The 576,716-nt window shown below is 44.6% G+C and overlaps 2 protein-coding genes and 1 long non-coding RNA gene across 9 annotated transcripts in view; 2 read left to right on the top strand and 1 right to left on the bottom strand.

Moving 5' to 3' along the window:
* CNOT4 (CCR4-NOT transcription complex subunit 4) overlaps positions 1 to 51,979 on the top strand; it is a 974,933-nt gene extending 922,954 nt beyond the window's left edge. For 3 of the 5 annotated variants that reach the window (XM_033957877.1, XM_033957875.1, XM_033957876.1), the window contains 2 exons: positions 27,363 to 27,572; positions 50,631 to 51,979. In XM_033957877.1, coding sequence (XP_033813768.1) covers positions 27,363 to 27,572; positions 50,631 to 50,935 — 515 coding nt within the window. In that variant the 3' untranslated portion in view covers positions 50,936 to 51,979. The remainder of the gene's footprint in view (positions 1 to 27,362; positions 27,573 to 50,630) is intronic. The other 2 variants (XM_033957878.1, XM_033957879.1) reach the window with 1 other exon arrangement.
* Positions 51,980 to 110,292: 58,313 nt separating this feature from the next.
* LOC117366763 lies at positions 110,293 to 124,791 on the bottom strand. Of its 2 annotated transcripts, none has more exons than XR_004540645.1 (3): positions 124,685 to 124,791; positions 111,627 to 111,935; positions 110,293 to 111,508 (listed from the first exon to the last, which is right to left on the bottom strand). It is a non-coding gene; the product is annotated as an uncharacterized LOC117366763 (long non-coding RNA). The 2 variants fall into 2 exon arrangements; XR_004540644.1 differs by having other exon boundaries at positions 110,293 to 111,505.
* On the top strand, positions 124,771 to 572,034 carry CAND1 (cullin associated and neddylation dissociated 1). 2 transcript variants are annotated; one of them, XM_033958594.1, is made up of 15 exons: positions 124,771 to 124,994; positions 206,723 to 206,866; positions 232,313 to 232,467; positions 265,965 to 266,088; positions 279,310 to 279,566; positions 279,645 to 279,750; positions 321,563 to 321,708; positions 368,957 to 369,249; positions 403,100 to 403,241; positions 463,324 to 464,817; positions 468,358 to 468,453; positions 520,642 to 520,811; positions 520,910 to 521,074; positions 566,905 to 567,012; positions 571,206 to 572,034. In XM_033958594.1, exons 1-15 carry the CDS (start codon positions 124,927 to 124,929, stop codon positions 571,428 to 571,430), a joined length of 3,693 nt encoding a protein of 1,230 aa, XP_033814485.1. In that variant the 5' UTR covers positions 124,771 to 124,926; the 3' UTR covers positions 571,431 to 572,034. The 2 variants fall into 2 exon arrangements, with proteins under 2 accessions (XP_033814485.1, XP_033814486.1); XM_033958595.1 differs by lacking the exon at positions 124,771 to 124,994 and adding an exon at positions 125,046 to 125,162.
* Positions 572,035 to 576,716: the final 4,682 nt, after the last annotated feature.

Below are 576,716 nucleotides of genomic sequence, written 5' to 3'. Positions count from 1 at the left end.
TCAAGGCACAAGTTTTCCATAAAGAATCATTCTTTATAATACTGAGGGCCTCAAAATAGTTGGTCCAAAATCTTGTCTCTTGCAGTTGATACTTTGATAGTTTTTCACTTTCTGCATGTTGCATTGCTTTCAGCTGTGTATAGCTGAAATAGCAATTAAGGAAAGGTTTATAGTTTATAAATCTTTCCGTAATTGCTTCTGATAATTTCAGATAATCCACATTTTGGATTTGTAGGTACTTACCTCATGCAAAGTTGTCATTTCTTTAATAAAACATTAATTATTTTTTCTGCTGCCCTCCAAGTACCTACAAATCCAAAATGTGGCCTTGCAAAGGGTTTGAATTTGAGACCACTGCTCTAGACACATTCTCCTTGGCATGATCTAAGACTTTTACCCAGTCAGTACTAAGGTACTTGAAATTGCGTGTTGTTGTTGTACTCAAACCTATTCCTTCAAAAATAATGTCATTGACTAATCACCCTTAACCAAACTGGTAGATCTCCTTCTACTATAATTATCTTCTTTGACACTAAGTATGTTGATAGTTATTAATATTCAAGTGACCTCAAGTGCTTGCGGCTGTATGATTTTAGATCAAATCTTGTCATAACAGCCTAATGCAAGCTATCATTAGTCCCTTATGTTTCCCCTTTTGTTTTTAGTTTTTATATTTTTTTATTTTTGTTTATATTTACTTAATAAAATATTTTCTCAAACTAAACAAAATGTCTTTGATTTATTATTTCTTCTATGTTGATATTCCAGGGGCTGCAAAGCTTTCCTCTGTAGCTTATTCAGTGTTATACTTAGCTTAGAATCCCTTGTGAATTGGGAATGTACTCTTCTCTCAGATTTTCATACAGCTGATAAATTTGTTTCCTCCTATATTCTATAGTGTTTCCTCCTGTATTCTATAGCGATGTGTGAGATTGATTAATTTTCTGGTTTCCAGGCTACAATCACCTAAGGAACTATTTCAACTGTTTCTAACCTCCGTCTTAAAGTATCTAGAGGCAACTATACCCCCATTACAGAAACTGTACTATCTAAATCTATTGTAAACCAAATAGAACGTAACGGTATTGCGGTATATAAACTGTTATTATTATTAAATATTCCTAAAGAAAAGCAGGATTTGGAACGTCAATCAGCAGAAATCCTAGAGTCTTCACAGTCTGAAATTTCTGTAAGTGCTATACTTCGTGTGATCTTTGTCTTTTTACAAGACAAAGAAGCAATTCTTCGTCTATTCTTCAGAGCCAAGAATGTTGAATTTTTTGGTAGTAAAATAGCTGTTTTTCCTGACATTTCTAAGTGGATGCAGCAATCCCAGCGGAAAAAATTTCTAATGTTACATTAATCTGTATTGAGTTTAGGAGCTACCTTTCATCTGTGCTTTCCTGGTAAATGTTGTATTAACTATCAAGCTAATAGATATGTTTTTTATGAACCTGATCAATTACAGTTTTTCTTGAAGGACAAAGCCGCTTCCGTGGCCCCAGAGATGCCTACTGATATCACTGTCCAGACCGTTTAGTATGATATACAACTAATTTTGCTCTGTGTTTACGAGTATATTGATATACTTTCTTTTTTTTTTTTTCTTGAAATTCAACTACCCTTGATAGTGCTTGATTCTCTCTCCCTCAGTTGTGGACTATCTTCATAGAAAATTTATGATAATACTATATGTATTATTTCCTTATTGGATATTGTTATTTTTCCTTTTCAAAGGTGTTCTTCTTTGATGTTAAATAAAGATAAATAATTTAAAAAAAAAAAAAAATTGGCCTACCGATTCGGTGACCAACCCTCCTCCTGCCTTCAGGTCTCCTAAAGCAGGATCGGCAGCGCAGGCTGCCTCTTGCTTGACTTCCATTGCTGCTCCTGCTTTAGGAGACCTGAAGGCAGGAGGAGGGTTGGTCACTGAATCAGGAAGCTGAGGGGGGAGGGCCTGGAGCTGATTGTGAATCTCCGGTTTTATCCTCGCCTCTGATCCGAATTGAAGTCACACACAGGCGGAGTGCTGCATTGCGGGCACGGATTCACCTTAGGGCTCCTTTTACTATGGTGCGCTAGCGTTTTTAGCACACGCAGGATATTACTGCGTGGTACACCGTGCGCTACACGACTAGAACTAACACCAGCTCAATGCTAGCGTTAAGGTCTAGCGTACGCAGCAATTCAGCACGTTAATGCCCTAGCGCAGCTTAGTAAAAGGAGCCCTTAGTGTAACAGGACAGAGGGGAGCCAGAAACTAGCTCTAGAGAATCTGAACCTGGGATCCCCTCAGGAGACGAGTAACGGATTCCCCTTGAACTGGGCAGCACAGAAACTCCTTTCCCTGGCCTTGCTGGTGTGCTACTCCTTCCATCTCGCAGCCTGACACCCTTCCTACGCTACTGCATTTGCTCGGTCACTTCTTCACTTTGCACCCGGAGCTACCTACAGCAACCTCAGGATTCTATTATTAAAGAGACTTGGCGAACCCGCCCTTCCACCGCAGCTGGCCAATAGGGAGGGAGAGGGAGGCGGGGCAAAGTGACAGGAAGAATCCTCTGAGGGGTGACTCGGTCTGTTGCTTACGATTGAACCGAGAATAATTGGTGGAGGGAGAACTCAGCTGGCTCGGGATAGGCAGAGCAGTAGCAGCAGGGATTAAGGATGATCTTTGTGGGGGGGGGGGGAGGAGGGGTTGTCTGGGTTTCTTTTTGGTTTTCTGGTCTAGCAATGTTTTTCCATGTTTTGGTTTGTTTGGGGGGGGGTCAGTAATCTATTGATTTTTGGACCTGTGTTTCTAGCTGTTTCAATAGGAAATAATTTCTTAGTCTGCCCCTTTTTTTATATTATTATTTAAAGTGGCTTAAGCCAGACTTTTATTTTTGCGGGGCCATGAGCCTAAAGTAGGTGAACACAAAACTGGCTTCTTTCCTGATCTCTATGCCCTCCTCCCCCCCCCCCCCCGGTGACCTTAACAGCTGAAGAGGTTCTCCTAGGACCAACAGCCAGAGGCTTCCCAAAGTTGGCAGTTGGCATCACTTTCCATGGGCTGTCACCATAACTCTTTCCCCCTACCACACACACCTTGTATGGTCAGTTTTTGTGCATGCGTGAAAGTCGAGCATGCTTGGGAGAGGTTGGTGCATGTTGATCCTTGAAAAATACATACCAGTGCCACCAACCACGAGTATTAAGAAGGCACCAAAGTAGCACTTCTGCTAGCAGGGCAGCGCTATAGCACCAGTGCCACAAGTTGGGGGGAGGGAGGCAACAGCACTGTTTTCCATACTACATAAGAATCTAGGCAGCACACATATCAGGTTCACTATTCCCTCTCACCATATCATTCTAAACATTTTAGTGAGCAGTACAACATCAATATACCTATTGCAGTGGTGTTAAACTCAGGCCCGCAGGGTAATTAGATTTAGCCCACGAGAAAATACCCTGTTCCCTCCCTCTATCTCAATTATCCACCATCTCTCTCCTGGCTTCCCGGTCTCACCTTCAAAGCAGCCTGCAGAGGATCGCTGGTTGGCTGTAGCAATCCTAGCAGGCTGCTGTAGCCTCCGCAGCATGTTCCCTCTGCCGCGGTCCCATACGTCAGAGAAGTTGGATACAAGCGATGGTATGGAGGGGGGAATAGAGATACTGGATAGGAAGGTTGTTGGGAAGAGAAAGGGAGAGATGGTGGACCCTGGGGTTGTGGGGAAGGAGGGAGAGATGCTGGATGAAAGAAAAGGATGGTTGAGAAAAGGAGAGAGTGGATCTGGGAATGGTGGGGGTCCATCACTTCAGCTGCAAGGATGGAGACGAAAAAAGGAAAGATGCCAGACCTCCGGGGAAGGGGAGGACAGAGATGGAAGATAGATGGTTAGCACAGAGAAAGAAGGAAACAACAAATGGGCAGGAGACCCTGGCAAGCGAGTCATCAGAAGACAATCAGAGCCTGGGACCAACATGATTTGAATAATGACCAGACAACAAAAGGTAGAAAAAATAATTTTATTTTCTGTATTGTGATTACAATATGTCACATTTGAAATGAGTATCCTGCCAGAGCTGGTGGTAGACTGCAAATGTGAACTAGGATTTAACAAAGAGAAGAAAAGTATTTTTTGTTTGTTTATTTTGTTTACACCACAGCACCATTGTGGGTAGGAGAGGGCAAAGGAGGTGAAGAGGTTATAAAATAAACCCACTTTGAAAAAAAACACCCAGTTGGGCAGGAAAATCGAATCGAAAAATCGATTCAATAGGCTGAATCAAATCAAAATTTTTTTTCCTGAATCAGGCAGCACTACTCTATAGTGTCTATCAGTTTGGTTAAGAGTGATTAGTTGTTGTACTCAAACCACTGTTAACCTGTCTAATCTCTCTGTTTCACCACCCTTGTGAATAATATGGAAACCAAAATTGTGCATACTTTTCAAGGTGCAGTTGCAACATGGTGATTTAAAGGCATTATGATACTTGTTTCATTCTTTCTTTCTTAATAATTAGTATTCTGTTGGCTTTTGTGGTTGCCACAGTGACACTTAGATCCTTTTCCTGAGTGATTATTCCTAACATGGACCCAAATATTTTGTACCTATAATTTCAGCTATTCTCTACTTTCTACATTAAATTTCATCGTCTTTATACCCAGTTCTCACAATTTGCATGTGATTTTAACAAGTTTAAATAATTTTTTGTGTCATCTGCACATTTATTCACTTTGCTCATTAAGCTCACTGCTTAACCATAAACCTTCTTCACCACTCCTATCTTATGACATTAAAAATATGTCTACTGGAAGCTAAACTTTATTATTTTCAATACAAAATAAGTGATTTTACTATTTTTGAGGTGATATCATGTATCTTAAGCAGATATATGGTTTTGTGCATATTCCTGGTAATCTGAACTCTGATCACAACTCCCTCAAGGGAGTCTATTTTCATCACTTTTTTAATGTACCGTATTTTTCGCTCCAGGGAGGGAGGGCTAGTCTTGAGTGGGCAGACTTGTTGGGCCACCGGCCCTTATCTGCCGTCATACTCTATGTTTCTGTAAGACACACTTTTTTCCACCCAAAAGGGGGTGGAAATCTCGGTGCGTCTTATGTAGCGAAGGTACAAAAAATTAACCCCATACCATTTAAAAACACCCCTCCCGCCGCCTCACCTTTTTAAAACACCCCGCCCGCTGCACTGCCGCACACTTGCTACACCCTTGTAAAACACCCCACCCCCTGCACGCCCACCGCCGCCGCACCTTTTTAAAACTCCAACCCACCCACTGCCGCCTGCCCGCTTGTTACAAATAACCTGGTGGTCCAGCGTGATCCCTCCCTTGCTAGCTGTCTCCTCTTAATTCTCAGCCAATGGCATGGAGGTCAGAAGAGCGCAGCAGTCAGGAGCAAAGCTTTCTTTGCTCCTGCTTGGGCCCACGCTACTTTCTGAATGGCTGCGATCAGTTCTCATGAGTCCGTGAGAACTGATCACTGCCATTCATAAAGCAGTGCGGGCCCAAGTGAGAGCGCTGAAAGCTTTGCTCCTGACCTCTGTGCTCTTCTGACCTCTGCGCCACTGGCTGGGAAACAGGAGGAGGCTGCGATAGAGGAAGGGATTTTAAAAGGTACCGGGGGGATGTTTAAAACACCAAGACACCAGATAATGAAGACAAAACTATATTAAATGGATTTTTCCGCTAGACCTCAAACACACAAGGTACTACTTTGCATTTCTATTTGGTTGATTTGTAAAATACCAAGACAGCCATCTAGAGAGAGATGGAGGGATTTTTAAAAGTATGGGGGGGTATGAATAAAAAGTACTGGGGGTACGTAGGGGGGATGGGGGATGATTTAGGGTATGTGGGGGGGATGGGGCCTGCCTGTCACTAGGCCTGCCTGCCCTGTCCCTGCCTGTCATGTGCCCTATCCCGGCATACCACTAGACCACCAGAGGGGGACAGGGTACAGAGCCTGGCAGGGAGGGGGGACAGGGTGCAGAGCCTGAGAAGGAGTATGGGGTTGGGTACAGAGCCTGGCAGGAAGAATTTGTTTCAGAATGTTTTTTTTTCTTGTTTTCCTCCTCTAAATCTAGAGTGTGTCTTTTGGTCAGGTGTGCCTTAAGGAGCGAAAAATACGGTATATCTCGGTCCTCTCATCTTAGTCATTGAGCAGGACTAGCACAGCTTAAATTCACCAAGCATTATGCCTTTTATTTCACTGTACCTTTTTTCTGAAACTCTCTCACACTTTCAGTCCGCTCTGAATTGTCTTTTAGAAATGTCAAACAGGCTTTTTCTCTAAGCTAGAACAGTTGAGGTCAAGTCCATATGCCACTGGCTATTCCTTTTCTTCACTTTGGTCCTCTCTTCTATCCCCTCCCCCCACTTCGCTTGTCTTCTCCCCATCCCCCTTTAATTTCCTCTTTTATTTTTTGCTGTTCCTTTACTGGTTTTGTGTGCCACGATTGAATTCTGTTTCTTTCCCATCAAAATTTTGTAGTTCCTTTTCCTTTTAAATTTTGTAAATTTGTAAACAGTTTGAATCCTATAAGTTGGGTGAAGCATTTTAAACTCTCTTCCCTATTGTTATCCCTTTGTGCTCTTCTTTCCTGTATAAATTTGTTCTACCCCTACTTTCCCTGAGACTCAAGTAAGTTATAGTCGATGTCTATCTTTATATGTTCCTTCCCCCAATTTTTATAATGTAATCGCATAGAAATTTTAATGAGTTGTATCAATTTTTTTTTTTTAATTTATTTATAAGTTTACAATTTATAACATCAAATTAAACTTGTACAGAAAGAAGATTCATGATAAGGAAAGTTAATTATAACACCAAAACTAAATAAGCAATAATATACTAACATAAATCTTCTCAAGTCCTCAAATTGATCCAAAATGTGATTCAAATGCGAGTTAACCAAAGAAAAATATTCTTTATGAAATCATAAGCTATCAGAGAGTAAGGACATTAATTCTATTGAGCACTTTCCTTCTCCAATCGGGACAGGGACAGGAAGGTCATCAGCTGGAGAGGCTCAAAGAAAACATACTTCTGAGTTTTATAATGAATTACACATTTGCAAGGATGTCTAAGAAAAAAAGTTGCCCCTAAAGCCAAAACACCAGGTTTTAACAAATAATTTTTTTTCTACGCTTTTGGGTCTCCCTTGCTAGATCTGGAAACATTTGTATCTTATAGCCTAGAAATTCTTTTTGCCTATGTTTATAAAACATTTTCATGCGCCAACTGCTCAAGTGCAAGCATTAATAATAAAGTAGCTGAGACAGACGTTTCTCTATCTGATGATTCTAATATAGCTGAAATGTTTATAGGTTCTTGGTTTATTGCTTGTTGAATATCTCGAGTCTTAGTAGGAAGGTAATAAACTTGCGTAAAAAGTGGTAATGAAGACTCGGGAATTTCCAATATTTCTTGAAGATATCGTTTCAGCATTTCTCTAGGTGTTATCATAGGAACTTTTGGAAAATTGATCAATCTCAAGTTATTATTCCTAGAAAAGTTGTCCAATGATTCAATTTTCCTTCTTAAATTTATCAGTGTCTCTTGAAGTTTCTTTGATACTCCCATATCTTCTTGTAAATTATTTATTAAAGATTTAGAAACTTCTAGGTCTTTTTTCAAATTCCCAATTTCACTATCATGATTTTTAATTTTCCCTTCTATTTGCTGGAAATGAGAGTTAAAGGTTTTTCCCAAATTAGAAATCAAGTCCCAAAGGGATTCTAGTGTGACTTCTTGAGGTTTTTGAGGCAAGAAAGGTTGTAAATTTAATTCAAACTGCTCACCAGCTGCTGATTCTTCCTATTTTTGTTCCGTCTGGGATGATCTTACTCCAGTTGGTATTAAATCTTCACTTTCCAAGTTCAGGCTCTCTTGAAGAGATTGAGAGCCTAAGCTTCTACTCTCCGGATCGATTTCTCTGGACTCTGGGGTAAGTGTCCTCCGTCTCTCAGCAACACACCGTCCCACGGAGAGTAGTAGTGTGAGGTTGTTGGGGTGGTTTTCTAGCGTCGGGGCTGAGTGTTGTTTCTAGCCCCAAGGAGACCGCCTGCATCTCGTCTCGTTGCCGCGCCTCCAGCAGGGAAACTACAGACGACGCCATCATGTCCTGCATCCATCGCAGGATTTCATCAATATTGCTGATTACAGCCAGCCTGGAGCACCGCGAGGCACCAGTTGCGCTCCTGCCTCTTCAGCATGCCCATAAGAAATTATTCTTGTCGGAAAAAAAGGTAAATCGTCGATGAATTCCCAGGCGTCCTCTCATCAGCTCTTGGAAACGCCATCTTGGCTGTATCAATTTTTTAATAAAACTTGGAAGCAATATAGTAAATCTTAATAAACTATAAACTGAAGACATTCAGCTGTGTAACCTGTTTCAAACAGGTATCCTGTTTCAAACAGTAGCCAACCCAGGTCACAAATACCTGGCAAGATCCCAAGGAGTAAAACAGATTTTAAGCTGCTTATCCTAGGTATAAGCAGTGGATTTCTCCAAGCCATCTCAATAATGTCTTACGGACTTTTGTTTTAGGAAATTATCCAAACCTTTTTTAAACCCCACTAAGCTAACTGCTCCAGCATTGGTGGTAGTAGAAGGAGGAAAAGGACAGATTTTTTTTTTTTTGGGGGGGGGAAGATATATGGGCATTTGCAGGGGAGGTGAAGATGGAGGGGCACAGAGCTGGTTGCTTGCATTAGGGTGATAAGAGGCAGAGGATGCTAGAGAAGGAATAATGGGAGAAGAGGTAGGTACAGTGGCTGCTGTGGAAAAGGAAGGCTACAAAGAGAGGGATAAAAGAAGTTGACAGATGAGAGAGGGTAGAAATAAGGGAGATATAAGAGGGTAAGACATGAAAGAGACTGAAGGTAGCGAGGAGACTAATAAGGATGATAGAGGTAGAGGTTGAGACTGGGAGGTGATGAATACAGAAGCTAAAAATAGGGGACTGGAAAGTGAGTGAAATTCAGGGGATAGAAGCTGGGGAAGGAATGAGAAGGCGATGAGGATGGAAGGAGAAGGGAGGAAAGTGTAGAAAGTGGCAAGCTGTAAGTAAGTGAAAGAAGATTGAGGTTTGTGGGAAGAAGGGGATTATAGGTTTGTTAAAAGGCAGATAAGAGAAATGGAGACAACAATGAAACAGAAGGATCAGTATCCCAAGACATTGTTATCTTGCTTTGGTATTTTGAAACTGGCAACATGCATCACCTGAGATTGCTTTACATTACTGCTGCTTTTGATCCATTAGATCATGTCATCTTAATCCTTCTTTGCATCCATCCCAGGTCAGTCCAGACCAGTGGGACTGTTGTGTATGCCCAACTTAAGATGGATGCATGAAAAGAAGGTAGATTTATGTGATTTATCCTTTAAGGGCACTACACAACCCCAGATTGCTCAGTATTTTTATTGAATTAGATTTTATTTAAGTTGATATACCGCCATGGACAAAAGTATCAAGCAGTGTACAATACTAACATTCTCAACCAACACAAGATAATCTAATCTAATTTGTGGATCACTCTATACCTAAAGAGGATCAAGGCTGGTTAAAAACAAAAAAAAGTTTGGACAGGTTCCTGGAGGAAATGTTCATAGTCTGCTGTTGAGACAGACATGGAGGAAGCCACTGCTTGTCTTGGATCGGTGGCATGGAATGCTGCTAGAAATTTAGTTTTTTGCCAAGTCCTTGTGACTTGGATTGGTCTCCATGAAGATGGGATACTAGGCTAGATGGACCATTAGTCTGACCCAGTAAGACTATTTTTATGTTCTTAAGGCAATTTACAATATTAAGAACCCATGAAGATAATGGGTATAGTACAGAGAACATCAGTAACAGAAGAACAAAAGCAACTCTATGCTAAGAACTTAGTTGAATTCTACAAGTGCTGATAATTGCATACTGTGTTGTAAAAACTGTTGTACAATATACATTATAGTTGGTAACACCAAGGGCTCCTTTTATTAAGGTGCACTAGCGTTTTTAGTGCGCGCTAACCCCACGTTACACAAAAAATACTAACGCCAGCTTTATGGAGGCGTTAGCGTGTAGCGCGCGCTAAAACCACTAGCTTACCTTAGTAAAAGGAGCCCCAAGGCTTAGAGTGTAGTTATTGTTCCTGGTGGACAAATGTACTATTTTAAGGCTGTTGTTAGGAGATCCGACCTAATAGATTATTGTATAGAAATGTTTTCAGTTTTCTTCTGAATATTAAGTAGTATGATTCTTTTCTAGTGTTTATAGGTAGGTTGTTCCATTTTTTGATAGCAACATAGGTAAACAAAGAGTTGAAAATACATTTATACTTGGTTCCTTTAGGTGACGGGACGATCATCATCAGCAGTACAATTAAAAATAAACAACAATCTTCACAATAATAGTAGAAAGAATTCTAAATATTTGCATAATATTTTTGAAACAAAGTAATTTTTATCAGTTTATGAAAAGCATAGTAAGACAAATTAAACTGAAAACTGTCCATCTAAGAATTCCAGAGCACTGGATCTGCATACAAAAAGGCTCTTTTCTTAGTAGATAATAGTGCTGTTCAATTATCTGATTCACTTCGGTGAATTGATTTATTCGAGAAAATCGGATTCACCAATTCAGCGACCCCTACCCTGGTGAGACCTGACATACCTCCGAGGCCTCCTAAAGCAGCAGCAGCGCTCTGAACGGGCTGCTTTGTGGCCTTCCCCGCCAGGGCCTTCCCTATGCTGCATCACTGATAATATCATCAGTGACGTGAAAGAGGGTAGCCCTAGTGGGGCAGGCTGAGAAGCAGCCCATTCAGAGCGCTGCTACTGCTCTAGGAGGCCTTGAAGTTATGTCAGGTCTCCCAGTTGGAGGGTTGATGATATGTTGCTGCACAGGGGGATGGGAGGGAGGAATGGAAAACCACTGCAGAGGGAGATGGATGGAAGGGGAGGGAAGATGCTGCACATGGGGGGGGGGGGGAGAAAGGAGAGAGGAAGAATTGTTTGATTGGTGGAGAGGAAGGGAGAGATGAAACAAAGAGGTAGAAAGGGGTGAGAGGGAGAAGTCCTTCATATGGTGGAAGGGAGGGAGACATGCATGGAGAAGATAGAGAGAAATGTTGGACATAGGGTGGAGGGCAGGAAGAGATAAAAATATTGCATATGATAATGGAGGGGAAGAAAGGAGAGATACTGCATTGAAGGGAATAGAGAGGATTGACCCAGGGCACAAGGCATGGAGATAAAGAGAGAGATGGTAGACTGTGGGAAAGAAAGAAATGTTGGATATGGTAGTCAGTGGTGTACCAAGGGGGAGGCGGGGGGGCTGTCCACCCCGGGTGCACAGCCGGCCACCCTCCCTGTTCTGCCGCTGCTGCTTTCCTTATCCAACAGCAGCGGCAGTAAACTATAAAGAGGGGTGTCCGCAGCCTATCTTGTGCTCCCTCCGGCGGTTCTTCCGCATCTGGCCGGCTCCCCTGCTCAAAGCTGCGGCTCCTTGTACGATCCGCGGCTGCATCAGAAGCGTTCCCTCTGATGTCATGACGTCAGAGAGAAGGCTTCCGATGCAGCCGCGGATCATATGAAGAGTAGATGCCCGCGGCTTTGAGCAGGGGATCCGGACAGACATGCTGGGCAGGGAAGAGAAATGTTGCTGCTGCACAGGGAAAGGGGGAGGGTAGAAATGCTGCACAGGGAAGGGGAGGAGGGTAGAAATACTGCACAGGCAAGGAGGGGAGAAATGCTGCAAAGGCAAGGGGGGAGGCATGCTGCTGCTGCACAGGGAAGCGGGGGAGAAATGCTGCTGCTGCACAGGCAAGGGGGAAGAAATGCTGCACGGGAAGGGGGAAGAAATGATGCTGCTGCTGCACAGGGAAGGGAGAGAGAGAAATGCTGCTGCTGCATCACCCAATTGGGGAGAGAGAGGGAAGGGAGGGAGGGAGAAGGAAGACAAGGGAGAGGAACCAGAGATTCCAAGTCCATGAGAGGGTGGGAAAGGAGATACCAGACCATGGAGGGAGAGGAATAGATGCCATGGCATGAGGGGAGGAAAGGGAAGGAGATAGAGATACTACACCATGGTGTGGAGTAGGAAGGAAAGGAGAAGAGAAAGACAGAGATGCCAAAGCATAGGGGAGGGGGTGGAGACAGAAAAGTGGAGAGGGGGTGAAGCTGAAATGAATCATGTGCAAAGGAGAGAAGGGACCCCGGATATACAGTTTATTGAAGGGACATAGAAAGAGGGAAGATGCCATATGGAAGAGAGAGAGGGTGGACAGTAGATGGAAGGGATAGAGAGAGGGGGCAGAAGCTGGGTGGAAGGGGCAAAGAGAGGGAAGATCTTGCATGGAAGGGGGAGGGAGGACAAACGCTGTATAGAAAGAAGAGAGCAAAGAGAAGATGATTAAAGCAGAAATGACAAAAGGTAGAAAGATTTTTTTGTTGCTTTACTTAGAATCAAGTAGTATTGTAACTGTATTGATAAAAGTTTATAAATAGGAAATGGAAATAAGGCAATTTTTTGGACTAAACCCCTTTCCTCAGGACAGGATACCATAACAGCAGTATACTGTACTGTTCTGAAGAAAGATTTGGCCTCTGAAAGCTAATTGAAAAATGGATTAGTCCAATAAAATGGTATTTTCTTATTTCTCATTATTTGTTTTATTTTTATTTGTTAATTTGTAAAGTGGCGATTGTTATGTATCAGATTTTTCAAATTTACATCTACTGTCTTTATATTTTGCACAATATTAGGGGACATGTGTCACTGCTTTTGTGGTGTTGTGGTGTTGCATTGTATGCAGAGTCTGGTTTCTTGGCGGTTCAGTTTAACTTTTGTCTACATATTTCTATTTTTAGTTTGTGATTATTCCATATTGGGCGAGGGTGTATCTCTGTTCTGTGTGTATGAAAAGGACATAGTTTTCATTTGGCATTGACTGCAGGATCAATTGACTGTGCAGGATCTGGCTTGTTTAGTTTTACAATGTATGTGTTGATGTTCTAGTGCTCACTGCAGTGTTTAAGATGCTGCCTTTTCCTAGGTACACTCTTGTTGTGTGATTTGTGGATTGTTACTAAAAATTATATTTTTTATATAGATGGGAAGGGTTGTCAAAAAATGATGGGCCCCGGATGTCACTTGCTAGGTATGCCACTGATGGTAGTGGAAGGTCGAAAAATATTATTTTATTTTCTATTTTGTGATTACAATCTGTCAGATTTAAAATGTATATCCTGCCAGAGCTTGGGTTAGACAGTGAGTGTGAGCTAGGACCTAACAGAAGAAAAGTCTTTTTTTGTTTATTTTTGTTTACACCACTGCGCCGGCATGGGGTTGGAGAGGGCAAAGGGGGGTGGGGTGAGTGTTAAGACTATAAAATAAACTTGCCAGGACGTTTTTGGGAAAAAAAAAGTCCATTTGGGTGGGAAAATCAAATTGAAAAATTTATTCAATAGGCTGAATCAAATTGAAAAATGTTTCCCTGAATCGGGCAGCACTAGTAGATAGTAATCTAACATATTGTATTTCAGTCTATTGAAGCAAATTTATTTGATATGATCACACAAGGAGCATGCTTTATATATATTTTTTTTTTTTTTTTTTTTTTTTTTTCAAGATATTCAGGTTGATTCAAATTTAAAGCTTTAAAAATCAAGCACAAGAGCTTAAAATCAATGCGATTGGAAATTGGTAGCCAATGTAACTGGCACAGATCTAGAGTAATATAAGCTATTTTTTTAATTCCACTAATCCAAGCAGCCATGTTCTACACCAGCTGCAAACACTGTAAACCAACTTTGCTGGATCCAGTTAAAAGTGAATTACATTAATCAAGTCTGCTAGTGAAGGGGTCATGTGATGGCTGGTTCCTGAGTGGACGCCTTGTTGCTTCAGCTTGGCTCTGACTCCCTCTGACACCCTTTTTCTGGTCTCAAGGTAATAAATTTTTAGTATCAGAATGTTTGGAGTGAAGTTCTGCACCAATTAGACATGCTTTGAGGCACTTTACTGTTCAGCTGCCAGAGTTATTCCAGTCAAAGCAACACACCTAGGGAAAGAAAGAACGACAAGCCCACCAAAGAAAATGACAGCCTCATAAAAAGAGGAACCTTTGGAAGCAAAAGCATCAGAGGACACTATGCAAGTGTGTCTGCACCATTTTTCCTCAGCTATTGGATTAAAGACAGTCTGGCAGGGTATGCAGCTTGCTTATAGGAGATGGAATTTCACATCTCAACCTAAGCAGATCATTTAACAATTACGGAAGACAAGCTGGAGTCTTTGGAGGCCCAAGTTGAGGTTTTAACCAACCGTGTGGAAGATCCTGAAGACTGCAGACACTGTAAAAAAAACAAAACAAAAAACCCTCCATTAGGCTGCCTGAACAAGTGAAGGAGGCTGAATTCTTGGAGTTTGTAGAACCGCTGGCTCCTTCAAGTGCTTGGCCAGTGAAACCCTAAATAGAAGTGAATATCAGATGAGCAGCTGTATTCTGGATCAGTTGTTGTCTGTTATGTAATGAGATTGTAAACCCAGCATACAATGAATTACAATAATCCAGATGAGACAAAATTATATATTGTACTAAGCAAAATGTGACTGATAACCACATTCATCTCAGCTGTTAAAATTTTTTAAAAATTCTTATTTAACTATTGAGATCAATATGTTAACAGCAAGTCCAGAAAAAAAATTCAAACATTAGAAGAGGATTCAATGGGGATCTGATCAAAATCATTTAATAGTATTTTATTAGGGGAATCTTGATTGGTTAACAAATCCTAACAATTTCATTTTGGAAGGGTAAAGCTTGGACCTACAATTAATGGCCCACTGTTGAACTCTCTCTAAATAATACTTTAGTTTTGCCAAAGAAACTTGAACATTATCATCAACCATGTTTAGGTACACTCCCAAATATTTCAAAGTTCCCCAGAATTACATTGGAAGGGAGGGTCTGCCTTGAGCAATATGAGTAGTGGATATTGCTAATGCCTCAGATTTTTCAAAATTAATTTTTGACCCAGAGAAAGAGACAAAGAGTTGGATAAGAGATATTAGTTGAGAGATCCCTGGCTGGCTTGACCTAGAAAGATAAGCATGTCATCTGCAAAGAGATTTATTTCAAATTCCCTTGATCTAACCTTTATAACCTGAATTAGGGGCAACAGCCTTATCTTGGCCACCAGGGATTCCAGCGAGAGGACAAACAACATAGGTGATAAGGGGCACCCGTCTGGTACCCCTTGCCAACTCAAAAGTTGAAGTAAGCTCCCCATTGAATAAAATTTGTATAGTGGAGCCCCAGTAGAGCACTTGAACACCCATTAAAAATTCCCCCCTTAATGCTAAATTGAGGTACGATCCAAAACAGATAACCCCAAAGAATTTTATCAAATGCTTTTTCACCGTCTATGCTTGTAATAATTGTATCATCTCCCACCCGATCTTTGTGATGTAAAACTGCTAAGGCATACAAGATTTTTGTAGAAGCATATCTGCATGAGACAAAGCCAGTTTGGTCTGGGAGGATAAAAAAGAAATAAACTTTTCCTAACCATTTGGCCAAAATGGAAACTAACAGCTTTATATCTTGGTTAAGGAGTGATATTGAACAGTACGGGCCTAATTATGAATAGTCTTACTAGGTCAGACCAATGGTCCATCTAGAGTAATAGTCTATCTTCACAGTGGCCAATCCAGATCACTAGTACCTGGTAAAAACCCAAATATATTGATCCACGGCAAGAAGTGGCTATCCCCATGTTTGTCTCAATAACAGACTATGGACTTTTCCTCCAGGAAACTGTCCAAACATCCCTGCTTTAGGCAAGACCACTATCATGGCATGGGTCAGCCTGCCCTGCTCCCCCACAGACCAACATAAATCTTGAAAAGGGCCCACCAATTTGTTTCCCAAAATCTTGTAATATTCAGGACCCGGGGCTTTTGCTAGTTTAATATGTTTCACTGCTTGCTAAACCTCTCAGAACCTTTAACTGGTGGTCTGTGACTGAGACAGAGAAGAGAGCCCAAGTGTGTCGAAAAATTCATCCCGCACCTGACTACCATAGCTGCCTTTGTCATACAGAGATTGGTAAAATTTTACAAAAGCTGCTTGGATGTCCGTATCCTTAGAGATTAAAGACCCCTCCAAGGTTTTTATGTGACTGATTATTTGTTTGACCTCTCTGTGTTTAATGAGTGAAGCCAGCAGCTTATCCGTTTTGTTTCCCGATCTGTGCAAGTTATATTTGTAAAGTTGAATATCTTTAAATGTTCTAATCTGTGCCAGGATATCATAAAACTGTTGACGGACACACTCATTGGGTTTGCGGAACAAAATCTCCCTAAGGGAGTGCAATTGTTGAGTTAAAGTTAGTAGAACTCTATCCTGTTCCTTCTTTACCCTAAGACTGTTTTACTGGCCTCCCAGAACAAGACCAGGACAACATCTTGAGGATCATTATCCTATAAATTGTAATCTCATTCTTGCTGCCAAAAAAACCTTAAAATCCAGGTCTAAATAAAGAGTGGGATTCATTCTCCGAGAAACTGCACTCCCATTCTTCACAAAACTAGTTCAGTCCAGACTAAATGATGGTCAGACACTACACCATCTTCATTGCATGCACCTTTGGGCACCACTAGGAAAGAAGGAACCAGCAGGATGTAATCCAAATCAGCATATACCTTATGGACATGAGAATAATAGTTATAGTCATATTCATCTGGGTGAAGAGTATGCCAGACATCAAAAAGTCCCAGATCTCGCATGAGAAAATTCACCCCCTTCCCCAAATGACCTTTCAGCCTAGGCTTAGAAAGCTTACAATCAATGAGGGGGTCCGCTGGATTGTTAAAATTCCCTCCTACTATCAATTGATAACCCTGTAGGAAAGCCAGGACAGCCATAAGGTTGGAAATAAATTTGTAAGAATATACATTTGGCTCATATATTGAACACAAAGCTATCTTATTCCCCAGAATCTCCCCTACTCTTGAGTACATACAGTATCTCCCCTCAGAATCTTGAACAAATTTGTGCAGAGAACAAGTCAACCACCTGTGTATGAGAATTGGCATTCCCCCACCCTCCCCTGCCTTCTGTTAAAGGAAGCAAACGCCAGCTTTCCTACCCAGTCCCTTGGTAATTTTACATGCTCAGAATTGGGAAGGTGAGTTTCTTGCATGAGAAGTATTTTAAATTGTTTACAATAGCTGAGGATCTTTATACACTTCACAGGGGAATGAATGCCATCTACATTTAAAGTGGCTACTCGCAAACAACCCAGAATCATCCAAAATAGTATATTCAATATAAAATTTGAAATACACAAGACACTGCTAACGGTCTCCCAGCTAAACCGCTGCAAGGGTCTGCAAAATCACAACAAATCTGCATTACCTCTAGAAGCAATAGGCATCATGGTTACAGGGGGTTCATACCACCTCTCCATATCCCCCCTTTACTCCAAATATGTCACTCCCTCAGTCCCTTAGTAAAAATGTGAACCAATGATGATAGTGCAAAAATCAAAACTCAACAACAAAATTAATGCACTTTAAATGTGTCAGAGACTTCATTAGCCTGAAAAACGGCTTAGTAGATCTCATTGGAAGACATTAGCTTGATCTCTTTCTTTAAGAGGCCTTGTGCTGATCATAAGTCTCATTAAAAAAAACTCTCCCACATAATAATTTTCAATTGGTGTAAAAATGAATCATCATAATGTGATGAATGTATTAACAAAGAATTTTACATAGCCATGATACTCCAGAAAGAGAACATTTAGCTTATTCTCCCAATGGGAACTGCCTCCATGTCACAATCAAAATTAGCTTCATCAGGGGTAAGTGTCTCAAATGGTCCTTTTTTGAAGAAATTAATTGCTCTGTCCTATGAAACAACAACAACAAAAAAGTATGCACCAACTGACTGCAACGATGTTCAGTTCAAACGTTAAAGCATTACGATACTATCAGAACTCCATTCATGCTGTTTGCAAAAGATGGCTGCGGCTACGTCAGATGTCATGATTTAAATCTACCAGCTGACATCATAAAATGCAAATGGATTGCAGCCTACACTCGCTTATTAAAAGGAAAGCTCAACAAAGACCATGTAATATATTGGGAATTGTGCATTGTTCATATGGTACTTGGTTTCATTTACCCAAAAAAATATACATATATTTTTTTTAAAATAAAAAAAAAATCCAGTCTGCTAGTAATGAAAGCATATATCTTTATAAGATCTTTATAAGATATATCTTTATAAGATTCATTCTAGTTAAAATTTACCTTAACAACATTCGAAGTGGATGGTATGTGCAGTTCCCATGTAGTGTTTATCAGCCAGCTCCTGAGTCAATGGACTGCCTGTGTGTCAGCTGAACAGAGTCTGGCTAGTTGTTGATTTTCCACATGAAATTGTACCATTTTTCACTAGTACTTTTTAAAATTGACATCTCCAAAACTGATACACCTCAACAAAGCACTGTAGTACTTAAATTTGGAGGTCCATTGTGCTTGCTTGTTTGTTTTCTTAAGAGCTGAAATTTTACCACGTAGGAACATATTTTGTTGTATATTTTTATGACCTTATTTCCCTCTTGCATACCTTTTCTTTATCTGCTGACTTGACTTTTTCATTATAAAGATATTTGTACCTATAAGTTCTCCTATATAGTCAACTATTTTTTCCTCATTTAGTAATTTGAATTTATATAGTTCCTGTAATCTAAACAGGATCTTATCATATTTTATCATTCTTAATATTGCCAGATTATAGACATAACCACTGTGTAGTAGCTTCAGAATAGGGAGGAGCTACAATTTATATTCGTATTGCTTTTAGTTAAATTGAGGTCCAAGAAAATGACTCATGGAAAAGCATACTGATATTCAGTAGCTTGGGAAGCACAAACTAAGGCATCATAGAAGGAATTCTGACTAGTGCATTCTTTTAACCACTAAACCAGGCTTGTCTAAGTTCAGTCCTTGAGAGTTGCAATTGGGTCAGGTTTTCAGGATAGCCTTACTGGATTTGCATAAGAAAGATATACATGCCCACTATATCCATTATATTTTTAGATTTCTCTAATGCATATTCATTAAGGATATTCTAGAAACTTGGCCTGCTTGTATCCTTCAGGGACTGAACTTGAACAAGTCTACAATAAACCATACTTCTCTGAGATTTATAGTGATAATATAGATTAGGGCAGGCCTGTTCAACCCAGTCCTCGGGACACACAAAATCCCATTGGGTTCTGGATATCCACAACGAATATGCATGAGATAAATTGGCATGCACTTCCTCCTTGGTATGCCAATATATCTCATGAATATTCATTGTGGATATCCTGAAAACCTAATGGGACTGGGTTGAGAAGCCCTAAATTAGGGATCTCAGTCCATCTTTTTGTAATAAATTGTCTAACTATAAGCATTGAATTGACATTACTAGATCAGTCAAGCAGGATGGTAAAGGTAGCTTCACGAAGAGAAAGCTTGTTATCCATATATCTTCAAGATATCATATTTTCTATACATAGGAAAGTTTAGTATAGATATTTTACAGATTCCACTGTAATCTGAAATAGATACAACAAACACGAAAAGAGTAATTTTTCATTAGTTTGCTTTTAATTGCAGATTTGTTTTATTTATTCCATTTCTCCTCTACCCCTAAAAAACTGGGTTGATTACAACTAAAACATGCATAATGTAAAACCAAATCAGCAGCATACATAACATAAAACAAAAAAATAAAAAGCACTAACAACAAAGTTTCTCCTGCAATATGTTTAGACATGGACTTTTACAATATCCTACCCTGTGTGGGGAGTAGAAATATACAGTATACAGTTAGCCACAGCAAGCAGAAGAATTTCATCAAGTCAGGAATGAAGAAGGGTTTTCACCCGAGTACATACCGTATATACTCGAATATAAGTCGGTCTGAATATAAGTTGAGACCCCCCATTTTCCCCCCCAAAAGGAGGAAAAATGGTTGACTCGCATATAAGTCAGGCGGCTTAATATTCAAGTGCCCTGTCAGGCTTTGAACCCAGCACCCTCCCTGCCAGGCACTGCACCCAGCCCCCTTCCCTCCCTTCCCTGTCAGGCACTTCACCCAGCCCTCTTCCCTCCTTTCCCTGTCAGGCTCTGCACCCAGTCCCCTTCCCTCCCTTCCCTGTCAGGCTCTGCATCCAGTCCCCTTCCCTGTCAGGCTCTGTACCCAGCCCCCTTCCCTGTCAGGCACTGCACCCAGCCCCCTTCACTTCCTGTCAGGCTCTGCACCCAGCCCCCTTCCCTCCCAACCCTTGTCAGGCTCTTCACCCAGCCCCCTTCCTTCCTTCCCCTAGCAGACTCTGCACCCTCTCCCCCCTCTCTCCAAGATTCTGCACCCTCTCTCCCTCTCTTCCCTGTCCTCATACCTCCTCTGCCGATCCCTGATGGTCCAGAGGTGCAGCAGGCAGGAGCGAGCTTTCTGCGCTCTTGCCCCGCTGCTAACCCGGTTGGTGGTGGCTGCCACAAGATCCAGTTTCTTCTGCCACTGAGTAGCAACGAGCTCACTTTGGTGCTCCTGCTTGGTGTTGAGCGGCTTCTTGACTGGCTCCCAAGAATTTGCGGGAGCCAGTCAAGAAGCCGCTCAGTGCCGAACAGGAGTGCTAAAGCATGCTCCTGCTCATTGCCAGTCAGCAGCAGAAGAAACTGGATCTCGCAGCAGCCACCACCGACCAGGTTAGCAGCGGGGCAGGAGCACGGAAAGCTCCCTCCTGCCCCGCTGCACCTCTGGACCACCAGGGATAGGCAGAGGAGGTACGAGAACAGGGCAGGGAGGGAAGACAGGGTACAGAGCCTGGTGGCGGCATGCAATAATTCTGGGAGGGGAGCACTGGCCCAAATATAAACCAGGACCCCCATTTTGGGCCAATTTTTTGGCCCCAAAATCCTGGTTTATATTCAAGTATATACGGTACTTAGATAATTCAAACACACGTGTAATTAACAGAAAAACTATGCACACCAAATAAATGTAAATATATGCACTTGGTTTTCCTGAGACAATTTTCAAAGCAACAGTACACACACATTTTTACTATGGTCATCTGGATAAGTTCACAAAAAAGTATGAACCTAGTTTTCACTTATGTGGGTAGTTATAAAATGAGCCCATAAAGGAGCAGTCCAAAATCTATCTGAATGATGCATAAAATATTTTGGTTTTTAAGATGTTTAAAAAACCACTGTCAAATAGGGTCCTGATCCAAAGGTGATTCTTATGAGCTATGTTTCACACTGTTTAAATCTATAGCATTCAGCTATAATTAAGCTTTCCAAGAACAAAGTAAAATCATTAACTTGTCTCATTTTCTAAAAAGAATTATCTTTTTCCACAAAGCATCATTCTCCTCTATAAAGGAGCAAACTGTTAATGAGATGTTTTGAATACATGAAAACCAACCTCTACCATCACCTCTTCATTTTTTTATTTCCAGATCAGTTGGCAAGGGGCAGGGAATTTTGGATTTATCTCATGCCTTTTATATAGCTCAAGGTGAATTACATTCAGTTACTGTACAAATTTTTTTCTGTTTCTAGAGGATTTACAGTCTGTTTATAACTGAGGCAATAGACGATTAAATCATTTGCCCAAGGTCACAAGGAGTTGTAATGGGATTTGAATCAGGCTGCCTGGCTCTCAGCCTGCTGTTCTAACCATTAGCCTACTCTACTACAGTTGAAACTATATAGGTTACATTGCCAGGAGCCTTTATTTACAAATTTCCAGGGTTTTATCCCTATTTTAGCTACTTTGCCACCTCTTGCCTAGCTGATTCACTGTAGTAAAAACCTTTAGCTATCACCCATACATTGAGCTAATGCAGGTCTCCTGGATGGGGGTACTTGTCACTGCCAGTGGCAAACTAAGCTTGTGAGAATTCTTTTTTGTCTTCTGTTCTGTATTAATTTCTGAAAGTTTCAAGTAGTTTATTGAATCAAGGGCATACTTTCCAAATCTGTCTCCCAAAATCATTAGTTTTAACTGGTGAACTTATTTATTTATTGGGATATTTTTAGAACATAAGAATTGCCATACTGGGACAGACTGAAGGTCCATCAAGTCCATTATCCTATGTCTAGCAGTGGCCAACCCAGGTTACAGATACCTGGCAAGATCTCAAGGAATAAAACAGATTTTATGCTGCTTTTCCTAGGAATAAGCAGTGGATGTCCCCAAGCCATCTCAATAATGGCCTATGGACTTCTCTTTTAGGAAATTATCCAAACCTTTTTTAAACCCAGTTAAGCTAACTGATTTCACCACATTATCTGGCAATGAATTCCAGAGTTTAATTACATGTTGAGTAAAGAAATATTTTATCCAGTTTGTTTTAAATCTACTACTTAGTGACTTCATCACATGCCCCATAGTCCTTGTATTTTTTGAAACTGTAAACAACTGATTCATATCTCCCCTTTCCACTCCACTTAGTATTTTATAGACCCTTGAACCATCTCTTCTCCAAGCTGAAGAGCCCTAGCCACTTTAGCCTTTCTTCATAGGGAAATCGTCCCATCCCTTTTATCATTTTAATGCCCTTCGCTGTGCCTTTTCTAATTCTGCTATGCAGGCACTCCCCGTTTTATGAACATCCGACTTACATCAGACTTGTATTTATGGATGGAGGTCCTGTTCCATCTTCAATGTCCCAACGCATCCCTCTCTCTCCATCTCTCCATTCTGTGCCTCAAGTACATGCTTACCTCCAGCAGGTGTTTACCTTCTGGCCGACTCCCTCCTCCTTCCTGCCGCAGTCGTTTCTCTGCACAAAGCTTCGGGCAGCAGCTGAGCCGGAAGCCTTCCCTCTGACATCAGAGTGAAGGCTTCTGGCTCAGCCACGGGATGCACGTAGGAGCCGGCACCTGCAGCTTTGTGCAGAGAAATGACTGAAGCAGGAAGGAAGAGGGAGCCGGCCGGAAGGTAAACACCCGTCGGAGGAAGGCACGTACTTGAAGCATAGAATGTTGGGAGGGAGGGAGAGGAGCACTTTGGAACTCGGAAGGGAGGGAGCACAAACTTCGAACAAATGATGGAAGGAAGGAGGGAGGGGGCATGAACTTGGGAAACAGAATAGAGGGAAGGGAGCATGAACCATAGGATTGAAGAATGGGAGGGAGTGAGGGAAAGAAATGCTGAGGTGAGGGTAGGACTAGAAAGGGAGAATTGGGTGTCAGAGAGGGGAAGAGAAATGGTACACATGGGAAGATGAAAGAGGAGAATTTGGGCATAGGAAGGGAGAGAGAATTATTGGACATGGTGGTGGGAGAGGAGTGAGGTACAGATGTATGGAGAAGAGAGAGATGAGAGGGAGTAATGTTGGATGTGGTGGTGGAGAGGGAACAGTGAGATGAATGGAAGAGGGGCCTCAAGGAGGTGGAGAAGGTGGGAAGAATACTAGGATGGGAAGAATACTAGGATCCGAGTTACATACAAATTCAACTTAAGAACGGTTTAAACAAATGTTCTTAACATGGGAACTGCCTGTATCTTTTTAAAGTTACAGTGACCAGAATTTCACACATTATTTGAGGTGCAGGCATACATAGAGCAATACAAAAGCATTATAACATTTTCATTTTTATTTTCCATTCCTTTCCTGATATCCTAACATTCTATTTGCTTTTAACCAACTTTATACAGAGGTTTACCCAAGGCGATGTACAGCTTGGCATAAAACTTATAATTTTGTTAACTTTATACAAAAATATCTAGAAATAACTCTATTATATTATTTTGGTTTAGGGCAAATTTATGCACTAGTTCATAGCTTAACCTTGTTCAACAGATACTGTATATTGTCACCACCTTGCTGTAGATTAGTGGCATATCTAGCATATGTTAGGTAGGATAAACACTTTCAAAAAGGAGTATGGTAAAGTTCAATAAAGTAAATCAAACAGACACAGCATAGACCAGATCACTTCAATATGAAGGAAAAAGCCTCAGAAAAGGCCCTCCCACCTCACCAAAACGGCTTAAAAGAGGCGGTCGAGCGGTCACCTCACTGGCAAAAAACCTTCAATTTATGTTCATGTCTTATGCTGTGCTGTATAATGCCAATGAACATTAAAGATAGAGGAATAAAATCCACTTATCCTGCTGATCGGTACACCAACGGTGGCCCGCGTTTCACATTCTCATGCTGCCTCAGGGTGTATCCCGACCGATCAGACTCTATTCAAAATAGTTTTCCCCCTGTAACTGTCATTTCATATTGAGACGTGAAGACGTCCGTTTTGAATAGAGTCTGATCGGTGGGGATACACCCTGAGGCAGCATGAGAATGTGAAATGCTGGCCACCGTTGGTGTACCGATCAGCAGGATAAGTGGATTTTATTCCTCTATCTTTAACGTTCATTGGCATTATACAGCACAGCATAAGACATGAACATAAATTGAAGGTTTTTTGCCAGTGAGGTGACCGCTCGACCGCCTCTTTTAAGCTGTTTTGGTGAGGTGGGAGGGCCTTTTCTGAGCCTTTTTCCTTCATATTGAAGTGATCTGGTCTATGCTGTGTCTGTTTGATTTACTTTATTGAACTTTACCATACTCCTTTTTGAAAGTGTTTATCCTACCATACATTGAGGTTTCATGATATCTGGGTTTTTCCAGCTATAATATCTAGCATATGTAACACCCAGGGCTGATCATTTTTTAACAACCCCTCCTCTATATGAAAAACATGATTTTTAGTAATAATCCACAAGTCACACAAGAGTGTACCTAGGAAAAGACAGCATCTTACATACTGCAGTGAGCAATAGAACATCAGTATATTCATTGTAAAATTAAACAAGCCATCTTGGTATAGATCAAACCTGCTCAGTCACTGCTAACAGAAAACCATATCTTTTTCATACACACAGATACACTCTCACCCAGTATGGAATAAGTAATCACAAATTAAAACTAGAAATATATAGACAAAGGTTAAACTGAACTACCAAGAAGCCAGAATCTGCATACAATGCAACACCACAGAAATCAAAACAGTGATGCATGTCCAATATTGTGCAAAATATAAGGACAGCAGATATAAATTTTGATAAACTGAGAAATAATAATCATCACTTACAAATTAACAAATAACAAAAAATGGAAAATAAGAATAATGGTTTATTGGATTAATACATTTTTCAATTAGCTTTCAGAGGCCAAAATTTCTTTCCTCAGGTCAGTAAAGTATACTGCTGTTATGGTATCCTGTCCCTGACCTGAGGAAAGGGGTTTTACTCTCTGAAAGTTAGTCAAAAATGTATTCAAATTAGTCCAATAAAAGGATCACCTTATTTTCATTTTCTGTTTATAAATATTTATCAACACAGCTACAATACTACTTTATCCTAAAGCAAGAAAATAGAAATTTTGTTTCTACCTTTGTCATTGGTTTCTGCTTTCCTCATCTTTTCGTCTCTCCCTTCCATCCACTGTCTGCCCTCTCTCTGCCCCTTCCATATGGCATCTGCCCTCTTTCTATACCCCTTCCATCTCTCCCTTCCCCCATTTGTCTGACATCCATCTTCTTCTCTTCCCTTTCTGCCTCATCACCCCCACCCCAGTGGTCTGGCATCTTTGTCTCCTTTCCTTCCCTCTCTCTCTCCCCATGGTTTTTAGCATTTCTCTCTTCTTTCATACCCCAGATCTTTCATTCCCCCATGCTCTGGTATCTCTTTCCTCCCTTTCCCTGATCTTGCATATGTCTCTCTCTCTCTCTCTTTTATTCTCTCCCCTTTTCTTCCCTAATCTTTCTTCTCAATTTATTTTCTGCCTCTGTCTAGATTAAATTCTTTCTTACTATCCTGTTCTCAGTTTCCCTCTCTTCACTGTCTCCCTACATCTTGCCACATCTTTCCCTGACCCCCTTCAATATCTTACTAACTCTATCCTCTTCCCCCATCTAGCATGTGCCCTTTTTTCTTTATCCCCTTCTTCCATCCAGTATGTGCCCTCTTTCTCTACCCCCTTCCATCCAGCATCATCTTCTCTCATATCCAATTCCATTCAGCATCTGCTCCCCTCTTTCTCCCCCACTTCCATTCAACATCTGCTCCCCACTTCCATTCAGCATCTGCTTCCTTTTCTCTCTCCGCACATCCAGCCAGTGTCTGCTCTTCCCTCCCCATTTCTGTCAAGCTCACTTCTCTATCTCCCCTCCCCACTTCTTTCCAGCATCTACTCTTCCTCTCTGCCCTCTTCTCTCTCCATACACCCCACTTACATCAGCATCTTCCCCTCTCCCTTCACCCTATTTCCATCAGCATCTGCCCTCTCTCCCTTCACCCCACTTCCATCAGCATCTGCCCCTCTCTCTCCCTCCATCCCAGATCTATCCAGTATCCTGCCCCCTTCTCTCTCTCTCTCCCTCCACCCCAATTCCATCCAGTATCCTGCCCCCTCACCTGTCCACCGCTGCTGCTTCTTTCCTGTACCAGCAGCAGTGGCTATAAACTTAAATGCAGCCATCGTGGGACCTTCCTACATCTCCTTACGGCTGCAGACTCTGCTCCGGAACAAGGAAATGATATTGAAGGGGTGAACTGGAAGCTGCGGGGAGATGCACATAGGTCCTGTGATGGCTGAATTTAAAGTTTATTGCTGGTTCAGAAAAACAGCAGCGGCAGAGTAAGAAGGGAGGTCCTGGTGTGCTAGTTGCGCACCCTTTTAGCTCCTGTACCAGAGGCAGACTGTCCTTCCCCCTTGGGTACGCCACTGCTTTTGCTTCCCCCTATATTCTGTTATATTAGATGGTAGTGGGAGGAATGAAAGAAGGTTGGCCTTTATCTGCCATCATGCTTCTCTGTATTATATTCTATAGGAAGATTATAAGTTGTTAGATGTCTGGACAACCCTGCTGGGTTTTTTTAAATTTATTAAGAGTATAATGTATTGTCATATAAAGATAGAAAGAAGGAAAATGTGTAACCTACCCAAAGCATGGGAGTTACATGAACTATCTTAAATTTATTTAGTACTTGCTAGGTATTTTCATGTAAAAGGTATCCCTCGTCCTTTCATTGTAAATACATTTTAGTCATCCAGGGTTTGACAAGGATAACAACATCAGATTCTTAAATGTCTAGGACGGTGTTCCATTTGTCACCTTCCCCTAACTTTTTCCTAGATAATGATACAGGGGGTATTTCCAAGTGGACTGTACACTGCAGTTAACAAGAGTTATATTGTAGTGCAAAATAAACCCCCCAACAAAACAGACCATCTCTTTCTAACTTAAACTTTTTTTGTTTTTATGTTTTGCTTTGGTAAACCTCCCAGACAACGGCAGTTCTATAGAGGGTTTAAATATGAAGGAATGGCAGGACGGGCTCAGGGCACTTCTACCGAACATTAACATCAACTTTGGTGGGCTGCCCAATACAGCCTCCCCCTCCACCAACCACAGTGTACCAACATCCAACACTACTACCACCAACAGCCTGAATTGGGACAGCCCCAGCAGCTGGATGGACCCTGCCATTATCACAGGTAATGATTTCTGACTCCTACCCCCTCCAGCTTTCCTCAACTAAGTCTCACTAGAGTCAACATCTGAGGAGACAACCAAGATCAGCAGACTTTTTTCCTTACATACATTAGCAGGCATCTTAAAAAAAACAAATAACAAAAATAAAACTCCTACTTCCTTTAGTTTTGCCATGGAAATTTGTAGTCATTAAGAAGGTAATTTTATAATATCATTTTCACACTTATCTGGCCACATACACATGTAAATGGCCTCTTTTAAAATAATAAACAATGTAAAAGTATTCAGCATGATATGACAGTTTGTACTTTGCCTGTAGGCATACACAGGGTAGAGTTTGGGTTAATCAGTTTGGGTTAAACAGTCTAAGTGCAGACACTTAACACTTGCTGAACAGCATATGTTAATGTGTGCATGCAAGGTAGACACAATTTCTGCTGTTTAATATTTTATTAAAGCACATAAGTGCCTATGTGTCTTTATAAAATAAGAGTTCAAGTAGATGCCTGCTTCCTCTCTTAAACTTTTATAAAGGCAAACTCTACAGCTCTTTTTATAACACTCAGTTATTTTACTTGCTGGGAAGAATGTTCATCAGAATCTTTATCTAAGAAAATACTCCAGTTACATAGAGCATTTCGGTACTGTTCTAATATACATAATGGATAGACCTTGGCGTCTATAGTCTAATCACAATAGATTTGACATAAAAGAAAACAAATCATGAGCACTGAGCTAAGACAGGACATAACTGAGAAGATTAAACTTAGGTGGAATAAAACTGAGGAATGAAAAATTCTAAGTGAGTATCATCAAACGTAATTCAGGAATGTGAAAATGTTTCAGGGAGATTACTGCTTGTATAGATTTGCTGATGGGAGTTCTTATATAGCATAATAGGTTTAGAATATCAATTCCACGTCTTTGTATTCTTCAGGCCAAATCACAGTTTGAGTAGTCTGTTGCATGAGCAGAAAAAGTTTTTGAACTTGGTAGGAAAAGAAGTTTGGTGTACATGTTTGGGAATGCTACTGCAAGTATTCAGTTCAGCAAAGTAAAAGACACAAGTCAAGTACAGTGGTGCCTCATACAACGAACTTAATTGGTTCCAGGAGCAAGTTTGTTATGCGAAAAGTTCGTTATGTGAAACGCGTTTTCCCATAACAATACATGTTAAAAAAAATAATTCGTTCTGTAGCTTAAAATATGCTAAGATGACATAAAAAAAGATAAATTTTTTGTTATTATTTTTATTTAGATACATCTAAAAACATACATTTCCCTGTCCTTTTACTTCCACTATCTTCCTATCCCATCTCTATTCCCTTTTGTCCCTCTCCCCATGATCAATCATCTCACCACCTCTCTCTTCCCTCACCCTCAGGGTTCAAGATTGCTTCCACTCTTTTTCCTGTTGTTCTCTCTGCCTGTCACCCTATGATTTAGCATCCCTTCTGCCCTTGTCCAATATTTCCCCTTCTCTCCCTCCCTCTCATCCCCTGCTCCAACATACCGTATTTCGACTGCCCTTCCATCCCCAGGCCTGCCAACTTCCACTCATTTACTGCTTTCTCCCACCTCTGCCAAAGCCCCCCCCCCCCCCGCTGACTATGATACAGGCAGGAGGGATCCCACCCGCCCGCCGACCTGTGACTCCCTGCTGACCCCCCCCCCCCCCCCGTACCTATAAGGTCTTGGCTGGCAGTGGGAGGTGAAGATATGGGAAAGCTTCAAAAATGGTGCGCAGCTCAAAGGAAACGTCGCTAAGAGTTGAGAGATATTTTCCAAGATAAGGTGGGGGGGAGGGTCTTGAGTCATACGTGGTCACGCAGAGTGGGTGGAGTTTCTCCTGACGTTTCTGTTGCTCGGCGCGCAGTTGGTAGTGCGGAGTGTGTTGCTGGCGCGTGCTCTTAGAGTCGATTTTTCTGCCGGCTGTAAAGCAACCATGCTCGTTCTATTTTCTAAAGCGCTCGGGTTCCTCTGGCGGCGGCAAGAGAATGACGAGGCAGAGGCAAGACCTATGCAAGGTACTTCTGGGTAGATTGTTATTTCTGGGCAGAGTCTGAGAAGTAGACGGATGGATATATCAATGTTCTATCAAAAACTTATTGTACAAATAGGTACGCCAATTTCTGTTCATGTAGCAAATGTGCGTTGTCTTTGGGCCTTGATTAGTCGAAGCAACGGCCCGCTGACTTTAGTCCATGGATGCAGCTTGGGCGACTTCGTTGTGTGAAACGAAGTTCGTTGTACGGATCAAGACATAAAGTTCGTTGTGCGCAGCGTTCGCTGTGCGAGGCGTCCGTTATGCGAGGCACCACTGTATTGGCAATGAGGAAAAAGGGACACAGAGGAAATCAGCTTGGTTGAGGAACTAAGTTTGGCAAAAGGTACATATAGGTAAATAAGAAATGTAATGATAAACTCCAGAATGAGTGCACTTATAGGCAAGTATAGGAAGTTTATTTTGTGCAGAAGTTGGTAGAAGTTAAGCAGTAGTTTGAGAAAGTTTTCACAATCATAACAGTATTGGAGGAAGTTAAGCTGCATAACTAAAATTTTAACATATAGTAATGAAAAGAGATAAGAACATAAGAAGTTGCCCCCGCTGAGTCAGACCAGAGGTCCATCTTGCTCAGCGGTCCGCTCCCGCGGCGGCCCATCAGGCCTAGTGCCTGAACAGTGGTCCTTGATTAATTTTGTAACTTACCTCTAATCCCATCCCTATAATCTACCTTTACTCTTATCTGTACCCCTCAATCCCTTTGTCTTCCAAGTACCTATCCAAAGCTTCTTTGAACCCCTGTAGCGTGCTCCTGTTTATCACATCCTCTAGTAGCACGTTCCATGTATCCACCACCCTCTGTGTGAAAAAGAACTTCCTGGCGTTTGTTCTAAACCTCTCCCCTTTCAATTTCAAGATCATTTTGCAGTAGACTTCTGATGATATCAGTACACAAAAGGCCCCAGTGAGAAGGCTGCAAAGCAGCCTGTGAGTGCTGCTGGCCCGACACTCCTCTGCAGCAAGGTATTTATGGTCGCGGTTGGCAGGGATCAGTTGGGAGGGAAGGATGGGGGGGTCAGCGGGGATTCAGCTGCTCGGGGGCGGTGATGGGTGCTCAAGGGTTCTGCTGCACGAGGGATGGGAGGGAGGGAAGGATGGAAGCTGCTGGGTTAAAGGGTTCTGCATAAGGGATGGGAGGGAGGGAAGGATGGAAGTTGCAGGGCAAAGGGTTCTGCATGAGGGATGGAAGAGAAGGGACGCTGGGCAAGGGTTCTGCTGCACAGGGGGATGAGACGGATGGAGGGATAGAAAGATGCTGCAGAGGGAAGGCACGGGGGATGGGTGAGAGGGGAGGAAAGATGCACATGTGGAGGAAAGCAAAGAGGAAGAATTGGGGTGAAGGAGAGGAAGGGAGAGATGATCATGTACATTAAAAAAATAAGCCCTACTCAAAAATAAGACCTAGTGCCTTTTTTGGGCCCCAAATGAATATAAGACACTGTCTTATTTTCGGGGAAATGCAGTAATAACCACTCACAGGTTCTCCAAATGTTCTACCTCCTAAGAGGTCATATTTCACCCACTCCTGGGAGATGATATAGTGCTTAACTTTAGGAAAGGGAAGCAAGTCTGGGGTTCTAAATTGCATTGCTTGTGTAGTTCTTCAAATGTGAACAATTCCCCCACATCTAACAACTATCAAAAGTGAACAAAACCTGATTCCTCTCATCTGACAAAAGCCCCACAATCCTGACCTAACTCAATAGTGGGCTCGTATCTAATGGGTGCTAATAAATTGTCACTTTTCTCTCCTTTTTTAGTCATACTGATCCCCAAATTCCCAATAGATATTTCATGAATGGTTAACTACCATAAGGTGAGGTCCTTTAAGGGGCAGAAATAGGCAACAATAAATGTTTCAATAGAAAATACAGAAAACTGCTATTCCAGCAAGACTGCACATTTCCCAGATTAAGGGCCTTTTCTATCAAACTGCCGCACTGAATGGCCCACGCTGCTCCCGACGCTCATAGGAACTCTATGAGCGTCGGGAGCAGCGTAGGCCATTCAGTGCGGCCCTCCACTAAAAACTGCTAGTGAAGTTTGATAGAAGAGGCCCTAAATGTTGCTTCAGTTGGGAAGCCTAATTATACCACAAAATATTAGAAACCAGTATTCCCCTTAACTCTACACATTGCCACATTAAGTTATATTGACAATCTAGAGACTTTGCCCTTCTATATAAAATGATAGAAATGTCTTTGGGAACTGAGCAGCATCTGCTTAGAAACCTTAATTGATAAAAACTAAAAAAAAAAGGAACAACTAGGGAAGAATATTCCTTTTAAGCACCAAGATCCTCTACCACCATAAAATCCAACCCCCCTTCCAATGAGCCAGATCTGTTTGGATTTACTTCAACAATTGATCATAATTTAAACTGCAGTATATAATAGTCCTACTACTACTATTTATCATTTCTATATCGCTGACAAGCATATGCAGCACTGTACATTCAACAGAAAGACTCTGCTCAAAAGAGCTTTCAGTCTAATTTGGACAGACATTCAAGACATATAGGGGATTGGGGAATTTCTTGCAGAGAATGATTAGATGGTCATAGGTAATGTTATGGTGAGTAGGAATTAGGAAAATGGCTCTGTATAACCACCATTAACCTAAATATGAGTGGTGGGATTTTCATATACATAAGAACTGCCATCTCCGGATCAGACCTTCGGTCCATCAAGTCCGGCGATCCGCACACGCAGAGGCCCAGCCAGGTGTACACCTTGTGTAATTTTAGTCACCCATATCCCTCTATGCCTCTCGTAAGAAGATGTGCATCTAGTTTGCTTTTAAATCCTAGAACAGTGGATTCCGCAATAACCTCCTCTGGGAGAGCATTCCAGTTGTCCACCACTCGTTGCGTGAAGCAGAACTTCCTCAATCCATGTACAAAATTTCCCCTAGGCCAACTGTCTGCATCACTATCCCCCCAAAAAGTCATAAGTAATGCAATCAAAAGAGCTAAGTGATCTTGGGTTTGCTGGTCATGCTAAATAAATTGCAAAGGCTAACATTATCTGCTGTCTATCTCTTGGGGAGAAAACCAGATTGATTAGGGTGGATAAGCTTCAGCAACTCCCCAGCCAGGCAATCTGCCAAAATCTTAACAATTATCTTTCCAACAATCAACAAGAACCCATATCTGCTGGATCTTCCTCTATAATATTACCAAAATCCGACCCTTCTTGTCTGAGCACATACCAAAACACTTAGACTACTGCAACTCACTACTCTCAGGCCTTCCACTTAGCCATCTTACTCCCCTCCAATCCGTCCAGAATTCGGCTGCACGACTTATATTCTGGGAGAGCCTCTATATTCACATTACCCCTCTCCTAATGTCACTTCATTGGCTTCCTATCCATTTTCGAATACAATTCAAACTCCTCTTACTGACCTACAAATGCACTCACTCATCTGCCCCTCCCCATCTCTCTTCACTTATCTCCCACTGTGATCCGTACCCTCCCACCCCGTGAGCTCCACTCAGCTGGTAAGTCCCTCCTATCTGTGCCCTTATCTTCAACTGCCAATTCAAGACTCCGTCCCTTCTGCCTTGCTGCACCATATGCTTTGAACAAGCTGTCTGTCTCAGGCAGTGTTCAAGGCCCAGGTAAAAGTCCCACCTCTTTGAGAGTGCTTTTGACTCCTAACTCCTCTCACCTTCAGTTCTGCATCCTCAACCATATATCTCATGTCTGTCTGTCCAAGTTAGATTGTAAGCTCTTCCGAGCAGGGATTGTCTATAAATGTCAAAATGTGCCTTTTAGCGCTATGTAAGTGATAAATAGTAGTAGTAGATCTTTACTTGGCTTTAAAATTATTGAGATGCTTGCATGCCCTCATAGAAGGTGGAAGAAATTTCCCTTGTAATACACTGTACCTCACTCTTCTCAACAGACTCCATACCTCGCTAGAAAATTTCTTATAAAATCCAGCAGAAAACCCATCAAGGCTTGGAGCCTTTCCACTCTTAAAAAAAAATTTTTTATCCTGCCCATTCTCCTGCAAAGTTATGGAACATCCATTTTGCTTTCCATCTGTGTCTGAAAGTTTTGGAAATATGACAAACTTCAGATATTTCTGGAGGACATTAAAGGTAACACTACCTTCTGTCTTATACAATTGCTTATAAAAAAGCAAGAATTGATTTCCTATTGCTTCATCAGTACAGTATATAAAAAAGCATCTCTCTGATCTTACTTTTTTTTGCACAATATTACATGTTCTGTTTTCATGGACACATCTTGCTAATATTCTTCCCAAGCAGTTTCCAAATTGAAAATAAAATTGCTTTGATTACCTACACATAAAATGTCCTCTGTTTGCAATCACTGTAATTAACTACGGACCTGTTGTAACTCCCCAAGAAGAAGGGCTCTAAAAGCTTTAAATGCTCTTGTAACAAAAATGAGCGCTAGTGTCCCCATCTGTTTTTACATGCCTACTATTTAATGAGGTTGCCTCATGCCACCACTTTTAAAGCATCCCCTATCAGGCACTTAAAGCATTAATAATTGTGAGATCCTTTCTCTGTAGCTTCCCTTGGAATGCTAGATACCAACTCAGAGGCGCAAATCCCCATCAAAACAAAACCTTCAACTTTGTCATCATACCTGATGTTATTACATTCAACAACTATGTGCTACTAAAAAGGCCCACTTTTCAAAGCTTATTAATTATACCTCTAATTCCATTAAACAACTTCTTTTCATTTTTTGTAAGTTTCCTCTCACCACACTCATGAACAAAAACTATGGGCCTCTTCTATCAAATTGCATTAGCAGTTCATAGCGTGGTGAGCCATGCTGACTGGCCTGCGTAGCTCCCAACGCTCATAGAGTTCCTATGAACATCGGGAGCAGCGCAGGCCAGTCAGCATGGCTCTGTGCTAAAAACTGCTAGTGCAGTTTAATAGAAGAGGCTGTATGTCTTCTGATAATCATGCCAAATTCTTTCATACAAAGATGAATTCTCTTCAGACTAACTTTGCTCTTGTTTTAAGTTTTAATGTAACCAGTCATTCATTATAGGTTAATTCTGCTACCTGGTCCACTTTAACATTCCTTCTATGGATTCTCTTCCTACAATAATTTCACACTTAAATCTGACCACCTTCATCATGGGTTGCAACATGGATCGATACAGAGGCATTATAATATTCTTGGCCTTATTTATCATCCCTTTTCTGATAATTCTTAATATTCTGCTTGCTTTTTTGGCTGCCAGCACGCAGTAGGCAGAAGATTTCAGCAAGGTTAGGTAAAGTTGGCAGATTTCTACAATGACATCTAGATCTTTTTCTTAGGTTCTGACTCCTAAGATAGACCCTAGCACAGTCATGGGCAACTCCGGTCCTCGAGGGCCGGAATCCAATCGGGTTTTCAGGATTTCTCCAATAAATATGCATGAGATCTATTTGCATGCACTGCTTTCAATACATATTCATTGGGGAAATCCTGAAAACCCGATTGGATTCCGGCCCTCGAGGACTGAAGTTGCCCACCCCTGCCCTAGCATCAGGTAAGTATGATTTGGATTATTCTTCCCAATGTGCATCACTTTGCATTTGTCCACGTTAAATTTCACCTGCCATTTGGATGCCCAGTCTTCCAATTTCTTAAGGTCTTTCTGCAACACTTATATTTTAACAACTTTGAATAGTTTTGTGTGTCATCTGCAAATTTAAATCACCCTACTTGTCATTCAGATTTCCAGATCATTTGTAAATATCTTAAGTAGCACTGGTTCGAGTACAGATCCCTATGGCATTCAACTATTCACCTTTCTCCATTGTGAAAAATGGCCATTTTACCCTACCTTTGTTTTCTGTCCAATAACCGATTCCTAATCCACAAAAGTGTATTGCCTCCTTTCCCAGGGCTTTTTAATTTTCTCAGGAGTCTCTCATGAGGAACTATGTCAAAAGCTTTCTGAAAATCTAGATACACTACATCAACCAGTTCACACATTCAATGAAATGAAGCAGATTGGCTGAACCCATGCTGACTCTGTCCTATTAAACCATGTTTGTCTTTGTGTTCCATAATTTTATTCTTTATAGTAGTTTCCACTATTTTGCTCAGCATTAATTATTGGCCTGTAATTTTCCAGATTATCCTTTTTAAAAATCTGTGTTAATTGATCACCTTCCAATTTTCAGATATTGCAGATGATTTTAATGACAAGTTACAGATCACTAATAGCAGATCAGCAAATTCTTGTTTGCAAAACAAAGAAACCATGTAACTCCCCTTCTAAAACAATTATACTGTCTCCCAATAGAATATACGATTCATTTCAAAGTATTAGTCACAAGGTTACTTATGAAGGTGTTCATCTAAACTGAACACCCATGTTATTCCATACACCACAACACAGACTTTGCAATCCATTAGTGATATTAGACTAAGGGCTCCTTTTACTAAGGTGCGCTAGCATTTTTAGCGCATGTAGGAAATTACCACACGCTACACCTTGCGCTACGCTTCTAGAACTAATGCCAGCTCAATGCTGGCGTTAAGGTCTAGCGCGTGCGGCAATGTAGCGCGCGCTATTCCACGCGTTAAAGCCCTAACACAGCTTAGTAAAAGGAGCCCTAATTCTACCTACTTCATTTCATTAAAAAGTGGGAATCCAGAAGAAAGTGTTTTTACTTAAAGGGCTCCAGCACTGTAGAATTATTTACGTCATGATATCCTACTTGAAAGAACATGTATGACTTGACTTTTTTCCCTTCTGAAATCCTATCTCTTTCAATTGACCTTCAGTTGTCTATGATTGTTAACAGGGCTTGTTTAGGGTGGCAGGCAGACTGGCTATAGTTGAGAGCATGGGGATTGATGTGCCTTTACTATTTTCTTGTGTGAATGAGAGTCTTTCTTATCGTAAAATGGAGTTCTTTCCATAGTTAATCTTGTTTTCTGTTTTAACTGCTATTTAGTTGTTTTTAATGTATAATGTTTTTAATTCTGTATACCACTTTGGCTTGTATGGCAAACTAAGCGGTATATCAAGCTTAATAAATGATAAACAATCTTTCCACCAAAAAGGTGAAGTCCTTAAGAAAAAGTATAGTCACTCCTCTTGCTTTAACCCTATCCCTCTCCCTACCCTCCAAAGATTACTATGGGATATGATCCTATCAAAACTGTAGTAGGTAAACCAATGTTCATCTCATTTTCTTATTTATTGAACTTGATATACTAGCTGCATTGCAGCACAATTCAAGGCATTAATACCATAAAATGCCATTAATACCATAAAATAGGACAGTAACACACAAGTTCTGGGTTTCCTACAGTACAACTATATCTCAATGCATTTTACGCAACTCATTAAAAATAATATTTTCCCCCCTGTTCAAGACCATTTACATTCAAGGAAGGAACCCATCGCTGGGATGGCTGTTATAGTCCCATGTAACCTATATGAATTCTCATTATATATCTCTGCCTCCCAGCTCACATTAACCAGAACCCCCTAATATTAAAAAGAAAAGCAAAACACGCCCCTGTCTCTCAAAAATAAATATACTGTTAAACCCAGATTAAAGCACAGTGATAGAAGATGAGCATCTTGTTGTTGAAACTTCAGGTGTCTCCCTTTATGAAGTCTAGCACATACAAATCAGTTTGGACCAGGTCTTCCAGCACCTTCCATACATCCCTCACCACCCATACACCCTGGGATGTTCCTGACACTATCCATATGGATATATAACCACTTGAAATACAAATTAGATTGTTGCAAATATCTAATAACATCCCAAAGTGCTCTGCACATTTGCAGTTGGTACACACTAAATCTTGAAAAACTGATTTTGTAGTTCTATAAAATGTTCTGCTAATGAGCTTTCCACAACACCAGCCCTTGGTTGTGTACTCACTGAAACAAGGATGTGGCACTGTATCTTGCCAGGGCCCCAAGCTTCAGTGTGCTGTCTAGCCTAGCGTAACATTTGCTGCAGCTGCCCCCCTACTCATTGGCTCTGATTGATCTGACAGAAGAATGGCAGTACAGATTTCTTGCACCACTTGCACGCAGTTGAACTGATCTGATTTGAATATATCTTTGAATAGCAAATTGCAGCACAGAGATCTCTTCTAGATCCTCAGTTGTATCTCTAACTTCCTAATGTTCAGGACTATCCAGTTTGTGTGTCACTTGAAGCATTTTAAGCTCACTGTCCAGGTTATCCACAAGCTCCTCTGCTTGGTCCATGCAGTTGCCAATCTCCCAAATCTGTCCAGAGCTCAGAAGCAGCATATTTTTCATTACATTTTCTTAAATGTTGTCTGATTTAACAGAAAAAGTACAAGAAAGGAATAGCTGAAATATTAAAAGTAACAAAAGCATTTCCTTGTAACCATCTAGCCTGCATTAAGGGAATAAAGAATTACATAGTTTTAAAGAAAACAATTAGGCTATAATACCTAATATATTATGGCTTTGATATTCATCCTTTACTCTATAAATCTAAGGTATTATTGGTATTATTTCTCATTAACCTTAAGAAATTGGTCTAAATGTAACAAATCCCTAAAAATATATTCATTACCCTAAAAAGTAAGCCAACAAACAAGGATACGTCAGAAAAAAGGTGAACTCTAAAGCTAGGCTTAAAAGCTAGAAAAAAAGCTTTATGTCTGAGTTGAATGGTCCTAGATTCATCAGGAAAAATATAAATTCTTGCCCCACAATAAACTACATCTTTTTTCTGAAAATATTTCAAAATTAGAGATTTAGGGCTCCTTTTACTAAGCTGCGATAGCAGTTTTAGTGCGTGCAGAATTGCCCCATGCACTAGATGTTAATGCCAGCATTGAGCTGGCATTAGTTCTAGCCACATAGCGCGGGTTTAGTGTGCGCTAAAAATGCTATCGCAGCTTAGTAAAAGGAACCCTTATTCTTTTCATTGCCAAAAGTCACCAAAAGGTAGACCACCTATTTATAACATCATGAATATCCTCAAGGAAGGCAGGTAGATCTATGTTTGAGGAAATTATTTGGTCCAACTTAAACTTACTTTTGTCTGATAAATAATAACAGTTGGTAACTAATACTGTATAATGTCAGCTTGGCTAAACCTAAAATTTCCTTAAAATATTTCCTCAAAATTTCAGGAGGTAACAAATGTATGCAACGAATATTTAAGAAATATAGATTCCTTACTCTATTAGCATTTTCCATTGTTTTCAATTTTAAATGAATATTATGAAAATCCTTAATAGCTGAGAAAGAACTATAGAGAAGTAGACTGTCTTTCCACAGCTGACAAACATTTATCCAGTATGCCAAGATTAGAATCCACAGTAGTTCTTATTATACGTATTGTTATATTTGTATACTTTTAGGATTGCTGTTATTGTTTTTTGGATTTGTATGTTTATTTGTTTTAAATTTCAATAAATTTATGGGAAAGAAAAGAATCCACATTAGTTAATTTTTCAACCACTTCCTGAGAAAAGGTCATATTTTGAGCAGTGACAGCCTTAAGCATTCCCTCAGCTCGTTAGTTTGAATCCCACAAATCTTTCAAAGTAATTTCCTGCTTGTCCCCCATAAGTTGAGGTGATTGACAGGGAGATGTGGCTTGTAAAATTGAAGGTAATTTAGAAAACAAACTTACTTGAGAGAACACATTAACCTAACTTACCCCAGCTCACCTTCTTGGAAGATTCACAACTTGCTGTAAAAAGAAGGGAGTGGAAAAGTCCAGTCAGGAGATCTTAAAGAAGCTTCCAGCTGTGAGAGTACCTGAGATGTAGGAGGTCCCAAAGAGCTTGTCGGGATCACAGATTTATCAGGTCTGAAGGGGTTAAGGTTTTCAATTTGGCTTTCCTCTTCTCCATCTAAGCAAAATGCTAAAGTGTCCAATTTTAGCACTGCTATGCCCTCTTTGGGCATACCCCTGAAGCAGTGCACCACATCTGTGACAGTCTTTGTAAGAAATAGGCAGGCCCCTTTGATGTCAGCAAGTGTCCTTTTTAGTGCCTGTTGGAGTTGGCACTGACCCTTTTGGATGGGAACTCTGTGCAGAAACTGCTGAGTGATATACACTTGAAAACAGAATTTCTACACCAAGATGCCTGGGTAAAGCCTCTTCCCAGCCAAAGCATTTTTAATATCTGTTCTTACTGCTGTCATCTCTGACTTTCATTCTTTAAATCACACAGCTATATTGTGTCTGTTAACTTTGCCATTGCTAACTGACTCTCCACATTAACCTCCTCTTCTGATTCTGACTGCAAGAGTACCAGGTTTTTCCCTTGTTCAAGTGCCATAGCATACCAGAAACTCTGTCAAGCACTTCTGTGAGCTGTGTATTTAAACTTTTCTAGGTGCGTTTGAGTAGACATGTGCCCACTTCAACCAAATTCACAAATCCAGTGAACCAAAGAGGATAGAGAGAAATTGCTGTTATTAATCAGCCCCAACAGAGCTCAGCATTTAAACCTCTATACTGAGTACATCGCCTCCTCCCCCTGTGAAGCAAGTTATTTGCATTTAAGTCAGCTTCTGTTAGGCAATTATAATTTTCTGTATCCAAATTTCTACCTTTAGCGTCACAGTTTTCTGTGGCCTAAGTTGGTATAATTTTAACAATAACTGATTGCTGTAAGGCTGCAATCCCCACCACCAGCAAGCATATACTGAACTAATCTTCAGCAATGAGAGAAAAAAAGACTTTCAAAATACAGAAAATATAAAACTGAATTTTGTGGAGAGGAGGAGCAACCTAATGGTTAGAGCAGTGGTCTGAGAACCAGGAGAGAGGGATTCAATTTACACTGTAGCTCCTTGTGACTGGGCAAGTCATTTAACTCTTCATTGCCCCAGGTACAAATAAGGACCTGTATAAAACATATAAACCATTTTGATTGTAACCACTCCTATTTCAGTGGTTCCCAAGCTAATTCTGAAAACACATCCATCAGGTTTTCAGAATACTCTTGAGATACATTAGTTCTCAATGGCTCTCCACAGAACTATACTATAGTATATACTATTATTTATATCCTGCTAAATACCATGCGGCTTATTGTGGATCATAACTTAAGACAGCTAGTTAAATACAGTGGTACCTCGGTTTACGAGTGCACCGGTTTGCGAGTGTTTTGCAAGACGAGCAAAACATTCGCAAATTTGGTGCCTCGTAAACCGAGCTTGCCTCACTGTACGAGCGCCCCTCCCCCCCCCTGCGAACCGGCACCTTCCCCCCCCCTGCGATCCGGCCCCCCCCCCCCCCCCACTGCAACCTGAGATCCCCCAACCCACCCGAACCCTCTTCTTACTTTCAGTGTAGCCTCTGCACCGGCACCAGCATGTCCTGTGTGTTGGTGCCGGTGCCCGAAAATCTGCTTCCTGTGCCGGGCGCATGCTCAAGGCCTGGCACAGGAAGCAGATTTTCGGGCACCGGCACCAACGCACAGGACATGCTGGTGCCGGTGCCGATGTGGAGGCTACACTGAAAGTAAGAAGAGGGTTCGGGTGGGTTGGGGGATCTCAGGTCGTGGCGGGAAGGTGCCAGTGGCGGCGGGGGGGTGCCCGATGGCGGCGGGGGGGGGGGCGGATCGTGGGGGGGGCCTTCGGGGGGGGCAATGCCGGTTCTCGGGGGGGAGGAGCAGCGCTGCTGGCCTCGGGGGGGGGGAAGGTGGGGGGTGGGAACATATCAAAGCAAGTTTCCCTTACTTCCTATGGGGAAACTTGCTTTGATATACGAGCATGCTCCTGAAACGGATTATGCTCGTAATCCAAGGTACCACTGTACTAGGAATTTTAGTATACTCGGTATATTCATTATGGATCTCCTGAAAATGAAATCTCTTAAGCTGGATTTAGAGCAAAGTTGGGAAATACTGTTTGTTAGAAATGTTTTTTTTTTCTGATTTGTCAGTAACTCTTTAAGCCATTAGGGACTAAGGGAACTGTCATCAAAATGGTAACTACTGTAGTTCAGACGCTGAAATCTCAAACCTGTTTGATTTCAGAAAGACTATCACATATGGTTTATGTATTTACTAGTTTTTTTAGCCCATTACATTAGCGGGTGCTAGAATAGATGTGTCCCTGCTCCCCCTGTCCAGGAGTAGCCCTTCTCCCTTCCTTTTACCTCCCCCCTGTCCAGCAGTAGCCCTTCTTCCTTATTTTACCTTCCCCCTGTCCAGCAGCACCCCTTCCCTGCTCCCCCTGTCCAGCAGTAGCCCTTCTCCCTTCCTTTTACCTCCCCCTGTCCAGCAGCACCCCTTCCCGGCTCCCCATGTCCAGCAGTAGCCCTTCTTCCTTACTTTTACCTTCCCCCTGTCTAGCAGCACCCCTTCCCTGCTCCCCCTGTCCAGCAGTAGCCCTTCACCCTTCCTTTTACCTCCCCCCTGTCAAGTAGCACCCCTTCCCGGCTCCCCATATCCAGCAGTAGCCCTTCTTCCTTACTTTTACCTTCCCCCTGTCCAGCAACACCCCTTCCTTGCTCCACATGTCCAGCAGTAGCCCTTCTCCCTTAGTTTTACCTCCCCCTATCCAGTAGTACCCCTTCTCACTTCCCTGCTCCCTGTCCAGCATCTGCTAGGCTGGACAGCCTCGGGGCTTTTGCTAGGCCGGTCTGCCTCGCATTATCAAAGTGGGCTGGCCTAGCAAATGCCCCGCAGCTGCTTGATGAAATCGTGGCTGCTGCCGCTGCTGATCCGGGGGTGAGAAGAAAAGGTGTCTCGGCAGCGGCAGCATAGATAGCAGGCAGAAGTCAGCTGGCTTCGGAGATCAGGGCAGAAATTCAGCTGAGGCAGGCACTGCGCATGCGCGTCATGGAGTCACGGAGGCATGGAGATTGAAGTGCGCATGCACGCTAAGGATTTTATTATAGCGGATTGATTTTTATTCACCCGGACCAAGGGAGAATACAGCAATTATATGCATAATCATATCAACATACATTAAAATCAGTCAATAAGAAACAAAGTGTACTATATCAACATAGCATTGCAGTCAATCATCCTCAAATCAAAAATCTTACACTTTGTTTGTTCCTTTGTTTGTCAGTCTGTGCCTCATAATCTTATAAAACTTCACAAATAAAAGTGTTTTCAGTAACTTTTTTAATTTATCTGTATCCAGAGTCAGTCTTATCTATTTTAAAAAAATGTTCACTCTAAACTTACATCTCAAAGAACATTCACGCCATACTTATATCTCAAAAAAGTTTATTATTAGCTTATATTTCAAAAAATGTTCTCTCTAATGGAAGTTGATTCCACAGGCTGGACAGCTATTGAAAAAATGCTTTTCCTGGTGTGTTCAAAATATATTCTCCTCAAAACCAAAATAGTAAGAAGTCATGCTTCTTCTGATTGTAATAATTTGGTCTATAAATCTGTAAAACTGATTGCAAATTGAAAGCTATATTCTTTATTAATCTATTCCAGTATATTTCTGAGTTGTGCTATGCCTAAATAGGTTCAAGATGACTTACAATATAAGGAATAACTGAATATATATGCTACATTATAGCAGTTTGAGAAGGACAGAGTTATGAAGAGAGGAATGAGGTTCCATGACTGTACTAATATAACTCTTGAGTATGGAATTTAGTGACACTAAGTATTTCAAGTTAGTTGTCTATAGTGTGTATGCTTTCAAAGAAAGTTTTAAATTTTTTTCAGAATCTGTTATAGAATGTTTCCATCTTGATGTCAGTTGGGAGGTTGTTCCAGGTCTTGGTTCCAAGATAAGTGAAGAGTGAGTCAAATGTATGTTTGTAGTTAACTCCTTTGGGAGATGGAAGGAGTAATTGAAGTGATTCCAATTTTCTGATTGATGCTGACCAGGAATTGATGAATAGGTTTATGAGTGGTTCAGCAGTTTTTGCATATAGAATTTGGAATATTATACATGATAATTTGAAGGTGATATGAGTTTTGACGGGTCGCCAATATAAGTTCTTATAGAAAGATGAGACGGAGTCAAAATTCTTTAGTTTGAATATTAGTCTGATCACCAGGAGTGTAGCCCCACATGGAGTGGCAGTAATCCTGCTGGGACAGTATAACCATTTGTGTTGGTACAGCAAAGTGGTGCCCTTGAAAAACGGGCACCGTAAATCTTAGTCTTCTCAGATAGTAGGTGTTTTTCTTCCTTAAGTTGGATACTTGAGATTCGTATGATAGGATGGAGTTGAGTATGACTCCAAGGACTTTGTATGTCTTCTTGATATCCAGTGTGGATCCTAAGGATAGAGTTGCAGTGGAAGGAACTGTGTGTACATTGTTATGAAACCATAGAATGTTTAGTTTGAGTTTGCTGGATGTGGCCCATATCTGCATTTTGTCTATGCTGTAGAAAAGATGTTCTTAATGCTGGTATTTTATTCAATCCAACACATGAAAAGTACACAATAATCTACATATAGCCCCATAGACAGTTAAATAATGTGAACACAACACGGGCTGTTTTGGCAAAAAAACGCCTTCCTCAGGGGTCCTATAAAATATATTAATATATACATGTCATGAAGTGCATATGGGCCTTAAAAAATAATAAGTGAAAGGTGAGTGAAGATGAAAAATGGAGTAAAAAGAGATGAGGACGTGAATAAATGAGTAGAATGTATATGTAATGGGAAAGTGTGAATAAGTGATTGAAACAATGAAAGGTGAATGTGTGTATAATAATTATCTAAGTAATAAACCATCATGAAAATATAAAAAACTATATCTACATCATGAGAAATAGGGTGAAGGTGCTCCTATGAATGAAAATGTCTAAGGCATGCAGAGCTGGTGAAAGGCACTTAACAGAACAATAGTTACTTAAGTTTAACAACCCTCTGGAATGTAATCATAAGAGAATGCTTTCCACAGATTTTCAAATGTTGTTTTTTCAAAGTTACACAAACTTTAGTTTTCTTTATAAACATTTTAAAATTGTTTCTTGAAATAAGATAAAATAGTTTTTAATGTTTGGCATCTAATATCTAACAAGGCATTTCTTGTTCACTTTAGATTAAATCAAAATCAAATGACTGTATAATCACTCCTGTGAAATTATTTGGAAGTATTAATGCAGAGGGATATTTGCCAGAATATCAGAAATTTATAGATAAATATAGGAACCTCAACTCATAGATTTAACTATTCTTCATTTTGCAGTTTCTGAGCCCAAAGTCCTTTGATATAACTGATGCAGATCACTGGAGCTTTTTTTTTTTTTTTGCTGTAAAATAAAAGTAGCTCAGAACAAAAGCAGAGAGAAACAGTGCTTGCTTGAAAAGTGCAGGGAAGCAAAAGGTTGCCTTTATCCAAACACAACAGATAAAAACTAACTGAAGGAAAGAAAGTGAAACTCAGGACTGATATCGCAACATTGACTGAGCAGAAGTATGTAAAACATTGACCAGTATAAAAGCAAATATTAGTATTTAACCTGAATTGTAGGAGTCTGATGTGAGCCTCTGCCTTACAATTCTGTATTAATGGCCATGTACCAATATAGCCAATAATAAGGGAATATCTAAGTACCTATTTTCTTATAATTTTAATGTACCCTATTGTCTATTTTTTCTGTAAACCGCTTAGAATCCTAATGGAGTTTAGCGGTATATAAGAAATAAATTAAATTACATTACATTACATTACATATGGGCTTTAAAAAAAATTAGCACATGTATACTTAACCACTATCCATTTTGCAAGAGGTAAAGGTTTACATGATATTCCTACACTAATCAGTTAGGTGCATGGTAGTGCTGCCCGATTCGCGATTTGAATCGATTTGTTTTTGTAAAAAATCGGCCTTGCCGATTCAGTGGGGTCAGTCAGGAAGTGCATGAGGTTATGCCAGTCATCTTCAATGCAAGACCCGCACACCTGTCCAGAGCTCTATTCCACCCCCTCCCCTGTGGGATCCAGTACTTATTTACCCTGCTAGCTCCCCAACAACACTGCATGCGTTCACTGTCGGGGCCACGGGCAGCATTACAAACACGCTGCCTTCGTGAGCCCTGGAAGCTTTTCCTCTGTTACAGCGTCTGACCATAGAGAAGGCTGCCTTTTGAGTGTTAGGGTGGGGTTTGGTTTCCTGGCTGTGGAAGTCGGAATTTGTGTGCTGTGCAGAGCGAGGAACAGATTCGGGTAGGGCGGAACAGCAGCTAATGGAGAGATCAGTGTTCCACCAACAACTGTCATGGGGTCAGAATGGATGAAAGACTTCCCATGTTGTGCGTCTTTGGGAGAATTCTCGCCTATGCAGGGACAGGAAACTGTAGATGAGTGATAGGCTTCCGGGGCCGCTGAAGGCATCGTGTTTGCTTCACTCACGCTGCCCGTGTGACCCCAAGAGTAAAAGTGCAGCGAACGAGTAAATGATCCTGCGGGGATGGGAGAATAGAGTTCTAGACGTGTGAGTGGGCCCAGATGAGTGGAACAGGCTGGAGGAAGAGATTGACTTATGAGGACTGGAGCTAGTCAGAAAATCTGCTGGGCCCATATGAGTGGAACAGGCTGGAGGGAGAGAGATTGACCTGTGGGGAGCTAGTCAGAGAAATTGCTGGAGTTTGGTTGGGGGAAGAGAAAATGTTAAAAAGAGACAGCAAGAGAAACTAGTGAGAACAGGTTGGGAACAAAGAGCAGAGCAATAGGTAAAAATCTGGATTTCGTGCTTCCTTGAAAATGATGAAGGATCCGACTGGGAGAGAGATGGTGGAGAATGGGATTTAGAGAGGGAAGGAACAGAAAGGGAGAGAAGTTGGACACAAGTGATGGTGTGGAGAGGGGGTGGGGGATAGAGAAACTTGATAGGAGGGTAATTGGGAAGAGAAAGGGAGAGCTGGTGGACCTTGGGGTGGTGAGGAAGGAGGGAGAGATCCTGGATGAAAGGGTAGTTGAGAAACGGAGAGATGGTGGATCTGGGGATAGGGGGGGGCCATCGCTGCAACTACAGGGATGGAGATGAAAAAAGGAAAGATGCCAGACCTCCAGGGAAGGGAAGGGGAGGACAGAGATGGAAGATGGATGATTATCACGGAGAAAGAAGGAAACGACAAAAGGGCAGGAGACCCTCGCAAACGAGTTATCAGAAGACAACCAGAGCCTGGGATCAACATGATTTCAATAATGACCAGACAACAAAAGGTAGAAAAAATAATTTTATTTTCTGTTTTGTGATTAGCAGTGCTGCCCGATTCAGAGAAAAATATTTTGATTCGATTCACCCTGTTGAATCGATTCCCCCCCCCCACCCCCACCCCGATTCGATTCACTGTTAAAGACACAGCTTTTTAAGTTTAAACAAAGTACAACAATAAATTTCACAACAACAATAAATTTCACAAAGTACTTCAAAACAATCACATTTTTCCATTAAAGCAGTTTTGGAGACATTTGATTGAACAGTCTTTTTTCCCATTCCATAAGCAAGCAATATGAAAAAGATTTCCTTAATTATCTACTCAAACATTTTTGCTATTTACTTTCATTGTACCTAGATTATTATTCAGTAGAAAAAATTTAGTTTGTTCAATCAATCAGAACATTCACTCAAAGAAGTCCAATGTCCAGACAGGATTTGATTGAACAAACTAAATTTTTTCTATTGAATAATAGTTTAGGTATAATGAATAGCAAAAATGTTAAAGCCACACAGAAAAGCAGTAAAAGTCAATAGGTTCTCCGAGTGGGAACAACCTGATGTCTTAGCACTTGAGGAAAAGACCACGTAATAATGTTTATAAGATAAATCATATAAATGAATATACTGAAGCAGGGTGTGTCCTCAGCGTGAGAGGTAAGCGAGGGGAGAGAATCTCCAGCACTTTACACAATAAGGCACAGGTTAATCACCCTCTGCCTGCACACCACCATAGGACACCTCACATGTGCTCATATTAATCAATGTGATAAATTAAACAGTGATATACAATTGGTCAATCACACGAGTGCAAGATCAAACAGGTTGTTCCCACTCAGAGAACCTATTGACTTTTACTGCTTTTCTGTTTGAGTAGATAATTAAGCAAATTTCTGATAGCCTACAGAAATGATTCTCAGCTTCCATCCCCAGGACCCCGGCCGATTCTGAGCTTCCATCCCCAGCCCCCAAGACTCACCAGCCTCCTTGCTGATTCCCAGCTTCCATCCCCAGCCCCCAAGACTCACCAGCCCCCCTGCCGATTCCCAGCTTCCATCCCCAGCCCCCAAGACTCACCAGCCCCCGTGCTGATTCTCAGCTTCCATCCCCAGCCCCCCTGCTGATTCCCAGCTTCCATCCCCAGCCCCCAAGACTCACCAGCCCCCTGCCGATTCCCAGCTTCCATCCCCAGCCCCCAAAACTCATCAGCCCCCCTGCTGATTTCAGCTTCCATCCCCAGACCCCAAGACTCACCAGCCCCCCTGCTGATTCTCAGCTTCCATACCCAGCCCCCAAGACTCACCAGCCCCCCTGCCGATTTCAGCTTACATACCCAGCCCCCCTGCCAATTTCAGCTTCCATCCCCAGCCCCCAAGACTCACCAGCCCCCCTGCTGATTTCAGCTTTCATCCCCAGCCCCCAAGACTCACCTGCCCCCCTGCTGATTTCAGCTTCCATCCCTAGCCCCCAAGACTCACCAGCCCCCCTGCCGATTTCAGCTTTCATCCCCAACCTCCAAGACTCGCCAGCCCCCCTGCCAATTTCAGCCTCCAAGACTCACCAGCCCCCTGCTGATTCGGAGCTTCAATCACCAGCCCCCAAAACTCACCAGCCCCCCTGCCAATGTATTTACTTACTGCCTGAACTGGATATTAAATCACGGGGAAAGAGCTAGCCAAAAATAGTATTTGCTGCTGCACGAGGTCCGCTTGCCCGCCACTTGACTCTCCCACTCCTTTCGTTTCTTCCTATGTAACTTCCGGTTTTGCAAAACCGGAAGTTACATTAGATGGGAAGAGTCCGGCGTCATGAAATAGCCCGAACTCGTCTTGCGGCTGAATCGGCAAGTCCGGTTTTTAATAAAAACGAACCGATTCGAATCGATTCACCTGATTTGAATCGGTGAACCGATTCGAATCGTGAATCGGGCAGCACTAGTGATTACAATATGTCAGATTTGAACCGCAAATGTGAGCTAGGATTTAACTGAGAGAAGAAAGGTCTTTTTTGTTTACACCACAGTGCCAGCGTGGGTAGGAGAGAGCAAAGGGAGTGAAGAGGCTATAAAATAAACACACCAGGATGTCAGAAAAAAAATACCCAATTGGGCAGGAAAATCGAATTGAAAAATCGATTCAATAGGCTGAATCAAATCGAATTGAATCGAAATATTTTTTCCTGAATCGGCAGCACTAGTTTCAAGTTTATTAAAATTTTGATATAAACACAATATCAACTATTTTCAATGTGTATAACAATAAAAGTTGTTTTTTTTTGGGGGGGGGAAAAATAAAACAATTTATACAGGTAAACATACAATCGATGTACACAATTAATTAGTGATACATAGGGAAAGAGGAGTGAACTAGTGCATGGCAATGCCCACATTGCATCCACAGACATGCCCCTTCAAAATTTATAAAAAATGTTTTAGCACACACTAACCGATCCGTGTCCGATCCGGGCAGGGCCGATCGATTCTGAAAGGAAGAATATAAAATCGGGGGCAATCGGTGGCATGCCCACATCTCTCGACATGGATCACTAGGTAGTGATCCCAACGCATGCGCAGACCATTTACTTTGTCTGTAGATGGTCTACGCATGTGTTTGCTGTCCGTTTTTGTTTGTTTTTTTTTTTTACTGGCCCCAACTCACCTGCTCTCTGCCGCCCTTCCCTGCAGTGTAAGCCTGTGGTTAAAACCATGGGCTCGTACTGCAGGAAGGGGAGGCGGAGAGCCAAGGAGCCAGAGAGAGAGAGTCGGGGAGGCAGAGAGCAGGAGAGCTTGGGAACCAGAGAGAGCTGGGGAAGCAGAGAGCAGGTTTATTGCAGGGCTGGCAGGACAGTCGGAAAAGACGTGAATGACTGGTCCCCAGTAGTCGCTTCTTGTTGATCGGCCAGCCCAGTCGGTGTTCAAGATTTTTGTTTAGTGAATTGTGTCCCTGCCTACTTTGCATTTCGTTTCCCCTCATTTGCATGCACGGATCGGAATCAGATCGGCACAGCGGTTAGTGAATTGGGTTGGAGAAAAATCGGGTTGCAAAGGGGTCGCAGACCTATCGGTACATGATCGGTTTGCATAGTGAATCTAGCCCACAGGGCCTGATTCTAAAAATGGTTCCTTAAGTTAGGCGGCGGTAGGCACCCTATCGCCACCTAACTTAATTGCTTTAATTTGTTTTAATTGGTTCAGTCAATTACCATGCCATTAAAAACTGATTAAAAACTCATTTAAAAAAGTAGGTGCCAGAATCATGTCTAAACATGGTGTCAAAGGTCAAAGTAGGCATGGTTGGGGTAGAGATTACCTTAGGCGCTGTTAGCTACCATTCTCAGTCAAACTTAAGTGCCAGTAATGTAGGCCTTTAAAACCCTTGCCTATATTACCTGCACCAAAATATTTCTGTAGCTGCAATTCTGTAAATGGCACCTACACGTGATTGGCATTTGGATGGTGCCGTTTTTGTAGATGCTGTTCACAGAATCTGACTTTAACTGCATGCACATTAGCACCAACCTAGCGTAGCTTTGGAAAAGGGCCCCTTAATTACACTGGTCCCTCAGTATCTGTGGGGAAAACTAAATGAATTAGAACCTTTAATTTCTAATAAAAATAAACTCTGCTATATTGGTTATCTTCATTTTAGATTTGAATAATGGTGAGTAGCCACTATTATTTTTCAGGAGTTGAAAATAATCTTGTTTTTAAAAGGCTTATAATTGGAAGAATGCATAAATTAAATATGTCTTATGATGTGCAGAATTTGATCCCTCTGCTTGCTCTTTTCTTTTTCTTATAAAATAAAGGTGTTTTTTTATTCCATTACTAGTGCCTCTGATCTCTTTTCTTTTTTTGTGTCTTTCCTCTCAGGTATTCCAGCATCTTCAGCAAATAGCTTAGAGACTCTCCAGGATGACAATCCACCACACTGGTTAAAATCTCTGCAGGCACTCACAGAGATGGACGGCCCCAGCAACACAATGCCTATACAGAGTCACCACAGCAACCCTTTTAACACACAGATCCCCCTACACAGAGCCAGCTGGAACCCTTACCCATCCCCTTCAAATCCTAGCAGTTTCCATTCCCCTCCTCCAGGTTTTCAGACAGCCTTCAGACCACCTGGCAAAGCTCCCACAGACCTGCTACAGAGCTCCACACTGGATCGTCATTAAGTGAGAATGAACATTCAACAAGCAGGAGTTGCTATCTATAATCCTTTCTCTTGCCCCTAACATTCTCCTCATCAAATCTTTCGGAAGAACTTAGTTCCTGATCAAAACATATTCACCTCAAATCCAATGCAGTTGCAGAGTCATGGCTGCCTTCTGTTGCAGAGTTTTGCTGAAAGGCCAAATGATTTAAAAACATCATTTTATTTTCTTAAACTGTTTTAAGTGAATAAAGAGAAAAAGTAAATTGATGCACAATGTCAGCACACATAAAATTGAAAATCTTCCTGTTGTGAAAATTTGTTTTGCCTTTGTTTTCATTCTTACTGTTTATGTCACACAATGATGAAATAGATAAATTTACAACTCTACCAAAATGTCAAGATATTTAGCAATCAGTCACAGAAATGTTGATCTATTCATTTCAATGCAAGATAACTTAATAAATAATTACTATCTGCAAAAGAAAATCTGTGGCCTATTGGACCAGTTTGCATCCTAAGTCACAGAGCATTGGACGGAGTTGTTCTGATGTACATGTCAGCTGAGATTTTGGCATGCAGTGGGTAAAATAAATATTTTGTTTATAACAGGCACAGTTGCTGAACAAATGAGTCTAGTACAGACAAATTGAGTTTTAAACACAAATGAAAAAAAAACCTAATTTGGCTTTAGATTAAAAATAAATGTAATGTTTTCTTTTTTTAAGTACTTACATGTCTAATACCTAGTGCATAGATAAAAGTGCTGATATGGTTGGTTTTTTCCCCTTTTTTTAACAGCATACAATTTCTTATGATAGGGCTCTCTGGAATAGCACTGCATTGGGGTGGTTCACATGATCACCATCAGAAGTTTAAATTTTGACTTCCTCTGCCTGCAGCTTTTATTTAACCCTGTAGTTTCTGGACATTTGTGCCGTATTGAAAAGACAGGAAAGGATTTTTTTTTAAATCCAGATAAATAAAGATGGTTATTAACCTGATGCTAAAAAACTAAAAAAAAGAAAATGTACCTCTTCCGAATTAAAACTAAAATCTGAAAATTTGAAGTTGTTGGGAGATTTTTATTTTATCAAGGTTTCTTTAGAGCCTGACTACTTTAATGAATAATGGAATAAATGTATATCTGATATAATTGTTTTTAACACATCAGTGGTCAATATTTATATAGAATTATTGAACACAATTGTATGGTAGCGTACAATTTATATGGTTTTATCAGTGACTCTGCCTTGAAGAAATTGTTGTCTGAGTTCCAAAGGATAAACTGATTTGATCAAGGGTCACAAAAAGAATAGGACCAGATAAATGGTCTTCCAAAACAAGGGGAAGAGGCCTGAAGAGGTCCAAACACCAATTTTATTGAGTAACAGACTACAAGTAAAGAGCTCTCAATGTCCACCACAAAGCTACAACTACAGAACTGTGTTTCGGCACTTAAAAGCCTGCAGCTGGAGTCATAATCTATACATACAAAACAAGATAAAAATAACATATAAGTGACATATAGAACAATATAAAAGCATGGCAAATTATGAAATTATACAAACTAAATGATAAAAGTTTATAAATGTATATAGATATAAATATACTAATAAATATATAATTCTATAAATCAATTGAATTAAAATCATTTTAAAAATGAACCAATTGTGATATATGAGGGTGAATCAAAAAGTAAAGGCAATTGTTACATTATACAATAACCGGAACAGAACTAGCAAAATGCTACATATGTACTTATGCATTGCCTGTTGGATAGTTGGTCCATGCACAGTGCAGCACTCAGCCTTTAGTCATGTGGCAGCCACAAGATCAGAAACATGGATGCTGCACTGCAAGATTGCTCCATCAAAGAAAACGTGCAGTAGTGCACTTTGGGCAGAGGGAATGAAACCTTTGGAAATTCACCATCTGATATTGACTCAATATGGACATAACACCATGAATCAAGGAAATGTTTATGAGTGGGTAAAAAAGGTTTAAAGTGGGAAGAACAGGTGTAACCAACAAAGGTCATTCTAGTCGTCCATCAACATCATGCACACAAGAGCACATTGACAGGGCAGATGCCTTGATTAAAGAAGACCGATGGATGACAGTGTCTCAATTGACTGCAAATTTGGATATCAGCTATGGATCTGCATTTGCCCTAATGCATGCAGACCACACTTGGAATACTGCGTCCAACATTGGTCTCCCTACCTAAAGAAGGATATAAAACTGCTGGAGAGGGTGCAGAGACGAGCAACAAAACTGGTGAAGGGTATGGAGAAACTGGAATACGAGGATAGACTTATAACACTAGGATTGTTCTCCCTAGAGAAAAGGAGACTGCGTGGGGATATGATCGAGACCTTCAAAATACTGAAAGGAATCGACAAAATAGAGCAGAGAAGATTATTTACATTGTCCAATTTGACACGGACTAGAGGACATGAAATGAAGCTAAGGGGGGACAGGTTCAGGACTAATGTCAGGAAGTTCTGCTTCACTCAGAGAGTGGTTGACGCCTGGAATGCCCTCCCAGAGGAGATTATTGCGGAATCGACCGTCCTAGGCTTCAAGAGCAAACTAGATGCATATCTCCTTAAGAGAGGCATATAAAGATATGATGGACTATAAATTACGCCAGGGTACACCTGGCAGGGCCTCCGCGTGCGCGGATCGCCGGACTTGATGGACCAAAGGTCTGATCCGGAGATGGCAGTTCTTATGTTCTTATGACGACTTGGATTCAGGAAAGTCTGTACACAATGGGTTCCCAAACAGTTTACTGTGACCTAATTCCTGAGATGGTATGAAGATGATCTGAGTATTCTAGAGAGAATTGTAACTGACGATGAGACATGGGTGTATCACTGAGACCCGGAGAGCAAAAGGCAAAGCATGATGAAGTAAAGGAAGTAGTGCTTACCTGGCTTTGGGAGCAGTCAAAAAAACTACTTCTCTGCAGGAATGCAGAGCTAGTTGAACGATATAACAAATGTGTTGTCTTGCATGGGAACTATGTATAAAAGTGATATGTTCAATTGCTCACAGTTACTTTTATTAAGGCCATTAAATGTATTTTGCTTTTACTTTTTGATTTTCCCTTGTATAACAATAAGAGCATGCTATGTCAAATAATGCACTCATAAGCCGCACAATACATAAATATATATAAATTGATCAAACATTATAATTTAAATGACATAAATAAGCATACTACTAACCTACTCTGGACAAAAAGCAACCATATCTTATCAAATAAATACATGCATATGTATCAATCTATATAGAAAACATTTAAGTGAAAAATAAGTTACATTTACATGTGAACATGAATAAGTCTCAGAGCAAGACGGTTGCAATTATCCAAAGAAAACCAAAGCACATAAATTAATGTGAATTTAATAAACTTTACAAAACTTAATAAAAGAAAGAAAAAATTTCTGTTCTTATGGTAAATGTACACACATTGAGAGCACAAAGCCTCGGAAATGCAAACAAGCACATACTTTTGTGATTGCAATATCTGCAAAATGATAAAATACAAATATTCAATACTCTAATTGAAAGGTTTCAATCTCTAGTCAGTATAATTAATGATACCAATTTATATCTAAATGTGATCATATGTCTGTACATAAAGATGACACATAGGTGTAAACAAAACATATGAGGTCTGGCAAGTTCATGAACTTGTCTTCGTGTGCTTATATTGACAGTACTGTACAAACAACTCAGTTTCATAACCTGAGTATATCAGTGTCTCAAAGTTGTGTTCGTGTCAATGTATGGTGGTGTCTTGCTGAGTGGTATTCATTATTGTTGCGTGTTTTGTGTGCCGTCACAAGAATGTCAGAGCTTGAATTAGAGCAAAGAACAAACATTAAATTTCTTGTTAAACTTGGCAAGACTGGAAGTGAAATCAGGGACATGTTAGTCCAAGTTTATGGGGATAATGCCCTGAAGAAAAACGGTAGTGTATGAGTAGATTAAACGTTTTTCTGAGGGGAGAGAAAGTGTCACTGATGAAGAAAGGTCAGGGTGTCCCCACTAGACATCAACAAACATAACTACCCCATACAGCCCACCATTAAAATACTGGGTGTAATTTTGGACCAATGCCTCACCATGAAAGATCAGGTGGACTCCCTAATCAAAAAGAGTTTTTTCACCCTCTGGAAACTTAAATCCATTAAAGCACACTTTGATAACTCTGCCTTCAGAATCTTGGTACAATCCCTCGTATTAAGTCAACTCGACTACTGTAACATCGCCTACTTAGCAATCCCCCAAAAGAATATGCGACGATTACAACTAATGCAAAACACTGCGGTCAGACTAATCTTCGGTCTAAAGAAGTTCAATCACGTGACGCCATACTTCAAACAGCTACATTGGCTGCCGATGGAAGCTCGTGTAAAGTTTAAGTTCGCCTGACTCTGTTTTAAAGTTTTCTATGGTCTAACCCCTAAATACATCACTGACCTATTCTCCTTCTCAGCCAACAAACACAAGAGAAGCTCCCACTCGCACTTCGTTTCTCCCCCGGTTAGAGGATGCAAACTAAAAAAACACCATGAGCATCTTCTCTCACATCAGGCTGCTCTATGGGGTAAAGACCTAGAACAACTCCTATTGCCCACCACTTATGAGGTATTCAGGAAACACCTCAAAACTCACCTATTCCTGAAATACCTAGACAGCTGACCCATTTCCCTCCTTCCCCTCTCTTGCCCTTTCTCCCCATTGTTCCCACATCCCTTAAGTTAACTCAACTTGTACGTCAACTCAACTTGTTCTCCACTAATCTTCTGTAAACCGCATAGAACTTAACGGTATTGCGGTATATAAACTGTTATTATTATTATTAACAAGCAGAACTGATGAAAACATTGCAAATATTAATTGAATTGTGCGTCAAAATTGTCGGTTGACTGTGAGAAGCATAGCAGACCAAGTAAACATCGATAGAGAAACAGGAAAATCTTAACTGAAAATCTTAGCAAGAGAAAGGTGTGTGCAAAAATGGTCCCAAAAGAGCTTACTTATGAACAAAAAGCAAAGGAGAGTTGAAGTTTGCCAAGACCTTTTGGAGAGGCAAGACGATGTTTTGGGCCTTGTTATTACTGGTGATGAAACATGGGTATACCAATATGATCCTAAAACAAAGCATCAAAATGCACAATGGAAGTCAGCCAATTCTCCACGATCAAAAGAGTCAAAACGATGTTGCTAACCTTTTTTGATATCAGGATTGTTTATGAATTTGTACCAACTGGACAAACAACCAAGTTTACTATTTAGAAGTGCTGAAAAAGCTGTGTAAAATAAGTTAAACAAAAACAATCTGAGCTTTATGCCAACAATTCATGGCTCTTGCATCATGACAATGCACCAGCTCACAAGGCTCTGTCTATGAGGGAGTTTTTAGTCAGAAAACAAATAACTGTATTGGAACACCGTCCCTATGCACCTGATCTGGCCCCCAATGACTTTTTTTATTATCCAAAGTTAAAGAAAATAAGACATTTTGATGACATTCAGGATATCAAGGGTAATACAATGACAGCTGTGATGGGCATTCCAGAAAAAGAGTTCCAAAATTGCTTTGAAGTGTGAACTAGGCACTGGCATTGGTGCATAGCTTCTCAAGGGGAGTACTTCAAAGGTGACCATAGTGATAACGCTAGCATGGCTTTGTAAAGGAGGGGGTAAATTAAGTAGCAATAAGGGGATGGAAAAAGGCCGGACCCAACACAGTCCATGTTTCAAAGAAACACTCCTTCCTCAGGGGTCCTAGAATGTGTCAATACAAGAAAACCTGATGGATAACAACTGGATAAAAACTGGAATCAGCAGGTTTCCATGCACACCTTTCTAGGTATAAAAACTTGTAATGACCTTACTGAACTAACCAGGATGGAATCTAACCACACCAAATTCCGGAAGAAACTGAAAACTCATCTATTTGACACCTAATCACTTGTATCCTCTTCTCCTCCTGTATCTTCCTGCCCTCCATTGTCCTCCCTACCCTCTTCTAACCCCTTCCTCTGTAATGTCACTAAGAGCTTGTATAGGTATGTGTGACGCACAAATGGAAGAAATAAATAAATGCAAGGAAAGCATCTTCCAGAGAGAAGGATCATTAACACTGAAAAGTTTACATTGTATAGTCTCAAGGTCGATTTTTTGATGAGCTAGTACAATGAGTCAGTTATGTTGTGATGAGCAGAGAGATCTGACGAGCATATGATATTAAATGACAAAAAAGATAAATGGGTTGGCTAGAGTGATAACCTTTATATGTCAATAGTTATTTATATGTGATATGATGTGAAAGGGGAAGCCAATGTCAGTGGCGTACTTAGGGTATATGACACCCATGACCTTTCATTTTTTTAGCACCCCCCCCCAAAGGAGCTGCACCCAGAATGTACCACTTCCCGCCCCCCTTAGTATGCTACTGCCTGAGGAAGGGGATTTTGGTCTCGAAACATTAGTAAAAAATGTATTAAAATTAGTCCAATAAAAAGATTACCTTATTTCCATTTTCTATTTATACATGTTTTATCAATACACAAATGTTTTATCAATACAGCTACAATGCAACTTTATTTTAAAGCAACAAAAAAAAATAATACTATAATACTTTTTTCTTCCTTTTGTCATCTCTAGTTTCTGCTTTCCTCATCTCTTCACTCTCCATTCCATCTGCATCCACCCTATTTTTCTGTCCCTTTCTGTCTGCACTCCCTTCCCTATGCTCTGGCATCTGTCTTTTCCTTTCCTTCCCACCCCAACTCACCCCATAGTCTGGCATCTGCTTCCCTTTGACTATGCCCTGGGATCTCTCTTCATCTTCCATCTCTCCCTCCCCCTCCATGCTCTGGCATCTCCCTTTCACTCCCTACTTCCCTTCCCTTATCATCTGTACCTAGGGTGGACCCCCCCCCTTTTGTACACCACAGTATTAGACTAATCCACTTTTCAATTAGCCTTCAGAGGTCAAAAACCTCTTTCAGGTCAGTATAGTATACTGCTGTTATAGTATCCTGTTCTGACCTGAGAAAGAGGGTTTTGGTCTCCAAAAGTTAGTAAAAAGAATTAGTCCAATAAAAAGATTACCTTATTTCCATTTTCTATTTATAAATATTTATCACCAACCTAGTAAATATGTATAAAACTATGATTCATTAACTGTAGAGAACTTTTTTCAGAACTGTGAGTCTTTTCCTGACAACTTCTCTCAAACTGTGGTCTAGTAGACCAAACTGAAACCTGGGATAGGATCCTTCGCTCTGATCTTGATCTCTCCGTACCTCTTAAACTACTTAACTCTATGCGGTGTCAGTTGCAACCTTGGTTCTTGTACAATCTCTCTGGAAGCTGAATGGATGGGATCTTGTATCTTTTAGCTTCAGCTGCAGGGCAACTAAAAGATGATCTCTCCCCGGGAGCTTCCTGTCTTGCTCAGTTTGTTCCTGCAGCTTCACTGCATGGTATCATATCAGTTAATTCTGCTCGTGACTTGTTTCCACTTCCTAGTCTCTTTTTCTGCAGGTTTGCCCATGTGCGAGTGATCCTTTTGGTGGGAGATCGCAAACATTTTAAATTTTGTCTGCTTCCAGAGGGTGCTCTGTAAGCCTAAAACTGCAGTAAGCCCTCTGGACAGCCTGCATATTGGATTGGGTCTCCAGGTTCGGGAGCCATCTCTCCCCTGGTTCGTCCGCAAAGGGGTAGAGCACAGGCTGCTGTGGTTCCGAGGAAGTACACCAGGATCGGAACCGCACCACGTGACTTCCCAGATTCCCTGAGGGATCCTGGTGGTCGTGATCTGAGGTGGCAGGGAAATTGAGGCGGTCAGAAGACCTGAAAAATCCAATTCAGCTCCTGAGGTACTGATCTCCTTGCTTGTACTGTGTTTTACAGGCTGCCATAGACTTTCATTGCAGCACATGTCTCTGTGGTGTCTGTGAGTCACAGAGTTTGCTGATTTGGGGGGGTCTTCAAATTGGGGGTTTGGGGGGTTTCCCTGCATGCCCTGGTCCCCCCACCTGTAAAATCCTAATTTCACCTTTTTTCATGTTTTCCTGCGTTTTTAACAGCTGTTTTTTTGTCAAACTCAGCACCCTCGAAGGCCATCTTGGATTTTCTTTAAAGTTTTTTAAACTATATTTTTTGGACTTAGAAAGTTTGTTTTTGCTCCAAACTTCACAAATGGCCACCTCAGGACAGGATGGCATGGATTCATGCCTTAAATGAGGTGGATGGCTTGCGGATTCGCAGTCATGTGTTATGTGTGCCGCAGCCCATGAGGGGCATGAACCGTGCATGGATGCCGCTCTATCCTCTGGGGAGGTTCTAATTACTTCCGATTCCAACGGGGATGCAATTCCAGCGTCCGTTATGCCAAATTTTGGTGAGGAGGGCGCTTCCGTGAAATGCAAGCGCAGTTCCGGGGATAAGTCTCATAAGTCTTCAAAAGACTCCAAATCGGAGTCCCGCAGATCAGCCTTGGCCGCCGGGGACTATTTTCTGCCGGAATTTGTGGATACGATGTATCAGGCGTTCAAGAGAAAGCGGGTTATGCCTTTGTCTCCCCCTCAGACTCCGGTGCGACAGTCTGTGCAGCCTTTGCATTCTAGCATGTCAGTCTGCTCCCTTGCTGGTCCGCTGGAAAGGCAGCGGCAACTTCCTGCTAATGCCTCAGTGCTTATGTCAATTTCTATGCCGTTGCTGTCGCATGGCTCTTTGGCAGGCTGCGCTGATGTGGCTAGCCTAGCAGATCTTGGGAATTCCCAGAGCACTGGGGCCCACGATCTAGGTGAGGATCAGGCGCCTTCCTGATCTAATTTCTGAATCCCTATGGACATTGAAACTTGATTCTGACTCAGTGGTTCAGACGGAGTGTTCCATGAGTTCTAAGCCCCTGCTTTCCGCTTCCTTTCCGGATCACACAGATAACTTGATTCTGACTCAGCGGTTCAGATGGAGTGTTCCATGAGTTCTAAGCCCCCGCTTTCCGCTTCCTTTCCGGATCACACAGATTTGGCGGAAATGCTCTTGGAGGTTTGGGAGGCCCCGTAGGGTCCCCTGAAGTGCGCTAGGGCCATGGCTAAATTGTAAACCATGGCTTCGGAATTTTCCAAGCGCCTAATCCCGCTGAGGATGGATTTGGCAGTGGCTCAGGTCATTAAACGTACCTCCTTCCCTCGGATGGAGGGGTAGTCCTGAAGGATGTTCAGTAGAGAATGACACAGGGAAAAAATCTGTCCCCGTCACTGGACCACAGTCCCCTTCACCACCCCGTCCCCACCGTCCCCTTCACCGCCCCGTCCCCACTGTCCTCTTCACTGCCCCATCCCCGCAGCATCCACCCTTCCCTCGCCACTTCACCGCCCTTCAGTGACCTTCACAGTGTAAAGAAACTTAAGGGAGGGAAGGCACGCGACCCCTTCCCTCCCTCTGGCCAAATCTATCTCCCTCTCTCCCTCCCCCTTACCTTCGTGGCACTTTAGAAAAGAAACTGATGCTGGCAAAGCCTGTCTGTGCCACTCTGCAGTCGCGTGTATGTGGGCAGAAGCTTCTCCTCTGACAATTGTCATTTTATAAACACAAATAAAACAAAGCAAGGTTCAACAAAACCCATCTCCTCTCCCTTTCACAAATATCCCCTTCACTATTGTGAAAACTGAACAAACCAAATTACTACAGAATGCTACATAGAAAAATCAAGCTAACAGAATACTTTAGTCACACATGGCAAGAATAATGTTAGGGGAGTACAACTAGGGCAACTGCCCCCTGGTCAGAGAGAGAGCCCTAAGTCAGCTGGTAGCTAAAGAAGCACGGCCTGGGCTTTGCGGTCTCCAGTTCTGTCTAATACTAGCTCTAGCAGGATACATATTTCAAATTTGAAATATTCTAATCACAAAATATAAAATAAATTTATTTTTTGCTTTTGTTGTCTGGTAATTTTATTCTTCAAATCGCATTGGTCTCAGGCTTTGGTTTTAGATTCCTTCTGTCTTCATCATGGCATGGCTGGCTCCTGAAGGTAAACTAGGCACAAGAGGAGCTGGGGAGAAGATACCGAGTCTGACACGGGCGCAATTTTTTTTACCACAGGAGTAAGACTTTTCACCACTCCCATGTGGCAGTAAAAGGTCTTGTCCCCATTCCCGCAGGGCAGTGAAAGGTCTTATCCCCATTCCTGCGGTAAACCAGTTGCAAATGTCTCCATTTCTGCAGATTTACTGCGGTGACCAGCGGTAAACTCCCCATGTCATTCTCTAATATCCAGGACCGTAGACTGGATTTTGTCATGAAGCTTCTTTTTGATTCTGCTGCGACGGGGGTGCGAGCAGCAGCGGCCACTTCCTTTGTGGCCCGGGCATATCATACTAAACTTCGTCAGGATCCTGAGGAGGTTGTCCTTTGGGATCTCGATTTCCTGGTCTCTGGAGTGAATTATTTGGCAGACGCCCTCTATGATATTTTGAAGGTTTTTGCTAAGCTGGGAGCTTATTCAATTTCTGCTAGGAGAATGTTATGGATTCGCCAGTGGTCGGGTGATTCTTCATCCAAGGCTACTCTGAGCAAGCTGCCATTCAAAGGTTCGCTCTTATTTGGCCAGGGTTTGGATGACCTTATGGCAGGGGTGTCCAATGTCGGTCCTCGAGGGCCGCAATCCAGTCGGGTTTTCAGGATTTCCCCAATGAATATGCATTGAAAGCAGTGCATGCAAATAGATCTCATGCATATTCATTGGGGAAATCCTGAAAACCCGACTGGATTGCGGCCCTCGAGGACCGACATTGGACACCCCTGCCTTATGGCAAGTGTGCAGGACCGTAAGCCTAAGGTACTTCCTAGCCCTAAATCTCGTCCACCCAGGGGATCGGGACGGCCAAATTTTTGTCCCTTCTGGAGGACATCGCAGTACGCCAGACCCCCTGCGGTGGGACAGCGTTTCGGAGAATCCTACAGACCTCGCTTTGGAGGTACAGCATGCCCGCAGCCTTCCAACTCTCAATCTTTGGTCCCTTCTAAAAGAAAATTATGACACCAGGGCTCTAGCGAGGCCTCCCCAAATCAGCCTTCCTTCCAGAATGGCTGAAGATAACCTTGGACCAGTGGGTTATAGAGGTGCTCAGGGAAGGTCTTCGACTGCATTTCTTCCAGCCGGCGGTGGACTTCTTCATGTCCTCTCCCGAGGGCAATCCGGACAGGGCCGGCAAGGTGTGCGCTACGGTACACCAGTTGCTAGATCTGGCGGCCATAGAGCCAGTCCCACAGGATGACTTGGGCTCCGGGAGATACTCGTTTTACTTCATCATGCCATAGAAGGACTCCGTCGATTGCAGACCAATTCTGAACCTCAAAGCAGTGAATGCATTCTTGCAAGTTCCGCGTTTTTGGATGGAAATGGTGCGTTCTGTGATAGCAGCAGTGGCACCAGGGGAGTTTTTGGCTTCCTTGGGTCTCACGGAAGCGTATCTCCACATCTCGATTTTCCCAGAACATCGGCGGTTCCTGAGGTTTCATGTTCTCAGGAGGCATTTCGGTTTGGCATCAGCGCCCAAAGCCTTTACCAAGATCATAGTGTTGGTGACTGCCCATCTGTGATCTCTGGATGTGTTGGTGGATCTGTACCTCGACAACTAGCTGATCAGAGCCCCCTCGTGGGATCAGGGCCGCTTGGCGGTTCGCCAAGTAGTGTCTTTACTGGAACGTCTCAGATGGGTAATCAATCTGAAGAAGAGTTGCCTCATGCCGACCCAGGAGTTGGAGTACCTGGGTATCTGGTTCAACACGGGTCTAAACCGGGTGTTTCTTCCAGAATCCAGAAAAATGAAACTCAGGAGTGTGATTTGGGACTTGTTTGCGGTCCCTGCTCTGACAGCCTGGGAGTACCTGCAAGTGTTGGGTTTCATGGTGGCAACCATAGATGTAATTCCATGGGCAAGAGTTCGCCTGCGTTCTCTTCAGTTTTCACTTCTGTCGAGGTGGAATCCCCAGAGCGCTGGGGATGAAGCTGCCTTGGTTGGCAGCGGCGCGCAGCAGTATGCTGTGGTGGTTAAACCCAGTCACTCTGTCCACAGGGCTTCCTCTGCGGGTCTTGGATTGGGTGACCCTGACTACGGATGGTTGGGGAGCAGTTTGCATGTCCATCCCGGTCCAGGGCCGCTGGACGCAGAGAAAGAGCTGATGGTCGATCAATCGGCTGGAGCTACGAGCGATCCGGTTAGCTCTGCTATGGTTCCAGGTGAATCTTCACAGGATGGCTGTCCGTGTGTTCTCGGACAATGTGACAGCTGTTGCATATGTCAACCGTCAAGGGGGCATGAGGAGTCCCCGGCTAGGATTGGAGGCTCGGAGGCTCTTTGCATGGGTGGAGCGTCATCTCTTGGCTTTATCTGCGGCTCATGTGGCCGGAGTCGACAACGTTCAGGCAGACTTCCTCAGTCGGCAGACTCTGAACCAGGAAGAATGGTCCCTGTCCGGGCTGGCTTTCGAGGCCATAGTTGCCATTGGGGGCATCCCATCTTTGATCTGATGGTGTCCTCAGTGAACAGGAAGATGGAGAGGTCGGCAGCGTCTGACTCGACGCTCTGGTTCAACCTTGGCCCACAGGGGAACTTCTGTACGTCTTTCCCCCATGGCCCATGATAGGGCGTGTTTTGCGCCGGCTGTACTTGCACAGGGGTCCGGTGATCCTTGTGGCTCTGGACTGGCCCAGACGACCTTGGTACGCAGACCTTGTGAGGTTGAGCTCCGGGAGCAGTCTGCGTCTTCCTTGCCATCGGTGGTTACTCATGCAGGGTCAGTTTGCACTTCAAGATCCAGACCACTTTGGTCTTACAGCCTGGCGCTTGAGTGGGCAGCCTTGATGGTCAGGGGGTATTCCTCTGCGGTTATCACCACGCTCCTACAGAGCAAGCAAAAATCAACAGTCTCAGCCTACGTGAGGTGTTTTCAGGCTTGGTATGTGGGGCTCCAGTTTGACCCTTTGGTTCCGTCGGTGGCTCAGGTTCTGGACTTCCTGCAGGATGGCCTCAGGAAGGGTCTGGCAGTCTCTTCTCTACGTGTTCAGATAGCGGGACTTTCCTGTTTGGGTCCCTCTTTGTTCAGGGGTTCTCTGGTTTCTCACCCAGATGTTGTCCGGTTCTTGCAGGGGGCAGGGAGGCTGAGGCTTCCCTTGTGGTTGCCTTGCCCTTCGTGGAGCCTGAATTTAGTCCTGCGCTCCCTGACTCGTCCGCCCTATGAACCCCTGGATGAGATCTCTCTGAAAGATCTTACCATTAAGACCGTTTTCCTGGTGGCGGTCACTTCTGCACGGCAAGTGTCAGAGCTTCAGGCTTTGTCGTGCAAAGATCCTTTTCTCTGCATCACGGAGTCAGCAGTGATTTTGAGGACTGTGCCTTCTTTTCTTCCGAAAGTGGTTTCTTCTTTCCATATCAACCAGGAAGTTCGGTTCCCAGCCTTTGTTCCTTCGGGTTCCAAGTCTTAGAACCGAGTTCTGCGGTCTCTGGATGTCTGACATCTTCTTTTGAGATACCTAGAGGCCACTAATGACTTCCTTCTGTTGGACCATCTATTTGTCCTGGTGGGCCCCGCGTGTCGGGGTCGGCCTGCTTCCCTATTTTGCGTTGGATACGGGCGGCTATTTCCGCGGCCTATGTGGGGCGGGGAAGAAGCCTCCTCTTGGGGTGAAGGCTCACTCTACCAGAGGAATGGCTTCCTAGTGGGCTGAATCTCATGCGGTCTCGCCTGAAGAGATTTGTCGTGTGGCCATGTGGGCTTCCCTTCATACCTTTTCCAGGTTTTATAGGCGTGATGTGGCGGCTAAGGGTGATACTGCCTTTGGCGCTTCTGTTCTTGCGGCGGGATCCCCCTGAGTTTTGGGACTGCTTTGATGCGTCCCATCCGTTCAGCTTCCAGAGAGATTGTACAAGAATGAAAGATTAGGTTTCTTACCTCTGCTAATCTTCCTTGTATATCTTCTCTGGAAGCTGAACGCCTGCCCGTCTGGTTTTTTTTGTCCAATTCGCAGGTCGCCTCTTTAGTAACTGGTAAGCTGGATTTATGTCTTTGACCAGCCTCACTAAGAATTTCATGCGTATTCCCCTTTGTTGGGTTTAAGGGTTGGTGGGGGTTCCCCAGGGATGTGCCCCTTCTGATATCACTTCAGGCTGTGTCCATGTTCCAGGATTTTCCTGGGTTTTGCAGTTTATGTTTGCATTATCTGTTTGATTCCAGATGGCCAGTTTTGGCCGTAGTTTTTAGCATAATACGATATTGAGCAGAATTGACTGGTAGCGGGAGTTCCCGTGCCCTCTCTTTCTTTTCTTGTTTCCTGTTGTCATAGGTCTACATAGCTTTTCTACTAAATGAGCAAGACAGGAAGCTCCCGGGCAGGTAGCCCAAAGAGGAGGGATCATCTTTTGCCCTGCAGCTGAAGCTAATAGAGATACAAGATCCCATCCGTTCAGCTTCCAGAGAAGATATACAAGAAGAAATATTAGCAGAGGTAAGAAACCTAATCTTTCATTCCATTTCAGTCTCATACTCCTGTAACTACGGAGAGTGGAGTGTCTCTGGAGAAAGACACCTACTGATTCTCTAAAAAAAATTTCAATCACTCTCTAGGCATTACTCAGTTTCCTTGAGGAAGGCAAAGAGGAACTATATACATAGTTCAAGTTTATTAATTTTAATATACCGACCATCGAAGGATACCTGGCCGGATGACATAGAATTTTGCAGCGAGATATGAATAACTCTCAGTTATATTGTCTCTTCTATTCTCTCTCTGGTTTTTCAGCTACTAATAGCACTCAATCTCATCACTCACACTCCCTAAATGTTGAGGAATTAGCTAATGGCTTTTCAGAAAAGGTTATTAAACTCAGAAATCAGCTTGACTTTGATTTCCACCAACCCGAGTCTCCCTTTCAGTCCGTATTAGTTTTTGAATTTTCTTTGACCTCTGGGTCTTCTACTCAGATTGCACCAGTCTCTGAACTTTCCGAGTTTAACCTCCCTTCTGTTCAATCCTTAAGGAAAACAGTTACTTCATTTCATTCTCGCTCTTCTCCTAATGACCCAATTCCATCATTTCTCATTAAAAGATTTATTGACTGCCTAATAGGCCCTATGATGACTATTGTATCAACTAGTCTCCAGTCTGCAACTTTTCCCTCATCTTGGAAACACACCATAGTAGTTCCAGTTCTTAATTCCCCAAAACCTGACCCTTTAGAAGTTAATAACTATCACCCAATCTCAAATTTACCTTTTCTTTCAAAAATCACAGAGAAGATAATTTAGACCAAATTAATGCTCTTCATTCATGTCAAACGGGCTTTCGGCTCAATCACTTGACAGAACATTCTCTATTAGGTTTAGTTAATTATATATGTTCATCTCTTGACAGTAACCGAGATAATCTCTTTTCTTTAGACATCTCTGCTGCATTTGACTTGGTTGACCACGATATTCTATTACATCGTCTGGAAGATCTATGTATCTTATGATCTAGTACTTAATCTTAATTAGACCTATGTGTAGGTCGCAAACTTCTCTTCCTTCTCTTCTATGCTTATCCTTGCTCTTATATTTATTCTTTGTTACCCTCCAGATGTGTTTTCTCTAAATGTTTCTTTATTTTCTTTAAAGATTGTAGTTCATCCCCCTCTCCTTTTGTATCGGTTATTTATTTGTACGTACATACAGATGAAGAATGTAAATCCAAGAGATTGGAGTAGTAAAGCCAGGGGGGGGGGGGCAGAAAGATGTTAAAAAGTATAGGCCCTAGTATAGACCCCTGAGGGACACCTGACTGAAGTGAACATGAAGTAGAAAGAGAACCTAAAGAAGAAACAGAATAGGTCCTATCTGTCAGATATGATCTGAACCATTGAAGAGCCTTATCAGAGATCAAGTTCAAGTTTCAAGTTTATTAAAAGTTTGTTGTACACACAAATGTCAAGTACTTCAATGCGTATAACAGTTTAAAAATAGGAGACAAAAATAAAACAATTCTATACAAATAAACACATAATGCTGATGATATCCAATTATTGCATCCCCTTAACATTAAGAACATAAGCATTGCCGCTGCTGGGTCAGACCAGTGGTCCATCATACCCAGCAGGCCACTCACACGGCAGCCCTTAGGTCAAAGACCAGTGCCCTAACTGAGACTAGCCTTACCTGCGTACGTTCCGGTTCAGTAGGAATTTGTCTAACTTTGTCTTGAATCCCTATAACAGCCTCTGGAAGAGTGTTCCAGTTTTCTACCACTCTGGGTGAAGAACTTCTTTACGTTTGTACAGAATCTATCCCCTTTTAACTTTAGAGAGTGCCTTCTCGTTCTATCTACCTTGGAGAGGGTGAACAACCTGTCTTTATCTACTAAGTCTATTCCCTTCATTATGTGGAACATTTTGATCATGTCCTCTCTCAGTCTCCTCTTTTCAAGGGAGAAGAAGCCATTTCTCTAACCTCTCACTGTATGGCAACTCCTCCAGCCCCTTAACCATTTTGGTCGCTCTTCTCTGGATCCTTTCGAGTAACACTGTGTCCTTCTTCATGTACGGCCAGTGCTGGACGCAGTACTCCAGATGAGGGCGTACCATGGCCCGGTACAGCGGCATGATAACCCTCTCCAATCTGTTCGTGATCCCCTTCTTAATCATTGCCAGCATTCCGTTCGCCCTTTTCACCGTCGCCGCACACTGCACAGACGGCATCATTGACTTGTTGACCAGTACTAACCAAGTCTCTTTCCTGGGGGGCTCTCCAAGTATCACCCGGACATCCTATATTTGTGTATAAGATTTTATTACAGACATGCATCACTTTACACTTACACCTTACACTTAGCTGTTCTCAAGATTACTCTCTGATTTCTGGTTGCAGACAGGCTAATTATGAATAGATTAAAAATTAATTCACAAAAATATCTACAATATTGTTTTCATCTAAAAAAGTAGTTCAGATATCCCTTGTTTTAGCTTGAAGGGTACTACTCTTCTGTATTCAACATCAATTAAAATTATTGGTGTAATTATAGATAATACTTTATCTTTTCATCAGCATATTTCCAGTGTTGTTTCTTCCTCTTTTTTCAAATTGAGGCAAATTCACTCTTTAAGATCTCTACTAAATCAGGATTCTATTAGAATTTTCTCATATTCTATGATTATATCCCGATTGGACTATTATAATTCTCTGTTAATTGGACTTTCTCAGTATCAACTCCAAAGGCTTCAGCTTGTCCAGAATACAGCTCTTCGCTTACTTTATCGCTGCTCCATATTTGATCATATAACTCTGCTATTTAAAATTGAACATATGCTTCCAATAACATATAGGATTCCTTTCAAATATAATGTTCTTACATTTTAAATTCGATCATCTGTACAGTCATCTGATTCTTTACATGCCAACAAGGAACTTTGTTCCTCTTCTCAGCATTTGTTAATTGTACCATCATTTCAACAAATGTTCCTGGATGCTAACCGCAAGTCAAGTTCCTCAGTAATAGCCCCGAGCCTTTGGAACTCATTTATAAATTATCTGGAAATTGGAACGACAAGTGAGGTGATTAAATTTGAAGATGACAGTAAACTGTTCAAAGTTCTCAAAACACATGCAGATTGTGAAAAATTACAGGCAGACCTTAGGAAAGTGGAAGACTGGGCATCCAAATGGCAGATGAAATTTAATGTGGACAAATGCAAAGTGATGCACGCTCAAGAAAAGGAACTGGGTGCTATAGTAGACAATATGATGAAACTTTCTACCCAATGTGTAGCAGCAGCCAAAAAAGCAAACAGGATGCTAGGAATTATTTAAAAAGGGATAGTTAACAAGACTAAGAATGAAATAATGCCCCTGTATCGCTGCATGATACGAGGTCACCTGGAGAATTGCGTTCAATATTGGTCTCCTTATCTCAAGAAAGATATAGCGGCACTAGTAAAGGTTCAAAGAAGAGCGACCAAGATGATAAAGGGGATGAACTCCTCTCTTATGAGGAAAGACTAAAAAGGTTAGGGCTCTGCAGTTTCGAAAAGAGACAGCTGAGGGGAGATATGATTGATGTATACAGAATCCTAAATGGAGTAGAATGGGTACAAATGGATCGATTTTTCACTCCGTCAAAAATTACAAGGACTAGGGGACACAAGATTGAAGTTATAGGGAAATACTTTTAAAACCAATAGGAGGAAATATTTTTTCACTCAGAAAATAGTTAAGCTCTGAAACACATTGCTAGAGGTTGTGGTAAGAGCAAATTGTAGCTGGTTTTAAGAAAGGTTTGGACAATTTCCTGGAGGAAAAGTTCAAAATCTGTTATTGAGAAAGACATGGGGGAAGCCACTGCTTGCCCTGGATCGGTAACATGGAAAGTTGCTACTCCTTGGGTTTGGCCAAGTACTAGGGATCTGGATTGGCCACCGTGAGAACAGGCTACTGGGCTTGATGGACCATTGGTCTGATCCAATAAGGCTATTCTTATGTTCTTAATCCTGCAGGGTGTCCCAAACTATATGATCAGGCAGAAACAGATAAGCACAAAATGCAGCAGCAAGATTTTTGCTATGTAAATCGAAGCAGACAAGTGTAACCCTGCTACTTAAAGGATTACACTGGCTCTCGATTGAAAGCAGGGTGAAATTCAAAATCATGTTGCTGATGCACAAAATCATTCATCTTGCAGAACCAAATACTTAGCAACTAGACTACACAATCATATACCAACATGTGCCCTGCAATCGAGCCAGGAATACCTACTGGAAATACCCTCCTTCAGAGGCATCAAATACAAACGCATCAGGACAAAAATGTTCTCAGTCATGGCTCCAATGTAATAGAACTCTTTCCAAAGCAATTAAAACTACAAAAGGATACCAAAAAAGTTCAAGAAATGAATAAGGACTATGCTCTTCACAGCCCACTTAAAAAAAATATTCAGGGGGGTAATAGCAACGAGGAGAAAATAACTGCCTCACCCCCATTCGGAATAAGATAGGATAAACACAGGACAATTCAAGAAGAAAATACCTTAAATACTTGAATATAAACCGATCTGAAAATAAACCGAGGTAATTTTTTCCCCCCAAAAGGAGAAAAAAAGGTTGACTCGAATATAAACTAGATAAGATCACAAAAACATCCTAACTCATATATCATATACTCATAAAGCTCAGTGTTTTCCCTAGGGCCTTTTAGCCGGGCGCTCTGCCCGGCTAATTTAGATGACCGCCCGGCTGCCATCTATCGCGAATCCTGCCGCTACCGCAGCTGCTCAACATTAAAAAAAAAACAAAAAACACCTCTCACCGGCTTGGACATTTCCCACCTTAGCCCGTTGCAAACTCAAGCTTCGGGGCTCTAACGTGTGCATGCCAGCTTCCCTTCTCTTCCCTCTGAAACCGGAAGTTACATCCCGGTGGGGGGGGGGAGAAGAGAAGGGAAGCTGGCACACACACGTTAGAGCCCTGAAGCATGAGTTTGCTACGGGCTAAGGCAGGAGACAGGTCAACGATGGAGGGAAGCTTACAACTTGCTGCTTTTACTTGCTTCAGGCCTTCCTCACTGCCAGGTCCTGCCTACTTTCTGTTTCCACAAATGTAGGACCCGGCAACGAGGAAGGCCCGAAGCAGGGAAGAGCAGCAAGTTGTAAGCTTCCTTCCATCGTTGACCTATGGAAGATAGGTCAGCGATGGAGAGAAGCTTGCGACTCTGCCGATGGGATGGATGGGAAGAGAAATGCTGCTGCTGCACCAAAGGGGGGGAGAGGGAAGAGAAATGCTGCTGCTGCACCCAATTTTTTTGGGGGGAGGGGGAAGAGAAATGCTGCTGCAGCACCCAATTGGGGAGAGGGAAGACCAATTGGGGAGAAGGAAGACCAGGGAAGGGAGAGGAGAGAAAAGAGATGCCAAGACCTTGGAGTGAAGGAAAGGAGCTACCAGACTAAGGAGGGGGAGGAGGCAGATGCCAGACCAGGTGAAAGGAAAGAAGGAAGGAAAAAAGATGCCAGATAATGGAGTGGGATGGAGAGATGGAAGGAGAGGAGAGAGATGCCAGGGCAAGGGGGGAAGGAAGGGAAACTACAGGACACAAAATGCCAGACCAGAGGGAAAGAAAGGAGAGGAGGTGCCAGTGAAGGAGGGAGAGGGAGAGATAGGAGGGAGATGCCAGACCATGGGGTGGAGTGGGAAGGAAGGAAGGAAATGAGAAGAGAAAGATGCCAGAGCATAGGGGAGGGGGTGAAGCTGAAATGAATCATGTACTAAGGAGAGAAAGGGCACAGGATATACAGTTTATTGAAGGGACATAGAAAGAGGGAAGATGCCATATAGAACAGAGAGAAGGCGGACACTGGATGGAAAGGGCAGATAGAGTGGACAGTGGATGCAAGGGGCAGAGAGAGGGTGGACAGTAGATGGAAGGGATAGAGAGAGAAAGGGCAGAGGCTTGTGGAAAGGGCAAAGAGAGAGGATAGATGTTGCATGGAAGGGAGTGAGGACAAATGCTGAATAGAAAGAAGAGAGCGAAGAGAAGATGTTTAAAGCAGAAACAACAAAAGGTAGAAAATTTTTTTGTTGTTGCTTTACATAGAATCAAGTAGTATTGTAACCGTATTGATTAAAGTTTATAAATAGGAAATGGAAATAAGGCAATTTTGGGGGAGACTAAACCCCTTTCCTCAGGTCAGGACAGGATACCATAACAGCACTATACTGTACTGCAGGGGTGCCCAAATGGTCGATTGCGATGGACCAGTAGATCGCAAAGGCAATGTGAGTTGATTGCATTGCCTTTGCGATCTTTTTATTCCTGCCTCCCCAAGGCAGGCCAGGCGCGTATAAGCATCGGACTCACAAAATGTCACCTCTGACATCGGAGAGGAAATTCTGGGCCAGCTGCCTGGCTGGCCTGGAACTTCCTCTCTGACGTTAGAATTGACGTCGGAGGTGAAGTTTTGTGAGTCCGGCGCTTGTACTTACCTGGCCTGGCTCGAGGAAGCAGCAGGGAGAAATTGGGGGGGAGGGCAGGGGGAGAGAGAGAGAAAGAAAGGCAGAAATAAAGAGGGGGTTGGGGGAAAAGAGAAAGAAAGGCAGGCAGGGTGGAGAGAGAAAGAAAGAAAAGGGGAAGTGCAGAAAGAAAGAAATACTGGATTTACAGTCAGAAGAAGGAAATGCAATCAGAGACTCATGAAATCACCAGACGAAAAGGTAGGAAAAATGATTTTATTTTCAATTTAGTGATCAAAATGTGTCTGTTTTGAGAATTTATATCTGCTGTCTATATTTTGCACTATGGCTCCCTTTTACTAAATCGCAATAGTGGTTTTTAGCGCAGGGAGCCTATGAGCGTCGAGAGCAGCGCGGGGCATTCAGCGCAGTTCCCTGGCTAAAAACTGCTATCGCGGTTTAGTAAAAGGAGAGAGGGTCTAGTTGTCTATTTTTGTATAGTTGTTACTGAGGTGACATTGCATATTTTAAATTAAGATAAACACTTTCAATGCAGGAGACTGCAAGGGGACATGATCGAAACACTCAAAATACCACACTTTACATTGAAAGTGTTTAACTTAGTACACATTGAGTTTTCATAATATCTGGGTCTTTATTACATATTTTAAAGTCATCTGCCTTGACCTCTGAAAAAAAACCCGAATACAAATGATAATTAACATTTTCACGGTGTAAAGTGTGCTTTGTGTTTTTTAAAATTTTATTGTTAGTAGATCATTTTGACTTGGTCATTTTAAAAAGTAGCTCGCAAACCAAAAAAGTGTGGGCACCCCTGCTGTACTGTCTTGAAGAAAGATTTGGCCTCTGAAAGCTAACTGAAAAATGGATTAATCCAAAAAAATGGTATTTTCTTATTTCTCATTATTTGTTTTATTTCTATTTGTTAATTTGTAAAGTGGTGATTGTTATGTAGCAGGTTTTTTTTTCAAATTTACATCTACTGTCTTTATATTTTGCACAGTATTAGAGGACATGTATCACTGTTTTTGTGGTGTTGCATTGTATGCAGAGTCTGGTTTCTTGGTACAGTTTAACTTTTGTCTACATAATTCTATTTTTAGTTTGTGATTATTCCATATTGGGCGAGGGGTATATCTGTCTGTGTGTATGAAAAGGACATGGCGTTCTGTTAGCATTGACTGTACAATAGAGAATGACACGGTGAAAAAATTGGTCCCCGTCACCGCCCCGTCCCCGTCTCACCATCCTCTGCACCACCCCGTCACCGCCATTCCCTTCACCGCCCCGTCACCGCCACTGCCACCCCATTCACCGCCCCGTCACCGCCACTGCAACCCCATTCACCGCCCCGTCACCGTCACCGCTGCATACATAAAAGCCTCAAACGGGTACGATTTTATATACTTTTCTTTATTTACGTATAAAGGAAACATTCTTTAAAACTTTAAAACTTAGTTAAATATTAGTTAATAACTATACAAAAACAAACACGACATGTACTTTTAATGCTTACAATGTTAGCCTACATGGTAAGTAGACGCGGCCGCTGTACCTAATCGTGGCAAAGATCTCCCTGCCGTGATTAGCATAGTGACCGCGGCTACGGCTGCAAGTCTCCCCTCCCCCCAGCGATCACGACAGGAGGGCACCCAACCCCTCCTGTATGCTTCTCCTCTGATCCTCCTTCCCTCAACCAAGCATCTCTCTCTCTCCCTCCATGAGTCCAACTTTTCACTCTCTGCGCTCTCCCCCTTCCCCAGTGTAACATTTCTCCTTCCCTCCTTTCTGTCCTCCCCATCCATCTTGCCCTCTCCATGAGTCCAACACTTTCTGCCTCCTGCACACTTTCTCTCTCTGTCCTTGCCTCTTCCCTCAGTGGTATCCCTCCTTCGCACCCCACAACCCAACATGCTCTCTCCCCATGCACCATCTCACCTTCCCCTCCAGTGTGTAGCACCTTTCCTTTCCCTCCTTTTCTGCCAGGTTCAGCAGTACCTCTTCTCCCTTCCTTTTACTTCCCCCTTGTCCAGCAGTACCCCTTCTCCCTTCCCTGTTCCCATTGTCCAGCAGTACCCCTTCCCTCCTGTCCAACAGTATCCTTTCTCCCTTCCTTCTTCCCCTCCTCCCCTTGTCCAGCAGTACCTGGTGTACACTGGGCAGGAAGAGAAGCTCCGGCATCAGTGTCAGCTGACTAGCAACTTCCTGCAGCTGCATCTTTTGCTGGGACTCTTGTCTTCGTGTATCCGGCTGATATGCGAAGGCAGGTGTCCCATACGATGGGGGGTTGCTAGTCAGCTGACGCCGGAGATTCTCTTCTTTCCCAGTGTGCAAGATTGCGCCAGCGTCAGCTGATTTGCAACTGCCTGCTGCCGTCGCGTATGCCGGGACTTCTGCCTTCGCGTATCCGGCAGATACACGAAGGCAGGAGTCCCAGCATACGCGACGGCAGCAGGCAGTTGCTCAGATTTCGGGATCAGGTTGCCCAGTTGCAGTTGCCCAGATTGCGAGTTCGGGTACTAGACTGTGTATTCCTGTAGACCCCCCCCAAAGGCCCTCCCGACAATCGCAGCAGAAGGGTACCCAACCCCTCCTGCCGGTCCTCCCAATGGCCTCCCTTAAGATCGCCGGCAGGAGGGTACCCAACCCCTCCTGCTGGACCCCCCCCCCAACGAACCCTCCCACCCCGGAACCCCCTTAGTCTTACTTTCCAAGTTGGACCGGACGGCTCCTCACACGTATGGCCAGCAGGCTTGCCTCCGTCCAAATGAGGCGGGCCCGCCCCTACCCTGCCCAACCCACAGGATCCTAGGGCCTGATTGGTCTAGGCACCTAAAGCCACTCCCGCTATAGGAGGGGCCTTAGGTGCTTGGGCCAATCAGGCCCTAGGATCCTGTGGGTTAGGCAGGGGAGGGGAGGGGAGGGGCGGGCCCGCCTCATTTGGACGGAGGCAGGCCTGCTGGCCAGACGAGCGAGGAGCTGTCCGGTCCAACTTGGAAAGTAAGACTAAGGGTGGTGTTTCGGGATGGCGGGGTTTGTTGGGGGAGGGTCCGGCAGGAGGGGTTGGGCACCCTCCTATTGGCGATATAGGGGGCCGTTGGGGGGGCCGGCAGGAGGGGTTGGGCACCCTCCTATCAGTGATCATAGGGGGGCTGTTGGGGAGCTGGCAGGAGGGGTTGGATATCCTCCTGCCGCGATCGTTGGGGAGGGCTGGTTCTGTCGGCATGAAGGGCTGAGCACCTTCCTGCCGGCGATCATCGGGGGGGGGGGCGGGTTCTATTGGCAGGAAGGGTTGATCTGACAAATGCAAGTTGGATCGAGAGTAAATGCGGCAACGTGCGAGTTGGAGGAGACAGACAACATGGCGGAGACATCTAACACCCGGTCACGAACACGGTGAAACACAGGTAAATAGCGGTTCCTAGAAGGGGGGACATTGGCCTGCGGGGACAAATCTATTCACCGTTTTTGCGGGCGGTGAAAGGATTTGTCCCCGCGTCTGCGGCGATTTGCTAATGAGGTCACCATAACCCGCAGCCAAACCGCAGCCACGCAGCGGTTCGCTGCGGAGATCGCTCCCCGTGTCATTCTCTACTGTACAAGATCAATTGACTGTGTAGGATCTGGCTTGTTTAGTTTTACATTGCGTGTGTTGGTGTTCTAGTGCTCACTGCAGTGTTTAAGATGCTGTCTTTTGGATGCACCCTTGTTGTGTGATTCATGGATTATTACTAAAAATATTGCATTACATTACATTAATGATTTCTATTCCGCCAATACCTTGTGGTTCAAGGCGGATTACAAAAGAAGTTATCTGGCCATTTCCAGAGGAAGAGAAGAGAGAATTGCTTCAGAGAATTGGGTAGAGTCTTGCAGTGTTAGTTTCTCTTCAAGGATTTCTTAAATAGCATAGTTTTTATTTCTTTTCTGAACGATTTGTAGTCTGGGGTCGTTATCAGTAAATTGGACAGTTGGTAATCCAGTTTTGTTGCTTGTGTGGCTAGAAGGCCATCGTACAGTTTTTTTCATTTGATATCTCTGATTGGGGGTTGTTGTTAAAAAATGATCAGCACTGGCTGCCATATATACTAGTTACGCCACTGGATTTAATGATCCTATTCTAACTTTACTGTTGATGTAGGTGTTGTCCCACCACCCACCCCCAACCCCCCACCCCACACACACACATTATAAAGAATTAAATTAAACTATAAAGAATTAATTTAAAGTTGTATTAACTTCAAGCAGTTTTCAAACGCTAAAGCAAGCTTGGTCCCTTTTTAAGGGCACAATCACCGAGAAACAAAATCTATATATACCACGTATCAACAAAGGATCCAAGAGAAAAAGAACAAAGAACTGGCATAGCTCACTGTAGAGGTTAAGGAAGCGATCAGAGACAAGAAAACTTTGTTTAAGGAATGGAAAAGGTCAAAAACAGATGAAAATTTGAATAAGCACAAACAACATCAACGCAGGTGCCATAAGGCGGTAAAAGGGGCCTAAAGAGACTAAGAGGAAAAATAGCCAAGGAGGCGAAAAACTTCAAGCCGTTCTTTCGATATATTAAGGGGAAACGACCCACGAGGGAAGCGGTGGGACCATTGGATGACCGTGGAATAAAGGGAGTGCTAAAGGAGGACAAAGAAATCGCCGACAAACTGAACACATTTTTTGTATCTGTATTTACCGAAGAGGATATACACAGCATACCAGAACCCATCAGGCTATATGCTGGGAAACTGACATGGTTGATGGTCAGTCTAGAAGAGGTATGCAAGCAGACTGATAGGCTTAAGAGCAACAAATCCCCAGGACCGGATGGCATCCATCCGAGGGTCATCAAGGAACTGAAAGGGACTATATCTGAACTGCTTCAACTAATAGCCAATCTGTCGATCAAATCGGGAAAGATTCCGGAAGACTGGAAGGTGGCGAATGTTATGCCGATCTTCAAAAAAGGTTCAAGGGGAGATCCAGAAAACTACAGACCGGTGAGTCTGACCTCGGTACCGGGAAAGATGGTAGAGGCGCTGATCATTGATCACGTTGACGGACACGATTTGATGAGGACCAGCCAGCACGGTTTCAGTAAAGGCAGATCTTGCCAGACGAACTTGCTGCACTTCTTCGAGGGAGTAAACAGGCAGATAGACAAGGGCGACCGGGTTGACATTGTATATTTGGATTTTCAGAAGGCGTTCGACAAACTTCCACATGAACGACTACTTCGGAAAATTGCATGCCATGGAATCGAGGGTGAAATACGTGGATTAAAAACTGACTGCAGCATAGGAAACAGAGAGTGGGGGTAAATGGACAATTCTCAAACTGGAAAAGCATCACCAGTGGGGTGTCGCAGGGCTCAGTGTTTGGACCTTTGCTCTTCAACATCTTTACAAATGATCTGGACATTGGTACGATGAGCAAGGTGATTAAATTTGCGGACAATACGAAGTTATACAGAGTAGTGAAGTCACAGGGGGATTGCGAAGATCTGCAACGTGACATAATCAAGCTCGAGAAATGGGCATCGACATGGCAAATGAGGTTCAATGTAGATAAGTGCAAAGTGAGACATGTCAGGAACAAAAATCTCATGCACGAATACAGGATGTCCGGGGCAGTACTTGGAGAGACCTCCCAGGAAAGGGACTTGGGAGTTCTGATCAACAAGTCCATGAAGCCATCTGCACAATGTGCTGCAGCAGCAAAAAAGGCGAACAGAATACTACGAATGATCAAGAAGGGGATCACGAACAGATCTGAGAAGGTTATTATGCCGCTTCCCGGGCCATGGTGTGCCCTCACCTGGAGTACTGCGTCCAGCACTGGTCGCTGTACATGAAGAAGGATATGGTACTATTCGAAAGGGTCCAGAGAAGGGCGACTAAAATGGTTAAGGGGCTGGAGGAGTTGCCGTACAGCGAGAGATTAGAGAAACTGGGCCTCTTCTCCCTTGAAAAAAGGAGACTCAAGGGGACATGATCCAAAATACTGAAGGGCATAGACTTAGTAGAGAAAGATAGACTGTTCACCCTCTCCAATGTAGGGAGAATGAGAGGACACTCTCTAAAGTTGAAAGGGGATAGATTCCATACAAACGTAAGGAAATTCTTCATCTCCCAGAGAGTGGTAGAAAACTGGAACACTCTTCCGGAGTCTGTTATAGGGGAAAACACCCTCCAGGATTTCAAGACAAAGTTGGACAAGTTCATGCTAAACGGTGAGACTGGACTCATTTGGAGCACTGGTCTTGACCTTGGGGCCACCGCATGAGTGGACTGCTGGGCAGGATGGACCATTGGTCTGACCCAGCAGCGGCAATTCTTATGTTCTAATGACATTATAAGCAAATAAAAATAAAATATTTTTAATGCATTGCTAATTATCTGCATCTTTACCTAAACTGTTTTGCCCTAGCTCTCACTTTGCACTACAGCAAAATAAAAAAGTAGCAGATCAATCACACAGGTCTCCTTCAAGGCTAACACCTCTCCATAAATTATGTGGGAAGAGGTCTGGAAGTGGGGAAAGCATCTATTTTATATCCTCAGTGAGACCTCAGGAAGGAAACTAGTGATCAAAACATTATTAGAGGTGCTGTAGAGCCATTTCTTTTTTTTTTTAATTTCTTTATCATTTTAATGCATCCTATACAAAGATGTTTAAAGAAATACAGAAATATAATATTCTCTTAGTCATATTACATACTAAGAATTGAAATTTAAACATCCATATAAATCATATAATAAAGTCCACAACTTGGGGAGAAGAGACAAGATGAAAGTAAAACCCCTCGGGAAAGGGGAAATATACAAAGGAAACTGAAAACTTTAAGAAATAGAGCAGTCAGGTCTTACCTATCCAAAATAAAATTAACTGCATTATTAACCTGTATCATTCGGACTGTGTGGAGATACCTTTACCTTCAAGGAAAAAACCTAATTGGGTAGGTTCAAAAAATATATATTTACTTCCCTGATAGGAAATAAAACATTTACAAGGAAATCGCAACTGAAAACTTGCCCCCAAAGCAATCACCTTTGATCTATATGACAGAAATTCTTTCCTTCTGGATTGCGTCTACCTCGAAACATCAGGAAATATATATACCCTTTCCCCCAAATAGGAAATCTGCTTTAAATTAAAATATAATTTCAGCAACATCTCTTTATCCCGGAGGAGTGTGTGGCACAGTGGTTGGATCTACAGCCTCAGCACCCTGGGGTTGTGGGTTCAAATCCAGCGCTGCTCCTTGTGACCCAGGGCAAGTCACTTAATCCTCCATAGCCCCAGGTACGTTAGATAGATTGTGAGCCCACCGGGACAGAGAGGGAAAATACTTGAGTACCTGATTGTAAAAAACCGCTTAGATAATCTTGATAGGCGGTATATAAAATCCTAATAAACTTGAAACTTGAAAACTTGAAACTTTATCCTGAAGAAATACCAACGAGACCAATAAAGTTGCTCTTCCCTGAATTTCAATATCAGAAGACTGCAGAATAGCGGAAACATCTTTTTTTTTTTTTTTAGTTCAATGGTTTTATTGAATATTATAGAAATTATAAACAGAAAGCAGTTCAAACATATAGATCATAATAAAAATCATGTATCAAATATTCGTATCTACAATCATTTGAATAAAACTAGATTAATGAGAAGGATCCAGAGTATCTGGAACTGCTTAGAAAAGGAATAGAAGAAGACAGAGAAGCAGGAGGGATAAGAGAAAGAGAGAGAAATATAAAGGAAGAGAAAGAGAATGAGAAATAGAGAGAGATATAGAGAGAGAAAGAGAGAGGCAGAAGTGTCTATAGAGCAGAACGAACATATGAATCTAGGAATGTCCAAGGTGATTTGTTTCGTGTCAAATTTGTGGAAGATCGAGAAAACAATTTCTTTTCATATGCATAAGATTCAAATTTATGGTACATACTTAAGGAGTTCCACCAAAAAGTGTAGTCTAGCAATGAGGATGATTTCCAGTTTTTCAGAATATGCATTAGAGCTGTCACGAACATGGTGTCAATGAGTTTAGGCGGGCAATTTGATTGTGCAAAACATGGGTGTTGAGAACGAAGAATTATAATATCCATGGAGATCACCTCTGAACATTTAGTGATAGATTTTATGGTATCCCAAATACGAAGCCAAAAGGAATGAACCATATTGCAGTGGAAAAGCATGTGATCGAGAGTTCCGGGTGCTTTCAGACAGTTCCAACAGGTAGAATCTTGTTGTAGATTCGCTTTCCACTTACGATATGGAGTCCATATTGCATTCCACATAACAAAGTACATTGATTGTGAAACTCTGGATGATAAAAGAGGACGATTTGTGGAAGACCAGAAGAGTTCCCAATCTATTTCAGAAAGCGTGGTTTTCAAAATAGAGTCCCAATGGTTCATAGATTGAGTTGAAAAAGTGAAGAAGTGATCTCTTAGTATACCATAAAAAAGAGATATTGCCTTACCCTTCAGTAAAGCCAGAGTAGACCAATGACGAACAGTATGAATAGAGGTCATAAAATCAGGGCGTGTATGTATATTATCTAATATTCCAGTAAGCATAAGCCATTGTGATCGTACAGAGGATGGGAGTGAGTATGTGGAACGGAAAATATCAAAGGGGACAAAAGAATTAGAGGAGATCAATTGATGAACAAACCACACACCCGCCCGCTGCCACCTTTTCCATGAGAGGGATCTTCCATTGATCTGAATTTTAGAGTTATTCCAAAGGGACATGAGTGGGCCTTCATCAGCGTGAATTTCAGCCGCTGCATCTAATAGGCGTAAAGCATGCTGCGTTGCACATAATAAAGAATACCTTCTCAAGTGTCTAGGTATTGACACTGTAAGAAAGCACGAGACGTGTAGTGGTGTACATAAAAAGCGTTCCATTTCGAACCATGCTGGTTGATCTTGAGGGTTCGAGTCAACTATCCATTGAGCTCCATATTTGGCTAATGATGCAATGTAATAGTAGTAAAAATCTGGTAGATTTAGGCCGCCATTAATCTTAGAGGCCTTCAGCTTGGCGAGAGCAATACGAGATTTTTTCTTGTTCCAAATAAATTCAGAAATTTTCATATTAAGCCAATGAAAGAATTTTTTCCGGCATAAAAGGGGAAGCATAGAAAGAATGTAATTAATTTGTGGAGCCAGAGTCATTTTAATGGAGGCTATTCTACCCCACCAGGACAGATAAAGCAGAGACCAACGCGTTGTAGTATTTAAAATTAAATTTTTGATTTTGGCTATGTTAAGATCCTGAGCATGATCTGGATCTTTATGAATTAGGATTCCCAAATATTTCACAGCTCCTTGTGACCATGGAAAAGAGAAGTGAGCTAGATCTGAGAAGGAAATATGGTCATTGAGAGGAAAGATCTCCGACTTCTCCCAGTTGACAGAGTATCCCGAGAGACGAGAATATTGGGAAACTATGTGAATGAGATGGGGTAGAGAGAAAAGGGGATCTCTGAGAAAGAGGAGAACGTCATCGGCATAAGCTGCCAATTTAATGTCTCGATTGGATGAGGGAATACCTTTTATTAGGGAACACTGTCGGATAGCAGATAATAAAGGTTCCAATGCTAGATCAAATAATAATGGTGAAAGGGGACAGCCTTGACGGGTACCTCTGTAAAGGGAAAATCTATTAGAGAGAGAGTTATTAATCAGGATACGGGCCGTGGGTTGACGATATAATGTTTCTATCCAATTTGTGAAAAAGGAACCAAAGTTGTACCATTTCAGTACTCGGAATAAGAAAGGCCACTCCACTCGGTCAAAGGCCTTTTCAGCATCGATGGCCAGGCCAATCACAGGCTCCGACATTGTTTTAGCGTGAGCATTTATATGATGAAATAAACGTATATTATCTCCTATATATCTTTGTTTGATGAATCCTGTTTGATCTTTATGTACGAGGGTTGGGATCACTGTGTTAAGTCTTAGTGATAGAATTTTCGCCATGATTTTGTAATCCAAATTGAGGAGAGAGATAGGACGAAAATTTTTAACCATAGTAGCATCCCTATCTGGCTTGGGAATAACTACAATGGTGGCCTCAGTGAAGTTAAATTGTTTGTCCGGAGTGGAGTGGAGGAAATCATAATATGTTAGAAGTTGAGGTGCCAAGAGAGCTCGGAAACTTTTAAAAAACTCACCAGTAAAACCATCTGGTCCAGGGGCTTTCCCAGCGGGTAAGGAAGATATAGCAGTCTCAATCTCATTTGTAGTTATAGGAGCATCTAGTTTTGTTTTAATAGATTCCGATATAGTCGGATGATTTAAAGAAGCAAGAAAAGAATCTATGTCCGAATCAGGGGCCGAAGACTCAGAATGATATAGGGCAGTATAAAATTTTTCAAATTGGGAGGAAATCAACGGTCTGGTTCTTACTAATTGTCCTGATGGGTCTTGAATAGCTGAAATGTGTAAACGTTTTGATTTGGTTTTGAGATATCTAGCTAAAGGGCGACCCATGAGATTATCTCCCATATAGTGACCAGAAGTTGAAATAAAGATATCTCTTCGGGCCGTGCAAGAGACCAAAGTATTATATTCATATTTAAGGTTGTGAATACGTTGGAATAAGGATGGATCATGTAAATGAGTAGACATATGTTGTAATTCTAGGTTTTTAATAGAAATTTCCAATTCTTTTTCTTTTTGCATGGATTGTTTCTTTTTCCAGGAAGCAAGCTTAATCAATTCACCTCTGAGAGAAGCTTTGTAGGCTTCCCAGATGATAGAAGGACAAATTTCTGGATCTTTTGTATTAAATTCGAAGAATTCTGTAGTAAAGGATTTGATTTTGTCCACTATTATCTCATCTAAGAGTAAGGTATTGTTAAGTCGCCAAGAAGGAGATTTTTTGTGCGGAGCAGAAATAGATAAATGCAAAGAAATAGCTGCATGGTCTGTAAGAGATATTGGGTGTATGATAGCGTTTGTCACATCTTGAATGAGAGGAGAGGAAAGAAGAAAGAAATCAATCCTCGAGTAGGTGTTATGTGGCGGTGAAAAGTGGGAATATTCCCTACCTTTTGGATTTAATAAGCGCCATGGATCTACAAGGGAGAAGGCTTCTTTTAAAGCATGTAGAGCTGCAAAAGATTTGGATTTGGAGGGTCTGCAAGAGGATGATCTGTCTATGTAAGTATCTTGAATTTGATTGAAATCCCCGCCCAGTATCAGAGAACAAGAATCGTGTTCAACTAACGCCAGCTGAAGGTCTTTAAAAAAATCTGGGTGGTCCAAGACAGGAGCGTAAATATTAAGGAACACAAAATCTACAGAGTGCAACGCAGCATGTACTAGACACCATCTACCGTCAGAATCCGTTTTAATAGAGTGAACAACAGGGGATAGCTTGTCACTGAGAAGTATTGATATCCCATTTTTTTTTCTCTGAGTTGCAGGAGAATATAAATGAGTGGAATATCCCTTCAATTTAAATTTCAAGGAGGCAGTGGGCGGGAGGTGGGTCTCTTGTAAGTATATCACATCAGGATGTTTATTAGACACATAGTTGGCTATCTTTTTTCTTTTAATAGGATGGTTCAAACCATTCACATTAAAAGAAAGGATATGTAAGTCAGCCATAATCTATTATATGTGGTGTTAGAGCATAGCAGATATCACCTTTATAAGAAAAAAGTAAATGACATAACCAAAATATCAGACAGACACTTCTGCCAGAAGGTAGAAATAAAGAAAGCATAAGATAAAGAGCAAATAGACTAGCAGTGGCAGCATAATACAAGGTCAGAAAAAAGAAAGACCAAAATATCATGTATGGAAGAAAACAGTTTAAGAGTGCTCTTATGAGCACGGAGAGATAACTCATATGGAACAGCTAACATTATTTCACACTCACTCAATTTGAGAAACATGAAAGTGGTGTGCTTTTTCACACTAAGCAATAAATTGTACAGTCTTGTATTAACAAGCTATAACAGCAGAAAATCTTAACAGCAGAGAACATTAACAGCAGGAAACAGATGCAAGCATAGACATCAGTAGCTCAACATGTTAGCGCATTTTCAGAGAGTCCAGGAATGCAGTCAGCTCATCAGGATCAGTGTAAGAAGTGGTATGGTTATTGTAAGTAACTTTCATCCTGGCAGGATACATAAGACCGTATTTGGCTCCAATGTCTTTGAGCTCTTGCCGGTGAGAGAGAAAAGCCTTTCTCTTCAAGGCTGTGGTTTTAGCCAGATCTGGAACAATGAAAAATTTTTTGCCTTGATGTAGTAGCTGAGGTTTAGATTTTGCTGTTGTGAGGATCTGTAATGTGTGTTGAAATCTGAGGAGTTTAGCCACTATAGGCCTGGGAGAAGATGCATGTTTAGAGAGGTGAGACGGCACGCGGTGAGCACGCTCTATTTCCAATGGAGGTGAGAAGACAAGACCTAGGGTAGCAGGCAGGAAAGCAGTCAGAAAGGCAACCATATCAGAGCCCTCCGATGATTCAGGTATCCCAATAATTCTTAGGTTGGATCTTCTGCTGCGATTAGAAAGATCTTCATAGTCTCTTTGTAAAGTAGTGATCAGTTTATCATGTTTAGATACCGTTTCTTGTAGTGAAGATATGACAGATGTTTTTTCCTCTAGGACGTCTAAACGATGTCGGGCATCTACAAATTGGGAATTAATTGCCTCAATCTCACTTCTTAAAAGTTTGATTTCATCAACCTGTTCTTGAATTATGCTCCGATTTGATCTTATTTCTTTCAATAGCAAGTCAAGTGAGGCCTCATCATTCTTCGGCGCCATTATCTCTGGTGTGTTTAGATCAGATTTCAGCTTCTTCCCTCCGATTGATGTAGATGGAGCAGTTTCGTTTTTTGTCGATTTTGTAGGCGACATAGGGACTTTTTCAAAAATAAGCACTTTTTAATCAGTTTTGAGTGTGGGTGAGGAGGGGTAATTATTTCATGTTTGTGGTCCTTACGGTGGTCAAGCCACGCCTCTTAATGATGTTGGTTTAGATTAAGGCGGTTAATTTGTTATTTGAAGTTTGTTATGAAGTCTTAAAGAAAGAAACAGTTATTGCGGTTGAATTATAAATTGGGTTTTTTGTGCTTCGCTCAGTCGCTTCGCAAAGGCGCGAGCTAAGGCGCACGGTTAAGCTGTTGAATTTAAAGTTTCATGGCACGGGCTGGGGGGCGGAGCAAGCTCGATCGCACGCCCGGCTCAGCAGTAAGAGCAGCGTCGGCTGTTTAAAGCAGGGCAGGCAGCCGCTGCGGGAGACGTCCTGTCGGGTTGGTCCGGGGGTGAGAGGGCTGTCTCTCAGCAGTAACAGCTGCTGCAAGATGGCTCTTCCGCTGCGCCGTTGAGCTGCCGAATTCAAAGCTTCCCGGCACGGGCTGGGGGGCGGAGCAAGCTCGATCGCACGCCCGGCCCAGCAGTAAGAGCAGCGTCGGCTGTTTAAAGCAGGGCAGGCAGCCGCTGCGGGAGACGTCCTGTCGGGTTGGTCCGGGGGTGAGAGGGCTGTCTCTCAGCAGTAACAGCTGCTGCAAGATGGCTCTTCCGCTGCGCCGTTGAGCTGCCGAATTCTATAGCGGAAACATCTAATTGAACATTTTCATCTGCTATAGCTTTTTCTTTCTGCACTTGTTTTATATAGTAAATTCTTTGTATCGGGGGAAGACTTGCTTCAGGTACATTTAAAACATTCAACATAAAGTTCTTAAAGAGTTCTTGAGGAGACATAAACTTGGCAACCGGAAAATTAAGAATCCTCAAATTTAAATTCTTCTGCTGATTTTCCAGGTTTTCAATCTTCCTCAAAATCATCATTTTTTCTGTTGTTTGTTTGGTAATTAAATTCTTAGTCTCTGTTGTTGCTTTATCTAAATTTTTTAATTCCACTTGGTGTTGCTGGGTAATAGTCTCTAAGGAGCTTATCCTGGAGGTAGAATTCTGAGTCATAGTAACAAAGTTAGAACATACCAGGTGAAGATTCTCAATTGCAGAACAAATGGAGTCCAGGGTAACAGCCTGTGGTTTCACCAACGGTCCGAGGAGGGAGATACCAGCCGACTTGGGTACGGCTCCTGCTCCAGCGATGGAAATCTGGGCCCCTGCAATCTCCCCACCGCTGGCCACCGACGGCTCCTCTCCCCCAGAACGCTGCCTCTCCAACGTCGAGGTCAGCATATCTGCTGCGTGTTTCACTTCCAGGTCAACTTTGGAGAGAGAGCAAGCCTCACCCCACACTCCGGGGGAGCCCTCTTGCCAGTTCCGCTGCAGCGAAGATTCTCCGGGAATGGGAGGGGTGTGCGGTCCTCGCGGGCTCAGCGAGAGTGACATCTCGCTGTCCAAGCTGTGGATTTCCCGTTCCACAGCAGCGGAGACGCCCGATGTGGAGGAAGAGACTGTGTATGCTGTTATCACAGTCTGCCTCGGCGTCGAGAAGCCCGGGGTAGGTAGAGGGATACCCCTCGGTTTCCCTCTTCTTTTAGGCATAAGAAATATCGTTCTTTAAAAGTAAAATGAAGGAATTTTTCCCCTAGAAGACGGAAGTGCTTCTCTCAGCGTCCTGCTCCTGACGCCATCTTGCCCCTCACCACCGAGCCATTTCTTGTATGACTGGATGAACTATATTTATCTTTTTTTTTTATTGTTTAAATTCATGCAGAAATAAATGGCTAGATTGAACCTAATGACTTCATTAACGCATTTCCCTTTTTTAAACCTATATACCATTTAAAATAATAATAACTTTATTCTTCTATACTGCCATAGTCGGATGACTTCTAGGCGGTTCACACTGAAGAGAGCTGGACAATCAGCGAATTACAAAATGCAAATAGTGAAAGTACAACATATTACACAAGAAATAGACAGATGGAATATACAAATTTGGTGTGGTTTCTGTTTAGGAAATAAATCTGTCAAACAGTACAGTTTTAATTTTTTTCCGAAAGCCACAGTCTGGCTCCATTGATGTAGTTACCTAACCAAGACTGCTGTTTGCTTGCTTGGAACATAAAAGACCTATCCAAAAAGGATTTATATTTACAGCTAGTGATCCTTGGGTATGCAAATAGGTTACAGTTTCTGGTTGTCCATGTGGGGCTGTATAGCACGAAGTGAGGTAGGAGATAGGAAGGAGCTAGTCCCCAGGCCTGCTTGAAAAAGATACAAGCAAACTTAAACATTATTCATGCCTCCATTGGCAACTAGTGCAACAGTCTGTAGTAGGGACTAATATCGTCGCTTTTCTTCAATCCGAATATCAAGCGAACTGCCGTATTCTGTACCATTCTTAATTTTCTCACTTTTTTCTTTGGAACACCCAGATAGACGATATTGCATTAGTATTGATAGAACCAAGGACTGCACCAGTAATCTAAAAGATAAAGGGTCAAAGTATCTAGAGGGCAAATATCTAATTATTCCCTTCTAGAATTGGATACTTCTTAAATTTAGTAAAAATATTCTGGCACAAGTGTCAAACCTTCAAAAAGGAAGTCAAATTGAGCATTGGAAAATAATAATAATTAACTAATAAAAATAGTACACATTTAGGGCTCCTTTTACTAAGCTGTGATAGCGGTTTTAGTGTGCGCTTAGCACAGGCAGAATTGCCCCGCACGCTAGACGCTATCGGCAGCATTGAGCTGGCATTAGTTTTCCCGCGTAGCGCAGGGGTTTGCACACGCTAAAAATGCTAGCGCATAAAAGAGGGGGTTAATTTTCCCCACCACCAAATTTCCCCATCCCACCCCACCTGGCTACTTTTTCATGCCACCCGGCTAAAAAAAATTTCTCATGTATTGTAAAATAAAGCTATGGATAACCATCACAGAAACATCCTAACTCTATACTAAAGCTCATATATTGTAGCTCAAGTCGTGTAACACCATTACTGAAGCTCGTATATTGAAACATAATCATAAAAACTCTTAAAATGTAGCTCATATATTGTAACACCATAACTGAAGCTCTGAAGCTCATGTACTGTAACATTATAGAAGCTCATAAATTATAACTCATGCATAACAACACCATTGCAGAAGCTCATGTAAACTGCTCTGAATTGACTATGCAGTTATTAGTAGCGGTACAGAAACTTTCAATAAACAATAAAACAATAATGAGACTATTATAAAGAATGAAATTTACGCAAGCATGGATTAATGAGAGAAAGTCAACATAGTTTTAGTCAAGGAAAATCTTGTCTCGCCAATCTACTGCATTTTTTTGAAGGACTGAATGAAAATGTGGATAAAGGTGCAGTAGCGTACCTGGCCCATCATTGTTTGGCACCCCCCATCTGTACGAAAAACATGATTTTTAGTAACAAGCCACACGCCACACATGAGTACCTAGGAAAAGGCAGCATCTTACATACTGCAGTAAGAAGTACAACAGCAATACACCCATTGTAAAACTAAACAAGCCAGACTAGTACAGATCAATCCTAACAGAAAACCATGTCTTTTGAACACACAGAAAACACCTTCGCCTAGTATGGAATGTCATCACAAACTTACCCCTCCCCCTTTTACAAAACTGTAGTGTGGATTTTAGCCACGGTGGTAACAGCTCTGACGCTCATAGAATTCTGAGCATTAGAGCTACTACCACCACGGCTGGCACTAAAAAACGCTCCACAGTTTTGTAAAAGGGGGATAAAATAGAAATACATAGAAAAAGGTTAAATTGAACCAGCAAGAAGCTGGACTCTGCATACAATGCAATACCACAGAAACAGTGACAATAAATAAAGCAATAAATAAATAGAAAATTTTTGTTCTACCTTTGTCTTCTCTGGTTTTTGCTTTCCTCATCTTCTTGTTACTCTCTTCCTTCCATCCATTGTCTTCCATCTCTCTGCCCCTATATGGTATCTTCTCTCCTATGCCCCTTCCAGAAACTGTATGCTTCCCCCTACCATCTCTCCTTTCACCCCCATTGGTCTGGTATCTGTCTCCTCTTCTTCCCCCCTACTCTGGCATATCTCTCTCCGCTCCTTTCCTCCTGTTCTTCCTTCTCAATTTATTTTCTGCCTGTCTAAATTATTTTTTACTATTCAGTCCTCAATTTCCCTCTTTCACTGTGTTTACCTATAGCTTGCCACTTCTTTCCTTCACCCCTTCCAGTAACTAACTCTATCCTCTTCCCTCAATCCTGCATGTGCCCTTTTTTTCTTTCTCCTCCCCACTTCCTTCCAGCATTTGCTCTCTTTCCCTCACACTTCCATTCAGCAGCTGTCCTTCCTCTCCCCCACACTTCCATTCAGTGTCTGTTTCCCTCTCTCTACCCCTTCCATCTACTGTTCACCCTCTATCTCGCACCTTCCATTCACTGCCCTCTGTGCTCTTTCTATCCAGTGTGCACCCTCTCTCTCTCTCTTCCATATGGCATCTTCCCTCTTCTATGCTCCTTCCACAAACTATCTATCCCGTGCCCCTTCTCTCCTTTGTACATTATTGATTTCAACTCTGTCACCTCTCCGTTTTTCTCTCTCTGTCACCACCCCCTCCCCTATGCTCTGGTATCTTTCTCTTCTTTCTTTCCTTCCCACCTAATTGTCCGGCATCATCCCTTCCCTGATTCCTGGCATCTCTCTCCTTCCATCTCTCCCTCCCCCTCCATGCTCTGACATCTCCTCCTTCCTTTCCCCCTTCCTTTTCCCTTGATCTGGCATACCTTCCTCCTTCCCTCCATGCCCTGGTGTCTCTTCTTCCCTCCAAGCCCTGGCATCTCCTTTCATTCCCTCCAGCAACACTCTCCCCAATTCTCTCCCCCTCTGCTCCCTTTCCTCCTTCTGTAACCCAAGGCCTGGTGTCCTGAACTTCATTGGGCAGCAGCAGCTTTTACAATTCGCTGCTGTTGCTGGCTTCAGGCCTTCCTCTCTGTCGGGTCCTGTTTTCATGAAAACAGGAAGTAGGCAGGAGTCAGCAGAGAGGACGACTGAAGCTGGCAATAGCAGCGAATTGTAAATGCTGCAGCCCGAAGAAGGTTATGGCGCCAGGCCTTGGAGCACCGAGGCAGACCGCTTCTCCCCCCTCCCAGCCGAACCTCCGCTGACCCTACTATCTCTCCCCCCCAAGTGAACCTTTCTAACCCTCCCAGCAAGAACAGCAAACCTCCCTCCAGTAGCGTCGGCTGCTTCGCGGCTTTCTCCTGCCGGTGAAGCATCACTGATGTCATCAGTGACGCGGCAGATGATGTTTAATGTGAGCAAGTGCAAAGTGATGCATGTGGGAAAGAGGAACCTGAACTACAGCTATGTGATGCTGGGCTCTGTTAGGAGTCACTGCCCAGGAAAAGGATTTAGGTGTCATTGCTGAAGATACTTTGAAACCCTGAAAACGGGACATTTTGGCATCCCGAAGCTGTGTGTGGGGACAACGGGACAGGGGATCCAAAAACGGGACTGTCCCGTTCAAAACTGGATGTATGGTCACCTTAGTAATAACTGAAACTAATTGGGGAGATTATGATACATAGTCTATTACAGGCATGGTCAACTTCGAACAGGTTGTGATCTACTTTTTCCAGACAAAAGTGCCGGTAATCTACTACCATGAAAATTAAGTTTGAAATTAGTTTCAAATTAAATTTTAACCCAATAAAGTTGGAGGATTCATTTACTTGGAAAGATCCAGTAGGAACTGCGAGGGGAAATGGAGAGTACATTTTTTCTTAAAGTTTTGAGTAATAACTTTCTTTAACTGTCTTAATAACTTTCTTTAACTTTTATTGAGTAATTTGTGTTAAATTTAGGTCGAGCATTGATCCAGGCTGATCTTGCACAAGCTTTAATATTTTGCTCTTGCTCATTAGGGAGACATCTGAGCCTGCATTTCATCCACCAGCTTTTTGAAGTTGGGTGAATATTGCATGAGGGCCAGTCTCAGGAAATCCTGGAGATGTTCATCTGTCATGTTGGAGCGTTGTGTATTCTTTGTCATTTTCAGATGGGAAAACGCAGATTCACACAAATAAGTTGAACTGAAACAGGAGTGTACAGCTTCACTGTATCTTTTCAAGTTGGGAAATTTGTCTCTGGGTACTAGCTTCCAAAATGATTCTTGCTCAGCATGGGCCTTGAGAAAAATGTCATTTTTAAGGGTTAATATTTTTTTTTTCAAGCGATGGCTTGTTCAATGAGTAAATTTTACTGATAGCTCTAGTTTCTTTAATGTTCACATCTACTTTGAATGGGTATGACAAGTACTTCATAACTGATCCAATTTTCAGGAAGTCACAGAATCTGTTTTCAAATTCCTGGATAACAGAACAGATTTGTGTCACATACTTCTTGTTCTGAAAAACAAAATTTGGGATATTGTCCCAGATGGTCCTGCGTATTAGGAAAATGGTCAAAAGTGTTGTTTGCAAGGTCAGTCATCATTAGCTCAAATTTGCTCTTGTAGGATAAAACTGTATTCATCTCGTCAATGCATTTGTTTTTATCTTGTAGTTCAAGGTTCATATCACTTAGGCCTAGATTCAGTAAGCCCACCAATCATGTCCTGACCAGTTTGTGACCCTGACCTGATTCACTAACCTTCCTCCCGATCCGATCCACACATGCAAATGAGGGGAAATGGCATGCAAAGTAGGAAGGCAGCGATTCACTAAACACACTGATTGGGCTGGCCAATCCAAACGTGAATGACTGCTGAGGACCAGTCGCTCACGTTCTTGCTGACTGTCCTGCTCTTTGCTGCCCTGAAAAACCACCCTGCTCTCTGCCTCCCCAACTCTCCCGGCTCGCACTGCAGGGAAGGACTCTCCTGCTCTCTGCCGCCCTTCCTTGCAGTGCGAGCCCATGGTTTTAACCTGCGGGTTCAAAGTGGGGCTACACTATAGCATGTTCTGTTCAGTTCCAGAACATGCTGCAGTACTGCCCCGCTTCAAACCCGCAGGTTAAAACCACAGGCATATGTCACTGATTTTTTTCTTCTACTAATGCCGGAAGATTTCTGTTTCCTGTTTGTGTCTCCATTACTGCTGGGGCTGCTTGAGCTAAATTGCCAAAATATACACTTGCTGTCATCTCCATGCCTCCAGTTTACACAGACAAAAAGCATGAAGGCAGCGTTATGCGTAGTACAAGCAGAACTGGGCTTTTTTTTTAAAGTGCAGGTCTCTTCCCCTAGTCGATTTTGAGCTCCTCGATAGAAGCATGCATCCATACTGTGCATATACTGATGACATCACAAGTAGTAAAGCAAAGGAACAGAAAATCCAGGAAAGAACTCCCCCCTTGCCTCTGCAGATAGATTTTCGATGGACAAGGTTGGAAGAGTCAAGTGCTTTGTTCACGGTGAGCAAGCACATCCCCAGACCATCTACAGACAAAAGATGGTCTGCGCATGCGTCTGGATTGCTATGCAGCGATCCGTGCAGTTGCTGTGGGGTGTGTCTCCGATCGAGTTAATTTGTAAGCAAAGGCTTATTGAATCAGTCATCCGGGAAGACTCGGCCATGGATCAGAAAGGTAAGGGGGTTTAGTGAATCTAGGCCAGGGCTGCCCGAGTCCGGTCCTCGAGATCTACTGGCAGGCCAGATTTTCATGATATCCACAATGAACATGCATGAGAGAGATTTGCATACCAAGAAGGCAGTGCAAGCAAATCTCTCATGCATATTCATTGTGGATATCCTGAAAACCTGGCCTGCCAGTAGATCTCGAGGATCAGACTTGGGCAGCCCTGATCTAGGCCTTAGTTCACCTGTAAAGTCAGCGAGAAATGCTAGATCACCTAACCACTCCTTATCTTCCAACTCTGCTTGGTCATCTCCCCTCTCCTTCAAAAAAAGTTTTTATTTAATTCAGCAAATCACAAAATCTTTGCAGAAATGTGTGCCTACTTAGCCACCTTATATCTGTGTGCAAAAAGATTTCTGCTGCCCCTTCGTCAAGAGTAAGAATGAAAAGCCATCTTTAAAGTGATCTTCCATGAACTGAATTTACAATTTGAAAATGATGTCCATGACAGTTTTTGTATTGAGTTTCTTGTTTGCCAAAACTTGCTGGTGAATGATGCAGTGGTAAGAAAGGAAATTTGGGAAGTCATCATGCTGTCTACCACCTTTCCTATCATTGCTCTTATTCCATCAGTAGTGATGGAAACAAGTCTATGCAATGGAAGATTACACTGTTACAAAAGAATGGAAAGAACTGAATATTTCCTGACCAATAGTTTTCCTTTTTAAAGAAATCATTCCAAGTAGTTCTTCTTTAACACTGAAGTCTTTAAAAACCATCCGGATAAAGACTAGTAACTGGGCTATGTCTCTTATGTCTGTAGATTCATCCAGTTGGAGTGAGAAAGCAAAACAATTGTTCAGTTGTGTCTCCACACATCTTTGCTATTCGCCACACAACAGTGTTTCTTGACAATTGTACATCTTGAATAGCAGCTATGATCTCTTTCTTATTTTTTAATCCTTCAAAAAGATTGTCAGCTGCTTCAAGAAAACAATCTTTTATATATTCCCCTTCAGTGAAAGGTTTGCATTTCTTTGCGATCAGGTTGCTGACCTTAAAGGATGCTACGGTTGCATTGACTGAATTTGACCTTGGCTTCGCCATCAACTGTTGCTGAGTAGCCAATTTTGATTTAAATTCTTTGAGCTTCAGTTTACAAATTTCACTTTTGGGTGGAAAATCAGCATTAAACTTATTGCTATTCAGAGCCTTATAATAACGTTCCAGATTACCCTTTTTGGGCCAGGATACTGGGGCATTACAAATTAGACAACACTTGTCTTTCACCATGATGAAGTAGTAGTCCATTTCCCATTCATCATGAAAGTGGTAGGTTTTGCTCTTCTTTGGAATACTCAAAGTATTAAAAGATCAACAGGAACTGAAGACCTCTGGATGATGTGCAATACAAGGACTGGAGATGCCAAAACCACACATGCAGTTCTAAAAGTAAAAATAAGAATTCATCATACTGGCACCAATAATCAAATACCTCCAAACAATCATCAAAAAACTCAAACACCTGTCCAAGTAGCGCTGGCGATCTACTTCTGACTCCTCTGCAATCGACAGGTAGATTTCAATCTACCTGTTGGACATGCCTGGTCTATTACACTAAAAATGTTTCTTCAGTTAACCATATTGTGGTTTGCAGTGACATTGTTGAATTGGACCACCGGTACAAAAGATATGGTCACATAGTTTAACATCCTCCTGCATAGAGCCTCCCAAAAGTCCCAGGGCTAGATGCACAAAACACGGTCATGAGATTTTTTGGCCGACTCTGGAACAGTGATTGATGTTCCAATAAGTTTCCATGCAAATGATTTGCATGGAGGTTCGCCCTAATCCTATTCAACCAGTCGCTCTGAGAGCAACTTCGACACGTGCAGAGCCAGTTTTGGGAAGCCTGAATAGCTGAGCAGCAGGGAGGGGTCTTACATTTATGTTTATTCAGAATTTGATATACCACGTCCGCATTTTCATGATCTAAGCAGTTTACAATGTACAGTTAAAAACAGAAAGGAACTCCATTGAACATATTCAGATAGGAAAGATAGAAAAAGATACCAGATATATACATATCCTAATAAGTAATCATTACAGGTGGAAACAAAAACAAAAATTACTTTAAAATAAAAATAAAGCACATTTAAGCAAATTAGAAATTTAAAAATAGAGAGAATTAAACTAAAGTGAAATAAAGGTCCAATTAAATAAAGCTCCCGTTATTTAAAGAACAGTAAGGCAAGCACTCACAGCAACAGATTCAGTACAAATACCGTAGCCAGAAATTGATTTTTACCAGCTGGAAGGTTAACAGAGGACCTAAGGGGTATCGGACAGCCCTCCAAACAACATAGTTTGGATGGGTAAATTCTTCATTTGCCCCAAGGTACCTCCTCCTCCTTAATTTTTTATGTATATATATTTTTTCTTATTTTTATATTATATTAATATTGTAACTTTAGTTTTTAGTTTTTAAACTTATGCATGTTGAATGTACTTAGCTTTAAACTAGCATTCAGCTGCAAACTGTTTCCCCGAACGCCAACGCGTTTCGAGTTCTTTGTCAAGGCGACATGGGGAACTGAAAGCAAAAAGAACGCAAACAAAGCACATAGTTAAAAAACTAAACATAAAACATGGGAAATTGTCTCAAACCTATCCCCAAACTTATTTATATTTAAGATCTTACCTTATAATTAACAAAGCACAGCATACCGTCTACCCGTATCATAAAGCAGTAGCTGACTGAATCTGAGGCATTAAATAGTCCCACCCCTATGACGGCATATCCGGAAAGAAATGCTGACACTACCTAAAACACTACCTTCCAGCTGGTAAAAATCAATTTCTGGCTACGGTATTTGTACTGAATCTGTTGCTGTGAGTGCTTGCCAATTAAATAAAGGCAGGTGGGTCCCAAAATTCAGTATAACAATTCAGTATAAATTAGCAAGATAATAAAATAACAAAAATCAAATATAATCCTAGTCAGTAAAAGGTAAAACTTTAGTTCAGTCCAAATAAGAGCACCATGACCATTACATAGTTTTTGTTCCAGATATTAAACACTAAGGCATAGATTCTGTAAAGTGCGTCTAACTTTAGGCGTGCTTTAGACGTCTGCTTTAAGTAGATAACGAGCCAGTTAACTATTTTAACAAGCGTTAATTAGGACTTAGGCGTCTGTTAGACGTCCATAGCTCGCAGGCGCGAGATAGATGCAGAGGTAGCACTTAGGCACATCCAACCTTGTAGACATGGGCGTAACATGGGCGTGGTTAATGATAGGCACAATTTAGACGCTAGTTAGGCGGTCGAGTGCGTCTAACTAGCGTCTAACATATAGGCGAACAAAAAGCTGGTCTAAGTATAGTATTTTCTTCATTTCAATGCAGTTTCAACTTTCGTCCCGTCGATTCCTTTAGACGCAAGTTAGGCGTGCTTTCTGCTTACGTAATGATATTTCCTATAGTAACTTTGAAAATGGGTTTTTTTCTTCTTTTTCTCCCTCCTAATAGATTTAATAAGCCACCATATCAATAGAGCACCTAAATATAAACATATTGCATGGGAAACATAGTACTTTTCTGCCCAAACAGTAATATAGTTTGCTCATTACACCACCTCTGGTTTTCCTGCTTAAAAAGAACCCCTTTTTTTCTCAACAAACAGTCCTGCAATGAGCTCTTTCTTGACAGCAAAGAAAGAACATGAGAAATATATCATTATTGCACACATTACTTTATTTCTCAGCGCTTAAAAATAGAAAAACCAGATACAGACCTTAACATGCATTTTCCTTCATTGCAAAATGGAGCTTTTCACCTTCACAAAGCTGACCTCATTGTAGTATGCCACAATTAAAAGATGTGCTGGGTGTTGAACTCACAACCTCCATATGATTAGGACAGAATTTTAATCCATAGAGCTACATCAGCTTCTACTGAGGTGGATCTCACTGCCCTTTCATATCATACTTGACTGACCTGCCTATGTTTCATATGCTTAGGAATGATATTACAATTACCATAAAGAAAGCATTTGTGGCTAGGACATTCTAAGCTGTCATGGGAGGAAACTTCTCCTTTGCCAGGAAGATGCCATTTGTGGCACACCAGGTTAATGTGCCTTGTCCGTCTTCTCAAGCACCCTGGTTCAAATCCCACCTTCACTAATTTTAACAGCTTCCTATTAGCTCTCAAAGGAGCATGCATATATATATATATATATGGTGGACTTTGCTGTTTTTCAACAGCATTCTGCAATTTGCGATCACTTTTGTTTACATCCTGCCATGGCTAACATACCCTCCTAAGCTGTCATGGGAGGAAACCTATCCCCCATCTGAAAGAAGTCATTAGTGGCTCACCAAGTTAATGCGCCTTGTCGATGTCTGTCTTCTCAAGCACCCGGTTCAAATCCCATCCTCATCTTGCCTCTTTTTCATAGCATCCTAACAGCTCTCATAAGTGGTGGAATTTACTGTTTTTCATCAGCATTAGATACTTTCATTTGCTCTCAACTACAAGCCCTTCTAGTAGGAATGTGTTTCTTTTGATGCAATATAGGCACAGGGCAACAGCTACAAGAGTTAAAGAAAACTTCAGAGGACTTGGACAGGTGTTGAAGGACGATACATGTGTTGAGATGGATCCTAGAGACATTAGTATTGGTAAATGCAGTTTGGCTTGAGAGTTTGGGGGGGTGGGGAGGGGGTTCAGGATGAGAGAGAACAGGTTGCACTAAAAATTAGACAATGGCTGCAGATAATAAAAGCTGAAGCAAAATATGTTTAAGCAAAGGCATGGCTAAAGAGTTTGCAGGTTTCCTGGCTGAAAAATTAATATAAACTATTTGCTAATCTCACTCAAGATTTGAACCCCCGATGTACGGAAGATAAAAAGCAGAGCCTTAAGGCATAGAGCTATAGAGGGAACTTTGTTTAGAACATAGAGCTTCGTGTCAAAGCTTAGAGATGTGAAGGAAATGATTAAAAAATCCCTACAGGTGTATTTGGCAAAACGACATCCAAAGCACATCCAATCAGATTTGAATGATTTCGGCGGGAAGTTCTAATGGTGCCTATGATGTCAGACGCTACTTAGGCGTGCTTAGTATATAGAAGGCCTTTTAAGACACCCCATGTGAGTTGGTGCTTGTGGTGTTCTGTTTCCTCTATGATGAAACTTTGTGCTATGACTTTGCTGTTGTCCTTTGTACTCCCTTCTACCTTTGCCACTCCTCCCCACCCCCATTATCTCGATTTGTTTTGTATATGGATTTTTCTGGGTGTTGGTGTGAGGAATTATTGAGAACTTTGCTTTTGTGTTCAGTGTGGAGGGGAATCAATTGTTAAGGAAAAGAAGGGGCCAGCCCAGGTTAGACACAGATGCCCCCGCCCACCACTCTCCATGCTTTCATCATGCCATGGTCTGCTCCCCAATGTCTCCACCTCTACTTTCCATGTCAGCGGAGTACACCAAAAAGAAAGAGCAGAGGGGGGCCTACAGCTTTCAATTAACTCCAAGTGGAATGGATGTGAAGTTGTGTTTAGACATGGGAAAAATGTTATGGACCAAGGCGGCTACTGCACCAAATGGGATAGATATTAATGATTTTCTTCAGTTGAATGCAGGAGAGGTGTCTAGAAATGGCCAGACTTGGGGGAGGGGGGAGTGATGGGGGCCAGAAACAGAGGTTAGGGGAGAGAGAGAGAGAAAGAGAGAGAGAGAGAGCTATGCTGGACAGTGATCTGGAATGAGAAAAGATAAAAGGGAGAGATGGTGGATGTCATGGAGGCAAGGAGAGATCTGGGATGGGAGGGCATTTGGGAACAGAAAGGGTGAAAAGCTGACACTGGGGATGGAAGGAGGTTAGGGAGAAATGCTAGGTTTTGAGGTGGAAAGGAAAGATGCCATGTAGGTTCCTACCCCCCCCCCCCCCCCCACCAATCTCATTGATGTGAATCAAGGAAAAGAACAGAAAAGAGAGGGACAGATGTTGATGCATGGGGGAGCTAGGTTGTGAAAGGTGGGATAAGAAGATTGTAAGGGATAGTCCTAATGAGTATGCATAAGAGACTAGCATCTAATGGAGGTGTCAGGCATCAAATCTACCCCCATGCATATCTATTAGGGCTATCCTCAAAACCTAACTGTCCTGGTGCTCGTTCATGACAAGGTTGGGACAGAGTTCTGTAAAGCATATGAAACGGCAATGTAGCACTTAATGAATAACATATATGCAGAAATACAAACACACTGCCAGCTATGTTTCATTTATTTGACTGATTTTATTAAAAAAAAAAAAAATCCATTGGCTTGCCTATGTACATAATAGATGGAAAAATGCATAATACATGGTGCAAATAGATGGCAGAGTTTCCACCTCTGTGAAGCGAGGCAAATGTCCAGGGTGCAGATAGATGGCAGAGTTTCCACCTCTGTGAAGCGAGGCAAATGTCCAGGGTGCAGATAGATGGCAGAGTTTCCACCTCTGTGAAGCGAGGCAAATGTCCAGGGTGCAGATAGATGGCAGAGTTTCCACCTCTGTGAAGCGAGGCAAATGTCCAGGGTGCAGATAGATGGCAGAGTTTCCATAGCTTGCAATTGGAGTGGTGGTTGAAGGTGGCAACATGGCTCCTGGAGAGCTACGGATCTTTGGAAGGTTATAATAGTTATTATCCAACTATGATGCCCTCGATGGGAGTTGAAGCTGATGAGGATTGGCACTCAGGCCAGGAGGCTATCTGGATGAAAGATCTGCAGTAACTGAACCGTGATATACAGGCTGTGGCGTGTACATGCGGAGGAGGTCCAGTGGAGCCAAAGGGTCCATGTGGCATGACTGGCCTGGGAGTGTTAAAAGGACATAGTGGGTCCTAATGGGGTCACTTTCCCTTTCCCCGGCCACAGCCCCAACCCTGGGCACGAGTGGCAGATGTGGCTGGGGGGGAACCCTACCTGGTGGGGGCCTGGCTGGAGGGCTGGGAGGTGGCTTGAGCTCCAGGATCCCAAAGGGAGTGAGTCTGGGTGATGAGCTGAGGGAGGTCTCTGAGAATGCCACACATGTCCTCCAGAGCATGGCGTGTGAAAGCCTGCTCTGCTACCAGGGAGGCCAAGTGCTGGTTTGTGATTTGGGCCTCCCTGGTGAGGACACGTGTGGATTCTTTAATCTCAGCCACCTCCCTAATGAGCAAGCCCTGTCTATGGTGGATGTTGTTCCCATCCTCCATCATTAGACGGGCATGCTCATCAGGGGGGGCCTCCAGCTCATCACCCTGATGGAAATTCTCCTCCCCGAGGGCTCCAACCTCATCCACCTTTTCATCCCCCTCCAACCCTTCCCCCTCCTCTGCTGCCCTGTTGTCATCGTGGGAATGAAGGGGGGGGGGTGCTGGTTCAATTTCTGTGTTTTAAGAAGGAGGGGCGGCGCATGATGGCCTAGCCTCTTCTTCCTCCTCTTTGTCCTCTTCCCCTTCATCCCTATCAGCAGCAGAAGGAAGATGGGGCGCCTCTGCAAAAAGACAAGAAAATATACATTAGTATCAGTTGAAAGGGGTAACATCTGAGAACATCATTTGAATTGCATCACAGGTCACAATACTGTACATCTTTGCATCTGGTCATTTACAAGGTATCATGCAGGCTAAGATATGGAACATAGGCAACTTATTCCACATGTTAGGCTTGCAAGAGTATCAAAACAGGCAATGGCTTTTATTGTATTACTATGATTTGCATTGGTTGTATAGCACTGTTGTAGTTTAGAAAATTAATAAAGAATGAGTTAAAACAAAAAAGGCAAGTGTTTTTACCTTGGCGCCCCAGGGAAGTATCAATACCTCCCACAACAGGTGCTATTCCAGGACCCACTATGTCCATCACCTCACTCTGCAGGACAGTCAGTTGGAGGTCGCTGCAAGGACCCTACACATCGATCAGGTCTTGCTTCCGCTGGATCTCTCTCCACAGGGAACCACCGTTTTTTCAGAGCCTCTTTATCATGGCCCTGATGGTGAACTGCATCCATGTCGCTGCAGATCCTCCTCCATATAGCCTGCTGGCCTTCTGTGCCAATCCTATTGGCTTTCTTCCCAAAGAGGGCATCATAGTTGGCTCCGACTTGGGCCACAAGGATCCGCAACTCTCCTGGCAGAAAATTAGATTTCCTCTTCGGAGCCATGTTGCAAAGTGCAGTCAGCCAGCTTTCCAAGCTACTTATAGAACACTTTCACACACACTCCCATAGGACACCCAATGAGGTATGCTGGGCGTGGTTAGAAGGTGGAACAAAATGCTCCGCCCCTAACAACACCCAATAGACTTCCTGCCAAAACCTGAACGTAGGTGACGTCAGACGCTACATAGGCGCGCATGGGTATATGAAGGTCCAGGTGAGTAGAGTTTTTCCTTTCTATTCTGTCCTATTGCTTATGCGGACTTTTGAGACCTTATTCTTTCTTATAGTCTTTTAACCTTTTCTTTCCTTTCCTACATCTGCCCCCCCCCCCCAACTCTCTCAATTCCACAGAGCCATTAGCAGCTATAGTAATTTGTAATAGATGTCTTTCTAAAATGTTTGTTTTATCTTTTCTAGAAGTGGCTTCACATCACCAGCTTGCTAGCAAGTCCAGGTGAGACTGGTGTATTTCAAGCTACTTAATGTCCTTATGACAAAAAAGCCAGAGAGAACTGACTTATTTTTATGGACTTTCATTGTGTGTTATTGCTTATAATGGTTCTCCTTGTACTTTTTGGTACTCCTGAGATCGCCCACTCTCCATTCCACAGGGCTGACAAAATGAGTGATAAGAAATTCAGTCCAGGTGTGTTTTTAGCAACAGCACCCATGCTGTTAGAAATTTTGATGCCAGCAAAATGGATATGTAAGTAAAATGAATGTGTTCACACACCTGAGAGGTTTTACTCATAGAGCTAAATCTAATTCTTTGTAGAATAAAATTACAAGCAGGTTAAAATCAGTTGAGGAATGGTTCTGTGTAATAACTCATTGATAACAATAGCTCAGGTGTGTTTGAGGGGGGGGGGGGACGGGACACTTCCATTCAGTGGACATCCAATCAGTATATATGGTTCAGGTGAAAAATGCCTAATGGGTTAGGCATCCTTATTATAAAAAGGGGTCAGCTGCAACTGCCTCTTCTAATAAGGACTCCAAAAGTATGTTTGTGCTTCTGTTAATTCTAGGTGTCATTGGGGGGGGGGGGGGAACACTTCCATTCAGTGGACATCCAATCGGTATATGTGGTTCAGGTGAAAAATGCCTAATGGGTTAGGCATCCTTATTATAAAAAGGGGTCAGCTGCAACTGCCTCTTCTTTTTTTTTTTTTTTCAATATCTTTATTAACAATTGCAAAGGAACAAACATCCACGGGCAAAACAGCCGAAACAGAGTCATCGACAACAGTCGGAAACAGCATAAAAGAGAATGCCAACAAGAGAAATACATAATACAAAAGACCCCATGGGTGAATGCCCATCACAATTGACATTTTGAGTTAATACCCCTCCCCAAACAAACACACACCTGCCAACCCCAGGCCCACACCACAAACCACACCAGCCACACCACTCGCATTCCACCCAGCAGCCCGACCACACCCTCCCTCGCACACACACCCACACCACCACAGATGCAGCTACTCCGGGGAACAAAGCGAAAAGACAGAAGGTAAAAGAAGGAGAAAGGAAAAGACAAGAGCAAAAACAGCAGCAGCAGCCCCCCCCCAAGAAAAGGGGGGGGAGAAGGAAAGAAAGAAGTCAAGGGGAGGAGGGCACGTCCTCTGCATCCAAGCTGGAACAGCCCTTCAACACCTGCTGCCACAAATCTCGGTAACAACGATGATTCAGGATCCCAGACTGAGGAACACGCTTAAGTTCATACCGCCCCACTTCAGCCAACCGAGCCCGCCATAGCAGGAAGGAGACCACAGAATCGCCCACCCAGTGTTTTAACAGGAGCTTTTTCACCACCAAGACAGCCATGTAAAGAACCCTGCGCTGAGGGAGTGTAAGCCCCCCCTCAATTAAGTCACGTTGATCACCCAAAAGCAAAAAGCCATAGGACCAGGGCACAGCTCGTTGTAGAACGCTCTCTAGAAAAGGGAGAGCGTGCAACCATACGACAGCGGAAGGGCACTCCAAGAAATGGTGAGTAAGGGAGCCTACAAAACGATGGCATTTGATACAGACTGCATCCTCCCACAGCCCCATACGAGCATCCTGGGCTCGAGAAATATACGCCCGGTGGAGGATTTTAAACTGCATTTCCCTATACTCCGTGGACCCCCCAAGGCATACACAGCGGCAAAGAGATCAAGGAAGGCCTTACGATCCAGAAGAGTGCCAAGTTCAGATTGCCACTGTGAAGCCAAGCGATCAATAGATCCCATGGCCGACGCATTCTTCAGAATCCGATACAAAGTAGCCAACTTGTTAAGAGGCAGGAGAGACCTGAAAAAATTGGACATCCAAGGGCCCACAGAGCCAAGCCTCCCCCCATCGCCAGTCTAAAGACAAGTAATAATGCCGGGCCTGGAGGTAAGCCCAAAAGTGAGTCTGAGGAAGGTGCCATTGAGTCTGGAGCTGGGCAAAAGAAGGGAAAGGACCCCCCCCCCCCACCGCTAGGATATCCTGGAGAGTTCTACCCCTTCTCTGCTCCCACTGCCGAAACCAAGCATGGCCCACCCCCGGAGGAAAGTCAACATTGCTGTACAATTGCAGCAAAAGGGAGGCCTCCGGAGATTTCCCCTGCCGCCGCCGCCACCATCGCCACGCACGCCTCAAGGGCAAAAGATACGCAAACTTGGCCCCACCACCCGGTAGAGCCGACATCGGAGCGTGCAGAAGCGATAGGACGGAGTGTGGGGCGCACCAGGACTCTACCCATTCCCGGGAAGAGAATCTATAACAGCCCAACCAACCTTCGTGAATAAAGCGAAACAGAGCTGCGACATTATAATATCGAAGATTGGGAAGATTCAAACCACCCCTATATTTATCCAAAGCTAGGGTAGCGTAACTGATTCGGGCTTGTTTATGTCGCCAAATGAACGTGGAAATAATCGACTGAAACAAACGCGCCTCTTTATCCATAACCCAAATGGGCATAGCCTGCAATGGATACAGAATCTTGGGGAGAAGTACCATCTTAGTAAAGGCCACCCGCCCCCAAACACCCAATGGAAAATCCCTCCATTTATCATACAATTGCCGAATTGCCTCCAGATGACGGGTCACATTGAAACGATACAAAAGTGTGAGGTCCGGACTTAAATAAACACCAAGGTAACGCATCGGCCCCCTCACCGGTGGTATCTCGAGACTCGCGTGCCAGGGTTCCGCAGTAGGAGACCGCAAGGGAAGAAGTTCAGATTTATCACAGTTAACGCGCAGGCCAGAAAGATCCCCAAAAGAACGGACCAGAGCAAGAGCCCGGCCCAAATCTCGTCGAGGTTGATCCAAGTAAAGGAGGATATCATCGGCAAAGAGATTAATGCGACTCTCCTTGTCTCCAATGCGAATGCCCTGGATAACCGAATCCCCGCGAATCTTAGCCGCCAAGGGTTCAATAGCCAGTACAAAAAGTAGTGGGGATAACGGGCAGCCCTGTCACGTCCCCCGTCCCAAAGCAAACGGGGCAGTAAACTGACCATTAACCAAAAGTCTCGCCTGCAGCAATATATATAAACTACTGATCCAATGATGAAAATAGCCTTCAATGCCAAACTGACATAAAACCCAGAAGAGATATTGCCAAGAAATACTATCAAAGGCCTTCTCCATGTCCAGGCCTACAATGGCCGAGTCGCTCACCAGGCCCCGCCTGGAGTGAAGAGCCATCAAAGCTCGAATCAGATTCATGGACGCATATCTGCCCGGCACAAAGCCAGCCTGATCCTCATGGATCAAGAGTGGTAGAAAAGCATTCAGTCTATGCGCCAAAATTGCAGCAAAAAGCTTGGCGTCCTGGTTAAGGAGGGAAATAGGCCGATAAGAGCCCACCTGGGCCGGGTCCTTACCCGGCTTAGGCAACAACACAACATGGGCCATGTTAGGAGTCCCCAAACCTCGAGACTCGGAGAGCGCATTAAACGCCCCAGCCAAAGCAGGAGAAATCTGATCCGACAGAATCTTGTAATACTCGGAGCCAAACCCATCCGAACCAGGCGCCTTAGTTAATTTAAGCTTCTTAATACCAATCAGTACTTCGTCGCAGCTAATAGGGGTATTCAGCTGCTCCAACTGAGCGTCCGTCAGTCGAGGGAGCTGGAGCCCCTGAAAGAAAGCGTCCCGAGCAGCATCTGAGAACGGGCGGTTAGCGTACAAAGATTCATAAAAATGAACAAATTGCTGTTGGATCTGCTGTTCCTGCGTGTAACAAGTACCCTTAGAGTCCCGGATGGACAAGATAACCTGGCGCGTACGCGGAGGCCTGATCAAATTGGCCAACAGTCTCCCCGTCTTCCCTCCCCAAGCGTACAGTTTATAACGTTGAAAATAGATATCGCGAGTAGCCCGCTGCGTCAAGATTGCATCTATCTGCCGCCGAACAGTCAGCAAGCGACCTTTATCCGCCGCTGAAAGTGAGTTACAATGGCGCGTCCGCAACTGCCGATGCTCCCTCGATAATGTCAGGAGCTCCGCGTCCATGGCCTTCCTCTTGCAAAAAAGATAAGCAATAATAAACCCCCGCAGAACCGCCTTGGAAGCCTCCCAATAGGTTACCGGATGAACATTAGCAATATTATTGTGAGAACTATACTCCAACCACTGTTCCCGAATGTATTTGTGAAATTCGAGATCTCTATATAGGTAGCAAGGAAATTTCCAATGCCGCTCCTCAGATTCCGACACAAACTGGAGCTCCAGGACCACAGGCGAATGATCCGACAGGGGAACTTCCTCAACATCTATTCGCGACACCCTAGGGAGCAGAGAGGGCAAAACCAACAGGTAATCCAATCTAGCATAGACATTATGGGGATGCGAGTAAAATGTGTAAGTGCGTTCCGTAGGGTGCAAAATCCTCCAGGTGTCCAATAACTGCAACTGACTAAGCAAAAAATTTACCCCCTTAGCTCCATGGTCCCTGGCCCCTGCCTTTGCTGGACTGCAATCCAGGGCAGGATCCGCAGTAATGTTAAAGTCTCCTCCCACCAGCGGTTGGTAATCAGGGTACATGGCTATCTTGGCGAGCAAAGCTGAAAAAAATGTATGATTATACACATTAGGAGCGTACAGATTACACAATAACCATTTGGACCCCCACAATTCCCCCAGGACGATAACATAGCGTCCGTCCGGATCTTGGAGAACCTTGTGAGTGTGAAAGGGCAACTGTTTATGCAGAAGAATGGCAACTCCCCGCTTCTGGGTACCGAAGGCAGACGAGCAAACCTCACCCACCCAGTCTCTCCTCAGCTTCAGATGTTCTGCCTGGGAAAGGTGAGTTTCTTGCACAAAGGCAATATCATTCCCCCTCTGGCGAAGCCAGGTCAATATCTTCTTTCTCTTAATAGGGGAATGGATCCCATCCACATTGAGGGTCGTTATAGTCAACCTAGTCATTCAAAAAGTGTACTCTCAGAGGTAAGGACAGAAGACAGTGAAATATCAGAGATGGGTAGCCCCCCCAGCTAGGCCTCCCATCCAAGAGTACTGAAGTCTGGACACAGAGCGCTGCACCACCACCCACACTGAACACATCCAAACCCATACACACCACAGCCACGCAAACCCACATGCAACCACTACAAGCCTCCCTCTCCCTACCCCCCCCCAGCACCCCCCGCACCCCACCCCCCACCCCCCACGAGACTCATCCCCCCGGCCCTCTCCCAGTCTCCCCAACACAGCAAGAAACGGAGAACAGCCCCCCCCCAGAGAAGTCCATCTCCAACGGCCCCCCCACAAACCCTATCCCACCCAATGAAAAAACTAAAAAGAAAAAATACAGAAAACTGCACTCCCAACGAGTGGAGCAACTAAAGTCCTTTGTATGAGCTCTCCTAATCCAGAGTCCCCCAGACCAGGTCCGCTGTCCAATAGCCCCCAGAAGGAGCCCCCCACCAGCATAGGGAAGAGACCCCCCATAGGCAGACTAAAATGAGAAGGCAGCCAGTGCAAGATAAGGAAAGAGGGATCTCCAGAAACCACTATAGGCAGTCCCGCCATCAGCCGCAGGTCCAACAGCAGGGACAGATCACGGCCCAATCCTCATGCCTCTCCAAGTCCGGAGCTCACCAGACGGCCCCTCACTGACCAGCAGACATCAGACAGCCCAACCCCGAAGGGCAGGGAGAGCAGGCCAGCGGGGGTCAACAGTACTCACAAAATAGGAAAGTTGCAAAGGCACCACGGTGACTGCAGACAGCTTCTCCAGAGCAGAGCACTGCAAACAGGGCCAACAGATTCAAGCAGGCACCGCAAGCTGGCAGATCAAACAGCCGCTGGAACTCCTCCATCGACCCCCACTGGCAAGGAGTCCAGATATCGCTGAGCAGCCGCCCGATCCAGGAAAGTATGGGGTTTCCCCTCTCGCCAGACACGCAGGGATGCCGGATAGACGAGCGCAAAGCGCACTCCCCGCCGATGGAAAGCAGTGCAGAGAGGCACCATATCTTTTCTGAGAGAAGCCACGTGGGGGGAGTAATCATTAAAGAGCAGCAGCTTCTTCCCCTCATACTCCAGCACACCTGCCCTCCGGTAAGCCTGGATTATTAACGCCTTCTCCCTCCAGTTGAGATATTGTGCGATTGCTGCTAGGGCTTGATTTTTGTCCTCCGTGCGCTGCCCCAGACGATGCGCTCTCTCACACAAAAAGCCCGCCGCCGGCGGATCCAGTCCCAGCCGCGTGGGAAGCCAAACTTGAACATAAGAAATGCCTTCTCCAGATCAGACCTAGGTCCATCTAGTCCGGCGATCCGCACACGCGGAGGCCCATTTAGGTACTCCTTTATGGAGACCCGGTTTTCCCATATCCCTCAATATGATTAGCAAGAAGGTATGCATCCAACTTGCGTTTGAAACCCAGAACAGTAGTCTCCATCACAACCTCTTCCGGGAGAGCATTCCAAGTGCCCACCACTCGTTGTACGAAACAGAACTTTCCGATGTTAGTCCTGAACCTGCTGCAGCTCAGTTTCAGGCTATGACCTCTTGTCCATGTCACATCTGAAAATGTTAGTAATGCTGGTTCCTGATCTATTTTATCGAATCCTTTTAATATTTTAAAAGTCTCTATCATATCTCCTCGCAGTCTTCTCTTCTCAAGGGTGAACAGTCCCAGTTTCTTGAGGCGTTCTCTGTAGCTCAAATTCTCCATACCTTTGACTAGTTTAGTGACTCGCCTCTGCACCCTCTCCAGCAGAGCTATATCCTTCTTAAGGTATGGAGACCAGTGTTGGACACAGTATTCTAAATGTGGTCTAACCATAGCTCTATAAAGTGGCATTATAACTTCTTCCGATCTACTCGTGATCCCCTTCTTAATCATACCCAACATCCTGTTTGCCTTTTTCGCCGCCACCGCACATTGAGCCGAAGGTTTAAGGGTTCTATCCATCACTACCCCCAGATCCTTTTCTTGTTCGCATTTGGTTAAAGTCACCCCCAACATTCTATATTCATGTTCTTTGTTTTTCTTTCCCAAATGCATCACCTTGCATTTGTCTAAGTTAAAATTCATCTGCCACTTTTTCGCCCACGTCTCCAGCTGGTTGAGATCCTTCTGCAGATTCTCGCAGTCTCTTAGAGTTCCAATCGCCCGACATAATTTTGTATCATCTGCAAACTTGATTATATTGCATGTTGTTTCCTCTTCCAGGTCATTTATAAAAATATTGAACAAGATAGGCTCAAGAACCGAGCCCTGAGGCACGCCGCTAGTCACTTTCTCCCAGTCCGAAAATTTCCCATTTATGCACACCCTCTGTATTCTGTTTTCTAACCATTTGCTGATCCATCTGTGCACTTCTCCTCCTATTCCATGACTTTGTAATTTAGTCATGAGCCTTGCATGCGGGACCTTGTCAAATGCCTTCTGGAAATCCAAGTAAATTATGTCCACTGGATCCCCCCTATCCATTGGTTTGCTCACCTTATCAAAGAATTGTAATAAATTTGTCAAACATGACTTCCCTCATGATCCGCTCGCAGCTCCGGCAGGCCCACCACTCGAATGTTATTCCGACGCTGGCGATTTTCCTGACCGTCCAGCCTGCCCGTCAAGGTAGCCACCTCAGCCTGTAAAGCCAAGACACTATTACGCTCCTGAAGGGCCGCGTCTTCCCAAGTGCCAGCGATCTCGCAGATCTCTGTGCAGCACTCACAGCCCTAAGAAAGGATCCGGGGCAAGCGAAATCCACCAAACCGCGTTATTTAGGGAGTTAAGCGGATTTTAGGGGGCTCAGAATCGGAGAGCTCAGGGAAGCACGTCCTACCCAGGCAAACACATCATGTGACCCTCCCGCAACTGCCTCTTCTAATAAGGACTCCAAAAGTATGTTTGTGCTTCTGTTAATTCTAGGTGTCATTTGGAGACTGTGATGTGACATTCTGCTACAACTTCAGTGTTTAATTTTTGATACATAGTTCTTTCTAACATGTTTCTCTCTACTCTTAATTTCAGGCTGACTATGCTCATCACCCCAATGTGTTTGCCAGAGGCCAGAAGAGCAGCTCAGCACACCAGCTTGCACCTGGGCAAAGAATTATAGGTGAGAATTATATGGTAACCTTTGTTTGCTTACTCTAGTATCCTTCACTTGACTGTTAGAACTATACCTGAAGTACACCTGAGTTGCTCTTCTGATGAATGAAATAAATGTTCACAATGCTAACATGTTTCACACTTTTATTTTTCTCTTCACACGGGTGTCCTTGAATTTCAGAGACAATAGTAAATTGGTGATAGTTTTGGGCTCATAGGACACCATGCCATGCATTCCTGCTCTTATGCACACAGTCATATTTATTTCCTTTAGTCTATTCCTTCAAATGAGCTCTAAACAGGTGCTGAAACATTTATGACAACTTTGTGTAGTAGACTTGGAGCAGTGGAGGATTACAAGTGATTTGGTGAGATTTGAACCCACACCATCAGCGCATTAAGGCTGTTGCTCTAACCCAGGGGTAGGGAACTCCGGTCCTCGAGAGCCGTATTCCAGTCGGGTTTTCAGGATTTCCCCAATGAATATGCATTGAAAGCAGTGCATGCAAATAGATTTCATACATATTCATTGGGGAAATCCTGAAAACCCAACTGAAATATGGCTCTCGAGGACCGGAGTTCCCTACCCCTGCTCTAACCAATACACCACGGTGAGATTTAACTAGTGTGCCACCCCATATTATTGATGTAAGCTAAGCAGCTCAACATAAAGGGGGGTTAAGGAGGATAGATTTTGACCTTGGGGTTGAGGCTCCTGTTTCTGAAGATAGATGTATATATAGATATAGATATATCTTCAGAAACAGGAGCCTGCACTGTTTTGGTAAACCAGGTGTGGAAACAGGAACATATTTCCCTATAAACCATGAAGATGCTCATGGCTGCACAGGTCTCAGCAAGAACTACAGTTGGCTGTCCAGGACACCTGAAAACGAAAAAGAGAAGTTGGTTTACACATTGGAGATGTTCTTAGGGTTTACTATATATATAGTGTGTATGTGTGTGTGTGTGTGTGTGTATGTGTATATATATATAGTAAACCCTAGGAACATCTCCAATGTGTAAACCGGCTTCTCCTCTTTTCCGTTTTCAGGTGTCCTGGACAGCCAACTGTCATTCTTGCTGAGACCTGTGCAGCCATGAGCATCTTCATGGTTTATAGGGAAGTATGTTCCTGTTTCCACACCAGGTTTACCAAAACAGTGCAGGCTGCTTTTTTTAGGATGTAGTTGCTATACATCTCCAGAACCAGGAGGATAGATTGAGAAATCTGGGCTTTACTTCCATCGCCTTCAGTGAAAGGAAGAAAAACCCACATGTCTCAATTGGGCATCCTCCTGTTGTAGAGCCTGACTGTCCCTAGCAGCAGCCCTTTCCTTCAACAACAATTCTACCACAGTGACTTATTTTATCTTCCTGATGTAGGCATCTGCTTTGGAACTGGGAGTGGCTTACTTTGCAGATCATAGCTGGGATCTCATATTATCTACCTACAGTTGCGTACTGTTGCACTCGCTTGCTTCTTTCCTGGATTCTGCAATGATTCTACATCTGAGTGGCTAGCAGGTAATAGAATGACAGACACCAATAAAGATTGTCAAACTTTCTATATGTCACCTTGTCGTTATTTTGAAAAGTAATGGCAGGGCCCATTCAGCAGTACCTCCTGAACCCTATCTACCTTGCACTCTGTCTACTAAACTGAAGATGGTACAAAGATAAAACCACACAGGAAAGTTATAAACAAATATAAACTTTTTTAAATTAACTTTTAAAAAAAAACTTTCTTAAAAACTGTTTTTAAACTACTTACAAACACATAACACAGGGAACAAGAGGATGGGTGGGTGCCCCCCAAGAGCAGCTTGAGCTACCTCAGGAGAGGGAGGAGGAAGATGTGCAGTCATGGAGAGGGTTCATGGCTGCTGGAACCATGCCCTCTTTCGGCTACCAGCCAAAAGAGGGCATGTTCCAGCCTCTCCAAGCACCTTCTCAACAACTGCACCTCCTCCAAGAGGGCAGAGAGGGAGTCTGTCTGCCTGGCCGCCCCTTCCTGAGGCTGGTCGGGTTGCTCCTGGGGGGGGACAGCAAGGAAAGAGGGTGGGTTGGGATCAGGAACAAAAGGCCAGGAAAGTGAGGGGCAGGGCTATGGCTGGGGGAAGGGGTAGGTCCAACAGGGGATGGTGGTGGTGGGGTCCTGGGGGCAGCGGTGGGGCAGGCGGGGGTGGTCCTGGGGGCCGCCAAGGGGAATCTCGGCCTGATTCTTCCTCTTCTTCTTCCCCCTCCTCCTCATCCGCAGAGGACCAGGGTGGGGCTCCCTCCATCACCTGTAGGGCCCAGGGTGGGGTTGCCAGTGCTACCTCCTGAGGGGGTGCCTGCGCTGCTGATTGACAAGAGGGAAACAGGATACAGTCAGGTATGTAAACAACACTTTTGAACATGACATTCTTTACTACTTTATTTTCTTAAAATGCTAATAACAGGACGCACAAAGCACGTACTCCACTGTAAACATCAAAATGTAGCGTAAGTAAGTGAGGCAAGTAGAAGACCATAAAGCCATTGTGACATAACCGAGGAGGATGGCTGTTCTGATATCACAATAGCGGCTTTTCCGCAGATTTTATGATTAAGAATGGTTTACAGCTACTCAAGCATTTTCATCTATTTATTCTGGTAGGCTGATCACAAAGAGCCACACTCTGGACTCATTACTCATCGGCTTCGGTGCGCATTTCCTCCCTCACCCCCTCAAGGAAGGCCCGCTCCTGGCGCCTCAGCAGTCGACTCTGTTTCCTGAGATCCTCAATCTGGATAATAGAGAGAGAGAAAGAAAGGAGAGGGAGGGATATGATGAGTGCCATATAGCACTGTGGCATAACACGTTTACTTAAGTATTGACCTCTATAATCACATAAAAATGGAGTGAAAGATATGCTGGCCTCCAAGAGCCCCTATTGTCTTTGACCCCCTCCTGCCACATGTTTTACATCAATGTATTCACGTACTCTCAGCATTTTCCCCTTTCTGTACTGGTGGCCTCACTATCTATCTACTGTACCTGGGAAAATGGAGGGGGGGGGGGGAATTAAGTGACTTGGCCAGCATCACAAGGAGCAGTGTGGGTTTGAACCCACAACCCCAGGGTTCTGAGGCTGTAGCCTTTCAGCACTGCCCCACATTAAAGTTTGCATGACTTTATTAATCTAGTCAAGCAATATTTCCTGTCCTGGTGAGCTTACAATCATGCAGCAGGGGCAATAAAATAGTTTGGTCAGAAGAAGCAGCGTGACTTTAAACCCCCGACGTCAGGGTACTGTCGCTGTCACTTTAAACGTTATGCCACTATCTCCCTAGACCTGCAGATTGATACATACATATGGGAAAAGAAAGTTGTAGGTACTTGAAATGACATAGGAGCACGTTAATATATTTTTTTCCTTTGGCAAAGTTGATTTCAAGATGTTTCCATTACAAATGCCATGATGGTGAGCCTAAAATTACTTGTGTGCATGTTATGAATGGGATAGATGTGCTATAGGAGCTGAATTTGTCATTTGAAATCCTACTACTGCTCCTAAGGGAAGTGCTTTAATTTTAGTATTCAATGTAAAAGATTTATTATGCACAATTGTAGTTTTAAAAAGGAATCACGATTTACCAACAAAAACATGAGCAATTTGATTGAGACAGGTTTACATGATCATTACTTTTTACATGATTCTTTGTGAGAGCCTGACTAAGAATACTTACTTCCCTGGGACAGGAAGCTCGGCGATTGTAGCGCCAAGTTAGGCGGGTCCAGGACTGGCGGAACTGGAGGTAGGACCTCTGGTGGCCAGGCACCACAAAATAGTGGTGCTCGTGTGCCAGAAACAGCCTGGCCAGGAGTCTATCAGCAGTGCTGAAATTGGGCTGTCTCCTGGCAGCCATTTTAGGAGAAGTAACTGCGTATGAAGAACGGGCGATTCTGACGTCACAACGCAAAAAACATGAAGATTTTGGAGCCACTTGGGCGTGCTTGCGGCATCCGCTCTGCGCTACATAAACTCCGTATAGTACAAACTATACCACGCCGAAACCGCAGTTATTAAAAACAAATATAGCACAACGCTTAGAATGAAGCTTATCATATAAACCTGATGGGAGTTCAACTCCCCCAATGTATTTAAGTTCACACAATCTACATTTGAACAAAAACAATGACAATAAATTAAGAGTGGGAAGTAATAGGCATAATCTCAGGAGATTCACACATATTTTACCTTAGCAAGTTAAGGCACTTTCGTGCGACAGCTCTCCAATTCAAGTCCCAGTCTCACCTGCATTTATTTTAACAACTACCCTAACCCTGAAATGCCTTCATGTAAAAGCTTTGACAACGCCCAAATATCGTCCAATCAGATTTGAATGTTTCAGCGGGAAGTTCTAACGGCGCCTATGATGTCAGACGCTACATAGGCGTGCATAGTATAGAGAGGGCTCTAAAATAGCATATTTTTGTCTCCTTTAGACTCCCGTGCGTTCGTGCTTCTGGTGTTTGATTTGTGATATTGTGACTTTGTGCTGTGATCTCACTGTTTCTCCTTTCCCCCATCTTCTCCCTTTTGTTGTGTACTTGTCAGTTGGTGTCTTTGGTTTGGTGTTGGTTTGAGAGATGCCTGACTACTTTGAGTTTGTCTTACGTGTGGAGGCCCGCCATAGATTGTTGCGCAGAGGAAGGGGTCCGGCCCCGGCCCTGGGGCGTGGCCAGGTTAGACGCAGAGGCACAGGCCGACGCTGATGCCAGGCCCCCAGGGTATATAGGCCCAGGGCGAACTTCCTTGATATGACAGATTTAATCGGGAGACCATAGTTCATCTGTGTAAGCAACTGCAGGTGGATTTGGAGCACACCACTCTTAGGGGACATTACCTTCCAGTTTATGTACAAGTAACTACAGCCCTGGGCTTTTTGGCTACAGGAACCTTCCAAAGGCCCCTGGGAGCTGGGGCTGGCATCAGTCAACTGTCTGTATCCAGGATCATCAATAAGTTTTTGGATGTCTTTTTAAGGCATATTGCTATGTATATATAGTTTCCGATGAGTGAGGCAGAGCGGCAAAGCACAATGAGGTGTTTTGATCAACTGGCACGTTTCCCCTCTGTCCTGGGAGCTATAGACTGCACACATGTAGCACTCAGACCACCTGCCGAGACTGAAAGGCAATTTAGGAAATGGAGGGCATATCATTCGATGAATATGCAAGTGGTCTGTAGTGCTACCATGGAGGTGACGGATGTGTGTGCCAGCTTCCCAGGGTCCTGCCACGACGCCTATATCCTGGCCCACTCTGACCTAGGTGGCAGGTTCCAGGGGGGAGAAATCCACGGTGGATGGCTGGTTGGTGAGTTAACATACTACTGCAAATAAAGCTTTGCTACATTAACCACCTTTCTCTCATTTTACCACAGGGTCATCGCAAACTTTGGAGGATGATACAGAACAATGTACAACAGATATGTGCCCCTTTTCTAATATTGTATCTTCTTGCAGGTGATCGTGCCTATCCCCTGAGGGCATGGTTGATGACTCCAGTTGTGCGTTCCCAACAGCCAGAGGAGGTATGGTATAACCAGGCTCAGAACACCACACGGGTCATCAATGAACGTGCGTTTGGTTTGCTGAAGTCCTGCTTTAGATATCTACACCGCTCAGGAGGGCAACTGCTCTATAGCCCCGACAAGGTGTCCAAGATGTTTGTTGCGTGCTGCATGCTACATAACCTAGCGGTGAGAAGAAGGATGCCAGTCCAAGACAGTGACGATGACGAGGACATCCAACCTAGACAGAGGCTGCTACCTGAGCAAGAGGAGCGTAGAAGAGGGCAGGTGGTCAGGGACAACCTCATAAGAGCCCATTTCTTGGGATAATGGTGAGTATATTTATGGGAATCCCAAAAAGCGTCTCTCTCTCTCTCTCTCTCTGTCTCATGTGACTGAATGTGATCATGCCTCTTTCTCTAGGCAGCAGTTAAAGCTCAGATGTCCCTGACCACCAAAGCAAGAAGTTATTGGTAGCAGCTCAAGTATTAAAGGTGGAATAATAGGTGAGAATCGAGTATAGCTATCTTTGTTTTTTGGCCGATTCACTATGTTGCTCCTGTATATCATTCCATTGTCTAAGGACAAGGCTTTATGATGAATTGACCACATTTCAAATACCTAACAGCTTTCATACTCTTGTTGCAGGATGGATGTCCAAGACTTTCATCATCCCCATACAAGGGCATCGTAATATGCTTCTTGATGGCCTGGTAAGAGCTAGCAATTTAGGACCTCTTTTTTTCTTTTTTTTTTACCAAAAACATGTCCTAAACCAACACATGCTGGTGTTAGTTTAGTATATGTGTTGATTTAACACCCCCTTTGTTTTAAGTACAAATCAAACCTATAGTTCTAAAAACCCTCTCTCAATGAACGTCTTTGGAAAGCTCAAAGAAAGCTGATTGGATGACCTAGACTACCTATACTGCTAAAATCTTAAACTACGGCTTTCAGAAGCCTATATGGTGCTCAGCTTTCCATTTCTTATAGGAGGTAATGATATCATTGTTCTACAAGTTTCTGTGTAGCATAAGACTAAAGCTTCCCCCCCCTAATTCTAGTTCAACTGAAGCTATAGGGTAACTGTAGGTGTTCTGACAGTTTGAGGTGGGGGACTTTTCCAATGTATTAACATGCTTCCCCCTCTTTGCAGGTGTTCGGGCCCAGCCGACCTCCTCCTGTGGCTAGCATCTCATTGTGAAGCTGTTCCTGTGATACAGGCGGATCCTGTGACCTATTCCTGATACTTGTGCATAGGTAGGTAGGTAGGTACAAGACATTTGTGCTCACTTCCACTAACCTTCAACATTACAAACAGTTGTGTGTAGGTTCCTAGCTCTCATATGTGCACTGTGGTTATCATATGGGCTTTGTAACAAGGAGGACAGCTTGAGATATGTGGGATTTCTTTCCCTTGCTTTCAATGGAAGAAACATCTGGGCTTTATTCTCTGACCTCCTTACTTCCCTTTCTTCCAGTGCAACGAATAGCATCCTACATCTCTGAATCCATCTTCCTTTTCCTACAACCTGCCTTATCCTACCAGGGGGTCCATGAGGAAACTTTAATAATTCAAGCGCACTGACATTTTACCCTTTCCTCCTGTAGGCTGGCAGTTGATTTGGACCTAGGAGTGGCTTACTCTGTATACCGGTGTAGCTGTGATCCATCTCATCAAACTGCAGTTGCATGATGTTACACTTGCACACCGCTTTCCTGGACTGTGCAAGGATTCTATATTTGAGTGTCAATGAAGTGACATGATATTGTACAATAAAAATCTTTAATCCATTTATGGAACCTGTGATTACTTACCAAAGGAAAGCCAGGCCCCATTCTGATACATTGAGTAGTGCATAGGCATTACTGTTTCCTTAAGTACCACTGTAAATTCATCAATGTTATCACATTGATCTTTGTCTTAACTATTGTTTAATGAGGGACCAGGCTGCAAAGGAGAGAAGTGGGGTAGCAAACAGTGTAGGTGTGCTATTGGGGAGGGAACTAGGGGTTGTCATGTCTCCCATTTGCTCACCAGTCCAATGACACTACCTCAGAGCCTGCAAATAGCATGAAGATGGCATTACTAGAGAGGATGGACAAGGTGGTATTGTTCCATCTTGTGGTTTGTAGGGAAATATTTTCCTTTTTACACACCTGGTTTACCAAACAGTCAGAAATCTGGGTTTCACTTCCCTTCCCTTCAGTGGAAGGAAGAAAAAGCCAAATGTCTCTTTTACTCGTCCTCTTGTTCTACAGCTTAACTTATCCTAGCAGCTTTCTTCTACAATTATCCTTTCTTCTACCGCAGTGACTTTTTTGTCTTCCTCACATAGCCTTCTGCTTACTTTGCATATCATCTCACCTCATCTAGCTACAGTTGCACAACATTACACTTGGCTGCTGCATTCTTAGATTATACATCTGAGAAAACCACACAGAAAACATATAAACCAGTATAAACTTTTTAAAAATAGATTAGAGGTTGTAAGTTCAAATCCCACTCTGCCACCTTTTTTTTTTTTTGGGGGGGAGGTATTTGTAAAAAGAACTATTTTGTACACTTTTATATACAGAACATAATTTAATGTTATTCTTAGTGATCACCTGAATATGAATAATGATGTTCCTTAGGGTGGAACAAACTGGCCAGGAGCTTGGAGTCCTCTTTGCTAAAATAAGGGTTTCTCCTGGCTGCCATTTTCTCCTAATAAAATGTGTTTTATATATATATATATATATAAAAAAGTGAATCTATGATGTCACCACGCTAAAACGGCATGATGGTAAACAGAACAGGTGTGAAAAAGGGTCTTTAGGACGCTGATAAAATGGAAGCCGCTAACGACGCCTATAATCCGCAAACGACACCTGCGCGGGAAGATCCGCTACGATGTCGATGTTACACTAGAGAGGGTTACGATATTTTACATACGACGTCTAAATGATAAGGTATACTCGAAGAATAGCTACATTTTTATTCCTCATTCAATAGCAGAGTGGTTAGAATGAAGGTTAGGGTGTGAGCACAGTCTGGTTTTGACTCTCCCAAGTCCTTCAGCTGGCACGGTACTTGTTTTAATAAAAATTACAAGATACAGACCAATCGCATCTAATTTTCATCTCAAACAGCACATTAGCAATACCAGACACAATACATTACAAAAGTTGAGCTTACATTTGATAAAAACAGCACTATTGGACTCCATGTCACATTTATCGAACAATACTTGAGAATATGGGTTTGGGGTCAGCGAAAGCAGTGCTTTAAACCATTGAGCTACCACTCTTTTGTCTCAGCTAACTGTGAGATGATAGCTAAGCACATTTTACTTTAGCAGATCAGTAAGGTATGATATGACAGGGGAGCCAGAGACACTGGAGTGGAAGGTGCTGTAGCTCAATGAGTACAAGCGCTGTACCGATCTTCTGGAGGTTGTGAGTTCAACTCCCAGCCTGTCTTTTGCTTGTGGCATTCTACCTTCCAGGTGCACCTTGATGATGTCACAATGAGGTCATCATTGTGCAAACTTCATACTTCCATTTGCTATGAACCAGAAGCCACATTCAGGTCTGTTCTGTGTTTATGCTTGGCCAATTGACGTCTCTGGGAAGATTGCCTATCCTGCCAAAGTCTTTCTGGAGCTTAAACTATGTCTATCAGAAGCCTATATGGTGCTCAAAGTCCTATGTTTTCCACTTCTTATAGGAGTTAATGATAATGTTACTGTACAACTTTCTGTGTAGCATAAAACTAAAGCTTCCCCCCTTCCATGCTGATAATTTGAGTTTAACTCCCACTCAGTACTTCTCAGTCAAAAACTCCATCTTATATTTCTCCTTTTAAACATGGCATATTTTTTTTGTTTGTTTTTATAATGTTAAAGTATACAATTCTGAAATCATGAAGGAAAAAAGATATAACGGAGTAGTGTTCTATCTCCTAGGAGAATTACCTCAGTAAAAACCACCTTTTTATATATAACATAGTATGGACGTCTATCCGGCATCTACAAACGGCCATGTAGAGACGTCTAGATGACATTTCAGAAAGTAGTGTCTAAGTCGCGCTCAGCGTGGTTCGGACGTCTACCGGAAGCCTATCCAATGCCTAAGTCTCGCTAATTAATACTTGCGCTACAAGGACGTCTAAACCATGCCTAAGTTTAGACGAACTTTACAGAATCTAGGCCTAACAGTACCCAACTTCTTCATGTCAAGAAATGCTCGCAAGTGTTTAGGCACAAAGAAAACATATTTGACTCCAAGGTACTTTACTAAACATTTACATGGGTAGGCTAAGAGAAAAGTAGCCCCAAGTGTCAGAGTTTCAGATCTCATCATCAGGAAAAGTTTTTGCCTCTCTTGTGTTTGCCTCATGACATCTGGGTAGACCCAGACTCTTTTCCCCAGAAATAGAGATTGAGAATTCTGAAAGTATATTCGTAGGAAAGAATTTGCAAACTATGTAACAGGAATCTCTGTTAAGCCTTTTCCTTTTATCATGATTTTTATTGATATTAGTTTCTCTTCACTATTTTTTCGGATCCTTCCTACTCATTTATAGTGGTCTAAGAAAGTTTATTTTATTACCTTTGGACTTTTGATACATTATAGGGTTGTTTTGTCTGTTTTTCTTGTGCAAGGATATCTTGTGAATTATGTAAAAATTCAATAAAGAATAAATAATAAAAAAAAACAAAGAGCACCATGATCATTTCCACTTAGTTGACAGAAAATCCTTCTCCAACATCAGACAGCATCATCCGATTCCCTGATAACCTATGACTGGAAGAGGTATTGTGTGCCAGATAATTCCTCTTTGGAGCAGTATCAAAGCCATGGGTGGAAGAGGGGCTCTTGCCGGCTATCAGCAGGGAGAAGCAGCGATCTTCCTGCCGTCGTCTCTTCCATAGCATTCCATAGGTCTCTCCCTGTGCATCCCAGGATGCACCGGGAAGGGGAAGGCCTGCCATTTTGCAGTGGCAGACCTGAGGAGCAGGAGGGACTGAGCATCCCTCCTGCTGTCATCTGTTTTTAAGGGTTTTTTTTGGGGGGAGGGGGGTATGGTTGGGGGGAGGCTGCGGGCATCCAGTGGCAGGAAGGAGTGAGCATCCCTCCTGCTGTTTTTTTTTTTGGGGGGAAGGGGAGAAGGAAGGGGGTTGGGTGGTGGGGGCATGGCGAAGGGGGGGTCAGTGTAGAAGGGAGTTGATTCGCATAAATGGGGGAGTGGGCATTCCTCCTGCAGGGTGCATCCCTCCTGGTGTCAATTTCCAGGTACGGAGGGGTGGTGGGGTTTGGGGGGCATCTGGTGGCAGGAGGGAGTAGGCATTCATTCTCCCAATTTTTTTTTTTAGGAAGGGGAGCTGGTGAAAGGCAGGGTCAGTTCAGGGGAGGTCATTGCGGGTGGGGGTTCACGTGGGCAGGAGGGAATGGGCATCCCTCCTGCTGAATTTGGCCAGTGTGGGGGGGGGTCCGTAGTGGCAGGAGGGAGTTGACATCCCTCCTGCCTCTATTCTGATGCCGAGGTGGGTCGTCAGGGAGGGCTGTCATCAGGGTGGAAGAGGAGGGGGGATACCAGCACAGCATTATTTTTTTTATGGGCCAAATATTGTGTGTGTTACTGTGCCCATTGAAAAAAATGAACGTGACTTTTAAAAGGAGGGTCTTTTTTTAAATAAATCTTTATTAATTTTCAAACTTAAAACAGTGCATATAGGAATATTTGAAAAACAGCACTTACATCTTTCAATCAAATGCATAAAAATTATTTTCATCCCCCTTCATATTTCAATGTAATTAAGAAAATCAAACAGATGACAATCCCAATATACTGTCTCACTCCCTCCCCCCGCCCCGGATGTGTAAATTATAACCAGAAGTATAGGGAAACACCATTCAATTTTAATCAATAAAATTAGTCAATGGACCCCATACCCGTTTAAACCATTTGTTACCCCCTTGCTCAAAAAACATTTTTTCATATCTGTAATATAAACACAATGAATGCCACCAAAAAGTAAAATTTAATCGGTCACAGTTTTTCCAATTTTTTTGTAATCATTTGGATGGGCTACCCCAGTCATAATACCCAATAATCTATTTTTATGTTTCTCTACTAGAGGCGTAGATGATAATAACACCCCACAGATTACCACATCATGCGATAGCGCAACCGCAGACTCCAGAATCAGAGTAATATGTTCCCATATAGATCTCCAGAAGCTAAATATCAAGGGACAAAAGAAGAGCCGATGATCCAGTGTCCCTATATCGATATGACAGTGCCAGCATCTATTTGACTTAGAACTATCTAATTTTTGTAATCTAACAGGGCTCCAAAAACTTCTATGCAACAAAAAAAAACCAAGTTTGTCTCATAGATGCTGTGCCGTACATCTCATCCTCCAAGTCCAAATTTGTGGCCATTGAGAAGCAGAAATCTGCTGCTTTATTTCAATGCTCCAAATGTCTGTAAGACTAGTTTTTTATTTCTTATTCATATAACCAGATATTAATTTATACCACTGGGCGGCCTGATGTCCCAGGAAATCTGTCTGGAAGCATAGGACCGGCAAGCAACACTGATTTTTTAGATTTCGCCAATCAGGGAACCCCTTCTGAATGGCTTGCTTCAACTGCAACCACTTATAAATTTGAGACTTTGAAATACCAAATGAATGTTGCAGTCATGAAAAATCAAGCATTTTCCCATTTGATAAAACATTATTTAATGCACTGTTCTTCAACCGTTGGTCCACAGGAAATTTCTGCCGGTCCGCGCAGGGCCGGCAAGATTAAGGTGACCATAGGTCCTGTTTTCAGATCCTGTCCCTACTTGTCGCGCAAAAAAAAAAGCACCCCACCTTCCTTTCCCCGGGTTGGCTGCTATCTTACCGCCCTGCTGCTGCTGCTAAAGCTGACAGGAAGTCTTCTTTCTGACGTCAATTCTGACGTCGGAGAGGACGTTCTGGGCCAGCCAATCGCTGCCTGGCTGGCCCAGAACGTCCTCTCCGACGTCAGAATTGACGTCGGAAAGAAGACTTCCTGTCGGCTTTAGGAGTAGCAGCAGCAGGGCGGTAAGATAGCAGCCGACCCAGATAAAGGAAGGAGGGAGGCTTTTTTTTTTTGCGCACGACAGGGAGAGAAGGAGGTAGGCAGGCAAGCAGGCTGGCTTTGGCCAGGGAGGTAGACAGGCAGGCAGGCTGGCTAGCTTCGGGGGTGGGACAAAGTGTGGAAGGCAGTGAGAGGGACATAGGAAGGAGGCACTGGGGGCACTAAAGACAGGAAGGGGCACTAAGGACATGAGAAGGAGGCACTGGGGGCACTAAAGACAGGAAGGGGCACTAAGGACATTGGAAGGAGGCACTGGGGGCACTAAAGACATAGGAAGGAAGCACTGGGGGCACTAAAGACAGGAAAGAGCACTAAGGACATGGGAAGGAGGCACTGGAGGCACTAAAGACATAGGAAGGAAGCACTGGGGGCACTAAAGACATGGGAAGGATGCACTGGGGGCACTAAAGACAGGAAGGGGCACTAAGGACATGGGAAGGAGGCACTGGGGGCACTAAATACATGGGAAGGATGCACTGGGGGCACTAAAGACATAGGAAGGAAAGAGGGAGGGAATAGAAAGGGACAATTCTTGGGCCTGAATGCAGAAAGAAAGAAATGAAAGAAAGGATACACAGACAGAAGGAAACGCAACCAGAGACTCATGAAATCACCAGACAGCAAAGGTAGGAAAAATGATTTTATTTTCAATTTAGTGATCAAAACCTGTCAGTTTTGAGAATTTATATCTGCTGTCTCTATTTTGTACTATATTTGTCTATTTTTCTATATTACTGAGGTGACCGAGATCACGGAGATGGGGGGGAAACAGGATTTTAAAATTTTAGTCCTAGTAGTTTGCCGGTCCACAAAATAATTATTTTATTTCTGGCAGTCCACGAGTGTAAAAAGGTTGAAAACACTGATCTAGTGTATGTATCCTGCATCCATTGCTTCCAGAAGATCTTAGACTCGCCAATTTGAATCTTGGAGTTTAGCCATAAGGATTGACATGTGGATTTTTCTACTGGAATATTTGTTAAGTTGTTAATAAATTTCAAGGTTTTCCAGGTGTCAAATAAAATACTTAACATAGCTGAGTAACTTGATATTCAACACATGAAACAACCTTAATAGGGACATAAGTTGCCACTCTAAGTAAAGCCAATCAGGGAAATGTTCCATGAGCTCAGGAAGGATCTAATACATACCCTGACGCAGTATATAGGCCTGATGGTACCTATAAAAGTTTGGGAAATTTACCCCACCCGCTGCAATTGGTTTTTTGTAAAGATACTAAAGCAATAAGAGCAGTTTTACCCAGCCAAATAAATTTGGTGAGAATACTATTCAATTTCTTATAAAAGGACCCCTGAAAATAAAATGGCAACATACCCATTTGGTAGCAAACCATAGGCAAAATCATCACTTTAACCATTTGGACTCTTCCCCCACCACGGCAGATGTAATGGGTTCCATTGCTCACACATTTACTCTCATTGTATGTTCCAGTGTTTTTTTGAATCCAAATACCTAAATATTTTATACTTTCTTCCTTCCAAAGGAAAGGGAATGAGTCAAATAGTCCTAAAGGTTATGTTTCAGGTACTATGGCAGAATCTTTAACTATTGTTTTACCGAAGCCAAATAACGATCCCATGTTGGTTTCAAATTAAAATTACAGGCCTATTTCTTTGATTAATGTAGATGGAAAACTTTTGGCTAAATTATTGGTTTTACGCTTGGCAAAGGCTCTCCCTTATATTATTGGTATGCACCAAACGGGTTTCGTTGCTCAAAGACATTCATCAAACAACACCAGATTGGCTTTATATATGTTGAATTTAACAAAAGCCATGGAAGATCAGGCCTCAATGACATTCATCAAACAACACCAGATTGGCGTTACATATGCTGAATTTAACAAAAGCCATGGAAGATCCAGCCTTCTCTGTATCCTTGGATGCAGAGAAGGCCTTTGATCGTGTAGAATGGATCTTCATGTATCAAGCAATGGATTGGTTTGGTATAGGACCTGGATTTATTCAGCTGATTCAAACCTTGTATAGTTCCCCTTCTGCCAGATTATATATTAATAATACTTTTTAGAACGTTTTCTTCTGGAGAGGGGAGTTAGACAAAGGGGTCAGTTATCCCCTTTGCTTTTTGACATTGTTCTGGAACCCTTGTTATTGGCTATTCAACTGGCAAAGGAGATACAAGGTATTCCTTATGCAGGTCAGGAATATAAGTTCTCTGCTTATACAGATGATATTTTGCTTCATTTGAGGAATCCTGAATCTACCATACCGCATTTACTAGATTTGATTGACCGATTTGGAAAATTTTCTGGATATAAAATAAATTGGAGTAAATCGGAGGTTCTTTTGCTAAATGTACTGTCCAAAAGGAGTGTCTTTTTAAAAGGAGTGTCAACAGCGTAGGTAGGATTTGGAACACTGGTTTCCTTCGTTCTCAGACTATCGGTTTAAGCACAGGCCTAATCTGTTTATAATGGTTCATATATGACTTGAAATTTAATAATTAGATAATTTAAAAAAATGTTAGAACTCCCGAAGCCCAGGTTCCACACTTTTTTTGGGAAGAAGGATCGCCAACCATCCCAAGTTTTAGAGCTTCACTGCTTTTGCCCTGTTCGTTTTTCATATTACTGCAAAAAAACAAACCATAAAGCCCATAGACGCAGGCGATTACTTCTATTTGGCAGCTAAACTTACCCCTTCGCCACCTGGCGGACTATCTTAATAATCACAACTGACCACGATGCACACAGCCGTGATCATAACTCATGCATTAGTTTAAACAATTAAAATTAAACATTAAATTATTACATAAGAAGAATATAATTGTTTAGACGTTTTTTAAAGTCTGACACTACAAATCCTGCACACACTTACTTTCCTTTTTCTACGCCTGCACCAACCTGTATTTCCCTCGCCTTCCCCCCCTCTCTCTTTTTTTTCCTCTATTCTTCCTTTGATGGCTCCGCGCGCCGGCGCATAATGACGTCGTAGAAAGGGAAAGGAGGAGGTAGTAACGCGAGATTTTTTGCACATCGAGAAGCAGCATTTCTGAAAGAGCCAGCCAGCTAAAGCGAGGCCCAGTGTGAGAGCGCGAGTCACCGCCGAGGCCCAGCAACATGGCGAGCGCCTCCTACCATATCTCCAATTTGTTGGAGAAAATGACATCTAGTGATAAGGATTTCAGGTAAAAGAAAAGTTTTGGCTTCGTGGATGAGAGCGTAATGGTCTGTTAGGATTGTACGAAAGGTGGCAGTAACTATAACCACATTACAAGGAGAGGGAAAAAATGAGTGGTGGGCTTATTGGCATATAGGTAGCAGCCGTATAAGAAGAGCCCGATGTTGCAGATCAGGTATGCTATATGTTTTACCTTGTGATTGTCATTGGATGCTGAGCATCTTGAGTTAAACTACATAGTATTTTGGAGATGTCGATGTAAGTTTTTATTTCTTTTCTGTTGAAGACGTGTGTTCTTGGAGTATATAGACTTACATTTGAAACATAGCTGAACAAAATACTACGCAATAATTTATTTTAATTCTAGGGGGTCTGGGTTTTAAGGCAATTTAAAAAAGAAAAGCTATGCCCATTAAAGCTGAGTTCGTTCATTGTCTCATCCCTTGAAGCATAAAAATCTCAAATGATACAATTAGAGTTTTAATTTTATTATAATATAATCAGACTATAATATTCACATCACACACTGGAAGTACTAAATGTAATGAAATAAGATCCATAACTTTTTTTTAATTAGAAATACAGATATGTTTTGTGTTGTAGTTTACTTGCTTATAATTTGGAGCCAGATGTAATAAGTGTTTTGGGTTTGTTTTTTTTCTTTTCTCTTACACGAAATGAATGTAGTAAATATTTTTATTTGTTTTGTGTCTGGGGGGGTGGAACATTGTTGCTCACTGTGTCAAGTGGTCTAATTTTAGAAAAGTGCCCCACCTCACCATCACAAATTTTTATGAAAGTTTATATGCTGAATCTTATATGACTAACGTGACCATTAATTTTTTTCCCTCAAAATGGGACATCTACTTCCTGTTTCTGGTTGCAACTTCCTGTTTTGTTTTTAGCTGACTGCCCTGCACTGCTCCCGACGCTCATAGGACAACGGCCGGCTCACAAGCCTTCCCCCTACGTTATTCTGACGTTGGAGAGGAAGTTCCGGGTCAGCCAATCACCGGACCTTCCTCTCCGACGTCGGGTGGAAGGCTTGTGGGTCACGCTGTGCAATCGCTGCACGCGCCCTTCCTTGCGGTGGCTTCAGCGGGAAGCAGGGAGAGAACCCGAGGCTCTGCGATCGATTCGCGTAACCTCTGCACTGAAGTGTTCAGTTTTCAGGCTTTAGACGGGAGCCTGTCGTCAATGCTGGTATGTAGACAACGGCTTGCAAATGATGGTTAGTCTTGGCTCCCTCCTTTTTGAGAATGTATCTCAAAAAGGGGTTTTTTTCTTTCCTTTCCTGACTTGGAAATGGTGTCCCTTTCTATCTTTAAAGATAGCCACCCTCCCCCCCCCCCCAGTCTAGTTGCTAGCAGGCAGGATGTCCCCTCTCCCCCAATTACCTTTTTAAAATTCTTGTGATCCAGCATTGTATTGGCAAGAGCTATCCGCCTCCTGCCCCTCCCTTGCTGGATGGCTGCCTCCTCATGTGACAGAGCGGCGCACAAGGCAGGTGTGAGCTTTTTGCGCTCCTGCCTGGTCCCGCGCCGCTCCCTGAATGGCTTCCGTCAGTTCCCATGATTGCGTTGGTCCATGGTGGCATTGCTACTACTAGTTCAAGAAATCTGAACCAGCAACCTCTTCGCCATGGAGGTCACGCACAACAGCTGTGCAATACTAACCACAGGTGGGTCTCTTAGTTCAGGTTTCCAAGCCTATAGTTTTGGTTACTTCACTGAGGTTCCAAAGCCTTCGGTGGGTGTCTGTCTTGTTCCCCAGCCAATGATTGGGTAGCTTAACCTAAGTTCCCAAGCCTAAGGTGGGTATATTCTTTGGTTCCCAAGCCAAAATTTTGACTTCTTTTATTATTCATTCATTGCATTTTATTGAATTTATGCACCTCATTTGTTAAAATAGTTTTTAAAACTGATATTGTCGACCAATGATGTAACTGATGAAGTAGAGAGTACAGAAATAAGGTAGTGTTTTGTCTTTGAGACCAGTAAAATGAACTAGCAGGACCGTATGGGTGCATAAACTTTATCAAGATGTCATTTTCTTCAACTGATACTTCAGCAACTGATACTTCATTTGTTATCATATATGCATACAACATAACCAGGGAGCAGTTGTAATTTCTCAAGCATGGCATTATAGTGTGAATACTCAAAATTTTGAGCACAAAGTTAGTATAATTTGAACCTTGATCACATGAATGGCATTTGAGTCAAGTGGCACAAATTGATGATATTCTCTGGTTCCAGCTATTGTGCTGCTTTCTTTCCATCTCTCTTCATGAAATTTCTTACTTTCATCAGTTTCTTATTTGTGAACAAATATGTATTTAATTCCATGTATATTTTTAACACAGAAATTGAAAAGCTCTTTTGATGTCGATATCTGATTATTTAATGGTCTTTGAAGGCTAGCTCTGGCTGGCAGTAGAGATAAAGTAAATTATACAAAACAAAAAACTGAACGAGTGCAAAATTTGATAAAGCACAAGATAATATCTGCTTCTTGGCTCAAGATGACGAACAGTCAAGCCAAATCACAGAATGCACCTTGTGTTAAGACTATAATGACTTGATTAAAGAAATGAAGAAAAAAATTGCAGTATCTGATACCATATTTCCATGAAAATAAGACAGTGCCTTATATTAATTTTGGGCCCAAAAATGCACAAGGTCTTATTTTCGGGGTAGGTCTTAATTTCTTCATGTACAGTAATAATAATAATAACTTTATTTTGTATACTGCCATACCCAGAGAGTTCCAGGCGGTTCACAGCAATTAATAAGATTACACACGAAAAATAGCCTTGGAATTTACAATTTTTTGGAGTGTACAAGTCGTTGAAGTTAAACAGGAGTTTAAAATGCCATCAGTGGGAATATACAAGGAATATACAAGGAGTATACAAAGGAATATGCGAGGAATATATAGGGAATATAGTACATGGAATATACAAGAGTGTACAAAATATATATATTTTTTTTAATAGGGAAAAAACATACCGGTCAGGGAGGTTGGTTGGTTTGGGGGAACCTTGGGGGGGAAGGTGGAGGTTTAAGTGTATTGAAGGGAGTAGAAGTCGCGAGTGGGGGTGTTAGAGATTCTGTCTGTGGAATAAGTGAGTTTTGAGTTTTTTTCTGAAGTCCAGGTAAGTGGGGGCGTCAAGTATAATTTGGGCAAGCCATGAGTTTAGTTTGGCCGCCTGGAAGGAGAAGGTTTTGTCAACGAATCGTTTGAGAGGACATAGTTTTAGGGAGGGGAAGGCAAACAGATGAATTCTGCAAGAGTTCTTACTGTTGTGGTTTAATTTAAAGTGGGGGATGAGGTAGCTTGGGGATCTCTCCCTTCCTCTCCCTTTCTTCCTCTTTCCTTTCTCTCCCCCACATGTGCATCATCTTTCCTCTCCCCCATCCACTTGTGCCTTCCCTCTACTGCATCTTTCTATCCCTCCCTTCTGTGCAGCTCCAGCAGAACCCTTGAGCAGCCCCCCCACCCCGCCGCACAGCCAAACTCCTGCAGACCATCCTATCCGAGCCACGAGACCTACATACCACCCTCCACAGAGCAGCGTTGGCAGTACTCGAAACAGGCTGCTTCGTGGCCTTCTCCTGCCGGGGCCTTCCGTATGCCGTATTGCTGATGACATCATCAGTGATGTGGCAGAGGGAATGCCCTAGCAGGAGAAGGCCGCAAAGCAGCCTGTTTAGAGTGCTGTCGACGCTGCTCTGTGAAGGGAGGTAGTAGGTCTCGCAGTCAGAGGGTCGGCAGGGTTTGGACAGGAGGGAGAGATGGAAAGATGGGAGTCAGTGGGGGGTGGAGGGAGGGGGAAGTGCTGTTGCCGGCGAATCCAGGGACTAGGGCTTATTTTTGAGGTAGGGCTTATATTAAGACCTACCTCAAAAATCAGTTTAGGGCTTATTTTCAGGGAAACACAGTAGATCAAAAAAAGTACTCTGTTCTGTTGGTTACATCATCTGGTCAACAATATCAGTTTCCAGAAACTATTTTGGCAGATGAATAAATAATAAAAGCAGTTAGAACTTCGGCTTGGGAACCAATAGAAGATACCCACCTTAGGCTTGGGAGCCTCGATTAAGCTTCCCAATCTTCGGCTTGGGAACCAATAGAAGATACCCACCTTAGGCTTGGGAACCTCAGTGAAGAAACCAAAACTACAGGCTTGGGAGCCTGTACTAAGAGACCCACCTGTGCCACCATGGGTCAACGCATCAAATATTCTCCTTATAAAAAATGCAACACAACAGTTTATAACTTGAAGAACTGACCATATTTCAATGTTAATGTATGCTGTTACTATGGAAACTTCCATGACTTTGACCCTTATTTTCAGGCACTGTTTGCGTTGAAAAACAGCTTTTTCAGGGGGTCTGAAACATGGCTCTTTTTAATAGTTAGTTTGAAAATGTTTCCAGAATATTCATTTTTGTAAAAGCTGGTTAAAAATACCCAATTTTGACATTTTTTTGAAAAATAGTTTATAAGTTGAAATTGTATATTTGAGAACAGTCATGTCATAAAATTACAGACACATTTTTACAGGGATAGCTTTGTTATTACAGGAGCCATAGAAGGCTAAACTTTGAAATTTTTTTAACACAGTCCATTTTTTCAGCCCACTTTGAGGCTTTTTATGTACATCACTTTCAAAAAATGAAAATCTGAATTAGTTCCATTGAATAGATCATAAAAAGTTGTATAATATATCTAAGTTTTATTTGTTTAGCTTCAATGGCCAAGAAAATATTTTAACTCCAAAGTTGCCAAAATTGTGCAGGGATACTGTACATGGTCGTGGTATGGTATCAAAGAGTTATATCTCCACAAGTATTCCACTGGTGGATTTTAAACTTTACCAGAGTTTGGGTCATGTAAGATTCAGAATACAAAGTTTCATCAACATCCATGATGGTGAAGTGGGGCACTTTTCTAAAATTAGATCACTTGGACATGGAATGACCCTTGTGGAAGTGGGAGAAATTGCGTTCTGTACATAGCAGAATCAGGCATATATTTGTTACAGGCAAGGAACAATATTTTTCCCTTTTAACAAGCAAAACTGAGTCAGGCACAGAAGGCGGAGTTCTCTAAGCTCAGGGCTGCTCAAATGATTTCTCTCATTCTTGTATTCTTTTGGTCTGTCTCTACCTGCAAATACTGTTACACACGAGAAGGGTCATACGTTAGATCTCATCAGTTTTACAGATCACATGCATCAACAATCTACATTAGATGATGTCCATTGGCAGAGGGTTCCCTGGTTAGATCATTTACTTGGGGAATTTTGTCTGCCAATTTTCATGTCATCTACTTGTGATTATGTGCAGCAGAAGCGAATTATAACAATTAGGAAAAAGATTACTGTATTTTTCGCTCTATTAGATGCACCTGACCATAAGGCGCATTCTAGATTTAGAGGAGGAAAACAAGAAAAAAAACATTCTGAACCAAATTCTCCCTGCCAGGCTCTGCACCCAACTCCACACTCCTTGCCAAGCTCTGCACCCTGTCCCCCCTTCCCTGCCAGGTTCTGTACTTCCTCTGGTGGTCTAGTAGACCTTATGGTGGTCTAGTGGTAGGCTAGGACAGGGCAAACAGGCAGGTAGGGACAGGACAGGGCGGGTAGGTAGTTAGGCAGGTCTCCCCCTGGGCAGGCAGCAGGAAAGCCCTGGCCTCTCCCTCCTTATTTTTAATTCGGCAGGGCAGGAAGGTCCCAGCCTCTCCCTCCTAACTCCCTACCACCCAGGCAGGCGACAGGCAAGCCCTGGTCCTCTTCCTCCTCCCTCCTTACCCCCCTCCCCCACAAGCCAGGTAGGAGGCAGGCCCCCGCCTCTTCCTCCTCACCCCCCCCCCCCAGGCAGGCTCCATCCTCTTCCTCCTCACCCCCCAGGCAGGCCCTGGCCCTCTTCCTCCTCTTCGACATTCCTTGCGTGTACCTTTTTTTTTTTTTAACTTCTGGACACGGCGCCTTGCTGAGAGCGGCACACCAGGCTGGCTGCCTGTTTCCCGCCACTTCCTCAGAGAACTGCCGGCTGCCTCCTCTTCCGTTCTCTCTCATAGCGCACCAGGATGTCTGCCTGGTCCCACGCCGCTTCACAAGAGAGCGGAAGAGGAGGCAGCCAGCAGTTCTTGGAGGAAGTGGCGTGGGATCAGGCAGCCATCCAGCCTTGTGCACCGCGTCCAGCAAGGGAGGGTGGCCGCATTAAAATAAGGTAATGGGGGGGTGGGGGCGCACTTTGGGTATTCGCTTCATAAAACGCACCCTAATTTCCACCCACTTTTGGGGGGGTGGGGGAAAGTGCGTCTAATGGAGCGAAAAGTACAGTACACTTCCCCCTCTGAATCTGCAATTTCAGTATCCACGGATTTGGTTATTCGCAATTTTTTTTTTTTTTTTGGGGGGGGGGAAGCTTTGTTTTGGACCTTCCCTGCCTCACCTGGTAGTCTAGCGGTGTTTCAGGGCAGGAGTGATCTTCCTACGCTCCTGCCCTGTGCAGATCGCCAATAAGAAATGGCTGCTGTGAGCTCCCGTCATAGTCTCGATTGCTCCTGCCCCGAAAGCCCGCTAGACCACCAGGAAAGGCCAGCACAGGCTGCCCAGCCCAGAGAGGAATGATCTTCGCTCTGCCCGGCCCGACACCGAAGCGGGGAAAGAGGAGACTGAAGCACCCGCACTGACCCCTGCAAACACGCACGGAAGGAGGCATTCGGAGGTGGAGACCAGGTAAGGTCTGGGAGCGGGTCAGAGCCGGCACAAAGTTATTTGTGATTTTTCACACTTCGTGGTCTGGCTCTGCCCCTAACCCCTGCAAATACCGAGGGAGAAGTGTAGTCCTGAGTTCTTTTGGGCTCAACTTCTGAATGTAATGCCATGTGTCCCCTCTGATAAACTGTCAGTATTTGGAAAGGTTGGAGGGATTTGTCAAAAAGTACTTATCAATCTCTATCCCCTCCAATACCTAAACCAGTGAGTTATGCTCGGAAGGCACCCTGGTACTCGCCTTATCATTGAGAGTTGAAACAGGTGTGTAGAAGACTGGAACAGAAATGGGGAAAAAACTAACTTAGATAATGACAAGATGGCCTGGAGAGCTAGTATCAGGAAATATAATCTAGAGCTCAGGACTGCCAGAAAAAATTATTATGGCATCAAGCTAGTTAGCTCTGACAATCAAAGTAATGCTCTCTTTACATTTTGGCGTTCTTTAATTTCTGTAAGCATAAAACCAAATCAAACCTGTTTTCCAACTGCAGAGGATTTTGCAAAATTCTTTAAAAATAAAATTGCGCTCAAGGATATGTTTCCCGCTGTAAACTTCAACAATTTGTTTACATTCAATGTCCTAATGATTTAGTGGCTATTCCAGTGGACCGTTTTTGGAACACTTGATTCTGTGTCTGAAATCCAAGTTTTAAAGGTATGTGAAAAACTGAAAATATGTAGTTGTAAATTGGATACTTTTCCTTAATATCTCTTTGGAGGTATTATCCCACAAGCTATTACTTGGCTGACCTCACTGTTAAATCACTTTCTTCTAAAAGCTAAGTTACTCAGAATTTCATATTCTGCTCTTTTCACTGTTTTTCAGCATTATATTTGCTTAATTTCTCTTCTCATCCCTGTTTCTTACTTTAAAAAAACAAAAAAAAAATAAACTCTTCTCTTTCCTCTGTTAAATCTTATTTCCTCTTCATAAGAATAAGGGTAAGACTTATAGTCCCACCCACCCCATGGATCACTGCTCATATATAGAGAACCAAATAATCAGGACTACTCAAATCAAGTCACTTCACAACCAATCAAGATGACCTTTATTCTATGCAATCATTGTGGTGCTTTAATTCCAAGACACACTATTTGGAGGCTTAAGGCTTACCCCATCTGTCTTCAACTTGCTAGTATTAAGGAGGAGCTCTTCAAACTTAAACAGGAATTGAATACAATTAAAGCAGCTCCATCACTCCACAAAATCATACCAACTTACCACCTTAATCTCAAAGAATAAAACAGCCCAGGAATAAATGGGTCACAATAGGCTCAGGAAGACTGCAACATGTAACACAGAAACATCCACCTTCACCTTCACCTCTACAAAATTCCTTCGCTCCACTAGTGCACTGCGATACTCAAGAAAACAGAAGGGAGGTGGGACTGGAACCAATGAAGGGTAACTCAAGAGAACAAGCGCACCCTAAGCACAAATAAAAAAAGCCCAAAACAGAAAACTATTACTGTTGGGGGATTCCATCATCAGAGGCATTAACCTTGGCGAGGAGACCAAAATAGTGAAATGTCTTCCAGGATCCTCAGCTACCAGGAGTTCCAGGCAAATACAGACTATAATTAAGGAAGAAACTAAGGATTTTAACACTGATGTTGTTATCCATCTGGGAACAAATAACCTGACCAACAACTCCACACTTGCAGCACAGAAAGCTTTTCAGGAGGTTGGTGAGGGCTTGAAACCTTTTGTAAAGACTTTAGCTTTTTCTGAAATACTGCCTGCATATGGAAATGGAGAGCAAAGAGTAAAAAACACAGAGGACTTTAATAGATGGCTCAAAGCCTGGTGTCATCAAGAAGGCTTCAGGTATATAGGAGGATGGGGAAATACATGGAAGGACAAGAAACTATATTGCACTGATGGGCTACATATTACTACAGAAGGAAAAACAAATCTTGCAGAGAAATTTAGGCTCAGGAAGTCTCTCAGCACCCGTGTTTCTATTAGTTTCTGTTTACTTCTTGTTTCTCGTTTGAAAATCACTTTGGCCACATCGCTGGACCCAGGAGCAGGCAGGGAGGCTTACCGGTGTGGAAGCGCACTCCGCCCCGCCCCCCTCCCGATGGGACTGCACAGGGCCGACATCACTGGACCCAGGAGCAGGCAGAAAGGCTTGCCGGCATGGGAGCGAACTCCGCCCCTCCCCCCACCCGACGAGACTACACTGAGCCAGTTGGAAGGCTCAGGAAGTCTCTCAGCACCCGTATTTCTGTTAGTTTCTGTTTACTTCTTGTTTCTCATTTGAAATTCACTTTGGCCACATCGCTGGACCCAGGAGCAGTCAGGGAGGCTTGCCGGTGTGGGAGCGCACTCCGCCCCTCCTGACGGGACTGTACAGGGCCGACATCGCTGGACCCAGGAGCAGGCAGGGAGGCTTGCCAGCGTGGGAGCGCACTCCGCCCCTCCCCCCACCCGACGAGACTACACTGAGCCAGTTGGAAGGCTCAGGAAGTCTCTCAGCCCCTCATACCCACCCGACAGGACTACGCTGAACCAATAAAAGATTCAGCGCCTAACAGCACGCTGTCTAAGATGCTCATAGCACCTTTGTGAAGCGACCAAGAAGCGATCCACCCCCACAACACTACCAAACGTAAAACCAACCGAAAAACAGCAGCCAAACCACCAAAGACCCTTCTACCACCTTTCACCAACCACCAAACAAAAAACAACAAAAACCCAAAATGAAGCTAATCTCACAAGCCCAGCACTTCTTACTGTTAATCCTTCTTTTAACCAGTGGGAAGACAGCAGCAAATAACCTCCTCTCTACACCCGCTACAGATATAAATAAATCTCTCTTCCAAAATAGGAGAACATCAAGTGACAGAAACTCAAACCTACAATCTAACACTGTACACTTCGTTACCACAGCATGGGGAAGAAGACCAACACACACTAAGACTAAACCATACCGGCACACCAAATCACTTATATATCCAAACACAACCCACAACTATCACACAGAGATATCCACATTCAAATGTGCCTACTTAAATATCAGAGCGCTAGGTCCAAAAACAGAGCTTATAAAAACCTGGATAACACAAGAAAACCTGGACTGTCTTTTCCTCACAGAAACCTGGCTAACCTCCGACTCAGACCCCAGAATAACTGAAGTCTGCCCACAAGGATACAAAATTACAGTGGTCTGCAGAGAAAAAAAAAGAGGCGGAGGCCTAGCAATCTTAATCAAACAAGATCTAACCCTTAATATAATTGAGAAAACATCTAACCCGTACATGGACCTTTTAGCTTGCTAACTCTCAAGCACCACACTAAAAGACACACTAAACTGCATGCTCTGCTACATAGCGCCGGGAAACTGGTCTTTAGCAAGAACCGGGTGCCAGAGTAAAGGAGAAGGAGGCAGCGTGCTCGGGTAGCCTGACTGAGCAAGGGAGAGCCGGAGACACAGAGTTCTGCACAGGGGAAGGAGGCAGGAAGAAGCACAGGACTCGGGGAAACATAGAAATAGACGGCAGATAAGGGCTACGGCTCATCTAGTCTGCCCACCCTAATGACCCTCCCCTACCTTTGCTTAGTGAATAGAACCCACGTGTCGATCCCATTTGGCCTTAAAATCAGGCACGCTGCTGGCCTCAATCACCTGCAGTGGAAGACTATTCCAACGATCAACCACCCTTTCAGTGAAAAAGAATTTCCTGGTGTCACCTCGTAGTTTCCCGCCTCTGATTTTCCATGGATGCCCTCTTGTTGCCGTGGGTCCCTTGAAAAAGAAGATATCTTCTTCCGCTTCGATGCGGCCCTTGAGATACTTGAACGTCTCGATCATGTCCCCCCTCTCTCTGCGCTCCTCGAGCGAGTATAGCTGCAGTTTGTCTAACCGTTCTTCGTACGGGAGATCTTTGAGTCCCAAGACCATCCGGGTGGCCATTCTCTGAACCGACTCCAATCTCAGCACATCTTTGCGATAATGTGGCCTCCAGAATTGCACACAGTATTCCAGGTGGGGCCTCACCATGGATCTATACAATGGCATAATGACTTCCGGCTTCCGGCTGACGAAACCCCTGCGTATGCAACCTAGGATCTGTCTTGCCTTGGATGAGGCCTGCTCTACCTGACTGGCAGCCTTCATGTCCTCACTGACGATCACCCCCAAGTCTCGTTCTGCTACCGTTCTTGTTAGGATCTCACCATTAAGGGTATAAGTCTTGTATGGATTATGGTTGCCTAGGTGCATGACTTTGCATTTTTTGGCATTGAAGCTAAGTTGCCAGGTCCTAGACCAGCGCTCCAGTAGGAGTAGGTCGTGCGTCATGTTGTCGGGCATTGAATCTTCGTCCGTTGTGCATTTGCCCACTACATTACTTAGTTTGGCGTCATCAGCGAATAATGCTATTTTACCTCGAAGCCCTTCTGCCAAGTCTCTTATAAAGATGTTGAATAGGGTCGGGCCTAAGACCGAGCCCTGTGGCACTCCACTGATCACCTCCATCATTTCTGAGGGGGTGCCGTTTACCACTACCCTTTGAAGCCTACCACCAAGCCAGTTCCTAACCCATTTTGTCAAAGTGTCACCTAATCCTATAGAACCCATCTTGCTCAGCAACCTGCGGTGTGGTACGCTATCGAATGCTTTGCTAAAGTCCAGGTACACGATGTCCAGGGACTCCCCAACATCCAGCTTCCCCGTCACCCAGTCAAAGAAGCTGATCAGGTTGGATTGGCATGATCTCCCCTTAGTAAATCCATGTTGACGGGGGTCCCGTAGATTTTCCTCATCCAGGATCTTATCCAATTGGTGTTTGATTAGAGTTTCCATTAGTTTGCTCACCATTGATGTTAGACTCACTGGTCTGTAGTTTGCTGTCTCCATCTTTGAGCCTTTCTTGTGGAGTGGAATGACGTTAGCCGTCCTCCAGTCCAGCGGGACGCAGCCTGTACTAAGGGAGAGGTTGAAGAGCGCTGACAGTGGCTCCGCCAAAACATCACTCAACTCCCTAAGCACCCTGGGGTGAAAGTTGTCAGGCCCCATTGCCTTGTTAATCTTGAGTTTTGACAACTCATCGTAGACACTGCTGGGCGTAAACTCGAAGTTACTAAATGGGTCAACTGAGTCAGCCCTTGTCTGTAGCTGAGGGCCAAGCCTCGGCGCTTCACGGGTGAAGACTGAGCTGAAGTATTCATTTAATAGTTGGGCTTTTTCGGAATCCTTTTCCACATAGTCTCCGTCTGGTTTCTTAAGACGTACAATCCCGCCTGAGTTTTTACTTCTGTCACTGATATACCTGAAGAAGGATTTATCTCTCTTCTAGATGTTCTTTGCCAGAGACTCCTCCATGTGGAATTTAGCCTCCCTGACTGCTGTTTTGACTGCTTTTGACTTGGTCAGGTAGTCTGCTCTAGAGTCCTGTTTCCCCGATTGTTTGTAAGAGATGAATGCTTTTTTCTTCTCCTTGATGAGGTCTGAGATCTCTGCAGTGAACCATTGCGGCTTGTTGTTTCTTCGCCGTTTACTTACTAATTTAACATAGCGGTTTGTCGCTTCTTGTATGGTGGCTTTCAAAGTCGACCACATTTCTTCCACGCTATCGGTTTTTGCTTGGCTTAGTAGCGCCTGGTGAACAAAGGAACCCATGTCTTGGAAGTTAGTGTCCTTGAATTTGAGGACCTTGGTCAGCGTGGTAGATTTTTTTTTTTTATAATAATATTTCTTTATTGAGCAAACCAGCATACACAAAACAGAACATTGCACAGGAACATCCAGCAATCCAGCGAAAATCGCCCTATCGGGCACATACAGAGCAAAAGGCAAAAACACAAGGAAGATCAGAATGCTCCAACACAAGAGGTGCTCAATACAGTTTTCCATGTAACACCCTCGAAGGCTCCCCCAGAACATAGCAGAACACCCCACTACCATAACACACAGTAAAATGCACCTAAAACACCGGATGCAAACCCCCCAATCCCCCCACCCACCCCTACTCCCGACCTGTGGTAGACATAGATGAAGTATACAAAATATACACCAAATATACAAAAATTGACTAAACAAGAACCAAAGAGAGACCGCAAATAGACACACAAGAATGAGGAGAACTAAGTCCAGAGGGAAGAAGAGGAGAAAAAGAAAGAGAAAGGAATCCCTGAATGGAATCCACGGAAAAAGGAGTCTGAAGAGGGAAATGACCTAAGAGGATAGAAGACCCCAATATAGGCTAACAGTTCAATAGGAGACTCCTCTCGCGATGGGGAAGGGTCAGCCAATAGGCCTCCCAGATATCCTGAAAGCGAGACCACCTGCGTTCATCTCGAGTGCCCGCAGCCCGTCTTTCCAAGAGGGCTAAGTCATACAGGGACCCCTGCCATCGAGAGAAAGAGGGAGCATGCGGCTCTCTCCAAAAAGTCAAAATGGCTTTCTTAGCCAACAAAAGGGCCTTAGAAAGCAACTGCTGCTGCCCAACAGTGCACCCAGGGAGCTCCGCCTCTTGGTAAAAAAGAGCTCCACAGGGAGTACATCTCGGGATCCCAGGAACCAATGAGGACAAGTAGGTCCAGACACGCTGCCAAAAGGCTCCCACAGAGGGGCACTCCCAAAACATATGCCCCAGGGAAGCAGGATTAATAGGACATTTGGGACACCCCGCATGATCTGCAATACCGGCCCGGTGTGCTCTGTGAGGGGAAATAAAAGCTCTGTGAAGGAATTTATATTCTTGTTCCCTTTGTAACATGTTACATGATATGGTGCGTACATAGACAAAGCAGCGAGAGAGCAATTCAGACAGGACTATGCAGCCCAAGTCAGCACTCCACGCCCCTGCCAACCAATCAGCTCGTTCGGTCTGTAAAGGGGGGCCCAGAGCAGCAACATAATATCAAAGACGTGGAGCTGCATCCTCCCCCAACGCCAAACACCTCCCAAGTTCCCGTGCCACCGATCCGCTCAATCGATCCCCAGAGAAGCTAAGAACATAATGTCGGAGCTGGAGGTAGCCGAAAGCGTCCACCTTATCCAGCCAATACAGCGACCCCAATTCGGCAGAGGAAAGAAGATCACCCCCATCGGAGAGAACATCCCCTAGTCTACGAATTCCATGTGCATGCCAAATCCGAAATACCTTGCTGTCATTGCCTGGTTTAAAATGCAAATTACCCACCAGCGGGAGTAGAGGAGTGATATTAGAGTGGATGCCCAGATACTTACACAGTAATTTCCAAATGTGTCTCATATAAGCCCAAACAATATGTCCCCTGTAGACAGAATCCAACTGGGCAGCAGAAGCATGCAGCAAAAACAACCCAGAGATAGGGTGTAAAAAATCCCTGTCCACAGAAAACATTAAAAAAGAGGAGCTCTCCATACACCAGTCCCGAATCAATCTAGTCCCACATGCCAGATTATAGGTGCGAATGTCTAGCAGTCCAAATCCCCCCTGCGACTCAGGCAACATCAAAATACGAAGAGATTGCCGAGGCCGGCGCACACGCCACAAGAAAGTCCTCAAAGCCCTATACAACTGAGCTAAGTCCCCGGTCCGCAACCACAGCGGAAGAGTTTGAAACAGATAAAGCCACCGAGGGACTATCATCATATTGTACAAAAATATACGCCCCGCAAGGGATACCGGCAAATCACCCCACAAGCGGAGGAGCTCCACTGTGCTCCGGAGCAGGGGCTTTACATTGATCTCATAGAGTCGTGTGAGGGAAGACGGTATCAGAACCCCCAGATATTTTACCTGCTGTGGCGCTTCCCGAAGCGGGAAATCAGCCCACGCATGTGAGATACTAATATGGAGAGGAAGTGCCTCCGATTTAGACACATTTAGTTTGAGGCCCGAGATTACCCCAAACTGGTGGAACATCTCCAATAATCTAGGGAGACCTGAAACTGGGTCAGTCAACATTACCATAATGTCATCGGCAAAAGCCATGCAGCGCAGAGAGGAATTCCCCAGCTCTACTCCAGCTATCTGAGGGTGGCATCGAAGGGAAATCAACAAAGGCTCCAAAAACAATATATAAAGCAGAGGGGACAAGGGGCAGCCCTGGCGAGTGCCACGCTGGAGCACAAAGTCTGGAGAAGCTACCCCATTAACCAATACGGCCGCCACTGGATGAGAGTAAAGGGCTCCAAGAGCTCTCATAAAGAACCCCTCCAACCCATAATATCGCAACAAGGGGAATAAAAAAGCCCACTCTACTCTATCAAAGGCCTTTTCGGAGTCAAAACTGATAGCCAGCGCTGGTTGCTGCCGAGAAACACAATGGGCCACAGCAAGGAGGAGCTTCCTAACATTGTGACCTGCCATTCGCCCCCGCACAAAACCTACCTGATCTGCACCCACCAAAGAGGGAACAAACTGGGCCAGACGATTCGCCAGAACCCTAGCTAAAATTTTTAGATCAACATTAATAAGTGAAATAGGTCTATAGGAGCCCACAAGCAAGGGGTCTTTTCCCGGTTTAGGCAATACAGTAATCAACGCTCGATTCGCTCCCAGAGGAAAATGCCCCACCTCAGCTGCGCTTTCAAAATAGCCCCGTAACGGATCAGCCACATACCCCTTAAGAAGACGATAGAATTCCCCCCCAAAGCCGTCTGGGCCTGGAGATTTACAAAGAGGTAGATGCTTGAGAACATCCAGCACCTCCTCGTGGGTTATGGGGGAAGCCAAGACATCCGAGTCCGCCGCTAACAGCTTAGGTAAGGGCAAAGAGTCCAAAAATGCCCGAATCTGAGCCTCTCGACCCACTACTTCCGCTGTGTATAAAGATCTATAAAAGGTAACAAAAAGCCGTTCCATCTGAGACTGATCCATGACCAACCTTCCCCCATCATCTTTAAGCGAGGTAATCAAGGTGGCACCCCACCTCGCCTTAGTCATCTGGGCCAGCATTCTACCCGGCCTATTACCAAAACGCTGTAATCGGTACTTATAAGAGAAAAAGGATTTATGGGCCCTCTCATGAAGAAGTTCGTGGAGTGCTGACTGGGCCGTCTGAAAAGCATGCTTATGAGACAGGGTAGGATTCCGAAGGACCAAAATTCTACTGTCCCGCACCTTGCGTTCAAGAACCAAGATTTTTTCCGCAAGCATTTTCTTACGGCGCGCACAGTAAGCTATCACTGCCCCTCTGAGCACCGCCTTGGCCGCCTCTCAGAACAGAGTTCCATTATCCACATGGTCCCCATTAAATTCCACATAGTCCCGCCACTACTGCTCCAAGTAAGATTTAAAATCCGGGTCCAAATAAAGCGCTATCGGAAATCGCCAGTGCTTCCCTCCCCCCATGGTGCCAGCCGAGTAGCTTGTGTCCATCCACACCATAGTGTGATCCGAAATAGCCAGTACCCCAATTTCAGCCGCATGAACCGCATAAAAAGAGGAGCGTGAGAGAAAAATATAATCTATTCGAGAGGAGGAACCATGCACTTTAGACGTGTGAGTGAAGTCCCGCTCCCCTGGGTGTAGGGTCCGCCAAACATCCACTAGATCCAAAGCCTCCAGCCAAGCAGCAAGCCCATTATCGGACCTACCGGAGGTGGGAGATGATCCTTTAGAGGAATCCAGAAGCGGATCTAGTATAGAATTAAAATCCCCCATAAAGATTTTCTGAGACTAATGGATTTGTGATACAGACAGCAGTACCCCCAATAGTGTCTTATAAAAGGACCGCTGTGCACTGTTGGGAGCATATACGGACACCAAAATTACTGGGCGTTGATGGAGAGAACCCTGGACGATAACATAGTGGCCCTCTGGGTCAGAGATGACCCTAGATGCAGTAAAAGACACTGATTTGCGGATCAACAATGCTACCCCAGCCCTGGTTTTAGAGGAGGAGGCCGAGTAACACTGCCCCAACCAGGATTGGCACAATTTACCATGTTCCCGTTCATTGAGCTTAGTCTCCTGCAGGCCAGCTATATCAGCCTGATGTCTGGCTAGGCACTGCAAGATCTTAGTTCTCTTGACAGGAGAATTGATACCAGAGACATTCCAGGACACACATCTCAAACCCTTCTTAACAGGCATGATAGAGAAAAGAAGAACCATAGATACCAAAAGAGAAAAAGAGCACAAAACAGCTGCCGAGGGTCCCAGCCCATCCCCCAGCAGCCCATTCTCCACCTCACTTCCCCACAGGAATCAGCAACAGACTCACAGGTCAGGAGCCTCCCCCTCCCTCCCTCCTGAACTCAACATTCCCTCCTCCCACCCAACCCCCCCAACATACCAAGACCCACATCCTCAACACCCCCCTCACAAACCCCCCCAATCCCTCCCCCAACCAAGCCCCCTCCCACCACCCCAACCCCCACCCCCCTCCCATACCCTCCAAGACACACCACTCCATCACTCCAGAGAGGGTATATCAAAGGGCCCAAAGTCCCACCCCCCCCAACCTCCAGAACAGCCATCAAGCCAGAGTCATTCAATGGAAACCCAAAGTAAGAGCCCAGGAGCCAAGCGGATAATATAAAACCATAAGAAAGAGCAAAATCGTACAAAACCCCGCCAGGCAAGAAATCCACAAGAAGCCATGGCAGAAAACTGGAAAACAGGAACCTCAGCTATACAGTCAGAGCCCCGGAAAGGGGTACCACAAACAGAGTATAGGCACAACCGGTGCAAAGTAACAGTGCCAATGGGGATACCACCCGCTCTCCGCGGGTTGCCCCACTCAAATCAAACTGAGTAAACACAAAGTATTTTCAGAATTCCTCAGGTGCCAGACCCCAGATCAGGATACCATTGAAGAATTTGCGCTCTGGCCGCCGCACTGGTGTCAAACGGATGAGGCTGGCCATTATAGATTACCCGGAGCTTAGCAGGGAACTGCAGCATGAAGCGAAGTTGTTTCTCAATGAGTTGCTTGCAGACAGACGAGAAACCCCTCCTCAGAGAAGCTACCTGTGCAGAATAATCCTGAAATATGAGGATACGCTGGTTCTGAAACTGTAAATCTTTGCGCTGGCGATAGTTTCGGAGGAGAAGATCCTTGATGGCAAAGTTCAATATGCGAAGAATCACCACTCGCGGTCTGGTCGCTTCCTCCTGCCGTCTGCCCAGCCGGTGTGCCCGTTCAATGCACAAAGGTCCCAGGCCCCGCGTGTTCAGCAACTCCGCCGCCAGCCAGGTCTCCAGTGTGGGAAGCAGATCTCCCTCCTGCACAGATTCAGGGACCCCCACCAGGTGCAGATTGTTCCGTCTGGAGCGATTCTCCAGATCCTCCATTTTTTCCTCACATTGTCCCACCTTGCAGCGCAACTGCTGAACTTCGGTCTGCAGCGTGACCAGAGAATCTTCCACGGAGCCAACCCGCTGCTCTACTTCAGTGACCCGAGAATTAAATTCAGCCACCGTTGTGGATAAGGCAGCCAGTGACTCCTGCATTTTGTCCAGGCGCGTTCCCAGCGCTGAAACAACTGCCTCAGTGAGGCACGCGATGAGATCCGCTCTTTCTGCAGCCGCAGCAGCGCCCGGATCCGCCATTTTGTCCTCGTGGCTGGGCCCCGATTTCGCTCGTTCCCGATCCTTTTTCCCTACCTTGGAGGCCATATCTGCCGTGCCTCTGTGCACAAATCTGTCCATAAGCTCCCGAGGAGCTAGGGAAGGCACTTGGTGGAGCTGATTTTCGCCGATTTTAATTCAGGGAGGCCCAGGCAGGGGGAGAAAAGCGGAGCTCAGGGAAAACGCGTCCTCCCTGCTCTCAGCACGGCCCCTCCCCCCAGCGTGGTAGATTTAGTGAAACCTTTCCTAAGATTGAAACGTACCATGTTGTGGTCACTGGAGGCCAATGTGTCGCCTACCGAGACCTCTGTGACACTTTCTCCATTGGTAAGTAATAGGTCCAGTATTGCCTGATCCCTTGTTGGGTCCAACACCAGTTGCTTCAGACCAGCTCCCTTCATAGAGTTTAATAGCCTCCTGTTTCTGCCGGAATCAGAGGTTAGTGTATCCCAATCCACATCAGGCATGTTGAAGTCACCTAACAATACTGTGCCCCCACGTAAGGTGATATTTTCTATATCCCCATTTATTTCCATATCCAGGTCATCCAGTTGTCTTGGGGGTCTGTAAATTACGCCAAGATACAAGCATTTGTCCTTCCCTCTGGCCAAATTAACCCAAAGGGATTCCCAGTGTATTGGACATCTGAGATTCTTGTGACCTTAATGTCATCTTTAGTATATAATGCTACACCTCCTCCCAATCTGCCTTCTCTGTCCCGGCAAAGCAAGTTGTAACCCGGTATGACCATGTCCCACCCGTGGGAGTCTGTGAGCCAGGTCTCAGATATTGCCACCACATCCAGGTCGGCATTCCTTATTTCTGTTTCCAACTCCAGGATCTTGTTTCCCAAACTGTGTGCGTTGACGTACATAGCCCTCCATGTTGTATTTTTGTTATGTATCAGTGGGGATATACCTGCTTGAGCTACTTGAACACCTTCAGCATAATTTGCGTTGTATATGTTCCCCCTGGACCCAGAACTACAATGTGTACTCCCCAAAGTCCCAGAATTACAATGTGGCCCATACTTATAATGTGAACCTACCCCCGACTCGAAGGTGTGTGTACTCGCCCCTGACCCAGACTTTCGGTGACTACTTACCACATCCTCAAAACAGTATTTGCAGTTTAGTTCGCCAGGTATGTTGTTTGTGTCTGTACCCTCCCCCGACTTACCTAGTTTAAAGCCCTGTGAAGTAGGCGGGTTAGACGGTGTCCAAGGACATTCTTCCCTCTTCTGGTCAGGTGTAAGCCGTCGTGTCCCTGTAATCCTTGCAAAGCTTCTCCATGGTGCAGGAACCCGAAGTTCATCTCCTTGCACCATTCTCGCAGCCAGTCGTTTGCCCTCTGTATTCGATCATCTCTGGCTCTGCCCTTGCCCCTCACAGGGAGAATCGAGGAGAAGACCACCTGTGCATTCATCCTCCTCAGCTTCTCCCCCAGAGCTCTGAAGTCCTCAGGTATGCTGTTTGTGGTGCTCCTGGCGGTATCGTTGGTTCCAACGTGGATTAGAATCATGGGGAAGTGATCACGGGGCTTGATGAGTCTGTCAAGGCAAGCGGTTACATCCCAGATCCTAGCCCCTGGCAAACAGCAGACCTCTCTTGATTGTAGGTCTGATCTGCAAATTGGTCCCTCGGTGCCCCTCAGCAGCGAATCCTTGATGACCACCACTCTGCGCTTCCTGGGGGTGGGCCGTTCTGTTGATTCCGGAGCTGGAACCGTCTGCTGAACAACTTCTTGCACCTCGTTCTCAGGACCTTCCTGTAGCAGCTGATACCTGTTCCTCAGGGCGATTTGTGGTGTCGATGTAGAGCTGCCCTGTATGTGAGAAAAAGAGACAAGAGTTAGGTCCTCTGCGTTTTCCTGTGGAGGAAGTCACTAGCTGCCAGGAGTCAGCATATCCAGCCACTTCCTGCATTCCGGTGGTTGGTCTCAAGTTTGCAGGTTTGGACGCTTTGGGTGTTCCCAGGGTGGTCTTGTCAGGTTCCTGTTCAGCGAACTGAGACAGCTCCTGGATGACTCCATCGATGAAGGTCTCGTCGTCACGGATGCTCCTTAAGCGCTGAACCTCCTCTCTCAGGCTCCTCAGCTCCTGCAAAAGGTTTTCGTTCGGCTGGTCCATTACTTCTGTTTGTGTTGAGACTGTAGACATCTTTGGGGGGATGGCCTCGGTCTGTACAGAGACTTCTGTCCTCCTTCCTGGTTCCCCTTCTATCTGTACTCAGACCATAGCCATCCCCTGGGTACTCTCGGTGACTGAACTACCCGTTTTGATTGAAGACTTGCTGCTTCTAGTCCTACCTGCCATTTACAAAAGTTTATTATTATTTATTTATTTATATTATTATTATTATTTTTTTTTTTATAAGATCTTTGCTAGGGTGGGGGCTGTTAGGTGCTGGTCAGTATGTGTTTAGGGAGGGATAGAGGTAGGTGGGTTTTTTTTTGTTTTTTTTTTTTGTTTGTTTCTTGGTCTGAGGGATAGAGTAGTTAGTTAACAGTTAGTTGATTGTCAGTTAGGGTTGCCTACTTGTTAGTGTGCTAGAGAGACTAATCTAAGGGTTAGAGAATAGTGTGGTCTACCTGTTAAGTGTGAAAGATGTGGTGTTTGTATGTTAGGTAGAAGTAGAGAGATGAAAGACTTGGAGAAAGAAAGAAGAAGAAGGCTGAAGTTAATTAATGAAGAAAGACTGAAGTTAATTAACTAGATGTAGAAGTTGAGGGATCGGATAGAGTTGATAGCCCTGCCTTGATGCCCTTCTTGAGGCCCTTCGCAAAGGCTCTCTCGCTAAGGCGAGCGCCTTTGCCGCTCGCCTTCGCCGCGGGCCGTTGGCTCGACCCCTTTTATGGGGGAGCTCGGGGGTGGGCGGAGTTACCACCGCGTCCCGTCCGCCTCCTCCTCAGTGCCTGGCTGCTTCAGTGCTCCTCTTACTGCTCTCCGCCCCTCTCTCTGCCCCTTCCTCCGCCTCTCTACTCGTTCTCCGCTCCTCTCTCCTGCTGCTGTGTGCCTCCTGCGTCTCTCACAGCTGTTTTAGCCTCTCAGCCCTCTCTCCCTGCAAGCACCCTTGCGCTGCTCCCACGCTCTGCCCACCCCCACCGCGTCAGAGGCAGCATCGGACTCCCCCTTGAAAGGGGCGGAGCCAATGCGGCGAGCGCTGAATCGGGTGCCAGAGTAAAGGAGAAGGAGGCAGCATGCTCGGGTAGCCTGACTGAGCAAGGGAGAGCCGGAGACACAGAGTTCTGCACAGGGGAAGGAGGCAGGAAGAAGCACAGGACTCGGGGAAGCGGCGAGAGTACGCTCCGCCCACCCCCACCGCGTCAGAGGCAGCGTCGGACTCCCCCTTGAAAGGGGGCGGAGCCAACGCGGCGAGCGCTGAATCGGGTGCCAGAGTAAAGGAGAAGGAGGCAGCGTGCTCGGGTAGCCTGATTGAGCAAGGGAGAGCCGGAGACACAGAGTTCTGCACAGGGGAAGGAAGCAGGAAGAAGCACAGGACTCGGGAAGCAGCGAGAGTACGCTCCGCCCACCCCCACCGCGTCAGAGGCAGCGTCGGACTCCCTCTTGAAAGGGGGTGGAGCCAACGGCGCGCAGCCGTTCAGTGAGCGGCAAAGGCGCTCGCCTTAGCGAGAGCGCCTTTGCGAAGGACCTTTGCGAAGGGACAAGACAACGGAGTAAGAGAAGGGTAAAGAAGCGACAAGTACAGAAGGAAAGCACAGAAGGTAAGAAAGAGACAGACACAAAGGGCCAAGCCGTTCACACAAGTATACCAAGCAGGCAGAGGGAGAGAGTGAGAGAGAGACACTAGTGGCTGGTAGAGAGAGAGAGGACCCCAGCAGCAGGTAGAGAGAGAGAGAGACACCAGCACAGAGCACCAGCACAGAGAGAGAGTCAGGGAGGACACCAGCAGCAGATAGGGAGAGAGAAAGGACACAAAGCGGACACAAGTCACAAGTAATCTCAACTGGTATCTTAAAGTAAGAACAACAATGGAAGCAGAAGGAAGCCAGAAGATGAGCTTTCCAGTGTTCTGCACAGACTGTCATATGTATGACTATCTCCCCTCGGGGAGACAGTCATATGTATGCAGTCGGTGTCAGGAACTGAAAAGCTTGAAGAAGGAGGTCAAGCGACTAGAGGACATGATACAGGAGCTAGAAGGATTTCACACCACGGAGAGACACATTGAGGAGGAAGTCAGGGAACTCGAGAGATTCATTGAAGAGGCATACAGGACGAAGGTGGAAGAGAACGAACTTCAAATGAAAGAAGAAGCTACACGGATACCAACATGCAAGAGAGAGCAAGAAGAAGATTACCTCAAAGATGACACCCACAGAGGACTACCGCAAGAGGGGGAGAATTTGGCTAGTCGAGGCCCAGAAGAAGAAAGAGTGAAGCACATTGAGGACATTGACCTGAGACCGAAGCAAAAATTGAAGAAGGGAAAGTCAGCGATCCTAGTGGACAGCCACATAGCAGGAGGGAGAGAGGACCGACTGGTGACCTGCCTTCCGGGAGCAAGAACCAAGGACATCTTGGACAAAATTGGAATGATCCTGGAAGGGGCGGAGACAGAAGAGACCGCTGTAGTGATCCACATCGGGACGAATGATGTCAGCAGGAGAGACTACAAAAGAAGCACGCTGTTAGAACAATTCAAGATTCTGGGAAGGAAGCTGAGGATGAGGGCCCAGAAGATAGTGTTCTCAGAGATCCTACCAGTACCGAGGGCAGATGTGAAAAGGCAGGAGGAACTACAATCAATAAATACGTGGATGAGGAGATGGTGTGAGGAAGAAGGATTCCACTTCGTGAGGAACTGGACAGTGTTTTGGGGCAAGAGCAAGCTCTACAGGAAAGATGGACTGCATCTGAGCACGGCAGGAACTAGGCTCCTAGCAAACAACGTCAAGAGAGGAATAGAACAGGCTTTAAACTAAGAAGGGGAAAGCCGACAGTTGACCAAGGGTCGACGATTCGGAAGACGGTATCCTGTGAAGATAGAAACATAGAAAAATGACGGCAGAAAAGGGCCAAAGCCCATCAAGTCTGCCCACTCTAGTGACCCTTCGCCTTGAATTTGTTCACCACCCCCTGCCTTTACATCATTAGAGATCCCACGTCAATATCCCATTTATTTTTAAAATCTGCCACGCTGTTGGCCTCAATCACCTGCAGTGGGAGTTCGTTCCAATGATCGACTACCCTCTCGGTGAAGAAATACTTTCTGAAGTCACCATGAAATTTTCCTCCCCTAATTTTCAGCGGATGCCCTCTGGTGGACAAAGGTCCTATAAGACGGAAGATATCCTCTTCCACCTCGATACGGCCCGTGATATATTTAAATGTCTCAATCATGTCCCCTCTCTCTCTTCGTTCCTCAAGTGAGTACAGCTGCATTTTATTCAGCCTTACTTCATACGGGAGATCCTTGAGCCCCGAGACCATCCTGGTGGCCATCCGCTGAACTGACTCTATTCTCAGCACATCTTTCTGGTAATGTGGTCTCCAGAATTGAACACAATATTCCAAATGAGGTCTCACCATGGATCTGTACAGTGGCATTATGACTTCTGGCATCCTGCTGATAAAACCTCTACGGATGCAACCCATCATTAGCCTTGCCTTGGAGGAAGCCTTTTCCACTTGATTGGCAGTTTTCATGTCATCACTAATGATTACTCTTAAATCCCGTTCTTCTGTGGTCCTAGCTAAGGTCTCACCATTTAACGTGTAAGTCCTGCATAGATTTCTTTTACCCACTTTACATTTTTTAGCATTGAAGTTGAGCTGCTAAGTCGATGACCATTGTTCCAATAGTATTAGGTCCTGTGTCATACTGTCAGGCATAGTGCTTTTACCTACTATGTCTAATTTAGCTGGAAGAAGTTATCAAACAGCCTTAGTTAACTTCATTTAGTAAACTTTTGTTATATGTTCACTGGTCCTCAGCGGGCCACCACACACTCAAATACATTCATAGTGAATGGCTTTACGCTCCCACTCGTCATTGGAACCAGCCCGACCTTATATTAAATTTGACTTGCATTAATGAAGGTGATATATAAATACTAAAAGTACTTAGCTTCTAGTAGAATGCTGTGCAGGGAGAATGTGTTCTAAATATCAACATGTTTCGCCCGTTAAACTCATTGGGCTTCATCAAGATATATACTCCCTAGAAATAGAAAACAAGAAACCTTAGTACCCATATTAACAAATAAATAATGCCACCTGAATATAGCTAAGTCATATCTATATGAAATAGAATCATAGTTCACACTCTCACCTTTAAATGAACTTGCAGCCACCATTGCACAAATGTGAAATGGCGGCCCGACCTAATGTCACATGTTTTATACGTTCCCGCCCCCGACGTCAACTCCCTTGCCATTACGGGAAGATGACTATGTGGCACAGTTTGGCGTCGTCGGCGAACAATGATATTTTTCCTCTGAGCCCTTGGGTCATATCACTTATGAATATGTTGAATAGGATTGGACCCAAGACCGAGCCCTGTGACACTCCACTGATCACATCTGATGTTTTGGATGGGGTACCATTTATCATCACCCTCTGAAGTCTACCGCTCAGCCAATCCTTAACCCATGCAGCTAGTGTTTCCCCTAATCCCAGCGATTTCAGCTTGTTCAATAACCTGCGGTGTGGGACTCTATCAAAAGCTTTGCTGAAGTCCAAATACACTACGTCCAGGGACTCCCCGGCATCTAGTTGTCTTGTTACCCAGTCGAAGAAACTAATCAGATTTGATTGGCAGGACCTGCCCTTGGTAAATCCATGTTGATGGGGATCACGTAGATCTTCTTTATCCAGGATTGTATCAAGTTTCTGTTTGATCAGTGTTTCCATGAGTTTGCATACTATGGATGTGAGACTCATCGGTCTGTAATTCGCCGTCTCTGTCCTGCAGTCCTTTTTGTGGAGTGGAATAACGTTAGCTGTTTTCCAGTCCAGGGGGACTCTTCCCATGCTTAGAGAGAGATCGAAGAGCACGGATAATGGTTCCGCCAGGACTTCACTCAACTCTCTGAGCACCCTGGGGTGTAGGTTGTGTGGTCCCATGGCTTTGTTTACTTTGAGCCTTGAAAGTTCACAGTAGACGCTACTGGGCGTAAACTTGAAGTCTTGAAGCGGGTCTTTCTGGCTTTCCCTTATCCGTAAATGTGGACCGGATCCCGGCGCCTCACAGGTGAAGACCGAGCAGAAGTATTCATTTAGTAGTTCGGCCTTAGTGGAATTCGATTCTGCATAATTCCTGTCCGATTTCCTGAGTCGTTCTATCCCATCTTTGTTTCTTTTCCTGTCACTAATATATCTAAAGAAGGATTTATCCCCTTTCTTAATGTTCCGCGCTAGATTCTCCTCTATTCGGAGCTTGGCCTCTCTGACTGCGTTCTTGACAGCTTTAGACCTGTCCAGATAGTCTTCTTTTGCCTCCTGCTTTCCTAAATGTTTGTAGGCAATAAATGCTTTTTTCTTCTCCTTAACGAGGTCCGAAATTTCAGTACTGAACCACTGGGGTCTTTTGTTTCTCCGACTTTTGCTGACCGTTTTTACATAGCGATTTGTTGCTTCATGCAGGGTGGATTTCAGAGTCGACCACATATTCTCCACGTTGTCAGGTTGTGCTTGGTTTTGCAGCTCCCGATGGACAAAATCTCCCATGCGTTCGAAGTCTGTGCCTTTAAAGTTGAGGACTCTCGTCACTGTATTCGATCTAGAGAAACCCCACCTGAGGTTAAGCCATACCATGTTATGGTCGCTGGAGGCCAGCGTATCTCCTACCGATACTTCTGTGACGCTGTCTCCATTGGTGAGTACCAGGTCCAGTTTTGCCTGATTTCTAGTAGGCTCCAGTACCATTTGTTTGAGTCGTGCACCCTTTATGGAGGTTAATATTCTTCTGCTGCCAGAGGTAGTCGCAGAGAGTGTGTTCCAATCTGCATCGGGCATGTTGAAGTCCCCTAGCAGAACTGTGTCCCCGCGCAAAGTGATGTTCTCTATATCCTCGATCAGTTCTATATCCTTGTCTTCCTGTTGTCTAGGAGGTCTATATACCACACCAAGGTATAAGCATTTTTCGTTCCCTCTGGCCAGGTTCACCCAGAGGGATTCCCCGGAGTATCTAACATCTATGATTCTGGTAGTCTTGATGTTTTCTTTAATGTATAGTGCTACCCCTCCTCCTAACTTTCCCTCTCTGTCTCGACGAAGCAGGTTATAGCCTGGTATAACCATATCCCACCCGTGCGAGTCCGTGAACCAAGTCTCAGATATTGCCACCACATCTAGGTCTGCGTTCATTATCTCAGTCTCCAATTCCAGAATTTTGTTGCCCAAACTGTGTGCATTAACATACATTGCCCTCCATACCTTATTGTTGTTAAGTCCCTGTGAAGAGATTCCCTTCTGATTTAGTGTGACTCCCATTTTATCGTGTATAGTATGGGTACTTACCTTGGACTCAGAAGTGTGGTTGTGGCTCGCCACCTCAGGATAGTTTCTTACTGCTCTGGAATGTGAGTGGATACCCTCCCCCAACTTACCTAGTTTAAAGCCCTACGAAGTAGGCGGGCTAGTCGATGTCCAAATACGTTTTTACCTCTCCTGGTCTGGTGGAGTCCGTCTGGTCCTTGTAGTCCCTGTAGCGCCTCTCCGTGGTATAGGAATCCAAAGTTCATCTCTATGCACCATCTGCGAAGCCACTCGTTAGTCCATTTGATACGCTCTTCTCTGGCTTTGCCTTTGTCTCTTACTGGGAGGATCGATGAGAAGACCACCTGTGCTCCTATCTGCTTAACTTCTTACCCAGGGCTCCGAAGTCTTCGGGTATGTTCTCCGAGGTGCTCCTGGCAGTGTCGTTCGTACCTACATGGATGAGAAGCATGGGGAAATGATCATGAGGTTTTAGAAGTTTATCTAGACAGGTGGTGACATCTTGGATCTTGGCTCCAGGGAGACAGCAGACCTCCCTTGAATGCATATCTGGTCTGCAGATTGGTCCCTCAGTGCCCCGCAGCATGGAGTCCCCAATGACCACCACTCTGCGCTTCCTCCGCGGGGGCCGAACCGTGAGCTCCTGAATTGAAGTTATGTGCTGGGTATCTTCCTGAGCCTCTTCTGGTACCTCCTCGACGGTTCCATCTTGTAAGATCTGGAATCTGTTCCTCAGGGTGAGTTATGGGGTTGATGTAGAACTACCCTGTTTGTGAGAAAAGAAAGAAGAGGAGGAGGTTACCAGCTGCCAGGATCCAGCATCTCCAATCATTTCCTGTACCCCAGTTGTTGAATCTAAAGCTGGAGGTTTGGGGAAAAAGGCTGGGAAGAAACAAGGGACAAATTGCAGGAGTCGACTAACCCAGAAGAAGAGGTTACAATGTCTGCAGCAAAAGAGAAGAAAATAAGGACCGAAGCACAGGGAAAGGAAAGGAGGACAGCAAAATACCAGGTTCTAAAGTGCATATATGCTAATGCAAGGAGCCTAAGAAACAAAATGGGGGAACTAGAAGCCTTGGTCAACGCAGAAGACATCGACATCATTGGAATCTCTGAAACATGGTGGAATGAGGAAAGCAAATGGGATACAGCACTACCGGGATACAAGCTCTATCGCCAGGACAGATCAGGACAAAAAGGAGGTGGAATAGCCCTATACATAAAAGAAGGCATACAATCCACAAGAATGGACACAGCAGAGACGGCCAACAAGCTGGAATCTCTATTGGTTAAAAAACCGGGAAGGAAAAGGTCTGAAATAAAGATGGGCCTATATTATCGCCCACCCGGGCAAACCGGAGATATCGATGAGGAAATGGAAGCTGAGATGAAGCAAGAATGCAAAAGTGGCAACACGGTTATTATGGGAGACTTCAACTACCCTGGGATAGACTGGAGTCTTGGAAGCTCGAAATGCGCTAGGGAGACAAAATTCCTGGAAGCTGCACAGGATGGCTTCATGGAGCAGCTTGTTAGAGAACCAACAAGAGGAAATGCCACTCTGGATCTAATCCTAAATGGGTTAAGGGGACCTGCAAAGGAAGTAGAAGTAGTGGGACCATTGGGAAACAGCGATCATAATATGATCAAGTTCAAGGTTGAGGTAGGAGTATCAAAAGGCAAGAGATCCATAGCGACAACCTTTAACTTCAGGAAAGGAAACTATGAAGCAATGAGGGAATTGGTAAGGAAGAAACTTAGGAACATTTCCAAAACATGGCTAACGGTAAATCATGCCTGGTCCTTCTTCAGGGACATGGTGAGCGAGGTGCAAAATCTGTATATCCCCAGATTCAGGAAGGGATGCAAAAAGAATAGAACAAAAGACCCGGCGTGGATAACCAAAATAGTGAAGGAAGCGATAGGCAATAAGAAAAATTCATTCAAGAAATGGAAAAAGGACAAAACTGAGTGGAACTGGAAAGAGCATAAGAAGCATCAAAAAGAATGTCACCGTGAGGTTCGGAAAGCCAAAAGAGAATATGAAGAGAGGTTAGCCAGGGAAGCAAGAAATTTCAAACCATTCTTCAGATATGTTAAAGGGAAGCAGCCGGCTAGAGAGGAAGTGGGACCGCTGGACGACGGAGACAGGAAGAGAGTGGTGAAGGGAGGAGAAGGTAATGGAAGAAAGGCTTAACATGTTCTTCTCGTCTGTATTTACTAATGAAAACACGTCCAACATACCGGAACCTGAGCAATTCTTCAACGGAAGTCAGGCAGAAAAATTAACATCCATAGAAGTGAGCCTTGAGGACGTTCGCAGGCAGATAGAAAAACTAAAAACTGACAAATCCCCGGGTCCGGATGGCATACATCCAAGGGTTCTAAAGGAATTAAAGGAGGAGATAGCGGAACTACTGCAGCAAATTTGCAACTTATCCCTGAAAACAGGCGAGATCCCGGAAGATTGGAAGATAGCCAACGTTACGCCCATCTTTAAAAAGGGATCAAGAGGTGACCCGGGAAACTACAGGCCGGTGAGCCTGACTTCGGTTCCGGGGAAAATGGCAGAAGCACTGATAAAAGAAAACATCGATCAACATTTTGAAAAACACGAACTTTTGATAACCAGCCAGCATGGTTTCTGCAAGGGAAGATCGTGCCTAACGAACTTATTGCACTTCTTCGAAGGGATCGACAAACGGATGGACAAAGGAGACCCCATAGACATCATATATCTAGATTTCCAAAAAGCCTTTGACAAGGTGCCCCATGAACGTCTACTCCGAAAACTGAAGAACCATGGGGTGGAAGGAGACGTACATAGATGGATCAGAAACTGGTTGGAGGGTAGAAAACAAAGGGTAGGAGTGAAGGGTCACTACTCCGACTGGAGGAGGGTCACGAGTGGTGTCCCGCAGGGCTCGGTGCTCGGGCCGCTGCTATTTAATATCTTCATAAATGATCTAGAAACAGGGACGAAGTGCGAGATAATAAAATTTGCGGATGACACCAAACTATTTAATAGAGCAGGGACTACAGAGGACTGCGAAGAATTGCAAAGGGACTTGAACAAACTAGAAGAATGGGCGGTGAGATGGCAGTTCAACATTGAAAAATGTAAAGTATTACATGTGGGGAGCAGAAACTCGAGGTACAACTTTACAATGGGAGGGATGTCATTGAATAAGAGTACCCAGGAAAGGGACTTGGGGGTAATGGTGGACATGACAATGAAGCCGTCGGCACAGTGTGCAGCGGCGGCTAAGAGAGCGAATAGAATGCTTGGTATAATCAAAAAGGGTATTACAGCCAGAACGAAAGAAGTTATCCTGCCGTTGTATCGGGCGATGGTGCGCCCGCATTTGGAGTACTGCGTCCAATATTGGTCGCCGTACCTTAAGAAGGATATGGCGTTAATCGAGAGGGTTCAGAGGAGAGCGACACGTCTGATAAAAGGTATGGAAAACCTGTCATATTCTGAGAGATTGGAGAAGCTGGGTCTCTTTTCCCTGGAGAAGAGGAGACTTAGAGGAGATATGATAGAGACTTATAGGATCATGAAGGGCATAGAGAGAGTAAAGAGGGACAGATTCTTCAAACTTTCTAATAATAAAAGAACAAGAGGGTACTCAGAAAAGTTGATAAGAGACAGATTCAAAACAAATACTAGGAAGTTCTTTTTTACCCAACGTGTGGTGGACACCTGGAATGCGCTTCCAGAGGACATAATAGAGCAGAGTATGGTACTGGGGTTCAAGAAAGGATTGAACAAATTCCTACTGGAAAAGGGGATAGAGGGGTATAGATAGAAGATTACTGCACAGGTCCTGGACCTGTTGGGCCACCGCGTGAGCGGACTGCTAGGCACGATGGACCTCGGGTCTGACCCAGCAGAGGCATTTCTTATGTTCTTATGTTCTAAAGTGGAAGACTTCATATACCAAAACTTACTAATAGCAACCTACAACCTACTCCTAGGAGACCTAAATCTACACCTAGATGATCAATCATCCAAACAAGTAGACAACTTTCTCTCATTTCTCAAAGCCTTATCCTTCCAAATGCTAAATCCACAAACAACTCATGAAAAAGGCCACCAACTTGATATTGCAGCCTTCATGACCCACCAACCATCCTTAACAGAAATTCATACATCTAACGGAACGTGGTCCAGATCCATCTGGTCAGACCACTACACCTACACTTTCAACATCAACTGGACCAAAAACAAAAAAACTATTACAAAACTCAATAAAGTAACATACACCTCACGCAAACACATCGAACCCTCCATATTCTGGTCTAAAATAGATGAAACTATTCTAGAAAACAACCCCGAGGACTTCGTCTTACATTGGGAAAGACTTTGCTCCAACACCTTTGATGATTTAGCCCCACTGCAAACCAAATCCAGACCCAGCAGGAGATCAGATAAATGGTTTGACTCCAAACTGCTACAACTCAAAAGAAAATGTAGACGACTAGAGAGAAAATGGAGAAAAATCAAACTCGGATCATACAAAATCCGCCTGGAAAAAAATCAACAAACAATACAAATCACAATTAAAGAACAAGAGAAAAGCACACTACACCAACCTAATAGGCACTGAAACCCAAGACACCAAAAAACTATTCCAAATTCTAAAAACCCTACCCGACACCAAACCCTACCTGACCACTAACAATACTACCCCCCCCCTCATCCACTCTATTAGCAGAACACTTCCAAAATAAAATTACCAATGCAAGAGCTACCCTCAATGACACCTCTACCCATCCTAACGAATTCACAATTCTCCCCATAGATAGAGATTCTACTGCAGCAGATAGAATATGGTCTCAATTCCCCAACATACAATGGCCCAAATTCAACAAATACTACAAAAAATACAGCCATGCATCCTGTGACTTCAACAACTGTCCACCATATCTCCTAAAAACATCCAGCACAAAATTCCGCGCTCTTCTTCTAAACTGGATACAAATCTCGCTAATAAACGGCCACTACCCTACCAACCTCAGCGAAATCATCATCACCCCAATCCTCAAAGACCCCAAAGGACCGATAGACCAAACAGCCAACTACAGACCCATTGCCTCTATTCCACTCTACGTCAAAATAATAGAAGGACTAGTTGCCAAATTCCTCTCCAATTACCTAGAAAACCATAACGTACTCCATCCCACACAATCCGGCTTCAGAAACAACTTCAGTACGGAAACATTACTAGGATCTCTCTTGGACACAGTCAGACAACATCTCAGCACAGGAAAAAAAATGATGCTCATACAACTAGACCTGACTGCTGCATTCGACTTGGTGGACCATAACATGCTACTACAAATCCTAGATACAATAGACATCACAGATAAAGTATACACATGGTTTGAAGGATTCCTTAAATCAAGAACCTATAGAGTAAAATCAGACAAAAATCTGAATCTTGGTCAAACCCCTGTGGAGTTCCACAAGGATCCCCTCTATCCCTGACTCTCTTCAATCTCTATACTGCCTTCCTCAGCTCTCACCTGGACAAACAAGGCATAACCTCCTACAGCTTTGCCGATGACATTACCTTCTCATACCCTATGATCAATCAGAACTCTCCATGACAAACACAATATACCAAACACTAAAATCAATAGCAACCTGGATGAAAGATCACAAACTGAAATTGAACCCAGATAAAACTAAATTCATCCTCCTAGAAAACGACAAAATACCAACCATAACCAACATTGAAATCAACGCAATCAGCTACCCCATACAAGCCACCCTAAAACTGCTAGGAATAACTATCGACAGATGCTGCACCATGCAACCGCAAATCAATAAAATAATACAAAAGTAATTCTTAGTCATGAGAAACTTAAGACAAGTTTGAAAATTCTTTGAGAAAACACAATTCCAGCTCATAGTTCAGTCCTAAATACTAGGCCTACTTGACTACTGTAACATCCTCTACCTCCCATGCCCTACAACCATAACAAAACAACTACAAACTATTCAAAACACAGCACTAAGGCTCATCTACTCATTAAAGAAACAATACCACATTACAGAAGCATATCTCCAATCGCATTGGCTTCCGTTCCCAGCAAGAATACAATTTAAATTCTACTGTCTACTATTTAAGATTTTATACGGAGACAGTCCAAACTACCTGAATAACCACCTCAACCAGACATAGGAAAACTCATGCCCCATTCTCATACCCCCCAATTAAGGAGGTCAAATGGAAAAAACTATATGATGGCCTCCTGGCCACTCAAGCAGCCAAACTAGACAACCAAATCGCCAATCTACTGACGGCATCTCTCGACTACAAGACTTTTAGAAAAGAAATAAAGACCATACTCTTCAAGAATACTCTGAAAAAAGAAACAATTACGCAAGTCTCAAACTCCACCTCTCACTAAAGCCAACTACCCCAAACAAATAACCTTACCCATTTCTCACTCTTTTTGAAAATGACCAATTTTTTTTTTTTCTTTGTAAGTTCTTGTAATACATCTTGGATAATTCTTTTGTAATCCGCCTTGAACTGCAAGGTAATGGCAGAATAGAAATCCCTAATGTAATGTAATGTAATATGTTTCTAGGCATTTAAACTAGAAGGTGGAGGTGGTGTATGTATGAAGGACAATTATAGAGACCACCCCCGTCAAAAGAAAAGATGTGATGGTAGTAAAGATTGCAACGTAAATAATACACTTCTCCCTCTCTATTCGCGGTTTCGATTATTCATGGTTTTTAGCTTGCTGGCTCCTCCCCCCAAATTACATCAGCTTGCATATAGAAATCGCTGATTCCAAGCGTTTATAGAGAAAATCGCTGATTCCCAGCACGTGTTTTGCCTCTCCTTCAGAAACAGGCCAGGTCTCCCACCATGTTATTCTCAGTTTCACCATATTCACGATGGTTTTTGATAGAAAATAGCAAATAACATATAAAAAAGTTATTCGCGTTTTTTCAGTATTTACGGTTCTTTTAATCCCCTATCACAGCGAATACGGAGGGAGAAATGTATTAACAACTCATTTCATAGCATTGCAACAGAAAGTGAAACAAAACAAAATCTATACGAAAAAGATTACCACTGAAAAATAGCTGGAAAGCGATGACCACAAATGCTCGCAGTCTAAGCAACAAAAGTTCATGATCTGCAAGCCCTGATGTTAGAGGCAGATCTAGATATTGTCGCTGTCACAGAGACATGGTTCAGTGAATCACATGGATGGGATGCAAACATACTGGGATATAATCTTTTTAGGAAGGACAGAGATGGTCAAAAAGGTGGAGGAGTAGCTCTCTATGGAAAGATCAATATCAAGCGACTGAAATGCAAGGGACCTAGAGAGAGGAAGAAGCGATATGGATCATTGAAAACAGAAGATGGAACTTCTATCTACGTGGGTGTAGTCTACAGACCTCCGATTCAATCACAGCAAATTGAGAAGGATCTGATTGTGGATATCCAAAAGTTTGGAAGGAAAGAGGTGGTGCTGCTGTGTTGTGAGATTTCAACCTGCCGGATGCAGATTGGAATGTTCCGTCTGCAGAATCAGAAGGAAGTAGGGAGTTTGTGGATGCCTTTCAAATGGTGACAGAACCCATGAGGGAAAAAGTGATATTGGATCTGGTCCTCACAAATGGAGAGAGCATCTCTAATGTTCGAGTGGGTGCTCACCTGGGGAAGTAGCGATCATCAAACAGTTTGGTTTGATATAACGGCTAAAGTGGAAAGTGGCCGCACGATACTTAAAGTCCTAGATTTCAAACATACAGACTTTAATGAAATGGGAGAGTACCTGAAGAAAGAGCTGTTAGGATGGGAGGACATAAGAGAAGTGGAAAGACAGTGGTCTAAGCTGAAAGGAACGATAAAAATGGCTACGGGCCTTTATGTGAAGAAAATAAATAAAACCAAGAGAAAAAGGAAGCCAATATGGTTCTCCAAACTAGTGGCAGAGAAAATAAAGGTGAAAGAGTTGGCGTTCCTGAAATATAAAAAAACTCAAGAAGAGGAATGGAGAAAGGACTACAGGGTGAAACTGAAAGAAGCCAAGAGAGAGATACGTCTGGCGAAAGCACAGGCAAGCCCTCTCTTACCCCCTCCAAGATGGCGGCGGAATCGGCCACTTTTACTATACCCGCCGGAGACTGGATCACTGACATCACGCGATCGGTCTCGGCGGCGCTGGCAGATAGACTCAATAAGATCCAGTCGGCTGTGGATGAGATGAATGAGAAATTTGATTCCCACAGCCGACGCTTGACGGATGTCGAGCAGCGTGTGTCTGATCAAGAGGACAAGTGCGCGGGCCTGACTACCCAGGTGGAAGAATTGCAGAGAACTTCCCGGGAGTTACTGTCCGCCATGGAGGAGCAGGAGAATAGAAGCCGCCGAAACAACCTGCGGCTGGTCGGGCTCCCGGAGACGGTAAGCGATCAAGATCTCTATACCGTCTTTAGCACGTGGCTGCCCGAACAATTGGATCTGGCCGGCGGCGCCGAGGGCTTTGCCTGCGAACGAGCACACCGCATCGGAGCCCGGCCTGCGGAGGGGGGGAGAGCGAGGACTGCAATAGCCCGCTATATCAACTGGCGGGAAAAGGAAATGCTTCTTCGGGCCTACCGCAGGGCGGGGGCCCTGGATTATAAGGGCCCTGGATTATAAGGGCTCTCGGGTTCTCCTGTTTAATGACTACTCCGTGCGGGTGGCGGCCCAACGCAAGATCATGGCGCCCTCCTGCACGGATCTTCACAACAGGGGAATTAAGTTCGCGCTGGTTTACCTGGCGAAGCTTCGGGTCTGGCATGATGGTAAGACCCTTACTTTCAACACCGAAGATGAAGCTAAGGCGTTCCTGGCAAAACTACCTGCCTGATGTACTCGACGTGAGCTTCTTTGTCATCTATTTCCTGCCTTTTACACCGAGTTGAGCTGGGGTCCCTATGAGCCCGGGTCGCAGAGCTGACACCTGCCTGTACATTTCAACATGCACCTTGTGGATGTGGGATTCCGGCTACTGTGGAGGGAACATTTCTTCCTGTTTAGAGCCAGCTTCAGAGCCTGCTTTAGAGGATTTGCTCGGGTGGACTGAGCAGGGCTTTTGTTTTTTTTGCGCCTGCAAGGATTCTTTTCTACCTCTCTGCCATATCCCATTTTGGGGGATCTTTGAGACAACTTCGGCGGAGGAAGTCTTGGCCAGCTCAGAAGCCCCTTAGTTACAGTGTGGACCCTATGCAGAATTTGTCCTGGACTTGTTGGTGACCTCTTATGACTTATGATTTACGATTTTTACTTTATCCTTGGGCTGTGTGATCCTTCAGGATGCAGAAGGGGAGTTTCTTGAGGGTGGGGGGAGGTCTCCGGACAGGCTGGGGGGTACATATGGGAATGTATGCTGGCAGGGAGGGCGCAGCATGGGGGGTTGGGGAGGGGGGCGGTGGATTGCTGGGGGGATGTGGGGTGGGGTGTGAGTGGGGGTCTGTGTCTGATTCGGGGGTGTGCGTGGGGGGGGTTTGTGTGGGGGTATTGTTTGCTGGGCCATGGGGCACCTGGATAGCGAGGGCGGCGAAGCTTAGCTGGGAGGCTTCGCATGCGCCTATCTGTTATAACTGTATACGTTCAGTTCCTGTATGGCTGGTGGAGAATGGATGAATCTTTACACTCTTGGAGGGACGCTTCCCTCTGGGTTTCTGCGAGGTATAATGTTTCCCTCTCTTTGCTATGGCTGATTTAAGGGTTGTCACCTTTAATGTTGATGGCATCAGGTCCCCAGTTAAAAGATCTCGCATACTCACTAGCTTGCATAATTTGAAAGCGGATGTGGCCTTTCTGCAGGAGACCCACCTAACTCAGATCGAATATTCCAAATTGCGGAGAAACTGGGTCGGGGATGTTTACTCCTCCACTTCTGGGGGCCGACAGCGGGGGGTGGCAATTCTGCTCCATAAGCGGTTGCCCTTTGTCCTGCATAAACAATTGACGGATCGGGAGGGGAGATATGTTATTGTACTAGGGGAGGTCTGGGGTCTAAAGCTGCTGTTTTGTAACTTATATGCCCCGAACTCCTACTGTCATAAATTTTTCTCCACAGTCCTCTCTATGGTATCGGCTCACCCAGATTACCAGGTGATCTTGGGGGGAGATATGAATATCACTGCAGACCCAGGGGTGGATTGCAAACCTCCTAGGGGCAGCTTGAGGGATCATGACAACAAGAGTGTGGGATTCCCGGCACAACACTTAGGCCTGGTGGACGTTTGGCGGGCACTACACCTGTATGATTCGGACTTTACCTTTTATTCCCATGTCCACAAAGTGTACGCCCAACTGGATTACATCTTACTCGACCAACGGCTGTTCTCCAGGGCTACTAGGTCAGACATTGTGGAATCCACGGTTTCTGATCATGCCACCGTGGATCTTACATTGACTCTTGCAGCTGGCAGCAAAGCTTCTTCCTGGAAAATGGCGCTGTACTTGTACCATGATCAGGAATTTCGGACCTTCCTGCGGGCGCACTGGGTAGATTATCAGGCCACTAACGCTACTCCTGAGATAGGGCCGGTATCCTTTTGGTACGCCTCCAAGGCAGTCCTGAGAGGGCACATGATAGCATATACGGCTGCCAAGCACCGGGCTCTGGGAGCAGAGCTTTTATCGCTTACACGCCAGCTACATCATTTACGCAGGGCCCATATCTCCTCTCTGTCGGATTCTGATAGACTGGATTATAAAAAAAATACGAGAACGCATTGAGACTTTACTTCATCAGCGGGCAGAACAGACCCTTTCGTTTCAACGGTATAATATGCATAGGTGGGGGGGCAAGACGGGGAAACTTCTGGCAAACCTAGTGCGACCGTATAAAAAGTGCCAACTTATCACTGCAATCCGCGACGCTACGGGAGCTCGGCATGAGGGGGAGAGTCAAATTGCAGAACAGTTTGTCAGGTACTATGAGACCCTGTATGGTAAACGCCTGTTGGATGAGACTGCCCTCGCGGAATTTTTCCGGGGCCTATCTCTACCGCACCTGGAGGAGGATCAGGCTGCATCACTGAGCCAACCTATCTCCGAGGCTGAACTCCGCGTCTCCATTCGGTCTCTCAAACTGGCGAAAGCGCCTGGCCCGGATGGGTTTGGACCTGAATATTACCGGATTCTCGAGGACCTGGTGGCGCAGCCCCTGAGTGCAATGTATAATGCGGTGGCGGAGGCGGGAGGCTCCTTCCCGGATAATATGGCCCACATAGTTCTGCTCCCAAAGCCAGGCAAGGACCCGGATCTGGTGGGGTCATTTCGTCCTATTTCCCTTCTAGATCAGGACATTAAACTTCTGGCCGTGACCCTGGCGCGGCGATTGAACCGCTTTCTTCCTGACCTTATTCACCCAGACCAGGTTGGGTTTGTACCGGGCCGCTACACCTCTATGAATTTGCTGAAGGTCTTGGGCGCGATTCACGACAGGGTGGGTTGGGGTAGCCAGGAGGCGGTGGCAGGACTGGATATGGAAAAGGCGTTCGACAGCATTTCCTGGGATTACCTTTTTTGGGTCCTGCGCAGGGGTGGTTTTCAGGGTGAGTTTCTGGCCTGGGTGACAGCTTTATATCATAACCCCAGGGCGCGATTACTGATTAATGGGGGTCTAACTGAAGATTTTGGTCTGCAGAGAGGTACGAGACAGGGCTGCCCTCTCTCCCCCCTTCTTTTTCTTTTGGCTATCGAACCTCTAGCAGCTAAAATTCGGCAGGATGAGACTATCCAGGGCATTGTGGTGAGGGGGCAGGAATGCAAAATCAGCCTCTTTGCTGACGACATCTTACTTTATATGGACCAGATTCCCCTGCACCTGCCCAGAGCCTTGGCAGTGATTCGAGCCTTTGGTGCCTTGTCTGGTTTACAAGTTAATTGTAGCAAGTCGGAACTCTTACTGCTATCCGGGGGTCCAGCGGAGCCTTGGCATGCGGTGTTGCCTATTGCTCCCACGAAAAAACCGATGCGCTATTTGGGAATATACCTTAGTACTGATCTGCCTACTCTTTACAATGCCAATGTTCGGCGCCCACTTGAGGCCATTGGAAAGCTGTGCCAGGCCTGGCAGGAGCTACCGTTGGGTGTCTTGGGACGGGTAGCTTTGGTGAAGATGGTTTTGGTTCCGAAACTTCTGTATCCCTTGCAGACTATGCTTATTTGGCTTAGCAGGCGGGATGAACTTGCTTTTAAATCTACTATTTCTCGTTTCATTTGGAGGTCCCGAGCCCCTCGGATAGCGATGTACAAGCTCACCTTGGACAAATGTCTGGGGGGCCTTAATGTCCCGGATATTCGGCTTTATAATGTAGCGTCTCTCATTCGCTGGATCCATGAGGGTTACACAGGGTGTTCTCGCTACTCTCCCCGGGGTTGGCTGGCGGCTGGAGTTCCCCTTTTCATTTTTTGAATACGCTACATTGTCAAGAAGACCCCGGGAGGCGGTACCTAGCTTGCTTTCGTTTTCTACGCCCGTTCCGACTGGCATGGCGCTGGTGGCGGCGCAGACAGCAGCTGTCGACGGAGGTGTCTCCTTTTGTACGGTCTGGAGGGCAACTCCAGGTTTCAGCCGGGTTGGGGTAAATCAGTATTCCAGCACTGGGCAGTTCGGGGTTGTGTGGCAATGGAGGACTTACTTGATTTATCCCCCGCCGGTTTCCCATCCTTCCAGCAAACACGTGACGCGTGGGGCCTTCCCTCTTGTTATCTATTTTCTTACTTTCAAGTACGTCACTATTGGGATGTTGAGCGTAGAGGTGATGATGGGGTTTGGGTTAAGGGCCATCCGGATACTCTCTTCTCAGCTACTCCGCCAATAGCTAACTCTCTTGCCCACTGGTACCGAGTCCTTAAATCGTCTTTCTCTATCGGTGCTTATCTCTGTGCACTCTTCCTGGGAAAGGGATTTGGGACAGGACATTTCTGAACCTCAATTTTTGGCCTGTTTTAGCACTTTATACTCATACACTAAATCCGCTGACTTCCAAGAACTTCAGTATAAGATCCTCCACCGTGCCTATTTCACTGCACAGTGAGGGGCGCGCTTGGGGCTTTGGGATAGTGATTTTTGTGTTAAATGCAAGAGCCGGGTAGGTACGTACCTCCACTCTTTTCTGGAATGCCCCCAACTGAGTATCTGGAAGGAGGCTCTCCCCCTACTGGAGCGCGCTGTGCAACGCACTGTTGAATGGGACTATGGGTTTCTTCTTCTGGGTCTGCAGACCTCCCTCCAAGATCAAGGTTTCACTACCCCCCAATGTAGATTCTTCTATAATGTTATACTCCTAGTGAAGAAATTGATTTTGACTTATTGGATGTCGGTGGAATCACCTCCGATACCCCAATGGAGGAGTAGACTCCGGGAAGTGGCACAGTTTGAAATTCGGTCTTATGCTAGGTCTCCGAGTGTGCTTAAGCAGCATTACGTTGGTCTATGGGAGAGACTGAAGGACTTGATGCCATCAAGAGAACAGGACGGGGGACTGGCGCCTGTTTAGTTTTATTCTGTGTTCCTACTGCAGCGCCCCTGATATGCTCCATTATTTCTTCTCTCTGTCATACTTTGGTGCCCTGGGGATGGGGGGAGGGTGGTGCTTGGGGGAATGTGTGCTTTGTTGAGCGGTGTGGATGGTGCAGTGTGTGAGTGGTGATGTGAGTCCTATGTGGTTCTCATGGGTTATTTGTATATTACAAAAAAGGTGAGAGATCACTGTCCCTGATGGGCAGCTTTATCTTTTTCTGTTGTCCTTCACCGCCTTTGTTTCCGATGCCCTCGTTGTCTCTTTTTACTTGTCACATTTTGTATCTGTGTGGGGGGATACTCTGGGAGGCTTCGCCTCTGCTTCTGTATTTTTTGCTTGTAATGGACAACCTTTGACTTATTGTTGTTTGTTGTTGTGCCCTGTTGGGTGGTGTATTTTTCACTGCTAATAAACATACGTTTAAAAAAAAAAAAAAGTAAAAAAGGGAGACAAAAATTTTTTCTGATATATTAGTGAAAGGAGGAAGATGAAAAATGGAATTGCTAAACTAAAAGATGCTGGGAACCGATATATGGAGAGTGATGAGGAAAAAAGCAAATATGCTAAACAAATACTTCTGTTCTGTGTTCACAGAAGAAAATCCTAGAGAAGGAGAGAGATTGTCTGGCAAAGTTACACGAGAAAATGGAGTAGATTCTGCGCCGTTCACGGAGGAGAGTGTTTATCAGCAAATTGAAAAACTGAAGGTGGACAAAGCGATGGGATCAAACGGGATCCATCCCAGGATACTGTGGGAGCTCAGAGAGGTTCTGGCGGGTCCTATTAAAAACTTGTTCCCGGGGATTGGAGGAGAGCGGATGTAGTCCCAATTCACAAAAGTGGTCATAGGGATGAAGCAGGAAACTACAGGCCTCATTTCGGTTGCTGGAAAAGTAATGGAAGTGTTGCTAAAAGAATAGTGTACTTCCTTGAATCTTATGGGTTATAGGATCCGAGGCAACATGGCTTTACAAAAGGTAAATCGTGCCAAACGAACCTGATTGAATTTTTTGATTGGGTGACCGGAGAACTGGATCGAGGACATATGCTAGATATAATTTACTTAGATTTCAGCAAAGCTTTTGATACGGTTCCTCATAGGAGGCTGTTGAACAAACTTGAAGGGCTGAAGTTAGGGTCCAAAGTGGTGAACTGGGTTAGAAACTGGTTGTCGGACAGATGCCAGAGGGTGGTGGTTAATGAAAGTCGCTCAGAGGAAGGAAAGGTGGTAGTGGAGTCTCTCAGGATTCGGTGCCGGGGCCGATCCTGTTCAATATGTTTGTGAGTGAAATTGCTGAAGGGTTAGAAGGAAAAGTGTGCCTTTTTGCAGATGATACCAAGATTTGTAACAGAGTAGACACCGAAGAGGGAGTAGAAAATATGAAAAAGGGTCTGCAAAAGTTAGAGGAATGGTCTAATGCCTGGCAACTAAAATTCAATGCAGAGTAATGCATTTCGGGATTAATAATCGGAAGGAACCGTATATGCTGGGAGGTGAGAAGCTGATATGCACGAATGGGGAGAGGGACCTTGGGGTGATAGTGTCTGAAGATCTAAAGGCGAAAAAAACAGCGCGACAAGGCGGTGGCTGCTGCCAGAAGGATGCTGATCTATATAAAGAGAGGCGTAGCCAGTAGAAGGAAGAAGGTGTTGATGCCCCTGTACAGGTCATTGGTGAGGCCCCACTTGGAGTATTGTGTTCAGTTTTGGAGACCGTATCTGGCGAAGGATGTAAGAAGACTTGAAGCGGTCCAGAGGAGAGCGACGAATATGATAGGAGGCTTGCACCAGAAAATGTATGAGGAGAGACTGGAAACCCTGAATATGTATACCCTGGAGCAGGGGTGCCCAATACGGCGATTGACCGATTGATCGCATAGGCAACCCCAGTCGATCGCAGAGCCGGGTTCCCTTCTCTTTTTTTCCCCTCTTGACTGGCCCGCCTCTTGAAGAATGCTGGCCAATCATAGTGCTGGCAGGGTGGGGTGAAGGTCGGTAGCGCACTACATGAGAAAGAAGCCTGTTGAGGTAAGAGCCAAGGACTTCTTAGTACTGCCCAATTCGAATCGATTCACATCGGGTGAATCAATATGATTTTTATCCCAGGACAAGCAGGCATGATATTCTCACATGTGGGTGACGTCATCTACGGAGCCCCAGCGCGGACAGCTTTTCAAGCAAACTTGATTGAAGTTTCAAGTTTGCACACTGCACCACGCATGTGCTAGCCTTCTTGCCCACTAGAGGGCGCATCCCCACCTCGTGGTCCTCAGTTCATTTTCATCCGCGGAGCCAGAAGCCCTGTGGAGAATTTGTGCTAAATTGTGCCTTCTGTCGCCGCGGCTGTGTAGGGATTTTCGCACGGTCGCTGCGTTTTTTTGTCTTCTTCTTTCTTTATTTTCTTTCTTTTCCAAAAAAAAAAAAAAAAAAAACTTTTCGTTTCGTAGCTACCGGGGGCTCCCGGTAGCCGTGGCCGAGGAACCTCGCTTGTTCCCGGCTCTCTTTTGGGCCCATGTCCCGGCCCGTAACGGGCTTTAAAAAGTGCGGGCGCTGTGAACGGCTTCTATCAATTACTGATCCGCACGGGTGCTGCTTGCGGTGTTTGGGGCCCCAACACCCGACAGCGTCCTGCGAGAAGTGTGCCACTTTCCAGAAGCGGGCACTTAAACGCCGCAAAGCCCGCATGGCAGAACTTTTCTCGGTCGAGTCCCCTCCGGGGAAGGCCTCGAGTTCGGCCGCGGCTTCGGCCCCGGCCTTGACCTCGGCCTCGACATCGTATGAACGTATGAACCGAAGACCAAGTGGCAGCTTTACAAATATCCTCCATAGGTGTAGATCGGAGGAAAGCCACAGAAGCTGCCATCGCTCGGACTTTATGACCCGTAACACGACCCGCAAGCGGGAGACCAGCCTGAGCGTAGCAAAAAGAAATACAAGCAGCTAACCAGTTTGACAAGCTGCGCGAGCTTTTGTCCACCTACTGCACGACCAGGTGGTACTCGTGCGGACGGACAACCAGGTAGCAATGTACTATGTCAACAAACAGGGGGGTACGGGCTCTTGGCCTCTGTGTCACGAGGCTCTCCGCCTTTGGGACTGGGCGATCTCGCAGAACATATTCCTGCGGGCAGTTTACATTCAGGGAGAGCAAAACCGGCTGGCGGACAAGCTCAGTCGTCTTCTCCAGCCGCACGAGTGGTCTCTGAATTCCCGGGTCCTTCGCATGGTCTTCGACCGCTGGGGAACTCCTCAGGTGGATCTGTTTGCCTCACCGGAGACCCACAAACTGCCCCTCTATTGTTCTCGGATTTACTCTCCGGATCGTCTCGAGGCGGATGCCTTCCTTCTCGATTGGGAGGGGAAGTTCCTTTATGCGTTTCCGCCGTTTCCGCTGATTTTGAGAACGTTGGTTCATCTCAGATCGACCGGAGCCTCCATGATCCTCATTGCGCCTCGTTGGGCCAGGCAGCCCTGGTTCTCCCTACTTCTTCAACTCAGTACCAGGGAACCTCTGCTTCTGCCGGTGTTTCCCTCTCTGCTGTCTCAGAGTCGGGGTTCGCTGTTGCATCCCAATCTTCAGTCTTTACATCTGACTGCTTGGTTTCTCTCCCCCTGACTTCGATTCCGGTGTCTCGGGCCGTGAGGGACATTTTAGAGGCCTCGCGTAAGGTCTCGACTCGGCTTTGCTATGCTCAGAAATGGACCAGGTTTACATCCTGGTGTTCTTTGAATCGTCTGGAACCGGATTCGGTGCCTGTGGCTTCGGTTCTGGAGTATCTTTTGCATTTGTCTGAGTCTGGCCTGAAAACGACTTCCATTCGGGTACATCTCAGTGCCATTGCAGCATTCCATCGGCATCTTGAGGGTCGTTCTCTCTCTCTTCATCCTCTGGTGACTCGTTTCATGAAGGGGCTAGTGAATATCCATCCTCCTCTGAAACCTCCTCCGGTGGTGTGGGATCTTAATGTGGTCTTGGCTCAGCTGATGAAGCCTCCCTTTGAGCCCATCGACAAGTCGCATCTTAAGTTTCTTACTTGGAAAGTAGTCTTTTTGATTGCACTCACGTCTGCTCGTCGGATCAGTGAACTACAGTCCTTGGTGGCGGATCCTCCTTTCACGGTGTTTCATCATGATAAGGTGGTTCTTCGCACCCATCCAAAATTTTTACCTAAAGTTGTGTCTGATTTCCACCTCAATCAGTCTATTGTCCTTCCGGTGTTTTTTCCGAAGCCCCATTCTCATCCTGGTGAGGCGGCGCTTCATACCCTTGACTGTAAGAGGGCGTTGGCCTTTTATCTCCAACGCTCCAAGTCTTATCGGAAGGTTCCTCAATTATTTTTGTCCTTTGATCCTAATCGTTTGGGACACCCGGTTTCAAAGCGCACCTTGTCAAACTGGTTAGCTGCTTGTATTTCTTTTTGCTACGCTCAGGCTGGTCTCCCGCTTGCGGGTCGTGTTACGGGTCATAAAGTCCGAGCAATGGCAGCTTCTGTGGCTTTCCTCCGATCTACACCTATGGAGGATATTTGTAAAGCTGCCACTTGGTCTTCGGTTCATACGTTCACCTCCCACTACTGTCTGGACACTTTGTCCAGAAGCGACGGCCGGTTTGGCCAGTCGGTGTTACGTAACCTGTTTTCATAATTTGCCATCCTCCCACCTGCCCTTTTTTGGTTGGCTTGGAGGTCACCCACATGTGAGAATATCATGCCTGCTTGTCCTGGGATAAAGCACAGTTACTTACCGTAACAGGTGTTATCCAGGGACAGCAGGCATATATTCTCACAACCCGCCCACCTCCCCGGGGATGGCTTCTTTGCTATGATATGGAACTGAGGACCACGAGGTGGGGATGCGCCCTCTAGTGGGCAAGAAGGCTAGCACATGCGTGGTGCAGTGTGCAAACTTGAAACTTCAATCAAGTTTGCTTGAAAAGCTGTCCGCGCTGGGGCTCCGTAGATGACGTCACCCACATGTGAGAATATATGCCTGCTGTCCCTGGATAACACCTGTTACGGTAAGTAACTGTGCTTTTTTTAATTATTATTTTAAACCCAAAATCGGCCTCCCAATTCTGTGATTGACCCTCACCCCCTAAAGCAGGATCGGCAGCACTGCCTCTTGCTGGCTGGTCGCTGTCGCTCCTGCTTTAGAGGGCGAGGGAGTAGGGTCAGTCGGGAGGTCAGCTGTGGTGTCCGGCTTTATCACTGGCCTCCCGGTACTTTAGCAAGTCTTGCAGGTTGCCATAGGCCTCAGGAGCTGTCTTCCCTCTGCTGCGGTCCCGCCCCTCCTCTGAGTCAAGGGCAGGATCGGGGCAAAGGGAAGACAGCTCCTGAGGCCTATGGCAACCTGCAAGGATCGCTAAAGTACCAGCGATCCTCTTTGCAGGCTGCTCCCTGCAGGAATTAGGTAAATGGATGTGGGAGGGCAGGGAGGAACACGCAGGCCTTCAGGGGGAATGTGCAGGCCTTCAGGGGGGACAGGCAGGCCTTCAGGGGTGGGGTGCAGGCCTTCGGGGGGGGGGGGAACAGGCCTTCGGGGGAAGAGGGGTTCAAAGAGATGTGCATATGCCGGACTTTGGGGGGAAGAAATAATGGGTCTAAAAACATAGGAGTGGGAGAGAGATGGTGGACAATGGGATTTAGGGAGGGAAGGAACAGAAAGGGAGACAAGTTGGATACAAGGGATGGTGTGGAGGGGGGATAGATACTGGATAGGAGGGTAGTTGGGAAAAGAAAGGGAGAAATGGTGGACCCTGGGGTGATGGGGATAGAGGGAGAGATGCTGGATGAAAAGGTAGTTGAGAAAAGGTGGATCTGTGAATGGAGACGAAATAAAGGAAAGATGCCAGACTTCCAGGGGAGGGAAGGGAAATGGAAGGGGAGGACAGAGATAGAAGATGGATGGTTAGCACAGAGAAAGAAGGAGACCCTGGCAAGCAAGTTATCAGAAGACAACCAGAGCCGGGGACCAACAAGATTTGAATAATGACCAGACAACAAAGGTAGGAAAAATGATTTTATTTTCCATTTAGTGATCAAAATGTGGCTGTGGTGAGAATTTATATCTGCTGTCTATATTTTGTACTATGGGCCCTTTTTACTAAACCGCAATAGTGGTTTTTAGGGCAGGGAGCCTATGAGCATTGAGAGCAGCGCATGGCATTCAGCGCAACTCCCTGCGCTAAAAACCGCTATCGCGTTTAGTAAAAAGGGAGAGGGTATATTTGTCTATTTTTGTATAGTTGTTACTGAAGTGACATTGCATAAAGTCATCTGCCTTGATCTCTTTGGAAAAACCCCCCAGAATATAAATAATTAAAATTTTCTGTGATTACAGTGTGCTTTGTGTTTTTAAAAATTTTATTGTTGGTATATCATTTTGACTTGGTCATTTTTAAAGTAGCTCGCAAGCCCCAAAAGTGTGGACACCCCTGCCCTAGAGGAAAGGAGGGACAGGGGAGAAATGATTCAGACGTTCAAATACTTGAAGGGTATTAACATAGGAGAAAATCTTTTCCAGAGAAAGGAAAATGGTAAAACCAGAGGACATAATTTGAGGTTGACGGGTGGTAGATTCAAGAGCAGTGTTAGGAAATTCTACTTTACGGAGAGGGTGGTGGATGCCTGGAATGCGCTCCCGAGAGAAGTGGTGGAGAGGAAAACGGTGACTGAGTTCAAAGAAGCATGGGATGAACACAGAATCTAGAATCAGAAAATAATATTAAATAGTGAACTAAGGCCAGTACTGGGCAGACTTGCACGGTCAGTATATGGCCGTTTGGGGGAGGATAGGCTGGAGAGGGCTTCAATGGCTGGGAGGGTGTAGATGGGCTGGAGTAGGTTTTGATGGAGATTTCAGCAGCTGGAACCCAAGCACAGTACCGGGTAGAGCTTTGGATTCTTGCACAGAAATAGCTAAGAAAAATAAATTTAAAAAAATTAAATTGAATCAGGTTGGGCAGACTGGATGGACCATTCGGGTCTTTATCTGCCATCATCTACTATGTTACTACGTTGTTAATGGACATTTCTCCTCAAGTATGGGACATATAATTTTGGTTCATAGTCTAAAGTGCGCGAGGACAAAGGCACGCTGACAACCGAGCGCGGACAACTGAGCGCAGGACTTCATCGCGCCGAAGAAAAAACGTATTTTAAAGGGCTTCAACGGGGGGGAGGGGGTGTTGGCGGGGAACCCCTCCACACACTTTACTTAATAGAGATCACGCTGGTGTAGTGGGGGGTTTGAGGGGTTGTAAACCCCCTCATTATACTGGAAACTTAACTTTTTCCCTGTTTTTTTGAGAAAAAGTTAAGTTTTCAGTATAATTGGGGGGGGGGGGGGGGGTTACACCTCCCACCCACTCCTAACATGGCAGCGTGAGGCAGCGCAATCCCTATTAAGTAGAGTGGGGGGGTTCCCCCCCCACACCCTCCGTCAGAGCCCTTTAAAATATGGGTTTTCTTCGGCGCGATTAAGCCCTGCGCTCAGTTGTCGGCGTGCCTTTGTCCTCGCACGCTTTTGACCCATCACCATAATTTTGACACCTTTATTGAAAAGCGTTGATTTAGACCCTTCTGTTCCCTCACATTATCGTCCTATCGCAAGTATACCATTACTGATGAAAATGATAGAATCTATTATATCTAATCAACTTTTCAACTACTTGGAGAAGTTCTCCATTCTTTTACCATTTCATTATCCCAGGACAAACAGGCAGCATATTCTCTACATGTGGGTGACGTCATCCACGGAGCCCCGTCGCGGACAGCTTTTCAAGCAAACTTGATTGAAGATCTTAAAGTTTGCTAGTGCTGCACCACGCATGCGTGTGCCTTCCCGCTCAACTAGAGGGTGCATCTCCTCAACGTGGTCCTCAGTTCTTAGTTTTCCGCGGAACCAGAATGCCCTGTCTTTCTTCTCTGCGACTCTAAGTGCCTTTCTTGCACCGCGGCTTCTTTTATTGTTTTTCTTTGGAAGTCGCTGTGCCCCTCGTCTTTTATTATTTTCTTACACAAATAAAAAAATAAAACATTTTGTTTTTACCTTCTTCGTTCGCGACCGGGGGACCCGTTTTTTTCCTTGGCCGCCCGGCCTCGCAGTGGCCGCGGCGTTCCTTCCTGCCTTATGCCCGGCCTCTTACCGGGTTCAAGAAGTGCACGTAATGTGGTCAGGTGATCTCTATCACAGACCCGCACCATTGGTGTATACTTTGCCTGGGTAATGACCACCCTACGGACTCTTGCCCTCGTTGTGCCACCCTTCAACCTCGGGCTCTTCGTCGATGGCGGACCAAGAATGTGGAACTCTTCAACATGGACCCACCAGCAGAGAAATCCTCGACCACGGTTTCGGTCTCGGCCTCGGTCCCGACTTCGGCCTCGAAGACCTCAGTCCTGAGCATGTCTCCCTCGATTTCGAAGGCTTCGACAGCTCCGGCTTCAAAGACCTCAGCCTCAGGTAAGTCTCCTCTTCCTCCTTCAGGTTCAGCTCTGCTACCGAAGAAGCCGTCCTCGGAGTCTCTAGCCAACCATAAGAACATAAGCAATGCCTCTTCTGGGTCAGACCTGGGGTCCATTGTGCTCAGCAGCCCGCTCACGCGGCGTCCAACAGGTCCAGGACCTGTGCAGTAATCCTCTATCTATACCCTTCTATCCCCTTTTCCAGCAGGAAATTGTCCAATCCTTTCTTAAACCCTAGTACCGTACTCTACCCTATTACATCCTTTGGAAGCCCATTCCAGGTGTCCACCACACGTTGGGTAAAGAAGAACTTCCTAGCATTCGTTTTGAATCTGTCCCCTTTCAACTTTTCTGAATGCCCTCTTGTTCTTTTATTTTTTGAAAGTTTGAAGAATCTGTCCCTCTCTACTCTCTCTATGCCCTTCATGATCTTGTAAGTCTCTATCATATCCCCTCTAAGTCTCCTCTTCTCCAGGGAAAAGAGACCCAGTTTCTCCAATCTCTCAGCGTATGAAAAGTTTTCCATCCCTTTAATCAGACGTGTCGCTCTCCTCTGAACTCTCTCGAGTAACGCCATATCCTTCTGTATTGGATGCAGTACTCAAGATGTGGACGCACCATCGCCCGATACAGCAGCAGGATAACTTCTTTCGTTCTGGTTGTAATACCCTTCTTGATTATACCTAGCATTCTATTCCCTCTCTTAGCGGCCACTGCGCACTGTGCCGTCGGCTTCATTGTCATGTCCACTATTACCCCCAAGTCCCTTTCTTGGGTACTCTCATTCAGTAACATCCCTCCCGTCGTGTAATTGTACTTCGGGTTTCTGCTTCCCACATGCAATACTTTACACTTCTCAACGTTGAACTTCATCTGCCATCTCGTCGCCCATTCCCCTAGTTTGTCCAAGTCCCTTTGCAATTCTTCACAGTCCTCCTTTGTCCGAGCTCCACTAAATATTTTGGTGTCGTCCGCAAATTTTATTATCTCACACCGTCCCTGTTTCTAGATCATTTATGAATATATTAAATAGCAGCGGCCCGAGCACCGAGCCCTGCGGAACACCATTCGTGACCTTGCTCCAGTCCGAGTAGTGGCCCTTCACCCCTACCCTCTTCACACTCTCTTTTGGCTTTTCGAACCACACGGTGACATTCCTTTTGATACTTCCTGTGCTCTTTCCAGTTTCCCTTAGTTTTATCCTTTTTTCATTTTCTAAATGAATTTTTCTTATTGCCTATCGCTTCCTTCACTGTTTTAGTTATCCACGCCAGGTCTTTTGTTCGACTCTTTTTGCACCCTTTTCTGAATCTGGGGATATACAGATTTTGTGCCTCGCTCACCGTGTCCTTGAAAAAAGACCAGGCATGTTCAACCGTTTGCCATTTTTTGGAAGTGTTCCTAAGTTTCTTCTTTACCATTCCCCTCATTGCTTCGTAGTTTCCTTTCCTGAAGTTAAAAGTTGTCGCTATGGTTCTCTTTCCTTTCGGTATTCCTACCTCAACCTTGAACCTTGATCATATTATGATCGCTGTTTCCCAATGGTCCCACTACTTCCACTTCCTTTGCAGGTCCCCTTAGTCCATTTAGGATTAGATCCAGAGTGGCATTTCCTCTCGTCGGTTCTCTAACAAGCTGCTCCATGAAGCAATCTTGTATAGCCTCCTGGAATTCTGTCTCCTTAGCGCATCTTGAGCTTCCAAGACTCCAGTCTATCCCGGGGTAGTTGAAGTCTCTCATAATAACCATGTTACCGCTTTTGCATTCTCGCTTCATCTCGGCTTCCATTTCTTCATCGATATCTCTGGTTTGTCCGGGTGGACGATAGTATAGGCCTATCTTTATTTCAGGCCCTTTCCTTCCTGGTATTTTAACCCATAGCGATTCTAGCTTGTTGGTCATCTCTACTGTGTCCATTCTTGTCGATTGTATGCTTTCTTTTATGTATAGTGCTATTCCACCGTCTTTCTGTCCTGACCTGTCCTGGCAGTACTGTATCCCATTTGCTTTCCTCATTCCACCATGTTTCAGGGATTCCAATGATGTCTTATGTCCTCTGCATTGGCCATGGCTTCTAATTCCCCTATTTTGTTTCTTAGGCTCCTTGCATTAGTATATATGCAATTTAGTTCCTGATATTTTGTTGCCTTCATTTTCTTTCCCTGTGCTTCAGTCTTTAGTTTCTTCTCTTTTGCTATAATCTCTCTAACCCCTTCTTCTGGGTTAGTTGACTCCTGCAATTTGTCCCTCATTTCTTCCCAGCCTTTTTTCCCCTTAGTATCTTCACGGGATACCGTCTTCCGAATCATCGACGCTTGGTCAACTGTCGGCTTTCCCCTTCCTCTTAGTTTAAAGCCTCTCTTGATGTTGTGTGCTAGAAGTCTAGTTCCCGCCATGCTCAGGTGCAGTCCATCTCTCCTGTAGAGCTTGCTCTTGCCCCAGAACGTTGTCCAGTTCCTCACGAAGTGGAATCCTTCTTCTTCACACCATCTCCTCATCCACGCATTTATTGATTGTAGTTCCTCCTGCCTTTTCACATCTGCTCTCGGTACCGGTAGGATCTTCTGGGTCCTCATCTTCAGCTTCCTTCCCAGAATCTTGAACTGTTCTATCAGCGTTCTTCTTTTGTAGTCTCTCCTGCTGACATCATTCGTCCCGATGTGGATCATTACTGCAGTCTCTTCCGTTTCTATTCCTTCCAGGATCTTTCCAATTTTGTCCACGATGTCCTTGGTTCTCGCTCCTGGCAGGCAGGTCACCAGTCGATCCTCTCTCCCTCCTGCTAAGTGGCTGTCCACATGCCTTAGGATCGAGTCTCCCACTAGTATCACTGACTTTCCCTTCTTCAATTTTTGCTTCGGTCTCAGGTCAATGTCCTCGGTGTGCTTTGCTGCTTCTTCTTCTGGGCATCGTCTAGCCAATTCCTCCCCCTCATGTGGTATTCCTCTGTGGGTGTCTTCTTTGAGGTCATCTGTTACTTGTTCGCCCTTCCATGCTGGTGTTGGTATAACTTCATCTTTCATCTGAAGTTCGTTCTCTTCCACCCTCCTCCTGTATGCTTCCTCAATGAATTTCTCGAGTTCCCTGATTTCCTCCTCGATGTGTCTCTCACTCATGAAGTCTTCAGCTGTCCTGATTGGGTCCTCCATGGTGTAAAGTCCTTCTAGCTCCTGTATCTTGTCCTCTAGTCGCTTGACCTCCTTCTTCAAGCTTTTCAGATCCTGACACCGACCGTATACATATGACTGTCTCCCCGAGGGGAGGTAGTCATACATATGACAGTCTGTGCAGAACACTGGAAAGCTCATCTTCTGGTTTCCCTCTGCTTCCATTGTCATTCCTACTTTAAGTAACAGTTAAGATTACATGTTCTTGTGTGCCTACTTCTTTCTGCGCCTGCTTCTTGCCTTGCTGCCGCCTTCTTGTGTGCACTGCCTTCGCTCTACCTTACCTTACCTCTGCTTGTGTGTTTGTTCCTTGTGTGCCTGCTTCCTTCTGCACCTGCTTCTTGCCTTGCTGCCTTCTTCTTGTGTATGCTGCCTTTGCTCTACCTTACCTTACTGTTGCTTGTGTGTGTGTTCGTTCCTTCTGCACCTGCTTCTTCCGTACCTTTCAATCTTTCCCTGGTGCTCCTGGGTGTAGTGACTTGGCCCTTCGCAAAGGCCCTTCACAAAGGCGCTCTCGCTAAGGTGAGCGCCTTTGCCGTACGCCGAATGGCTGGGCGCCGTTGACTCCTCCCCTTTTAAGGGGGAGTCCAGCACTGCCTCTGACGCGGTGGGGGTGGGCGGAGAGAACTCTTGCCGCTTCTCCGAGCCTTGATTCCTCCTGCCTTCCTTCTTCGGTGCCTTCCTTCACCAGTGCTGCCCTTCTCCTCCCGGAACAGGGAACCCTTAGGTACGCTGATCCTCTTCTCTCTTCGGCACCGCTTGTGGACACTGACATGCTGGTGCAGTACTCGAGGGAGGCTTCCCCCTTGTTCTCCGCTGCTCCGAAGTCCCGCTCGGCTTCGCCCCTTGAGGGGCATTCTGCGGGCAAGCCGTCCTCCTTCACCAGGTTTGTGATGGATATGGGCAAAGCACTGCAACTGGACCTCAAGTCGGAATCCAGGTATACCCGGGAATATTTGGAGGAGATGGAGCTTCCTTATCCACCGAAGGAATCCCTTCGCCTCCCCTTGAATCCAGTTTTGCAGCAGACTTTCTTCCGGAATTTGGAGACACCGTACGCTATTCCGGCCATTCCGTCCAAGATGGAGTCCAGGTACCTGACGGTCCTCTGTAAAGGGTTTGAAAAGGCTCAGCTCTCTCACCAATCCTTGGTGGTGGAATCTTCCTTGAAGAAGTCTACTCCTTCCAAGGTCTAAGCGGCTGTCCCGCCGGGCTGGGAAGGCCAGACTGTGGACAAGTTTAGCAGGCGCTTTTACCAAAATTCTATGATGGCGAACAGAGTTCTGAACTACAATTTTACTTTTACATCATATCTGAAGCAGTGCATCAAATCCATGCCCTCTTTTCAGGATAATTTGCCTGTCCATCACCGGATGGAATTTTGCCGGCTACGGGATACGCTGTCTTAGATTTGATTTTATATGTTTCAGATGAAATATGATGCCTTTGAACTTTCCTCGAGGGTCTCTGCCTTTGCGGTAGCCATGCGCTGCCTAGCTTGGCTCCACATCGTTGACATGGACCCGAACCTGCAGGACTGGCTGGCGAATCTCCCGTGTTTGGGCAATGAACTCTTTGACGACTCCATCGAGGCAGCTACCAAATGCCTCTCTGAGCATGAATGATCCTTTGCCTCCTTGGTCAGACCCAAGGCAAAGCCTGCTATTCCTAAGTCGTACAAGTTGCCTCCCCAGTGTTATCCCCAGAAGTCCACACCGGCTTTTTCCCGGCCGCCTCCTCGGCATCCGCAGCAGCAAAGGGCCCCTCAGAAGCCGCAAGCCCCCGCGTCGGCTAAGCCTGCTCTATCCTTTTGACTAGTCCTGTTGGAGAGGGCTTGCCCCCTCCGCCCTCAAGCCTTCTCCTCTGCCTATAGGGGGCTGTCTCGGTGCCTTTTATCACCGTTGGAAACTGATTACTACGGGCATCTGGGTCCTCTTCGTCATCAGAGAGGGGTATTCCCTACACTTCCAGACGCTTCCTCCGGACCTGCCCCCAAGAGAGTGTCCTTCCAACAGAGCGCAACTCCCCCTTCTTTTCCGGGAGGCTCATGCCCTCCTTCGCCTCCGGGCGGTGGAGGAGGTCCCTTTGGTGTCAGCGGAGCACTGGGTTCTACTCCCGGTACTTTCTAGTCCCCAAAAAGACCGGGGATCTGCGCCCTATCCTGGACTTCTGGGTGCTGAACAAGTTCCTGGTCAAGGAGAAGTTCTGTATGCTCTCTCTTTCCACGTTGTACCCCCTGAAAGACGAGTGGGACTGGTTATGTTCCCTGGATCTGAAAGAGGCCTACACTCACATTCCGATCCACCCGGCCTCTCGCAGGTTCCTTTGCTTTTCAGGTGGGAGACCTTCACCTGCAGTATCGAGTCCTCCCGTTCGGTCTCGCTTCGTCCCCATGAGTCTTCACGAAGTGCCTCGTGGTGGTGGTAGCGGCCCTGCGGTCGCAGGGTCTTCAAGTGTTCCCGTACCTCGACAACTGGCTCATCAAGGCACCGTCACAGCAGGAGGTTATTTCAGCGATCCAATGGACTATTATGTTCCTTCAGAATCTAGGCTTTGAGGTCTACTTCCCCAAGTCCCAGTTGTGCCCCTCTCAGTCTCTGCAGTTCAAAGGGATGGTGCTGAACACGGTTCGCCTCCACTCATTTCTGCCTCAGCCTTGGTAGGCCACCCTCATTCACCTGTGCTAACAGGTCTCCTTTCAGTCCACGGCCTCAGCCAAACAGATGATGATACTGTTGGGACACATGGCCTCCACCGTTCATCTGACTCCTTTTACCAGACTTCACCTCCGAGTGTCTTAGTGGACCCTGGCGTCCCAGTGGAGACAGGATCGGGATCCCGCATCTCAGCACATTGCGGTGACTCCCTCCTTGAAGCGTTCGCTCCAGAGGTTTTCTCTTTCTCGTGTCCTCGCCGCAGAAGGTCCTAACAACGGACTCCTCCGCGTATGCATGGGGGGCTCACCTCGAAGGCCTCCAGACTCAGGGTCTTTGGTCGAGCTCCGACCATCGCTGCCACATCAACCTACTGGAGCTTCGGGCCATTTACAATGCTTTGGTTGCCTTTCGGCATTTGCTTCAGGATCGCGTGGTCCTGGTGTGCATGGACAACCAGGTGGCAATATATTATGTGAACAAGCAGGGGGGTACGGGTTCCCTGTCCCTTTGCCGGGAGGCTCTTCGGCTCTGGGAATGGGCGATTTGCCACAACATCTTTCTTCGAGCGGTCTACATCCAAGGCGAGCAAAACTGCCTGGCGGACAGGTTGAGTTGCCTTCTCCAGCCGCACGAGTGGTCACTCCATTCCTCGACTCTGCGTCAGGTGTTTGCTCGATGGGGGACGCCACAGATAGATCTGTTCACCTCACCCCTCAACCACAAGTTGCCTTGCTTCTGCTCCAGGATTTACTCCCCGGATCGTCTCAAGGCGGATGCTCTCCTTCTAGATTGGACGGGATGGTTCCTCTACGTGTTCCCTCCATTTCCTCTGATTCTGAAGACTCTCGTTCAACTGAAGTCAGTTCACGCCACCATGATTTTGATAGCTGTGGTTCTCCCTTCTCCTTCGACTCAGTGCCAGGGAGCCTCTGCTTCTGCCTGTATTTCCTTCTCTGCTGTCTCAGAGTCGGGGTTCGCTGCTGCATCCCAATCTGCAGTCTCTACACTTAACAGCATGGTTCCTTTCCACCTAACTCCCTCCTTCGGTTTTTCTCAGTCGGTGCGGGATGTCCTCGAGGCCTCTCGAAAGAGTTCCACTGGACAATGCTACTCCCAAAAATGGACTAGGTTTGCTGCGTGGTGTGCTACGCATCGCGTGGAGCCGCTGCCTGCCTCCTTGTCCTCCATGCTGGACTATCTGCTGCACTTGTCTCGGTCTAGTCTCTAATCGACTTTTGTTTGAGTCCATCTCAGTGCGATTGATGCCTTTCATCAGCCGATTGATGGGAATTCGCTCTTGGTCCATCCGGTAGTTTCCCGATTTATGAAGGGCCTTTTCAATGTCCATCCTCCGCTCAAGCCCCCCCCCCCCCTGTGGTTTGGGAACTTAATATGGTTCTGGCTCAATTGATGAAACCTCCGTTTGAACCCATTGATAAGACTCATGTGAAGTATCTCACTTGGAAGGTGGTGTTTCTGATTGCCCTTACGTCTGGTCGCAGAGTCAATGAGCTGCAGGCTCTGGTTGTGGACCCGCCTTTTACTGTTTTTCATTATGACAAGGTGGTCCTTCGTACTCATCCTAAGTTTTTGCCTAAGGTGGTTTCGGATTTCCAGCTCAACTAGTCCATTGTTCTTCCGGTGTTTTTCCCTAAGCCCCATTCTCATCCTGGAGAGGTGGCGCTTCACACTCTTGACTGTAAGAGGGCGTTGGCTTTTTACCTCCAACGCACCCAATCTCATTGGATGGCTCCTCAACTCTTCATATCTTTTGATCCTAATCGGTTGGGGCGTCCTGTTTCTAAGTACACCTTTTCCAACTGGTTGGCTGCTTATATTTCCTTCTGCTACGCTCAAGCTGGTCTTCCGCTGCAGGGTCGGGTCACGGGGCATAAAGTCCAAGTGATGGCGGCGCCTGTCGCTTTCCTCAGGTCCACGCCTATTGAGGAGATCTGTAAGGCCGCCACTTGGTCCTTGGTTCATACTTTCACCTCTCACTACTGTCTGGATACTTTCTCCAGGCGCGACGGCCAGTTCGTCCAGTCGGTTTTACGTAATCTGTTCTCCTAAATTGCCAACTCTCCCACCGTCCCATCCTGGTTAGCTTGGAGGTCACCTACATGTAGAGAATATGCTGCCTGCTTGTCCTGGGATAAAGTAGAGTTACTTACCGTAACATGTGTTATCCAGGGACAGCAGGCAGATATTCTCGCAACCCTCCCACCTCCCGGGTTGGCTTCTTTGCTAGCTATCTGAACTGAGGACCATGTTGAGGAGATGCGCCCTCTAGCTGAGTGGGAAGGCACAATCAAGTTTGCTTGAAAAGCTGTCCGCGACAGGGCTCTGTGGATGACGTCACCCACATGTAGAGAATATCTGCCTGCTGTCCCTGGATAACACCTGTTACAGTAAGTAACTGTGCTATATGGATTCAGACCAAACTTTAGCACTGAAATCCTTCTAGTGTCATTAATTTCAAAGATTCAAAATATACGAGTGCAGAAAAAATATGTTGTATTGCTGCAATTTGACCTATCTGCTGCGTTTGATGTAGTTCATAATGATATTTTGATTCACATGCTATCTGATATAAGTCTAAATCAAGTAGTTTTGAATTGGTTTATTGAATTCCTGTCACTATGATCTTATGAGATACACTTGGACGATAAGACATCTTCTGAATTGAAGCCTGGAGGTGTAGTTCCTCAGGGCTCCCCTTTGTCACCGATACTTTTAACATCTATATGATCTCATTGAAAAGCTTCTGTCTCACATCAGTGGAGACCATGTTTACATATTCAGACGATATCTTTATTTTGCTGGAGGTTGACCCTGATCTTAATAATCTGGTTTCAAATATAGATTGCTGTGTTTCTAAGCTTCAATCGTGGGCAGTGTCCATTCAAATTAAATTGAACGCCGCTAAAACGAAACTATTATAGTTCGGTCCAAAGTTGGAAATTATTCCTGCTTCTTTCACATTGAAATCGGGTACCTCAATACAAATTGAGTTTTCTTCTAGAGTTCTGAGCATTATCCTGGACTTTTCACTTATATTCTGTGAACAGATAAACTTGTTAATGAAAAAGTGCTTTTTCAGTATGCGCATGTTGAAAAAAGTTAGATCACTACTCCATCAGAAACATTTTTCATTGTTGGTACAGTCCACTGTGGTTGCTCAGTTGGACTATTGCAATTTTGTGTATCAAGCAAGGAAACTTGCAATGTCTTCAGTTGTTACAAAACACGACGGCAAAACTTATCTTTGAGAAACAAAAGTTTGATCATGTCTCTCCTTTGCTTAGAAAGCTTCATTGGCTTCCTGTTCGCTTCAGGATCCAATTGAAATGCACAAGTATTATTTTCAAATTTCTTTATGGAATATTTGATCCTCTGATTCCCTTACATTGGAATGCCTATAGAACCTGCTATTTGAGGAACATACAGAAGTACAAATTATTTTTTCCCTCTTTCAAGGGAATTAAATCAGCTGGGAAACTTTGTCAGTCAAGTTGGTAGAGATTTGGAATGGACTTCCTGGTGTTATTAGAATGATAGACCAATTGCAGTTATTTCAGAAAATCTTAAAAACCCTGCTATTCTCACAATAATTAGCTTACCTGCAGAACCTACTAATTATTAACATTGCAAGATTTCTTTCTTAATAGACTAAACTAATTTTTATTATCTTTTTATTTCTCCTTATTTTATGTATATTCTACTCTCTTGACTTTTTGTAAACTTCTTGTAAACTCTTGACTTCAAGTAATCAACCTGATTCCTAACATCTCCTATTAATACCATCTAACTATCATTGTAAGGAAACCAGATAATCCTCTATGTAACATAACCAGAAATAATTTCCTTTGTAATGTAATTTCCTATAAATTGTAACTTCTTATTTAATGTAATTTCTTATGTTATGTAACCAGAAATAATTTCCTATGTAGCGTATCCAGATTTAATTTTCCTATGTATTGTATTCTGAACATCAATTCTGTAACCTTTATCAGCAATTGGTTGGTGGCTGGGCTTCATATTTCAGGACTCAAGGAGCATACCAGCTTTACTCCTAAGCATGTTGTCTTTTAAGAACTTCTAACATCAGATCCTATTGTCTGACTGGAATTGTTGGGATGTTCATATCTTGTCTCTATTTCTGTTTATCTTTTCTATCTTTACCATTTTTAATTATTGTTTTCTCAGGTACTTTAGTTAGATTGTGAGCCTTCGGGACAGTTAGAGAACTTCCAAGTACTTATCTTTATTTATTTTTATTTTATTGTATCTTTAATGCATCTTTATGTAAACCGCTTTGAACCTCACGGTATAGCGCAGGGGTCTCAAAGTCCCTCCTTGAGGGCCACAATCCAGTCGGGTTTTCAGGGTTTCCCCAATGAATATGCATGAGATCTATGTGCATGCACTGCTTTCAATGCATATTCATTGGGGAAATCCTGAAAACCCGACTGGATTGCGGCCCTCAAGGAGGGACTTTGAGATCCCTGGTATAGCGGTATATAAGAAATAAAATAAAATTAAATTAAACCGAGTCAAGCTCTGATGAGAGATGACCAGGTATATAAACTGAAGATTAGATTAGATTCATTTATTTTCCTTTATTGAAGAACATCCTACATATTAAAAGAAAGGTGCAAAAGTTGCAATGCTAATTGGCCTGTACAGTTCAACCAAATGAATATGTCCTATTATGGTTTGTTTATAATCTGCCTTTTTCAAGGTGAAGTACAACAGCACACACAATAGTACTTCACAGACATTTCAGACATCTTACAAAAAAAAAATATATCTATATAATAAAATGCTAAGCGCGCATGCGCACTCTTACCGCGTGCTTCCCTGATCTGTCGCGCTGTAGCCGGTAGGAGTGCACATGCGTGCCAGACAAGCCTTCCTGCTCTCTACCTTGCGCCGCTGCAGTGGGTCCTCTCACGAGACGCACCTGTGTCAGAGAAGGATTCCAACGAAGGCGGCGATCGTGAGGGGAGCCGCCGTGGCACCTTCAAAATTAAAAATAAACTTCGTCCAGAAACAGCCCCACACTCGCGGCTTGGCTTCAGGCATGCGCGCGGTGGTTGTTGGCATCTGCAGGCCGTGGCGGCGGGCAGACGCGAAAGGAGGTAATGAAAAGAGCAGGAGAGAGACAGATGAGGGGATCTGAAATGAAAAGATGGCAAAAGGGGTGCCACAGGGTCAGATAGAGGTGGTAGATGGTGTGAAAGGGGGAAAGGGAGCCGGCCAGACCGCAGGAAGGTAAGGGGGTGGAGGGGGAAATGCTGCTGCGGCAAACATTCCTCTCATACAATGAAGCAAGCAGCCGACTCCGAGCCACAGCCCAAAAAGCTCAAGCTGGAGGGAAAAAGACAACTACCGAGGTAATTCCCCTTCACTTCATGGACAGATCGGGTATGTTGGGGAGACAACCAACTTCAGGGGGCTGCCTCTCTCCCGTTGGCGTCAAGCACACAATTTTAATGAAAGGTGCTTGGTTTTGTTTTCAAACCAGGAAGCCTGAGAAGATACATTTAAACACAGCTTACACAGGTATTTCAACATGATAATGGACACTCCACTAACACAAATCATCGGTTCTCACAACAGAGCGTAGTAAACATACTTCTTTAATAAACAATATCGCTCTTCCAACCATTAACATCACATGTCCAAGACTTTTTTTTTCCCTCCCTCAAGGCGCGCTATCATATACCACTACTACTTTACAAACAAAACGTGTTCCTTACAATAAAGGGTGAAAAACAAAGCAAAAACACAGCTGCTGAAGGAGACCAGAGACTGAGGAATACTTGGCCACTTCTCATAACTGTACAATGCCAAATTTAAAAGTTGTAATAAAAAAAACAGTAAGGACTGTCTTTAACACCTCAAAAGCTTCAGCCTGAACATCCAACACCAATAATCATATCTTTTCTGATTTTGCATCAAGTTGAGACAGGATATTCAGAAAATGTGTTGTGTCTTTCATATATTAATCTGCCAAAGGTACCAAAGGACAGAGGAAACTATCTCCATATTTGCATACTCTCTCTAACAGGGAGTTTCTTGCGGATACTATAGGACAGTCAATGGGTTGTTGAGCAGCACACATTTCTTCTCTCTCCTGCACACATTAGGTATAATACTGGTGGGGATGCCAAAGTCCCAACAGTCAAAGAAAGGGAGCCAGCCAGACCGTGGGAGGGGGGAGGGGGGAAAATGTTGCTGCTGCTGCACAGGGACGTAGAGGGGTAGGGAAATACCGCTGCTGCTGCTGCTGCACAGAGAAGTGGAGGGGGAGGGAAATACTGCTGCTGAACAGGGAAGTGGCTTCGGCTTCTGCACAGGGAAGTGAGGGGGGGAATACTGCTGCTGATGCACAGGGAAGGGAAGTGGGGAGGGACATAGAAAGAAAGGAAGAAACAAACAGGCAGGGAGAGAGACAGATAGACAAAGGAGGCCAGGGAGAGAGACAGACACAAAGAAACAGCGGGAGGAAGAGAGACAGAAAGAAAAAGACGGGTATGGAGAGAGACAGAAAGAAAGACAGACAGACATATATTCTAGCACCCGTTAATGTAACGGGCTTAAAGACTAGTGTGTGTGCATATGTATGTATATATATATATATATACAGTGGTGCCTCACACAACGAACTTAATTTGTTCCAGGAGCAAGTTTGTTATGCGAAAAGTTCGTTATGTGAAACGCGTTAAGCGCAGTGACTAATGACTGCCTGCAGTGCCTGCGCGGAAGGATTCAATACATCGGCAGCGATCGTGGAAGCTCGGGCGACTTCATTGTGTGAAACGAAGTTCGTTGTATGAATCATGACATGAAGTTCGTTGTGTGCAGCGTTCGCTGTGCGAGGCGTTCTTTATGCGAGGCACCACTGTATATATATCATATTCAGCATAAAATCAAAATAAAATACCAGCCTTCCAATAATAGCAATACAATCACTTTTCCTATACCAATGATCAATCTCAAGCAACCGAATACAACTCAGATTTTCACTGACTGTGTATTTCATACAACAAAACAGATGTCTTTTTTCAACAGTTTATTAAAGGCATCCAAATGTTTTTGATGTTTAATGTAAGATGGGAGTCTATCCCACTCTTCTGGACCACAACATGAAGCAGGCTCATCTGTTTTCTTGATGGAATTGCCAGGTCATGTTGTGTTGCCGAGCACAGTCCTCTCGGAGAGCACAGCCCTCTCGGAGAGAGCGAGACCAGAAGGCTTTGAGTATGCGCAAATGCTCAAAGCCCAGTCCAGCCCGGCACAGGGATGAAGGATGATCTCCCTCGCACAGCCCAGCCCAGCCCAACGAGGAAGGATCTTCGGGCACTGGCACTGGCACGTCCTGTGCATTGGTGCTGGTGCCGGTGCCCAATCGGGTAAGAGATGTTTTGTGGTGCTGGGGGGGGGGGATATAGGATCGCGGGGGGGGGAATGTAGGATCGCGGGGGAGGGGGGGGTGACGCGAGCGGGGGGATGCCGGATCGGAATAAAAAAAAAAGTTGTAAAACGCGCTCACACGAATAACGCACACAGTTATGCACGGTTTGTAAAATCGTGTATAACACGCGCGTTATATGCGTGAAAATATGGTAAATGTATGAAGGAAGAACCAGATGGTTGCTTTCCAAATGATATAAACATTCCTATCATGATCAAATCAGTTCTGTCATCAAGAAATCTTTCTATAAACTAAAAATGATCCACTCTATATCTACACTCCTAGATCCCCCATAAAGCAAAAAAAATTGATTACATAACCCCTCTGATATGAGACAGGCAACCAGTGTACTTTCCGGATCACTTACAAACTGCTCCTGCTTACCGTTAAACAAGACTTTCAGACTCTCCTGCTTTCATTGATAAACTTATTATCCCTTACTCTTCTTCAAGAACTCAACGATCCAACTCTCAAAACATTCTTGTCATCCTCCCCATTCATGAAATCTTCTTTGAACTCCTGGATGAGTCCGCTGATTGTTCAAGCCTATTCTTATCTTACATTTAGGAAATTATTGAAAACTCAACTATTTGATAAAAAAGAATGTTATTTAAGAAAGTATTTTTTATTAGGTTCTGTATTTTAAATGTACTTTTTATCTGATGCTGTATTTAATGGATGTAGTAGTTATAATAGTTGTGTTTTTTTGAAATTGTATTTTTTAACTAAAATGTTTCAGTTCTTCTGTTGTGAACTGCCTAGAACTACTGGTGGGGTGGTATACAAGAAAATAAAATTATTATTATTTTATTCCAGGACAAACAGGCAGGTATTCTCACTAATGGGTGACGTGATCCAACGGAGCCCCGATGCGGACGCCTTACAAGCAGTCTTGCTTGAAGAAACTTGAAGTTTCGAGTCGCCCGCACCGCGCATGCGCGAGTGCCTTCCCACCCAGTGCAGGGCGCGTCTCCTCAGTTCTTACTTTTCCGCGAAGTTAAAGGAAAGATTTCTAAACTATAAAGAGTTTCACCTCATGCAAAATTATCATTTCTTTAATAAGAGAACTATTTTTTTATGCGGCCCTCCAAGTACCTACAAATCCAAAATGTGACCCTGCAAAGGGTTTGAATTTCAGACCAATGGTCTAGATACTTGGGATAGATGGTATAACAAGAAATTAATAAACTTGGAAACTGAAGCTAGGCCAGGATCACGTGATGCAGTGAGGAGTGAGGTCGCACGCCCTTCAGTTCCCGGGCCCCGCTCTGATTCCCTGCTCTACTTACCCCCGTGAATCAACTTCAGCGCACCGAATGGTGTTTTTTTAACGGCAGCGAATGGATCAGTTTGTTTCCAGATCCGGAGGAGGCACGACGAGCCGTACGGTCGCCAAGACGCGGGACAAGACGAGACAAGCTGAAGAAAAAATGGCGGATCCAGGTGCATTACAGCCTTCGGAGTTTACTGAGGGACAGATGCGCCAGCTTGCAGCCGTAGTTACTGCCGCATTAGCTTCCCCACTGGACAAATTATCTATTCAACTTTCCCATATGGAAACCTTGCTGGGGGAAACGGTGGCACGCACTACAGAATTGGAAACCAGGGTATCTGGGGTAGAAGATTCTACTCAGGCTCTTACTACAAAACTTGTCAAGTTAGAGAAACGCTTGGCAGAAAATGAGGAAAAAATAGATGACCTGGAGAACAGATCAAGGAGGGATAATCTCCGATTTGTTGGTGTTCCAGAATCTATCACAGACCAGCAGCTGGGATCTACCTTTAAAGATTGGTTGGCGGCTGAATTTCCCTTTCCACCCGGCCTAGGTTCACTTCGCTTTGAGCGAGTGCACCGTGGGGGCCGTCCTGAAGCAATATCGTCTTCGTCGTGACTCATTTAAATATGAAGACACACAGATTCAGATTTTTCAAGACTACTCTGTCACCCTGCAGGAGAGGAGGCGCAAATTCCAGCCCCTATGTGGGGCCTTGGCGGAGAAAAAGATCAGGTTCCTGTTTATATATCCTGCTATTCTTAAAATATATTTAAATGGAGTCTGGAAATCCTTTGACACTGTGGAAGCGGCTAAGGAATTTAATAATACTATGTTATAACTATGCGACCTTGAATGGTCACATAGGTCCATTTGCTAACTTCTGACTTAAAAGCTGTAATAGGCCTCACTGGACATGGTGTTGTCTTGGTGCATTCTGATTTGTATAAATCATTGCATTGTATCTTAGGGTCTCAGAGGGGGCCCCCGCATTTTGTGTTCATTTGGGATCCACTACGTTGTGGGCCCCGGTAGTGGGTTTGGCTTTGGGGGGATGGGAGAAGGGTTTGGGGAGGGGAGTTTGGGGGATGGAGTGGGGTTGGGATGGTTGGAGGTGGGGTTGGGTATTGAGGGTAGATCCGGAGTCCCTAAAAAATCTTTCTTTAAAGTTTATTTTTTGGCTTTTGAAATATTTTGTTAGTATAGGAACATGGAGAGATATACTTAGTAGATGTATAGCCCTGGGGGAGGCTGGGATCCTGGGGCATTTTCGTATTAGTTTCAATTGGAAAACTTCTCCTTGTCTAAGCCATGGGTTCACCTCTTAGGCTGGTCTCCTGGAATGTAGGGGGTATCACTACACCAATCAAGCGACAAAAAATTCTTACCTCCCTACAACGCACCAAAGCAGATATTGCTTGCCTCCAGGAGACCAGACTGACAGACGAGGAACACCTCAAGTTGAAAAGATCATGGGTAGGAGAGGTATTTTTCTCTTCCCCTACAGGTCGTCATGGTGGTGTAGCAGTCTTACTTCGCAGGTCCTCTTCCTTGGGTGTTCAGATTTTAGACAAAAATATAGAAGGTAGATATTTGCTGTTGCATCTCCAGGTGGGGGATACTTATTATCTTTTGTTAGTGGTATATGGACCAAATTCCTCACCATTTCCTTTTTTTCAACGCCTGATTGCGTTGTGTTCTCGCTATTCTGGCACTCCTCTACTTTTGGTGGGAGATATCAATTTAGCGATGGAACCTGAATTGGATAGGTCCTCCTGTCCTGTTACCTCTATTGGTCCACAGGGCTCAATCCTTAAAAACTTTTGCTCAAACCTTGATTTAATTGATCTGTGGCGGCTCCTCCATCCGGAAGTACGAGATTATACTCATCTATCTCGTGCTCACGGTTCTTGGTCTCGTCTCGATTATGTTTTGTTGTCTTCCTCTTTGTTTTCGCAGGTCAGAGAGGCGAGAATTGGCCATATTCATATTTCTGATCATGCTCCAGTTTGGATTGATATTCAATTAGAAGCCCCTCTTTTCCGTCCAGGGCATTGGAGGTTCCCTGTTTTATCCCAGGACAAGCAGGCAGCATATTCTCACATGTGGGTGATGTCATCTACGGAGCCCCGACACGGACAGCTTTTCAAGCAAACTTGATTGAAGATTCAAGTTTGCTGTGCTGCACCACGCATGCGTGCCTTCATGCTCCACTAGAGGGCGCATCCCCTCCTCGTGGTCTCCAGTTCTTTCGTTTCCGCAGAGCCAAGAAGTCCTCTTTCTTGCCTCTGCCTGAAAGTGCCTTCTAGCACCGTGACTTTTTGTTTTTTTATCGGAGAGTCGCTGTGCGCGTAGTTCACATTTTTTTGCTTAGCTTCTGCGAAATTCGCGGTCTTTTTTGCAGCCCGGGGGCTCCCGGGTTGTCGCGGCTGCGTGGCCTCGTTGGCCGCGGCCTGTTTTTTTCTGTATGTCCCGGCCCTTATCCGGGTTTAAAAAGTGCACCAGGTGCGATCGACTCCTGTCGATAACTGATCCGCATCGGTGGTGCATTCTTTGTCTGGGGGCTGATCATCCCACCGAGTCTTGCCCCTGGTGTGCCACGTTCCAGCATCGGGCTCTTCGTCGACGATGGACCTGCATGGCAGACCTTTTTGCAGTCGATCAACCTTTGACCTCGGCTTCGGCCCCGGCCTTGACCTCGGCCTCAGGTACCTCGGCCCCGCCTCGGGACTCTGCCCCGAAGACCTCGGTGTCATCGAAAGCCTCGGCTCCGGGTAAGTCCCCGCTTCCTCCAACAGGTTCCACGCCGGCGAAGAAGCCATCCTCGGGGACGCCGGCATGGCATGGTGGGAGTTCCTTACTGGTTGCCCCGGCGAAGCCCTCCAAGCCTTCGGGAAGTGCCTCCACCGCAAAGGAATACTCTGCATCGAGGTCGCCCTCAGTGGAGTGCACTACGGCCTCGGACATGCCATCGATGCTGTCAGTGTCAGTTTTTCAGGACATGCTCCGGGCGATGATCTCGTCGGAGCTGTCCGCTGCGCTGACCCATCTCCACCCGGCCCCGACCTCGCGTGCGCTGGATCAGCCTGAGCCTCGCATCGAGGCGCCTGGGGGCAAGGTGCGCCGTTCGCCGACTGCACGTGCTATGGGACCGCTGAGGGTTTCGGAGTTGTCTCTGGATAACCCTTGGTTGTTGCTGACTCCCCGTCATCGGTCGGTGCCTCGTACCCCATGGTCGTCTCCGAGGGGCTCCTCGAGACGGCGTAGGTCCTCGACCCCGGCGCACTCCTTGAGTGCCTCCTGGGGTTCTGAGCGCGGTGCAGAGAGGGAGCCTCGGTATTCCCGGGAAGCTTCCCCTTCATTTTCCATGCCATGGCGGTCCCGTTCGGCGACACCCCCCGAGACTAAGGGAGCGACCCGCTCGTCCTTCACGAGATCTGTGCAGGACATGAGTCGGGCGCTTAACCTTGACCTTCAGGCTGACTCACAATATACTAAGGAGTATCTGGAGGAATTGGATATGCCGTCTCCGCCTAGGGGGTCGCTTAGGCTTCCGCTGAACCCTGTGCTCCGGCAGGCTTTCATTAGAAACCTGGAGACTCCGTACGCGGTCACCGCAGTGCCCTCGAAGATGGAAACCAAGTACCGTACGGTCCCCTCTCCGGGGTTCGAGTGCGCCCAATTGTCTCATCAGTCGTTACTGGTTGAGTCTTCCCTCAAGAAATCTCACCCGTCCCGTGTTTTGGCGGCGGTTCCGCCGGGGCGAGAAAGTAGGACCCTGGACAAATTTGGCCGCAGGCTCTATCAAAATTCCATGATGGCCTCTAGGGTGTTGAACTATTCCTTCACCTTCACTTCCTATCTAAAACATCTGATTAGGTCGTTGCCCTCTTTCCAGGCGGACTTGCCTGCCTCTCGGGTGGCGTTTGGCCTGCTCATTGAGGATCTGTCCCAGTTGCGTCTCCACCTGTTCCATGCGGCGTACGACGCTTTCGAACTCTCGTCCAAGGTCTCCGCTTTTGCGGTGGCCATGCGCCGGCTAGCCTGGTTGCGCCTGGTCGACATGGATCCGAACCTTCAAGATAGGCTGGCCAACCTACCCTGTGTTGGGAACGAGTCGGGGTTCGCTGTTGCATCCCAATCTGCAGTCTCTACATCTGACGGCTTGGTACCTTTCCACCTGACTTCTTTTCAGTTATCTCAGTCGGTCAGGGAAGTTTTGGAAGCTTCTCGTAAAGCTTCGACTAGGCTCTGCTATTCTCAGAAGTGGACTAGATTCTCTTCCTGGTGTTCTTCACATCATCTGGAGCCTTTATCGGCCCCTGTGTCCTCGGTTCTGGAGTATTTGCTTCATTTGTCTCACTCCGGTCTTAAGACAAATTCTATTCGAGTGCATCTTAGCGCGATTGCTGCCTTTCATCAGCAGCTTGATGGCAAGTCCCTTTCTCTCCATCCTTTGGTTTCTCGTTTCATGAGGGGTCTCTTGAATGTCTATTCTCCTCTTAAGCCTCCCCCGGTGGTTTGGGATCTTAATGTAGTTCTGGCTCAACTAATAAAACCTCCGTTTGAGCCTATCGATAAATCTCATCTCAAGTTCCTCACTTGGAAGGTGATCTTCCTTCTTGCGCTCACTTCTGCCCGCAGGATTAGTGAGCTTCAGGCTCTGGTGGCGGATCCGCCTTTTACTGTATTCCATCATGATAAGGTGGTTCTTCGCACTCACCCCAAGTTTTTACCTAAGGTGGTGTCTGATTTCCATCTCAATCAGTCCATTGTTCTTCCAGTGTTTTTTCCCAAGCCCCACTCTCATCCTGGGGAGGTGGCGCTTCACACTCTTGACTGTAAGAGGGCGTTGGCTTTTTATCTTCAACGCACTCAGTCTCATCGGAAGGTTCCTCAGTTGTTTTTGTCCTTTGATCCTAATCGGTTGGGACGTCCTGTTTCCAAGCGCACCTTGTCCAACTGGTTGGCGGCTTGTATTTCCTTTTGCTACGCTCAGGCTGATCTCGCGCTGCATGGTCGGGTCACGGGACATAAGGTCCGAGCAATGGCGGCTTCTGTCGCTTTCCTCAGGTCAACGCCTATTGAGGAGATTTGCAAAGCTGCCACTTGGTCTTCGGTTCACTTTCACCTCACACTATTGCCTGGATACTCTGTCCAGGAGCGACGGCCGGTTTGGCCAGTCGGTTTTGCGTAATCTATTTTCTTGAATTGCCAACTTCCTTCCGTCCCTTTTTGGTTAGCTTAGAGGTCACCCACATGTGAGAATATGCTGCCTGCTTGTCCTGGGATAAAGCACAGTTACTTACCATAACAGGTGTTATTCAGGGACAGCAGGCAGATATTCTCGCAACCCTCCCGCCTCCCCGAGGTTGACTTCTTAGCTGGCTATATGAACTGGAGCCCACGAGGAGGGGATGCGCCCTCTAGTGGAGCAGGAAGGCACGCATGCGTGGTGCAGCACAGCAAACTTGAATCTTCAATCAAGTTTGTTTGAAAAGCTGTCCGCGTCGGGGCTCCGTAGATGACGTCACCCACATGTGAGAATATCTGCCTGCTGTCCCTGGATAACACCTGTTATGGTAAGTAACTGTGCTTTCTTGGCCCAAGATTCTGAGTTTAAAAAAATTTCTCTTGGCTCAATGGGAAGACTATGTTTCAAATAATGTCCAGCATCAAGATGACCCCCTTTTATTTTGGGACGCTGCTAAATCGGTCCTTCAGGGACATATCTTAGCTTATATTAGTACCAGGATGCGTAGAATAAATAAAGCTATTATTGAAATGGAACGGGCACTGCAAGTCGCTAAACGCATTTATGTGGCGAAGCCTTCAGAGGTTACTAAAGAAAAATATTTAACCACACAGGCTACTCTCAATGCCCTGCTCCATTCCAAGATGCAACGGTGGGCCTCCTATCGTAAATATCACTTTTCAAGATATGGTAACAAACCAGGTAAATTGTTGGCTAGATTGGTGGATATGCATAAAGGTAGGAAGCCTATTTTAGCTATACATTCTCCTGGAGGTACAATTGTTTCTCGCACCGCAGATATAATTAATGTTTTGAAAGATTATTTTGCATCTCAATATGTCGCAGGTTCTTCCTTGTCATTTGAACTGGTCAATGATTATTTAGACTCCTCAGGGATGCCGCGTCTCTCGGAGGAGGCAGTACTACAGCTTAATCGTCCACTACAAGCCTTAGAGTTACAGAAGGCTATTAGGGCTACTAAGCCCGGTACTGCTCCTGGCCCTGATGGCTTTTCAGGTGAATTTTATCGTATCTTAGAGTCATCGCTTTGCGGTCCCCTGTTGTCTTACTTTAATGAGGCTGTGCGAAGTGGCTCATTTCATCTATTCGCCAATGAGGCATCTATAATTCTTTTACTTAAATCTGGCAAGGCTGCAGACCTCCCAGGTTCTTATCGGCCTATCTCTCTACTTAACGTGGATCTTAAGCTTTTTTCTCGAATATTAGTAAATAGATTACTCCCCTATATTCCCTTGCTGATCCATAAAAACCAAGTTGGCTTCATCCCAGGACGCCAATCAGTGTTAAATGTGCGCAAGATTTTACTTGCTTTAGCTCATGCCCAGCAAGTAGCGCTCCCAACTTTATTTGTGAGCCTGGATGTGGCCAAAGCATTTCATAATGTCTCTTGGACCTATATGAATCAAACACTGGATTATATTGGAGTTTCTGGATTTTATCGCCTCGCTCTTTCTTCCTTGTATGCTAATTCTATGGCTTCCTTTCTGGTTAATGGAATTCCTTCTGAGAAATTTCCTATTCGCCGAGGAACCCGTCAGGGTTGTCCGCTTTCTCCATTATTATTTATCCTCACATTAGAACCACTTTTATGCATTTTGTGTAATTTCGCAGAGGTACAGGGGTTACAAATAGCTGACCAGGAACTTAAAATATTGGCGTTCGCAGACGATCTAATGCTTATATTAACGAACCCCACATTTTCTTTTCCGGTAGCTTTGGATCTAATAGCGGAATATAGGTTCTATTCGGGTCTGGTTATTAATCTTGACAAATCGATGGCTATGCCCTCCCACTCCTTTCTTCGTCAGCAGTGGGTAGGCGTTTTCCCAGTGCAATGGGCTGATACCTTAAGTATCTGGGAGTTTTGATTCCATCAGATCTTTCCACCCTATATGCCATCAACATAGACCCTCTGTTCCGATCTCTGTCTGCGAAGTTACGTATGTGGCACACCTTTCCTCTTTCTATTATGGGTAGAATCGCATTACTCAACATGATTGTGATTTCCTCTTGGATATATGTTTTTCAAACTCTTCCTTTATATTTTTTGACTCGAGACGAGACCAAGTACATCCGTTCTCTTCAATATTTTCTATGGAGGGGCCGCTGGGCACGATTATCTTACCACCAGATGGTGCGTCCACTTTCCAAAGGGAGCCTTGGATTACTTAATCTCCGTTACTTAACTATCAGTTGTGGTATGCGCCATATTAACGATTATTTTAGGGGAACGTCTGATTTTTTCCAATACCCCTATAGAACTCACTTGTTTCCTAGGAGATCATTTCAATGCATATCTACATTCCATTTCTTCGCCCTCTCCCTCTCATCCCGGACTAAAGTTGTTTGGTATGCCTTTGAGACGGGTTTGGGCATGGATATGTAAATTTCATGGATTTAGTTACCCGTGAGTCCCCCTTCTTGTCTATTTGCTTCAACAGACAATTTACACCTGGAATGGGGGTCTCGCGGTTTACCCACTGGGAAACTAAGGGGCTGATATATTTGTTCCACCTAGTTCATCGGGATGGTACCATTAAATCCTTTGCCCAGCTATGTAGAGAATATGATTTGACCGACAGAGATTGGTTTCCATACCTGCAAATCCATCATTATGTGAATTCCCTTAAGCGATCCAATCTGGACACTACCAGACGTGAATTATTGTCCACAGTTTATACGTTAAACGCCAAAATGCTGGTGCCTCTTAAATTTCATCATCGTTACTTGAAAGATGAGACCTCATTGCCTGATTATACTAAATATCAGATCGCTTGTGCACAGGATCTTAATGTTACACTGACCGATGATACTATTTTAACCGCTGTAACTCGATTGCCTTCTTTAAGGAAATATATATACTTTTTTGAAATGCAATATAAACTGCTATTTCGATTATTTATTTCACCTAAGTGGGCCTATCGAGCTAAGTTACGCCCTTCTCCTTGCTGTGTGACATGTGGATACCATGAAGCTACTCTTGGCCATATGTTCTGGTCTTGCCCGGCTGTACAGGTTTTTTGGTCCAATCTATTCGTCTTTATTGGACACATTTGGAAGATGACAGTACGTCCCTCACCAGAATGCTTTTCAGGGTCTTACCTTCTCACCATCCTAAATAACCTGGCGCTGGTGTCTTCCTGCGATGGTCAATTTTGTCTGTGCTCAAATGCATTTTGTTGCTTTGGTTAGAGCCCACAGTTCCCACGCTTTCTTTGTGGAGGTCTCAGATGATTACCTTGTTAGCCTGGGAACGTCGGAATATCCTGGACCTTTTCTCAGCAATTGGTCTCCATTATACGACTATTTGGGAACCTTTTTGGAACACTATGACACCTGTGGCCAGAAGTCGTATTTTGAATTATTGAATACCTGTTTAAACATGTTTATATATGTGTGTTAGTTTTCACGGGACTCCGGAGGTGGAGGTGGGGGAAGGGAGAGGGGGGTCGGGGGTTATAGTAAAAGGTTGAGCTCTTGTTTGCTATAAGGAATATTGGATTTGTTTGTTTAGTGCTCAATAAAAATTATTTAAACATAAACTTGGAAACTTGGATATGTCAGAAAAGCTACAGTATATCTCATTTGACGAGACTCCATTTTAAAGGTGAGAGGAGCACCAGCTTGTTCATAATAGATATACAACACCAGCCAGTTTATTAAAGTTCTTTTGGTGACTGATTCTGCTGGGATTGAAACAGAGAAACAGCTGAGTAGACAATTTGATCCCATTCTTTTGAGACGGTATCCTCCCTCATTCTAGAAATTTTACTTAGCGTTCAAAATTGCACCCACAGATTATATAGAATACCTACAATTACACACATAACTTTTGATAGTTGTTAATTGATACTAATAGCCAATGATAATTGGAACTGGTATTAAGGTACTAATTTGCAGCTATGTGCATAACTGTCCTTTGTCCGTATTCTATAACCTTACCCATACAAATTCAACAGCACGTAACTGCAAAGGGGTGTGGACATGCGAGGGGCATAGTTAGGTCAGAAGATTGTCTCATGCGGTTATAGTCTCATGCATAACTGTAGATTTTTTTAACATTTAGTTGTGGACACTTACACCAGCCATTGACATGGTTTAAGCGGCTGCCTAAATGCTAAGTTACACTAGTTTTTATAACTACTACTACTACTATTAATTATTTCTATAGCACTACCAGACGCACGCAGCGCTGGACAGAGTCACAAAGAAGAAGAAGAAAGTCCCTTTTTGAAAAAGCTTTCAATCTAAACAGACAAACAGAATGTCATGAATATACTTCTCCCTTCGTATTTGCTGTGATAGGGGATTAACAGAACCACAAATACAGAAAAACCGCGAATACCTTTTTCATATGTTATTCACTGTTTTCTATTAAAAATCATCGTGAATATAGTGAAACCGCGAATAACATTGTGGTCTGTTCCTGAAGGAGAGGCAAAACATGGTGAAGAAAGTGCAAGGAATCAGCAATTTGTCTCTGTAAACTCTTGGAATCAGCGATTTCTCTATGCAAGCTAATTTGGGGGGAAGAGCCAGCAAGCTAAAAACCGTGAATAATCGAAACCGCGAATGCTGAAACCGCAAATACGGAGGGAGAAGTGTACAGTTAAGGGTGAACGGTTAATCTGCTGGCTAGGTTGGTGGGCAGAGGGGAGTAGGGTTATGGACTGAAGGCCTGAAGAAGGGCCTTACGGTAGCTTCTCTCCAGGTGCAGATTGCCGGTCTTTCTTGTATGGGTCCTTCTTTTCTGAGGGGCCTGTTGGCAGCTCATCTGGATGTGGCCCGTTTTTTATCGGGCGCTTTGTGACTTACACCTTTCCTGTCCAACTTGGAATCTTAACCTGGTCCTCTGTTCTCTGCTCGTCCACCGTATAAGCCTCTGGAGCAGGCGTTCCTTATGGATTTTACAATCAAAATGATCTTCCTGGTGGCTATTACTTCATTCTGGAGGGTTTCGGAACTTCAGGCTCTCTATTGCCAGGATCCTTTTCTGCGTAGTACAGATTCTGGTATGATGCTGCGCACTGTTTCTTCTGAAAGTGGTTTCTGATTTCCATGTGAATCAGGAAGTCCGGCTTTCTCCTTTTGCTTCCTCCGGATCTAGGGAGCAGGACCGGATGTTGCAGTCCTTGGACGTACGCAAGCTCTTGTTATGGTACTTGCAGGTCATCAAAGAGTTTTGCCCCTCTATCTGTTCATTCTGGCAGTTCCTGCCCGCAAGGGTAGGCCAGCTTCTAAGGCTACCATTTCTAGATGGATCAGTATGGCCATTTCTGTGGCTTGCATGGCAGCCATTCCTTCACAGTGCAGGCTCATTCAACCAGGGGTGTTTTGTCCTCTTGGGCAAAGTGACCGGCTGTTTCTCTGGATGAGATTTGCAGGGCTGCTACCTGGTCCTTCTTGCATTCACCAAGTTTTACAGGATCGATGTGGCAGCCAAGCAGGAGGCTGCTTTTGGTGCCTCCGTTTTGGCAATGGGCTCACCCTTTCTAAATTTTTGGGACTGCTCTGTTATGTCCCACTGGTCCCGGAATAAAGTGGGATTGTACAAGAACAAAAAATTAGGCTGTTACCTTTGCTAATCTTCTTTATCCCAGGACAAGCAGGCAGCCTATTCTCACAAATGGGTTACATCATCCACGGAGCCCCGATGCGGACAGCCTCGCAAGTATACTTGCTTGTAGAAACTTCAGAAGTTTCAAGTCAGCTGCACCGCATATGCGCGAGTCTCCTCAGTTCTCAGTTTTCCGCGGAGCCGAGAAGTCTATACTTTGACATTCTGCACTGAACTTCATTCGCTTCGTGCCTTCTCTCACCGCGGTTTGTGTTCTCTTTAGTCACGAATCGCTGTGTTACTTATTTTCTTTTCATTTTATTTTTTTTCATTGACTGGCTGGGCATGCCGCTCGGCTGCAGCCTGCGGGCTTCGACTTCACAGCGACTATCTTCCCTCCTATGTCCTGGCCAGTAACGGGCTTCAAGAAGTGTAGCCAGTGCCGGTGTGCGATTTATCTCACAGACCCACACCGCTGGTGCCTCAAGTGCCTCGGACCTGATCATAGTCCAAAGTTGTGCCCTTAAATGTCGTCGGGTTTTAGTGGAAAAATTCTTCAGGATGGACTCTTCAGTGACACCCTCGACTTCGAATGCTGCCTTGGTCCCACCTTCCATTGAGGGTCCTCCTGCTTCCATGACTCCGACCTCGAGACTCATCAGACCGTCCTCGTTTGGATCATCTCTAGCCTCGAGTACACCTGCTTTATCTTCTCCTGAGCTCCCCTCAGGTCAGATACCTAAGCAGAAGGTTCCAGCGGTGGTACTCAAGCTCTCCAAGACCTCCAAGTCGAAGCACATCTCCACTGCCACCTTGGAGCCTTTAGCCTCAGCAAGTGGTCCGGTTTCAGACGCAGATCCACATTTGCAGGCTTCTCTCCAGACCATGTTAGAGCAGCAATTTGTTCAATTACTGAGCAAATATGGTTCTGCCTCGACAATGCCTCCTGTAATCCAACCTGTGCAATCAGCAGTCTCCCGTGAGGTCGAGTCCCTGCTTGTGCCTCGAGCTGAAGCTTCACACTCTATGCAAGGAGCAGAGTCTTTGCGAGTGTCTGGCATGGCATCTACACACTCGATGCAAGGAGCAGATTCTTTGCGAGTGTCTCGACAGGAATTCTCACACTCCATACAAGGAGGAGAGTTCATTAGCCTGGGTGTGTGTCGTGTAAACAGGCAATAAAGCTGAACCTGGATCAGAGTTTATGGTTTTCCCTAGACAAAACTAACAGAGACGTAACTTGTTTATGAAACTGCTTAGTGTACCATAAATCTTCCTACAAGAGTCTTTGCGAATGTCTGGTCTGGCATCTACACACTCAATGCAAGGAGTAGATTCTTTGCGAGTGCTCGACAGGAATCCTCACACTCCATACAAGGAGCAGAGTTTGCAAGTGTCTGGTCTGGCATCTACACACTTGATGCAAGGAGTAGATTCTTTGCGAGTGTCTCGACAGGAATCCTCACACTCCATACAAGGAGCAGAGTCTTTGCGATTGTCTGGTCTGGCATCTACACACTCGATGCAAGGAGTGGATTCTTTGTGAGTGTCTCGACAGGAATCCTTACACTCCATACAAGGAGCAGAGTCTTTGGGAGTGCTTTGAGATTCCTCGATCCAAACCACTGAGTTTTGATCTACAGCTTCTAGCCCTATTCATTCACCAGCAACATTGCCTGTTTCTATACATAGGGTGAAGTCTCCTCGATCCTATTTGAGACCTGCTTCCAGGCATCACTCTCATCGTCGATCGAGGCATTCATCGAGGCACAGGTCTCCTTCCAAAGAGCAGCCTTCCTCGTCATCAGTGAAGTGGCAGAGGGACTCACCAGCAGGAGAAAGCTGCGAAGCAGCCTGTTTAGCGTGCTGTGGCTGCCAACGCTGGAGGGAGGTTTGTGCCGGTATGTGCAGGAGAAGCGGTATGTCCCTCCCCCTCCAGTCCCTGTGCAGTACTTGGGTGCGGCGCCTCCTCCCACGATCCCCGTCTACGTGCAGCTTATTCAACAGGTGTGGCTGTGAGTTCGGGCGTGCACTGTGAGTCGGCTACAGCACTCGAGTGCTGGTGAGGCTCTTGAGAGGAACTGCCGCCGCTCTTAATAAATTCAACAGGTGCGGCTCCTGAGTTCGGGCGTGCAGTGTAAAAGAGTCGGCCACAGCGCTCGAGTGTGGGCCCGTTGTAAGCACGCATGCGCTCTCCTGCCTGCCACAGACCTACGGATCACTAGTAGATAGGAGTTCAGTGTTATTTCCAAGTTAATAAGAAGCTGGCCATCACCAGTAATTATCCTATATACTCTAATATAAACTGAGATTTTTGGGCCCAAAAATGGGGGGTGGTCTATTTATATTCAGGTCAGCGCAGCAGTGGGCGGGATAGGATGGATCCCTCCCGCCTCCTGTCCCAGCCTATTCTAATTATCTCCTCCCTCTTGCCTCCCCCGCGTACCTTTAGTTTCTCTGTGGTCCAGCGGTAAATTGCAGCAGGAGTGATCTTCCTTTGCTCCTGCCCATTTAGAGCCACTAGCTAATTGGCTGCTGCGAGTTCGTTAAGGGAGCCAGTTAGCTAGCAGCTCTGCACGAGCAAAGCGATTCTGTTCCACCCTAGACATTGCCACTCCTTTGGTACATCACCTGACATACGGACTCTGAGGAGATGTAACAGAATTGAAGATTAAGTTCTTGCCTTATGACAGAGAAGGACACAGTGCTCAGGACAGGATTTATACAAACATACATTTCACACTTTGTAGTACTAGGACTTCTAGATTACTGCAACATCCTCTATCTCCCCTGCCCCGCAGTCATGATAAAACAACTACAAACAGTACAAAACACAGCCCTGAGACTGATCTATTCGCTGAAGAAATATGACCACATTACCGCCGCATACCTCGACTCACACTGGATCCCAATACAAGCAAGAATACAATTCAAATTTTACTGTCTACTATTTAAAGCCATGAATGGAGACAGCCCAGCCTACTTGAACGACCGCCTTATCTGAACTACAGGCAAAGGAGAGCCCAGACACCATTCACGCACCCCCAATCAGAGGCGTCAAATGCAAAAAAATGTACGATGGCCACCAACTATCCAATCTACTGATCACAACACCAGACTACAAAACTTTCAGAAAAGAAATAAAAACCCTGCTATTCAAGAAATCCATCAAGACAAACTAACTCCGCAAGAAGCATTTCAATCCCCCAAAGTAACCCGCTCAGCTATGTAACTCTTCTGGAATTGTCCAGATAACCTCTAATGACAGAATAAAAGTCACTAATGTAATGTAGTGTTTAGAACAAAAATAATTCTTTATTAAACAGCAGGGAAGAGCCTGTTTCTTTACAAGTTTCCCCTTAATGGTTTCTTTTTTTTTTTTTTTTACTTTCTTTAGTTTTTAATGCCAACAAAATGTGCAATACAACTTACATACAAATAATAATAATCAAGCACTTATAATCAATCAGTATCTATACAAAAATAAAACTCCCTCCCCCCATCCAACATTATCATCAGGAATAATACCAAAACAAAAGATATACCCCACTCCCACCCCCTCTTAATGGTTTTTTTTTTCCTCAGAAACAGCTATGCTTTCCAACTTTCTCACTACTTTCCTTTTGACATTCTCAATAGGGCTTGCCACACCCCAAACCAGTCTTTATCACAGTTGCAAGAAACAGTTTTATGCAACATTCAATCACGGCTCTTGTCGGGCATTAGATAATAGGTGGAATTTTCCACATAGGACAGTGTCCCGCAAACTTTCTCGAGCCAAGGCACACTAAAGGTAGTGGCCATGGCTCAAGGCACCTGGAAGTGTGTGGATATTGCCGTGATGAAATCATGCGCATGCATGATATCTCGATGTCCGCATGTGTGTGAAGGCCCTCCAGGCGGGCACTGCAACGCCAGTGGGGAGTGCCAGAAGGGAAGAGGCCAGAGAGAAGGTTAGGTACTGGTGCCCACTGATTGCCACGAGGGGCACGTCCTGTAGGCAGTCAGCTGGCGCCGGCGCTTCTCTCCCCCAGTGTACCATGGCACGCCTGAAATCTCAGGAGGCACACTAGTGTGCTTGGTACATAGTTTGAGATACACTGACATAGGAGAATTTTACCTCCAGAAGATTCTGTCAGCAAAACAGGTCAGCTCTTATATACATCTTTCCTAGCTCCTATGTTCCCTCATCAGGGCCTCCATATGTGGCAAGGCTGGTCCACACTTACAGCCCAGATATCCTCAGCCCAGCTGTTAATAACTGTTTCACCTTATACAGTCTTTCTTTCTCAGCTCAAGTGGAAGTAACTTCCCCAGGGCTTCTGCCTCAGCCACGTTTAGGGGAAAGCTGAGAAATCCTTTTCTCTTCCAAGGACCTCCTCTCTTTACTGTATCCCCAGGGCACATCACAGCCCTTAGCTGGGGAGAGTTCCCTTTTACTGAGCACACTAAGCTCAGGGAAGCCACTTCATTTTGGGACTCTTCCTCCCTTGGGACCCTGCTGAATGAATTCCAGACTTGGGCATTTTAATCTCTCCCTTCCTGGGTTCCACCCCATGATTCAGCAGGGTAGCCTGTTCATGCAATTCAGTGCCACCTACTGGATGAAGATTGAGCTCTGAGCTACAGAGCTCAATGCATCCTTGTTTCTGTAGTTTACCATGTAATGGGACAGTTTCCTCCGCTGCCCATTGATGGAATAATAGTATCATTTGTGAGGGAGAATCCCTGACTCCCTCACACCTTTGTTAATTTTCTGAGGAGAACGTACAGCCCACCCTCTGTTTCCTCAATTACGTATGTTTTTCTGTGTCTGATATTTTTCACTTCCAGGCCTGAAGTTTTTTTCCTGCCAACTAGGATTGTCCTGTGCATTATTCAGCCTCTGTCTCCTTTGATGTCAATGCTTGTTGCATACAGCAAGTTGGTTATTTATTGTTGCTATGTTTTGCTGTTTATTACTAACTAGTCTTTAAGCCCGTTACATTAAAGGCTGCTAAATTTTTGTCTGTCTGTCATTCTTTCTGTCTCTCTACCTCCTGCTGTATTTCTCTCTCCCTGGCCCCCTTTCTCTGTTTGTATTTCTGTCCCTCTTCCTGCCCCTGTGTCTTTCTTCCTTTCTTTCTGTCTCCCTCCCTCCAACTGTCTGTCTTTCTTTCTCTGTCCCTGCCCCCTAAGTAGCATTCTCTCCGCTTCCATTTATCTGTGCAGCATTTCCCCCCACCCCACTTTCCTGTACAGCAGCAGCAATCCCTCCCCCTCCACCTTGCTCCTGAGCGGGGGTTACTATTTATTTTGCTGGAGGGAGAATGCATTTTTGAAGTGCAAAGGAGGGCTGTGCAAGAGAGAAAGGGGGAGGGGAAGAGATCTGTGTCTTTCTCACGATTTCCAGATGATGTTGCTGGATTTCCTCAGGGGGCAGGAGCGCCCCAGCACTTCGGAAATGCCACAGAGGGGCTTCTTTGCTGCGGCCCCTCCTTTCTTTTCTAATTTTGTTGCTGCAGATGAGACTGGTGTCTTTGCTGTCAGATTTTTGATTGTAAATAAAGACTGCGGACAGGCTGGGTGCAGAAAAGCAGATACACTGTGTGTGTGTATGTGTGCCCTGATGGATGTTTAGGAAGAGCAGCAGCAGTGCTGTGGGAGGGAGGGTTTGAAAAGGTGCAGCGGCGGCGGTGCTGGGGGGGGGGGTTTGAAAAGCCGCTTGCTCCTGACCTGAGCGAGAGCCGTCGGTGTTTTAAATTTGTCACGGCGTCTCTGCGCCTTTGTGCACGACTCCGATCTTTACTGGGCCCTTTGAAAGCAGCTACACACAGCGGCGTGAGGTGGAGAGCAGGGAGGCTGTTGTGACATAATAAGCGCGCATGCGCACTCTTGCCGGCACATCCCGACAGATCAGGGATCAGGGAACACGCGGCGCGAGTGCACATGCGCGCTTAGCGTTTTATTATAGATTGTTTGTTCTTATATAATGTCGGCAGGGAAGTTCCCTGTACCCCTTCTTCTTTGTGTTTTATTCCAGTGGCGATCGATTGCTTTGAGACAAAACTGAAGGGGGCAATATACTCCACTGGTAATGTGGGAGGTACTGAAAGCTGTGAATATCACACTTCTGCAAGACTCCTGAGAATATTAACAAAGATAAGAACCTAATCTTCCAATGTTAATTGGTAATGTTTGTTACAGAGCTGAACAGAATTGTACTGTCAGGGATTTTCCCTGTTTCCCTTCTTCCTGTTAATGTATTTCATTACAGTGCTACTTGATTGCTTTTGTACAAAGTGAAGGTTGCAGGAACGGCTCCCTGGGACAGAAGCAGAGTTCAAAAGATGATTGACAGCATTCTGCAAGCAACTTGCGGATTCAGATGCATAACCCTAACATTCACGACCACTGGACACATGTACAAGAAAGGTTCTTCTCTCGATAATCTTATAATCTTTCTTTCCAGATTTTGTGTTTGTGGGGTGGGTTTTTAAAAAAATTATTATTTATCTATCAATTTTTAATGTACAATTTCAAGAATCTTGTACAGAAAAGAAAATATTAGCTAAGAGCAAGTAATACATAATCTATTTCAAAAGAAAATACTTAAGCTAATCCATCTCAAGTCCACATGATGGTTGACATCCTTGATTACTAGAACGAAGAAAAGCAAGCATACAATGCGAGATAATCTTCTAATCTTTCTTTCCAGATTTTGTGTTTGTGGGGTGGGTTTCTTTTTAAATTATTATTTATTTATCAATTTTAAATGTACAATATCAAGAATTAATCCTGTACAGAAAAGGAAATATTAGCTAAGAGCAAGTAATAATCTATATCGAAAGAAAATACTTAAGCTAATCCATCTCAAGTCCACATGATGGTTGAAATCCTTGATTACTAAAACGAAGAAAAACAAGCGTACAATGATCTAGGAAAACTATGTTCTAACATCTGAATCAGAATCTAATTTCTAAGAGTTCAAAAAAATTCAAACCCCTTCAAGGTGCTTTTAGGACAGAAATGCTGTTAAGTGTGAAGGTTCAAAAAATATATATTTCAAGGATTTATATTTAACTACACATTTGCAAATGTATCTTAAATAAAAGGTACCTCCTATAAGCAAAATTCCAGATGTTAATATCAAGAATTATCTTTGCTTTTGAGTCTTGCGTGAAACATCTGGGAAAATCTGAGTTTTTAAACCGAAAAACTGTCTATTTTCGAAGAACAACTTCATTATCCAAAATTTATCAGGTAGAAGCGCAACCGAAGCTACTCAAGTAGATGGTTTAGCAACTTCTTTATCGAATGTCTCTAATATGGTTGAAATATCTAATAAATCTGCTTTTGGATTTTGATAATTAACTTGCTGATCCTGTAAAAAAATTTGTGGTAAATAGTAGACTAAGGAGAAAGGGGGAATTGATGTCTCTGGAATCAAAAGAATGTCTAGGAAATTGTTTGTGTTTTAATATGTGCTTTGAAATTAGATGTTTGGGACTGTGGTGCATTGTTCAATGTATCATTTAACTTGCAGGTTTATGGCTACAAATGATTTGATGACAGAACTTCAGAAGGATTCCATTAAGTTGGATGATGATAGTGAAAGGAAAGTAGTGAAAATGATTTTAAAGTTGTTGGAAGACAAAAATGGTGAGGTACAAAACCTGGCTGTTAAATGGTAAGTTCTATTAAGATAAGAACATAAGAATAGTCATTCTGGGTCAGACCAGTGGCCCATCTAGCCAAGTATCCTGTTTCCAACAGTGACTAATCCAGGTCCCAAGTACCTGGCAGAAACCCAAATAGAAGCAACATTCTATATTTTTATATGCTTTATTTTTATTTCTGACTCCTGAATACAGTTTGACAAAGTATATATTGCATACTCTTGAAATAGAACTACTGTATATACTCAAATATTAAATGAAATTTTGGGGCCCAAAAATGGGGGTCTCATCTTATATTCGGGTCAGCGCCCACCCGCCCCTCTCCTGGCATTGTTGCGGGCCTCCGCCAGCCTGCCTTATGACCTGGTAAGCTGGACAGGAGGGATCCCTCCCGTCTCCTGTCCTGGCCAACTCTTAACAATTTTTTACCCCCCACGTATCTTTTTTGGCTTTCTGAATCCCTGGTGGTCTAGCAGTGTATTGGGCAGGAACGAGTTTTCCACGCTCCTGCCCTGCACCCCTCCCTCCATGAATGGCTGCCTGAGTTCTCGCGGCTCAGTATACTGGGCAGGAGTGAGCTTTATGTGCTCCTGCCTGGCCCTGAGCTGGTCCCTGAATGGCTGCCACGAACATGAATATTCCTCCCCCCCCCCAATCTTGTATTCGCGTCAACCTTTTTTGGGGGGAAAAGGGTACTTCATCTTATACTCGGATCAACTTATATTTGAGTATATATAGTATAAAGTCTGAAAACGACTCTGATCTAACTTGGTATAAATTTTATATTTTGTATCAGAGCTGGTAATAATTTAAGGAAGTGAGCTCTATGTTTGTTGAATATACTATATTTTTACATGTTTAAATATTCTATATTAATAAAAATTGAGTAAGCATACATGTTAGAAAAACCTTTTGAGTTTTCATTTGTTAAAGAGTTCAGAAAAGAAGATAATAATTTAAACCAGAAATGTCCTCCTATATATATTTTGCAGAAATTTTGCTAGGTAGGAATTTCTTAAATATTTACTCTAATTCTTGGGTTTTACTCCTGCCACCTTTAGTGGTAGCTCAGGGTAGAGAATGACATGGTAACAAAGTTTGTCCCTTTCCCCGCAAGATCTGCCTGATCCCATCTGCACAAGCCTCAAACAGTTAAGATTTTATTATTTGAATCATTTTATTAAAGTAAAAAAAGCAACAATATTCATACAACTGTCCTTTTTGAAATCGCAAACAATGCATAAGGATCAATAACACCCCCATTTCCTCTCCCCCACCTCACAAATACCCCGTCCATGATCTGGAAAACTGAACAAGCCAAATTACTACAGAATGCTACATAGAAAATTGATACTAATATCTCCATTCCAATCCCCATTCCAGCCAATCAAGATGACTTTTATTCAGTGCAATCATTGTGGCACTTTAGTTCCAAGGTGCCTCATCTGTTTCAGCTTGCTAGTATTAAAGAGGATCTCTGTAACCCTAAGCGAGAATTGGTTGCAATTAAAGCAGTGACATCACCCCACAGGATCATACCAATTTACCTCCACTGCTTCAAAGAATAAATCAACTGATTCCAGTGCCTTGCCCCAGTCTGTTTATTTGCTGGTGGATCAATTGTATTTTTCATCCTTCCTCCGTCAAATGGCTGAGGACCTGGATCTTAAATTGGACGCTGGTTCTAAGTACTCTAAGGAGTATTTAGAAGAAATGAGTATGCCTCGGCCTCCTGCGGAGTCTTTCAAACTTCCTCTGAATAGACTTCTTTCTCAGACTTTCAAACGAAACCTGGAGACTCCTTATGCAATTCCTGCTGTTCCAGGCAAGCTGGAATTTTGGTATAGAACTGTACATTGCAAGGGCTTTGAGAACTCCCAACTATCTCATCAGTCCCTTCTTGTGGAATCTTCCTTAAAGAGGAGTCATCCTTCCAGGGTCTATGCTACCGTATCTCCTGGCAGAGAGGGTAGGACAATGGACAAGTTTGGTCGTCGTCTTTATCAAAATTCGATGATGGCCTCCAGGGTTTTAAATTATAATTTTATCTTTACTACTTAGTTCAAGTATTTTATTGATATGCTCCCTGGTTTTATTAAAGACCTTGGTCAACACAGGCTTTTAGAGTTCCAACAAGTCATTGCTACCTTAGCGCAACTCAGGTTGCACCTTCTTCAGTCAATGATGCCTTTGAACTATCTTCAAGGGTCACTGCTTTCTCAGTAGCGATGCACCGCCTTGCCTGGCTTCGCACCATTGATCCAACATTCAGGATCGTCTGGCCAATATTCCTTGTGAAGGCAATGACCTCTTTGATGAATCCATAAAGGCCACCACCAAGAAATTGTCTGAGCATGAGAATTTTTTTTCTTCCATCGTCAGACCAAAACCTAAGCCAGCTCCTCTTAAACCTTCTCAGCCTCTTCCATCCTATCAGAGGCGTTATCCTCCGAGGGCAGCTCCTTACACTCGAGCACCCCCCTAAGAAACAACAACAGCAGAAGCAACAGAATCCTCAGCCTTCTGCTATACCAAAGGCTTCTCAGCCTTTTTGACTGTCTCAAACAGAGCATAACCTCCATCGTTCTGCCTCTGTCCTCCCTTCTTCCCATAGGAGGTTGTCTCCATCATTTTTACCATCGATGGGAGACCATTAGATCCAACCTCTGGGTTCTGTCCATAGTCAGGGAAGGATACTCTTCATTTCACTCAGATTCCAATAGAGTGTCCTTCAAGAGAGTATCCTTCCAATCCATCCTAGGCCGCCCTTCTTCATGAAGCTCAAGCTCTGCTTCGTCTCCGTACTATCGAGGAAATTCCCTTGGAACAGCAGAGCAGGGGGTTTTACTCCCGTTACTTCCTAGTTCCGAAGAAGATGGGCAATCTATGGCCTATATTGGATCTCAAGGCCCTCAACAAATTTTTGGTGAAAGAAACGTTTCGCATGTTGACCCTGGCATCTTTATATCCCCTTCTAGATCAGAACGATTGGTTATGTTCTCTAGATCTCAAGGAGGCTTACACTCACATTCCCATTCATCCATTCTCCCGTCAGTACCTCAGATTTTGGGTGGGAAATCTGCATTTTCAGTATAGAGTGCTACCCTTCGGCCTGGCATCATCTCCGAGATTGTTCATCAAGTGCCTAGTGGTGATTGCAGCAACTCTGGCGAACCATGATCTCCAGGTGTTCCCCTACCTGGATGACTGGTTCATCAAAGATTCAACATCTCAGGGGGTTATTGTAGCAATCCAACGGACTACGTGATTCCTACAAAGCTTGGGATTCAAAATCAACTTTCCTAAATCTCACCTTCAATCCTTTCAGAATCTGCAATTCATCGGAGCTGTTCTGGACATTATCCAACTCGGAGCATTCCTTCCTCAACAACATCTGGATGCTCTTCTTCAGCTTTGCCACAAAGTGTCTTTCCTTTCTTCACTCTCAGCAAGAGACATGATGGTATTTCTCGGTCACATGGCCTCGACCGTTCACATGACTCCTTTTACCAGACTTCACCTCAGAATTCCTCAGTGGACCCTGGCATCTCAGTGGGTGCAGGCTTACGACCCACTCTTTCAACACATTATAGTCACTCCTTCGTTGAGACAGTCTCTCCATTGGTGGATGCTCTCTTCCAATCTATCCAGAGGTTTACTATTTCAAACACCCCCTCATCAGAAAGTCCTCATGACAGATTCCTCGACCTACCATCCTAGAGACACCCAAAGCATCCAAACCTGCAAACTTGAGACCAACCGTCGGAATACAGGAAGTGGCTGGTGACGCTGATTCCTGGCAACTGGTGACTTCCTCCACAGGAAAACGCAGAAGACCTTACTCTGTCTCTTTCTCTCACATACAGGGCGGCTCTACATCGACACCACAAATCACCCTGAGGAACAGATACCAGCTGCTACAGGAAGGTCCTGACAACGAGGAACAGGAAGTTGTTCAGCAGATGGTTCCAGTTCCGGAGTCAAAAGATCAGCCCACCCCTAAGAAGCGCAGAGTGGTGGTCTTTGGGGATTCGCTGCTGAAGGGCACCGAGGGTCCAATTTGTAGATCAGATCTGCAATCAAGAGAGATCTGCTGTTTGCCAGGGGCCAGGATCCGGGGTGTAACCGCTTGCCTGGACAGACTTATCAAGCCCTGTGACCACTTCCCCATGATTCTCATCCACGTCGGAACCAACGGCACCACCAGGAGCACCCCGGAGAGCATACCTGAAGACTTCAGAACCCTGGGTGAGAAGCTGAGGAGAATGAATGCGCAGGTGGTCTTCTCGATCCTCCCAGTATGCGGTAAGGGCAGTGCCAGGGAGGATTGCATCCAGATGGCAAACGACTGGCTGCAGGGATGGTGCAAGGAGATGAACTTTGGGTTCTTGCACCATGGAGAGGCATTGCAAGGACTACAGGGACCAGACGGGTTACACCTGACCAGAAGAGGGAAGAACATCCTTGGACACCGTCTAGCCCGCCTACTACACAGGGCTTTAAACTAGGTAAGTTGGGGGAGGGTACGGGCACAAACAACCTACCTGGCGAGCTAAGCTGCCAATACTTTTTTGAGACTAAGGTAAGTAAACACCGATCTGGATCAGGGGAGAGTATACACACTTTCAAGTCTGGGGTTGGCTCACATTATAATTCTGGGTCACATTGTAATTCTGAGTCTTAGGGGAGTACACATTGTAATTCAGGGTCTAAGGGGAGTACACATTGTAATTCTAGGTCCAGCGAGAGAACACACATTGCAAATTGTACTAAAGGAGTTCAAATAGCCCAAGCGGGAATACCCCCACAGGGTACACACATTTCCTAGTCTGGGATAGGAACACACTGTAGTTCTGGGTCTAGGGAGTCCGGGATAGGTGCACGTTGTAACTCTGGGTCTAGGGAAAGTTCAAAACATGCGAATAATGCTAAAGGTGTCCAAGTAGCTCAAGCGGGAACATCCCCACTGAGACGTAACAAACATACAACATGGAGGGCTATGTACGTAAACGCCCACAGTCTGGGAAACAAGATCCTGGAATTAGAAACAGAAATGAGGAATGCCGACCTGGATGTGGTGGCGATATCTGAGATCTGGCTCACGGACTCCCATGGGTGGGACATGGTCATACTGGGTTACAACTTGCTTTGCCGGGACAGGGAGGGCAAAATGGGAGGAGGTGTAGCATTATATACTAAAGATGACATTAAGGTCACCAGAATCACAGATGTCCACTACACTGGGGAATCCCTTTGGGTAAATTTGGCCAGAGGGAAGGACAAATGCTTGTATCTTGGCGTAATATACAGACCCCCAAGACAACAGGATGACCTAGATATGGAATTAATCGGAGATATAGAGAATATCACCTTGCGTGGGGACACAGTATTTTAGGTGACTTCAACATGCCTGATGTGGATTGGGACATGCTTTCCTCTGCTTCCGGCAGCAGCAGGAGGCTATTAAACTCTATGAAGGGAGCAAGACTCAGGCAACTGGTGTTGGAACCAACAAGGGATCAGGTGGACCTGATACTTACCAATGGAGAAAGTGTCACAGAGGTCTCGGTGGGCGACACATTGGCCTCCAGTGACCACAACATGGTGTGGTTCAATCTCGGGAAAGGTTTCACTAAATCTACCACACTGGCCAAGGTCCTCAAATTCAAGGACACAAACTTCAAAGAAATGGGAGACTTCGTTCACCAGACGCTACAAAGCCAAGCAGAAACCGATAACGTGGAAGAAATGTGGTCGACTTTGAAAGCCACCATACAAGAAGCAACAAACCGCTATGTTAAATCAATAAGTAAACGGCGAAGGAACAATAAGCCACAGTGGTTCTCTGCGGAGATTTCGGACCTCATCAAGGAGAAGAAAAAAGCATTCATCTCTTACAAATAATCAGGGAAACAGGACTCTAGGGAAGTCTATCTGGCCAAGTCAAAAGCCGTCAAAACAGCAGTTAGGGAGGCCAAATTCCGCATGGAGGAGTCTCTAGCGAAGAACATCCAGAAAGGAGATAAATCCTTCTTCAGGTATATCAGTGACAGAAATAAGAACTCAGGCAGGATAGTACGTCTTAGGAAACCAGACGGAGACTATGTATAAGCAGACTCGGAAAAAGCCCAACTATTAAATGAATACTTCTGCTCAGTCTTCACCTGCGAGACGCCAGGACTCGGCCCTCAGCTACAGACAAGGGTTGACGCAGATGACCCGTTTAGTAATTTCGAGTTTACACCCAGCGGTGTCTACTGCGAGCTGTAAAAGCTTAAGGTTAACAAGGCAATGGGGCCTGACAACTACACCCCAGGGTGCTAAGGGAGTTGTGTGATGTCTTGGTGGAACCGCTATCCGTGCTCTTCAATCTCTCCCTTAGTAAGGGTAACGTCCCGTTGGACTGGAAGACGGCTATCATCATTCCACTCCACAAGAAAGGCTCCAAGATGGAGACAGCAAACTACAGACCGGTGAGTCTCACATCAATAGTGTGCAAACTAATGGAAACTCTAATCAAACGCCAATTGGATACAATCCTGAACGAGGAGAATCTATGGGATCCCCGTCAACATGGATTTACTAAGGGGAGATCCTGCCAATCCAACCTGATCAGCATCTTTGACTGGGTGACGAGGAAGCTGGATGTTGGGGAGTCCCTGGACATCATATACCTGGACTTCAGTAAAGCATTCGATAGCGTACCACACCGCAGGTTGCTGAGCAAGATGAGTTCTATAGGATTGGGCGACACATTGATGAAATGGGTTGGGAACTGGCTTGGAGGTAGGCTTCAGAGGGTAGTGGTGAACGGCACCCCCTCCGAAATAACGGAGGTAATCAGTGGAGTGCCGCAGGGCTCGGTCCTGGGCCCGATCCTATTCAACATCTTTATAAGAGACTTGGCAGAAGGGCTGCGAGGTCAAATAATATTATTCGCCGATGACGCCAAACTAAGCAATGTAGTGGGCAAAAGCACAACAGACATAAATTCAATGTCCGACAACATGAGCGCTGGTCTAGGTCCTGGCAACTCAGCTTCAATGCCAAAAAATGCAAAGTCATGGGCAGCCAAAATCCATGTAAGACTTACACCTTTAATGGTGAGATCCTAACAAGAACTGAAGCAGAACGAGACTTAGGGGTGATCGTCAGTGAGAACATGAAGACTGCCAATCAAGTGAAGCAAGCTTCATCCAAGGCAAGGCAAATCATAGGTTGCATACGCAGGAGTTTCGTCAGCCGTAAGCCTGAAGTCATTATGCCATTGTATAGATCCATGGTGAGGCTCCACCTGGAATACTGTGTGCAATTCTGGAAGCCGCATTACCGTAAGGATGTGCTGAGACTGGAGTCGGTCCAGAGAATGGCCACCCGGATGGTCTCGGGACTCAAGGATCTCCCGTACGAGGAACGGCTGAATAAGTTGCAGCTGTACTCACTCGAGGAACGCAGAGAGAGGGGTGACATGATCGAGACATTCAAGTATCTCACGTGCCACATCGAGGTGGAAGAAGATATCTTCTTTTTCAAGGGTCCCGCGGCAACAAGGGGGCATCCGTGGAAAATCAGGGGCAGGAAACTGCACGGGGACACCAGGAAATTATTTTTCACTGAAAGGATGGTTGATCGCTGGAATAGTCTTCCACTTCAGGTTATTGAGGCCAGCAGCGTGCCTGATTTTAAGGCCAAATGGGATAGACACGTGGGATCTATTCACAGAGAAAGGTAGGGGAGGGTCATTGGGGTGGGCAGACTAGATGGGCCGTGGCCCTTATCTGCCGTCTATTTCTATGTTTCTATGTTACGCTTAGGGGCTCATTTCGTCGGTCTCCATACTCAAGGCCACTGGTCCAGCACTGATTGTCAGTGTCTTATCAATCTGTTGGAACTCAGAGCGATAATCAATGCTCTCAAAGCTTTTCAGCATCTTCTTTAAGACCAGGTAGTCCTTATTTGGACAGACAATCAGGTCACCTTATACTATGTCAGTGGTCTCAAACTCGCGGCCTCCCAGGTACTATTTTGAGGCCCTCGGTATGTTTATCGTAATCACAAAAGTAAAATAAAACAGTTTCTTGATCATATGTCTCTTTAGCTATAAATGACAATATTATTATTAAGATTTAGCCAAAAGGAAAGATTTATAAGCTATAAAGAGTTTTACCTCATGCAAAATTGTTATTTCTTTAATAAGACATTAACTATTTTTTGTGCGGCCCTCCATGTACCTACAAATTCAAAATGTGGCCCTGCAAAGGGTTTGAGTTTGAGACCACTGTACTATGTCAACAAGCAGGGAGGAACAGGATCTCTCCCTCTTTGTCAAGAAGCTCAAAAGGTGTGGTACTGGTCGATCCATCACAACATCTTCTTGAAAGCAGTCTACATTCAAGGAGAGAAAAACTGTCTGGCGGACAAATTGAGTTGTCTTCTGCAACCTCACGAATGGACACTCAATTCCTCGCCTCTTCATCACATTTTTTCTCAGTGGGGAACTCCTCAAATAGATCTCTTTGCGTCTCCCCTCAACCACTAACTGCCTCAGTTCTGCTCTAGGATATACTCTCCTTATCGCCTAGAGGCAGATGCTTTTCTTCTGGAATGGACAAATTTCTTCCTGTATGCGTTCCCTCCATTCCCTCTCATTCTCAAGACCCTTTGTCAAGCTCAAGAACGATCATGCCACGATGATTCTAATAGCTCTTCGGTGGCCCAGGCAACCCTGGTTTTCCCTTCTACTTTAGCTTAGCAGCTTAGCCTTCTACCAGTTTTTCCATCTCTGCTTACACAGAGTCAAGGATCTCTTCTTCATCTCAACCTGCAGTCTCTACACCTGACAGCTTGATACCTCTCAACATAGCTCCTCTTCAGTTTTCTCAACCTGTTCGGGATGTTTTAGAGCAGTGGTTCCCAACCCTGTCCTGGGGGACCACCAGGCCAATCGGGTTTTCAGGATAGCCCTAATGAATATGCATGAGAGAGAGCTGCATATAATGGAGGTTCCAGGTATGCAAATCTGCTCCATGCATATTCATTAGGGCTATCCTAAAAACCCAACTGGCCTGGTTGTCCTCCAGGACAGGGTTGGGAACCACTGTTTTAGAGCATGGCTGCCCAAGTCCAGTCTTCGAAATCTACTGGCAGGCCAGGTTTTTTGGATATCCACAATGAATATGTATGAGAGAGATTTGCCTGCACTGCCTTCCTGGTATGCAAATCTCTCATGCATGTTCATTGTGGATATCCAGAAAACCTGGCCTGCCAGTAGATCTTGAGGACCAAACTTGGGCAGCTCTGTTTTAGAGTTTTCCAGAAAACTTGCCACTAGACAATGCTACCACCAAAAATGGACTAGATTTTCTACGTGATGCATCTCTCATAACAAGGAGCCTTGAGATACCTCCTTGTCTTCCGTCTTGGATTATCTTCTGCACTTATCTACCTCTGGCCTCAAGTCTACATCCATTCGAGTCCATCTTAGTGCAATTGATGTGTTCCATCAGCCTATCGAAGGGAAACCCCTTTCTGCTTATCCTGTGGTTTCCAGATTCATGAAAAGACTTTTCAATGCCAAACCTCCTCTCAAACTGCCTCCAGTGGTTTGGGATCTCAATGCTGTTCTTGCTCAATTGATGAAGCCTCGTTTTGAACCAATGCATACGGCTCATCTGAAATATCTCACTTGGAAAGTGGCGTTTCTCTTTGCCCTCACTTCTGTTCGAAGAGTCAGTGAGTTGCAAGCTTTAGTTGCTGATCCACATTTCACAGTTTTCACAAGGTGGTCCTCCGTACTCTTCCTAAATCTTACCTAAAGTAGTTTCAGAATTTCATTTCAATCAATCCATTGTACTTCCAGTGTTTTTTCCAAGACCTATTCAGAATTTCATCTCAATCAATCCATTGTACTTCCAGTGTTTTTTCCAAGACCTCATACTCATCCTGGAGAATCAGCTCTTCATACCCTAGACTGTAAACGTGCTTTGGCCTTCTACTTGAAACGCACCAAACCACACAGATTTGCTCAACTTTTCTCTCATTCAATCCAAACAAGTTAGGACATCCGATTTCTAAATGAACCATCTCCAACTGGATGGCACTTGTATCTCTTTCTGCTATGCTCAGACTGGACTGCATCTATAGAGTCGTGTCACAGCCCACAAAGTCAGAGCCATGGCGGCTTCAGATCCACTCCTATTGAGGACATTTGCAAAGCTGCCACCTGCTCCTCGGTTCATACTTTCACCTCTCATTATTGTATGGATGTCTTCTCCAGATGGGATGGCCATTTTGGCCAGAGAGTATTACACTCTCACTATCCCATCCTGGTTAGCTTGGAGGTCACCCACATGTGAGAATAGATTGCCTGCTTGTCCTGGGATAAAGCACAGTTACTTACCCTAACAGCTGTTATCTAGGGACAGCAGGCAGCTATTCTCATAACCCTCCCACCTGCCCTGGTTGGCTTCTCTGCTAGCTATCTGAACTGAGGAGACGCGCCCTGTGCTTGGCGGGAAGGCATGCGCGATGCGGCAGACTCAAAACTTCTGAGTTTTCTACAAGCAAATCTATTTGCGAGGCTATCCTCATCCGAGCTCCATGGATGACGTCACCCACATGTGAGAATAGCTGCCTGCTGTCCCTGGATAACACCTGTTATGGTAAGTAACTGTGCTTTCCAGTAGATAGGTGTGTTATTCTGGACCCTGCCTGCCTACTGTCTCATTCTGTTTATTCCTCTACAAGTATGTATCTTGGATGCCAGTCAGTTCTTTGGGCCCTGAAGAATTCTGTATAGTCTGTTTATAGTGTCTACAGGTACTACCTGAACTCCTTTGATGCTTCTGTTGACTGTTCTTGTTCATTGAGTGTTCAAGTGTTAGTATGTTTGAGCAGAAGAGTTGATTTTTTGGGAAATTTCCTATTTTTGTTCTTACTTCACATAATGTCGATGGAGATCTTATTTTCTTGGGTACTAACTGAAGGTGGCAGTAGAGCTCACAGTGAATTAGGAAGATTACAGAAAAAAATTTGGAGTGGATTCCTTCTGCATAAGACTCGCAGCTATGGAGAGATAACCCACTTGTCTAGAATGACACACCTATCTACTGGAAAAGATATTATTAAGGTAAGGACATCAGCTCTTTTTCATGATGAATAGCTTTTGGACTATTAGAAAACTATTAGATGTTTTTTCCCTCAAGAAAGCATTTTTTAAAACCCTTTGATTTAAATGAAAAATATCTGATGTTCTTGATTTAAAAAAAAAAAATAGATTTTTATCTGCCCTGCCTCTCATTCCAGAGTTTTTCCTTTCAATTGAAAGGTATGCCTACTATGCATTTATAAATAAGCATACCATGCACAACTATTTTATATAATTTATATAATTTTAAGGTGATTATTCAATCAATATCCACTTTAAACTTGATAGTGTTCTTAACTACCAGTTTTATACCACCTTTTCACTATAGAGTTTTTCAGGAACCTCAGCGCCACCACTCAGAGCTCAAACTCGTTCATTGCTCTAAGCTTTATGTGTTAGCTCCTCATCGGATCCTTTTTTATTTTAAACTCTTTTTTGCTTTTGTAATGTGTATTATATTTTTACCATTTAATCGGTTTAGCCCTTAAGCTTAAAATATTAAGTTGTACTTAGCTTTATTTCTTGTGGTCTTTGGCTAGGGGAAACATCTTGAATGTTTCGCTTTACAGCTTTATCAAGGCTTTTACCCCTGAAATGTAACAAAAGCCAACATAATTATCTTAATAGTGACACAACCAGATACAAACTTTACTGAAGTGCCCTGTTTTCACGCTTACCTTACTAGTTTACCGCCAATACTTGGGACCACTCTATCCACAAATATGGCGGCGGCGTTCTTACTATGAATTTAAATAGAACGGGGCCCCCATTAGCATAAGCTGCGTCATCACGCAACGTAAGCATCACCGGGTGCCACGTCAGTGAAACTTAATTATTTAGAATATGAATGAATTATTATTAATAAGAGACCCTTCCCCTCCCGACTCACGCTAGATCAAAGAACCCCATTCTAGTTCCGCATTCAATCCGTGCGGAACCACTGTATTCAGCATATATATCCAACGCTGTTCTTTATAATTCAACCATTCTTCACTGTTTCCTCCCGCCCACCCCTCTTCCATATTTTCAATTATACGCCATTGTATCTGTTCTATTGTATGTTGGTGTTCCAAGAAATGTTCCACCATTGGTGCTAAAATATTTTTTGTTTTTAATCGCGATTTATGTTCATTTAGTCTTATGTGCATGGGCCGTGAAGTCCGACCCACGTAGACAAGACTACATGGACATACTACTATATAGACCACATGTGTTGACTGGCAATTTGTATTAGCTCTGGCTGTAATAATTTTTCCTTTCTGAGGATCTTTCCAAGTGGTGCCTGTGATAGTCGAAGAGCACCACTGGCAATGTCCACAACCCGTGTGATTACCTGGCATCCTGGTTTTAAAATTCCCCAATTTCTGTTGAATTAAAACTTGGCCTATGGTTTTTCCTCTTCTAAAGGCAAACATCGGGATCTCATTAAGTATGGAATGCAATTGTAACACATGCCAATATGTCTTCATGTATGTTATGAGTTCTTTCGCTGCTTCTGAATAAGGAAGTACACAAATTAGTTTATCATTTTTTTTTTTGTTGTTGTTCTACTAGCTTTTCAGAAATTAATAAGTCCCTATTAGCATATTTTGCCCTAGTATAGGCTCGTTTAATGGATTTCGCAGGATATCCCCTAGCTTGGAAACGTTGTTTTAGCTCTTCTGCTGCCTCCATAAAATCACTTAGGTTAGATGACACTCTACGGATTCTTAAAAATTGACTGACTGGAATATTAAACTTTAGGTGATAAGGGTGGTGGCTGGAGAAGTGAAGGAGTGTATTCCTAGCTACTGATTTTCTATATAGCTTAGTTTTAACCTGTAATTCTTCCTTTATTATTAGTAGATCTAAAAACTCAATTTTATCTTTACTGTAAGATGGGGTAAACTGGAGATGGGTTTTTTTTGTATTAATCCAATCTAAAAATTCACATAACTCAACTTCCGAACCTTCCCACAAGAAAAAAATGTCATCCAAAAACCTTCTCCATAAGATTATATGTTGGAAATATTTAGATGTGTAAATATATGTCTCTTCAAATTTTCCCACATAAAGGGTCGCAACAGATGGGGCTAAAGTAGCTCCCATCGCCACTCCTTGGGTTTGCTGTTCCAGAGATTTAATGATTTTACTAGTGGAGACCACATCTAATATAGAATCAGAATTAAGGTCTAAAACAGTGTCCATGGAATTACAGATGAAGGATCAGATTCAAAAAGATGAGTTTGAAAAGAAGAGGAATGATCTTGAAGATCTTATGGTCCAATATAGAGATACCACTAAAAGTCCATAGTCTGTTATTAAGACATGAGGGAAGCCTCTGCTTGCCCTGGATCGGTAGCATGAAATGTTGCTATTCTTTGGGTTTTGGCCAAGTACTAGTGACCTGGATTGGCCACCGTGAGAATGGGCTACTGGGGTTGATGGACCATTGGTATGACCCAGTAAGGCTATTCTTATGTTCTTAAATCTTAGTTGTCAATTTCTAGACCATTCCTCAAGCTTTGCTAGATTCTTCCTCATGTTATCCACACCGTCATGTGTGTCTATGCTATCACAGAGTTTGGTATAATCTGCAAAGAGACAAACTTTACCAGACAGTCCTTCTGCAATATCGTTCACAAAGATGTTAAAAAGAGCTGGCACTCCACTAACAACATCCTTTTCCTCCGAACAAAATAAGTTTACCACTATCCTTTGTCTCCTTCCACTTAACCAATTTTTAATCCAGTCCATCACTTTACATCCCATACCAAGGGCACTCAGTTTGTTTATCAGCCGGCTATGTAGCATCATGTCAAAGGCTTTCCTAAAATCCAAGTACACCATATCTAGTACTCCTCCCATACCCAACTGTCAAAGAAATCAATCAAATTTGTCTGACAAGACCCGCATTTCATAAAACTATGCTGCCTCGGGTTTTGTAGTCCATTCAATTCTGGGAATCTTACCATCCTCCGCTTAATAAGAAGCATTTCCATTAGTTTACTCACTATCGAGGTCAGGTGACACCCCCTCCCCCGCCCTCTTCCCCACACTCCCTGCTGTGCGCGTGCCCCCCTTCACTTTTCCCGTTATCTTTTTAACTTCTCCAGCGTGAGCAGCATGCCCACGGTGGTGTCGGCTCGCCCTTTGATGTCACTTCCTAGGTGCGGGTCCCAAAAGTGACATCAAAAAGAGCGCCGATGCTGACACAGGCAGCGGAGGTATGGGGGAAGTAAGGGGTGCATGGCAAGGAGAGGAGCGGGGGAGGGGGGCAGAGAGAAGGGGGGTGCCGCGTCCTTAGGAAGACGCACTTGGGGCAGACTACCCGTACTATGCCACTATCCATGCCTAGTCATGACAATGGTCATCACCATCAAGGCATAGCAAGAACCTTTCTAAGGAACATTGGTTGAAAAGCATTGTTTTATGGACTAAACTAGTCCTGGACTCACTATGGTCCCAGTGCCTATAAAATACACTAAAATAAGGAAGTGGAAAAGAGATGAAAAAGATTATCAGGTGGGAAGAATCTATACATGGAATAAAAGAATTTTATCAGGACCAATTAAAAAGAAAGTAGCCTTTAATGCCTCGTCTGAAGAATCAGACAATACGAGTGGAGAATCAACTGATGTTCCTTCAACTAAGAGTTCGGGGGACGATATGCGAACAAGAGGAGGACGTCCAAGAGGCAAGCCCAGAGGAGCCCCTCGAAGACGGGGCAAATCGATGAACAACGGGAAGACAAAATAGAATCCACAGTGGTTAACATCTCTACAGTGATATTGACGAAAGCTCAGTTAGAGGTGCTTGAACTGGGTTTAGGATATGTAATAACCCAACGTCCTGATTTCTTTCAATTGAGAATATCGTTCTATAAATTTTTAAGAAAGATACAACTGAAAATATTTTTTGCTGATAAAGAAGCTTTGGAGAGTGAAGATGAGGGCTCTATTTGTAAAAATGAATCAAAATGGAATCCACCAGGCCCTATGGATCCAGCGGTAGTAACATTCCAAAATTTGGTATTGACTGGGTTATCAACGTATGAAAATTCATCTGCTCATCAATGGCCTTCTTACAATTTAACATACTACCAATATCAGGCATTGATGCAACTAAGACAAAAGAGAGACTGTATGATATTAAGAGCAGATAAAGGTGGTGCTACAGTCATTTTAGATCGAGCATACTATTTAAAAGAGGCTGCCCGTCAGTTATCTGATACAGTTGCTTATAACCTGATTCCAGACGACCCAGTAGGTCCTTTGATGAAAAAGATTTTTGATTGGGTGACTGCTTTCTATGAAAAAGGAATGCTCACTAAAAAGGAATACCAGTTCCTACTTGAAAAATATCCGAGCACTCCTAATATATATTATCCCAGGACAAGCAGGCATGATATTCTCACATGTGGGTGACGTCATCTACGGAGCCCCGGCGCGGACAGCTTTTCAAGCAAACTTGATTGAAGTTTCAAGTTTGCACACTGCACCACGCATGTGCGTGCCTTCTCGCCCACTAGAGGGCGCATCCCACCTCGTGGTCCTCAGTTCAAATTTTTCCGCGGAGCAAGAAAGCCCTGTGGATCTGAGCTCCAGTGTTTTTGCCTTCTAGCTGCCGCGTTTAGTTTGTTTTTCCCTTCGAATTAGTTCGCGGTACTGTTTTCCTTTCGTTTCTTTTCAAAAAAAAAAAAAAAAAAAAAAAGTCTTTCGTTTTTCGTCGGGTTCCGGGGGCTCCCGGAAGCCGTGGCCGCGGGACGTCGGTACGTTCCCGGCCTTCTTCTTTTTCTTCGTGGATGTCCCGTCCTGTTACGGGATTCAAAAAGTGCAGCCGGTGTGAGAGGTTGCTTTCCATCACTGACCCTCACCGGTGGTGCATTGTCTGTCTTGGGCCCGAACATCCGACAGACTCGTGTGATCGCTGTGCTACCTTCCAAAACAGGGCCCTCCGTCGCCGTAAGGCAAGAATGGCCGAATTGTTCGCCGTCGACGCGCCGCCTAAGGCCTCGACGTCGGCCTCTGCTTCGGCCCCGGCCTTGACCTCGGCCTCGGCGTCCTCGGGGGCCTCGGCCTCGCCTCGGCCCTCTTCCTCGAGGGCGTCGTCAGTGAAGCAAGCTTCGGGTAAGTCCTCTGTTCCATCCCCTTCAGCAAAGAAGCCATCCTCGAGTCAGGCCAAGGCGGGTGGGTCGACCCCGGCCCCGCATCGGACCTCGACTCCGCACACCCCGAGGGAATACTCGAGACCGAGGTCGCCCTCCAGGGAGTGTGCCCCGGACTCGGAACTCCCCACCTTCGTGGGGATTCCGGCCTTCCAGGATCTCCTCCGAGCTCTGATCTCATCGGAGCTGTCGGGAGCCCTGGAAGTGTTGCAGCGTGCTGCGGTTCCGGCGGCCTCGACCTCGGCCTGGACGCCTTCGGTCTCGGAGGCCCCGGCCTCGGCTCCCTCGGGAGCCCCGGCCTCGGCGACCTCGGTCTCGGGTACTGGGACCCCGTTCACCTCGGTCTCGGCCCCGCCCCGGACCTCGACCTCGGGGGAACCCCCTGAGCGGAGTGTAAGGCCCAAAGAAAAGTTGCGCAGAGTGCGCCGTCTTTCCTCCTCTTCCTCCGGGTCTTCCAGACACGCCTCGCCCTCGACGCGACCTCGGACGGGGCGTCGATCGAGGAAGTCTAAGCGGCCCCGAGGCTCGCCTCGGCGCGACCGTTCCTCGTCGTTCGGGGACGAGGCGTTGCAGGTGTCGGAGTTGCGCCTCGACAACCCGAGGCTCCTCCGCTCACCCCATGGGAAGTCTTCCCGGGCCGCCTCGCCGAGGAAACGGGAGAGTGTCCCACGAACCCCGGGGTCCTCACCCAAGGGTTCTGCGAGGAGGATAACTTCCCCTTCCCCCTCGAGGGCCCTCGAGAGGGGATCCTGGGATTCGGGATCGGTTAGGGATCCTCATTATTCCCATGAGGCCTCCCCCCTCTCCTCGGTGGGGCGGTCGAGAACCCCCTCTCCCCAGGCTAGGCCGTCCTCATTTTCATCCTTCGTTCAGGACATGGCCCAAGCCCTGGGGATTGACCTGATGGTAGGCTCTCGGTATTCCAAAGAATTTTTGGAGGAACAGGACCTCCCCATTCTTCCTAGGGAGGTGCCTAGACTCCCTCTCAACAGTGTCCTTCTGCAAACCTGGCTGAAGAACTTGTCAAACCCTCTTACAGTCACGTCTGTGCCTTCAAAAATGGAATCGAAGTATAGGACGATTCCCCCTAAAGGGTTCGATAAGGCGCAGCTCTCACACCAGTCTCTTCTGGTGGAGTCTGCTCTTAAAAAATCACAGCCCTCACGGGTTTCTGCGGCGGTTCCACCAGGCAGGGAGGGGCGGACCCTGGACAAGTTTGGCCGTCGCCTCTATTCAAATTCCCTGATGGCCACCAGGGTTCTAAATTACGCCTTCACCTTCTCCTCCTTTTTGCGTGGGATGGTGAAGGACCTTCCTCAATATCGAAACTCGTTACCGGACTCCCAAAGAGCAGGATTCGACAAGTTTATGTCCAACCTGTCTCATTTGCGGTTGTACCTATTCCATGCAGTGTACGACGCCTTTGAGCTGGTTTCGAGGGTGTCGGCCCTCGCGGTGGCCATGCGCCGCTTGGCCTGGCTTCGCACCCTCGACATGGACCCAAACCTGCAGGAACGCCTGGCAGACTTGCCTTGTGTGGGGTCCGAGTTATTCGACGAGTCATTGGATGCGGCGACCAAGCGCTTGTCGGAACAGGAGCGCTCTCTAGCATCCCTGGTCCGCCCCAAACCTAGGCCCCTGCCGCAGAAACCCTTCCGGCCTCCGCCGCGCCGATACCCTCAGAAGTCGACCCCGGCTTTCTCGAGACCGCCTCCGAGACGTCCGTCTCAGCGAGGCAGAGGGGGACAACCCCAAGCCCCGGCGCAGGGCCCTTCTAAGCCAGCGCCTTCCTTTTGACGGGCTGAGCGGACGGGGCGGGTTCCCCTCCGCACTTTCTCAGGAACCCCTTCCTATCGGGGGCCGTCTTCGGTTCTTCCGGGAGGCATGGACCGGGATTACCTCAGACGCTTGGGTGCTCCGGATCGTCTCCGAGGGCTACTCGCTCAACTTTGTGTCCTCGCCGCCGGACAGTCCCCCAAGTTTAGTCCCCTGCAACCGTTCGCAGCTACCGACCCTTATAACCGAAGCCAAAGCCCTCTTGAAGCTTCGGGCGGTCGAGCCGGTCCCCAAGGACCAGTGGGGTACGGGGTTTTACTCCCGCTACTTTTTGGTCCCAAAAAAGACCGGGGACCTGCGCCCCATACTGGACCTCAGGAAGCTCAACAAATTCCTGGCCCGGGAGAAGTTTCGAATGCTATCTCTCCCGGTTTTGTACCCCCTCTTGGGGGAAGGGGACTGGATGTGCTCCCTCGACCTGAAGGAAGCATACACCCATGTTCCGGTGCACCCCGCCTGTCGAAGATTCTTACGATTCCAGGTGGGGGACCTCCACCTCCAGTACAGGGTACTGCCCTTCGGCCTGGCCGCGTCCCCACGAGTATTCACGAAGTGCATGGTGGTGGTTGCAGCAGCCCTCAGGTCACGTGGACTCCATGTGTTCCCTTACCTGGACGATTGGCTCATCAAAGCCCCGACCAGGGAGGGGGTTATCTCAGCGACCCGACAGTCTATTGCCTTCCTGCAAACTCTCGGGTTCGAGATAAACTTTCCAAAGTCTCAGTTGAGACCGTCGCAGTCTCTTCAATTCATAGGTGCGGTGCTGGACACGGTGCGCCTACGCTCCTACCTGCCGACCCAGCGGGTGGAAACCTTGGTACGGATGAGCCGCCAGGTCTCCCAACTATCGAGGGTGTCGGCCAAGCGCATGATGATGCTGCTGGGCCATATGGCCTCGACGGTACATGTCACGCCGTTTGCGAGGCTACACCTGAGGATCCCTCAGTGGACCCTCGCATCCCAGTGGCGCCAGGAGTGCGACCCGGGGTCTCGCCTCATTTCGGTAACTCCGCCCTTGCGGAAATTGCTGCGTTGGTGGACAGACTCTTCAAATCTGTCCATGGGGCTATTGTTTCGCACTCCGCCTTTTCGCAAGGTCCTGACCACGGACCCCTCGGAGTACGCGTGGGGAGCCCATCTCGACGGTCTTCGCACGCAGGGCCTGTGGTCGTCAGAAGACCGTCAGTGTCATATCAACGTGCTAGAGCTGCGAGCCATCTTCCTAGCACTTCGAGCCTTCGTTCACATATTGCAGGACCAGGTGGTCCTCGTCCGCACGGACAATCAGGTGGCAATGTATTATGTGAACAAGCAGGGAGGAACGGGGTCATGGCCCCTCTGCTCCGAAGCTCTTCGCCTCTGGGAGTGGGCGGCCTCCCGGAACATCTTCCTCCGGGCGGTCTACATCCAAGGAGAACGGAATTGCCTGGCGGACAAACTGAGTCGACTTCTGCAACCGCACGAGTGGACTCTACACTCAGCAGTTCTACGCGAGGTCTTCGCTCGCTGGGGAACGCCACAGGTGGATCTGTTTGCCTCTCCGGAGACACACAAACTACCACTATATTGTTCTCGGATGTACTCGCAGGACCGTCTGGAAGCGGATGCCTTCCTACTCGACTGGGAAGGGAGGTTCCTGTATGCATTCCCTCCGTTCCCTCTGATCATGCGAACGTTGGTACACCTAAAATCGTCCACGGCCACGATGATTCTCATAGCACCTCGGTGGCCGCGTCAGCACTGGTTCTCCCTGCTGCTCCAGCTCAGTGCCAGAGAGCCTCTTCCCCTGCCTGTCTCTCCTTCTCTGCTGTCTCAGAGTCAAGGATCCATGTTACATCCCAATCTGCAGTCATTGCACCTGACAGCCTGGTTTCTTGTTCCCTGACTCCTCCGGACCTGTCTCAATCGGTGAAGGAGGTGTTGGAAGCCTCCCGCAAGATCTCGACGAGGCTTTGCTATGCGCAGAAATGGACCAGGTTTTCCACCTGGTGCTCGTCTTTTCACCTGGATCCGGTATCAGTCCCGGTATCCTCGGTTTTAGAATATTTGTTTCATTTGTCGCGCTCCGGCTTGAAAACCACTTCGGTGCGGGTTCATCTCAGTGCGATTTCTGCTTTCCACCAACCTCTGGAGGGACGCCCTCTGTCACTCCATCCCTTGGTGACACGCTTCATGAAAGGGTTACTCAGGGTTTGTCCCCCTCTTAAGCCTCCGTCTGTCGTGTGGAATTTGAATGTAGTTCTGGCTCAACTGATGAAACCCCCGTTTGAGCCACTCAACAAGTCCCTCTTGAAATTTCTGACTTGGAAGGCGGTGTTTCTAATTGCCCTCACCTCCGCCAGGCGGATCGGCGAGTTGCAAGCCTTGGTTGCGGACCCCCCTTTCACGGTCTTTCATCACGACAAGGTGGTTCTCCGCACCCATCCTAAGTTTTTACCTAAAGTTGTTTCTGACTTCCACCTCAATCAGTCCATTGTCCTTCCTGTGTTCTTCCCGAAGCCCCACTCCCATCCTGGCGAGACGGCGCTTCACACGCTTGACTGTAAGAGGGCGTTGGCATTTTATCTTCAACGCACCAGGCCTCATCGGAAGGTTCCTCAATTGTTTTTGTCCTTCGATCCCAATCGATTAGGGCATCCAGTTTCCAAGCGCACTCTGTCTAACTGGTTGGCCGCTTGCATTTCCTTTTGCTACGCTCAGGCTGGCCTTCCTCCCCCGGGTCGAGTCACGGGGCACAAGGTCCGAGCGATGGCAGCTTCGATAGCTTTCCTCCGATCCACTCCGATGGAGGACATATGTAAGGCTGCCACTTGGTCTTCGGTTCATACATTCACCTCTCATTACTGTCTGGACACTTTATCCAGAAGTGACGGCCGGTTTGGCCAGTCAGTTTTGCAAAATCTGTTTTCCTAAATTGCCATCCTCCCACCTGCCCTTTTTTGGTTAGCTTGGAGGTCACCCACATGTGAGAATATCATGCCTGCTTGTCCTGGGATAAAGCACAGTTACTTACCGTAACAGGTGTTATCCAGGGACAGCAGGCATATATTCTCACAACCCGCCCGCCTCCCCGGGGATGGCTTCCTTGCTAGTTATGGAACTGAGGACCACGAGGTGGGATGCGCCCTCTAGTGGGCGAGAAGGCACGCACATGCGTGGTGCAGTGTGCAAACTTGAAACTTCAATCAAGTTTGCTTGAAAAGCTGTCCGCGCCGGGGCTCCGTAGATGACGTCACCCACATGTGAGAATATATGCCTGCTGTCCCTGGATAACACCTGTTACGGTAAGTAACTGTGCTTTTCGTACCGAAAATTCATAAAACTTTAAAACACCCTCCAGGCAGACCCATAGTAAATACTAGAGGATCTTTGCTGGAACCCTTGTCCAAATTTCTAGATGTATTCTTGGCAAAAGAAGCATTAAAAACGACTTCTTACTTGAAAGATTCGTCTCATCTTTTAAGAATTCTGTCCCAGGAGATTACTGTCAGCACCCATACCTTTTTAGTTTCGTTAGATGTGGTTTCCCTATACACTAATATTCCCCAGAATGGAGCTTTAGAGATCATACAAGAGGTCCTCTGTAAGCGAGAGGACCCCCAAAGGATCAGCACTGAATTTCTAGTGCAGTTAGCTCAGTGGGTGATAAAGAAAAACTATTTTGAATTTGAAGGGAAATTTTACCAGCAAACCCAAGGAGTGGCGATGGGAGCTACTTTAGCCCCATCTGTTGCGACCCTTTAAGTGGGAAAATTTGAAGAGACATATATTTACACATCTAAATATTTCCAACATATAATCTTATGGAGAAGGTTTTTGGATGACATTTTTTTCTTGTGGGAAGGTTCGGAAGTTGAGTTATGTGAATTTTTAGATTGGATTAATACAAAAAAACCCCATCTCCAGTTTACCCCATCTTACAGTAAAGATAAAATTGAGTTTTTAGATCTACTAATAATAAAGGAAGAATAACAGGTTAAAACTAAGCTATATAGAAAATCAGTAGCTAGGAATACACTCCTTCACTTCTCCAGCCACCACCCTTATCACCTAAAGTTTAATATTCCAGTCAGTCAATTTTTAAGAATCCGTAGAGTGTCATCTAACCTAAGTGATTTTATGGAGGCAGCAGAAGAGCTAAAACAACGTTTCCAAGCTAGGGGATATCCTGCGAAATCCATTAAACGAGCCTATACTAGGGCAAAATATGCTAATAGGGACTTATTAATTTCTGAAAAGCTAGTAGAACAACAACAAAAAAAAAATGATAAACTAATTTGTGTACTTCCTTATTCAGAAGCAGCGAAAGAACTCATAACATACATGAAGACATATTGGCATGTGTTACAATTGCATTCCATACTTAATGAGATCCCGATGTTTGCCTTTAGAAGAGGAAAAACCATAGGCCAAGTTTTAATTCAACAGAAATTGGGGAATTTTAAAACCAGGATGCCAGGTAATCACACGGGTTGTGGACATTGCCAGTGGTGCTCTTCGACTATCACAGGCACCACTTGGAAAGATCCTCAGAAAGGAAAAATTATTACAGCCAGAGCTAATACAAATTGCCAGTCAACACATGTGGTCTATATAGTAGTATGTCCATGTAGTCTTGTCTACGTGGGTCGGACTTCACGGCCCATGCACATAAGACTAAATGAACATAAATCGCGATTAAAAACAAAAAATATTTTAGCACCAATGGTGGAACATTTCTTGGAACACCAACATACAATAGAACAGATACAATGGCGTATAATTGAAAATATGGAAGAGGGGTGGGCGGGAGGAAACAGTGAAGAATGGTTGAATTATAAAGAACAGCGTTGGATATATATGCTGAATACAGTGGTTCCGCACGGATTGAATGCGGAACTAGAATGGGGTTCTTTGATCTAGCGTGAGTCGGGAGGGGAAGGGTCTCTTATTAATAATAATTCATTCATATTCTAAATAATTAAGTTTCACTGACGTGGCACCCGGTGATGCTTACGTTGCGTGATGACGCAGCTTATGCTAATGGGGGCCCCGTTCTATTTAAATTCATAGTAAGAACGCCGCCGCCATATTTGTGGATAGAGTGGTCCCAAGTATTGGCGGTAAACTAGTTAGGTAAGCGTGAAAACAGGGCACTTCAGTAAAGTTTGTATCTGGTTGTGTCACTATTAAGATAATTATGTTGGCTTTTGTTACATTTCAGGGGTAAAAGCCTTGATAAAGCTGAAACATGTCGGCAAGATGTTTCCCCTAGCCAAAGACCACAAGAAATAAAGCTAAGTACAACTTAATATTTTAAGCTTAAGGGTTAAACCGATTAAATGGTAAAAATATAATACACATTACAAAAGCAAAAAAGAGTTTAAAATAAAAAAGGATCCGATGAGGAGCTAACACATAAAGCTTAGAGCAATGAACGAGTTTGAGCTCTGAGTGGTGGCGCTGAGGTTCCTGAAAAACTCTATAGTGAAAAGGTGGTATAAAACTGGTAGTTAAGAACAATATCAAGTTTAAAGTGGATACTATGCATTTATGGCACAGATATTATTTAAATATCTGTATCATTTTCTCTCTCTCTCGCTTGTCTTCCATGATGGTGATGACTGTCTGTCCCTATGTGCATTATGATGAAGACCATTGACCATTTTAGTAGCTGCCCTTTGGTCTGACTATCTTATTTATATCTTTTTGAGGGTGTGATCTCTAGAATTGTACTCAGTACCCCAAATGGGGCTTCAGCAGAATCTTTTATAAAGCCGCATTCTTCACCTCCTTTTTCCTGCTGGCTGTTCCTTCCTATGTTCGCAAGCATCTTTTTACCTTTGGCTGTTACCTTTTCTATCTGTTTGACCACCTTATAATCATAACATTTGATCACCTCCAAATTCTATTCTTTCATGCATGGAAATACTGCTTCCTCAGGTTTTAGAGCCTAATCCGGTTTGGTGGTCTTGTATTGCTGCTTATGATAAGGCTGTTTTTTTTTCAATATTACTGGCCAATGTTTGTGTGTCACTGTTTCTTTGAAATGAATAAAGATGATTTGGTGTGCTTTGGTTTATTTATAATCCGCCTTATACAAGGCGAAGTACATCAACACATTCATAAATAGACATAAATAACATTTCAATTATTTTACAAAAATAAAAATTGACAACACCAAATTACATAATCTGTCTGACATGTCAACATTAACATCGTCAAACAACCCTGCCTTCACAAAATGATCAATTCAATAAACAAGCATGTAGTAGTTATAACAAAGCTGATGGAGTCATACTGTGTATTTCATACAACAGAACAAATGACACTAACAATTTCTTGAAAGCCTGCAAACTTTCTTGCTGCAGATTCTTCGAACTTTCGAAAACTACAAGAATGAGAAGGCATTTGGAAAAATTAAGAGGGGACAGATTCAGAACCAATGCTAGAAAGTTCTTCTTCACCCAAAGGGTGGTGGACACCTGGAATGCGCTTCCAGAGGGTATGATAAGACAGAGTACGGTATTGGGGTTCAAGATGGGATTGGATGATTTCCTGAAGGAAAAGAGGATAGAAGGGTATAGATAGAGGATTACTATACACGTCCTAGACCTGATCGGCCACCGCATGAGCGGACTGCTGGGCAAGATGGACCCCCTGGTCTGACCCAGCAGAGGCACTTCTTATGTTCTTATGCTTATTCCACTCATCTGGACCACTGCATGAAGAAGAAAAAAAAAAGTAAAACCTTTTGACTAATGGAAGTCATCTCCCTTCCCCACATGCTTGTTCCAATTCTGATTCCATTGATATTGTTAGAACACCTAGGGGGCGATAAAGCAGATGCACCTTTTTTCTCGGCACAGAGGTTTATAAGAACACACATCTATTTTAAATAAGTTTTCATCATTGAAAGATGGACACATGGGTATTTAAAAACTGTAAATCATTTTGTAATAAATATACCCTCTTTTCTAGAAAGCCGCACAGTAACGGCCCCAAAGCCCATAGAGATTTAAAGGTCTTCGGGGCTGTTGCCACGCGGCAGCCTCTAGTGCGGCTTTGTAGAAGAGGGGGACAGTATAGTACTAGTCTGAAATGTGATTCTACATCTTAGTGCATCGAGTATGCTGGTATCACCTGGTACGATGGATAAATGTGCTGGGGAGTTGCACAGGACTTGCATTTAGAAATTTGTGGCTTTTTTGCCTTGTTCTAGAAAGAAAAATGTTTGGTAGAGGCGCCTTAATTTTGTAGTCAGTGTTAAGCAGCTCCTTGTTAAAATTTTCCATATAAAATCAGTTTTGATTTTATTTTCTGAGCTTAGCTTTATTTTTATGCTTTTAGTCTTGGTCCTTTGGTGAGTAAAGTGAAGGAGTATCAAGTGGAGACAATTGTTGACACCCTGTGTACAAACATGCTGTCGGATAAAGAGCAACTACGAGATATTTCAAGCATTGGCCTTAAAACAGTAATTGGAGAACTACCTCCAGCTTCCAGTGGTAAGAAAATATTTTTTTAACATTTCAAGATTTAAGTGATACTGCACAATGTCCATCATACCCAACTTTTTTCTTTTAACAGGGGCCAATCTATTATAAAGATTTGGTAGATCTTAATGGGAAGTTGAATTCCATGTTGCTTGTACTGGAATTAAGAGTGTGTGTAGCTAATTAATGCATCTGTCCCTCAGCTGTCTTGTCTCCAAGCCAGAGGTCCGTAATCTCTTTAGTTATTTTCTCATAGGGAATTCTCTCTCTTATGTTGGTTGTCCTTATCTGTATCTTTTCTAATTCCTCTATATCTTTTATTTCCTTTTTCTTTTTGTGATGCAGCAATCAGAATTGTCCACAGTACTTGAGGTTGCACAATGGAACAGTACAGAGGCATTATGATATTCAATTTTATTCTGTTTCTTTTAATTTCTATCATATTTGCTTATCAATGTGTTGTCATGATGATACTTAGATGCTTTTCCTGGGTGGTGACTTATTATGTAGAACCTAGCATTGTGCATTTATAGTCTGGCTTATTCTTCCCTGGGTACATCACTGTTCATTTGTTCACATTAAATTTCATATGCAGGGGGGGAGGAGTTAAGATGGCGTCTCGCTGGCAGTCACGCTGAGAAAGGCTATCATTTGGAATTCATTTTTCCTCTGCTGTACAGCTTTGAAAAGTATACAAGATGGGTAAGAGAAAAGGGAAAGTAAGGACTTACCCCTCCGAGTCCTCTCCACTTCCCCTTTCCACCATTGAGAAGTTTGTGGTCCGATCAGTGCATATCCCCGGAGCAGGTGATGGCGAAGGGGCGGCCTTTCCTGAGCTCAATGTTACTCTGAGCCCGGAGGATAGACTTCTACCCTCTGACCCAGGCATGGTGACGCTGTCGGAACAATCGTTGAATTTGCAGGCTGTGTTTAACGCGGCGGTTTTCTCAACGGAGGAGGGCAGTATCCGGAGTGTAAGGAGAAACCAGAGAGCTGGGAGACAATATGGGAGCGGATTCTGAGCTCCACTTGACGCTCGATGGTGCTGTAGGAGGAGTAGAGGAGTTGCACGGAGAGAGTCCCAGGACTGAGAAATTAGACCATCGGCAAGATATTGCTGAGCAACCATTTACACCACTGATTAAACCTCCCCATGTTACTTTAGACTCTATCTGGGACGCTGTAGCCCGCTTGGAGAAGATTTTCATGGGAAATAAGGTTTTGGTGGACAATTCTTTGCAAGATTGTAAAACACATATTGTCACCCAGGAGGCAAAGAATTTTGAGCTCGAAAAAAGAGTAGAGGAAGTTCAACAAAGTCTTAAAGAAATAAATTCTGATACCCTGTTCTATGGGCAAGGTATGGCTGGACTGAGGAATAAAGTGGAGAAAATGGAGAATTACACCCGTAGGTTGAATCTGCATTTTATCAACTTTCTTCAAACCAAGACTGTAGCCCCCATTGAACTGCTTAAGAAATATCTGATGGAAGTTTTGGGGGTTCCAAAGGAAACTGTGCCTCCATTTTCTCGAGTCTATTCTATGCCAGGGAAGAAACGGCAAACTTCTCTCCAAGAAGAACTATCTATGGACAGTTTGAATGTAACACAAATATTAGAAACATCTTTGGAAGAAGAGTGTATAAGAGCAACACTCTTAGTTACATTTGTTTTTGAGTCCGATAAGGACTGGGTGATGAGTGTTTTTTCATAATTCTGATAAATTGTTTTTGGGAGGTAAAGTATGGGTTTTCCCTGATGTCTGTGTAGACACACAGGAGAAAAGGAAGCAATTTTTGGCTCTACGCCCTCAGGTGATAGCCCTGGGTGCTCATTTCTTTTTACGCTTTCCTTGTAAATGTTTAATATTGTATGAGTCAAATAGGTATCTTTTCTTTGATCCCAAACAATTGGAGGCTTTTCTTGAGAATAAGCGCAAAATACAGGTTCAAGTGTCTGGTCCGGGAGAAAGAATTTGATTATTAGGAAAATGGAAGACTAGTTTAGTTATTACCGGCGAGATGTTGTCATTATTGTTTTTATTAAGTTCTTTTTTCTTTTGAGATGTGCCTCTTTTTCCTTATCCTCTGCCTCTTTTGTAGTTGAGGACTTATAGAGAAAGTTGCTATGAATATATTTATTTGTTAGGTTCCATATGGAAAATACTTTGTTGATTTTTTCTGTTTATAGCATTATGTTTTCTGTTTCTTAATGCATTTTTATGCTGTATGTTCAATTAAAATTGAATAAATAAATAATTAAAAAAAAAAAAATTTCATTTGCAATTTGGATGCCCAGACATATGGATTTCCAGTTTAAAGTCCTCTTGCAATCTGCCTGTGAATTAACAACTTTGAAAAATTTTGTATTGCCTATGTATTTGGTTACTCCACTCATTCCCCTTTTCATATGTTCACGAATTGAGACATGAATGAAAGCAGGAAATTTGAGATGTATTGAAACAGCTGTTAGGATAGGGTTCATTATACACAGGCAACAATGCACAGAAAAATAACAGTTCTTCTATAGCAAAACCTGCTTTGTTTCTTATATTCTGCCCTCCCATCCCAGGTCTATAAAATTATATGGAATAAAAAATTTCCCCCCTCCTGATTTCCCCTATTACTGCATATTGCACACTGAGAAGCTGATGCAGAAAGCTACTGTGAAGCTAACCATGCAGTTAACACAAGTTTAAAGTGAAAGTTATCAGCTGAGACATGCAGAAAGGGTTTCAGCATGGATGTTAACTTTCTTGGAAATCACAACTGCATTAATAATTGTGGTCATGCAATAATACATTTTTTTTAGTGTCAGCTCCACCATTCCACGCAAATTGGTGTTTTCTCTACCTCCACTTGCTGGCAGGAAAGGATAATTAAATTCTGCCAGTGACATCGCTACCGGTATAAGCAGGGACTGCCTTATAATTAGGCCAGCTGAGGCAGAGGCCTCAGGTGGCAACTTTTAGGGATCGGAATTACACAGCAAATAAAAAGAACATACAATTTGAATTTCCTGCAGCTGAAGAACCTGAAGCACTACAAGTACTTCCTCTTAGAAGGCTTTAAGTGCCTGGGCCAATTGGAGCCTTGGGCCCCTCCCCGGCGCATTTCAGGATGCACTGGGAAGGGACAGGCCCGCCATTTCATAAGAAGTGCGGGCCTGTCAGCCAGAGCAGGTAAGTGACTATCTGTCAATCTTTTTCAAACCAATGGAGTAGTGCATCTTCGGTAATTTAAAAATGCTGAATGATACTTTGAGTTAGATTAATTTATAAAAAATCTAAATTGAAAATAAGTAAAAATAACTAAATATAAATAATAAATGTAGATTTCAGGTTTTTTGGCCGATGACTGGAGCATTAAAAAAACTACGCTGACCTTTCAGTCTATGATAAGACTGTGCGTAGGCTCCAATTCTGAGGCCTTTTCCTGAATAGAGAGAAGCTGTTATAAGTAATATAACATTGGAGATGTACCTCCTGGATTGAGTGGAGTATTGTTTATTATGTTATATCCCTTGTCTGGCTGTGTCAATAACACCTTAGTACAGGAAAAAAAATGCTTCTCATACAACTGGACCTGACCGCAGCATTTGACCTACAGTGTCCTCCCTAGCGTGTTTTAGGCGGGCGCTGCGCCCAGCTAATTTAGGTGAGCGCCCGGCTGTAATTTTGCAACCGCACCACCAGCATCAAAGCCGCGCTCCAATCCTCTTCCCTGTCCTCACTCCAGGGGTGTCCAACCCGCGGCCCGACAAGAAGTTTTGTGCGGCCCAGCTTCTCTCTCCCTCCGGCGGGTAGTTTTCTGGCCGGCTCCCTTCTGCAGTCGACTGTGGGTGGCGTCGGCTCCTCGCGCGCGATCTGTGGCTGTGTCAGAAGCGTTCCCTCTGACGTCACGACGTCAGAGAGAAGGCTACCGAATCAGCAATGAATCGCGCACGAGGAGCCGACTCCATCCGCAGCCGACTGCAGAAGGGAGCCGGCCAGAAAACTACCGCCGGAGGGAGAGAGAAGCTGGGCCGCACAAAACTCCTTGTCGGGCCGCGGGTTGGACACCCCTGGAGTAGAGACAGGGAAGAGGATTGGTGCGGGCTTGCAAAAAAAAAAAAAAAATGTGTCCCAAGAACCAAAGTGGCTTAGGAGTCCTGAGACTCTGACTGGAGTTTCTGAATTATTAATTGGTGAGTATTTTGGGGTATTTCATATATGTAGTCTTGAATAAACTCAGAACTTTGTATAAGGGATTGAAACCTTCATATACAGTACAAAATGGGAACAGACCAAAATAACTTGACCCATTTCTTTAAATTTATTTCTAATTTCTGCACTGGCAGCTATGACTGTTTGAATGACAATCACTCTATCCAAAAGGAAGAAGACTAAAAATTATTCCCAGAGAATAGTTCCTCATGTAGAGGGATAAAAGTTCACTGCACTCAGCTGGTTGAAATGCCCAAAACCAGGTGCTCTAGAGCAGTGTTCTTCAACCGCCAGTCCGTGGACCGGTGCCAGACTGCAGAAATTTTCTGCTGGTTCACAGGGCCGGCATGTCCATCGGGCCCTAGACAGCGTTCTTCAGCCGCCAGTCCACGGTGCGATCAACGTGGCATCTTCGGGCCAGCTTCCTGAGTGCTGCAGTGCACAAAGCCATGGGAAAAGGCTTCTCCACGCGGCCTGCACTTGAACCAGAAGCCTTCTCTCTGACATTGCAACGTCAGAGGGAAGGCTTCCAGATGAGGCGCGGGATGCATGCGAGGAGCTGCTGCCCATAGCTTTGTGCAATGCAGCACTCAGGGAGCCGGCCCGAAGATGCTGCATTGATCGCAAAGTAGACCGGCCCAAAGATAACACCGGGGGGCAGGCCAGAAGGCAAGGCACATGGAGGGAGAGAGACAACAACGGTAGGGGAAATGCTTTTATTTTTTTTAATTTAGTGATTGATTTGTCTGTTCAGGAAGAAATGCATTTGTTTCTTTTCCTCTGAGATTGTACTGCTTGCAGAGCCTTGCATCTTAGGGTTTGTAAATATTAGTACTTTTAATTTTTGGTCCTGCATTTGCATGGGGTTATCTGTTTTATGGTAGGAATGAATGTTAAAAAGCATACGGTGTGCTTTGTGTATTTTAATTTTGTGGTTAAGCATTATGTGCTGTTAATACAATTATATTGTGTGTTTATATGAAAAATGAATGGAAAAAATGGTGTTACAATTAGTACTATTATGGGGGCAGGGTTTAGGGCAGAGATTGAGTGGAGATGGGCATGACTTATCTAAGTGTTCTTCAACTGCCGGTCCGTGGACTGGTGCCGGTGCCCAAATAATTATTTTATTTCCGCCGGTCCATAGGTGTCAAAAGGTTGAGGAACACTGCTCTAGAGATCCAGATCAATTGTAGATACATTTGATAACTCTTCAAAAGCATTCTAGAAATGATCTAGTTCATCTTACCTGCATAATCCTGATACCCTGCACAGAATTTATAGCATTGGTGTGGAGGAAGAGGGAAAGAGATATTTGAAGGGAGAACTGTTGGGAACAGAAAGGAAGAAATGGTGGACCTGGGGAAGGGAGGCAGGCAGGCAGGGGGAGAGATGGGATGGGGTCAGTTGGGAAGAGAAAGGGAGAGAAGTTGGATCTTGGGATGGGAAGGAGGGAGAAATGTTAGGTATGTGGATGGGTTTTTCCCCCCTCCATTTCATTGTTCAGCATCAAAGAGGGAGGGAAGAAGAAAACAGAAAAGAGAGGGAGCAAAATGTTGGACCATGGAGATAGAGGAAGAGAGATGGACCCATGGGAGGGCAGGAGGGAAGAGAGCTGGGATAAGAAGATGCTAGGCAGGAGATGGAAAGAAAGGGACAGGGAGTTACAACCTGACCAGTGGAGAGAGGGAGGGGGATTCTGAAAGTGGTGAGCCATGTGAATGAGGTCAAAAGGGAGATGACAAGATGAGTGAGAGAGGAGTGAGTACAGTGGTAGAAATGTGGTAATGGGGAGTAGATAGAAGGAAATAGGAGGCTGGGAAAGGAGTGAGATGGGAAATGGGAGAGCTAGGGACTGAGAGAAGATGGAGAATTGAGAGGTAGTTGAACATTTATAAAGAAGAAGGGTGAGAAAGAAGGCAAGATTTGAGTGGACAGAGGCAAAAAAGAAAAGAAAAAGTTAAGAAAGCTGAAAGGGAAAAATCAATACATTGGAGACAGGCATAAGGAAAGAATGGAATAGTATTGAGAGGAGAAAAACTGGACAGCAAACATTGGAAAGAGAATTGGTAGAAGATCGACAAAAAGCAGAAAGAGAAACTGGGACCAAGATGATGGAAAAACAAAACATCCAGACAATAAGGTAGAAAAAATTGTTTTATTATGAATTTATTAACTGGAATATGTTAGCTTTGGGATATGTGCATCACAATTATGTTTGTATTCAGTGGCGTAGTCATATACAGTTGATTTGGAAGAGGGACTAGAGCCCAAAATTAGTGGAGGGGCACCAAAGTTTCTCCCTGCCTGAGTGCAATTTATAAATACTTGAGCTAATGGAGATTCCCAAGCCCTGCCAACTGAAGACATCTTCCTCCAGTCTGGCAACTCAAAATCTCCAAGCTTTGCAGCCAAAGGCAATATCCTCAAGCTGCCCCTGCTTTCATGCATACATGAAAACCAAGGGGGGGGGGGGCAGGTAGGAGGCCCCAAAAAGCAGTAATATTTACCCTGATTAAACGATCCTCCACGTGCGCTGCTGACAGCTGATTCAGCATCCCCACTCTGATGAGGCTCACCTCTGAAGAGGCTCACCATAGCTGTAATAGAAGTGAATGGGAGAACGAGGAATGCGCATCCCTGCTCATCAGAGTGGTGATGCGGAAGCCTGTGGCTGCTCCCACTGTCAGCGGTGTACGTGGAGGATCACTCAATCAGGGTAAGAATTATTGCTTTTTTGGGTTCTTCTCCACAGTGTCCCTTTAATGAAGGTTTATTATTAGATATGTACATCTTCTATATTAGTGATTGCAAATTTGGGACCTGCTCAGCCTTTTTTTTTGTTGGTGTTTGTGTGGCCCCAGAAAATTTTTTTGTCCAATGTGGCCCAGGGAAGCCAAAAGGTTGGACACCCCTACCCTACTCCTTCACCGTGAGCAGGGAGGGGTAACTTTCATAGCGTTCCAGGTCGTGGGCCAACCCTCTTCCCCACTCCTACTCCTTCACTGTAAGCAGGGAGGGTTAATTTGCATAGCATCAAATTTGCACCAACATATTTCCCCGTCCCGCCCCACCCAGCTATTTTTTTGTGCCACCCGGCTAGAAAAAATTTCTGGGGAGAACACTGACCTAGTAGACCATAACATCCTACTGCAAATTTTGGATGCAATAGGTATCTCAGATAAAGTATACTCTTGGTTTGAAGGCTTCAAAAAATCCAGAACATATAGAGTAAAAGCAGATAAAGAAAAATCTGAACCTTGGTCCAACCCCTGCGGCGTACCACAAAGATCCCCACTAAACCCCTACTCTCTTCAACCTATAACATTGCCTCTCTCGGAACATACCTGGATAATCTAGGCATAACCACCTATAGTTATGCATGCAGATGACATTACCATTCTCATATCTTTTGATCAGCCAAACACACTACACCAAACAATAGAAACAGTAGCGACCTGGATGAAAGATCACAAACTGAAACTCAACCCAGACAAAACTAAATTCATCCTCCTCGAAAATGACAAAGTCCCAACCATAACCAATATAGAAATCAACTATCCCATCCAAACCACCATAAAACTACTAGGAATGACTATAGACAGATGCTGCACCATGCAACCGCAAATAAATAAAACAATACAGAAATCCTTCGCAGTTATGAGAAACCTAAGACAAGTCCGGAAATTCTTCGAAAGAACACAATTCCAGTTTATAGTACAGTCCCTAATCCTAGGTCTACTAGATTACTGCAACATCTTCTACCTCCCCTGCCCTGCTACTATGACTAAACAACTACAAGCAATCCAAAATTCAGCTCTGAGACCCATCTACTCATTGAGGAAACACAACCATATTACAGAAGCATACATCAACTCACACTGGCTACCAATCCAAGAAAGAATACTATTTAAATTCTACTGTATGTTATTTAAAACCTTAAATCGAGATAGCCCAGCCTACCTGAACAACCGCCTCATCCAAACCACCTCAATCACACATAGAAAAACAACCCCCATTCACCCCCCTTCCCCCGATCAAAGAAGTAAAACGGAAAAAACTATATGATGGCCTCCTAGCCACTCAAGCAGCAAAAATAGATAACCAGTTCTCCAATCTACTGACAACTACCCCAGACTACAAGATGTTCAGAAAAGAAAAAAATATATACTCTTCAAGAAATTCCTGAAACAGTCCCAACATCACATATACCGTCCTTCCCCCCCTCCCTCTTACTGCCACACTGAAACTACCTGACTTACTCTTTACCTCTCTAGAAATGACAAATGATTTTCCATTATAACCTGCCGTTTATAATTCTTTTGTAATCCGCCTTGAACCGCAAGGTAATGGCGGAATAGAAATCTCTAATGTAATGTAATGATATCATTGAATTTAAGCAGTGGATTCACACTGATCGGGATACACTGAAAACTCGACAGTTATCCATAGAGGACTTCCGAATTAATTGGAAAAATTTCTAATTTGACCAGCCACCATTTTATTTCCAAGTACCAAAGTGTTTATCTGAAGGAACTGAAGGCAAATATAAAGGAGGGGCATGCTATTGTTTTGATGGACTTCGCTGAGCCCAGAGAGCAGGGCATGCAGGAGAAAGTCGGGAGGCAGAAGAAGAGTTAGAGAGGAGTAAGAGGGGAAAGAACAAGAGAAGGCGGGCGATAGTGAGGGGCAGTGGCGAGAGGTAGCTCCGCCTACCCCTCCGACATCAGCAAAGCACCGATCTAGAGCTCCCCCTTAAAAGGGGAGGGGCCAATGGCGATCTGAACAGATGAGCCCAGCGATCTGAACAGATGAGCCCAGAGAACAGGGAAGGCAGGAGAAAGATGCAGAATCGGGAGAAGAGTGAGAGAGGAGTAATAGGGGAAAGAACAAGAGAAGGCAGGCGAGAGTGAGGGGCAGCGGAGAGAGGTAGCTCCGCCCACCCCTCTGACGTCTGCAAAACACTGATCCAGATCTCCCGCTTAAAAGGGGAAGGGCCAACGGCGCTCAGCAATTTGGCACACGTCGAAGGAGAGTGTTAAAGGCTCTCACCTTAGCAAGAGCGCCTTTGCAAAGGGCCTTAAGAAGGTACGAGTCACTGCAAAGAAGAAACACTAGGGAAGGACACCTACATAGGCAAGTACCACAAGGGCAAAAGAACAGACAAGCAGTAGATAAACAACCACAGCAGGCACAGAGGACACACAAGCAACACAGCAGACAGAGAGGACACAAGCAACCAAGGGTAGCAGGTTTAAAATCAGGTGAGGGACCTTACAGTAACACCAAGTTCGCTACATAAGAACATAAGAATTGCCACTGCTGAGTCAGACCAGTGGTCCATCATGCCCAGCAGTCCGCTCACGCGGCGGCCCTCTGGTCTAAGACCAGCACCCTAACTGAGACTAGCCCTAACAGCGCACGTTCTTGTTCAACAGAAACTTGTCTAACTTTGTCTTGAATCCTTGGAGGGTGTTTTCCCCTATAACAGCCTCTGGAAGGGCGTTCCAGCTTTCTACCACTCTCTGGGTGAAGAAGAACTTCCTTACGTTTGTACGGAATCTATCCCCTTTCAACTTTAGAGAGTGCCCTCTTGTTCTCCCTACCTTGGAGAGGGTGAACAACCTGTCCTTATCTACTAAGTCTATCCCCTTCAGTACCTTGAATGTTTCGATCATGTCCCCTCTCAATCTCCTCTGTTCGAGAGAGAAGAGGCCCAGTTTATCTAATCTTTCACTGTACGGCAGCTCCTCCAGCCCCTTAACCATCTTAGTCTCTCTTCTCTGGACCCTTTCGAGTAGTACCGTGTCCTTCTTCAGGTACGGCGACCAGTGCTGAACGCAGTACTCCAGGTGAGGGCGTACCATGGCCCGGTACAGCGGCATGATAACCTTCTCTGATCTGTTCATGATCCCCTTCTTTATCATTCCTAGCATTCTGTTTGCCCTTTTTGTTGCCGCCGCACATTATGTGGACGGCTTCATCGACTTGTCGATCAGAACTCCCAAGTCCTTTTCCTGGGAGGTCTCTCCAAGTACCGCCCCAGACATCCTGTATTCGTGCATGAGATTTTTGTTACCGACATGCATCACTTTACACTTATCCACGTTGAACCTCATCTGCCATGTCGATGCCCATTCCTCAAGCTTGATTATGTCACGTTGCAGATCTTCGCAATCCCCCTGCGTCTTTACTACTCTGAATAACTTCGTATCATCCGCAAGTTTAATCACCTCGCTCGTTGTACCTATGTCCAGATCATTTATAAAGATGTTAAAGAGCACAGGTCCAAGCACCGAGCCCTGCGGACCCCACTGGTGACGCTCTTCCAGTCCGAGTATTGTCCATTTACCCCCACTCTCTGTTTCCTATGCTCCAGCCAGTTTTTAATCCACGTGAGTATTTCACCCTTAATTCCATGGCTTGCAATTTTCCGAAGTAGTCGTTCATGCAGAACCTTGTCGAACGCCTTCTGAAAATCCAGATATACAATGTCGACTGGATCACCCTTGTCTATCTGTCTGTTTACTCCCTCAAAGAAGTGCTTCAAGTTCGTCAAACACGATCTGCCTTTGCTAAAACCGTGCTGACTGGTCCTCATCAGCCTGTTTCCGGGAGAAGCCACTTCATGCAGCAGACCGGCAAGTGTACAGCAATGGAAGCAGCAGACAAGCAGGATGTTGAGCTACCCAGTTTTCTGCACCGTTTGCCATATGTATGACTACCTACCCTCTGCGAAGCGGTCTTATGTAGGCACTCGATGCGAGGAACTGGAGGACCTGAAGAAACAAGTTAGATTCCTGGAAGGCAGAATGCTGAAACTAGAAGCACTTCGAGCAGTGGAGGAGCAGGACAGAGAGGCTGAAAACTTCAAGACAGAGGAAACCATTGAGGAAGAAGTCTGGGAATTAGATAAATTCATCGAGGAGGCATACAGAGAGGCCATGGTAAATAACCAGCAACAGTGGAACTGCCAAGATACATCTACAGTGAGTGAGGACCACCTGGAGGACAGCCACAAGGAAGAAATGGGTGACAAAGCATCGAGACCTGGAAACAGCGGAAGGAACCCACAGGAAGATGGGTCCAGTGCAAGCCAACGCCAGGATGAGGGAAGATGGAAGTGCACAGAGTTCACGGACCTACGGCTGGAGAGATGGACATACACCGGGGACATGGACCTGTGGCTGGAGAGACAATAATAATAACTTTATTTTTCTATACCGCCACAATCTTGCGACTTCTAGGCGGTTTACAATCAAGATAGCTGGACATTCAGCGGAATACAATAAGCAGATATTCAGAGATTTTAAGAAAGCAAGAAAATAGAAATACAAGTTGCTGAGCAAGAGATTAAGATGTACATTTTGGTGGGTGATGTCCGAGAGGCCCTGTTAGGAATGGGCCGCATGTATTAGAAAATAACAATGAATAATTACGATAAGATAACAGTTTATAAGTATCACAGTGTCATGAAATTCAAGTGGATTGAGGAGGGGGGGAAGGTTTGGGAGAGTGGGTCAGTTGTTTAGGTATTTCAGGAATAGGTACGTTTTTAGGCGCTTCCTGAATTCCCCGTAGGTAGTGGGCGAAAGCAGTTGATCTAGGTCTTTACCCCATAGGGCTGCTTGGTGAGAGAGAAGGTGTTCATGGTGTTTTTTAAATTTGCAACCTTTAACTGGAGAGGAAATGAATTTTGAGTGTGTGTTTCTCTTGCGCTTGTTGTTAGTAAATGAGAAAAGGTCCGTTATGTATTTGGGGGCGAGTCCATAAAGTACTTTGAAGCAGATGCAGGCGAATTTAAACTTTACTCGTGCTTCCGTTGGCAGCCAGTGCAACTGCCGATAGTAAGGTGTCACGTGATCGAATTTCTTCAGCCCAAAGATAAGTTTGACCGCAGCATTCTGCATTATTTGAAGACGTCTCATATTCTTTTGGGAGATTGCTAGATAGGCGATGTTGCAGTAGTCAAGTTGACTCAGTACGAGAGATTGCACTAGGATTCTGAATGCTGACGTATCGAAGTATGATCTAATGGCTCTGAGTTTCCAGAGAGTAAGAAAACCCTTTCTGAATAGGGAGTCCACTTGATCCTTCATAGTTAGGCATTGGTCTAGAGTAATGCCTAATATCTTCATGGTGGGCTGGATGGGATAGTTGACTTTATTGATGCATAATGGGGTTTTATTGTCAAGCAGGTGAGGGGAGGCAACAAAGAATTTTGTTTTTTCTGGGTTAAGTTTGAGCTTGAAATCTGTCATCCATTGTTCCATCTCATTTATGGCATCGGATGCCTTGGGAATGGTATCCGAGATAGAGAAGATAGGACAGAAATCGTCAGGGAAACTCCATCATCAGACAAGTTGACAGTCACATAGCGGGAGGAAGACAGGATCGGCTGGTGACCTACCTACCAGGAGCTAAGATAGAAGATATAGTGAGCCGCATCGACAGGATCATCGATAGCGTGGAAGAGGAAGATATAGCGGTGGTGATCCATGTGGGGACAAACAATGTGAGTAACAGGAATTACAGCAGGAAAGTACTGAAGGACCAGTTCCGGATGCTAGGAAGTAAGCTGAAGACCAGAATACCGAGGGTAGCATTCTCAGAGATCCTGCCCAGGGTACCCAGGGCCGATGAGAAGAGGCAGATGGAGTTACAAGCAATCAACACGTGGGATGAGGTGCTGGTGTGAGGAAGAAGGATTTCACTTTGTGCACAACTGGATGACATTCTGGGGGAAGAGCAAGCTATACAGAAAGGGTGGACTCCACCTCAGCGGAGACGGAACGAGGCTACTTGCAAGCAACAGCAAGAGAGAAATTGAGAAGTTTTTAAACTAGGAAGAAGGGGAAAGCCGACAGTCGACCAAGATTCGATGGTTCAGGAAACGGTAAACCCAGAGGATACTGTGCAGGAAGATTGTGGGAAAGACTCACCGGATCATAGGCAAGGCAGAATTCTTGATGGATCGAAAGAGACACGAGGGGAAGAAAAGCAAGAAAGTAACAGGCCGCAAACTCAAGTGTATGTACACGAATGCAAGGAGGCTAAGGAATAAGATGGGAGAATTGGAAGCTATGGCAGAAAAAGATAACCTTGACATCGGCATCACGGAAACATGGTGGAGCGAGGAAAATGTCTGGGACACTATGCTACCGGGATACAAGCTATACCGCAGAGACAGAGTGGGTGAAAAAGGTGGGAGTATTGCCCTTTATGTCAAAGAGGTAATTGAGTCTACCGGAGAGAACATGCCAGAAATGAAAAATAAGGTCTCTATGGGCCAAAATTCCAGGAACAAATGGAACGGAAACGAAGATCGGCATCTACTACTGACTCCCCCAGGGTAGTCCAAAAAAACTGATGGATGAGATTAAACGCAACTGCAAAGGAGGCAACGCAGTTAACATGGGCGACTTCAATTATCCGGGGATAGACTGGAACCTAGGCACCTGGATGCTGTAGGCAATTGCTTCCTGGAACAACTTGTCAAGGAAAATATGAAGAGGAAATGCAATTCTGGACTTAATTCTAAATGGACTACGAGGACCGGCGCAAGGTGTAGAAGTAGAAGGGATGCTGGGAATCAGTGATCACAATATGATCCACTTCAACCTGGACAAGGGGGCAAAACATCGATCCAGAACAACGGCCACGGCACTGAACTTCCGAAAAAGGAATTACGAAGAGATGAGACTCATGGTGGTGAAGAAGATTAAGGAAAGGATAAGCACTGTAAAAACGCTAGAGCAAGCATGGACCCTTTTTAAGGACATGGTCACCGAGGCGCAAAATCTATATATACTGCATATCAACAAGGGATCCAAGAAGAAAAAGAACAAGGAACCAGCGTGGCTCACTGTAATGGTGAAGGAAGCGATCAGAGACAAGAAGACTTCGTTTAAGGAATGGAAAAGGTAAAAAACGGAAGAAAACTGGAAAAAGCACAAAAACATCAAAGCAAGTGCCATAAGGTGGTAAGAGAGGCCAAAAGAGACTATGAGGAAAAAATAGCCAAGAAGGCAAAAAATTCAAGCCGTTCTTTCGATATACTAAGGGGAAACGACCAGTGAAGGAAGTGGTGGGGCTGTTGGATGACAATGGAATAAAGGGAGTGCTAAAGGAGGACAAAGCCATCACCGACAAACTGAACACATTTTTTGCGTCTGTATTTACCGAAGAGGATATACATAATATACCGGAAGCCGACAGGCTATACGCAGGAAACTAAGACGGGAAACTGACTGGGTTGACAGTCAGTCTAGAAGAGGTATGCAGGCAGAATGATAGATTTTAAAACGATAAATCCCCCTGACCAGATGGCATCCATCATAGGGTAATCAAGGACCTGAAAGGGGTTATAGCTGAATACTTCAAATAATAACCAATCTGTTGATCAAATTGCGAAAATTCCAGAAGACTGGAAAGTGGCGAATGTTATGCCGATCTTCAAGAAAGGTTCGAGGGGAGATCCGGGAACTACAGAGTCTGACCTCGGTACCGGGAAGGATGGTAGAAGCGCTGATAAAGGACCGCATCATTGACCACCTTGATGGACACAATCTGATGAGGGCCAGCCAACATGGCTTCAGCAAAGGAAGATCTTGCTTGATGAACTTCCTGCACGTCTTCGAGGGAGTTAATAGGCAGATAGACAAAGATGATTCGGTCAACATTGTATATCTGAATTTTCAGAAGGCATTCGACAAGGTCCCGCTTGAACGACTACTTCGAAAAATTGCAAACCATGGAATCGAGGGTGAAATACTCATGTGGATTTAAAACTGGTTAGCGGATAGGAAACAGGGGGAGAGGGTAAATGGACAATACTCGGACTGGAAAAGTATCACGAGTGGAGTGCCGAAGGGTTCGGTGTTTGGACCCGTGCTCTTCAACATATTTATAAATGACCTGGAAATTGGTATGACGAGTGAGGTGATTAAATTTGCAGATGATACGAAGTTATTCAGAGTAGTGAAAACACAGAAGGATTGCAAAGACCTGCAGCGTGACATAAGCATGCTCGAGAAATGGGCTGCAACATGGCAAATGAGATTTAACGTGGATAAGTATAAGGTGATGCATGTTGGTAACAAAAATCTTATACACGAAAACAGGATGTCTGGTGCAATACTCGGAGGGACCCCCCCCCCCAGGAAAGAGACTTGGGAGTACTGGTCGACAAGTCAATAAAGCCGTCTGCGCAATGTGTGGTGGTGGCGGCGAAAAGGGCGAACAGAATGCTAGGAATGATTAAGAAGGGGATCACGAATAGATCGGAGAAGGTTATCATGCTGCTGTACCAGGCCATGATACACCCCCACCTGCACTGGTCACCGTACTTGAAGAAGGACACAGTACTACTCAAAAGGGTCCAGAGAAGAGCGACTAAAATGGTTAAGGAGCTGGAGGAGTTGTCGTACAGTGAGAGATTAGAGAAACTGGGCCTCTTCTCCCTTGAAAAGAGGAGACTGAGAGGGGACATGATAGAAACATTCAAGATAATGAAGGGAATAGACTTAGTAGATAAAGACAGTTTGTTCACCCTCTTCAAGTAGGGAGAACGAGGGGATAGATTCTGCACAAACGTAAGGAAGTTCTTCTTCACCCAGAGTGGTGGAAAACTGGAACGCTCTTCCGGAGGCTGTTATAAGAGAAAACACCCTCCAGAGATTCAAGACAAAGTTAGACAAGTTCCTGCTAAACCAGAACATCCGCAGGTAAGGCTCGACTCAGGGCACTGGTCTTTGACCTAAGGGCCGACGTGGTAGCAGACTACTGGGCACGATGGACCACTGGTCTGACCGAGCAGCGGCAATTCTTATGTTCCTTCATCGTTCAGCATTCAGTACAGGGGTTTCACTGGGAAAATAGTCAAGCAACATTACACCCCTTCGTTGTCTTCTTCTGCAATCCTGATATCCAAAGTAGAGAGTTGCGTGGGGATAGAAATCCCACCTGTCCCCACTAGAGAGTTGCGCGGGGACAGAAATCCCACCCGTCCCCGCCAAAATCCCACCCGTCCCTGCCAAAATCCCACCCGACCCGCCAAAATCCCACCCGTCCCTGCCAAAATCCCACCCGTCCCCGTGAGGAATCCCACCCGTCCCCGTGAGGAATCCCACCCGTCCCCACCCATCCCCGCGAGGAATCCCTCCGTCCCCACCCATCCCCGCGAGGAAACCCCTCCGTTCCCACCCGTCCCCGCGAGGAATCCCTTCCGTCCCCGCCCGTCCCTATAAACTTCAGAAATAGTTATTTTATTTAATTATGCTACTGAATTAAAGGCTCTGGTAGAGACCCATTTACAAATAAGCAAAGAGACTTTATTAATTTGGAAATATTAATTGGGAAGAATACATACTTTGCAAATGGATTTCTACCAGAACCTCTAATGTAAATATAAAATATAAATACTCGGCTGAGGAGAAACCCCCAAGCTGTCAGCTGAGGACTTCCTTTGCAGTTGGCCGGGGGTCCCTTTTGCCAAGCTTGGCAGGCAGCAGTAGCGTCCCTGAGTCACAGATGCTGGCACCTCAGTGGCTCATGGATGCTGCCAGTGACTGCTGCACTTGGTGGAGGGGGAGTTCTGGCCGTCTCTAGAGGAGGTCCTCTGCTGGTAGTGCTTGGGGATCCCCACCAGCCACAGCAAGGGTCAGCAAGTACTTCAACACTGTAGAAATAAAACCAGAAATGCATTTCCTTTTCTTTTGAACACAATACAAAGACATCTGCTATATACATTTCTCAAAGCTAACATATTTTAGTCAATAAATTCCATTTTTTACCTTCGTTGTCTGGAGACTTATTTTTCCATAAAGTTAGTCCCGGTTTCTTTTTTCTACTTTCCCATCTTCTGTAAATTCTTCTGTTGCTGTCCATTGGTTCCTCCTACCATGGTCCAGCATTTATCGCTCCGTCATCTCCCGGACCATGTGCAGCATGTTTTGCCCCTGCCCACCAACCCAATGCCCAACATTTCTCCAGCATCATGCCACATCTCTCCCTCCATTCCCTTCATCACTATGTCCAACATTCCTCCCTCTTGCATCCCTTTCAATTTGTCATACTGTCCCCTTTCCACCACAACATTTCTCCCTCTCATCTGTACCTCACTCCCTCCCTATGACCAAAAATTCTCCTCTTTCTTCCATTCCCCATGTACACCTTCTCTCTTTCCCTCTCATTGACACACTCACGCCCAATTCTCCCTTTTACATTGTATTTTGTTTACCTTCTATCTATTACTTCAGTTCAGACCCATCAGTTGACTCATTTCCATTCTGCACTTGTATATTCCTGCACTTTGATACACACACTAACAAAAAGAATTCTTAAATGCTGATTTCCCCTTAAAAAACTAGATAACAGTACACTATAATATGCATATGGTCAGAAGTCAATAAAACACACACAGAAAATACGGAACGGGCCATCTAAAGAAAGCCTACCCCCTCCCCCCCCCTCCCAATGCTGAAAAGCAAAAATCCAGAGAAAGTGCAGTAAACTTTGAAAGGACAAAGCCTTAAGGAAAGCCCCCCCAAAATGCATTTAAATGATCACTTACCAGATATGTGTTCTGAATACACAACACAAAACAGCCCTGTTTCTCCCAACTGACTGAGCTGCACTTCTTCGCAGGGCAGAGGGCCCTGCCTTTTCTGACCCCTCCTGTCTCCCGAGTGCTGCAGTTCTTCAGGGCACCGGGCCCTGCCTTTTCTCCCCCCCCCCCCTCTCCTGTCTCCTGAGTGCTGCACTTCTTCAGGGCAGTGGGCCCTGCCTTTTCTGCCTTCCTCCTGTTGTCTCCCGAGTGCTGCAGTTCTTCAGGGCAGCGGGCCCTGCCTTTTCTGACCCCTCCTGTCTCCCGTGTGCTGCACTTCTTCGCAGGGCAGCAGGCCCTGCCTTTTCTGTCCACCTCCGAGGCTCCTGCAAGACTTTACTGCTCCCAAGTGCTGCACTTCTTCGTAGGGCAGCAGGCCCTGCCTTTTCTGTCCACCTCCGAGGCTCCTGCAAGACTTTACTGCTCCTGAGTGCTGCACTTCTTCACAAGGCAGCGGGCCCTTTTCGCTCCACCTGGCTGACCCGAAGCCTTACCTCCGACGTCAGCTCAGACGTCGGGGGAAGACTTCCGGGTCGGATACATGTGGTGTGCTGGGAGCAGAAGGGCAGGAAAAGAAGACAAGCCATTTGGCTCGAGCTGCCTCCCAACCCCGTGGGATTCCGGAGACCATGAGGGGCGTCCCCACGGGATCCCCGTGACCCTAGGGGGCATCCCCACGGGATCCCCGTGACCTGAAGGGGGAACCCGTGGGATCAACGCGGGTCCTGCGGGATTCCCGTCGTTCCCGTGCAGCTCTCTAGTCCCCACCCATCCCCGCGAGGAATCCCTCCGTCCCCACCCGTCCCCGCAAGGAATCCCTCCGTCCCCACGAGGAATCCCCTCCATCCCCACCCGTCCCCCCGAGGAATCCCCTCCGTCCCCACCCGTCTCTGTAAACTTCAAAAATAGTTATTTCATTTAATTATGCTACTGAATTAAAGGCTCTGGAAGAGACCCATTTACAAATAAGCAAAGAGACTTTATTAATTTGGAAATATTAATTGGGAAGAATACATACTTTGTAAACGGGTTTCTACCAGAGCCTCTAATGTAAATATAAAATATAAATACTCGGCTGATGAGAACCCCCAAGCTGTCAGCTGAGGACTTCCTTTGCAGTTGGCCAGGGGTCCCTTTTGCCAAGCTTGGCAGGCAGCAGTAGCGTCCCTGAGTCACAGATGCTAGCACCTCAGTGGCTCATGGATGCTGCTAGTGACTGCTGCACTTGGTGGAGGGGAGTTCTGGCCGTCTCTGGAGGAGGTCCTCTGCTGGCGGTGCTTGGGGATCCCCACCAGTCACAGCAAGGGTCAGCAAGTACTTCAACACTGTAGAAATAAAACCAGAAATGCATTTCCTTTTCTTTTGAACACAATACAAAGACATCTGCTATATACATTTCCCAAAGCTAACATATTTTAGTCAATAAATTCCGTTTTTTACCTTTGTTGTCTGGAGACTTATTTTTCCATAAAGTTGGTCCTAGTTTCTTTTTTCCGCTTTCCCATCTTCTGTAAATTCTTCTGTTGCTGTCCATTGGTTCCTCCTACCATGGTCCAGCATTTATCCCTTTCTCATCTTTTGTGCCTGCCCATCAGCCCCATGCCCAACATTTCTCTTTCTATCACTCCTCTCCATTCCCTTCACCACTATGTCCAACATTCCTCCCTCTTGCATCCATTTCAATCTGTCCCACTGTTCTCTTTCCACCACAATATTTCTCCCTCTCATCTGTACCTCACTCCCTCCCTATGACCAAAAATTCTCCTTTCTTCCATTCCTGTGTACACAACCATCTCTTTCCCTCCCTTCCTCTCTCCCAAGTTGGGAGATGATGCCACAATTCAAGGCCTTGTACAGAAAAGATCAAGCTGCGATTAGTATCTGAGATAATTTGCCAAACAGTAGGAACAACCGGGTCATTTCGATTGGTGGATCTGAGAGATTGAGGTTAAATGTCTGCTGAGGTAAAGGGGCATATCGGTGGCATGGGTTTTGCAAACGAGTAGCAGGATATTATAGGTGAGACAGGAAGCCAGTGTGCGGATTTCAGTAATAATAACAATAACTTTATTTTTGTATACCGCAGTACCACAACAGTTCAGAGCGGTTTACAGAGGAAGAGACTGTACACAGACAGCGATGTTACATACAAGACATTCAGATTAGCTTAGCAAATCGAGAGTAGTCAGGTATATCCAGAGGCATATCAGAGATACAAGGTAGGGAGGGAGTCAGAGAAATTTATCAGAGATAGGTTTTAATTGATTTCCTGAAGGTGACATGGTCAAATTTCATGTGGCCGGTGATTTATTTTTGTGGCAGTATTTTGGATCCATTCATTCAAGCTTGGTGTATTAGGGAGTACTGCTGATGGTACACCCAGTCTGAATGAATGGCCAAAAAGGGCATTTTTGTTCATGTCACCATCTGGTACATAAAACTGAGAGTATCCCCTCACTTAATTATAATAATATTGATAATCACATATCTAATCTAATCTAAACTTCTATTTCTGCGTCGCTCATACCTAGGTAGGCTCAAGGCGACTTAAAGAGGGGGTTGAGGAAGGAGGAGGGGGGAGGAGAAGAGCAGGATAGGAGGGGGGAGGGTAGGGAGAGGGGAAGATATTATATTATAAGACTCGTATTAGAGGGCAGAGCAGGTTTTATTGGTGAGAAATTGATCTTCATCTGCCTTCGTTTAACTAATTAATTGTGTTATTCCCAGTCACCCGGGAGGGGGGGGTTGTTCCTTTTGTGAAACAGGGATTAGATAATTCTCACATCTACCTCCTTCAGAATTATCTAAGTCTGTAAGAAACATTTAAAAAGTGATCAGGCTAAATCCATCTCTTTTTATAGGGAGTCCATACTGCTCTCCACATGACAAATAATAATGACTGAGACATACTAGCAGATAGCAGTGGTCTATTGATTTTAGACCATAGATGACTCCAATCTTTTTCCGTTAGAGGGGTTTCAAAATCTGTAGACCATTTATCCATAATAATTAAAGAAGGAGCGTAACAAGAATCCCTTAATATCTAATATAATAAAACGGTAAGCTGCGCATGCGCACTTCCTATGCATGCATCCGTTTTCCGTGAGCTGTAGCACACATAGGAAGTGCGCATGCGCGGCTTACAGACCAGCCTCACGCGAGGCAAGACAAGTGCCATGCGCGCCCTTCCCTGCTCTCCACCGCTGCCGGCTTCTAGCACCCCCTGCCCTCTCCGTCGCCTCCCGGCTCCAGCGGCGTAGGCAGCACTATAAACACGCTGCTTCGCGCCCTTCTCTGCCGATTTCCTCTGCCGCTTCTCTGATGACATCATCGGAGACAGACGCGGCAGAGGAAATCGCCAGTAGAAGGCCGCGATGCAGCGTGTTTAAAGTGCTGCCTACGCGGCTGGAGTCCCGAGGTTTGTCGGCGGTGGGAGGGTCAGGAGCAGGCCGGATCGACAACGCCAGTAAAAGAAGAGGGAGGGGCCGAATGGAGCAGGGAAGATAAGGTAAGGAAAGGGGGAGTGGGGGAAAATGCTGCTACTGCTTCTACACAGGAAAGGGGGGGGGGATAGGAGGGAAATGCTATTGCTGCTGCATAGGGAAGTGGGATGGAAATGCTGCTGCACAGGGAACTGGGGAAAAATGACACACAGACAGCGGGAGGAAGGGAGACAGAAAGAAAGAAAGACACAGGGGCAGGGAGAGGGACAGAAAGACAGACAGAGAAAGGGGGCCAGAGAGAGAGTCAGCGGGAGAGGGAAAGGGGTCTGCTTTGGGGAGAGGGGTGTGCTTGGGGCAAACAGCTTTGCTCTGGGGGGGAAGACAGAAGGGGCCATGGAGAGACAGGGAGAGGGATATGGGGCTACTTTGGGGGGAGGGGTGTACTGGGGGGAGACAGAAGGGGCCATGGAGAGATAGGGAAAGGGGACAGACAGTTTTGCTCTTGGGGGGAAGACAGAAGAGGGCCATGGAGAGACATTTGGGGGGGAGGTGGGTGCTGGGCGCAGACAGCTTTGCTTGGGGGGGAGGGGGAGACAGAAGGATACAGACAGCGGCCAAGGAGAGAGAGATAAAGAAACACAGACAGACAGACATATCTATTCTAGCACCCGTTAATGTAACGGGCTTAAAGACTAGTCTTGTAATAAAATGACATTTCCTTCCCCATTTCTATAGATAAGATACTCCACTCTGAGATGGTTGAAGTATCAGAGAGATGGAGATTAGAGAGGAGAGAAGAAAGAATTGACCATTGGTGTTTTTTAGTCGATAATGTCGGGAAATTTGCACAGAAAGCGGAAAAGGATGACAATACCGATCCATTAAATAAGGATCTAGCAGTCCATGTACCAGCATCTTTCCATTTCTTCCAGTTTAAGCATCGTTTATTAATTTTCAGGGAATTATTATTCCAAAGCGACATACTTTTATGGGAGTAGATGGACCTAAGAGCCACTTTATCTAGAGCATGAAGTGCAGAGAGAGTTGCCGGAAAGAGAGGAAATTGTTTAAGATGTTTAGGGATACGCATAGTAGGGAGAGCATAAATATGTATTGGGTTACTAATTGAGATTTCTAGATTTAGCCAGGAAGGCATGGTAGAAGTATAATCAGACTTTCTACAGGTGATCCAATAGGACCCGTATTTAGCTAACGAGGCTAAGTGATATTTATAAAAATCAGGAAGATTAACACCCCCATGATTTTTAGTAGCTTTTAATTTACTAAGAGCTATTTTAGGACATTTATTATGCCAAATAAAAGAAGATAATTTTCGATCAATCCATTTATATATCTGTGCTTTACATAAGCTGGGAAGCATAATAAGTTTAAATAAAATTTGAGGTGCTAAAGTCATTTTAAGGGCCGAAATGCGACCCCACCATGTAATATAGAGTGGGGACCAATTTGAGATATTGTGAGTTATTAATTCTTTCAGTTTGGTGACATTAAGTCCATAATAATCTCAGGATCTTTATGTACAAATGTACCCAGATATTTTACTGGTGAAGTAGACCATGAGAATGGGAATTCTTGGATATCTGAGTATGAAGCGTAGTTATTGAGTGGAAAAATAACGGATTTAGTCCAATTAACATTATAACCCGAAAATGTCGAATATAATTCCGTTAATGAGATGAGGGCCGAAAGAGATTGTTTAGGGTTTTTAAGATAGAGCATAATATCATCAGCATATGCTGCAATCTTAAAATCTCGAGAGGTAGTGGGAATTCCTTGTATAGTGGGGGACTGTCTAATGGCAGATAAAAAGGGTTCCAAAGAAAGATTAAAGAGGAGAGGTGAAAGGGGGCATCCCTGTCATGTTCCCCTACGTAAGTAAATTGGATTTGAAATAATTATTTATTAAAATTCTTGAGCATGGTTTCCAATATAACGCACAAATCCAAGCTACAAAATTATCCCCGAAATGATACCATTTCAGAACCTGCAGTAGGAATCGCCATTCTACACGATCAAAGGCCTTTTCGGCATCTATTGCTAGTCCCACTACAGGTTCATCAATGGTTTTGGCAGAGCCAGAGATATTATGAAAAATTTGAAGATTATCTCCAATAAAACATTGTTTGACAAATCCCACTTGATCAGGAGATATCAGCAGCTGGATTACCTTATTAATTCTGTTCGCAAAAAAGTTGACGTTCCTGAAATATAAAAAAACCCAAGAAGAGGAGTGCAGAAAGGACTACAGGGCGAAACTGAAAGAAGCCAAGAGAGATATGTCTGGCGAAAGCACAGGTGGAAGAACAAATGGCTAAAAATGTAAAAAAAAAAAAAAAAGGGAGACAAAAATTTTTTCTGATATATTAGTGAAAGGAGGAAGATGAAAAATGGAATTGCTAAACTAAAAGATGCTGGGAACTGATATGTGGAGAGTAATGAGGAAAAAGCAAACATACTAAACAAATACTTCTGTTCTGTGTTCACGGAAGAAAATCCAGGCGAAGGACTGAGATTGTCTGGCAAAGTAATGCGAGAAAATGGAGTAGATTCTGCGCCGTTCACGGAGGAGAGTGTTTATGAGCAACTTGAAAAACTGAAGGTGGACAAAGTGATAGGACTGGATGGGATCCATCCCAGGATACTGAGGAAGCTCAGAGAGGTTCTGATGGGTCCTATTAAAGACTTGTTCAACAAATCTCTGAAAAAGGGAGTGGTTCCTGGGGATTGAAGGAGAGTGGATGTAGTCACTATTTACAAAAGTGGTCACAGAGATGAAGCGGGAAACTAAAGGCCGGTAAGTCTCACTTTGGTTGTTGGAAAAATAATGGAAGTGTTGCTGAAAGAAAGGATAGTGAACTTCCTAGCATCTAATGGGTTATAGGATGCGAGGCAACATGGCTTCACTAAAGGTAAATCGTGCCAAACGAACCTGATTGAATTTTTTGATTGGGTGACCGGAGAGCTGGATCGAGGACATATGCTAGTGTAATTTATTTAGTTTTCAGCAAAGCTTTTGTTATCCCAGAACAAGCAGGCAGCATATTCTCAACATATGGGTGACGTCATCCACGGAGCCCTGATGCAGACAGCTTCACAAGCAGACTTGCTTGAAGAACTTTAGAAAGTTCGCAAGTGCCTTTCCACCCGTCATAAGGCGCACGTCTCCTCAGTTCTAAGTTTTCTACGAAGCTGAGAAACCCTCGTGTCAAGGCTCTGCCTGAGAATTGGTTCTGCTCATGCCTTCTCTCACCGCAGCTCATGTATTTTCCTTTTATTTACAGGGTCGCTGTGTTGCACATGTTAAAAAAATGTCTTTGTTTAATTTTTTTGAGTCGTGTCAGGCGAGGCCTGTTCTGCGGCCTCAGCCTTCAGGCTTCGATTTAGCCGCGGCCGTGTTTCATTCCAGGTATCGGCCGGTCACAGGATTTCAGAAGTATAGCCGGTGTCAACTCCATCACTGACCCACATAAGTGGTGTGTGCAGTGTTTAGGACTGGATCATCATCCGGAGTTGTGCGCCCGCTGAGCTACACTTCAAAATCAAGCCCTTAAACGTCATTGAGTTCAGATTGAAAAAAAATCTGGGGGGAATGGATCTTTCTTCAACTAAAGCCTCAACCCCGATTGTGGCCTCGACCTCGACTCCGTTGAAATCTACTGTGGGGTCCAAAGCTTCAACCTCAACCTCGCTAGAACCTTCCTCGATGGGTAGGTCCTCATTCTCGGGGAAGTCAGCTACATTTTCTTTGGAGGGGCCGTTATCCTCAGTGTCTCCATCAGGCAAGCTACCAAGCTAACCTCTCAGTAGTCACAGACTATTTCAACAGCGACCTTGGTGGACCCGGTCGCTTCGAGACTTCCTGGGAAACGTGCCTCAAAGTTGAGACAACACTCTTCCTCGAGGTTGTCTTCTTTGGAGTCCATAGCCACACCAATTGTACCAGCTCCAGTGGTCTCAATGCCGGCTTTGCAGAATATGTTGGAAACTATTCTGCATCAGGAGTTTTGGTAATATGCTTGCAAAATTGACTCCTGTCTCGACCCTGCGGTCCAGCCTTAGCACTCAGCAGTACTACAAGGAGTCGAGTCCTTGAGAGTGCCTCGAGTTCAACCTGACCACTCTATTCAAGGAGTGCCTCGAGATCAATCTATACACTCTGGGCAAGGAGCTGAGTCCTTGAGAGTGCCTCAAGATACATCTGTACAAGGAGCTGAGTCTATCAGTGTCTCGACTTCTATCTCCAACCTCCAGCCCTACCTTTACACATAAGGCATTGCCTTCTTTGAGGCACAGGGCAAATCCATCCTTGATGTATCGAGGAACACATCGAGGCTGGATTCAACTCAATCACGGGCCCGTGATTCGAGACATAGTTGCTCTTCACATCATTTATCAAGGCATTCATTGAGGCCCCAATCTTCTTCTCGAGACAGATCTTGTTTATCGAGGCATCAAGACTCTTCAAGACCTCCAACTCCTTTATCCAGAAAACCTATTGTGGAGCCTCAGCATTCTCACCAGTCGAGTTCTCCTGCAAGGTTTTCTTCATCTCTGCCTACGGATTCAGACCTGTGGTACCAATACTCCAGAGAGGCTTCACCTTCTTTCAGAGAGGTTCTCGTTCACCTTCACCTCCTCTTCTGATCCAGTGTCCTTTACTAAATTATTATGTCAAATGAGTAAACATTTCACCATTGCTTTTGAGTCTGATTCAAAATACTCTTAAGGAGTATTTAGAAGAGCTGGTTATGTCTAATCCTCCTAGGGATTCTCTTGAATTACCCATGAATGGCATTCTTTCTCAATCTTTCAAACTGCTGTTCCTACAAAGCTGGAATCTCGATATAAGATGATCCATTGTAAGGGATTTGAGAAGTCTCAACTATTCCATCAATCTCTTCTCGTGGAGTCTTCTTTACAAAGAACCAATCCTGCCAAAGTTTATGCCACAGTCCCTCCTGGCCGAGAGGGCAGGACCATGGACAAGTTTTGCTGTCGGCTGTATCAAAATTCTATGATGACAAATAGGATTTTAAACTACAATTTTGTCTTTACATCATATATGCATTCAACTCTAGGTCAACTTCGCATGCATGTGGTTCAAGCTGCATATGATGCTTTTGAGATGTCCTCCAGGGTCACTGCGTTCTTGGTGGCGATGTGCTGTCTAGCCTGGCTCCACACTGTAGACATGGATCCAAATCTGCAGGATCAGCTGGCCAACATTCCATGTCAAGGGAATGAGCTGTTAAGATGACTATTGAGGCAGCTACAAAACACTTGTCTGAGCATGAGAAATCATTTGCCTCTATCGTTAGGCTGACGCAGAAGCCCTCCACTGCTAAGAGTATAGGCCTCCTCCATCTTATCAGAGGCGTTATCCTCAGAAGGCAGCCCTTATTCAAGGCCACCTCCTAAGAAACAGCAGCAACAACAAAGGCAGCATAAGCCTCAGACTCCTGCTGCGTCCAAGTCTACTCAGCCTTTTTAACCATCTAACACAGAGCATAACTTCAATCGTTCTGCCTCTGTCCTCTCCTCTTCCCATAGAAGATCCTCTCCATCATTTTTATCAACGATGGGAACTCATTACATCCGACCTCTGGGTCCTCGCAATAATCAGGGCAGGTTATCCTTGTCAACAATAGGACAAAATCTCCACAAGTCTAAATATTCAATAAATAATTATATAAAAAATGGAAAACACACACTAAAGTGCACAGTGCTATAGTTGATTAATCTAATATCATAAAGTGCTCAGTCACCAAGCAAACAGTGTCATAAAAAATGCCAGCATTGGTTGTGAAGAGGGACCATCATTGCACTTGAGAGTCCCTCTTACTGCCCTCCAAATGAAATACAAACAATAAAATTATTAAAGTGTCTTGTTATGTAAAATTTTTGTTATTGTTACTTATCTGGTTATAGCAGAATCAATTTTGGAGGCAGAAGTATGGCAATGGTGCTATATTATAATCAGTGCATTATTATTCAAGTGCTGGGAATGCTCTAAAACCCCGTGTTCTCTGAAGTTCCGGCCTCCCTTAGACTCGAGTTTCGCCTATTGCGTCGTCAGGAAGGGGACACTACAAAAAGCATATAAAAACGTGTATAATCAAAAAACTTTAACAATTTGGTTAAAAACTTATCAATTACAAGCTCCCATAGTATCACATTGGGTAGAAGCAAACCATCAGATTGATGATTTTCGATATACAGTTTTAAAACAAGTATACCTCCCTAGAGGAGGTGATATATCCCATAGGATATATCACCAATGGAAGAACTAAGATTTATTTACGAATGGCAGATGCTCAGCCCTGGTGGTTTAAACGAAGAGATTGAATGGTTCAAACTGTGATTGGTCAGCTTGCATTGAAGTGGGTGGGTTTAGGATCTTCCCTTTAGTATTGGTGGAGGATACACTACACGTCACTTGTGACGTATTTGTTCCAGCGCTTTTAAATTATCTCATTTAATGTTAGCGTTTTTCCGCTCTGCTTTTGTTCCCCCTGAACAAATTTCATCTGAACAAATCCTCTGGCTGTGCAAGTAAGTTGATATTTACTTTATTTTTGTGGTTTTGACTGATTTTTAGAATCTATATGATATTGAATTAATATAAGAAAGATTTGATAAGTTTTTAACCAAATAGTTAAGGTTTTTTGATTATATACGTTTTTATAGTGTTTTTGTAGTGCCCCCTTTCTGACAACGCAGTAGGTGAAACTTGAGTCGAAGGGAGGTCGGAATTTCAGAGAACACGGGGTTTTAGAGCATTCACAGCACTTGAATAATAATGCACTGATTATAACATAGCACCATTGCCATGCTTCTGCCTCCAAAATTGATTCTGCTATAACCAGATAAGTAACGATAATAAAAATTTTACATAACAAGACACTTTTTTTAAATTGTTTTTTTTTTTAATATCTTTTTTAGCAATTGCAAAGGGACATACAACCAGAACAAGACACTTTAATAATTTTATTGTTTGTATTTCATTTGGAGGGCAGTAAGAGGGGCTCTCAAGTGCAATGATGGTCCCTCTTCACAACCAATGCTGGCATTTTTTTATGACACTGGTTGGTGACAGAGCACTTTATGATATTAGATTAATCAACTAAGTGCACTTTAGTGTGTGTTTATTTCCATTTTTTATATAATTATTTATTGAATATTTAGACTTGTGGAGATTTTGTCCTATTATCTACTCTAACGCAAGCAATAATTATATGAGCGCCTGGAATTTGTCTAGTACTCTTGTCAACTTCTTCTTCAGGAAGCACAAGCTCTGCTTTGTCTCTGTGCAATCGAGGAAGTTCCTCTAGAACAGCAGAGCAAGGGGTTTTACTCCTATTCCTTCCTTATCCCGAAGAAGACTGGAGATCTACGACCTATATTGGATCTCAGAGCTCTCAACAAATTTCTTGCCAAAGAAAAATTTTGAATGCTGTCTCTAGCATTTTTGTATCCCCTTCTGGATCACAACGATTGGTTATGCTTTCTGGATCTCAAAGAGGCTTTTACTCACATTCCCATTCATCCAGCCTCTCGCAAGTTACTCAGATTTCGGGTGGGAAATCATCATTTTCAATACAGAGTGCTGCCTTTCGGCCTGGCATCATCTCCCAGAGTTTTCACCAAGTGCCTAGTAGTGGTGGCAGCAGCTCCGCACAGCCATGGTCTCCAGGTTTTCCCATACTTGGACGACTGGTTCATCAAAGATTCAACATCTCGGGGGGTTATTGTAGCAATCCAGTGGACTATTTGGTTCCTCCAACATTTGGGTTTCGAAATAAACTTTCCAAAATCCCAGCTACAACCCTCTCAAACTCTACAGTTTATTGGAGCTGTACTGTTCACTGTGCAACTCATAGCATTCCTTTTTCAACAGCGTCGGGATACTCTCATACAGCTTTGCCTCAAGGTGTCGTCCCTTCCTTCATTTTCAGTGAGACACATAATGGTTCTCCTAGGTCACGGCCTCTACAGTTCATGTGACTCCTTTTGCCAGACTTCACCTCAGAATTCCTCAGTGGACCTTGACCTCTCAGTGGGCGCAGGCTTTCGATCCACTCTCTCAGCACATTGCAGTGACGCCTTCGTTCAGACAGTCTCTCCAAAGGTGGATGCTCTCTTCCAATCTATCCAGAGGTTTACTGTTTCAAATGCCCCTTCACCCATCAGAAGGTCCTCATGACAGATTCCTCGATCTACGCTTGGTGGGGCTCATCTTGATGGCCTCCGTACTCAAGGGCATTGGTCCAGCACAGATCATCGGAGCCACATAAATCTGTTGGAACTCGGAGCATTTTTCAATGCTCTCAAAGCTTTTCATCGTCGTCTTCACGATCAAGTAGTCCTCATTCGTACAGACAATCAAGTAGAGATGTACTATGTCAACAAGCAGGGAGGAACAGGATTCCTCCCTCTTTGCAACGAAGCTCAGAAGGTTTGGATTTGGGCTATTCTTCACAACATCTTTCTGAAAGCGGGCTACATTTAAGGAGAGAAAAACTTTCTGGTGGACAAATTGAGTCGACTTCTACAACCTCACGAATGGACACTCAATTCGTCTACTCTCAATCACATTTTTTTCTCAGTGGGAAACCCCTAAAATAGATATCTTTGCGTATCCCCACAACAAAAAACTGCCTCAGTTTTGCTCTAGGATATACTCTCTTCACCGAATGGAGGCAGATACCTTTCTTCTGGAATGGACGAACAAGTTTCTCTATGCATTTCCTCCATTCCCTCTAATTCTCAAGACACTCGTCAAACTCAAACACGAACATGCCACCATGATTCTTATAGCTCCTCGGTGGCCCAGCCAACAGTGGCTCTCCCTTCTACTTCAACTCAGCAGCAGGGAGCCACTACTTCTACCAGTTTTTCCATTTCTGTTGACCCAGAGTCGGGGATCTCTGCTTCATCCAAATCTGCAGTTTCTGCATCTGACAGCTTGGTACCTTTCAACGTAACTGCCAATTTCCAATTCTCTCAATCTGTAGCAGACATTTTAGAGGCTTCCAGAAAGCCTACTACAAGGCAACGTTACCATCAGAAATGGACTAAGTTTTCTGCTTTGTTCGCCCTTCATCACAAGGAGCGTCAATCTACCTCCTTGTCTCCAGTGTTGGATTACTTGTTGCATTTATCTCACTCAGGCCTCAAATCCACGTTCATTAGTATCCATCTCAGCGCAATTGCTGCTTTTCATTAGCCACTAGAGGGGAAACCTTTATCTGCTCATCCTGTGGTTTTCAATGTCAAGCCACCTCTCAAACCGCTTCCCATGGTTTAGGATCTCAATGTTCTTGCTAAGTTGATGAAGCCTCCATTTGAACCAATGTCTATGGCTCATCTGAAATATCTCACTTGGAAAGTGGTCTTCCTTATTGCTCTCATGTCTGCTCGCAGAGTCAGTGAGCTACAAGCTTTAGTAGCAGACCCACCTTTCACAGTATTCCATCACAACAAGGTGGGCCTCCGTACTCATCCTAAATTCTTACCAAAAGTAGTTTCAGAATTTCATCTCAATCAATCTGTTGTTCTTCCAGTGTTTTTTCCAAAGCCTCATTCTCATCCTGGAGAAACAGCTCTTCATACTCTGGACTGCAAGGTTGCTTTGGCTTTCTACTTGCAAAGGACTAAGCCACAGAGATCTTCTCAACTTTTTGTCTCCTTTGATCCAAACAAGTTGGGACATTCAGTTTCCAAGAGAACCATCTCCAACTGGTTGGCTGCTTGCATCTCTTTCTGCTATGCTCAGGCTAGACTTTTCCTTCCCATTCTTTCCTAATGTATCATGTACGTTCATGCGTAAATGTTTCCCCCTTTTTTTTTTTTTTTTTTAGTTTTTATTCTTTTTTTTAACTTCTACTACATATTACTGTAAACTGTTTAGATACCTGTATGATAAACGGTATATCAAAAATAAAGAAAACTTAAAAACTTGAAACTTGCAACTAGAGCATCGAGTCACAGCCCATAAAGTTAGAGCCATGGCGGCATCTGTAGCTTTCCTTAGATCTACTCCTATTGAGGAAATCTGCAAAGCTGCCACTTGGTCCTCGGATAATACATTCACCTCTCATTATTGTCTGGATTCTTTTTCCAGACTGGATGGCCACTTTGGCCAGGCAGTTTTACAAAATTTATTCTCCTGAATTGCCAACACTCCCACCATCTCATTCTGGTTAGCTTGGAGGTCACCCATATGTTGAGAATATGCTGCCTGCTTGGCCTGGGATAAAGCACAGTTACTTACCGTAGCAGGTGTTATCCAGGGACAGCAGGCAGATATTCTCACAACCCACCCACCTCCCCTGGTTGGCTTCTTAGCTAGCTATCTGAACTGAGGAGACGCACGTCCTACGTCGGGCGGGAAGGCACTCGCACATGCGCGGTGCGGCAGTTGCAAACTTTCTAAAGTTCATCAAGCAAGTCTGCTTGTGAAGCTGTCCGCATTGGGCTCCGTGGATGACGTCACCCATATGTTGAGAATATCTGCCTGCTGTCCCTGGATAACACCTATTATGGTAAGTAACTGTGCTATATGGTTTCTCATAGGAGGCTCTTGAACAAACTTGAAGGGCTGAAGTTGGGACCCAAAGTGGTGAACTGGGTTAGAAACTGGCTGTTGGACAGATGCCAGAGGGTGGTGTTTAATGGAAGTAGCTCGGAGGAAGGAAAGGTGAGTAGTGGAGTCCCTCAGGGTTTGGTGCTGGGGCCGATCCTGTTCAATATTTTTGTGAGTGACACTGCTGAATGGTTAGAAGGAAAAGTTTGCCTTTTTGCAGATGATACCAAGATTTGTAACAGAATAGACACCAAAGAGGGAGTGGAAAATATGAAAAAGGATCTGTAAAAGTTAGAAGAATGGTCTAATGTCTGGCAACTAAAATTCAATGCAAGGAAATGTAGAGTAATGCATTTCGGGATTAATAATTGGAAGGAACCGTATATGCTGGGAAAGGAAAATGGTAAAACCAGAGGACATAATTTGAGGTTGAGGGGTGGTAGATTCAAGAGCAATGTTAGGAAATTCTACTTTATGGAGAGTATGGAGAGAGTGGTAGATGCCTGGAATGTGCTTCCGAGAGAGGAAAACGGTGATGGAGTTCAAAGAAGTGTGGGATGAACACAGAGGATCTAGAATCGGTAAATAATAGTAAATATTGAACTAAGGCCAGTACTGGGCAGACTTGCATGGTATGTGTCTGTATATGGCCTTTTGGTTGAGGATGGGCTGGGGAGGGCTTCAATGGCTGGGAGGGTGATGGGCTGGAGTGAGTTTTGACGGAGATTTCGGCAGTTGGAACCCAAGCACAGTACCGGGTAGAGCTTTGGATTCTTGCCCAGAAATAGCTAAGAAGAAAAAATTTAAAAAAATTTAAATTGAATCAGGTAGAGCAGACTGGATGGACCATTTGAGTCTTTATCTGCCGTCATCTACTGTGTTACTATGTTAATAAAGGATCTGCTGCGAGTTGCCTCTCTTCCCACCTCTCTGGGTCAGCAGCCTCCCCCTAGCAAGTCCAGCAACCCTCCCCTCCCTCCCTATCGTGGGTTGAAAAGTCCCCCACCCTCCCATCTAATGCGTTTGCCGCTGGGGGGAATTCCATTTATAAACAGGCCTCCTTCCTGCTCTCCAGCTGCATGCCCTCCTCTGCTGAAGCCAACCCTGAAAGCTTTCCTCCAGTGTCAGAGCTGACATCGGAGGTAAGCCTTCCGTGTCAGCCGGGGATCCCAGTTATCTCACTCAACAGTCCTCCTTCCAGCTGGGCTGCTGTTCCTGATTTCAGCCGTACTTGTTTGCAGGGATGCTCCACGGGCAGCGGCTCTTGCATGCTGCACATGGCTGACCTGGAAGCAATGGCTCCTCATGTATTTTTCATCATGTTTTATTTGGAACAGATAATAAAATACCTGATATACTGTATATCCAGCTCATGTACTCCATTGAATCCTGTACTTTCAGTATAGGACACTTGTTTTGCGGTTTTCCTTTTCAAGTGGAGCATAGGGGTTGGTTTGTTTTGTACTTAACTAATGTAACACGTAATTGAATCAATACTATATTCCTGTCATTTGTAGTATAAAGTACCAGTTATGCAAGTAACTTTTCAGAGGACCAAAAAATAATTGAAAATCACATCCTAGGTTATTGTTATGAATTGTAGCTGGCAAAAATGATCCTTAATGTTATCTCCCTTTTTTTTTTTTTTCAGGCTCTGCACTTGCTGCAAATGTTTGTAAAAAGATCACAGGACGTCTTACAAGTGCTATAGCCAAGCAGGAAGATGTGTCTGTGCAACTGGAAGCTTTGGACATTATGGCTGACATGCTGAGCAGGTGAACAGGATGATACATCTATTAGTCTTTCTTTTTTAAAAGTGCATACCAGATAAATTCATCACATTGGCACTTTAGAGTAGCTACTTTTTTAGGTTCTGAGGTATTTCAGTAGTCCAAGTATGCATTGCTGACTATGGGGAAGCCTTGTTTATTAGGGAATCCAGAACACTGGGTTACAAAGCAGTCCCCAGGCCTCCACAAAAAATTTAAATTAACATTAGTTACATTTTCCCATAAGGATTTGGAACTAATAAGAACAGAGAACTATATTCTAGGAACTTAAATGCTCTTTTAAACAAGTAGGAAAGTTTGTGGAAGCATTACTTCAAAAAGGCTTTTCACCATATAGTATGGGTGGAAAAGGTTTATGTTGGTATGTTTTAGAGAAATGTATGATATATAGATTGGTCTATGCTTATAAGGTAGGGGTGTGTGTATGTATCAATATGTATGTATGCTGGGGGTGGGGGTTACAAAGATGTGAATAGGCAGGGGATAGTTGTTTGGGGGGGTTTCAGGGTTGGTATGAGATCATATATGAAGTTATGGGTGTAGGTTGGTTTGGGGAACGTGTGTTTGTGGATGTTAGAAATCTGGGGCATGATGTTGTCAGCCTTACATTGCTAACTGTTAGCATTTTCTGTTGGCCTAACCAATGTCGGCAAAGGTCTATGGGAAATTATATTAAACAAATCTGATCTTGGGCATGTCAGTGCAGATAAATCTTAGGGCTCCTGGTCATGTAGTCTTAGGAAAGACATTGGAATGATGTCTAAATTTCCAATACTTAAGATTGACAAAGAGTCCTGACAGAAGGCTGGGAGGATCCACAGTTTCAACAGATGTGCTAAGGTCTGGTGCTTAAGGAAAAGAATAGCCCCAGCTGCTGTTCTTAAAAGACAAATAGTTATGGTCATTCAAGAGCCATTGTCACAGAGAGATACTGAAAGCTACCATTTATTTATTCATTCATTCAATTTTCTATACCATTTTCCCAGGGAGCTCAGAATGGTTTACATGAATTTATTCAGGTACTCAAGCATTTTCCCTGTCTGTCCCAGTGGGCTCATAATCTATCTAATGTACCTGGGGCAATGGGGGGATTAAGTGACTTGCCCAGGGGCACAAGGAGCAACATTGGTTTGAACCCACAACCTCGGTGCTGAGGCTGTAGCTTTAACAACTGAGCCACACACTCTCCAGAAACTCAAATTGACGAGGGACAGGACTCGCCCCTGTTTTCTTTCTCTTTCTCTTCTCCTGTAGCCTTTTCACACCTCATACCCCTTCACCCATGCAGGTACACACACAGCATGCAGATAAAATCTCTTACCTGCTTTTGGCCTGCCCCTTTCTATCTTCAACTTCTCACACACAAATCTTCCCTCTCTCTTTTATTTCCCTCTTCCCCCACACATTACCTCACCTATCCAGAGACGCACAAGCTTGTCTTTTCTCTCTTATTCACTAGAGCACAGAATCAGCTACATAATAGAATATCTTTCTGCATTTTTCTTCTAAGCATTGCATATCTATAATATCAAGCCTATTTTTGCACAATATATTCTTTATGCAACCACTGTTGGCTATCGTTGTCATTAATTTCACTTCCCATTGTCATTAATTTCACTTCATTTCGCTGAGGGTACTGAACCCAGGACCTCTGATGCACACCCACAATAGACTAGACAAAAACATACACACTTTTAAACACCAAAAGATTACATTATGGGGGCACATCCTTACAGATGTCTGTGTGGAGATTCAGAAATACAGTATGGAGGGTGGTATGTGGTAGGGTTGTGGCATGTGTGATAAGATTTGACTTGTGTAGTTTCTGGGTTTTGGGGGGGTTAATTGAGAAGTGTGGAGGATGGTAGACTGGTACCATCCTACCTCAGCTGCTTCAACTATTTTCCCTGTATGGGGAAGGGAGATTGGTTGGTATGGTAGGAGGTATGGAGGAGATGGTTTTAAAGTCAAATTGTGGTGCCATCCTTCATAAGTAGCTTGTGAAATAGAGAGTTGTATTGATGTGCGATGCAATTCTGCATGTGTCACTGCACTGCAGCAAAGAGAAGATGCCTATGATTGAGTTAGCCTTAATAAAAGATCAAAATGATTATCCCAGGACAAGCAGGCAGCATATTCTCACATGGGAATGACGTCATCCAGTACAGACAGTACAAAATTCTACTGTCACTTTAACTTCTTAGAAGTCTCAAGATAGCCTGGTACTGCACATGGCATGAGTACCTTCCTACATGTTGGCTTGCAGGGCCGTCAGTTCTTAGTTTTCCCTGGAGCTAAGATGACATGTTTTTTTGGAGCTTAATCCAAAGCATTTTTTATATTCTTTCATATTTCTTTTCCCTTTACATTACATTACATTAGAGATTTCTATTCCGCCATTACATTGCAATTCAAGGCGGATTACAAAAGAGTAATAGATGGAGGTTACAATAGAAGATCTCTGGTCATTTTTAGAGAGGGTAAAAGAGAGTCAGGTTGATTTGGGGGTCAGGAAGAATATGGGGGGAAGGAAGGTACTTGTGGTGTTAAGACTTTGTCAGGGATTTCTTGAAGAGTATAGTCTTTGTTTCTTTTCTGAATGTCTTGTAGTCTGGGGCTGTTATCAGTAGATTGGAGATTTGGTTGTCTAGTTTTGTTGCTTGGGTGGCTAGGAGGCCGTCATATAGTTTTTTCCGTTTAACTTCTTTGATTGGAGGATGTGTGAATGGGGTGTGAGTTTTCCTATGCCTGGTTGAGGTGGTCTGGATGATTTTGTCTTTCTTTTGGGGGTTAATTAAGTAGTTAAAACTTCACTGGCTCCCAGTAATCTCTAGGGTTTACTTTAAATGTGCCTGCCTAACATTTAAGATCTTGCATGGCACTCTTCCTCCTTTAATTCCCTTATTTTGGAATTCTGCAAGACTTGATATTACCAGATCTATCCAAAAGCTTAAATTATCTTTCCCCTCCATTAAATGGTGCTATTGATATTGGGAAATTAGGGAAATCTCTTTCCTTTAAAATCATTGAGCTTTGGAATAATTTTCCTGTCCGGCTGCATAACTTGGGCTCTTTCCAATTATTTCGAAAACATCTGAAAACGTAGCGATTTTCAAAAATGTATATAATCATTAATTCATATTAAATTTCCCTTTCTTTAAAACTCCTGTAAACCGTGCTGAGCTCTGTCTCTATAAAGAAGATGTGGTATATAAGCTTAAGGTTTAGTTTAGTTTAAAAATTTTTTAGAGTGTTCAGTTTTTCTTTCTTCCAGTTTTAGGCTCCTGTGGCCCCCCTCAAGCTGGGGTCCCTGCAGGATGTCTCAATCCTTTTTCAGACTCATTTTCATGTAACCCTTGGTAGGAATTGATTTCTTCAATTTAGCTTTGGCGGTGTTTCCATCCATGTCAAAGCCTTCTACTGGCTTCAAGAGGTGTACTTGGTGCAACAGGGCCATTTCAGTCACTGACCTATAGAGCTGTTGTCTCCAGTGCCTTCACCCGAGCACTGAGTTGACTCTTGCTCTGGCTGTTCAAAGCTGAAGAACGCTCCTTGAAGACTCAATGTTTACAGCAGGATAAGTTATTCGGGTCTCCTCAGATTTCCACGATGTCAATCTCATTGGACATCGATAAAGCTATATTGACACCAGCATCCAGCCCTCGCTTGACATCAGCCTCATCAGCACTGGCTCTGTCTTTTAAAACAGCTAAGAAGCATTATGATCCTTCTCAACATTCATATCACCATCCATACAGTGGTTGTCACCTTTGAGACATGCCTCTACATTGAGGTCACCAACACCACGACACCCTGTTCAACATGTGGTACCTTTGCAATCCTTAGAACCACAGTTGTCAATTCAAAATCAACTACGAGAACTGCTTCACAAAGAGTTGTCAGCCATACTTCAGAGCCAATTGGCACCATCTGATGCAGCGACCTCTGAGATACCGGCTCAGCCCGAGCAAGGCTCATTGAGGTCCCATGGTATGTGCTCGATGTCTCCTCCTTGGTGCAAGTCCAGGTCTCAGCGCCGCACTACCTCTTCATCATGGGACCTTTCATTGAGGAGGCATTGAAGCCCTTATCAACTCTCCCATCAGCATCGTAGCTGTCAACCATCTCAGCATCACATTTCTTCCAGGAGTGCACACTCTCCAGGTATAAATGACTGACTCTGATCTCTCTCTCTGCATAACAACTGTGATCCACAATATTCAACACCAGAATTTTATGGTCTGGAGTCAGGTCCATCTCCTCTACCGCTGCTCAGATTGCCTCCAGAGAGTCTTGAGTTAGTTCTACCAGTAAAAACAGTCTGAAGTTGAACCATGGGCTGAGCTTTTTGATCCCTTAGACTTTGACCAAGTTCCTGGAGATCTTCGGAAATTCCCATTTAATAACCTCATGAAATATACCATGTTTAAGAATTGGGAGTATCCCCTCCTCATAGCTGTAGTACCACATAAATTGGACTCTCACCCCTATTCCTACCCTTTTTTCTTTTATTTGTAATATTTCAATGTACAGCAATTTTATTTCCCTGTGCCCTCCTTCTACATGGCTCAATGTTTTGTAAACTCCCCTCTTCATTTTTTTAAAATCTAGAACTGTTTTTATTTTTTTTTTTATTGTAAACCATTTAGATATTTTGTGATAGATGGTATATCAAGTAATTAATAAACTTGGAAACTTAGGCCCTGATTCTGCAAAACGTGTCTAAATTTAAGTTAAGCATACTTTGTGGAATCCCGCTCAGCAGAGTTCAGCACTGTTTAGGCATCTAATTTTTTAGGCATCCTTTAGAGAATCAGGTTTTAGGTGAGATTTAGACATCCGACGAAGTCTTTAATGTTATATGTTATTATTATGTTATAAGAATGGTGATTTTATGCTGTTTTTCATTATAATTGTAATAATGGGAGTTGGATCTGTTTAATGCTTTTATTTATTTCTCATCCATCAGACAGAGTGACTGGGATTCAAACCAGCAACATTAGGGTAGAAGACTATAGGTTTAACCAGTGTGATACAGAGTGAGCTTACAAGCTTCATAGCAATTGTAAAACTAGGTCTTATAGGCATTGTAAAGAAGTTTACTTTTGAGCATAGTTTAGGCTTCAGATAGACCATAGTTCTATGCATGGAACTTAGGCACAGTTTGGATGTCCTTAATGCGATCTGCTAAATAGCTCTCTGGGTTTTTATTTTTGCTTTATTAAGGTCAAAATACATTTAATAAACCACCACATAAACAGGGCACATCAATACAAAGATATGCAGATCTCTAAGCTATCCTATCACAGGGCAGTCAGAGACACCTGCCTGGAAGCTGCTATAGCTTAATAAGTAAAAGCCCTGTGCTCCTCTTCAGAGGTCATAAGTTCAAATCTCAACCAGCTCCCCCAGCACATATTTTAATTGTAGCATTCTACCTTGCAGGTGCACCTTGATGATCTCACAATGAGGTCACCATTGTGCAGCTGCAAACCTCCATTTGCAATGAAGTAGAAGCCATTCTAAGGTCTGTATCTGGTTTTTTCTGTTTTTAACCTTTTGCAAATGAAGTTATGTATGCAATCTAAATTCGCTTATTAAAAAGTGTTTTTTCAGCCTCCGTGCTCTGAGAAGAGTGAGAGCACTTTTTCACCAACAACACTTCTCTGTATTGGTTCAATCAATCATTTTGTCAAGGCTGGATTACTGCAATTATGTGTATTTGGGTCTTTCAAAGGTCAGTCTGCAGAGACTTCAATTAATACAGAACACTGCAGCTAAACTTATCTTTGGTAAGAGTAAATTTGATCATGTAACCTCTCTGCTCAAGGAATTACATTGGCTTCCAGTGTATCTCAGAATTCAATTTAAGTGCATTTGTATTGCATTTACGATCCTATTTGGCATTTTTGCCACTTTGATTCCTTTAGACTGGAATGTTCATAGATCTCATCTTGCCAGAAGTTCTCAAAAATGAAAACTTACATTTCCCTCTCTCAGTGGGCTTACATTGAGAAGTTTAGGTTCTTTTGCTTTATTCCGGAAAGTTCTGAAAACTTTTTAGTTTGCTAAACATTTTGGAAATTAACTATTTCAGTCTACTTTTTCTTGTCAAATTTATGTACTATGTTTTACATTATTGTAAACTGAGTCGAGCTCCTCTTGGTTAATGACTCAGTCTATAAAACTAAGGGCTCCTTTTACTAAGCTGCGGTAGCGTTTTTAGCGCACGCTAACCCCCGTGCTACATGGAAAAACTAATGCCAGCTCAATGGAGGCGTTAGCATCTAGCGCAGTAAAACTGCTAGCACAGCTTAGTAAAAGGAGCCCTAAGTTTTAGTTTAGTTTAATTTTTGTCATGTGCTTTCTTTGCTTTCAAGAATGAGCTGATTGGAGCACTGTTTAGTCAGAAAAAAGGGTAGCTTTTTAGCAAGAAAACTAAAGCTATGTTTTTCATGTGCTGTGCTTCAGTTAATGGATCTTTTCCTCTAATTAGCAAATAGCATTGCTGTTTGTCCACAAAAATAGGTTTTGCATGCAATATATCTGTTTTGATGTGCCCCGTTTATGTGGTGCCTTATTAAATATATTTTGAGCTTAATAAAGCAAAAAAACAAACAAACCCAGAGAGCTGTCCATAGAACTTAGATCTATTTGAAGTCCAAACTAAGCTCAAAAGTAAACCTGGTTTTCATTCGCTTACAATATAGGCTTGATATGGACGCTCAGTGTTATGTAAATGAATCAAAGTACACCCAAATTGAGTCATTGCCCAAACCACACCCATTCCATGCCCACACCTATTGAGTTAGGCACTAGTTTTAAACATGGGCTTCCATGAAATTGTGGCTGCGTCTACAAAGTGGTGTCTATGTCCTTTGGATGCCTAAGTACCAATTATCACTTGTTAAGACCCTTAATTGGCTCATTAACTACTTAGATTAGATGCCTAAGTACCAATTATCACCTGTTAAGACCCTTAATTGGCTCATTAACTACTTAGATTGGATGCCTAAAGCACGCTTAACTTTAGGCATGACTTAGGCGCCCTTTATAGAATCAGGGCTGACGAGTACAATTCTGTTCTGGTTTTGACAAACCTCAACTACAGCATCAGTCTCTTTTGGTGGAGTCTGCTTTAGAAAAGTCATCTAGTAAAAGAACATATGCTAGTACTCCTCCTGGTAGAGAGGGATTTGGGACTTATATACCACCTTTTTGTTGTTATACAACCACACTCAATGCGGTTTACATCCAGGAACTTCAAGCATTTTCCCTATTTGTTCCGGTAGGCTCACAATTTATCTAACGTATGGGGGACAGTAGAGGTTTGAACCCAAAACCTCAGGATGTTGAGACTGTAGCTCTAACCACTACGCCACACACTCCACAGATTTGGTTGTCGGCCCTTCCAAAACTCCATGCTCACAAGCTGTAAGACTAGCCTTACTGGGTCAGACCAATGGTCCATCAAACCCAGTAGCCCGCTCTCACGGTAGCCAATCCAGATCACTAGTACCTGGCCAAAACCCAAGGAGTAGCAATATTCCATGCTACCGATACAGGGCAAGCAGTGGCTTCTCCCATGTCTTTCTCAATAACAGACTATAGATTTTTCCTCCAAGAACTTGTCCAAACCTTTCTTAAAACCAGCTGCGCTATCCACTCTTACCACATCCTCTGGCAATGCATTCCAGAAGTTAACTATTCTCTGAGTGAAAAATGTTTTTTCTCCTATTGGTTTTAAAAGTATTTCCCTGTAACTTCATTGCTTACAATTTCTATATTCCCTTTTATTTCAAACATCTTGTTTAACACCTCTCTAATTATGAACAGTTCATCCCTGGCCAGATCAGTCTTTCATTCCTTCGATGTAATCTCCCAAGCATCAGCTTTGAGTAACTGATCTAGATCCCAATGTACAAGACCACCTGGCAAATATCCTACGTTTAGGGGATGAATATTTTGGTGACAAAATTGAGGAAACCGTTCAGAAGATCACCAGTCATGAGCAAAGTATGACTACTCTTTCAGCTGCTAAGTCATCCAAACCTCAGCCTGCGAGATGCTACTACAATCCTAGGCTCTTGTTCTCACCTTATTAATGGCACTGCACTCTACCACCAATGTCCTCTATGGCTCCTGCTCATAAGCATGCTAGAAATCAATGCTCCCAGAAATCTCAGGCTCCTGCTCAGCAAAAATCAACTCAGTCCTTTTGACGCGCTACTATAGAGCCTCGCCACTGTTTAACCTATGCTACCCCCCTCTTCCCATTGGAGGTCATCTCACCCATTACCATCAACATTGGACTCTAATCATCATAGACACTTGGGTTCTGTGGGTGGTGAAAGAAGGGTACACTCTTCACCTCCGAGAACTCCCGCCCCACAGGCCACCAAGAGAGTCCTCTTTCACTTCCCTGTTCATTGTTTTTCTTTAACATCTTTATTTACTTTTAGTTGATAATTTCATCTTCATTATTTATGCATAGGATATCTTGACGTTGTACAATATTGAACCACAATGTCATCCTTTTTCATGAAAACTCCAAACACCCACTATTTGGCGCACCTAATCTTTAGAGATTTTATGCATACAGTGCTCCCCCAGTCATTCGCGGTCCCGGTCATTCGTGGTATTTTCCGACTGCGAATGACCAGGCAGGAGAGGGCAGCTGGAGCGCCGGCGAATGAAGAAAATCACTCGTGATATGCTCTGACCGCCTCTTCCTGTACTAAAGTCAGGCCTCACCAATCAGGAGCTTCGTGTCAAAGCTCTGGCTGCCCTCTCCTGTCTCCCCTGCTAAAAACCGTATTTGTGGTTTTTCAACATTCTCGGGGTTTCCTGGAACGGAACCCCCTGCGAATATCGGGGGATAACTGTATTCCCCATTGTTTTATTGATTTCATACATTTATGAGATTCTTATGCACCTCCCCTTGTTTTATTGATTTTATAAAGTATTTACAAATTTCCATTTTCAATCAGTACCTTCTCTTGCTTTATACAAACTGATTTTTTTTGTTTGTGTTTTTTTAATCTCTCCTTTTTACTTTCATTTAGACTTTTGTTTTGGTTTTAGGTTAAGTTTCCAATGTCTTTTTCGGCCTTTTTGACATTCTCAGGCATGGGAGTATGCTACCATCATCACCCCACACCTTTTTAAAACTCTTTTGGTGAGGAGTTTTTAACTTTTCAAAGATCTTCTCTTTTGGTGAGGAGTTTTTAACTTTTCAAAGATCTTCTATACGTTGTTTTCCACATTCTATAAACTATTTTAGTTCACACCATTTTAAAAAACTTTTTTTGTTGGCTTAGAATTGTTTAAACAGTGATTGTTTAAAGATGTCACGATTTTGCTCCTTTTTTTATTTTTAAGGGATCAGTGTTTTGTGCGCTTTTTTTTAGCGATCACGCTGCCCGCATGTGAACTGCTTTACAGTACTTTGGATTGGTGAGTACGGTACAACTTATTTTATTAATGGATTTAAGAACATAAGAACATAAGAATTGCCAATGCTGAGTCAGACCAGTGGTCCATCATGCCCAGCAGTCCGCTCACGCGGCGGCCCTCTGGTCTAAGACCAGCACCCTAACTGAGACTAGCCCTACCAGCACACGTTCTTGTTCAACAGAAACTTGTCTAACTTTGTCTTGAATCCTTGGAGGGAGTTTTCCCCTATAACAGCCTCTGGAAGGGCGTTCCAGCTTTCTACCACTCTCTGGGTGAAGAAGAACTTCCTTATGTTTGTACGGAATCTATCCCCTTTCAACTTTAGAGAGTGCCCTCTTGTTCTCCCTACCTTGGAGAGGGTGAACAACCTGTCCTTATCTACTAAGTCTAGCCCCTTCAGTAGCTTGAATGTTTCGATCATGTCCCCTCTCAATCTCCTCTGTTCGAGAGAGAAGAGGCCCAGTTTCTCTAATCTTTCGCTGTACGGCAGCTCCTCCAGCCCCTTAACCATCTTAGTCACTCTTCTCTGGACCCTTTCGAGTAGTACCGTGTCCTTCTTCAGGTATGGCGACCAGTGCTGGACGCAGTACTCCAGGTGAGGGCGTACCATGGCCCAGTACAGCTGCATGATAACCTTTTCTGATCTGTTCATGATCCCCTTCTTTATCATCCCTAGCATTCTGTTTGCCCTTTTTGCTGCCGCCGCACATTGTGTGGATGGCTTTATCGACTTGTCGATCAAAACTCCCAAATCTCTTTCCTGGGAGGTCTCTCCAAGTACCACCCCAGACATCCTGTGTTCGTGCATGAGATTTTTGTTACCGACATGCAATTACTGTCTTTGAAGCATTGCGTTTTTTTCTCTCGTCCGCAGAGTACTTTGTTTTTGACAACTCTTTTGCGTAAGCCAAGAGGTATTTATTGTTTTCCACTATTGTTTTACCTTTACAGTACTCCCCTGAAATTTACGGGGGTTCCGTTCTAGGAACCCCCGCGAATCTTAAAAAACCGTGAATACAGTTTTTCCCCGAAATTCACGGGGGTTCCGTTCTAGAACCCCCGCGAATCTTGAAAAACTGCGAATACAGTTTTTCATGGGGGAGACTGGAGAGGGAAGCGGGAGAGGCAGGAGAGAGTAGCTGGAGCACCAGTGAGTGAAGAAAATCACTCGCTGTATGCTCCAACTGCCTCTTCCTGCCCTAAAGTCAAGCCTTATCAATCAGGAGCTGCTTTGACACGCAGCTCCTGATTGGTAAGGCCCGACTTTAGTGCAGGAAGAGGCGGTCAGAGCATACAGCAAGTGATTTCCTTCACTCGCCAGTGCTCCAGCTCTCTCCTGCCTCTCCAGCTGTCCTCTTCTGGTCGGTGGTTGCGGTCGGAAAATACCGTGAATGACTGGGACCGCGAATGACCGGGGGAACACTGTATGTTGACTTACACTCTCTCCCTACTTTTAAGAAATGTCTTGAGGGGTTCCTTATATGAGTATCTTCTCATGGTGCAGTTTGGAGCCTTTTCAATTTTAATTTATATGGTCACTTTTTTCACATATTGTGCTCTCAATGGGTTTACACTATGTACCCGGTTGTTTTTCTGATTACATTGACACGTCCTTTGTTTTTATAGCATCCTTTTTTAGATCTCTAGTACACCAGCGTCATCTACTGGGTATGTTTGGTTTTGTCTCTCCCTTTGTATGTTCTCCATACGCTCTCTTAACTCTACATTTTTGACCACATTTGTCTGTATTTTGATGTTATTTATGATATTTAATTTATATTTACAATGTTTCATTTAATAATCATTGTTTATGATTTATATTTATGATGGGTTGTTTAATTTTAATTTTATTTGGTTCTGTTTTCATTTATTCATTTTGTATCTGTTTGAAATTTACATGGATGCATTCATATGTCCTTTGTTTTATAGATATCACACACATACCCCTGTGGAAGGCTTTTTTAGAAGCCAAAACACGGACTGTATTGGCGGTCTACCTAAAAAGGACTAGGGACTCTTTATTGGGCTTACATGATTTTTATGTATATGTTATAATGGTTGATGTACTTACAATTATTTATTTAAAAATTTGTATACTGAATACAACTATGCAGTTTCCATATCATAAGAACATAAGAAATGGCTTCGCCGGATCAGACCCTAGGTCCATCCAGTCCGGCGACCCGCACTCGCGGAGGCCAAGCCAGGTGTTCCCTGTTGAGAAACCTTGTTTACTCGTATCCCTTGATGTGATTTGCGAGAAGGTGTGCATCCAACTTGCCCTTGAATCCCGGAATAGTGGTCTCCATCACGACCTCCTCCGGGAGTGCGTTCCAAGCGTCCACCACTCGTTGTGTGAAGCAGAATTTCCTGATATTTGTCCTGGGCCTGGTGCCCCTCAGCTTCAGTCCATGACCTCTTGTCCGAGTCACAGTGGACAATGTGAATAACGATGTTTCTTGCTCTATTTTGTCGAATCCTTTTAGTATTTTAAAAGTCTCTATCATGTCCCCTCACAGTCTTCTCTTCCCTACAATTATCATATATAACAGACATGTCTAAACAACATCATTAATCGTCCCTGTTATAAACAGGAATAGAGCGCAAATTCAATCAATTCAGAAATACAAGCAAGCGTTAAATCATACGTTGCTGTCAAAAAAATTCTAAAAGGCGATTATCAACTGAAATATACCTTAGCTTAAGAAGGCATTGGCAAATAATTGAGTTTTCAGCATTTTCCTAAAATTCATCCTCACCATACAAAACCACAGGATACCAGGCAAGGCATTCCATAGTTTTATGCCAGCCACAGATATCATTGATGCTCCGATCCTAGTATGCATAGTTGACATTCTACCCTCCAAACTTAATTTAATCCCATTTACATCTCTAAGCTCTCTTCTCGGTTTATAGATCTCAAAGAATTCTAGAGGCTGATGTGCAAAGTCCCTTCCCCACTTTTTCTTGTGGTCTGTTCCATTATACATGGGGTTGTATTTTCCTTTTGTTTGTTGGGTATATTGGTTGTATTTTAAACATTGTAGAGCACAATCGGCTTGTTAGGGAGTTTCCCCATATTTTGCTTTTTTTTTATACCACCTCTTATAGTGATTGCCAACTGCTTTAGTACAAGCTGAGTAGCTAGAACACTGCCCAGTTATGTAGGAGGTGGAGCCAAGAGAGAAAAAAAATGTAGATGATGCTTTCTACACAACTTGCGACTAGAGGAGAAACCCATTGGTTCAAGACTCATATACCTTTCTACTAGAAAGAAGATTGAGGTAAGAACTTAATCTTTTCCTTCATGGTCTAGTCTAGAGTGAAACTAACAAAGTAGTTACCAGGTAAATAACTTAGAAAAATAAGTCTTTTCGGTATGTTCAACCTTATTCTGTTTATCTATATTTAAACAATTATTTGTGGGAAACATGAATGGAAAAACATGCATAGTTTTAAATTACAAGCAACAACACTAGAAATAGTTGAAAAGCTAAAACTAATCAGAATTCCTTTGTAAATAGGACAAATCTTAAGCTCAGTGTAAAAGTAAAAATTTAAAACATTTGAGTGTAATGGATTTGAAATGTACCTTTCTATAGTACAATCAAAGCAGTTTACATTTATTTTATGAAGGGTCTTGGGCAGTTTTTCTCATAGCAGAATAGTATACATTTTTCTTATAATGCAGCCGAATGTTTCTAAACCATGTAAATATTTTTTATATCATCTTGTTTTATTCATTTTTAGGCAAGGAGGGCTTCTTGTTAATTTCCACCCTTCAATTCTGAACTGCCTGCTTCCACAGTTGACAAGCCCAAGACTTGCTGTTAGAAAAAGAACAATCATTGCTCTTGGTCATCTGGTGATGAGCTGTGGTAATATAGTTTTTGTTGACCTCATCGAGCATCTGTTGACAGAACTTTCTAAAAATGATTCCATGTCAACAACCAGGACCTATATACAGTGCATAGCTGCCATCAGTAGGCAGGCAGGCCATAGAATAGGTAAGGAAACTAAAATATTTTCTGCAAGGATACAAACTCATTGTTACTTGATTATCAAAATGTTATTCTTTCTGTCAGGTGAATATCTGGAGAAGATTATTCCCCTTGTGGTTAAATTTTGTAATGTGGATGATGATGAATTGAGAGAATACTGCATTCAAGCTTTTGAATCTTTCGTCAGAAGGTAAATTACTTGAATTGATTCATTTATAACCTGCCAATGGTAACTTTTAGCTGGGGTACAACAAAAGACCAGAAATAATGAAATACAAAGCAAAGATAAAATAAAACAAGATCACTCAATTTTAAACACTTCCCTATATTTAAAATTAAAAAAAAAAGCCTTTCACTTTGGATTGCGAATTATCCAGTAATGAATGCCACATGGCTGGTGCAACAATCAGTAAATCATAAGAGCAAACATTCTTGTACAATCCCATGGTTCAGGAAGCCAAAACGCATTCGAAGACACAATCCACGCATTCATCTCCAGGATGCGAGCTTCTCTGCCCTGGCCTTTACCCTTGACAGGGAGGATGGACGAGACTAGCACCTGACTGCTTCACCTTCTCTCCCAGAGCCACAAAGTCACTTTTGACAATTTTGCAGGTGTACCTGGCAGTATCGTTAGTGCCAATATGGATGAGCAGCATCAGATAGTAGTCATCAGTCATTCAGACATTCAAATACTTGAAAGGTATTAGTGTAGAACAAAATCTATTCCAGAGAAAGGAAAATGGTAAAACCAGAGGGCATAATTTGAGGTTGAGGGGTGGTAGATTCAAGAGTAATGTTAGGAAATTCTTCTTTACAGAGAGGGTGGTTGATGCATGGAATGCGCTCCCAAGGGAGGTGGTGGAGAATAAAACACTATCAAACAAGCGTGGCATGAACACAGAAGATCTCTAATCAAAAAATAATGGGTATACGTTGAAGGAAGTAAGGCCAGTACTGGGCAGGCTTGCATGGCCTGTGTCCCGTATATGAACATTCAGTTGAGGACGGGCTGGGGAGGGTTTCGATGGCTGGGATGGTTAAGATGGGCTGGAGTGAGCTTTGATGGAACCTAAGCACACTGCTGGGCAGAGCTCTGAGTTTCTGGCTCAGAAATATCTAAGTAAAAGGACCATTTAAACTAAATAATTAATTTATGGAGCCTGTATGGTTGAGCAGACTGGATAGACCATTCGGGTCTTTATCTGCCATCATGTACTATATTACTATGTTAGAGAAAACAATATATGTGTTGTGACTTGGCAGCATCTATTACATGTAGGGCTCTGCGGATGTTATCTAATGCCTTTCTATCCTGGACAAATCCAAACTGATCTGGATGCACTACTGCTCTCAAACACCTTTGGAGGCGAGCTGCCAAAATTTTTGTGTAGATTTTATGGTCAATAAAGAGATGGGTCGATATAAACTACAGTGTTGGGGATTCTTATCAGGTTTAGGTTTCAGGGTGATGGCAGCTAATCTTCACGAATGGGGGAGAACAGTAGTCTCATCAAAAGCATTATAGACCTCAACAAGAGAGGGGCCAGATAAGTAGCAAAGCTTTTATAAAATCTGTTACTAAAACCATCCAATCCAGGTGCCTTGGAATTAGGTAAATACTTTATTGCCCATAGCACCTCTTCTAATGTGATAGGTTGGGACAGTATCTCGGGCTCTGCTAAAGATATCTGAGGTAGCTTTACCTTAGCCAAAAAATTATCAATCAGGGTATCTGAAGGTGCTGTCTCTGGAGTGTAAAGAGTTCTAAAATAGTGCTGGAATTGCTGGTGTATAACTTGAGTGTCAAAGGATAGTTCCCCCTGCAATATAATTTTGTTCTCTATGTTTACGAAGCTTATGTGCCAATAATTGACTAGACTTATTATTAAATTCAAATAATTTTATTTTAGTCTATTCAACTTGTCAGCTATATCCCTTAACTCTAATTCATGCAATTGTTGTTTCACCTCTTTAAGTTTAGTCCGGGGGATGGTTTTATCTCCAGCAGTTTGTAATTCATGTTCTGTCTGTACAATTTGTGTTCGAAGGTGGGATTCCTGTTCTTTTCTTGTTTTCGTCAGGTGAGCCTACAATGAGATAATAATCCTTCGCATAACTTCTTTTAAGGATTCCCATAGGATATCAGGCTCCATTCCTGGGGTATCATTAATGTTAAGAAAATCTCGCAACTGAGATTCCAGGATTGTGATATTATCTGGCTACGATTTCAGAGAGCTTTAGTAGTGCATTCAATATATATTTTGACACACAGACAGAAGATCAAATAGACAGATGCTGTACTAGAGTAGTCAGTAGTAGAGAATGACACGGTGGCTGTTACCCGCGGGTAACCTGCAGAAACGGGGGAAAGAAAAGAAGTGGTCGCTGTGGGTACGGGGGAGAAGGCCATTCACCACCCTGTGGAGCGGTGAATGGCCTTGTCTGTGCAGTGAAGGGAGGGAACGCGCACGGTCATGGATCGCACTCCCTCCCTCCATACTGATAGCTGCCGCTGCCCAAGCAACTCCCTCCCTCCTTATCGCTGCCACTCGATTGCTGCCGCCTGAGCATCTCCCTCCCTGCTCCTTACCTTCGCAGCAGGCAATTTCTCTAAAAGTGCTTCCTACCAGCAGCTGGAGCGTTGAAATCGCGTGTGGCTGCCATAAAGGTCATCTCTGACGCAACCATTAGTTGCATCAGAAACGACCTTTCCTGCAGCCACATGCGATTTCAGTGCTCTGGCTGCTGGTAGGAAGCACTTTTAGAGAAATTGCCTGCCGCAAAGGTAAGGAGTAGGGTGGGAGAAAAGGAGGAAAGGTGGGGTGAAAAGAACAGACTCTGAAGGGACCTGGGAAGGTGGGGTGGGGAGGAACAGATGCTGAAGGGAACTGGGAAAGGTGGGGTGCGGAGGAAAAGACGCTCAAGAGAAATGGGGAAGAGAGAGATTTCAGATTATGGGTGAGCGGAGGGAAGAAATTGGGGTGGGGGTGGGGGTGGGGTGGGGGGAGAGATGGAAGGGAGAGGCACAGTAATAGAGCATATGGAAGAGACAGAGAAGGCAGGAAGTGGATGGAAGGAAATGAATGAGGAGAAGATGAGGAAAGCAGAAACCAGACAAAGGTAGAAAAAAAATTTATATTTATTTATTTTTTTTGCTTTAGGATAAAGTAGTATATTAGTTGTGTTGATAAAAATTTATAAACAAAGCCCTGCTAGCTGAACATCTCTTTCTCTAGTTCAGCAGCCAGAACTTTGATTTATATGGAAGGAATAAGCTAAATATTGCAGTACCTAGGCTTGTATGGATGCTGCGGGGATAGGGCGGGGACAGTGATGACAGAGATGGGGTGGGGACAGTGATTGCAGGGACAGGGTCGGTGGTCGCGGGGACAGGGACAAATTTTTTCGTATCATTCTCTAGTCAGTAGTATCACGTAGTTCACAAGAAAGTAAACTACCCACTTTTGTTGTGAGTGAATGCATAAAAATGTGCATCGGCTACAAGGCTTATGGCCCAATGGGAGCTCGGAGATTTTGGCAGAGGCAAACTTAAACTGAGATTTTGTCAAACTTTCCTGGAGGTTGTGGTGTTGTGAAAAAGAAAAACGTGGTGGCTCCTTAAAAACCTTATGAGCACCCATCACATGCCAGTATTGTCTAATGATTTTTTTCACTGATTTAGTAGGATGTAACAGCCATTTTTGAGGTGCATAAATATGTATAGGCCTCTTAACAATTTTAGCTGGATATGCTTGTTGCAGGTTTCCGGGTCTTGCTGCATCTTGTCATGTAGAAACCAACGTTTCAGCCACCATGCTGTGGCTTTCTTCAGAGTATGCTATGAAGTCTGCAGTTTGACTTTGTAAATAGTGGATTCACTGACCTGATTGGGAACAGGGCAGTCCACCCATTTGAATTTAGGCGGGAAAGTCAGTTGGTCAGAAATTTGAATTTTGGCGGGAAAGTCCATAGAGTGGAAAAGTCTCTGGCAGGTTTAAAGATGCTCTCCCCATAGAGATAGGTTAGATGTTTTTTCAGGATTTTGCAGTTGGCATTGTGGATACCCTTGTACTAAAAAGCATTCCATCATATCTTTGGCACATTCAATAAACAGACTTCTTTGTGAGCACAGGTATCGTAAGCACAGAAACTGTCCAATGGGTAAATTGTCTCTGAGATGCTTAGGATGAAAACTGCAACAAGTTTGTGTCCTTGCGGTAGATAGTAGTAGAAAACTCTGATCCTTCCAAGGTAATGAGAATATCCTAAAAAAGGCACTTTCACAAAGCTGGTATAAGCTGTAAACTTAAGATAGATATTACAGCTGTTAAGCCACATCAAAATGTTTGAGAAAGCGAGGCTGGACCTTTCCAAACTAAAAGCATATCATCAATATAAAGTTTCCACAAAAAGACATACCAATAGCATTTAGATGTATATAGAAAATCCACCTCAAATTGGGACACATGCAACAGAGGGTGCCATAGTGGCACCCATTGCTGTGCTGCAAATTTGAAGAAAAAACTGTCAAACTCTAATTCTTGCTGAGGGCTATGCTAGCCAGAGTAGTTAAAAATTCCACCCTATGAGACTCATTGCCCTTTGCCAGGAGGTGGTGACGTATCACTGCCACAACTTCAACCTGTGGGATATTTGTGTAAAGAGCTAAAATGTCGAGTGTGGCTACCAGTGCTCCCTGGGAACATCTGTGCATGATTGTACACAATCCACAAATCCCTGTTGAATCCTCCAGGGCGCCCTATAGTTTCTGGCATTGGTTCTATTTTGGAATCATTGTCTGATTTTGTTGACTTATCTCAAGTCAGAGGTTCAGAAAAGTGAATCTTGTGTAAAAGATACAACATCTATGATTTTTAACTTGCAGTCAAGCTAATCTGTGGCTTTGGCTCTTCCCTCTGTATCCCGGGACACAGAGAAAGGGGCCTTAGGCTCCTCCCGGTGCAGCACATAATGCACTGGGGAGGGGAAGGCTCGCCATTTTGGACTGGCAGACTTTGGAGTAGGTGAGACAGCATCACTCCTGCTCCCAACTTGTGAAAAAGGTATTAGGTGGGTTCAAGGGGGATGGGGGAGGGGTTTGGGGGAGCATTTGGTGGCAGGAGGGCATGGGCATCCCTCCTGCCTTTTTTTGTGTGGAAGGGGGAGGAGGGGAGGGGATGGTTCGGGGGTGGGCTGCCTGGCGTGGGGGGACATCCTCCATTGGTAGGAGGGAGCAGGTATCCCTCATGCCTTTAAAAAAATTTTTTTTTGCACGGGGGGCATGATGGTAGGAGGGAGTGGGCATCCTTCCTGCTGTTTTTGCTGAGGAGTGTTGGTTCAAGGGGAGGGGCTTTTTTAAAAAAAAAAAAAAAATAAATAAAAAAATGAGACAGATATTGTATGTGTGTATAACACTCGCAGCATCTGTGCCCATTAAAAAAAAAAGGGTGGTGGAGCTAAACTATCGGTGACAGGTTTTTTAAAAAAATTTAAATTTTATATATTTATTCAATTTATAGATATACAATAACAATATCTATATAAAGGGAAAAAAAAGAGAGATTACATATAGTTAAACAGGAAAATAAAATAAAGTATATTCCCTAAGGATTAAACAATCTCTAAAAGTAAGTCTACAATTTGGGAGAAGCAGTACACATACCATCATGGGATCTGATAGTTCATCAAAGTAATATAAAAATTAACCATACAATAGTGTAGTGTACATCTTCTAAATTATTAAGGACTAAGCCCGCGTGGAGGTACTGGGAGGGATTATTCCTTTTCCCTCAAGGAAAAACCGTAACTGGGAAGGGTCAAAAAAAAGTATAAGAATGTTGATCTAAAAGGATCAAACATTTACAAGGATATCTAAGTTGAAATTTAGCACCCAAAGACAGTACGGATTGTCTCAATTGCAGGAACTCTTTCCTTCTAGTCTGAACTTCAAAAAAGGGAATTATGATGCCATGAGGAAAATGGTGGGAAAGAAACTCAACGACACCGCAAGGAAGATGGAGTCCGTAGAAAAAGCCTGGACCTTACTCAAGGGCACGGTTCACGAAGCACAAAACCTGTGCGTCCCCAAGTTCAGGAAAGGGTGCAAAAAAAATAGAACAAAAAACCCAGGGTGGATAACAAATGCAGTGAAAAGGGCGATAAGTGACAAGAAGGCATCATTCAAAAAATGGAAAAAGGACAAATCAGAGGACAACCAAAAGGAGCACAAAAAACACCAAAAGGAGTGTCACCGAGTGGTTAGGAAAGCAAAAAGAGAATATGAAGAGAGACTGGCGAGGGAAGCAACAAACTTCAAATCATTCTTCAGGTATGTCAAGGGGAAGCAACCAGCAAGGGAAGAAGTAGGACCCTTGGATGATGGAGACAGAAAGGGGAGTGGTAAAAGAGGAAAAGGAGATAGCTAACAGGCTAAATGAGTTTTTCACTTCAGTCTTTACGAGGGAGGACACAACCAACATTCCGGAACCCGAGGAGATCGTAAAAGGAGATCAGGATGAAAATCTGGTCCAACTAGAGGTAAGCAAAGTGGATGTCCTCAGGCAGATAGACAGGCTAAAGAGCGACAAATCGCCAGGTCCGGACGGCATTCACCCAAGGGTACTCATGGAACTAAGGAACGAAATAGCTGAGCCACTTAGACAAATATGCAACCTATTCTTAAAAACTGGAGAGATTCCGGAAGACTGAAATATAGCAAATGTCACGCCCATCTTCAAGAAAGGCTCAAGGGGGGCCCAGGAAACTACAGGCCGGTGAGCTTGACCTCGGTCCCGGGAAAGATGATGGAAGCACTGATTAAAGACTGCATCTGGGAACACATCGAAAACACTGGGCGGCTAAAGCCGAGCCAGCATGGCTTCTGCAAGGGCAGGTCATGCCTCACTAACTTATTATACTTCTTTGAGGGGGTAAACAGCCAGGTGGATAAAGGGGAATCTATAGACATCATTTACCTTGACTTCCAAAAAGCCTTCGACAAGGTACCACATGAAAGACTGCTAAGGAAGCTATGGAACCACGGGGTGCAAGGGGAGGTCCACCGATGGATCAAAAACTGGCTGGCGGACAGGAAACAGAGGGTTGGAATAAAGGGCCATTACTCAGACTGGCAATGGGTCACGAGCGGAGTTCCGCGGGGGTCGGTGCTGGGACCACTCCTGTTCAATATATTTATTAACGACCTGGAAGCAGGAACAAAATGTGAGGTTATTAAATTTGCGGATGACACCAAATTATACAGCAGGGTTGAAAGCAAGGAGGACTGCAAAAATCTCCAAAAAGATCTGACAGCGCTGGAAGAGTGGGCCAAAAAGTGGCAAATGAGCTTCAACATAGGGAAATGCAAGGTCATGCATGTAGGGAAAAAGAACCCGATGTTCACTTACAAAATGGGGGGGCTAGGGGTGAGTAACCTTGAAAGAGACCTGAGAGTGATGGTAGACACATCATTGAAGGCGTCGGAGCAGTGCGCCACAGCCTCAAGGAAGGCAAACAGAATGTTGGGCATCATTAAGAAGGGTATCACGACCAGGACGAACGAAGTCATCCTGCCACTGTATCGTGCAATGGTGCGCCCGCACCTGGAGTACTGTGTTCAGTACTGGTCGCCGTACCTCAAGAAGGACATGGCGGTACTTGAGAGAGTCCAGAAAAGAGCAACTAAGCTAATAAAGGGTATAGAAGACCTCTCATATACTGACAGACTGAAGAAGCTGGGGCTTTTCTCCCTGGAAAAGCAGAGACTTAGAGGAGACATGATAGAAACCTTCAAGATCATGAAGGGCATATAAAGAGTACGGGGAAACACAATTACAAGGGGGCACTCAGAGAAATTGAAAGGGGAAAGGTTTAGAACAAACGCCAGGAAGTTCTTTTTCACTCAGAGGGTGGTGGATACATGGAACGCGCTACCGGAGGATGTGATAAGCAGGAGCACGCTACAGGGCTTCAAAGAGGGTCTGGACAGGTACCTGGAGGACAAAGGGATTGAGGGGTACAGATAGGAGTAGAGGTAGGTAATAGGGATAGGATTAGAGGATTAGAGGCAGTTACAAAATTAGTCAGGGACACTGTTCAGGCAATTAGGCCTGATGGGCCGCTGCGAGAGTCCACTTTTACCCCCTGTGTCTTCATTCCTTCTTGTAGTTCTTCAATCCTTTTTCCATAATCCTTGACTAGGGGTAGAGTTCCTGTGTGGAGCTGGTACAAGGAATCTAAAGCCTTCCAGATAGACTCCAATGTGAACTCTGCTGGCCTTTCCAGTGGGGGAATAGGTGGAATCTGTCCTCCCTCTGGGATTGGCTTGTCTGCCCTCTCCTCAATATCTTCAGCTGCTAGGTGTACATCCAGGGACACCGGTAAGCCCTTCAGCTCAAGAAGGGAAGTAGTTTCCTGTCCCCTTCTGAGCCGCCATATTTCCCCCTTCTCGTGGCTGCTGGGGAGGGACAGGTCCTGCTGGGCTGAGCGATACCTCGCTCCCGAGTGCTGAGATCTCTCTCCGAATCGGCATAGCCGGTTCGCCCCGGGGCGAAGACGTTAGGAAGCCGTCTATCGTCCCCCGTTGTCACGAGGAGCGTTCAGGTTGCAGGGTTGTGGCAGCCGCTCTCCCCCTCCTTTTCAGCATCAGGGAAATCCTCGTTCAGAGGTAAGAATAATTTTCAGCAGGATGACAGAAAGTCGGCATCCTCACTGCACCGTGGCCATCTTACTTCATGTGTATGCTTTTTTTTTTTTTTAATCGCTAAAACCCCCGGGTTTTTTTTTTTTTTTTTTGTGCATAGCCAAACAATTTTAGTGCATCAACTGCTTGGCTGTTAGCATGGGGCTTTAGCTAATTTGCATGGACGGATCGGAAAATGGATGATCGAGGGGAAAAACACGCTTTGAGGCGTTTTGTGCATCGGGTCAGCAAATGCGATTGTTGCTAAAGCAGTCAAAACTGGTTTAGCGATGATCGCTGACTTTAGTGCATCTGGGCCCTAGTCTCTATAGTCATAGTCACCAATGAGTTATAGTCCAAATGGGGAAGGAAGAAAGCCTGCACTGTAGATCAAAAGTTCTTAAGCTCTGTAACAGTGCGAGCAGGGTTTGGGTTTTGGGCCTATGAACACAGTGAAACATGACCAGCATTAGTGCAGAAAAGTTCGTTTATGACACAAAACAAGCCTCCCTGAATCCTGTTAACTTCACAAGATATGGCATATAAGAAAACAGTCTTGGTTTCAAAAGTCTTTTTTTTTTTTTAACTCTTAATTTTTCATTCAAAAACAATGCATTAAAATATACATTTACATATACAGTAATTAATTTAAAAATTGCATTTACATCAGTCATAGAAATACTTCAAAAACTTTTCCCCCCTCCCTCTCCAATACAAGAACAAAAACAAAATGCATTATTTCAGACATATAGGGCTCCTTTTACGAAGGTGTGCTAGCGTTTTTAGCGCACGCATGGGATTAGCGCGCACTAGCTGATAAACTACCGCCTGCTCAAGAGAAGGTGGTAGTGGCTAGCGCGCATGCCTTTTTAGCGCGTGCTATTTCGCGCGTTAAGGTCCTAACGTGCCTTTGTAAATGGAGCCCATAGTGAAAATCATATTGAACTTATTGATCAGTGAAAACATCAAAATATAATACCCATCCACCCACCCACCCTCCCTGTATGTGTAAATCAAATAAGAAATCAGGGGAATAAACCAGCTAATCATCATTAACAAAATTTGTCAATGAACACCCTGCTAATTTAAATAACTTATTATTACACAACATTTCTGAATTAATTTTCTCATATTTGTAGCATAAACATAGAGTCCCACCAAAAGGAGAAATTAAGTCGATCCCAATTTTTGCAGTTTTTGTTAACCATTTGAATGGCTATCCCAGTCATGATGGAAAATAATCTACTTTTATACTTGTCTAAAGGAGGTTTAGGTGACAACAGTGTACCACAAATAACCACCTCATACGATAACAGAATCAAAGACTCCAAAAATCAATTAATTTGTCCCCATATTGATTTCCAAAAGATGAGTATCAGAGGACAATAGAACAACAAATGATCCAGTGTTTTCAAAAGTCTTGATATAAGCCTGGAGCTGGTATTGCCATGCCCCAAACAGAGACTGCAAAAAGTCTTCTCCAAAACAGACAGTGAGGTCTGGTCCCAGACCTTAGAACAAGGCTCACATGTAGTTAGCACAAGAAATTGGTTTACTTCAGCCAAGCAGAATGCAAGAAGTATGCTGGGTCCACTTATTCCTCTTACTGTCCTAGGCCATTTCTCTGGAAAGTCTCTTGCTGTGAGACCTCTCTCAATCACTCCAGGACATATGAACTCCTTACTGCCTGAATCTTGCCCCACCTTCCCTAAGGTGGCCTACTCTTCTACCCTGTAAGTTAGCACCTTCTGCTATATAGTGATATAATTGCAGCACCAGTGAGATAGCACCTAGAGAATGACACGATGATCCTGTCCCACAGGTAACAACAGTAAAACCACATGAATAGGTAAAGTCGATATCTGTTTACTGCCAGTATGGAACAAAGCTTTTCACCGCTCCATGGAGTGGTATAAATCTTTGTTACTGCGGGAAACCCTACCCACCACAGCTCAATATCCCACCATCGCGAATCCGGTGGATCCGGCAACTCTAGCCTTCCTCCTCCTTGCTCACGGGTACAGAGACTCCAGCCGGCTTTCCTCCGTCCCTGCCACTGGCACACACCTTGCACTGCGAGCTGATCTCTTTATGGGCCTGCTCGACAGTGCAACTTCCTTTTTTCGCAAAGACATGAAGTTGCATCATAAGAAGGAACCCGGCAGAGGGAAGGCCTTGAGCACCGTGGAGCAAGCCTCTGTAGAGATTGGCTCACTCTGCATGGTGTGTGTCAGTGGCAGGGAGGAAAGTCATCCCGCCAGACCTGTGAGCGAGTGGGGGAGCTGGAGCCATTGGCCCTGATGAGGGAGCAATGTAAGGCAAAGTAGGAGGCCAAAAGGACGTAGGAAGGGGGGCTAGAGCTGAAGATAAGGGAGTGAAAGGTGCTTGACCTATAGAGGGGAGGGCTGGAACTGAAGGGAAGGGAGAGAGCTACAGGATCTGCAGGAGGAGGAGCTGAAGGGGCAGAGATGATGGATGTATTGGGGAAGGGGCTGAAGGGAAAAAGATGCCATGTGTGGCAGGGTCAAGCCCCACCATGCATGCTTGGATCTAGTCCCCACAGAGTGCCAATGAGGTGTTCAGGTTTTCCAAAATAAACACGTTTTTTTTTTTCCTTTTTGCACTTTCAAAACCAAAAGATTTATTTTCCTTGGAATTCTTTTATACGGTGAAACTGGCAGCAAAATCCCCTTTGCTGCTTCCAACACAGTCCAAGCTTCAAAAATACAGCAACTTTTCAAATATCTCCAACAGTTCAGGATTTCAATATTCTTCATTCAAAAACAGCAAACTTATTTTACAGCTTTTGTCCCCCGGGCTGCTGCTTTAACACAGTCCAGGTAGCCTTTGCAAATAGGACCAAAGTTTGCTTCTTCTTGCCCACAGGCAACTCCAGGCAGTGCTTCCGCCTGCTGCTAATTCTCAGATTGCTACTAAAATCCACAGTCAAATCAAGGACACTCCTCTGTGCCTAGCTCCAAAGAGCTTTCTCACTGTACTGCCCTGACTCTCTAGCTGGGCCAGTAGGTGTGGGAACAAGCTCCACCCAATTACAGAAAATAGACCCTGTACACCTCCCGTGTTCCCAATTAATTAGTGTCTCAGGACATGGACAAACTTTGGGGCACTTGAAACAGCCTTGGTTTTAAACCTGGCTTCCTCTGCAGTAGTATTGGGCTGTCCTCCCCCACTACACCAAAACTCATACACACTGCTGTCCCCACACTCAGACAAATCTCCGTTTCAAATCCCTTAGTAAAAGGATCCTTGTTTCACCTTTAAACAGGAAGGTTTCTTATTTAAATCAGGTTTATTCACACATGTTTTCATCAAATATTCCTTCCTCTGGTTCACAACTGTAATCCATGTCATAGTCAAAAGCAGGGGTGCCCAACCTTTTGGCTTTCCTGGGCCACATGGCCAAAAAAAAATGTTTCTGGGGCCACACAAACACGCAAACGCTGCAGCAAGACAGAGGAGGGAGCCAGCAAGACGGTAAACACCCGGGGACAGCAGAGGAAAACACTGTATCGCCCTCGACCGGGGCTGTACAAAATACTTCACAGAGCAGTGGACACCCCTGGTCTAAAGTATTATCATCAAAACCTTGTTCATTCACCTCCATAGGAGCTACTTCTTTGCAATGTGGCTCCCCTCCCCCACTCTGTAAAAGCCCTCATTTCTCAAAGCCAGCCTGAACAAGCTTCTCTTCAGAATCCTCCCCCTCCCAAACTAACCTTGCTTTGGGAAATGGATTCCTGCCTTTCCTGGAAGTTGCTGACTGAAGTGTCCCATGGGGTAGTGGTACTGTAATGGAACTCAGTGTTTCCTGAGATGCCTGGCAGAGCTCTCAGCTTTGCAGCTCTGGGTTGCTGTTTCTCCTGCTCCTCTGGCTCTTCTTGTTCCTGCCACTCCTCCCCTCATCTCTCAGCTGTGGAAGCTTTATTCTTCCCGGGCTCTAGCCCTGCTTGATGCACAGTCAGCCCTGCTGACTCCTCCCCTTTCTTTAACCTTCTGTGTGTGAGCTTGTAAAGCTGCAGGTTTAAAAGGAGTTTTTTTTACTTCTGCAGTTTTGAATAAGGAATAATAGGGTAAATTGAAGGAAATCTGAGCTTCTGCTGTATTCTGTCCTATTCTCTGCCTTTCTGGTGTGTGAGCTGTCTGCTTGCCATACCTTACAGTTTGCTTTCTTGTTCTGGGAATAAGCACTGGCTTGCCAGGAGTAGGGTTAGCAGCAAAGTCTCTAAATAAGACAGGGTCTTGCCTGTCACACATAGTAAGTGAATGAAGGCATAGGGAACGAAATATTGAACACAGCAGAGAGAGGGAACAATACAGAGTTACCAGAAACAGAGGGGAAATAATGGGCATGGAGAGGAGACTAGGGACAGAGACACAAAGGGAGATGCTGCATGGGAATATGGTACATGGACAGAGAGGGGCAATGCCAGACATGGGAGGGGGTATATGGACACAGAGGGAAAGTGCTAAATGTGGGAGAGAATAAGAACACAGAAGGGAGATGAGTAATGCAGGACATAGTGATGATAAATACAGGGAGATGGGCACAGGGAAGATGCTGGACGGGGAGTTATAGGGAACTCAGAGAAGGGAAAGGTAGGTACACAAAGATGGAAGATGGATGGTGAGCACAGAGAAGAAATATTAAATGAGTAGGAGACCCTGGCGAGTGAATTAAGAGATGACAGGGGGAAACAGAAACCTGAGCTTGGGACCAACGTCTGAAAAATAAAATGCAATTTTCTTATGTTAAATATTCAATTCATGACCAAATAACTACTTTGCCAATATAAATAAATATAAATAAATAATCATAAAGTACTCAGTGCCACCACCAGGTCATTGCTAATACAGTTCAGACCACAATAGTTTTGGAACCATCATTGCACTTTATTGTTCCCTGCCTTCCATAAAACAATGGCTTGGATGTTACTCAAAATAATCACTGGTATTCCAATTACCTATATAGTTGTTTTAAAGTGCTGTCAGAAACATGTTAAGAACTATAGTTGTTTTAAAATGCTATCAAAAGCTTGTTTAGAACTGTACTTATCTTGTTGTTGTTGTTGTTGCTCTCCTGTCCAGCGTTTAACTATCATGTAACATGAGCTGATAAAATTAATCCATATAAAGTGCTTGTGTAATAAAGTGCTGCCCAGTGTTGTTTTAAAATAACATAGTCATGCTTGCAATCAAGTCTAATCTTTCACTGCCCTCCGACCCAAGCTGGGTTTCATGTTCATCTTCAGGGAGAGCAATTCCTAGGAGAAACTGAAAACACACTATGATGTGATATAACTCTTCTTAGTCAGTTCTTGTTGTGCAAGTCATGTAAAAGTTCTAAATGACTCTTCATAATAATAAACTCAAAACTTCATACTTATCATTTGGCTGAAACCGTCCCAGGAACTCCAATTCTCAGCATAAAGTTCCTGACTTTATCAGGCTCAAAGTTCTTGATTGGATGTGTGTTTGCTCACTCATACTGTGGGCCATTCTGTCTCATGATTCAAACCAGGGGGAGCAACAGTTCTCCAATTATAACTAAATTTCTGTCTTTGCATTACAGTGCCTGAAATAAATCTCCACCATGTTTTAAATGAATTTGCTGTAACACAGTGAATCGCAATTCTTGTAGAGTGTGATTGTGACTGCTCCAATTTTGGGTGAGTGAAGCTTCCACCTTCCCTGTCCGGATACTGTTGAGATGCTCTGCTATACGAATCTTCACCGGACACTATGTGACCAATGTAATATAAATTATAAGGGTAGATGATGCAGTATATAACCCCCAAGGAAGTACAATCTGTATGCTGTTTTAACTTGAATGTCTTCCTTTTATTGGGTATAGTTATTTCATTGGTGACTATTGCCAGCTCACAATATTTACATTTCCCACAAGTGAAATGCCCGGGGTTCAGGTCTGCCTTAGGGAAAGACATTTTCACCAATTCCCCATATTCTTGCTATGCTTATAAGCAAAGTGTGGAAAATCTCTCATTGATTGATGCAAATTGCAAACCCAAAACATGCCAATGTTTGCAAATAGCTTGCTGCACTATATGGATGTTAGAGTTGTATGGCAATACACATGTGAGCCTGTTGTCACTACAAGTGTGTGTGTCATTTCTTGTATTTTGGCTCCATTCTATGTGAGTGTATCTAGATCTTTTATAGGCTTTCTTTATGAGCTGTGGTGGGTACGCACGTTGTAAAAATCTCAAACATTTCTTTTGCTTTTAACTCATATGTTTTCTTGTCAGAACACAAACTCTTAACTCGGAGGAATTGTCCATAGGGGATACTATCCCTCAAATTTTTGGGATGATAACTTCTATAGTGGAGCATGGTGTTACGGTCTGTTTCCTTTCTAAACAAACTAGTTTGCCACAATCCGTCTTTCTTCCTGATTTCTATATCCAAGAACTGTTGCTCCCCTTGGTTTGAATCATGAGATAGAATGGCCCACAGTGTGAGTGAGCAAACACACATCCAATCAGGAACTTTGAGCCTGATACAGTCAGGAACTTTATGCTTAAAAGCATTGCTACTGGCTGAGAGATAATCACATGACAAGCTTAAAAAATATCACTGCATAGTTCCTGCTGACACGCTGAGAATTAGAGTTCCTGGGACGGTTTCAGCCAAATAATAAGTATGAAGTTTTGAGTTTATTATTATGAAGAGTCATTTAGAACTTTTACATGACTTGCACAATAAGAACCAACTAAGAAGAGTTATATCACATCATACTGTGTTTTCAGTTTTTCCTAGGCATTGTTCTCCCTGAAGACGAACATGAAACCCAGCTTGGGTCGGAGGGCAGTGAAAGATTAGACTTATTGCAAGCGTGACTATGTTATTTTAAAACACTGGACAGCACTTTATTACACAAGCACTTTATATGGATTAATTTTCTCAGTTAATGATACATGATAGCTAAATGCTGGGCAGGATAGCAACAAGATAAGTACAGTTCTAAACATGTTTTTGATAGCATTTTAAAACAATTATAGTTCTTAACATGTTTCTGACAGCACTTTAAAAAAAACTACCGTATTTTTCGGACCATAAGATGCACTTTTTCCACCCCCAAAAAGGGGGTGGAAAAGGGGCAGTGCGTCTTATGGTCCGAATACTACAATCACACACCCCCTCCCTCCGGTACCTGGTTTTAATCCGGCAAGCCTGTTCCCCCTCGGAGGTGGCTTTTGGCTGTGGCTTGTGGTGCGTTTGGTTTCGGGTGCCGGTCGGCGTGGGGGCGGCTGTCAAAAGTGTGACTTGCGGTACCTCCATGGGTAATTGCAGTACAGGCTGTCTTCAGGGGTGGATCGGACAGGTGTTACGTGCTGCATGTGGGCCTGACTGCTGCCGGTGTGTTGGGTGGGGCCATGACTGTCTGGATTGTGTTAGTGGCCGGTGGGGAACATAACAGGGTGGATTGGCAGCCAGTTAGGTGACAGCTCCTGGGTAAGCATTCGGAGCTGCGCGTCGAGCGATGGCGGGGAGCTGGGGGTTTGAGGGAGGAGTCCCTGGAGTCAGTGGTTGGGTGGAGAGTGTTGGACACAATGTGGCTCATGGGGTATGGTTCCTGCCGTTTCCTGACTGCTGGTGCTTTAGAGGTACGACACTTGGCTTTCGCAGGATCTTATTGTGGGTGTCCTCACACCTGCTGTCAGGGTTGGCGCCTCCTCCAGGGGGCCTAGCTTAATTGGAGGCAGGGCGGAGGTTCAGTAATGGGCTTGTGGTGGGAGTGCTGTGCGGGTTGCTGATGTGGGGGATATGATCATATGCAAAGTGCCTATGGTGGTCAAACAAAGCCTCTTTTCCATAAGAAGGCTAAGATCACCAAAAAGATTGTCTTGAGGCTCCTGTGTGTGGAACCAAACTGCAGGTCTAAAAGGATGCTGGCTATTTTGAGCTAAGAAGTGACAAGAAAAGAAAGGGCCAGATCATTTAGTTCTAAGCTTCTCCTTCCATTGCTTTGTTGCATATTGGAATGAAGATATTTGAAACTTTCCTCTAAAAAACCAAGTACGGGGGCCCCTGCCTGCCTGCCCTATGTCCTGTCCCGGCCTACCACTAGCCCAACAGATGGGGGGGACAGGGGACAGAGCCTGGCAGGGAGGGGGTCAGGGTGCAGAACTTGGCAAAGAGTGTGGGGTTGGGTGCAAACAGCCTGGCAGGGAAAATTTGATTCAGAATGGTTTTTTTCTTATTTTCCTCCTCTAAATCTAGGGTGCGTCTTATGGTCAGGTGCATCTTATGGCGCGAAAAATACGGTATATAGGTAATTGGAATACCAGTGATTTTTTGGAGTAACATCCAAGCCATTACACACTATGCTTTATGGAAGGCAGGGAACAATGAAGTGCAATGATGGTTCCAAAACTATCGTTGTCTGACCTGCATTAGCAATGACCCTGGTGGTGGCACTGAGCACTTTATTATTATTTATTTATATAAGAACATAAGAATTCTGCTGCTTCCATCGTGCCCAGCAGTCTGCTTCCGCAGCGGCTCTTAGGTCAAAGACCAGTGCCCTAACTGAGTCGAGCATTACCTGCGTACGATCTGGTTCAGCAGGAACTTATCTAACTTTGTCTTGAATTCCTGGAGGATGTTTTCCCCTAAAACAGCCTCTGGAAGAGCGTTCCAGTTTTCCACCACTCTGGGTGAAGAAGAACTTCCTTACATTTGTACGGAATCTATCCCCTTTTAACTTTTAGAGAGTGCCTTCTCATTCTCCCTACCTTGGAGAGAGTGAACAACCTGTCTTTATCTACTAAGTCTATTCCCTTTATTATCGTGAATGTTTCGATCATGTCCCCTCTGTCTCATCTTATCATCTTCATCGACTTGTCGACCAGTACTCCAAAGTCTCTTTCCTGGGGGGTCTCTCCGGGTACTGCACCAGACATCCTGTATTCGTGTCTAAGATTTTTGTTACCAACATGCATCACCTTACACTTATCCACGTTAAACCTCATTTGCCTTGTCGCAGCCCATTTCTCGAGCGTGTTTGTCACGTTGTAGGTCTTTGCAATCCTTCTGTGTCTTCACTACTCTGAATAACTTCGTATCGTCTGCAAATTTTATCACCTCGCTTGTCATATAAATTTTCAGGTCGTTTATAAATATGTTGGTCATGAATTGAATATTTAACATAAGAAAATTGTATTTTGAATGAAAGGGGCACTATTGTTAGTTGAATGCCTATAAGTACAAATAATAGTTCCCATAGGAGGTTTATTTAGAGTGAAAAATAAAATGACCAGACAAAAGGTAGAAAAATAATTTTATGTTCTAGTTTATGGTTAGAATATATGAGAACTGAAATGTTTATCCTGCTGGTGCTGATGTTAAACATGGGCCCAGGGCAGAAATTTGGGAGGAACCCCAAAGCTCACTACTAGCCTGTGCCATCTTCAGCTTCCAACAGGCTTAGGGCTTTCTCTAGTCAGGGGGCAGTTGCCCTAATTGCAAACCTTGGCCTAACACCATCCCTGGCATGCTTGATCTTTATATTTTGCACAGTACGTGAGAAAATGAATCTCTATTTCTTTGGTGTAGTACTATATGGAAGGTGTGGCTTCTTGGGATTTTGGTTTAATTTATGTTTATGATTTTTGGTCAGTTATTATGTTTATCCCAGGACAAGCAGGCAGCCTATTCTCACATATGGGTGATGTCATCCACGGAGCCCTGATGCGGACAGCCTCGCAAGCATACTTGCTTGTAGAAAACTTTAGAAGTTTCGAGTCAGCCGCACCGTGCATGCGTGAGTGCCTTCCCGCCCAGCACAGGTCGAGTTTCCTAAGTTTTCTGCGGAGCCGAGAAGTCTGTACTTTGACACTCTGCGTTGAACTTTGTTCGCTTCGTGCCTTCTCTCACCGCAGTTTCTGTTCTTTTTAGTTTCAAATCACTGGGTTAATTTCTTTATTTTCTATTTAAAAAAAAAAAAAAAGGAAGACTTTATTTTATTTTTCTTCGTCGACTGACTGGCGGGGCAGGCCGCTCGGCCACAGCCTGCAGGCTTCGACTTTGCAGCGGCTATCTTCCCTCTTATGGCCCGGCCAGTAACTGGCTTCAAGAAGTGTAGCCAGTGCCAGCGTGCAATTTCCCTCACGGACCCACACCGCTAGTGCCTCGGGCCTGACCATAGTCCTAAATCGTGGAGTACTATGCTACTCTTCAACCTCGAGCCCTTAAACGTCGACGGGTTGTAGTGGAAAAACTCTTCGGGATGGACTCTTCAGTGACACCCTCATCCTCAAGTACTGCCTTGGTTCCACCTTTCATCGAGGGTCCTCCTGCTTCCACGACTCCGACCTCTAGTCTCATCAGACCTTCCTCATTCGGATCATCTTTAGCCTCGAGTACACCTGCTTTGTCTTCTCCTGAGCTTCCCTTGGGTCAGATACCTAAGCAGAAGGTTCCGGCGCTGGTCCTCAAGCTCTCCAAGACCTCCAAGTCGAAGCACATCTCCACTGCCACCTTGGAGCCTTTAACCTCAGCAAGTGGTTCGGTTTCAGACGCGGATCCACATTTGCAGGCTTCTCTCCAGACCAGGTTGGAGCAGCAATTTGTTCAATTACTGAGCAAATATGGTTCTGCCTCAACTATGCCTCCTGTAATCCAGCCTGTGCAATCAGCAGTCTCCCTCAAGGTCGAGGCCCTGCCTGTGCCTCGATCTGAAGCTTCACACTCTATGCAAGGAGCTGAGTCTTTGCAAGTGTCTTGTTTGGCAACAACACACTCTATGCAAGGAGTAGATTCTTTGCGAGTGTCTCAACAGGAATTCTCACACTCCATACATGGAGCAGAGTCTTTGGGAGTGCTTCGAGATTCCTCGATCCAAACCACTGAGTTTTGATCTACAGCTTCTAGCCCTATTCATTCACCAGCAGCATTGCCTGTTTCCATACATAGGGCGAAGTCTCCTCGATCCTACTCGAGACCTGCTTCCAGACACCACTCTCATCGTCGATCGAGGCCTTCATCGAGACATCCATCGAGGCGCAGATCTTCTTCCAAAGAGAAGCCTTCCTTGTCTAGGCCTCATTCCAGACCTTCCAGCTCTTCGAGGCCTCCAACTCCTCGATTGAGGTCACTGCTTCCAGACTCCGAGGACTCAGCTGCTTCCATTGCTTCCTCCAAGTCTCCATATACTTTGGATTGCCACTTTTCCAGAGAGGCTTCGTCTTAGTTCTCCATTCGAGGCGCCTCGAGATCATCGAGTCCCTTTTGAGGCAGGGCCCTAGTGGATCAGCTCTCCTTATCTTCCTTCCTTCATCAGATGGCTGATGACCTGGAAATTCAATTAGATGCTGGTTCTAAATATTCTAAGGAGTATCTAGAGGTAATGCATCTGCCTCAACCTTCTGCAGAGTCACTTAAGCTTCCTCTTAACAAGCTTTTGTCTCAAACTTTCAAACTATATTCTGGAGACTCCTTATGCTATACCTGCTGTCCCAGGCAAGTTGGACTCGAGGTATAGAACTCTACATTGCAAAGGGTTTGAGAATTCACAGTTATCTCACCAATCCCTCCTTATGGAGTCCTCTTTGAAAGGAGCCCATCCTTCCAGGGTCTATGCTGCAATTCCTCCTGGAAGAAGAGAGTAAGATCATGGACAAGTTTGGACGTCGTCTTTATCAAAATGCTATGATGTCTTCCAAAGTCCTCAACTACAATTTTGTCTTCATTACTTATCTCAAGTTCCTCATTGATATTCTTCCAGACTTTCTGAAGAACCTGGACCAACATAGGCATTTTGAGTTCAAAGAAATCACTACTACTTTGTCACAACTCAGATTACATCTTCTCCAGTCATCTTATGATGCCTTTGAACTGTCTGCTAGGGCCACTGCTTTCTCTGTAGCGATGTACCGCTTGGCCTGGCTTCGCACCATTGACATGGACCCTAATCTTCAGGACCATTTGGCTAACAGTCCTTGTGAGGGCAATGACCTCTTTGATGAATCCATAGAGGCGGCCACTAAGAAATTGAACATGAAAAATCTTTTGCTTCCATTGTCAGGCCAAAGCCAGCTCCTGCAAAACTTTCACACCCTACTCCAGTTTTCCAGAGGCATTATACTCCGAGGGCGGCTCCTTACACTCGAGCACCTCCCAAGAAACCACAGCAGCAGAAGCAACAGAAACCTCAGCCTTCTGCTGCGCCTAAGGCTGCGCAGCCTTTTTGACTGTTTAACACAGAGCATAACCTCCATCGTTCTGCCTCTGTCCTCTCTCCCCCCCCATAGGAGGTCGTCTCCATCATTTTTACTATCGATGGGAGACCATTACATCCGACCTCTGGGTGTTGTCAATAATTAGGAAAGGGTACTCTCTTCATTTCACTCAGGTTCCACCAGAACTGCCTCCAAGAGAGTAGCTTTCCAATCTATCCCAGAATGCCCTTCTTCTTCAGGAAGCTCAAGCTCTGCTTCGTCTAAGTTCCTCTGGAACAGCAGAACAGTGGGTTTTACTCACGTTACTTCCTAGTTCCGAAGAAGACAGGCGATCTGTGACCCATTCTGGATTTCAGGGCTCTCAACAAATTTTTAGTCAAAGAAGAATTTTGCATGTTGTCCCTGGCAACCCTTTACCCCCTTCTAGATCAAAACGATTAGTTATGTTCTCTAGATCTCAAGGAGGCTTATACTCGCATTCCCATTCATCTGACCTCCCGGCAGTACCTCAGATTTCGGGTGGGGAATCTGCATTACCAATACAGAGTGCTACCCTTCAGCCTGACTTCATCTCCCAGAGTGTTCACCAAGTACTTGGTGTGGTAGCAGCAGCTGTAAGGAACCATGGTCTTCAGGTGTTTCCCTACCTAGACTACTGGCTCATCAAAGATTCAACATCTCAGGGGTTTATTGTAGTGACCCAACGGACTACGTGGTTCCTACAAAGCTTGGGATTCAAAATCAACTTCCCCAAATCCCAACTTCAGCCCTCTCAGAATCTACAGTTCTTCGGAGCTTTTCTGGACACTATTCAACTCAGAGCATTCCTTCCTCAACAATGTCTGGATCAGTGGTCTCAAACTCAAACCCTTTGCGGGGCCACATTTTGGATTTGTAGGTACTTGGAGGGCCACAGAAAAAATAGTTAATGTCTTATTAAAGAAATTACAACTTTGCATGAGGTAAAACTCTTTATAGTTTATAAAACTTTCCTTTAACAGTTAAAAGGAAAGATATATAAACTATAAAGAGTTTTACCTTATGCAAAATTGTCATTTCTTTAATAAGAAACTATTTCTTCTTCTGCGGCCCTCCAAGTACTCTATTTTTTCTGCAGCCCTCACATTTAAAGTTTAATATCTTTTCTTTCTCAAAACTGATACATTTCAATCACTATATTGAAAATAAAATCATTTTCCCTACCTTTGTTGGCTGGTGACTTTATTTTTCTATGCTTTTAACTATGTTTCCAGGGCCTTCTTGCCCTTTGACTGTTTTTCTCTCCGTCTTCACTTTCTGCCTTGCATCCATCTTTGGCATTAACTTAATATTCAATTTTTCTGCTTTCTTTTCAAAATCTACGTTTCCATGTCTTACCTTCCCTTCTATCTCTCTCTTCTTCCATCCCTATTTCCATGGTCTGACATCTCTTTCTTTCCTTTCTCTCCCTCCCTCCCTCCTTACTTCCTTCCTTTCCCCTGGTCTGGCATCTGTCTCCTTCTCTCCCCATGGTCTGGTATCTCCTTTCCTTCCCTCCCTCCCATGAACTTGGCATCTCTTGTTCCTCTCCTCTCCCTTGTCTTCCGTCTTCTTCCTTCCCTCTCTTTCCCCAGTTTGGGTGCAGCAGCAACAGAAGCAGCATTTCCCTTCCCCCTTTCCTGTGCAGGAGAGGCATTTCTCTTCCCCCTTCCCTCCCTCTCCCTCTCCCTGTGCAGCAGCAGCATTTCCCTAGAGTCCCCCTTTCCTATGCAGCAGAAGCATTTCTCTTTCCCCTCCCTTTCCATTCCCTTCCTTCTGGAGCAGCAGCGTGTCTGGCCGGCTCCTTTGCTCAGTCGATTGTTCCGTTCAAAGCCGCGGGTGGCGGCTCCTCGCAAGATCTGCGCCTGTGTCTGAAGCCTCTCTGATGTTGTAACATCAGAGAGGCTTCCGATGCAGGAGTGGATAGCGCAAGGAGCTGCAACCCGCGGCTTTGAAAGGAACGATGACTGAGCCGGCCAGACACGCTGCTGCTCCACAAGGGAAGGGAGAAGAAAAATGCTGGCCAAAAGAAGCAGCTACCAAAAAAACTGCTAAACAGGCAGCAACTGAACTAAGAAACAGGATCAGGAACATGGACTTTAAATGTCAACCTGAGCCAGCCAATCAGAGGTTTCGTTAAGCCCCTCCGGAGCCATTGAGTTTAATGTAAACATCCATCTGAGTTCTTTTAAGTTGAGATTCCTATCAATATTACCTCCCTCCCACCCAACAGAAATACTATCAAGAACTCTCAGACAGACAAATGAATTAAATAATTTAAATAGTTAAAATGAACTTAGCTTCATAGAGAACATGCTTCAGCTTTAAAATGAAGCTCCCCAGTGCCAACGCGTTTCGCACATCTTTATCAAGGCTGGGGATCTAAAAAACGAAACAGGCAACAAGTACTGATTAGATTAGCTTATCTCTACAATTCAAACATAACCCATCATATTTAACGTACCTCAGAGATTCACAAACACTACTTGTCAAGCCAGCGGCATTCAGAAAAGAACCCGCGGCTTGCACACCACCCCTTAAGTACACCCCCTCCCAAACGTCATATCCTGCACACATAAGCAAAAAAACCGGCAAGCTGAAAAAAGCCGGCTAAAAGAAGCAGCTACCAAAAAAACTGCTAAACAGGCAGCAACTGAACTAAGGAACAGGATCAGGAACATGAACTTTAAATGTCAACCTGAGCCAGCCAATCAGAGGTTTCGTTAAGCCCCTCTGGAGCCATCGAGTTTAATGTAAACATCCATCTGAGTTCTTTTAAGTTGAGATTCCTATCAATATTACCTCCCTCCCACCCAACAGAAATACTATCAAGAACTCTCCATTTTAAATCACTTAAAGTGTGACCACACAGCTGCCAGTGTCGAACCAAGGGGGAAGCTTCATTAAGAGTATGCACTCAAGATTTGTGCTCAGTCAGGCGTGTCCTAATCACTCTCTTAGTTCTACCTATATATAACTTAGGGCAGGGACACTGTATAAGGTAGATGACATGATCTGAGTCACAATTGGTTTGAGTTCTGGATCGGTAGATGACCCCAGTGGACGGATGGATCCATGATTCACCTGCCATGGTGTACGCACACTACTGACAGCGACCACATGGGAGATGACATCCTACCGATCTAGAACCAATATTCTTTAGTTTGTTGTGATTAACTATTTCCCCTATATTTTTCTTCCTTTTGAATGAAAAAATGTGGCGCTCCTCCAAGGTAGGATTAGCTAATCTAGCTATGTGCCAGTGTTTCATGATTATCTGAGTAATAATATGGGCAATAGGGGAGTACTGCTGAACAAAGGCGATCCCTTCAGTGGAGTCAAGGTCTTTTTTCTTTTCCTGAAGGAGCCAGTCGCGATGGGCATATTTGGCTCGGGTGTAGGCTCTTTTTATAACCTCCCGGGGATACCCCCGTTGGTAAAATCATTTTTTCATTACTTTGGCTTGAACACGGAATTCATCCTTGGAGTGACATATTCGACGTAGCCGTAAGAACTGACTAATAGGGAGACTCCTTCTAAGTCCTATAGGATGAAAACTATGGTAACGAAGGAAACTGTTCCTGTCTGTAGGTTTCCTATATAAAGTAGTCAGTAGTCTACCTTGCTCCTTAAATATTTTAATATCCAAAAAGGAGATTTCTTGAATGGCTATGGTAGCAGTGAACTGGATATTGGCGTCCTGTTGATTCAATTCCTCAATGAATTGATGAAGATTATCCATCGTGGAGGACCATACACAGAATATATCATCCAGGTAGCGTTTCCAAATGACAACATACTGGAACAAGGGAATTTGATAAATCTTGTCTTCTTCCAAAGTTGCCATAGAGTAGCCAACGATGGAGCCAATGATGCTCCCATGGTGATTCCGTGATGTTGCAAATAAAAATCATTGTGAAAATGAAAATAACTACGAGTTAGTACAAGAGTAGCCATCTCCATCAAAACCTCTGTAGATAACTGGGGACGGATCTTCTGTCGTAAAAATATAGTCTGAAGCAATTGTAAAGCTTGATCCACAGGAATCATAGTATATAAAGCTGTGACCTCAAATGTAACCAGCAGCCAATGATCTTGAATCTCCTGCATGTCAGAAAGGAGCCGCAACATATGTGTGGTGTCTTTAATAAAAGATTTCACTGAAGAAAGTTCCTTTTGAAGAAAAATATCTAGGAACTTAGACAACGGTTCCAGCGGTGAATTTTTCATGGAGATGATCGGACGTCCGGGAGGGTTGTTGACATCTTTGTGGATTTTCGGAAGAAAGTATATAAATGGAGTGACATACCAATTTGGGTTCAGAAAATTAGCCTCTTTTAAAGTGAGCATTTTAGACTTATAGGCTTTAGAGATCAGCAGAGAAATAGTACTTTTTAACTCCAATACTGGATCTTCATTTAATTTGGAGTAGAAATCAGCATTATCCAATTGACAATGAGCCTCCTGAATATATTTTTCTCTCGGTAGGATTACAATACCCCCTCCTTTATCCGCTCGAGTAATAATAAGGGAGATGTCATATTGAAGTTCTTGCAATGCTGACCATTGTTCATGAGACAAATTGAATTTAATAGAGGATTGATGATGAATAAATTCCATTTCTTCTACCTCCGCCAAAACCAGGTCTCGGAAAGTTGTCAGGTGGGGATGGAGAGGAGCAGAAGGACACCAACCAGAACGATTTGCAATAAGGGTGCCATCATGTAATTTGCGTAGCAGACTGTATATAGATAAGCGGGTTTCAAACGCGTCGTAGCGTGTAGTGGGGACAAACCCCAAACCCAAAGATAATACTGCTTCTTGAGCGGGGGATAATTCTTGAGATGATAAATTTATTATGGGAGATTGTGTCGTGCTTGGGACCGGGTCTGCGGACCCGGACCGTAGCCCTGAGGCTGTTGTTGCTGAAACCCCACTCTTCTGAACCCTCAATTTTTTTGTCTGCCTCGTTGCCCTCGTTGGTAAAAAACCCCCTGAGTATGTTGTCCAGTGGCCGGAGCATATGCTCGACTGCCACTGTGATTACTAGATGAACTGGAGTCAGTAGATTGATGATCCTCATCAAATGGTTGTTTTTGGGTATTGATATTCCCTTTGAATAACCATAGATATACCTGGTTATTCAAATAATCTCGTTCGTCCCTTCTATATTTCTTAACTTTGGTCTGTCTGATAGAATCTCTATATCCATCCATTTTTTGATTATGATCACTTTCAACAGCCGCATAATTCACTTCATTACCACATGTTTGCTTTATAGCAGACTTAAGCTCCTCAATGTTCTGCTTCAGTTCTTGTTCAAGCACCGTAATTTGTTCAATAATGAGGAGCATAAGGTCCATATTACATTTGTTTAAAATGGCGCACCATTTATCTTTAAACATTTGATTTTGAGCAAATAGTGTGGGGCCCTTCTGAATACGAAGACCCCTTGGGATCATAGCTGAAGCAACGTATTGAGCTAACGTATTAGCATGCAGCTCTGCTCTAATCAATTTTTTCTGTTGGTTCTCCAAATCAAACCAAGAAGATGAGCCCGTTGCAGCAGCTCCCCCTTCAATCAAAATCGGTCTGTTGATTAGTTCAGTCCGTCTTTCATCCGAAAAACTAAATAAATCTTTATTTACAGTCGATTGAGCCATCCTCTTCACTCTTTAATACTTATGATAAATATATGAATATATATATATATATATAAGTTCAAAAGCACAATAGCAGGTGGAAAATATCTATGGTACATGAACTGATTTCATATGCGTAGCGCAACGGGATATCAGTTATCCCAGGACAAGTAGGCAGCATATTCTTGACTGATGGGTGACGGCACCGACGGAGCTCCGGTACGGACAATTTTAGAGTGATTGCACTCTAAGAACTTGGAAAGTTCTAGTAGGCCGCACCGCGCACGCGCGAGTGCCTTCCCGCCCGACAGAGGCGCGCGGTCCCCAGTTTCTTAGTTTCCGCGGAGCTAAGAAGTCGCATTTTTCAACGGCTGTTGAAAACTTTTCTTATTCGCCTTCCCGCTCGCGAAACCTTTTTGGGAAAATTTTTTCCTTTATTTCTTTTCTTTTTTCTTAAAAAAAACCAAACAAAAACCGAGTATTTTTCGTTATTTTTCTTCATTTCGGTTTTGCCCCGGCGGGGCCTGCTGCCACCATCGAGGCCTCGGCCTTCGATTTGGCAGAAGCCGTTTTTACTTTCATGCCCCCCCAGCCAGGTTTTAAAAAGTGCCAGCGGTGTGCACGGCCTATATCCCTCACGGACCCGCACAACTGGTGCTTACAGTGCCTAGGTCCTGAGCATCAGGCTTCCACCTGCACCTGCTGTGCCACGTTAAAAAAACGTACCTTAAAAAATCGCCAGATACAGCAGCGCTTGCTTTTCGGTGCCGATATGTCCGATCCTGCAGCATCGACACCAGTATCGGCCCCATCTCAGTCGGCACCCACTTCGTCGACACCGCGCGATACCGCGCCGGCGTCGCAACACCCAGGTAAGCCGGCTAAGAAGCCTTCCCCGCTGGAGCGCCCTCCAGTCTCGATTGCAGCGAGCCCAGTCCTGCCGACCGTGAGGCGCCAGCGGAAGCGCTCCGCCCCTATCGAGGTGAGTCCCTCGACTTCGGGCTCCTCATCTCCGGGGCATCGAGCGGCACCGCAGGTACCGCAAAAGAAAAAGGCGGTACCGGTGCCTTCTTTGGATGAGCGCATTGCAGCCGTCCTACAGGTGCAGCTCAAGGAGCAGTTACAGCAACTCCTTCCTGCTCTATTGGCACCGAACCTTCCGGTCCCGGTCCAGTCTGAGCCACCGGTACCGGCAGTGGAGCAGCCTCTATTGTCTGCATCCACTGCTTCGGTACCGGTGCACTCTGCCTCATCGATATCGATGCCACTCCTCGCACCGGAACCGAGGGCCCAGCATCAATCGGTGCAGACTTCGGCACCATTACAGTCAGTGACATCACCCGGTACCGTATCTATGCGGTCTGGTAAGTCGGCACGCAAATCCCGACACCTAGAACCCTCTACTCTGGAGTCTCAAGACCGTAGCTCCCATATTAGGGACCCTGATCTGTGGGGTGACTCCGAAGAGCCTTTTCTTTCTGAGGGTGAGTGTTCCTCGGATGAGGATGATCCTGCTGCTCCAGATCCATCCTCAAAACAGGATTCTACATCTTTCACTTCCTTCCTGAAAGAGATGTGTGAATCTCTTTCCATTCCTTTGGAGGCTGAATCTAAAAAATCCAAGGCCTTCCTTGATGCCCTTGACTTCGATCAGCCTCCAAAGGAATTTTTGAAACTCCCTCTTCATGACATCCTGAGGGAAACTTTCTATAAGAACCTAGAGACTCCTTTGACCATTCCAGGAGCTCCCCGTAAATTAGATTCATTATATAAAGTAATCCCTATTCCTGGATTCGATAAGCCACAGCTTCCACATGAATCTCTGCTTGTGGAATCTACACTTAAGAAGTCTGCGGGAGCTAGTGTATATGCTTCTGTCCCTCCTGGCAGAGAGGGCAAAGCCATGGACAAATTCGGTAAGAGGTTATACCAGAATGCAATGTTAGCTAATAGATCTGGTAATTATGCTTTTCACTTTTCTTTTTATCTTAAGCATCTCCTTACCACCATGGCTTCCTTTGAAAAGTACCTTCCTGAGCGGAAACGACAGGCTTTCCACCACTGCTCGTCTTCTCTTTTCCAACTTCGTAAATTTATGGTAAGATCAATTTATGACACGTTTGAACTTACCTCTAGAGCCACGGCCATGTCTGTGGCCATGCGCCGCCTAGCCTGGCTTAGAGTATCCGAGCTTGATGTCAACCATCAAGATCGGTTGGCTAATGCCCCATGCCTGGGGGATGAGCTTTTTGGGGAATCCATGGACTCGACCACCCAAAAGCTCTCAGCCCATGAAACTCGCTGGGAAACTCTGTTAAAAACAAAAAAGAAGACTCCACCAGCGCGGCCTTTCAGACAGCAGTCGGCCTATCAACGCCGTTATGTGGCTCGTCCATTGCCATCAGCTCCCCGCAACCTAGGCGTCAACGTCAGCAACAACGACAGACTCCTAGGCCACCGCAACAACAATCTGTGAAGCCACCTCCACAGCAAAAATCTACGCAGCCCTTTTGACTTGATTCTCCAGGGCATAGCCAGCGTCCAAACATCTACTCACCTACCTCAACCTATAGGTGGCCGTCTCACTTTTTTCCTCAGCCGGTGGGAAGTTATCACTTCGGACCAATGGGTCCTCAACATCATCCGCCACGGCTACTCTCTCAACTTTCAGACCCTTCCTGCCCAAAGTCTACCAAGAGAGTCTGCTTCGAACACTCCTCAGTCTTCCCTCCTTCTCCAGGAGGTTCAATCCCTCCTCCTTTTGAACGCCATAGAGGAAGTTCTCTAGATCAGAAGGGACAGGGATTCTACTCCCGTTACTTTCTAGTTCCCAAAAAAACAGGAGATCTCAGACCAATTCTAGATCTTCGCGATCTCAACAAATGCTTAGTCAAAGAAAAATTCAAGATGCTTTCTTTAGCCACTCTTTACCCTCTTCTCAATCAAAACGACTGGCTAAGCTCCCTCGATCTCAAAGAGGCATACACTCACATACCGGTCAATCTGACCTCCAGACAGTACCTCCGTTTCATGATCAATCACTGTCATTACCAATACAAGGTGCTGCCCTTCGGTCTTGCCTCCTCTCCAAGAGTGTTCACCAAATGTCTGATTGTGGTGGCTGCCTTTCTACGCTCTCACCACCTTCAGGTCTTTCCTTACCTGGACGATTGGTTGATAAAGGCCAATTCATCTCAGACAGTACTCCTGGCCACCAACCAAACCATCCTTTTCCTCCAACTTCTGGGGTTCGAGATCAATCTACCCAAATCTCATCGCATCCCCATTCAGAGACTTCAATTCATTGGAGCGGTGCTGGGCACAGTCCTCATGAGAGCGTTCCTGCCGTCCAACCGTCTTCACACTCTTCAATCTCTATGACAGCAGGTACTTCCACAACGTTCCATCTCTGCCAAACGCATGATGATACTCTTGGGTCACATGGCCTCCACAGTTCATGTCACACCCTTCGCACGTCTTCACCTGCGCACTCCTCAATGGACCCTAGCTACCCAATGGTCCCAAGCGACGGATCCTTGCTCAGACACATATCTGTGACATCATCTCTTCGTCAGTCTCTACAATGGTGGTTGATATCCTCAAATCTCTCCAGAGGTCTTCTGTTCCATCTACCTCCTCATCAACTGGTCATCACCGACGCCTCCCCTTATGCCTCGGGAGCTCATTTGAACGAATTCCAAACTCAAGGACTTTGGACAGCCCAGGAAATGAAGCATCACATCGATTTCCTGGAACTCAGAGCGATGTTTTATGCCCTCAAGGCCTTCCAACATCTTCTCTTTCCTCAGGTTCTCCTGCTGTGCACAGACAATCAAGTTGTGATGTACTACATCAACAAGCAGGGTGGGACAGGCTCTCGCATCTTGTGCCAGGAAGCCCAGAAGATTTGGGCTTCGGCCACAGATCACCAACTATTCCTGAAAGCTATCTACATTCAGGGAGAACAGAATTCTTTAGCGGACAATCTGTTCCTGTACGCTTTCCCTCCTCTGCCTCTCATGTTACGAACCTTGTTCAAGCTCAAGAGGGAGGGAGCCACCATGATTCTGATTGCTCCACGGTGGCCCAGGCAACATTGGTTCTCCCTTCTACTTCAACTCAGTGCCAGGGAGCCTTTTCTTCTTCCGCTGTTTCCTTCTCTGCTTACGCAACATCAGGAGACCCTCCTGCATCCCAACCTACAGTCTCTACACCTGACAGCTTGGTTTCTCTCGGGCTGACTTCTCATGATACTTCTTTGTCTCAGCCAGTTCGTTCCATTCTGGATGCTTCCAGGAAACCGGCCACTCTGCAATGTTACCATCAGAAGTGGACACGGTTTTCTTCCTGGTGTCTTCTTCATCAACATGATCCCACTTCCCTTGCAGTGGAGACTTTGTTGGATTATCTACTTTCTTTGTCTGACTCTGGCCTCAAGTCTACTTCCATCAGAGTCCACTTCAGTGCTATTGCTGCTTTTCATGAGCCAGTTCATGGAAAACTTCTCTCGGCTCATCCCTTGGTGTCCAGATTCATGCGGGGTCTTTTCAATGTAAAACCACCTCTCAGAGCCCCTCCTGTAATCTGGGATCTCAATGTGGTTCTTTCTGCCTTAATGAAGCCTCCATTTGAACCTTTGGCTACCGCTCCTTTCAAGTTTCTCACTTGGAAGGTACTTTTCCTTATTGCTCTTACCTCTGCCAGGAGGGTCAGTGAGCTCCATGCACTAGTTGCTGATCCACCTTTTACAGTCTTTCATCATGACCAGGTGGTTCTGCTTACACATCCAAAGTTTCTCCCTAAGGTTGTCTCGGAGTTCCATCTCAACCAATCCATTGTTCTGCCTGTCTTCTTTCCGAAACCTCACTCTCATTCTGGAGAACAGGCTCTGCATACTTTGGACTGTAGGCGGGCTCTAGCTTACTATTTAGAGCGTACCAAGCCCCACAGATCATCTCCCCAACTCTTTCTGTCCTTTGATCCAAATAAATTGGGACGTCCTGTTTCTAAACGTACGTTATCAAATTGGCTTGCAGCATGCATTTCTTTTTGTTATGCTCAGTCCGGACTGACACTGGAAGGTTCTGTCACGGCCCATAGAGTTTGAGCTATGGCAGCATCTGTAGCTTTCCTCCGTTCCACTCCTATTGAGGAAATCTGCAAGGCTGCTACTTGGTCCTCAGTTCATACTTTTACATCTCATTATTGTCTGGATTCATTCTCCAGACGGGATGGACACTTCGGCCAATCTGTTTTGCAAAATTTGTTTTCCTAATGGCCAACCTTCCCTCCATCCCTCCTTTTGTTAGCTTGGAGGTCACCCATCAGTCAAGAATATGCTGCCTGCTTGTCCTGGGATAAAGCACAGTTACTTACCGTAACAGGTGTTATCCAGGGACAGCAAGCAGATATTCTTGCGTCCCACCCACCTCCCCGGGTTGGCTTCTTAGCTGGCTTATATTAACTGGGGACCGCGCGCCTCTGTCGGGCGGGAAGGCACTCGCGCGTGCGCGGTGCGGCCTACTAGAACTTTCCAAGTTCTTAGAGTGCAATCACTCTAAAATTGTCCGTACCGGGGCTCCGTCGGTGCCGTCACCCATCAGTCAAGAATATCTGCCGCTGTCCCTGGATAACACCTGTTACGGTAAGTAACTGTGCTATATGACCTACGAGTATTAGCACTCTTCGGTTTGTGTCATTTCCTCATTCATCCCTGCGTAATGCATTTTTATATATTTTTTATAATGATTTTTTTGGTGATTTTTCTTATTCTTTTATACTTAGCAAATGAATTAAATAATTTAAATAGTTTAAATGAACTTAGCTTCATAGAGAACATGCTTCAGCTTTAAAATGAAGCTCCCCAGTGCCAACGCGTTTCGCACATCTCTATCAAGGCTGGGGATCTAAAAAACGAAACAGGCAACAAGCACTGATTAGATTAGCTTATCTCTACAATTCAAACATAACCCATCATATTTCAATATAAAGTAGCTATTCGAGACTTGTGTGGATTGGATCAGACAGAGTCTACGGAGACGGGACGGAGATGGGGCAGAGTCTGCGGGGGATGAGGCAGTGATGGTGACAGTCTACGGGGATGGGGCGGGAATAGGGACAATTTTTTCCTTTGGGGGGAGAGAAGAGAAGGGAAGCCGGCACGCACACGTTAGAGCCCTGGAGGGAAGCTTACAACTTCCTCGCTGCTGGCTACTTTCTGTTTCGCGGAAACAGAAAGTAGGCAGGACTCGGCAACGAGGAAGGCCCGAAGCAAATAAAAACAGCAAGTATGCCATTTGAGAAAACAAACACACGGAAATCGGACACGATTCTGCTTGCTCTTTTAAAGCTCTGATCCAAGCAACCTTGGTGCCTATTGTGAGAGATAAAGTGGTCAGCCAGGAAGAATGAAATCAAGAAAGTTCAAGTTTAGTCAAGCTGTGATTTGAACTTTATAGGCATTTGTTTTTCATCCCTTAACTGGCAGGCAGAAGGATGCTCCATTTATTAATCTTGCAAAGTCTGATACAGGAAAGGCTAGAAGTGCATCAGGATTTAACAAGCTTGGGGTGTGCAAATCCACTTAATGCAGAAATTACAGTAAAACCAAATCACTTTTCTCTTCTATTTCACTGCAGCTCTATGAGATTTTTCGAGCTAATGTTCTTTTGCACTTAGCTAATGATGGATAGGAATAGGTTTATTTCATTTAAGCTAAGGGAAAACAATATTTTTTCTGAGTATCCTTTAAATAATGGTTCACAAATTCATTCAGCCTGTTTTAAGACTGGGTTTTGTTTTTCATATTATTGCTTTTGTTTTTATAATCCTTAAAAAATAAGGGGCAATTCTCCAAGTGGGTTCTTCCTCATAGGCACCCTGAGACTGTACAGGGAGCGCCTATTCTATAGCAGGTTCCATTACAGAATTGTAGCATATAGCCTTAGATTCAGGCGCCTTGCAGTTACAGCAGCCATAGAGCTGACGTAACTAAGCATGTCCAGTTGTGACAAGAACTTGTGTAACTAATAATATGTATAACATGAAAACAAGCCCATTCCCCACCCACATGTCTACCCCCTTTCTGTTTGTGCAGCATAGCATTTATATTGTTTTAGAAAAGTGCTTAAGGTGTGAATGTGCATACGTGCATATTCGCAGGCACTTAGTTTTATGGTTTATGGTTTATTCTATCGATGTAACACTTTTCCATACAATACAAAACCAAGGATAAAGAACTCCAAAAATTATAGGAAAATGGACATGTACATGGTGTTGGGAAAAAGAAAATGGGACCCCCAATATTTTTCCAAATAACCTCAAAAAAATGTACTATTATTAAAAAAATTATTCCTATTATTAATAGGTGTTACTGCAAGATGCTATAAAAACTGGATGATCCTTGTTTTCAAAATGACGTCAATCAGGAAATGACCATTAAGATCTGTTTTAGCAAAATAGCATTTAACAAAGAAGTTGCAATTAAATTTTTGCAACAAAATAAGACATACGGCCAAAAGAGGGAAATTCTATTAACGGCATCCCGATTGTAGGCGGCGGTTTGGCGTCCTATCATTGTCTAACCAGGCAATCGGAATGCAGGTATAAAAAAAAACACCCCAACACAGGCAGCCTACAGTTTAGGCATTTTCACAAGCCTAGGGAGGCGTGCAGGGTCGCTTAAGCTTGCCCAAGGCTAGGCTTAGGTGTGGTTTCAACAAGAAGTGGCCTTAGGTAAGCTTAGGCTGTCTTAGGCATCTCCCTAGTGCCGCAATAGGTATCTGAAATACAGCCTTCCCTTCTCTTCTCTCTCCCCCCCCCCCCGCCCCCCCACAGGACATAACTTCCGGTTTCGGAGGGAAGAGAAGGGAAGCCGGCATGCACATGTTGGAGCCCCAGAGGGAAGCTTACAACTTGCTGCTTTTACTTGCTTCGGGCCTTCCTCGCTGCCGGGTCCTGCCTTTGCAGAAACAGAAAGTAGGCAGGACCTGGCAATGAGGAAGGCCTGAAGCAAGTAAAAGCAGCAAGTTATAAGCTTCCCTCCATCGCTGACCTATGGAAGATTGGTCAGCGATGGAGGGAAGCTTATAACTTGCCTAGTGACTCTGCCGACTGGTGTGTGAGCTGGGAGGGATGGGAAGAGAAATGCTGCTGCACTGAATGGGGGAGGGGAGGGGGAAGAGAAATGTTCTGCTGTACCCATTTTTGGGGGAAGGGAAGAGAAATGTTGCTGCTGCACCCAATTTTTTTTTTTGGGGGGGGAGAGAAAAGCTGGTGCACCCAATTGGGGGGAGAGAAAAGCTGCTGCTGCAACCAATTGGGGAGGGGAAGAGAAGTGCTGCTGCTGCTGCACTCGATTGAGGAGGGGGAGGGGAAAAAAGTGCTGCAGAAGCACCCAGTTAGGGAGGGGGAAGACAAGTGCTGCTGCAGCAGCACCCAATTGGGGAGAGAGAGGGGAGAAGGAAGACCAGGGAAGGGAGAGGAGAGGCAAGAGATGCCAAGACCATGGGAGGGAGGGAGGGAAAGGAAAGGAGCTACCAGACCATGGAGGAGGGAGAGATGTCAGCGCATATGGGGGAGGGGGAGGAGGGAGATGCCTGGGCATGGGGGAGAGAAGGGAAGGCGATAGAGATGCCAGACCATGGGGTGGAGTGGGAAGGAAGGAAGGAAAGGAGAAGAGAGAGATGCCAAAGCATAGGGGAGGGGGTGAAGCTGAAATGAATCATGTACAAGGAGAGAAAGGGCACAGGATATACAGTTTATTGAAGGGACATAAAAAGAGGGAAGATGCCATATGGAACAGAGAGGGCGGACCTTGGATGGAAAGGGCAGAGAGGGTGGATAGTGGATGCAAGGGGTAGAGAGAGAGAGGGCAGAGGCTGGGTGGAAGGGGCAAAGAGAGGACAGATGTTGCATGGAAGGAAGCGAGGACAAACACTGAATAGAAAGAAGAGAGCAAAGAGAAGATGATTAAAGCAGAAATGACAAAAGGTAGAGAGAATTTTTTTTATTGCTTTACGTAGAATCAAGTAGTATTGTAACTGTATTGATTAAAGTTTATAAATAGGAAATAGAAATAAGGCAGTTTTTTGGGACTAAACCCTTTCCTCAGGTCAGGACAGGATACTATAACAGCAGGGGTGCCCAAATGGTCGATCGCAAAGGCAATGCGAGTCAATCGCGTTGCCTTTGCAGTCTTTTTCTTCCTGCCTCCGCGAGCCAGGTCAGGTGTGTACAAGCACCAGACTCACAAGACTTCACCTCCGACGTCAATTCTGGGCCAGCCAATCGCTGCCTGGCAGGCCTGGAACTTCTTCTTCGACGTTAGAATTGATGTCAGAGGTGAAGTCTTGTGAGTCCAACACTTGTACGTGCCTGGCCTGGCTCGGGAAAGCAGCAGGGAGAAATTGGTGTGGTGGATTAGGGGGTAGGGAAAGAATTGGGGAAGTGGAGAAATTGGCGCGATGGCTTGGGGGGCAGGGGGGAGAAAGACAGGCAGGCAGGGGGGAGAGAGAAAGAAAGAGAGACAGAAAGAAAAGGGGAGGACAGAAAGAAAGAAATACAGTAAAACCTTGGATTGCAAGTAACTTGGTTTGCAAGTGTTTTGCAAGACAAACAAAACATTTTATTAAATTTTGACTTGATATACAAGCAATGTTTTGCAATACAAGTACATACAGTATACACACATCACAACTGAGCCGATGGTTCTTCTCTCTCTGACGCTGCAAGAGTCTAGTGACTGTTCTAAATAAGCAAAATCTTGCAATACGAGCACATACAGTATACACATGTCATTATCACAACTGAGCCGATGGTGGTTCTCTCTCTGACACTGCGGGAATGTAGTGACTGTTCTAAATAAGTGAGGTCTTGCAATATAAGTATGTATAGTATTTTGTATTAAAGTTTTTGGGTTGTGGAACGAATCGTCTAAGTTTCCATTTTTTCTTATGGGGAAATTTGCTTTGATATACGAGTGTTTTGGATTACAAGCAGGCTTCTGAAACGAATTATACTCGCAAACCAAGGTTTTACTGTATTGGATTTACAGTCAGAAGAAGGAAGTGCAACCAGAGACTCATGAAATCACCAGACAAAAAGAAAGGAGAAATGATTTTATTTTCTATTTAGTGATCAGAATGTGTCCATTTTGAGAATTTATATCTGCTGTCTATTTTGCACTATGGCCCCCTTTTACTAAACCACAATAGCGGTTTTTAGCGCAGGGAGCCTATGAGCATCGAGAGCAGCGCAGGGCATTCAGCGCATCTCCCTGCGCTATAGACCGCTATTGTGGTTTAGTAAAAATAGAGGGGGCATATTTGTCTATTTTTGTATAGTTGTTCCTGAGGTGACATTGCATAAAGTCATCTGCCTTGACCTCTTTGAAAACCCACGGAATATAAATGGTAATTAACATTTTCTCTGCGTACAGTGTGCTTTGTGTTTTTTAAAATTTTATTGTTTGGTAGATCATTTTGACTTGGTCATTTTAAAAATTAGCTCACAAGCCCGAAAATAGTGTGCACTCCTTCTGTAGAGCCATTTCTTCTATGACTAGATAAGCTATATTTATCTTTTTTTTTAAAGTTGTTTAAGTTCATGCAGAAATAAATGGCTAGATTGAATCTAATGACTTCATTAACACCTTTCCCTTTTTTAAATGTTTATACCATTTGAAAGAGGGCAAATATCTAATTATTCCCTTCTAGAATAGGATACTTCTTAAATTTAGTAAAAATATTCTGGCACAGTGTCAAATCTTAAAAAAGGAAGTCATATTGAGCATTGGAAAATAATAATAATTAACTAATAAAAATAGTACACATTTAGGGCTCTTTTTACTAAGTTGCGATAGTGGTTTTAGCGTGCACTTAGCACGCGCAGAATTGCCACGCACGCTAGACGCTAACACCCACATTGAGCTGGCGTTAGTTTTCCTGCGTAGCGCGGAGGGTTGTGCGCTAAAAATGCTAGCACACCTTAGTAAAAGAGGAGGTTAATTTTCCCCACCACCAAATTTCCCCATCCCGCTCCACCCAGCTACTTTTTCATGCCACCCGGCTGGAAAATATTTCTGGGGAGAACACTGAACATACTGAGGGCCTCAAAATAGTACCCGGCGGGCCGCATGTGGCCCCTGGGCCGTGAGTTTGAGACCACTGCCCTAAGCCTAACGAATACCAACCTAATACCCCCGCACAAGCTCCACCCCAGACATGACCAAGATCCACCCCTAACCCCACCACCATAATAATTGTACTAATTGTAATGCAATTTCTTCCATCCATTTTTCATATACACACAATATAGTCTTATTAATACATAATGATAACCACAAAATTAAACAAACACAAAGCACACTGGACAGAGAGAAAATGTTAATTTTCATTTATATTCTTTTTTTTTCCCCAAAGAGGTCAAGGCAGATGACTTTAAAATATGCAATGTTACCTCAGTAATACAAATAGAACAATAGACAAATATAGTGCAAAATATAGACAGCAGATATGAATTCTCAAAACTGACACATTTTTATCACTAAATTGAAAATAAAATCATTTTTCCTACCTTTGTTGTCTGGTGATTTCATGAGTCTCTGGTTACACTTCCTTCTGAGTGTGCATCCAATATTTCTTTCTTTCTGCCTCCTGAATGCTTTCTCTCCTCCGGACCCCATTCCCTTCCCCAACCAACATGTCTCTCTCTCTCTGTTTGTCCCTCCATGAGTCCAACTCTTCTCCACCTCTATTGGCAATATGTCTCCCTCTCTCTCTCACTGTCCATCTGTCTTGAGAGATCCAAGCATCTTTCCCACCCCCCTCTACAGCCACATCCAACATTTCTCCCTCTCTCATCCCCCGGATCACCTGCAGCATTTTTCATACTGCCAACCAGTCTCATGCCCATTCTATCACCCCTCTCCAACATAATGTCCAACATTCCTTCCCCTTGCATCCCCTTCTATCTGCCCTCTCCACCACCATATCCAACATTTATCCCTCTCATCCTTCTATTCCCCATGCCTCTCTACGTCACTCCTCTCTCTATGCCCAATTTTCCTTTCTTCCTTTCCTCATATGCACCATCTCTCACTCACACATTCGTGCCCATCAATTCTCCCTTTCTATTCTCTCCCTTCTGTGTCCCATGTTCATGCCCCTTCCCTTCCTTCTGTGTCGAGTTCGTTCCCCCTCCCTGCCTTCCAGCTTTGTCCCAAAATTAAGTTGCATGCCGGGGTATCCCTGCCTGCCCCGCCCGCACTCCCCCCTCTCTCCTGAAGCCGACCTGTCCACAGAAGCCGCAAGTGCCACTGGGGATCCCTGCCCACTCACCCGCACCCCCATTTCCCAGCCGACCCATCCACAGAAGCTGTAAGCACTGCTGGGGATCCCTACCCCCCCCCCCCTGCTGAAGCCACTGCCGGAGATCCCTCCTTCTTTCATTCCATGCATGTCTGCCACCCCTCATCCCTGAAGCCGACCCTGTTACTTCGTTGGAGCCAGACTCAGTCCATCCTCCCCAGGAGCAACTCCATGCAGGGACGGCGCATTCAACGATTTCACACTGCACATGTCTGGCCCACAAGCCTTCCCTCTGATGTCAATTCTGATGTCTGAGAGAAGGTTCTAAGTCAGCTACGCAGTGTGGGAGTAACTGCCTCTGTCCCTGCACGGAGAGCTGCTGGGAGAGGAGGGAGCCAGTCCGCCTCCAAAGAAGTAACAGTGTCGGCTTCATGGGTGGGGGTGGTGCAGCGGGCCGGCAGGCAGGGAGGGATCCCCAGCAGTGGCTTCAGCAGCGGCCGGGCAAGGAGGGATCCCCGCCAGAGGTCAGGCCGCATACCCCCATGACTATGCATATCGCGTGTTGAGAAACAATGATTTAGACCAAACTGTTCCATATTAAGATGGATATGAACAGGATTTATTCCAAAGTAACTCTGAGTTAAAGGAATACGTCAAGGAATTGTTAGCTGGATGGGAACCTCTGATTGAGCTGTGAGCAAAACTATAAGAAGCTATTTAAAGGCAGCAAACCTCTTTGTGTAAGTAAGGTAAATAAAAGTAAGAGGAAAAGGAGGCCACCTTGGTTGTCAAAAGTAGTATCTGAGAAGGTATGGAAAAAGAGGATAGCCTTCATAAACTACAATGGATCGCAGAAAGAACAAGTCAGGTGACATTATTTGAAAAAGCTAAGAGAAGCTACAAAAGTAGTTAGGAATGCAAAGACGCAAATGGATGAGAAAATAGCTAATACAGTAAAATGGGGTGGGTGGCAAGACTTTTTAAAAAAAATGTTAGTGATAAGAAGTGCAAAAATGGCATTGAGAGACTCGAGGGTAAAGGGGAGGCATATGTAGCAGATAAGGTGGCATGGCTTAATATTACCTCAGAAGGTAAACACAAATAGGAAAAAAAGTGTGGTACATCCTGAATGATTTTTAGAAGACTTTGTGAGGAGCTAATGAACCTAAAGGTGGACCAAATGATGAGGTCAGATGGCACACATCTGAGGATACTGAAGGAATATAGGGAAGTTTTGGTGACTGCTGTCTGATCTTTTGAATGCTTATCTAAAGTCAGGAGTCATCTCGGAGGACTGGAGAAGGATGACTGTGGTCCCTCTCCACAAAAGAAGAAGTAAGGAGGAGGTTGGGAACTATGGGCTGGTTAGTCTTGCCTCTATGGTAAATAAATTAATGGAAACCTTTCTGGAACAGAGGATATTGAGGTTTCTGGAATCTTGACACAGTTCTGCATAGACATAAATAAAAGGAATGTGCTTGGTATGGGCCTTGAAGTGACTGAATGGATTAGAAACTGGTGTGAGTGGAAGGCAATAGAGGATAGTAGTAAATGGAGCTCACACTGAGAAAAAGAATGTTACCAGTGGCTTGCCCAAGTTTCGGTTCTTGGTCTGATTCTTTGTAACACTTTTTGTGATATTGCCAAGGGGCTCTCTGGTAAGATTTTCCTCTTTGCTGAGGATACGAAAATCTGCAATAGGAGACACCCTTGAAGGGGTGTAAAGCATGAGGAGGGATTTGGTGAAATTTGAGGAATGTTCCAGAATTTGGCAGCTAAGATTTAATGCTAAAAAAAAAAGCAGGTTCATACATTTGCTTTACTGTTCAAAGTTGTTAAAATGCATGCAGATTGTGAAAAATTGCAGGCGGACCTTAGGAAATTGGAAGACTTGGCGTCCAAGTGGCAGATGAAATTTAATGTGGGCAAATGCAAAGTGATGCATATTGGGAAGAATAACCTGTTACCGGATGCTAGGGTCTACCTTGGGGATTAGTGCCCAAGAAAAGGATCTGGGTATCATTGTAGATAATACGATGAAACCTTCCGCCCAATGTGTGGTGGCGGCCAAAAAAGCAAACAGGATGCTTGGAATTATTTTAAAAAGGAATGGTTAACAAGACTAAGAATGTCATAATGCCCCTGTTATCGCTCCATAGTGTGACCTCATTTGGAGTCTTGCGTTCAATTCTGGTCTCCTTATCTCAAGTAAGATATATTGGTGCTAGAAAAGGTTCAAAGAAGAGCAATCAAGATGGTAAAGGGGATGGAACTCCTCTCGTGTGAGGAAAGACTAAAACGATTAGAGCTCTTCAGCTTGGAAAAGAGACATCTGAGGGGAGATATGATTGACGTCTACAAAATCCTGAGTGAAGTAGAATAGGTACAAGTGGATCAATTTTTCACGCCGTCAAAAATTAGAAAACTAGGGGACACTCGATGAAGTTACAAGGAAATACTTTTAAAATCAATAGGAGGAAAAAATTTTTCACTCAGAGAATAGTTAAGCTCTGGAACATGTTGCCAGAGGATGTGGTAAGAGCAGATGGCATAGCTGGTTTTAAGAAAGGTTTGGACAAGTTCCTGGAGGAAAAGTCCATAGTCTGTTATTGAGAAAGACATGGGGGAAGCCCTATATTGCTTGCCCTATATTGGTAGCATGGAATATTGCTACACCTTGGGTTTTGGCCAGGTACTAGTGACCTGGATTGGCCACCGTGAGAACAGTTTACTGGGCTTGATTGACTATTGGTCTGACCCAGTAAGGCTATTCTTATGTTCTTAGCCAAATAGATACCTATGTCACAAGAAGTCTAATAAAATCTGCTTTGCATTGCTTTCCCACCATAATTCTGTCTATTGATGTATATTAGTCCATACTTAATTATTATTCTAATTTTTGTTTTCTTGTACAATTTTCTGCTTGTATATCTGTACATACACGGTTTCAGCCTTCTGAAATCAGTTCTATCCAAATCTTTTAGCATATGGCTAATTTCACTTTAAAATTATCTGTACTGCTACTTCTGCACCTAGTTGGTTATTATAAGTTTTGTTAACATAAGGATTTTGGAAGGAATTGAATAAATACTGTAATTATAATATCCATTTTTTAATTTAAATGACTCTGCAGATGTCCCAAGGAAGTCTATCCTCATGTCTCTACTATTATAAGCATTTGTCTTAAATATTTAACTTATGATCCAAATTACAATTATGATGATGAAGATGAAGATGAAAATGCAATGGACGCTGATGGAGGAGATGACGACGACCAAGGTACGTTTTCTTAGGTTTCCATTCACAATTCAAATACTGTCATGTTCAAGTAACTTGAATTTTGATGCATTTATTCATGAATTTTAATATTATGCAAATATTTTTACTTGATATATAATACACGCCCCTCGTCATTATTCCCCTCCCTATGCCCAATAATTCTCTTTATTCATTTCCCCATGTGCATCATCTCTCTCTCCCTCACTCAAACACCCATGCCCAATAATTCTCCCTTTCTATTCCTCCCCACCTCAGCATCTTTCCCTCACTCCCTCCATTCTTCATTGTGTGCCTCAAGTCCGTGCTCCCTTCCCTTCCTTCTGTGTCCCAAGTTTATGCTCCTTCCCTCCTTCCTTCCTTTGTCCAAAATTTGTTCTCCCTCCTTTCCTTCTGTGTTCCAACGTGACCCTGCTTCTCCTTTCCTGTGCAAACGCAACCCTCTTCCACACTTGTGTGTTCCAACATTCCCCTCGTCATCTTTCCTGCCTTCTGTGATGTGTCCCAAATTCGTGCCTCCCTCCCATGGATGTTTACCTCCTTTGGCCAGCTTCCTCCTCCCAGCCACATTTGTCTTCACAAAGTCGTGGCTGCAGTTGCTACATGTAGCCCGCGGCTGACCCACAAACCTTCCCTCCGACGTCAGAACTGTGAGCAGCATACAGGAGCTGCTTTATGAAGACAAGTGCTTCTGGGGGGAGGAGCTGGCCAGAGGTGGTAAACACCCGCAGGAGGGAGGGATGCACGAATTTGGAACCCAGCACAGAGGGAGGGAAGGATGACGAGGGAAACGTTGGAACATGGAAGGAAGGAAGAAGGGCGCATTGGAACAGGAAGGGAGAAGCAGACGGTTCGTAAGTACGAGTCTGACGTAAGTTGGTTGTTCTTAACCCAGAGATTGTCTGTAAATTAAACCAAAAATTTGAGCTGCTCTGAGGGACATAATAGGATTGCCCTTATGTCTCCTTTGCTGTTCCTGCTGGAACTAGAACACCCAACAGTTTAAAAAAAAAAAAAAAAAAAGTAGGAACATGGACTGTTGGCTCAGCATATTCACTGATAACAAATAAGCCCTGATGCATTTAATAAGGACACTAGATCTGGTTCTCAGTTTGGTATAAATGTCAGGACTTCTAATTGTGATAAATCAGAAATATTACTTCTAAATTGGAGGAGAGAAGAATCATGTCACAGGAATTTGTCTGTTTTCCTGGTAACCTTAATATTTACTTAACTACTAACCTCTTGATAATGTATGCACTAAATTTAGTAGATAATGTTGGGGGGAGGGCAGAAACCAAGGAGCTGTTCCATCGCTGGCACTAACTACTTTTGTCAATTAAGGAACAAGTGGCCCTCGGTGCTCCTTAATTGTTGTACCCTTTGCAGACTTTGGGTGACGCACAAGGATAAGCTATATTTTCTTGGTATGGAGATTTCATCTGGAGATCAAAAGCATTGCAAATTGGTTACCCAAAATTGATACTAAAGATGTCTTGGGAGACTAGATCTTCTAGATTCAAGATCTTATAATGTAACACCATTATTATGTTAGGTGTATGAAGTCTACACAGACAAAGCAAAATACTCCACATAAGGTTTAATGGAGGAAGAGTGCATCCCCTTCACTTTTATGAATTTGATTCATACACAAGGTTTGAGAACAGGTGACCATAGGCATAAAACCTGATTCTTGTACAATCGTGCTCTATTCCTGGACAAGTGGGTGGAGGCTCCTCAGCAGGCTCATCAGTCCCACCCTGACTTTGTGGGACTGCTCTGTTACACCCCACTTATCCAGGAATAGTGTTGCATTTTACAAGAATGAAAGATTAGGTTCTTATCTTTGCTAATCTTCTGTCTTGTAAATTCATGCTCTTTTCCTGGAACTCGCCCTGGGAATTGCTGATTTGCTGATTGTCTGCCTTAACAAGTATGGGTAAGTTGGACTTCTGGTTTCCTGACCAGCCTTTCTGAGAGTACCATCTGAATATGTTTTGTACTTGGCCTTGGGGGTCCCTAGTTGTAGTACCGCCTTCCATTAGTTCAGGTTATGCCTCCTTATAGCACAGTTTATTTCAGGTTTATACTGTTTTATAACCTGTTTCAATTGTTTAGGATTGCTATTTCATGTTATGAGCAGATTAGACTGATTTGTTGGGGAGTATCCCTGTACCCCCTCCCTTTTGTCTGTATCCTCTACAGGTGACTGTCTGTTTTTCTACAAACTGAATACCTGAGGGCAGTCCTGAGGTGAGAATCTGAAAAAATTATGTAAATGAGGCTTCCTACAAGTAGTCTTAAGACTGGGGATGCATAACCCACTTGTCCAAATAGAGCTTGAATTTACAAGAAAGAAGATTAGCAAAGGTAAGAACCTAATCTTTCGTTTATGCACCTAGTCTGGAAATGGTTTCAAGTTTATTAAGTTGATATACTGCAGCAGCCATCAGAGTGGTTTACATTAATTACAAAAATTATTTCAAGAAAAAAGATAATAGAATTAGGAATTCCATTGGTGATAGAATAGGGGAGAATAAAGATCTTGATGTTGATGCTCTGAGAGGCTGCCAACAAACATACCTGCACTGGAAGCATGCAATCATAGAGTGGAGTAACAAGGGGATGCCAAATGGTCAGGTTGGGAAATCATCTTTAAATAGAAAGATTTTGAGGGGTTGCGGTTGTAAATGGATGTTAGGGTTTAGCGAATTCCAAATGGTGGAAAATAAAAAAACAAGGGAGAACTATTATAATACTTCCTCGTCTGGTAGAAGTATTACTTTTTCTTCCAGGCTTTGCTGTTTTCCAGAAGTGACCCTGATAAAAGCTGTAAAAACTTGGGACAGTTTTAAATGTGGGGAGGGTGAGTTTCCTCTCCTTTACTCAAGTGAAAGGTAAATGGGAACTTGCAAATACATACATAAGGGTAAATTATCTGCAAAAACATAGAAATATGATAGCAGATAAAGGCCAAATGGCCCATCCAGTCTGCCCATCCACAGCATCCACTTTTCCTGTTCTCCCTAAGAGATTCCACATGCTTGTCCCACACTTTCTTGAATTCAAACACAGTCTTAGTCTCTCCCCTGTACCGAGAACCTATTCCACACATTTGCCACCCTTTCTCTAAAAAAAAGTATTTTCATAGATTATTCCTGAGCCTGTCACCTTTTAACTTTTATACCTCTTCATGTGCACCCTAGCATCCTTCTATCTTTTGCCATCACTTTTTCGACCTGGTTGGCCACCTTAAGATCATTACATACTATACTCCCAAGTCCCACTCCTCTTTTGTGCACAAAAGTTCTTCACCTCCTAAACTGTACTGTTCCCTCGGATTTTTCCAGCCCAAATGCATGTCCTTACATTTCTTAGCATTAAATCGTCTGCCAAATTTCAGACCATTCTTCATGCTTCACTAGGTCCTTCCTCGTGTTATTCACACCATCAGTGGTGTCTACTCCATTGCAGATTTTGGTATCATCCGCAAAGAGGCGAATCTTACTTGACAGCCCTTCAGCAATATCGCTTACAAAAATGTTAAAAAGAACAGGCTCAAGAATGGAACCTTAAGATACACCTCTGATAACATGCCTTTCCTCAGAGAGATCTCCATTGACCATTACTCTCTGTCGCCCTCCACTCAACCAGTTCCTGATGCAGTCTGTCATTTTGGGGCCTATTCTGAGGGCACCCAGTTTGTTTATTAGACACTTTTTTGGAACATTGTCAAATGCTTTGCTAAAATCTAAATATATCACATCTAGTGCACTCACTCTATCCAATTTACCCAGCCAAAGAAATTGATCAGATTTGTCTAACAAGACTTGCCTCTAGTGAATCCATGTTGCCTCCATGTGACGCAAAACGTGTCAGAGGGAAGGCTTCCAGGTCAGCTGTCGGTAGCGTGAAGGAGCGAAGGTGCGTTGCTGTCAGCCTGAAGAGAGAGTCCATAAGATGCTGCATGAGCTGGGGGAGGGGGGAGGAAAGAGATGCTGCACGGGCTGGGAGGTATGGGGGAGGGAGGGAAAGAGATGCTGTACAAGGAGAAAGGAAGAAAGTGGAAGGTGGAAGAAATATTGGATGTTGTGGAGAGAGAAAGGTGGGACAGATGGAAAGGGATACAAGAGGGAGGAATGTTGGACATGGTGGTAGAAGGAATAGAGGGAGAAATGCAGCATGGTATTGGAGAGGGGTGATACAAGGAGAAATGTTGAGCATGGGGCCAAATGATACTGCCCAAGGGCCAGGGGATGAGAGGGGGAGAAATGTTGGACATGGCTGTAGAGGAGATGAGAAAGATGTGTCCTAGATTCTTCTCACTCTATCTCTCTGTCTCTCTCAGCCGCTCAAATTTTCCCATCTATGTCTGACATCGAGCAGGTTTAAGAAGTGCGGTCAGTCAATGGCATATTTCCATCACTGACCCTATCAACTGGTGTATCCAGCATTTGGGGCCTGAACATTTGTTCTACTTTTCTGAAGCGTAAGTCTCGGTCCTCAGTACCAATGGTACCTACATCGGCATCGGACATTCCTGCCTCTGGTAAGCCTGCTAAGAAGCTGACCACTTCTCAGCCGGCATCACAGGCCTCTTCAGCATCTAGTCCCTCGATGCAGGCCAAACCCTGACACCAGCGTTCTCCTTCAATGCAGGCTGTCTCCTACTGGGCATGCATCCTCTTCAAGGTCTCTCACCCCTACACACCCTGCCGCACCTTTGATACCCGCTCATTCCCAGATATCGATGCAGGATATTTGATCCAGGTTCGATGACTTTCTGTGCAGAGAGATTGGAGATTGGAAGCTAATCTCGTTGCCAGTGTCCACACCAACCTCATCAATACCAGCCCAGCTGGAGCATAGCTCTCACAGGCCACAAGGTGCTGCTTCGAAGTCTGCTTCTAATTGTCATTCTGCTTCGCATCAACGTTCCTCAAGTCATTGTTGATGCTCGCCCTCGGAGCGTTATTCTGCTTCTTCAAGGCATTGACGCTCTTCTGCTACAATAACCTCTGGAAGCTTCACCATAGGGTAATTAACCTCTTTCAGCCTTGACTGCAGGGAACTCACAATCAAATTGTATCCCCTCCCTCTGATGTCATATCCCTAGATATTCCCCTGGACTGCCAGTCTAATTTCCTGCAGCCTTAGCTGCAGGGTGCTTATCTCTTTTGCTCGTGATTAATTTTTAATCTAATCTTTGGTTTAAATATCGGGTCATCTCTCAGTGGAGCTCGACTCGGTTCACATATAATTAAGACTAGAGTACCGTATTTTCACGCAAATAACACGCACCCGTATAAAACGCGCACACGTGTATAGCGCGCAGAAATCACGATGATAAGCACAAAAACTTTGGTATAACGCGCTCACGATTATACCGCGCATGCTGCCCGACTCTCCGTTCACCCCCCTGACTTCCGTGCACTGCCCCGCCTCTCCGTGCGCTGTCCCGACTCTCCGTTCACCCCCCCCTGACTTCCATGCACTGCCCTGACTTTCCGTGCGCTGTCCCGACTCTCCGTTCACCCCCCCTGACTTCCGTGCACTGCCCTGACTTTCCGTGCGCTGTCCCGACTCTCCGTTCACCCCCCTGACTTCCGTGCACTGCCCCGCCTCTCCGTGCGCTGTCCCGACTCTCCGTTCACCCCCCCCCGACGTCCGATTCATCCCCCCCCCCGGCAGGACCATTCGCACCCCCACCCCGAAGGACCGCCGACTCCCCGACAATATCGGGCCAGGAGGGAGCCCAAACCCTCCTGGCCACGGCGACCCCCTACCCCCACCCCGCACTACATTACGGGCAGGAGGGATCCCAGGCCCTCCTGCCCTCGACGCAAACCCCCCTCCCCCCCAACGACCGCCCCCCCCCAAGACCCTCCGACCGCTCCCCCAGCCGACCCGCGACCCCCCTGGCGACCCCCACGACCCCCCCCACCCCCCTTCCCCGTACCTTTGGAAGTTGGCCGGACAGACGGGAGCCAAACCCGCCTGTCCGGCAGGCAGCCAACGAAGGAATGAGGCCGGATTGGCCCATCCGTCCTAAAGCTCTGCCTACTGGTGGGGCCTAAGGCGCGTGGGCCAATCAGAATAGGCCCTGGAGCCTTAGGTCCCACCTGGGGGCGCGGCCTGAGGCACATGGGCCCAACCCGACCATGTGCCTCAGGCCGCGCCCCCAGGTGGGACCTAAGGCTCCAGGGCCTATTCTGATTGGCCCACGCGCCTTAGGCCCCACCAGTAGGCGGAGCTTTAGGACGGATGGGCCAATCCGGCCTCATTCCTTCGTTGGCTGCCTGCCGGACAGGCGGGTTTGGCTCCCGTCTGTCCGGCCAACTTCCAAAGGTACGGGGAAGGGGGGTCGTGGGGGTCGGCCAGGGGGGTCGCGGGTCGGCTGGGGGGGCGGTCGGAGGTTCTTGGGGGGGGACGGTCGTTGGGGGGGAGGGGGGTTTGCGTCGAGGGCAGGAGGGCCTGGGATCCCTCCTGCCCGTAATGTAGTGCGGGGTGGGGTTAGGGGGTCGCCGTGGCCAGGAGGGTTTGGGCTCCCTTCTGGCCCGATATTGTCGGGAAGTCGGCGGTCCTTCGGGGTGGGGGTGCGAGTGGTCCTGCCGGGGGGGGGGGGGATGTATCGGACGTCGGGGAGTCGGCCGGGCAAGAGGGCTTGGGCTCCCTCTTGCTCCGATCGTGGATGCGGGTGCGGGTGGGAGCGCGTGCGAGTGGTCGTTCGGGGTGGGGGTGCGAGTGGTCCTGCTGGGGGGGTGAATCGGGCGTCGGGCGGGGTGGGAACTATGTTTGAAAACTTTCGTATACCGCGCTCACGCATATAACGCGCGAGGGGTATGCGCGGTAGGTAAAAACGCGTATAACGCGCGCGTTATATGCGTGAAAATACGGTACATGGCAGAAAACAAAGGAGAAGGAAGAACTAATTTATAACTAAAGTACCTAAGAAAAGCATAAGAAAAATAACTATAATATTATCATTTTGTTGAGACTGTAGTTAAACCATTTAAAACAACAAAGTTTTCAGGAATTTACAAAATAATTGCAGTTGGCCTAAAAGCCTAATAGAGTCAGGAAGTTTATTCCAGATCTCTACAAACTTGAAAACAAAAGATCAACTGAGCTTTCCAGCAGATTTAATTCCCTTAAGGAAGGTAAGGCTAACTTATATCTTTGTGTGTTTCTCAAATGGCAAAGTCTAAGGGTTTTCCAACATAAGGGGACAAAAGGATCAAATATTCCATAGAGAATCTTGAAGATTATGCATGCGCATTTAAACAGGATTCTAAAGCAAATTGGGAGCCAGTGAAGCTTTATCAACATAGGGAGAACATGATCATACTTTTGTTTCCCAAAAATGAGCTTAGCTGCAATATTCTGTATTAACTGAAGTCATTTGACTGCCCTGCTTAATACCCAGATAAACTGAGTTACAATAATCTAGCTGAGAAAGCACAGTGGATTGTACCAACACTGAGAAATGTTTTTGATGGAATAGTGATTTGATCTTCCTCAACATGCGCAGACTAAAAAAAACACTTTTTTGTCAAAGAATTTATTTGTTAATGAAATGTAAGTGGTGAGTCCAAGATGACTCCCAGGACTCTAGATGAAAAATCTATATATAGTGAGATACCTGTTTTCAGTGTGACAGAGGAAGGGAGGTTTTCAATCTTGGCCCAATCCAAAGCAATTTAGTTTTGGCAGCGTTCAGTTTCATTTGAATAGACAAAGCCCACAGTTGAAGATTAGACATGCAGCAATCTATACTAGGGACCAGGTTGTTAAGATCAGGATCAACTTCTTTTTTTCCCATATCTTTATTCATTTTAAAAGCCAACATCAAGTGCAACATATTATCAAACAATGTACAAATAAACAGCACTTAATTCCATCAACTGATATAATGATATAATAAAAACATATCCCCACCCACCCACCCTTTCATATAGCAAAAAGACAATCAGGATCAATTTCTAATAAAATGAAAATATCATCTGCATAAGTAAATATAGTCTCTGCTGATGAAAGGCAAAAAATTTTCAGAGAAGTCATATATATATATTAAACAAGATTGGCGACAGAGGAGAGCCCTGTGGCACCCCACAGCTGGATTTCCAAGAGGAGGAAGTTTCACCCTCCAAATATACCTTATAAGATTGAAATGAGAGGAATTTACTAAACCAATTCAGTACAACTTGGTTTAAACCAATATCTGATAACATACGAATCAGGATGTCATGATGAATGACATCAAACGCAGCCGACAGATCAAATTGCAACAATACCACACATTTATTTTGTATCTGTAAATTTTGAATCTTTGAAATTAATTTTATAATTTCTAGTCACTTTAATTTTTCCCTAATATTTGTGAATCCAATGTATCGGGATTTTCTGGTTAAAAACAATTATGCCTGTTTCTTCTATTCAGAATTGGGTGCAGCAAATGGGTTCTGCCACTCTTGAATTCCAGTATGTCTCTGTCTTTGCTTGCAGGGACATCGGGAAGCAGGTGGGCAGTTCCTGACATCTCTTCTGCTTCGGTCTCTGTGCCTTTGCTGTCGCAGGTTTCATTGGCAGCTTCCACGGAGATGGCTAATCTAGCAGATCTTCTGAATCCCCCCCCAGCAGGTCCTCAGTCCTTGCGGCTGTCCCATCTGTGTGCAGGCTATTTAAGACTGGCCGTTTGTCTGACCTTATTTCTGAGTCCTAAAGTTCCTGGACCTGATTTCAGACCACCAGGAACAGGCTGAATGTTCCTTTAAGTAACTGATCAGCGTCAGTCTTTCCAGGGGTCTCCTTTCTCAGGTTCCTCTACATCAAAAAGTTCTGACCACAGATGCATCCATGTATGCATGGGGGGCTCACTTGGACAGCTTCAAGATGCAAGGTTGTTGGAATTCGCAAGAGAAATCATTCCACATCAGCCTGCTAGAATTAAAAGCCATTCTAGATTCAAGATGGCATTGAGGACAGATGCTTGACGCAGAGATCTCTTCTTCCCTTACCTGGGCTTTTCTTTTTGGCTGATTGCCTGCTGCCGGAGTTGAACATTTTCCTTAGTGGATTGTTTGCAGCTGTGCTAGAATAGGGAAGAGGAAGAGAGCTTCCCAGCCAAATCCTCTGGTGACCGGGACCTCCAGAAATCTTGTGCAGATGACACTGGATGCAGGAATGATGTTCCAATTCCCCCGACTTTGGGAGGAATGCCAAACTCCGTAGCGAACCTTAGTTTTCATCGGGTTTCCCTTAGCCCGATCCAGGGGCAGGCTCCTATCCAACCCAGAAGAGAGAGACAATTCAGTTCCCCTGAAAAGAAGTGTAACTGAGCCCTGGAGGAGCAGTGAGAGGAGAGTTATCAGCGGAGAAGGTCCCTGCTGGAGCCCAGACAACAGCACTCAATACAGAGGCTAGTGAGAACTCATCTTCCATGAGTAATAACAAATTGGTCAAGCCGGAAGTGGTAAATATGAATGAACTGTGGGGAGCTAATGTAATCATGGACTCCAATCTAGAGAATTACACGGGTAAAAAATATGTCCCTGTCACCGCCCCGTCCCCGGCCCACCATCCTCTGCACCGCTCCGTCACCGCCATTTCCTTCACCGCCCCGTCACCACCACTGCCATCCCATTCACCGCCCCGTCACCGTCCCCGCAGCATCCATATAAGCCTTAGTACTGTAATATTTAGCTCATTCCTTTCTTATAAATCAAAGTTCCTGCTGCTGAACTAGAGAAAGAGATGTTCAGCTGGCAGGGCTTTGTTTATAAATTTTTATCAACACAACTAATATACTACTTTATCCTAAAGCAAAAAATAAATAAATAAATAGAATTTTTTTTCTACCTTTGTTGTCTGGTTTCTGCTTTCCACATCTTCTCATTCAATTCCTTCCATCCACTGTGTGTCTTCTCTCTGCGTCTTCCATTTGCTATTACTGTGCCTCTCCCTTCACCCTCCCCCAATTGGTCTAGCACCCATCTTCTTCCCTCCGCTCCCCCATAGTCTGGCATCTATCTTCTTCCCTTCCAGCATCTTCTCCCCACTCTGTCTTCCACATTTCCCTTCAGGGTCTGTTCCTCTCTACCCTCTTTCAATGTCTGTTCTATTCCTTTCCACCACCACCCTTCCCTCCCTCCTTTACAATCTGTTCCTTTCTACCACCCTTCAGCTCCTCTCACGTGGCCTATCTATCTATCTCCCTCCCTCTTATTTTCGTGGCACGTTACAATGTAATTTGTGCAAGCCGCTGGAGCCTGCGAGCTCTGTCCCTGTCCCATTCCCACAAACTATCTCGCTTCTGTGTTCCTATTTTCCCCATTTCTAATATCTCTCCTATGTATCTGCCATTGCCTCCCCCCCCCGTGTCCATATACCATCCCCATGGCATGTCCCCTTTATGTCTCTGTCCCTATGCCCCATGCACATAATTTCCCCTCTTTCTGTTACCTTCCTCTGCCCAGATTTTCCCTATCTTCCTCTTCCATACCAGCGTGTCTCTTCTTTTCAACCCCATCTAGCTTCTTTCCCTCTTTCTCTCCCCCCCCCCCCCTGCTTCCAGCATCTGGCTCACCTGCCTGTCTTCCCCTTTCTTTCCTGCTGTGGGTTTCTTTCTTTCCCTCTTCATCCCCTTGGCCCAGAATTTTTTTTCCTTTCACTCCCTCCTTCCTAGTATGAGCCGGGAACAAATGCAATCTCACGGTCTAGCAGCCCCCACCTACCCGATCGCAGCGTTTAGCCAGCTCCCTCCCTCCACCTCACCTTACATTCTGAGTTTGCCGGCTTCCTTTTTCCCCGAGCCGCACGCGTTTAAAAAGACGCGCACGCGCGGCTGCGCGAGTCCAAGCTTCTCCTCTCCTGCAACTTCCTGTTTCCGGTTGCGTCAGAGGAGAAGCTTGATGGACTCGCGCAGCCACGCGTGCACGGCTTTTTGAACGCGTGCGGCTCAGGAAAATGGAAGCCGGCAAACTCAGAATTTAAGGTGAGGTAGAGGGAGGGAGTTGGCTAAATGCTACGGGCGGGCGGTGGCTGCGGGGACCGCGCGATCCTTAATGCCTCATTGCGGAGACAAGACCATTCACCGCTCCACGGGCGGTGAATGGCCTTGTCCCCGTCCCCGCAGCGACTATTATTTTTCATTCCCCGTTCCGGCGGGTTACCCGTGGCTAAACGCGGCTAGCCGCGGGTAACCGCCACCGTGTCATTCTCTACTCCAATCTCAAAAAGGCAGTATCTATGGTACGTTCTGACTGTGCCTCTGTTAGCTCCCAGGTAGATGTCCATGGGGTAATGTTAAAAGAACAAAGTGAGAATATAAAGAGACATGAAGAACAGATTAATCAAATAAAAACTTTAGAAGCGGAGATTGTTACGGAAAGTTCTGAATGACATTCTGGGGGAAGAGCAAGCTATTCAGGAAGGACAGACTCCACCTCAGCAGAGACGGAACGAGGCTACTTGCAAGCAACATCAAGAGAGAAGTTGAGAAGCTTTTAAATTAGGAATAAGGGAAAGCCGACAGTCGACCGTGAGAGAGAGTCGATGGTTCGGGAACCTGTATACCCGGAGGATACCGTACAGGAAGATAGAGGGGAAGACTCACCGGTTCACAGGCAAAATGGATCGAAAGGGACACAAGAGGGAAGGACATGCGAGAAGAGAATAGACTGCAAACTCAAGTGTATGTGCACGAACGCAAGAAATAAGATGGGTGAATTAGAAGCTGTGGCACAAAAGGATAACATTGACATCATCGGCATCACGGAAACATGGTGGACTGAGGAAAATGTATGGGACACGATGCTACCGGGATATAAACTATACTGCAGAGACAGAGTGACTCAAAAAGGAGGAGGCATTGCCATATACATCAGAGGGAATTGAATCTACTGGAGAGAACGTGCCACAATGGACGGATAAGTTAGAGTCTCTATGGGTCAAAATTCCAAGAACAAATGGACTGGAAACTAGGATCGGCATCTACTACTGACCACCATGGCAGTCCGAGGAAATTGATGGAGAAATGACGGATGAGATTAAACGCAACTGCAAGGGAAGCAACGTAATTATCATTGGCGACTTCAACTATCCGGGGATAGACTGGAACCTAGGCACCTCCAGCTGCACTAGAGAGACCAAGTTCCTGGATGCTGTAGGCGATTGCTTCCTGGAACAATTTGTCATGGAAAATACAAGAGGAAACTCAATTCTGGACTTAATTCTAAATGGACTGTGAGGAACGGCACAAGGTGTGGAAGTAGAAGGGACGCTGGGAAACAGCGATCATAATATGATCCGCTTCGACCTGGATGCAGGGGCGAAACATTGGTCAGCACGACGGCCACGGCACTGAACTTCCAAAAAGGGAATTACGAAGGGATGAAACTCATGGTGGGGAAGAAGATTAAGAAGAGGATGAACAATGTAAAAACGCTAGAGCAAGCTTCGTCCCTTTTTAAGGATACAGTCACCGAGGTGCAAAATCTATATATACTGTGTATCAACAAAGGATCCAAGAAGAAAAAGAACAAAGAACCGGCGTGGCTCACTGTAGAGGTAAAGAAAGTGATCAGAGACAAAAAAACTTTGTTTAAGGAATGGAAAAGGTCAAAAACTGACGAAAACAGGAATAAGCACAAACAACATCAATGCAGGTGCCATAAGGCAGTAAAAGGGGCCAAAAGAGACTATGAGGAGAAAATAGCCAAGGAAGTAAAAAACATCAAGCCGTTCTTTCGATATATTAAGGGGAAACAACCCGCGAAGGAAGCAGTGGGAAGGAATAAAGGGAGCACTAAAGGAGGACAAAGCAATCGCTGACCAACTGAACACATTTTTTTGCATCTGTATTTATCGAAGAGGACATACACAGCTTACCGGAACCCATCAGGCTATATGCTGGAAGTGAAAATGGGAAACTGACAGGGTTAACGGTCAGTCTAGAAGAGGTATGCAGGCAGATTGATATGCTTAAGAGTGATAAACCCCCAGGACCGGATGGTATCCATCCGAGGGTCATCAAGGAACTGAAAGGGACTATAGCGGAACTGCTTCAGCTAATAGCCAATCTGTCGATCAAATCGGGAAAGATTCCGGAAGACTGGAAGGTGGCGAATGTTACGCCGATCTTCAAAAAAGGTTTGAGGGGAGATCTGGGAAACTACAGACCGAAGAGTCTGACCTCAGTACCGGGAAAAATGGTGGAGGTGCTGATAAAGGACTGCATCATTGATCACCTTGATGGACACGGTCTGATGAGGACCAGCCAGCACGGTTTCAGCAAAGGCAGATCTTGTTTGACAAACTTGCTGCACTTCTTTGAGGGAGTAAACAAGCAGATAGACAAGGGCGACCTGGTCGACATTGTATATCTGGATTTTCAGAAGGCGTTTGACAAGGTTCCGCATGAAAGACTACTTTGGAAAATTGCGAGCCATGGAATCAAGGGTGAAATACGTGGATTAAAAACTAGTGGAGCATAGGAAACAGAAAGTGAGGATAAATGGACAATACTCGGACTGGAAGAGCGTCACCAGTGGGGTGCCGCAGGGCTCGGTGCTTGGACCCGTGCTCTTCAACATCTTTATAAATGATCTGGACATAGGTACGAGTGAGGTGATTAAATTTGCGAACAATACGAAGTTGTTCAGAGTAATAAAGACACAGGGGGATTGCGAAGATCTGCAATGTGACAGGCTCAAGGAATGGGCATCGACATGGCAGATGAGGTTCAACGTGGATAAGTGCAAAGTGATGCATGTCGGTAACAAAAATCTCATGCACGAATAAAAGATGTCCGGGGTGGTACTTGGAGAGACCTCCCAGGAAAGAAACTTGGGAGTTCTGATTGACAAGTCGATGAAGCTGTCCGCGCAATGTGTGGCGGCGAAAAGGGCAAACCGAATGCTAGGAATGATAAAGAAGGGGATCATGAACAGATCGAATAAGGTTATCATGTCGCTGTACCGGGCCATGGTGCACCTTGTAGTACTGGCACACCTGGAGTACTGCATCCAGTACTGGTCGCCGTACATGAAGAAGGACACGGTACTACTCGAAAGGGTCCAGAGTAGAGAATGACACGGGGAGCGATCTCCGCAGGGAGCCGCGGCGTGGCTGCGGGTTATGGAGACTCCATAGCCAAATCGCCGCAGACACGGGGACAAAAGTTTTCACCGCCCGCAAAAACGGTGAAAAGATTTGTCCCCGCAGGCAAATGTTCCCCCTTCTATGTACCGCTATTTACCTTGTCTTCACCGTGTGTCTTTGGTTCAGGACCGGGTGTCAGATTTTTTTCCGGCGGCCATGTTTGTCTCCGCCATGTGGTCTGTCTCCTCCAACTCTCTCTACCCGATTTGCACATTTCCGCATTGACTCCGCCCCCTAATATACATGCTCTTCATTGGTCAGTTCTTTTTGCTGGATTGGATTCACTTTTCACTCATTTCACTGGGAGGAGCTGAAAGCTTGAAAACTTCGTCAGGTACAAGTAAGTGTTCTCCCCGGCTGATTTAGATGACCGCCCAGCTAATCCTGCTCCTTCCCGGGCTGACTCGCGCCGAAAATTTTGTTTGACGCCTGCCTATTTTTTTTTTTTTTTTTGCCAGCATGCTTTTACTTGCTTCGGGCCTTCCTCGTTGCCGGGACCTGCCTACTTTCTGTTTCCGCGAAGGCAGGACCCGGCAGCGAGGAAGGCCCGAAGCAAGTAAAAGCAGCAAGTTGTAAGCTTCCCTCCGGGGCTCTATCGTGTGTGTGCCGGCTTCCCTTCTCTACCCCCCCTCCCCCCCGGGACGCTACTTCTGGTTTCGGAGGGAAGAGAAGGGAAGCCAGCACGCACACAATAGAGCCCCAGAGGGAAGCTTACAACTTGCTGCTTTTACTTGCTTCGGGCCTTCCTCGCTGCCGGGTCCTGCCTTCGCGGAAACAGAAAGTAGGCAGGTCCCGGCAACGAGGAAGGCCCGAAGCAAGTAAAAGCAGCAAGTGTAGTGGTATACCATTTGAGAAAAAAAAAAACGCACGGACGTTGGACCTGATTCTGCTTGCTCTCGCCACGGACACGGACTGACACGGACCTCAGATTTTTAAGGCGGTACAGGTTTAGATCCGCGAGGTCCGTGAGGTCCGCGTTTTACCCCTTCCCCAACCTTGGTGCTTATTGTGGTCAGCCAGGAAGAATGAAATCAAAAAAGTTCGAGTTTAGTCAAGCTGTGATTTGAACTTTATAGGCTTTTTTTTTTTCATCCTTTAACTGGCAGGCATAAGAATGCTCCATTTATTAATCTTGCAAAGTCTGATACAGGAAAAGCTAGAAGTGCATCAAGATTTAAGGAGCTTGGGGTGTGCAAATCTACTTAATGCAGAGATTACAGTAAAACAAAATCACTTTTCTATTTCACTGCAGCTCTATGAGGTTCTTTTGCCCTTAGCTATAGTCAAATGATGGATATGAATATGTTTATTTCATTTAAGTTAAGGGAAAACAATATTTTTTCTGAGTATCCTTTAAATAATGGTTCACAAATTAATTCAGCCTGTTTTAAGGCTGGGATTTGTTTTCACATTATTGCTTCTGTTTTTATAATCCTTAAAAAATATAAGGGGCAATTCTCCAAGTGGGTTCTTCCTCGTAGGCACCCTGAGACTGTACAGGGAACGCCTATTCTATAGCAGTGAATGGGCTCCCAGGTTCCATTACAGAATGGTAGCATATAGCCTTAGATTCAGGCACCTTACAGTTAAAGCAGCCATAGAGCTGACGTAACTAAGCATGTCCACTTGTGGGAGAAATGATTTTATTTTCAGTTTAGTGATCAAAATGTGTCTGTTTTGAGAATTTATATCTGCTGTCTATATTTTGCACGATGGCCCCCTTTTACTAAATCGCAATAGCGGTTTTTAGCACAGGGAGCCTATGAGCATCGAAAGCAGTGCAGGGCATTCAGCGCATCTCCCTGTGCTAAAAACCGCTATTGCGATTTAGTAAAAGGGGAGGGGATATATTTGTCTATTTAGTGATCAAAATTTGTCAGTTTTGAGAATTTATATCAGTTATCTATATTTTGCATTATATTTGTCTATTTTTCTATAGTTGTTTCTGAAGTGACATTGCATATTTTAGTCATCTGTCTTGACCTCTTTGAAAAATGAAACAAATATTAATTAATATTTTCTCTGCATACAGTGTGCTTTGTGTTTCTTTTAATTTTGTGGTTACCATAATGAATTAATATTATATACAGTAGTGTACATGAAAAATGAATGGAAGAAATTGCATTACAATTAGTACTATTTACTATTATGATGGGGATGGGGGTTAGGAGTGTGCATTCCAGCTACCAGCACATCTTCAGAGAGGGCATTCTCTATTGCAGGAAGGACTGTGGAAGAAAGGAGAACTAGACTGAATCCAAAGATTGTAGATTATTTGTTGTTCATCCACGGGTTAAAAAATAAGGACAATTAATAGTACAGGTTGTGTTTTGTTTTTGTATAGTTAACTAAGTTGTAAAGAATGTTTCCTTTATACGTTAATAAAGATAAGTATATAAAATCATACCTGTTTGAGGCTTTTATGCATGCTGCGGTGACGGGGCGGTGAATGGGATGGCAGTGGCGGTGACGGGGCGGTGAAAGGGATGACGGTGACGGGGCGGTGAAGGGAATGGCGGTGACGGGGCGGTGCAGAGGATAGTCGGCCGGGGACGGGGCGGTGACGGGGACAAATTTTTTCCCCGTGTCATTCTCTAGTCCAGAGAAGAACGACTAAAATGGTTAAGGGGCTGGAGGAGTTGCCATACAGTGAAAGATTAGAGAAACTCAGCCTCGTCTCCCTCGAACAGAGGAGATTGAGAGGAGACATGATTGGAACATTCAAGGTACTGAAGGGAATAGACTATGTTTCTATGACTTGTTGGAAAAGGACAGGTTGTTCACTCTGTCCAAGGTAGGGAGAACGAGAAGGCACTCTCTAAAATTGAAAGGGGATAGATTCTATACGAACGTAAGGAAGTTCTTCTTCACCCAGAAAGTGGTAGAAAACTGAAACGCTCTTCTGGAATCTGTCATAGAGGAAAACACCCTCCAGGGATTCAAGCCAAAGTTAGACAAGTTCCTGCGGAACCGGAACATACGCAGGTAGGGCTAGTCTCAGGGTGTTGGTCTTTGACCAGAGGGCCGCCGCGTGAGCGGACTGCTGGGCACGATGGACCACTGGTCTGACCTAGCAGCGGCAATTCTTATGTTGTTATAATCAGACACCATGATCCTGATAGGTCCTCGGTGGCCAGACAACATTGGTTCTCCCTTCTACTTCAGCTGACTGTCAAGGATCCGATTCCACTACAGATCTTTTCATTTCTATTCACACAGTCACGGATCCATGTTACATCCCAATCTGCAATCTCTACACTTGACAACTTGATACCTATCGGTGTAACTTCAACAGATTTTCATCTCTCTGATGCTGTTCAAGCTATTATTTCTGCATCCAGAAAATCATCTACCCAGCAATGCTATCAACAGAAGTGGACAAGTTGTACCTCCTGGTGTTCTTTTCATCACCAACAACCTTTGTCTTCTTTACTTCCTTCAGTTCTGAATTAAGTTCTCCATCTTTCCACTTCTGGCTTCAAAACCACTTCGGTCAGAGTTCACCTGAGTGCTAGTAGTGCTTTCCATACTCCTGTCAATAATAAATCTCTGGGCACTCATCCTCTGGTTTCCAGGTTTATGAAAGGACTTTTCATCTCCAAACCTCCACTGAAACTGGCTCCGGTTGTCTGGGATCTTAATGTAGTTCTTGCCAAGTTGATGAAGCCATCATTTGAGCCACTAATCAAGTTTACTTATCAAGTTTCATTATATATTTGATATCCTATCTATCATTACGTCTAGGAGGTTTATAATAAGTTAAACTAAGTTTTAAAGATATCAGACTTTTGTCATATAAGCATGATAACATGTTGACTAGAGACCTAAGGAGAGGAGGGGGAAAATACAATATATTAAAAAAAAAAAAAAAAAATATATATATATATATACGGCAGAGCAAATCAGGCCAGTAGAAGGCTGCGAAGCAGCGTGTTTACAGTGTTTACAGTGTTGTTGCCCCTGATGGAGTAAGGACGTTTGTCGAGACCTTGGGAAGGGGGCGGCAAGGGACTTAGGGAGCCGGCCACATCGCGGGATGGGAGGGAAAGGGGGCTGCTTTGGGGGAGGGGTGTGCTGCGAGGAAGACAGCTTTGCTTGGGGGGGAAGACAGAAGGGGGGCCACTGAGACACAGTCAGGAAGGAACTGGAGGGGGAGAGGGAAAGTGGGCTGCTTTGGGGGAGGGGTGTGCTGGGAGGCAGACAGCTTTGCTTGGGGGGAGACAGAAGGGGGGCCACGTAGACACAGTCAGGGAGGAACTGGAGGGGGAGAGGGAAAGGGGGCTGCTTTGGGGGAGGGGTGTACTGGGAGGCAGACATCTTTGCTTGGGGGGGAGACAGAAGGGAGGCCATGGAGAGACAGTCAGGGAGGAACTGGAGGGGGAGAGGGAAAGGGGTCTGCTTTCTAGCACCTGTTAATGTAACGGGCTTTAACACTAGTACAGTATAATCTCGTTATAACGGAACCTCACCTATAGCAGATGAGGTCCACTAGTCCCGGCCGTGTACCTTTATAAACATACAGAAAATCATCGCATATAGCGAACTCGGATATAACGGACAACCAATTTGATCCCCAGAGCTGCTTTTAGCTGTAGTTTTGTTTGGCTATAACGGACATGCAGGCTCCACCTACAAGGCATGTGGCGTGCCGGTGATATAGTATCAAAGTGCAGCCCAGAAGAAAATGACAGAGTATTTTTCTTTCCAGTACAGTACGACATAATGTATTAAAACATCTTTTAGTGTTCTGGTTTTGTAAACATTTCGTGCCATACCAATGTTTTGCTGAGTTTTGTTATTGATGTTGCTGATATGTAATGTAATGTAATTTATTTCTTATATACCGCTACATCCGTTAGGTTCTAAGCGGTTTGAAGAAAATATACATTAAGATTATAAATGAGAAGTAAGAAGGTACTTAAAAAATTCCCTCAATCTAACTAAAGTACCTGGAAATTAATAAAGAAGAGAAAATAAAGATGGTTGAAAAAAGAAAAATTCTATGTGAACTTATAGGATGGAAATTAAACTGACAGTGAAGAACTGTATGAAAAATACATATGAATGCAGTTAGAGAGGGTAGGTTACAATCTATTTATGGTATTTGTTTAATTGGAAGGTGTTAAGGTGGGTAATTTGGGGGAAGGTTATCTGAAGGTAGGTGAATCTTCTGGAGGTAAAAGAGGAGGGGTTAAGATATTTGGATGAATTTTTTGAAAAGCAGGGTTTTGATTTCTTTTCTGAATGTTTTGAAGTTGTCTGATATTGTCATAAGATTGGAGATGGAATGGTTGATTTTTGCTGCTTGTGTTGCCAGAAGGTTGTCAAACATTTTCTTTCGTTGTGTGCCTTTGAGTGGGGGGAAGGCGAAAGGGTTCGAGGTTCTTCTGTGTCTTGAGGTGGAGATTTGGTTTAAGAGGTTGTTTAGATAGGAGGGGGAAGAGCCGTGTAATGCTTTGAATATCAGGCAGTGGAATTTGAATTGGATTCGTGCTTGTATGGGTAGCCAGTGAGAGTCTAAGAAGGCAGTTGTTATGTGATCATATTTTTTGAGTAAGTAGATCAATCTGAGGGCGGTGTTTTGTATGGTCTGGAGTTGTTTTATCATAGTGGCTGGACAAGGAAGATATAGGGAGTTGCAATAATCCAGCAGACCTAAGACTAGGGATTGGACGATTAGTCTAAATTGTGCTTGGTCAAAGAATTTTCTGATTTTACGGAGATTTCTCATGGTTAGAAAAGCTTTCTGGGTTGTTTTGTTGATCTGGGGCTGCATTGTGCAACATCTGTCTATCGTAACTCCTAGGAGTTTTAGTTCGGGTTGTATTGGGTATTTGGTATTATCCCAGGACAAGCAGGCAGCATATTCTTAACGTATGGGTGACGTCACCGATGGAGCCCCGGTACGGACCTTTTTAACTAGAAAGTTCTAGTTGGCCGCACCGCGCATGCGCGAGTGCCTTCCCGCCTGACGGAGGAGTGCGTGGTCTCCAGTTTCTTCGTTTCCGCGGAGCGAAGAAGACGCATGTGCTTTCAACGGCCGTTGAAAACTCTCCTTTTGCCTTCCCGCTCGCGATTTTTGATCCTTTTTGTTCTATATTTTTGTCTTTCGACTTTAATTTCTCTGAAAAAAAAAAAAAAAACCTCGTGTCTTTTCCTTTTGTTTTTCCAGCCGGCCCCGGCGGGGCCTGTTGTAATCATACAAGCCTCCGGGTTTGATTTAGCGGAGGCCGTGTTTCCCTTCATGCCCCCCCAACCGGGCTTCAAGAAGTGCCAGCGGTGTGCACGCCCGATATCTCTAACTGACCCACACAATTGGTGCCTTCAGTGTTTGGGTCCAGAGCATCGGGCTGACACCTGCACCCGCTGTGCTACTCTTAAGAAACGCACTCTTAAGAACCGGCAAATCCAGCAGAATATCCTTTTCGGCACCGGTTCTGCCATGGATCAGGCCCCGACGTCGACGGCACCGCCTAAATCGGCACCGACCACATCGACACCGCCTGATCCTCCTTCGGGGTCGATAGCGCCAGGTAAGCCGGCTAAGAAGCCTTCCACTTCCCTAGAGCGCCCTCCAGTTACAGCGGTGACCCCGGTCCTTCCGGCGTCCCGCCGATCCCGTAAACGCTCCGCTCCGATCTCGGTGAGTGCCTCGTCATCGGCCTCCTCATCACCGGAGCGTCGAGCAGCACCTATGGTACCAAAGAAAACTAAAACGGTACCGGTGCCCCCATTGGAGGATCGCATCTCGGCCATCCTCCAGGACAAACTACAGGAGCAGCTACAGCAGCAACTCCAACAGCTCCTTCCGACCCTACTGGCACCGCTCCTTACGGTACCGGACCGGCCCGAGCCTCGCACCATTCCACAGGTGTCCACCCCCTCGGTACCGATGAACACCTCCATGCCGGTCTTATCTGCCCAGCCTGAACTTCAGACTTGCTCTGCAGAGGACCCCTCCCGGGCCCGGGATCGACTCCGGTCTTCCCGGGACCGGGATCGGCACCATTCCTCCCGGGACAGGGATCGACGCCGGTCTTCATCTCCCGGCACCGTATCCATGCGCTCTGGCAAGTCCCTTTCTAAAACCCGCCATACTGAGCCGGCCATCAGGGACCCAGACTTATGGGAGCAATCCCCACTCGGTACCGAGGAGGATGCCTCTTCTACAGATGAGGAACCCTCCATGGCTGAAACCACTTCCAAGCCTGAGCAATCCTCCTTCACGAAATTCCTTCGGGAGATGTCTGCGGCTCTCTCGATACCACTTGAGTCCGACTCTAAGAAGTCCCAGGCCTTTTTAGATGCCTTGGACTTCGACCAACCTCCCAAGGAATTTCTCAAACTGCCCGTACATGATATCCTACGGGAAACGTTTTATAAAAATTTGGAAAATCCCCTTACTGTTCCGGGTGCCCCCAAAAAACTGGACAATTTATACCGGGTCATCCCTATTCCGGGCTTTGATAAACCCCAATTGCCCCATGAAAGCCTCCTCGTAGAGTCCACTCTCAAAAAATCTAAGGGTTCCAGTGTTTATGCCTCCACCCCTCCTGGCAGAGAGGGGAAGACAATGGACAAATTTGGAAAGCGCCTGTACCAGAATGCCATGCTGGCTAACAGGGCAAACAACTACACCTTTCATTTTTCATTTTATATGAAACACCTGGTCCAACAACTTTCTGCTCTGCAAAAATATGTACCTGAGCGTAAGGTCCCACTCTTCCAACAACAGATTTCCAACCTCCTTCAGCTCAGAAAATTCATGGTGCGCTCGATTTATGATTCCTTCGAGCTCACTTCCCGAGCTTCCGCACTGGCTGTAGCCATGCGACGCCTAGCCTGGCTGAGGGTATCTGATCTTGATGTGAACCACCAAGACCGCCTCGCCAACGCGCCCTGCCTTGGGGATGAGCTTTTTGGGGAGTCTCTAGATTCCACAACACAAAAGCTTTCGGCTCATGAGACCAGATGGGACACCCTCATTAAGCCTAAAAAGAAGACTCCACCTGCGCGACCATACAGGCCTCAGTCCTCTTATCAACGTCGGTTCTCTGCCAGACCGCTTAATCCTCCTCAGCAGCAATCTCGCCGGCCTCGCCAACAGCAGCACACTCATAGTAACATAGTAACATAGTAGATGACGGCAGATAAAGACCCGAATGGTCCATCCAGTCTGCCCAACCTGATTCAATTTAAATTTTTTTTTTTTTTTTTTCTTCTTAGCTATTTCTGGGTAAGAATCCAAAGCTTTACCCGGTACTATGCTTGGGTTCCAACTGCCGAAATCTCTGTTAAGACTTACTCCAGCCCATCTACACCCTCCCAGCCATTGAAGCCCTCCCCTTCCCATCCTCCACCAAACGGCCATACACAGACACAGACCGTACAAGTCTGCCCAGTAACTGGCCTTAGTTCAATATTTAATATTATTTTCTGATTCTAAATCTTCTGTGTTCATCCCACGCTTCTTTGAACTCAGTCACAGTTTTACTCTCCACCACCTCTCTCGGGAGCGCATTCCAGGCATCCACCACCCTCTCCGTAAAGTAGAATTTCCTAACATTGCCCCTGAATCTACCACCCCTCAACCTCAAATTATGTCCTCTGGTTTTACCATTTTCCTTTCTCTGGAAAAGATTTTGTTCTACGTTAATACCCTTTAAGTATTTGAACGTCTGAATCATATCTCCCCTGTCTCTCCTTTCCTCTAGGGTATACATATTCAGGGCTCCAAGTCTCTCCTCATACGTCTTCTGGCGCAAGCCTCCTATCATTTTCGTCGCCCTCCTCTGGACCGCCTCAAGTCTTCTTACATCTTTCGCCAGATACGGTCTCCAAAACTGAACACAATACTCCAAGTGGGGCCTCACCAATGAGCTGTACAGGGGCATCAACACCTTCTACTGACTACGCCTCTCTTTATACAGCCCAGAATCCTTCTGGCAGCAGCCACTGCCTTGTCACACTGTTTTTTCGCCTTTAGATCTTCGGACACTATCACCCCAAGGTCCCTCTCCCCGTCCGTGCATATCAGCTTCTCTCCTCCCAGCATATACGGTTCCTTCCTATTATTAATCCCCAAATGCATTACTCTGCATTTCTTTGCATTGAATTTTAGTTGCCAGGCATTAGACCATTCCTCTAACTTTTGCAGATCCTTTTTCATATTTTCCACTCCCTCTACGGTGTCTACTCTGTTACAAATTTTGGTATCATCTGCAAAAAGGCACACTTTTCCTTCTAACCCTTCAGCAATGTCACTTACATACATATTGAACAGGATTGGCCCCAGCACCGAACCCTGAGGGACTCCACTAGTCACCTTTCCTTCCTTCGAGCGATTTCCATTAACCACCACCCTCTGGCGTCTGTCCGACAGCCAGTTTCTGACCCAGTAAACCACTTTGGGTCCTAACCTCAGCCCTTCAAGTTTGTTGAACAGCCTCCTATGAGGAACTGTATCAAAGGCTTTGCTGAAATCCAAGTAAATTACATCTAGCATATGTCCTCGATCCAGCTCTCTGGTCACCCAATCAAAAAATTCAATCAGGTTCGTTTGGCACGATTTACCTTTTGTAAAGCCATGTTGCCTCGGATCCTGTAACCCATTAGATTCAAGAAAATATACTATCCTTTCTTTCAGCAACACTTCCATTATTTTTCCAACAACTGAAGTGAGGCTCACCGGCCTGTAGTTTCCTGCTTCATCCTTGTGACCACTTTTATGAATAGGGACCACATCCGCTCTCCTCCAATCCCCAGGAATCACTCCCGTCTCCAGAGATTTGTTGAACAAGTCTTTAATAGGACTCACCAGAACCTCTCTGAGTTCCCTTAGTATCCTGGGATGGATCCCGTCTGGTCCCATCGCTTTGTCCACCTTCAGTTTTTCAAGTTGCTCATAAACACCCTCCTCCGTGAACGGTGCAGAATCTACTCCATTTTCTCGTGTAACTTTGCCGGACAATCTCGGTCCTTCTCCAGGATTTTCTTCTGTGAACACAGAACAGAAGTATTTGTTTAGCACATTTGCTTTCTCCTCATCACTCTCCACATATTTGTTCCCAGCATCTTTTAGCCTAGCAATTCCATTTTTTATCTTCCTCCTTTCACTAATATATCTGAAAAAATTTTTATCTCCCTTTTTTACATTTTTAGCCATTTGTTCTTCCGCCTGTGCCTTCGCCAAACGTATTTCTCTCTTGGCTTCTTTCAATTTCACCCTGTAGTCCTTTTTGCTCTCCTCTTCTTGGGTGTTTTTATATTTCATGAACGCCAACTCTTTCGCCTTTATTTTCTCAGCCACTAGGTTGGAGAACCATATCGGCTTCCTTTTTCTCTTGTTTTTATTGATTTTCTTCACATAAAGGTCCGTAGCCATTTTTATCGCTCCTTTCAGCTTAGACCACTGTCTTTCCACTTCTCTTATGTCCTCCCATCCTAACAGCTCTTTCTTCAGGTACTTTCCCATTGCATTAAAGTCCGTACGTTTGAAATCTAGGACTTTAAGTATCGTGCGGCCGCTCTCCACTTTAGCCGTTATATCAAACCAAACCGTTTGATGATCGCTACTACCCAGGTGAGCACCCACTCGAACATTAGAGATACTCTCTCCATTTGTGAGGACCAGATCCAATATCGCTTTTTCCCTTGTGGGTTCCGTCACCATTTGTCTGAGCAGAGCCTCTTGAAAGGCATCCACAATCTCCCTACTTCTTTCCGATTCCGCAGACGGAACATTCCAGTCCGCATCCGGCAGGTTGAAATCTCCCAACAGCAGAACCTCCTCTTTCCTTCCAAACTTTTGGATATCCACAATCAGATCCTTATCAATTTGCTGCGATTGAGTTGGAGGTCTGTAGACTACACCCACGTAGATAGAAGTTCCATCTTCTCTTTTCAGAGCAATCCATATCGCTTCTTCCTCTCCCCAGGTCCCTTGCATTTCGGTCGCTTGGATATTGATCTTTACATAGAGAGCTACTCCTCCACCTTTATGACCATCTCTGTCCTTCCTAAAAAGATTATATCCCGGTATGTTTGCATCCCATCCATGTGATTCACTGAACCATGTCTCTGTGATAGCAACAATATCTAGATCTGCCTCTAATATCAGGGCTTGCAGATCATGAACTTTGTTGCTTAGACTGCGAGCATTTGTGGTCATCGCTTTCCAGCTATTTTTCAGCGATAATCTCCTTTTTCGTATGGATTTTTGTGTCGTTTCACTTTCCGTTGCAATACTAAGAAATGAGTTGCTGATATTGCTTATGTTGCAGGCTCGCTCTCAGTCTCACCAGGCGACCAAGCCTCTCCCTCAGACTAAACCTCCTCAGCCCTTTTGACTCCTTTCTCCAGGGCATAGCCAGTCTCCAACCCTCGATGCCTCTTCCCCAACCTATCGGAGGCCGCCTCACCATCTTTCTCCAACGCTGGGAGGCCATCACATCAGACCTGTGGGTTCTCAACATCATCCGTCACGGATACTCACTAAGGTTCCAGACTCTTCCCTTAGACCATCCTCCCGTAGAGTCTGCTTCTCACTCCTCCCAAACTCCACTCCTCCTCAGGGAGGTCCAATCCCTTCTCCTCCTCAATGCCATCGAAGAAGTTCCACCAGACCAAAGAGGTCAGGGATTTTACTCCCGCTACTTCCTGGTACCCAAGAAAACAGGAGATCTTCGTCCTATCCTCGACCTCAGGAACCTCAACAAGTGTTTGGTCAAGGAGAAGTTCAGAATGCTCTCCCTTGCCACGCTTTATCCTCTTCTATCTCAGCACGACTGGCTATGTTCCCTGGACCTCAAGGAGGCCTACACTCACATTCCAATCCATCAAGCTTCACGTCGCTACCTCCGATTCCAGATACAGAATCACCACTATCAGTACAAGGTGCTGCCCTTTGGTCTCGCATCATCACCCAGGGTGTTCACCAAGTGCCTGATTGTGGTAGCGGCCTTTCTCAGGTCCCACAACCTACAAGTGTTCCCCTACTTGGACGATTGGTTGGTGAAAGCAACTACATCTCCACTTGTGCTGCAAGCCACTCATCAAACCATCTCTTTCCTCCATCTCTTGGGGTTCGAGATCAATTATCCCAAGTCGCATCTGCTTCCCACGCAGCGCCTTCAGTTCATCGGAGCAGTTCTCGATACCGATCAGTTGAGGGCGTTCCTTCCTGCCGACCGGCACCGGACCCTGCTTCACCTCTATCGGCAGGTGCTCCTCCATCCATCCATCCCTGCTCGCCAGATGATGGTCCTTCTGGGCCACATGGCCTCGACAGTCCATGTGATTCCTCTGGCGCGACTCCACCTCAGGATACCTCAATGGACCCTTGCCAACCAATGATCACAGACCACGAATCTTCTTTCTCATCCCATCTCTGTGACATCGTCTCTTCAGCAATCTCTTCAATGGTGGTTGAACTCCTCAAATCTTTCCAGGGGCCTCCTCTTTCATCTACCCCCTCATTCCATGATCATAACCACAGATGCCTCCCCCTATGCATGGGGGGCTCACATAGGAGATCTCCGCACCCAGGGACTCTGGACCCCTCAGGAGCGTCAACATCACATCAATTTCCTGGAGCTCAGAGCCATGTTTTATGCTCTCAAGGCCTTCCAGCACCTCCTCTACCCTCAGGTTCTTCTCCTGTGCACGGACAACCAAGTCGCCATGTACTACATAAACAAGCAAGGCTGCACCGGATCTCGTCTCCTTTGTCAGGAGGCCCTCCGTATCTGGACCTGGGCCACGGCCCACAATCTTTACCTCAAGGCTGTCTATATCCAGGGCGAACAGAACTCCCTGGCCGACCATCTCAGCCGCATCCTTCAACCTCACGAGTGGACCCTGGACCCTCCCACACTCCACTCCATCTTTGCTCGCTGGGGCACTCCGCAGGTGGACCTCTTTGCAGCTCCTCACAACCATCAGCTGCCCCAGTTCTGTTCCAGACTCTTCTCTCCGCATCGTCTGGCCCCGGATGCATTCCTGCTCGACTGGACGGATCGGTTCCTCTATGCCTTTCCTCCACTGCCTCTGATGTTGCGGACCTTGTTCAAACTCCGCAAGGACAGGGCCACCATGATTCTCATCGCTCCCCGGTGGCCCCGACAGCACTGGTTCTCCCTCCTGCTTCAGCTCAGCTCCAGGGAGCCCATTCCTCTTCCTGTGTTTCCTACTCTACTTACGCAGCGGCATCAGTCTCTACTGCATCCCAATCTGTCTTCCCTCCACCTGACAGCTTGGTTTCTCTCGGGCTGACATCTCCAGAGAATCTGTCCCAGCCTGTCCGTCGCATTTTGGATGCCTCCAGGAAACCCACCACGCTCCAATGTTACCATCAGAAGTGGACCCGGTTTTCCTCTTGGTGCCTCCTGCATCATCACAATCCCACCTCATTGGCGGTGGAGACCGTACTGGACTATTTGCTCTCTCTGTCCAATGCTGGCCTCAAGTCTACCTCAATCAGAGTCCACCTCAGTGCCATCACTGCTTTTCATGAGCCTATCCTCGGAAAACCTCTCACGGCTCATCCTCTGGTTTCCCGGTTCATGAGAGGCCTCTTCAATATCAAACCACCTCTGCAGCCCCCTCCTGTCGTCTGGGACCTAAATGTGGTTTTGTCTGCCCTCATGAAACCTCCTTTTGAGCCTCTTGCTACTACTTCGCTCAAACTTCTCACATGGAAGGTGCTTTTCCTCATTGCCATCACCTCTGCCAGGAGGGTCAGTGAGCTGCATGCACTGGTCGCCGATCCACCGTTCACTGTCTTTCACCATGACAAGGTGGTTCTGCGTACCCATCCTAAATTCCTTCCCAAGGTGGTTTCGGCCTTTCACCTCAACCAATCTATTGTATTGCCTGTCTTCTTCCCGAAACCCCATTCTCATCCTGGAGAACAGGCGTTACACACACTGGATTGTAAACGTGCCCTTGCATACTACCTTGACCGTACCAGGGCTCACCGATCATCTCCTCAACTTTTTCTGACCTTCGATCCCAACCGTCTGGGTCGTCCTGTTTCTAAACGAACGCTGTCCAATTGGCTTGCTGCCTGTATTGCGTTCTGTTATGCTCGGGCCGGCCTCTCACTGGAAGGAGCTGTCACGGCCCACAGGGTCAGAGCTATGGCTGCTTCTGTGACTTTCCTCCGTTCCACGCCTATCGAGGAAATCTGCAAGGCGGCCACTTGGTCTTCAGTTCACACGTTCACTACTCACTACTGTCTGGATACCTTCTCCAGACGGGATGGACACTTCGGCCAATCTGTGTTACAAAATTTATTTTCCTAACGGCCAACCATCCCTCCTCCCTCTCTGTTAGCTTGGAGGTCACCCATACGTTAAGAATATGCTGCCTGCTTGTCCTGGGATAAAGCACAGTTACTTACCGTAACAGGTGTTATCCAGGGACAGCAGGCAGATATTCTTACGACCCACCCACCTCCCCGGGTTGGCTTCTTAGCTGGCTTATCTTAACTGGAGACCACCCACTCCTCCGTCGGGCGGGAAGGCACTCGCGCATGCGCGGTGCGGCCAACTAGAACTTTCTAGTTAAAAAGGTCCGTACCGGGGCTCCGTCGGTGACGTCACCCATACGTTAAGAATATCTGCCTGCTGTCCCTGGATAACACCTGTTACGGTAAGTAACTGTGCTTTTTTGATTTTCAGTTCAGTGATGGTAGGAGTTTGGGCTTTTTCGAGCAAAAGGAATTTTGTTTTTTCAGAATTTAGTTTTAGTTTGTGATCCATCATCCATTTTTCTACTGTGTCTAAGGTTGTTTCTAGCTTTGTTGTGGTGGTGGTCTCTGATGGGTCGAAGGGGAGGATTATGGTGATGTCATCAGCATAGCTGAAAGATGTGACATCTAGGGTATCTAAAGTGGCTCCTAGGGAGGAGATAAAGAGGTTGAAGAGCGAAGGTGAGAGAGGTGATCCTTGTGGAACTCCGCAGGGATTTGTCCATGGTTCTGATTTGATATCATTGTATTTTACCCTGTAGGTTCTAGATTTGAGGAACCCCTGAAACCATTTGTTGTGCTTGTACAGAAACTGTTGTTCATTGATTGTATGTTGTTTCAAGTTGACCTAGTTTTTTAAAGAATGCAACTCTGGATATAACAGACTCTGGATATAACGGACTGTTTTTCCAAGTCCCTTGAAGTCTATTCTAACGAGATTATTCTGTATCATGTTTATTAGGACAGAATGCAACCGTAGATACAATGCAAGCATCACACTACAGCAGAACATCAAAATACAGCAGAACAAGAAAAGTGGTATAAAGTCAACAGTGGTTGTCACAAGTACAAATCACATACAGGTCCAAAGAATACAAAAAAGGGTTGCATCTGTCACTTTTCATCTATTAAATACCATAAAGAATCCCTAAAAGATTCAAACACAGACACCCACACAATCATCCAAGTCATACTTTTCACGTGTACCATCACTACCACATCCAAACAACAGATGCACACACATTCATAAATACCTTGGCTCAGAAAACTCATGAGAGACAACAAATAGGGTACCCCCAGTATATGGATGCGCACCTCACCTAGCTCCCAAAAGTGATATAGGTAAGAAAGACACAGTCCCACCATTAGGCACCAATAGAGAGCATGAGTATGAAATCAGAATGCATACATGAAGTATCCAAAAACCAATGACAGTAGCAAACATCAAACAGAAGAAGCAGAAGACAAAAAACTCCCATAAACCACAATAAGTCCTCCACATGTCCTTAGATCGATTGGAGTAAGTGTCCAGTTCAAATCGTGCTTGGGTCTTCATCCTGGCGATCCACATAGGATAAGTCGTGGATCATTGGAACAGACTCCCACTCCAGGTGATAAAGGCCAGCAGCGTGACGGATTTTAAGAGAAAATGGGATACTCACGTGGGATCTTTAAGGGAGTAAATTCAGGGGAGGGGATACTTGGAATGGGCAGGCTTGGTGGGCTATAGCCCTTTTCTGCTGCTTTTTTCTATGTTTCTATGTTTCTCCTCAGAAGCCCATTGCTGTAATATAAGCTTTTTCCCCAATAATATAGCATGGAGGAGAAACTTCTGAGAAGGCAGATCCAAACCCTGTTGAACTAAGTCCTGCATATCCCCCAACAGTAGGGCAGGGCAATTCCAGGTCAAAGAGCATTGAAGCACCCTGACCAAACACCACTGTAGTAGATCCCAGAAGGTCAAAGCAGAGTACTCGAAAAACAAGTGAAGAAAAGTTCCCCTCTGTGTCTTACATTTAACACACATACTATCGGGCTAGAGTCCCATAACAAACCCCCAGGTTCTCATTAAATATGTTCTATGTAAGAGTTTAAACTGGATCTCCTGAAGTGACATCCCTTTTACAAAAGAGTAAAGATTTTTTAAAAACACTTGTATATCATGTGTAGTAACATTACATTACATTAGGGATTTCTATTCCGCCTATACCTTGCAGTTCAAGGCGGATTACAAAAGAGCTGACTGGACATTTCCAGTGAAGATACAAACTTTTTTTTTTTTTTTGGTTACAAAAGAGGAGAGATAGCTGGATAAATTCCGGAAGAACTGCAAATTGGATAGTAAATTGACTGTACGTTACTGTGTGATATAACAAATAGATTACAGTTAGAGTACAACTAAGATTACATTACATTTCAGGGATTTGTATATTTGGTTGGTGTTTTGGGGAGGAAGAGATTATCTAAGTGGAGGTTTTGGGGGAGAATTTATCTGGGAGGAGGGGGAAGGAGGGGTTAAGATATCTGGATGAATTTTTTTGAAAAGCAGGGTTTTGATTTCTTTTCGGAATGTTTTGAGGTTGCCCGTTGCCATCAGCAAGTTGGAGATGGAGTGGTTGAGTTTTGCTGCTTGCGTCGCCAGAAGGTTGTCAAACATCTTGCGCTGAGTGCCCTTGAGTGGAGGGAAGGCAAAAGGATTCGTAGTTCTTCTTTGTCTTGAGGTGAGGATCTGGTTTAAGCGTTTGTTTAGGTAGGAAGGGGCAGAGCCGTTTAATGCTTTGAATAATAGGCAGTAGAATTTGAATTGAATTCGTGCTTGCATAGGTAGCCAGTGAGAGTCTAAGAAGGCAGTTGTAATATGATCATATTTTCTCAGGGAGTAAATCAGTCTGAGGGCAGTGTTTTGTATAGTCTGAAGTTGTTTTATCATGTTGGCAGGACAAGGTAGATAGAGGGAATTGCAATAGTCCAGTAGACCTAAGACTAGGGATTGGACAATTAGCCTGAATTGTGCTGGGTCGAAGAATTTTCTTATTTTACGTAGATTTCTCATAATTAAAAAAGCTTTCTGGGATGTCTTATTGATTTGGGACTGCATTGTGCAGCATCTGTCTATCGTTACTCCTAGGAGTTTGAGTTCGGGCTGTATTGGGTATTTGGTGTTTTTAATTTTCAGTTCTGTAATGGTGGGAGTTTTGACATTTTCGAGCAGAAGGAATTTTGTTTTATCTGAGTTTAGTTTCAGTTTGTGGTCTACCATCCATTTTTCCACTGCATCTAGAGTTGTTTCCAGCTTTGCTGTTGTGGTGGGCTCTGATGGGTCGAAGGGGAGGAGTATGGTGATGTCGTCTGCGTAGCTGAAGGATGTAACATTTAAGTCGGTGATTCCCAACCCTGTCCTGGAGGAACACCAGGCCAATCGGGTTTTCAGGCTAGCCCTAATGAATATGCATGAGAGAGATTTGCATATGATGGAAGTGATAGGCATGCAAATTTGCTTCATGCATATTCATTAGGGCTAGCCTGAAAACCTGATTGGCCTGGTGTTCCTCCAGGACAGGGTTGGGAATCACTGATTTAAGTTGTCTAAAGTGGCTCCAAGGGAGGAAATAAAGAGGTTGAAAAGCGTAGGTGATAGAGGTGATCCTTGTGGAACTCCGCAGGGGTTGGACCATGGTTCTGATTTGATATCATTGGACTTTACCCTGTAGGTTCTTGATTTGAGGAATCCTTGGAACTGTAGACCTTGCCTGAGATCCCAATGGCGTCAAGTATCTGTAGCAGTAAGGAGTGGTCGACCAGGTCAAATGCGGCGGAGAGGTCAAGTTGGATTAACATCATCTTTTTGCCTTTGCTAATGTGCTGTCAAGCTGTGTCTAGAAGTGTTACAAGTAGTGTTTCTGTGCTGTGGTTGGTTCAAAATCCTGATTTTGAGGGGTGAAGTAGGTTATGGTCTTCCAGGTAGTTGGTGAGGTATTGTGCTACTAGACCTTCTATTATTTTAACGTATATTGGTATTGAAGCGATAGGTCTGTAGTTGGAGGGGTCATCTATTGGGCCTTTGTGATCTTTCATCATTGGGGTGATTAAGGTCTCTCCAAGGTCCTGAGGGAATTGATCTTCGGTTAATGTGGTTTGAATCCATAGCATGAGGTTGGCTCTGAATGTGGTGGAGGCGTTTGATAACAGGTAGGTGGGGCAGTTATTTAGGTCGCAAGAAACTTGGCTGTATTTTTTGTAGAGTCGGTTCATATCCGACCAATGTAATGCAGGGAAGTTGGTCCAGCTTCTGTCTGCGGCGATGGCTTCTCCTGTTGAAGGGTTTGTTATCTTGTCGAGGTGGGTGTGTGTATTGTTGAATGCAGTTCTGATCTTGGTGATCTTGTTTTTAAAATGGTCTGCTAGTTGGATAGCTGTCGGTGGGTAGTTTCCTTGTGTAGCTAGGTAAGGTTTGGTGTCAATGAGGTTCTTTACTAGATTGAATAGCTTTTTTGTGTCTAGGGTTTCCGTGCCTATCATTTTGGAGTAGTAGGCTTTCCGTTTTTCCTTGAGTTTGTTCTTGTATTGATTAATTTGATTTCTCCATGCTGTTTTGGTGTGTTCTAGGCTCTTTTTTTTTCCATTCTCTTTCTAGTTGTCTGCAGAGCTTTTTTAATTGGAGAAGTTCAGTGTCGAACCATTTGTCTGATGGTCTGCAGATTCTGAATTTTGATTTTTCAGGAGCTAGCTCATTCAGGATGGTTTTGCTTACGGTTCGCCATTGGGATATGAATTCGTTGGGGGCTATATTGGTGATTGCAGGGTCTGCTTTGTCCCAGAATGTGGAGGGTTCGATTTTTTGGTGTGTTTTGAAGGAGGTTTTGGGGGGAGGTTGCTTGTTATTGTGTTGAGCCCAGTTGATGTTAAAGGTGTATTTGTAGTGATCTGACCAGAGGGAGGGGTGCCAGGCCCCGTTTGAGATGTGGATTTCAGGATTGTGAGAGTGTTGGGACATATATGCAGCGACATCTAGTTGGTGGCCTTTTTCGTGTGTGGGTTGGGGGTTGAGGATCTGGTAGTTCAGTGCTTTGAGGTATGAGAGTATATTTTCTACTTGTTTGGAGGTGTGATCTTCTAGATGGAGGTTTATGTCTCCAAAAGTAGGTTATGAGCTGATGTTAGGGAGTTCTGGTAAATGAATTCTTTGAGACCTTGTTTGTTAGCATTCCATTTTCCTGGTGTTGTGTAACAAAGAATGCAGGTTAGAGTTCCTATGAGTGTATTGTCGGATAATTGGCAGGCTAGGAGATCTAGATGGGGAGTGGAGTGTTTGTCTAGGGTCTTTATGTTGATGTTGTTTTTGAGTATGATGGCTAGACCTCCTCCTCATTTTTTTTCTCTGCAGACCAATTCTATTTTGTAACCCTTTGGGCAGAGTTCTGTGATGCAGGGATCGGAGTCAGAGGTTAGCCAGGTTTTGGCTAGGAATAAGCAACTTAATTGGTTTTTAACTATTCAGTCCTTTATAAGGTCTGCTTTTGTGCTTATTGATCTGATGTTCATATATGCACAGGCTAGTGAGGTATGGTTTGTGTGGGGAGAGGGGGTGCATTTTGGGTGGAGGAAATTTTTAGTTTGAGGGCGAGAATTGTGGACTGATGATCTTGGTTTTGGGGGTGGTCTTTTTCCCCTGCTGGTAGGTATGCTGATATGGTTGAATGAGGAGCAGTCTATCAGGTTTCTGGGAGAGTAGAGTTTTCTGGATGGTTGAGGATGCCTGTAGGATTCTGTTAAGGTTGGGATTGAGGATATATGGTACCCTGCTGTTTTTCTGTTGGTTAGGAGTAGGAAGAGTAGTAGATGGACGAGTAAGCTTGTTGTTAAACCGGGAGACATTGTGTTTTTGTGTGCAGAGGGGATATTCTTTAGCTTGGTACCTGGTGTGAGGTGCAAGAATCTGGGAGGTGTAGAGAAGGTTGGGGGGGGAGAGGAGGGGAGAGCGTCTTTCTTCCACTCTGTCCTGTTGAGTCTGCTATGATCACTAGTGAGTTCTGAGCTGGGAATGTTTCCTCTTCCAGCTGATTGAGAGGAGTAAGTGAAGTGGGACTCACTCACCTTGAGGGTAAGACCGCTGGTGTTCCCTCTGAGTTTGTTGGAGTGGGCAGTTTTCCGGCGTCGGGATCGTTAAGATAGCTTCTTTTCCTGGAAGGCTGGTAGGTTGGAAGTCGGTTCAGAGTAGGAAGTGTTTTTTGGATGATTTTTTGGGGAGAGTGGTCTTATCTGCCGTTGATGGTGGTTGGACTGCTTCCCTGCAGTAACTTCACGAAGGCACGCACTAAGGCGTATGCGCCTTTGTCGTGCGCCTTCGTTGGCGCGCCAAACGGCTGCATGCCGATAGCGCTGTTCTTTTTCTATCGGAGGACCCCTGCTGGTTCGGGGGAGGGGCGGAGCAGTGCTCCCACGCTCCTCTCCTCTCTGATTGCCTCTGAATCCCCAGCGGCCTGCAAGTATCAGTGCAAGGGGCTGGAGAACTGGCTACCCGTCGCTGGAGCTGTTCTTTTTCTATCGGAGGTCCCCTGCTGGTTTGGGGGAGGGGCGGAGCAGTGCTCCCACGCTCCTCTCCTCTCTGATGGCCTCTGACTCCCCGACGGCCCGCAAGTATTGGTGCGGAGGGCTGGAGAACTGTCTACCCGACGCTGGAGCTGTTCTTTTTCTATCGGAGGTCCCCTGCTGGTTCGGGGGAGGGGCAGAGCAGTGCTCCCACGCTCCTCTCCTCCCTGGTGGCCTCTGACTTCCCGGCGGCCCGCAAGTATCGGTGCTGGGGGCTGGAGAACTGGCTACCCGTCGCTGGAGCTGTTCTTTTGGCCTAGTACTAGCATTCAAACCCACTTACAACATGGCACCCACATACTTCTCACACAAACTCACTCCCTACATTTCCAGATGAAATACACTTACAAATGCCCCCTGGGAACGCCCTCTAGCTATACCATACCCAATTCAGTGGACCATTCTCGTGCAAGAGAGTCTTGGGTACTCTCATTTAATAATATCCCTCCCATCGTATAGTTGTACCTCGGGTTTCTGTTTCCCGCATGTAATACTTTATATTTCTCAACATTGAACTTCATCTGCCATCTCGTCGCCCATTCCCCTAGTTTGTTCAAGTCCCTTTGCAATTCTTCGCAGTCCTCTTTACTCTGAGCTCCACTAAATAGTTTGGTGTCATCCGCAAATTTTATTATCTCACACTTCGTCCATGTTTCTAGATCATTTATGAATATATTAAATAGCAGCGGCCTGAGCACGTAGCCCTGTGGGACCCCACTTGTGACCCTCCTCCAGTCCGAGTAATGGCCCTTCACTCCTACCCTCTGTTTCCTACCCGCCAACCAGTTTCTGATCCATCTATGTACGTCTCCTTCCACCCCATGGTTCTTCAGTTTCCGGAGTAGGCGTTCATGGGGCACCTTGTCAAAGGCTTTTTGGAAATCTAGATATATGATGTCTATGGGGTCTCCTTTGTCCATCCGTTTGTTAATTCCTTCGAAGAAGTGCAATAAGTTCGTTAGGCACGATCTCCCCTTGCAGAAACCATGTTGGCTGGTTATCAGAAGTTTTCTTTCAAAATGTTCATCGATGTTTTCTTTTATCAGTGCTTCCGCCATTTTCCCCGGAACCGAGGTCAGACTCACCGGTCTGTAGTTTCCTGGGTCACCTCTTGATCCCTTTTTAAAGATGGGCGTACCGTTGGCTATCTTCCAATCCTCTGGGATCATGCCTGTTTTCAGGGATAGATTGCAAATTTGCTGCAGTAGTTCTGCTATCTCCTCCTTTAATTCCTTCAGAACCCTTGGATGGATTCCATCTGGACCTGGGAATTTGTCAGTTTTTAGTTTTTCTATCTACCTGCATACATCTTCAAGGCTCACTTACATGGATGTTAATTTTTCTGCTTGATTTCCATTGAAGAATTGCTCAGGTTCCGGTATGTTGGATGTGTCTTCGTCTGTAAATACAGACGAAAGGAACATGTTAAGTCTTTCTGCCACTTCTTTCTCCTCCTTCACCACTCCCTTCCTGTCTCCGTCGTCCAGCGGTCCCACCTTCTCCCTAGCCGGTTGCTTCCCTTTAACGTATTTAAAGAACGGTTTGAAATTTCGTGCTTCCCTGGCTAGCCTCTCTTCATACTCTTTTTTGGCTTTTCGAACCACTCGATGACATTCTTTTTGATACTTCCTGTGCTCTTTCCAGTTCCCCTCAGTTTTGTCCTTTTTCCATTTCCTGAATGAATTTTTCTTATTGCCTATCGCTTCCTTCACTATTTTAGTTATCCACGCCAGGTCTTTTGTTCGACTCTTTTTGCACCCCTTTCTGAATCTGGGGATATACAGATTTTGCGCCTCGCTCACCGTGTTCTTGAGAAAAAACCAGGCATGTTCTACCGTTTGCCATTTTTTGGAAGTGTTCCTAAGTTTCTTCCTTACCATTTCCCTCATTGCTTCGTAGTTTTCTTTCCTGAAGTTGAAAGTTGTCGCTATGGTTCTCTTTCCTTTCGGTATTCCTACCTCAACCTTGAACTTGATCATGTTATGATCGCTGTTTCCCAACGGTCCCACTACCTATACTTCCTTTGCAGGTCCCCTTAACCCATTTAGGTTTAGATCCAGAGTGGCATTTCCTCTCATTGGTTCTCTAACAAGCTGCTCCATGAAACAATCTTGTATAGCATCCAGGAATTCTGTCTCCCTAGCGCATTTTGAGCTTCCAAGACTCCAGTCTATCCTAGGGTAGTTGAAGTCTCCCATAATAACCGTGTTACCGCTTTTGCATTCTCGCTTCATCTCGGCTTCCATTTCTTCATCGATATTTCCGGTTTGCCCGGGTGGACGATAGTATAGACCCATCTTTATTTCAGGCCCTTTCCATCCCGGTATTTTAATCCATAGCGATTCCAGCTTGTTGGTCGTCTCTGCTGTGTCCATTTTTGTCGATTGTATGCTTTCTTTTATGTATAGAGCTATTCCACCCCCTTTCTGTCCTGACCTGTCCTGGCAATAGAGCTTGTACCCCGGCAGTGCTGTATCCCATTTGTTTTCTTCATTCCACCACATTTCAGAGACTCCAATGATGTCTATGTCCTCTGCATTGGCCATGGCTTCTAATGCCCCCATTTTGTTTCTTAGGCTCCTTGCATTAGTATATATGCAGTTTAGATCCTGGTATTTTCTTGTCTTCATTTCCTTTCCCAGTGCTTCGGTCTTTAGTTTCTTCTCTTTTGGTACAATCCTTCTAACCCCCTCTTCTGGGTTAGTCGACTCCTGTAATTTGTCCATTGTTTCTTCCCAGCCTTTTATTCCCTTCTTCCGAATCGTCAACGCTAGGTTGACTGTCGGCTTTCCCCATCTTTTCTGTTCTATTCCTCTCCTGACGTTGTTTGCTAGAAGTCTTGTTCCCGCCGCGCTCAGATGCAGTCCATCTTGTGTCCAACCCACCTCTCCTAAATAGTGGGTCTTCTTCTCCCATAGGGGAGGGGCCTTAAGTGCCTGAGCCAGTCAGGGCCTTAGGCCCCTCCTATGATACATTGGGAAGTGGAAGGTCTGCCATTTTGGAAAGGTGGGCCAAACGCAGGAGGGACTGGGCATTTCTCCTGCTCTCTTCTTCCAAATAAGGTATGGGGTGTGGGTCATGGGTGTTGGGCGGAGCCAAGTGGCAGAGGGAGTGGTCTTCCTTCTGCTAAGGATCTTCACAGGGTCGGTGTCTGAGTTCGGGGAGCTGCGATCCACATGGGGGTGGGGAGAGGGTATCCGGGTGTTCGCTACCTTTGATGGAGGTAGGGTCAGAAGTGTGGGGGTTCCAGGTGATTTGGTCCTCAGGGGGTTGGGTTGGTTGGGATTGTGGAGGAGTCTGGGTGATGCAAAGTGGGGAGAATCGTGAGTGTAGATTAGTCTTGGTGACTGAGGCAGGAGGGAGGGGGCATGGGGGGGTAGCCTGATCTTTTTTTATGGGGACAGATATTGTACATGGGTAACACATGAACAACATCTGTGCTCATTACAAAGAAAAAAAAGAGGCTTCTTGCCCTGAACAGTTGAGTGGCAGGAGGCTGTTTCGGGGCTTCCCCTTCTGCAGGGGTGTCAAATTCAGGGAAATTTGGCCCGCAGGGTAATTAAATTTGGCCCGAGATTTGGCCCTCTGTTTCTTCCCTCCCTCCATCCCGGCTTCCCATTCTCACCTTTAAAGCAGCCTACACAGGATCGCCAGTCAGCTGTAGCAATCCTAGCAGCTGCCATAGCCTCCATAGCACATTCCCTCTGCCGCGATCCCGCCCCTGATGTCAGAGGAGGGGCGGGACTGCGGCAGAGGGAATGTGCTGTGGAGGCCACCAGCAGCCTGTTAGGATCGCTACAGCACCGGCGATCCTCTGCATGCTGCCCTAATTAGCTGAAGGTGAGATCGGGAGGCCAGGGGGGAAGCCGGAGGATGCTACAAAGAAGGGGGGCCCTGGTGTAGAAGTACATGGAGGGAGGGAGAGAAGTGGGGTCCAAAGAGATGTGCATATGCCAGACTGAGGGGGGGGGAAATAATGGGGACAATGGGATTTAGGGAGGGAAGGAACAGAAAGGGAGAGAAGTTGGACTCAAGAATGGTTGTGGGGGGGAGGGATGGACATACTGGATAGGAGGATAGGGCTAGATTTACTTACCTCGTTTCCGTGGCTGATCCGTGCAGACCCACCCAATTCACAACACAAAAAAATTAAAATGAAGGCGATTGGAGGAACGCCCCCCCCCCCTCCAACCACATGGATCGCTAGTGTGCATTCCTAACGCATGCGCAGACCATCTGCTTTCCCTGCAGATGGTCTGCACATGCGTTTTGTGTCCTTTTTTTTTTTTTGATGTATGTTTTTTTACGGACCCCGACTCTCCTGTCCCAGGGAAGGGCTTTCCCCGGCGGCGGCAGCCTATTCCCTTTCGCCGACACTGCTGTTCACTGCCCCATTCACTATAAGTAGGATATAGGGGAAGGCCAAGACCGATTGCATTCTGTGGAACCGCACTATTTCTTGGATTGGGTCTTCCAATTTTTTTTTCTGCTTTACAGATCTATTTAAACTTATATGGAAAAAGTGCTTGGTTAGTTTCATTCACTGCAGAAACATCCTGAATTCATCTGCTCTCTGCTCCTTCTAGCCAAGCCCTGCTCTTGCCGCCTCGATTCTCCTGCTCTCTACCTTCCTTCCCCGCAGTGTAGCCCTGCTTTAAAACCATGGGCTCGCACTAAAGGGAAGGGGGCAGAGAGCAGGAGAGTCGGGGCAGCATCTGTTATCGTAGTGGTCTCCTATCTTGCTTCCACTGACGTTGCTTTGGACTGGCCAAACACACAGTATATACTTCCATTTAAAGGGCATCTGCCCAAGCTGAAGACCATTGTTCTTGCTTTTTTTTAGCGTTGTCTGCTGGTTTTTTGCAAGTTCCATGGAAAGGGCAGAGAGCTGGGATTTCAGGCCGAGGACAGTGGGAAAGGACATTTGCGACTGGTCCCCAGCAGTTGCTTTTTGTGTTGATCGGCCAGCCCAGTCAGTTTCAAAAATTTATTTGGTGAACTGCGTTCCTACCTACTTTGTATGCTGTTCACCTCATTTGCATGCACGGATCGGAATCGGATCGGCACAAAGGTAAGTGAATCGGGCTGGAATAAAATCGGGTCACAAAGGGATCGCAAACCGATCAGTACATGATCGGTTTGCTTAGTGAATCTAGCCCATAGTTGGGAAGAGAAAGGGAGAGGTGGTGGACCCTGAGGAGGTGGGGAAGGAGGGAGAGATACTGGATGAAAGGGTAGTTGAGAAAAGGAGAGATGGATGATTAGCACGGAGAAAGAAGAAAACGACAAATTGGATGGTTAGCACAGAGAAAGAAGAAAACGACAAATGGGCAGGAGACCCTGGCAAGCAAGTTATCGGAAGACAACCAGAGCCTGGGACCAACATGATTTGAATAATGACCAGACAACAAAAGGTAGAAAAAATAATTTTATTTTCTGTTTTGTGATTACAATAGGTCAGATTTGATATGGGTATCCTGCCAGAGCTGGTGTTAGACAGCAAGCGTGAACTAGGACCTAAAAGAGAGATGAGAAAATTTTTTTTTTCATTTATTTTGTTTACATCCCAGAGCCAGCGTGGGGTTGGAGAGGTTGTAACCCTATACTTCTACTAAGACTAAGGGGTCCTTTTATTAAGGTGCGCATTTAGCGTGCGCTAAATCATTTATCGTACCTTAATAAAAGGCCCCCTAAGTATCTTAATAAAAAAAATTTGGCCCACGACTTAGCCTATGTTTTAGATTTCGGCCCCTTATGTGATTGAGTTTGATACCCCTGCCCTACTGGCTCTGCGCATGTGTCAATCAGTTTTCCAATGACTGGTGGGGCAGGATTACTGCAGACCTCCGCAAAACTAATTGGCATGCAAAGTCATTGGAAAATCGATCACCGTTTTAAAATCACATTTTAAAAAATTGGCCCAAAGTGACCCACATGATCCTATAGACCATTTCTAGTGCATCCAGGCTTATGTAAGTTAAGTGGCCCTGAAGTTGTTCATGGGAAAAGCATTGTTGCTTAACTGTAATAGATGTTCCCAAAAGATGGGTTGATCAGGCACACAATTCTTTTACCTCCCAGAGAGCTAAATTTATTGATTAGCTATGCAAATTGCAGAAATAACTGCTGTGCCTGGGAAGGGATACACATGCTTAGAACTTTGCATTTAATTATAAGCTCTAGGAGAATTGTTCAGTCCTAGTGCTATTAGATGGTGTCACTCACTTATGTGCCTGAACAGTCCTGCTGTCTACAGAATAAACCTGCTATAGGTGAAAAGCATTATCCCAGGACAAGCAGGCAGCATATTCTTAACGCATGGGTGACGTCACCGACGGAGCCCCGGTACGGACACTTTTACTAGAAAGTTCTAGTTGGCCGCACCGCGCATGCGCGAGTGCCTTCCTGCCCGACGGAGGAGTGCGTGGTCCCCAGTTTCTTCGTTTCCGCGGAGCGAAGAAGACGCATGTGTTTTCAACGGCCGTTGAAAAACTAATTTTTGCCTTCCCGCTCGCGTATTTTCTCACTTTTTTCTATTTTTCTTATTCGGATTCCCTTTATTTTTGCTTTAAAAAAAAAAAACCCCAAAAAAAACTCGTCGAGTTTTCCTTATTTTTTCAGGCCGGTCCCGGCGGGGCCTGTTGCCACCATACAGGCCTCCGGATTCGATTTTGCGGAGGCCGTGTTTCCCTTCATGCCCCCTCAACCGGGCTTTAAGAAGTGCCAGCGGTGTGCACGCCCGATCTCTCTCACCGACCTGCACAATTGGTGCCTCCAGTGCTTGGGTCCAGAGCATCGGGCTGACACCTGCACCCGCTGTGCTACGCTTAAAAAGTGCACTTTAAAAAATAGGCAGATCCAACAAAATATTTTGTTCGGTACCGGATCTGCCATGGAACCTGCCACGACGTCGACTGCACCGACTACGTCGACACCACCGGATCCTTCTTCGGGGTCGCTGGGCCCAGGTAAGCCGGCTAAGAAGCCTTCCACTTCTCTGGAACGCCCTCCTGCCACGGTCGCGACGCCGACCCTTCCGGCACCGCACCGACCCCGTAAACGCTCCGCTCCGATATCGGTGAGTGCCTCGTCATTGGCCTCCTCATCGCCGGAGCGTAGAGCGGCACCTATGGTACCGAAGAAGAAAAAAGCGGTACCGGTGCCCCCTCTGGATGACCGCATCGCGGCCATACTCCGATCTCAATTACAGGAGCAGCTGCAGCAACAACTACAACAACTGTTGCCGGCGTTGCTGGCCCCGCACCTTCCAGTACAGGACCGGTCCGAGCCTCGCACTGTCCCATCGGTGTCGACCCCCTCGGTACCGATTAATACCTCCATGACGGTACTCTTGGCTGAACCGCCTACAGTGCATGCCCGTGCCGCTGCCGACCCTTCCCGGTCCCAAGAACGACATCGGTCTTCCTCACCCGGTACCGCCTCGGTACGCTCAGGCAAATCTCTCTCAAAGACCCGCCATACCGAGCCTTCCACGCCGACGTCCAGACATGCACACCCCAACGTTAGGGACCCGGACTTATGGGAAGACTCCCCATACGGTACCGAAGAGGACGCTTCATCGACCGACGAAGAACCCTCCATGGCCGACACCGTTTCCAAACCGGAACAGTCCTCTTTCTCTAAATTCCTTAGGGAGATGTCAGCAGCTCTTTCTATCCCATTAGAGTCCGACTCTAAAAAGTCTCAGGCTTTCCTCGATGCCCTAGACTTTGCGCAACCTCCCAAGGAATTTTTGAAGTTGCCCGTCCACGACATCTTACGGGAAACTTTTTACAAAAACTGGGAGACTCCCCTCACTGTTCCCGGGGCCCCTCGCAAACTGGATAGCTTGTACCGGGTCATTCCAATCCCAGGGTTTGACAAGCCTCAATTGCCCCACGAGTCTCTCCTGGTGGAGTCCATCTTGGAAAAATCTCAGGGTTCCGGTGTATATACTTCCACCCCTCCTGGCAGAGAGGGAAAAACTATGGATAAATTTGGTAAGCGCCTTTTCCAAAATGCAATGTTAGCAAATAGAGCAAACAATTACACCTTTCACTTCTCCTTCTACATGAAGCATCTGGTGCAACAACTCTCCTCCTTACAAAAATATCTTCCAGAACGTAAGGTCCCCCTCTTCCAGCAGCATATTTCCAGCCTCCTCCAACTCAGGAAGTTCATGGTTCGCTCCATTTATGACTCGTTTGAGCTGACCTCTCGAGCATCTGCCATGGCTGTTGCTATGCTCCGTTTGGCCTGGCTGAGAGTCTCTGACCTTGACATTAACCACCAAGACCGCCTGGCTAACGCACCTTGTCTGGGTGACAAACTCTTCAGGGAGTCCCTAGACTCGACAACCCAGAAGCTCTCAGCACACGAGACCAGGTGGGACACTCTGGTCAAACCTAAAAAGAAGACTCCACCTGCTCGCCCCTACAGACAACAGTCTTCCTACCAGCGCAGGTTCTCGGCCAGACCTCTCAACCCGCCTCAGCAACAGTCTCGCCGTCCTCGTCACCAGCATCAACCTCAGGCTCAATCGCAGTCTCATCAGCCTGTCAAGCCTCTTCCTCCATCAAAACCATCTCAACCCTTTTGACTCCTTTCTCCAGGGCATAGCCAGTCTTCCACCGTCACTACCTCTTCCTCAGCCTATCGGAGGACGTCTTCAGCTCTTCCTCAGCTGTTGGGAGGTCATCACTTCGGACCAGTGGGTCCTCAACATCATTCGCCATGGCTACTCTCTCAACTTCCAGACTCTTCCACCAGACAATCCTCCCATCGAGTCTGCTTCTCACTCATCCCAATCCCTCCTCCTCCTGAGGGAGGTCCAATCCCTCCTTCTTCTCAATGCCATCGAAGAGGTGCCTTCGGACCAAAGGGGTCAGGGATTCTACTCCCGCTATTTCCTGGTTCCCAAGAAAACAGGAGATCTCTGTCCCATCCTCGATCTCAGGGACCTCAACAAGTGCCTGGTCAAGGAGAAGTTCAGAATGCTCTCCCTTGCCACGCTTTACCCTCTTCTCTCTCAACACAACTGGCTATGTTCCCTAGACCTCAAAGAGGCCTAAACTCACATCCCAATCAATTTGACTTCACGTCGCTACCTCCGATTTCAGATACAACACCGTCACTATCAGTACAAAGTGCTCCCCTTTGGCCTCGCATCATCGCCCAGGGTGTTCACCAAGTGCCTTATTGTGGTGGCGGCCTTCCTCAGGTCTCACAACCTCCAGGTGTTCCCCTACTTGGACGATTGGTTGGTGAAAGCACCTACGTCTCCACTTGTGCTACAAGCCACTCATCACACCATCTCTTTCCTCCATCTCCTGGGGTTCGAGATCAACTACCCCAAGTCGCATCTGCTTCCCTCACAGCGACTTCAGTTCATTAGAGCAGTTCTCGACACCACTCTGATGAGGGCGTTTCTCCCCTCCGACCGACAACGGACCCTGCTCCACCTCTGTCGTCAGGTGCTCCTTCATCACTCCATCCCAGCCTGGCAGATGATGGTCCTCCTGGGTCACATGGCCTCGACGGTCCATGTGCTTCCTCTGACGCGACTCCACCTCCGGACGCCTCAATGGACTCTTGCCAACCAATGGTCGCAAACCTTGGATCCTCTTTCTCATCCCATCTCTGTGACATCGTCTCTTCAGCAATCTCTTCAATGGTGGTTGAACTCCTCAAATCTTTCCAGGGGTCTACTCTTTCATCTACCCCCTCACTCCATGACCATAACCACAGATGCCTCCCCCTATGCGTGGGGAGCTCACCTGGGAGATCTTCGCACCCAGGGACTCTGGACCCCTCAGGAGCGTCAACATCACATCAATTTCCTGGAACTCAGAGCCATGTTCTATGCTCTAAAGGCCTTCCAGCACCTTCTCTACCCTCAGGTTCTTCTCCTGTGCACAGACAACCAAGTCGCCATGTACTATATAAACAAGCAAGGCGGCACCGAATCTCCCCTCCTCTGTCAGGAGGCCATCCGCATCTGGACCTGGGCCACGGTCCACAGTCTCTTCCTCAAGGCTGTCTATATCCAGGGCGAACAGAACTCCCTGGCCGACAATCTCAGCCACATCCTTCAGCCTCACGAGTGGACTCTGGATCCTCCCACACTCCGCTCCATCTTTGCTCAGTGGGGCACTCCTCAGGTGGACCTCTTTGCAGCTCCTCACAACCATCAGCTGCCCCAGTTCTGTTCCAGACTCTTCTCTCCTCATCGTCTGGCCCCGGATGCATTCCTGCTCGACTGGACGGATCGGTTCCTCTATGCCTTTCCTCCCCTGCCTCTGATGTTGCGGACGTTATCCAAACTACGCAGGGACAGAGCCACCATGATTCTCATCGCTCCTCGGTGGCCTCGCCAACACTGGTTCTCCCTCCTGCTCCAGCTCAGCTCCAGGGAGCCCATTCCTCTCCCTGTGTTTCCTACTCTACTTACGCAGCAGCATCAGTCTCTACTACATCCCAATCTGTCCTCGCTCCACCTGACAGCTTGGTTTCTCTCGGGCTGACCTCTCCAGAGAATCTGTCTCAGTCTGTCCGTCGTATTTTGGATGCCTCTAGGAAACCGGCCACCCTCCAATGTTACCATCAGAAGTGGACCCGGTTCTCCTCTTGGTGTCTACTACATCATCACGATCCCACCTCATTGGCGGTGGAAACTGTACTGGACTATTTGCTCTCTCTCTCCGACGCTGGCCTCAAGTCTACCTCAATTAGAGTCCACCTCAGTGCCATCACTGCGTTTCATGAGCCTATCCTCAGAAAACCTCTTACGGCTCATCCCCTGGTTTCCAGGTTCATGAGAGGCCTCTTCAATGTCAAACCACCTCTGAAGCCTCCTCCAGTCGTCTGGGACCTGAATGTGGTTTTATCAGCCCTCATGAAACCTCCGTTTGAGTCTCTTGCCACGACTTCACTCAAATTTCTTACATGGAAGGTGCTTTTCCTCATTGCCATCACCTCTGCCAGGAGGGTTAGTGAGCTGCATGCACTGGTTGCCGACCCACCTTTCACTGTTTTTCACCATGACAAGGTGGTTCTGCGTACCCATCCTAAATTCCTTCCCAAGGTGGTCTCGGAATTTCACCTCAACCAGTCCATTGTGTTGCCTGTCTTTTTCCCTAAGCCCCATTCTCATCCTGGGGAACAGGCGTTACACACGCTGGACTGTAAGCGTGCCCTTGCATACTACCTTGACCATACCAAGGCTCACCGCTCGTCCTCTCAGCTCTTTTTGTCCTTCGACCCTAACTGTCTAGGTCGTCCTGTCTCTAAACGGACGCTTTCCAACTGGCTTGCTGCCTGCATTGCGTTCTGTTATGCTCGGGCCGGTCTTTCACTGGAAGGTGCTGTCACGGCCCACAGGGTCAGAGCTATGGCTGCTTCTGTGGCTTTCCTCCGTTCCACTCCCATCGAGGAAATCTGCAAGGCTGCCACTTGGTCTTCAGTTCACACGTTCACTACTCACTACTGTCTGGATACCTTCTCCAGACGGGATGGACACTTCGGCCAATCTGTGTTACATAATTTATTTTCCTAATGGCCAACCATCCCTCCTCCCTCTCTGTTAGCTTGGAGGTCACCCATGCGTTAAGAATATGCTGCCTGCTTGTCCTGGGATAAAGCACAGTTACTTACCGTAACAGGTGTTATCCAGAGACATAAGGCAGATATTCTTACGTCCCACCCACCTCCCCGGGTTGGCTTCTTAGCTGGCTTATCTTAACTGGGGACCACGCACTCCTCCGTCGGGTGGGAAGGCACTCGCGCATGCGCGGTGCGGCCAACTAGAACTTTCTAGTAAAAGTGTCCGTACCGGGGCTCCGTCGGTGACGTCACCCATGCGTTAAGAATATCTACCTGCTGTCCCTGGATAACACCTGTTACGGTAAGTAACTGTGCTTTACTGTAGGAAGGGCTGTGGCTGTCTGGTTGAGCTGCTGCCTCTGTACTCAGAGGTTGTGAGATCAAGTCCCGGTGCTGCTCGTTGTGATCCTGGGCAAGTCACTTAATCCTTCAGTGTCCACCACTTTGAGTGTCTCTGAGAGGCTTTTTTCTTCAATTTATCATATGGTAGTCGGAGATCTTATTTTGTTGGTATAGGAAAATAGGGACAGTGTGAGCTAATAGTGATATCAGAGGTGAATGAGAAGATGTAAGAGGAGTTGTAGTAAAGAAAATCCACATAAGAATAGCTGAATAGCTTTCTAAGAGAGTTGTTCTTGTCTTTTGTTTTAGGAAGTGATGACGAATACAGTGATGATGATGATATGAGTTGGAAAGTGCGACGCGCGGCAGCTAAGTGCTTGGATGCTGTGGTCAGCACTCGACATGAAATGGTACCTGACTTCTACAAGACAGTATCACCTGCCTTAATAACCAGATTTAAGGAACGTGAAGAAAATGTAAAAGCGGATGTTTTCCATGCATATCTTTCCCTTCTCAAACAAACTCGACCTGTACAGAGTTGGCTTTGTGACCCTGATGCAATGGAGCAGGGAGAGACTCCATTCACAATGCTTCAAAGTCAGGTCAGTTTAAAATATTTCCTCCTCTTGGTTTTCAGAAGAGAGAGCACCATGAAACGAGTGGGCATATACTATTATATGAGATGTATTTTGGACTTCTACAATAACTCATATTTTGATTTTGCCCACTTCTATTGCAGTAAGAGTTACTAAGGAAACGACACATATCACTATCTTTAATGGGTGATAAATTTGTGCTTAATGATTGGTAATACTGTGCAAAAAAATAGCAAAATCTTTATATAATAAATAATGTTTGGTAACATTTTTTTAAGAGTATAAGATAAGCCATTTTTAAATATCCATCATGCTTTGCAGCCTGGCCAGTCTGGGTCATAAATACCTGGTAAATAAGAAAAAATAGATCATGTTTCTCTTGGCTTATTTCAAAGGATTAATGATGACTTTTATCAAGTCTAGCTGGATAATTTTTTAGGAGATTTCTTGCAGGAAATTGTCCAACCTTCTTTGCAACCCTTCTAGTTGTTTTGGCCTTTTCTTCCAGATACAAATTTCACTGCTTAATTTTGTGTTACATAAAAATTGCACAACTTTGTTTTCTGTCTGTTGAATGTTAGTTTCATGGCATGTCCTCTTTTCTATTCCACCCTAGTCAAGATTTTATAAAGTTGTCCCCTCTGTTGTCTCTTATCCAAACTGAAGAAAGGCTAAACAGGATAGACTCTTCATAAATAAGATATTTTATTTTGTTTATCATTTTTGTCACCTTTTTCTAGTTCTATTATTAAATCTTTGAAATGAGGTGATCATAACTGCACCGCAATAATCAAGGTAAAATTTCACTATTAACCTGTGCAGAAACTGGAGATATTTATTTGTTCGCCATTCTTTGTTGAATAATTCCCAGTATTCTTTTTGCCGTTTTGGCAGCCTTCCACACTTGACTCTTAAGATCTTTCTCTGACTTTTGGCTAAGAATCCAATACTTTGTACCTGTGGTTGGGATTATTTTTATCTATGTACATCACTTTATATTTGAAAGCAAATCTAGTGGGATCTCTTAGGGAGAGGAGGAGATAGTGGATGCTATGGATGGGCCACTTGGCCTTTATCTGCCTTCATGTTTCTGTAAACTAGGACATGGGCTGATGAGGACCAGTCAGCACGGTTTTAGCAAAGGCAGATCGTGTTTGACGAACTTGCTGCACTTCTTTGAGGGAGTAAACAGACAGACAGACAAGGGCAACCCAGTCGACATTGTATATCTGGATTTTCAGAAGGTGTTTGACAAGGTTCCACATGAACGATTACTTCGGAAAATTGCAAGCCATGGAATCGAGGGTAAAATACTCACGTGGATTAAAAACTGGCTGGAGCATAGGAAACAGAGTGGGGGTAAATGGACAATACTCGGACTGGAAGAGCATCACCAGTGAGGTACCGCAGGGCTCGGTGCTTGGACCCATGCTCTTCAACATAAGAACATAAGAGTTGCCACTGCTGGTCCATCATGCCCAGCAGTCCGCTCACGCGGCAGCCCTCCGGTCAAAGACCAGCGTCCTACTGAGACTAGCCCTACCAGCGTACGTCCTTATTTAACAGGGACTTGTCCAACTTTGCCTTGAATCCCGGGAGGGTGTTTTCCTCTATGACAGACTCCGGAAGAGAGGAAAACACCCTCCAGGGATTCAAGGCAAAGTTAGACAAGTTCCTGCTAAATAAGGACGTATGCTGGTAGGGCTAGTCTCAGTAGGGCGCTGGTCTTTGACCGAAGGGTCGCCACGAGAGCGGACTGCTGGGCATGATGGACCTACTTTATAAATGATCTGGACATTGGTATGACGACTGAGGTGATTAAATTTGCAGACGATACGAAGTTATTCAGAGTAGTGAAGGCGCAGGGGGATTGGGAAGATCTGCAACATGACATAATCAGGCTCGAGGAATGGGCATCAACATGGCAGATAAGGTTCAATGTGGATAAGTGTAAAGTGATGCATGTCAGTAACAAAAATCTCATATACGAATGCAGGATGTCCGGGGCGGTACTTGGAGAGACCTCCCAGGAAAGACTTGGGAGTTCTGATCGACAAGTCGATGAAGCCATCCACGCAATGTGCGGCTGCGGCGAAAAGGGCGAACAGAATGCTAGGAATGATAAAGAAGGGGATCATGAACAGATCGGAGAGGGTTATCATGCTGCTGTACCAGGCCATTGTGTGCCCTCACCTGGAATACTGCTTCCAGCACTGGTCGCCGTACATGAAGAAGGACACGGTACTACTCGAAAGGGTCCAGGGAAGAGTGACTAAAATGGTTAAGGGGCTGGAGGAGTTGCCGTACAGCAAAAGATTAGAGAAACTGGGCCTCTTCTCCTTCGAACAGAGGAGATTGAGAGGGGACATGATCGAAACATTCAAGGTACTGAAAGGGATAGACTTAGTAGATAAGGACAGGTTGTTCACCCTCTCCAAGGTAGGGAGAACGAAAGGGCACTCTCTAAAATTGAAAGGGGATAAATTCCGTACGAACTTAAGGAAGTTCTTCTTCACCCAGAGAGTGGTAGAAAACTGGAATGCTCTTCTGGCGTCTGTCATAGGGGAAAACACCCTCCAGGGATTCAAGACAAAGTTAGACAAGTTCCTGCTGAACCAGAGCGTACGCAGGTAGGGCTAGTCTCAGTTAGGGCGGCAATTCTTATGTTCTTATGTACCAGTATTTATGTATGCAAGTATGTAAAATACATGGAAAAAGAGAAAATGTCAACAGATAAACACCACATAGCCTATCCAGTTTGCTCATCCATACCATCTGAGTCCTCTTCCTGTCCCTTAGAAATTCTATATGCTTGTCCTATGCTTTTCATATACTGTCTGTCTCCACCACATCCACAGAGAGGTAGTGGTGTACCTAGCATATTTAATACCCAGGGTTGATCACTTTTTAACATCCCTTTCCTGTATATAAAAAATTTATTTTTAGTAATAATCCACAAGTCACAAAACAAGGGTGTACCTAGGAAAAACAGCTTTTTAAACACTGCAGTGAGCACTAGAGCATTAGTAAAATAAAAATTATTAAACAAGCCAGATTAGTATAGATCAATCATGCACAGTCAATGTTATCAGAAAACCATATCTTTTTCATACACATAGAACACAAATACACCCTCACCCCAGTATGAAATAAGATATCGCAAATTAAAATTATAAATATGTAGACAAAAGTTAAACTGAACCGCCAAGAAGCCAGATCTTGTATACAGTGCAACATCACAGAATCAGAAACAGCATATCCCCTAATACTGTGCAAAATATAAATATAAAGAGAGCAGATGTAAATTTGAAAAAAAAAAAAAGGCAAATTATAATCACCAGTTTACAAATTAACAAATAGAAATAAAACAATAGGGGACACTCGATGAAGTTACAGGGAACTATACAGGTCCTGGACCTGATGGGCCCCCGCGTGAGCGGACTGCTGGGCGTGATGGACCTATGGTCTGACCCAGCAGAGGCACTGCTTATGTTCTTAAAGAACAGAAGGGGACAGAAAGGGGAGGAAGAAAAAAAGTATTAAGGTATCCACTGTTGAAATGATAAACAAGAAAGAGAGAGAGCTAAAATAGAAATTAAAAAGGAGGACACCAGTGATGGACAGAAAATAAAAAACAAACAAACCAGAAGGACAGATAATGAGAAGACAATGAATCAAAAACTCAAGCCAGAGATAGCAAAGGTTAGATAAATAAAAATAGTATCTTATGGAGAATATTTTTTATTAGCAAGTAGTTCCCTGGGGGAGGGGGAGTAGAGTGAAGGAAGAGTCTTATGTAGGCCCAGTGCCTCTAATGTCCCACCACTACTCTGTTTCAGCCTCCCCGAATAAATGAGGTATCGGCTACTGCTCCTATGCTCATAACAAAAGCAGGACTCCTCAGTTTTTTTTTTCACTCAGAGAATAGTTAAGCTCTGAAACACATTGCCAGAGGTTGTGGTAAGAGCGGATAGTGTAGCTGGTTTTAAGAAAGGTTTGGACAAGTTCCTGGAGGAAAAGTCCATAATCTGTTATTGAGAAAGACATGGGGGAAGCCACTGCTTTCCCTGGATCGGTGGCATGGAATGTTGCTACTCCTTGGCTTTAGTCAGGTATTAATGACCTGGATTGGCCACCGTGAGACCAAGCTACTGGGCTTGATGGACCATTGGTCTGACCCAGTAAGGCTATTCTTATGTTCTTATGATGGAAAATAAGAATATACCATTTTATTGAATAATAGTCTCTGATGCATTTGATTGCTTACGATGTATTGTTTTTTATTATGAAATTGTATCCCTTTCGCTGAATTGTTCAGTTTTATTCCTTGTTGTGAACCGCCCAGAATTGTTGGTAGGACGGTATATAAGAAAATAAATTATTTATTATTAATATATTTTTTCAATTAGCTTTCAGAGGCCAAAACCTCCTTTCTCAAGTCTGTACAGTATACTGCTATTACAGTATCTTGTCCTGGTCTGAGGAAGGGGATTTTGGTCTCTGAAAGTTAGTTTAAAAAAAATAAAAGTATTAAAATTAGTCCAATAAAAAGATTACCTTGTTTACATTTTCTGTTTATAAACATTTAGCAATACAGCTACAATACTTCTTTATTCTAAAGCAACAACAACAAAATTTTTTTTTCTAACTTTTGTCATCTCTAGTTTCTGCTTTCTTCTGCTGCTACTACTACTATTTATTATTTCTACAGCTCTGCCAGACACACACAGCAGTATACATTAAACACACAAGAGATGGTCCCTGCGTGAAACGGTCCCTGTTTGAAAGAACTTACAATCTAATTATGACAGAAACAGTGGACAAAATGGTGAATCAATATAAGCTGCTCATGTAAGGAATTACAAAGGGATGAAGAGATAGAGAACTACAGAGGGAATGGTAAACAAATATGGTGCATTATCAGTTGGTAGGGTTAGAACTTAAACATCAAATGTGACCCCAAAGAACCAACTTGTTAGTACAAGGAGGAAAAAAGACCTCAGAATGGGACAGGCTACACCAGTGAAAAATCACTCTGCTGTGCCTTTGAACCCAACTTTAAATTAATCATTGGTTAAAAAAAACCCCAAACCCCAAAAACACCCTCCTGTAATCAATGCTTTTTATATATATACTAGTCTTTTAGCCCGTTACATTAACGGGTGCTAGAATATATGTCTGTCTTTCTTTCTTTCTGTCTCTCTCCCTCCCATTTGTCTGTCTTTCTGTCTCTCTCCCTCCCGCTGTCTCTTTCTTTCTGTCTGTCTCTCTCCCTGGCCCCCTTTGTCTTTCTGTCTCTCTCCCTTCCCCTGTGGCTTTCTTCCTTTCTTTCTGTCTCCCTCCCGCTGTCCATCTTTCTTTCTTTCTCCCTCCCTCCCTCCCGCTGTCTGTCTGTCTTTCTTTCTATCTGTCTCTCTCCCTGCCCCCTATGCAGCAGCAGCATTTCTCTCCCCCCACGTCTCTGTGCAGCAGCCACAGCAGCATTCCCTCCCCCTCCATTTCCCTGTACAGCAGCATTTCCCCCAACCCACTTCCCTGTACAGCAGCAGCAGCATTTCCCTCCCCCTCCATTTCCCTGTGCAGCAGCATTTCCCTCCCCCACCCACTTCCCTGTGCAGCAGCATACCCTCCCCCTCCATTTCCCTGTGCAGCAGCATTTCCCTTCCTCCACCCCAGTTCCCTGTACAGCAGCAACAGCATTTCCCTCCCCCTCCATTTCCCTGTGCAGCAGTATTTCCCTCCCCCACCCCACTTCCCTGTGCAACAGCAGCAGCAATATTTCCCTCCCCCTCCACTTCTCTGTGCAGCAGCAGCAGCATTTATCTCCCCCCACTACCCTGTGCAGAAGCTGAAGCAGCATTCCCTCTCCCTCCATTGCCCTGTGCAACAGCATTTCCCTCCCCCCACCCTACTTCTCTGTGCAACTGCAGCAGCAGGGGTATTTCCCTCCCCCTCCACGTCCCTGTGCATCAGCAGCAGCATTTTCCCCTATCTCCCCTTCCCTTCCCACGGTTTGGCCTGCTCCCTTAGTCCCTTACCGCCCCCTCTTCCCTTCCCGCGGTCTGGCTGGCTCCCTTAGTCCCTTGCTGGAGTTTATTTTTAAGTTTAAATGTGCCGCGGCGGCTCCTCTCGCAATCGCCGCCTGCATCGGAAGCCTTCTCCAATGCAGGTACGGCTCGTGAGAGGAGCCGTTGCAGCGGCTTTTAAACTTAAAAATAAACTTCGGCCAGGCGAAAAGGAGCCGGCAAGACTGCACATCATCTTAGGGTCTGCAAGAGAGGGACTGTTGTATGCGCGCATGCACACTCCTGCCAGCCACGGACCTACGGATCACGCAGATAAGAGTGCGCATGCGCGCTTAGCATTTTATTATAGTAGATATATATATATCTTTATTCATTTTCAATGATATTTTATAATCTGCTTTCAACAAGAAAAATCAGAACACTTATCTTAATTCCTACAGAGCGCATCCATTTCACCCAAGGCTTCTTTAGGGGAATGAAAGGCTGTTCATTAATCTTAAATCAGTGCAGACATTAATTCCTCGAAAACAAACAAATATGTTTGCAGGCTTTAATTGGTCCAGTATTTATGTCGTTTAAGGCTTCCGCTAGTCACAGTTCCAAAATATATTAAAAATGTTCAAAACTTACTAGTGTTCTGCAAAAACGCAATTTCAAATTTCCCAAGCTGTAATATCAAAATGGCTATGGGGACATTTAAAGATACCGAGTTGCACAAAAAACAATCAGCCGAGGAAACGTCATACAGGCGTAAAAACATACAGCTTAATTTTCTTTTAAATACTTTAATGTTATAACCTTTAAAGTTTAAAACAACAGATTCACTAGAAGGCTGTTCAAACCAATCTGCTCCAAAGAATTGAGCCAATCTATCCATTTCTGCTGATATTGAATAACTTGTTGTTACTATCTCCTCTCCTCTCCCCTCCCCCACACACCAAAAGGCAGGAATATGATCTATGACACAACATTTATGACATCCACGTCCAAAAAAATGAATAGATTCTTGAGAAAAGTTGCAGGTAAATATGTTCATCGCAAGAATTAAGCCAATCGGAAAAAAAATGTAGTTCAGGCGCATTTCCCAACCAAATCAAGAAAATGTCATTAATATATCTGAACGCATCTACAGCACTAGTGGAAGCTGAGAGACTTGCCCTTACCTTACTCAGAAAACAAAACAAGCCGAGCAGGTCCTTTTCCTCACTTTACTGTTGTCTAGAATCTATTTAGACTTACATTCCTCAGTGTTCTCCCCAGAAATTTTTCCAGCCGTGTGGCATGAAAAAGTAGCCGGGTGGGGCAGGACAGGGAAATTTGGTGGTTAGAATAGGGTCATTAAATCCAGTGGCGTACCTAGTATATATGACAGCCATTGCTGATCATTTTTAACAACCCTGTCCTCTATATAAAAAAGTTGTTTTTAGTAATAATCCATGAGCCACACAAGGGTGCACCTAGGAAAAAGCAGCATCTTAAACACTGCAGTGAGCACTAGAACACTAACACAGGCATCGTAAAACTAAACAAGCTAGATCCTGCACAATCAATTGATCTTGTACAGTCAATGCTAACAGAAAACCATGACTTTTCATACACACAGAACACAGAAACACCGTCACCCAATATGGAATAATCACAAATTAAAAATAGAAATATGTAGACAAAAGTTAAACTAATGCAACACCACAGAAATAATGACACATGTCCCCTAATACTGTGCAAAATATAAAGACAGTAGATGTAAATTTGAAAAAACTGATACATAACAATCACCACTTTAAAAATTAACAAATAGTAAAACAAATAACGAGAAATAAGAAAATACCATTTTATTGGACTAATCAATTTTTCAATTAGCTTTCAGAGGCCAAATCTTTCTTCAAGACAGTACAGTATACAGCTGTTATGGTATCCCGTCCTGACCTGAGGAAAGGGGTTTAGTCCAAAAGAAATTGCCTTATTTCCATTTCCTATTTATAAAGTTTTATCAATAAATTACATTACATTACTTGATTCTATGTAAAGCAACAAATAAATTTATTTCTACCTTTTGTAGTTTCTGCTTTAATCATCTTCTCTTCACTCTTTTCTTTCTATACAGCGTTTGTCCTCTCTCCCTTCCATGCAACATCTGCCCTCTACATTTGCCCCTTCCACCCAGCCTCTGCTTTCTCTACCCCTTCCATCCAGTGTCCATCCTCTGTCTGCCCTTTCCATCCACTGTCCGCCCTCTGTCTCTTCCATATGGCATCTTCCCTCTTTTTATGTCCCTTCAATAAACTGTATATCCTGTGCCCTTTCTCTTCTTTGTACATGATTCATTTCAGCTTCATCCTCTCTCCATTTTTCTGTCTCCACCCTCCTCCCCTATGCTCTGGCTTCTCTCTCTTCTCCTTTCCTTCCTTCCTTCCCACTCCACCCATGGTCTGGCATATCTATCTCCTTCCCTTCCCTCCCCCCATGCCCTGGCATCTTTCTCCTCTCCTATCTCTCCCTCTCTGCTTTGATACCTCCTCTCCTTCCTTTCCCTCTGGTCTGGTTTTTGTCTCCTTAGTTTCCCTTCCCTCCCCCTTGCCCTGGATCTCTCTCCTCTCCCCCTCCTCCTGCCCTGGCATCTCCTCTCCTTCCTTTCTCATCCTCTCTCCTTCCTTCCTTTCCCCTGGTCTGGCATCTGTCTCCTTCCCCCCCCCCATGCCCTGACATCTCTCTCCTCTCCTATCTATCCCTCCTCTCCTGTCTCTCCGTCTCTGCTCTGGCACCTCCTCTCCTTCTTTTCCCTCTGGTCTGGCATTTGTCTCCTTAGTTTTCCTTCCCTCCCCCTTACCCTGGCATCTCTCTCCTCTTCCCACCCTTCCCTGGCATATCCTCTCCTTCCTTTCTCTCCCTCCCTCCTTCCTTCCTTTCCCCTGGTCTGGCATCTGTCTCCTTCCCCCCATGCCCTGACATCTCTCCCTCCATGATCTAGTATCGCCTTTCCTTTCCCTCCCTCCCATGGTCTTGGCATTTCTATTTCCTCTCTTCTCCCTTCCTGGTCTTCCTTCTCCCTCCTTCCCTCTCTCTCCCAAATTGGGTGCAGCAGAAGCATTTCTCTTCCCCCATACACTCTAACTCTCCTCCTACACTGCTCTTCCTACTTTCCCATCCATTCTCCTCCTCCACTGCTCTCTCCTCAGTCCTGCTGCAGCTTTCCCTCTTCCATTTTAAGTCCAGCACTCTTCTCTGTTCCCAATCCAGCAGCACCTCTCCCTCTCACCTCCCTCCACCACTCAGCTCCAACAGCACCTCTGTCTCTCCTCCTCTCTACTTCCGTTTCCCCCACCAACTAGCTGTAGCACCTCTCCTTTCCACCCCCCAGAGCCAGTGCATTTATGGGAAAAATACTGAAACATAGACTAGTGCTCGATGACAGGAACAAAAGGAAAGAGGGAAGAACTGCAATGCATAAGGAAAGGAGAATATAATTGTAAATAACAGGTTAAAGCACTTTGAATTTGGTGACCTTGTTGCTTTTACCGTTTGAATGCATCTTTAAAAAGAAAGCATTTAAGATTACCTTTAAATCTATCTAGATTGATTTATTCTGTCAAGTGAGCAGGCAGTAAGGCCCTGATTCTGCAAAATGCGTCTAAAGTTAGGCGCCATTTAGGTGTCTTAAGTTAGGCGTCCTTTGTAGAATCGCATTCAACAGAGTTCAGCACTGTTTAGGCATCTAACTTTTTAGGCGTCCTTTAGAGAATCAGGTTTTAGGTGAGATTTAGACGTCCAATGTCCTTAATGTTATATTTTATTATTATGTTATTAGAATAGCGATTTTTATTCTATTTTTCCATTATAATACTAGGAGTTGGATGTGTTTAATGCTTTTATTTATTTCTCCTCCATCAGACAGTGTGACTGAGAGTCGAACCAGCAACATTAGGATAGAAGGGTATAGGTTTAACCAGTGTGCTACAGAGTGAGCTAGCAAGCTGCATTGCAATTGTAAAACTAGGTCTTATAGGCATTGTAAGGAAGTCTACTTTTGAGCATAGTTTAGGCTTCAGATAGACCTGAGTTCTATGGATGAAGCTTAGGCACATTTTGGATGTCCTTAATGCGATCTGCTAAATAGCTCCTTGGGTTTTTAATTTTGATTTATTAAGCTCAAAATACATTTAATAAGCTACCACATAAACAGGGCACATCAATACAAAGATATTGCATGCAAAACCTTCTATTTTTCTGGGCAAACAGCAATGCTATTTGCTAATTAGAGGGAAAGATCCAATAACTGAAGCACAGCACATGAAAAAAAGCAGCTTTATGTTTCTTGTGAAAAAGCTACCCTTTTTTTCTCACTAAAGATTGCTCCAATGAGGTCATTCTTAAAACAGGTTGATTCAGCAAATAAAGCACATGACAAAAATATATAGATTGCACACACAACTTCATTTTCAAAAGCTTAAAAACTGAAAAAACGAGACACAGACCTTAGCATAGCTTCTACTTCATTACAAATGGAGGTTTGCAGCTGCACAATGGTGACATCATTGTGAGATCATCAAGGTGTCCCTACAAGGTAGAATGCCACAATTAAAATATGTGCTGGGGGAGCTGGTTGGGATTTGAACTTATGACTCTGGAAGAGGAGCCACAGGGCTTTTACTTATTGAGCTATAGCAGCTTCCAGGCAAGTGTCTCTGACTGCTCTGTGATAGGATAGCTTCGAGATCTACTAAGCTATCCTATCACAGGGCAGTCAGAGACACCTGCCTGGAAGATACTATAGCTCAATAAGTAAAAGCCCTGTGCTTCTCTTCTAGAGTACTGTTTAGGCCTAAAAAAGGGTAGCTTTTTAGCAAGAAAACTAAAGCTATGTTTTTCATGTGCTGTGCTTCAGTTAATGGGTCTTTTCCTCTAATTAGCAAATAGCATTGCTGTTTGTCCACAAAAATAGGTTTTGCATGCAATATATCTGTTTTGATGTGCCCTGTTTATGTGGTGCCTTATTAAATATATTTTGAGCTTAATGAAGCAAAAATAAAAACCCAGAGAGCTATTTAGTAGATTGCATTAAGGACATCCAAACTGTATTTAAGTTCCAGAAGAATGTCCAAAGAGTACCTAAGTTCCGTCTATAGAACTTAGATATATTTGAAGTCTAAACTAAGCTCAAAAGTAGACCTGGTTTTCATTCGCATACAATATAGGCTTGATATGGACGCTCAGTGTTATGTAAATGAATCAAAGTACGCCCAAATTGAGTCATTGCCCAAACCACACCCATTCCATGCCCATGCCTATTGAGTTAGGCACGAGTTTTAAACATGGGCTTCCATGAGATTGTGGCTGCATCTACAAAGTGGCATCTATGTCCTTTGGATGCCTAAGTACCAATTATCACTTGTTAAGACCCTTAATTGGCTCATTAACTACTTAGATTGGATGCCTAAAGCATGCATGACTTAGGTGCCCTTTATAAAATCGAGGCCTGAGTTCCATAACTGAGGAGCTGTCACAGAAAAGATTGTATTCCGTCAAGTGCTGATAGTTTTTAAAAAAGGAACTGAGAGAAGATGTTTATCCTCAGATCTTAATGATCTGGATGGAATATGAGGAGTAAGAGTTCTTTCCAAAAATAAGGGTGCTTTTGTCATTTGAACTTTGAAGATTATTAGAGCTATTTTGTATGATATTCTGTGGTTTATGGGCAGCTGTGCATTCTTTAAAAGTGGAGTGACATGATCAAATTTTCTTTTTTGGTAAAAAATTTCATTGCAATATTTTGAATCTGAAAGCGTCTTAATTCTCTTTGTGTGATTCCCTTATATAGTGAATTACAGTAATCAAGTTTTGATATTATTAGAGAATGAATTAGAATATTTAGAGAAGTATCAAGTAAATTGGCAAGTGATCTGATCATCCGCAGTCTACAAAAACACTGGCACTGATTTGATTATGATTTAGTTTGGGATCAATGATTACGCCTAGGATTTTAATTTTATCAACTTGTTGAAGTATATTATCTTCAATTCTGTCGCTGCGATTTTTATGCCTTCTCTCCAAGGGAAAACATGGATTTTGTTTTTGTGACATTTTAATGATAGCATATTTTCGCTAAGCCATTGACAGATTTTGACCAGTTTCTGATTGATGTTAGAAATCTCTAGGGCTGTATTTGAGTGTAATGGATGGATGAGCTGTAAATCATTTGCGTAAGTCCAATTGATTGTCAAAGTGTTAATAGAGGGGCCATAAAGATGTTGAATAATAGTGGTGACAATATAGAACATTGGGGGATACTGAAGTGGTTTGGATAATAATAATAATAACTTTATTTTATACCGCCATAACCAAAAGTTCTAGGCGTTTTACACTTAGATGATGAATTATTGAATATAATTTGGAAGTTCAATCTGAAAAATTAGACTGAAACCATGAAAGAGCTTGGTTGTTAACTCCGACAGATGAAAGTCTGTTTAGTACAGGGGTGTCAAAGTCGGTCCACGAAGGCCGCAATCCAGTCGGGGTTCAGGACTTCCCCAATGAATATGCATGAGTTTTATTTGCATGCACTGCTTTCTTTCATTTTATGCTAATAGATCTCATCCATATTCATTGGGGAAATCCTGAAACCCCGACTGGATTGCGGCCCTTGAGGACCAACTTTGACACCTGTGGTTTAGTAGAAGGTGATGATTAATGGTGTCAAATGCTGCAGAAAGATCTAGGGAAATGAGAAGGGCAGATTGGTAATGATCTAGAAAATAGATAATTGCAGATGTCAGACCGATCAAGGAGTATTCAGTTGAATGATTCTGCCAAAATCCAGTTTGATTTGGATAGAGAACATTGTTTTTTTCGATAAATTCAGATAATTGACTGAATACTACCTTCTCGGTCAATTTCGCCAAAAAAGGAATATTAGCAATGAGATGAAAATTTGCACAGTTATGATTTGAATTGTGATCTTTAATGCGTCGGGAGTGGTACAGAGGACTGGCGAAGGGTGGTTGTGGTCCCTCCCCACAAAAGTGGAAGTAAAGAAAAAGTAGGGAATTACAGGCCGGTAAGTCTGACTTCTGTGGTAAGTAAATTAATGGAAACAGTTTTAAAACAGAGAATGGTGAAGTTTCTGGAATCCTGTGGATTACAGGACTGGAGGCAATATGGATTCACTAGAAGTAGGTCTTTTCAGACAAATCTGATCAATTTCTTTGACTGGATGACCAGATAATTGGATAGAGGATGTGTGCTAGATGTAGTTTATTTAGATTTTAGCAAAGTCTTTGACAGTGTTCTACACAGACATCTAATAAATAAACTGAGTGCCCTCGTGATGGGTCCCAAAGTGACAGGCTGGGTCAAGAACTGGTTGAGTAGAAGGCGACAGAGGGTAGTGATCAATGGAGATCGCTCTGAGGAAAGAGATGTTACCAGTGGTGTGCCTTAAAGGTTCTGTTATTGGGCCTGTTCTTTTTTTCCAAAAGTTTATTGAGAAAATGCAAAAAGATACATAACCATGAACAAGGCAACCAACATCCAATACAATCACATCCCTCCACCCCGCCAAAAGTCATACTATGATTCTTCAGTATGAGACAAAACAGTCCAAAGCAAAAGAAAACCCCCATCCACAGCCCCTCCCCCATTCTATGTGCGTGCAGAGAACCAACTAGAAACCACCAAAGTAGCTGGGTGAGACCACTAGGAGACCGATGACCACTTAATGTAAGGATCTCAAACCTTCAGAAACTGAGAGAGGCGATTAAGAAGTAGAACTGTCAATTTAGACATACGAAAAATAAACGCTAATTTCCCCAATAAATGCTGCCTAGTAGGTGGGTGAACCTGCTTCCACTGTGAAGCCAACAACAATCTGCTAGCTGTAAACACATGAAGAGCCAAGGTCTGATAAGAGCATGGCAACGCCCCATGCAATAAAGCACTGCCCATAGATTTACAAACAGGCCTATGAAAAATTTCAGTAAGAATATCAAACACCATAGACCAGTAGGAGACCACTTTAGAACAATCCCACCAAATGTGCAAAAATGTACCTCTTTGCCCACACTGCCTCCAACACGTCAGAGGTGTGCAAGTAAATACGGTGCAAGTGAACTGGTGTTAGGTACCACTGATAGAGCATCTTGTATCCATTTTCCACCAAAGAGCTAGCAATTGAGGGGCGCATCAAGCGTTTGAAAAGATTGGCCCACCATCGAGAAGCAAAGGTCCACCCTAACAGAGTCTCCAAAACCTGAATATATTTGATAGATAGGGCATTTTGGGAAGTAAGTGCCTTATAAAAGCGAGTAACACATCCTTGACCACAACTGCCACCCATGGTCCATTCCAACAAAGTTTCCGGGATCAACAACTCACCCAGGGCCCTACGCCGAAGAAAGTCGCAGACCTGGCAGTAGCGAAATAAATCCAGGTCCCCCAAGTCGTAGGCCTCCTGTAAGTCCGAGTAGCACACAATCTGACCCTCCTCGAGGAAATCCCCCAAATCCGCAAGGCCCTGGAGGGCCCAAGTTTTAAATCGCAGGTCCAGTCTACCGGGCATAAACCCCTCCGCCACCCAAAGCGGTGTAGACAAAAAAATAGCACCTACCAGGAAGCAAACGAGCCCAAGTACGGGTCCAAATGTTCAAGGTAAGAGAAAGAAAAGGGTTATAGCCTCTCAACAAAGCCCGAGCCTCCGACAGAGACAGCCAGGGAAGCCCAACACAGAGGCCATCAGCAATATGTGGTTGTTCGATCTGGACCCAACTTTTAAAGCGAGATTTACACCAAGTCAGAAATGCCTTCAATTGGGCTGCCACATAATAACGCTTCAAACAAGGGACACCCATCCCACCATGGTCCCGGAATTGATATAACACACCCCTTCGAACCCGCAGGGGCTTACTTTTCCAAATATACTGAAACAGTTTCCTAGAGAGCCTACGGAAAAAGACATCTGAGAGTGGAATCGGCAAAGCTTGAAAAAGATATAAAAGTTTCGGTAATACCATCATCTTCACACTGGATGCGTCCAAACCAAGAGATAGAAGAGGCCTCCCATTTATCAAGATCCTCCCAAAGGGACTTAAGCAAAGGAGGGAAATTCAAATCATAGAGAGACTAAGAACTAGAAGTAATATTAATCCCTAGATATTTGATACATTTAGCCACCCATTTAAAAGGGAACTGGCGTTGTAACTGAACCCTATCACCCGGAGTCACGGACAAATTAAGAATCTCAGACTTATCCATATTCGTCTTAAAACCAAATATCTGGCCAAAACGGTCAAATTCCGCCACTATCCCTGGGAGAGAAAGCACAGGGCGCGTGACAGTAAGCATAATATCATCTGCAAAAAGCAGCAACTTAGTAGAGACCTTACCATGAGTAAAGCTCCTAATGTCCTGACGGAGACGAATATGGTTAGCAAAAGGCTCCATCACCAAGGTGAAAAGAAGGGGTGACAGGGCACAGCCCTGTCTAGTCCCCCGTCCCAATTCAAAAGATTCCGTATATCCACCATTGATCAACAGAGCAGCCAGCAGCTTAGTATACAACAATTGCACCCATGAGAAAAATTGCCCTCCTATGCCCATAGTTGACATAGTGCTCAGCAAGTACGGCCAATACACCCTATCGAAGGCCTTCTCAGCATCAATCCCTAGTAACAACAAAGCTGGGGGGCCTCCCTGCTGGGCCGACCAAATTAAGTGCAACAAACGCCGGGTATTATCAAAGGACTGCCTCCCTGCTATAAATCCAACTTGGTCATCGCAAACCAAGCGCGGCATATGATGTTGCAGCCGGCGAGCTAAGATCTTAGTAAAAAGCTTATAGTCCATGCCCAATAGCGAAATAGGCCTATACGAGCCACAGTTAGCTGGATCCTTACCAGGCTTTAATATGAGTTATTCCAGCCAAACGCCACGAATGCGGCAACTCGCTAGCTACCTCAAGGCCATTGAACATAGCAGTGAGAGGGCCCACCAAAGATGTTTAAACTGCTTATAAAAGCAATTAGAAAACCCGTCCAGTCCAGGAGCTTTACCATTAGCCATGGTCGAGATCACCCAAAGGGTCTTCTCCGTTATCGGAGCCGAAAGCTCCTCGGCCTCTTCCGCCGTCAAGCTCTGCACTTGAGCCTGCTCTAAATAGTCATCTATAGAGCCCTGGGGGGCATGATGCTCCAGGGTATACAAAGTTTTATAAAAAGCCAAAAAAACCTGCGCAATATCCTCCGATGAGTGACAAAAAGCACCCCCAACAGAATGAACCCCAGGAATAAAATTCCGCAGCCTCTTCTTTTTTAACTTATAAGCCAACAACCGACTCGCACGATTACCATGTTCAAAATGTTTTTGTTGCAAGCATTGCAGCTGTTCAGAAATCTCCTTCAATTGCATCTGCTGCAAGTCCTTTCTCGTCTGCTCTAGGCGAGTCAGCAAAGAGGTATTCCCAGAGGCCAGTTTATGGGCGCGCTCCAGAAAAAGTAGCTGTTTCTGCAACACTTCCAATTTCCGACCCTTTTCCTTCCTACAAAAAGATCCAATAGAAATAACCTGGCCCCGCAATACCGCCTTCAAGGCCTCCCAGAAGGTAATTGGGGAAACCTCCCCAGTCCCATTGAGTTGAATATAATCTCGTAACTCTTTTTCAACTCTGAGAGCTGTGATAGGGTCGGTCAATAAACCATGCCAAAAACGCCAATATCTCTTACCAAAAAGGGATGAGGTGGGAAGCAAATCAAAATAGACAGGTGAATGATTTGACTAGACTCACAGTTCGATGGTGGCCTGAGAAATTTGAGATAGCAAACACTTGCTCACCCCCCAGAAATCAATGCAAGAGTAGGAGTTATGCACCCCAGAAAAATAAGAATAATCTCTGGTGGAAGGATTAAGATGTCTCCAAGGATCTACCAAATCTCAAGTCTCCCACAAAGCTGACAGCCATTTGCGATCGGCCTTACCATACTGAACCCTGGTGGTCGAGTTATCTAAGGAGGGCTCCATGGTAATATTAAAATCACCCCCCAGGATCAAATGCCCCTCAACTTCTTCTCGAAGGACAAGGTCCAAAGCATCAAAAAAACTCACTTGCTCCGCATTAGGAGTATGAACATTACACAGCGTATAGAGAACATGTTCAGTTTCAACCTTTACCAAAAAAATATCAGCCATGAACATCACGTGCAACATGTTTAACTAATGGATTCAGGTGAGCAGCTATCATAATACCCACCCCATGTTTTGTTAGTACCTGATGTATCGGAGGCAAAATAGATATGGGAGTACTTTTTATGATGCAGTAAAGATTCAGATTGTGGTTTAAAGTGGGATTCCTGAAAGAAATCCACCCCAGCTTTTAAACGCTCAGCCTCCCAAAACAAAAGCTGTCTTTTATGTGGCATATTTAGACCACGGACATTTAAAGAGAAAAAAGTAAGCCCCCTAGCAGTCATCACCCAGCCTCAAAACACAAACCCACATTCACCCCAGCACATAAACAGCAAAAAATACCACACACAAGCCCCAAAACCCTGAAACCCCCAACCCCCCCAGCAACCTCTTCCCAGCTATTCTCATACCCCAAACCTCCCCCATCCAGCAACCTATCCACAAGAAAAAGGCCCACCAACAATAGGGCAAACAGAGGAAGCATATCACCCACAAACAGCCATCACCACGCCCCTCCCCCTTCCCGCTGTACAGAAAAAAAAGAGAGTGCAAAGAAGATAAGTCCCACACAAACCAACCAGACAAAGAGTAGATAGGAGAGTTTCTGCTTCATCACAAAACCAAGTACCAAGGCCCACAAAAGAATCAGCCAGAGGGCCCGGGGTCAGACCCCGAGTGCCGTTGCAAACGCCTGCCATTGCGAGATACCCGACGCCATCGATGGGAAGATGCCACAGAGACCGTCTCCGACGTCTCCATCACAGGGTCCGCAGAATTGGGCCTGTTCTTTTTAATATTTTTATAAACGATATTGCTGAAGGATTGTCAGGTAAGATTTGCATCTTTGCGGATGATACCAAAATCTGCAGTAGAGTAGACACGCCAGATGGTATGAATAACATGAAGAAAGACCTGGTGAAGCTTGACGAATGGTCTGAAATTTGGCAGCTAAAATTTAATGTTAAAAAATGCACGGTCATGGATTTGGGCTGCAAAAACCCAAGGGAATGGTACAGATTAGGGAGTGAAGAACTTATGTGCACGACAAAAGAGAGGGATTTAGGTGTGATTGCATGTGATGGTGTTAAGAAACTTCAAACTTTTGTGAAACACACTAAATCCTTAAAAAAAGGCTAAAGCACAAGATAAAAATCCAAACTGGATATAATGGAGAAATTCTTTAAGGATCTCAAGCGCTCACAGCTAAAAGCCTGATGTATCTTACAAGCTAATAACCATAGGGTGAGCTATCATTGGTCCTTTTAAATTCTCCCATTTACTTATTTTTTATCAAAAACATTCTTTTTTTCTTTTTTTGATTTGTTTAGATATTTTAAACGTGTTAGATATTCTGACTTTCGATTAACAACCAGTACTCTTATATTCAACCATATGAGTCATAGAGTACTTAACTTTGTGACGACGGAAGATCTCCGTTTCGCTCTTCCTAATTTTAGAAGAGCTTCATCAGGGGAAGTGCCAGCAATAACACAAAATAAACGGTTTTCTCACATTTAGGGTATTTGGATGCCATGATCTCTGTCCCTAAGTGCTGCCGCCACTATTTACTGCACCCTTTCTCCAACCCCTCGAGTCTTCCAATGTCTGTAATGCTCCCGTACTTCCCCCGCCGGTTCCAGCTGGTCGGGACATAGGAGGAAAAACAGCTGCCACAAAATCGAAGCCCCTGGACTGCGCCCGAGCGGCCTGCCCCGGCAGCTGAATGGAAGAAAGTAAAAATTTTTTTTTTTAAAATAAAAGAAAGATAAAGAAAAAAGCAGCGATTCGTGAAGAAAAAAACACAAACTGTGGTGTAGAGTAGGCACGAAGTAACAAAGTTAAACGCAGAGAGTCAAAGACGGGCTTCTCGGCTCCATGGAAAACTGAGAACTCAGGAGACGCGCCCTACGCTGGGCAGGAAGGCACTCGCGCATGCGTGATGCGGTCAACTCAAAACTTCTAGTTTCTTCAAGCAAGTCTGCTTGCGAGCTTCCGCATCCAGGCTCCACTGATGATGTCACCCAAATGTGAGAATAGGCTGCCTGCTTGTCCTGGGATAATACCCAGATCTGAAATCATATAGGATTGTGATGAGTTCAGTGTCGTGTTTTTGTTTTTTTTGAGACAGTTGATCTGGGGATGTGAGTAACTTGGTGGAGTATGTCTGCAAATTAATGGTGTAGATGAGATTGTAGCTGTAAGAAACTGTGCATCTGTGTGGGGGATGAAGGCAGGGATATGGTGGGGTGAGTGTCCCATGCTTTCCTCTTCCATACTTCACTTTCTGATGTCCTCCACCCCAGCCTATCACACTTTCCTTCCCCTTCCTTTTTCACCTTCTCCGTTCTCTAACCATTACCTAGTCCTCTCCCTTTTGCTGCTCCTCTTTCCCCTTTCCATATCCTACTCGCATCACGTGTCCCTGATATCACCTTCTCTTGACTGACAAGGCCTGGCTTGCCGCCTCCTGCTGTTATAACTGGTTTTTGTGAAGAGCTCAGAGGGAGCCATCTTTTCACTGTGGGCAAATCAGCCATTTCTGATGCCACAACAGAGGCAGCTGGTGAGTGCCAACAGCCACACCTGAACGTGAAGTGGTGGTGTGCCATTTTGAGACAGAATTAGAGGAGGAAAAGATGATTTGGAGAAGAGCCATACCACCAGTAAACCTGGAAGAGAAGGTCGGACTTTGAATGAGAGGAGAGAGCAACTCTGTCTTGTCGTCTGCTTGTGGCTGTTTCTGTGTTCCTTCACTTGGGCCTTGCCTTTTCCTGAAGAATTACCCAATTTTGTGTGATTATACATGTGCTCAATTGTTTGAAAAATTCTGTGCATGCATTCTTCAGTGTATAATTGTGACCTGCTGGATGGAAAGGTACAGGTACCAATAGGTGGGATATGTGACTTATTTATACCACAAGATAAAAGGATATCAACTGCATAATTCTGCAAAATTTCAGTCTTTGGTACAGGCTAAATACATCTTCAAAAAATGACAAAACCTTTATCAATAAAGTAATTATTTATTTAAAACTTTTTTATACCATTTACAAAAAACTAAACAGTTTACATCAATTAAAACATACATAAGATAAAAACAAACCATATCATAAAAGCTACATAAAACAATTTCTTCTATTCACTTATCAACTAATAAAACACAAGAGTACACTAGCAAACAAGGTTAAACAGATTCTTTTCTTTAAAAGACGATTAATAAATCACAAAAATGCAGTAACAAACAGCTGAGTTTTCAACTGCTTCTTAAATTGAAACCGGTTTACACACAGTCGTAATTGGCCCACCAGGACAGTCCACATTTTGACACCAGCAATACAGAAAGTCATCACTCTAGTTCAGACATGGGCAACTCTGGTCCTCAAGGTCCAGAATTCAATCGGGTTTTCAGGTTTTTCCCAATGAATATGCATTGAAAGCAGTACATGCAATTAGATCTCATGCATATTCATTAGGGAATCCTGAAAACCTGATTGGATTCCGGCCATCGAGGATCAGAGTTGCCCGTTTCTGCATAATTTTCCTGCACTATTGGAATTAATAGCTTTTGCCACAACTTGTCAAAAGTACCGTAGTGTTTGATGGTAAATAGTCTGATGGACCACAAAAACAATTTTATGTTGCACCCGAAATACAACTGGTTACCAATGTAGTTAGAACATAAGAATAGCCCTACTGGGTCAGACCATGGTCCATCCAGCCCAGCATTCTGTCCCCATTGAGGCAAATCCAAGCCACAAGCACCTGGCAAAAACCCAAACAGTAGCAGCAGTCCATGCCACTGATCCAGGGCAAGCAGTGGCTTCTCCTATGTCTTTCTCAACAGCAAACCATGGAACCCCCCCTCACCTCTCCAGAAACTTGCCCAAACCCTCCCACCACAGCCTCCAGCAATGCATTCAAGAGCTTAACTACTCCTCGTGTGAAAAAACATACCCTCCCATTGGCTCCAAAAGCACCACCCTGCAATCTCATCAAGTGTCCCCCAGTCCCTGCAAATCTCGATGCAGTAAAAAATCGATCCATTTGCACCCACTCTACACTGCTTAGCATCCTGCAGGCTCTAGTCATATCTACCTCCAGCCATCTCTCCCTCCAAGCCGAAGAGCCCCAACCTCCCCAGTCCCTTCCCACACGAGAGGAGCTCCCCTATCATCCCTGCTGTTCCCCTCCCCCAATCCCCCCACCTCCCCCCGAGACAAGGAGACCAGAACTGAATGCAACACTCAAGGCGAGGTCGCACCATTGAGCCACACAAAAGCATTACAATATTCTTAGTCTTGTTTACCATCCCTTTTCTAATAATTCCTAGCATTTTGTTTGCTTTCTTGGCTGCCTCCCCCGCTCATTGGGCAGAAAGTTTCAGCGTATTGTCCATGATGACACCAAGATCTTTTTCTTGAGCACTGACCCCCCCCAAGGTGAACCCTAGCATCCAGTAACTGATTTGGATTATTCTTCCCAATGTGCATCACTTGTCCACATTAAATTTCATCTGCCATTTGGATGCCCAGTCTTCCAATTTTCAGCCTTAAGAACATAAGGGTTGCCTCCGCCGGGTCAGACTAGAGGTCCATCGTGCCCAGCAGCCTGCACCCGTGGCGGCCCATCAGGTTCATGACATGTTAAGTGTCCCTGCCTTTCCTATACCTATCTCTATGTCTATCTGTCCCTGCCTTTTCTAAAGCTATGTCTACGCTTTATCACCTGGATCCTGATTTTTGGCAGGTTTGAACAGCCTGAAGTAGATTCCGCCGTGGTGCAGGTTATTCAGCGCGCAGCCCTCCTTTGTGATGGGGGAGTGAGGTTTCAGGACTCTCAGGAATGCAGGGTGGATATTATGTTATGAAACATTCTTTCTAGTGGCATCCTCAGGTAGCCAAGCGGCAATGGCCACTTCCTTTATGGCATGTGCCTGTCATTCTGGCCTGCGCAAGGTGTCCTCTGTGGAGGTGCATGCCTGTCTTCCACTGGTGATGGTTGGTGTGGATTAGGTGCCGGGCATCCTTTATGATCTCATTCAAATTCTTAGTTTATTCGCTGCTGGTGCAGTGTCTGCGTGCCAGGCTCTTTGGATCCATCTTTGGACTGAGGATGCTGCCTGAAGGATCATCTTCAATGGACATCTTTTCAAGGAGTTGTCGAACGCCACCCTATGTCGCTCCCTGTGAACAAGTTTCGCTGGACATCGGTAGGGGGTCGCAGTACTCTTCGTTCCTTCCGCAGGTGTCGTCAGGGATACACAGGTTTTTCCTTCCAGAGACAATAGTTCCAATTCCAGGCATCCTTAGGTTCCTGTGTAGTGCCTGCACCAAAAAAAAAAAGGGATATTGACGCCAGGGGTTGGGTATGGCTTCTTTATCTCGAAGGCTGACTTCTCAGTTTTTGTCAGGAATGGACTCGACCTTCATCCGTCACTTGTTAGTCCTTCTTTGCCCACCTCTGACTTGGTTTCTGGATTCCGGCAAGTCGACCGGAACAGAGTCTAGGATACACAATACTCTGCAACGCCTCTTAGACATTGGGATGCTGGAATCTTTTCCAGAACATGAATGGGGGCTTAGGCGGATACTTCATCGTGCCAGAAAGGCTCAGAGGATTGGAGACCTATTCTAGATCTAAAGTCGCTCACCTGCTTCTTGCAAATTCCCTTTTTCCGAATGGACACTGGAGTACACGGTGATAGCTGCTGTCTCTCCAGGAGAGTTTCTAGTGTCCCTGGATATCACAGAGGCTTACTTCCCATATTACAATCTGCCTGGAGTATCACAGATTTCTGCATTTCCATGTTCTGCAACAGCATTTCCAATTTGCAGCTCTGTCCTTGGCCTCGTGAAGGCTTCCGCACTCTCATCAAAATGATGATAGTGGTGGCGGCTTTCCACCAGCAGGTGTGTCCAAGTCCATCCTTCCTAGGGCAGTTGGTGATTCCGTCTCGTCTGGTGTATGAAAGTACAGTGGAGATGGTAGTGTCTCTGCTGCAGCCATTAGCAAGTTCAGAAAGAGACGACCTTCCAGTCCTTGGAGTTTCTGGGGCTTCTCTTTGTCTCCATACTGGGTCATGTATTTCTTCTCAAGACATATAGATAGAACCTTTGACAACAGATCAGAATTCTCCTGGACTGTCCGGCTCCCTTGGCTTGGTTTTATCTGCTGGTTCTGGGGTCTCTGGCAGCTTCCTTGGAGGGGATCCCCTGGGCCAGAGCGCCCTTAACAGCAGTCCCTCCTATCTAGTGGTCTCCGCAGAGTTTTCCCCTTCAGACGCCGTTCCCCTGGACAGTGCCAACTAACAGCAACTGGAGCTGGTGGCTTCAGGGGCAGGCTCTCAGCCAGGGCTGGCTTCTTTGGATTTCCGAGTGGATGACTCTTAGGACAGATGCCAGCCTGTTGGATTGCAGGCTCACTGCGGGTCCTGCTCCATTCAGGGGCAGTGGGTTCCTGGTCCAAAACATTGGTTGACCAATCATCTGGAGCTTCGGGCAATTTGGCTGGTGCTACTCACTCTCCAACTTTTCTGAAAGGACCAGTGGTGCAAGTTTCTTCGACGCCACAGTAGTGGCATACGTATATCATGAGAAAGCTTTAGTGCTCTCTCTTTTGAGCCAGAAAGATTGTCTACAATCCACTGGGCAGAAGCGTATCTTTTGTCTTTCTCTGTAGCCCATGGTAGCCCAGGCAGACTTCCTCGGTTAAAAGTTCTTGGACACAGGAGCATGGTCCCTCTCGCAGGAGGCATTCCGTCTGATCGTACAGAGCTGGGGTTAGCTCCAGAGGGACTTGTTGGCTTCAGCAGAGGACTCAAAGGCCAGATGCTTTTTCGGTCGACGAAAAGTGAGGAAGCTAGGGCTAGTTTTTTTTATTATTATTATAAACGCTCAAGAAAAACACAGCAACCATGAAAAGAAATAAACACAAGCCGCAATGAGAGAAGGCACAAAGTAGATCTGAGTCTAGCACAGAGTGTCAAAATAGGACTTCTTGGCTCTGTTGAGACCTGAGGAGACGCGCGCCCTGCACTGGGCGGTGCGACAGTCACGAACTTTCTAAAATTCTACAAGCAAGTCTGCTTGCGAAGCTGTCTGCATCTGGGCTTCGTGGATGACGTCACCTACTTGTTGAAAATAGGCTGCCTGCTTGTCCTGGGATAAATAATTTTATTTTTTATGGTTACAATATGTCAGATTTGAAATGTGTATCCTGCCAGAGCTGGTAACATAGTAAATGACAGCAGATAAAGACCTGAATGGACCATCCAGTCTGCCCATTAGTTATTCTCATTAGAAATATATGATTAAGTTAACTTGTCTCTTCTTTGATATTTCTGGGCCATATAATAAAGTCTACCTAGTAATGTCCTAAGTTCCAACTGCTGAAGTTGCCGTCCAAGTTCACTCCAGCTTATCCAACCATCCCGTTGTTTGCAGATTATCTACCATGGCCAGTAACGTCCTCATGTTCCAAGTTGGTTGATGCCCTCCCCAGCCTATCCTACCCGAATCATCAATTATGGGCCACAAACCATACAAGTTCGTCCAATATCTGCCTTAGTTCTTTAATTTATATCATTTGTTTGTTTCCTAATTAAATATCTTTTGTGATTATCCCACACTTTTTAAAATTCCATCATCGTTTTCTTCTCCACCACCTCCTTTGGGAGGACATTCTAGCCATCCACCATGCTCTCCGTAAAAAAGAATTTCCTAACATTACTCCTAAGTCTTTTTCCCTGCAACCTCAAGTTATGCCCCATAGTTTTACCATTTTCCCTTCTCTGGAAAAGATTTGGTTCTATATTAATACCTTTTAAGTATTTAAACATCTCTATCATATCTCCCCTGTCCCTCCTCTCTTCTAGAGTATACATGTTTAAGACTTTCAGTCTCTTCTTATACTTCTTATGATTCAAACCCCTTACCATTTTCACTGTCTTACTCTGGACCACCAAGTCTTTTTTATATCCTTTGCCAGATATGGCCTCAAAAACTGAACACAATACTCCAAGTGTGGCCTCACCAATGACCTATACAGGGGCATCAACACCTCTTTTCTTCTGCTGGTTATTCCTTTTTCTATACAGCCTAGCATCCTTCTGGCTACAGCCACCGCCTTATCACTTTGTTTAGATGCCTTTAGAGCCTCAGACACAATCACCCCAAGGTCCCCTCTCTCTGTCAGTGCTCATCAGCCTCTCACCTCCCAGCACATAAGGTTCCCTCGGATTTCTATCCCCCAAATGCATCACTCTTCACTTCTTCATATTGAATTTTAGTTTCCAGACCTAAAAGAGAAAAAAGGTCTTTTTTTGTTTGTTTGTTTACATTACAGTGCTGGCATGGGGCTGGGGTGGGTGAACAGTCTACAAAATAAACCCACCAGGACATTTGGAAAAAAAAAAAAAAAAAAATAGTGTCTTATTGGGTAGGAAAAGTGAATCAAACAGAACAGTATGCACCAGACACTTCATTTCATCTGTCATTGATCACGTAGAACAATGGACAAAAAACTTCAAACTAAAACTAAACCCTGAAAAAACCAAAATATTCATGGCCACCCCAACGAACAAATACCATTAATCAACTTACAAGGGAGAAACTTTCCTATTAACCCCACTATAAAAATCCTAGGAATGACCTTGATCTACAACTGACATTCTACGCCCACACCGACATCTTAGTAAAAAATGCTTCTGCCTATTTTAGAAACTACGTACGATAAAACCATATTAGTACAATCACTAATCCTAAACTCGCTGGACTACTGCAACATCATTTACCTAGGATCTTACAAAAAAACTACCAAAAGATTGAGAACAATCCAAAACACAGCCATACGACTGATTTTTGGCCTGAAAAAAATCAGACCATGTCACTCCATATTTTAACAAAAACTGCACTGGCTACCAGGCAAGGCCAGAATAATTTTCTAATTCGATTGCCTATGCTTCAAAACACTATTCGGTACCGCACCCACCTACCTTCTGAAACACTTTGTTCTCCAAACAAACTCCGCCTCTCACGCAGAACACTATTATTCGCCTTTCTAACTCCCAAAGGATAATAATAATAACAGTTTATATACCGCAGGACCGTGAAGTTCTATGCGGTTTACAATGATTAAAAAGTGTTACAAATTGAGTAGAGTTAACAAAGTTAAAAGCTAGTGATTAACAGCTCTAGAAATCAGTTATGGTGGAATAAGGTGAGAGGGGCACAAGATTGAGTTTTATCACCTTTCTCTGGATCTGTTCATAGACTGTCCAACCAGATGGCCGGAGAAGGAGGCCAAAGTCAGGGCCATGCTTCAAAGACATCTGGACATTCGGGCCATAGAACCTGCCCCCAAAGTCAACTTGGGCTCAGGCAGATACCCCATATACTTCATTGTGCCCAAAAAAGGCACAGAGGACTGGAGGTCCATCTTAGATCTCAAGGCAGTGAATGCCTTTCTGAAGGTCCTTCATTTCCATATGGAACCTGGTAGTTCATTGTAGCTGTGGCTCCAGGAGAATTTTTGGCCTCTGTTATCTGCATATTTCCATCTTTCTAGGCCACAGAAAGAGGTTTCACATACTTCAACAGCATTTCCAGTTTGCAGCCCTTCCATTCAGATTGGCGAAAGCCCCACACACATTCACCAAAGTTATGGTGGTGTTTATGGCTCATCTCTGGAAGATGGGGATCCAGGTTCATCTCTACCTGGACAATTGACTGACCAGAAGCCCCCCCCCCCCCAAGGCAGGAGTGTGAGATGGCAGTGCAACGGGTGTTGGAATTGCTCCAGTGGTTGGGCTGGATTGTCAGATTCAAGAAGAGCAATCTGGCACTGACCCCGACTCTGGAGTATCTGGGAGTTTGTAGACATGGCTCTATTTCTTCCAGAACTATACAAACAGAAGCTGCGATGACAGATCCTTTCTCTCTTGGCAATGCAGATTCTCACTGCATGGCATTATCTTCAGGTGTTGGGCTCCATTGCAGCGTCCCTGGAAGTGGTCCCCTGGGCCCAGTGCACATAAGTGACTTCTCCAGGACTTTCCCGGTGGTCCCCACAGAGACAGTCGCTTCAGATGCAGCTTTCATGAACAAGAACAGCGAAGAACAACTTATGCTGGTAGCTTCAGGAAGCCTCCTTGTCGAAAGGCATGCTTCACCGAATAACGGAATGGGGGACTCTCATGACTAATGGCAGCCTTTTTTGACTGGGGGGCTCATTGCAGGCCCCCTCAATTCAGAGCAAGTGGACTCACCATCAGAAGAGGTGGTCCAGAAATTGTCTGGAGCTTTGGGCTATCCATCCGAGGGAAAAGTTGTAAGAGTGTTCTCTGACAACGCCATGGCAGTGGCTTATGTGAACAGACAGGGAATCACCAGAAGGCTATGTGTAAGGCAAGCACCATTACACATAGAGGTTCAGATGCTCTACTGGTGGGCAGAAGCCCACCTCCTGGCTCTTTCAGTGGCCCACGTGGCCGGAGTAGAAAATGTTCAGGCCGCCTTCTTAAGTTGTCAGTTCCTGGTCCCAGGGGAATGGTCACTTTCCCAAAAGGCGTTCAATCTCTTGTTTGCTGCTGGGGCAGGTCAATGATGAATTTGCCAAAAATTTGAAACTGCAGTGCTTTTTGAGTTTTTGAGTTTTATTTATGTCTTACCCCCTTGGACTGTGGTGGGCCAGGTCATTTGCAAGATTGTGAGTCATCTGGGTCTCATGATCCTAATGACCCTAGACTGGCCTCACTGACCATGGTATACAGCGAGACAGGAGCCTCAAGCTGCCTCTTCATAGTGGGCTTCTGAATCAGGGGCCAGTCCCCATGGAGAATCCACAGAGCTTTGGTTTTACAGCATGGCTCTTGAGCGCAAGGCTCTAATCCACAATCCACAAGATGTAGTTATTGCTAATCTCCTATGGGCTAAGAAACCATCTACTATAGCTGCCTAAGCTAAAATTTGGAAGGCTTTTCAACAGTAGTGTGAAAAGGATCGTGTGGAGCTGCTACAGGCTCCCATTCCAGTCATCCTGGCTTTCCTTCAAACCAAACTGGAGGATGGCCTTGCGGTAGCCTTCCTGAAGGCGCAGGTAGCTGAGATTTCCTGTTTCCTGGTGCAGAGTTGCAAGATTTCGCTGAAAGGTCATCTGGATGTGATACGATTCCTGAAAGGTGCACCTGCTGAGGCCTCCTCTGCAACATCCTTTCCCTTCATGGAATCTTAACATTGTCCCAAAGGGCCTCACCAAGGTCCCATATGAGCTGCTTGATGAAGCTTCTCTTTTGGATCTCATGATCTAAACTATGTTTCTGGTGGCTATTGTTTCAGCACTGTATATTTCATAGCTGCAGGCTCTTTCCTGTAGGGAGCCCTTCTTTAGAATTACAGAAACAGGTGTCACTTGCCGTCATGTACCCTCCTTTCTTCCGAAGGTTGTTTCTGATTTCCATGTCAACCAGGAGGTTTGTCTGCCTGTTTTTCAGTCTACAAGCTCAAACAAGCAGGGTAGGATTTTGAGAGAGCTTGATGTGCAGAGAGCTTTGTTCCAGTACTTGGAAAAGACCAATGACTTTTGTCTCTGATTGTCTGTTTGTGCTTACCAGCCAGCCCCGATGTGGCAGGCCAGCGTCCAAGGCCTCTATAACTAGATGGATTCGCATGGCCATATCTTCAGCATACATCGCCTGTGGAAACAGCTGCCAGTCTCTCAAGGTACATTCCACCAGGGGTGTTGCCTCTTTATGGGCAGCGTCTCAGGCAGTTCCTCCTGCAGAGATTTGTAGAGCAGCTATGTGGTTTACTCTGCATACTTGTTCCAGATTTTCCAGAGTGGATGTGGTGGCTTGAGAGGACACCACTTTTGGGTCCTCGGTGTTGCGGACAGGCTCTTCTGTCCCTCCCTAGACGTCAACCATTGCTTTGGTACATCACCATATGTACGGATTCCTGAGTGGATGTAATAGACTGAAAGATTAAGTTCTCACCTAGATGATAATCTTTCTGTTAATCCTCTCAGGAGTTAGTACGGTTCTCCCTTGGTGTATTCTGTTTTGCCTGCTTTTCTGTCTCTAATGTTTCTAGATTCCAGGTTATTCTTCAGCCTTTGGCTCCCTCATTTTTGGTGCTCATTGCACTCAGGTTGGTTCTCTAAGATTGTTTTATACAAATTGTTTCTAAGTTACAGAGCAGAGCACAATTATGTAAGGGGTAATTTCCCGTTCCCCTCCTCCTTGTATTCTGTTCCAGTGGAGCTCAATTGCTTTGGGATGTAATAGAAAGGGGCTTCAGGGCCCCAACTCCATGAGGGAGGTGCTCAAAGCTGTAAGTATTCATACTTCTGCAAGTCTAGTTAATGGGAACAGATTGATCACCATACATATGGACTCCTGAGAGGATTAACAGAAAGATTATCCAGGTAAGAACCTAATCTTTCATTGGGGCCTTATTAAAAGCAGTTTTAAAGTTCTAATTAATCAACTAGAAGGGTATACAAACTTTCTGAAACTATTAAAATCATTAAGGGGGAATTCATCAAAGGGCACTAACCCCCTTTTCTACGAAACTGCACTTCCTGTTTTTAGTGCGATGAGCCGCACTGAATGGCCTGCGCTGCTCCCGACGCTCATACAGTTCCTGTAAGCGTCGGGAGCAGCACGGGCCACTCAGCATGGCTCTCTGCGCTACAAACTGCTAGTGCAGTTTAATCAAGTTTCAAGTTTATTTATAGCTTAATATACTGACCATCTTATGTATCTGGACGGTTTACAATATTAAAAATTAATTAAATCTGATAATTTTTAAAATTTAATTAAAATAAAATAAGAAGAGTAAAACTAATATTATGATATATTAAGACTTATTAGAGAGGGGGTAAGTAAGTGTGTTAGGGTAAGTGTGTTAGTGTACACAATCACTATAGACACCCATTATATTCCTATGGGCATCTTTAGTGGTTAGTGTGTACTAATGTGCTTAGTGCCCTATGATAAATTCCCCCCTTAAATTTTGCATTAAAAATTTCAGAAAAAGATTATTTAATCTGACCAGGAGTGTTTAAATGTTTGTGCATAAATATATATTTATTGCATGACTTCCTCCTTGTCAGTTGAATGACACATTATTCTAAAATCATGAATAGCAAATTAACTATTATTTTAACATAGGCAAATTCTTACAAGAAAACATGTGTAGCTCTATATTAACAGTTCTTAAGTTGAGATTCTTTTCCTGAATATTCAAAATATAAATTATGAACATGAATGTTTTATAAACATGAACATTGTTTTAAAGCGTTCATATTTTTGCAGTTATTAAAGCATTTTTAGTTTGTAATATTTTTACTTGCATATGTCAGTGTGTGCTCTCAATTAGTGTTCTAATGCAATAGGTGTGTCATTCTGGACAGTAGGGTATTCTCTCCATGTCCACAAGCCATGCAGAGAGAATCCACTCCAGGTTTTCAACCTCACCTTCTCCCGAGGACTCTACTGTTCCCTTCAGTGTTTCCTTTGCACACAAGGCAGAAGGTGTTTTTCTGATCTGCTCTGTATATTTCTTTATTATTTTAAGTATTTTTTGTGGCTTTCGATATACCAGACCTCCCAAATGCAGGGGAAAGCTCTGCCTGCCTGGAGAAGAAGCAGACTTGGATCTACAGCTGGCAGATTAATCCCTTGGGGATAGGTTTGACCAGCTTGCAGAAAACTTTGTGGAGCTCAGGGTCTGTATCCCTAGTTGCTTAGCTCACATACTGATTTGGGATGGCTTAAGTGCAGGCTGTTAGGCATCCAAAAGGGACTCAGCAAGGCTCCTCAGGGTGCCAGCTACAATTTTGCCTGCCCTCCTTCACATTCGTGTGGTTCCATTGGGGTTGAGGATCAGTCCAACTGGCAGCCCGAAGATATCAGCATTTGGAGAACTGGCTGATTGAGGCAAGGTCTCTTCTCTCAGATTCAGTTATGAGTTAGAGCTGAGGCAGGCTGCAGCACCTTCAGAGCACATGGTGCAGTGAGTAAAGTTGTTACAGTCTATGGGGAAATCAGGGGGAGGGGGTTGGGGTCTGAATAAAGTTTATTTTAGTCTTGATATACTGTGTATAAGATGTTAAGTGATGTACAATTTTTATTTTTTTTTAAACCCTATGTTTGGAGGTTTCTCCACATTCTACCTCTAAAATTCTGTTTTCAGAGATTTTTTAAAACTTTTACATAGGCATTTTTGAACCATTTTTTAGCACTAAAACACTGCTGCAGTAGACTTCCAACAGAACCCTTCCACTTGTTGTTCTATCCTGAATGGAGTATAAGCGCAACTCACGTCTTTTCCCTGGCATGCTGATATGAGTGTTTTAGTCATGGAGCACTAGGATGCTCCTGAGGGTTTTCTAAAAGTAGCCACAATGACTTGACTGTATCCTATAGCAAAAGAATTTCCAACAGGTATTCTCCCAGCCTAAGGTGGATTCCTTAGTTGCACAGGTAACCGAGTGCACGTTCCTTCCAAGTGATGGAGGCATGATGCTTAAGGATACACAGGATCGCAGAGTGAATGTGGTCCTAAAAAGACAATTTGAAGCTTTGACCTTAGGGATCAAAGCAACTGCAGTAACCTATTTTTGTAACGCGCTTGTCGTACTAAGATGCATGGGTTCATCCTGGCAGAGTACAAGCTTTTGCCCCAGCTTTTGCTGACAGGGGTGTATTATGTGGCCGATGCTCTCTGGCATCAGAGTCATAAGCAAAGTCTTGGCTTATTCGATTTCAGCCTGCAGAACCCTCTGGATCAGGCAATAGGCAGGGGATTCCTACTCAGCTTTCAAAGAACAGACATTGTAAAGAAAGGGTCTGGATGATCTGATGGCTAACATGGCAGATTGATGGCCAAAATTTCTGCCTGACAGCAGACCTCTAGGGGTTCTGGGTGGTCTAATTTTCATAATTCCAGGTGGTTTTGTCAGTACTTGGGTGGAAATTCATCTCAGAGATCCTACTAGGGATCCAAGACAGAGATTTACAGGGCTTAGGTGAAGCCAAGTCACCGGGTCTCACCCCACTTCATGCTCCAAGAAGGGCACCAGGTCTGAAGTCTTCCCCCTGAAGATAGGAAGAAGACTCTAAACTAAACTAAGCCTTAGGTTTATATACCGCATCTTCTCCACAGAAGTGGAGCTCGACACGGTTTACAAAGTTTAAAAATATGGGAAGAGAGAAGAGAGAGAGTTTACAGAGCATAAAAAGAGGGGATGTAATCAGGAGAAGAGATGTTATATGCTAGAGAAAAGCCAGGTTTTCAGTTGTTTCCGGAATAGTTGTAGGGAGCCAAGGTTCCGCAGCGGGACAGTGAGATCGTTCCAGAGGCCTGTGATTTTGGAGAGGAGGGATCTACCCAGTTTACCTGCGTGGAGGATGCCGTGTAGAGAGGGGAAGGATAGTTTATGTCTGTGGGCTGATCTGGTGGTAGTTGGTGTCGGGGCGAGGAAGGTTAGAGGGATTAGGGGCGGAAGGATGCCATGAATGATCTTGAAAGCCAGGCAGGAGCATTTGAAATGAATTCTGGAAAGTACTGGGAGCCAGTGAAGATTGGTAAGTAGAGGGGAGACGTCGTCATATTTGCGTTTAGCAAAAATCAGCTTGGCCGCAGTGTTCTGGATAAGCTGGAGTCTACGAAGACTTTTTTTCGTTAGGCCTAAGTAGATGGCATTACAATAATCGAGTTTGGATAGGATGATGGATTGTACAAGTACGGTGAAATGCTTTTGGTGGAAATAGGATCTAACTTTCCTCAGCATGTGGAGACTCGGCATATGCAGAGGTCTGGGAGCAGATCTCATCAGACCACTGGATGCTGGAGATGATTCGGGGAGGGTAGAAGTTTGAATTTGCCTATTCCCTAACAGACTGGCTTGTGGACTCCCCAGTGAGGCGCCCACTCCGCCTGCCTACTATCTCAATCAGAAGTTCAAGATAAAACTGATATTTTGATGTCAGTCAGACTTCAAGGGTATGAAGAATAATCTAGCTTTAATTCACTGAGGGAATGTTTGAGCTCTATAAATGTATGTTATGGTTATTTTGATGTTTCGATTGTTCAATTAAAATGTTTTAAGATGTGTGTTATACTTTCATGGCAGAGCAGATTTGTAGTTTGGGGAGTCTCCACATACCCCTTCTTCTTATGTGTTCCTATATAGGGCTATCGCCTGCTATGGTATAAACTGAAGGGAGTAGCAGAGCCCTCTGGAGAAGGAGATGGAGTTGAAAATCTGGAGTGGATTCCTTCTGCACAGCTCACAGGCATGCAGAGAATATCCTACTGTTCAGAATGACACACCTATCTACTAGAAAAGATATTAGCAAGATAAGAGCCTAATCTCTCTCTACTGTCTTGTAAAGGTCATGTCATCTAAAGTGTTTGAGAGGTATGCAGATAAAATGAATGGGGGCATTTGGCTTGTTGAGTGGAAGAATTTCCTTTGTCAAATCAGTTAAGTATTTTTTGTTTTATCCAGGGAAAAATTAAAGATGACATAGATGATAGATTTCTAGTGTTCTCAACTCTAGGATATAAAATGTTTCAGAAATTACCTCCCCTTTTAGCATTGAAGGCATTCACTTTAAAAAAATACTATTTGATGAGCTAGTTATGAAATAATTGCAGGTTCCCAACATTGTCAAAGCTTTGCATAAGCAGATGAAGGAGAAAAGTGTGAAGACTCGTCAGTGCTGTTTTAATATGCTCACAGAGTTGGTTACTGTATTACCTGGGGCTCTCACACAACATATTCCAATACTTATACCAGGTAAGAAAATTGAATATTAGTAAATAGATATATTTGTCTTCTTACAACCAGAGGAACTAGTAGGATTTGTGAATGTTTTAAAATGATGCGCGTTTTTTTTTTTGTTTTTTTTTTAATTATTATTAATTTATTGATACTTAGGCCAATCGTGCTTTTTTTTTTCAGTACAGCAAGGGCATAATGCAAAGCTCATGTGTCTACTAGGTCATATTTGCTTGTAATCTTTACTTATGCTTGCTTTAAATTATTTTAAATCTTTAACAATATTTCTCCAGCTTCAGATTCAACCCCTTTGGCTTCTGATAATTTTTCACGTTCAGACCCTCTGGCCTTAGCATTGCAAAGCAATCTTTCTAATCTTAGAAATACTGTAAGGCTAAATCTTCCAGACATTATACAACTTCATCAGTTCCTTATTTCCCTTTGAACAGAATGGCTTCTCAATCATTTAGAAGCCAATGATTTTCCATCAGTATACTCTCCTTGCACAAGACTCTGGAAAATCTTTCCAGGATCCTTGGCCACCTCACCAATTCAAACATTTTAGTCTATTCTCCTTCCACTGTTACAAGGTGGTTTTTTGAACGATACTTAACCAGATCGTTGGAAGCATGCTATGATGACTTGAAGACTGAACTTTGAGGACTTTCTTAGAGATCAGAACCCACAGGTGGCCCTTGAGGTTAATTCCCACCCGCCCACCCCAAAGCGGAGGTTTTTTGGCTCTTTAGCCAACCAGGAACAGGGCATCGCTTTGGTAGGATTTTTCTATTCTTTCTTTTTTCTTCCAGGCATAAGTACTTCTACAACCACATTATGGCTGGGAAACATCGTGTCACCAAAGCTTCAGCTCAGATTACATCTTCTGTCTCTGTGCAGACAGAAGATTTTACCCAGGCAGAAAGAGTGGTTCCATGTGCCAGCTGTCTTCAGCTTGAATCCCTCATTAAGGAAGTAAAGGAACTGAGAAAGGAGGTGGCAAGTCTGAGAAGCATCCGTGAGAATGAGCGGTACATCGATGAAATGGTTCATAAGGTGTCAAAGATTTCTAGCAGATGAGAAGAAGAGGCTTTGCTGAGGGAAGACAGCTGGACTGAGATTACGGAATCCTGCAAGATTGATATTGTTACTCCACCCGCCTTTTGAACTGAAGAACCGGTATGCTGCCCTGGAAGTGGAGGAGATGAGAGCATCCCAGGGATAAGAAGGACCAAAGCTTGAAATCCCTAAAATTGCTGGATCCATGATTACTAGGAAGGGGTAAAGTAGTGGTGGTTGGTGATTCCCTTCTGAGGGGTACAGAAGCGTCCATCTGCAGACCAGACATGATGTCCCGGGAGGTATGCTGTTGACTTGGTGCTAAAATCCAAGATATTACAGAGAGATTGCCAAGACTCATCAAGCCTGATGATTGTTATCCGATGCTGCTCATCCACATTGGCATTCGATAGCGTACCACACCGCAGGTTGCTGAGCAAGATGAGTTCTATGGGATTGGGCGATACATTGACGAAATGGATTGGGAACTGGCTTGGAGGTAGACTTCAGAGGGTGGTGGTGAACGGCACCCCCTCCGAAATGATGGAGGTGATCAGTGGAGTGCTGCAGGGCTCGGTCCTGGGCCCGATCCTCTTTAACATCTTTATAAGAGACTTAGTGGAAGGGCTGCGAGGTAAAATGACATTATTCACCGATGACGCCAAACTGGGCAATGTAGTGGGCAAAAGTACAACGGAAATAGATTCAATGCCCGACAACATGATGCACGACCTACTACTATTGGAGCGCTGGTCTAGGTCCTGGCAACTCAGCTTCAATGCCAAAAAATGCAAAGTCATGCACCTGGGCAGCCAAAATCCATGCGACTTACACCCTTAATGGTGAGATCCTAACAAGAACTGAAGCAGAACGAGACTTAGGAGTGATCGTCAGTGAGAACATGAAGACTGCCAATCAAGTGGAGCAAGCTTCATCAAAGGCAAGGCAAATCATAGGTTGCATACGCAGGAGTTTCGTCAGCCGTAAGCCTGAAGTCATTATGCCATTGTATAGATCCATGGTGAGGCCCCACGTGGAATACTGTGTACAGTTCTGGAGGCCGCATTACCATAAGGATGTGCGGAGACTTGAGTCAGTCCAGAGAATGGCCACCAGGATGGTCTCAGGACTCAAGGATCTCCCGTATGAGGAACGGCTAGATAAATTAAAGCTATACTCTCTCGAGGAACGCAGAGAGAGGGGTGACATGATCGAGACATTCAAGTATCTCACGGGCCGCATTGAGGTGGAAGAAGTTATCTTCTTTTTCAAGGGTCCTGCAGCAACAAGAGGGCATCCATGGAAAATTAGGGGCGGGAAACTGCACGGGGACACCAGGAAATTATTTTTTACTGAAAGGGTAGTTGATCGCTGGAATAGTCTTCCACTCCAGGTCATTGAGGCCAGCAGCGTGCCAGATTTTAAGGCCAAATGGGACAGACACGTGGGATCTATTCACAGAGAAAGGTAGGGGAGGGTCCTTGGGGTGGGCAGACTAGATGGGCCGTGGCCCTTATCTGCCATCTATTTCTATGTTTCTATGTATTGATTCTGCAGAGGTACCCCTGCGAATGTATCAAAAGTGACTTTGTGGCTCTGGGAGAGAAGGTGAAACATAAGAATTACGGCTGCTGGGTCAGACCAGTGGTCCATCATGCCCTGAAGCCCGCTCACTCAGTGGCCCTCTGGTCAAAGACCAGCGCCCTAATTGAGACTGAGACTAGCCCTACCAGCGTACGTCCTTGTTCAGCAGGAACTTGTCTAACTTTGTCTTGAATCCCTGGAGGGTGTTTTCCCCTATGACAGACTCTGGAAGAGCGTTCCATGTTTTCCACCACTCTGGGTGAAGAAGAACTTCCTTACGTTTGTACGGAATCTATCCCTTTTCAACTTTAGAGAGTGCCCTCTTGTTCTCCCTACCTTGGAGAGGGTGAACAACCTGACCTTATCTATTAAGTCTATCCACTTCAGTACCTTGAATGTTTTGATCATGTCCCCTCTAAATCTCCTCTGTTCGAGGGAGAAGAGGCCCAGTTTCTCTAATCTTTTGCTGTATGACAGCTCCTCCAACCCCTTAACCATCTTAGTCGCTCTTCTCTGGACCCTTTCGAATAGTACTGTGTCCTTCTTCATGTACGACGACCCGTGCTGTACGCAGTACTCCAGGTGAGGGCGCACCATGGCCCAGTACAGCAGCATGATAACCTCCGAACTGTTCATGATCCCCTTTATCATTCCTAGCATTCTGTTTGCCCTGTTCACCGCCGCTGCACATTGCACGGATGGCTTCATCGATTTATCAATCAGAACTCCCAAATCCCTTTCTTGGGAGGTCTCTCCAAGTACCGTCCTGGACATCCTGTATTCGTACATGAGATTTTTGTTACCGACATGCATCACTTTACACTTGTCCACGTTGAACCTCATCTGCCATGTTGATGCCCATTCTTCGAGCCTGATTATATTACATTGTAGATCTTCGCAATCCCCCCTGTGTCTTCACTACTCTGAATAACTTCGTATCGTCCGCAAATTTTATCACCTCGCTCGTCGTACCTATGTCCATATCGTTTAAAAAGATGTTGAAGAGCACGGGTCCAAGCACCGAGCCCCGCGGCACCCCACTGGTAACGCTCTTCCAGTCCGAGTATTGTTCATTTACCCCCACTCTGTTTTCCTATGCTCCAGCCAGTTTTTAATCCACGTGAGTATTTCACTCTTGATTTCATGGCTCGCAATTTTCGAAGTAGCCGTTCATGCGGAATCTTGTTGAATGCCTTCTGAAAGTCAAGATATACAATGTCGACCAGGTCTCCCTTGTCTATCTGCCTGTTTACTCCCTCGAAGAAGTGCAGCAGGTTTGTTAAACAAGATATGTCTTTGCTGAAACCGTGTTGGCTGGTCCTCATCAGCCTGTGTCCGTCAAGGTGATCAATGATGCGGCCTTTTATCAGCGCCTCTACCATCTTTCCCGGTACCAAGGTCAGGTATGCAGGTAGTATTCTCGTCCATCCTCCCTGTTGAGGGTAAGGTCAGAGATAAATGTGTGGCTACATGGATGACATCGTTGAGAGCATTTTGAGTTTCTGGACTATGGGATGATTTTCCAAGGCCTGCTGAGCAGGGATGGGGTATACATCTATGAAAGAAGGGAAGAAATATCTTCGGCAGCAGGCTGGCTAATCTACTGAAGAGGGCTTTAAACTAGAAGTGATGGAGAAGGGTGAATATAAGCCCTCTTGGAAGGAAATCTCTGAATACATCTATGTGGATGGGAAAAGAGGGCAATGTCTGGAAAGCAGTATATACTAATGCTCGAAGTATGAGAAACAAAATTCTGGATCTAGAAGCAGTGATGGAAGAAAGATGAGTTTGATATAGTGGCGATCACAGAGGCATGTTTCACAGAGAACCATGACTGGGATGTAGTTATACCGGGCTATAATCTGTTCAGGAAAGACAGGGTAGGAAAAAAGGAGGGGTGTAGCATTATATGTTAAAGATCATTTTAAAGCCACACAATTGCAGGATCAGGATGGTTACGATGGGCTGGAGTGAGCTTTGATGGAACTTAAGCACACTACTGGGCAGGGCTCTGGGTTTCTTGCCCAGAAATATCTAAGTAAAAGGACCATTTAAACTAAATAATTAATTTATGGAGCATGTATGGTTGGGCAGACTGGATGGCCCACTCCTTTCAGTTTTGCCCACTGCATTTCCACTCCTTCCAGACATTCCCATCCAGACAATTACATCAACCTCCTGATACATAACCCTTAGTCAGTTGTGATTGATATAAATTTAAAAGATGAGGTAATAGTAGAATTTGAAATGATTTGAAAAACTTCACTGTGAATTCATCCCTACCCATGACGGATCCAGCCCTGAGAGACTTCAATGCTGCCTGTAGTTCCTTAAATGATATAGGCGCTTCAAGATTTCCTTTTATATGCTCAGGAATTTTTGGCCCATGAATTAATTTCAAAAAAATCTATTCCCTCAATTTCATTATTTGAATAAAGCTCAAAAGAATATAAAGCTTTGTAATAATCCAAAAATTGTTTTAACACATTTCCAATTTGAGTATGAATTTTATCTTTCGCATCTTTAATAGCCACAATCTTTACTTTTCTTTTTCTTTTTTTTAGCTTTAAGATAGTTAGCCAATAATCTTCCTGCTTTATTCAAATTTCAATAATATAGAGCCTGCTGAGTAAACAAATCTTTGCTAGCCAATTGGGAGGAAATCTCATTATATTTATATTTAGTTTTCAAAAGGGTCTGCAATATATTTTGTTTCCATTTTGAGGTCAATTGTTACTCTAAAGTCAAAATAGTTTGTTCCAAATTGGAAAATTCTAATTTTAGCAGTTTCCTAATATGCGCCGAATATGAAATTATTTGCCTCTCATTGTGGCTTTGAAAGCATCCCATATAGTTTCCAAAGAGATTTTCTCTGAGGTTTTGAGTTTAAAGTACTCATTCATTTTTACTTGAATTTCCTCAAGAAAGTTTGAATCTGCAAGCAATGTATTATTAAACTTCCAAACAGGTCTATTAGAATCTTTTTCAGTAACCTGAAATTCTTTCCAAATTCCAGCATGATCTGTCAAAAGGATCGGGTCTATGCTGGCTTTTATAACCTGTTGAGTTAAATGATCTGAAACAAAATATAATCAATTCTTGAAAATGATTTATGAACATGGGAACAAAAGGAAAATCTGTGAGCATTAAAATGAAGAATTTGCCATATATCTTTCAATCCACATGAATGCACAAGATTGTCTAGACCTAATGATTTTAATAGTAATATAGTAGATGACGGCAGATAAAGACCCGAATGGTCCATCCAGTCTGCCCAACCTGATTCAATTTAAATTTTTTAATTTTTTCTTCTTGGCTATTTCTGAGCAAGAATCCAAAGCTTTACCCTGTACTGTGCTTGAGTTCCAACTGTCAAAATCTCTGTTAAGACTTACTCCAGCCCATCTACACCCTCCCAGCCATTGAAGCCCTCCCCAGCCCATCCTCCACCAAATGGCCATATGCAGACACAGACCGTGCAAGTCTGCTCAGTACTGGCCTTAGTTCAATATTTAATATTATTTTCTGATTCTAAATCCTCTGTGTTCATCCAACGCTTCTTTGAACGCTTAATTGCTTACTAGGTTGTTTATCCAATAATGGATCCATGACAGCATTGAAATCTCCAGCTACAATTAAATTAGATGTAGCCAGTGACAGAATTAATTGCTGGAGCTTTTAAAAAAACTCAGCCTGATTTGAATTAGGAGCATAAATATTAAGAAGCATCAGGGCATCGTTTCCTGAAGTCATATCAACCATAGGAAATATTTTTTACTGAAAGAGAAGTAGATGCGTGGAATAGTCTCCCGAAAGAAGTGGTAGAGACGGAGACTGTGTCTGAATTCAAGAAGGCGTTGGATAGGCACGTGGGATCTCTCAGAGAGAAATAGATAATGGTTACTGCAGATGGGCAGACTAGATGGGCCATTTGGCCTTTATCTGCCATCATGTTTCTATGATAGGAAAACTTGTACAGTAAAAATTCAATTTAAATCCAAGTGCCCTCGTCCCCCCTCTCCAATTCTCATTCCAATTCTAATTTACTTTCCAGTGCAATAGGTGAGACATTCTAGACCTCTGGGTTATTTCCTCTTACCCGCATGCTGCAGAAGGAATCCACTCCGGATTTTTCACTCTGCCTCTGGGTGTACTTCACTGTACAGTTTAGTGCCCTCTACAGTTTTTTCCTTCTACACCCATGCCTGCAGTTGTACGTGTTCTGCTCTCCCCTTCACTGTGCAGTTTAGCGCCCTCTATAGTTTTTTTCCTTCTACACCCATGACTGCAGTTGTATGTTTTCTGCTCTCCCTTTCACTGTGCAGTTTAGCGCCCTCTACAGTTTTTTCCTTCTACACCCATGACTGCAGTTGTATGTTTTCTGCTCTCCCTTTCACTGTGCAGTTTAGCGCCCTCTACAGTTTTTTCCTTCTACACCCATGACTGCAGTTGTATGTGTTCTGCTCTCCCCATTTTATTGTTTTTATTCAATGTAGTTTCATCCCCTTTTCAGGTTATTTCGTGCTTCAAGCAAATTTGAAGCTCTGCCTGCTTGGGAATTCACAGACAGGTCTGTAACAGACAGGCCAATCCCTTTTTGGGTACCTGTTGGCCAGCCTGCATAGTTTTTTCTGGCGCTCAGGGTCGTTCCTGTAGTGGTCTCACCTTCTGTTATGCAGAGGTCAAGTGCAGGCTATTAGGTGCCCTTACGAGGCTCGGCGGTGTCTCGCAGCACATCGGTTGGTCCACAGGGGTGGAGATATACTGTAGTCAGACATAGGAGTCTGACTGGCAGCCCGAAGATTAGCTTTGAGGAAGCATTCCCAGCATCGTGGCAGTGAAATTCTCATACAGCTACTGTGAGAGAGCTGAAAGTAGGTTTGCAGCATGGATCCTGTCAGGGCACAGTGAGTACACAGGCTGACACCCTGGGGAGGTTGGAAAAGTGGGGTTTTCAGTGTTTCTAGATGTTCCCCTGTGTTCCCCCTCCTGAAAAATCTTAAAACCACTGTTTTTAGAGTTTTGGAGTGTGATAAATATCGCTATTTTGGTGTGAATTTTATGCCAGCAACCATCTTGAATTTTTAGCAATCTTTTTGTCTTCAGCTCCCTGCTTCCTTAAAACTTCTAATTTTGCCTTGAAAACTGTTGGGATGGAGTCCTTAGTCTCTCCTCATCTGGATTCTTGCCAGGATTGTGCAAATTTAGCACTTTCAGAGTGTCGTGGTGTTGCGTGGCGCAGCTGGGGGGGCCCAGCTTAGTTCCACTCCCCACAGAAGCAGGTGATCAAATGCTCAGCTAGCCCAGTGGGGTGACCGACATTGCTTTCGGGGCTCGGATAGTTCTTCAGTCAACAAGGCTGCAGACCCTCCCCAGCCTAAGAAACGCAAATTTAAGTCATCTAAGGGTGCTCCAGGAGCTGGACGCCTTTTCTAAATTCATGAGATTTTTGTGGTCAGAGTTTCAAAACAAGTCTTCCCCTGCTCAGCCTCAATCTGCCTCCATGGCGTCTCTTAGTGGCATAGTGCCTTTGGGCATTTCCTCGCTTCAGCCTGCTGCGGCTGTTGCACTGCCTGATCCTGATCTGGGGGATCCGGATGCTGATCTTTACCTTACTGATCCCTTGTTTGCTGATACAGCGCTTCCTGGACTGGGGGATCCGGGCTTGTGTGCTGGATTTGCAGATCCTTTGGGGACCTTGGATCATGGTGATGCTACAGTCCTGCACTTATTTAACTTTAAGGCTCTTCCGGACCTTATTGTTGAGTCTTTGCAGGAATTAAACTTAGTCACTCAGCCGGCTCTGTCCACTTTTACCTCCTGGCTTTGTAGTGTGTGCTCACAAACTTTGGGAGTATCTGGGAATCCGATTCAACTCAAGGGAAAACAAAGTGTTCCTCCCGGAAGCCCACAGAGAGAAGCTTCATTAGGTACAGAAGTTTCGGAGCGAGTCTGCTCTGATAGCATGGCATTATTTGCAGGTTCTGGGATCAATGGTTGTGACCATGGGCTTAGTACCCTAGGCAAGGGTGCACTTGCGTTCGCTGTAGGATATTCTCCTGTAATGCCACATATCTATCTAACAAGGGTGTGCAATAGTACAGTGGTACCTCGGTTTACGAGTGCACCGGTTTGCGAGTGTTTTGCAAGATGAGCAAAATATTCGCAAAATCGGCGCCTCAGAAACCGAGCGCGCTTCGATTTGTGAGCGCCTCCCCCCCCTGCGAACCGGCACCCTCCCCCCCCGCAATCCGCACCCTCCCGCTGCCATTGGGCACCCCCCCTCCCCGCCGTCCTTGGGCACCCTCCCGCCGCGACCTGAGGTCCCCCCAACCCACCCGAACCCTCTTCTTACATTGCTGTAGCCTCCGCAGCGGCACCGGCATCAGCATGTCCTGTGCATGGTGCCGGTGCCTGAAGATCTACTTCCTGTGCTGGGCACATGCTCAAGGCCCAGTACCATGAGAATCCTTCCTCGATAATGAGATTTAAGACAGCACAGGAGACTCCCGTAGTATGCTTTCACGAAAACAAGTTGGAACAGATAGAGAAATTTAAAAAAACAAGAATTGAAGCAGACATGGAGATTCACATATAAGTAGCCAAAGTGGCCACATATGCCATGCCCTGGCCATCCATAGGCATAACATTCCACCCCTGAATCTTCAGGTCTGCACTTGAATATAAGAAGCTATCCGAATGGAGGAGGTCATGGTGCGTTTATAAACACAATAAGCAAATCCACAATTGAAGAAGGTTAACATTAGGATAAACAGCATAATAAAAAGCAAAGGATGAAGGAATACTTTCCGTGCTGTAGCGCGCCATCCAGAAAAAGCATCCCACCAGAGATGTGCAGTAGTGGCTTCGATATGATCAGCCACTGAATGTAGTTCATTACTCAAAAATTCAGTGTCAATTTTATGTTCTAAGAGAGTTAGATTATGATATTGGTTTGCTTTACGCAAGATATCTACGTGCTGCATTGCACAGGTAATATTTGGAAATTGTACAATAGGCGATACAAGATCGTTAAATGAGATTGCAAAAGTACGAGTGGTAACCCAAGGGTCATAGAAGTGATGCAAAGTATCATCCTCCCATTGTAAAATGTTCACATCTGGCAAACATTGAGAAAAGGGTGCCGGTATGTTGGGAATGAGTAAACCTTTGGCACTGCTTGTTACACATACATACTAGGGGAAAATTTCCTGAATGAAGGTATATCCCCAAAGTTGTATGGTCCATTGACACAAATTATAGGTATGCTGCAAGGAACAAGGCTCATATATAGGATAGGGAGAAGGTCTTACTTGTCCTGATAGTAAAGTCTTACAATGGGTCAACTTATATATTTTGTTTTGTTCATCCATTTCTTGCCTATAGTATGTGGGAAACCACAACTGTGGTCCCAATACCATAGGCATTACAGTAAAAGGACACATTATAGTAGAATTCCTTACATCATACAACTTAAGTAATCCTTCACATGCCAAATCAAAACAATGGAAAATATCAAAATCCCACTAGGTTCAATTCCAAGGAGTGGTTCTCTTAAAAAGTTCAGAAAGCAAAGAGACATTTCTTAATTGCATTTGCTGAATTGTTGAACATAAAATAATGCTCTAACCTCACAAATAGTCCAATTCAGAGCTGAAGCTATATTCTCATACAATTTATATTGTTGCAAGATGGTATCATTAACCACGTGCAGCATAAACTTATCATATCTAAGGGTTACTTCGTGATTATATACAGTATTGGATATCCATTGCCCCTCATATCTAAAGATATCGTCCACCCCTGACCCAAAGGAAGCCTGTTTCCCAGCAAGAATCTCTGAATCAATAGTATTTACAAGTCCTAAAGACGTACCCATTCCTCCCAGCAAGGTATCTAGTCATCTACAGATCCTACATCTGGGTAATTGGGGGAAGGAAATTTTCCAATTATACTGGAATTCCTTATGTTCTAAGCTGGTATTCTTACAGTCCCTAATGTTTCTCACTAATGAAGCATTTAACATATTTGGCTTAGCCCATATCAATCCTATAAGAGGGATGTAAGTTTTTCGGTTAACTATTGCAGTAGCATTCCTACACAATAACCCCATGGGTATGTTTGCAAGCATTTCTAGATTATATTGGATATCAGTTGTAAAATTTGCTGTTGCTGGTATTTCCTTTAAGCACTTTTTCATTAATATGTTGTTAGCAATATTGATAAGTGTACACTGTATAGAGCAGGGGTCTCAAAGTCCCTCCTTGAGGGCCGCAATCCAGTCAGGTTTTCAGGATTTCCACAATGAATATGCATGAGATCTATGTGTATGCACTGCTTTCAGTGCATATTCATTGGGGAAATCCTGAAAACCTGATTGGATTGCGGCCCTCAAAGAGGGACTTTGAGATCCCTGGTATAGAGGTATGATTCTGGACAGTTATATTAGCCAGGCTATCATTGAATACATAATATGACATTCTTAGATACGTAACAAATGACAATGACACTTTGTAGTGAGACATAGGTGCAGGTGTAAAAGTAAAGTTCAAGATTACACATTGTTCATTGGTGTTGCAAGTATAGTTATCTTGCATTGTAGAATTCTTCCAGAATACTTTGTAACCTGGCCGTGTGTTCCATGCCTTTTCGTCATTCGGTTTCATCTTGAGTATGGTTGTTTGAATGCACCATACCAAACACAGTAGGAATGCACCATACCAAACACAGTAGGAATGCCCACTAGAGCCCAGGCCATCCTGGACCTGGTACTTACGAACGGGGAAAGTGTCTCAGAGATCTCGGTGGGAGAACCGCTAGCCACCAGTGACCATAACATGGTTTGGATTAACCTTAGGAAAGGCTTTCCTAGATCACAAACAAAAACAAGGGTACTCAACTTCCGGGGTGCTGACTTCGCACAAATGGCAGACTTCGTCCATCAGACGCTTCAGGTTCAAGAAAGAACGGATAATGTGGAGGTTATGTGGTCAACCTTGAAATCGACCCTTCAGGAGGCAACTATCCGCTACATAAAATCAGTAACTAAACAACAAAGAAGAAAGAAACCCCAATGGTTCACTGATAGGGTCTCGCGCCTCGTCAAGGAGAAGAAAAGAGCATTTCTCTCATACAAACGCACCGGGGAAAAAGAAGCAAACATTGAATACAGGACAAAGTCTGCAGCAGTCAAAACGGCAGTTAGGGAGGCCAAACTTCGAAGGGAAGAAACTCTAGCGAAGAACATCAAGAAAGGGGACAAATCATTCTTCAGGTACATTAGTGACAGGAAAAAGAACGCAAACGGGATAGTACGCCTTAGAACGCCAGACGGGAATTATGTGGAAACAGATTCTGAAAAAGCCAAACTACTGAATGATTACTTCTGCTCGGTCTTTACCTGCGAGGCACCAGGACACGGGCCACAGCTGGAAGCAATGCAAAGCAAGGAAGACCCATTTCAGAATTTTGAGTTCACACCAGCTGATGTTTACAGAGAACTGTCAGGACTCAAGGTGAACAAAGCCATGGGACCGGACGAGTTGCATCCAAGAGTGCTCAGGGAACTAGGCGATGTTCTGGCAAAAACCGTTAGCCATGCTCTTCAATCTCTCCCTAAGTACAGGGAGAGTACCCCTGGACTGGAAAACAGCAAACGTCGTTCCTCTGCACAAAAAGGGTTGCAGAGCAGAGGCAGCGAACTACAGACCTGTGAGTCTCACATCAATAGTGTGTAAACTCATGGAAACTCTACTCAAAGGTAAATTAGACTCGATATTGGATGAAGGGAATCTAAGAGATCCCTGTCAACATGGATTCACAAGAGGCAGGTCATGCCAATCTAATCTTATAAGCTTCTTTGATTGGGTGACAGGAAAACTAGACTCAGGAGAGGCTCTGGACATAGTATACTTGGATTTCAGTAAAGCGTTCGACAGTGTCCCACACCGTAGACTATTAAACAAGATGAAATCAATGGGGTTGGGTGAGAAACTAACTGCATGGAAGACTTCAGAGGGTGGTGGTCAACGGCACCCTCTCTGAGACTTCGGAGGTGACTAGCGGAGTGCCGCAGGGCTCAGTCCTGGGACCATCCCTTTTTAACATATTCATAAGAGACCTAACCCGGGGGCTTCAGGGTAAAGTATCACTGTTTGCCGATGATGCCAAACTGTGTAACATAGTAAGTGAAAGCAACCTCAAGGACAGTATGACGCAGGATCTGATCACGCTGGAAAACTGGTCCTCGACATGGCAGCTGGGCTTCAACGCTAATAAATGTAAGGTCATGCATCTCGGCAGCGGAAATCCATGCAGAACATACTCCTTGAATGGAGAAACGCTAGCCAGGACGTCAGAGGAACGGGACTTGGGGGTAATCATCAGTGCAGACATGAAAGCTGCTAAACAAGTAGAGAAGGCCTCATCTAAGGCAAGGCAAATGATGGGATGTATCAATCGAAGCTTTGTCAGCCGCAAACCTGAAGTCATAATGCCACTCTACAGAACCATGGTGAGACCTCATCTGGAATACTGTGTGCAATTCTGGAGGCCACATTACCGGAAAGACGTGCTTCGAGCTGAATCGGTCCAGCGGATGGCCACCAGGATGGTCGCCGGACTCAAGGGTCTCTCATACGAAGAAAGACTGGGCAAACTGCAGCTCTATACCCTGGAGGAGCGCAGAGAACGGGGCGACATGATTGAGACATTTAAGTACGTCACTGGTCGCGTCGAGATGGAAAACGATATATTCTTTCCCAAGGGACCCTCGGTCACAAGGGGGCACCCCCTCAAACTCAGAGGGGGGAAATTTAGTGGTGACACAAGGAAGTATTTCTTCACGGAAAGGGTGGTAGATCACTGGAACAAACTTCCGGTGCAGGTGATCAAGGCCACCAGCGTGCTTGATTTTAAGAATAAATGGGACATACACGTGGGATCCCTACGAGGGTCAAGTTAAGGAACTGGGTCACTAGCACTCAATGGGGTGGGTCAATAGAGTGGGCAGACTTGATGGGCTGTGGCCCTTTTCTGCCGTCATCTTTCTATGTTCTATGTTTCTATGTTTCTATATGTCTCCAAATGGGGATCTGTACAAAAGGAAAAAACAGTTTATTCTCTTAAGAAACATTAATCACGGGGTACCAGCACGGGTTTCTCATACCCGTCAATTAATACCTGTATCACATCGTCTTGACCTACAGCAATAACTGTCTCTCCTGCCCTTGGTTGCAATGGCTTTTCCACCATTTTCTTGTCCCTGCTTTAATGGCATTGGTGGAACCAAACCCCTGCTTGCCTCTTCCTGTTTGGGTTAATGGTTTTTCAGTGAGCACTGAGGTTTCCATTTTGATAGCAATAATGATCAATTGTGCAACACGATCCTCCTTTTGGATAATAACAAATGACTTCCCTAAATTTATAAGAAGCACTCCGATCTCCCCTCTATAATCTGCATCGACAACACCCCCCATCACAGTTACGCCTTTAAGTGCCAAACTGGACCTGGGACTAATTTGTCCATAGTATCCTTTTGGAATTACCACACTCAAGCGTATATGGATGTGATTTACAATTTGGGGATCCAACCTGTATTCACAAGGGAAATATATATCCACTCTTGCTGAAGCATCGATTGCCCTTAATGGTAATTTCACCTGTGGGTCAATTGCCCAGAATTGTAATGTGTAAATTTTTTCACCATTTTATACATTTGAATACAGCATTCTATTCAATGGGGTAGTGTGTTCAGCTATGGGTCGATTATTCAATATTTGTAGGGCTTCGGGGAGATGTTCCTTCCATCTTGTCAGGGTTTGGTAGCCTAAGCGCTTCAACTGTATTTTCAGTAACCCATTCATTCTTTCTATCAGGCCTGCAGCTTGAGGGTGATAGGCTATGTGTAAACGCCACTGTACATTGTTCTCATTCACTCATTGTTTAATCAAATTCCCTGTAAAATGTGTTCCTCTATCTGAATTTATCTGCAACAGATGTCCATAATACAGTATAATCAATCCAAGAGCATTAATAGTATTCTCCTGATTAGCTCTTTTACAAGAATGTGCTACTAATAATCCAGAGTAAGTATCTACCATTGTACAGATATATTGACATCCCCTGGTGATAGGCAATGGTCCTACATAGTCTATTTGTCAAACCTATCCTGGCAGCCTCCCCCTTGCCATTTTTTCATAAATGGGTGGCATCTGTTGGGCAGAAGTAAGCACAAGTTTACATAAATGACAATTACTGATAACTGTTTTTATCAAATCTATGGTGCAATGTATTCCCATATCACATGCCCACCTAATAGTTCCCTTCTCTCCAAGATGTCCTGAATTTTGGTGTGCCCACATTGCCAAACCCATGTCAGAAGCAATATCTTGGTCCAGGACCACTGCATGCGGAGAGGAAGTTGCTTGTCTTGATTCCATCTCATTCTTCACGAGTTTTGAGGCATGGTCTGCAATAGAATTGAACACATTGTCTAACTCAGTGGTTCCCAACCCTGTCCTGGAGGATCACCAGGCCAATCGGGTTTTCAAGCTAGCCCTAATAAATATGCATGAGAGAGATTTGCATATAATGAAAGTGACAGGCATGCAAATCTGCTCCATGCATATTCATTAGGGCTATTCTGAAAACCCGATTGACCTGGTGGTCCACCAGGACAGGGTTGGGAACCACTGGTCTAACTCATCCTTTACCACATGAGCATCAACATGATGTACTGTTATGGTGGTAGTACTAGTCCATTCTAGTATATCCTGCCATAATCTCATGCCCCATACATTTATGTTCTGAATAGTCCAATTGTCCTTGTTCCATTTCATTATCCATGTGGCCATTCCATTAGCTACGGCCCATGAGTCTGTAAAGATGTTACACTGTTGTCCTTGTTTGATTCTGATAGCTTGCCACACTGCATACAACTTTGCATACTGTGAGCTCTCTCCTTTCCCTGTTGCAGTCAACAACTGTTTTGTAGAGGGATTGTAGGATACTGCCTTCCAGAATCTTTGTTGTCCTTGATACTTTGCAAATTCATCTGTAAACCAAGTATGCTTCTGCTGTTCAGCAGTCAAGTCTTGGTACGATTTGCCCCATCTTATGGGACTCTCACTGATTTCTGCAGTGGAGTCCACTGCGTTGTCTGTAGGGATGTTGATAATCTTCTCATGTAGCATGGTTATTCCGTGCAGGCCATCTTTTGCCCGTTGCTGTATATACCATTTCCACTTGATAATACTTTGCTCCTGGGCATGTCCAATTCGATTAGTCTTAGGGTCGCTCATAATCCATGTCATAATTAGAATCTCTGGTCGTAATAGAACTTCATGTCCTATAGTCATTTGTTCAGTGTCAATTAAGGCCCAATAACATGGCAACAATTGTTTTTCAAAAGGAGTATATTTTTCTCCTGAATCTGGGAGGGTCCGATTCCAAAATCCCAGCGGTACTCGTCGTCCTTCCTGCTTTTGCCACAAACTCCAATTGGCATAACGCTCCTGAGTGCTGACTTGCAACTCTATTGGTCCATCTCGAATTGGCCACAAGTTCATGGCTTGTTGAATGGCCTCTTTGGCTAATAAAAAAAGCTTTTTCCTCTTTTGTCAGTCCATACAAAGTCATACTTTTCCGGGTTACTTTGTACAAAGGTGAAAGAATCTGCCCCAAATGTGGAATGTGCTGGCGCCAAAAGCCAAACAGACCAATAAAAGCCTGAGTCTGTTTTTTACTTTGGGGAGAAGGTAAGTTTGCAATCTTTTGCTTCGCTTCTCAACCACTTCTCTGCATCCCCTAGCCCACTTGATACCTAAAAACACTACTGTCTGTGCTGGTCCTTGTATCTTTTTCGTATTTATCTCCCACCCCTCATGCCGTAATGCATCGACTACCCTGCCAAGGGCAACTGCTACTACCTCTTCAGAATCTCCTTTAATCAATATGTCATCAATATAATGTGATACATTGATCCCTGCAGGTAACTGACATTTATCCAAATGTTCTGCTATGATCTTATGACAGAAAGTTGGGCTATGTAGGTATCCTTGAAGTAGTCTTGTGAAAGTGTACTATCTACCTTGTTTTGTGAATGCAAATTGTTCCTGGCATTCCTCAGTTATTGGTATAGTGAAGAATGCATTAGGAAGATCAATAACCGCATACCAAGTACCAGTTCGAGACTGAATTTGCTCTACCAAAGTCATTACATCTGTTACTGTGGCACTTAAAGATGGCATGTTTTTGTTCAAGTCTCGGTAATCCACAGTCATTCGCCAGCTCTCAACAGCTTTTTGCACTGGCCAAACAGGATTGTTAAAGGCAAAATTGATTGTTCTTATAACCCCCGCCTTTACCAAATCCTGGATGGTTTCAGTAATTTCACTATGTCCCCTGGGGATACGGTACTGCTTCATGTTAATTACTTTGGTAGCAATGGACACAGTGATTGCTGTAGGTAATTTACCCACTAAAATTGGCCGTAACGGAATAGATGGTGTCTTCCCAAAACTATACATACCATTTGACAAATGCAAAGTTAAACATTTTAAGATATCAATTCCTATGATATACGCAGGTATTTCTGTTATTAATACTGTATACTCTTTAGTTGGTAATGTAAACGTAATTTGGTTTGCACTGCCTGAATAATTTGTCCTCCCAACCCAGAAATTTGCATTTTAGGCCCCTTAAATTTTCTGGGATTCCCGTAAATTATGGACGCCTCTGCCCCAGTATCCACCAGAGCTTGCACTTTTTGTTCCCCTGATTTCCAATGTATTTGTACTTCTACGTGTGGATGTTGCTCTAATTTTGTCTAGGCTAACACTGAGGCTTGGCGGTCCTTTCATTGGTCTTCCCACCACTTTCATTCCTTCAAGTCAGGATATATGGACGCGGTTGGAGGAGTCATTTCTTGGTGGGGGAGGCAATGGGTTTTACCACCTCATCAGTTTTCCCACCTCCCGCATTTACTTGTAATATCTTTTTCCCTAGCCCCCTACTCTTATACAGCCGCTACAGTGTGCCTGTATCTTTTCCATTGATTTATTCCTTTCACTTCATCCTTAATCAATGCCAAAAACATATCCCTACAAGAAACCCTGTTGGCACAGTTTGGGTTTGAGTTCCCACCTTGCACATCATCCCATTTGTCCTTGGACCCCAATCATCTAGATCAGTGTTTTTCAACCTTTTTACACCCGTGGACCGGCAGAAATAAAAGAATTATTTTGTGGACCGGCAAATTACTAGGACTAAAATTTAAAAACCTCGTTTCTGCCCCATCTCCGCGAGCTCGATCCCCACAAATCATCTGATCCCATCCACACAAGCCTCAGTTATGATTTTATATTGAATGTATTTTATTAAAGTATAAAAAGAAACAATATTCTGTACAATTGTCATTTTATAAATACAAATAATACAGAGCAAGGATCAACAAAACCCCTGTCTCCCCTCCCCTTCACATATATCCCCTCTACTATCAAGAAAACTGAACAAGCCAAATTATTACAGAATGCTACACAGAAATATCATGCTAACAGAATACTGCAGTCACACATGACAGGAATAGTTTTAGGGGAGTGCAACTAGGGCAACTGCCCCCTGCTCAGAGAGCGCCCTAAGCCAGCTGGAAGCTAAAGAAGCACTGCTTGGGCTTTGCAGTCCCCAGTTATGTCTAACACCAGCTCTAGCAGGATATATATTTCAAATCTGATATATTCTAATCACAAAATAGAAATAATAGAAATTTCCTGCGGACCGGCGGTTGAAGAACAGTGACCTAGATCCTCCTAGTTGTCTCATTGCCTCTAATACTTCCAGAATTGATCTATCCATTTGATTAATTAGCAAAGTCATAATCACTTGTTTATAGGCTGGTGTTGCATATCGAATAATTTTGTTTCTCATAGAGACAGTGAAGAGTAGATTCATATAGGTGTCAGCATTTCATAATACTAATCCTACCTTCATAGCCTCTTTTATCTTCATTTGAGCATCTTTTAATGTGTACCACATCTTATCATTGACTGGCCAGTCAAGGGGATATCTCTGTGTGACCCCTCTACCTACTATTTCCAACAGAGAATGTTGCATGTAATGAGCGGGGTCAGGGTCCTCTCTCAAGGCATTCTGTACTGCAGCAGCTTCCTGATTGATCCTTACAAACTTGGGGGAGTCTGTGCTATCCAACATAATCCCTGCCACTGTATCAGTGGTTCTTTGGGTCTTTGTGAAAATCTGGACATAATGTCCATGATTTCTTGTTGTGTATAATCTTCCAAAACATCATTACATACTACATTTTCTCCCATTCCCAAATTCCCTTGCACCCGTCTCCTCTGGATGGGCTTTGCTTTTACCTCCTCTTCTGGTCACTTATCAATTGTATTTGAATTAGAATCCCAAATATCACCATCCCATATATCTGGATCCCACTCCTCAGTTACGTGGGACAATAGAGACCTTACCTTTCTAGTACTAACTTTCCCCCTGCGATTTTTGTATTTATAATGAGCACAACGTATTGCGGCTCTTTCAGCTACAGTCTGATAGGTGTCTACCTTATCCATAAGCAATTTATTTTGGCACTGTAGCATCATTATATTATTCTGCTGTTCACACACTTTCCATTCCAACCCTCCCAATTTCATTTGCAGCTTATGCTTTGCTTCATGTAATTTACGCCATGCTGTTAAAATCATCCACCCTCTCCTTGAAATACCTTCCCGTTCTTTCCCTTTTGCAATCTTTATTTTCTGCAATAGAGCACATAACTCATGCGAATCACCGCTGCCAAAAACCCATGATTCACACAATCCTGCTTCCACAGACCACTCAGTGGCCACCGTTTTATATATACGGTCATCCCACCCAGGGATAGAGGGTTCTGAAGCCTGCTCCAGATTCCCCACTTTCTTCTGCTGCTTTCTTGGCCACATGTTGCACCCCACTTCTGATACCAATTTGGAATGCCATATATCATATCTAACAAGGGTGTGCAATAGTAACATCCAAAGAAAGCATCAGAGTAATATATTTTATTGCATAAACATCAGATAAACACCAACAGAAACAGATTATATATTGTGGCTGGGCCAGTCCCCGAGTATGTGGGCAACCCACCTCGGACCACAGGTAGATTTATGTAGCGCCTTTTATATGGCTGGTAGAAAGGAAAACCCGGATGCTGGATTGCGGGTAAAACAAATCCTCCAAGTTTATTACTGCTCTCAGAAAGAAAGAAAGAAAGAAAAATATTAAACTGGGCAATGCAATGACCTCTGGGCAATCACCCCTATCTCAGTCCAAACAATGGGCACAGTGCTTTCAGGTCACAAAATAAACAGTTCTTAGCCCCAGAGGAAAAAAGAAAGAAAAAAACCTCATATTCAAACACCAAAACCAAAATGACTGTAGTTCATTCACTGTCCTATATTTCCCTCCTAGGGATTACTGGCAGCTCCCTGCCACTATTTCTTCTCACTCCCCCAGTCGGGCACACCCCGCACTGGCTCCGGTATCTCTTACATGCTTCCTTAGGCCATGTAGCATACAATCATTAACTTTTCTTTTCTGGTGTTTCTGGTCACCACGCCGTCCCCTCAAAGGATGTGCATAGCTCTGCCTGTTAAGCTGTGCAGGGCAAGCCTCCCTTTTATAAGGTCTCCAGGCCCCCCCAATTATACCCTTATATTCCTTTGGGTGCAGCTTACATGGGGCATGGCCAAACAAATTTTAAATAACTATTTTCCCTTAATGGGACAGAGCTGCCTCTGCCCTGCTCTCAGCCTTGCCTTAACTTAAGAGTCAAAGTAACCTGGACTGGATTTCTTCTGGGCCAGAGGGAATCCTTCACACATCCATTTCCCCTATTTCCATGTCCTCCTCAACCCCATTCTCTTCGGGAACACTGCTCATCTCCCATTCCTCATTCAGGGACTCAAGGCTGTGTTCCCCTGCATTCATCTCCAGCTGTTCCTCCCATTCCCCTCTTTGCCTGCCTGCTAATTCTCTAGCAACGTTTTCTCTCTGAGGGTAAACTCCCCAGGTTTCCCTCCCATGTCTTGCTAGACAAGGTACTGTACCTCCCAGGGATTATACTTCCCCTTCTGCTGGCTGGTATCCTGAAAATGTTCTGGGCTGGGGAACAGGAACTCCCTGGAAGCTGCAGTCACGGCTGGTTGCTGGCCTCTCTGGATGAGAGCCACCTGAGCTTCCCTGATTACTCTTTCTGCTTCCTACTTGAAGCTGTTTAGTCGGCACACCCTGAGGGCTAACTCCACCCCCTCCTGGGTTGGTTTTATGTTTCTGGGCTTGAGGAAAGGAGTAATAGGGGAAACTTAGCTTTCAGTGCCCTCCCCATCTGGCTCTTGGGCTGTGCTATGACCTGCCTTTTCTCTTTCACTCCTGGCTGAGCCAGCTGTCCTGGCTCCATGCGGGTTTTGCAGGGAGCAGGGCTGTGTGCTGAATGGGTTTAGCAGTTCTTTTAACTGGGACAGGAGCTTCCCTGTCACAATATAAAAAGATAGAAACAGATTATATATATATAAACTTCACCATGTCTGTCATATATCTGTCCCTTCACAATCGGGAATCCGGTCGATTGATGGGTCAGTACAGTTCACGGGACTTCCTTTGCTGCAGCAGGATTCTGAATTCTAAGATGTGACTCTCAGGCTTAATAGCACAGAAAGTGCTGAATTTTCTCACACACCATACACACACACTGCTGTTCCTGCAGTAAAAAACAGGTGTCGCACTCATCTCCCAGCTCTCACGGCTGGAATGTTATCCCTTATCAAAGTACCATGAGAATCCTTCATCGATAATGAGGTAAAAACAGCACAGGAGACTCCCGTAGTATGCTTTCACGAAAACAAGTTGAAAGTTGGAACAGATACAGAGAGTTAAAAAAACAAGAATTGAAGCAAACATGGAGATTCACATATAAGTAGCCAAAGTGACATATGCCTTGCCCTGGCCAGCCTTAGTCATAACAACTCCTCTCCCGATGGTGCCTACAGAGGGATGCGCTTCACCAGTAACTGCCTTGGACAGTGGAAGCTCGTTGCAGTTTAGCCTGGTGGTTGGAACCCCAGTCTCTCACTAGAGGAGTTCCCCTTTACATCTCTTCTTGTGTGATTCTGATGACGGACGCCAGCTCATACAACTGGGGGGCACATTGTGAGGGGCATCCAGTTCTGGTACACTAGTCCCCTTCCCAGAGGAAGTGGTTGATCAACCACTTGGAACTTCAAGCCATCCCACCTGGTGGTTTAGGAGTTCAGAAGTTCATTGCAGAACTAAGCAGTATGAGTTTTCTTGGACAACACAACGGCAGTAACCTATGTTAATCGTCAGGGGGCACCAAGAGTTCTGCTCTATGCTTGTAAGGCCAGGTGCTGTTTCTATGGCTGGATGCCCATCTTTTAGCACTCTTGGCAGCACATGTGGCAGGAGTACACAATGTGCTTGCGGATTTCCTCAGCTGGAAGAATCTGGATCCCAGGGAGTGGTCACTGTCTCAGGAAGTCTTCACTTGCATTGTGAGTCAGTGGGGTCGCCTGACATTTGATCTGATGGCATCAGCAGCCAAACAAGATGGTTCAGTTTTTCAGTCGAAGACATGAGCCAGGAAATGAAGGCCTGGATGCCCTTATGCAACCCTGGCCAAAGGCAGGTCATCTATATGCCTTCCATGGCCAAGGTGACTGGTATGCAGACCTAGTTTGTCTGCAAAAGGATTAAAGTCTCAAACTTTCCTGTCATCCTGGCTTTTTATGTAGGGTTCCATTGCCCTGCAGTATCCAGAACGCTTTGGTTTCAAATTTCAAGTTTATTATAACATTTTTTAAACCGCTTAATCAGGTTTCTAAGTGGTATACAATATAAAAATTACATAAAAACAAATTTAAAAGTTAGGGATGCAAACAATACCAAAATAGATTAGTAAGACACATAATAAGACATATGGACTAACTTCAAACAGTAGGGAAGAAGGGTGAGAATTACAATCGTGAGAAAAAGAGCACAATAAAAGGGAAAAAAAAATAGGTAAAAAGCGATAAAGCTTGTTTTAGTCCTTAAAAGGACAGTAAAAAACATCCAAAAGCATCCTGGAACAAGAATGTTTTTAATTTTGATTTAAATTGATTTATTACGGATTCACTGCGCAAATGATTAGGCAGCTAGTTCCAAACAGAAGGGGCAGTGACAGCAAAATTGATTCACAATGTGTTGATTGATTTTAATGATGGTATGACAAGAAAGACACTGAACGAAGCGATTTTGAAGGACTATAAGGAATTAAGTCTATCAATGAACTCTGGTTGATTATTTAAACATGTTGTAAAAGTTAAAAGTAAGATTTTATAACTTAATTCTATGTTCAGTGGGTAACCAATGCTCGCTGAACAGGAGAGGTGAAACAGGATCATATTTCTTAGCACCATAGATATTCTTGATAGCTGTATTCTGCACTATCTGAAGGCATCTAATTTCCTTTTTTGTAATGCCTTTATATAGGGCATTACAGTAATCTATACAAGAAATTACTAGAGAATGGATCAATGTATTCAAGGAAGCTGATTCTAGTAATTTAGCGAAAGAACGTTTCATTCTAAGACGAAAACTTTTCTGGACAACCGTACTAATGTGATTGTGATAAGAAAATTTACTGTCAAAAGTGACTCCTAGCAGTTTTAAAGTGGGTACAACTTTGATTGGGAGAGATTCAAATTTCAAGAAAGCCTGAAGAGTTATTCCTTCTTTAAAAGGAAAAATCATTAGTTTTGATTTATTTTTCTATTACGGCATGGCTCTTGAGTGCATGGTGCTAGCGTGTAAAAGATAGGAAACGGAGAGTGGGGGTGAACGGACAATACTCGGACTGGAAAAGCGTCACGAGTAGAGTACCGCAGGGTTTGGTGCTCAGGCCTGTGCTCTTCATATTTATAAACAACCTAGAAATTGGCACGACGAGCGAGATGATTAAATTTGCAGATTATTCAGAGTTATTCAGAGTTATTCAGAGTAGTAAGGACACAGAAAGATTGCGAAGACTTACAAAGAAACATAAATATGCTCGAGGAATGGGCTGCGAAATGGCAAATGAGGTTCAACTTGGATAAGTGCAAGGTGATGCATGTTGGTAACCAAAATCATATGCACGAATACAGGATGTCTGGTGTTATACTCGAAGAGAGCCCCCAGGAAAGAGACTTGGGAGTACTTGTGGACAAGTCAATGTAACCGTCCGCGCAATGCATGGTGGTGGCAAAAAGGGTGAACAGAATGCTAAGAATGATTAAGAAGGGGATCACGAACAGATCTGAAAAGGTTATCATGCCGTTATACTGGGCCATGGTACGCCCCCACCTGGAATACTGCGTCCAACACTGGCAGCCATACATGAAAAAGGACATAGTACTACTCTAAAGGGTCAAGAGAACAGGGACAAAAATGGTTAAGGGGCTGGGGGAGTTTCCGTACAACGAAAGGCTAGAGAAACTGGGCCTCGTCTCCCTTGAAAAGAGAAGACTGAGAGGGGACATGATTGAAACATTCAAGATATTGAAGGGAATTGACTTAGTAGAGACAGAGAGATTGTTCATCTTCTCCAAGGTGGAAAGAACAAGAGGGCACTCACTTAAGTTAGAAGGGAAAAGATTCCGTACAAACGTAAGGAAGTTCTTCTTCACCCAGAGAGTGGTGGAGATCTGGAACGCTCTCCCTTTTATAGGGGAAAGCACCTTCAGGGATTCAAGACAAGGTTGAATTAGTTCCTGCTGGAACAGAACATACGTAAGCAAGGTTAGACTCAAATAGGGCACTGGTCTTTGACCTGAGGGCCGCTGCATGAGCGGACTGCTGGGCATGATGGACCCACCTGTCTGACCCAGGAGCGGCAAATCTTATGTTCTTATGAATGGAGTGGTCTCCACCCTTCTAAGATACAGGAAAATGGCAACTATAGCAGCATATGTGAAAGCCTGGAAGTGCTTCCAGACTTGGTGCGCTCAGAGGAGGGAGAACCTGAGCTCAGCACTGATCTCTGTAGTACTCGCCTTCCTGCAGAACAATCTGGAAAAATGCCTAGCGGTTGGCTCTCTGAAAGTTCAGATTATGGGGCTCTCTTGTTTTGGGCCTAAGATTAATAAGAGCAAAGTAGATTCACATCCAGATGTGACCAGGCTTTTGAAGGGCATGTTACACTTCCATCCAGTGCAACAGCTTTTTCCAATGTGTAATTTTAATCTGGTCCCCCAGACGCTAGTGAGAGTGCCCTACTAACCTCTGGAATAAACGTTCCTGATGGACCTCACCATCAAGACAGTGTTTTTTGGTGGCGATTATCTCCATCTGACGAGTGTCAGAACTTCAGGCTTTGCCCTGCAAAGATCCATTTCTCAGAATTTTGGATTCAGTCGTGATCTTGCACACAGTCCCATCTTTCATACCAAAAGTGGTTTCCAGCTTTCACATCAGTCAAGAAGTCTGCTTATTTGCCTTCACTCCTTTGGGATCGAGAAAGAGTGATCAGGTGTTGAAATTGTTGGATGTGCACAGATTCTTACTGTGGTATCTAGAAGTTACAAACAAATTTCAATTGTCGGATCATCTGTTTGTATTAGTTGGAGCTGCTCATAAAGATCAACCTCAAAAGTGACCATTTCAAGATGGATCTGTATGGCCATTTCTTCAGCCTATATCATAAGTAGAAAACATCCGCCTATATCTGTAAAGGTGCACTCTACTAGAAGTGTAGCTTCTTCGTGGGCAAAATCTTTGGCGGTGTCCCTAGAAGAAATCTGCAGAGTTGCTATTTGGTCTTCTCTCCATATGTTCACCATGTTTTACAGGGTAGATGTGGTAGCCAAACGGGAATCTGCATTCAGATCTTCAGTTCTGACAGCAGACTCATCTGTCCAACCCTAAGCTTGGGGGGCTGCTTTGATACGTCCTACATGTTCAGGAATGAAAGGAAATATTAGGTTGTTACCTCAGTAATCTTCTTTTTAGTATAAAGATAATCCATTCCTGAAGCCCACCCTGTCATATGTTCATTTGCCTGCTTACTGCCTCAAAGGTGTCAGGGAATCCAGACATCTTGTTCTTTACTTTGTCCAGGTTTTACAAGGATAGGGAATACAACTGCCACTTTGAAGAAGCTAGGGGTTATCTATGAAATCTCCAACACTCTAGTGCAGATTACTCGCAAGTTGGTGACTTGTTTGTTTTTCACCTTGTTATGTATTGCAAGTAGTTAAGTTTGTTATCTGATTATGATGCATCATTGTTTGCACTGTATGCATCATTGTTTGCACTGTATACCTTGGGGTGCCCTGGTGTTGTATTTGTTGTTATTTGCATCAATAAAAATTGTTTGAACCTAATGATATGAGCAGAACCAACATGTTTCTTGGGGAATTGTCCCGCACCCCTCCCTATTCTATTTTCTTTCCAGGGCAGACCATCTACTTTGGTATGAACTGAGGAATTGGAGGACAGCTCAGAAGAATGGAAGGCAGATCAAAAGAATGCTAATGAAGCTCCATACAAGAGGGGATTATCTACCTACACATTCAGGAATGGAGTGTCTGTGTATCAGAAAGAAGATTACCGAGGTAAGAACCTAATATTTCCTTTGCAGATATCAAGAGAATGCATCAAAGGTGTTAAAAAGCAGCACAAAAGGAAATAAGGCCGATCTATTGACTTTGGCGCTGAAGACATTGATCTATTTGGCTTTGGGAGCTGTATAAGACACTGGAGACATGTTGTCATCAAGATGGCCTCCATGTTTCTTGACATCAGGCATCTTCCAGTCTCCTACTGAGGGCAAGAAAGGATTTGTTTTCATCCTTGATGATGCTAAGGAACTCTGATGCAATGTCTTGGGCAGAGGCCAAGAAGCATCAACATCAATCAATCAAGCACAGTATTGCAAGCAATGAGACATCAAAGTTGATAATGTCCTTGAAGCATTCCCAACATAAGAGCAATTTGCCTTCTTAGGAACCTGAAGGAGTGCAACAACCTCCATCTAGCTGAACCCCAGTTACCAATATACTCTCAAATTCTTTTGAAGGATATGAATATGCCAGCTGATCCTCATCCTCGGTGTTCAAGGAGTGGTTCATGACTATGCTCTAAAAACAGATAGAGTGCCTGTTTGATCAGCTGGAGTCTATGGTATCAACAACATTGGTGCTGGCTTCTTAGGTGATCCAGCCTATCCTAAAGACACATCAACATTGAGACGTTGAAGGGCATCTCCAGTCTGAGCATCGGGAGTACCCAGTATTTCTGACTCGGGCTTAACCGTGGAGTCAGGCATTCAAGGCAGGCTTAAACTTGAATGGCTCTGAGAGAGTACTTCTTTGAGTCATATTCAGATTGCTCCTTGGTGTTGGGAGGAACCATTGTGCTCTTGGAGGAGGGCGGTCCCTTTGGCTCTTCCCTCAGACCTTTCTCCTTTAAGAAAAAGAGTCTCCAGAGGAGCTTTCCTTTTTTGATTTTGTATGGGAGATGACTAAGTCCATCCCATTTGAGGTAGACACCGAGGTTGAACACAGGGCCAAGACATTGAACATCCTACAGTTTGACAATCCCCCCCCACACACACACAGACACAGAGAAAGAGGTTATGACATTGCCCATATACAGAATCCTTAAGCTGGTGCAGATGAAGCAGTGGGAGACTCCCCTCTCTCTGTTCAGCAGGTCTATAAGAAGGTTAACTCCTCTTTCTCTCTCTCATATATGTTTATACATAAAAATATAGAGAGATAGTTTAAGAAGCTCCATCTTTCTCAACATTTCATGGTGGTTAAATGTGCTCTCAAAAGGGCTAAGTGTTACAAATTTACTCCTTGGTGCCCCTGGAGTAAAAAGCTGTGACATTGGAATCTTGGGGAGAAATCTTTCCAGAACGCTATAGTTGCTTCCCGCATAACTTCTTATCAGCCCTTACTAAGTAAGCACTTGCAGAACATTGTGTGGCAGAGTGTGGAAACTCCACTGACTCCACTGGGAGATGGCTAAGGAATTCTGTTAGCTTCTAGCCAAAGGCTGTGACCTGTGATTCGGTACAGTGTCCAGGGCCTCTGCCATGGGGATTAGGATGTTCAGATTTGTCTAGCTGTGGTCCTTGGACCTCAGACTTCAAACCAGTTGTTCAGGAGAAACTAGCAGATGAAAATTGTTTGAAATAGAAGAGTCAACTGAGCTCCATGAAGATTGTTACTGAAAGTATCAAATTCTATCTACCCCTCTTCTAGCTCAGCCTCCACATATCCAGGAAGTATTTTAGTAGATGGCAGAAAAGGACCTACTTATATTTATCTTTATTAAAACTTGATATACTACTGAGTAATCAAAATGGCATCACAGTGGTTTACAATCAGAAAAGTCACACTAATACAATGTAAAAAGTCTTATAAACACAATACTATTTACATGGTCAGGTAGATTTAAAGGCAGACAAATCAAGAGTCGCGTTCCCTCCAAAAGTAGCAGAGAAGTCAGAAATCCCTGTCATCTCCCCAGTCAAAACAGGGGGCAAACTTTTGACTGACTGTAGGATAATATGCTGCTATTTCAATAACTGTGGTAGAGAAACTGAAATTTTTTCACAAAAGGGTGTGTGATCCCTTATAATCTCAGACTGTTGGATTCTCAAAATAGCCCAAACATGCATTTCAGTTTTAAAGACATCCACAAGATGGCCCTCTGAGAGCATCAAAATTAAGGCCTCTATGTCGGGAATTGCCTACAAATGAATTCACTTCCCTTTTACAGGCCAATGTGATTGAACTTTTTCTATCATTCTAGACCTAATGGCCCTGAACAAGTAAGTAAATGGACAAACAAAAGTTCAGGATGGTTTACCTGGGCACTCTACTCTCCATTATTCAGAACAGAGATTTGGCTGTGCTCTCTGGACTTGAAAGATGCCTACACCCAGATATAGATAATATCTCAGTCACAGAAACCATCTGAAATTCTGAGTAAGGAAATACTATTACCATCACTGTGTTAAGTACTGCTATTTAGCTTCATGTGAATACCCAGGGTATTCACAAAATGATTAGCAATAGTTGCAGTGTCTCTATACAAACTGGCGGTGCATGTGTTTTCCTATCTGGATACTGGTTGACCAAGAGTCCATCAGCGGGAGGTGCAAATCAATCAAACTGTAAATCTATTCAGGGTCTGGAGCTACTAGGATTTGTCATAAACTACCCTAAGTCTCAGCTGTACCCATCCCAGAAATAGGATTTTATTGGAGCCCTGCTAGACACAGCTCAAGTACATGTGTAGTAATAATTTGCATGAGCACAGAAAAGCACTTTGAACAGTAACTTCTCTGGACATGTTTAGTTAAGGGGTATGACTGCACCATTTGGGGCCATTATGGTTTAGTGCTGGCTATCCCCCAATGAAGGAATATGCCTTTTATTGTAGGCATAGTAATGATAATTGGCAGACTTGGCAAAGAAGCATAAAAAATAAATGCTATTAAGGTTATACCAAAGATCTACCTAAGTATTACACAAAAATAGATATCTGTAGATACTCTGTTACACTTTAATAATTATTCCTAAGAAAATACTACAAAAGCAGCAAATATGAGGTTTATAGACCATGAACCTGAAAGCTAACACATTTCCCTTTCAGGATAAAACCAGACTAAATCCTGACTATAGAGCTACCCTGTTCTCACCGTACAGCTGACTGTCCACATGGTAATGAATCGGTTCCTTTCTACATGCCCACCCAGATTCCCAGCAAGCCTTTCCAGTGAGCAGCTGAAGCATGCCAGACCCATTGCCTGGTGCAGGTTACTGGCTTCTCTCAGTGTGATAAACTTAATACTGTATTAGCTAAGGCTTCTCTGTATAGCTTTTAATACAGAGTTTTTAGGAGAGTTGGAAAAGCCAGCCACTTTTCCCAGGGAGCTACAGTATCAGATTTTTCTCTGCTCCCCTCTCACACCAAAACTCTTCTTTCTTTATTCTTCACTAAGCCCGGCCTCTGTTTTGCCATGATAATTTTTAGATAACTTTTCTGGGCCAGTCAGGTTCTGCATACTTATCTGTCCAGTGGGTAAAATGCAGGCCTTGAATAATGGGACCCATGGTTCTTTCAGACATACTCCTCATCTAAGCTAGTGCCTCACACTAGAGAGAAAACACAGCTGTTCAGCATGTCCTTGAGAGATGGTAGTCAAGCTAGTAGCAGGAAGTCTTTCAGTTAGCCATGATAGTATGGTTCATAAAAGATGGATCCTGGCCTAATCAAGCTTCAAAAGGTGAGATACAGGGGAAACCTACACATTCCTGCTGCTGCAAAGGATAGAAGTTCTCACCTCAGTGGTTCAGGAGATATGCCAGAATCAGTAGAGGTCAGCTCGACAAATGTTGGTTATTGGAACACATGGCCTTCACGGTGCCTTAATTTGAGGCAATTTCATTGGACCCTGTCTTCTGAATGGATTCAAGTTAGAGCATGTAATCAGTGTTACCTCTCCTTTAAAGGAGTCATTTTTGATGGTTGATTTGCAGCAATTTGGACAAGAACCTGCCATTCCAAATTCCTCAAACTCAAGCGATAGGGATCCTGAAGAGGGCTAAGCAGAAGTCCAATATGTATTACATGATGGGACATACTTCCTAGATTACAGATATGCACTTATTTTTCTAGCATAAATGAACTTCCTACCTTCTGCCATTGCAGGGCAGAACAATCCACATCATTCTTATGGCGCATTTCCATTTGAGGCAAACTCAGTGGACCTCAGGTGATTCAAACTGAAGGGGATCTCCAGGCCATTGTATCTGTCATAAGTCCTCTATGGGACAAGCCAATTCAATTTGCCAAACAAAATCCCCTTCCAAAAAACAGACAAATTTGTGTGATCTGGACTAGGGAGCTCTCATTTGGACAAGTTTTAAACATGGGAAGTATAGGCTGCTTCAGAAAAACTTAATCAAATAAACTAGAGCTAAGAGCTATTTGGAACACTCTTAAGGCTTTCAGAAATCGGTTTGTCCAACTACTACCACTACTATTAATTATTTCTAGAACTCTACCAGATGTATGCAGTGTTGTACAGAGTCACAAAGGAGACCATCTCTGCTCGAAAGAGCTTACAATCTAAACAGAGAAGACAGACAAACAGGATGCCAGGGTGGGAGACACATTTAGGGGGGGGAATGGTTAATCTTCTGGCTAGGGTGACAAGCAGTGGGAAGTAGCTACTTTATTTCCCCGCATATAGGCCACCCCCTTGGAGTTTAAAAACTGATAGATAAGCCGCTCCATTGTATTAGCCACGGCTTTTCTACCAGTAACTGGGGTGGCCTATACAATTTTTAAAATTCATCCCCCTCCCTCACCTCTATCGCTGTACGGCCTTGAATCACTGCCTCTTCGAATTGCGGCCAGCGGTGCAGGGCAGGAAAGATCTTTTCGATCTCCAGCCCGGCCCCACACTGCTTCCTGCATGGCTTTGCGTCAGTTCTTGTGGTGGACGCAGTAGATAGTCACACTAAATTCATCAGGCCGCGCTCTTTAAATTTCTCGGTATACACTACCGGCCTCTGAAACCGCACTACGAGCACACCACAGAAATGGCGCGAGCCTCCTACCCCTCATGCACAGCTAGCCTGGCAACACACAGGGTTTCTTGCATCCCTTGACAAGGACCAAGTGTTCCAGCCAATTCGAGCAACCTGCGGCGATGACAAACGTCAGGTTACGCCAATGGAATTGGAAGAAAAAAATATTAAGGTGTGAGGTAGGAGGGATGATGTTAAAAAAACCAATATGGCGGTCCACCTGAACAACCAATATGTGAGTGAGATCTGTTTTTGTTTTTTTAAGAAAAAGGTGGTGTCATCCAATCAAAATGGCTGTTTCAGATTGTTGCTTTGTTTTTTTAGGGGGTTAATTGTACGCTGCCTTGATAGTCCTGTGAGAACTGATGCGAAGCCATGCAGGAAGCAGCATAGGGCCGGGCTGAAAATCGAAAAGATCTCTCCTGCCCTGCACTGCTGCCCACGATTTGAAGAGGCAGCAATTCGAGGCCGTCCAGCAAGGGAGGCAAAGAGGGGGGGGGATTAATTTTTTTAATTGTATAGGCCGCCCCAGTTTTGCAAGCCGCACTCACTGGGCCAACTTACAAAACCCATATATAGGCCGCCGCCTATATATGGGGAAATATGGTATATCAGAAAGGTGGAGGGTTTTAAACAAGGCGTAACAGATGAACTCGGGTAGTTTATTCTAGACATACAGAGCAGTTAGATGAAAGGAATAAAGTCTGGAATTTGCAGTAGAGGAGAAGGGTACAGATAAAAACAGCTTATCTGAGGAACAGAGTTCTCGGGGAGGCATATAAAGAGAGAGGAGAGATACTGAGGGCCTGCAGCATAAACACAAGTTAGTAATAAGTAATGAGTTTGAACTGTAAGTTAGTAATAAGAGTTTCAACTGTATGCAGAGGTGGATAAAGAATCAGTGAAGTGATTTGAGGAGAGGGTTAAGGTGAGCGTAGCAAGGTTGGCAGAAGATAAGTCGTGCAGCTGAGTTTTGCACCACTTGCAGGGGGGAGAGGCAATTCAGAGGGAGAACAGTTAGAAATAAATTGCAATGGTCTAAGTGTGAGGTTACAAGAGTGTGGATAAGGGTCTGGATAGTGTCTCAGAAAGGGCAAATTTTGGCAATGTTGTAGAGATAGAAGTGACAAACTTTAGTAGTCTGTTTGATGTGCATAGAAAATGAGAGGTTGGTTTGAAGATGACTCCAAGTTTGCGAGCAGAGGAAACAGGAACAATAAGTAATTACTGAGATGAAGACTGAAGATGCTGCTAAACCTCTAATGTATTTAAATGACCTCACACTGACAGCCCAATTGCTGTATATAATATAGGTTTAATAAGAATAAACAAAAGACAGCTTACATAGAAATGTATCCAAGTTAGGATATAGTAACAGCAGTTAGGCTAATGGAGGAATAACACAGAGTGCTGGCAGTCTGTGATGCTCAGTCCGTCTTAAAGCTCAAATCAGCAGTTATCCCAGGACATGCTGAAGTCAGACCATGCCACCATGATCCTGATTGCCCCACGGTGGCCCAGACAACCTTGGTACTCCCTTCTACTCCAACTCAGCAGTAGGGAGCCATATCTCCTGCCAGTTTTTCCATCCCTGCTTAAACAGCATCAGGGATCTCTGCTTCACCCCATCCTGCAGTCTCTACACCTGATAGCTTGGTTCCTCTCAACGAACCCCTCTACAGATTTCCCAACCAGTGAGGGACGTCCTGGAAGCTTCACGGAAGCCCGCTACTAGACAATGCTACCACCAGAAATGGACTAGATTCTCTGTTTGGTGTGTCTCTCAGTGCCAGGAGCCTCAACACTCCTCCTTGTCTTCGATTTTGGACTATCTTTTGCACCTGTCTCATTCTGGCCTCAAGTCTTCCTCGATACGAGTCCATCTCAGTGCAATCGCTGCTTTCCACCAGTCTCTTCAAGGGAAACCTCTATCTGCTCATCCTGTGGTTTCCAGATTCATGAAAGGACTGTTCCATGTCAATCCTCCCCTCAAACTGCCTCCAGTGGTTTGGGACCTCAATGTTGTTCTTTCACAACTTATGAAGCCTCCATTTGAACCTCTTCACAAGGCTCACCTGAAGTATCTCTCTTGGAAAGTGGTGTTTCTCATTGGCCTCACTTCTGCCCGAAGAGTCAGTGAGCTACAAGCCTTGGTTGTGGACCCACCTGTTACAGTATTCCATCACGACAAGGTGGTTCTCAGCACGCACCCGAAATTCCTCCCTTAAGTTGTCTCAGAATTTCATCTCAACCAATCCATTGTGCTTCCGGTGTTCTTTCCGAAGCCACATTCTCACGCTGGAGAATCTGCCCTGCATACCCTGGACTGTAAGCGTGCTTTAGCCTTCTACCTAGAACGCACCAAGTCTCACAGAACTGCTCCTCAACTTTTCATCTCCTTTGATCCGAACAAGTTGGGACGTCCTGTTTCTAAGCGCACCATCTCCAACTGGATGGCGGCTTGCATCTCACTCTGCTATGCCCAAGCTGGATTGCCCCTTGACAAGAAAATCACAGCCATAAGGTTAGAGCGATGGCAGCTTCTGTAGCCTTCCTCAGATCAATGCCGATTGAGAAAATTTGTAAAGCTGCCACTTGGCTCTCGGTTCATACCTTCACTTCACACTACTGTCTGGATACTTTCTCCAGACGGGATGAACAGTTTGGCCAAACTGTATTGCAAAATTTATTCTCCTAAGTTGCCAACTCTCCCTCCATCCCATTCTGGTTAGCTTGGAGGTCATCCATTAGTGAGAATACCTGCCTGCTTGTCCTGGGATAAAGCAATGTTACTTATCGTAACAGTTGTTATCCAGGGACAGCAGGCAGCTATTCTCACATCCCACCCACCTCCCCTGCGTTGGCTTCTCTGCTAGCTATCTGAACTGAGGAGACACGCCCTGGTCTGAGCAGGAAGGCACTCGCGCATGCGCGGTGCGGGCGACTCAAAACTTTGAGTTTTTCTTCAAAGAAGCGTCTGCATCAGGGCTCCGTTGGATCACGTCACCCATTAGTGAGAATAGCTGCCTGCTGTCCCTGGATAACAACTATTACGATAAGTAACATTGCTTTATGCTATCTTTATACCCAAGCTTAGGTGCCTGGGGTACAGAGCACTGCATGGTTACTAATTTCATACCCACATTTTTTTTTGCTCCATAAGATGCACCGGACCATTAGACGCACCCTAGATTTAGAGTAGGAAAACCAGAAAAAAAAAACCCATTCTGAACCAAATTGTGTTCTAATATATACCAGGCTCTGCACCCAGCCCCCTTCACTCCCTGCCAGACTCCCTCCCCTTCCCTGCTAGGCTGTTCCTTTCATTTTTCATATACACACAATACATATAGCAGATATATATTATCAAAACTGATACATTTTGATCACTAAATTGAAAATAAAATCATTTTTCCTACCTTTGGTGATTTCATGAGTCTCCTTCCTTCCCAACAATTGTCCCTTTCTATTCCCTCCCTCCCATGTCCCAAGTTCGTGCCCCCTCCCACTCACTGCCTTCCAGCCTTTGTTCTTTGATCTACCTCCCTCCTATGTCTCGAGTTCGTGCCTCCTCACTGCCTTCCTGCCTTTGTCCTTTGTTTTTCCTCCCTTCCATGTCCCGAGTTCATGCCTCTTCCCCCTCATTGCCTTCTAGTCTTTGTCCTTCATCCTCCCTGCCATGCTGAAAACTGCCTTCCTCCCTCCCTGCCGCGCTGAAGCCTGCCTACCCTCCACTGATTCTTCCTTCTCCTCTGGCCCGCGTCCACCGCAGCACCTCAACTCAAGGGAAGGGCCAGCGTGCAGCGATTGCACTTTGCTGGCCCACAAGCCTTCTCTCAACATCAGAACTGACGTCAGTTCTGACATTGGGAGAAGGCTTGTGGGCCGGCGATGTGCAATCACTGCACGCTGGCCTTTCCCTTCCTGGAGTTGCAGCGCAGTGGCGGCCAGCAGGGAGCAGCAGCGGCAACAGGCGGGCGGGGAACAGCAGCAGGGGCGGGCAGCAGTCAGCCTGCGTACCCCCAACGATTGGGACATTTTGAAAAGGTACAATGGGGTGGGTGGGGGGTGTTTTAAAAAGTTACCTTCGCTTCATAAGACGCACCAAATTTCCACCCAATTTTGGGTGGAAAAAATTGCATCTTATGAAGCGAAAAATATTGTACTTAATTTCTATTTGGATTGTCACTTTGTCATATTTTATGATTAGACGATATACATAATTGCAGTTGCGTCATAATGAAGCTTGATGTCTCTTGCTGTCAAATGAGTTCTCTATTTTTCCTGACAATGCATTCTTAATACTAAGGTCAATGATCACTGCGGGTGAGCCCCCTCCCTCCTAAGCTTGATTGTAGTCAGCAGTTCATGTCATCTTGACCATGTCATCCTGACCTGGAGTTATGGCTTTTCTTGTGACCCAAGCATTTCTTGGAAAGAGCCAGAATAGAATGTCACAGTCAGCAGATAATTGTCAGCTTTTAAGGAAAGATGAAGTCTTCTTGCAAAAGTATTATATGTGCTGACAGGAAAATATATACTTTGCACAGTTCATAGACCTTATGGTAGGTTTAATTCAGCAACACAACATCTCTCCTGAGGGTCTTTCTCTTCATTTCTTCCTCAATACCGTAGGGTTTAGGAGGAAAGCGAAGCAGCTCAGTCTTGGACATGTTTAGTTTCAGATGGCGGCGAGACATCCAAGTAGCAATGTCAGCCAAATAGGTTGAGACTTTTTCTTGGACTTTAGTTGAAATTTGGGGTGTAGTGAGGTAAATCTGGGAGTTCTCAGCATATAGGTGATACTGAAAGCCATGGGAGCAGATCAGGGCACTGAGAGAAGAGGTGTAGAGAGAGAAAAGAAGAGGTCCTAAGACAGAACCCTGGGATATGACAACTTCTAGAGGGTTAACAATAGAGGAGGACCAACCAATGCATACATTAAAGGTGTGATTGGAGAAGGGAAGCAAACCAGGAGAGGACAGGTTTGCGGAATCCAAATAAGAAACAGCATATCAAGGAGTAAGCAGTGATTAACAGTATCAAAAGCAGCAGACAGGTCAAGAAGGATAAGGATCGAGTAAAAGCCCTTAGATCTGGCAAGGAACAGGTCACTGTGGACTTTGGTGAGGACAGTCTCTGTGGAGTGTTGGGGGTGAAAGCCAGATTATAGAGATGAAAGGAAATCAAGGCAATGACGGAGGACAGCATACTTGAGTAGCTTGGATAGGAATGGAGGCAGGGTGGTTTAACCACTGCTTGTTTGAAGGCATCAGGGGCAGTTGTAGTGGAAATGGATAGGTTGAGAATATGGTTGATGGGAGGGATAACAGTATGTGAGATGGGGGTCAAGTAGAGGGGTGGGAATAGGGTCTGAGGGGCCTGAGGACAGAAGTGCAATTTGTTCCTCCGTGATTTCAGAGAGAGAAGAAAGGTTGGCAGTAGTTGGAGGGTCAAGAGGGTGGAACCAGGCAAGGGGAAGATGTGTGGGTACTTTCTGAGTTGTTTGGTCGAAGGAAGAAAGGATGGTGTGAGATTAAAGATCAGGAGAGTGGATGGTGGAAAGGAGAGAATGATGTGACGTTGCAGTGAATTCAAGGGTGATCTTGTGAACCTGACAGAGCAGGGAGCAAGGGTGTCTAGAGCAAAGGAGAGAATAGAGTTTTACAATGAGACAGCCTTGTAGACAGACTTGGATAACATAGTGGAGGTGAGGTGAAACTGTTTGAGAGCTTGGAAGGATCGAGGGCTTGAAGATTTTGAAACCTGTTGGTGATGAATTGGTGTTGTTGAGGGAGAGTAATTGTGAAGGTTATCATATGATCAGAGATGGGGAGTGGTGAGGTAAAGAAGTTAGAGAGAAAGCAGTTGGAGAAGAAAACAAGATCAAGGCTCTGGCCGTACTTGTGAGTGGGGGTAGTGGAGCATAGCTGAAGGTCGAATGAGGAGGTTAAGGCAAGAAACTTAGTTTAGAGGTATAAGTGTCAGAGGGATCGTCAGCATGAATGTTAAAATCCCCAAGAAAGATGGAGGGAGAAGATGAATCAAGGAAGCTGGAAAGCCAGGAGTTAAATTCAGTGAGGAGGGGGACAATAAATGACCACTAGATGGAGAGATAGAGGAGTGAATAGGCGGACAGAGTGGACTTCAAATGAGGAAAGAGTGTGTGATTAAGGTGGGAGAAAAGGTTGGAATCTGCAAGAAGGAAAGAGGAGAAGCCCAACACCTCTGCCTCGACCAGTATTGCATGGTGTATTGGAGAAGTGGTAGCCACCATGGGAAAGGTTTACTCAACCAACCAGGTGGCCACGTATAACCTAAACAAGCAGAGGGAAAAGTAGTTGTATCTTCTGTGTTGTGAGACTGTCGTAATATGGACATGAGCAGTTTCTCATGGGATGCAACTCCAGAACCACATATCTGATGGGCAAGAACTGTGGCAGACAAACTGAATCCTATGACCCCACAATTGGTCACTGGACAGCAAGGCTGTCTGCAGGATCTTTTAGGGGTAGATCACCACCTTAGTAGATCATACCTGTATATAATATGTAAACCACTTTGATTGTAACCACAGAAAGGCGGGTATATCAAGTTCCATCCCCTTTCCATTTCAGGTTCCTTTTACCATCCCATTCAACAAGAAAAGTACCTCAATTTTGCTCTGTGATAGGGTCACACAGCAGACTAGCTTCAGATACCTTCCTTCTTGGAAAAAGGGAATGGTGAATATATTTATACACAGGCCTCCTTCACAGAGGGAAGAAGTAGATAGAGATTTAATAGTAAATATTCATAATATATTAAAAAAGGTGAAGTCTTGCTAATAGGTGATTTTAAAATGCCAAATGTTGATTGGGGTATTGCAGGGTCTTCTAGAGGTAGGGAGATTCTAGATTCTCTACAAGGAGAACTGTTCCAGTGAAAGGTCACTTGGTCAGCCACAAAACCAGAGACGTGAAGAAAGTACAAGCATCTTTATTCAGCATATGCGAGACTCCTGGGTAACAAGCAGGCTGCCTCAGAAGTGCAATAAACAGGAAATACAGTGACAGTTATACATTTCCTGGCTAGACAGCTGGGTGCTAGATACAATTCTTCATTTGCTACTTTTGCTATATTTTCTCAACAAGCATTGGTCCTAAGCTATTAGTTCAAGGGTTAACCTTATGGTCCTATAGGGAGCAACACTACTTATCTAAGCCTTGCAGTTCTTTCTGTTACATGTCCAGGAGGGCGAAGTACAAATATGGTTATCTCAACATAAATAGTAAGGGGCTAAGGCACCCAGTGCAGGCAGGCTAATGTGGGAGATAGGTCAGATCCATAATTAAACACAGACCAGCATCCTTGGTCAAGGAAAAGCTTAGTCCAGAACTCAGGAAAACCAGTCCAGAACTCCTTCACCAGCAGTTGGTATTGGAACCCACACGGGATGGGGTCATACTAGACTTAGTGCTTACAAACGGGGAAAGTGTTTTTGATGTTACAGTGGGTGATTATCTGGCATCCAGTGATCACTGCATGGTACAGTTTAATATTAAGATGGGTATAGAGAGGGCTCATTCAAAAGCAAAGGTTGTAGACTTTTAAAAAACTAACTTTGTTCTGATGGAGGTTTACGTCAAGGAATTGTCTGGATGGGAACGTCTGGAAGGAGTGGAAATGCATAGGGCACATTTTTATTTTTCTCAGTTTTCCCTATCTTTTTAATTCGATTGTTAACCGGCCAGATATTAATTTGATGGTTGGTATATCAAAATCAATAAAACTTGAAACTTGAAACCTGAAAGGAGCGATTGTAAGGGTAATAAACCTTTTAGAGAGGCAAGTAAGAGACCCTATGGCTAAACTCCAAGGTTCAAATTGGCGGATTTAAGGTCATCTGGAAATATTGGATGAAGGCAGGTATACGCACTTTAGATGATATTTCTAATGGTAAGCTGCTTGACTTTTCACAATTGCAACACAAATATGGACTTAATAAATCACAAAATTATAAGTGGTTGCAATTGAAGTCAGTATAGTTTGCCGTTCTTGTGTTTTCAGGTAGATTTTCTGGGACACCAGGCTGCTAGTAGTACAAATTAATACTGGATTTATGAACAAAAAACTGGTCTTCGGGACATTTGGAGCATTGAGATTAAGCATCAAATTACTGCATCTCAATGGCCACGAATTTGGTCTTGGAGGATGAGATGTACAGTGTCTGCATCTATGAGACAAACCTGTTTTTATCTGTTACATAGAGCATTTTGGATCCCAGTTCGTTTACAGAAGTTAAATACAGTGTTACCTTGGATTACGAGCATAATCCGTTCCAGGAACATGCTCGTAATCCAAAATGCTCATTTATCAAAGCGAGTTTCCCCATAGGAAATAATGGAAACTCGCTTTGATAGGTTCCCACCCCCCACCCTCACCGCCCCCCCCTCCCGAAGCCCGCAGCGCTGCTCCCCCCCCCCCACGAGAACCGGCATTGCTCCCCCCGAAGGCCCCCCCCTCGCAAACCGGCACCCTCCCCCCTGCGATCCGCACCCCCCACCGCCATCGGGCACCCTCCCGCCGCGACCTGAGGTCCCCCCAACCCACCCGAACCCTCTTCTTACTTTGCTGTAGCCTCCGCAGCGGCACTGGCACCAGCATGTCCTGTGCGTGGTGCCGGTGCCTGAAGATCTGCTTCCTGTGCTGGGCCTTGAGAGTTCACGTTCAACGTGAGAGTTCACGTTCGACGTGAACTCTCAGGCCTTGAGCATGCGCACATGCTCAAGGCCCAGCACAGGAAGCAGATCTTCAGGGACCGGCAGGGAGTACAGCAGAAGAGCGGGACTTGCTTGTGATTGTATGTGATGATCTTAAGGTGGCTAAACTGGTTGAAAAGGTGACAGTGATTTTGATGAGCTGCCTAAAGAGCTTCTAAAGTTGCCTCTTCCCACTCTACTTCAGGAAGCAATGTTTAAGAACTGGGAGATTCCTCTCACCCTTCCCATAGCTCCAAGAAAAATTGACACACTACAGAATACAATCGTGTCCTAGCTTTGAAACGCCATAATTTCAGCACCAGTCTTAAAATCCTCCAGTACAAGAATATATGCTACTACACCACCAGGATGTGAAGGCCGCACCATGGATAAGTTTGGTTGCTGCCTCTTCCAGAACTCTATGTTGACCAGCAGGGTTCTCAGCTATAATTCTATCCAAAACAACTTATAAAGAAGTAGGCTGATTTTGAACAATATATTCTATCTGAATGACTTCCATAGTTCCAGTAAACTACTCATAGCGTACTTCAAACCAGAAAATTCATTGCAAGACCAGCTTTTGATGCATTTGATGTGACATCTAGAGCATCGGCTATGTCAATTGCTATGAAACATCTTGCATTACTGCAAGTCTTTGACATGGACAAGATTGTTTAACAGATATTCCCTGTCTAGGTAAAGAGCTGTTTTTGGATACAGTTGAGGATGCCACGCAGAGACTTACTCAACATGAACAGAGCTGGACCACCGTAACGGAGTCTTAAGTCTAAGATTCAACCATCTAACTCTTTCCAGAGATCTTCTTCCTCTTTGTGTAAGAGGTGTTATGCAACAACCTCAACCTCTTCCAAATCCCCACCACAGAAGAGGCAAAAATCGCAGAAGCCGCTCGTCTGGAAGCAGATGCATTTCTTCTGGATTGGTCACGAAAGTTCATGTATGCATTTCCTCCAGTCCCTCTGGTTCTGAAGACATTAGTTCCATTACAGATCTTTCCATCTCTACTCACTCAGAGTCAAGGATCTCTTTTAATCCCAATCTGCAATATCTACACCTGACTTCAACATATTTTAATCTTTCTGACTCAGTACAAGCCATTATCCCAGGACAAGCAGACAGGTATTCTCACAAGTGGGTGACGTCATCCGACGGAGCCTCAATGCGGACACCTCACAAGCAGACTTGCTTGAAGAAACTCGAAGTTTCGAGTCGCCCGCACCGTGCATGCACGAGTGCCTTCCCGCCCAGCGTAGGGCGCGTCTCCTCAGTTCTTACTTTTCGCGGAGCCGAGAAGTCTGTCTTTGACTCTCTGCATGAAGTATTTTCACTTGTGCCTTCTTTCGACTGCGGTTTTGTGTTCTGTTTCTCACGAACCGCTGTTTTTTTCCTTTGTTATTCTTTTCATTTAAAAAAAAAAAAAATTTCTTACGTTCGTTCGACCGGGCAGGCCTCGTGGCCGCAGCCCCGCGGTTTCGATCTTGCGGCAGCTCTTTTTCGGCCTATGTCCCGGCCTGCAACCGTTTTTAAAAAGTATTCCAAGTGCCAGCGCGCGATTTCCCTCACAGACCCTCAACGCTGACTTGGGCCTCAACATCTACCGAAATCGTGCCGGCCTTGCTCAACACTTAAGTCTCGTGCTTTTAAGCGTCGTTGTATCGTGTGGGAGCAGCTCTTCAGCATGGAGTCTTCAATGGAGCTCTCGACGTCTAAGGGTGCTTCGCCCTCGACCTCATCCGAAACTCTTCCGGCTTCCACAGCTTCTACTCCGAGCCTCATCAAACCTGCCTCGTTTGTACCGGCTCTGTCTTTGACGCCTGCTGCGATACCTTCCTCTGTCTCTTCAGGTCAGATAGGGCAGCAGCCCATTCCCACGATGGTGCTTAAAGTGCCTAAGGCTTCTAAGTCCAAGCACTCTCACACTGCCTCGAGGGAACACGAGGCCCATGCAGGTGGTCCCGTTGGAGATGCGGATCCATCCTTGCCGGCTTCGTTCCAGTCCTTGTTGGAGAAGCAGTTCATTCAGCTCTTTACTACCATGGGGCCGAAGCTTCTCTCTCAAATCCAGCCTTGGCATACTGCGGTCTCCCGCGAGGTCGAGCCGCCTCCTATGTCTCAGTCTCATGCACACTCTTTGCAGGGAGCAGAGTCTCTGCGAGTGTCTGGTCTGGCATCTGAGCACGGACAGCAAGGAGCAGATTCTTTGCCAGTGCCTCCGTTGGAACCCTCACACTTGAAGCAAGGAGCAGAGTCTTTGCGACTGCATCGAGGTTCCTCTTCTCAGCCTCCACTGCTTTGTTCCACAGCCTCCAGCCCTATCCATTCTCTGGGGGCTTCGACTGGGGCACATTCTCCTCGATCATCGAGGCCTGTTTTGAGACACAGCTCGCATCACAGATAGAGGCATTCTTTGAAGCATTCAAACAAGATCTAACCCTTAATATAATTGAGAAAACATCTAACCCGTACATGGACCTATTAGCTTGCCAACTCTCAAGCACCACACTAAAAGACACACTAAACTGCATGCTCTACTACATAGCACCGGGAAACTGGTCTTTAGCAAGAACTGAAGTGGAAGACTTCATATACGAAAACTCACTAATAGCAACCTACAACCTACTCCTAGGAGACCTAAATCTACACCTAGATGATCAATCATCCAAACAAGTAGACAACTTTCTCTCATTTCTCAAAGCCCTATCCTTCCAAATGCTAAATCCACAAACAACTCATGAAAAAGGCCACCAACTTGATATTGCGGCCTTCATGACCCACCAACCTTCCTTAACAGATATTCATACTTCTAACGGAACATGGTCCAGATCCATCTGGTCAGACCACTACACCTACACTTTCAACATCAACTGGACCAAAAACAAAAAAACTATTACAAAACTCAATAAAGTAACATACACCTCACGCAAACACATCGAACCCTCCATATTCTGGTCTAAAATAGATGAAACTATTCTAGAAAACAACCCCGAAGACTTCATCTTACATTGGGAAAGACTATGCTCCAACACCCTTGATGATTTAGCCCCACTGCAAACCAAAACCAGAACCAGCAGGAGATCAGATAAATGGTTCGACTCCGAACTGCTACAACTCAAAAGACAATGTAGATGACTAGAAAGAAAATGGAGAAAATCGAACTCGGATCATACAAAATCCGCCTGGAAAAAAATCAACAAACAATACAAATCACAATTAAAGGACAAGAGAAAAGCACACTACACCAACCTAATAGGCACTGAAACCCAAGACACCAAAAAACTATTCCAATTTCTAAAAACCCTAACTGACACCAAACCCTTCCTGACCACTAACAATACCACCCCCCTCAGCCACTCTATTAGCAGAACACTTCCAAAATAAAATTACTAATGCAAGAGCTACCCTCAATGATACCTCTACCCATCCTAATGAATTCACAATTCTCCCCACAGATAGAGATTCTACTGCAGCAGACAGAATATGATCTCAATTCCCCAACATTCAATGGCCCGAATTCAACAAGTACTACAAAAAATACAGCCATGCATCCTGTGACCTCAACAACTGTCCACCATATCTTCTAAAAACATCCAGCACAAAATTCCGCGCTCCTCTTCTAAACTGGATACAAATTTTGATAATAAACGGCCACTACCCTACCAACCTCAGCGAAATCATCATCACCCCGATCCTCAAAGACCCCAAAGGACCGATAGACCAACAGCCAACTACAGACCCATTGGCTCTATTCCAGTCTACGTCAAAATAATAGAAGGACTAGTTGCCAAATTCTTCTCCAAATACCTAGAAAACCATAACATACTCCATCCCACACAATCCGGCTTCAGAAACAACTTCAGCACGGAAACACTACTAGGATCTCTCTTGGACACAGCCAGACAACATCTCTGCACAGGAAAAAAAATGATGCTCATACAACTAGACCTGACCGCTGCATTCGACTTGGTGGACCATAACATGCTACTACAAATCCTAGATACAATAGGCATCACAGATAAAGTATACACATGTTTTGAAAGATTCCTTAAATCAAGAACCTATAGAGTAAAATCAGACAAACAAAAATCTGAATCTTGGTCAAACCCCTGTGGAGTTCCACAAGGATCCCCTCTATCCCCGACTCTCTTCAATCTCTATACTGCCTTTCTCAGCTCTCACCTGGACAAACAAGGCATAACCTCCTACAGCTATGCCGATGACATTACCATTCTCATACCCTATGATCAATCAGAACTCTCCATGACAAGCACAATATACCAAACACTAAAATCAATAGCAACCTGGATGAAAGATCACAAACTGAAATCGAACCCAGATAAAACTAAATTCATCCTCCTAGAAAACGACAAAATGCCAACCATAACCAACATTGAAATCAACGCAATCAGCTACCCCATACAAGCCACCCTAAAGCTGCTAGGAATAACTATCGACAGATGCTGCACCATGCAACCGCAAATCAATAAAATAATACAAAAGTCATTCTTAGTCATGAGAAACTTAAGACAAGTTCGGAAATTCTTCAAGAAAACACAATTCCAGCTCATAGTTCAGTCCTTAATACTAGGCCTACTTGACTACTGTAACATTCTCTACCTCCCATGCCCTACAACCAAAACAAAACAACTACAAACTATCCAAAACACAGCACTAAGGCTCATCTACTCATTAAAGAAACATGACCACATTACAGAAGCATATCTCCAATCGCATTGGCTTCCGTTCCCAGCAAGAATACAATTTAAATTCTACTTTCTACTATTTAAGATTTTATACGGAGACAGTCCAAACTACCTGAATAACCGCCTCATCCACAACACCTCAACCAGACATTGGAAAACTCACGCCCCATTCTCATACCCCCCAATTAAGGAGGTCAAATGGAAAAAACTATATGATGGCCTCCTGGCCACTCAAGCAGCCAAACTAGACAACCAAATCGCCAATCTACTGACAGCATCCCTCGACTACAAGACTTTTAGAAAAGAAATAAAGACCATACTCTTCAAGAAAACTCTGAAAAAAGAAATAATACCGCAAGTTCCAAACTCCACCTCTCACTAAAGCCAACTACCCCAAACAAATAACCTACCCATTTCTTACTCTCTTTGAAAATGACCAATTTTTATTTTATTTTATTTATTTTTTATTTTTTGTAAGTTCTTGTTGTAATACATCCTGGATAATTCTTTTGTAATCTGCCTTGAACTGCAAGGTAATGGCGGAATAGAAATCCCTAATGTAATGTAATTCATCCAGACATGCGTCGCCTCACCGCAAGCAGCCTTTTCTTCAGTTTTCTCCACCGCCTACATCGACCCTTCCGCTTCTGGACCTCGAGGACCCGGTGGTTTCCATTTCTTCATCCAGGTCTCCTTCTTCGCTGGACCAAGCTGCCTTGACGTCCTCAAGTCTCTCTCGAGGCCAGGCTTTAGCAGATCAGCTGTCCTTTTCATCTTTCCTTCTTCAGATGGCGGTTGACTTGGATATTCAATTAGTACTGGCTTGAAGTTCTCCAAGGAATATCTTGAGATCATGCATCTCCCTCAATCTCCGGCTGAATCTCTCAAGCTTCCTCTCCATAAACGTTTGGATCAAACCTTTGTCCGCTGTCTGGAAACCCCTTATTCCATTCCAGCTGTTCCAGGCAAATTGGACTCTAGATATAGGACCGTCCATCATAAGGAGTTTGACAATACTCAATTGTCTCACCAATCACTTCTGGTTGAATCTTTTTTAAAAAGATCTCACCCTTCCCAGGTGTATGCTACTGTCCCTCCGGGAAGGGAAGATAAAACCATTGACAGATTTGGTCATCGCATCTACCAGAATTCGATGATGACCTCCAGAGTCCTCAACTATAATTTTCATTTCATCACCTATTTTGAGTACTTTCTTTCCATTGTGCCAAAGTTTATGCCTTATCTGGATTCTCGTATGCATTTTGAGTTCCAAGAAGTCCTTGCTTCCTTGTCACAACTCCAGCTGCAACGTCTTCAGTCCTCCTATAATGCTTTCGAGTTGTCTGCTCGAGCTACTGCTTGCTCTGTGGCCATGCGACGTCTCGCTTGGCTTCGTACTATCGACATGGATCCTAACCTGCAGGACCGGCTGGCTAATGTTCCTTGCGCAGGCAATGACCTCTTTGATGAGTCTATAGAGGCAGCAACCAAGAAACTATCGGACCATGAGAAGTCTTTTGCATCCATTCTCAAGCCGAAGCCGGCTCCTCCTCGTCCTACACGCCCTCTTCAAATCTATCAGCGGCGTTTTCCTCCAAAGCAGGCTCCTTCTACTCAGCCTGTCAAGAGGCAGCATCCCCAGAAGCAGCAAAAGCCTCAGCCCCTGCTGTACCTAAGGCTCCTCAGCCTTTTTGACTGCCTAGAACAGAGCGTAACCTCAGTCGTTCTGCCATTTCCCGTTTTCCCCCTATCGGAGGTCGTCTCCATCATTTTTACCACCGATGGACGACGGTTACTACCGACCTCTGGGTCCTTTCCATCATCAGGGAGGGATACTCGCTTCAATTCCATCAAGTTCCTCCGAAACATCCTCCAAGAGAGTATTCTTCCAATCCCTCCCAGACCGCCCTTCTTCTTTAGGAGGCTCAAGCTCTGCTTCAGCTTCGAGCTATCGAGCCAGTTCCTCTGGCTCAGCACAACAAGGGATTTTACTCCCGTTACTTCCTTGTTCCGAAAAAGACGGGCGATCTGCAACCTATTTTGGATCTCAGGGTGCTCAACAAATTTCTAGTCAGAGAAAAATTTTGCATGTTGACCCTGGCATCTCTTTATCCCCTTCTCGAGCAGAACGACTGGTTATGTTCTTTGGATCTCAAGGAGGCCTACACACACATTCCCATCCATCCGGCCTCCCGTCAGTACCTCAGATTTCGGATGGGAAATCTGCATTTTCAGTTCAGGGTACTCCCTTTCAGCCTGGCCTCATCACCCAGAGTCTTCACCAAGCGCCTGGTAGTGGTGGACGCGGTGCTCAGGAACCATGGTCTTCAAGTATTTCCATACCTCAACGACTGGCTCATCAAGGATTCCACATCTCAAAGGGGTCGTGGTAACAACCCAGCGAACTATCTGGTTCCTGCAAAGTCTGGGATTCGAAATCAACTTTCCAAAATCCCATCTACAGCCTTCTCAGACTCTTCCATTCATCGGAGCTGTTCTGGACATAGTCCAACTCAGAGCATTCCTTCCTTAACAACGTCTGGGAGCTCTTCTCCATCTTTGTCAGTCAGTCTCCTCTCGCCCATCCATCTCAGCGAGACACATGATGGTTCTTCTTGGTCACATGGCCTCCACAGTACACGTGACTCCTTTTGCCAGACTTCACCTCAGAATACCTCAGTGGACCCTGGCATCTCAATGGACGCAGATTTCTGACCCTCTGACTCGACACATCCAGGTCACTCCTGCTCTGACACAGTCTCTTTGCTAGTAGATGCTCTCTTCCAATCTATCCAGAGGCTTACTTTTTCACACGCCCCCCCATCAGAAGGTTCTCACGACCGATTCTTCAACTTACGCTTGGGGGGGCTCATCTAGATGGTCTCCGTACTCGAGGCTATTGGACCAGTACAGATCGTCAGTGCCATATCAATCTGCTGGAACTCAGGGCGATTTTCAACGCTCTCAATGCTTTTCAGCAACTACTTCACGACCGTGTAGTCCTCATTCGAACGGACAATCAGGTCGCAATGTATTATGTCAACAAACAAGGCGGCACGGGATCTGCCTCCCTCTGTCAGGATGCTCTGAAAGTTTGGGATTGGGCAATTCGCCACAACACCTTCCTCAAGGCTGTCTACATTCAGGGGGCGGACAATGCCTTAGCGGACAACTTGAGTCGTCTTCTACAGCCTCACGAATGGACTCTCCATTCCGCACCCCTTCATCACATTTTCTCTCAGTGGGGAACGCCTCAGATAGACCTCTTTGCAGCCCCCCACAACTACAAACTGCCTCAGTTCTGCTCCAGGATCTACACTCCTCATCGCCTCGAGGCAGATGCTTTTCTTCTGGACTGGACGAATCTCTTTCTATATGCGTTTCCTCCATTCCCTCTCATTCAAAAGACGCTGGTCTTGCTGAAGACCGACTATGCCACCATAATTCTGGTTGCTTCTCGGTGGCCCAGACAACTCTGGTACTCCCTTCTCCTTCAACTCAGCAGCAAGGAGCCATACCTTCTACCAGTTTTTCCATCTCTGCTTATGCAGCATCAGGGATCTCTGCTTCATCCCAACCTGCAGTCTCTCCACCTGACAGCTTGGTTCCTCTAAACGTAGCTCCTCTCCAGTTTTCTCAATCTGTGAGGGATGTTTTGGAAACTTCACGGAAGCCTACTACTAGACAATGCTATCACCAGAAAAGGCCTAGATTTTCTACTTGGTGTTTTTCTCATCATAAGGAGCCTCAACATTCCTCCTTATCTTCAGTTTTGGACTATCTTTTGCACCTTTCTCATTCTGGCCTCAAGTCTACATCGATACGAGTCCATCTTAGTGCAATTGCTGCTTTCCATCAGCCTATTGAAGGGAAACCCCTCTCTGCTCATCCTGTGGTTTCCAGATTCATGAAAGGACTTTTCATTGTCAATCCTCCTCTCAAACCGCCTCCTTAGGTTTGGGACCTCAATATTGTTCTTACTCAGCTGATGAAACCTCCATTTGAACCCATGGACAAGGCTCATCTGAAGTATCTTGGAAAGTAGTCTTTCTCATTGGTCTCACTTCTGCTCGATGAGTCAGTGAGCTCCAAGCGTTGGTTGCGGATCCACTGTATTCCATCCTGACAAAGTGGTTCTTCGCACTCATCCGAAATTCCTTCCTAAAGTGGTCTCGGAATTTCATCTCAACCAATCCATTTTTCTTCCTGTGTTTTTTTCAAAGTCTCATTCTCATGCTGGAGAATCAGCTCTTCATACTCTGGACTGTAAACGTGCTTTGACCTTCTATTGGAATGCACCAAACCACTCAGAACTGCTCCTCAACTTTTTGTCTCCTTTGATCCGAACAAGTTGGGACATCCTATTTCTAAGCGTACCATCTCCAATTGGATGGCGGCTTGTATCTCTTTCTGCCATGCCCAGGCTGGATTACCCCTTCACAGTAAAGTCCATAAGGTCAGAGCAATGGCAGCTTCTGTAGCTTTCCTCAGATCTACACCTATTGAGGAAATTTGTAGAGCTGCTACTTGGTCCTCGGTTCATACCTTCACTTCTCACTATTGTCTGGATACTTTCTCCAGACGGGATGGACAGTTTGGCCAAACAGTATTGAAAAATTTATTCTCCTAAGTTACCAACTCGACCACCATCCCATTTTAGTTAGCTTGGAGGTCACCCACTTGTGAGAATACCTACCTGCATATCCTGGGATAAAGCACAGTTACTTACCGTAACAGTTGTTATTCAGGGACAGCAGGCAGCTATTCTCACATCCCATCCACCTCCCCGGGTTGGCTTCTCTGCTGGCTATCTGAACTGAAGAGACGCGCCCTGCGCTGGGCGCGAAGGCACTCGTGCATGCGCGGTGCGGGCAACTCGAAACTTCGAGTTTCTTCAAGCAAGTCTGCTTGGAAAGTGGTCTTCTTGATTTCTGTCACTTCTGTCCATTGAATGAGTGAAAGTCAAATATTTCATCATGACAAGGTAGTTCTCAGGACCTATCCTAAATTTCTTCCAAAAGTAGTAACGGAATTTCACTTGAATCAATCTGTTGTGCTTCCAGTTTTTTCCCCAAAGCCTCATTCTCATCCTGGAGAAATAATTCTTCATACATTGGACTGTAAGCATGCCTTGGCTTACTACTTACAAAGGACTAAGCCACACAGGACTTCACCTCAACTGTTCATCTCTTTTGATCCTACCAGACTGGGCCAGCCTGTAACCAAGAGAACTATTTCCACATGGCTATCAGCATATATTTCCTTCTGCTATGTTCATTCTGGGCTGCAGCTCAAGGACATGATACTGCACACAAGGTCCGAGCTATGGCAGCATCAGTGGCTTTATTACATTCTACTCCCATTGATGAAATTTGCAAAGCAGTTACTTGGTCCTCAATTCACACATTCACATCTCACTGCTGTCTAGAATCCTATTCCAGACGAGATGGTCATTTCAGCCAAGCAGTATTACAGAATTTATTTTCTTCTTAATGGCCAACTCTCCCTCCATCCTATTGCAGTAAGCTTGGGAGTCTCACATGTGAGAATATACTGCCTTCTTGTCCTAGGATAAAGCACAATTAATTACTGTAACAGGTGTTATTCAGGGACATCAAGCAGATATTCTCACAGCCCTCCCACCTTCCCTGGTTGGCTTCTTAGCTTGCATACGGAACTGAGGAAACATGAGCTGGCGTCTGGCAGGAAGGCACTCATACATGCATGGTGCGAGCAGTCCTGAAGTTTCTAAAAACTTAAAGTTGCAATACAGTTTTAGCACTGTCCGAACCGAGCTCCGTGGATGATGTCACCCACATATGAGACTATCTACCTGCTGTCCCTGGATAACACCTGTTACCATAAGTAACTGTGCTTTTTGAACCACTAGATAACAGTAGATAACACTTGAAGCACTTGACCTGGTTAGTGAGCTCTAAGCCCTAATGACTGATATGCCATATATTAAGAGTGGGTCTGCATGCTCATCTGAAGTTCCTTCCAATGGTATAGTCAGAGTTCCACCTTAACCAACTATAGTAAATGAAATGATGGCAGATAAAGACCAAGTTGTCCATCCAGTCTGCCCAACCATACATGTTCCATAAATTAATTTAGTTTAAATGGACCTTTTTCTTAGATATTTCTGGATAAGAAACCCAGAGCCCTGCCCAGTAGTGTGCTTAGGTTCCATCTACTAGAGTCTCCATCAAAGCTCACTCCAGCCCATCTTAACCATCCCAGCCATCGAAACCCATCCCTAGCCCGTCCTCAACTTAATGTCCATATACGGGACACAGGCCGTGCAAGCCTGCCCAGTACTGGCCTAAGTTCCTTCAATGTTCCTTATTTTCTGATTAGAGATCCTCTGTGTTCATCCCACGCTTGTTTGAACTCTCTCACCGTCCACCACCTCCCTCAGGAGCGCATTCCACGCATCAGCCACCCTCTCCGTAAAGAAGAATTTCCTAACATTACTCTTGAATCTACCACCCTCAACCTCAAATTATGCCCTCTGGTTTTACCATTTTCCTTTCTCTGGAATAGATTTTGTTCTACGTTAATACCTTTGAAGTATTTGAACGTCTGAATCATATCTTCCCTATCTCTTCTTTCTTCTAGGGAATACGTATTCAGGGCTTCCAGTCTCTCCTCATACGCCTTCTGGCACAAACCACCTTCCTCTGGACCGCTTGAAGTCTTTTTATGTCCTTCGCCAGATACGGTCTCCAGTTAATAATCCTTCCAACCTTTTTTCCTAAACCACATGCTCATAAAAGTGAAGGCATATTGCATACTTTGGACTCGAGATCTTTGGTCTTCTTTCTGGAGAGGACTAATGCCCACATAAAGTCCACGCAGCCTTTTGTTTTTTGGTCCAGATAGGATGGGGGCTGCCATTAGCAAGAGCTCCTTTTCAAGTTGGCTTTGCAGACTGCATTTCCTTCACTTCTGCCTATGCTGGGCTGATTTTAGAGCATGGGCTTTTTACTGGTTTGCTCACTGGAACTACCTCTTCCTATAGTATATGATCTGCACAGTGGGTTGCACCGGTTCTACCATTTTAACATGAAGGTAACTACTGCACATTAACAGCTAACTACAGGGAGCCATCCTTGCCTACCCTACACCATCCCTCCAAATATAAATTTCTGCATTAGATGTTTTAACAAAGTATTTAGCACATATTGACAGTTAATTTGGCACTGCACTATTAATGCATGTTAAAAGCCATGTTAAACATTTAATGCAGCTCAGCAAATGGGCCCTTAAATGTCTGTTTAATCTTTTGGTTCTTCTTTTTTTTTTTTTTTTAACCTTCTTGCCACTTGCCTCATCTTCTTTCCTTGGTCCTTTCCCTGTGTTTACTATTTTCCCCTAATCTTTCTCTAGAGTTTTTTATTCTGTACGTCCCCCTGCTCTTCCTCAATCCTTCACGTGCTCCTACCTATTTTCCCCTTTACCTCTTTAATCTTTAATACACCTCATGTCTAGACAGATTGCACTAGCATATGGTTAAATTATCTTAGCATTCTTGAGTTCCTTGGGTGCATAGCCTTTTGCCTTCCCAGCTATTACCTGTTCTTCTACAATCCCACTCTATCCTAGACTAGTTGTTTGTTTTTTTTTACTGTGTTTGTCAGACAGCTTGTAGGGAGCTCATTATACAGAGTTTTAAGATCCTCCCCTCTTACCTCAGGACTTCCCTCAAAGAATCCAGTTTTTTCTACAAGCCAGCTTGTCTTTTTACTGGTGCTTATTTTTCTTTAACTTCAGTATTTTTCTTCACAAATTCCGTCCTTGTGCTCAGAGGTTCCCCACGGGGACAGCTCTGGCTGCAGAAGATCACATACTTTGGATAAAGTCTGTTCCAGAGGGTTGGCTGCCTGTCAGTGCTCCCTCTGGACAGCCTACACGTCAGTTCGGGTCTCAGACTGTTCCCTTGGGAGCTGGCTCACCCCAGGTTCGTCTGCTAGTGGGTCAGTGCAGGCTGCATGGCTCCATAGAGGTGTGCCCAGGATCGGAGCCAATGTATTCTTCCACCAAGTCGCATCTGCATGAGTAGCCGGTGGTGGAAGAGGTATCGAGCCAGTAGGGCAGTCAGAAGATCAGCAGTCCGGTTTTCATGCTGGCAGAGGATCACCCAGTTCGCTGTTTCAGCTTTCATTGCAGCAATAAACAGCACCTAATGGCGCAGTGAGTACAGAGCTGACAGTCTGTCACAGAGATTTGGGGAGGTCCTTTAGAGTGGTTTTTGGGCAGTTTTAGAATTTGCCCTTGTCCTCCCCATCCCTACAATCCTAAAATCATTGCTGGGGGAGGGGGGTCCTTTGCTTTTCCTGAGCTATTTTCTTTTGAAAAATTGCTTGGCAGCCATTTTGGACTTTTACAAGCTTTGTTTTACAAGAAAACCACTCAAATGGAGTCCCCAAGGCATGATACTTCGGATTCATGCTTTATTTGCAGTGGATGGCTATCTGGAGGGTGGCTGTGTTCCATTTGTGCTGCGATGCAAGATGGGGGCAAACTTTCAGCGGCCCAAGTACTGTCGACCTCTGAAGAGGGTCCTACTTCTGACTTGGCAGTGGGAACCTGAAAAGGATGACCATGGACCCCGAGGAGTGCGCAGTTGTTGTAATTGCTAAGTGCAGCTTCGCTTCCTCGGCCAAACCTCATAAGACCTACAAGCATGCTAAGGAAGTATTTCCTGACGCGGATGATGGGTTTTCCCCCAAATTTATTAACATGATGTATCAGGCTTATTTGGCAAAGAAACTGATGCCAGCCACCCCTCTGCAGGCATCGCCTGCTGGGGGAGGAAGGTTCCTCCTTTCCAGGATGAGGGATTGTGCCCGGCTCTCCTGTGGTGAGTAATGCTAATGCACTGCCAGTTGCCATGCTCAATCAGGACACCTGACCATGTCTTTACTTAATGACAAGATGCTGCAATTTTTTTTTTTTTTTTAATCATGTTTATTGAGGTCAACCAGAACATCAAAGGGCATACAAGAAATACAGATGCAAAAAAACACAAGCAGCTGGGAATCTTAATAAAGTCCTCGTGACAGTGACAGTTACAATAAGATAGGTTTATTAGTAATAAGCAGAAGGCAACTCACATGAAATAGCAAAGTACAGCATATTGGCTACAAAGGATAGCATACATACGAAATAGCAATCTGATGTTGTTTTAGGTCTGACTCCTCTCTCTTCTCTCCTCCTTCTACCCCTTATGCCAGCCAGCATAACATTTATACACTTTCTCAGTAGTCTAAGATACAGATTACATAATTGCTTTTCTATTGGCTATATGGTGTAAACACTCATCATGGAGCCATACTGAAACGTGACATCACCTGGTGCCAAAACTGACCTTTCTATATTTTCCTGACAAATGCATTTCAAATATTAAGGCTAATAACTTCAGAGAACAAGCTCCCACCTTCGTGAGTTACACTGTCCTCATTACTCAGGCTTGCACTATCACCGCAGGGGATGTTGCAGCCCTCGCAGATCTCCAAGATCAGGATCCGGGTGGACCCCCGGATCTGGGTGAGGATCCCACAGTGCAAAGATATTTTAAACCCTCATCTGGTTGTTTTGATTTCTGAGTCCCTCCAGGAGTTGAAACTGGAGATTGCTTCTTCCATCACCACTGAATGCTCTCTTATGAGTAATGAGAAGCCATAAGTGACATCTTTTTCTGATCATCCGGACATAATCAAGATGCTTATAGACATTTGGTAAGTGCCTGAGGGCCCCTTGAAATATGCCAGAGCCATGGCTTGGCTTTATCCAATGGCTGAAGGCAGTGACGGCCTCTTAATTTGTGGCCAAGGCATGTCATTCTAAGCTCCACTACGATCCAGATATAATTGTGATCCGGAATCTTACCTTTCTGATCTCAGGGGTGGACTACATGGCGGATGCCTCGTATGACATGTTCAAAGTTTTTGGCAAACTTTCGGCTTATTCAGTTTTGGCACAGAGGATGTTGTGGATCTGGCAGTGGTCCAGTGATTCATCTTTGAAAGCCATCTTAAGCCAGTTACCTTTTAAGGGGCAACTTCTGTTTGGAAAGAGTCTGACTAACCTCATGGTGAGCCCAAATCTTTGCCGGATAACAGGCTCTGACCCTCCAGGGGGTCCGTTCAGACGTTCCTGTCGGTATTTTGGTAGCTCCTCTGGGCAGCAATCTTTCCATTCTGAAAAGCAGAGGTTTAGTAGTTCCTGGAGCCAGCTGTCAATGGGGAGCCTTCTGACGGCAACCTCTAAGAAGCAATTTTGATGCCAGGCCTTTTGATTCTTCTTTGCGGATCTGGGGGCGTTATGGCATACCATCACCTTAAACCGTTGGGTCCTGGAGGTTCTTCGAGATGACTACAAGCCCCAGTTTCATTTCTCCCTGGCGGATTATTTTCTGGATTCCCCCGCAGGGAGGCCAGAAAAGGCGGCCCAATTGGAAGCCACTGTCCAAAGTTAATGGACATTGTGGCTATAAACCCCATCGTGGAGCATGACCTGGGCTCTGGCATAAGAACATAAGAATAACCTTACTGGATCAGACCATCAAGCCCAGTAGCCCATTCTCACGGTGGCCAATCCAGGTCACTAGTACCTGGCCAAAACCCAAGGAGTAGCAATATTCCATGCTGCCGATCCAGGGCAAGCAGTGGCTTCCCCCCATGTCTTTCTCAATAACAGACTTTGAACTTTTCTTCCAGGAAATTGTCCAAACCTTTCTTAAAACCAACTAGGCTAATCGGCAGATACTCGTTATACTTCATTGTGCTAAAGAGAGGCTTTGACGACTGAAGACCAATCCTGGACCTCAAAGCGTTCAATGTGGCACTAAAAGTGCCTCATTTCCGGATGGAAACTGTGTGTTCGATGATTACCTTGGTTGTGCTGGGGGAATTCTTGGCTTCCCTGGATCTGATTGAGGCATATCTCCATATTCCTTTGTTTCCAGAACATAGGAAGTACCTGAGATTCCACATTCTGCAGCAGCACTATCAGTTTGCAGCACTGCCCTTCGGGTTGGTGACAGCCCAAAAGACCTTCACCAAGGTAATGGTGGTGGTGGTAGTTCATCTGCACTTCTTAGAAGTCCTAGTGCACCCGTATCTGGACGACTGGCTGATCAGGGCCCCGTCAGATTACAAGGGGCATGGCTGTTCACCAAGACATTCAGCTGCTTCAGCGCCTGGATTGGGTGACCAACTTCAGCAACAGTCACCTCGAGCCAACACAGAACTTGGAATACTTGGGGGTTCGTTTTCACATGGGTCAGAACAAGGTGTTCCTGTCCAAGACACTTCAGGAGAAGTTGCATCAGTTGATCAGGGGCTTTTTGGACACTCCAGTTCCAATGGCATGGCAGTATATACAGGTACTGGGGACCACGGTGGCAACAATTGATATGGTCCCTTGGGCTAGAGCACATTTGCACCCATATGCAGGATGCTCTGATTTCCCGCTGGAATCCATAAAGGGATCCTTTGCATTCCCCACTACCTTGGACATTAGTGGCTCAAAGCAGTCTAGCCTAGTGGTTGAGTCCTCTTTCACTGCCCAAGGGTCTCCCCCTCCAGATTGCCGACTGGGTAATCTTAATGATGGATGCCAGTCTCAAGGGCTGGGGAGCATGCGTGCTCCAATTCAGGGCTAGTGGACCCTATCTGAGTGGAAGTAGTCGATCGATCAATCACCTTGAGCGTCAGGCGATCTGACTGGCTCTTTTCCACTTTGAAGCTTTGGCATTGAGCCGTCTATGTTGCTAGGGGGGCACCAAAAGCACCTCCCTGAACGTAGGGGCCCAACTTCTTTTCCATTGGTTAGAGAGATACCTTGTGGCGCTTTCAGCTGCGACGTGGCCGGAGTGGATAATGTCTAAGTAGACTCTGAATCCCAGAGTGTGGTCTCTGTCCCACAGGGCGTTCAACTGCTTTGTGGAATGCTGGAGATGCCCCAGTTCAACCCCTCATGGCATTGGCGGCCAACAAGAAATCGGACCAGTTTTTCATCCGCCGCCACGAGACCGACAGTGAGGGCCTCAACGCTGTGGTTCAACCCTGGTCAAAGAAGGGTCTTCTATATGTCTTCCCTCCGTGGCCCATGATAGGCTGGCTTTTGAGAAGAATAGCGACTCACAGGAGTCAGGTGATTCTCGAGGCACTCGTGGTACGCCGATCTGGTGCAGTTGCAGTTCAACCAGGGACTCGGACAACCTTATCATCCTCATCTCTTCATGCAGAGCCTGATTATGCTTCAGAATCTGGACGACTTTGGTCTTACGGCCTGGCTTTTGAGTGTGTGGAATTAGTTCACAGGGGCTATTCCTTGGCCATGATTGCCACCCTTCTCCATAGCAAGAAGAAGTCCACGGTGGTGGTGAAAGCTTGGAGATGTTATCAAGTGTGGTGCATCTGGAAACTTCGAGGATCTATCTGTTCCATCAGTTCCCCGGATTCTGAGTTCCTCCAGTACGGCCTGGTGAAAGGCCTGGCTGTGAGTTCTCTCGGGGTACCGCTGGCTGGTCTTTCCCGTCTAGGTCCCAAACATCTGAAAGGCTCCTTAGCTTCTCATCTGGATGTCATCTGCTTTCTGAGGGGTTCACTGAGGCTTCAGCTTCCCCGTTGCCTGCCTTGTCTATCATGGATTCTCAACCTGGTCCTTTGCTCTTTGGCTCATCCGCCTTATGAGCCTCTGGCACGTGCATCCGTAATGGATCTCACAATCAAGGCTGTCTTTCTGGTGGCTGTTACCTCCACCTGCAGGATTTCTGAGCTTCAGGTTCTTTCCAGCCAGAACTCTTTTTTGCGTATCACAGATTCCAGCGTGATTTGGCGCACTGTTCCCTCTTTTCTTCCCAAAGTGATCTCGGCCTTCCACATTAATTAGGAGGTCTAGTTTCCTGCCTTTACTTCCTCTGGTTTGAGGGAGCAGGACCGGGTATTTCGGTCCTTGGATGTGCTTAGAATTCTGTTGCAGTACTTGGAGGTTATCAACGAGTTTCATGTGTCTGACCATCTATTTATACTGGTGGGTCCTACCTGCCAGGGCAGGCCGGCTTCCAAGGCCACAATTTCCAGATGGATCCATATGGCTATTTCCTTGGCTTACATAATGGCCGGTAATAAGCCATCCCTTTTCGGTGCGGGCACATTTTACCAGAGGCGTATCTTCCTCTTGGGCACAGTCGTCGATGATTTCTTTGAAGGAGATTTGCAGGGCTGCTACTTTATCCTCTGCATACTTTCACCAAGTTTTACAGGATCGATGAGGAGGCCAAGCTGGATGCTGGGTTTGGCTCCTCCATTTTGGCAGCAGGCTCATCAGTCCTACCCTGATTCTACAGGACTGCTCTGTTACATCCCACTAGTCCAGGTATAGAGTGGGATTGTACAAGAACAAAAGATTAAGGGGCAGATTCTCAAAACTTTAACTTGCTAAACCGGTTCCAGCCAGTTTAGCATTCATGTATTTTAGCAGTGGAATTATCAAAACAGCTTACCGTGGTCTATTCTGAGCTTCCTAGCAGTCTCTGACTCTGCCATGCAAATGTATTACGACAAGGTCATTAATATTTAAACGAGCACTCCCTGTGATTCTTTAATATCGCTGGGTGATTACCTAACCTTGCAATCTTACATTTGCAAGCAAAATTTTCTGGCAGGTCTCAGCTCAGGCATTGACAGGAAAGTAAGGCTTGATAGCTCAGATCTGCCAGAAAATTTTGCTGCTGTCAAGCAACCCCCACCCCCTTCCCTGTCAACGGGAGGGATGCTCTCTCACTCCTTCTGCTGTTAAGCAAATACACCCCCCCCCCCAGCGGCAACAGGGATGCCCACTCCCTCCACTGCCGTTAAGCAAACCCTCTCCCACCCCCAGGGCCAGTTAGAGATTTAGGCCCCTTCCTAGCACATCCCAGGATGCACTGGGGAGGGGAAGGCCTGCCATTTTGAAGAGGCAGGCCTGCTGGCTGGAGGGTGTAAGCATCCCTCCGGTCAGCCTTTGTAAACAAGGTGGAGGGGGTCATTGGGGGTACAACAGCGTGAGGGAGTAGGCATCTCTCCTTCTGCTGAATGGGGGGTGTTAGGAGAGTTTGCTAATGGCAGCAGCGGGAGGGAGTGAGCATCTCTCCCGCTGCCAGAGGGGGGTTGCTTAACAGCAGCGGAGGGAGAGAGTAAGAAGAGGGGTTGCTTGATGGCAGCGGGAGTGGGCATCCCTCCTGCCGATCTTCAATTTGGGGATTTTTTTTTTTTTTTTTATTCGTGGGTTTATTCTGTGCACATGCCATTCGCTGTCACCAGCAATTGGCACATGCAAGTTTAACAACCCTCCGCACACCTCATTTGCATACGCCCTTTTTTAAAAGAATGACTCGCCTTTTTGAAATCGTTACAGTAACAACTGTGACAGTGGCCCCTCAGATTTTATCGTGAATATTTGAGAATCTTCCCCTAGATTATTACCTTTGCTAATCTTCTTTCTTCTTAATTCACACTCTATTCTGATTATCTGCCGTTACAAGTTATTTTAAGCTAGATTTCCAAATTCTTGACCAGCCTTTCTCAGAGTTCCATCTGAATGTGTTTAACACTTTGTCCCTTATCCTAGCATCCCCTTCCATCAGTGCAGGCTGTGTCTCTATATAGCACTGTTAGTTTTATTCAGATTCCTGACGTTTTAATGACCTGTTTCAGTTGTTCATGATTGTTCTAGTTTCATGTTATGAGCAGATTAGACTTATTAGTCGGGGAATATCCCTGTACCCCTTTCTTTTGCCTTTGTCCTCTATAGATGTTTCTGGCTGCTTTGTCACAAACTGGATTCTTGGAGGGCAGTCCTGAAGTAAGAAGGGAGGGGCTCAAGACTGTGTATAATGAGCTCCCTAAAGCTGTCTGGCAACCATAGGAAAATAACTCACTAGTTCAGGAATAGGGCATGGATTTACAAGATGCGGTATATAAACCTAAGGCTTAGTTTAGTTTATTTAGTTTAGTTTAGGAAAGGTAAGAACCTAATCTTTCGTTACTTGTCTTTGTGCTCAAGTGAAGTATCTGCTTTATTTTAAGCTGCTATTGATGTGTTTGCAGTTTGGTGCAGAAGTGCTGCCAGAATATGTTCACCACTACCTAAGGACTGTACAGGGGTCAGCCCTTTACAGCTTAAAATAAACAGTAGGCTGGGGATTTGAGTAGATTAGTCATTTTCTCAGATATTAAAGCGTACCAAACAGTACATTTTTAATGTTAAATATCTGTATTTAATGTAACTATTTTTCTTTGTGTTACATTTGCCTCTTTCATTTGCTTTTTTTAAAATACTTGTTTGTTTCTATATTTCCTTCTAGGGGTCATATTCTCACTGAATGACAAATCAAGCTCTTCTAATCTGAAGATAGATGCTTTGTCCTGTCTCTATGTGATTCTTTGTAATCATTCTCCTCAAGTCTTCCATCCTCATGTTCAAGCATTGGTACCTCCAGTTGTAACCTGTGTTGGGGACCCATTCTACAAGATAACATCAGAGGCTCTTTTGGTTACACAGCAGCTTGTGAAGGTTATTCGCCCTTTAGACCAACCACCTTCTTTTGACGCCAGTCCTTACATCAAAGATTTGTTCACCTGCACAATCAAAAGATTGAAAGCTGCTGACATTGATCAAGAAGTAAAGGAGAGGGCAATCTCGTGTATGGGCCAAATTATCTGCAGCCTTGGTAACAGTTTAGGCAACGATCTACCCAGTACGCTTCAAATCTTCTTAGAAAGATTGAAAAATGAAATTACAAGGTTAACAACAGTGAAGGCATTAACATTAATTGCTGGATCTCCTCTGAAGATAGATCTGAGACCTATCCTAGGAGAAGGTGTTCCTATTCTTGCATCGTTTCTCAGGAAGAATCAACGGGCTTTAAAACTGGGCACTCTGTCTGCACTAGATATCTTAATCAAGAACTACAGTGACAGTCTGACAAGTGCAATGATTGATGCAGTCCTTGATGAGCTTCCACCTCTTATCAGTGAAAGTGATATGCACGTCTCACAAATGGCCATCAGTTTTCTCACAACATTGGCTAAAGTGTATCCTTCATCTCTTTCAAAGATTAGTGGATCCATTCTCAGTGAACTTATTGGACTGGTTAGATCACCTCTGCTCCAGGGAGGAGCACTTTGTGCAATGCTAGAATTTTTCCAAGCTTTGGTTGTGACTAGAACAGCTAATTTAGGATATATGGATTTATTACGCATGTTGACAGGCCCAGTTTATGCGCAGAGCACAGCACTCACCCATAAACAGTCTTACTATTCTATTGCCAAATGTGTAGCAGCTCTCACTAGAGCATGCCCTAAAGAGGGACCAGCTGTAGTGGGTCAATTTATTCAGGATGTCAAGAACTCTAGATCCACTGATTCCATTCGTCTGTTGGCATTGCTTTCCTTGGGTGAAGTGGGACATCATATTGACCTTAGTGGACAAATTGAGCTCAAGTCTGTTATATTGGATGCCTTTACATCTCCTAGTGAAGAAGTAAAATCAGCAGCATCCTATGCATTAGGCAGTATTAGTGTTGGCAACCTTCCAGAGTACCTGCCATTTGTCTTACAAGAAATAACTAGTCAGCCTAAACGGCAATATCTTCTGCTTCATTCCTTGAAAGAAATAATTAGCTCTTCATCTGTAGAAGGCCTCAAGCCATATGTTGAGAATATCTGGACCTTGCTGCTGAAACACTGTGAATGTGTAGAAGAAGGAACCAGGAATGTTGTTGCTGAGTGCTTGGGCAAGCTTACTTTAATAGATCCAGAGACACTTCTACCACGGCTCAAGGGATACCTGGCATCTGGTTGGTACAGTTGCTTCATATTAAGTGCATACCTTTTAAGGGGGGCTTTCAGTGCATGATGCATCATTACATTTTTGTATATATTACTTTCTACAGTAGAATCCCAGTTAATCGATATTCAACTAGCTGGCACTCTCAACCAACTGGCAAAAATTTGCTGGCAAAAAAAAAATTGTCTCCCACGCTCCTTACCTGACAACCTCCAAAGTCATGTGCTAATAACCCAACAACCCCCTCCCTCCCTTCAGCCCCCAAAGCATCAGCAGCAGCCATAAATCTCCCTTCAGCTACCAAAGCATAAACAGCAGCCATAAATCTCCCTCCAATCCCCAAAGCATCAGCAGCAGCCATAAATCTCCCTCCAATCCCCAAAGCATCAGCAGCAGCCATAAATCTCCCTCCAGCCCCCAAAGCATCAGCAGCAGCCATAAATCTCCCTCCAGCCCCCAAAGCATCAGCAGCAGCCATAAATCTCCCTCCAGCCCTCCGAAGCATCAGCAGCAGCCATAAATCTCCCTCCAGCCCTCCGAAGCATCAGCAGCAGCCATAAATCTCCCTCCAGCCCTCCGAAGCATCAGCATCAGCCATAAATCTCCCTCCAGCCCCCAGAGCATCAGCGGCAGCCATAAATCTCCCTCCAGTCCCCCAGCAGCCATAAATCTCCCTCCAGCCCCCGAAGCATCAGTGGCAGCTATAAATCTCCTCCAGCCCCTTGAAGCATCAGCGGCAGGCACAAATCTCCCTCCAGCCCCTTGAAGCATCAGCGGCAGGCACAAATCTCCCTCTAGCCCCTTGAAGCATCAGCGCCAGCCACAAATCTCCCTCCAGCCCCCGAAGCATCAGCGCCAGCCACAAATCTCCCTCCAGCCCCCGAAGCATCAGCACCAGCCACAAATCTCCCTCTAGCCCCTGAAGCATCAGCGCCAGCCACAAATCTCCCTCAAGCTCCCGAAGCATCAGCAGCAGTCACAAATCTCCTTCCAGGCCCTTGAAACATCAGCGACAGCCACAAATCTCCCTCTAGCCCCTTGTAATATCAGCGGCAGCCACATATCTCCCTCCAGCCCCCGAAGCATCAGCGGCAGCCATAAATCTCCCTCCAGCCCCCGAAGCATCAGCGGCAGCCATAAATCTCCCTCCAGCCCCTTGAAGCATCAGCGGCAGGCACAAATCTCCCTCCAGCCCCTTGATGCATCAGCGGCAGGCACAAATCTCCCTCCAGCCCCTTGAAGCATCAGCGGCAGGCACAAATCTCCCTCCAACCACTTAAAGCATCAGCGGTAGGCACAAATCTCTCTCCAGCCCCTTGAAGCATCAGCGGCAGGCACAAATCTCCCCCAGCCCCTGAAGCAGCAGGCAGTTAGTTGGTCCTGACAACCTCCCTCACCCAAAGTATCAGCAGCAGCCATAGATCTCCCTCCAGCCCCGAAGTGTCAGCAGCAGCCAAAGATCTCCTTCCCTCCAGCCCCTGAAGCAGCAGAGGCAGCACCGCAAGCAGGCTGCTGCTGGCCAGCTCTGACAGGGCTTTTTCTCTGTCGCGTCACTTCTGATGCGGCAGAGGAAAGGCCCTGCTGTGCCTGGCAGGAAGCAGTCTGTTTATGATGCTGCCGCTACAGTTTCAGGTAAGGGGGAGGTTGTCAGGACCAGCTGCCATTGCTGCTTTGGTGGCTGGAGGGAGGGAAGGAGATTTGTGGTTGCTGCTGATGCTTTGATAGAGCTGCAGGGATGGAGGGCTGAGGGAGGGAAGGCAGACCCGGGGGGACGGGGAGTGGACTAAAAGCATGTAGGAGGGGGGGAAGAAGGGACATGGATGCTGGACCTTCAGGGTGAAAGGCCCAGGATGTGAAAGAGAGATTGATGCTGGAACCATAAGGGGAGGGGAGAAGAGAAAGTGACCCAGACCAGAAAGGGTGGGAAGGAAGGAACAGATGCTGAACCTACAAGTGGGGGTGGGAAGATGATAGAGGAAGAGAGAGGTGGGAAGGGAGACAAAACTACAGTTGGAGTGAAAGAGAATACAGAGGAGGCTGGAACCTGAGAAGGAAAAGGCAGAAAGGAATTTTAGGTCTTAGGACAGGGGAATTATGTACTGTATATCAATATTAATATCAAGTCAATACAGAGTTTATGGTATGGTTTGGGGTATAGTATTAGTTAGGCCTATTTTTAATAGTAACTCTTTCAAGGCACCACAAACTACATTTATCCAGCATCTACCAATCCCCATGGATGCTGAATAACTGAGAGTCTACTGTATCATGAAAAATTGGGGGAGAGCGTTTATATTCCTCTCATACATTGACATTACAGTAATAAAGAGTAATAAGCTCATTTCCATAAAATGAGACAATGATGTTATAAAGTATGTTTTAATTGCACAAATAGGTTATTTGAAAACTGCCAAGCCTATGTAAGGTTATTTGAAAACTGCCCAGCCTATGTATGGATAAGTGTGGGGAATTTTTTTTTTTTTTAAATTTGTACCGAGTGGAAGCCTTCCTGGGGGGAAGGGATTGAAATATGTATACCTTTTATATTTTAAAAAGTATTTTCATGAGGTATTTTTTGTTTGCTTGTTTGCTTGCTTGTCCTATTTCCAAAAGAAAAGTATCCACAGAAAAAGGAGCAGGAAATTTTTTCCTTGTTCTTACTTATTTTGAAATCTGTCAGTACAGTAATTCCTTTTTGAAAATTACTTTTTACCTGTGGAATTTGCAGCTGTGTAGGGAGTATGAAAACTGGCTTCATAAACATTAGCTTGAAGTTAAACATTTTGTATAGCTGTTGATTTTGTTGCTATTTCTAGGTTGTGTGTTGCATCTCCAACATAGTGGGTTCCAATCTAGCCCTGGATAACCCAAATTCTAGATTGAGCTTTAATGAGAGAATAGAACAAGTGTGTACACATATCCATCACACCAATTTGTGTATTCAATTTGATTACTTTAAAAAGCAGGCCTGTTTGGAGTTATTGAGGCTATGATCTAGGAAACACTTAAAATGCAATAGATCATTGGAGGGGGGCATTTCATATCCACCTCTTCCCCCCCTCCCCACACACACATTAAAGTTTGTATTGTGGTTGGTGAGGATGCCCAAACCCCACCAGAAGACGAGATCATCTGCCCAAGCCCTTTGTGTACTTCCAGCAGCTGGGAAGTAGGCAGTGCACTGTCAGCACTTCCTGTGCATCCTCTGTTTATGCCCATGAAAGCATGCCACTGATTTCCTTCTGCTCAGATGGCAGAGGGCCTAAGCAGAGGACCTCTTCCACTGGCAGGGCTTGGGCATCCCAACCAGCCATTGCAACAGGTGCCACAATTTTAGTGCTACTTGAGTCCACAGTGGGGAGGCCAGGTTCCCTGTAGTGCTGGCACTGCAAGAGATGAAAAATTGATTTTTTTCAAATGTTAATGAATGTAATAATCAACTTACTGCTCAATCTATGATTTACCTTTTCAGTTAAAAAAAAAAAAAAAAGCCTTCGCCTTAATCTTCCTTGAAATTTTCTCAACTAATTTAGAAATTTTGAATATTTAGGTTCATCTTATGCTCGAAGCTCAGTGGTTACTGCTGTGAAGTTTACAATTTCTGATCACCCACAACAAATAGACCTACTATTAAAGAACTGCATAGGTAATATATTGCTATTCTATTTCACAATAGTTATTAAAAATAACATTTTATTTGGTTATATTGCTTGTATCCTCATAGATATTTTTAAAAAATCTCCAGTTCAATTTTGAGGATCATTTTTAGTGATACATAGAAAACTTAGACCAGGGGTGTCCAACCTTTTGGCTTCACTGGGCCGCATTAGCCGAAAAAAAAGTTTCTGGAGCCGCACAAACTTTCAAACGCTGCAGTAAGACACAGGAGGGAGCTGGCAAGATGGTAAACACTCGGGGGCAGCAGAGGAAAACACTGCATTGCCCTCAACCGGGGCTGAACAAAATACTTCACGGGGCCGCATGCGGCCCTTGGGCCGCAGGTTGGACACCTCTGACTTAGACTATTAATTATGTTAAACATTTTTTTCTGTCAAAACGCAAGGGTTATTTCTGGTGGAATTCTGCACATTGCAGAATTCTTCTTGTGTCATACAGAATTTACCTTTTCTGTGCAGAATCTTGATTGCAGTAGTTCCCTACTCAGTCGACAGCAAGCAGTATGCATGATTCACCTGTTTGGTACCTGAGGCCTCCTTCAGCAACATGCAGTGCTGCAGCCAGTGATTCTCTTTCTCTAAGGTGTTGCTTCAGTGGGTCCTGACAGTGACAGCAATTCACACACACTGCCTGTCACTAACCTGGAAGCCTCTCTGCGGCGGAAGTGGGGTGGGAATAGAGAGAGATGGTGGTCAGCGGGAAAGAAACAGAAATGTTGGATATGGCAGAAGAAGGGAAATAATGCTACATGGGAGGAGGGGGGAAGAGATATTGTACCCAGGGAGTGAGAGAGAGAGATGTTGGATATGGGTATGGATGAGAGAGAAGGAGAGACATACATGAGGTGGAGAGGGGAGAAAGAGGGAGATGTTGGATCTATGAGTAGGAGAGTGATGGAGAGATACTGGACAATGGGAGTATGAGAGATGCTAGACAATGAGGGAGAGGGCAGGAGGAAAGTAAAAAAGCTACAGGAAGATGTCAGACTACGAGGGTGGGGAGGGAATGAAGAGGGTGCAGATGCTGTGTTAGAAGGGTGGAGGAAGGAAGTTGCTGAGAATGATGGAACCCTATTATAGAAGGAGTAAGAAAGGGGGTAGCAAGGAAATGGATGAGGGTAGTGATTACAGAGGGTAGGTGTATGGTAATGTGGAATAGGTTGAAAATAGAATGGAAGTCTGAGGAAGAAATGAGATGAGGAACGGAAGAGAAGATGGAAATTTGACAGGTAGCTAAAAGTGAAAAGGAAAAAGAGGAGAAAGGTAAGAGGGCAGAAACGAGCTAAAAAGGAATGATCAATATGTCGGGCAGCTGTAGTGAAGCAATAGACAGGAGAGAAGAGAAAAGATAGAGCAGACAACAGACAGGAAAGAAAAAAAAGGGAAACTGGAACCAACTTGATGGAAAAGTAAAACTTCCAGACAACAGAGGTAGGAAATAAAGCATTTTATTTTGAATGTTTTAAATGGAATATGGATAGTGATTACCAAAAATATTATTAGAATTTTGAAAACATTTTTGCGCAGAATTCACCCAGGAGTAAAAGGTGAGGTCACTGTACATCACTGGGATGGAACAGTTCTTCCAGAATTTAGAGCCAAGTGTAAAATTGTGAGCCTATGTGGCCCTTCCCACATGCAGAACTCTGATTGTTTTCTCTAGTTTACTAAATGAAAGTGAAAACAAATCTCTTGATTCTTGTTGTATTTCCAATGTTATTTTTCCATTGGGGATTTTTAAAGAGAGAATTTATTGTATTAGTTTAATCTTTCTTTTAGTTTCCTGCAGCATATTTCAGTAAAAATCTCAGTGTGGGAGAAAGGTTCAAAACTTCGGCTGTGATTATCACGTTGCTTCACAGCAAAAGGAAATCCACAGTGGTGGCCTATGCGAAAGCTTGGAGCTGTTACCATGCCTGTAATGCCCTGAGACAGGTGGACCTGTCTCTCCCATCAATTCCTCGGATCCTGGAGTTTCTGCAGGATGGCCTGAAGAGGGGCTTAGTAATAGCTTCACTCCAGGTTCAGATTGCCGATCTTTCATGTATGGGCCCTCCTTTTTTGAGGGGCTCCTTAGCTGCTCATCCGGATGTAGCTCGTTTTCTACAGGGCGCTCTGTGACTTAAGTCTCCCTTGCGCCTTCCCTGTCCATCCTGGAATCTTAATCTGGTTCTCTGCTCTCTGGCTCACCATATGAGCCTCTGAAGCAGGCGTCTTTGATGGATCTCACGATCAAGACGGTCTTCCTGGTGGCTTTTACCTCAGCCTGTAGAGTTTCAGGCCCTCTCCTGCAGGGATCCTTTTCTGCGTATTACGGATTCCGCTGTGATGCTGTATACATTACATTACATTAGTGATTTCTATTCCGCCATTACCTTGCAGTTCAAGGCGGATTACATCCAAACTAAAACAAGAATTACATTTCAACTTTGAAGTAATAGATTAAACGATGAGATAAAATTTTAAGGGAGAATTATGGGTTTTAGATAATGTTTGGTAACTAGAAAAATTAGAGAGTACTAAGGGTTTATAGAGTGTTGGATGTTGGGTTAGGATTGTTGTGCTGGATAGGTTTAATGTGTTTTTTGAAGAGTATGTATACTGTTCGTCTTTTCTTCCAAAAGTAGTTTCCACTTTCCATGTGAATCAAGAAGTCCGGCTTCCGTTGGTTCAAGGGAGCAGGACCGGGTGTTGCGGTCCTTGGACATGCACAAGCTTTTGTTATCATATGTAGGAGAACATCTGCTGCTTTACCCAAAGTACAATATTTATAAGGGACAGGTAAAGCAATCAGAAAGTGAAATTGGTCAGCTTTGCAGAGAAGCTTTGAACATTTATTCCCACTTTATTTTCTATACTGCCAAAACCCAAGAGTTCTAGGTGGTATACAAATAAGAGAACCGGACATTCAGTGATGAGATACAAATATGTAAAAAGCACAAATACAGTACATGGTTCATAGTCAAGTAGAAATCTTTTAAACAATAAATAATAATTGTCTTCTTTTGAGGACTGTCCGGGTTTCCAGACAGATTTTCAAAACCCGGCAGTTTGTCTGGGTTTTGGAAGGCTCTGAACTGGGGGAAGGAAATGAGACAAGGTTTGTGTGGGGGCAGGTCAGGGACACATGTTCCCTTTTTTTTCATTGAATAAACCTGGTAACCCTATTACCACTATATCATCAGTTTTGCTGGTCTCGTAGAAAAAGCTAGACTGGGGCAGTCTGAACACTCATGCTCCCTTCCCTCCAAACAGATTGGCATGGAAGAAGGGGGGGGGGCACACATTCTTTCTCACATACACACTACCTCTCTGTCTACCCTCTCACCCTTCCCAAGCCCACTGCAGAGTTCATCCACTAGCTCTTTCCAAACCCAGCACTTTCCTTCTTCCTCCCTCACCCCAGGCTGGACCTTCCAGCCTCTAACTCTCTCTTATCTTCCTCCTGGATCAGTTACAATTATTGCTCCTTCTTCTGGCTTGCATTTTTAAGTGCCATCTCCCCTTCACCTGGCTAGTGCAGGCTTCTACAAGTGCAACTCCTTATGTCTGGAGGAGCAAGGGAGTGACACTGCTGCTCCCCACACCCTGAAGCTAAATGCTTCTCCATTCTAAATTTAGCTCAATAAATAATATACATCCAAAGGTGCTAAATCATATTAACTCAAGATTAATTATTTTCCGCCCCCCCCCTTTTTTTTACAAAACCGCAGATGCGGTTTCCAGTACAGGCCAGCAAGCTGAACGCTGTGCACTGCTTCCAACGCTCATAGAGTTCCTATGAGCATCGGGAGCAGCACAGAGCACCCAGCATGCCAGCCTGCGCCAAAAACCACTTCCGTGGTTTTGTAAAAAGAAGGGTTATTTGGCTTTATATCCAGTCCTCCCAGGAGAGCTCAGAATGGGTTACAAGTTTACATACATAACAAAGCATGGTAAAACATAACATGACAAACATGGTATGGTGTGACATAGCATGACGATCATTGTATGACAAAACATAGGATGGCATGGCAACAGTGTTATATATACAAGCTTAGCATAGCATGATAAATATAGTATTACAAGTGTGTTAGCATAGCATGGCAGGCATTGCATTATATACATGGTGAACATAGTATTTTAGACTGATCTTGTGCTTGAAATGCTAAAAATATTCCACAGTCAAGCAGAGAAGAAAGATTATATTTTAGTGAAGCAGAGGGGAGACCCACAGGCAGATAATAATCAGGAAGTCTGCATTCAGTTTTTTTAAGCAGCTCCTTTCTTCCACCCAGATTCCTCTCCTTCCTCCCTTGACTTACATGTCTGCTGCTCTACCCATGGGGCTGAGGTTATAAGAGCACTGATAGCAGCAGTATTCTAGGGACACAGCTAGTGATTGTTATAGTGGAAAGAAGAGGAAAAACGTGGAGGGGCATAATCAAGATACGTCTGTCCGTTTTGGGCCTAAGTCGCTAGTCGCCCAAAGTCAGACATGGGAAAAAATCCATTTTTGAAAAATACGTCCAACATATTTATTTATTTATTTTTTTAAGTCTTCTAAATGTATGTCCAGCCATCTGATTGTCCAGACCGCTAAGTTGTTCATCTTTATACCCCATTTTCCTCCAAAAATTCATCCAAGTCAAAATGCCTAGAAAAAGACCGTTTGGACATGGGTGGGATCAGCAAAGTGATGGACTGGACACCCAAACATTGCACCAGAGTAGTGGAGTACCTTACAGGGCACTTCACAAAAAGGGTGCCACATACACATCTCACCACAACAACCTTATAGGTGATGGTGAGCCCCCCAAAACACCCCCCAGAACCGACTAGACCCACCTGTCTACCACCCCAATAGCTCTTATGGCTGCAGGTGCCACTTATATGGCAGTACACAAGTGTTTGGAGGTTTTTGGGGGGTGCACATGTTTCACCATGAATGCAGTGGTTAGAGTGGCTTATGGGCCTGGGTCCTCCTCTCCATGGTTCACTACCCACCCCCCAGACTACTTAAGCCATCTCTGTGGAGCTGTACTGGGCTTTCCTAAGCCAGGCTGCCAGGTGATGATGTTCTGGAGGCAGATATTTAAGTTATTACAATTTTTATGGCAGTGGGGGGGGGGGGATCAATGATCACTGGGGGAGTGTGTAGGGATCTGTACTTTGTCCCTACAGTGGTTATCTTGTCACTTTGGATACCTTCTTGTGACTTAGACCTGGTTTTAGATGGCCTAAGTCATAACGTCCAAGTTCTATCTAGGCAGTGTTGTAAAACTTTCATTTATACATGCAGTATGACTAAGTCTAGGATGGCCCACGTCCTGCCCAAATCCCGCTCTCACCACTCCTCCTAAAATGCCCCTTTTATCTCTGGGCATACTGCAGCACTGTGAAAGCTTAAGTCATTTTTAGATACGTCTAAAACCCGGTTCAATTATCGGCACTGGTATCTGTTATCAATTATCGGTTATGGTATCTGGAAGTCACCAGCGAGTTTCACCTCTCTGACCACCTGTTTGTTCTGGCAGGTCCTACTCATAAAGGTAGGCAAGCTTCTAAGACCACCATTTCTAGGTGGATTCGGATGGTCATGTCTGCGGCTTACATGGCAGCTGGAAAGATACCCCCCCTCGTTGTGCGGGCTTATTCAACCAAAAGTATTTCGTCCTCTTAGGCAGAGTTGTGGGCTGTTTCTCGAGATGAGATTTGCAGGGCCGCTACCTGGTCCTCCTTGCATACATTCATCAAGTTTTACAGGCTCAATGTGGCAGCCAAGCAGGATGCTGCTTTTGGTGCCTCTGTTTTGGCAGCGGGCTCATCAGTTCCACCCTGAATTTTTGGGACTGCTCTGTTACGTCCTACTGATCTTGGAATAAAGTGGGATTGTACAAGAATGAAAGATTAGGTTCTTACCTTTACTAATCTTCTTTATTCTAAATCCACACTTTATTCAGGGAATCTGCTCTGCCTTATACCTTGTTGAATTGCCAATCGTCTGCCTCGGGGATTTCTTGGAGGCTCCAACTCAGGGAAAAAGGTGGGAGTGATTATACTTTTCCATAAAAGCTTGGTGCTGGAGAAGAAGGCGGTGATTTTGGACCCAGATGGTCATTATATGATAACCCAAATAATGCTTGATCATGTTCCTTTTTTATTTTGCTATTTATATGCTCCAAATATTTATAATCAAGCATTTTTCCATAAGATCTTAGTACATTTGCATTCCTTCGCAGATCCTGTTCATCTTGTTGGTGGGGATTTCATTTGTGTAGCAGACTCCATGTTAGATAAAATGATGAATGCAAGTAAAGAAAAATTGGATCCAACCAAAGAATTGTCCTGGGGAAATTGAGTTCCTACGGGGACAGAGACACATTTTTCCTTGTGTCATTCTCTAGTGTGGATCTCCTACGGTTATCTTTGAAAGCATCTCAAGCTTTGAAATGCCCCAATAATGGAAGATGAGGTGGCCATGCTCATTCAGAGAAATCCCTTGAATAAGGCACCCAGGTCCAATGGGTATAGGATAGAGTTTTTACTACTAGGGGCTTCCGGTTTATTTTAGAATTAAATTTAAATGTGCTTGTGTTTCTTTCAAAATCCTATATGGTATCTTTACTTCTCTTATTCCTCTATCTTGGAATGTTTACAAATTCTCCTTTGCAAGAGACATTCAACAATTTAAACTCTCCCTTCCTTCTAGAAAAGGGATTAAAGGTGTCAAGATCTTTGGTTAATCTTTGGTTTTAAATTTTCTCAGCTTTGGAATGATCTCCCTGGTTCGCTTCAATTTTTCCTTAAATCTTTAAAAACCACTCTGTTTTGCTAAACACTTTGAAAATTAACTTTTTTGAAATTTCGCCATTATTTTTTATAGTTCCTACCTATCAATTGTAACTCCTCTCTGTTTTTATTTAACTTCTGTAAACCGAGTCGAGCTTCCTTGGAATGATGACTCGGTATATAAAGTTAAGCTTTAGATTAGATTAGGATAGTGGCCACTTTAACAACTTTGTTCATTGCCTTTATTGATCAGCAGAGATTATTCGATTATATCTGTAGGGTGCAGAAAGTTGTCTTCTGAAAGCCTGGAAGAGATCCTATATGAGCAGAGTCTTATCAACCAATCTCTTTTGTGCTGTGAAGCAAAATTTGTGGTAGTGATATCGGCTAATAGACTGGCATGAGGTCTTCCAAAAATGATAGCAGAGCCGCAGGTGGGCTTTATAAGAGGCCGGAGAGCAATTAAAAACATTAGGCATATCTTAGTATCTTTAGAAATTGTTTATTTTAAAGTGGAACCTTCTATGTTGATTCGTTTTGATGCATAGAAGGCATTTGACTATGTTCACTGGGATTTCATGTTCACTATGATAATAATAATAATAACAGCTTATATACCGCAATACCGTTAAGTTCTATGCGGTTTACAATAGATTAAGCGAGGTACAAATTGATTGAATTTAAGAGGGGGAAAGAGAAGAGTTAATAGGACCGGAAATGTGTTGTTGAGGAGAAAGAGATTAATAGGACAGAGGAATCACTATGGAGGAGAAAGAAGATGAGCGAGTCAGTTGTCTAGATACTTTAGGAACAGTTGAGTTTTTAGACATTTTCTGAATTCCTCATAAGTAGTGGGCGAAAGCAGTTGATCTAGGTCTTTACCCCACAATGCTGCTTGATGTGAAAGAAGGTGTTCATGGTGTTTTTTCAGTTTACAACCTCTAACTGGGGTGGAAACGAAGTAGGAATGAGAGCTTCTCTTGTGTCTGTTGGCAGAGAAGGAGAAAAGGTCAATTATGTATTTAGGGGCAAGTCCGTTTAGCGCTTTAAAGCAGAAGCAGGCGAATTTAAACTTTATGCGTGCTTCCATCGGTAGCCAATGTAACTGCCGGTAGTAGGGTGATACATGATTGAATTTCTTTAGTCCGAAGATTAATCTGACCGCTGCATTTTGCATTAGTTGTACACGTCGCATATTTTTTTGGGAAATGGCTAAGTAGGCGATGTTACAGTAGTCAAGTTGACTTAGTACGAGGGATTGGACCAGGGTTCTGAATGCCGACGTATCGAAATAAGCTTTAATGGATCTGAGTTTCCAGAGATGATGGGTTATTGGGTTATTTTAGCAACATTGTTTAAATGCTTTACAGTTAACCAGAAGCCTATGTCTGGGTTAATGGTATGGCCTCAGACCATTGCTATTGTGAGAGGGACCCTTTGTCGCCCCTGTTGTCTGTCCTCACCTTGGATCCCTTAATTCGTGAAATTCTGACTAATCCTGAGATCCATGGAATCCTGATAGGTGGTGATGAGTTTAAGATCTCCACCTTTTGGCTCCAACTAAATCACTACCAGTCTTACTGAACAGGAGTACAGAGATTTCTCCGGGTTTAGGCTGAATATGCAGAAATCTGAAGCACTAGCTACACAATCTCATACTAGAGCATCATGGCTACTGATTCCTTTACTTATTTAGGTATCCAACTTTACTCCGACCCTAGGTGTCTATACTCTGGTAATATCATCCCACTTCTGCGTTCTACTTGAAAACAATTAGCCATTTAGCAAGCAATGTCTCTCCTTAAGTGGTAGAATAAGCCAGTTCCTTATGGACAATCAGGAACTTCCTTAGACTCTTCCCTAAGGAAGTCCCTGATTGGCTGAGGTGCCCCAGGCCCCTTCCAATTGAGGAGCCCGAGGCGCCTCAGCCAATCAAGGCCTTAAGCCCCTCCCCGTGCATCACATGATGCACCGAGGTGTGGCCTAATGCGTTGCGGCCCGGCAGAGCAAGAGGACTTTGTGCTTCCTCCTGCTCCCGAAGTTCAGATCACTGGAGGCCTAAGGACCAGGAGGGACTGGGCACCCCTCCTGCTCCCAAGGTTTTTAAAGGTACGGGGAGGGGGCTGGGAACTGGGAGTGGGCGTCCCTTGGGTGGCAGGAGGGCATCGGTATCCCTCCTGCCATTTGTTTTTGGGGGTGGGGGAAATAGTAGAGATGGCAGGAGGGAGTGGGAACCCTCCTGCCATAATTTTAAAAGCAATTAATAAACAAACGGATCATTTCCCAAATTATCCAACCCACAAAAATTGTCATCAATCAAGAAAAGAAGGGAGTATAAAGGATAATTAATACAAAATCTAATTTAATAAATTTTTATTTGGTATCTAACTTCTTTATTTATGAGAAAATCTATTATTACTGATAATCCAAATTCAATCGTATAAACAACTTGTTTTGGGCACACATTTACCCTAATATATAAATGAATTAATAAATTAAGGGGCTAAAGTATCATAAAAGATGCATTTTTTTCAGTAAAGAGACCTCTTATAACTTGGATGTTCTTTCAAGTCTTCATCCTGAATGCATGTGATGTAATCATTTACTTCTTCAAGCCTCCTTCCTACCTCAAAAAATTTTTTATTAATTTAATTTAATTAGAAAACTATCAACTAACTGACAAAGAGTGCAAACCTATCCTTTATTTAATTCATCAGTCAATATTATGATTAATTTAATTTTTATCTGAAATTCAATTCAATTCATTCAATTCGTCAAAAATGTATTATAATACTGTATATCAAAGAAAGAAGAACAGCAACACTTATCTTAATGGCTTCCCAGCCAGGAGCAACGTTAGTGGGTTGTGAACTACGCGACGCTCAAACTGTATTAGAGCGTTTCAGCTATTAATTAGCCTTCAACGGGGGACAATATGGTTGCTGTACCACTATTTAGTTTCTCAACCTTGTTGTGATCACAACAACAAGGTTTAGAAACTAAATAGTGGTACAGCAACAATGTTGAGGAACTAAATAGAAACATAGAAAATGACGGCAGAAAAGGGCTATAGCCCACCAAGTCTGCCCATTCCAAATACCCGCCCCCCTGAATTCACTCCCTTAGAGATCCCACATGAGTATCCCATTTTCTCTTAAAATCTGACACGCTGCTGGCCTCAATCACCTGCAGTGGTAGTTTGTTCCAGTGATCCACCACTCTTTCAGTGAAGAAGTACTTTCTGGAGTCGCTATGAAACTTCCCTCCCCTGAATTTCAGCGGATGCCCTCTGGTGGTCGAGGGTCCCATGAGGCAGAAGATATCATCTTCCGACTCGATATGACCCGTGATGTACTTAAACGTTTCAATCATATCTCCCCTCTCTCTTCTTTCTTCAAGTGAGTATAGCCGCAATTTATTCAGTCTTTCTTCATACGTGAGATCCTTGAGCCCCAAGACCATCCTGGTGGCCATTCGCTGAACTGATTCGATTCTTAGCACATCCTTCTGGTAGTGTGGTCTCCAGAATTGAACACAATACTCCAAATGAGGCCTCACCACGGATCTGTATAGCGGCATCATGACTTCAGGTTTCCTGCTGATAAAACCTCTACGGATACAACCCATCATTTGTCTTGCCCTGGAGGAAGCTTTCTCCACCTGATTGGCAGCCTTCATATCATCACTAATGATCACCCCTAGATCACGTTCTGCCGTGGTCCTGACCAAAGTCTCACCATTTAGCACGTAAGTTCTGCGTGGGTTTCTCTTTCCTAGGTGCATTACCTTACACTTTTTAGCATTGAAGCCTAGCTACCAAGTTGCTAACCATCATTCCAGCAGCAATAGGTCCTGCGTCATATTATCAGGCAAAACACTTTTACCTACTATGTTGCAAAGTTTGGCGGCGTCGGCGAACAGTGATACCCTTCCTTTAAGTCCTTGGGTCATATCTCTTATGAATAAGTTGAATAGAATTGGGCCCAAGACTGAGCCCTGCGGCACTCCACTGATCACGTCTGACGTTTTGGATGGGGTACCGTTTACCACCACCCTCTGAAGTCTACCGCTTAGCCAATCTCCAACCCATGTAGTTAGGGTGGCCCCTAATCCTATCGATTTCATCTTGTTCAGTAATCTTCTGTGTGGGACGCTATCAAAAGCTTTACTGAAGTCCAAATATACCACGTCCAGTGACTCTCCGTCATCCAGCTGTCTGGTAACCCAGTCAAAAAAGCTAATTAGATTAGACTGGCAGGATCTACCCTGGGTGAATCCGTGTTGGTGGGAATCACGCAGGTTTTCCTAGAGAATGTCACGGTGGCGGTTTACCCGCGGCTACTGCGTTTAGCCTCGGGTAACCCGCCAAAAATGGGAAATGAAAATTAGCAGCCTCTGCGGGGACGGGGACAAGGCCATCACCGCCCGGTGGAGCGGTGAATGGTCTTGTCACCGCAGTGAGGCATAAAGGATCGTGCGGTCCCCGCAGCCCCCACCCACCCACCTGCACGTCGGCTCGATCGTTTAACCAGCTTCCTCTCTCCACCTCACCTTAGTTTGCTGGCTTTCTTTTTCGGCAACCGGAACACTTTTAAAAGAGCTGCGCACGCGCGGCTGCTCAGTATTCAATCTTCTGCTCTGACCCAATCGGAAACAGGAAGTTGCAGCAGAGCAGAAGATTGAACTTTGAGCAGTCGTGCATGCGCGGCTCTTTGAAAGCGTGCTGGTCGCCGAAAAAGAAAACCGGCAAACTAAGGAGAGCTGGAGAGCAGTAGCGTACCAAGGGGGGGGGGCGGGAGGAGTGAAAAAGGTAATGGCGCCAGGCCTTGGAGCACCGAGGCAGACCGCTTCTCCCCCCTCCCAGCTGAACCCACGCTGACCCTCCTATCTCTTCCCCCCCAAGTGAACCTTTCCGACCCTCCCAGCGAAAGCAGCAAACCTTCCTCCAGTAGCGTCGGCTTTCTCCTCCCTCTGCTGCATCACTGATGACGTCATCAGTGATGCGGCAGAGGGAGGAGAAAGCCGCGAAGGAGCTTTGCTGCTCTCGCTGGGATGGTCGTAAAGGTTCACGGGGGGGGGAGATAGGAGGGTCAGCGGGGGTTCGGCTGGGAGGGGGGAGAAGCGGTCTGCCTCGGTGCTCCATTACCTTCTTCGGGCAGCAGCAGCGTTTACAATTCGATGCTGTTGCCAGCTTCAGGCCTTGTTCTCTGCCGGGTCCTGCCTACTTCCTGTTTTCATGAAGACAGGACCCGACAGAGAGGAAGGCCTGAAGCGGGCAACAGCAGTGAATTGTGAATGCTGCTGCTGCCCGATGAAGTTCAGGACATCGGGGAAGGAGCAGGGAGAAATCGGCTGCTGGCTTGGGGGTGAGGGTAGGGAAAGAATCGTGGAAGTGGAGAAATTGGCACGATGGCTTTGTGGGGGCTAGGGGGAGAGAGAAAGAAAGGAAAAAATAAAGAGGGGGTCAAGAGGGAAAGAAAGAAAGGCAGAAAGAAAGAGGAGGGCCAGGGGGAGAGAGAAATAAAGAGGGAGGCCAAGGGAAGAGAGAAAGAAAGGCAGAAATAAAGAGGGGGGGTCAGAGGGAGAGAGAAAGAAAGGCAGAAATAAAGAGGGGGTCAAGGGGGAGAGAAAGAAAGGCAGAAAGAAAGAGGAGGGCCAGGGGGAGAGAGAAATAAAGAGGGAGGCCAGGGGGAGAGAGAAAGAAAGGCAGAAATAAAGAGGGGGGCCAGGGGGAGAGAGAAAGAAAGGCAGAAATAAAGAGGGGAGCCAGGGGGAGAGAGAGAGAAAGAAAGAAGGGGGGGCAGGAGAAGAAAGAAGAAGGATCAGAAGAAGGACCAGAGACTTATGAAATCACCAGACAAAAAGGTAGGAAAAATGATTTTATTTGCAACTTACTGATCAAAATGTGTCCGTTTTGAGAATTTATATCTGCTGTCTATATTTTGCACTATGGCCCCCTTTTACTAAAACGCAATAGCGGTTTTTAGCGCAGGGAGCCTATGAGCATCGAGAGCAGCGTGGGGCATTCAGCACAGCTCCCTGCGCTAAAAACCGCTATCGCAGTTTAGTAAAAAGGGAGGGGGAATATTTGTCTATTTTTGTATAGTTGTTACTGAGGTGACATTGCATAAAGTCATCTGCCTTGACCTCTTTGAAAACCCGCGGAATATAAATGATAATTAACATTTTCTCTGCGTACAGCGTGCTTTGTGTTTTTAAAATTTTATTGTTGGTAGATCATTTTGACTTGGCCACAAAGGTAAGGGGGAGGGAGGGAGGGGAGCTGCTGAAAGACATCTAGTAATCCTTGCAGGCTTGACTGTGCAGGGAATTATTTTTGTAAAATCATGTTTTGTTATGTGACTGGCATTATCTAGACTTTAATTTCTATGAATGAATAGAATGAAAATGATATAAAATTACTTGCTTGCGGGGACCGTGTGTTCCGGCTCACACAAGGAAGGAGGGGGTGAAAGGGAAAAAGTTTCTCTTCCTTGGAAATAGATTCTGAAGTGACCTCATCAAAGAAGACCAGCTGGTCTTCTTTGATGAGGTCACTTCAGAATCTATTCCCTGCACAGTCAAGTCTGCAAGGATTACTAGATGTCTTTGCTGGCACCAAATGTACAAGAAATCTCTTAAACAATGTCAAAAGAGCCCAAAATAGAAAACTGCTACTGCCTTGAGACTCCATTATTGAAGGAATCAACTTGAAATCACAGAAGAGACAGGAAAAGGTTAAATGTCTCATGGAATCCTCAGGTACAAAACAAACCAAATTGTGAATGAAATCAGAGCAGACAGTAAGAATTATAAAATTGATGTCATTATCCATCTGGAAAAAAAGGCGTACTAGAAATAATGCCTCAGCAATACAATTTTCAGAAGTTCTATTTGCTCATGGTAAGGGAGAAGAGAGACTGCTAGTGATGGTGGGGGGACTGATAGAAGATATGAAAGAAGGGTGGTAGAAAGGAACAGATGGTAAAGGAGGGAGGGAAGGGTGGTGGTGGAAAGGAATAAAACAGACATTGAAAGAGGGTAGAGAGGAACAGACCCTGAAAGGAAATGTGGAAGGCAGAGTGGGGAGAAGACGCTGGAAGGGAAGAAGACAGATGCCAGACTATGGGGGAGCGGAGGGAAGAAGATGGGTGCTAGACGGGGACGGGGACGGGGCGGTGAATGGGATGGCAGTGGCGGTGACGGGACGGTGAAAGGGATGACGGTGACGGGGCGGTGCAGAGGATGGTGGGCCGGGGACGGTGCAGTGACGGGGACAGATTTTTTCCCCGTGTCATTCTCTACGTTTTCCTTATCTAGGATTGTATCAAGATTCCGTTTGATCAGCGTTTCCATGAGTTTGCACACTATAGACGTGAGACTTACTGGTCTGTAGTTTGCTGTCTCTGTCCTGCAGCCCTTTTTGTGTAGTGGGACAACATTGGCGGTTTTCCAGTCCAAGGGGACTCTTCCTGTGCGTAGGGAAATATTGAAAAGCCCAGATAATGGTTCCGCCAGAACTTCACTCAACTCCCTGAGCACCCTGGGGTGTAGGTTGTCTGGTCCCATGGCTTTGTTTACTTTGAGTCTTGATAGTTCATAGTATACGCTACTGGGCGTAAACTCAAAGTCTTGAAACAGGTCTTTCTGGTTGTCTTCTGTCTGAAGCTGTGGACCAGCTCCCGGCGCTTCACAGGTGAAGACTGAGCAGAAGTATTCGTTTAGTAGTTCTGCCTTGGCAGAGTCTGATTCTGCAAAGTTACCGTCTGATTGCTTCAGGCGTTCTATTCCATCCTTGTTTCTTTTCCTGTCACTAATATAGCTAAAGAAAGATTTATCCCCTTTCTTAATGTTCTGTTCTAGAATTGGTCCCTCGGTGCCCCTTAGCATGGAGTCCCCAATGACCACCACTCTTCGTTCCTTTCAGGGAGGCCGATCCGCGAGTCCTGGATTTGACGTTATGTGCTGGGTATCCTCCTGAGCCCCTTCCGCTATTTCCTCGGTGGTTCCTTCTTGTAAGATCTGAAATCTATTTCTGAGAGTGAGTTGTGGGGTTGTTGTAGAACTATCCTGTTGGAAAGTAAAAGAAGGAGAAGAAAGTGAGAATGAGGTGGGGTTTTTTTGCTTGCCCGTAGAGGAGGTTACCAGTTGCCAGGGGCCGGCATCTCTAATCATCTCCTGTACTCCAATCGTTGAATTTAGGGCTGCAGGTTTGGGCGTGAAGAGGATGGACTTGTCGTGGGTTCTCTCTGTGATGTGTGACAATTCCAGGATGGCATCGTCGATGAAGGCCTCGTCAGGCGCTTTACCTCCTCCCTGAGGCTCAGCAGTTCCTGCAAGATATCCTCGTCTAAGTTTCCCTGTTTCAGTTCCTCTGTCTGCGTAGAGACTGTGGTGTACCCTGGGAGGGGGATGGTCTGCCCTCTGATCCGTGTCACCCTCTTCCTCCTGAGTACAGACCTTGGCCATCCCCTGGGTCCCTCCGGACGTTGGAGTGTAGATCTTGATAGTAGCCTTGGTACTCCGTGTCCTCCCTGCCATTTCCAGGTTTGAGAGATTTATTTCTGTAAAGAGAAAGGTTGAGATATCAGAGTGTTGGTAAGGAGAAAGATGGAGATTGAGATATTAGAGAGTTTGAGAGATTAGAGAGACTGAGAGGTTCAAGGGAAGATTGACTATCTGATTGAGAGTGTGTAAGAAAAGTGTATGGGTGTAAGAAGAAAAGGAAAGAATGTGAGAATAAGAATGTAGAGGTTAGATTAGGCCTTGTATAGGCCCTTCTCAAGGCCCTTCGCAAAGGCAATCTCGCTAAGGCGAGCACCTTTGCCACTCGCCTTCGCCGCGCCCCGTTGGCCCGCCTCCTTTTATGGAGGGGCCCGGGCGCCCACTGCTGATGCGGTGGGGGTGGGCGGAGTTACTCTCGCCGCTGCCCTGATGGATTCTACAGCTCTCCTCGCGCTGTCCTTTCTCCCTGCCTCGTGCTTTTCAGCTCACACGCTGCTTGGTGAGTCTCCTCTTTCCTCCCTCAGCCCTCTCCTTGCTCCTGCATCAGTGGCGAAACCATTGGCCCGCCTCCTTTTATGGAGGGGCCCGGGCGCCTACTGCTGATGCGGTGGGGGTGGGCGGAGTTACTCTCGCCGCTGCCCCGATGGATTCTACAGCTCTCCTCGCGCTGTCCTTTCTCCCTGCCTCGTGCTTTTCAGCTCACACGCTGCTTGATGAGTCTCCTCTTTCCTCCCTCAGCCCTCTCCTTGCTCCTGCAGTGGTACAGCAACTATATTGTCCCCCGATGAAGGCTAGTTAATAGCTGAAACGCTCTAAAACAGTTTGAGCGTCAGGTAGTTCACAACCCACCAACGTTGGTCCTGGCTGGGAAGCTACTAAGATAAGTGTTGCTGTTCTTCTTTCTTTGATATATTATAATACATTTTTGATGAATTGAATTGAATTTCAGATAAAAATTAAATTAATCATAATATTGACTGATGAATTAAATAAAGAATAGATTTGCACTCTTAGTCAGTTAGTTGATAGTTTTCTAATCAAATTAAATTAATAAAAAATTTTTTGAGGTAGGAAGGAGGCTTGAAGTAAATGATTACATCACATGCATTCAGGATGAAGACTTTAAAGAACATCCAAGTTATAAGAGGTCTCTTTACTGAGAACAATGCATCTTTTATGATACTTCAGCCCCTTAATTTATTAATTAATTTATATATTAGGGTAAGTGTGTGCCCAAAACAAATTGTTTATACGATTGAATTTAGGTTATCAGTGTTTTTCAATGCTTTACGACTTGAACTTTAGCAGCCATATTTAGGGGGTGCGCGTATCTCTATACACTGTACGTCTTTTCAACACACCTGTTGAAGACTCACAAGACTGCTGAGGCAGGCCGGTTAGGCCGAAACATGTGCATGTCGGGTCATTGAGTCATTGGATGAATTTATGTGGCTTTGTATGAATAAAGGCAATTGGATTTATCAGATGAGTTGAAGGACACTTTTGTTTGGTGCCCACCATTTTGATTGGGACAATTCCACTTTGGTTCTGTATATACAGAACAAGCATAAAAAGAACAACCCACAAGTTCCAGTCCACAATACAGAACCCATTATAAACACCCCACATGGGTTAGCTCTACTCATACTGCACATAATAAAAAAAATCTTATAACATACCACCCCATATAACTCAACCTACTCCTCCCTTCCTTCCAATAGATATCCAATAACTCAGCAAATCCCCCCTCCCAATGAAATATTATCCACAACACCTTCCATCCCCAAACCCACCTAAAAATTCCACTGACATTCAACCCTTAAGTTTCTGAAAGAGCAAGTCCCAAGCCTGCTGATGTACATCAAAATAACCATGCTGTTTAGCATGTTACACATTCCATATGAAGTAAATGTACAACTCGGGCCCTCCACTCTCCTTCTGAAGGTACAATTCTTCTTTTTCCAATGAAAAGCAAGCAAATATTTAGCTGCAGACATCCCTAGCCGTAGTAATTTTCTGTGCCACCATACAGATCTCAAGGTCATTAAACCCTATAAACAAGTCTGAGGTGTGAGTTTTACCCTCTCTCCCAACCAGTGAGTCAAATACCCAGTAATCATAACCCAATAAGATCCCACCTTAGGACAAGTCCACTAAATATTGTGACAGGGAAGCTCCTGTCACAGGTAAAAAGATGGGTCCAGTCGGAAATACAGCCGTAGGCTCTAAAATAAAGCCTGTTTACCCGGGGAAAAGCGGTAGGGTAGTACAGCCAAATAGCATGGAGGAAAAGCAGGGGTGGAGCCAGCCCGGAATTCAGGAAGGGAGGGCACAGAAATCACAATCCAGTCCTTATTACTCCTTTCCCAAGGTTAGGGAGAAACAGGTGATCAGTACAGAAGGGGGGCTGGTCACCGAGCCCTGCAAACATGCAAACCTCAAATAGGCAGAAGGCAGAGTAATCAAGGAGGAGGAGGAGGCTCAGCTGTTCCTGATTGTAGGAGCCCAGCAGCACACCAAGACAGCTGCTATCTCCCTTCTTCTAGGAGCCAGCCAAGAAAGCTTCCAGGACGCCAGCCCACCCGGGGAGAGAGATTAACTCCAGGGAAGTACAATAACTTTCCTAGTACATTTTGGGGTGAGGGGCTGGAGGTTGTCCCTGAAGGGGAAAACGATTTGAGAAGGCTGGCAGGCATTCAGAGAGGGGGATGGGAGGAACAGACAGAAGTGGAGGACTTCGTGGAGAGCCCTAGTTCCCTGGAGCCAGCATGGGAAATGCTCAGTAGGGAGACACTGAAGACGGTATGTGGGGAGAAGACATGGACATTGAGACCTGAGCAGGAGGAAAGTTCCCTGCAAAAGGCATGGCAGCAGTGCCCAATTAAAAAAGAAAAAAGTATTTCCTAGAACCTCATTTCTCCCAGTAGCCCTTTGAAATAAAGTTCAGGATGGTAGGGGCATAATCGGCTTGAAGACCTTAGCAAAAAGGGAGGCTTGCCCCGCACGGCCTGTGTCCAGGTTGTGAACGTCCTTCAAAGGGGAGGGACAGAGTGAGAGAGAAAAAATAATAAAAGCCAAAAACGTTTTTTTTCTCCTACTGCAAGTATAGTGGAAAGCTAGCTGGCACCTGTAGTGCCCGGCTGTGAGGTAACAAACCCACTCTGGCTAGGAGAAGCCCTTAGTCCTGAGAGGGGACAATACAGAGGCAGTGAAGAATCTGGAGAGGCATTTTTGGTTTGGGTTTTTTTTTTTTGATGACTCCAGTGTATGGACAAAGCTTGTCCGGTCTCGGGCGGAGGCACATCAAGCGTGCCCTGGACTTGTGTAAAATGTACTGCCAAATTAATGACTATGCCTAGGAGACAAGTGTTCAGTTCAGAGAAGTTTTTTGTGTGCACTTTAATAAACCCAGTGAAGTTTTGTGGAAGGTCCAGTGTCCGGGTTTTCCTTTGACCAACCATACAAAAGGCGTTCCTAAAATCTTACTTGTGGTCCGAGCCGGGGTTTCCCACCTACTCAGGGACTGGCCCAGCCACAATATGCAAAAATGAACCCCCTTCCCCCCACATCTCCAACAAACATTGAGTACAGTAGGAAATATAACATATATACGTTCAGGGGTATAATACCAGCGAGATACAATCTTGTATGCATTTTCTTAAACCAATATACACACAGACGTCTTTTGCATGTCAGAACAAATAATGTCCCATTGACCCTCAGTGAGGGGAGAACCAAGATCCACCTCCCACATACCCCTAAATGAATACATAGGTTTATGCCATGCCCTAAGAAAGGAATATAGAGTAGAAATGAGATGAGGAGCCCAACCCAACAATAACCATAGATTCTCCACATGCTCCCGACTCCCCTAGGAATCCGCCAACCATCCCTGGGCCTGCATATAATGACAAAGCTGCAAATACTGAAAGAAATCCCCATGTTTCAAAGAATATTGCCCCTTCAAGGAAGCAAAAGGGATCATCCTATTCTCCTCAAGTACATCCCGGAATACCCGAATTCCCAAACTCTCCCACTGAGCAAACACCCCAGAAGTGTGACCCGCCACAAAGGTGGGTACTCTTTGTATAGCAGCCAAAGTAGAGGTCACACCTTCCCTTCCCCACTACCAGCACATTTTGCCCCACATTACTATGTTTAAGAAACGGATTCCCCACCCCTCGCAATCTAGCCCCTGTAGAGAGGGACTCCCACATCCAGTGTTGCAAAGGTTGCTGCCCAATCCAATGTTTCTCCATCTGCATCCCCAGATTAATCCCCTCCAAAGAGCAATCCAAAATAAATCTCAGCTGAGACGCCTGGTAATACCAGAGGAGATTCAGAACTGCCCTTATTCTCGAGGGGTCCACTTAACCCGTTTTGCAACCAAAAAGCCTTACGTCCCCAAATGAACTGAAAAAAAGTCCTCTGCAATCCCACCAACATCCCCCCGAGGAATTGGGATAGGAAGTGTTTGAAATAAAAATAACAACCTAGGTAAGATGTTAATTTTCAATTCCGCTATGCGACCCCTACCAAGACAACCATAACCACTCCACTGATGAAGATCCCTTTGCACTAAAGCTAGTAGGGCCCCATAATTCCCCCAGTACACTTGTAAGTGGTTGTGCTCCCGTTGAGGGGGGGTGGGAGAGGGAACCCCCAATACTCTGAAAACTTCCATTCTCCCGCTGTTCGGGAGTTTTCAGTGTAGTGAGGGGGTTTCCCCACACACCCCCAGTGAGAGCGTGACCATTTATAAGTATAGTGTGGGGATTCCCCCACCACCACACACAGCCTCATAATGCTACCGGTTAGCCGTAAAAGCACTGGAAATGGCGACGCACAATCATCCTGCACTCAGGTGTCGGTGCGCAATTGTTGGCGCACCAATGACCTGCACACAATGAAGTGCCACCCCTTGGTCTGGCATCTCTCTCTCCTTCCCTCCCTCTTCCCGAGGTCTAACATATCTCTCCTCTCATTTCTGTGGTCTGGCATCTCTTCCCCCTTCTATTCCCCATGCATCTCTACTACACTCCTTTTCCACTACCATGTCCAATAATTCTCTCTCCCTCTCTCTGCCCAACAGTTCTCCTCTTTCTACATCTCCTCTTGCACTATCTGTTTCTCTCTCTGACATCCAATTCTCCCTTTCTGTTCCTTCCTCACCTCAGCATATCTTTCCCTCATTCTCTCCATTCTTCGGTTCATGCTCCCCTCTCTCCTTCCCTTCATTCTATGTCCCAAGTTCATGCCCCCTCCCTCCTTCTTCCTCACGTCCTCCCTCCTTTCTATCATTTATCCGAAGTTTGTGCTCCCTCTTTTTTGAGTCCCAATACGTCCCTCTACTTCCCTTTATTATGTGCCTCAATTAGGTGCCTCCCTCCAGCGAGTGTTTACCTTCTGATCAGCTCCCTCTTCCTCACTGCCACATTTGTTTATGTGCACAAAGCCGCGAGCAGTGGCTCCTACACACATCCTGCGCCTGACCTGGAAGCCTTCTCTCTGATGTTGCAACGTCGGAGGGAAGGCTTCCGGATGAGGCGCAGGACATGTGCGGAGCTACCGCCCTCGACTTTGGGCACAAACAACTGCGGAGGAGGGACCAAGCCAGAAGGTAAAACACCCGGGAGCGGTAGTGAGGAAAACGCTGCATAAAATGGCCAGGCGGGCCAGATTTGGCACCCGGGCCTTATGTTTGACATTTGTGACGTAGTGCAACAAAGTGTGCAACTACTCTATCAGTCTCCCCCCTCCCCTCCTACCCATCCATCTGAGACCCCCCTCTCTCACCCATGGTATCAAATTTCTAGTCCCTTGTGTGAGATCGGGGTGTGATAGTCATCTGTGTAACAGTAATAAGCATTTAGTCAAGCAAGTCCCCAAGCCTATTTAAAAAGTAGTTGCATATTCTTGGAGACAGGGATTGGATGTAGGGCCCCCATACCGAATAAAAATGTTTAGAATTTTTAAAAGTTAATCTTAAATCCCTAAATTCAAAGAGCAGTAATTTATGCAAACAATTTCTCCATTGCCAGAAAGAGGGGGCTATGTCTTGAGTCCATTGTTGCAAGATAAATTTTTTTTGCCCAGAATACAAGCCTTTATAAGCCAAAGTCTGGAGCCTTTACCTTGAATATGTAAAACTGCTATCTGTCCTTGGAGAATGCCCTTTGTGGATGTAAGCAAATACTATGTTGCAAAATTCCTTCCAGGTACCTCAAGACCTCTTTCCAAAGCCCCACTATCCTTGGACAACTCCACAAAGAATGCATAAAAGAATTAGAGGCTCCCTTACAACGGCGACAAAGGTCAGAAGGGGTCCTTGTCATCAAAAAAAAGTTGATATTGTGAGATGTATGGTAGCAAAATACACAAAATTGACACTCTCTTCTGCTGATGCCACCCAGGTAGGGATAAGTCGCAGGAATCGCTGGAATTCAGAGATTGTCAACTTGGTTCCCAGGTCGTTAGGCCACCTAGTCAGGATCCCAGAAAAATTATTTGAGGGTGGATTCTGTGCTAAGATTTTTTTCTGCAACTCTGAAATAGACAAGTGGTATTCCTCGGTGGGGACTAATAAATTATCTAATCATTTAGCGACTTCCACAGTCAACGAAGATGTAGGCAAGGTCCTTACATAGTGTGGCAGGTGTATATAGGCAAATACCTCTAACCAATTAGTTCCCGGACCCCTGAGGAAGTCCAATGGACACAACCTACCATCTTCTGTAAGAATATGTTGGAGCAGCTCTATACTCATCGTCCCCCAACTGGAAGGTTCTCCATGCCCAGTTCAAAGTCTCCATTACCTTGTATTGACAAAAGACAGCTATGGAAATAATCATAGTGACCCCATTTTGCCAGATCTTTCCACACTCCTCTCACAGTGTGAATCGGCACGGAAGGTAGAATATGCCTAGGAAGCAACCTAGCTTTGGCATGCAGAACATAAAACAAATGAAATGGGGTAAACCACTCATGCTCCATTTGCGAAGGTGAGAACTGTTCTATATGGCAGAGAAGACACGCCATGTAGTAAAGTTTGATATCCAGAACCCCCAAACCTCCCTGTTTCTAATTACTTCCTCCCTCTCCAACAAAAGCAAGCCTACAGTCTATGTAATAATTTAATATTTCTGGATTTCAGATATAGAGGAAGAGTCTGAACATAAGATTTGCCGCTGCTGGGTCAGACCAGTGATCCATCGTGCCCAGCAGTCTGCTCACGCGGCGGCCCTTAGGTCAAAGACCAGTGCCCTATTTGATTCTAGCCTTACCTTCGTATGTTCTGTTCCAGCAGGAACTTATCCAACCTTTTCTTGAATCCCTGAAGGGGTGCTTTCCCCTATAACAGCCTCTGGAAGAGCGTTCCAGATTTCTACTACTCTCTGGGTGAAGAAGAACTTCCTTACATTTGTACGGAATCTATTCCCTTTTAACTTTAGCCAGTGCCCTCTCTTTCTCTTCACCTTAGAGAGGGAGAACAGTCTCTCTTTCTCTAAGTCAGTTCCCTTCAATATCTTGAATGTTTCGATCATGTCCCCTCTCAGTCTCCGCTTTTCAAGGAAGAAGAGGGCCAGTTTCTCTAGCTTCTCATTGTATGGCAGCTTAACAATTTTTGTCGCTCTTCTCTAGACCCTTTCGAGTATTATTATGTCCTTTTTCATGTATGGCGACAAGTGTTGAACACAGTATTCCAGGTGGGGGGCATACCATGGCTGGGTACAACGGCATGATAACCTTTTCAGATCTGTTTGTGTCCCCTTTTTAATCATTCGTAGCATTTTGTTTGCCCTTTTCACCGCCACCGTGCATTGCGCAGATGGTGTCATTGACTTGTCTACAAGTACTTCCAAGTCTCTTTCCTTGGGGCTCTCTCCGAGTATAGCACCGGACACCCTGTATTCATGCATGTGATTTTTGTTACTGACATGCATCACCTTGCACTTATCCACATTGAACTTCATTTCGCGGTCCATTCTTCGAGTGTGTTTATGTCTCATTGTAGGTCTTCGCAATCTTTCTCTGTCCTCACTAATCTGAATAACTTTGTATCATCCACAAATTTAATCACCTCACTCATCATGCCAATTTCTAGGTCATTTATAAATATGTTGAAGAGCACAGGCCCGAGCACCAAACCTTGCGGCATTCCATTCGTGACACTTTTCTAGTCCGAGTATTGCCCATTTACCCCCACTCTCTGTTTCCTATCCGCCAACCGGTTTTTAATCCATGTGAGTATATCACCCTTGATTCCATGTCTCGCAATTTTTCGAAGTAGACGTTCATGCAGGATCTTGTCAAAAGCTTTCTGAAAATCTAGATATACGATGCCAACTGGGTAACCCTTGTCTATCTGCCTATTTACTCCCTTGAAGGAGTGCAGTAAGTTTGTCAAGCAAGATCTTCCTTTGCTGAAACCGTGCTGGTTGGTCCTCATCAGTTTGTGTCCATCAAGGGGATCGATGATGCGGTCCTTTATCAGTGCCCCTACCATCTTTCCCGGTGCCGAAGTCAGACTTACTGGTCTGTAGTTTTCCAGATCTCCCCACGAACCTTTCGTGAAGATTGGTATAACATTTGCCACTTTCCAGTCTTCCGGAATCTTTCCTGATTTGATCGACAGATTGGCTATTAGTTGAAGCAGTTCAGTTATAACCCCTTTCAGTTCCTTGATTACCCTCAGGTGGATGCCATCCGGTCCCAGGGATTTATCATTTTTAAGTCTATCAATCTGTCTGCATACCTCTTCTAGACTGACTGTCGACCCTGTCAGTTTCTCGTCTTCATTTCCTGTATATAGCCTGTTGGCTTCTGGTATATTGGATATATCCTCTTTGGTAAATACAGACAAAAAAATTGTATTCAATTTTTCGGCGATGGCTTTGTCCTCCTTTAGTACTCCCTTTATTCCATGGTCATCTAACAGCTTCCTTCGCGGTCATTTCCCTTAATATATCAAAAGAACGGCTTAAAACTTTTTGCCTCCTTGGCTATTTTTTCCTCGTCGTCTCCTGTGGCCCCTCTTACCGCCTTTGGCATTTGCTTTGATGTTTGTGCTTTTTCCAGTTTTCGTCCATTTTTGTCCTTTTCCATTCCTTAAACAAAGTCTTCTTGTCACTGATTGTTTCCTTCGCTGCTACAGTGAGCCACGCCAGTTCCTTGTTCTTTTTCCTCTTGGAACCTTTGTTGATATGCGGTATATATAGATTTTGCGCCTCAGAAACTGTGTCCTTAAAAAGGGACCATGCTTGCTCTAGTGTATTTACAGTGCTTATCCTCTTCCTAATCTTCTTCCTCACCATGACTCTCATCCCTTCATAGTTCCCTTTTCAGAAGTTTAGTGCCGGGGCAGTCGTTCTGGATCAATTTTTTTGTTCCTGTGTTTAGGTCAGACATGGCCCGGTCCTCCAATTGGGTTTTCAGGATTTCCCCAATGAATATGAATGAGATCTATTTGCATGCACTGCTTTCAATGCATATTCATTGGGGAAATCCTGAAAACCCGATTGGATTCCGGCCCTCGAAGACCAGTGTTGCCCATGTCTGGTCTAGGTTGAAGTGGATCATGTTGTGATCTCTGTTTCCCAGCGTCCCTTCTACTTTTATACCTTGTACCGGTCCTCGTAGTCCATTTAGAATTAAGTCCAGAATTGTATTTCCTCTCGTATTTTCCATGACAAGTTGTTCCAGGAAGCAATCACCTACAGCAGGGGTAGGCAACTCCGGTCCTCGAGGGTTGGAATCCAGTCGGGTTTTCAGGGCTTCCTCAATGAATATACATGAGATATATTTGCATGCACTGCTTCCAATGCATATTCATTGGGGGAAATCTTGAAAACCCGAGTGGATTCCGGCCCTCGAGGACCAGAATTGTCCACCCCTGGCCTACAGCATCCAGGAACTTGGTCTCCAAGTCCCTACTGCAACTGGAGTTGTCTAGGTTCTAATCTATTTCCGGATAATTGAAGTCACCCATGATAACTGTTGCCTCCCTTGCATTTGTGTTTAATCCCATCTGTCATTTCTCCATCAGGCTCTTCGGACTGCCCTGGAGGTCGGTAGTAGATGCCGATCTTTGTATCCATTCCATTTGCTCCTGGTATTTTAGCCCATAGAGACTCTACCTTATTGTTCGTTTCCTGCGTGTTCTCTCCAGTAGACTCAATTCCCTCTTATGTATGGGGCAATACCCCCCACCTTTTTGTCCTACTCTGTCTCTGCGTTATAGCTTGTATCCTGATGTCCTCATTCCACTGTGTTTCCATGATGCCGATTATGTCTAGGTTATCTTTTTGTGCCATAGCTTCCAATTTCCCCATTTTATTCCTTAGGCTCCTTGCGTTTGTGTACATACACTTAAGTTTGTAGCCTGTTACTTTCTTGCACTTCCTTCCTCCTTCTGTCTCCCTTGCTTCCGTCCCTTTTGATTTGTCAGTATTTCTATCTTGCCTATGATCCGGTGAGTCTTCCCTGCAATCTTCTTGCATGGTAACCATTTGGGGAAAAGGACCATTACATACAAGCTAATTTGGCCCATAAGATGTATGCCCCAAAATTTAAACAAATCTTGTGCTTTACGCAAGTGGCAATGAAAAAGTGTTCTAGGTCTCCAGTCCAGCTAGGTCTCCAGATATTCAGACTTTGCAAGATTTAGCTTAAAGCCCAAAAAGTCCCCAAATTCAGCAAAAGTTTCCAACAAAGTCAGCAGAGATCGTTCAGGATTAGTAATATGAACCAATATGTCGTTGGCAATGGCCGAAAGTTTGAAAATATCAGACCTCTTAACTATCCCTTCCATCTCCGGGTTCAATTGAATGTCTCTTAACAAGGTGTCTAGAACCAAGACAAAGAGAAGTGGCGACAGGAGACATCCCTGCCTTGTTCCCCTGTATGCACCTAATGATTCTGAAAGGCAGTCATTAACCAGCTTTGCTGAGGAATAATGATATAATGCTCAGATCCCTGCCAGAAACACCCCCCCCCCCCAAACCCATAAGCTCGAAGTGCCTTGAGTAAGAATTCCCAATGAACCCTATCAAATGCCTTTTCAGCGTTGAAACTGATTATTAGAGGCAGCAGGGAATCTCTCCATACCCTCTCTACTGGGGCAACTCCTCCTTCTCTATATAGGAATTGAAAACCTCCATAAGGCAGCTTGAAATCTGCGATTAGGGGATTTTATAAAACTCCACTACAAGATAATCAATACCTGGTGCCTTCCCCCAATGCACTAGTCCCAATAGTATGGTACACTTCTTCCTGTATTGGCAAACTTAGGGCCAGTTGCTGAGAAACTAATCTGCAAAGGTGTTCTACATTATCTAGATATAAAGAACTATCCAGGCCTGTTCTCTCTGGCTCCTTATATAATTCTTGAAAAAAGACTGAAATGCTTGTGTTATATCTTGATCTGTACAAACCAACATTCCTCATCTACTTTGAACCCACAACAACCTTCTAGGGCCCTGTTCTTTTGCTATTATTTTGGCAAGCAATGCCCTAGATTTATTGGCATAATTGAAATTTGTAATATAAGGTGGACCTCTTAGCCCTCTCATGCAAAAGCTGATTAAGTTTGGCTTGCGAAGTCAGCCAAGCTGTCTTATGTACTTCTGAATGGGTAACGCCATAACGCTGTCTATCCAACCTAACATGTTTTTCCCATCTCTTTATTTCCGCCTCCTTGGCTCGTTTCTTGTGTGAAGCAAATGAAATAATGTCTCCTCGGAGGACTGCCTTCGCAGCCTCCCAAAAGAGAACGGGCCTCAAAATGTTTTCCCTGTTAAGTTCTGTGTACTCCTACCTATTCGTCTCCTGCAGAAAGACATCCGTAGATTGTATCAGTTCTTATCTTGCTTTTTGTGTGGTGGCAAAAAGCCCCAAATGGCTTTTCGGTATTTGTTAGGGTCTCGGTCTTTTCGGTATTTGTTTGGGTCTTGGTCACAGGGAGGCATTGGCGTCTCTGACATGCGGCAGTATAATCAGGCTTGTTTGCTTTGTTATCTTGGTGATTGGATTCTGGAGCAGAGTGTGTACACATGGTTCGATTACGAATTGGCCTTCTATCGCCCCTGGCATTTAAATTCTATGCTTCATGCCCCAAGAACTTCCCTTCCTTCTCATTTATGCTCTAGTTTGCTACTGGGCTCCCTTCGCGATGTTTGGAAGACCCTAGTGTTACGATTGGGAGGGCACCTGGGGGTGCCTGACCAACTGCCTCTTCAGGGGAATCTTCAGTTATTGTCGGGCTGGACCTCTTCCCCCTTCCGCCATTGGGCACAGTCTAGTTTGACTTTATTGATGCATGTCCTGCGTCCAGACGGTACCCTTCCTCTTTGGCACGATTTCTGTCTGTGTGAGGGAGGTTCTGGTTACCGACTCCTTCGCTTACCTGCAACTAGGTCATTATGTGCGCTTATTGACAGCCGAGGGTCTGCGGTTGAGATTAGGGACTCAACTCCACACCTTTCTTGACCAATTTGAAGATATGGGACTTTTTGTTTCGGCGCTCCATAAAGCTTTGGGTCTCCTTGCGCCACCTAATCTTGGGATGCCTTGAGTACCCACTGGGTGCCTGAGCTAGATTTTTTACCAACTGACTTGGATGTGGGCTGCCTTATTAGTCGGATCCCCATTCTTTCCATGTTACCTGAGCTAAGGGAGTGTCAGTTTCGGGTTTCAAGTTTATTAGGTTTTTATATACCGCCTATCAAGGTTATCTAAGCAGTTCTACAATCAGGTACTCAAGCATCATTTGTACTTCACGCGGGTTCAATTATTCCATTCTGGCTTAGCAGAGTCAGCCCTGTGTGAAAAATGCACCAGTGCGCCCAAGTCCTTCTTTCATGCTTTTTGGAGTTGTCCTGTGGTTAAGAGTTTTTGGAGGCGGGTGATCCGGTATTTGGAATCTTTGTTGGGCCGGTGGGGTTTCTCTTGGATAAATATGAAGCTTTTTGTTTTCCCCCAGGAGTTAGTCGGACATTTGTGCGAAAGGCTGATTTGGTGGCTAAGAAAGTGATTCTGGGGGACTGGGTCTCCGCCCAAGCTCCTCTTTTTGGGCTTGGCATAATCGTTTACATGCTTTGATGATGCTTGAGAGGGGTTGGGTGCATGCTTCTTTCTGCCAATCTAAATTCTTCTTGAGGGTCTGTGGTACTTATGTATATTCATTGTCGACTAGAGCCCGTAGTCTGATACTCAGTACTTTAACACTCTGAGCTCCTTTAGGCGGTGAGAGGGTCAGCGCCCTTGGTGCGTCCTTCTTTGTTTTGTTCTTCCTAGCTGTTCCTCCTCTTTTCTTTTCTGGTGTTGGCATTTTTTTGTGTGTGTGTCTTTCTGTATTGGTTGCTGTTGTGTTGGTTCTTGTCTTCCTGGGTTTGTTGGGCTATTGCTGGCTGTGGGTGGGGAGTGGAGGGGGGTAAGGGGAGGTCCCCTTTTGCAGTATTTCAGGGCCCATCAGAATCCAGGGCCTTGACGTTCTAGTACCCATTTGGTACTGTTGGGACCTCGCCTGTTTGCGGGGTTTGGGATACTTGCTCCTCTCTCATGTTCTCTATAGCTTGTTGTTTTTTTCTCCTTTAACATGACTGTACCACGGCTGCTAGTCCTAGTTGTGTCTGACATTATACTTTACGGTGCTGGGAGCGGGCTGGGGGGGACTGCATATTGTTTGGGGTTTCCATTTGTGTTCTTTACCTGCTCTTCTTGGGAGGGGTGAGGAGGTTATTGAACCAGGGTTTATGACTGTATATTGCAAAAATCTTGAACATTTCCTGTTCTTTTATTGTATTCTTTGTTGTTTTCTCAGACTGTTCAGTAAAAAATTGTTTTCTCCTAAGTTCTGTGTACTCCTTCCACTGCCTTTGAAGAAACTCCTAAAACTTAGTGTAAAAATAGTGTCTTAGGGAGTCCTGACCAACACTGTTCTTCCTGGCTCCTGCAACAAAAGCACGATCTGATATACAGGAGACCTATCTCCACTGCATAGAGGCGGGAATAATAATAATAATATAATAATAATAATAATAACTTTATTTTTATATACCGCCAACAATCTTGCGACTTCTAGGCGGTTTACAATATAAGAAACTGTTTACAATAAAAGAAACTGTAAATACAATAAAGAGAAACTTTACGTACAGCGAATTGAAGAGTATAGCAGTGAATATCTCGTACAACGAATTAAAGAGTATAGCGGTGTACATCTGATAACATTAATAATGTTAACGTCAGTTTGTGTGTTGCAAGGCCAGGAAGTGCCAAGTTGTTTACACAGAAGTAGAAATGTTCCGTAAGTTGAATAGAGTGTTCATATTTAGTGATTGGGGGTTAAGAACATAAGAACATAAGAAGTTGCCTCCGCTGAGGCAGACCATAGGTCCATCCTGCCCAGCGGTCCGCTCCCGCGGCGGCCCATCAGGCCCATTGCCTGAGTAGTGGTCTATACCTATCTATACCCTTCAATCCCTTTTTCTTCTAGGAATCTATCCAAACTTTCTTTGAAACCATTTAATGTTTTCTTGTCTACAACAGCCTCTGGAAGCACGTTCCATGTATCCACCACCCTCTGAGTGAAAAAGAACTTCCTAGCGTTTGTTCTAAACCTGTCCCCTTTCAATTTCTCCGAGTGCCCCCTTGTACTTGTGGTGGTCCTTAATTTGAAGGTTTGGGTTAATAGTTTGCAAGTTCAGGTATGTGGTGATATTACGAGGGGGGTTGATGTTCCGGTTCGTTGCCTAGGTATTTCAGGAATAGGTAGGTTTTTAGGTGTTTCCTGAATTCTTCATAGTTGTTTGTGTGCGCGATTAGTTTTCCTAGGTCTTTACCCCATATGGCTGCTTGATATGATAGCAGTTGTTGATGGTGTCTCTTATATATGCACCCTCTAGCCGGTGGGGAGACAAATTTCATGTGTGTTTTTCTTTCATGTCTGTTGGTTGGGAATGAGAAGAGGTCTGTAATGTATTTTGGGGCTAGACCATTTAATACTTTGAAGCAGAGACATCCTAGCTTGAACTTCGTGCGTGCCTCCATCGGCAGCCAGTGTAGGAGTCGGTAGGAAGGGGTTATGTGATCGGACTTCTTCAGCCCGAAAATTATCCTGACTGCTGCATTTTGTATCAGTTGTAGTCTTTGCATTTGCTTCTGTGGGATTGTTAGATGGGTGATGTTGCAGTAGTCCAGGTGGTTTAGTATTAGGGATTGTACTAGGATTCTGAATGCTGAAGTGTGGAAGTACGCTTTGATGGATTTAAGTTTCCAGAGAGTAAAAAACCCTCTTTTGATTAAGGAGTCTGTGGTCTTTCATGGTTAGTCCTTGGTCTAGTATTACTCCTAGAATCTTCATCGTTGGTTGAATGGGGTAGTTTAGATTGTTAATGTGTAATGATATTGTCGTATTTTGTGCGTGTGGCGAGGCTATGAAGAATTTAGTTTTTTCTGAATTGAGCTTCAGTTTGAAATCTGTGGTCCATTGATCCATTGTGTTTAGCGCTTCAGTTGCTATGGGGGTGATTTCGGAGGGGGATGCTGTAAACGGGATTATGATTGTGAAGTCGTCTGCATAGCTGAATACTTTTATGCCTCGCTGGGTTAGCTTCGTGCCTAGTGTAGCTATATAGACGTTGAAGAGTAGTGGGGATAGTGGGGACCCCTGTGGAACGCCTGATGGGTTTCTCCATGTTTTAGAGAGATTGTTATTGAAGCGGACTTGATAGGTGCGGGTCGTAAGGAAACCTCGGAACCAGTCCAGCACTTCGCCTCCGATGACGATTGTATCTAAACATTGTAGTAGTTTTTTGTGATCTACCAAGTCGAATGCTGAGCTCATGTCGAATTGCATCACTAAGGCTTTGTGGCCCTTACTAAATAAGTTACGTAGGTAATCTAAGATTGCTGCTATCACCGTCTCAGTGCTGAACAGAGGTCTGAAGAATCAAGTTTTCAAGTTTCAAGTTTATTATGGGACTTGATAAATCGCTTAATCGGATATTCTAAGCGATGTACATTTAAAATTTACAATATAAAAACGAAAAACAATAACAATGCAATACATTACAATACAAACAATTTTTAAATAATGGCTAAAATACTCTAAATTTGAACATTGTTAAACAAGGGGAAAGGAGGGATGAAATACAATTTTAAAGTAAAGAAGAAACATTGAGGGAAAATACAAAAGGGATATAGTTAAAACAGGTTTAACCAAATAAATATAATTCATGAAGTATAAAATTATGTAGAAAAGGCATCTTTAAAAAGGAAAGTTTTTAACTCAGTTTTAAATTTTCCAAGGTCTTTCTCTTCCCGTAAAGTAATAGGGAGGGCGTTCCATGTTTGCGGTGCCGTACAAGAAAAAATAAATTGTCTCCTTGTATTAATAATTTTTAATGATGGAATCGTTAGCAGATTTTGTTCGCTAGATCGTAAAATTCTCTTTGCAGAATATGGAATAAGTGACCTATATAAAAAAGCAGGGGTCTTGTTAATCAAAGTTTTAAAGATAATTATACATAACTTATAAGTGATTCTGTAACTAACAGGAAGCCAATGTGCCTCTTTGAGAAGTGGTGTTACATGATCAAATTTTTTAGAATTATTTATTAATTTTATTGCTGTATTCTGTATAATTTGTAATCGTTTTATTTCATATAGTGCAATTCCTTTGAATAAAGAGTTGCAGTAATCAAGTTTAGACATCACCAAAGAGTGAATCAGTATAGTGAGTGATTTAGCACAAAGGAATTTCGAGATGGAACGAATTTTACGTAATCTATAAAAGGTGATTTTCACAATGTTACTGATATGATCATGGAAATTTAGTTTAGTGTCCAACACTAGCAGATAATCTATACGTGATAAAGACCCATGCGCTATTGATACATTGGTGTAATCCCTAACATCTGGGTGAAGAAACCTCCAAGAATCCAAGAGTTCCAGGGTATCACATAATAAAGGAATGCCTCTTGTGTAATCTATGGGCATTATACCTTTGTGAGTGGATTTATCTAATAAAGGATCAAAAACAGTGTTAAAGTTTCCCCCCATAATAATAGGCACAGAGGCTGCTGCCTGAGTATGTTGTAAGAGATCCTTAAAAAAGGATTTCTCATATGTGTTCGGTGCATACACATTTACCAACAACATCTCCTGGTTATTCACAGTAACATGCACTACTATGTATCTACCCTGTGCGTCTGTGATGACTAAATGTTTCTCCAGAGTTAGTCCCTTTTTCAACAAAATTATCACCCCTGCCTTCTATGCAGCCTGTCCTCAAGCTGTATTGTTTAATATCTGGGATTCTTTGGCAATTGGGACATTATACTCTATAATGTCCCCCATCACCATTTACACAATTTATGATGCTCAATGGTGTTCAGGTGTATTTCTTGCAATAGAGCTATACTGGCATTATGACTGTGGAGCATGCATAAAATCTTGCTGCGTTTGATTGGTGAATGGTCACAATTTCATTGCATCCCGTCTTATCCAAGCAGAGAACTCCCTATGCGGAGAGGGGCATCCCAGCCAGTACCCTCCTTACCAGTGCTTAGTTACTCCACACATACACACGGTACCACTCACACATTCCCATCGACAACCATATCCCCAAAACATCCATGAACAACCCCTACTATCGTTAACCTTCTCTCCCCCTCCCCCCAAAGCCTCTTGTGCTTCATGAATTCCCCTTACCCCTCTGAACCATGAACAAGCCAACACGGCTCATTCCAGACCCTGTTAGTATTCTCCCTTCTCTAGTGTCAATTGACATCCCTTCACCACTCAGTCTCAGCACCTCTCCAATAAAGTGCATAAGGAGATTACCACTTATGATTGTGCCCACTTCAGAAGGCGGCTTCGGTGGTCTTACAGTTATGAGTGAGAAATTCCTTTCTTCATAAACTTTTAGACTGACATTGATGTCCCTTGAGTTGTCTCTGTAATACAAATGTTCACCTTAGGGTCCCAGAGGACCAGGCTATCTTTATGATCTTAAGAGTTCCAAAACCGCAATACTGCTTCCAGGTCATGGCATCTGTGATGTTGCATCCAAAGTATTCAAAAAATCCATGGCCTGGCTCAAATTGTCAAAAAGCCGATATTGTCCTGCATGGTTCACTCTTAGTTTTCCTGGAAATAACAGAGAAATGGCGGAGAGAACTACACTACTGATCTCCTTTGTTTTTCAACAGGACTTGGACACATTTATGAAGTTATATTTTAGGTTCTCAAAATCCTTGCTCTACGGAAAAAGAATATGGGCATATATGGATGTCACAAAGGCCACTCAGGAGAGAATTAAACAGTTTTTGTCTTTAAGGCAGGAAACAGTAGCTTTGGGGGCCTCCTTCTTATTAACATTATAAAATATATACAATTTAAATATGTATATACGTAAGAAGACTTGAGGCGGTCCAGAGGAGGGCGACGAAAATGATAGGAGGCTTGCGCCAGAAGACGTATGAGGAGAGACTGGAAGCCCTGAATATGTATTCCCTAGAGGAAAGGAGAGACAGGGGAGATATGATTCAGACGTTCAAATACTTGAAGGGTATTAACGTAGAACAAAATCTTTTCCAGAGAAAGGAAAATGGTAAAACCAGAGGACATAATTTGAGGTTGAGGGGTGGTAGATTCAGGGGCAATGTTAGGAAATTCTACTTTACGGAGAGGGTAGTGGATGCCTGGAATGCGCTCCCGAGAGAGGTGGTGGAGAGTAAAACTGTGACTGAGTTCAAAGAAGCGTGGGATGAACACAGAAAATAATCAGAAAATAATATTATCAGAAAATAATATTAAATATTGAACTAGGCCAGTTACTGGGCAGACTTGCACGGTCTGTGTCTGTGTATGGCCGTTTGGTGGAGGATGGGCAGGGAAGGGCTTCAATGGCTGGGAGGGTGTAGATGGGCTGGAGTAAGTCTTAACAGAGATTTCGGCAGTTGGAACCCAAGCACAGTACCGGGTAAAGCTTTGGATTCTTGCCCAAAAATAGCTAAGAAGAGAAAATTAAAAAAAATAAAAATTTTAATTGAATCAGGTTGAGCAGACTGGATTGGCCATTCGGGTCTTTATCTGCCATCATCTACTATGTTACTATGTTACAATGTATTCTTTCTTTCTTATTAGTTAAAATCCTTCCTGGAGCTGAAAAAGATGGCCAGTGTAAAAAGAGGTATCAAGTAAAGTGTTGCATTATAACCTCTCTTTGAAATATTTTTCCTTTTTATAAGCCTCTTGTTTTTCTGCTTAATTTCCCTTGTAGTTGTGGTCTAAGGAGGGATAATCAATAATACTAGTTTATTTTTGGTTGTATAAGTAACAAAATTCATGCTGTATTTCTTTGACAAGAAGTTTATTTTCTTGTAAAATTGTTGGAAATTATAAATAAAGAATTTTAAAAAAAGGAAATAGAGAAAATCGTATCATCTTCGCCGCTAGAGCTCAGCAAACCAGTACAAATTTCTTCCTGGCCACTGCTACAGTCGCTGAGTAATCCTGAAAACAAAGGATTTTTGTGCCCTCATAGTTCAGTTCTGTTCTGTAGCGAATGGCCCACAAAAGCGCTTGCTTGTGAACAAAGTGTAAAATGTGCAGAATTACAGCATGGGGCTTCACTCCTGCAGGGCGTGCTGGGCCTACCCTATGAGCCCGTTCGTTCTATATGGAGCAAGCCTAAGTGCACTGCAAATTGTACTTGTCCAGCCAGCCAAGTTTCCAAGATATGAGGGAGCTCACCCTTTCATAGGGGATTCAGGTATTCCTACCAATATCAAATTGTTCCTTCTGGAGTGATTCTCCAGGTCATCAATTTTGTTTTCAAGTTCCACAATCCATTTTTGCATAAGCTACAATGGGCTCACCCCCCGTTGAGGTCATATCTTCCAAGGTACTAATTCTGTACTGGAGGTTGTCGATCTCAAGGCCTATCCAATCTTTCATGAGCCTCCTCTGCACGGTCATATACCGTATTTGCCGGCGTATAAGACGACTTTTCAGTACCTTAAAATCCTCCCCAAAGTCGGGGGTCGTCTTATACGCCGGGTACTGTTTACATGCCCTTACTTTACATTAGAGAGCTGCACGGGGACGCCCCTAGGGTCGCGGGGATCCCGTGGGGACGCCCCCTAGGGTCGCGGGGATCCCATGGGGACGCCTCCGAGGGTCGCGGGGCTCCTGCGGGGCTGGATGTACTCAGTCTTCTGGATGTACGCGGCTCTTCTTCTCCCTACCTTCTCTGCTTGCAGCACAGAGCCGAACGGAAGTCTTCCCGACGTCAGCGCTGACGTCGGAGGGGAGGGAGGGCTTAAACAAAGCTTAAACAAAGCCCTCCCTCCCTCCGACGTCAGCGCTGACGTCGGGAAGACTTCCGTTCGGCTCTGTGCTGCAGGCAGGGCAGAGAAGGAGAGTAGCCTCGCGGTTCGAGTGGCTACCAAGGGAGAGGGGCGCCCCGCCCCGCCCCGGTTGCAGCACAGCCGGCCAGGTTCCCTTACTTTTGTGGCACTTCCCCAACCGACCGATAACAGCCCGGGTCCGACAATCCTCCCTGCCCTGTAGCCGCGAATCTAAATTACCTTCTTACAGCAGCTGTAAGAAGGTAATTTAGATTTGCGGTTAAGGGCAGGGAGGTTTGTCGGACCGGGGCTGTTGTCGGTCGGTCGGGGACGTGCCACAAAAGTAAGGGGACCTGGCCGGCTGTGCTGCACCCGGGGCGGTAGAGAAGGAGGGGGGGAGAAGGACGCTGAAAGGCCATGGTGAAGACAGGAGGGGGGGTAGGACTCTGAAAGCACTTGAAGACAGAGGAGGGAGAAGGACGCTGAAAGCACATGGGGAAATACAAAGGGGTGGAGAAGGACGCTGAAAGGCCATGGGGAAGACAGAGAGGGAGAAGGACGCTGAAAGGACATGGGGAAGATGGGGGGGAGAAGGACACAAAGGAAATGAGGAAGAGAGAGTAGGGAGAAGACGCTGGCAGGGAAGAAGACAGATGCCAGACTATGGGGGGAGCGGAGAGAAGAAGATGGGTGCCAGACCAATTTGGAAGGGGGAAGAAAGGGAGAGGCACAGTAACAGAGCAAATGGAAGATGCAGAAGGAAGAGAGATAGTGGATGGAAGGAATTGAATGAGAACATGAGGAAAGCAGAAACCAGGCAACAAAGGTAGGAAAAGAATTCTATTTCTTTTTTTTTTTTTTGCTTCAGGATAAAGTAGTATATTAGTTGTGTTGATAAAAATTTATAAACATTAGAGGCTCTGGTAGAAACCCGTTTACAAAGTATGTATTCTTCCCAATTAATATTTTCAAATTAATAAAGTCTTTTTGCTTATTTGTAAATGGGTTTCTACCAGAGCCTTTAATTCAGTAGCATAATTAAATGAAATAACTATTTCTGAAGTTTATAGGGACGGGCGGGGACGGAGGGGATTCCTCGCGGGGACGGGTGGGGACGGAGGGGATTCCTCACGGGTCGGGTGGGGACGGAGGGATTCCTCGCGGGGACGGGTGGGATTCCTCGTGGGGACGGGTGGGACTTTGGCAGGGACGGGTGGGATTTCTGTCCCCGCGCAACTCTCTACTTTACATGCCCTAACATCTCCTTCCTTACCTCCTTACGGTGCTTACGGTACTAGTAAACCTGCCGGGACATCAGCGGGGCCATGGCGGGACATCAGTGTGACAAGGGTGCCAGCTCCTTCATCCTGCGCAGCGGGAAGCAGCGGCGCTCTGACCCCACCCCTTTTCTCTTTACTACGTCTCTCGCACATGCGGCCGTGTGTGGAGTCTAGCCCTTAAGGAAGTTGCGGGGGCGAACAGGAGGCTTTTGAAGGCTTTTAAAGGGAAACTGTCATGCCAGCAAACTTGCTAGGGACTTGCCCGGCACTTGCTCTCTCCCTCTATGTGTTATCTTCCTTCTATCATTGACAGTTTCAGTTTGGTTAACAGTTTAGAAAACAAATAGCATGGCAGCTCCCATGGGTTTATTGTTCTATTCAGCTTTAGTGAATTAATTAAAATTGTTGAAATAAATTCTGATGTTCTTTTAAGTTTTATTTGTTGTGCAGAAGGTGTGCGGAAGAAGGGGTAGTCTTATATGGCGAGTATATAACAAACTCTATATTTTAACTGTAAAAGTTGGGGGGTCGTCTTATACGCCCAGTCGTCTTATACGCCGGCAAATACGGTAATTTCTGGAGCTTTTTATCAAGAGCAGCTTCCACTGCTGCTGTGACTTATGCAGTTATTTCTGCTGTCCATGAATCACAAACCGAGGAGGGCAGCATGGCCAGTTGATCAGCCATCTTGCTGTTTTGCTCCTTGATTTTTTTTCATGGTCTTTCCATTGCAATTTCGCTGCCATCTGTGCATCCTAGCAAAGTGGCAGTTCACTTGTGCGGTCACCAAAAGACATTTTAACAAAGAAGTGTAAGATTGTCCTGGGGGAAAGTCAATTCGCCAAAATTGTAGTTGATTTGCTGGGAAGGGCACAGAGCTCACATTTCAGCAGCCACTCTCATGAATGACACCATTTGAACCCCCCCCCCCCTAATAAAACAAATTTAAACATAAACCCTTCTAAGCTAACATCTTTTAACATGTTCTCTTGCAGGGAATTCCAAAGTTTAATTACACATTGAGTGAAGAAATGTTTTCTCCAACTTTTTAAAATATATTACTCAGTTCAGATACAGACCTTAACATAGCTTCTACTTCATTGCAAATAGAGATGTGCAGCTGTACAATGCTGACCTCATTGTAAGATCATCAAGGTGTACCTGCAAGGTAGAATGCCACAATTGAAATATGTGCTGGGATTTAAACCCATGGAAGATGCGCACAGGGCTTTTACCCATTGAACCACCGCCGCTTCCTTTCAGTTGTGGGGGGTTCCTACCATGAGAGCTTAGTGGTCCTAGCCATGTGAAGATGAAAATACCTGAGAAGATCATAGTTTAGCAGATCCCTAAGCTATCATATCAGATGTGAGGAAGAAAGACATTAGTGGAAGCTGCTGTGGCTCAATGGGTAAAAACCCTGTTCCCATCTTCCAGAGGTCATAGGTTCAAATCTCAGCACATATATTAATTGTGGCATTCCGGAGCACTTTGATGGTCTCACAATGAGGTCAGTATTGTGCAGCTGCACATCTCCATTTGCAATGAAGTAGAAGCCATGCTAAGGTATGTATCTGGTTTTTTTCTGTTTTTAAGCTTTTGCAAATGAAGTTATGTATGCAATCATTTTTTTTCATGTGCTTTCCTTGCTTTCAGTAATGAGCTGATTGGAGCACTGATTAGTCAGAAAAAAAGGGTAATTTTTTAGCAAGAAACCTAAAGCTGTGTTTTTTTCATATGCTCTGCTTCAGTTAATGGATGTTTTCCTCTAATTAGCAAATAACATTGCTGTTTGTCTACAAAAATAGAAGGTTTTGCATGCAATATATCTGTTTTGATGTTCCCTGTTTATGTGGTGCCTTATTAAATGTATTTTGAGCTTAATAAAGCAAAATTAAAAACCCAGAGGGCTATTTAGCAGATCACATTAAGGACGTCCAAACTGTGCCTAAGTTCTGTCCATAGAACTCAGGTCTATCTGAAGCCCAGATATGCTCAAAAGTAGACCTGGTTTTCATTCGTCTACAATGTAGGCATGAGATGGATGCCCTAGGTTGCTCAGTGTAATGCAAATGAATCGAAGGATGCCCATATTGAAGCCACGCCCAAACCACACCCATTTACTGCAAAAGTTGAACTTAAATTTCTATATATATGCAGATGATATTTCTATTTTAATTCCCTTAAATAGCATAACAAATGAAATTTTTGAACACATTTCTTACATTATATTACATTCATGATTTCTGTTCCGCCATTACCTTGCGGTTCAAGGCGGATTACATAAGAATTGTCATAATATTACTAAATACATAGGCGGATTGCATTAGACTTGTCGTGGTATTAGGAAATACAAAGGGTTAGTTTGAACATTTTAGGTTTGCTAAGGAGTAGATAGTATTGTAGGTGAAGCTTGAGACGGATCTGGATGTGTTATATAGGTTTTATGTATTTTTTGAAGAGTAGGGTTTTTGTTTCTCGTTTGAAGGTTTTGTAATCTGTGGTTGAAGACAGCAGATTGGTGAGTTATCTGTCCAGTTTTGCTGCTCTGGTGGCCAATAGGTTGTCATAAAGTTTTCTTTGTTTGACATTTTTGGTTGGTGTGTGTGTGAATAGTGTGTGAGTTCTCCTGTGTCTGGTTGAGGTAGATTGAGTTAGTTGGTTGTTCCAGTAGGTTGGGCTGTCTCCGTTTATAGCTTTAAATAGTAGGTAATGGAATTTGAAGTGTATCCTTGCCTGTATTGGGAGCCAGTGTGAGTTGTAGTATGCCTCTGTGATGTGGTTGTATTTTTTCAGTGAATAGATGAGTCTTAGGGCTGTGTTTTGTATTGTTTGTAGTTGTTTTATCATGGTCGCTGGGCAGGGGAGGTATAGTATGTTGCAGTAGTTCATTAGGCCAAAGATTAGAGATTGTACCAAAAGTTGGAATTGTTTTCTATCGAAGAATTTTTGAACTTGTCTTAGGTTTCTCTTTGATGTTTTTATTATTTTGTTGATTTGTACATGGTACAGCTTCTGTCAATCAGTACTCCAAGGAGTTTTAATAATAATAATAATAATAATAACTTTATTCTTATATACCGCCAACAATCTTGCGACTTCTAGGCGGTTTACAATGAAGAGAAACTGTACAGACAGCGAATTACAGAGTATAGCATTGAACATCTAGTGATAGTAACAGGAGAGTTACAGGGTCTGTGTATTACACGGTTTCACAATGAGTAGCATTATACAATCGACGATATTCAGAGCATAAGTAGGAGAAGAGAAAGGAGATTGCGCTTTGAGTTACAAAGGTGCAAGACTGCGAAGGTGAAAAAGATAACATAAGATGTTGATGAGAAGTAAGTTGTTAACTTGGTACATTTGAACGAAGGACGGGCACCAGTAGGAAAAGCTGATAACAATTAAAGATAGAAATTTTGGCAGAAGAGGGTAGACGGACTCCTTGGGATGGGAGGAGGCTCCGATTTTAGGGGAGAAGTCTGGTTAGGTTATAAATTTCTTAAACAAGGTGGTTTTTAGTTCTTTCCTAAAGATACTATATGATTCTCTGGCGGCATCAGTGAAGTAGCCTGTCCAAGTTTGCAGTCTACCTGCTTGGAATTTGAATGTTCTATCAAAGAAGGTGCGATATCTACAGCCTATGATATTTGGGTAGGTAAAGAGGATACGGTTTCTGGTAGGCCTAATAGAGGAGTGGAATTCGAAGTGAGGTAGTAGGTAGCTGGGGGCCAGTCCCCAGATTAGTTTATAGCAGAGGCAGGAGAATTTGAATAGAATTCGTGCTTCAATTGGTAACCAATGAAGGAGTTTGTAGAATGGACTAACATGATTGCTCTTCTTTAGTCCGAATATTAGACGGATGGCCGTATTTTGAACTATTCTCAGTTTTCTTACATTTTTTTTAGGTATTCCCAAGTAGACAATGTTACAGTAGTCCAGGGTGGATAAAATCAGTGATTGTACCAATATTCTGAAGGATAGCGGGTCGAAGTATTTTTTTATGGTTTTCAGTTTCCAAAGGATGAAGAAGCATTTTTTTGTCACCGAGTTTATGTGCTCGGTCAGGGTCAGGTGGGTATCCAGGGTGACTCCCAGTATTTTTATGGTTTTTAGTATTGGGTGATCATGGCCATTTACATATATTGTAGTTGCGGAGATTTTCTCGTTTGGGCTAGCAAGGAAAATCTTTGTCTTTTCTGAGTTTAATTTCAGTTTGAAGTTTAAAGTCCATTTTTCTATTTCGAGCATGATGGAGGAGATATGTTTTGAGTTGGTTGAGGTCACATTTGTTATTGGTATTAGTATGGAGATGTCGTCTGCGTATATATAATAAGTTAGGTTGAGCTTTTGTAAAAGGTGGCCTAGAGAAGAGATGTATATATTGAACAAGGTGGGAGATAGGGGGGATCCTTGTGGGACTCCCGAGGGGCTTTTCCAGGGTTCAGAGTAATTTCCTTCATGGACCACTTGATAAGATCGTTTGGTTAGGAAACCTTGGAACCAGGTCCACACTCTTCCTGATATTCCCATATCGTCAAGGCACCTAAGCATAGTTTCGTGGTCCACGAGATCGAAGGCACTGCTGAAGTCTAACTGTAGGATCAAGGCGCTTGGACCTTGATTGAAAAGGTCGTATAGGTGGTTAAGGAGAGAGCCTAGGACTGTCTCAGTGCTGAATCCTTTTCTGAATCCAGATTGGTGGTCATTTAGAAGAGAGTACTTATCTAAGTGATTTACTAATTCCAAGTTGACCAGCCCTTCCAGCATTTTGGTGAAAAAGGGGGTGCTCGCTATGGGTCTGTAGTTGGACGCCAGTGTGAGCGAGATCTTCTGGTCTTTGGGTATGAGTGTGATTAGAATGTGTGGGTTCTAATTCTGATTAGATTTTAGTGTGGGTTGAATGGGGTATGAGATCGAGTTTATTACTAGGTTTGTTAAGGTTGGGATTTTGCTATTTTCTAGGAGGATGAAGTTTGTTTTGTCAGGATTAAGTTTTAGTTTGTGTTCTGTCATCCATGTTGCTACTGTTTCAAGTGTTCTGTGTATCGTGCCTATCATGGTGGACGCTGGTTGGTCGAAGGGGAGGAGAATGATGATGTCATGATGTCAAGGTTAGGCCATGTTTGGCTAGGCAGGAGCTGAGAGAGGCAATGTATAAGTTGAAGAGTGTGGGAGACAGAGGTGATCCTTGGGGTACTCCGCAGGGGTTGGATCATGGTTCTGATTTTTCTTTGTTTGTTTTAACCCTGTAAGTTCTGGATTGTAGGAAGCCTTTAAACTATGATAGTACCTTGCCTGAGATTCCTATGGAGTCTAATGTTTGTAGGAGGATATCATGGTTTACCAGGTCGAAGGCTGCGGAGAAGTCTAGTTGTATGATCATCATTTTCTTGCCTGTGCTAAGGTGTTGTCTAGCTGTGTCCATGAGTGTTCCTAGTAAGGTCTCAGTCCTGTAGTTGGTTCTGAAACCAGATTGTGTGGAGTAAGTTGTAGATTTTTAGGTATATGGTTAGGGCTTTAGCTACAAGGCCTTCCATTAGCTTGATGTACAGTGGGATTGAGGCTATGGGTCTGTAGTTGGATGGTTGGTCCGTTGTTCCTTTGGGGTCTTTTAGTATTGGAGTTATGATGATTTTGCTGAGATCTTGTGGGAAAAGGCCGTCTGAGTAAAGTTTATATCCATTGTAGTGCAGGATGCGGAATAGTGTAATGGAGGTTTTCAATAGGTATGGAGGGGGGCAGTGGTTAAGGTCACAGATTGCGTGTCTGTATTTATTATATAGTTTGTTGAAGTCTGACTATTGTATAGGTGAGAAGTGGGACCAGGTTCTGTCTGCTGCAAGTGATTCTTTCTCTGTGGAGGGGATTTAAGATCTCTTCTAGGTGAGTAGGAGTTCCATTGAATGTGGCTCTGATAGTTGTGATCTTGTTTTTGAAGAATGTGGCTAGGAGGGTGGCTGAGGGAGGGGGGAGTTGCTATTGGTTAGATAGGGTGTGGTGTATGTGAGATCTTTTAGTAATTGGAATAGCCTTTTTGTGTCTTGGGATCCTGTTTGCTTTGTGTGGTATGTCTTTCTTTTTTCTTTCAGTTTTTGTTTGTATTTTTAGTTCAGTATTCTCCATGCTGTTTTTGTGGATTCTTGGCTACTTATTCTTCATTTTCTTTCTAGTTGTCTGCATTGCCTTTTGAGTAAGGGTAGTTCGCTGTCAAACCATTTGTCTGATTTTCTGTGGATTCTGGTTTTGAGTTGTTCTGGGGCTAGCTCATCCAGGGTTGCTGTACTTAGAAGGCTCCATTGTGAGATGAAGTCTTTGGGAGTGTAGTCTTGGATTATGGTGTCTACTTTAGTCCAGAATATGGTGGGGTCGATGTATTTACGTGAGTTGTAAGTTATTTTTTGAGTAGTTGGTGTGCTTTTATCATTGGTCTAGTTGATTTCGAAGGAGTAAGTATAGTGATCTGACCAGAGGGAACGGTTCCATTTTCCATTTGATGTTTGGATTTCTGGTTGTGTGGGTTGTTGGGACATGTAGGTTGCGATGTCGAGTTGGTGTCCTTTTTCATGTGTGGTTTAAGGGTCTAATATTTTGTATGTTTGGGCCTCGAGGTATGATAGTAAGGTTTCTACTTGTTTGCAGGATTGATTTTCTAAGTGGAGGTTGAGGTCTCCTAGGATTAAGTTGTAGGTTGTCATTAGTGAGTTTCAGTATATAAAATCTTCAAATATTTGTTTTGCTGTGTTCCAGTTACTTCGGGTTATGTAGCAGAGCATACATGTTAGTGTTCCTTTGAGTGATGTGCTTGAAAGTTGACAGGCTAGTAAATCCATGTATGAGTTGGTTGTTTTGTCTCGTATTTTTAGGTTTATGGTCAGGGCAGGATTAATTCGGCGAGGGCCCCTAGGCACACAAGTACACTGGGCCCCCTGCCCCGCCCCACCCCACCATGCACCCAGGTGGAAACAGGAAGCTGCGTCAGAGGGAAGCTTTGTGCAAGCAGCACCGCTTGCACAATTAAAGTTCCCGTTGCCTTCCTTACCCACGTTGCTTGCTTGTCCTACTTTCCATCAATGGGGGGGTGCCGCGTTGCTGATCGGGGTGGGGCCTGTGTTGCCAATCGGGGGGGGGGGGGGCTGCATTGCCGATCGATGCTGGAGGGGCCCATCGCCATTTGGAAAAAACAATGTTGATGCCTTCCTTTACCGGGCCCCCTGACCATTTCGGGCCCTAGGCCTATTGGTTAATCCTGCCCTGTTTATGGTATTTTCTGGCTATGATGGCAATTCCTCCTCCTCTTTTATTTTCTCTGCAGACCGTGGTTATATTGTAATTCTTTGGGCAAACTTCCGTTATTCTGGGGTCTGACTCAGAAGTAAGCCAGGTTTCTGTGAGTAAGAGGCAGTCTAGGTTTTCTGAAATAGAACAATCGACAATCAATTTTAAATTGAAATTAAATGCAGAAAAGACAAAGTTTTCTTAGCAAGCCCAAAGGATAAAATAACTAGAACATCACTTCACTTAAATGGTCATGATTACCCGATTTCTAAGTCTATAAAATATCAGGAATTATATTAGACACACATTTATCCATGGGTGAACATACGAACTTAGTGGTAAAGAAGTACTTTTATCCCAGGACAAGCAGGCAGCATATTCTTGACTGATGGGTGACGGCACCGACGGAGCCCCGGTACGGACAATTTTAGAGTGATTGCACTCTAAGAACTTAGAAAGTTCTAGTAAGGCCGCACCACGCGTGCGCGAGTGCCTTCCCGCCCGACGAAGGCGCGCGGTCCCCAGTTTCTTAGTTTCCGCGGAGCTAAGAAGTCGCGTGTTTCCAACGGCTGTTGGACAAATTTTTTCTTTTTCGTAGCCTTCCCGCTCGCGCGTTATTTTTCTTCGTGAAATTCTTCACGTTCTTGTTTTCTTTTCTTTACCCAAAAAAAAAAGTCAATTTTTTATTTTTTTCGACTTTTTTTGGTCGGCCCCGACGGGGCCTGTTAGCACCATCGAAGCCTCGGGCTTCGATTTTGCTACGGCCGTTTTTCCCTTCATGCCCCCTTCACCGGGTTTTAAGAAGTGTCAGCGGCGTGCATGCCTTATTTCTTTATCTGACCCACACAAGTGGTGCCTTCAGTGTTTGGGTCCAGACCATAGGGCAGAAACATGCACCCGCTGTAGTTCTCTTTAAAAGAGAACTTTGAAGAATCGCCAAATTCAGCAGCGGATTCTTTTCGGTGCCGCTATGGAAGTTCCCCCGGCATCGACTCCAGCAACTTCCTCCAAGTCGACACCGGTGGTTTCGACACCGCAAGATCCGTCGTTGGTGTCGCATCCTGTAGGTAAGCCGGTTAAGAAGCCATCCCCTACTGTCCTTGGCCCGCCAGTCGAACATGCAGTGAGCCAAGTCCTGCAGACTGCGCGCCGGCCCCGCAAACGCTCCGCTCCCATAGAAGTCACTGCCTCTTCATCAGCATCGACTTCGCCTGAGCGTCGAGCTGCACCGCAGGTACCGAGCAAGAAAAAAACGGTACCGGTGCCATCGGGACCGTCTTTGGATGAGAGAATAACATCCATCCTCCAGGTCCAGCTTAAGGAGCAATTACAACACCTGCTCCCGGCTCTGCTAACTCCGAGCCTTCCGGTGTCGGTCCCCACTGAGCCTACGGTACCGATCGTCGACCAGCCTATATTGTCGGCATCGACGTTATCGGCACCGCTTAAATCTGCCTCTTCCATGTCTAAGCCTATTTTATCGGCAGAGCCGAAGTCTCTTCGACGTACTGCTCACTCGGCCTCTGATCCGGTACCGCTCTCTGATACCCGTCCTGTTTTACAGTCACCGGGTACGGTGTCGATGCATTCAGGCAAATCAGTACGCAAGACCAAGCATACCGAATCCTCTACTCCTATCTCTCAGGGCCGTCTTCCATCGGTACGTGACCCTGATTTATGGGATGATTCAGAGGATCCCCTCGGTACCGAGGAGGATTTTTCATCGGATGAGGCTGACCTATCGGTGCATGATCCTGCTAGTAAGCCAGAGCACTCTTCCTTCGGGAAATGTCAAGACACCCTTTCTCTTCCTTTGGAATCTGATTCTAAGAAGTCAAAGGCATTCCTGGATGCTTTAGACTTTGACCAACCTCCCAAAGAATTTTTAAAGTTACCCCTTCATGATATCTTAAGGGAAACTTTTTACAAAAACTTGGAAACTCCTCTCACTATTCCAGGAGCTCCAAGGAAATTGGAATCACTTTATAAAGTTATTCCTATTCCAGGGTTTGACAAACCTCAGCTTCCGCACGAATCCTTACTGGTGGAGTCAACCCTGAAAAAATCTGCAGGATCTAGTGTGTATACATCTGCCCCTCCTGGCAGAGAGGGCAAGACCATGGATAAATTCGGTAAACGGCTTTACCAAAATGCTATGTTGGCCAACCGTTCAGGTAACTATGCCTTTCATTTCTCCTTTTACCTGAAACATCTTATCCAGCAGATGGCCACTTTTCAAAAGTATATTTCTGACCGTAAGCTTTCTGCTTTTCAGTAATGCACTGCCAGTCTTTTGCAGTTCAAGAAGTTCATGGTCCGTTCCATCTATGACACGTTTGAACTGACATCCCGAGCTACTGCTATCTCTGTAGCGATGAGACCTTTGGCATGGCTCCGCGTCTCAGACATTGATGTAAACCACCAGGACCGCCTTGCCAATGCTCCCTGCCTGGGTGATGAGCTGTTTGGAGAATCTATGGATACCACTACTCAGAAGCTTTCTGCTCATGAGACGAGGTGGGACACTTTATTGAAAAACAAAAAGAAACCTCCTCATCCTTTCAGGCAGCAGACGTCGTATCAGAGGCGTTTTTCTGCTCGACCGATTCAGCCTCATCCTCCTCAGCCTCAGAGGCAACGGCAGCAACACCAACAGGCTCGCCAACAACAGCCGCCTGCCATAAAGCCTGTCACTCAGCCTAAACCGACTCAGCCCTTTTGACTCACTTCTCCAGGGCATCGCCAGTCTTCCTCCCTCCTGTCCTCTTCCACAGCCTATAGGAGGTCGACTAAACATTTTTCTGACTCGATGGGAAATGATCACCACCGACCAGTGGGTGCTCTCTATCATAGCCCATGGCTACTCCCTCAATTTTCAGACTCCTCCGCCGTTAGGCCTTCCAAAAGAGTCTGCTTCCAACAGGTCTCAATCCCTCCTTCTCTCTCAAGAGGTTCAATCCCTCCTTCTCAATGCCATCGAAGAAGTTCCTCCAGATCAGCGAGGTCAGGGATTCTACTCCAGGTACTTTCTAGTTCCCAAAAAGACCGGAGACCTCAGACCTATATTAGATCTCAGAGATCTCAACAAATGTTTGGTCAAGGAGAAGTTCAAAATGCTCTCTCTTGCCACCCTCTACCCTCTTCTCACTCAGGGCGACTGGCTATGCTCCCTCAATCTCAAAGAGGCTTACACACATATTCCTATCCATCTGACGTCCAGGCAATATCTACGCTTTCTCATCAATCAACATCATTATCAGTACAAGGTGCTACCCTTCGGTCTGGCCTCCTCTCCCAGGGTATTCACCAAGTGTCTGATTGTGGTAGCGGCCTATCTCCGCTCTCACCATTTTCAAGTCTTCCTTATCTGGACGACTGGCTGATCAAGGCTCATTCACCTCAGGCGGTTCTGCTTGCCACCAACCAAACCATTCACTTCCTTCGACTGTTGGGTTTCGAAATCAATCTACCCAAGTCGCACCTCATTCCAACCCAGGGCTTCAATTTATTGGAGCCATTCTGGACACTGTTCTGATGAGGGTGTTTCTTCCATCCAACCGCCTTCAGACCATCCTTCATCTCTGTCAGCAGGTGTTTCAACAGATTACAATCTCTGCGAATCACATGATGGTGCTCTTGGGGCACATGGCTTCGACAGTGCATGTCACCCCCTTCGCACGTCTCCACCTACGCACTCCTCAATGGACCCTGGTGACCCAGTGGTCCCAAGTGACGGATCCTTGCTCACAACACATATCTGTGACCTCGTCTCTTCGGCAGTCGCTTCTTTGGTGGTTGACATCTTCAAATCTATCCAGAGGTCTACTGTTCCATCTACCTCCTCATCATTTCGTGATCACCACAGACGCATCCCCTTATGCCTGGGGAGCTCACTTGAACGAATTCCAAACTCAGGGGTTTTGGACTGCCCAGGAAAAGAAACACCACATCAATTTCCTGGAACTCCGAGCAATGTTTTATGCCCTCAAGGCTTTTCAACATCTTCTCTTTCCTCAAGTACTCCTCATTTGCACAGACAATCAAGTTGCAATGTACTACATCAACAAACAGGGAGGGACGGGCTCTCGCCTGTTGTGTCAGGAAGCCCAACGGATTTGGTCTTGGGCGACAGCTCATCATTTATTCCTGAGGGCTGTCTACATTCAAGGGGAGCAGAATTCCTTAGCAGACAATCTCAGCAGAATTCTTCAATCTCACGAATAGACTCTCGACCCCTTGACTCTCCAGTCCATCTTCGCTCAGTGGGGCACTCCTCAGATAGACCTCTTTGCAGCTCCTCACAATCACCAGCTGCCCCTATTCTGCTCCAGACTCTACTCTCCTCACCGTCTGGCAGCGGATGCATTTCTCCTCGATTGGTCCAATCTGTTCCTGTACGCTTTCCCTCCTCTGCCTCTCATGTTACGAACCTTGTTCAAGCTCAAGAGGGAAAGAGCCACCATGATTCTGATTGCTCCACGGTGGCCCAGGCAACATTGGTTCTCCCTTCTACTTCAACTCAGTGCCAGGGAGCCTTTTCTTCTTCCTCTGTTTCCTTCTCTGCTTACTCAGCATCAGCAGACCCTGCTGCATCCCAACTTACAGTCTCTGCACCTGACAGCTTGGTATCTCTCGGGCTGACTTCGACTCACTCACTCCTTTCTCAGCTTGTCCGTTCTATCATTGATGCTTCCAGGAAACCGGCCACGCTTCAGTGTTATCAGCAGAAGTGGTCTCGGTTTTCTTCCTGGTGCCTCTTACATCACCATAATCCCATATCTCTAGCAGTGGGATTGGTGTTGGACTATCTTCTTTCCTTGTCTGACTCTGGTCTCAAATCTACTTCTATCAGAGTTCATCTTAGTGCCATTGCTGCCTTTCATGAGCCAATTCATGGAAAACCCCTCTCGGCTCATCCTTTGGTTTCTAGGTTCATGAGGGGTCTTTTCAATGTGAAACCACCTCTCAAGCCCCCTCCTGTGGTCTGGGATCTCAATGTGGTTCTCTCTGCTTTAATGAAGCCTCCTTTTGAACCTTTGGCCACAGCACATTTCAAATTTCTCACTTGGAAAGTGGTCTTCCTTATAGCTCTCACTTCTGCCAGGAGGGTCAGTGAGCTGCATTCACTAGTGGCCGATCCACCTTTCACTGTTTTTCACCATGATAAGGTGGTCCTCCGTACACATCCAAAATTTCTCCCCAAGGTTGTATCTGACTTTCATCTTAATCAGTCCATTGTCCTACCTGTCTTTTTTCCAAAGCCTCATTCTCATCCAGGTGAACAGGCTTTGCATACCTTGGACTGTAAACGTGCTTTGGCTTACTATCTTGAACGCACTAAACCTCACAGATCATCTCCTCAACTGTTTTTGTCCTTTGATCCTAACAAGTTGGGTCATCCTGTCTCTAAACGCACTCTATCCAATTGGCTTGCTGCTTGCGTTTCATTCTGTTATGCTCAGTCGGGCCTGACACTGGAAGGTTCTGTCACTGGCCACAAAGTTAGAGCTATGGCAGCGTCTGTAGCTTTCCTCCGTTCCACTTCCATTGAGGAAATCTGCAAGGCTGCTACTTGGTCCTCAGTTCATACTTTTACATCTCATTATTGTCTGGATGCATTCTCCAGACGGGATGGACACTTCTGCCAATCTGTTTTACAAAATTTATTTTCCTAATGGCCAACCTTCCCTCCATCCCTCTTTTTGTTAGCTTGGAGGTCACACATCAGTCAAGAATATGCTGCCTGCTTGTCCTGGGATAAAGCACAGTTACTTACCGTAACAGGTGTTATCCAGGGACAGCAGGCAGATATTCTTGCGTCCCTCCCACCTCCCCGGGTTGGCTTCTTAGCTGGCTTATACTAACTGGGGACCGCGCGCCTTCGTCGGGCGGGAAGGCACTCGCGCACGCGCGGTGCGGCCTAACTAGAACTTTCTAAGTTCTTAGAGTGCAATCACTCTAAAATTGTCCGTACCGGGGCTCCGTCAGTGCCGTCACCCATCAGTCAAGAATATCTGCCTGCTGTCCCTGGATAACACCTGTTACGGTAAGTAACTGCTTTTTGCACTATGGAAATTAAAGACTATCAAAAAATATTTTGATCCTCTATTCTTTAGATTATTGGTGCAGGCATTGGTTCTATCTGTATTGGATTATTGCAATATCGTTTATTTGGGTGTACCTAAAAAAAACAATAAGAAAATTGAGAATAGTTCAGAACACGGCTGTCCGTCTAATATTTGGGCTGAAGAAAAGTGATCATGTTAGTCCCTACTATAGATTGCTGCACTGGTTACTGGTGGAGGCACGAGTAATATTTAAATTCTCTTGTATTTGTTTTAAGTTGATTTGAGGATTGGCCCCTACCTATCTTTTGTCTCATTTTGTGCTATACAATCCCACAAGGATAACCAGAAATTGTAATTTATTTGCCTATCCAAAGATTACTGGTTGTAGATACAGGTCTTTTTTGGCTAGGACTCTGTTTCAAGCAAGTAAACAGCAGTCCTGGTTAGGTAATTACATTAATGGAGCCAGGTTGACCTACGGCGCATTTCAGAAAGAAATTAAGACTGTACTATTTGATAGATTTATTTCCTAAATAGAAGTTACACTAATTGCAATAATTCTACTCTGATTATCCTTAAGAAATATATTGTACTTCTGCTATTTGTATTTTGTACTTTGCTGATTGTCCAGCTCTCTTCAGCATAAACCGCTGAGAAATTGTTTGATTGTGGCGGTACAGAAGATTAAAGTTATGTTATATGTTATGTTATATTATTCCACACCCACGCCTATTCCGTTAGGTGTGAGTTTTCCCAGTGAGCGTCCATGAAATTCGGGATGCGCCTACAAAGTGATGTCCACATCCTTTGGATGTCCATGTGCCAATTATTGCTCGTTAAGGCTCTTAAATGGCTCATTAATCACTTAGTTTGGACTCCTAAGCCCCGCTCAGCATTAAGCGGGATTTAGGTACACTTTATAAAATCGGGGCCTTTGTGTGTTCAAACTAGATATGTTTATGGCATATTGTAGTTGTTTACTTTTTATGTCTGTGTCTGCCTAAACATGTTTAAATTTATTAAAAAAAAAAAAATTTCTTCTTTTGCTGCTTTTATATAATCAAATCCCAGATTATGTATCATATTTTAAGTAGAGTTAAACCCCTCCATGTTGGTTCAAATGCAGATACTCTTCCTGTTTTCTGAGATATACTTTATTGAGTAAATATAACATAAATACTCACAGTAGTAGATTTTTCTCAGGATAGAATGATAGATTCCTTCTGGGTACAGCTTCTTTATTCCAGTATGATGTAGAGGTGATGAGGTTTGGAGAGCAGGGGGAATGGGGGAGAGGCAGAGGTACATACTGAAAAATTCAAGAGCCAGAGAGAATAACAGGATGATTCTTGTGTGAGGTCAGATGGAAAAGAGTGAAATTGATGATCCTCTAATCAAAGAGAGAAATCAGGGTGGCCTAAATTGCATATGGCCAGACCATGGGGTCAGAGGTGAGTACCAGCAAAGAGTTACAGTGTGATTGACCAGGCACACAGAAACTGCTGGGAACCTACCCAGGTAAGAGGAGGGGGGCAATAGAGAGAGGCCAGTCAGAGCTGAGATTAGCTCTAGGTGGCTGAGGAAAGGAAGCACCTTGAATGACCTTATCAGGCAGAGGTCAGAAATGGCCAGGAAGTGAGAAAAGACAAAGGAATCCAAGTTTAGCTGAGAGAGAAAGAGGAGCAGTCTAGCAGAATAAAGACCAATAGAAATATAGTTTATACAATCTCTCAGACTATAATGCCCATAATACATATTCCACATTTCCTGGCAGGAAATAACTATAGCAGGAAGATCCTAAAACAATACTGAATTATATAAAGCATATTTTACAGCCCTATTACAACTAGGGCATGGCTGTAGTACTAATTTTTAAATTATCTTATTTGTTTTATTCATAGGTGATTTCTTAAAGACATTGGAAGATCCTGACCTGAATGTAAGACGAGTAGCTCTAGTGACATTTAATTCAGCAGCACATAATAAACCATCATTAATTAGAGATCTCCTGGATTCTGTACTTCCTCATCTCTATAATGAAACAAAAGTGAGAAAAGAACTAATAAGAGAGGTTGGTATGTTTAGTATTTGACAGGCAATTTTGTAGCTAGTTACAAGTTTTCCAGCGTTGTTCTGGTTCTAACTTTTTCTTCCATTTTCAAATGCTAGGTGGAAATGGGGCCGTTTAAACACACAGTTGATGATGGGCTGGACATCAGAAAAGCAGCTTTTGAATGCATGTATACTCTTCTAGATAGCTGTTTGGACAGGCTTGATATCTTTGAGTTTTTAAATCATGTTGAAGATGGTTTAAAGGATCATTATGATATAAAGGTAAATTAACTATTTTGTATGCAATTCTCCTTATGCTATATTTCCAAAAGGTGATTGTAAGAAAAGGCAGGAAGTGATCCCTTCATTTTAAGGATACAAGGCAGGAAGTGATCCCTTCATTTTAAGGATAATAATTGATTGGGACACATGGAGCTTTCTTTTACATAGAATAGCAATTAAAATTGAAATGTCCAAGTCAGGATGTCCTCAGTTCAGTGGATTTTAGAAAGGAATCTGCTGTCATAGTCTTTTCTAAAGTACCTGCAGGCATGCACGTTTATTTGCTGACATGTGCAGCTGCTTTGAAAATATACATGTGAGGAAAAATCAGTGGAGGAAATTTGGCAGCTTACATGAGCATTGGTACTTACAAATATATGTCAGTCATTTTGTAAACATAAATGTGTGAATGCTGCTAATTATATAGAGAGGCAGTCTTTATTACCTATTTGGAAGGGGTGAATTAAGAGGGATAGCTCACATAATCTCTCCTATAAAGGGCTGACCTAAACAAGTACTTTCTAAAAACCTATGCATGTCAGGTAGCAGCTGTAAGTCACCACATAGAAAACTTAACTCTAAGCTACCACATAGAAAAATTAGAATGACCCTTTCAGTTTATACATATTATTGGCATCACATGTAAATTGAACTCTTTCTATTTTTTTTTTATTATAAATTTAATACTTAACAATATCAGATGATATCAAAGAAAAAAGGTTTCTTATACAAAATTTTAAATACTTATATGACACAAAACAATCCTTTTCAAGCCCACAATATTTGGGGAGACATGCTACTTTTCTACCACATATTATACAAGAAAACAAAGAAATGGGTTGAATTCATATGAATCCTAATCATTCCCTACTATATAGGACTCTGACATCCTACCATTTTCTCAGTAATGAATCATTAAAGAAAAGAAAGAAGGAAAAAAGAAAACTCGCTTCTGTTCTTGAGCTAACAAAAATTGTTGCAATTGAATGGGATCCCAAAAATCATATTCAATGTCTTGTATCTTAACAAGACATTTGCATGGAAATTTTAAATAGAAAGATGCCTCAAGGGCTAAAACTCTTATTCTTAATTTCAAAAATTATTTTCTTCTTAATTGCATAGCTCTTGAGACATCAGAAAAAATTCTAACCAAATCTCCACAGAATTTGGTCAGCCTATTTTTAAAGTAAAGTTTCATTATCAGCATTTTATTTGTCTCACTCATGCATGTTATTTCCATGGTGGACCTACCGTATTTTCGCGGATATAACGCGCGCGTTATACGCGATTTTACCTACCGCGCATACCCCTCGCGCGTTATATGCCTGAGCGCGGTATAGAAAAGTTTTTAAACATAGTTCCCACCCCGCCCGACGCCCGATTCACCCCCCCAGCAGGACCGCTCGCACCCCCACCCCGAACGACCGCTCGCACGCGCTCCCACCCGCACCCGCATCCACGATCGGAGCAAGAGGGAGCCCAAGCCCTCTTGCCCGGCCGACTCCCCGACGTCCGATACATCCCCCCCCCCGGCAGGACCACTCGCACCCTCACCCCGAAGGACCGCCGACTCCCCAACAATATCGGGCCAGGAGGGAGCCCAAACCCTCCTGGCCACGGCGACCCCCTAACCCCACCCCGCACTACATTACGGGCAGGAGGGATCCCAGGCCCTCCTGCCCTCGACGCAAACCCCCTCCCCCCAACGACCGCCCCCCCCCCAAGAACCTCCGCCCGTCCCCCAGCCGACCCGCGACCCCCCTGGCCGACCCCCACGACACCCCCACCCGCCTTCCCCGTACTTTGTGTAGTTGGGCCAGAAGGGAGCCCAAACCCTCCTGGCCACGGCGACCCCCTAACCCCACCCCGCACTACATTACGGGCAGGAGGGATCCCAGGCCCTCCTGCCCTCGACGCAAACCCCCCTCCCTCCAACGACCGCCCCCCCCCCCCAAGAACCTCCGACCGCCGCCCCAGCCGACCCGCGACCCCCCTGGCCGACCCCCACGACCCCCCCACCCCCCTTCCCCGTACCTTTGGAAGTTGGCCGGACAGACGGGAGCCAAACCCGCCTGTCCGGCAGGCAGCCAACGAAGGAATGAGGCCGGATTGGCCCATCCGTCCTAAAGCTCCGCCTACTGGTGGGGCCTAAGGCGCGTGGGCCAATCAGAATAGGCCCTGGAGCCTTAGGTCCCACCTGGGGGCGCGGCCTGAGGCACATGGGCCAAACCCGACCATGTGTCTCAGGCCGCGCCCCCAGGTGGGACCTAAGGCTCCAGGGCCTATTCTGATTGGCCCACGCGCCTTAGGCCCCACCAGTAGGCGGAGCTTTAGGACGGATGGGCCAATCCGGCCTCATTCCTTCGTTGGCTGCCTGCCGGACAGGCGGGTTTGGCTCCCGTCTGTCTGGCCAACTTCCAAAGGTACGGGGAAGGGGGGTGGGGGGGTCGTGGGGGTCGGCCAGGGGGGTCGCGGGTCGGCTGGGGCGGCGGTCGGAGGTTCTTGGGGGGGGGGCGGTCGTTGGAGGGAGGGGGGTTTGCGTCGAGGGCAGGAGGGCCTGGGATCCCTCCTGCCCGTAATGTAGTGCGGGGTGGGGTTAGGGGGTCGCCGTGGCCAGGAGGGTTTGGGCTCCCTCCTGGCCCGATATTGTTGGGGAGTCGGCGGTCCTTCGGGGTGAGGGTGCGAGTGGTCCTGCCGGGGGGGGGGGATGTATCGGACGTCGGGGGGGGCATCAGGCTTTCAGGATGGGGACAGACCTTCAAGGGGGGACAGGACTTCAAGGGGGGACAGTGCACGGAAAGTCAGGGGGGGTGAACGGAGAGTCAGGACAGCGCACGGAAAGTCAGGGCAGTGCACGGAAGTCAGGGGGGGTGAACGGAGAGTCGGGACAGCGCACGGAAAGTCAGGGCGGGCGAAAGGAGCGTCGGGCATCATGCGCGTTATATGCCTGAGCGCGGTATAGAAAAGTTTTGGTACATATCATCGTGATTTCTGCGCGCTATACCCCTGTGCGCGTTTTACACAGGTGCGCGTTATATCCGCGAAAATACGGTACTCTGGATAACATCCTGAGTATCTTCCAAAAACTCTGTCAAATTTAATTCATCTGTTACCAGGTGGTCCACCTCCTGGTCGGATTTCATTTTCTTTTGCAGAATATAATAACAATTATTTATTGGGAAATTTTCCGCATTGGATAATCCCAGTATTTCTTTAAAATATTTCCTTAACAATATTTCTGAAGATAACAAATGAGTCACTGGGAAATTAACCAAGCGGAGATTCCTCGCCCTATGCATATTTTCCAACATTTCCATTTTGGAATGTAACACCGTAGAATCCTTAACAGCAGATACTGAGACAGCTTGCAATGTATTACTTACTTTCAACCACTCCTAATCTTTTATCCAAACAACTTAAATTAGAATCCACATTCTCAAACTTTTGAGCCATAGAATATGAATAGTCCAACGTTTGTTTCACTGATTCTCTGAGAAACCCTTCAACTCGAGAAATACCTAACCACAAATCTTTAAGGGTAATATCTTGTTTTTCCACTGCTTGTGGTTGCTCCTCTACTACACCTGAAAATTCAAGTGGTTTAGGTATTTCAGTAAAAGCCAATTTATTTGTCTGAGTAGATGATACCACAAAACCAGTAGAAGTAGCGGGAGTTATATTCCCACTACCACCAGATATTGGATGAAGAGGGGGGTGTCCTTTCGAGGGGACTCAACGATGCTCTGGATGTGGGAGAATTCGAATCAAGTAAAGTTTGTACTGGAGTTTCTATAGGAAATGTCAAATGTCTGTCCATAGGACCAGAAACAGCAGGTGTTGAGCTCTTAGGCTTGATTTTTCTTTTACCCATAATATCAAAGTTAAAGTTTATACAACCTGAACTGAACTCCGTTCCCCGGCTCCACGTTGCTCCAAGGGGCGAGTCCTGCCCCTTAGGCACACCCCTTCGGCCACGCCCTGCGGCTGTGCGGCTGCGGCTGCAACCGTGGCAGCAGGCTCGAATTTAAGGCAAATCAAGGGCAGGGAGGACGGACCCGATGATGTCAGGGGTCCGTCTTCCAAAGTGCCTGCCCAATTACAACTCCAGGTTCTACTGCTACTGCGGGCAACACGGGGCAGCACAAAGTTCTCCTCCGGCGTCCACTAGCAAAAGGCAAGTAGCTCCCAGTCTCTCCGCGGCAGCAGGCTTGAATTTAAGGCAAATCAAGGGCAGGGAGGACGGACCCAATGACGTCAGGGGTCCGTCTTCCAAAGTGCCTGCCCAATTACAACTCCAGGTTCTACTGCTACTGCGGACAACACGGGGCAGCGCAAAGATCTCCGGCGTCCACTAGCAAAAGACAAGTAGCTCCCAGTCTCTCCGCGGCAGCAGGCTCGAATTTAAGGCAAATCAAGGGCAGGGAGGACGGACCCGATGATGTCAGGGGTCTGTCTTCCAAAGTGCCTGCCCAATTACAACTCCAGGTTCTACTGCGGGTAACACAGGGCAGCGCAAAGTTCTCCTCCAGCGTCCACTAGCAAAAGGCAAGTAGCTCCTCTGAACCCTTTCTAAAGTCACCAATTTACATGCAGATGTCATTTCCATGTGTAAATTACAAAGTACCCTTCCTTAGGCAGCTACTAAACCTTTCCTAATGTTTTTACCCATTTATGTTACTTTCCTATCACAATTGTAATTCTGCTCTCCTTCCTTAATCCTCCAGTAAGTGATTGCCATGTCAGTTCAGTTATGTGTTTTTGCCTTAACTTTTTTTTAAGTAAATCGCTTATAAATTTTTATATGTTATCAAATTTTTTTTTTTTTTTTTTTTTTTTTTTTTAATTTGTTTATTGAAAATTTTTCAGAAAACAATACAAAATATCAGAGGAACAGTAAATACAAAGCCAAAAATCCACATAAAACATATCCTCCCAAACCCCCCACCCCCAAATTCCAAAGAACAGAAAATAAAAAGTTGTACCGTAACTCTTCAGTACAATGCATAAAATCACAGCCATCAAAACCAAACCCCCCATCCCACCCCACCCCACCCCAGGGTCAAAAATATACCTAATAGCAGTACAAAAGGTTTACAAAAAAACAAATATATGGCTAACCATTGGTCATGAGGGATTTTCACACCACCGAATATAGAGATCCCACACCTTAAAAAAGGGATTAAGACGAGTCTTAGTCAAAGCAGTCAATTTAGACATACGAAAAATAAAGTCTACTTTTCGCAATAAGTGAGTCCAACCTGGGGGAAAAGATTGTTTCCAATAAGCTGCCAATAAAAGTCTAGCAGCAGTAAAAATAAAACAAGCTAATTTATGGGCTTTAGCAGTCAATGGAACCAAGGGGAGATGTAATAGAGCACTACCCATAGATCGAGTAAGAGTGGTGTGTAGAATATCAGACAATAATTCAAAAACCATATCCCAATATGGTACAACCCTCGGGCAGTCCCACCAAATGTGAAGAAAGGTACCCGGCTGACCACAATGTCTCCAACATAAATTAGATACTTGAGGGTACATGATATGGAGACGCTGGGGTGTAAGGTACCACTGGTAAAGCATCTTATATCCGTTTTCCACCAAAGAGCTAGCTATAGAAACACGAAGCAAACGACTAAACACCCACTCCCAATTAACTGTTGGTGGAACTGGGCGCAAGAGTCCCTCCCAAATAGATAAATATCTAATTGGGGGAGCCTGTTGTTGAATAAGGGCCTTATAAAATCTAGAAATGCACCCCCTACCACTACTTCCCATAATCGCCCACTCCAGGGGGGTCTCCTCCAAGCAAAGATCACTGAGAGCCCTGCGACCAATAAAATCCACCTCTGACAATATCGAAAATGATCAGTCAACGGCAAATCATAAGCTTCCCTCAAATCAGTAAATGATATCAATCGGCCGTCTTCCACAAAATCCCCCAAATCCATAAGACCCTGTTGGGCCCAAACACGAAAGCGAAGATCAACTTTTCCAGGTGCAAAACCTGACGCCACCCACAACGGGGTACTACGAAAATAAAGTCTAGAAGAAAAAAAATGAGTGCGCGTCCGGGCCCACACCACAAACGTTTGATGCAAAAATGGGTTAGCCCCTTTAAGTAGCTGTCGAGCCTCCCCCACTGATAACCAAGGGAGCACCTGACAGATCTCCTCAGAACCCAAAATTCTTTCCAAGCGAACCCAACTCTTTGATCTGTCTTTACACCAAGCTAAAAAAGACTTTAACTGAGCTGCCACATAATAGCACCTCAAACAAGGTACCGCCATACCCCCCTGAGTTCGAAATTGATGCAACACACTCCTCGGTACCCGCGGGGGTCGACTTTTCCAAATATATTGAAAAATTCTTCTAGCCACCCCACGAAAGAAAGTAGCAGACAAAGGAATGGGCAAAGCTTGAAAAAGATAAAGTAATTTCGGTAAAACTAACATTTTCACACTTTGAATGCGGCCATACCAAGATAAGGAAGTATTCTCCCATCTATCCAAATCAGCCCAAAGAGATTGCAAAAGTGGCAGAAAATTAACATCAAATAAAGAACGAAGCTGCGCTGGTACATTAATTCCCAAATAACGGAGAAATTTAGATGCCCATTTGAAAGGATATTTAGCCTTCAAGAAAGCACAATCTCTGGGGTGCACCGATAAATTTAGAATCTCCGACTTAACCATGTTAGTACGAAAACCTGAAACTGCACCATAACAGGTCAATTCATCTATAATCCCCGAGAGAGAAATACGTGGGTTGACTAACGTGAAAATAACATCATCAGCAACTTAGTGGAAAGCCCACCACATACCACATCATGAATAGAGTGCTGGGCTCGAACATGAGAAGCCAAAGGCTCCATAGCCAATGCAAAAAGTAACGGCGAAAGCGCACAGCCCTGTCTGGTTCCTCGGGCTAACATAAAGGTATCCGTATAGATCCCATTAATATGAAGAGCTGCTAAAGGCTTTGTATATAGAATTTGAAGCCAAGTAAAAAATTTCCCTCCAACACCCATAGCTGATAAAGTGCTCAACAAAAATGGCCAAGACACCAGATCAAAAGCCTTTTCCGCATCTACACTCAACAACAAAGCTGGCAAGTTCTCTCGCTGTACAAACCAAATCAAATGAAGCAAATCTACGGATATTATCAAAAGTTTGTCTCCCTTCAATGAAACCCGCCTGATCATCATGTACTAATTGGGGCATATAACTTTGCAGCCTACGAGCCAATATTTTTGTAAAAATCTTATAGTCCGTATATAATAATGAGATCGGACGATATGATCCACATTGCGCAGAATCCTTATCAGGTTTCAGAATAAGCGTTACACCCGCCAATCTCCAGGAAAAAGGCAGCTCTATACCCTGATCCAGGCTATTAAAAGCCCGGGTAAGGGGACCCACTAATAAATGCCGAAAACATTTATAGAAGCGATTCGTAAAGCCATCCATCCCAGGTGCCTTCCCATAAGCTAAAGTAGAAATCGCCCACTGAGTTTCTTCTTCTAAAATAGGAGCGGACAAATTCTCAGCTTCTTCAGGCGTCAGTTCAGGGAGCTGCGCCTGAGCCAAATAGGTATCAATTTGAGCCTGAGATACAATATGCTCAGGGGTATAGAGATGTTGATAAAAAGAAAGGAAAGCACCAGCAATAGATTCCGGAGAATAGCAGGCAGAACCATCCGCGGCACGCACCATAGTAATCACATTTCTCAATTTTTTGGCCTTCAACTTGTAAGCCAGCAGACGGCTCGCCCGATTACCGTGCTCAAAATGTTTCTGCTGAACTGATTGTAATTGTTCCAACAGCTCATCTAACTGCATCACCTGGAGGTCTTTACGCACTTTATCTAAACGAGACAATAGATTAGCAGAAGAGGGAGTCCGCTTATGCACTTGTTCTAAATAATACAATTGTTGTCGTAAGGCTTCCTGTTTTCGCCCACGTTCCAGCCGTCTATGTACCCCAATAGATATAATATGGATACGTAAGACAGCCTTCATGCCTTCCCAAAAAAATCAAAGGAGATATCTCATCACTAGTATTAAACTGAATATAGTCCCTAAGGCACTGTTCTATCCGTGACACTATTATGGGATCCGCCAATAAACCATCACAAAGCCGCTAAAACTGCCTTCCAAAAGGAGCCATATGAGGGTGCAAAACAAAATGCACCAAGGCATGATCCGACCACATTCGCGGAGCTATAGAAACATCTGATATCTGGGAAAGTAAAGCCTTATCAACCCCCCAAAAATCAATACGAGAATACGAATTATGCACTTCAGAAAAATAAGTATAATCTTTGGTGGTAGGATGAAGATGTCTCCAAGGATCAATCAAAGCCCAAGACGTGAAGAAAGAGTGCAATTGCTTTCTATCAGGTTTTCCATAATGAATCAACTGGGTCAAATTATCCAACCCAGTATCTTAGATCAAATTAAAATCCCCCCCTAAGATCAAAGGGCCCTCTACTACCCCACGCAGCACGAGATCCAGAGACTCCAGAAAAGCTTTTTCTCAGAATTGGGAGCATAAAGATTACAAAAATTATAGATCACCTGCTGAAGCTCCACTTTCAAAATGAGATAACGACCCTCCGGATCACGTACCACGTACCACGTGTTTAACCTGCGGGTCAAGATGCTTGGCAAACAAAATCCCTACACCATGTTTTTTAGACCCCTCTACATTATTTGAAGCAAAGTAAATATGGGGATAACGAGGGTGTTTCAAAAGTGACTCATATTGAGGCTTAAGATGGGTCTCCTGAAAGAAACCCACCCCAGCCTTCAACCTGTCAGCCTCTTTAAAAAGCAATTGCCTCTTTCGAGGTACATTCAAACCTCTTACATTTAAAGTAAAGAAACAAAGACCGTTAGGTGCCATTCAAAATCTGCATGCACACACGCAACCATACTCCCAGCAAACAACCCATCACAACCCAGCACAGCAAACCCCGCACAAATCCACAGCAAAGAAAGACCCTTTCCCCACTCCACCCCCAACCCCCCGTTCCCCCCAACCCCTAACAAACCAAAGGCCCTCAATAATTTGGGCTATAGGAGAAAGTGACAACCCATCAAACCCCAAATCACGCTAGCCATACAATAGGTGAAAAGAGAAGTTGCCAAACACTCAAAAAGCAAACAAGAGGAGCAAGCCAAGCCAAACTAGACAAATAGCTCCAAGTCTTTCAGCGGATTAACGAACCAGCACAAAGTTTCAGGTAAGTCCAGGAGCCGAACCCTTCTCCAAACCAGATCGCCGCTGTAGCCGCTTGCTATTGGTAGGAATCCGCTTCCAGCGTTGCGATTGAGCACCGGTTCCAGATGATGTAGCCGGTTCCTCCGGAGTTGAAAAAAGTTGAGCCTCTCGCAATATTGCAACGGCTTCCTCCACTAATGTAACTTTATGCTGTTGAGAAGCTACTTGGAAGGAGAGTCCAAAAAGAAAAAGCCACCTATAGCTAATGGCATGGGACTGTAAACAGCGAGTGACCTGTTATCAAATTTTAAATAAAACTTGGAACTTGTTTCCCTTCTGCTATGTTTCTTCCAAATTCCATATGCTAGGTGTTCATTCCCAACCCACAATCTGGGAGATGCAGAAATCCAAACCCTTTTCTGAGCACCTGCTCTACCCCTTAGCCTGAGAGCTAGAAAATATATCCAGTTACAATTTCTGCAAGCAATCTGTGCAGAGTCTTTTGCAGTTGTTCTACTTCTTTTTCTCAGTTTTTTCGCATAAATTTCATTTCTCAGTGACTTCAGTGCCTTGAGACCCCTTCTCAATGGTCCCCTGTCTGAGAAAAGGACGCATTCACACAGTGCTGGGCTGCTGCTTCACAGAGAAACTCATTTGACACAGCCGTTGGGAGCATTGAATCTTTCAGTGCTGGTAGCGGAGCTTTCTGTTTGGTGGCAGACCTCGATTGCAGTTGTGGCCCTTCAGATATTATGCCTCTTGTCTCCTGACACTGCTTTTATATTGGATCTGGCTGATACCCTTGCCAGGAGCAGTTACCTCGGCCACCCTGAGAGTCCAGATTTGGGTGCTGATCCTTCTATCCATGGACCTTTTAAGTGTGGTTTTGTCCACCTGAAAGAGCTCAAATTGGATTCTCCACCTTCCACCTTTATTCCATCAATCACAGCTCTTTGGTCTGACCTTCTAATGCTATGTCTAAGCTTTATTCCCTGACTCCTGATTTTCAGCAGGTTTTTGAACAGCCTGAGGTGGATTCCACTGTGGCGCAGGTTATCTGGCGCACAGTCCTCACTAGGAATGGGGGAGTGCTGCTTCAGGACTCTCTGGATCGCAGAATGGACATTATGTTGAAAAGCCTTTTGAAGTGTCGTATTTAGTTATCAAAGCGGCAGTGGCCGCTTCCTTTACAGCGCAAGCCTGTCATGCCAGACTTCGCAGTGGTTCTTCTGGTTTAAAGGATTAATATGGTCCTCCACTGGGATGGATGATGTGGGTTATGTGGCGGACTCCGTTTCTGCTCTCTTCACTTTCTTAGAAAAGTTTCTGCTTATGCAGTGTCTGCACACCGGACTCTTTGTGTCTGTCATTGGGCTGGAAATGCTGCCTCAAAGTTCACTTTCAGCAGACTTCCTTTCAAGGGTCAGCTTTTTTTTTGGTCCAGGTCTAGATGACCTTATCACCAGTGTGGCTGAGCACCGCCCTAAGTCTCTCCCTGTGAACAAGTTTTGCCGGACATATGGAAGGGGATTGTAGTAATTTTGTTCCTCTCGCAGGTGTAGTCAGGAATCTGCAGGTTCTTCCTCCCTAGATATTCCCCGGGCTACCACCCTCAGTGGCTGTGCCCAAACAAGCCCCGATTACACCAAGAGTCAGGTGGGGCTTCCTCATATTGGAGGCCAACTTCTTAGTTTTATCAGGAGTGGACTTCAGAAGGGGCACAAATTAGTCATCTTTTGCCTGCCTCCGGATTTGTTTCTGGATTCCGGCAGATCAGCCAGAAAAGGAGTCCAGGGTCCGCGATACTCTGCAAAGTCTCTTAGACATCGGAGCGATGGAACCTGTTCCAGAACATGAATCTAGCTTAGGCAGATACTCCTTATACTTCATCGTGCCACAGAAAGGCTTGGAGGACTGGAGACCCATTCTGGATCTATGTCGGTCAACCGCTTCTTGCAGATTCCTCATTTCTGCATGGAAACAGTGCACACAATGCTAGCTGCTGTCTGTCCAGGAGAGATTTTGGCATCCTTGGATCTCAAAGGCTTACCTCCATATTTCAATCTACCCGGAGCATCACAGATTTCTGCATTTTCCATGCTCTGTAATATCATTTCCAGTTTGCAGCTGTGCCCTTTGGCAACCCGCACTTTCATCAAGGTGATGGTAGTTGTGGCGGCTTTTCTCAACTAACAAGGGGTCCATGTCCATCCTTTCTCGGGCTCCATTGCGTCAGGAGTATGAAAGTGCGGTGGAGATGGTGATGTCTCTGCTGCTGGTGTTGGCAACTTAAGGAAGAACCACTTGATGCCCTCCCAGTCCCTAGAGTATCTGGGCCTTCTCTTTGACAGACAAGGTGGTGTGTTTCTTCCTGAAGCTCGCTGACAAACTTCAAAAATAGATCAGAAATCTCCTGGACCGTTTGGCTACCACGGACCGGCATTTTCTGCAGGTTCTGGGTCAATGGCAGCCTCCTTGGAGGCAGGCTCCTGAGCCAGAGCGCATATGCACCCTTTACAGGAGTCCCTCCTTTTTTGTGGTCTCCACAGCATCATCCCCTTCAGATGCTGCTTCCCTAGACAGAGCCAGCTCACAGCAGCTTGAGCTGGTGGCTTTGGGGGGGGGGGGAGGGAGTATTCTCCAACAACACCACAGTGGTGGTGTGCGTAAGTCATCATGGGGGCACAAGAAGTGCACCCTTGGGCCAGGAGGTTCGCCTGTTGCTTTAGTCTTTCTCAGCATTCCATGTGGCTGGAGTCGACCTTCCATGTCAACTGGGAGGTTTTGTTTGCCTGCGTGGAAATTCCTTCCACAGGTTTGGAGCGCAAGAATCAGATCTTATGCAAACTGGATGTCTGGAGAGTCTTGCTCCACTATTTGGAGAGAACTAATGCTTTCAGGCTCTCTGATCCCCTTTTTTATCCTGACTGCTGCGCCTCAGTGGTCAGACGGCGTCCAAGTCCTCGATCGCTTGATAGATTCAAATGGCCATTTCCACGACTTCCACGACTGCGGCAGGCAGTCACTGATTTTGCTTCAAGACCATTCGACTGGAAATATGGTTGCATTGTGGGCATAGTCTTGTGCAATTCATCTGGATGAAATTTGCAGGGCAGCTCCTTGGTCCTCTTTTTATACTTTTACCCAGTTGTACCAAGTGAATGTGGCAGCTCGTTCTGATGCCACTTTTGGAACCTCAATGTTGAGGGCAGGCTCTTCTGTCCCTCCCTAGCTGTTACCATTGCTTTAGTATGTCACCTAGCATATGGAATCCAAAAGAGATGTAACAGAATGGAAGATTAGGTTTCTACCTTCGATAATCTTCTTTCTGTTAGTCCCTGTAGAATTCCATGATTCACCCTCTCTGTATGCACTCAGTTGTTGAATAGCCTGCTTTCTGCCTTGATTAGGTAGATTGTGAGCCTGCCGGGACAGAGAGGGAAAACTGCTTGAGTACCTGAATAAATGCATGTAAACCGTTCTGAGCTCCCCTGGGAGAGCGGTATAGAAAATTGAATAAATAAATAAATTATTCTCCTTGCAGGCTTGAAGTCTTTCCAGCCAGTTGATGGAATCTGTGAGCAGTATTCCCCTTCTGTGGGTATGCTTTGCAGAAGGCTGTCTCATGTGGAATCCAAAAGAGACATAACAGAATGGAAGATTAGGTTTCTACCTTCAATAATCTTCTTTCTGTTAATCCCTGTAGGATTCCATATGACTCACCCTCTCTGTATGCACTCAGTTGTTGAATAGCCTGCTTTCCGCCTTGATTATTCTCCTTGCAGGCTTGAAGTCCTTCCAGCCAGTTGATGGAACCTGTGAGCAGTATTCCCCTTCTGCAAGTATGCTTTGCTGAAGACTGTCTCATGTGGGTGCTCGTCATATGCAGCAGGTTAGTTCTACGAAAAATATGGTAGAGTCTCTATGGGTCAAAATTCGGGAACAAATGGAAAGGAAACGAAGATCAGCATCTACTACCGACCCCCAGGCCAGTCCGAAGAAATTGATGGAGAAATGGCGGATGAGATTAAACGCAACTGGAAAGGAGGCAACACAATTATCATGGGTGACTTCAATTATCCGGGGATAGACTGGAACCTAGGCACCTCCGGCTACAATAGGGAGACCAAGTTCCTGGATGCTGTAGGCGATTGCTTCCTGGAACAACTTGTCACGGAAAATACGAGAAGAAATGCAATTCTGGTCTTAATTCTAAATGGACTACGAGGACCGGCGCAAGGTGTAAAAGTCGAAGGGACGCTGGGAAGCAGTGATCACAATATGATCCGCTTTAATCTGGACACAGGGGCAAAACATCGATCCAGAACGACGGCAACAGCACTGAACTTCTGAAAAGGGAATTGCGAAGGGATGAGACTCATGGTGGGGAAGAAGATTAAGAAGAGGATAAGCACTGTAAAAACACTAGAGTAAGCATGGTCCCTTTTTAAGGACACAGTCACTGAGGCGCAAAATCTATATATACTACATATCAATAAGGGATCCAAGAGGAAAAAAAACAAGGTACTGGCGTTGCTCACTGTAGCAGTGAAGGAAGCAATCAGAGACAAGAAGTTTTATTGCTTTCTCTGTCCCTGCCCCATTTCTGTAAGCTCTGCCTTAACTGTACAAGCCTCAAACAGTTATGATGTCATGCTTGACGAATTTACTACAATTCTTTGAAACAGTAAACAAACAAATTGATAATGGGGAACCAGTGGATATAATATACTTGGACTTCCAGAAAGCGTTCGACAAAGTTCCAAACGAAAGACTTCTCAGGAAATTACAAAGCCACGGAATAGAGGGAGACATACTAAGGTGGATAGGCAAATGGCTGGAAAACAGAATGCAGAGGGTGGGCTTAAATGGGAAGCTCTCAGACTGGAGGAAAGTGACTAGCGGTGTGCCCCAGGGTTCGGTTCTTGGGCCCATCTTATTTAATATTTTCATCAACGACCTAGAAGAAGGAACATCCAGTGAGGTCCTCAAGTTTGCAGACAACAAGAAGTTATGTCGGGCAATCAGATCACAAAAGGATAATGAGGAACTACAGAGAGATTTGAGCCAGCTAGAGAAATGGGCAGAGAAATGGCAGATGAAGTTTAATGTGGAAAAATTCAAGGTAATGCACTTGGGCAGAAAGAACAAGGAATACGAGTATAGAATCTCGGGCGCAACTCTGGGTAAGAGCGAACAAGAAAAGGACCTGGGGGTACTGATAGATAGGACCCTGAAACCGATGGCACAATGTGCTGCAGCGGCAAGGAAAGCAAATAGAATGTTGGGCATGATAAAGAAGGGAATCACTAGTAGATCAGAGAGGGTCATAATGCCGCTTTATAGAGCAATGGTCAGACCACACTTGGAGTACTGTGTCCAACACTGGTCTCCCTACCTAAAGAAGGATATAAAACTGCTGGAGAGGATGCAGAGGCGAGCAATGAAGCTAGTTAAAGGTATGGAAAACTTGAACTACAAAGAATGACTTAAAAACAGGGACTGTTCTCCCTTGAGAAGAGGAGACTGCGAGGGGATCTGATTGAGACTTTTAAATAATAAAAGGAATCGACAAGATAGAGCAGGATAAAAAAGTTATTTACAATGTCAAATGTGACCAGGACAAGAGGTCACGGACTGAAGCTGAAGGGAGACAAGCCCAGGACAAATGCCAGGAAGTTCTGCTTCGCGCAACGTGTGGTGGACACCTGGAACGCTCTCCCAGTGGAAGTTGCTGTGGAACCCACCGTTCTTGGTTTTAAGGGCAAGTTAGATGCATATCTCCTCGAAAGATGCATAGAAGGATACGGGTGAGTAAGATTTTTTTTTTTTTTTTTGCCAGGTTACACCTGGCTGGACCTCCGCGTGAGCGGATCGCCGGACTTGATGGACCTAGGGTCTGATCTGGAGATGGCAGTTCTTATGTTCTTATAAGGCTTCTGCAGATGAGGACAAAACTTGCAGGAAAGGGGCAGAGACAAGAAAATGAGTTCCCATGGGAATGGGGAAAATTTTGTCCCCGTGTCATTGTGTTGTGGGGGTTGGGCTGGGGTCAGAACAGGTGAGGCCACATATTCTCTCTTTTTTTCCAGAACACCTGTGCCCTACGCTTTCTACGAAAGCCTCTGAATCATCCCCAATCAAATTCAGAGCAGTGCTGCCAGGGTCTTCAGGGAGCTGGATGAATCCCTAGCCTTATAGCCCTGCTTTTTGTTTTGTTTTGTTTGTTTCTTTGATGCAGTTTGCCTTTTTTGCAGTTTCTTTGATGCAGGCTGCCTGCTCAACCAAAGAAACTGCTTCAAGCAAAAAGTAAACAACAAAAAGGCATGGCTGTAGAGCTGTTGGTTCATTTATATTTTATATATTATTTCATTTTCATTCTGTAGATCACTTGTGACTGTACAGTATGGGGCTTATAATCAAAACTTTAAAAGTCTAAAATTCAGCCTAGGTCGGCATTTGTCCTAATAGCAGGATATCCAAGTGCCAATAATCAAAATCAACCTTTTGGATGTGCAACAGCACTTCTAAGCTGCTATGTGTCCAGAGAGCAAAGGGGTGTGTTGGGAGGTGTGTTATGGGTAGGAATCGGGCAGGCTTCAACCTGAACGTACCTCAGCCATAATCAAAGCTTTCCTAGAGCTTTCCAGACCTGTTTTGAGTTGCATCTAAGTTCCACAAAGGTGCCCAAACTGACAAGAAGACCACTGGAGGATTTAAGGCATGACTCCCTCTTACCCCCTCCCACCACCCCAAAAATCCCATAGGCTTCCCATCAGCTGATTGTGGCAGAGGAATCCCCTTCAGCTGAGCAGGTTTTGGGGATTCCTGGTGGCTCAGCTGATGGGGATTCCCCCTACCAGGATCAGCTGGCCCATGAAGTCCTACACCCCTCCTCATGACATCCACCTGACATCCCCAAAATCCTTTCACATCCCCTCTGTACATCCCCCTCACATCCCCTGACATCTCCGCATCCCCCCTAACATTCCTCCAACATTACTAGGTCTCCCATACCTTCGGAAGAGCAAATGGAAGAGCTTTATTTATATCTCATCATACCTTTCAGTTCAAGACAGTTTACAACAAGAGAGGCTGCAGGAATGCAGCAAAGTTGCATCAAGAGCATGAAGTAGGAGTAAACAAATAATAATAATAATAATAACTTTATTCTTTTATACCGCCATAACCAAAAGTTCTAGGCAGTTTATACTAAAAAGAGCTGGACAATCAGCGAAATACAATAATACAGTAAAAAATACAAATATTTGTAAAATAGAATTTCAATAATAAAACTCTCATTAAGTAATAAACTTAACGAACAAAGTGGTATTAATTAATTTCTGAAAACAGCAATAGGATAACATAGTTTGCGGAATACATTTACCTAACCAAGATTGTTGCCTACCAGCTTGAAATGCTAGGGTCCTATCTAAGAAGGTCTTATATCTACACCCATTAATTTTTGGATAAGCAAATAAATAGAAGTTTCTAGTTTCTCTTGATGGTCTATGCAACACAAAATGAGGAAAAAGGTAAACTGGAGACAATCCCGATATCAGCTTAAAGCAGATACAGGAAAATTTGAATAATACTCTTGCCTCCAAAGGCAGCCAATGAAGGCGTGTAACATAATTATATATATCAGAAGGCAGGAGTATGCAAGTAGACGTAGAGGAAATCGTTTGAGGAAGTATAAATGAATTTATCAAATAATTGGGTTTTCAGTGATCTTCTGAATGCTTGGTATGACGATGAGTTAAGTAGTAAGTCACTTAGAGTATTGTTCCACCTTCCTGCTTGAAAGGAAAGTGTCTTGTCGAGGAATCTTTTGAATTGGCATCCTTTGGGATTCGGAAAGGCAAATAATAGTGTTCTGCATGAGAGGCGAAGTTTGTTTTGGAGAACAAAGTGTTTCAGAAGGTAAGTGGGTGCAGTACCGAATAATGTTTTGAAACATAGACAACTGAATTTGAAAATTATTCTGGCCTCTACTAGTAACCAGTGCAGTTTTTTGAAATATGGAGTGATGTGGTCAGATTTTTAAGGTCAAAAATCAGTTGTATGGCTGTGTTTTGGATTCTCAGTCTTGGCTGTGTTTTGGATTGTTCTCAACCTTTTGGTAGTACTCTTGTAGGATCCTAGGTAAATGATGCTGCAGTAGTCCAGTGAGCTTAGCATTAGTGATTGTACTAACAGTCTGAACGATGCAAAATAGAAATATGGTTTTATTTTACGTAGTTTCCATAAAAGGCAGAAGCATTTTTTTTTTTACTAAGATGTCAGCGTGGGTGTTGAATGTCAGTTGTTGGTCTAAGGTCACTCCTAGGATTTTTATGGTGGGGTTAATAGAAAAGTTTCTCTCTTGTAAGCTGATTGATGGTACTTTGTATTTGTTCGTTGTGGTGGCCATGAATATTTTGGTTTTTTCGAGGTTAAGTTTTAGTTTGAAGTTTTTTGTCCATTGTTCTACGTGATCAATGACAGATGAAATGAAGTGTCTGGTTTCGGCCGATAGTGTAGAGAAGGGGATGATGATTGTGATGTCATCAGTGTATATGTATGTTTGGAGATTTAGTTTGGATATTTCATGGCCTAGTGAAGACATGTATAGATTGAACAGGGTTGGTGATAGTGGAGAGCTTTGTGGGACACCATAGGAGTTGGTCCAAGATTGGGAGTAGACTTGTTCATTGATGACTTGGTAGGATCAGTTTTTCAGGAAGCCTTTGAACCAATTTAACACGTGGCCAGAGATGGCTATTAGTTGAAGCAGTTCAGCTATGGTCCCTTTCAGTTCCTTGATGACTCTCGGATGGATGCCATCCGGTTCCGGGGATTTATCGCTCTTAAGCCTATCAATCTGCCTGTATACCTCTTCTAGGCTGACCGTCAACCCTGTCAGTTTCCCGTTTCCACTTCCAGCATATAACCTGATGGGTTCCGGTATGCTGTATATATCCTCTTTGGTAAATACAGATGCAAAAAATGTGTTCAGTCTGTCGGCAATTTCTTTGTCCTCCTTTAGAGCTCCCTTTATTCCTTGGTCATCCAACGGTCCCACCGCTTCCTTTTCGGGTCGTTTTCCTTTAATGTATCGAAAGAACGGCTTGAACTTTTTCGCCTCCTTGGCTATTTTTTCCTCGTAGTCACTTTTTGCCACTTTTACCGCCTTATGGCACCAGTATTGGTGTTTGTGCTTATTCTAGTTTTCATCCGTTTTTGATCTTTTCCATTCCTTAGAGGTTTTTTTGTCTTTGATTGCTTCCTTAACCTCTACAGTGAGCCACGCCGGTTCTTTATTCTTTTTCCTCTTTGATCCCTTGTTGATCCGTGGTATATATAGATTTTGCACTTCGATGACTGTATCCTTAAAAAGAGACCAAGCTTGCTCCAGCGTTCTTATATTGTTTATCCTCTTCTTAATTTTCTTCCCCACTATACGTCTCATCCCTTCGTAGTTTCCTTTTCGGAAGTTGAGGGCCATGGCCGTCGTTCTGGGCCGACGTTTTGCCCCTATTTCCAGGTTGAAGCAGATCATATTGTGATCGCTGTTTCCCAGCGTCCCTTCTACTTCTACATCCTGTGCCGATCCTCACAGCCCATTTAGAACTAAGCCCAGAATTGCGTTTCCTCTTGTGTTTTCCTTGACAAGTTGTTCCAGGAAGCAATCACCTACAGTTTCTAGGAACTTGGTCTCTCTAGCACAGCTGGAGGTGCCTAGGTTCCATTCTATCCCTGGATAGTTGAAGTCACCCATGACAACTGTATTGCCTCCCTTGCAGTTGCGTTCAATCTCATCCGTCATTTCTTCATCAGTTTCTTCTGACTGCCCTGGGGGTCGATAGTAGATGCCTATCCTCGTTTCTGGTCCATTTGTTCCTGAAATTTTGATCCATAGAGACTCTAACTTATCTGTCCGTTGTGGCATGTTCTCTGCAGTAGATTCAATTCCCTCTTTGACGTATATGGCAATGTCTCCTCCCTTTTGAGCCACTCTGTCTCTGCGGTATAGTTTGTATCCCGGTAGCACCGTGTCCCAGACACTTTCATCAGTCCACCATGTTTCCGTGATGCCGATGATGTCGATGTCATCCTTTTGTGCCACAGCTTCTAGTTCACCCATCTTATTTCTAAGGCTCCTTGCGTTCATGTACATATACTTGAGTTTGCAGCCTGTTCCCTTCTTGCGTGTTCTTCCCTCTTGTGTCTCTTTCAGTCTGTCCTGTCCACGATCTGGTGAGTCCTCCCTCCATCTTTTGCATGGTATCCTCCAGGTATACCGGTTCCCGAATCATCGACTCTCTCTCTCGGTCGACTGTCGGCTTTCCCCGTTTAAAAACTTCTCAACTTCGCTCTTGATGTTGCTTGCAAGTAGCCTCGTTCCGTCTCTGCTGAGGTGGAGTCCGTCCTTCCTGAATAGCTTGCTCTTCCCCCAGAACGTTGTCCAGTTGCGCACGAAGTGGAATCCTTCTTCCTCACACCAGCGCCGCATCCACAAGTTGATTGCTTGCAGCTCCATCTGTCTCTTTTCATCTGCCCTGAGTACCGGCAGGATCTCTGAGAATGCTATCCTCTGTGTTCTGGTCTTCAGCTTCTCTCCTAGCATCTGGAACTGGTCCTTCAGTACTTCTCTGTTGTAGTTCCTGTTGCTCACGTCGTTCGTCCCCACATGGATCACCACTGTCGTGTCCTTTTCTTCCACACTATCGACAGTCCTATCGATGCGGCTCACTATGTCTTCTACCTTAGCTCCGGGTAGACAGGTCACCAGTCGATCCAGTCTTCCTCCCGCTATGTGGCTGTCATTGGGATACCATGAGGCTTCATCTATGTCTCAGAAACCAGCTCAGTCTTTTTGACCTGCTTCTAGAAACTGTTTTCTTTGGTACCAGTATAGCATTTTGGGGCTTCAAGGTACCGAATCCAGTTTTCTGTTGAGGCATCAATTCATTGCAACCGCCTTTCCATATTACTTCAGGAATCCACCATGGGTGTAGAGCCTGTAAGGTGGTATTTTCCTGTTGTCTGGACATTTTGAACATGGAAAACATGGGTCTTTTCTATACAAGGACTGCTGGAGGAATTTAACATGGATGTAGAGCCTGTTAAGTTAGATTCCCTACCATGTTTAAAAAAAGGGAAAGTAAGAAAAGAAGTGTCTGCTTTTGTGCTTCTACACTCTCAGGTAGACTACTTTCTTTCTGGACATTCTCTTTCTCCATATTAACCAATGTAGCTGAATAGTTCACTGCTTTATCCTTTAAGCAGGATTAACCAGGTTTTTTTTTTTTACCTGAAGCACACCTCCCACTGTATCATCAATGTTAATACAGTACTTTCCAGTATGCTCATACAATTATTTTGAAGTATCTTTCTCTATACATGTTTCTCCTATTGTTTAATGGACATTTATTCACAACACCCTTTACTCCATCTCCTTTTTTTTCTAAAGGAACCCAGAGGTTTGGGAGTGGCTTTAGGAGAGGAGGAGGCCACTACATCCTTTTTAGGATGTATTTTATTTTAGTACTCCAGTTTATCTCAAACAGAATCTCTGGACTGAAGGTTTCACGCATACGGTCTAAAGTTAGAGGGTTGTATATTCGAACATCAGTGCACACTATCCAAATTTCAATAGATTAAGATTATAATTCTAAACCTGTTCCTGCTCTGCATTCTACACAGGTCACATTCCTATCTTTCAGTTTTATTTTCAATCTCTAGGCCACAGGTGTCAAAGTCGTCCTTGAGGGCCGCAATCCAGTTGGGTTTTCAGGATTTCCCCAATGAATATGCATGATATCTATTAACATACAGTGAAAGCAGTCCATGCAAATAGATCTCATGCATATTCATTGGGGAAATCCTGAAAACCCGACTGGATTGCAACCCTCAAGGAGGGACTTTGACACCCTTGCTCTAGGTGGAGAAAATGAACATGTTCGGGCGCAATGAGCATATGCAAGTTTTTGTAGCATTGCATAGTACCATTGGTTATCACTCCAGTACTGAAACTAAGCCATACCTTTGTCACAGGTCCTTAGGTTTTATTTCTATCTTCTCTGCAGCATGCTAGGATCTCATCTAACATTGTTTACATATTGTGACCTCTAGACTACTCCTAGGTCACCTCCTTTTTATCTCTCTTACTGATAGTATTTTGTTCCTGTTAACGTATTACAGTCACGTCTCTTTGTAGGACACATTCCTGTTTTCAGTTTTCTTTATTCCTCATGAGAAGACTCAGAACCCCTCCATGGTGGCAGTGAAAGCCTGTAATCTTGATCCACCATCGGAATCATTCTAAATGACCTGGATGTCATTTTTTTTTTTTTTAAATTCTTAGTTGATGACCTTGTGTGATCTCTTGCTACAACCATTTCTTAATGGTTTAGCGGAGTTAATTTACTTCTTGCTTTTACCTAGAGAAGAAGAATTCGGGGCTACTGTGGAAGGGCAGAGTGGTTGGTCTGTTTGACTTTTTTTCCTACCATTATCCATAATAATAAAAAGCTAAGCGCGCATGCGCTTTTCAAAAATCGTGATTCCTGGTGGCGTGAGGTGTGCTTCTGTGTCAGCCTCACGGCGCCTGCACTAGCTGGAGGCACGTGACTGTGCATAAGACGCCGGCGATGCCTCCCTCCCGTTGCTGCTCCTCTTCAAAGCGGCCTACTGTGGTTTGCCAGTCGCTGTAGCGTACTTCGCAGGCCGCTCTCCACCTTCCCGACATGGGTTTGAAGAAGGAGTCGGGGTTGCCGCTACACGTCTTTCTACAGCCCCGTCCACCGCCATGAAGCAGGAGAACCTGCTTGACGATCTGGGCCAAGAGGTGAACGATGCAGCCCCAGCTCCAGTTCGAGGAATGGAGGGAGGGTAAGAATGGGAGGGGGGTGGAAATGAAAGGGGTCCATGGGGCAGGCAGGCATTGCACAACAGGGGACCAGGGGGAGAGGGAAAGGGGGCTGCTTTGGGGGGAGGGGGGCAGACAGCAATCATCAGGGGGGAACAGAAGGGGGCCACAGAGCACACAGGGGAGGGAGGCAGACAGCAATCATCAGGGGGAAACAGAGGGGGGCCACGGAGCATGCAGGCATGGCAAAACAGGCACGTGACAGGCAGACATTGCACAACAGGGGACCAGGGGGAGAGGAAGAGGAGGCTGCTTTGGGGGGAGGGGGGCAGACAGCAATCATCAGGAGGAAACAGAAGAGGGCCACAGAGCACGCAAGGGAGGGAGGCAGACAGCACTCATCAGGGGGAAACAGGGGGGCCACGGAGCATGCAGACATGGCAAAACAGGCACGGGACAGGCAGGCATTGCACAACAGGGGACCAGGGGGAAAGGGAAAGGGGGCTGCTTTGGGGGAGGGGGGCAGACAGCAATCATCAGGGGGGAACAGAAGGCCACAGAGCACACAGGGGAGGGAGGCAGACAGCAATCATCAGGGGGAAACAGAGGGGGGCCACAGAGCACACAGGGGAGGGAGGCAGACAGCAATCATCAGGGGGAAACAGAGGGGGGCCACGGAGTATGCAGGCATGGCAAAACAGGCACGGGACAGGCAGGCATTGCACAACAGGGGACCAGAGGGAGAGGGGGCTGCTTTGGGGGAGGGGGCAGACAGCAATCATCAGGGGGGAACAGAGGGGGGCCACAGAGCACGCAGGCATGGCAAAACAGGCACATGACAGGCAGACATTGCACTACAGGGGACTAGGGGGAGAGGGAAAGGGGGCTGCTTTGGGGGGTAGACAGCAATCATCAGGGGGGAACAGAAGGGGGCCATGGAGCATGCAGGCATGGCACAACAGGCACAGGGCAGGCAGCCATTGCACAACAGGGGACCAGGGGGAGAGGGAAAGGGGGCTGCTGTGGGGGGAAGGGTGTGCTGGGGCAGATATCAATCATCGGGGGGGAACAGAAGAGGGCCACGGAGCACGCAGACATGGCACAACAGGGGAAGAGGGAAAGGGTTGTGCTGGGGGGCAGAAAACAATCATGCTTTGCTCTGGGAGGGGGGGAGACAGAAGGGGGCCATGGAGAGACAGGTAGGCATGGCGCATCAGAGAAATACAGGTAGGCAGGGGGGCCAGGGAGAGACACAGACAGAATGAATGACAGACAGACAGCGTCCAAGGAGAGAGAGACAAAGAAAAAAACCCAGACAGACAGACATCTGCTCTAGCGCCCGTTAATGTAACGGGCTTAAAGACTAGTGCTTCTATATTTCTGTAGGAATTATAGTGTGCATTTCATCCTACTCATAGTTCCTTCAATGGGTTTGGGTGCAGGAAATGTTCTTGCACATTTCTCTGGTTTATATTTCTAAGTCACACACAAGACCTTATTCTGAGTCTACTTTGTTTTCTGGCTGGACCTCTGGTTTTAAGCTTCTATTCCAACTATTTTAGTTCTCCTCATTAGAGAATGACACGGTGAAAAAATTGGTCCCCGTCACCGCCCCGTCCCCGTCTCACCATCCTCTGCACCGCCCCGTCACCGCCATTCCCTTCACCGCCCCGTCACCGCCACTGCCACCCCATTCACCGCCCCGTCACCGCCACTGCAACCCCATTCACCGCCCCGTCACCGTCACCGCTGCATACATAAAAGCCTCAAACGGGTACGATTTTATATACTTTTCTTTATTTACGTATAAAGGAAACATTCTTTAAAACTTTAAAACTTAGTTAAATATTAGTTAATAACTATACAAAAACAAAACACGCAGAGAAAAAATTAATTAATATAAATTCTCAAAACTGACACATTTTGATCACTAAATTTAAAATAGTTATTTTTCATACAGTTTTTCAATCACTAATCTTCCACCATCCCTGGGGCTAGCAATGCAAAAACAAACACGACATGTACTTTAAATGCTTACAATGTTAGCCTACATGGTAAGTAGACGCGGCCGCTGTACCTAATCGCGGCAAAGATCTCCCTGCCGTGATTAGCATAGTGACCGCGGCTACGGCTGCAAGTCTCCCCTCCCCCCAGCGATCACGGCAGGAGGGCACCCAACCCCTCCTGTAGACCCCCCCCAACGGCCCTCCCGACAATCGCAGCAGAAGGGTACCCAACCCCTCCTGCCGGTCCTCCCAATGGCCTCCCCTAAGATCGCCGGCAGGAGGGTACCCAACCCCTCCTGCTGGACCCCCCCCCCCCCCAACGAACCCTCCCACCCCGGAACCCCCTTAGTCTTACTTTCCAAGTTGGACCGGACGGCTCCTCACACGTATGGCCAGCAGGCTTGCCTCCGTCCAAATGAGGCGGGCCCGCCCCTACCCTGCCCAACCCACAGGATCCTAGGGCCTGATTGGTCTAGGCACCTAAAGCCACTCCTGCTATAGGAGGGGCCTTAGGTGCTTGGGCCAATCAGGCCCTAGGATCCTGTGGGTTAGGCAGGGGAGGGGAGGGGCGGGCCCGCCTCATTTGGACGGAGGCAGGCCTGCTGGCCAGACGAGCGAGGAGCTGTCCGGTCCAACTTGGAAAGTAAGACTAAGGGTGGTGTTTCGGGATGGCGGGGTTTGTTGGGGGAGGGTCCGGCAGGAGGGGTTGGGCACCCTCCTATTGGCAATATAGGGGGCCGTTGGGGGGTGCCGGCAGGAGGGGTTGGGCACCCTCCTACCAGTGATCATAGGGGGGCTGTTGGGGAGCTGGCAGGAGGGGTTGGATATCCTCCTGCTGCGATCGTCGGGGGGGGCTGTTGGGGTAGGCAGGAGGGGATGGGTACCCTCCTGCCGCGATCGTTGGGGAGGGCTGGTTCTGTCGGCATGAAGGGCTGAGGGCGATCGTCGGGGGGGGGGGGGCGGGTTCTATTGGCAGGAAGGGTTGATCTGACAAATGAGGAGCACGGTGAAACACAGGTAAATAGCGGTTCCTAGAAGGGGGGACATTGGCCTGCGGGGACAAATCTATTCACCGTTTTTGCGGGCGGTGAAAGGATTTGTCCCCGCGTCTGCGGCGATTTGCTAATGAGGTCACCATAACCCGCAGCCACGCAGCGGTTCGCTGCGGGGATCGCTCCCCGTGTCATTCTCTACTCCTCATTTTGGTTTTCTCCATTGTGTACTTCTCTGTGCAACACTGAGGTTTTCTCCTGACTGGTTGCCCATTTCCTCTCATGTTTTCTGCTACTTGTGACCACTTTCCTTGTAGTACCTCTATTGTTTCTCAAGAAGATTCTGTTCAGCATTTCAACTCTGAAGGCACATTGCCTCTTTTCATTTAGTTAGGTCACTATCAACTCTATGGTACCTTCTTATCTTCAGTTGATGCCACTGGCCCAGAAGTAATTTCTTTGAATTTTTTGGGGTACCACATGGCTAAGCTCTGTTACCCATGATCGCTCTTCTATAGCAAAGAGGTACAGGAGTGGGTTTGTTAACTTTGTTTTTCCTGTTCGCCTTCTTGGTTGCATGTGTATTCATGTGGCACTTATTTACTACTTGGGGCCACATCTATCATGACTCGTTTCTCCATTCCTTATTTTTAATGGGATAAAATTTTATATATTTTGATTCCCAAGTTTCTTGTAATAAATTTTTTTTAATTATCAAATCAGCAGCATACAAATCAACAGTAGCAAACATCAATACAAAGCAATTACCGAGGATGCAACCTCATGGGATAAGCAACCAAACAAAAGATACACTGTAACTCTTCACCATATGGCCCAAGAAAACTCACCTACCCCTATGTCCCCCAGAATCCCCCTGAAGAAAACCTCCCCCACACCCCACTTTGATTCCCAAGTTTCTAACGCACCATTAACAGGGGACATTAGTTTTTAAAGTTAAAATACGAGGGTCATTTTATAAATAATGCACACTATTTTTTTAAATTTACATGTTTGTTTATTTTTTTTCAAGCATTTCTTTACAATCCTTCAATATAGTTTCCCTGCTTTGCAATGACCAAGTCCCAACGTCTGGGAAGCTTCATTATTCCATCCAAGACACTGTTTTTATTCAGTTGCCGAATGGCTCAGGTACCGGCGGAAAAAAGCTCTTCCAGAGATGCAAAACGAAGTCCATGCATAGGTTGTTTCAAATTTGGTGGACTCATGTCTGGACTATAAGGAGCAAGAGGTAACACCTCCCACCTGTATTTTTTTCAATGACGACATTACCTATGTGCGGGCGAGGATTGTCGTGAAGAATGAGTGGCCCAGCCAAGAGCAACTGAGGTCGGGTTTTGTGCATTTTTCTACACATTTTTTTACAAAAAATCACAATAATACACTGCTGTGACACTTCTTCCACATGGAACTTTGTTTAATGATGATGCCTTCATGATCATAAGCAAAAAATCATCATTTGTTTGACTTTTGATTGAGCTCATCGAAATTTTTTTGCTGTGGGGAAGATTGAGCTCTCCATTGGTTATTGAAAAACTACACAAATACAGCTGGGAGGTGTTCCCGCAGGCTCCCTACAGTCCAGATATCAGTCCACCAGACTAGAGAGTTGCGTGGGGACAGAAATCCCACCCGTCCCCGCCAAAATCCCACCCGTCCCCACGAGGAATCTCTCTGTCCCCACCCGTCCCCGTGAGGAATCCCTCCGTCCGCGCCCATCCCTATAAACTTCAGAAACAGTTATTTTATTTAATTATGCTACTGAATTAAAAGCTCTGGTAGAGACCCATTTACAAATAAGCAAAGACACTTTATTAATTTGGAAATATTAATTGGGAAGAATACATACTTTGTAAACGGGCTTCTACCAGAGCCTCTAATGTAAATATAAAATATAAATACTCAGATGATGAGGACCCCCAAGCTTTCAGCTGAGGACTTCCTCTGCAGTTGGCCAGGGGACCCTTTTGCTAAGCTTGGCAGGCAGCAGTAGCATCCCTGAGTCACAGATGCTGGCACCTTAGTGGCTCATGGATGCTGCCAGCGACTGCTGTGCTTGGTGGAGGGGAGTTCTGGCCATCTCTAAAGGAGGTCCTTTGCTGGCGATGCTTGGGGATCCCCACCAGCCATAGCAAGGGTCAGCAAGTACTTCAACACTGTAGAAATTAAACCAGAAATGCATTTCCTTTTCTTTTGAACACAATACAAAGGCATCTATTATATACATTTCCCAAAGCTAACATATTTTTGTCAATAAATTCAATTTTTTACCTTTGTTGTCTGGAAACTTATTTTTCCATCAAGTTGGTCCCAGTTTCTTTTTTCTGCGTTCCCATCTTCTGTAAATTCTTCTGTTGCTGTCCATTGGTTCCTCCTACCATGGTCCAGTATTTATCCCTTTCTTATCTTTCGTGCCTGCCCACCAGCCCCATGCTCACCATTTCTCCTTCTGTTCTATCACCCCTCTCTAGCACCATGCCACATCTCTCCCTCCATTCCCTTCACCACTATATCTAACATTCCTCCCTCTTGCATCCCTTTCAATCTGTCCCACTGTTCCCTTTCCACCACATTTCTCACTCTCATCTTTCTCTTCCCTATCATCTGTACCTCCCTCCCTTCCTATGACCAAAAATTCTCCTCTTTCTTCCATTCCCCGTGTGTACATAACCATCTCTCTTTCCTGCTCACAGACACATCCACGCCCAATTCTCCCTTTCTATTCCCTCCCCTACCTCAGCATCTCTTTCCCTCCTTTCCTCTCTCTCCAGTTCATGCCTTCTGTGTCCAAAAATGCATTCCCTCCCCCACTTCAGCATCTCTTTCCCTCCCTTCCTCCATCCTTTCTTCCAAGTTCATGCCTTCTGTGTCCAAAAATGCACTCCCTCCCACCTCTTCATTCGAGTCCAGATAACAGCAGGGGTTGGAGGCAGCCTGCAGCACGCTATATGTAGCCGACCCAGAAGGCTTCCCCCAAAGGTCAGAGCTGATATCAGAGGAAAGGCTTCGCATCAGTCTGGCGGCGGCTGAGGTGTCAGGTGGGAAAGGGTAGATACTGGATGTAGGAGGTGAGAGGAGACAGACTAGATAGAAAGGGGGAGGGATCCGACACACTGGATGAAAGAGGAAAGATAACAGACAAGCTGGATTGCCTGGGGAGAGAGAAAAAGACATGATGGATGTAAAGAAAAGGCAAGGGGAGGAAGACATTGAATAGTTGGGAGGAGAGGGGGAGAAAGTGGATGGAAGGGAGGAAAGAGAAAGATTTGACAGACTAAATAGAAGGGAGAGAAAGAGAAATGAAGCAGATGCTGGGCTGAAAGGGGGGAGAGAAAGATGGGTAGATGCTGGATGGAAGGGGGGGATAGAGAAGGGTGGATGATGGATGGCGTAACAGGGGGCAGAAAGGAGGAAGAGCGTAGACAAGCAGGAGAGAGAGGGGCAGATGCTGGATGGAAAGGAGAAAGAGAGAGAGGGCAGATGCTGGATGGAAATGGAGGAGAGGGAAGATGCTGGAGAGAAAAGAGAGAGAAAGGACAAATTCTGGATACAAGGGGAGCAGAGAGGGGAAATGCTGAATGATGGGAGAGAAAGATGATAGAATTAGTGACAGACTAGGAAATAAGAAGTGGAATAAGAGAGCCAGAGTGAGGGAAATAAATGGCAAGTTTTGGTAGTCAGAGCAGACCATCCAAGCTCACGGGGCTTCAGAAAGCTGGATCATTCTGGTAGCGGAAGAACAGTTTTCATCCTCGCTTGCTGCAGTCAAGATCCCGGCTCGCAGCTCCTTGCTGGGTTTTTGAACTTCAGCTCAGCAGCCTTTGGCGTCCACCGATCCCCCGCTCGTGCAGCAGAACTGGGCCCGGCAAAGTTAGCGCATTTCAGGTTTGTTCTAGGGAGTGGGGGGGGAGGATGATTCTGTCCGCCCGCTTTAGCCTGCACGTGACACCTCTCCATGAATCAGCAACAGTCCCTGTCACATAGGCATGGAGCTCAGCATGTAGGCACACAGTCTGTGTACCTAGGTGCTGAGATCACTGCCTACGTGACAGAGACTGTTGCTGCTGATTTGTGGGGACTCGGGAGCTCAGCTCAACACTGGACCCGGACCAGAAATTAGGTAGGCCTCAGGATAGGAACTCCGGGTCCATCCCCGTGGGAGTCCGCGGGACTGGGAGGGGTCCCCCGTGGGAGTACCGTTGACCTAGGGGAATCCCCACTGGATTCCCGCAATCCCCGTTCCCGTGCAGACCTCTATGCCAGACTTCGACCTTTTTCCAAAGTTGAAACAACTTATGCATGGACATCATTTTGCATCTCTGGAAGAGCTTTTTTTCTGCCAGTAACCGAGCCATTTCACAACTGAACAAAACCAATGCAATAGATTAAGTTCCTCTACAGGAGTGGAACCAAGGGTTTTACTCCAAGTATTTCCTGATACCAAAGAAAACTGAGGTCTTCACCCATTTCTGGACATCCGTACACTCAACAAATAGTTGAGGAGAAGTTTGAAATGATCTCTCTGGGAACTCTGTTGCCATTATTGGAGAACGACTGGCTCTGTTCTCTAGACCTCAAAAGAAGCATACACTCACATTCCAATCTTACCTGTCCACAGGAGTATCTTTGCTTTCTAGTGGGATCATGCTATTTCAAATACAAGGAACTACATTTGGTTTGGTGTCAGCACTGAGAGTGTTCACAAAATGCTTGGTAGTAGTGGCTTCAATCTTTCATGTATTTCCTTATCTAGATGACTGGTTAATCAAGGCCCCATTATCGCAACAAGCTCAGCAGGCCATGAATTCCACAGTTCATGTACTGGAGCTTCTAGGATTGGCAGCCAACTACTCAGACCTTAGAATTCATAGGAGCTCTCCTGGATACAACACAAGCTCAAGCTTTTCTTCCTCAACAAAGAATCGATAATCTTATCCATATATGTCAGAAAGCCTCCTTCCTTCAACGTATTACTGCACATCAGATGTTCTGGTAAATCCCTTCCGGCTTATATACGCAAGGTGTCCAATCCATTCCTGTGATCCAGGACTTGCAGAAATCCACACACTTTTCACCATGTGCTTCTACTACTACTATTAAGAGAGAGACAAAGCCCCCTGCAGTATCAATTTCTGCAAGAGATCCATGTAGAAGTCTTTCTGCTATGCATCTTTTTCTTATTTTTTTTTTTCAATTAAAGTTCGTTATCGATGGCTTGGGTGCCATGAGACCTTTTGCGATGGTGTACCAGAGGAAAGGAAGCAGATAACAGCTTCACAGAGAAACTTTGGTGACCCTGTGGAGCCAGCCTGCTATATGCCACCTTCTTCGGGCTCAGTCTGTTCCCCTGTCAGAGGTTTAAACGCGGGCCTCAGTTGCATAGAGAGGTTCCGAGGGGGTGGATGTTTCGGTTGGGGTTTGCCTGACTGACAGTCTGAAGACCTTGAAGCTGGGTCTTTCTGGAGCATATCTGAGACAAAATCCTTTTCCTCCATTCAGCTGTAATAAAGAGAACTGACAGGCACAGCACTTTAGTGACTGTGAGTACACCTCCATTATTTCCTATGGGAGTATTGGGGGTGGTCTGTAAAACGTGTTTTTAAGGGTTTCTGAGGGTAGGGATCCCCATCTCCACAAACCCTAAATTGCTATTTTTTATATTTGAAAATTGTTTATTTTTGTAGAGTAGGCGCAAATTCGCTGGCAACGGTCATCTTTTATTTTTATCAATATTTTTTTCTAAGCTTAAATTTTGCTTCAAAACCCCTTGATTTTGCTTAAAATCAGTAAGGATGGACTCAGTCCCTAATCTGTCGAGCACATGTTTGGATTGTGCTGGATGGATGGCAAAAAAGTGCCTGTGTGCTGCAAATAGCTTCAGTGGACTCCTGAGCAACGATAGCGATTCGGTGAGATCCGGTGCTGCCCCAGAATGTGCGTCTTCTCCGGATGTTGCTCAGCTCTTGTGGAGAGTGTATTCCAAGGACCCAACTCATTTGAAGTGGCAGGTAAGCGTGTCTCCTTCAAACCAGGCCTCTTCATTGCCAGATGTCCCTCTGTAGGGCTCCTCTATGCCAGCTATCACAGACCTAGATTGCCTTAGATTGCACAGGGATACAATGCCTGTCCTGTTTCCTGACACTGCTTCCATCCTAGATGAGGCTGATGCCCTCTTTGGGCCATTTCAGAGGGATATCTCTGAGAGTCTGGATCCGCAGGCTCTTCAAGTCTATATTTATCCACCAATTCATCACAGATGCTACGAAAGAGCTCAATTTGGAATCTCAACCCTCTACATCACAGTGTTTGGTCATGAGTCGCTCTAATGCTCTGACCCTCGTTTTTTCCAGCACATCCAGAGCTTATAAGCCTGGTTACAGTGCAGTAGGATGCCCTTGAGAGTTCTTTCTGGCTGACTAAAGTTTTGTTTAGGCTTTATCCTGTGCCTCCTGCTTTTCAGCAGTTGTTTTTTGGGGGGCTTTTTAGCCGTCCAAAGGGGATTCTGCAGTGGTGCAGGTTTCCAATTGAATGGCTCTCCCTAGCAATGGAAGTATGAGCTTCAAGACTGCCTAGCGAGTGGACATTATCTTGTAAAAGCTTTTTGATGTGACTTCCTTGGGTATCAAGGCTGGTTAGGCAGCCTCCTTTGCAACGCATGCATGTCGCAAGAGATGGTGCCAGGTGCCCTCTTCTGAGGAGGATGCCCGTCACCAACTGCTGATGGAAGGTATTGATTTTGTGGTGGAAGCCCTCTATTATTCCATATGAGTTCTCAGTAGGGTATCGATTTATACAGTGTCAGAGAGCCTAGCTTTATGGATCTGTCATTGCACATGTGATTCTATCTCTAAGATGACTCTGAGCAGCCTCCCCTTTCCAGGTCAGCTACTTTTTGGTAAAAATCTGGATGTTCTCCTGGCCAGCAGGGTGGATCACTGCCCTAAGTCTCTCCCTGAGAACAAGTCTGAGCATCCTTCAGGAGGGGTTCGAAGAACTTTCCATCCCTCCCACAGATTTCATCAGGATTTCTAAGGCTTTTCAACCCATAGATATTACCAAGGATACCAATCACATTACAATTCCACTCCAGACATCCACATGCATCAGAATCTTGGCACAGTTCCTGAGAAGTCACAATGTAATGTAATGTAATTTATTTCTTATATACCGCTACATCCGTTAGGTTCTAAGCGGTTTACAGAAAATATACATTAAGATTAGAAATAAGAAAGGTACTTGAAAAATTCCCTTACTGTCCCGAAGGCTCACAATCTAACTAAAGTACCTGGAGGGTAAGAGAGAAGTGAAAAGTAGAGTTAGACACCAGAAGTCCAGCAGCACTCCCTCAGATCAGGGGCTGGCTCTCTCGGTTTTGCCAAGAGTAGACTTGACTATCCTCTGATCAATGGGTGCTGGACATCATTTGGGAGGGGCGCAAGATACTCTTTTGCCTTCCAGTTTTGTTCCTAGATTCTCCGGCATGACAGCCAGAGGAGTCATAGGTTCGCATTACCCTGCAGTGTCTCTTGGACAACTGAGCGGTAGAGCCCATTCTGGGAAAAGAATCGGCTTTAGGCAGATTCTCCTTATACTTCATCATGTCAAAGGAAGGATCAGAGGGTGGAGTCCCATTCTGGTTCTAAAGGCAGTCAAAACTGCTGTTTCTCCAGGGGAGATTCTGTTGTCTTTGGATCTCATAGGAGTTTTCCTTCATATTCTGATCTACCTAAATCATCGCAGGTTTCTGTGTTTTCATGTACTTCAGCAGCATTTCTAGTTCACAGCTCTGCCTTTTGGACTAGCAATGGTTCCCCGCACCTTCCCTAAAGTCATGGGAGGTGTAGTGGTCTTCCTCTGCAGGAAGGGTGTACAAGTCCATCCTTATCTGTACGACTGATTAATCTGGGCTCCATCTCAACAGGAGTGTGAGTGAGCAGTGGAGATGGTGGTGTCTCTCATGCAGTGCTTGGGATGCATTGTCACCTTCAAGAAGTGTCAGCTGATGCCATTGCAGCCTTTGGAATATTTGGCTATTCAGTTTGACATGCTACAGGGACGCGTTCTTTTTTCCAAATCGCTTGGACAGAAGCTTCAGTTAACAGATCATGGATTTCTTGGCGCTCCAAGTTCCCATGACCTGGCATTCTTTGCAGATATTGGGGTCCATGGCAGCTTCCCTGGAAGAAGTACCCTGACTCAGAGCGCACATGCATCATCTGCAGGAGTCATTCCTCTCTTAGTGGTCCCCACAATGTTATTCCCTTCAGCTGCCGCTCCCCTGGACAGAGCCAACTCGCAGCAGTCTGCACTGGTGGATTCAGGGGGAAGCTCTCAGGTAGGACAAGCCTCTTCAGATCACGGAGTGGATCCCTTTCATGATGGATAGCAGCCTGGCGGGCTGGGGTGCTCATTGTGGGGATCGCTCAATGGAATCCATCTCAGAAGCGTTATCAATCACTCGTCTGGAGCTTCAGGCCATCCATCTGGCATTCAGGCCTCTATAGAGCACTCTGGAAGGGACAGTGGTACAAGTGTTTTTCAGACATCACCAAGGCAGTGGCATATGTGAATCGACAAGTGGGCACAAGAAGTACTCCCTTAGGCCAGGAAGCTCAAATGCTGTTCTGATAGACAGAAGTGCATCTTATGGTTTTCTCTCGGCTCAGTTGACATGTTCTGGTTCCAAGAAAATGGTCTCTCCCAAGAACTCATAGTCAAGCGCTTCTTCAGTCGAAAAACAGCACCAGGAAGTTTGGGCCTAGATGCATTAGTTCAGCCCTGGCCAGCTCACAAGCTTCTTTAAGTGTTCCCTCTGTAACCTGTGGCTGGCCGGTCATCTGCAGGATTGCGTTGCATTTAGGATTGGTGATCTAGTAGCTCTGGACTGGCCTCGCCATCTGTGGTATACGGATCGTTGGCTCAGAGAAAACGGAACCTAAGAAAAAAAGACACCCCTACTTGATGCAACTCCAGGCTTCAACAATAAAAATTGGCATCTTCGCTTTTGAGTTTCTTTTGAAACATCAGGAAATATTTGAATTTTCATACCAAGAAATTCTTTATGCCTATTGTTAGAGAATAGTTTCATTATCCAATTTTTAACAGGTAGAAAGCCACGGTAATTAACAAAGTTGCAGGTTTGGGTAATTGCTTATCTGAAGTCTCTATTATAGCTGAAATATCCATTTGAAGTTGTTGAACCTGATCTTGATCCTCTACCTGTTGTTCATTATCTTTACTAGGCAAATAGTATGCTTGTGTAAGAGGGAGGTATTGTTTCTTCAGGAACATTAAGTATTTCAATAAAGCATTTCTCTTGTAACTTTAGGAAAATTCAATAAACTTAGGTTATTTGCACAACTATTATTTTCAATATTTTCTCATTTCCTCCTTAGGTTCATATTATCTTTTATTAGAGCTTCATTAACTTGTTTTACCCCAACCAATACTTTATCCACTTTTGTTTTTGTAGTAGATAATTCCTTCTTAAACACATTCAATTCTCCTTTCTGTTCATTTGCTTTCTTTGGAGCTCTGTAATTTATGGGGTTAGGGAATTCCCTAACTTAATTACCAAATCCCACATTGAGTCTAAAGTTACTTCAGTGGGTTTTGTCTTTAAAAGGAACTTTTAAGCAGTGTTATAGAGTTCTCACCAGCCTATTTTTCTGCTTGGTTGCCTTGGTCCTCTTGCTCCGACAATTTTCCAATCGCAAAATCCCCATAGTTGTATTAACCTCCCGTGTAGGGAGTCCTGCCTCTTCAGACTTCCTTCGTGTGGGGTGAGCTGGCTCCCTGCAGCTGAGGAGGCGGGACTCTAATGTCGGGGCTCAGTGTAGCTTCTATCCCAGGGAGATCTGCCCTGGCATCACTCCTTGCCAGTGGCTCCAGCGGGTGATTCTCCGTCACAATTTGTTCCCTTTGCAAAATGCTCAGAAAATCCTCAATTGTTTGAAGAGGGGGATTCTCCAGGCGTCGTGAGGCTCCAGCAATGTTCTTTCCTCTCCTTTTCGGCATTATAGCAGGCAAAAGAAGACCCACAGCGAAAAAAAAAATCAGTGGAGTTTTGAGCGTCTCTCCAACCGTCAGACACTCGTGGCCATCTTGGACCCAGATTTGGGCCATTTTCAGTGAGAAAGGAGGCTCAGGCTCCCTCTTCATCGTGACCTACTCAGTCAGGGTCCAGTACCTATGGAGATCCCAGAGCACTTTGGTCTTTCGGCATTGCTCTTAAGCGCTCAGCCTTAATGAAGCAGGGATATTCTCATGTGGTGGTCTCAATGTTTTTGCACTCCAAGGATGGCTTCTTATGCCACATCATGGAAGGCTTTCCAGCAGTGGTATACCAAAGACCAGGTGGAGCAAGTGAGGGCTCCTATGCCAGTGGTTCTGGCCTTCCTTCAGACAGGTTTAGATAAGAGATTTGTCAGTGGCTTCCCTTAGGGTTCAAGTGGCAGGTCCTTTGGGTTTTTGAGTGCACAATGGTTCCAGTTCGCTGATGATCCAGATGGCGTTAGATTCATTTGCATTCTCCTTTGAATCAGCCTTTTCCTACACGGAATCTTAATATTGTTTTGCAGAGTCTTGAGGAAACTCATTTTGTGCTACTAAAAATTGCTTTGCTTTTGGATCTGTTGATCAAGTCTGTCTTTTTAGTGGCCATTGCCTCCACATAGCTCCGTATTTTGGATCTTCAGGCTCTTTCATGTAGAAAGCCCTTTCTGCAAATAACAAACTCGGGAGTTGTTCTCCGTTCTATTTCTTTTTGCTGAAAGTAGTTTCAGAGTTTCATGTCAACTTGGAAGTTAATTTACCTGCTTTTCACTCCATGGGGTCAGAATGAGAGGATCAAATCTTGCGCAGATTGAACGTGCAGAAAGTCCTCCAACGTTTGGAGAAAAACTAATGATTTTGGCCTTTCTGATCATCTCTTTGTCTTAACGGACCCTTCTCACCAAGGTAGGCCAGCCTCTAAGGCTTCTATCGCCATTGGATCCATATGGCCCTTTCATTGACCTACATTCCCACAGCAAGCAGCCGCCGGTTTCTCTCAAGGCCCACTCGACAAGAAGGATTGCTGTCTCGTGGGCAGAAGCTCGAGCTATTCCCCCAGTCGACATTTATAGGGTGGGTACTTGGTCTTCACTTCATACCTTTACCAGATTTTACTGAGTGGATGTGTGGGCTCATTCTGACGCTGTTTTTTGCGACTTCGGTGTTGCTGGAAACGAAGACGGAACGCTGATAGGATTGACGGTCAGTCTAGAGGAGGGTGTGTAGGCAGATTGATATGCTTAAGAGCAATAAATTCCCGGGACCGGATGACATCCATCCGAGGGTCATCAAGGAACTGAAAGGGACCATAGCTGAACTGCTTCAACTAATAGCCAATCTGTCAATCAAATCGGGAAAGATTCCGGAAGACTGGAAGGTGGCGAATGTTACGCCGATCTTCAAGAAAGGTTTGAGGGAAGATCCGGGAAACTACAGACCGGTGAGTCTGACCTCGGTACCAGGAAAGATGGTAGAGTCACTGATAAAGGACAGCATCATTGATCACCTTGACGGACACGGGCTGATGAGGACCAGTCAGCACGGTTTTAGCAAAGGCAGATCGTGTTTGACGAACTTACTGCACTTCTTTGAGGAAGTAAACAGACAGATAGACAAAGGTAATCCTGTCGACATTGTATATCTAGATTTTCAGAAGGCGTTTGACAAGGTTCCGCATAAACCACTACTTTGGAAAATTGCGAGCCATGGAATAGAGGATTAAAAACTGGCTGGAGCATAGGAAACGAAGTGGGGGTAAATGGACAATACTCGGACTAGAAGAGAGTCACTAGTGGGGTGCCGAAGGGCTCGGTGCTTGGACCGTGCTCTTTAACATCTTTATAAACGATCTGGACATAGGTACGACGAACGAGGTGATTAAATTTGCGGACGACACGAAGTTATTCAGAGTAGTGAAGATGTAGGGGGATTGCGAAGATCTACAACGTGACATAACCAGGCTCGAGGAATGGGCATCGACATTGCAGATGAGGTTCAACGTGCATAAGTGTAAAGTGATGCATGTCGGTTACAAAAATCTAATGCACTAATACAGGATGTCTGGGGCGGTATTTGGAGAGACCTCCCAGAAAAGGAATTTGGGAGTTCTTATCGGCAAGTCGATGAAGCCGTCCACGCAATGTGCGGCGGCGGCAAAAAGGGCAAACAGAATGCTAGGAATGATAAAGAAGGGGATCACGAATAGATCAGAGAAGGTTATCATGCTGCTGTACCAGGCCATGGTGCGCCCTCACCCGGAGTACTGCGTCCAGCACTGGTTGCCGTACATGAAGAAGGACCTACAGTACTACTCGAAAGGGTCCAGAGAAAAGCGACTAAGATGGTTAAGGGGTTGGAGGAGCTGCCGTACAGCGAAAGATTAGAGAAACTGGGCCTCTTCTCTCTCGAACAGAGGAGATTGAGAGGGGACATGATCGAAACATTCAAGGTACTGAAGGGGATAGACTTAGTAGATAAGAACAGGTTGTTCACCCTCTCCAAGGTAGGGAGAACGAGAGGGCACTCTCTGTAGTTGAAAGGGGATAGATTCTGTACAAACGTAAGGAAGTTCTTCTTCACCCAGAGAGTGGTAAAAAGCTGGAACGCTCTTCCGGAGGCTGTTATAGGGGAAAACACCCTCCAGGGATTCAGGACAAAGTTAGACAAGTTCCTGCTGAACAAGAACGTGCACTGGTAGGGTTAGTCTTGGTTAGGGTGCTGGTCTTTGACCAGAGGGCCGCCGCGTGAGCGGACTGCTGGGCATGATGGACCACTTGTCTGACCCAGCAGCGGCAATTCTTATGTTCCCTAGATGATGCCATTGCTATGGTATGTCGCCTTGCATATAGAATTCGGAAGGGACGTACCAGAATGGATGATTAGGTTCTTACCTTTAATAATCTTTCTGATAGTCCCTGGAAGATGCTATACAAACACACACATCCCTTGTTGGGTGGGTGTTTGTTTGTTTTTCTGAATTGCCTGCCTTTTTTTCTGCCTCGGTCTCCTTACAGGCCAAAGTATCTTCCAACCAGTAGACATGCCCTGTGGGGGAATTCGCTCTTATGTGAGTACCATTGTTTCCGATGTTTTAGGGTAGCCACTGATTTGTTATAGAGCCTGCATTTTTATTTAAAATACTGTGTTTTAGGGTGGTATAGAGCCTGCATTTCTGACTTACTAGTTTTTAGCCATTGTGTCTGCTGATTAGGTAGAGAAGGAAGGGGCTATGATTTACTACTAAGGTTAACTGCATTATCTTTGGGACAGTGCTGTGAACAAGGCTGCCCTGTGAACTTCTAAAAGCTAAGTTACTCCGCATTTCATATTCTGCTCTTTTCACTGTTTTTCAGCATTATATCTGCTTAATTTCTCTTCTCCCTGTTTCTTACTTAAAAACACAAAAAAATAAACCCTTGTCTTTCCTTTGTTAAATCGTATTTCCTCTTTCCCTTTCCCTTCATAGGAATAAGGGTAAGGCTTTTAGTCCCACCAACCCCAGGGACCACTTTTCATATATAGAGACCCAAATAATCAGGACTACTCAAATCAAGTCACTTCACAACCTATCAAGATGACCTTTATTCTATGCAATCACTGTGGTGCTTTAATTTCAAGACATACTATTTGGAGGCTTAATACTTGGTAGTATTAAGGAGGAGCTCTGCAAACTTAAACAGAAATTGAATACAATTAAAGCAGCTTCCATCACTCCACAAAATCATACCAACTTACCACCTCTACCTCAAAGAATAAAACAGCACAGGAATAAATGGGTCACAGTAGGCTCAGGAAGACTGTGACATGTAACACAGAAACATCCACCTTCACAAATATTAACTCTACAGAATTCCTTCGCTCCACTAGTGCACTGCGATACTCAAGAAAACAGAAGGGAGGTCGGACTGGAACCAATGAAGGTAACTCAAGAGAACAAGCGCACCCTAAGCACAAATAAAAAAGCCAAAAACAGAAAACTATTACTGTTGGGGGATTCCATCATCAGAAGCATTAACCTTGGAACACAAGGCGAGGAGACCAAAATAATGAAATGTCTTCCAGGATCCTCAGCTACCAGGAGTTCCAGGCAAATACAGACTATAATTAAGGAAGAAACTAAGGATTTTAACACTGATGTTGTTATCCATCTGGGAACAAATGACCTGGCCAACAACTCCACACTTGCGGCACAGAAAGCTTTTCGGGAGCTTGGTGAGGTCGTGAAACCTTTTGTAAAGACTTTAGCTTTTTCTGAAATACTGCCTGCATATGGAAAGGGAGAGCAAAGAGTGAAAAACACAGAGGACTTTAATAGATGGCTCAAAGCCTGGTGTCATCAAGAATGCTTCAGGTACATAGGAGGATGGGGAAATACATGGAAGGACAAGAAGCTATATTGCACTGATGGGTTACATATTACTACAGCAGGAAAAAGAAACCTTGCAGAGAAATTTAGACAATATTTTTCTAGGTATTTAAACTAGAAGGTGGGGGTGGTGTATGTACGAAGGACAATTATAGAGACCACCCTGGTAAAAGAAAAGATGTGATGATAGTAAAGACTGCAACATAAACAATATCAGCAACTCATTTCTTAGTATTGCAACGGAAAGTGAAACGAAACAAAAATCCATACGAAAAAGGAGATTATCGCTGAAAAATAGCTGGAAAGCAATGACCACAAATGTTCACAGTCTAAGCAACAAAGTTCATGATCTGCAAACCCTGATGTTAGAGGCAGATCTAGATATTGTCTCTATCACAGAGACATGGTTCAGTGAATCACATGGATGGGATGCAAACATACCGGGATATAATCTTTTTAGGAAGAATAGAGATGGTCAAAAAAGTGGAGGAGTAGCTCTCTATGTAAAGATCAATATCCAAGCGACTGAAATGCAAGGGACCTGGGGAGAGGAAGAAGCGATATGGATCGATCTGAAAAGAGAAGATGGAACTTCTATCTACATAGGTGTAGTCTACAGACCTCCGACTCAATCATAGCAAATTGATAAGGATCTGATTGTGGATATCCAAAAGTTTGGAAGGAAAGAGGAGGTTCTGCTGTTGGGAGATTTCAACCTTCCGGATGCGGACTGGAATGTTCTATCTGTGGAATCGGAAAGAAGTAGGGAGATTGTGCATGCCTTTCAAGAGGCTCTGCTCAGACAAATGGTGACGAACCCACAAGGGAAAAAGCGATATTGGACCTGGTCCTAACAAATGGAGAGAGTATCTCTAATGTTCGAGTGAGTGCTCACCTGGGAAGTAGCGATCATCAAACGGTTTGGTTTGATATAACGGCTAAAGTGGAGAGCGGCCGCACAATACTTAAAGACCTAGATTTCAAACGTACGGACTTTAATGCAATGGGAGAGTACCTGAAGAAAGAGCTGTTAGGATGGGAGGACATAAGAGAAGTGGAAAGACAGTGGTCTAAGCTGAAAGGAGCGATAAAAATGGTTACAGACCTTTATGTGAAGAAAATCAATAAAAACAAGAGAAAAAGGAAGCCGATATGGTTCTCCAACCTAGTGGCTGAGAAAATAAAGGCGAAAGAGTTGGCGTTCGTGAAATATAAAAAAACCCAAGAAGAGGAGAGCAGAAAGGACTACAGGGTGAAACTGAAAGAAGCCAAGAGAGAGATACGTTTGGCGAAAGCACAGGCGGAAGAACAAATGGCTAAAAATGTAAAAAAGGGAGACAAAAATTTTTTCTGATATATTAGTGAAAGGAGGAAGATGAAAAATGGAATTGCTAGGCTAAAAGATGCTGGGAACCAATATGTGGAGAGTGATGAGGAGAAAGCAAATGTGTTAAACAAATACTTCTTTTCTGTGTTCACAGAAGAAAATCCTGGAGAAGGACCGAGATTGTCTGGCAAAGTTACACGAGAAAATGGAGTAGATTCTGCGCCGTTCAAGGAGGAGGGTGTTTATGAGCAACTTGAAAAACTGAAGGTGGACAAAGCGATGGGACCAGACAGGATCCATCCCAGGATACTAAGGGAGCTCAGAGAGGTTCTGGCGAGTCCTATTAAAGACTTGTTCAACAAATCTCTGGAGACGGGAGTGATTCCTGGGGATTGGAGGAGAGCTGATGTGGTCCCTATTCATAAAAGTGGTCACAGGGATGAAGCAGGAAACTATAGGCCAGTGAGCCTCACTTTAGTTGTTGGAAAAATAATGGAAATGTTGCTGAAAGAAAGGATAGTGTACTTCCTTGAATCTAATGGGTTACAGGATCCGAGGCAACATGGCTTACAAAAGGTAAATTGTGCCAAACGAACCTGATTGAATTTTTGTTTGGGTGACCAGAAAGCTGGATCGAGGACATATGATAGATGTAATTTACTTGGATTTCAGCAAAGCCTTTGATACAGTTCCTCATAGGAGGCTGTTGAACAAAGTTGAAGGGCTGAAGTTAGGACCCAAAGTGGTGAACTGGGTCAGAAACTGGCTGTCGGACAGACGCCAGAGGGTGGTGGTTAATGGAAGTCGCTTGAAGGAAGGAAAGGTGACTAGTGGAGTCCCTCGGGGTTTGGTGCTGGAGCCAATCCTGTTCAATATGTTTGTGAGTAACATTGCTGAAGGGTTAGAAGGAAAAGTATGCCTTTTTGCAGATGATACCAAGATTTGTAACAGAGTAGACACCGAAGAGGGAGTGGAAAATATGAAAAAGGATCTGCAAAAGTTAGAGGAATGGTCTAATGCCTGGTAACTAAAATTCAATGCAAAGACATGCAGAGTAATGCATTTGGGGATTAATAATAAGAAGGAACCGTATATGCTGGGAGGAGAGAAGCTGATATGCACGGATGGGGAGAGGGACCTTGGGGTGATAGTGTCCGAAGATCTAAAGGCGAAAAAACAGTGTGACAAGGCAGTGGCTGCTGCCAAAAGGATGCTGGGCTGTATAAAGAGAGGCGTAGTCAGTAGAAGGAAGAAGGTATTGATGCCCCTGTACAGGTCATTGGTAAGGCCCCACTTGGAGTATTGTGTTCAGTTTTGGAGACCGTATCTGGCGAAGGACGTAAGAAGACTTGAGGCGGTCCAGAGGAGGGCGACAAAAATGATAGGAGGCTTGCACCAGAAGACGTATGAGGAGAGACTGGAAGCCCTGAATATGTATACCCTAGAGGAAAGAGAGGAGAGGGGAGATATGATTCAGACGTTCAAATACTTGAAGGGTATTACAAAATCTTTTCCAGAGAAAGGAAAATGGTAAAACCAGAGGACATAATTTGAGGTTGAGGGGTGGTAGATTCAGGGGCAATGTTAGGAAATTCTACTTTACGGAGAGGGTAGTGGATGCCTGGAATGCACTCCCGAGAGAGGTGGTGGAGAGTAAAACTGTGACTGAGTTCAAAGAAGCATGGGATGAACACAGAGGATTTAGAATCAGAAAATAATATTAAATATTGAACTAAGGCCAATACTGGGCAGACTTGCACAGTCTGTGTCTGTATATGGCCGTTTGGTGGAGGATGTGCTGGGGAGAGCTTCAATGGCTGGGAGGATGTAGATGGGCTGGAGAAGGTTTTAACAGAGATTTCGGCAGTTGGAACCCAAGCACAATACCGGGTAAAGCTTTGGATTCTTGCCCAGAAATAGCTAAGAAGAAAAAATTAAATTGAATCAGGTTGGGCAGACTGGATGGACCATTCGGGTCTGCTGTCATCTACTATGTTACTATGATGACAGGTTTCCGGTGGGTGCTTGTTTTACACAGCAGGGTAGTTCTCCATTGTTCCTATCTGTTCTCTTTGTTGCCTGTTTATTAATTATGTTCTTATTTCTTGCAGAGCAATAAAGACCAGACATTAATTATGTTTCCAGGGAGGTTCCTCCGTGCCCCCTACTTTGTTGTTGCCTTGTTCAACTTGGCTTTTTGATGTAACTGCAGGGGGCTCTGTCTCTCTCTCAGTAGTAGTAGGAGCACATGGTGAGAAAAGTGTGTAGATTTCTGCAAGTCTCAGATTGCGGGAATGGATTTGGACACTTTACGTATAGAATCCTTCGGGGATTACCAGAAGAAGATTATCGAAGATAAGAGCCTAATCTTTCATTACGTCTCCTAGATTACATGGCATCCAAAGTTCACATTACTCTGTTTGCATATCTACATCTCAGTGCCTTAAATGACCCTCTGCACCCAGTGGACTCAAGTCACCGGGGCCCTTTCCCAACCAATACAGGTGACCTCAGAACTTTGTCAATCACTTTGATGGTGGATGCTTCTGACCAGTCTGTCCAGAGGCTTTTTCTTCCAGTCTCCACCATACTAAAAGCTACTTACAACAGAAGCATCCATGCTCGGCTGAGGAGCCCACCTCGATGGCCTCCACCTCGATGGACTCTTGTGAGGAGTCCAAGGTGTTTGGACTCCTCACAAGAAAACTCTTCATATCAGTCTAGAGCTTCAAACCCTCTGCAGTTCCCTTCACACTTTCCAGGATCACCTTCAGAATCAAGTAGTCTTCATTCACAGTGTCTTGCCCACTCAGTCAATTCCTCACAATATAGTCCTCAAAGCAGTTTATCTGGTAGAAAACCAAAATGTCTTAGCAGACATGCTGAGCGAACTCATCAACTCATAAGTCTTTCAGACTCCATTAAGACTACTTGTGACAGATATTCTCAGATTGGGGGACCCCTGAAGTAGACCTCGTTGCTCCCCCCCCCCCCAATAACCTGAAACTTTTCTGTTCCAAACTGTATTACTCCCAATCTTCTGGATTTGGATGCCTTCCTGCTTGACTGGAAGTGTAAGTTTTTATATTCTTTTCCCTCCAATTCCTCTAGTCGGGACTGGTGTCAGCTATTATAGAAGCTTCAAAAACAAGCTTCCATACAGTGTTGTTACTGATTACTGTTTCAAATTGATCCACTTCACTATCTGGTATAATTCCACACACTAGATCCAATCACTTGTCTCCTTCCATCAGTTCTAGACTATCTCCTACACCTTTCCAATTCTGGTCTCAAGATTGCTTCAGTCCGGGTTCATCTGAGTACTATTGATGCTTTTCATTCACCATTGGACAAGAAACCATTATCTAAACACCCCTTAGTTTCTAGATTCAATAAGGGCCTCTACCATACCAAGCTGCCTCTCAAGCCTCCAACCGTTGCTTGGGAACTCAGTGTTGTGCTCTCCACTCTGATGAAGTCTCTCTTTGAACCTCTTGCGACTTCTTCTCTCAAACATCTGACTTGGAAAGTGGTCTTCCTCAGAGATCTCACATTTGCATGCCAGTTAAGTGAACTTCAAGCACTAGTATCAGACCCACCCTATACAACATCTACCATGACAGGGTAGTTCTCCACACACATTTGAAGTTCCTCCCGAAGGTCATCTCTGAATTTCATCTGAACTAGTCCCTAGTTCTATCTATTTTCTTTCTAAGACCACATTCTCACCTGGTGAAGCATCACTCCACACACTGGACTAAAAACACGCTCTTGTTTACTACTTTTATCAAACCAAACCTTATAGAAGTACCACTCAACTAGAGAATGACACGGGGACAAAATTTTCCCCATCCCCACAGGAACTCATTTTCCTGTCCCGGCAAGTTCTTTTCTTGTCCTTGCCCCATTCCTGCAAGCTCTGTCCTCATCTGCACAAGTCTCAAACACTTTAAAATCATAATTGTTCGAGGTTTGTGCGGTTAAGACTGAGCTTACAGGAATGGGGCAGGAATAGGTTCAACGATAAAACTTACAGGAATGGGATGGAGAAATTGAGTTCTTCAGGTACAGGGAAAAATTTGTCAAGGTGTCATTCTCTACACTCAACCTTTACTGCCATTCAACCCTAACAGACTTGGAGCTTCTTTCACCAAGAGAACCATCTTCACATGGCTGGTGGACTGTTTCTCCTTTGCATGTGCTTGGGCTGGACTGACACTTAAAGGCCATGTCACTGCACTTAAAGTTCGAGTAATGGCGACTTCAGTAGCACATCTTCATTCCACTCCTATTGAAAACATCTATAAAAAAGCCACCTGGTCCTCAAGCTATACCTTCACTTCCCACTATTGTTTGGAGAATCATTCCAGAAAGGATGGTCAGTCCAGCCAAGCAGTTCTATAAAATTTATTCTCTTCTTAAATACCAACTTCCCTCCAGTCCTTTTGGTTTTGACAGGCTCGTGTTAGTTGTCAGAAACCCTCTTCTCCTGGCAGCTTGGGAGTCCCACGTGTGAGAATATGATGCCTGCTTGTCTTCAGAGAAAGCAAAGTTACTCACCTGTAGCAGATGTTCTCCAAGTACAGCAGGCATATATTCTTACAACCCTCCGACCTCCCCTACTTGGTTTCTTCGCTATCTTACTGATCTGCATGTCCTACAAGATAATGTCAGACAGAGAGACACTAGCACACATGCAGTCTTAAAAGTTTTTAAAGTGACTACACTTTGACTGTCCATGCCAGGTTCCATGGATGACGTCACCCAGATATGAGAATATATGCCTGTTGTCCTCAGAAAACATCTGCTACAGGTGAGTAACTGTGCTGTTTTTTTTTCCAACATGAAAATATATCAAATGGTGTATATTTTTAAAATAACATTTGTAGGAAAATTTTGAATATATTATAAAGTGAATTTTAATGTAGCAGGAAAATATAATACCTTGGAACTTGTTTTAGTCATCTCTGCTTATTTTCATTCCTTTTAACAGATGCTAACATTTTTAATGTTGGTAAGACTGTCTACGCTTTGTCCAAGTGCTGTACTACAAAGGCTGGATAGACTGGTAGAGCCCTTGCGTGCCACTTGTACAACTAAGGTACTGTATTTAAATTTTAGTCTAAGTAGATTTTTGGGTGCTTTAGTTCAGATGTTTCTCTTTAATGTATTGAAACTTTGAATTCTCCTTTTTTCCAGGCATAACAGTAAGTTTGATTATGCTATCTATAAATGTTAAGTTTCAAAGTAATTGGCTTAGCTGTAATGATTCATATTTATTATGGGTTTGTCTGGCTGTCTCTGCTTTCCGTGTTCTAGAACAGTGTTTCTCAACACTCGGTATGCGTACCCTTAGGGGTAATTGAGCCACTTGTTGGGGATACATGATAGTGGCCGCCGCCGGGGATATTACCTGACGAAGCCGCCGCCAGGGATGCCGCCATCAAGGATCCCTTCTTCTTGCCCTCCACCCTCCTGTGGAAGCTGCTGCCAGGGATCCCTCCTTCCTGCCCACCTCCTTCCACAGAAGCCAACCCAAAGGACTGCCCTCCGATGTCAGAACTGATGTCAGAAGAAAGCCTTCTACGTCAGCGGGAGGGGGGTTCCCAGTTACCTCCTTCTACCTTCAGCGGCTCTCTTTGCAGGGACGCACAGGCAGCGGTTCACATACTGCACATAGCTGACCCAGAAACCTTCTCTCAGATGTCAAGAGTTGAAGTCAGAGGGAAGGCTTGTGGTCAGCAAACATACAGCGTGTGAATTTCTGCCTGCACATCCCTGCAACGAGAGATACTGAAGGCAGAAGCAAGTAAGGGAGAGATGGGGACATGATCTGGGACAAAGGGAGAAAGGAGGGAGGGGAAAGGAGCACGTTGGAATATGGCAGGAGCATGATTTTGGGATAAAGGGAGGGAGGGGCATGAACTCAGGATACAGAAGGAAGGGAGGGAGCATGAACATGGGATACTGAAGGGATGGAAGAAGGGAGCATTAACTTGGGACATAGGAGGGAGGGAATAGAAAGGGAGAATTGCTAGGCATGAGTGTGAGTGAGAGGGAAAGATGGCAAAAGGAAGAAAGGAAAATTGAGAGGAGTGAGGTAGAGATGCATGGGGAAGAGAAGGATGAAAGAGATAAATGTTGGTTGTGGTGGAGAGGGAATAGAGGGACAGATTAAAGGGGATGCAAGGGGAGGAATGTTGGACATAGATGGAGAGATGTGGCATTGTGCTGGATAGGGGTGATAGGAGAAATGGACATGGAGCTGGTGGGCAGTGGTGAAAAATGCACATGGTCCAGGGGATGAGAGAGGGAGAAATGTTGGATGTTAGCAGTAGAGGGGGTGAGAGAGATGCCTGAATCTCTCAAGACAGATGTACAGTGAGAGAGATAGGGAGACATGTTGCCAATTGGGGTGGAAGAGAGAGGAAGAAAAGTTGGACTCATGGAGCGACAGAGAGAGATGTTGGTTGGAGAAGTGAATGAGGTCTGGAGGACAGAAAGCGTGCAGGAGGCAGAAAGAAAAAAGAAATATTGGATGCACAGGCAGAAGGAAGTGCAATCAGAGACTCATGAAATCACCAGACAACAAAGGTAGGAAAAATGATTTTATTTTCAATTTAGTGATTGAAATGTGTCAGTTTTGAGAATTTATATCTGCTGTCTGTTTTACACTATAGTTGTCTATTTTTCTATAGTTGTTACTGAGATGACATTGCATATTTTAAAGTCATATGCCTTGACCTCTTTGAAAAAAATATATATATAAATGATAATTAACATTTTCTGTGCATACAGTGTGCTTTGTGGTTTTTTAAAAAAAATTTGTGGTTACAATTATTTATTAAGATTATATTGTGTGTTTATGAAAAATGGATGTTAGAAATTGCATTACAATTAGTACTGTTATGGGGATGGGGTCAGGGGCGGAGCCTGGCGGGTCTGGGGCAGAGCCTGGCGGGTCTGGGGCGGAGCCTGGGGTGCTCGGTTGATATTTGTTAGACTTAGTGGATACTTGGCTTGAAGTTGAGAAACACTGTTCTAGAATCTTAAATTTATCTGTCTTAAAATGCAAGCTTCTTATGAAGGCTCTATTTTATTAACATTATATGAACAATAACCTGCTTTAAAGTACAATGGAACCTTGGTTTGCGAACATAATTGTTCCAGAAGCATGCTCATAATCCAAAGCAAATTTTCCCATAGGCAATAAAGGAAACTCGGATGATTCGTTGCAAAAAAAAGCTTACCCTCCCCTGCAAACTTTCAGTATCTACTACAGTACCCCCCAACCCCAATACAGTACCTCAGATTTCTGCATCTAATCCACTCGTATAGGAGAACACAGCATCAGCTGTTGGCCCCAACCGAACAGCTTTCCCTCCTCCCTCTGTGCACTATTGCTCAAGAAAGCCTTCCTGTACCTTCAGCCCGCCTCTTTCTCTCCTCTCTAAGCACAAACCAGCCCCCTCACTGCCCCTCACTCGGAAGACCTGTTTTGAAATTTCGAGTTTATGCCCAGCAGTGTCTACGAGGAGCTATCAAGACTCAAGGTGAACAAAGCTATGGGACCGGACAATCGACACCCCAGGGTGCTCAGGGAGTTGAGTGATGTCCTGGCGGAACCGTTATCCATGCTCTTCAAACTTTCCCTAAGTACAGGAAGAGTCCCGCAGGGATGCAGGACGGAGGCTGAGAATTATAGACCGGTGAGTCTCACATTGATAGTGAGTAAACTTATGGAAACACTAATCAAACGCCAATTGGATACGATCCTGAACGAGGAGAATCTATGAGATCCCCATCAACATGGTTTTATGAAAGGAAGGTCCTGCCAATCAAATCTGATCAGCTTCTTTGACTGGGTAACAAGAAAGCTGGATATAGGGGAGTCCCTGGATGTCGTGTACTTGGACTTCAGCAAAACGTTTGATAGCGTCCCACACCGCAGGTTATTGAGCAAGATGGGTTCGATGGGACTGGGTGAAACATTAACCGCATGGGTTAGGGACTGGCTTAGAGGTAGACTTCAGAGGGTAGTGGTAAACAGTACCCTCTCCGAAACAACGGAGGTGATAAGCGGAGTGCCGCAGGGCTCGGTCTTGGGCCCGATCCTATTTAACATCTTCATAAGAGACTTGGCTGAGGGGCTTCGAGGTAAAATTACATTATTCGCCGATGATGGCAAACTATGCAACACAGTAGGCAACCGCACAACAGATGAAAGCACAGTGCCCGACAAAAGCTTAATGCCCGACAGTATGACGCAGGATCTACTCCTGCTGGAGCATTGGTCAAAGAATTGGCAACTAAGTTTCAATGCCAAAAAATGCAAGGTCCGGCAAAAATCCATGCAAGACTTACACCCTAAATGGGTGAGATCCTAGCTAGGACTGTAGGAGAACGTGACTTGGGGGTGATCATTAGCGAAGACATGAAGAATGCCAATCAAGTGGAAAAAGCTTCATCCAGGGCTAGACAAATCATGGGCTGTATCCGTAGAAGTTTCGTCAGCCGTAAGCCCGAGGTCATAATGCCATCTGGAATACTGTGTACAATTCTAGAGGCCGCATTATCAAAAAGATGTGCGGAGAGTTGAATCGGTTCAGCGAATGGCCACCAGGAGTTGGTTGGTTGTAAACAGTGGGAGGGGAGCCCGGAATCGCGGCTGGCATGCTGCAGCTGAAGGCAGCCCAACAGCCCTGCTGCCAGCTGAGGCTGATAGTGTGGAGATGCTCTTTACAACCTGACCCTGCAGGCCCGCATGAAGGAGCACTTCGTGTTCTGGGTGCGTACTACTCTATGACGCCAGCTTCCCACCCTTCTTGTCCGGTGCTGGTGTCTGCTGGAGGTAAGGATTTGGGGGTGGGCCGAGGGGGAAGAGAAGCCAGTTCCCAGGGTGGACACGCTCACTTATTGAGTCACCGCTCGGTTTGCGAGTTAAAGTTTGCTTGTCTTGCAAAACACTTGCAAACCAAGGTTTGACTGTACTTCACTTTTACTTTTCCATAAAATCTACTGTTAATAAAGTAACCATTTGTTATTTTTATATTCATGTCTAACTTTTACAGAAAGGAAAAACTGTGGCATTTGAGTTTGTATGACCTATGATTTGAATATTCATTTATATCAGATTTTTAGTATTGCATGAAGTAGTAATATTAGTGCAGATTGTTTTAAATATTGTATCATTTTTATTTCTGTTGTTTGTATTATTGTTACTGTAAGCTTATAAACTCTCCAGAAGTATAAGAATTTCATTTATTAGATAAATATCCACCTATCTGTTTACAGGTAAAGGCAAATTCAGTAAAACAAGAATTTGAAAAGCAAGATGAACTGAAACGATCTGCTATGAGAGCAGTGGCAGCTCTTCTAACCATTCCAGAAGCAGAGAAAAGTCCACTTATGAGTGAATTTCAGTCACAGATTAGTTCTAACCCAGAGCTAGCGGCCATCTTTGAAAGCATCCAAAAAGATTCTTCATCTGCTAACTTGGAATCAATGGATACTACCTAAATGTTTTCTTCAAGCAAGGACCATTGACTCAAACATACAGTGCACTGAAAAAGGAGAGAATGAAAGTTATGCTTTGGGCTCCAAAATGTTCCATTTTTTAATTATCTTTAGGGGACAGTTGACTTTATTCCATTGTTGCATATATGGCGTTTTATTTTAGAAGCATATATTTCCATAATTCATTGGTTGTAAGACACTTGTATTATGGTGGATTCAACAAGTTTAGAATGTATGGTGTATGGAAATCAACCTTCATTCACCCTGTAATGTTTAGGATTAAAACTGTTAAATTTTGTGGCCATGAACATCCTTTCATTTTTATTCAATTTTCTTCCCACTGTTAAAACAAAAAATGGAGTTACTTTGGTTATGTTTTGGCTGCATAAATTGATTCTAGCTGGTGGATGAGAAATGTCTATTTAAGATGAATTATTTTGCAGAATGCAGAAGATTTGGTACAATTGAAAAATGCAAACAATTACCATTTTAATGGTATGGATTAGAAAATAAATATCCCTGTTGTTCACACTAATTTTGCATGAACAAGTTTTACAAATATGTATTGTCTGTAAATTAAAGTGATGTTTTTCATAATGCACACAAACACAATTGTAACAGTGTAATTTTCAGAAATTAGCTTTTACATGGGAAATAATTTGTGCATTAGGCAACAGGGTTAAATATTTAATCAGTTCTACTTACATACTGGTATATTTGACAAATCATTTACCCCAAACATTTTCACTGTTAATAATGAACTGAATTATTATTGTCTTGCTACCCATTTTGACTTAAAATATTGGCCCAATTCTTTACTCGATATCCTTGGCATATTGCCACTATCTCCACCCTCCCCCCCTTTTACAAAACCTTAGAGTAGGAATTCTATGAGCTTCGGAGCTGTTACCACCGGAACTGGTATTAAAAACACTAGTGCAGTTTTGTAAAAGGATGGGTATATGTTATGTCAAGCTTGCATTCTTTTTCTAAAATTATGGGAAGCACAGACAGGGCCTTTTTTATCAAGCTGTGCTAGAGTTTTTTTTTAGCATGAGCAAGCGCGGTAAATGCTCTGATGCCCATAGAATTCCTATGAGCGTCTGATTACTTACCTCGCTGGTCTGTGCTTAAAACCTCTAGTGCAGCTTGTTAAAAGGAGAGGGGTTACTGACAAATATAAAATCTTTGTTTTTTCTTTTAGGAACCATCTAGGATTAGATTTTTTTTTAACTAATAAGAATGTTAAATTTCAGTTGGTGCTGTAAAGATTTTCATGTTAAAATATCTGCCACTTTCTTTCAAACTCTGTAATATGTAGAGCTATTTCAGATTAACTTTTAAAAGTAGAAATAAATACAGTCTCCTTAATGTGTACAATATTTTATGTAATGGTAGACAGGTATACCAGAAGGCTGACATACACATTTTAGGAAAACTTAACAATTTTAGCAAGTGAAATTAATGTTATGCATTTGGTGACTATTCATCATTTTTATCCTTGAAATTATGTATTAAGCAATATTTTACTGTGTATATTTTCTCTATTCAGCATCTTAACTTTATTCTATAGTTGAGAAGAAGTTGAAATTGTGGTCATTAATATACAATGGGTTTGAGCTGATGCACAATTTCTAAGTGCTGATACAAGGGCTTGGAATGCTCTTATTCTAAGGATTTGGATTTCTCCATATTTTAATATCACAGAAATGTAATTAGGATCTTTTCCAATTTAAAGGTGTATCATTATGATGCTGTGTAGTATACATTATCAAAATATAAATATTTTTGGGTGCTGAAGTATCTCGGTAGCATGTTTTACATTAAATCACATTAAGGTTCTGTGAGTGAAATTTCCATTAAGAATATTTTGTAGATCTAACTATGAGAAATTGCAATATCTGAGTTTTTTTATAAACCAGATCCAGAATATATAATATATTGTCTTTTTTGTTTTTGTCAGCTTCTACTGTGTCAGTTTATAGTCAGTAAATGACCCAAATAAAACATGAGATAAATCAGTTAATATATCAAATCCAACTAATATCCAGAAAAAGAGGTGAAGAAAAGGAGGGGTTAGTGACAAATATAAAACCCAGACAATAAGTATCACTCTGTCTTTAATGGGACAATGAATATAATTGGTCCAGAAAAACCTTCTTACCTCCAATATCTAGCTACGATATCGAGGTCACTTTAAATAAAGGTGACAACCGTGAATAAGCTGCATCTTTAAACAGATTAAAAAGATTTATATGTATAGAGCAACAATATCTAAAAAAACACAACCCCTGAAGAAGCTTTTAAAGTGAAATAGCAGAGCTTCCGTTGCGAGTTAGTTAAGTGTTTTCTTCTTTAAAAGATTTATTCATGTTGCTTGTTGATAAAAAGCAAATGCAAATGGGACATTACTGATTTTTCACATTTTGGTATATAAAATGAGATAGTGACATAAATATAGGGTGATACTTAAGTCTGGGTGTTTGAGGTCCTTTTCCTCACCTGTTTTTCTAAATATCAGTTGGATTTGATATGTTAACAGATTTGGCTCATGTTTTATTTTGGTCTTTCATTGTGTTGAGCATGAATCTGTCTCCAATATGTTGTTGTGAATAGTTTAGTCAGTCACATCATAAAACCCTCAGCATCTCACAGTTTCTGTACTAGCATAGAACAGATAACCACAGCTGCAGTAGACACTTATTTGGAATAAACTAGCTCATAGTTCTCTAAAATCTGAAACTTAAGTTTCCACTAGAGACTACTTTATCCTAACTTGACAGTTGGTTGCATTTAATTTTGAGCATGACGTTTCACTTCTTAAAGCATATGTTTCTGTGTTGGTCTAGGTATGCTATATATGACAGCTTAAATTTTGTCCAGTTATACACCTTAGTAACATACAGTATATATTTCTTCTTTGATGACATATTGATACTGTCAGCACTAAGTTGAGAGTTCAGCACTGACTTAGTATCTTCCTTGAATTTAATGCAGCTGCTTTTGAATTGTCCTCAAATTCTGTAAATGGTATGGTATACCCATACAAAATATATTCATCTCTCTGTTAGTCCAAATCGTGTTGGGATACAAATTGAGTCTGATTCACAAACTCGGAATGGGTGAAGTATTTTAACAAATCAGGCCATCTGTCTTAGGCTTGTACCTTTATAGCTTTTAATTAATTTAATCTTCAACCAAGCAATTTTGTTTGAAAAGATAGAAGCAAAGAACTAATGTGAAATATCTGCAATGTGCTAAATTTTCATTTGGTTTCAATTCTTGTAATTCAACATGAGGCTACGATAAGGTCATGAATTTAAGGTTTTTATAAAATATGTACTATAACAGTTATTATGATGCATTTTATTTGATCAATAATAACTTATTCAAAGATAGTGATATATATAAGTTAAAACTGCAGAGGTCCTGACTTAAGTTTTTTGAAGGGACGAGGATGTTATCTTCAACTCTATAGTACAATATTAAAAGAATTAAATTCATTTAAATGAAACCTGTAAATTTAATTCAATAGCCTCGTTATGCAATTTTTTTCAAAGGAATCCGATGAAGTAGGCCATGTGAATGGTCAAGATTCTATATCAATTTTAATTCACCACAGAAAACAGCAGAGTTCATAAAAGTGCAAATTCAATCAATAGATCTCTCGACACACTTGTGTTTTGGCAGGTCTGCCATCATCAGGAGACAGAGTAAATCTCAATGCAAAGATGAAATGAGAGAGTGCATTTTGGTCAACAAAGCTGAGTTGAGAAAAAGTATAAGTGTTACCTGCTGCTGTGTCTTTTTCAATGGATCATTTGTTCTCCACAGACAAACAGGGAACTGTAGATACAATGGATGGTGTCATCATTCCAACAACATCATAGTGCTAGAACTCTCCCCCAGCTTGAGAGGATTTTTGGTTTGTCCTGAGCATGTACAGGCCTTCCTATGCTTGATCAGGTCTTCCTTCCATCAGTCTGTTTTTTTCCACATTTCTCAATGGATGCAGCTCCTCCCCCGCTCTCTCAAATCATAAAAAATAAAAAAAAACTACAGCTACTGGGAAAAGAAAAGGGGATGGGTTTTACCGTAATATACTGGCTTTCTGTGGTTACAAGCAAAGCATTTTGCATATTATATACAAGGATTTATTTTGTATCTGAGACAATGGAGGGTTAAATGACTTACTCAGACTGTAGTTGGACTTGAACCTCATTCTCATGATTCTTGGGTTGCTGCACTAACCATTGGGCTACTCCTCTAGAAACGAAAGGACAGATTCCTTTCAGCCCTCTTCCGTACAACTTGACCCAGAGTTGCACAAAGAAAGAAGACAAAGTAATTCAATAATAAAATATAGGAAGTCACATAAGGCTTGTTTCCACAGGGCCAACAAAAGCCTCTCATCCCAATTGATCCTAGCACCATTGGGGAAGTGCCTGGTCACTCAGCCCCTTGTTAAACCAGCTGCAGACTCCAGATTGGTAGCAGTGACTAATAAAGCAAATACAAAAGCACAATAGCAAGTGGGAGATATTTCTGGTGCATAAACTGATTTCAGTGCATACCGCAACGGGATATCAGATATGACCTACGAGTATTAGCACTCTTCGGTTTATATTTATGTCATTTATTCATTCATCCCTGCGTAGTGCATATTATTATGTTTATATATAATGCTTTTTGTTAGTAATTTTTCTTGTTCTTTTATACTAAATAAGTGAATTAAATAATTTAAATAGTTTAAATGAACTTAGCTTTATAGAAAACATGCTTCAACTTTTAGAGTGAAGCTCCCCGGTGCCAACGCGTTTCGCACATCTTTATCAAGGCTGGGGATCTGAAAAATGAAACAGGCAAACATGCACTGATTAGATTAACTTATCTCTATAATTCAAACATAACCCATCGTATTTAACATACCTCAAAGGTTCACACACACTACTTGTCAAGCCAGCGGCATTCAGAAAAGAACCCGCGGCTAGCTCACCTCCCATTAAATACACCCCCTCCCAGACGTCATATCCTGCAAGCATAAACAAAAACCGGCAAGCTAAAAAAGCCGGCTAAAAGAGAGCAAAGGAACAAACAGAAGAAGAGCAGGATCAGGAACATTAAATGTCAACCTGAGCCAGCCATTCAGATGTTTCATTGAGCCCATCAGAAGCCATTGAGTTTAAAATAAACATCCATCTGAATTCTTTTAAATTAAGATTCCTATCAAAATTACCTCCCTCCCACCCAACAGAAATACTGTCAAGAACTCTCCATTTTAAATCACTT

This window comes from Geotrypetes seraphini, chromosome 9 (assembly GCF_902459505.1).
Source record: "Geotrypetes seraphini chromosome 9, aGeoSer1.1, whole genome shotgun sequence".
Classification (NCBI taxonomy): Eukaryota; Metazoa; Chordata; class Amphibia; order Gymnophiona; family Dermophiidae; genus Geotrypetes; species Geotrypetes seraphini.
The sequence above is the reverse complement of the archived record's forward strand: the minus strand, read 5'-3'. Positions and strand labels throughout refer to the sequence as shown.

Bases quoted from the DNA above. Each gene is read 5' to 3' on its own strand.
- CAND1 (XM_033958594.1), top strand. From the start codon at position 124,927: ATGGCGAGCGCCTCCTACCATATCTCCAATTTGTTGGAGAAAATGACA. The intron at 124,995-206,722 runs GTAAAAGAAAAG...TTTAACTTGCAG, and splicing joins TCTAGTGATAAGGATTTCAG to GTTTATGGCTACAAATGATT. The intron at 279,751-321,562 runs GTAAATTACTTG...ATGACTCTGCAG, and splicing joins TTTGAATCTTTCGTCAGAAG to ATGTCCCAAGGAAGTCTATC.